This window comes from Alligator mississippiensis, chromosome 3 (genome assembly GCF_030867095.1).
Source record: "Alligator mississippiensis isolate rAllMis1 chromosome 3, rAllMis1, whole genome shotgun sequence".
Classification (NCBI taxonomy): Eukaryota; Metazoa; Chordata; order Crocodylia; family Alligatoridae; genus Alligator; species Alligator mississippiensis.
The window spans coordinates 263,946,986-264,508,957 of NC_081826.1; the positions used below are offsets into that span (position 1 = coordinate 263,946,986).

At 43.6% G+C, this 561,972-nt stretch overlaps 6 protein-coding genes, 4 long non-coding RNA genes and 1 other non-coding gene across 18 annotated transcripts in view; 7 read left to right on the plus strand and 4 right to left on the minus strand.

Moving 5' to 3' along the window:
• ZSWIM6 (zinc finger SWIM-type containing 6) overlaps nucleotides 1-93,688 on the minus strand; it is a 159,407-nt gene extending 65,719 nt beyond the window's left edge. Inside the window, exons 1-4 of one of the 4 annotated variants that reach the window (XM_059725150.1) lie at nucleotides 93,128-93,688; nucleotides 17,006-17,362; nucleotides 5,125-5,273; nucleotides 4,186-4,336 (exon numbers count right to left, since the gene is read on the minus strand). In XM_059725150.1, coding sequence (XP_059581133.1) covers nucleotides 4,186-4,336; nucleotides 5,125-5,273; nucleotides 17,006-17,362; nucleotides 93,128-93,647 — 1,177 coding nt within the window. In that variant the 5' untranslated portion in view covers nucleotides 93,648-93,688. Of the gene's footprint in view, nucleotides 1-4,185; nucleotides 4,337-5,124; nucleotides 5,274-17,005; nucleotides 17,363-18,147; nucleotides 18,628-91,282; nucleotides 91,499-92,569; nucleotides 92,689-93,127 lie in introns of those variants that run through there. The other 3 variants (XM_059725151.1, XM_059725152.1, XM_019495960.2) reach the window with 3 other exon arrangements.
• Nucleotides 93,689-93,744: 56 nt separating this feature from the next.
• LOC109285282 (uncharacterized) lies at nucleotides 93,745-124,774 on the plus strand. Its single transcript, XR_002092988.2, has 4 exons — nucleotides 93,745-95,015; nucleotides 107,433-107,545; nucleotides 109,240-109,461; nucleotides 114,038-124,774. It is a non-coding gene; the product is annotated as an uncharacterized LOC109285282 (long non-coding RNA).
• Nucleotides 97,164-97,268, plus strand: LOC132249690 (U6 spliceosomal RNA). The gene has a single exon (XR_009461256.1). It is a non-coding gene; the product is annotated as a U6 spliceosomal RNA (small nuclear RNA).
• On the minus strand, nucleotides 104,723-114,043 carry LOC109285283 (uncharacterized). The gene is made up of 2 exons (XR_002092991.2): nucleotides 113,304-114,043; nucleotides 104,723-106,243 (listed from the first exon to the last, which is right to left on the minus strand). It is a non-coding gene; the product is annotated as an uncharacterized LOC109285283 (long non-coding RNA).
• Nucleotides 124,775-173,231: 48,457 nt separating the features above from the next.
• On the minus strand, nucleotides 173,232-204,710 carry LOC109285284 (uncharacterized). Its single transcript, XR_002092992.2, has 3 exons — nucleotides 204,462-204,710; nucleotides 187,460-187,533; nucleotides 173,232-173,308 (listed from the first exon to the last, which is right to left on the minus strand). It is a non-coding gene; the product is annotated as an uncharacterized LOC109285284 (long non-coding RNA).
• Nucleotides 204,711-231,821: 27,111 nt separating this feature from the next.
• SMIM15 (small integral membrane protein 15) lies at nucleotides 231,822-234,350 on the plus strand. The gene is made up of 2 exons (XM_014594072.3): nucleotides 231,822-232,030; nucleotides 232,412-234,350. The coding sequence occupies exon 2, from the start codon at nucleotides 232,427-232,429 to the stop codon at nucleotides 232,661-232,663; it is 237 nt and encodes a 78-aa protein (XP_014449558.1). The 5' UTR covers nucleotides 231,822-232,030; nucleotides 232,412-232,426; the 3' UTR covers nucleotides 232,664-234,350.
• Nucleotides 234,351-239,800: 5,450 nt separating this feature from the next.
• Nucleotides 239,801-414,923, minus strand: NDUFAF2 (NADH:ubiquinone oxidoreductase complex assembly factor 2). 2 transcript variants are annotated; one of them, XM_019496096.2, is made up of 5 exons: nucleotides 414,755-414,841; nucleotides 368,956-369,099; nucleotides 302,476-302,565; nucleotides 284,433-284,473; nucleotides 239,801-240,203 (listed from the first exon to the last, which is right to left on the minus strand). In XM_019496096.2, the coding sequence occupies exons 2-5, from the start codon at nucleotides 369,092-369,094 to the stop codon at nucleotides 239,949-239,951; spliced, it is 525 nt and encodes a 174-aa protein (XP_019351641.2). In that variant the 5' UTR covers nucleotides 369,095-369,099; nucleotides 414,755-414,841; the 3' UTR covers nucleotides 239,801-239,948. The 2 variants fall into 2 exon arrangements, with proteins under 2 accessions (XP_019351641.2, XP_014449557.2); XM_014594071.3 differs by lacking the exon at nucleotides 368,956-369,099 and having other exon boundaries at nucleotides 414,755-414,923.
• LOC132249613 (uncharacterized) lies at nucleotides 329,437-345,855 on the plus strand. The gene is made up of 3 exons (XR_009461124.1): nucleotides 329,437-329,516; nucleotides 340,958-341,528; nucleotides 345,188-345,855. It is a non-coding gene; the product is annotated as an uncharacterized LOC132249613 (long non-coding RNA).
• Nucleotides 414,924-415,034: 111 nt separating the features above from the next.
• Nucleotides 415,035-460,644, plus strand: ERCC8 (ERCC excision repair 8, CSA ubiquitin ligase complex subunit). Its single transcript, XM_006258723.4, has 12 exons — nucleotides 415,035-415,173; nucleotides 432,756-432,851; nucleotides 433,037-433,138; nucleotides 435,089-435,212; nucleotides 436,869-436,950; nucleotides 437,993-438,061; nucleotides 439,880-439,946; nucleotides 445,823-445,926; nucleotides 450,887-451,011; nucleotides 452,648-452,845; nucleotides 457,673-457,759; nucleotides 459,836-460,644. The coding sequence occupies exons 1-12, from the start codon at nucleotides 415,097-415,099 to the stop codon at nucleotides 459,902-459,904; spliced, it is 1,200 nt and encodes a 399-aa protein (XP_006258785.1). The 5' UTR covers nucleotides 415,035-415,096; the 3' UTR covers nucleotides 459,905-460,644.
• Nucleotides 460,645-463,467: 2,823 nt separating this feature from the next.
• On the plus strand, nucleotides 463,468-482,652 carry LOC132249614 (uncharacterized). The gene is made up of 2 exons (XM_059725153.1): nucleotides 463,468-471,640; nucleotides 471,867-482,652. Exon 1 carries the CDS (start codon nucleotides 463,482-463,484, stop codon nucleotides 465,366-465,368), a length of 1,887 nt encoding a protein of 628 aa, XP_059581136.1. The 5' UTR covers nucleotides 463,468-463,481; the 3' UTR covers nucleotides 465,369-471,640; nucleotides 471,867-482,652.
• A 23,397-nt stretch (nucleotides 482,653-506,049) lies between these two features.
• ELOVL7 (ELOVL fatty acid elongase 7) lies at nucleotides 506,050-558,179 on the plus strand. 4 transcript variants are annotated; one of them, XM_006258721.4, is made up of 8 exons: nucleotides 506,050-506,138; nucleotides 538,404-538,494; nucleotides 546,324-546,514; nucleotides 549,350-549,430; nucleotides 549,705-549,761; nucleotides 554,162-554,267; nucleotides 556,034-556,170; nucleotides 557,391-558,179. In XM_006258721.4, exons 2-8 carry the CDS (start codon nucleotides 538,431-538,433, stop codon nucleotides 557,598-557,600), a joined length of 846 nt encoding a protein of 281 aa, XP_006258783.1. In that variant the 5' UTR covers nucleotides 506,050-506,138; nucleotides 538,404-538,430; the 3' UTR covers nucleotides 557,601-558,179. The 4 variants fall into 4 exon arrangements, with proteins under 4 accessions (XP_006258783.1, XP_019351646.1, XP_006258782.1 ...); XM_019496101.2 differs by having other exon boundaries at nucleotides 506,086-506,163; XM_006258720.4 differs by lacking the exon at nucleotides 506,050-506,138 and adding an exon at nucleotides 506,347-506,436.
• The last annotated feature ends 3,793 nt before the right edge of the window (nucleotides 558,180-561,972 follow it).

Below are 561,972 nucleotides of genomic sequence, written 5' to 3' on the forward strand. Positions count from 1 at the left end.
TTAACTTTTTGCATCTGTTCTGAGTAGATAGGCTCAAGGAATATTACAGTTCCTAGAATGTTACTGCTAGTAACCCAAATTAAATAAGTATAAAGGAGGAATCATGTCCCCACCACCTTTTTATTTTAGGAGGCACAATAAAACCTATTAACCCCTTAGCATCTGTACAAGTTGCCCCTTGTCACTGCTGGCCAAAGGAGATAGTCAATTCTCAGTATTATCCTGCACTTCACTCCTGGGATCATCATTTTTTTTTTATGGCTTTCCTAACACCTGCTTCTCCTTACATGCTCATGTCTCTCTCTCAGGCTGGGTCTCCACTTGGAAAAAAGGTGCATTCTTACATTTAAATGAGCTGAAATCAAGTTAAAATCTTACTGAAGACAAGTTGGTAGTTAGTAGCCAGATTTGAGAGGGGTACTATTTCTGGTCAGTTACAAACTGTTAGAGAATATTTTAAGCATTGGTGGAGAGAACACCATTTATTTGTGGGGGTGGGGAACATCACCTAAGAAACCAGAGAAGCCTTATTTATCACCCTGTCCATCTGGTGCTGCAGGTAGAGGACAGACCTAACTCAATCAGCAGGGCTCACTCCTTTTTACGTTGTACACTTCAATATCATTGGTGAAAATTAGCAAATTAAGTGCAGATCAGGACTGAAGGGCTCAAGCAAAATTCAGGATTGGACTACTGGGCTTGTTTCAGATGAGAAAATTTATTGGCTGAGCAAAGGAATGACTTGACATTTCTACCTCCTGTGTGGGGCACCTCCTACATTCTGTCCAGCCAAAATAAGATTGTCACCTTTGTTCAGTCAAAATTACTTTAAGCAGGCTTTCTGGTGCTGTACTGCAGAAAGATGCTGCTGCCCCCATCTTCATATCTACAGGAGAAACTGTAGATAAGCAACTGATAAAACAATGAAGAGATAACAGCCTGCTTAGACGACTCAGCAACAACACAGAGGTTTCCTGGCAGTACCTGGTAAATTTGCTTATTATAGGGTCATGGATAGATAGAGCCAACTTTTCCGCCCCTCCCCTCCACATGCCAGCTGAACTCACACCAGCAACAAGAGATGTGACCCTGTAATTTTACACAGATTTTTTCTTGATGAACTCTTTTCTTCAGCAAAAGATGCTTTGTTTCCCCATCATCTCAAGGTCAAAGAACCCAAGTCACAGATCTATATTAGAAAGGACTTCAAAAGGCCACCTAGCCCACCCCATGCACCGAGTCAGAATATGTATACCGAGAATCTTTGACACATATCTGCCTAACCTGCTCTTACAAGCCTCTAAAGGACTAAATGCAACAACCTCCCCATGTAGCTATTACATTACAGATTTCCCTTATAGGCAGACATCTTTCCATCCAAATATGCAACCTAACTCCTCTTCCCAACAAATTAAACCAGTTACTACTTGTCTTTGCCCACCAGCACATACTGGAAACTTTTTTCTATTAAAAACATTGGACAAGTTTTACTACATCTCCTCCATCATTTTTTCCCTACACTAACTCCCAATTCCTTCTACTTTTCCTCATAGGGCAATTTTTTTCAAAGCCTCTTATTCTTGCTACTGTCCTCTGCACTCACTGAAGTGCATTAGACATCTTTCTAAAAGTTGCAGTCCCTAACAGGCACTCTATTCCAGCTGAGGCCTCAGCACCAAATAAACAATTCCCTCCTGTGCCTTACTTGTAATATTTGTGCCAATACATCCCAGAAAGATTTGCCTTTTTGCAGCTTTATTACACTGAATCAGTTTGTGGTCCGCTATAACCACCACAGCCTGTCCTGCACTACTGCTGTCTACCCAATTGCTCCCCATTTTGTATTTAAGTATGCAATGCTTCATTCGCAAGCATAGTGCCTTCCACTTATGTTTACTGAATTTCATCTTGCTGATTTCAGACTCTCTCAGATTTATCAAACTTGTTTTAAATGCTGCTCTTTTCCTTTTCAGTACTTGCAACTGCCTCTCTGTTGAGGGATGGGGTTATAACAGCTGCAGATTTTAAGTGTATTCTTTATTAAATCATCCAAAATTAGTAATCAAAATATCCACTAGAAATGGGCCTAGAAAGAATTTTTTCAGAATCCCCCTTGAAGCACCTTCCTAGTCTGACAGCAAACCATTAAGTACTTTGAGTGCAGTTTATAAGATAGCTACACAAAAACCTTACATGGACTTCATCTAGATCAGGGGCGTCTAACATCTAAGCAGCTGAAGGATACATGCCACACAGAGGCTCCCTTCCCATTGCAACACACCTCCACCCAGTACTGCAACAACCCTGCAGGGACATGTCTCGCCTTCTCCCTCCCCAGCAGTGTACATCCATGTGCGCACACCCCACCTTGAGCATCTTGCAGTGCCACACTTCCTGGGGTAGATACAGAACATGGAAGCTGCAAGAGAGATGGGGAGCCCTGTTGCAGCTGGAGTGATATGGGCAGGTGAAGCCAGATGGGAGCCCAGGAGTTGCAATGTAGTCTATCACATGGCACAGGTGGCCTGTGGCCACCAGCTGGACAGCCCTAATCCAGATCATATTTTTCTAGTTTGCTTATGACCCTGTCACACAAGCCTTACTGAAGCCAAGATATCACATCTACCTGCTTCCCCCACTAGCCAAGTCATCCTGTAACAGAAGGAATATTATATTGTTTTGATACCCTCTGTTCTTGACAAATTCATGCTGGCTGTTCCATGTCACTATTATTCTCTAGCTGCTTAAAAACAAATTGTTTAGTCACCTGTTCCAGCATCTTGTTGGGCTTCAAGAATTAAAGTCTACAATTCTCTGTGCTCTCTTTTCCCCTTTGTAAAGACAGATGCTAGGTCTGCCCTTGTCCAATAATCTTGGATGTACCCAGTCCTTCAAAAGCTCCTAAAATAAATTACTAAGGGTTTAGAGCAGTGGTTCTCAACCCATGGCCCGCATGTGGCCCAACCAGCACACTGCTGCAGCCTATGTGACATCCTGTTAAGAAATCCTTAAATGAATACACTGCAAGTAAGCTGTGTGGGTGCCACAACCCACAACACACTGAGAGCTGCAAGTGTGGCCCACTACAGCAAACAGCTTGACAACCATTAGTTTAGAGACTGCCTCAAGTACTTCTGGGTGAAACCACAGCAAAGTCTGCCAACTTGAATGCATCTACATTATCAATATTTTTAACCTGTTCTTTTCTTAGTTTGGTGTTAAGTATTTGGACCAATTAACTTTCTTGATAAAAACTGAAGCAAAGATGGCATCAAATACTTCATTCTTCCTATACCATGCTATTTGCATTACTCCCTTGTTAAGTAATAGAAACACTTTTCTTTCTAATATACCTGTATTTTAGCACATACCACCCCTACTCCCCACCCCCAACCTCCCACAAATAAGACACACACCTTGTTTGAGAAGCTAGAATAAAGAAAAGAAGATTTTTCCACGGCATAGGCTCAACATGGCTGAACGCTGGCCCCAGGCAGGAGGGGCCAAGGCAACTCTGTGTCACTCAGTCTCTAGCTGCAGCCTCAGAATGGCAGTAGCTGTGACAAATATAAAACTGCAGAATTGATAGCAGTTTTTGGCTGCTCAGACAAAAGCTACGGATAATTCAGCAGCAACTGTGACAAGAATAAAATTAACCGTGACCCTGAAGGATGCACTGTACCCATCCCTCCTGGGCTGGGAGAAGCACAGCACATGGCTGCCATATTTTAGCATCCCAATGCTACAATCCCAGTGCAGAAATCAGCTTCCCTGCTTAAGAAACACCTGACCATTTTGGAGAGCTGATTTTTTGGGGGAGAAGGTGCCTATGGTATCTGAGTAAATGTGGTATTTGGAGAACCTTTTATGTCCCCTGGTAGTTGTAACCTCATTTTACGTTCTAGCTTTCTGGATTTTAACCCCAGGTGCTTTTCTGTTCCTCTATACTCATCCTTGGTACTCCTGACTTTTTTTCTTTTTATTAGGAAAGAAATTCACACCATTTACATTCCCTGCAACAGAGCAATTAAGCTTGCAGGGAAGGCAACTCCAGCTCTTGTTTTTTAATCAGTACCACTATAAGCCTGCATCTACCTCCCCACCACTTTAACTATTCAATGGCTTCTTCATTTTATGTATGCATACATATACACATTCCAGGTTATTTTCATTCTGTGCATTTACCCAATTCATCCCAGAGCTGCCGATACTTGTCAGTCATTGCAGTTCCTTGTTGCCTCCAAAGTGACAGCCGAGGGTCAGCCATGAACTGTTCTGTTATCAGCGTCAACATGCGAGCTCCATTAGAGTCTCTCATCTTTAACATCTCTCGCACCTAGGAAAAATAAGTCCCTTAAGACATATTTGAAAATGTACGAAAGTTTGAGGTTAAATGCATTTTATTTAGTCCTTTCCTTTAAAGCAGATATATCTAAACTATTAAAATTATGGTCAGAGTGCAGACATCCCAAACAGTACACTGGACTGCCCAACTCCAAACAGTCTTTATTCCACTACCAGTCCCTCTGTCCTTCCTTGGACTCTACTCAATCTTCCCTGGAACTACCCTTTCTCTGCTCCCCCAGCTCACTCCCAGTTCTCTCAGAGGCACTGAGTAGAGACAGCCACACCTGCAACAAAACAGTTACAAAACTATAGTATTAACCTGGGAACAACACTGACCCAATACAAGTAAAGGATGTTCTGGGGAACCAATCGCAGGCTATGGGAGAACCATAGGAAGTATCTGCACTGCAGCAGTAAGACTGATTTTAGATCACTTAATATCTCACTGCAATTTTTCTTCATGACAATTTTTAACAAGTAACCCACAGATGTTATAATCTACAAGAGCAATGAACAGGTTTCCAGAACCCTGAAGGGAGGTGGGTTGGTGAAGGCTGAGATGCTATTTCACTTTCTTGCAGCAAATAAGCAAACTGACTTTGAGCAAACTAGTCTGCACTATGTGAAAAGTATTTATAATCAGTCTGGCTTTCATGTTCCTATGGTTTAACTTAATTTATAGTTAACTACAGTTTGACTAAGCAGCCAATCACATTTGGACTACCTAAAAGAAACTAGAAGGAAGACAGTTTAGGAATATTCAAACACAAGTCCTACCTTTGCAAAAAGCAAATTGAGCTGCTTCCCTGATCCATGGTATCCACCCTGGGAAAGGAAGAGTTTAACCTGTTCCTGGACCTGTTCTTCATCCAAGTGCCAGCAGTTTTCATCATCTATGCTAGCACCTGCTGTTGGGTCTGGAGCACCTACAAACAGCAAGAAAAACATCATTATGTTTTAAATAAAGGTCACAGGTTAATGGGAAAAAAAAAAAAAAAAAAAATCAAGCAGAGGAAGCTCAGCAGCACTGAGGAGCTGGCTGAATTCAAGTTCTCTCCTGTTGTGGATGACTCATTTACTACCATACATTTAAAAATATACTTTAAGTTAAGCTATTTCTCAATACTCCAAGGACAGTGTGTGGAAATAAGGAACCAACACTTGTAACAAAATTAAAAACAACATTTAGTTGCAAGATGTTTTACCATTAAAAATGGTTGTAGTAGTCTGCCATTGTTTTTCATTTTTGGTCAGTTTATATAAAATATAGTACATGATACCTGAAACAAGACTAGGTTTGAAATGTGTAAATTGTGACCCTATTTTAATAGAATAGCATTATGGGGTCCCACATTAATGATCCAAGTGAAATCAACAGCATTTTTCAGTTGCAATGATATTTTCCTTGTCAAGACCACAAATTCAGCTTGAGGTCCTAGAGCCAAGCCAGGTTTTTTCCTTATAAGGAAGTCATCAACACAAGAAATCCTGTGGCATCTCTGCAACTACTGCCACCTAATAATGCCTTCAGTGAGTTCTATGCAATCCCAATATCTTCAATAGTGTTGCAAAGAGTCCATTACTAGACAAGAGCAAACAGCAGCTTTATTCCTCCTAACTCTGTATGGCAAACCAGGAGTAAAGAACAAAACATAGAACTTCAAAGAAAATGGAAGCAATTTTTTTCACTAAAATAAGCAGTTAAAACTATGCAGGGAATGAACCTGATGATTAAGAAGCATTTTTAACATAGCCTATGCCTTCACCACAAAATTAACTCATGTTATTTTCTCTCAAATGAACTCATTTTATTTATTAGATTGATAACCCTGCCACTCTGAAGAGGCTCAGGGTTGCTTGGGCATAACAGGAACAGAAATACCTGACACTGTTAGGTTAACTTTGCTCGGAATATTTTTGACAAACTCCCCAAGCTCATTTTGCGGTCACTTAGTTAAAGGAGAGCAGCCATGCTGAGAAACAACAATAGAACAGCCGAGCAAGGGAACTCAGAAGGGTGAAATATTTTGACAGCTGATTACTTGTGCTAAGTCAAGTTTTAGTCTAGATTCCTCATAGCCAGCCAGCTCAAGTTAAAAGCACCACCACCCTTGAAGCAAGGTACTGTGTGAAGAACTTAGGTTAGAGGCAACACTAAGAGTTACAACTCAAGCTGATACTGTGGTGACAAGCCTACAATTAAACTGCACGTTCAGGTCCCTGTTTAGACTGTAGCTTTAAAGACATGATGCTTGGGTTAAGTAATGTAATCTGATTAACCCCTTCTAGAATGCTAATCAAAGACAAAGCAGCTATACAATAGTGTGCTCCAGCTAACCGAGTTAAAATTTTAACTTAATCAATTCAGACCATTCTGAAAAACAAATGTTTAATCTCAATTAGAGTTCTAGATGGTATAAGAGATTGAGTTGGGTAACATGAGCCAACTGTCCTAACACTGAATCCTAATCTATACAAAGCCTAAGTGTCTTGTAATAAGAGATGGTGAGATTTTAAAAAATGTCATTTAAAAAGTTATCTAGATTGTTAAAAATTCAGGAAAAAAAATAAGAATTGCCACTTAGATTCTATGGATTTAATCATTCATTTTTTGCCCCATTCTAACACTGCCATGTAGCTAAAGCATACATGTTGGAAAATCTGGTGAAATTTCTCCTTCTCCAGCCAGTCATAACACAAAGTTGGAAGGCCAGAAAGGTATCTTGTATTCAGCTGCCAGTAGCTAAGGAAGACAGCATCTGAGAGATCAGGGAGGTTCTCACCATCTTCCACTTCAGATCTTAAGACTGCCGTTTTTTTGTTTTTTTTTTTAAAGGAAAAAATTGAGAAAGAAAGGAATGCCCCAAATATTTGTATCCAATTCCTGCTGACTTCCACGGGAAGCTATATAAATATGCAGCTTCTCTGAAAAGAAACGGAGCCCAAGATATAATGAAAACAAACAAATGAATATCTATCTTCTTTACTCGACTTCTCTCTATTCTTAACTTTAAAATGGGGTTACAAATTCAGTCAGCTACATGTAACACATGTCTATAGGTCTTCAGTTGCAGAAAACTAGATAAAAAGGGAAATCAGGCAGAACAGGCAGCACAGCTGTTATACAAACCCAACTCTGTAGTATCTCTTTGCAAATAATAGTTTAAATATTTCATTGCTTCAAAACATACATGACCTGTGAAATAATTAGCTATTTTAAAAATACTTATAAAAAAGTCTGTCTATTTTAGCTTAAACATGCTATTACCCAAAAAGCTTTATTTTCAATTTGTATTTGTAGATACTTTTGCTTACATTTAAGCAGCAGAAAAAGATCCATCTACCTAAGCCTCTGTATATTTGGGTTTCTTTTGTTTTTGGTTTGGTTTTTTGTTGCTGTTGTTTTTTTTTTGTTTTTTAAATCAAAAATGTATTGGTCAGCCTGTACAAGACCAATTTTCAACATGGTTATTGCTGATTCTTCAATAACAACATTCCATCATTTGAACAGTGACATCAGGTAGAGGACCATACTAACACAACTACAGTCCTGCTATTCTGGTACTTCTAACAGCCTTCTGAAACAGTTTTCCCCATGGCACTGAGACACCGGACCCATTCTTGGCAGCAAGGTAAGAGAGCTACCATGTATTCTAATAATGAAGGCCGACAAAGGCAGCAGTTAAAAGTCCACACTCTCAGACATGGCTCATAGAGCTTTCCTCCAATGTGGGGATGCTCCACTCAGAAAACAGTTATATGTTATGCTCAGTATGTTCAGATTTCTTATGTAGTCTTGTTTCTAAAGAAATAAAATTCATTTGTTTATTTTAGTATCTGTCAGACAAGAGGATGTCTCTATAGATGCAGTTTTTAGTCTTAACCAGTGGCCCTCAGGATCAGCATCCGAGTAAGTCTACCTAAGGGTGTAAAACAACCCGTGGAACTACTCACCTGGCCCACCCATCTATCAAAGTTGGGGGTAACCGTCAGAAAGAGGCATGGCCTGCTGCAGAATAAGACTCCCCAGCCTCCGCTGGACAGGGCTATCCACAGCAGGACGGCAAACTCCCTTAGTCTAGTCTAATGCATCTTTTCACAATTAAAAGTCCTTCCCAGTTAGGTGTAGGGCACAGTGGCAATGCCATTTTGGAAAGTCTGAACTGCCACTACCAACGCCATACTTGTTTTATGGATAAAGAGAGTATTTTTTCTTGGCCTTTCACAACTGGTACTTTTCAAAATTAAATTGAGTGCCACTTCCTTTGTCCAATGAGTAACAGATAAAGATTAAAAAACAAACCCACAAAAATTTCTTAATTTAATTCCAGTACAAACACCAACTCCTTTTCCCTATTTGTAAATTGGGGATAAATATTACTTGTGTGTTTCAAAGGGGTACTGTGATGACTAATTAGTTCACGTTTGAATTTTGAAAGTGAAAAGCACCATGTAATTATACGAAATATAAAAACCTGTAATTAAATGGCGTCATCTTATAGACACTCCCATATTAATTCTCTCCATACCTCGGGCTTCATTAGGTTATCTATCAGATTATTGACTGCATTACAAATACCCTTCACGTTCAGTATAAGGTATGGACAAGAATTTGTCATATTGTACGAGCATTCTAATTTTCTGCAATTTTCCTAATCAAAGCAGAAAGACATTAGCAGTTTTTGAAAATGGAAATGCAATGTCACTTAAAGAACTAACTTTGAAAAAAAGATGCTTCTCTCAAGGGAGCATTAAGCCCAGGACAAATTACCTGTTAAAAAAAATAAACCTATTTTCAACTTCCAGGCAGAAACAGCACCTAAAATGGTCATAGATTTCTAAAAAACATATACTGTAAAACACCATTTATTTTTTTTCATCATATTACTGTTTTGTTTACACCTTTTATATTAAATTCCACCTTGAATGTGGGTTAAGTGGGGGAAAACTTCAACCCAAAAGAATAATACTATTTCAATAAAATATGAAGCTCTGACTTGCTTTTCAAATTATATGTACAAATGATTGAGATACTTAGATTCTGGAAAAGGAAAAAAGGAAGCCTACAGTGCAGACTACTTGGGAACAATCGACTGCTATATTTGATTGAAATATATATACTAGGCTGATTTTTAAAATGTATACCTTCTCTCCTCCCCTTGTCTGAATTCTAATAGCTTTTCTAATCTTGAGCAAAACCTTTGCAAATCATTCGTTAGAAGTAATCTTCGTACCTGGCTCTTCATTCACACAATTACATTTATAAAAAAATATAAATAAAACTGTAAATGTTAAATCTCATTAAAGTATCATCTGATCTCTGCTTCAGAGGGGAAAGCCAGAGGGGAAGGAGACAGGGAGATGAGGGGAGGAAGATGTGGAAAGAAAATTGCACATAAAGAGCTTGTGTTAATCAGTATTGTACTGGCCCAAGTGCAGGGATGCAGCGTACTTATTGACTCATAACAGTGTGGTAATTAACTTTTATAACCTTGGTGTAGTTCAAATTACTTTTCAAAACACCATTTGAATTATATAAACCAACACAGATTATTAAATTAATAATTCATATGATACTATGCTTTAAATCCCCCAAATGCTTCAAACTTGCCCATAAATCTTTTCAGTAAACTTCTGATCTTTGGGTAGCACACAGTGCCTGCTGAACAGTACACAACTTCATAGCTATATTGCAGCCCATCTCTATTCATATCAGAATGAATAGATAACAGACATTTCAGAAGATACAAGAAACCTCACATTAGGCAGATCTAGATTAAGCTTCATTTTAAATGTTTTTGTTTTTTTTTAAAAAACACAGAATAAACCTAGGAACTTAAGTTATTCACCAGATCTTCGAAAACTTTCTATATTTACAATAACCGGGTAATCTTGCTATAGAGCAGTTAACATCCTCTTTGAATTTTCCTCAGATTTTTGACACTCCTAGATCTTCCTAGATCAGAGGCACTCCACAGCAATGCGTTCCAGTCTAATTATGAGTGATGTGTAACATACCTCCTTTTATCAGTTTTGAATCATAAGCCTTTCAATTTAATTAAAATGCCCACTTATTCTTATGCTTCCCATCTCATAGAACAGCAACACTATCTTTTGAGATGTGGTAACCCAGCCCTGAATACAGTGCTCTACACAAATGGCCAACCACAGATTAATACAATGAGCGGGTAAATTTGTCTGTATGCCTTACAGCAGGCCACTTAAGTACTTTAGCACAATACTCAAATGAACAGAGCTGTTCACGGCAGTGTCCAAACTGATGTCCAGGTTTTTGCAGAGTCAATTCTGCTAATTTAGAAGCCTGTAAATTAAAGAATAATTTAAAATTTGCCCGCTAACATGCAGCACTCTGTATTAAATCAACACTGAATTTCATCCATTACTGGGTTGTGCATGAATCTACCCTTGGTTAGGCTTCAGAACTTACTCAAGCCTTATCTAGTTCCGATTAACCTAAATAAATGTCATTGGCAGTTTTTGCCAACTCACTGCTTCCCCTCTTTTCCCGCCCCCCACCCCAATCAATTTCATTAAAAATATGCATTAATCCTAATACAAAACATTTTAGGATGGGAGGGGAGGGGAGTTGAGAGGGGCATTGAGACACCTCTTAACACCCCCCCCCCCCCCCCCCCGTTGCAGTATTGGAAATTGACCATTTATTTCTATACCTTCTGTCTTTCTTTACTACATTTCTAGTCCATGGCAATACTTTGCCCACCACCCACTGATTTAGTTCTTATCATAACTTCTTGCTGTGAAAAACCTAAGAAGGGAAGTTATGTTAACTGATTCTCCCCTCCACTGCTCTATACATTCAAAGAATGCTAGTATATTAGTAATGCATACATTTTCCATGGTACAAATCATTAGGATTAAATCCCAGAAATGTATGGCTTGATTTCAACTAAAATTTACCATGTCCAGATAAGCCATACTGGTTTAAATCTCCAATTCATTCCTAGAGCCTTAAAATACAGAAGCATTAAATACTCTCCAGTCATCTGTTCTGATAACCTTCTTTGTTGAAATTGAAAACACTATCAAAAACATGCAATCTTGAGCTGCTTCAGAACTCTTGGGTTTATATTAATTGGGTTTAGAAAGACTGTCACTACATGGTTTATGACAGCAAGTGAAATACACCATATGTCCAATTGGACATTACAGGAGAAATTAGATAAGCCATATGCAATTTTCCAAATAGATCAGACTATGAAAGTAACAATGACATGTCAGTTGTGCTTATTCAAGAGTGGGAAGTACTTATTTTTTCTAGCAAATAACTACCCACTCAAGTCTTCCAAAAACTAATAGCCCTATAATTTTAGTTTGCTGTATTTCAATGAACCAGGAAGTCCATTCCCTTGAAGAGGAATATGAATTTTGTGTATGGGCCAACATTTGATGTTCTGTTTTATAACCATGATCAGTTTGTATCCTACAAACTTTTTTCAGTCAGTTTGGGACAAGATTCATGACCAACATAGCTTTACCAGCCAAAATCTTTACTAGAAAATGTAACTGTACTGGCAAAACTGCATGTTTGTCAGTATAGCTGATACTGCTTGGAAGAAGGGTAGGTGACTGTCTGGAATAAGTTAAACCAGCAAGAAAAATCATTGGCAGTTCAGGTTGCATTAGCACTATATCATCAACAATAAGACAGTCTGTGCAAGAAGCAGAATAGGGTTTTTGTTTTGTTGTTTTGTTTTTTTTATTATTAATATCTGTACTTCAGAATAGCCCAATGCTACCTAACCAGCATTGGGATTAGGGCAGTACTGAATAAAAAGAAAGAAAAGCACAACCTTGAGAAGCCCCAGAGGTCTCACACTCTGGTACTGACCATGTTTCTGTGCTCAGGTAATCTACTTGTCAGCATACGTGCCCCCCTTTAAAGTTCCCCCTGTAGGGAACTGATACCTGTTCCCTACAGAAGCATACAAAGCAACACCCAAGTATTGCTGTCTTCTCCCTCTTAACATTTCTGGACATTAACATTTCCCTTATGTTCCTAGGAGTCTTGTCCCTATATTCCTGGTCTTCACTACTGAGGCCTACTGTCCTCTGACACTGTTCTGCCTGTTAAGTTCATTCAAGGTGCTGATACTAAGATCGCCTCCCTGGCTAGTAGATCTGACCACATCACACTCGTTTCTTTGATTTCCCCTACCAATTCCACTTCAACACAAAATCAAGTTAAATCTTGTCCTGGCTTGCAAGGGCCTTCACAGGTCTCCCCCTTGCTACTTACCTTTTTTGTTTAATTTTTTTAATCTTGGCACACTGGACTCTTTGGCCTCCCTGTATCAATGATGCCAGCTTTTACTACCCTATTATCTGCCTTAGCAAAAGCTCCTTCATAAAATTTGTTTCATGGCAAGCCATATGCATGCAATGCCCTCCCCAGTTCAGTTCACAGAATCTCTGTTGCTTTCAAACCCAAGGGACATGTCTACAGAGCTGCCTATGAGAATCACATCAACTGATGTTTAACTCTCTTTCTCTCATTCAGCAATCACATCACTCATTTGTAGCTTTTAATTAAACTACCTTGGAATGGGTAGTTGCTCCAATACTAGTGACAGATGCCATAATAAAAATCTAGTTAGACAGAGCATTTGAAGCCAAGTAGAAGTGCAAACTGATCTATGTAATTCCTGTTACCTTCACCTTCCCTCCGTTTCCTTTGATTGTTAATCCAATTTTTTTGCATCTTGTCTTGAGATTAGATCACAGAATATTAAATTAAACAGTCCTTTCATACCTGTTTACCCAGTAACACAACAATAAACAGATCCTGACTGGAGGCCCCTGGCAGCACTAAAACTACCAGTTTGAACAAAACTAAAGATGCCAGTGTACACTGCATACATACTCCAAGTAACCCAGCACTTAAAAAGTTCAGAAAAAAAAAAAATTAAACCAAAACAAAACAGAACTACAGAGTAGACATACTGCAAATAGAGAAGTCGTTGTTTCACAGTGATGGGAAAGGACGTCTGTTCTTTCAGTTGTAATAATAAATAATTTTGTCAAACATTAAAATGTTTATCTTAGTTAAGAAAGTCTTTAAAATAAAAACAAGTGAAAAGTATTAGTTTATCATTATTGCAGTTAGAGAATGAAAAGACAATAGGTACTCCTAGAATGAAAGACAATAGTTAGTTGTTTTGTTGCATCTAGGTTTAGCATTATGAAAAGATGCTTTTGCATCTAAGTTAGCGTAGCATGACAATGATCAGACAGCATAACATACAGATTAAGAGAAAGGAGACCCTCATTCTTAGTTTTCACTTTCACTTTAAAATTACAATATCCTCATGACTCTTGGACATATGCCATATTAGTAATTTATTAATATAAAATTTTCATTAAATTACTTAATCCCTCCCAACCAAAGGAAAAAAAAAAAAAAAACTCAGTTACCTCTCAATTCTCAATCAAATACTCAAGGAAGTAGATGAGTTTTACACTATGGCCTAAAGTCATACTTGTTTCAGAACAGAATATAACTAGTTTCAGAGCCGAGAACTGACTAGCATGAACACCTGGGAATTGAAGCTGCATTTCAGCTCAACTAGCTCTTTGCTATGACATGGAGAAAGAGGGAGACAGTCTGATCTAGCCAAGACTCAAACCACATTCAGCTTTTTAAGTCGGGATCAACACCTTGAATGCAATTTGAAGCTAAATAAGATGCTAATACACATTTTAGTATGTTGGTAAACTATCTAGAGTTGCCTCAACACAAAAGATCATACCCTGAATATGACTTACAGGGCACCAAAGCAATCCAGTTTTGAGGTCATGAAGGACACAAACAATTGTAGCAATTGTACACTCACATCAGAAAAACAAGTCATCACAGAAAATCTTGCCAAATAGAATGAAGAAATGCTGTTGGCTACCAGTGCTACCTGAAATTCAGTTGGTCCAATCATCCCAAAGCACATCTGTGTGTACAATAAAACAGTGTTTCTCAACTCATGGGTTGTGACCTAAAAGTGGGTTGCAAGGATATATCAGAAGGGTCACAAACAAACTTTAAAAACAGATTCTCCTTTAAAGCAGAAAAACATGGGAAACTATGGTTTTTCCCTTGCGGGCTGGCTGAAGTCCAGCCTGCCAGGGGCTGCTTTGGGCCCCTCCCATGCCCCACACAAGGGGGCTGGGGCCTGGGGGTGGAGGTCAGAGGGTCGGGAGTGTGGGGCACTGGGTTGAGACTGGCCATTGATGTTTACGAATGGGTCCTGGTAGAAAAAAAAAAGTTTGAGAACCACTGCAATAAAAGATGGAAAACTCCTACCTACCACGGCACCTTAAATAAGGCAGGGGAATGAGTGGCATCTATACTGTACTCTTCTTTCTTTCTCTAACCTGCCACATCTTAGTTTTGCCTGGACCGAGTCTCAGACAGGAAGTGGGAAAGCACAGACATTGCATCACTTGGGTTCAGGGAAGAAGGCAGAGCCATTTGTCACCTCAATTATATGCTGATGATACAGACACAAATCATTCTGCTAGGTTCCCTAGCATCCTCACCCACTAAATAAATTTCACCAATTCCTGCATGAGATGGAGCAGACAAACAATTATCCAACATGCTTTCTGAAAGACAATCACAAAAGTACTGCAGTTATTCCATCTATGCTAGACAGGGCTCATAAATGCATCCACATTATGATCAAAAAGATGTTCAAAAGCATGGACCTCAACAATGAACACCAAAAAAGAACTGGTTTAACCTCTCGATGAAAACCAGAATTAAAGTATATAACAGAAGAAATTCAGGAACTCCAGACAACCCTAAGGCAAGGGGTATGATGTCCTGATCTTGCATGCTACTCCAGGCATGAGAATCCAAATCTTTAGTTGGAGTACCCCTTCTATCTAGAACCTTACTAAACAATAAGTACTTTCTTTGCTTGGCAATCCTGTTGTGCAGGGTTTATCTTGTCCAGGAAGCAGGAAAAACTTTGAACAACACAGCGGAGTGAGAAGAGGATGGGGGAAAAAGGTCCAAAGGTGCACTCCCATTATGACTAAGAAATACAATGATACTTCAAGAACATTCCATGCTGTGATCAAATCTGAATGGGTTTTCTGCCAAAGGTGCCTAAAGCAGTGTAAACACTATGCTAATATTTATCTAGCATTGACCAGTGCTTGAAAACAACTGATCTAACAGTTTGGAACAGTGGTGTCAAACATATGGGCAAAGTCATGTTATCTGGCCCACGGCACAGACCAGAATTTTGGTGGCAGAGCGACCAGCACTGACATTAACCCCCACAGCTCCATGAGCCAACACAACAGCACAGGAAGCTGCAGCAGATGATGCTGAAGTTGCTTGCTCTGCTGCCAAAATCGTGGATTTGCTTTGGCTGGTTTTAACATGGCTGGCACTCACAGGTCTGGATGTGGTCTGCAAGGTGCTCTGCAGTCCCAGTCCAGCCAGTGAGGAGCCTCATGGTCCCAGATTCAGTCATGGAGCTACATGTGTTTGACACCCATGGTTTAGAACTATTTGTCAATAGTTTTTGTTAAACTTTTCTCAAAGAAAATGCTACTGAATTTTAAGAATGTGGCTAAAGATCATTTACAAAGGCTGTAAGTGGAGTTGTCTGCAGCCCAAAAGATTCTATTTGCTGTACATCAGAAATTCCTACTTTCTTTAAAAGAAACACTTGTTTTAACTTGGCAAGGGGAAAGGGAGGGACTTGGTAACTATTAACCTTTTAATAGTTTTGTAAATGATTTGGGCATGGGGAAAAGGAGTTGCTTTAATATAAGGAGCCTTGTTTTCTAAAGAATTCTTGATAGGTTACAGTGGATGAACCTTCTGTGCCACCGTGCATGTGAGCTCACCTGCATACTCTGGTGTATCTAAAAGGGTCAATCTACGTTAAGCAATCATAAATTAGGTTGAGCTGCATATATAGTTTGTCTATTTCCCTTCCCCTTCCCCTCACATTCCTCTCCTTGAATGTCTAAATTGCAAGCTACAACATCATCCCCATTAACTATATGGAAAGTCCCTAACAGGTTATAAACAAAAAGAAAGGTGTTTAAGTGAAAAAGCATCAAATAAACCATTCTCACTTCCCAATCTGGACTTAAGTTACTGAAAAGATTATACTGGAACATTTGTTAACTGGTCTCATACAGTATCCTTGCCATTTGTTTCTTCCACTCCAAAGCACAAGTAAAGAGTAGTAGAAGACTTAATTTCAAGTAATGAGCAACAGTAATTATTGTCTACTTTTTGTTTTTACCTTTTTTTTTGAACAGTCATCAAAATAAAAGCTACCACTGAGGAGAATTACAAAGATTGCAAAAGTCAAAATATGTTTAATAAGTTAACTGCAAAACACGTAGTCTGAACATGATGACTGCAGAAGACAGAATGGAAATTCGTTTTCTCTCTAAGAAAATACAAGTGTTACATGAATTAAACAGTATAGGATTGCAATACAGATCACTCATTCCTTAAGGGATATTTTCCTTGCAAACCAGCAAGAATTTGTTTAATATCTCAATAGAATCACATGTCAGATATCCTCTGAATACAGTCTTAAAAAGTAAAAATAAAGAAACCATAAAGACAAGAAAAAGCAGTTGTCAAACTTACCATGAACTTGATTGATTTCTGAATTCTGAGAAAGAATTTCATCTGCTAATTTCTGAGCAGTTGGCAAAACTTCTGTATGGTGCACTGTGATCAAATACTGTACAAACTTTTGAAGTTGGTCTCTGTTCATTTGAAAGAGTGTCTCTGAAATGGGAAGATGCAGTTTGACCTGATCTGGCTTGCGGATCCGATATAAAGAAAGTGCCACAACATGGGCACAGTAAAATATGTCCTTGTTTCCACAGCTACAGGTCACTGAGGTAATCTTGCAACGATCAAAGCTGATAGCTACATTGCAAACAGTTTCTGGCTCCGATTGCATTGCAGGTTCTGTCACTGTGCCACTCAAGTGGAAACCTGTGCAAGAAAACAACATATATTATTCTGTAAAATACTACAGTAATATCACTGTCACATACTTTTCTTTAAAAACGGAGAAAAAGCAATTATCTGGTTTTGAGGAATGCCATGAACCTTTATAGAGAACTAGATTCCACGGCTACACAGTCAAGCTAAACACTTGTCTGTTGTTTTCTAAATACACTTTTTACACCCAAGAGAACTTACTGATGGATCACTCCCTAAGCATGGTTTTTGTTTTTGGGGCTGTTCTTTGTTTGTTTGTTGTTTTTTGTTGGGTTGTTTTGTTGTGCTTTTTTTTTTGGGGGGGGGGGGGTTGTATAAAATGTTCATAAAAATCTGGTATTAAAAAAATTGCCTGAATGAACAACAATAGCTACAGGCGGAGTGTTCAGCCTGATCACACTAATGTTAAGTTCCAGTTGCTCTGCAACTTCTTACAGCCATTATTTTTCCAATTCAATAGGTACAGATTGCACCTACCACCACATTTCAACATTCCCTTAATAACAGGGAGTAGTAGTGCACTCTAGTGGTATGCTCCCATACCCTGCCATCAGGGAACAGTCCCAGTTTCAGCTCTGTTACTGACCCCACTACACAAGTCACTTAACCTCTATGTCTTTCTTTCTTCATCAGTGAGTTGCTGCTTATCCTCACAAAACATGCAACAAGATTAAATCAGGTTTGTACAGCACTACTGATACGAAGTACTACAGTTGCTGAAATAGTCAAGCCTACTGAATTTTAATGTATTTGAAAAGTTTATATCACAAACTCACTTGCCTCCAACACAGGACTGTGGAAAGAAGCAGGGGAAGATGACTGTCATACAAGCAAGGGAAAAAAAAAAAAAAATTAAGCACTTCAGTAAGACTGCCCCTTTCCTGATGCATCAGTATCTCATTATAACAAAAGGCTGGGCTTCCGAGTCAGCAGTAAACCCAGATTTATCTTCCCCTTACAAATACAAGTTTTTCCTGTTTGCACTTTACTTTCAGGTTATAAATTTTAAGTTGATCTAAAGTATATGTATGAAACCAGGGGTTTAGTGCAACAAGCCAAATTCCCCCTGTGCTCTGCACCCTTATGCTGGGAGAAAATTTGACTCTAAAGTTTTCTTAAAAAACACTACTGGACTATATAATGACATGAAGACACAGAAGTAGAGCAATTACGGCCTCTCACTACAGCTCCAGGGGTGAGACTTCAAGCCTTGCTATGGACTCATGCCAAAGCAATCCCTAGGTGACCCAGTTATAGATAGATACTGGAGCAGGCTAGGGAATCAAAGGCACCTAGCCATATTACTCCCTTGTGCACAACAGGCTATAGAAGCTGGGGTGCCTTAAACACTACTCAGTGAGTTGTTAGGTGAGGGAGAACCTTTGACTTGACTTTGTTACCTGGAACATATATAAAATTATGTGCCAAGACAACAAAAGTTCTAAATGAGTTTATTTTAAAGTGCCTAGAAAGTTCTAAATTGAAGTGCTTACTTATTTCCCTACTATATGGTGGTAATTTCTTGGTCTTGATATATGAAATACAAGAGAAAAACAAGGATTAAAACCATGGCATCAAAGGAACATCAGATCAACTGGAAAAAAGTAATATTTCTAGTCTAAAATGCACTTCCTACTGTTACAGAAAACCCATAAAATTACAAGAATGGAAAGAGACTAAAGGAAAAACTAATTTCTTCCATTTGTTTACACTGTACATTCGATGACACCTTGTTTAGTCAGTGTCAGGGGTCTACCTTCAATTATATTACTCTGATGGGCTATAAGGAAGCCGACCTTAGGTACATTCTACTTCAGCTTTTTGAGAGGATGTTTACCAGTTAACGCAGTTGGACCTGAATGTGAAGAGGCAGTAAACTGTAGCATGAACAGAGAAGAGTGGGGGAGGGAGGAAGAGCAGCAGACCCAAAACAGGTCTGTATTGTTGCTCAGATCACTTGGGGCACTGAAATGCAGGAGCAAAACAACTATTAAACCCCTACATTTTTAAATCTCTTTTAAAAATATAGAAGCCTTTCATTAGCTGTCCTAACATATAAGTTCTGAAGCAGTATTTTCCTCTCTTATTTTTGTTTGCATACCAATAGCCAGTGAAAAGTTTAATATGCTAAGGACATTTATGACATTCTAAAATCCCATGGAAAGTTGGAACACACAGAGCAAGTTTCATCTTGAAAGTACAGTTGAACTATACCCATTTAACCTACTCATGTCACTTTAAGTATTAGCTTGTCAACAAGCCTACAGCAAGGCAGGATATTAAAAAGAGAGAAGGGCCGATATTAAAACAGAGAAAGGCAGTTTTTCCCAGTCTACTCCTCCTTTGCAGATATCCTTTTAAAAACTAACTAATCAAATATCCTGAATTATACTCAGAACTAAAAAACAACTGAAAGTCTGTAGCACAAAATAGACTTCCCATACTTGCTAAGGATAAAGAGCTACAGCAGCATTTCATTTGCAACAATTTATGGCCTTGATGGGCAGAGAGATGCATGTATCTTGGAGAAGACCAAAACAGTCACTCCTACTGAGACTGTAAGATACTGATATTAGCTGACTGTTGAGACACAGATGAGTGGAATCCTTCACTACAAGCCTGTAAATTTCTATTGTAAGGGATTTCTTCTCAAATAGCAATTTGAATCCCCTCTTAAGAAGTTCCAGACCTCCTCTGAATTTATTTTCAGTTTTTAAAAATGCTATATCCAATAATATTGCTCTTTGATATATGTTGCCCATTTGTCATAAAAGGGTTTCAAGAAAAAGTCCATTTCACTGAACAAACTATTAATGAAACAATCAAATTTCATCTTCTCCCTTGAATCACTGCACTTTAATTTTTTTAGTATTTCAAACAACAGCATATAAGCAATACTGCAAGCCATCTTGACATTTTACAAATTGCAAAGTGTCTTGCATTTTGGGAAAGCAAACTTAGAAGAGTCAGTTAAAAACACTTATGGCATCTACACACATGCTCTGGGGCTCCGAGAGCTGCTCTAATTAAAGCACCTGCAGCATCACATGTATTCAGCATCCTGTGTTTCAGAATGGTGGTGCAGATGCTTGAACTAAAGCTTGTTTGACAAGCTTTAGTTCAAGTGCCCCCACCACCATTTTGACATGACACAGAGGCTGTTGGGAGCACGTTAAATTAACATGCTCCAGCAGGCTTGACTGAGTCTGCTCTGACCTGTGCTAATTTGCAGTTGTCCAGCACATGTATACGTGCCCTTAGACATTTAGGATCACAGGAAAAAGGCACGATCATCCTTGAGTAAACTATTCCTACCTGCTCTTCAAAACTTCCAAGGATGGAGATTCCACTGTTTCTTTAAGTAGCTCAGTCCAATGCTTGACCACCCTCATAGTCAAAAAGTTCCTCCTCCTGATCTTCAACCTAAATTTCCTCTGCTGCACCTTGATGCCATCACTCCTAGTCCTCTCCCCTAGGGCCACACAGAAGAGCCCACTGGCACCCTTTCTATAAAACTCTCCTTCAGGTATCTGAAGATCTATCAAACCCCCTCACTATCAGTCTTGTCTTTTCCACACTAATAAGGCTTTAAAAATAAGGATCATTTGCTAAATAATTCCGCCTCTGTTTAAACACTCAAGCATATAATAAACAGGGAGCTATTTAACATCAGAAAAATAGTGATGCTAAGTAACAAAATGTTTTCAGGTAATTTACGTCTAGTTATACAACTCTAAGAGCCATTAAATATGGAAAATTTAAGTATTAATTGAAAGTTAAAATAATTTTGCAGCAAATAAGTTTACTGTTAGTTTCTGATGCTTCTATTCAACATATCCTTATAAAACAGGAAAGCAGTGGGTTAAATTCAAGTTTCAAATACTGTATTAAGTTTAACCTTAAATTTTATGCATTCTACAGAAGTGTCCTCTCAATACCTAAACCTGATCGTATTGCAAAAATATACTGGAAGTAAAAATGACAGGCGAGATGAAATGCAGAAAGGGTCATGTCCAAGTTTACATGGGAACAGATGCTAAAGGAGAAAGCAGGCATGAGGACAAGAGACAAAGAGACTAATGGAATTTGGTGCAGTTTTCATCTATCTTTGTATTAATGGCTGCAATTAACTTAGAATTAAAAAGTGTTCATACTCCTTGAATGTCCATTTATGTCCTGGACTACCTTACTCTTACGAAGTAACTATTTTCAAGCAAAAACAAAAAACAAAAACAAACAAAAAACACAAAAACAAAACTAAAAGTAAAAACAAAAAAAACAAAAAAAAAATTACCAAAGTAAAGAAGAGTATGTTAATGACATACTGTACTGTGATCTCTTATAGAAATTCTAGATTCCCTTTATAATTATTTACTAAAAAAGCTTTTCTTAGAAATAACCATGGGTGATTTTGCTTTTGAGCTCCATATCCAGTGCTAGATGTAGTCTCATTACCTTAAACTAAAGATGTTACTGGTTTAAGTTCACTTTCCCTTTTAAAATGGATAAATTTAAATGCATAAAACTAGCTTAAACTTCCTTTCAAAGGGGATATGTGGGGGGAGTGGGAAGATAGAACAGTTATTCTATTTCCTTAAGGCCAATTATAATAAGAAGCCTAAGCTTGAATTGTACACATTAAAAAATACATCTTTGCTACTGAGAATTCTGGTGACATAAGCCACTCTAAACTTCATTCTCCTGGTTTATACAGTTACCAGAAACCTTTGATTAAAATACAGCCTTATGTCACCATTGGGTGTAGTTTATTTTTTGCAAAAAATATAAGAATGTCAGAATTGGATTACTGAAATATCCTAAAGTTTAAAAAGTGACTTTGAATAGCTCGCTGTTATGTACCTCTGGAGAGTACTAAGCACACTGCATCCAACATGCATTTGTTATCTTAAAATTAAAATAAAGTGTGCAGGCAGCAGCATTTGGACAACACAGCTCTCTTTGCAATTGATGTTAACCCCTATATTTTTATGTGGTGAACAAGGACTATCTATATGACCCCCATTAAGGTAAGCAGACGATGTATGACTAAGTCTCTGGGCAGCGGTCTGGAGAAGAAGGGTTGATGAAGTAGGGTACAGTGCAGTTACTTATCCAAGACCTTTCCTTTCTGGCTGAAAAAGTAAGTAACAGCAAAGGCAAGGAAGAATTTAATGGGGCTGATCTGAAAAATGGGGATTTCTCTAGAGATCAACCCAGTATGAAGAATCCTCTCTTCTGCAGCTTTAAAGTTGGTTTATCATTCTTACCATCCATCTCCAGTGGTCATTTAATATAACTTATTGGTCTGTCAGCTAAGACTAATATACAATTACTATATTACCTGAAACATGTCATTACTGTATAGAGAAAAAGCACATGAGAAATAAGCCTTTGCGCTTCATTGCCTTCCCCCAAACAACTAAAATTCCTTATGGAAAAGTAGCTCCCAAGTGTGTCCATTAGCTATTTTTCAGAACTTAGATTCGTGATTGTAACTTTCCCCATGACATGCTAAAGTTTAAACCAAATTCAGTTCCTGTCCAATTTCATTATTTAAATAGCAAATGGTTTTAAATTAAAATAAGCTTTTAAACTCGTTTCGTCTGAATTTGAGTACTCAGAGACCTATCCTAACAATGTACTTTCAAGGTAAAATTTCCAAGTTATAATTTTGTATTCCAACACAGCCTAGAGCTAATGTTAATGGACAATTTATATACCAAGATGTGGTTTAAACTGTAACATTCTTGTGTCCTACATATAATAGACTTAGCTAACAGACGTATAAGTTATATTAAATGACCACTGGAGATGGGTGGTAAGAGTGACAAGCCAACTTTAAAAGTTGCAGAGGGTGCAGAAAATTCTTGTGTCCAGACTGAACATGCTGATATAAAGGAAGCTTGAGTTGGGAGGGATTGATTAGTAAGAAACAAGCACAGGGCAAGCACTGTACACATTATACATGCTCATAATATAGGGTTGCTCTAGAATATATCTTATATACCCACTACATCGATAGGGGCCAGTCTTTTGCCATGTGTGCCACAAATTAAGCCCCACAATCTTCCCAAACGCCACTTCAATCCCCCTTCCCTGCCCAACTTGCTTCTCTTCTTTCCATTCCCTGCTCCATCTGCCGCTGTGCTTCTACTTCCGGTGCATGTGCTGTGTTTGCATCCCCGCACTGCATCAAAATGCCAAAGGAGGACTTATGAAACAGAATCTGTAGTGGTTGGCACAACAGAAGAAATATAGTCAGGATTTGATATTTTTATTTATTTGGGGGGGTTGTTTTTTTGTTTGTTTGTTTGTTTTTTAATGAGTGAAAGAGCTGAAGCAGGGGTCAGTAGGTCTTCCCCACTCTGTGAAGCATGAGTGCAAAAATTCTCCACTAACCATTTTTGGTACTGAGCTGCTTTAAATGAGCCTTGTATGTCCTAGCATGATGAACTTCCTAATCCCAGTGTGCACGAGTTACTTTTTTCAAAATTTGGTTTTATTGGGACTTTCTTTGGAGGCCTCCTGCAACCCTCCACAATTTTAAGTACTGTACAACTGGCTAAATACACTCCAGGAACTTCCATCCTCCTCCGAAACAGACCTGCATGTTAGCTCCTCCATTTTTCATAACTGATCATTGTTTCTTAAAACAGAAAATGTTTGATTTCTTTTATTTATTTATCTATCCTTTCTATGATCAGGTGACTCGTCACCTGGATGAGAGAAAAGTGGTTGACATCATATACCTCAACTTCCAGAAAGCCTTTGACCTGGTATCCCACAAGGTACTGATCAGAAAACTGGAAGATATCGGGCTCAACTGCAGGACTGTCAAGTGGGTGCAAAACTGGTAGGACACAAGGAGTCCAAATGAATGGATCGGTGTTGTCCTGGCAAGATGTGGGCAGTGGCATACCCCAGAGGTCAGTACTTGGCCCAGTGCTGTTCAATATCTTCATTAACGACCTGGATGAGGGGGTGAAAAGCCCATTGGCCAAGTATGTGGACAACACCAAGATATGGGGTTGTGCAGACACACCTGCAGGTAGGCTGCAGATACAAACAGACCTAGACAGGCTGGCATGTTGGGCAAACCAGAACCAGATGAGGTTCAACATCAAGAAATGCAAAGTGCTGCATCTGGGAAGGAAGAACTCCCAGCACACCTATAGGCTGGGCATTGCTAACCTGACAAGCACTACAAATGAAAGAGATCTGAGGGTAACAATAGACCCCAGCAATATGATGCAGCAGACACTAGGGCCAATAAAACTCTGGCATGCATCAATCAATGCATCTCCAGTAAATCCAAAGAAGTGATTCTCCTGCTTTACTTAATATTGGTGCAGCCGCAGCTGGAGTATTGCGTCCAGTTCTGGGTGCCCAACTTCAACAAAGAAGTGCTAAAGTTCGAGAGGGTTCAGAGAAGGGCCACCTGCATGATCGGGAACTTGTATGACCAGCCATACGAGGAGAGGCTGAAGGATCTCAGACTCTTCAGCCCAAAGAAAAGAAGGCTGAGGGGGACCTGACTGCAGCTTACCGCTATATCAGAGGCGTATATCAGGGGCTCGGTGAGCAACTGTTCACCAGGGCACCCTGGGGGAAATCTAGAAACAACAGCCACAAACTCCTGGAAGATAGTTTCATACTGAACATTAGGAAAAACTTCTTTACAACTAGGGTGTCCAGATTATGGAACAAGCTCCTCCCAGAGGTGGTGTAATCATCTAACCTAGAGGTCTTCAAGAGAAGACTGGACAGTCACCTGGCTGGGGTTGTCTGTCCCCAGGTGTCTTGACCCAAAGATCCTTCGGGGTCCCTTCCAGCCCTATGATTCTATTTCTATCCAGTCTTCTTGTTAATATCCTTTTCTTCATGTGTGTGCATGTGTCATGCTATTGCTTCAAATCCTGTCACTAAACAAGAATTACATATTCTGTTCTGCATTCAGATACAAATATGGAAAAGTTTCTGAAGTGTCTTTCCATGTTCCACTTGTTATCCTTCTGGATAAAAAGTATGCATGACTTCTGGAACTACCCCCCACATAAGCCCTGACAGTCACTACTGAGCCCAATGGAGGAGATAGGGTTGTTCTGCAATTAACGCATTTAGTCTCCATGCTAAAGCTCTCTGGATTCCAGAGATGTAGGCTTCATTTACGTTTGAGTTTTCCCAGCATGATTATGCTACAATATTGCTTTCTATATAGTTAACTAAAAGCCAAGGAGTACATGCTTATTTTTCTTTGCCAGACCTAAATAAGGGATAAACAGTTACTCTTGTGATAATAGTTAAACTACAAACTTACAAACTCTCATAAAGCAGCAAAACTTCTAAAGTATAGATAAAGCTAAAGTGTGGAAGCCAAACTCTTTTATCCTTGCCAGCAGCAAAGTATATCACCTGTAGATAGTGAGATCAGCTATGTTAACAGATTTTGAGGTCAACAGTTAAAACTACATCCTTAAAAACACACTGGATCCTCTACTTCATGTTAAATATTTTCTGTTTTCCCTAATTTTCTCAATATTTTCTATCTTCCCTATTGTAATCTCTTCAGAATAGAAAGACCAAAATCATGTCCTCATCTACTGCTTCCTGGTTTCTTTTTGTAAAATGGTACTAATTACCATAGGAAGGCCTTCTGCAATATTGCAAGAGACAATGGATACTAAATAAACAGCAAACCTCCAGTTTGAGCAGCAAAGCCAAGTGAACTCAAATTAAAAACCATGCTTTGGTCTAATATAGTCTAAAATAACAGGACAAGAAACAAAATGATACTCAGTATCATTTTCTACAAGTTTTAGCAGCCCCAAATAACTGAGAAGTTGCTTTGCCTGTCAAGCAGATGTAGTCGGGTCAGTATTTTTAGGAGAAGTGCTATTTACATTCCTACTAGTAAAGTAAGCTTCTCCTTATTTCTGGTCTACAGCTTATTGTTCTGTTTTACAGGTGATTTGACTCTCTCGAATTGATGAGCCCATCAATCTGTCACCCAACTCAAGGCACAAGGCATAAATCCATCACTGAATGCGTATCATTTCTCCACCATCAAAAGGACATTTTTAAAGATGAAATAATTTGAGCCGAGTTCAAATACAGTTTTATTTTATTTTTAAAAGCAAGAGTTTAGAGATCTTTCTGCTGTTTTGCCTGGACTCTCTCTACCCTGAGTGTGTTTGCTCCAATGCTTCCCTCCTCCTGCCAACTCCACCCTTCAGTCCATTTTAGCTTCCCTCTACACATCCCATTCTTATCCTCTTTTCCCATGCCCTGTCCCCCTCATTCCCATTTAGTATATTTCCCTCTTTTATAAACCCACAAAACAAACTGCAGGACTAGAACATTTACTACACCACAATTTCAGGCTGCTATTTTACACCCTGCATTATTCCCTAACCCTGTGTGTATCCCATTTATTTAAAACTAGACAGTCTGTCGCAGAGTGTACAACTCCTCTGGTCTTCTTTATTACTTAGCACAACACAGGTCCAGATCTGGCTTGATTTAAACATCCCTGTAATAAACATGATTAAACAGTGGACTGATAATTATGCAGGGCCTGACTTAAGATAAACTGTTATGAATCTGGGGGGCTGCCACCACTTGAATGCTTTGCATCAGGATCATATCATGCTAGATCAAGATACAAGTGTAAATCTTAGTAGTGTCTTATTCTGGAGAAACACAAACACAACTTCTTAAAAAGAGATAAGCACAGGAAGATAAAGGCAGGAAAGTCTTCAAGAAAAAAAAAAAAAGCACTTCCTATTCAATTCCTAGAATGGCCTTAACTTCAGAAGGCAGGCTTTTCATCCTCTTGATAAAGGACCTGATCCAACTCTTACAGGTCCTTAACATGAATCAATCAAGCCCTAGAAAGAAGAACACAGCAACTGCAGCTGTCAAAAAAAAATTTAAAAGTTTTAAAACGGCTGAAAAAAGATTTTCCGCAGCAGAAAAAGAGGCTGATCTGCATAACCTGCCTATGCCATCCTAGCTAATACCAGGTTTTTGTTAGGTTTTTTTTTTTTAAACTCTGGACAAAATCTAATGATATAGTTGGTCTGCAATAAACACATTAAAGAAATTCTAACCACAAGGAACTTTGCTGTGGCAGCAAGTGAAGCATTTAGCACAAAATTTGAACAGTGCAAGTCAGCAAATAAACTGTAAAACCATTAAAACCTGACCCTTAATCAGGAAACCTGTTGTACTATGCTTAAAAGAAAAAGGCCACTCCCTATCCTATTGCTAATTGCAGGATATGGCATTTTCTCTTGCTAAAAAAAAAAAAAAATCAATGCTGTACTTATGACTGATGAAAAAATTGGTATTCAGCAGTGCCTGGAAAAGAAAGGCATTCAATAACCTTGTAACTGTTGCTGTATTGCCAACTATTCTCTCTGGTGCATATCTTATTTTACCAAAAGATTTTTTTTTTTTAAATCTTTCCAAAATTGTTAAACAGAAGCATATTGTTTACAGCAATTGACTCATTTATAGGATTGATCATGCACTAGACAAAGTCTATGTTTCTACATATAGATATGGAAGGAGAGGGAGAGAATTTAAAGAATTACCATAATAATCTCATTTTTCTATGTTTGGGGTTACAGGATGGACTCCATCTGGGATGCACATTTCACAGTAGAAATGCTATCTAACTTCCTCTGGTCATTACACATTATAAGGCATTCCAGCAAAAATAATTAAGTGCTACATAACCTTTCCTAACAAAGCAGCACAGAAAAGGCCACTAAAACCATAGTGTTGAAAGGGTTCCTGGATAATGTTGGTCAGAACTCATTACTGCAGCTGAGTCATTACATCATGGCTGCTGCAAGCACTGTGGGGAAGAGTCTCTTTCTACTACAATAGGACACCCATATCCTAACTGGAATCTCTGGGTAGTACTATACTATAAGCATTTGATAAGCACACAAGCAGAGACCATTATACCAGAAACCAAAGTATGCCTGATGCCACTACTCTAGGGATTAGGGCTGTGGTACTGGTAAGCACATACTCTAACTGATTAGTCAAGTTTTCCATATTGGTTCAACACAAACTTCCGCCTCTGTTCCTGGCATTTAAAAAATAAAATAAAATAAAATAAAATACCTCCAAATTCAGTTATATACATAAATATCTACATCAAAAATGGTAATATGTAGATGCATCATGACATTGTAAAGAATTCTCAAGTTCTATTCTAGCTCCTACTATACAACTTATTTTAAAGAGGAATGTTTAAAAGTTTGAGGGGCAGAAGAGAGGGTAAGACCAAGCTAATACTGGCTGCTGATGACTACTGAAATATGCCTAAAAAAAAATGCTGAAGTTACCAGAAAGTCTGAAAAACAACAATTACTGGCTATACCCAAACCATAATTTCCTGGTAGCTTGAATTTGGCTCCTAGAAATCAAGGAAGGACAAAATAAAATAGTCATTGCCCCTAATAAAATATTCTGCCGTCTGTATTGTTACTCCTTAAATACAGACTAACATTCCTGCCATTCTACTATGCATGGCACATTACCATTCACAATACAGCAGTGCTCCTCAGGCACTTCAAGAAAGATTTCAAATCAAAGACCTAATACGCTCAGGTTGTTCTCAGCTATTTTGTACCACAACTGAAACCAGGAATCTACTTCCCTTATGTTGACTATAACTATCTGCTCAATAGCAAGAAGTCCTTAGGAACATATGCCCTCTACATAATGGCATCCAGAAGCATACAAATAGTAATTATTTAGATTGCCCTAGAACTAGGGTTCTAAGTAGCACTTTTCCTTCTTATATCACCACAACTAAGATAGCTGGTTAAACTGAGCACGTCTGAAACATCTTTTGAGTGGTTTCTGCTACACATTTCCATTAATCAGACCAGACATGGCAACTACATAAGCCTGTTTTCAGTTTTAGAAGTTACCCAAAACAACCAAGTGTGAAGTCCAGATTATATAAGCAGGAGCAAAGAATGGAATCCCCAATCCATCAAATGAAAGCCACTGCTGAAAAGCTGCCTGTGTAGAACACAGAAATGAGTCTGGTCTGGTTTCTTCCTCCACAACCATGACACTTCAGTGCCTCACATGCTGTCCTAAGTAAACCCATTCATTAACCAATCAATCTGCAATCCCTGCAACAAAATGTATTCATTCATGTACTTTTCATTCATTAGTGTATTGCATCAGGAAATTCAAATGTTCTTAAACAATGACAAATCAGGAATGAAATTCAGTGCAAGTATTTAAGGATGAAGAGAAAGAAACATCATAAAGGGAGAAAAATCTTACTGGGAAATTAAACCAAAAAGCGGTGTAAGGTAGCAGGACAAGCTAAAGTGAACAAAGAACAAATATAAGTTCTCATAGGAAAAACCCTCTACATCAATGAGTTTGTCTCAAAGTACTTATATAGATTTTAAAATGGTATATGTGAAGGTGAGGACAAGAGCAGGTACCTTCCTCTCACAGGAAAAATAGATCAGAGATCTTCTCTTCAGTTTCACAGCTGCTGACTAGTATACTTCAGTATTTTAAAGAATAAACAAAGCTCTATTTGTGCTTCAGTGTGGTTATTCTGGATATGACTGAATAGGTTTTTAACACAAAATGCGATATAACTGGTGTAAGGGAAATTAACATGTTCAACTTTACTGATCATCCATACCATGTGTTCTTGCAATGAATTTCAACAGCCAGGTTTAGACATTAATACTAATTAATTCTCTCTCTCTTTTTTTTTCCCCAATCATCAGCCAAAATGTTCAGTGAAAATGCTTATTACTATTAAAGATGAAAACAAACAGTACAGAGAACTATCTAGCAAAGGCAAGGAGATGATGGGGCAACCTAATACTGTATGGTCTTTCTTTATTTTGTTTGGTCTTGCTTTTTTAATGGTCAAGGGTTCTTTTAGCTTATTTATAATATCACCTAAATACTTAATTTTAAATCTCTAGCCTGCTTTGTAAATCTTCCCTTCAGTTTCACTCTAGCAGAATAATCCAGAAGAAAGATCTGGGCCCCATGCAGAGTTGTCAGTTTTTCAGCCAAAAAAAACCCATTAAAACAAAACAAAAAACAAACAAAAAACTCAGTTGCTAGCCCTCTTCCAATTAAAGGGAAGGAAGAAAGATTGTGCAACTTACAGCCATACTTTCAGAGAACCAAGGAGTTGCAACTGCTAGATGATTAGGCTATTTTTATCTATTGAAGAAAGGTTTAAACAGATCGTCTACCACAGCAAGGAAGATTAGGCTGTGTGTCAATGTTTGTAGGGAATAGTAATCCCTCATCTGGCTTTTCCTGTTTATGTAGCCAAACAGGAGGCTTCCTCCACTGATAAGGTTTGTGGGAGATATCAGGAGCTGCAAACATTGCCAGTCATTTCCTTAACTTTGCCCTGCCTCCCCCCCCCCATTTGCAGCCACAGCATTTAGATGCAGAAATGTGACTGCTACCCCTTTAATGCTTCCCCCTTACTCCTACATTTGGGCAAATCTCAGATGCTCAAATGTTTAGACGTGGCGCTTCAAAAGAGTTTGTTCTTAGCAGGGAATGAGGTGGTTCTGAGGATAGATGAGAGTCATATGCATCAACAGGCATATCTGAATGTCAGATCTAGTACTCTAACAGTGTGTCTATACATTGCCCTATGGTGACAGTGATGCACTACATCGCCGTATGGTGTGCTACCACGACGTAGCAATCACGTGGGTCTACACATGATCGGCAGCTATGTTGCTGTAGTAGTGCACTCCCCTGGTACAGTGCACCGCTACAGTGATGTAGCTGTGAAATCTAACTGTGCGCCATGCTTTAGTACTTCCAAAAGAAAATACTAAAAAGCATGGCACCGTAGCAACATCGCCATCTGGCAACATGTAGATTCATAAGTGTTCCTAAAAATACCAACAGAAAAATCCAGAAGGTTCAGGACAGGACCCCTTTTCCTTACCTTTAGCAGTAGGAACATCCATAAAATACACATGTACGTCATATTTACTTACTAGCTGAGTCTTCCTGCATGTATGACACACAGTAATTAGATCAATTATCAAGTGAAACTAAATCAACCTCTACTAGTAAGGGGCAAGAAAGCCTTGTCCATTTCTCAGTATAAACTTCCAGTTCAAGTTCTCTTTACTGAGCAAGACATCCATCCAGTCAGGCCAATCTATCAAGGCGACCCACTTCCTCCTAGCTGTAACATGCACACCAAATGTCTGCTTGTCCATTTACAATAATAATTTCTCAATTTGAATACAAAGTAACAGATGAGCAACCCTCTTTATGAATTTACCCCCAAGAGTTCTGAAATGTTCTTCCATTAAAAGCACATCTCTGCACATCCTGCTGGCTGTGGTTGCTGGAATGCTCTCCCCCTCCCCGATTCCCTTCAGTCTCTCATGGACTATAGAACTGAAATTAGCTATTCATTACATGTGAAGGAGCCTCAGATAGAGCAGCACCCTGCTGAGAAAGACTGCTACTTTACATGTCAATTTCAGAACTAAAGCATCTGCTACCTTACTAATATGTATATTTAATGCTGCTGCATAATGTGCAGAATTATATGCTGTTCATTGCCTGTTTGTTCAGATATTATGTACTCTTAAGTAGCATTATTCTAAATTATTCCCTTTGAAAAACATTGTACTTTTTATTAGACCTCCTCCCTGGTGTTCTTTGTAATAGATCCCCAAATGAATGGCTTGCAGACTATTCCGGACCAAAAAACATGACTCAGGGTGCGGAAACCAAATGTAACAAGTTTCTGGCCTGCAACTGCTAGTGTAATTTACTTTGTATTCTAAGTCTTACTCCCATACCTATAGTTTTACATTGTTTTGATACGAAGGTAAGTGGAAAGGGAATTATGTCTCAACAATTGTTGGTAAACCTGCTCCAAGTTGCTCTTGCCACTAGATATATGAATACTTGCATCAGGAAAATTGCAGTTCTTACAGATTTTTTCCTCTGGTTATTAATTATTAGCTCTCCACAGTACAACACCCACAGCAACATATTAAAGTATATTACATACAGTGACAAACTTTTATTTACAATGCCAAAGGAATTTTGAGAAAGAAAGGAAAGTTTTTGCTGGGGAAGCAACTACATTCATGTACAAGGCAGCAATAGGATCATGCAAGTTTGGGTATAACCTTGCCTGAAAGACATGACATCCTTTGACCCATACCCCCAACTAAAGCATCATCCGTGCTACCCACCCAAAAGTTCCTGAATTGTGAACAGACTTGGAAGAAAGCGAACTGTGTCAGGCAGTACAGTTACACAAGTGACAAAGAACAAATTTCTGTGATCTAAAATACAAATATACGTGAAGATTTGAATTCAGATTACCAGGTTTAGATTACTTGCTTCCAAAAAACCTGATGGAGAAGGCAGTGCAGCAGAGATAAAGAAAAGCTTTGCATCACCATCTTGGGACGTCTTCCTGAAACAGCGATGTAAACTTACTTCGACGCAAGCATTAACCACCCTTGTGTTATTGTAGTCATGACTGTCCAAGAAATGCATGAGAGGCAGGAGTGACCTGGCAGGAAGGGACGTTGGCGATATCTTTTATTGGACCAACTGTATTTATAGTAGTTGGGAGAGATGTTGGTCCAATAAAAATATCGCCTGAAAAAATCCCTTGCTTCTTTTGGAGCAATGCAACGCACAAAGAAGATATTTAGCTCCATCCCTGTTCCAATTCCTAGGTTCAGTGAAAGGAGCAACAGCTCTTTATCTAGACTGGACTTTGTGACTCAGAGTGCAGGTGCCTGTTCTAGTATTATGTTCCAAATTATGTTATTATATAGCATAAACTAGATATAAATGTACAATAATGCAATCTATTGACTGACCTGGGGTGTGGCTGCCAAGAGCAAAATGCTGGTAACTTCCTGTTATTCTAAACTGCAAATAAATTTAGATAAGAGAAAAACCACCTGTTGGGCAGATGTTAAAAAGTCCAAGTTTAGCTTGCACCCACCAGCTGTCAGGATGGCCTGGATGCTAGTCTTTCCTTCCATGCTGTGACAGATGGGCCCCATTCTTTAGGAGTAGAAAACTATAGCAGATTTGTGCTTTTTAGTCCTTCATATTTATGTTTGTGCCATGGAATGCAAGTACTGCTGCTAGAACTTTTGTGAAGCAGAGAACAAAGAGTTAATACCATTTGTTGAGAAGAATTGGAGGATTTGAGGGAAGGATATTCCTAACTAGTTTCATATGCACACGTCATTATTAGCATGGATTGCAGATGTTAAAAGGAAAAAAGATGACTAAGAATACCCACTGCATTTATGACAGTAAAACAATGGGAGAATGGCCAATTAAGATAGAGAATATCCACATGCAATACTAAGGAGATTGCATTTAAGTGCTTTTTGTGCTGCTACTAAACTAAGCTTTTTAAAATTGTTATTGTAAAGCAATAAATCATACAGGTAACAGATCTGAATGTCACTCAAGGAAAAAGATACGGATCTGACTAGACTGCATCTCCCCACTGTTGTGACACATTTGAGCAACAATGACAGAACAGGATGGGAAAGGAAAGTCAGGACTTAAACTCTGCAATATATCAAAATGGTAGAGTAAATCCACTGCTTAGTTATAGAATAATACGTTCTGCGTTTTGTGTCGATTACAGAGACTGACAGACTTAATGAGTCAAAAGCCTCACAAGCAACCCAAAGACTGTACCCAAATGATGCAGTGAGAATAACGCATCATTGTTCTTACAGGCACATACAAGCATCGTGGTTCCCACAAGTGGGGGGGTAGAGGAAATCAACTTTTTTTTTTTTTTTTTTTTAAATATAAATTTACAGATGAAAGGTAGAAGCATCAAGATAAATTCTAGTTCTGTAATTCTAGTTTGACATTCTGGGTGTTCCTCTCAGAGTAAGCTGGTCCACAAAAAAAAAAGCAAAAGCTGCAATTTTCTCTGTCAGCTGAAGAGCTCCTAAGCTGCCATATTACCATCTTGAGTTAAAGATGGATATGATGCTCCCATGCTACAGAAAAACAAGGTAACTAAAAAGTCTCCTATTAAAACAAGATAATTTTTCGTCTCTGATGAAGAGAAAAACTGAGAAATCAAGTCGAGTTTTGGCAAATATTTTTCTTCAGCTGATTTTCCATATAACCGATGAATGAAGCATGAAGATTATTGCCATGACAAAGATACATGTCAGAGATCATAGAAATGAAAAAAGAAAGTCTTATTCCCCACTTTCCTATACAAACATAGAATTTGGATCTAGGTAAGAAACACTACCCATGATACAAAATATTACCATCTATAACCCATTTGACCAGAAAAGTATCCCCCCAACCAAAGACATTAACGTTACCTACACCATATTGTAGATTTGGTCTAAACCAGTACTGCTCAACCTTCTTCCCCATCAGGCCAAATGGGCACGGCCTTGTCCACCCAGAGGCCAGATCTGGCCAATGGTCCCCATCTGGCACTGAGGTGAGCACCGTGGGCACAATCTAGCCCCATGGAGGGGATACGGACAGCCCAGATGAAACCCAGCCCTCCCAGGGGAAAGGGAGCATGGCCAGCCCCAACCCAGCCCTGTGGGGAGTAAGGGGAGGAGAAAGGGGGCATGGCTTGGTCCTGATCCAGATGCAGGAGGAAGGGGGTGTGGCCCAGCCCCATGGGGGAAAGGGAGTGGCCTAGCTGCAACAGGCAGTACAGGACTTAGAGTTTGGGAATTTGACAGGGAAAAGTGACCATATTAATGCTGCCAAATTTCCTGCCCCGTGGGCCAGATGTGTTGGCTGCACAAGCCAGATTTGACCCAGAGGCCAAAATTTGAGCATCCCTGGTCTAAACAGGAACAATTATTTTGAACATAAAAGAAATTTTCCACTGTCTGAAGTAGTTTAATAGCTATATAATTGACTTGTTGTTTTCATAGGCAATATTGAAAAATATTTAAAATAAAAAGATATATGGAAGGATTATTACTTTTTAAATTACAAAATGTTAACAGATGTCCTAGGAACACCTTAGAATTAGCTTAGATTTAGAGTTCTAGGCCTGAATGTTTTAATTAAGAGAATTCTTTTTGTAGAAACCAAGAAAAAATAAAACAAAACAAAAAAAAAAACACCTTACTTAGCCTGCCCCAAGGGTAGAAGAAGAAACCAGGGAAAGATGGCAATAATCCTGTAAGTCCCTGTTTGACTCCAGCATTCTAATGATGCATTGTTATCTCAGGACTCACAGAGGCCTTGGGGTGAGGAAATACCACATTTTGACACTTGTACAGCTATTCATCACTGACCCAGTTACAGCCACCTTGAAAGGAGAAGGGAATAAGTTCCACCAGAGACGGAGCTTGTAGGTGAAAGGAGGACAGGATCATTAGCATTTGGGAGCCTTCCCTCGCTTGGGAGGGTTCTGTATGCAGATAGTCCCCAGTGACTTTGTGAGTTTTTTCTCCATTAGTATTGACTTTTTACTGCTGTGTTCAGAGAAGTCAGTGAAAATGTGGTAGAAGCAACAGACTGGGCTAGGCCACAGGAACACCCAGGAGGCAAACGGAAGGAATGCAGATTCAGCATGCAGGATCCTAGATTCCCCCAAGAGCAAGCTAACAGGTTTTAGTTACTAAAACACTAATTTGTTTCAGATTTGCAGAAGCTTGAAAAGGAAGTTTATATAACGTAAATTTCTGAAGAAAGCCGAGCCTACTGGGTTTGAAGCACAAAGATGAAGGAGACTAGTGGCGAGTCTGAACTCAAAAGGAGGAAAGAGAATAAAAGGAGCTCAGGTTGCATCACTTATGGTAGAACAAGCAAACCCATTAGTATTGCCGCCATCACAGGAGAACTATGCATAAGAAACCAGCTGTCTAGGGGTGAGTGCTTGCTTATCTGTTTAAAACTATTTTAGTTGTGACACTTCTCAGAGCTGAAATAAAAGATGAAGATTTTTCTAGAAGCCAATTATAAATAAAACTGTATATACAACAACCTATCATTAGCTATACTTGCCAGAAATTTGTGGGTGAAAGGAAGGAAAGTCTACTTTTGTATTTTATTGCTATGGCTATTGGGCCATATTCATAATACTTGCCCACTATTTTTCATCACTTGTAGGTGAATTTGGATCATTATCTCCTATAATATTTAACTTAACAGTAATCATGTCAGTTTTACAGTCCATCTTCCACTAAATTTATGGATTGCTTTAGCTGTCCCAATACACCAGATAAGGAATTAAAACCAGAATGCCTTGGACAATTTTCTGAATATGCTACGAACACATTTTCTACCCCATATTAGTAATTCCAGCCTTTACCTGTCAGTAAAGAACTAAAATTTCCTTTTAGAGATAGGGAGAAAAAGGACCCTTTACAAAACAAGTATTTTTTTTTCCCCATCTAGACAGATGCTTTAAAAATGTAATGTTTAACAGTTGCTTAAAATATGCATAACTAGGTTTGGAATAGTTATCCTGATTTAGAGCAAAAGCACATCTGTTTATGTGTAAGTAAATATAGTCTGACAGCAATTTGGATCATCTATCAGAAAGAATCAACTGCAAGCTAAATAAGCACTATTTGTATTCTGCATAATAGTCTATTTGTTCTTTCAAGCCACTGCAGTGATAACACACACTTAAACTCATCCAGTGTGTACTAAATCTAAGGTACCTAGGCAAAGCACAGCATATTCCAGTTGGATGCTTCCCAGCCCATATCGCTCAAGTTTTTAAATATTACTACCATCTGGTTACTGGGCTTTGTTTACCAAAACAGTAGCTGTGCACACATTTCTGCAGCAGCTGTAGTCAAAATTTTTTAAATGGCACCATTTGGTTAAATTACAATTCACTTCAAGGAAAAACAAATAAAGTACTTAAAATACATTTAACATATATATTTATTTATTTATAGGCATAGTTAGCATTAATATTGAACCACAGGAAAAATACAGCTGTGTGTGTACACATTGCCTGATGTTTCAGTTTGTTCCACACCTTAGCATTTTAGTAATTCAGCAACTTGTTTTACCTCTACATCAAGAAAAAAAACCCAGCACTGACTAAAGAATTAGTCAAGAGCCAAAGGACAGCTAAACCTCACTTCTAAGTATTCAGCTACCTCATGGATGACACTGTAAAACAAGCAGAACAAGGAAGCCATGACATGCTGCAGGAAGAAACACCCTGATATACTGAATAGGCTAAGGACAAGGTGATGCAATTCTACTATACTACAAAGCAGCACCACTAGATTGGGTGGAATTAAAGATTTGGGATATGCTTGAGTCTGAAAAGTTGTACTGTCTTGAAGTATGACTGTTCAAGAGTTAGATCATGCCCTGAAATAAATATTTTTAATTGTGATTCATCAGAAACTTAATGCACAAGGAACATTAAGGGAAATATATATTATATAAAACAAAAGCTTTTTTTGTTGGATGTGTGGATTTCTCGCGGGCGCGCACACACACACATCCAACAAAAGCTTTTTTCAACATACATATATATACTGGTTGGAATATATCTCTTTTAATTCCCAACCAGTACACTCCAACTAGGCCTGGAGGTCACAGATACCCATATGTCCAAAAAGGTGCGACAGCAGGAGGCAGTGTCACCAGGAGGGCGGGTAGGGATATATTTATAGCATTTTCACTCTTTGGGTCTCTGAGACCCGTGATGCATGTTACTTTTAATACATGATTAACTATTTAATCACCTTAAATAGTAACCTAGCCACATGTGCAAGTCAATTTAAGGCATAATAATACAGTAAACAAGCCACAAAGTTATTTCACAGATAACTGAGTTAACATACAACACGGAAAAACTTTGTGGCTCATTTATATCATATCCTAAATTGAAGGTGTGGCCATCCATGCCCCAGGACCTGTCAAAACACTGCATGCTGCCCAGCTGGACAGCACACATGGTTTTATAGGTTTCATGCTGGCTAGTTAAGTGGCACATGGGGTTTCATAGCTCTTAGTGGACCAGAAGCCCAGCACTGGGCTGCAGCATACTGATGTCAGGCTTCCCACATCAGGAGCTGTATAAACCTTAAGTCCTGCCCAGCTGAGTGACACAGGTTGTTTCATAGCTCCCAGTGCATGAGAAGCCTGATATTGGGCTGCAGCAACCCAGTACCAGGCTCCCTGAATTTTTACTCATCCCTGGAGCTCAGGGACCCCAAGGTCAGACTGCTGCAGCCCAATCCCAGGGTCCTCTGCCCACAAGCTGTGGCTTCAACAGTTAACCAATTGCTGGCTGGGACCAGGGACCAGTTTGGTTTCTAGGCCCAATTGATAATCAGCTGACTGTTAGTAGCCCTTTCATCTTGTTGGTGCAGGGAGAGCCCAACCTCCCTGATCCCAAAATCACGCATCCTGACAGGCACATGTAGCATGGCAGAAAGTGCAATTTCTGGGATTGCCAATTAAATCACTTCTTAAAGTGAATGTCTGTCAGGGACCTGACAGGAACAAAGTGCACAGAACAAGAACACAAATCATCCTCATGGTTAGAAGGGCAGAGGCTAACATCAAGATGGATATTGACACCTAAGCTCCAACTTGCTCATGTTTAAACTTCAGCCAACTCCTCTTCATCCAGATTCCAATTCTCTTTTGATGCTGGGCTAGCTATGAAATGGTGCAGTTGATGTTTCACATGGAAATGCCGATCCTTCATCTCTGAGCTGTCCTACATTTTTTTTCACCAGCCACCACACAAGTTTTATACAATAGTTCCTTACAGCAGTTGCTACTATCTTCTGTAACTGAAAGGAGATAGTTGAGATTGACTACATATTTCACAGTCCAGAAAAGCCCTCCAGACTGCAATTTTGCAGCCTCTTCATCAGTCAGGGATCTCTTTGGCCTCTTTCACTACTACAGCAAAGACTAATAAAATTGTGCATGTAGGGAGCACGGGGAGGGGGAGGGGTTGCCATCAGTTTTTACAGCCTTGTTTTTCCTTTCAGTGATTTCAAATACCCAAGTAACCTGAAAGGGTTGAGATGCCTCAATATGTGTAATCAGTGACAACAGACAGCATCTGATGCCATTATAGGGCCTCACTAATTTTACCATGACTTACCTCTTTGGTAGTATAGTACTTTGGATGCATTCTGTGAACTGACAGGTTCAATAACATTTCAGATGCAGTTGGTCATAATGACAGGACTTTCCTTTTTGTTACAAATTAGGAAAATTCTGATTTCTGCCTTAAAGTAGTAGCAGTCCAAGTAAAATAGGGCTGTCATTCTTGGGTCTCGTTTACATTCAGGACACAGACCAGGCAATTGCCTGGACAATCTTATGCCGGACAGTGAAATTAGTAGGTTTACTGGCAGTGTAAAGGGGCTTTGTTTCCATGGGCACTGAAGTCTTTCAAGAATACAAGTGTCGAGGACTTCACCACCAGGCTAGACGATCTCACCAGCATCCCCTAGAACAGCGGTTCCCAGCCTTTTCATGCTGTGGACCGGCAAACCATGGACCGGAAGTGACTGGCATACTGTGGGCAGGCGGCCAACCCTTTTTTACACTCAGTATAAATAAAGGGTTGGCTGCCGGTTCACAGCATGCCTGTCACTTCCGTATTTCTGGTCTGGCAGCCAGCCCTCCTGTGGACCGGCAGCCAACCCTTCATGGCCTGGTACCAGGCCACGACTCGGGGGTTGGGAACCCCTGCCCTACAAGATGAACCAACAAGCTTTTCCACCCTCTTCTTCCCATATTCTATGAAAGAAGGTCTGGGTTTTTTAATTTTTGTTAATTTTCTCAAAGTAAGAGGAGGAAGCCACATGGTTATCTCCCCATTTCTTCCATAACTAGGGACCTTAACTTAGTTCAGGGTTTTGCAGATTTCATGGAAACCACAACATCCAGGATCGTCTGTAAAAATGAACAGCAACAAAAACAAAAAAAAAACCAAAAAAAAAACTTAATAAAAATAAAATGCTGGCTCCCTAGGGGGAGCCAGCAGTCCTTGCTGCTAGGAAGGAAGGCACTGCTAGGCAGGGCTACACATGAAGGGCAGTAGGCAAGATGGAGGCTGCCCCCTTGTCCCTCCTCCCCCCCCAATCTGGACCTCTCTGCTAATCAGCACAGAGAAGCAGAGCCACACAAAGGGCAGCCAGCAGTCAAGATGGTAGCTGCCCTCACACCCCCTCTCAGCCTCTCTGCCAATCAGTCTGTGGAGAGGGGCCTCTCTGTCAAATCAGCACCAAGGGGTGAGATCACTGCATAATGACTGCAGAATTAAACCTTTAGGCTGTGATCAATCCATGAAAATTGTTAAGTCCCCCTGTGATTTAGTTAGACCTCCGTCTATAACACATTCTGTATTGCATCCCAAAAGAACAACTTCAATCAGTCTCATACAGCCGAGAAAATATAATGGACCTTTAGGCTGCAAGAGACTGGGCAGTACTCACGCTCAAAGCCTTAGAAGGCAAGAGAGACCGTGTTCTCCTCTCAGCCTCCAACTGAGAAGGTCTTATGGTATGGTTATGGTTCCTACACAAGCTCCATCCACTCAAAACAAGTTATACAGCTAAATATATTAAGCAAAGCTTCGAAAGCACTGGCAATTGCCACACTATGCATGATTAACAAGCTTTTATCTATTTTCCAGGAGATTAAACAACCAGAAGCAAAAAAAATTATATTTAAGGCAAATGAACTACAAAAGCCTTTCAATGCTACCTAACCCAAAATTCAAATGCAATACCTTTAGTGTATTCCCAGACCTTTATTGGTCTACAAACATTTCACTGAGAAAAGGTAATTTTTTCCTCAAACTCCCTTCTACAAAGGACTTCTATAATTACAAGTAGCAGGGGGGTGGGGAGGGAGTGCCCAACCAAGAATCAACCAGACCTTAATTCCTTGCATTTCTGCCACCAGTCTAGCAACAATACAGATTTACTGGACAACACATGGTTGTTTTTACAACTCTCTTAACCTCCATTCTTTTACCTGCTGCTTCTGACTAACAGGTCTTGTGGTCCTAGAGAGTAAATTGCTGGGGTTAGGGATGCTTTACTTGCTCCTTATAGCACACTGTTCCAAGATGGCCAAATCTTGGTTGGTGCTTCTAGTTCAATGGTTCTCAACCTGCGTGGAGTGCCACTGCTGCAGTATTAAATTCCCCACTGTGCCTCTTTCCAGGAAGCACACCAGACTTGAACCGAGAGGTGGCTGCACCAGAAATGGTGCTTCTGCCTGCCTATTGCAGGTAGGTACACCATTTCTGCTGCAGCTCTTTGCAGCTCAGTTCCAATGGGCCTCTTGAAAACAGGGGTGTGTAGGGCAGTCTTACCTAATGGAGCATTACTCATCTCTGGGCTGCCACTGCCACAAGGTAAAACTGCCCCACACACCTGTTTTCAGGAGCTATTTTGAAGCCAAACTAGGAAGAACTGCAGCAGAAGCAGTATGCCATGCGAGAGAGAAACTGAAAACACAGGAGAGCAGGATAGTTCCACCTGTCCTATGCACCTCTGTTTCCAGGAGACACCATGCAGGGTCAGACTGAGTAGAGGGTCAGACTGAGTAGGGTTGTGACGCTGCTTCCTGATCTGGCTATGTAGGTAGCATGTGGCACAGTGGGATGATTATAATAGTTATAATGTGTAATCGATTACTAGAATCTTAATTAGTAGCAATCATAATGCTTATATTATAATATATTTATGCTCCTTTTTAAAATGGGGTGCTGCTTAAGTCAAAAACTTTTCAAAATTTAAGTACCCCTCTAAAAAAGGTTAAAGAATGACTCCTCTAGTTGCTACTGAAATTATTTTTAACGCAGACACGCAAGACGCATAACCTGACCAAGAAAGAAATCCACACATCCAAACACTTCCGGAAAAAGCCTGGTTTTGTATCAATCTTCTTCTCCACTATCCTGGCCTATCCCTACTTCAAACAGTACAAAGTAATACTAGCTTGCAGTAAATGTGCACAAAAGCACAAGTGACTTCACAAGCCCAAGCCTGTACGGTTCTGTTTGCACAGGTCGTCTAGATTCCATCACTATCTAGCCAACAATGCAAGCACATCTAAATTCAAAATGTAGCACAGGCCAAAGTTTAATTTAATGTTGTTGAGAAGGGGAGACAAAATTGTTTTGAAATTCTCTCTGAAAAGCAGCCTGTTATATTAGAACAAACAGCAGCTTGTTTCTATCGTTCCTTTGTTTGACAAGTTTGGGCTGGTTAGAAAGGTCATTTATGCCTCAAAGCATCAAATTAACATTTGAGGACATGAATTTTAAAAATGGCTATTTGCTTCTGCTCTCTGAATTGCTAATGCATTTTTATTTAAAAAAAAAGGGGGGGGGGGGGAAGGGAGAGAGAGAGAGAGACAGAGAAAGACTTAGCCAGGCCCCAAAAGGAAAAGGCTCTTTTCCTCAGGCAAACTAAGCATTGATTTTGTGTCCATATCAACATAAACTGACTATATCTTAATTAAGCTTCATTCTTAACAGAAGAATTAAGCGGGTAGTTAAAATGGTGTCAAAATCAAATAGCATGGAAAGAAAATTACTGTTTAATTACCACAGAAGGACTTTGGCACATCATACAGAACATTAAGAAAGGTTCATTCTTCTTTCCCACCCCCAATACTAGCAACAAATATTCACAATGGGAAATCCTCACTGACAGCACAGGCTCAACTTCCAAACACATTTTCCTTGGATTGTCATCTTTACAACAGTACTATATACTTGCTGGTTGTACAGTATGAAGAGTCTTTGGTTTATGTAAACCCACCACAACAGTTGTAATACTCTATGCATATGTTATTAGAAGGCATAAGTCAATTGATTCCTTTGGTTTCTTTAAATGAAAACTTGTACCCAGCCTAAGGACATTTGCTCCTACCAGGAGGTGGAAAAAGGTACTCAAATTTCCTGTCTAGGTGATAGCAAAACCAATGTAGAGCAATAAATGAATGGACTCTGAAAGACAGAGTTCAAGTTATATCACAAGAACTATGCATCACCACCAAAAAATAGAGAAGCTGTGATCGAAGAGACTCAGAACAAAACTAGAAAAAAAAACTTTGCTTTCTCAAATGTCCTCTTCGCTCCCGGGATTCAGCTGGGAATATTTGCTATGCATCATCACTTAAATGGGAAACTTTCTTATTCCATGGAGAATTAATTGCACTTAAAAACCTTGAATGAACTATCCAAATCTTCTAGTCAAGAGGAAACTCTAAGATAAAAGTGTTTGCTGTTACCAGTTACAAACTAAGATCTCCAATTAACATACAGCATCTCTGGACCTGAGGAGAACAGCAGCACAGTATAAATGATAAATTCAAAGCATGTACACAAGAGCACATCTTGGAAAAACTATTAAATCACCTAAAACTGACTGTCAACATAAAACCTATAACAGTTGGCAGAGGCAAAAAAGGACTGTTTACCTGTTGCTAGACATCAGATCACAGTAAATTCATCTCTAACTTAGCAGTATAAGCATCTGCTATTTTGAAGAGACTAAAAAAAGGGGGGTGGGGTTTCAGACAGCAGATTCCCCTGCAATGAGTATTAAGTCAAAATATATTCATGTTCATTTCATGGCATGGGAAAATTTATGAATTTGTTAATTCTTGCATATCAAGACGTGAGAAAGCAGTAAGCAGAAAAACACACTACATGCTTATGAAAAGAAGTATTCCTTTGTTTCTTTGCCTTCGAAGCATTGTTAAAAATAACTTTTAACAACTGAAGAATTATTACTAAGATATTATTACCTACCTGTATAAAGTTTAGAGCAGAAACTGAAAAAATTATTCTTGTAAGACTCAACCATACACACACAGAAATATTGTGCATTGATAGACATAGGAAGGGTGGTGATACTTACAATATATACTTTAAAGTTGAGTAAAATCACAACAACCAAAAAGATGCAACATCATGATAAATTAAGAGTGGGGTTTCTTGTTTTGTTTTTTAAAGATCTTTTAGTTAGCAGATAGTAGTCCGTCTTGTTTTTTTCTAGAGACTTGTATGGCAAGTGTGTTTACTTTTAAAGCACAATTTAAAATAACTTTCCAGAAAGCTGGCCTATATCTCAGCTTGAAGTGAAAAAATCTATATTTTTCCAAGTCTACCCTCATAGAAGTTAAATCTCAAAGTTCAAGAGGAATCTGCATTACACTGCATCTAATGCAATATTTTGTGACGTGCAATCATAAGAATGTGTCAGCCAATACAAAAGAACTCCGTATTTTACTTCAAGGAAGGAGTTAAAATACACCCAGCTTAACAAGAAAACTATCATGGGCGTAAGGCAAAACTGACATACAGAAACGCCAAAAGGCATGGGTAACAGCAAGAATTATGCAAACTTCTTACTAAATTGTGACAACACAACTCTGTCCTGCCCTAGCAAATTCCTAATACTGGGCCTCCTATGCAGGCAGGCAGGCAGGCCTAAATGGAATGCTCAAGTAAAATGAAAAAGCTAAATGATTTAATCCAATGTCTCACTCATATCTTTGTTCCTTAAAATGTGAAGGCTAAAAGTAAAAATTGTAATGCACCTTGTTTTAATTTAAAATTAGTAGTGAAGACAAACATTGTAGAGCTCTAGTTCACAGAATATTTACCTCCTTTAAAAACTAATTATAAGATTTTTTTAAATGTCTATTTAAGAAGATGTCTTAACTCTCGCACTGAGCTTCAGACAATATTGCACCAGTACTCAAAGCATCGAGAGAGAAAAAGCTTAAACTGTCCCTTTCAACACAAAGATGGTCACAGCTGGTCATCCACAAGCATGCCTATGCTGCCCGTCATAGTTTAGGCAGCTACTCCATTCTGGGCAAGGGCTCAAAGTGGCATTATGCTAACATTCACTTTGCCAACACTACTGCTTAAAAATAGATTATGCAGTTCCATAGGGTTGGCTAGCAAAGAGTACCAAATGGTATGCCCCACAACGGTGTCAGTATACCAAGTGCTCACTGATCAACAACAACAAAAAGATGAGCTGCCGAATGTCCGCGTGTAGTGGGGAGGAAAGAAGGGAAAAAAAAAAGAGAGATGGGCAGTGGATGGAAAGAGACAGGAAAGTATTTAGTAGCTGTAAATCAGCCTCCATTGAGAAACAGAAGATAGGCAAAAGTAGATGTCCTTTACCCTTCTCAGTAGCCAAGGAGGCCTCTCTAAAACCCTCTCATGACCAAATGCCCCTCAATGTGTCGTCATGGCACATAGAGAAAAAAACTGAACTTAATTAATCCAAACACAGACATCACTCTTCTCAAAAATATATTGCAGTGAACATTATTGTAAGATGCTTTCAGCCATATTTAAAGACAAACTGTGCCCGGCTCTCACACACAAATCAATGTTTTGATTCCTTTGCTAATCAAATCGTTGCCCAATATTCTTACCGGATTCTCCACTAGCCAGGAGGGAGAGCACTGCTGCCAACTACTTTGCTCTGAAACTCCTCAGATAGCCCCGGGAAGGGGCTGACTCCGAGACTCCCTGTACATTAGTTTTACCTACCAGAAGAAACTTCTGATTGTGAAAGAGTATGAGCAGTGTTTCCCTAAGAACATAGATGATGCATTTGTTAAAGTGCCTGATTAGTCAGGATGTGAAGGGAAGTTGGTAGAAGTGGGTGATGGCAATATGGCCTAACTGCATATTTTGTAGTCATCTCATGATGAAGCTGACCTGGATGTCAGGGAAAAACAGGAGAAGCATTTTCTTGTTAGAGGGAGGAAACTGGAGATGGAGCTCAACCCTTTCCAAAATGCAAAAGGTTAACAGAGAATGAATGCCTTTATAAAAGTACTACTAGCCAAGCACATAGCAATAAAAAGAGGAAGAGAGCAGTTCAGCTGTGTTAGTAGTCCCTTAAAGGACAGGAGAAGGAGTGCATTATATTAGGGCAGTGTGTGCCATATAAACCAAGAAGCTGCATGCCTTTTCTTTTCTAACAAAAGTCACAAACTGAGAAAAGTAAACACAAGGATATTTTTCAATCTGAAACTCTTGCAGTTAAAAGTAACATATGATTTTTATCAGTGCCCTCTCAAGTATGAAAATTGATACAAAAATACCAACAGTGAGACCTGCAATCCCAGTCACACACAGGGAGAGATCATCCAATTAATTTACCATGTGTGCACATAGTCTTCATTAGAAACATTGCGCAAATCCTCTCTGTCACCCTCTTTGCCAAAAAAGAAACAAACATCAACAATTGCCAAAGTTGGATACTATATCCTGCTTAAGATAAATTTCTGAAGGAACAGCTGTGCTCCACATCATATTTTCACAGAAGTGTGTTGGAGTTTCTTCAAGTCACTTACAAGAATCAACCTCTCTTCTCCCTTTAACTGATCTCAACAGAAATGCTATTCTGCACAGAATTCCTGGATAGGTTTTATTGGTGCAAGATGTTTCCCCTGCCTACAAGGGAAGGCACCTGTTTCCTCAAAAGCCTGTAAGGTCACTCTGTGACTCAAGATACATGGCACCATGACAAGTTACAGCCATCTTTAAACAAGAAGTAAAACAAATGCTTGCAGATGGATAGCTGGAAATGGGGGAAATCAGCCACTTATAATGCTGGAAAAAACCTAGAACCAACTTGGAATGTTCTTGCCTGAGGGAGGAAGAAGGGATTAACCACGTTTAAAAAATGCATACAAAGGACACACACACACGCCATTAGACAGTACTAAATATTCACTCATGTAGTTAGTTTTACATGGACAACTTCTTACACTGCATACCAGTGATTCTCAACTGGGTGCCATCACACCCTGGGGTGCCTTTACATCCTTTTAAGAGTGCCACAGGGTGCTACACAATATTAGCACTGGTAAGTGTGCAAACATGATTCACAAGATAAACCCAGAGATTTCAAATAGGAATCTATAGTGTTACAAATATTCTGACCTGTTGTGATCTACCTGAGTTCCCTGGAACAGAAGAATGTTTCTTATTTGTGTGCAGTCAAAAAATAAGTAAAAACTAAGAACTGGCCTTTTTTGGGGGGGGAGGGGGGGGGAAGGAGGGTTGGAATCTAAAGCCAGCCTTGAGCACCAGTGCTTTATAATGTGTGCACTCTTCCTACAGATACAATTTCAGCTTGTGCCTCCATGATTTCTGGAACTCATAGTCCACCATCTACATAATACATCAGTATTTCAAGCAGCTTGAAAGTTTCAGTCTTATTTCAAACCTCCCACTCTGTACTTTAATTATACTTTTGAATTTTGCAGCCTACAAGGAACTACTGTACAATGAATAAAAAACTGGGAGACAAAAATATTGAGGTCTGACCCATTATTGCCAAGATACTGTACAGCAAGCATGATCTCTGGCAAACAGCAGGCTGGGCTTTGTCACCAAGACAGCCTGTAAATGTGGACCCTGAACAATAGTAAAAAAAAGAAGCACCTAGATGCTCTGACCATTGGGACTCTAATTCCGTAAAATTTAAGTTCACTAACAATCTGAACAAGAAAGAAAGGGAGGGGAGGGAGTGAGGAGAAGGGCACAGAGAAGTGATGCAACTTGCCCAAAAGTCAGAGAACGTCAGTGGAATAGCAGAACTTCAAGACGTCTTCCTGTCTGTCCAAAGCCCTGCTGACCTGCCATGCTGTCTCCTGTTCAAAAAGGTCATTTATCATGGTCACAAGCTCCCATCTCCTGTATAAAGGAAACCATTCCCCCATACAGATTTTGCAGAGAGCTTTCCAAATAAATATTTCATTTTCATTGGCAGTCTGACTTCACTGTATTTGTAGATAGGGCGATTCAAATCAAATACTGTAGTCAGACTGAAACCATACCATTAATTTATATAATAGCATTAGAACGTTTTGTTTTGATTTCCATTCCTTTTCCAGCATAACTTTTGTTTAAATCACAGCTATGCACAGGCAGAGATCTCTCATTGAGAAATACTGTCCTCCAGATTTGCAGCTGTCAGTGAAACCTAGCAGAAGTGATAAGAGACTGGAAACAGTAAGTGTCCAAAAATTGAGAGAGGTTGTCCGAGAACCCTCTTCAAGAGACAGGTTCTCCTGAAAAGGAAAGAGTGAAACTGAATTTCCCTCAAGAGAGGCTGTCCAGCTAAAGCTGAAGTGCGTCTTCTTTTACACTCCCCTACAATCTAAACATTTCCCCAGGGTATGAAAATCTTACTCATTTTTCTTATAATCTAATATTCCAAACAACCCAGAGAACACACCGAGGCTCCTGAATCCAAGTTACAGCACTCAAAAGAGCACAGTTCACAGACTACTGAAATTTAAAAACTGCCTAGTAAATAAGAGCTGCTTTGAACAGCAAGACTTTTTTTTCTTTCCTTTTTTAAGGAAAAAAAAAGTCTATTGCAATATCAGAATTAATCTTTCAAATAGATTTTCTATAGAAATATTTCTCCCTAATTAAGAAAAGAGCAGTGACGATAGGAACATTCAGACATTGAGAGAAACAAAAAACAAAACACACCTGTTAAATCACACACAATTCACTTTTACTTCCAAAGGTTTTGCTAGTATGAAGAGGACAGGGAAGAAAGGAGCTCCATCTTCTATACCAGGAAAAGCAGCCCTCTTGGGGTTCCCCCCACACACCCACATAGGACCCTCCCATTATAAATGAGGCTGAAACACTCCCCCACCTCCTTTACCCAAAAACCCCACAAGAGGAGTTAAAGGGGATCTCTTTTCTCCTCCTTCCCTCTTGCTAACATGTTTGAAGCCCCAAGGAGGAGCCAACATTTGAAACTAGAGATCAACAATATTGCCCTTACCCCTTTTCTTTTTTTTTTTTTTTTTTTTTTTTTTTTTTTTTTAAATGTGAGTTTGCGGTTGGCCTAGTCTCTACTTTCAATAGCAGCCTTCCGATCAGGGGTGGAGAAGCAGAAAGCAAAACTTAAAAAAAGACGAGGGGGGGCGGGGCGAGGATAAACAGTTCACAAAAACAACAGGGGACTGAAGAGCTGACATTTTGTTTCAGTAACAGCAAAGGAAACCCAGACAGTGCCAGCCCTCCCCCAGCCAGGCCAGATCCACACACACGCACAGAGCCACCCACACGAGGCCCCTCCCATCCGCACTGTCAGTCTGGCCTGGCCCTCAGCTGAACTGCCTGTGCTGACGTCAGCTGGCGACTGAGGCAGCATTCCTAAACAGTTCAGACAAACCCACTGGTGGGAAGCTTAGAAAGCCCTCAGCTGTAGTGAAGAAAGCAAAGGCTTGGCTGGAAGCCAGACTACTGAGCTCAGCATTTTGTAATGCACTTCCTTTTTACTTAACAGCTTGCATAATGCCTCCGCCAATTCCACCTTTAACCCTTTCTTTACCTGATGCCATTTCAAAACAAAAAAAGTTTCAAACTGTGGCTCCTTCAATTCGCCAGCTCATGCACCACAGTGCAGCAATTTCTAGCAACATGGAAAAGCAAAGCAAATAGAGGGGGAGCTATAAGATATATGGAAAGATGCACTCAAGTTTTTCCACCCAAAACTAACATGTACAAACACCAAGAGGAAGTCATTTGATACCTTTGAATGCAAGTTCCACAAAGCATATGCAAATTAAAGCCTTCGAAGCCAGCTCTGAAAAACAGGCAGCCGTAAGGGCTTGGGGATTATTTTGGTAAATTTTGGTAACCAGCAACTCTGATTTTATTATTTTTTTTTTAAATACAGATTAATAGAAAATCCACCAAAATCCTGTAAGGAACAATACATGCCATTTGTTATCATGAAGTTAAATTAACTTTCAATGTGCTTCCACTGTAACACAAAGAAATATTTGGCCAATTAGTTGAACTGTAACAGCATCCCAGTAGTCTAATAGGGATCAGGCTTCCACTGTGGTAGGCAGAGTACAGGAGAAAATGAAATTCTTGCTATAAAGGAGAGCCACTGGTAGCAGTGGTGACAAGTAGTAATAGGCTGAAATACTCACTATAAAAAAGGTGAAAAAAAAATACAGAAAGACTTCTGTATATAATACAGAAAGCATTTCCATTCTGTAGCCTTAATACTTTGAAACCACATGTTTCTTTCAGACACCATGGTGTTTTCACAACTTCCTTTAACATACATTTCCTTTAACCTATCTACTCACACTACCATAACCCCTTTGAAAAAAGGAAGCCCATTTTTAGCTCTCTAACCTAGTTTAGTTTACAGTTCTCCATTACAGCTGCACACATTACAAAGCTGTTTTAAAATGTATTCTTCATAAAAAATTAATGGATTCATTTTGTAATTGGCACGAAGGAAAGCAAAAAAAGACAAACAGTTAAATAGAATCCTGGACTCCTACTGAGCACTGCACTAGTTTAAAAAGCTCTTTTGTCCTAAACAAGCACTTGGAAATTGAGCAAAACACAAGCAAGGACAGAATGGGTTTAATGTTGTCAAAGGACAGTAAGGGGAGCAGCAGTGGCAGCAGCAAATGCGTGCATGTTTATTTAGGGTAGTCTTCCATTTTGCAAGATTCACTTATAGCAAAGCCCTAGTCTATATCCCTCAAATTTCATGCCAGTGTATCTGATCACTTGCTGTACCTTTGAAGTGTAAGGCTGCTTATTCATTTTAATAAAAGCTAACCATAACCTAACAGTTTACCGTGGCAATAACATTTTAAAGTTTGCATATGTGTTAGGCTAGATATCATCCTGGGAAACATTTGTATACAACTATATGTTTACAGATGGTAACACCACATTCAGCAACATAAGATTTCACATGACTACAGGAATGTACAAGCCTGAAGTTTCAAGTTTCACGTCTAAGCAATGTCGTGAGAATGACTTCACAGATTGCCATTTTTTTTTTTAAATGTTCATTTAAAATTTTTTTCAAAGGTGGTTTAGACTCACTGGAGAAAGAAGTGATTATGTGGAAACTATCTTGTACAATATTTTCCCAGTTTACACCGTTTGAGTTTTGACTGGTTTATGTTTGCAGATTCAGTACACATTTCTGCAGACCAGCAACAGTCTACCCCCCACAATAATGACAAAGTGTCTGTAGCCTTTCCTGAACAGGGTTGTTGACACTGCATTGGCAAACCATGTGTTACAAAGTTAGATAAAGCCATGATCTGTTAAAAAATGTGACTACAGCTAGGTCTCCAATGATATAGGCACCTATTTTTGGCAAACCTTGACCTAAACGTACAAAATTTATGTTATATATGGAATCATTCAAACTGGCATGATTCTCTTGCTTATTACTGATCTAAAGCACACAGTAACTTCCTCAAATATCAGAAACATAGCACTAACAACTGCTCAAAACTATGAACATTAAATCCTACCCACCCCCTTTCTACTGGGGGAATTATTAGGTTGTAATACATGTACAAAAGAAACATCAAATCACGTATTATTTCATGTCATTTTGCCCTCCCCCAGCTTTTTTCTTTAACGAATTAACTTAGCCATAAAAATTCTCCCCAACTGCCCTCCCCTCCTTTTTTTAAACAAAAACACACTTTGTATACTAAAATCCTTGATATTTACACAAAACAAAATTCAGAAAATGATAGCAACTCTTGACTGTTTCATCACCCAAAATCCTTCTTATGGTTGGACCATTATTTTTCATGCTACACTGCAGCTAAAAGATGAGACCCAGAATGCCACTAACTCCCCATTTGGGTTCATACAACTAGGGGGTATTATTTTATTACAACACCACTCTTGCAACCCTAAAACAACGCCTTAAAAAGCCCTCTCTTGCCCACTCTTTTGTATGGAATATCTTTTGTCACACTGGTTAAGGCAAGTGTAGGAGCCTAAACCAGGCAGTTTCTCCTAAACTTATGCTATACATATGAAGACCACACACTAGGCTGTACATTAATTACTAGTCAGTACACAGGCTTTCAAGGAGGAACACCTAATATGCTGCATTCCTAGTTTCTTTTATCTGCGGACCTTACAGAACTTTCACAGGTATTGTGTATCTTGATAACCATTCAATTTGTTTATCTCTACTATTACAAATAAAGTGTTTTATCTGAACGTACAACTCATGCCAGTATCTGTAAATGCAGGGAGTGAATCAACTCAAAGCTCTTCAAAGCACCAGAGCCTTTATTTGAATATGCATTCCCCATAGCTACTATAACTGCCACAACAAATATATTTTAAAGGCAAGATTTTATCAACATATTCAGCAGCACAAAACACACATGCACACAAGGGGCAGAGTTACATTTGCTGTGGGGATCGTAACTTTTGGATTTCTTGACTTGTACGAATTTGGTTTCTGCTTTAAACACACCAGTCCTATAGTTTTCTTACAAGCAACAGCTATTTGGGTTAAAAATTATTTGTTTCTTCATCCAATCTATTCTCTGCATTACTACAGAATAAGAGTCACAGATTTATTCAAGATTATTAGATTTCTGTAGTCTTACCTGAAATACCTCTAAGAAGGGCAATTCTACAAACTTACTCCACTGGGTGACTGGCATCACCATCTAAGTGTTTTCTATCAACTTCCATTTTCTGCTCCTAGTTTTAAGCTATCACGTCTTATATTTGTATAAGAAAATAGCACCCTAAGCATTTATCATTATGCTGCCCCTTAAGTAATTTTTGTTAGTAAAATGCTTACAAGGTGAGAGGCATTAAATGATTTCATTTCTAGGAGGCATTCTATGGAGAGATGTTTAACTGAATTCATAATTCTTTACGAAGTCACATATTATTTGTCAAGACTTTCCATTTCTCTCAAATTAGCAATAATTTTAAGTTACAGAAGTGGAAAAATCCACTCATGCTTATTTTATATTTATCATGTCTTTTAATTTATAACAGGATCTTCTCTGCTACACTTCTGACTTTTAAAACAAACCCTGTTGGAGAGAGCCTGTTGTCCACCACTGCACTATTAAAGCATCCCTCCATATAAAAACAGATTAGGAAGAAAGCAATGTAGGGATTTCATGTGCGGCCACTGAAACTTCTCCTCCTTTAAAGAGATGCAAAGTCCTGCTTGGATTTGGAAGAGGAAATAGAGGAATTGTTCATAGTTTGAATGTCGTTCTAGTGTAATAATGGTTTGGGGCACTGATTTTGTGTTTATTACTCATTTATCATTAAAAAAAGAAATCTCAGTAACAGCATTAACAACTTGTTATTTTATTGCAAATCACTGCAATATTTGGGGCTTTAATAAAAACCTTCAACTCATGGAATTACATAATTATCTGCTTTCATTTAACTTTGGTTGCTTTTATTCGCATCTGGTTTTTTGGCCTTTGGTATTTGCATTTTCAAGCTTCTCTCTTTATGGATGCAGAGAAAGAGATCGGAAATATGAATGCCAAAGCTCAAAAATCAGTGACAATTTTTTATAAAAGGCCAAAATATGTTAAATACTTTTTATAATTTTATATTTGTGAATAGCTGGTATTGCAGCACTGCCAGCCAAAATGATTACACATGTATTTAGTCTGTGTAACCAAATGTTCATACCGTGGTTACTCCTATCCTCCACTATTTCTCACCTTGTTATACTCATTTGAATTGTAACTTCAATTGCAAGGTTTTGGACACATCGCTGTCTCCAAGGATGTACACAACCCAGCACAATGGAGTTCCACAGTACTTACTGGGACTTCTACCACCAACACAAGTAAGATAAAACAACATAACCCTGCTAGGATCCAGTAGAGATCTGCAGTACTGCAGGAGGCATTGCATTCAATCCTTGAAGACAGAATACCCAACTTTGCCCAATCCTACATAACCATATGCACTTTGCAAGTCCTACATAACCATATCAAGCAAGAGTATTGATGAACTTCATCAAAAGTGATTCAACCCTTCATAGTTGAAAGAAGGGCCTAAAGAAAGATCTTTGATTACAGGTATGTAAATGGAATCCAAGAAGGAAAAAGACTATGAGGGACACTAATAACCTGGGGGGGGGGGGGGGGGGTGTGGAATCAGAAACCGGATCATCATATATCTCAGATTTCCGTTGCAAGAAGAAAGTTAGGATCCTTTTCATAAATCAGCAAAGACATGGTTATATTTTTAGCTGTAACTGAACAGCTAACACTAGCCTTAAATTATTTTTAAATATAGGCTTTTTATGTTAACTATGTCCTTTTTATAGCTAGTAATGCCTCAGACAAGTTCTATTTAAGAACTGACTTCAATTTTAAATTTTTCTATTTATGCATCCCACAGTTTGGGTTCATTCTTTTTACCAATTTTAAACACAGCTAGAGTCTAGAATGCCTGTATCTCTTGGTTTGTGCTCATCTGCCTGTATGCTATTGCCATGCACTCCTATACTTCACAGACTTGTAGCCTTGAGAACCAATTTCAATTTATCTTATTTCTGCCCTCCTACCTTTACTCCCAAAACCAAACTACTCTCTACCCACTGAAACTCCCAAAGCAAACAGCAATACAAGTTAAACTGTTAATATCTATTTAACTGCCACAGTCCCGAATCTGTGCATTCTTCAGCTAGTTAATGCAGAAGTGACAGTATATTCCAGAAGTCCAACATAAATCTTGAAGACAGACTATATGTCCCAATTATTCTTCAGTAAAAATGTAGGGAATGACACAGGAAGATGCAAGAGGGGAAAGCAACCACACAGATGAAACAAAAGAAGAAATGAACCATATGACCACTACAAACTTTCTTTAAGCCATAGCACCAGGACCCCAGATCCTTGACATACAGGGCAGAACAGTACGTCTAATCTCAGACAATCTGGATTAATTCTGGCACACTAATCCGTATTTGCCATCATAACCAGGAGACGCTACCCTAATCCCAGTACAGGGAAATGGAGGCACAATTTTGAGCTGCACATTTAAAGAAAGGTAAAGATATGGACAAATCAGAGTCCAACAGAGTAACAAAAATGAGAGGACTGGGAAACATGGTTTATGAGAAAAGTCTGAAAAGAAGTGAGATTTTTGAACCTGGAGAATAGATTTGGGGGTGGATCCCTGCTGTGGCCCAATCTTTGCTGTAGATGTGCAGCCCTGGCCCCTTCTCCGCCATCTCTATGTGACATTGGTCAGGCTGCAGTTAGAGTACTGCGTCCAGTTCTCGGCGCTGCATTTCAGGAGAGATGTGGACAGCATTGAGAGGGTTCAGAGGAGGGCCACTTTCATGATTAGGGGTCAGCAGGGCAGGCCCTACAAGGAGAGGCTAAGGGACCTGAACCTGTTCAGCCTCCACATGAGAAGGCTGAGGGGGGGACCTAGTAGCCGTTTACAAACTAGTTAGGGGGGGGGGACCAGCAGGCATTGGGGGAGTCCCTGTTCCCCTGAGCACTACCAGGAATGACAAGAAATAATGGTCACAAGCTGGCAGAGGATAGATTCAGGCTGGACAACAGGATGAGCTACTTCAACGTCAGGGTGGCTAGGATCTGGAACCAACTTCCAAGAGAAGTGGTGCTGGCTCCTACCCTAGGTGGTCTTTAAAAGGAGGCTGGATGAACACCTTGCTGGGGTCGTTTGACCCCAGTACTCTTTCCTGCCATAGCAGGGGGTCAGAGACTTGATGATCTGCTCAGGTCCCTTGCGACGCTACCAACTATGAAACTATCTGCCCCCACAAGGCATGCATGTACCTGCACCAGCAACCAGCTGGGCCAAGGCTCTGCAGACCCCAGTGCAGCCACTTGCAGCCTCCTGGTTGCTGGACACAGCCAGCCAGGACTCTGGGGTAGGCCTCTGCCGCTTGCCATAGAGCCCAAACTACTTGCAGCAAGCGCAGGGAGGCTGCCAGCAGTTGTACCGGGGTCCACAGAGCCCTGACCCAAGTCACTGCTAGCAGTGGGTGCACATGTGCATTGAGACAGACAGCGGGGCAGAAGCTGGGGCTGCACTGCCACAACAAGGATCCCCTGGCGTCTGCCTCAAGGCACATGTGCCAAACAAAATGGCTTTGCATGCCACACACTGGCTTGCATGCTGGGGGTTGTCTGACTCTGTAATGGACTATTCTCTATGGCCCTGGAGAACAGAGAAGCAATGGTTTTAAATTGCAGAAAGGGTAATTTAGATTGGGTATTAGCAAGAACTTTCTTAAAATTGGAACAGGATACCTAGAGATGGGGACTCACCATCCTTTGAAGTTTAAGAACAGGTTAGACAAGAACTTGACTAGGATGGTTTAGACAGGGATGCTTTAACACTGAGCAGGGGACTGGACTAGATCACATCCTTAGGTCCCTTCCAGTCCTACTTTTCTACAATCTTATGAACTGAGCTGCTGACCTCATATTGTTGAACAGTTAAGAAAACTCCTTGAACAGAAGCTAAGGTGAAAAGAACATTTTGCTTGGGGGGAGGGGGGGGGGTCAAATTTGTTGATACCATTTCTTTTTTACTCCCTCCATTTTATGTTTGCCACTTCATAACCAGTCCAGGTGGAAATATCTAAACAGGCAACTGGGAGATGCCAGATTAGCCTACCACAGAAGCTTCTGCCTTGGCATAAATACACAACAGGAGAGAGATGGTAATAAAACAAATCTGTTAATGGCTCTCAATTGGCATTTAACAATCCAGAACAGCTCAGGTCCTCACACCAAGACCTACTTAACTGCTGAATTTCTTTCCTCCACCCAATACATAGCAGAGTGCTCTGGTGTGACCGAGTTATTTTAAGGAGTTTGGGAATTTTGGTCGTGTACTAGACCATGCAGGATTCCATTAAAAATACATGTTCCCAAGTTAGCTAAATTAAAGCCAAAAACAAACAACCCTCCTGCCACACACACATTAATATTTCTCTCACACACCGGTAACCTTTGTCCTCCCCCTCCCCTGTACTTATGATAAACCAGAAGTTCTGCAAATTGCAGAAAACACATGTACAACCCACACATTTCTCAGCTACATGGCTGGGGACATGAAAATATCAGTTCTTAGCATTCCTAGTATGAACATTACTTTGGCTAGCAAAACTGTAAACACCCCTGAAATAACTTTGAACTTTCAGAATAGCTTGAGTATAACTGCATGCTACGTACTTTTGAGTAAAATTCTTATTTCAGCTCTTACAAAGTGTTTCATGGCACACTGCTGGTTTTGCACTTTTAGACCAAACAGTTTTGCAAGCCTCTGAGCATTAAACTATTCTCCTGAATGTCAATCCCACATTAAAAAAGGCACAAAAATAACTTTTGTACAACAAGGAGTCTACTATATCGTCTTCCAACCTTTATACAAAGCTGTACTAGTTGATGAGACTAAAGACTTTGTTGTCTTTCCCACTTCCCACCATCACCCAGTGTATTGTACATGCTCTAACCTGCAACAGAACACTAACTATCTATTTAGAACTGCACGATTAAGGTTTGAAGCTATACCACCTCGGCACATGAATGAATGACAGGAATGCAGTGGCAGCATGCTAAGACCCAACAGAGAAGCTCCAGCCAGAAAGTAGGAATTTGTACTGTCATACTGATTATGAGGTGAAGAAAAGACATTGGGGGAAAACTTCTCTCATGAACTACAGAAGTCATTCATAGGTGGTTACTGGCCACACACACAAAGCATGGATTCTTCCCAGGTGGTGTGTGAAAAGTTTGAGTTTTCTTTTTCAAGATTCCTGACTTCCAACAAAAGAAAAAAGCTGTTTATTTTAATTCATGATACAGCAGAGGTTAAAAAAAAATCCAGTCAACATAAGTGCCAAGTACATTAAAAACACTGCAGTGAAACTGCTAAAGGGCAAATTTAAGAGATTAGTGATTCAAAGCTGCCGAAACAAATGCCAAAAAGGGTAATATTACATATAGAATGTAAGAGAAGCTAACAAGTCAGCAAAACAAAGGAATACCAAGCATCCAGCATGCTACTCTGTAGGATGTTGTCAGACCATAGCAACAAGACCAGTTGAGGGCATGGCCAATAATTATAAAAAGCCTTGGACTTCAGAGCTGTTGAACTCTGATCAGTTTGCCAGCATGATGGCATTAAAGGGTTGAGTCTGCCTTGCATTATGATGTACAAAACTGTTTTGCCCCCAAGTTGAAGGGCAAGATAAAAATGAAAATTAACCATGGGTGTGTCTACACAAGAAGCTACTACACATTTATTTAGTAGCTGTATAATAAAGTACTAAATATATGCATGATAACCAGAGTTACTGTGCAGTAGTGCCAGTAAATGCCTTTTACGTGACGCTACTGAGCAGTAGCCTAGTAATACTGTGCGGTAGCTTGGTGCTGTGACACACTACTGCACAGTACTATTCGGCATCTCATGCAGGAGCACCCACTGACTACAATTTGTTAGTAGAACTGAAGTAAAAAGATACCTTGGTGAAAGGGAATGCATCTGTTATGAAGAGCTTAAGATGGAAATCAAAGCAACTATGGTCAGGAGTGCTTTACTGGAAACTTTCCAATAGCAAATTCTGGTCAAGGATGCATGGAGAGCTACTGGAATGAGTCTTGTAGGATTGTGATATAGAAACCACTCTGAGGCAGAATAACAGATCTTCACTTAGGTGTTTTAAAGAATAAGAGAATATAATCCAGGTGATCCCCAAAGGGTGGACACTCAAAAAGAGTAGCCACCAATTTACACTAAGGAAAAAAGAAAAATCTCCTTAAGATTTGCACCAAAGTGGGCCTGCTCTCCATCAGTGAGATACACCAGCAGCCAGGGCTATAGACATGGCTGCTAAAACAGAATTGCTCAAGGGCTTTGAATACGATTCTTTACATATCTCTGCTGTTTTTGTATCTCAGATTTATCCAAGAACTCTGTCACTAGATACCAGAGAAAAAAATCTACCAACAGTATGTTTATTTGGTGCAAGACAGGACTGGGCAAAAATACTGTTTCTTCTCTGCACACTGGCACTAGAACCAGGGTCAGGGTAGCCATTATTAAACCAAGTTTGCCTCCAGGGAAATAGTAACAACAGGTAAGCAATAATAGTGCTTCTGACTCTAGTGTCATATGCCATCAAGTACTGGTTCCACATGCATGGTGTTACCTTGCAATGTTTATAGACAGGGCTACAGAAGCAGCAAGTGAAGGAAATAGAAGGGAGTAAGACAGTAGGGGTGTGCAAAATGAGCTGTATTCGATTCAGATTCAGCCCAAATCAGGGACAGTGATTCAATTCGTTGATTTGGATTACTGCCTCTGACTCGATTTGGCCAAATCCAAATCTGAAGACTTGATGCCGATTCAAAGAGTCAGCAATTCGGACATAGACACAGTTTTAAATGTTTTTTCTACATACCTTAGAGGTATCAGGCACAGCTCGTGAATGCTGAAATGCTGAGGTAGATGGGGAGTCCCACAGGAGCACAGGTCCGTCCCCCCCCAGCATACCCAGTGGTGAACCCGGAAGTGGACCAGAAGTACTTCCAGTCCACTTTTGGATCTGCTGCTGAGTGCACTGCCCCTCCCCCCCACCCTCCCACCTTGGAGATTGCCTGTGGGGGAACCCCAGGTGCCCCCACCCAACCCAGGAGGCACCAGTTGCCAAGCTGGGGTCGCCTCCAGCATGCTCCCCAGAGGACCCGAAAGTAGACCAGAAGTGCTTCTGGTCCACTTCCAGGTCTGCTGCCGAGTGCACTGGGGAGCCCCCCGCATTCCTGTGGGACACTTCATCCATCCCAGCATCACAGCATTCATGAGCTGCCTGGTACTTTGAGGCACGTAAAAAAACATTTAAAAGCTGTCTCTCTCTCTAAATCGCCGAATATTTCCAAATTGATTCAGAGGGTTCCAATTCAATTTGGAGAGATTAAAGGGTCTCCTGATTCAATTCGGATTTGAATCGAATCAGGGACTGCAGCTTCACACAGCCCTATAAGACAGCTAGTTAGAACTATGACATTGGCTTTTGGACAAGGTACTATTTATCTGATCAAAAGCCATAAGAGAGGAGAGTAAATTGTTCTTTACCAGATTGGGACCTCAACTACTTGCCAGAGAGCCTGAATCTGAAATGGCTCAAGACTTTGGACTGCAGACGTTGTAAGTGTAAACTTAGCCAGGAATAGCAGAGAAGCAAACTGATGTTCTGATCACCTGCCAGAAGTCATCATCTCTGTCTGATGGTTCAGAAGCAGCACATTAGAAGAGCAGAGCAAAGAACTGTATTGTTGCCACTTTATCCTATGCACTTTTAGCCTATTTCAGGAGAAATGCATCTCACTCCTAGTTTTACAAAGGATATTGGAAAACTGATGAAAGCTTTAAGCTCCACTGAGGAGCCAAAAATAGCAGCTGTTACTTTAGATAAACTGTTCTTCTTCAGCAAAACAGACAGCAAATAGGAGAGAGAGGATATGACCAGCATGGATAGCAGGAGCCCAAACTAGAAATTCTCATTAGCTGTTAACCTGCCAGCTCAGAAAAAGGGAGCTCTCGATCTATTTTGCACTGCTAACAACCAGCAGACAATTGCTTATCGCTGAAGTTTTTCTCCTAGATGAATTTATTTCAAAATATCCCTCCTTTTCCACACACAGATTCCAACTCATTTGCATTCTATTCAATCACAGTTCCTACTTATTAAACTGAATATTCAGCACACAGTAAAGCCAAAATTCTCCACTTATTCCTACATCCATCTGAAGATCATTACTTGGCAGCTCCTGTAGTACACTAGATCCCTCATGGTTCCAACAGATAATCCTGTACTCTTCCGGGGACTCGGAACAGCTTTGTTTTAGACAAAAACAGAAGAGGTGAAGAGAGAGGAAAGACCAGGAAGATTTAGCCAAGTATGTTAACAGCAGAAAGGGAACAAGATTTCTTTTTATAAATATAGACTTATAAACATTTATATATCTATCTAAGCATCCACAAACTTGTTTCTTGTTGCCATCTTGGTAAATGTGAGTTTTCACAGTAGATGCAAAAGGGTTTCCCAACATTGTTTGGAGCTAAACTTTTGAGCCATTTCCCAGAATGAGTATTTTCTCCACCAACAGTCTCCATGATTATGCAAGTCCATACCAAGTTATTTCAAAGCCTTGTCTACTACAGTTAATATAAGCTAAACTTCAGTACTTTCTTTACATCTCAACGTTTCATTATTTCCTGGAGGCAATAGTAGTACTCCCATGAACAGCACTCTATACTCCAATACTGTATGTGATATTCCATAGAAAATGCATCACCCACTCACCACAAAGTTGTGGTGAATACCTACTCAAAGACTCTACCATAGTTAGGCTACTGATGTGTTATGGTCACTATCATGTGGACTAGTTTAATTCCTTTGTTTTCCCATCTCTCTGTATCTACCCATTGTCTTTTCTGTCCAGACTACAAGATGTCTGGGGCAAGAACCATCTTTTTGTTCTGTATTTGTATACTGCCTAGCATAACGGGGCCCCAGTCTACAACGTGAGCTCCTAAGCACTACGGTAATACAAGCAATTAAGAACAAACAGCTGTATTAGTGATGAGCGTGATCCTTCAGAAACTTTTAAAACAAAGGTAAAATGCGCTGTAACACTTACTTGTCATTGAACGGCCAATGTTATATTAAAGCACTTTGTTTTTTTGTTCCCTAGAGCTAAAACAACAAAGTGCCTTCTACTTGGCATAGATAACTGTAGCACAGTTGACTTCAATTTTCAGTATAATTGATCAAATAATTTATGTTAATTTGAACACTAATTATAGTAATTACAAAACTACATAACCAAATCTGACCTGCATATAACCAAGTCTGACTTATTAATTAAGTTATAGGTCATAGGATGGATTGTGAACAAGTATACCTTAAGACACATTTCCACTCTGAGGTGCAGAAAAAATATGAATTCATACACGCAGAAAACACAAAAGTTCCATACATATTAACATGATACTTCCTAGTTACTTTTACTTTGAAGTCAAAGCTCAAAAGATCTGGAAACTAGCAGAGGTCATAGCGGGACCCCTGGCACAGCTTTACAAGCACTCGTGGTACTCTGACGTTGTGCCGGAAGACTGGAAAAGGGCCAATGTGGATCCCATTTTCAAAAAAGGGAGGAAGGAGGACCCAGGAAACTATACACTAGTTACTCTTACCTCAATCCTGGGTAAGTTTTTTGAGAGAATTATCCTGACATGTCCGTGAGGGGCCAGCAGGGAAGATTATGCTTAGGGGAAACCAACATGGGTTCATTAGAGGCAGGTCCTGTCAGATCAACCTGGTAGCCTTCTATGACCACGTCACAAAATCCTTGGATGCAGGTGTCGCGGTGGACGTAGTCTTTCTGGACTTTAGGAAGGCCTCCAACACTGTGTCTCACCCATTATTATTAAAAAACTAGGAGACTCTGGCATCAATACCTACACAGTCAGATGGGTCACTAACTGGCTGGAGGGCTGTACCCAGAGAGTGCTGGTGGACGGGTCTTATTCAACCTGGAGGGATGTCGGCAGCGGGATTCCCCACGGCTCAGTCCTTAGGTCCACACTGTTCAACATCTTCATCAGCGACTTGGACAAGGGGTAAAAAGCACCCTGTTCAAATTCGCACACGACACTAAGATGAGGGGGGGAAGTGGGCACGCTAGCAGGGAGGAATAGGCTGCAACTGGACCTAGACAGGTTACAAGGGTGGGCGGATGAGAACAGGATGGGTTTCAACACTGACAAGTGTAAGGTACTGCGCAGGGGGGGCGGAAAAACCAGGAGCATACCTACAGGCTGGGGAACTCCCTTCGCCTTGTCGTACATCCACAGATGCATCTCAAGCAGGTCATCCTCCCTCTCTGTGCGACACTGGCACAGTTGGAGTACTGCATCCAGTTCTGGGCGCCGCACTTCAGGAGAGATGTGGACAGCATTGAGGGGGTCCAGAGAAGGGCCACCCACATGATCAGGGGTCAGCAGGGCAGGCCCTACGAGGAGAGGCTGAGGGACCTGAACCTGTTCAGCCTCCACAAGAGAAGGCTGAGGGGGGATCTAGTGGCTGTTTACAAACTTGTCAGGGGGGACCAGCAGGCACTGGGGGAGTCCCTGTTCCCGAGTGCTACCAGGAGTGACAAGAAATAACGGTCACAAGCTGGCAGAGGGTAGATTCAGACTAGACATCAGGAGGTGTTACTTCACAGTCAGGGCGACTAGGACCTGGAACCAACTTCCAAGAGAAGTGGTGCTGGCTCCTACCCTGGGGGTCTTTAAGAGGAGGCTGGATAAACACCTCGCTGGGGTCATTTGACCCCATTACTCTTTCCCGCCATGGAAGGGGGTCGGACTTGATGATCTGCTCAGGTCCCTTCCGACCCTACCAACTATGAACTAGTAACATGCATACACTCACATCACTTAGGTCCCAGTTATGCACTCACAAGATCAACCTTCCTTATGCCTAGGCTAACAGAATTTTTAAACTTACATGTTCCTGAACTGTTGCTTTGAAAATAAATAGAATATCAATTACTTAAAATTGCTGGCCCTATGATGAAAATAAGGAGAATAAATTATTTTACTACCACGCTTTAGAGAATGAAACTGTTAAAATTAAGTAATCCCTTTGTTTCGATTGCTGTTTCGGAAACAAAAGTAGGTTTCTATTTAAATAATTTAAATCAACCCCTGCCCAAAATCACACCCTTTGCAGACAATGCCACACCAGACCAATTTATAATGTGCTGATGGGAGGGGACAGCAATTCTGAACTCCATCTTAAAACTGCCTGCTAAATTAGATGGTGAAATGATTAAAGTAAAGAAGCACTATCATACTCTGACCTACTACTACTGCCCTCACCTACCTGAAAATATTCATATCTAGAAAGTACACCACAAGGCTCTGCTAGCCTAGTTAGCTGGAGACAAGTCAAGCCAGCTAGCAGCAGTGCAGCTCCGTTAGTCCAGAGAGGTTGCTACACTAATTATTGCTGCTCTGAAGACCATATATTTGCATGGGGCTTTACCCAAATTAAACTCTGATAGACAGCTTCCAGTACTCAAACAAGCTCAGGTACCTGCGTGCAATACTGCACACTACTCTGCAGACATTTGTAGAGATAGCGTGGTCATAAGGTTGAAATTTTTTTTTTTTTTTTTTTTTTTTTTGCCTCTTTTCAGGCCAACCTACAATGATGTTATATTCACAGTTTCAAGAAAATATCTACCATCTAAAATTTAAAGCATTTTCATTTATACGTCTAAAGCAATTTTCACTTTACCCACACTTTCTTATAACTGGGAAGACTTCAAACTATAAAGAGGAAAGTTCTTATGTAAAAAGAACAATCATTTTCTTTGCTTAGCTTTAGCATTCTCAGTATTACCCCACTACAAAAAGTCTCTCTCTTTTCACCCTCAAGAGATGTATGGGGCACATTTCTCAACTCATAACAGTCATTTATAAAAGAATCGCAGAATTGCTTGAAGCACACTCATACCTATACATATACTTCTACTCATGCATAACATATTGGGCCTGCTTTTTTTAGCATTCTTGGAGAAAAAAGCAATCCAGAGCAGCAGTCTTTTTTTTTTTTTTTTTTTTAAACTGAGCTCAAGCTATCCCACCAATCACCAGAGTTAAAAAAAAATCATTAAAAACACCATCTCAGTAAAGAAACTAAGGAAAATTGCTCTCACTTCTCAAGTTCATCCCTGCTGGACAGAAACAAAGCACTAAGGTAAGGTAGCTTTCCTTGCCATTTCTAGTGCTGTTATCAGATTAAAACAACTAATTTAGCACTTTTAAATAAACAAACAAATACTAAAATCACAAGGGGACAGTCAAATATTTCCTTGAATACTTCTAGCCTAGTTCTGAGTTTAGGTGTTTCCTAGTATCTGTCATGAAACAACCAGTAGAGACTTACTAGAAACTTCAGCTGGTAGAGCAAATGTTGTACTTTCAAGCGTTTCTTCTGTAAATGCATTAAACTACAATCAGGAATTGTCCAACACCCCGCCCCCAAAAAAAAACAAAAACAAAAATACCACAACCCAAAAGCTCCCCTAAAAGCTTTAACTTCATATTTGGCTGGCCCAGGGGCAATATCTTGGACTAACATGTTAACAGTATCATTCTAATTTTTCTTCTCCTTGAACCCAGTGATGTGTCAGAAAAAAGCATGATTACTGGGGTCACTCAATGTTCCCTCCAAAATGAGTGCAGAATTGACTCCAATTTAGGTCCCATCCCCCATTATACCAGTGACCATATGAGACCAGATTCTATTCCACCAGTTAGATGGACAAGTAGACCAAGGCACAGAAGTGTGTTCCTATTCGACCCAAGTGGGTGAATCTCTCTCTTCTTTTTGCCCTTAAGACTAGGTCACAAAAAACAAGGAGAGGAAGATGGTGCATTACAAAAGTAAATGCATTAATGGATTTTCAGGCACTTGAACAGAGTGAAATAGAATCTCACTTAGATGCATCAATCTACTTAGACACCTTATAGGAAGACTAGATCTGGCCTCTAGTGCCACAGGCTTTATATTTATAGAAAGCTTTATATAAAACACCTTTTTCCAGAGCTGCAGGTATACCTGCTCTTACGCAGGAATGGGTGGATTAAAAATAAAAGGTGTTTTTTTTTTAATGTTTCAGTTTCAGAACCTTAATCTGCTAAAGCAGGTGGTTTCATACTTGCTTTAGAATAGTTTCCCCAATCTATGTTGGGGATCAGTGAAGGTAGTCCAATGCAGGTCAGGCATTTTTCAATGACACAATCGCCCGAAAATGAACCTTATCACGAAGATGACTTTTTGTGGAAATGACTAAGTTTAAATTGTGCTTTCTTGGGGAAGGTTTCTCAAGTCCAGGACAGTACTACTGTGAAAAAGGGAGAGGGCTAGAGAGAAAGAGACATCTCAGAATAGCCAAAAGTCCTAAGACACACTCCCTGTAGAATGGTAGTGGACAAAGATTTGGATTGCTGGTTTAAATTAAGCAAGCCTGTCTGGGAATCAACAAATGATGTTAGCCACTTTAAGAAGGGAGTGGGAGCTACTGGTGGAGGGCTTTCAGAACAGTTAGACTGTGATGCCAGTATATGTATGATCCTATAGCAATACAAGTTTGGATTAAAGTTCAAAGGTTTTCTACACTTGTATCACCATAGCAGTGGTTCTTAACCTTTTTTGTACCAGAACCCATTTGTAAACATCGGTGGCTGGCCAGTCCCGAACCAGTGCCCCTTATTCCCCACCCACTGTCCCCTGCCCCCAGACCCCAGCTCCCCCAATATGTGGGGTAGGTGTGTGGAGCAGGCAGGGTCCCAAGCAGCCCCTTGCAGGCTGGAACTCTGCCAGCCTGCAAGGGAAAAAGCCAAGGTTTCCCATGTTTTTCTTCTTTAAAAGAAGAAACCATGTTTAAAGTTCGTTGATCCATTTGTAAAGTTTGTTTGCGACTCTTTCATATATTCCTGTGACCCACTTTTTGGTCACCATCCACAGGTTGGGAAATGATGTTCTCTGGTATTATGCACAAGTAACAGTTGCATTGTATCAGCTTGTCTTAGATAGGTCCCTACATAAGTGTTACCTATCAAATTCATGGGTTTTTTTATTTTATTTTTTTTTTGCAGAAACCACGGATTTGGCAAGTCTCCTGTGAAAAATCCCGATCCCTGCAAAAAAGTGCAGGGGCCACGAAAAAACCAGGACAACAGCAACAAGCCAGCAGTGGGGTAGGGGTGGAAAGCAAATGCAGAAAAGGGTGAAAAGCCCTAGCATCCTAGAGCACTGGGCAAGGGGTTGGCCAAGTGGCCCTGGAAGTCCTGACTCTCCCTGGAGATTGATAGATGACCAGCTTTCAATCTCCAGAGAGGAGTGGGAAGCTCCCCCTCATGCCTCCGATTGGCCAAGGGGCCCCAGAAGTCCTGCCCCTTCCCAGAGATTGACAGCTAGCTAGCTGTCAATCTGGGGGACAGTAGGACTTCTGGGGGCCCTTGGGCAGAGGCATGGAGGGCCCCACTGTGCTTCACCACAAAAATGACACCCGACACTGTGCCAGGGCCACAAAATACAGAAGTAGGATCTATCTAATTCTTAGAGGCTTTCTTATAAGGCTCAAGAAAGAAAAAAAAAAATCTCATTTTCATTCTGCATTGGAATCCAAAGTAGTCAAAGTTTTCACAAAAACGCTACTCCTGTTTTCTGGCCAACCCGATTTCCTCAGGTGCCTAAATTTGGCTTATTTTTTAAAAATTTGGGGCTGGGTGCATTAAGAAAAAAAAAAAAAGGAAAAAAAAAAATCAGAACAACTGTTTAAAAAATGTTTATACTTTCAGTATATTGCTGGCATTGGTGCAACTTTACTTTAAAATGACAGATGAGACCCTTTGAAATTTTTTTTTAAGTGTAACAGTTTTAGCTCCCAATCCTCTAGACACCTGAGCATGTTTAACTTTTAGCTCAAAAGTAGTTCAGCTCAAGTCTGCAGCATTATCACATGAACACCCATACATGGTAAAATGATAACATTTTTTTCAGGACCTTAATTTTTTATTTTTTTTTGGGGGGGGGGGGGGGGCCCCCAAGGGGACAAATAACTTCATTTGCGTTGTTCTTCTCCCTCCCCTACCATTCCCAGAAAGAAAAACAAGTGTGTAGGTTTTTAAACATTGTATTTATCTGCTGTGGTAGCCAGAGGCAAAGGAAAACTAAAGCATATAACAGTACTTCTAATGAAGGTGGCAACATTCAAGATGGTTCTTCAAGCCCTATTGGTAGCTGGTCAATTTTAAGAGATTATGGCCAAGGACCAGAGTTCTCCCCCACAGCACTCAGTCCAGATCACTAAAAGGTAGGGTGGACCTAGACCAGTGAGGACCTTGAAGAGAAGGAGAAACCTTCAATAGACTAAATTTGTCAATCTATTCTGTGGGAAGAGAGAGTAGTGACCAGACAACAGATCTGAGTTTATGACAACTATCAATAATGCTGTGCAGCTGCCTTCTGCACTGGTTTAAGTTTTGGATGTTTAAGTCAATAAATGGGGTACAACGTAATAGCTACTATATAAATGTTTGCTCAGTTAAAAAAAAAAAAAGTTTTGTAGTGTTGATGCACATTATCATCATCATGTCTGTAAAATGCAGCTTAAAACACTTCATTTATATGATTAATCCACACTAAAAAAAAAAAAAAAAGTGGCAACGTCATAGCTTAATGCAGATGCAAATATTAGTTTTAATCCAACTATCTCAGTAACTACAGAAATGTGCTACCACAATACCCTGCCCCACCATCCTGGATTTTACAATGTTCTGTTATGAGCCCAGGATCCAAACAAGAAATTAAGTTGTCAAGAGCTTTGTCTCATGCCTCCATTATTTATGGCCACCTCCTTCCTGTGGCAGGTTTCCATAACCTTTTAAACAATTGACTGTCATGAGCATCTGTGGCACAAACCTCCCACAGACAGGAGTGCTTATAGATGAATCTAGTTAGTCAGGTCCTTAAATCTGACTCTTCCCTTGAGCAGGGGAACAAGAAAAAAGTGTTTTCTGGACAAGCCTTTGCTTTTATGAAGGCTTTATTTAATCTCCTTCCCACATGGAGGCAGGCAGCTTTGTTAGTTTTCCAGCTCAGAGGGTTTAACTAATAGAAATTTCAAAAGGGAGTCCAATAGAAGAGCTGGTTTCTAAGAAGTTTACAGGTATTGACATCTCGACATTGGTTTCCCTGCCAATGTTCATCAGCCTTGACTGATAGCTCAGAACCCAGAAACAGGATTACAGGGAAACAGTTTTCTTCTGGGATTCAAACTGTCAACAATCCAGACTCATGAGTTTTAACTCTCAGCTACTCACTTATTACATGGAGACAACAGGCCTGAACTGTATCAATAACTGTCCAAAAATCTCTAAAGCTTAATGCAGCTGCCAGAAAGGACTGACTATCAAGGTGGTAACTGCCAACGGAAAGATATGCAGAGGCTCGAAGAAAAATGACAGTGGGTTTTCATGCGTTTTTTTTAATCTGTTACTGATTCACATTGCCCATGAAACAGCTATTTCTAGAAAAGAGACCTTAAGGGTCTGATTTTTAAAAGGTATTTAGATGTTGAAAGATGCAGACTGTCTGTGCTTAGTAATTAAAAGTGCCTCGACACAGCAGGATGCACAGCATTAGCACAATGAGAGTGCTCGGTGCAAGGAATGCCTCGCTACGGCGGGAAAAGCCTTGGCGCAGTGATCAGCTCCCGCCAAAACTAGCAGCTGCACTGTTTGGATGCATGCTACCAATTGGCTCATCGTAAATTATTCATACCCGGAGGCTAGCAATTGGCTCACTAGCCGTATAAAAGCTTGGGTAGTTTCCACCCAAGCTGGAGAACTCCACATGTACGTTGGGAACGAGTTCCTCGTGTACCTTGGAGCAAAACTGGAGGCCTGATCAACCACCAACCACTCCCCATCGCCAACCATCCCGACGTACCCCGCACCCTGCATGCTCGGAAAACATTGGTGTGTTTTTGCTTATACCTACACTGTGTGCATCGACGCAAGTCTCTGTACGTCAGTTTGTAAGTAAAGTTCTTTTCAATTCAACCAGTACACGTTTGTGCCTAATTCCACTCCATCGGTGCGGCCCCAATTCCGGCTATACTCGGCCCCCACACAGACATGCACCCAATTAGATTTTCAGAAGCAGCTGTGTGTTTGTCTACAATGTTTAAGCACCCACATACCCAAGACTCCTTTGAAAGTGGAGTTTAAGCTCTGAAGTAGCTTGGGTAACATCCTCATAGTAACTGGAGTAAAATCCTCAAGCACTTACAGGTTCATCTTAGTTATTGGTATAAAGCAGCCTTAGGGTGATCACATGGACCTAAAAGTAGGCTTAACATTGACACTCACCCTTAAGGTCCCTTAAGCCTGCTAGACAGTTTTAAAGCAGCCTTAGCTTGTATCGGCAGTGTAGAATGCAGTGGAACAGGGCCAGCTCGGGCACCAGAAGCAATTTAGTCACAGTAGCATGAAGCACTGTACCAATTAATTTACTCTGCTTCTCAGCGCAGTCTAGCTATGCCACCAGTGTAACAAGAACCAGGCTAAATCTGTAGAGATAAAGATGACTCTCTGCTCCGCAATTTGTCCTACTATATGCTACTCTTAATTGAGCAATGACCTTCGAAGGATTGAATACACTACTTTGGATCGCAGGGGTCCTCATATACACAGGACTTCCATGCTACAAGACATCCATACCAGACCAGCTCCTTTCCTCGTTTCCAAAATGTTAGTGCCCATGTTAGATCAGCCTGTAATACTGGAAGAGACCAGAGATGCTTCTCCCAAGATTTCGATCTTGACCTCGACTCTGGCCAAACCAGCTTGGTGTTAGGCAGGAAGAGGGTGTAATGGAAGAAGCTTATTGGGCCTGTCAACTCCTGTCCTTTTATTCTTCTATACAGCAAAGAACATTGTGGAGAAAAAAAACCGCCTGAGAAGACAGAGATGGGAGAGCATGTTGGGACCAAGAAAAATGTCTGACCAGATTGTTCCCAGATGAAGAGCAGTATTACTGGAGCTAGGAGATTCCACCATCTACTAGCAGGTGTCTCCACTGACTGACAGGCTGACTGACTGACTGACTGACAAGGACACAGCAGTCACTTCCACAATGGCTACTTGCAGATGTTAAAAAAAACAACAACGCTTTACTTTAACGTTGTCGTGCCTGAGCATCAAGTGCAGCAATTGCCCAGAAGAAGCATCGTGTTTGTTGGAGCTGGCTCGCCCAATATCTGTGTAGACTGGGCGTTTAGAAGGGCTTTTTGGCACTTTTATCCGAAGCTGATTGAATCAGTTTTAGATAAAAGCATCAACAAGCCCCGCTGAAGCACCCAATCTATACAGATATTGTGAAGATGGGGCAAACTAACATGCTGCCTCTTGCACTTTTTGTTGTTGTTGTTTGTTTTTCCCCCCCATGTCTACAAGCAGCCAATATGCAAAACTCATCTCGACTTGGAAAAGGGGGTAAGAGAGAATTTGGTATCTTGAGTTTACTCTAACCCAGAGAGGCTAAACTCTGTCTTCCTGAATAAAAGTATTCTGAATTACAAAGAGAATTATGCCTGCTAATATTCATCAGCCTGCAGTTTGATAACCTTATATATCAGCCAGTGAACTATTCTAAGTCAACAGCTTTTCAAAGTATGCACTATGCCCTTTAAGAAAGGAATCCTAAAATATGACATGAAGTCTCTTGCACTTTATGGACAATATAGTGGAATAACTGCAAAGCAAAGTAATTTAAAAGCAGTATAAAGAGCTTTAAAAATGGCTGTACCCAGTTTTAAATTGCTTTCTATTGTTCAATGGACACATTAAATCTTATCTAGCATAAAAGCAGTTCTGAGACTAAAGACTACTGTAACTAAGCTCAATGCCTACGTTGAACAAGGCCCTGCTGTACTACTATATATTCCTTTGGGAGGTTTTTAGGACTCCTGGGGACTGAACAAAATACAAACATTAAAAAGTTGCTCTAACATACAACATACTAATAAGATTTATTCTGGTTTGTTAACTGATTTCTAAAAATGACATTTTGTACAAAAACTCACCAGCAAGTTCACTAATAAATATGAACAAATTAACTGCTGAAGTTTTATTCGATTTGAAACCAATCTAGTCCGCAAGGTAAACTTTTCTTTTCTATCAAAAGATCTATTGGGAGTTTTAAAATATATATTAAAGAGAACGTGGACTACACAACATCATACTAGAAGTGTTACTTACCTGCATAACAAAACACTGAGAGTTGTGAAAAAACAAAAGTTAAGAAAACCAATGAAAAACCACTAACTTGTTTTAAACCAATCCAATAAATGGCCAATTTATCAAGTATAAAATTTATTTGCTCATTCACTATTATATAGTAGTTCATCCAGGTACGATGATCTCTATCATGTGTTTGCTTTGGGCAAATGAACAAGCAGAAGTCAGCAATGCTGCCTTGTATCATTTGAGCAAACTTTTCTTTCTTTACTTCGTTAGCTTGCATAGTGAAAATGGGCTGCCCTCTAATCTTCATACATTCATTATACTGTTTTGCTTGCTTTTTGAAGGAACTTCCAGGTATTGCTATAAAGTGCCCCTGTTCTGGCAGCTCATGCTACAGATACTGTCCCAAAAGGCAAAAAGTTGATTATATTCAGGGGACGAAAAACATATGAAATTAAAAATATCTTACTAGGCTCCAAACTTCCGAACCAGAGTTTCTCCTTAAGCGGTTTTCTTCTGAGTACTGCTTAAGTTGCCCAGCTACATGTGCAGGGCAGAAAGTTCTAAGTGCTATTTCAGTACAACTGCGTGTGGCGACACAATGATTCACATATACATAGAAACAAAACAAACAAACAAACCATGCATTATATGCCGTGGTTGCGGGAAAAGGCCATTATATAAAGATGCAAGCAAATCAAAACACTGGTTTACCAATATTAGGAAATACTTGCAATGAAAGTATGCTTCTAAAAATTCCAGAAATAAATACACATTTTGAATAAGACCTGGAGCATATCACATAGGGGCCCCCCAAAAAAATCTGTATTTCATCCAGCTTAAAAAAAGGTTTAATGACTTTAAGCAGAATTGTTTTGCTCATTAAAGAATTCTGAAACCTGAACAAAAGTCTGATGCAGTTTCTTTTAAACAAAGGGAGGTAGAAATAGTTCCTTGTACTTAAAAAAAACATACCATATTTTGGAAACTGAAGTTTCCAGATATATTTCTGATTGGCAACACTCATGCTGCCAGCTGCCTTTACACTTGTGTTCCTTATAAAAGCAGTTTTTCTGTATTAAAGGTCTTTGTTCTATCCAAAAAGCCAGCTCACCTTACCCCTCCAAGTCTTATGAGCTTTTGTCAGCTGTTCACATGGTAAACAGCTGAGGATATGGAAAACCCATTACACTTGGCTAAGAATTTTAAAAGGCAAATTTACGCATTTATTGCTGAAGACACCCTCAGTCAAAATGTATAGGCACTATGAAGGTTTTTGCTGTCTTCCATACCTCTTGATGAGATCTTTCCAAAAAACCCAGTCCATATAAACTGGCATAATACTCAAATTAATTAAGCTCAGAGTGCCAAGAACAGGATATCCTGCTGCTAAGGGCTTATGTGAAATGCACTAAGATTAGCAAGGGTAGCAGGAAAGGAGTCCTCAGAACGAGACTTCACAAAGGTCTTTCTAAAGTCCTAGCCCTACTCCAAGTAGCAGCTCGCTTAATGTTCTGTAAGAATGTGATGCCCAGTTTTCAAATGTTTAAACACAAGAAAAGTGCTTTATAGTTTAAAAGATATGCTTTGATCTTTAAAGCAGTTATCGCTAATGGTGACATTCTAACGTTTACGAGACTGTATTGAACTTTAACGTGAAATACAATGTTGTTACAAGTTTAGCTGAGACCCAACACATACTTCATCCATTTTTTGGGAGCGTTTTGTAGTTCATCCAGTCTTTTACAAAGCAAAAAACTCACAAAACTTCACAAAAGGATTTTAGTTTCATTTCTGGCAATATTGCCTGCATATATTCAAAATTTAATTTCTCCCAGAACAGGCTACATTAGTGTCTGAAGTTGTATTCAAACAACTGGGAAGTAGGAAATTAGTTAACGAGATTCCTACTAAGTTAAGGAAACTTTAATCTTTAAGGTTTAAAGCTGAAGGATCTAAATACACATTTGACTTGGCTACTTCATGCATATGGCAGGTCCTCCCCCTTGTACTTTCACATAATACAATCTTACACAACTGAGAATGTAGAAGAGTGCTCTCTCATGATGAAGCAGGAAGGCATTTTTTCTACATTTTTCTTCTTGCAAATACTACATAGAAAAAAAAAAAAGGGGAGAAAGTTTCTATATATTCTTGAAGAACTAAACTGTAGTCCTGTAACCTCCCCCTAGCTTATATAAATGTAGATTAAGTAGACCAGATACAAACATTACGCTTTTACTGGTATAAAAGATCAGAAACAGTCTATTCCCATAACAGAACAAAAAGTTTGGCATGCAGACTAGTTTAAAGAAGGCGAAACGTGGTTTAAGATTTGCCCCCTCCCCCCAGTGAAAGGGCAAATGTGCATTCTGTTCAATCTGAACTACACCGCTTACAGAAAACTGCTTAACTTGGATCAAGTCCATCTAAGGCTTTCTGTACTTAGCTGTAGAGCACATCTGTGGCAACAACTTAACAATCTTGTACACTATTGCAAGGGCTGAAGATAGCCAGTTAGAAGCATAACTGGGTGCCTGAGCACCCTTGGCAGCAGTCATGCAAAAAGCAGCGTCAGTGGCTGCACAACAGCCAATCCAGGCAGCAATGCAGCTCCTGCTAGTTTTGCACCCCATCCCCATCCTGGGTAAGCAACTAGGATGGATGCCCTTGTCCACACTCCCCCTCGCCTTCCCCTCAGCCCTTCACACTATTGGTCACAATATTTAGAATATGACATGTATTTAGTCACTTCAGAAGGCTGGAATGGGCTTTGCTCATGTCCTTTTCATCCGTATGCATGACAAAAATAAAAACCACACACACACCAAGACCAAGTCTAGGATTTAATTCTAATGGCCAGATGTTATGAGAGTTACATAAAGTAAGTTTTTTCTACCCAATTTCTCTGCACCACTTCATTGCAGCTGTATGGACACCATCAAGGAGATTCATCTCCTCAGAGCACAAAGAAATGTTTACTCTGATGTCTAACAGATTCAGAAGGATTTAGCAACCCAATCCTATACATGCAAGAAGGACTGTACCTAGATTGCAGGGAAAAAAAAAAAAATCTCACTTCCTTACTTCCATCCTGATAGAACCAGACTTCTCTAGTCTTCACTCCAAATCACAGAAAACTAATTTGTATGAAGAGCTCTTTAAAAATGTTTATATTTAAGAAACTACAACTATCTTCCCTATAAAAATAAGTGGCAGGAATTCTGGCCTGAATGCAGCCTCATAAGAACTACCATTAACAGTCAAAATACAAAGGCAGAAAGACAAAAACTGAACAACTGGCAAATGAAGTAATTTAAGAACGTCAAAAGGAGAGGAAAGGAAAAAAAAAAAGCCCCACAACAGTCTGCTTAATTCATGTACCACCAGTCCTTGTGGGCTACTTGATCCAGGAGCATTTTACCCGTCAAATACACTATTGGAACAACATAAGTGAAGCTTGACTGAGCAAGAGATGCTTTCAATTTAAAAAAAGCACATCTGAAGACACAAAATTACTCTTTTGTGCTTTGTGTCTGTGATGGTACTTTGCATAAACTACTTTTCATTGCTGCCCTATACAGCTACTCATCTCTCCCCGATTTTGTCAGTCTTTAAAACAGCAAAAAAGGAGACAAAGTTAAGAGGGAAAGAAGAGACTAAAATCAAGTGAGTAAGGTAAGTCAAGGACAGGTGCAATAACCTAAACTGCTTTTCACTCCCTTTAAAACGGGTAAGATTTCAAGCTGTAGCTTCTTATAAGGAGGTAGGTTTATATAAAAATTACAGCTGATTGCACAGAAATATTTGGTCATGTCAAACCACTTCAATCATCTCAAAGTGTTTTAAGAGAAATAGCCAGGCAATATAGTAAGCCAAACACCAGCACTGTGCATTTATGAAGTAATAGTGGAAACACGACAGAAGGGCTTTATCCTCACCAAGGTCTTTTGGTTTAGTAACCAAGAGCACATGCTACCACGTATGGTGGAAAGAGCAACACCTTTCACAAAGGTCAAAGGAAAATTAAATAGTTCAAGTGGGGATGATGAGGACGCAGGCCCAAGCCATGACTTGAGGAATTAGATCTGTGCATTTTGCACATACACCTGTCACAGAATTCATGAAGAGCCACAGTACCCTTTGGGGTGCTGTGGCAGAACTCTAAGGAAACCAGAGAAACACAGGCTAATTTTTCCAGACAGCTAATAAGCTTTCCTCTTCCCAGCAGTAGTGGCCAAGTGACCAGGTGTGTTATCTTGCACAAGCTACAGCCGAGCCCTTGCCACACCTCCCACTTTAAGGATAAGTACAGACAGTCAAAAAGTCCGAGGTCGAGTCAATTCAGTCTTTGCAGGTTAGTCTAAGCTGCAGAGATTAAACTGAGAAAACTGGACATTCACTTTTGATTCAAGAAATCCAGCCACATGCCTGCAGTGACTCAGGTTAGAGGCTGGGGGCACTAGAGCACACCTCTCTGGCGCACAGCCAGCATGGGCTGTGTGTTTATTTCCTCTTCCTGCTGCCCTCAAGGTCTCTGGGATTTGCAGTCCAGAATCACAGCAGCAGGACTCTGCAGGGTTGCTCATTACTTCTTCCTGCTTCCAGGCGCCTCTGGGATTTGTAGTCCAAAGTTGCAGCCAGCAATAACTTTCAGTAAATTTAGCAGGGCTAGGCAACTCTGTACTTAGGGGGAAAAGGGGTTTTAACCCCCCTCCCTGGCACCAGACCCCAGCCAGGGTTTGCCTGAGTGGGACAGTCCCTGCCTCTGTGCCCTCCCCCGCAACCCCTCTCTGCTGGAGCAGAGAGCACTGCCCAGCCCAGGGCTACAAAGCATGCTGGGGAACCAAATTAGCTTGAAATCAGGAAGGGGTCTGGGACAGAAGTTTCATAAATTGGTTTGACCCAAATTAGTTAAGTCTGATACAATATTCAATCAGGTTTATCTTAAACTAGTTTGGGCTATTTTTAAACTAGTTTATGTGCACTGAACTTCTGTTCTGTTGCAGGTTTCAACCAGTTTCTGGTCACTTAAACCAGTTTGTGTGTAACTTCTGTTCCTAGCCTAAAGGAGCAGCTGCTGTTCTCAAATGCAGGAACTACAACTATGACAGGGTCTTACACACGGCACAAATGAGCAGCAAGGCTCCTGATATGCTCTTCCCCTATCCAGTCTTGTGTAAATTTAGTTTTGCGTTATTACATTCATATGGGATGGACCACAACACATCTGCTTTCTTTGTTCCAGTCCTGATCTGTTTTGAACAGATCATTTCAACACACAGGCACTACTTATAGGAACAGTTGTCTGTTGTAGCTCAGTGTGCCACTTATTCAGAAGTAGAACCATTTTGTTCAATTGCTGTTCTACTTGGAAAAGCAGTAATAAAAGTGGAACCCCACAATGCCATTTTTAGAGACTCAATGAGGTCCATATCAAAAGTGCTCAGTTTACAAGCAATAAGATTTTTTTTTTTTAAACTGCCAGGCCTCCAAACTCAGCTTGATATCTACAAGCCATGCTGCGTTGTTTCCTTCCCATGCATTACTACCAGTAATAAACATCCTGCAAGCCAAGTAATGCCTGTTATACTTGCACAGCCCTCCTGTCTATAAAGGTGCGACTGATCAAAGCTTAAATGAAGAATTCTGTCAATGCATGAGAAGGAAGAGAATCCAAATTCGCTCTCAGCTATGATGGCTCAGCAGGGTGAAGAGGACAATGTTCACCCTGCATTTGTCTTAGCGACTGAAGTCAGCAGATGTGGATGAGTATAAACATGGACTAAACCTAAGGCAATACCATTTTCAGAGACAGTTACAGGTCTTACCAGTCACAGGAATTGTGAACAGGCTTCTGGAGGAGAGTACAGAGGAAAAAAAGACCGAAGAAGAGGTCAGCATCCACTTGAACTGCACACTGGGCCAAGTTAAACTGTTAGAAACAGAGGCTTATAAATGCAGCAAAGCCCATCATCTGTGTTAAAAAGTTACACAGCGAAGCACAGTAAACAAGTCAGTTATTTCATTAAATATATTCCTGACTGAGTGCTGCATAACCCCTTCAGTATTTGCTTCATGGTCAGCTGGGAAAAGGTCACTTACTGACAGAATGGGCTGCTGAGGACTAACAAATCAAAGCTCATAAAGAAGTGTTACATCTACAGAGTTGCTATATCAAAGGTTGGCAACACATGGCCCACAGGGCCACTGGATTCAGCTTGTGCTCATAGTGGGGGGTTGAGCAGCAAGGAGTGGCTCTGGGGTCAAGAAGCTACAAGTAGTGCCCATGCTACTGCCACTTCTCTCCAACTCCTCCCCCTCGCCTGCTGAAGGGAGCTGCACCAGCATGGTGGGTGGGGAAGGGGCAGGAAGAAAGCAGTCTTCCTTCCCCCAAAGTGCCATGGAAGCCACCCAGGCCACACTGGACTGAAGCCAAGCTGTTCTAGTCCATGGCTTGAAAACAGTTGCCAGCCCCTGTCTTAAACAGTCTACTGCCTGAAAGATTTGGGGGAGGGGGGTGAAGGGAACCGAGGGGGAACCAAGACAAAAAGTGGATTCTTCCAACCAGAAATACAGTTTAAAAGTTCTCAAGCTAAAGGTTTCACACACAGTTCATAGCTTTCTAGCTTACGTTTAGAAATCTCAGAAGGAAAAAGATTATGCTCATTTTAGCACATTTATTTACACAGCTTATGGCTAATGGTCCCAGCCCTTGATCAGCATGCCACTTGTCTGACATGGTTCAAACTTAATATGCTAGTACAGTAGCCTCAGAACTGCTGGCATCTGAGTTAGTGGAAACCCTGATTTATATTCATGAGGACATCTTGATGCCAACTCTCAGCCTCTGCATCACTAAGATGCCTGCGTCTCAAATGAGCCATAACTACAATGCCAAAGTTCAAGGTGGTTGTTATCAAGAGTACACATTACTGCTATAAAGCTCTACAATACACAGTTACTTATTGTATGTGGGCTGACTGTGGGCAGACATTTTGTGGTATGTCTACAATGTTATGCAGAGTTGGATTGCAGTTCACACAGGCACACTCGAGTGGGCTTGGAACTAGCTGGTTCAGGTACTGACAGAAGTATAGCCCAGCAAACTAGAGCTCAGCCTAGACTAGCTGACCACTGGTATTTAACAACAGGCCTGCAGATTTTGCAGCCTGTGCTGTAAGAGAGTAGCTTGGGGTACAAGTACCCAAACTAACTTGTATAGACATACCATAGCTATAATCAGACCACAAAATTGCAGTGTAGACATAACTTTAGTATCTGGTACCCGTCCACTATGGCAAGCTTTTGCTTCTTTTCACTCCCTAACACTGGAAATATATATCCATGTCTTGCAAAATAAGAACTTGATGGACATTAATGATACAGGGGATATAAAGGAAAGAAGAATTTCATTTTAATAATCCAAATGGTCTGCTGGAATCAGGGGTAATGCCAGCCATCTTCTCAAATTTTCATCTTATTTTAAATGTTGTCAGAAACAGCAAGAACTTCACTGTCATTAATGCAGTCCACTAGATGCCAATTAAACACTCTTTAGAAAATTTACCATCTTAAATCCTGTACAATAGCTGGCATTTTGCCATTTGAGTGTGTAATCAGTTTGAACGTTCAATTCCTGCCTCTCATTAATAAAAAGTTACTGCCACTAAAATGTCTTCTTGTGATAAAGCTGAGTATCTGCACATAGGAAAAAACAGCTGAGTATCTGCACATAGGAAAAAACTGTTTTCTAACCCTGCTAAACACATGCCTTAAATCTCTCTCCATTAGCCCATATTATACTGGCTAATGTTGAAAACGCTGAAATGAAATTTCTCTGCTCTTACTTTACCCCATGTACTGCCTGCATTGACGATCCTTTATACCCTCCCCCTCTTCTACTACAACAGTAATTCTACCTTCCTCCTACTTCTCTCTCTTCTTCTTCCCAAACTGTCTTGAAGGTAAATTTAGTCAATTATACAAGCAAGTTTTGTTTCTTTTACTTTCTCTCAACCAGCTTGCTAATGCCCACAGATTCATTCTCCCATAGCCTCCAGCCTTCCTGTTCTCCTCTAGTCAATGGCTTGGTTCTTGCCCTCTTTTCTCCTTTTTTCTGCCCCTCTCCCAAACACTCAATCCATAAAAAACACACCATGTTCCATGATGCCATCTTATCTCCAATGCTTTGCCTTACTCACACATGGATTTCCCTCCTGATGCTATTTCAAGTAGCAGAAGCAGTGCCTGTAGTCTCTCCCATTCTTTACCCCAAACTCAAGTTATCCTCCAGAGACCATGGTGGAAAACACTGGGCTTTTCCAACAATCCTGCCATTCCTTCCTCCCTGTTCTCATTTTTTTTCCAAAACAGCAAGAATAAAAGACATTCCCATTTACCTTTCTTCTCTCCTCTACAATGCTATTATCAACCACGGAACAGACAGACATACATAGACTATCATCCTTTCAGCCTTCAACTCCAGGTTCTCTCTCATTACTATTCCCAACCCTCATCACCAGTTGCATCAATTTCTATATTAAAATCCTATAAAATCCTCTGGCTTGACTTACAATTACAGATCAACTGTTGTGCCCACTAAAACAGCTACACATTTGATTCCCCAACCCTACTCTCTCCCCACTGTTTTCCATGGCTTTTAGTCCCTTAATACCCTCAGATTCTCTTCCCTTTTTCCTCCTTCACTGTTCTGGGATCTCTAAACTTTTTGCTTCCTTTGTTCCTCAACCATCCTCTATGCTCTTGTTCTCAAGCAGCCAAATACCTCTTGTAGATAAGTCCTGTAATCAAACAAAGCTTCCCACTACCCTGCACTGAAACCATCCTCACTAAAGTCTCTGATGTATTTTTCCTTTAGAGGGTTCCTCCTTGACCACTCAGTGGCATTACTCAGATGACTAGACTCCTCCTAGAACTTCTGACCTTCACTGATTTTGTGGTTCTGCTCTTAATTCCCTTCTCTCTCTTTTCGGGTCTCATTTTGTGCCTCATCCTCATCTGCTTCCCCTTTTCCATGGAAGTTCAAGGCTTTCTCCTCCTCTCCTTCCTAATTACTCTTCAGGGGTTTACACAAAATAGATACAAGTAAGCCATATACATTTCTTCTAATGAATCAACTCCCTTTGGTCAGCCACACATCTCAGTTGTGATCTCTTAAGATTTGGATGTCAAATCTTAAAAAGGAGAATATGGCAAAACATATTGATCCTAGAACCACAGGCTTGAAAGGGACCTCAAGGGTCATTTAGACTAGACAGACATCACAAATGCAAGGTGGGCTGTTCCTAATCCATCCCTGTCTAATGCTTATCCAGCCTTTTCATGAAGATTTCCAATGAAGGAGATGCTGCATCTTCCCCGGGCAGACTGTTCAATTGCTTTGCTTTTCTAACAGTGAGAATTCCCCCCCCACCCAGCTAATCTAAATCTGCTTTGTTACAGTTCAGATCCATTGCTTCATAACCTGCCCTCTGCAGCAAGGGAGATCAGTTGTTCTCCCCTCCCCCCCCCCTTTTTTTTTTTAAACAGTTTTCAAATATTTGAAAGGCTGCTTAATCAGGTCCTCTTTTAACCTCCTTTTGTCCAAACTAAACATACCTAGTTCTTTCAAGCTCTCCTCATAGAACTTGCATTCTAACCCCTTCAATCATCTTCACTGCTCACCTCTAGATTCACCCTAGTTTTCCAACATCCTTCCTAAAATGGGAAGTCCAGAACTGCACAAAATGTTCCAACTGAGGCTTAAGCAGTTCTGAGTAAAAGAGTAGTGTACTACTATTTCCCCCCTCTCCCTGCATCTTACGTATGCTAGTCATGTTAATACCGCCAACAATTGTTTTTAGTTGGTTTGTTTTTTGTTTGTTTGTTTTGGAGGGGGGGGGGTTGTAGCTAAATCACATTTCTGGCTTGTTGACTGTGTCTATGGTCCACCAAACTCCCAGATGCATCTCATTAACTCTCAGCTTAACCAATTAATCGCCCAATCATGCACTTGTTTTTTCTTCTATAGCTGTAGTACCTTAGATCTCGTCTGCTGCATCTCTACCCCTTTTACAATTTATAAAAATCAATTTGAATTCTAATTCTATCTTCCAAAGTATCTGCAACTCCTCAGTTGTGTGTCTTCTGTTGATCTCTATTCCAGCACCCAAATCATTAGTAAAAGTATTAAATAGGAGCAGACTCAAGAGAGTCCAGTGCAGAACCTCATTTGCAACCTCCTGCCAGTGATATAGATATATTTATGATTACCCTTTGCTTGAATTAATTTAACCAATTTCGTATCCATCCAACAATAACCCTATCTAGCATAAATAAACTGGAGAAATGTATAACAGCATTAGGCAGGACTGCATCAAAAAACTTACTAAGTCCAAGTACATTCTATCCACTGTATTCCCTTTGTACATCCTGTCAAAGAAGGATCTGGCAACTTTTCTTACTTCAGCAACCTGTAAATTTTGTGCCATCTTTGACTCGAGCCTTCTTACCACCTCAATGCAAATCATGCCATTTCTCATATTTCATGTTTTTTCTTAGAGGCAAGCATTCTTGTGGCTGACCTATTTTATTGGACCAGCTGTATAGTTGGGAAAGACAAACACAAGCTCTGGGCACTGCTGTATCTTTCCTCGGGTCTTTCTTACTCATCTTGAAAATCCAACATCTCTTTTGTCCGTACAGCCAAAACTCCTGGAAAATGAGAGCTTAGACATTTTGAACAATACAACCTTCATTCTTCTGGCACTGAAAGCCTCCTTAATGGAGTCTTCTTTTTATCATGAAATGTTTGAAATTAAGCTTTTTCCTTAGCCTGCTAAAATGAGTACCAAATACAAAGGCCAAGTGTATCTAAAACCCATGAAGTAGGTATGAAGCATAGTTGAAACCCATGTCAAAGAGTAGGCCAAAACAGAGTTAATGGTGTTACTTCATATCTGCAATCAGTGTCCCAACTCTATTAAGTGCTGTTTCCAGTTCTGATAATGGAAGGTACAGTATGCCATGAAAGCATAAAGAGCTAAAATTACAGTATAGTCCTCTGTGAAGGATAGTAAAATTTCAACTTCAATCTGATAGACACTTTGTCCCAATTTTGATTTTACAAATAGATAAATCTATAAAAAGCCCATTCCTTTTATCTCTAGGACAATTATCCAGCAGTTCATACTTTTTTTAAAGCCAGACTAAACTTCTGTAACCCAGACTTTAGTAAAAAGTAAACTGGAGGATCCACTAAGCTTCCTTGCTTACACCTTCTCATTTGATCAATCAAATGTAGATCTACTCTTCCACTGACCAGAGTGGATACCTTGTCCTTGGTAAGTGCACCTGCTGGCTTTTACCCCTTGGGTTCTTGTTCTAACCCATCACCTTGCTTCAGAAATCACTACTTATTGAGCCCTTTCATAACCTCTTGTCCAAATGATACATCAAGCCTTCTCCCCATCCTCCCAAGTCTGTTCAGTCTCAATTTCTCTGTCCCTGGCCCCTTTAAAGTTGCTGGTATTTAGCATTTATAAACACTACTTATAAATACTGAAAAGTAATGTTTACTAAAAGGTTACTGCCAAGATGCATAGCAAATACTGCAAGGTAAGTTTTATTAACAGTTCTCAATGACCAAAGCAGGTTTTTTGCATCTAGAATTTCTAAATAGCACTAACCAAATTACTCTTATACAATCAAGCTAACCAAGCCATCTGTTAAGCCTTGCATCCAATTTTCAGTCACTATCCACCACCCTTGCAGCAGCAGCATATTCAGCTAAAGTCGCTTCAACTGAACCCAAGTATAATATTGATCAGTGAAACAATATGCACCTATAAAAGCGAACACACTAGCCTCTCACAAATGATGCCTGACAATTCACAAAAGCCAAACTGTACATTTTATGCTTCTCCTCAACTTTCTGCTCCGATGGAAGTGAAACTGCTGCTTCAGGCCTCTATGCAATATAGCTACACCAAGTCCAGACACTGATCTAAAACATAATGGACTTGATACTCTATCCCCAAGACACTAATTATACTCAGTTTGTGAGGTTTCAGTTTGCAACCTAAATCAATGGAAGAATTGAGACTCATTTTGCATTTACAACAGGAGTCATGCAGCCGTTATCCTACTTGTCATTGGCCATAACACAGGCAGCTTTTTTATTCAGAGGTATTAAGAATTTTACTTGATACAATGGTGTATCAAACAAAACAAAGTATTTGTTGCATCTCTGTTTTTCCCTGATCTTGAATGAATTTAAACAGTGGATACAGGAGATGAGCCAACATGTTTAGTTTGGCTTTCATTTCTAGTAACTGAAGCCAATTTTGTAAATACATAAATTACTGTTTTAACAAATCCATTTCTCTACCCTCTTGGATCAATGCATTATGCCCCACAAATATGAGAAGGGAAATAAACAAAGTAATCAATAGCTTACTGTAAGATTTGTAATGCATGTCTTTTCCAAAAAAGGAAAAAGTAATTCCAGGAAGAATATTTGTAGACATGCCCAATAAAAAAAATGCTCCCTATTGAATTCTTAACATGCCATTCCCGATATCATTTTTTATCCAGAACTGCAGGTTAATGAAGGTGAAGAGTAACTGAATATCAAAAGCTCAAAAAATTTAAATTCCAGTGATGTATTCTTCAGTTTATTTTAACTTCAACCCAACTTAACATAAACCAAGTTACTACATACTGAATATGGATTGATAGTTATGTGAATTGTAGACTGGTCAAAATATCAGGTCTAAATCAGAGATTAACTAAATATTAATAAATCCCACAGCTGCTCCTGACAAGGATAAGCTATAAGCTGCTTCTGTTTCCTAAACATAGCTGAAGCATGAACTATACCCAGAGTATGTGGCTAATCATTCATAGATAGGCAAAAAGTACATCATAAGTAGCTTTGGAAGAGATGGGAAAAATATTAAAATTTCAAACAAATGCAACCAAATCATCAAAATCAAGACACTGACAAACACTCTACCAAAGCCACTTGCCTTCAAGAATTTTTTTTTTTAAATAAGATCTATCCAAATGACTAGGACATTGTAATCCATAATGCAACAGAGAAAGCTGGTTTACATATCTGGACACATTTCTGGCTTTATAAAATAAGGTAACCCATCTTAAAACATCTACATATTCTCTATTTCATTAGTCAGTATAAATTAGATATTGCAGTCAGCTGTATACACAATATACAGTTCCTGCACTGTATCTACATTACTACCAGCTGCTGTCAGTAACCAGTTAGCAGTTAAACTTGGCATATGTACAACAAAGTGTCTCATTTCTTAGAAGTCATACAACCATGCAAGATTTGATTTTTTCAGTTTCCAAAGTGAACCTTTCAATGTAATTAACTCTTGGTCAACAATGAGGAAGAAATACACAATAAAGATATACTAATGCCCATTTTTCTGAAATTTCATTTTTATGTCATTTTTTCCCTTACGTATTTTTCATACAATTCCAGAATGCATTAGAGGTCTGACACCAATTAACAATGAAAGATGACTTATGTAAACAGGCAGGTTGTTAAATAAAGCAGGACAAGAGGTAAATCACCTGAATTTTTAGCACATTAATTCAGTAAATGAGCTTCAGATTTATCTGATCAGCTAGCTCTTCTAGTGCAAATTTAAACTTACTGACAGGTTCTACTGCAGCCTTCCAATTAATGTCAGACCTTCTCAACCATTGCCCATGCATTTCCAAGGCAAAAATTTCCTGCTATTTCAAAGACTGTCAAATGCACTCACTTGCAACAAGAAGTGGAGGACCAGAGTAAAAAAAAAAAAAAAAATTACACTCAGCTTTTAAAAATGTGCGATGGTGTAGATCACTCTGCAAGTGCCTGAATGTATACTTTAAATGCCATTAAAGTTTTTTCTTCCAAACAAGCTTTTCATATGCTTTAATTGTAAAGATATATTTTAGTTTAGTGTGGGTTAAACCCCTGTATTAAAATATGCTTAAAACTACATTAAGGAGCAAAGTAAAAAAAAAAAAAAAAAGACTTTTACAGGACTAATAAGCTTCTACTGCATGCCTTTCATCAGTTCTGACTGAAAAAGGAATTTTCTACACTTTACATACTTGCTATTAGCAGGCTATGCTCTTCCGATGCATTTACAGATTTGTGAAATTAACTAATACTATTTCAAGTCAGTGATTAATATAACAAGTTTTTCCAAATGCTGTAGACCTTATTAGTGGAGCCATGCAACAAAAACCCTAGATATGTATGACTACATAATCTAAATGAAATGGAGTGATGCATCATGAGGACATCACATAAATCATGATAATTGGCATATAGCTAGAAGGAAGATACAAGCATGCATTCACCAGCACCAGCAGACATCTCCCTGATCCAGGTCACTGAAGGTTATGAAGCCATGTCAAGTGCTACATACCCAATAGGAAGAGAATCATTATATGCATAGGTTTTTTTCAAGCAGTAGTCCAAGAGGAAAAACTGGAAGTTCAAGGAGACAGACCTCCTGAACAACAAGTGCAGTTATTAGACAATATTCAGGTATTTACAAGCCATCAGCCTGACTGCATTCCAGGCAGCCAGAAATCATTTAATCTGTACCCCTATTAAAAACATGGAAGCATTTTAACAGCTAGTTCCCTCCAAAAAGAGCATATGCATATAGTAGTTAGGCAAATTCCCTCCTTCTCCATTCTCCAGAAAAAAATTTTAAAAGGAAGTTAGAAATATCAGCTACAGCCTACTTTAACATCAATTTTTAAAAACACTTTGCTATACTTGATGACCTATCTTGGCATTATAATAGGATTATCTGGTTAGATTCAGTTCTAGCATTAACTCACTTTGTAAAGGCATTTTGTATTGTTCATTATTATTGTAAAATGTTTTGCCCTCCACTAGTAGCCAGTTTCACTGCTGTATTTCATCACCCATTTAGAACAGAGGAAGGGGGTGTTGTTTCGTAAATAAAGCAGTCTTCCACATGATTCACTCTATCAAGCTATTTACATAAAAACAGCAAATGCTACAACAAATCATAACTCCATGATCCTCCACAAAAATAAATTTTGTCCAGCCCTTTAACTTTTTGATAGCTTCTTGACTTCTGCCTGCCAACATTCACATTTTGCTTTTAATTAATTGCTCATTTCTGAAAGACTGCTGAAAAAAAAAATGCATCAGCTGCTGGCATGACAACTGGCTGTGGTTCAAGAATTGCTACATACCAAAACATATGATCTTATGCAGAGATAGAGTAATTGTGTTGAATAGAATTAAAAGTTTTAAACTGGAAATTGTTTTCTTGGAATTTAGGAAACATGCTATCATCAAGGTAAGTGTCAGGTACTGCTAATAAGCTGAGGATACTTTATTCCACTTTTTTTTTTTTTTTTTTTTTGAAAAGAATGTCAAACATTACAAGTTTCAGGAAAGAAGAAATGTTTAGGATCTATAATAAACATCGGATATTTTCATCAGGCCAATGAAAAAAATGTAAGTACATTTCTATAAAACTCATCTATATATCTTAAAAATATCAACTGAAAAAATATTACCTACAAATTGTAATTAAGTTGTTTTGGTTTAGAAAGTATTTAAAATCTTTATTTTAATAGAACACAATCATTACTCCAATAGAAAGGTAGTTACATGGCCATTTTTAAAGAGACACCAAAATGCACGCAGCTTCTCTTGAAGACAATTCCTTTTACTCCTTGCAATGCCTTTCAAAAAGGAGAACTCATTTCAGTTAAAATCTAATCTAATCTAATCTGAATTTCAAAAGGAAGAAACTTTGGTTTTCCACACTTACTAATCCAGTGCTGGAAAAATGGCACACAGATGCTTTGACTTTTCAGACAAAAAGAAATAATTCAAGGTCAAGGGTAGTACATTAAACACACACACTGAAAATAGCTTTTCTGTTCCTTAATCAATACTTTATATTCCAAATCTCCGAAGGAAACTAGAATATATTCAGATTTCTCTCCTCAAGGCAAAAGGCTAAAAGTGAGTTTGTTAGTTTATGTTCTTATACACAGAAGATATATATATATTGGCCAATACTACTCAAATTGGACTAAAACTGGAATCACTAACAATATTTTCACAAGACTGCAATTATAGCCCTGGATCTAATCCAAATAGAGACCAGCAAAATAGTCAGACACTATTCGTTTACTTCTCTGACAATATTGCATTAAACCAGCTATGGATTACCTCCTTTAATCATACATTCCTTACCAAACCCCAACATCAGCGTGACTGCTAAAGAAACCCTGCCTATGTCTTTTGGCTTGTCATCAGATAACTACTACCCATTTTTAGGAGGCTAGCAAGTAGTTTAACATGATCTTCCCACCCCTAAACCATCACATATACCAGGCTAGTTCTGGAACTGAAACAATCAAAACGTTAGCATGGAACAAAGTGCTTATGTTTCATTAAGAACAGCCTTACTTGATACAAGCACTTTACAGTCACTTAAATTACGAGACTTCTAGATAAGCCAAAGTGTACTACAGCTTTCATAAATAGCTAAGTATTTACTGACCCAACCAAAGCCAAAATGGAGAGCATCTCATATACAAAGAGATTTTCAATTCACAGCACATAGTCTGGGTGTCAGCTTTGTTAATAAAAAACTCAGTGTGGTCTTAAAAAAAAGATGTTTCAACAAAATATTGTTTAAAATTCAAACAATTAAAAGCTTGGAATTCAAGCAAAGATGTGTTTAAATAGCTATATGGAAAGTGACTACTAGAATGGCCTCATGAAACACTGCACCAAAGCAGAAAACAGTTATTTGTGGGTTTGAAAGCACTTACCAAATTTCAGCTCACACTTTCAGCTTTCTTCTTACGTTTTAGCAACAAAAAAATTCACCGTAAGAAACACCCCCCAACACACACAAATCAACTAAAGAAACAAAATGAAATGTATTAATAAGATATTTTAAGCCATGTCTTTCCAATCATCCCTTACTGACAGGGTTTTAGATGATAAAAGCTAGGTTTAGAAGTGAAGAAAGATACTGTCCAACTTAACAGTCTTTGAAAGGGAAAAAAAAAAACAAACCCCCCCCCCAGGTTTCTGGCTTCAAATATTAACAATCAATCCTAGGACTGCAAGTAGCACAAGTCAATTAATTCTTCATATTATTTTTCTCTCTCAAGGAGTTTCTTCCCTTAAACTTGTTCCCTTGCCATTCATACCTAAAAGGCATGATTAGTGTGATTATGAAGTCACACACTGTTGCTGTGGAAATGGCTATAATGTCTCAACCAGACCTGTGTCAGCAAGCAAAGACTGTCTCTGCTGCAAAGACAGACAGCTCACCCTAAATTAAAAGCAGACTAATCTTTACCAGGAGCATTCTTCTAGTACAATTTATCTGCAAATCAGATACAGCTCTACCAGCACAGCCATGCTTTGGATTGCAATAGTAGAAGCGACCCCCACACAAGTGGCACATGTCTTGTTTTCACATCTCCATGAAGGACAGAAGTCCTGTGATGATGGATTACACATTTTCATACCCTTAACCTACACAGTTATACTGGCAGGGACCCCTCATACAGACCTGGCTTTCGAAATCAGATGTATAGCTCATCATCATCCATGTTGTTTGCTCACTGCTGATACCTCCTTCAAGCCAGCTAAGCAAAAAGTATCAATATCTAGTCAGTCAATTTTCTTCCTAAATTTGTATGCACTTGCAAAATGGTGTTCTATTTGGACTGAAAACACTACTAGGCAGTATTTAGTTACTAATAACAACCTTACTCTATAAAACTTGTCATGTTTTGTTTTAGGTTCTGCTTTAGAAATGTGGATTCTGGACCAAGTTTGACCCCAGAGTTCTAATAGGTCTCAAAATGCAAAGTTTCCAATGCTTAAAAACAACAGGAAAAAAATCCTTGATCTAGGGAGAATCTTTAAACTGATAACTTCTCTTTCTGGAAGAGCCCTGCAAAACAATGTTTATTAGTGAAATGCTGTAATAACATAAGTTAGCCTCAAAACACTAAGGCTAGGCTTCAATTATTAAAAGTTCTTTGTATGTATTACAAAATGTGCAGTTCCATGAAAAGTATTTCCATTTAAATCCAGATGCACAACAAGGATCTGCAAAACAGAGCTTTGCAAGCCTTCAAAAAATAAGATAGGCTTAGGCTTAATGTTTAAGAGTTGCTGCTTGAAAAAAGTGCCAGAGTAAAACAGAATTAATCTAATGCTTCTACAGTGCGTTGGACTCAAAATTTAAAATGCAGCAGCAAATATTTCCATTTAACTAGCTCTGAAGTGAAATTTCCATGGCTGTCTTAGAAAGCAAGTCCTTCAATTCCTGTTTATATTAACATCAGTGTTACAAATATGGCTGTTAGAATTGATATGCAATAAAACATACTTTGTCCAATAACTCTGCTTTTCCAGAGTACAATAGTAAACATTTTGAAAGTTTCCATTACTCATATTGCACAGTGCATAAGTTCACATTTATATAGTCACTAAACATTCGCGTATATGAAACTCAATATTACGTCCTCTCAATGCTATACATTCACCTATGGTACAGAGTCAGTCCCATTCTCCACCCAACATAAGTCACTGCAATCAAGTGACTTGCAGGCTTCCAGCTCTTCATTCCAGGAAAGAAACAAACAGAAACACCCTTCGTATGTAAAGTCCTAATGATACAACCTTGCTAAATTACACAAGAGTTTCCCCTCAAGGAAACTCAACCACCTCCTAGTTGCATTGCCATTACTTCAAAAAGGAAAAAACAAAACAACCCCCCTGTTACAGCTACTGAAGTTTCAGATAACTGGATTCCCTGTACTGATCCTTCAGAAAAGTTTCCAAGGAGGAAGGGCGGGGGTGGGGGGAAATCACATAAGGAACATAAGATAAAATAAGTGACCCACACAAATATATTTTCAGGAGTTTGTATAGCATTTGTTTGGAATGCAGTTAAGTGTTCCAGAAGCAGCAGTCAACACTTCAGTTGTATTTATGCATATTTTCTTTCTTCGCATTGACCCTTGCCAACATCACTCAATGCCCCGCCCCTTCTGAGGCTACACAAAAAGTTACTTTTCCCCCTTTCACAACTACTCACTGAGGCCTCTTCCACTGCTGAAAGCAAGCAAAGCAAAGCCCACGCTGGGTGTCTGTCTCCTAGAGAAGATTGCATCTTTTATTTATCACCCCTTGGCTTTATTTTCACAGTGAATTCCTGGCTTCAATGTAATCAGCCAAGAAACCCTCCCTATGTGCACTCCTGTCATTCCTCATCCTTGCAAACAGAATCAAGTGCAGGCAAAAGGGGGGGAGGGGGGGAGGGAAGCAGCAGCACCACTGCCAACAACCCCTCCACAAGAGCCTTTTGCCACCACTGAGGGTTCCTCAGATGTGCCTCAGCCCTTTGGAAAAAGAAAAAGCCAAGAGATGAGACGTAAAGAAAAAAGTTAATTAGATTTTAAAAAAGATGCGACTGCCTCAAGGCTGAGCTCCTCCTGGGCAACAGAGAAGGGCACCGAGCCTAGAAAAAGCAACCCCTTCTGCCTCTGGGAAACAAATGACCATGCAGAAAATTACATTTGTAGGTTGCATCTGAATTCAAATCAAGTGCAGGCCAGTTAAAAATAAAAAAGTGACAATGTGAAGTTCCTGCCAAGGGGGCAAGATGCTTTACTGCCCACCCCGCTCCCCCAACACTGCATTTCGGGCTTCTTAATTCATGGGGCCTCGGGCAGCTCCACAGCCCCAAACCCTTACAAACAAGGCGGCTCCGGAAAGGGGAGCGCGGATCCGCCGGAGGGAGGGAGGGAGGGAGGGAGGCTGAGCTGCAGGGTTGCTGGGTTCAGGCCATTTAAAAATGTCATCACGTCCCTGCTGCAAACCTGCACCCCTGACAGGAAAGAGGGAAGGGAAAGGGGAAGAAACAAAAAAAGAAAGCTCCTGCTTCAGCTGCGGCTAGGGAAAATTGTGCAAGTCTGGCTGGGGGGGGGGGGGGGGGGGAGAAATGGGCCTGGGCGCTTTAAGTCATCAGGCCTCCTTCCCCTTTGTCAAATCTCCACTGTTTTGCAGGCAGTGAAAAGAAATAAATAGGCTCTTTTGTTCGGCTCCCCCGGCCGGTGGGGGGGGGGTGACAGCGGGCTGAAAGGGACACAAATAAACATGAAAATGAGAACAAAGTGCCAGGTCCTCCCCTCCCCCCGCCCGCCGGGAATCGCCGCCGCCGCCGGCTCGAGATGTGCCCAGGGCGAGCGCCGGCCCCAGCCCGAGCCCCAGGCCGCCGCGGCGCAGGAGGGCAGGAGCCGGGCGCGAGGCACGAGGGCAGCGGCGGAGGGCAGCTCCCCCGGGGCCAGGGCCGGGCCGGCTCCCCGCCCCGCCGAGGACCCACCTCCCAGCCCCGCGGGCGAGCCGGGGAGGAGCCAGCGGCGGAGCTCGCCCTCCCGGGGCCGCGCGGAGCAGGCGGCGAGGCGGGGGGAGGGGATGATGATCATCCCCGGAGAAGGACGAGCGGCGCGTCTTCGCCCGCCCCGTCATGTCGCGGCCCGGACGCTGCAGCCAAGGTACCGGCTCTGCCCCCGCCCGGCCGGGCCGTGCCCGCGGCAGCACCGCCCCCCGCCCGCCCGCCCGCCGCTGCCCTAGAAATGCCTTTGTTCGAGCGCCGGGAGCTCCGCGCCCCCCGCCGCCTTCTGCTGATTCATTTCCCCGCCCGCCCGGCTGGGGGGGCGGCGGAGCCAGCGCCTCTATTGTGCTCCCGGCTGCGGGGGGTTAAAGGGCCGGGCCGGGGCGGGCGGGGGGCAGCTCCCGCGCGGATGGCGGGGAGGCGAGCGGCAGAGGAAGTCCCCGGGCCGGGGGCGCCGTCGGGGGCCCGGGCGGCGGAGGCAGGTGGCGGCGCAGGGCGGGCGAGCCGGGCCGGGCCGGGCCGGGCGCTCCCCGCCGAGTGACTCACCGACTTGCAGGACGTTATCGACGCAGCCGCCGTCGAGCAGAGCGATGCCCCTGCGGAAGGGCAGGCGGTTCTCGTCGGCGCCGGCGGCGTCGGCGGCGGCCGCGCCGGGCGCGGAGCCGGCGGCGGCGGCGTTGCCGGGGGCGGCGGCGGGGTCGTCGGCGCCGGTGTTGAAGGAGGAGTACATGCAGATCTCCCTCTCGCTGCGGGGGAAGGACCAGTACACGATGCGGCGCTGCACCGGCTCCGGGATGCGCTCGAACCGCTCCTCCACGCGCTGGAAGGGCCACTTCTCCGCCACCTTGCGGGCCGCGATGTCCAGCAGGGACTCGGGGCTCTGCGTCTTGCCCAGCGGCAGCAGCCCCAGGGCGGCGGCGGCCGCCGCGGAGGAGGGGCCGCCGCACAGTGCCCCGCCGCCCGGCCCGGCGCCACCCGCCCGCTGGCCCGGCCTGCACCCCGAGCCGTAGCCCGGGCGGCAGCACAGGCGCTTGGCGGGGGGAGGGAGCTGACCGCGCTCCGCCATGATCGCGCCGCTTCTAAGCAGACAGCGGAAGTGGCTGTAGCCTATAAACGGCACCAGGAAGACAGCGCGCCGCGGCCCCGCCCCCCCGCCGCCATCTAGGGGCAAAAGGGCGGGGTCGCCCGGCTCGCCCTCGCGGGGGGGCGGGGCCGTGCCGAGAGCCGCCACAAACATAAATAGAACGCGGCTGGCGAGGGGCGGGGCCGAGGCTGAAGTGTCGGGGCCTTTGCTGATGTCACGCGCAAGCCCGGACGCGCCCTGCGAGTGGTGGGAAAAGGGGGCGGGGCGAGGCCGGCGGCGCCCCCTGTGACACCATCGCGGGAAGAGCCTGGAATGCGGGGCGGGGCGCAACCCGGTCACCTCTGCATTGGGGCAGTGCGGCAGCGCAGAGAAATACGGGAGCGGGGCGGGGACTCTGGGCAGGGGCTGCTTCCGCCTGGGCAGGGCTATACCCGGACCCTGCAGCAGTAGCGGCCGCCGCCGCCACCGCCCTTCCCGCAGGCGGCCAAGTGCCGGTTTGCCGGGCCGGCAGGCTCTGGCGGCGGCTAGGGGGCAGCCCCGGCCCGCGGCCCCGCTCTGACCCCTGCCCGGCGGTGTGACGCGGGGCCGCTCAGTGAGTCTTGCGCGGCTACTAGGAGGAGTGCGGGGGTTTGCCTGCTGCTTCCCAGCGGAGCAATTGACCGCGGCCACCTCCTCCCCCCTGGGGGCCGGGGCCTGGCGCTGCTGGGGGGCGGGGCCGGGCAAGGCCCCCGCGGGCTGGTGTCGAGCTCTGCAGGCCGGACCTGGCCCGCCGGCCGCAGGTTGAGCATCTGCCTGGGGATGGAGGAGCAAGAATTTCTCCCTTTTTAAAAGGGTTTAGGTTGTAGCTGTGTTGGTCTAAGGATATATATAGGCAGACAAGGTTCCTTGGGTGAATTTGATATCTTTTATTAGACCAACCCAAATGGTTGGAGAATAGTTTATTAAGCAAGCTTTTGGGTTCAAAAACCAACTGCTGCAGCTTCCTTAGCCTGACGAAGGGTTTTTGAACCCTGAAAGCTTGCTTAATAACTATTCTCCAACCATTTGGGTTGGTCTAATAAAAGATATCAAATTCACCCAAGGAACCTTGTCTCCCTTTTTTAAGCCCTTTCTGCTCTGGGAGTAGGATTGCTTTGTCTTGCTTGCAGGTTTGAAACCCGTAGGTGGCCCTGCCTGAGAACACTGTGTTGGGGCCTCTTGTGCCCTGAGCAACATGCACCTGACTGGTCGCGCTGCCTTGCCTTGCTGTGCCCCCTCCTCTCCACAGCGCTTCCCCCAAAGGAGCGCGCTTCTCCCACGGCCCCGGGAGAACAGGATTGCCATGACACAAAGCAGCAGCTCTGCCAGCAGGTGAGTGTGGAGTGGGACCAGGCCGCCCCTTGTCGAAGACCTGCTCACAGAGAACGATGGAGCCACAAGGCACTGTGACCTCACACTGCCTCCACTTGAGATACAGCTGTCTAATTCCCTGATCCAAAATGGTTTGACTTAAAGCTGATGGGGGAAAAACCTTTCTTCCCCTCAAAATGCAGCTGAAAATGTTTGCAGAAACACCACTCGATGAATTTTATTTCCATTTTTAACATAATTAGCTTGAATGTTAAACACCCTCTTGTTGACTGAGATGGTCATGCATGAGATCAGTGGGGGGAAAAAACTGAAGATGGTTTAATAAAATAGCCAAGTTTCCTTATTCTTCAGCATACTGAGAACTTTGTGGTTTCTCATGAAAGAGTACTGCTGTTTTAATAAAAAATATTCTAGGTAAGCACAGAAACCTTATCATAGCACGAATAAGTCACAGTAGAGTCAAATGTAGTTTTCTTTAAAGAGTTTTATTTCTGTATGATTTTTGGATCAGTGGTGCCTAACCTTTTTTCTTCCTCAGACCACACAGGCGGTGTTCAGTCCAACTGTGGGCTCAATCTGACCAGCAGTGCAGGGGGGCTGGGAGTGGCCCAGCCCTGATAGGGCCCGGTGGCCTGATCCAGCCCTGTGAGGGGGAGGGGAGTGGCACTGCAGGTCTCTGGCTGTGTGGGGCAAGGGAGCTGGAAAAGGGCATGGCCAAATTTCTTTATGCAAAGTTTCTAATCCCCATGAGCTGGAAAAAACCCTTCCAAGTATGAAATAACTTGAAATTGATGCAGTGTGGGCTTCTGCATGTGTAGGCAGCATGAAACAATTACACTAAGAGGTGTGAGCTTCCCACCCCCCATTAATTTCATTGGGATGTAAGTAGGCTTTTGCGTTAACAATGAGACAGAGATTTTCTAAAGAATTTAAGGATTTTAGATGCCAAAGTCTAACTTAATTTCAGTGGGATGTGAGAACCTAAACGCACATGGATGAAACTGTAAGAGTTTAAGTGTCAGCATTAATTACTGTAGTACTGTATTTACTCAAATACAAGAAGGTTTTTCTCCCCAACTGACATGAGAAGAAAAGCCTGTGCATCTTACAATTGCATACAATGAAATCTCATCAAACACATTTGTCCATCATTAAACTGCTGCTGAAAACAGCATGTGCTCAGCAATAGAAACCAGCTATGAAGTTGATTAAATGCAACCAACACTGAGCATGACTCAAACACATGGCCCACATTGGGTAAATGTGATGAGGGGGGCCTTTTGTGAGTGTGGGGGCCCTTAGGGGTGGGAAAAAAAAATCAGCTGCTCTCCCAGGAGGGGATGAGCAGCAGCCTGGAGGTACTGCAATACTAGGCCAGTACTTTGAGAAGCCAGAACAAGCACCAACGCTTTTCCTAGGTAGCAAAAATAATGATGGAAACCTATGCCAAGAATAGACTAACACACCTGGGGTGACAAGGTACAATGGTCATAAGCTGATGGAGAATAGGCTTAGGTTAGACATCAGAAGACAATATTTTACAGTTAGGGTGGCCAAAATCTGGAACCAACTTCCCAGGGAAGTGGTCCTCGCCCCTACCTTGGGCATATTCAAGAGGAGATTGGATGATCTCTTGTCTGGGGTCTTGTGAACCCAGCATTCATTCCTGCCTGTGGCAGGGGGTCAGGCTAGATGATCTGCTCAGGTCCCTCCTGACCCTAGCTACTATGAAACTCATCTGAATAAGACATATGGTAGTGCCTGTTAAGCACAATTCCCTTTACCACCAACTCTTATAGTCATGGTGAGACACAACTTTGCACCCAGTTCACCCAGAATCCCTCTGTTGGCCCTTCTTTCAGCCTGGCAAATATGATTAGCATGGCCCTGCCCTCCATGAAGTGAATTCAGACCAAGTTGCCCAGCTCCTCCTCTGCATATACATCTTTGGGGCTAATTAACATATGGACCCTTTTGCAGGGGGGGAGGCATCTAGAGTATACACAGATGGAGCAGTGCTGAGTTGTGCGGTCACCTTGGCTTGAAATGCTGTTGACTCTGATAGGGCCCAGCCCAGTGAGCTATGTGGTAAATCACAAGCCTTTGGCTTTAGACCAATATTATGCATAGATTGTACTACATATAAATGCTTGCTTCAGCAACACATATACTAAAATTGGAACAATAAAGAGAAGATGAGTAAGGCCCCTGTGCAAGGATGACATGCCAATTTGTGAAGCATTCCATAAAAAAAGTTTGTACTACATGTAAGTGGGTGTATCTACACAAGATGTTTACTGCTGAGTATACTAATTAGCTTTGTAATAAATGTCACATGTTTACACGTGTGCCCCTACTAGGCTGGAGTAAATTAATTAGCTCTGCAGCAGAGTAGTACTTGTAAATACAGAATTTTTTACTCTGCAGCAGCACAAGTGTAGATGATACCCCAGCTGTGTGGGGCACAAGGGTGCTTTGGTGCAGGGACTGCCTACCAGCCAGCCCCTCTGCAACATGCTGAGCTGGGTGGGAGCAGCCCTGAGCTACTAGGATGACTCCCTGGGTCAACTGCTAGCTGGGGCTGCACTGACCCCACTCAACATGTTGCAGTCCTGGATGCACATATAAATGCATGCCTGAGAGCCAATAAACTCCAGCACAATAAGCATCACCACCTTAATAAGCATTTGTAGATGTGCTCAGTAGGTGCCAAAGTGCTGCTCAAAAGTGTGTTTATGGAGTACCTGTGCTCAAACTTGCAGCAGTTTCAAAAAAAGTTAAAATATATCTGTTTCGGATGAACTACGTGTATGGGAATGCAAATTGCTATAGCCATGTTTAATTTCAAGGTTATTGTTTTAAAATTTGCTCTTCCCTTCCATGAGGAGGAAGAAGCTGCCAGGGAGAAAAGTTGTGGGGAAGCAGAAAACAAAGGGCTACCTGACCCCCTAGATTTAATTTTGTTGCTTTAGCAGTGGAAGGGGGACAAATTCAAGGCAAATCTCCAATAATTAGATATTATACATGGAAAATTATTACAAATTAAAAACATTTCCATGTACAGAATCTAATTATGGGGGGAGGGGTCGTAGTATAATCAGGATCATCTTCTATTCAAGTAAATACGGTACTTATTTTAGCAGTGAAGTGAATGAGTTGATTACTGGGAGCTGCTATAGAGAAGAATACGTGAAAAAGATGCAGATAGGAAAGAGGAAGTGAAACAAAACAGCATAAGGATAAGATGAGAAATGAAGTAGTAGTGGTGCATCTAAAAAGAATAAGTTATCATTCAACATCACTCAGTTGAAAGGGAAGGTGATGAATAAATACACTTCAGTTATTTCATCCAGTCCATATTATGCTACCCTTGATCTTTGTGATCCTACCTTTGTCATCAATGGGCATGTATTAGGTGTGAGGGAAGTATGCCATCCTAAATATTTACCCCATGCCCAATGAACCATGTTTGCAAATGAAACTTGCCCTGTTCGAATAAGTTTGGCACCTCTATAGCTTCTCTTTGAGTGAGGGTAGGATCTGCTTTCACCTTGAGTCAAACTGTATACCACAGTTGCTGCAGGAAGCAGCTTTCCCTTTGGGGGGGTCAGTTTTTCAAGGTGGAAAGGGTCAGAAAGCAGCTGAGCCCACCACTTCAGAATTTTACAAGTGGATGGAATAAATCCTGCACTTGCAGACTGGTTGCTACCTTGTGGTAGGTCTTCCCACCTACCTGTTCCCTTCCCATCTCTGTATCTGTGCAAAGACAGCCTTGGCTTGATACAGATCAGGGGTTCCCAAAGTTTTTATGCCGTGGCCCGGCAAACCATGGCCCAGCAGTCACAGCTGACCACAGCTGGAATTTCCAGCTGGCAGACAGGTAAGGATACCCCCCACCCCAGGCGGAGGAGTGGGCCATGGGCCAAACCCTGCGCTGCCACGGACTTTGCAAAAGGAGCCGCGGCCTCTCCACCAAGCTGTGGGGGGGCCACAGTTTGCCAGTCCATGGCCACTTAAGGTCTGGCAGCCAACCATGCTGCGAACCGGCTGCGGACTGGCAGCTGACCTGCCACAGCCTAGCACTAGGCCACGGCCCAGGGATTGAGAACCCCTGATATAGGTCAATCCCTTTTTAAGAATGTTTACCATTTAAATCAAGGTAATTATTTTAGGAGACTAAAGTTTTATGTATGTAAGTTCAATACAAGCTAATACACATGATTAGCAGAGTCTTCCTATGTCTGAAGAAGGGTACTTGTGCCCAAAAGCTTGCAAACAACTTTGTTTCAACTGCTCAGTTGGTCTAATAAAAGATGCATCATCTACCCAAAGAACCTTGCCTACCTGTGATTAGCTAAGCAGTGGCGTACCATGAGTCTCCGGCGCCTGGGGGCCAATATTTACAATTGTGCCCCCTGCATCCACACCTGATCACTGGGGGGGGGGGGGGAGGGGGGTCCCTTTGCGGCCGATCACTGAGCAGGGGACTGGGAGGGATCCCCCAGCAGCTGATCACCGAGCCCGCAAATGCCAGTGGCAAAGCTGGAAGTGCCACTGGGGGGCCGAGTACCCACTGGAGGGCCTGGCCGGTGCCCCCCCACAAACTGCTTCCCCCCTTCCCTCCCATTGGTACACCACTGTAGCTAAGTCAGACAAGGGGAAAAATGCTTACAGCCAAATAAAGCTGTGTTGTACAGATCTACAACTTTGTCTAAGAACTCCCCAAATCAATGGGAGTCTGTCTAACAATTACACATTTTGTTAATCTCAGTGTTATCTGCAGTAGCATTTAAGTGTGGAAGAAACAGACTTAAAAGATAACGGCATCAAAAATACATGTTGGAGACATACATTGCTTGATAGTATACAAAGAAGGAAATATTCAGGAAACTTTTCTGGGGAGACAGCATAAATATTTGGCAAAAATGATTTTGAAAGCTTTGTCTCTATTAGAGAGAAAAATCGGAAAACCAGTTAGTACCTTGGAATACAACAGAAATCTTGGAAGTTTTCAATTTCCTTCCTTTGTTTTGAAGCAGAAAAATGCTGAAAATAAGATACAGTGCTAATGTGAGCAATATAATGGTTTTGTTTTAAAAAATTGGCAAAAATTAATGTGCAGATTTGAAGTGATCTCGCCATAGCCACGCACACTCTTCTTGGCTCCTGCACATGGCTTCTGATTTGGGAAGTGGCTCTCGCTATATAAAAGCTACCTGCTGAAACAAAAACAACCTTCCTTGTGCCACTGAAAAAAATCTTCAGTGTCAAACAAACAAACTCCACTATGAAGATTAAGAACAAAGAAGATGCCAGCAAGAAACAAAACTGCTATTATAAGCAAAAGCAGTCAGTGAGGAGGATAGGGAAATATAACAGAAAGGCTACTTTGAACTAAACCTGGAAAATTTCATAAACTCACTCAAGAAATCTAGAAATAGAGAAGCAGATGGAGAAAACCATAGATCCACCTAGTCCATCCATCTGCCACCCAGCAGGAATAGCTACTTTTCATTGTGTCCAGAAATATTAACAGCTGCATACATTTTTGCCTGAGATTTATTTTTTCCCCTCCTTGGGTGGGGAACATATGCCACACCCTTGAAAAGACATAGTGGCGATTATGTTCCTGCCAATATTCCTGAGGCAGCAGGGACAATTTCTCAATGGGATGGGATCCCTCTGTACTGTTCCTGTGTCAGCTATGATTTTCCCCAGACAGATTCCTCAGCTCTAGAAGTATTAGACCGTAGAGTCGTTTAGCCTTCACCAGAACTATTGTATTTACCTGAATCCAAGCTTACTTTGAATTTAAATGTCTCCCTTCCACCCAATATTTAGATCTGATACATGAAAAATTATAAATGTGTTATTCTTTTCTATGTATAGAATCAAATTGGTGGAAGGGCATCTTAAATTCATCCACGCACTGCTGTGGTGGAGAAACCAGCAGCAGGTGAAGGGCCAGACCCCTGCCCTTTGCCCTCCCTACCTGCTTCCCTGTGCATGTGCCTGCCTCACTGCCATGTGCTCACCTGCTGCCATGTGCCTGACTTCTGCCACCTGTCCCTCCGCATGTCTTCCTCCTTCCCCACAGATGCTTAGCATCTGCTTCAGCTCTGCTTTGGCTCAGGGGCAGGCAGCAGCAGCAGTAGCCCCAAACCAGCTTGGCTAGGGAGAAGCAGCAGCAGTTCCCAGCCAGACCCAGCAGGATGTGCTTATTAGGGAGGGGTTCCCCCGCCTCGCTGCTTCTGACCAGTGAGGGAGCCAGCAGGGAGTTGATAACATAGCATTTAGCACCCCATCAAGAAAACAAAAGCCTCTCTCATCAGTTCAAGCTCTTAAACAACTTTTTCCAGGGAAGGAATGGAGGGAGATTACCAGCTGACCTATTGTTTAGTTCCAAAAAGCCCTAAGAGGACACTGTCCTCTCTGCCTTACACAGACACCTTCAAGCATCAGCTAGCATACCACATGCTGGCTACGGGCCATGGGGGGAGGAGGGGGAATCCCCGCTTGAGCTATGGTCGGTGGGGTGGGGGTGGGGCAGGGGAAGCCAAGCAGATGTTGCTGTACCTGCAGTCTCTGCCAGAGCTCCAGCCGGGGAGCAAAGGGGTGCAGCCAGTCCAGCTCTCTGGAGCAGAGATCCCCATCCAGGGCTGCAAAATATCGGGGATGCTGGGGGACTCTGGTTTAAGTTAAACCAGGAAGGGGTCTGAGACAGACATTGCATTCACCGGTTTAACCCAAATTAGTTAAGTCTGTGTCGCAGGGCACGTCGGTGCTCCTGCTCCTAGAGATGGGAAAGCTGCCAGAGGAGAAGCTCTGACAGTACAGAGGGAGCCCCAGCAGAGATAATGAGCACAGCTGCAGGTTGCCAGGGCAACTGATAAGAATCAGCTGGCCAGAAGGGGGCAGGGCCTGGCCTTTATAAAGCCCAGGGCTGAGGCCAGGCTGGCAGTTCCCTGCCAGCAGCCAGAGAGGCAGGAGCTCACGGGGCTAAGATGCGAGTACTGCTCGAGCAGGCTGAAGGATGGTGGCTCTGTGGCGCAGGAGCTATGTTGTTACAGCCAGGTGGCCTTAAGTTAAGTTACAGCCAGGAGGCTTGTGTTTTGTTTGGTTAGTGTGTGTATTACACCGGAGGTTTGGGTGAGGCTGTAGGGGTTGGAGGAGGCCTCATAGGGACCCCAGAGGGGTGGGGCCCCAGCGCCAGTGAGGGCGCAGTCTAGCGCCAAGAGGGCGCAGTATCCTTATAGGTACCCCAGTGGTATGGGGACCTCAGCGCCAGTGAAGGCGCAGCTTGTGTGCCAGTGAAGGCACAACTGGCGGTGAGGAGCGCAACCAGTGGGTTGCGGGCGCAACCAGTGGGTTGCAGACGGGGGACATAGACCCCGGGTTGTGTGCGGGGCACGTGGACTCCAGCCCCAGAGAGAGGGGGAGTGCCATATTGAACTATTGGGAAGCCCAGTGTGGGCACGGCAAGCCCCAAAGAGGGGGAGCGCCATATTGAACTATTGGGAAGCCCAGTGTGGGCACGGCGAGCCCCGAAGAGGGGGAGTGCCATATTGAACTATTGGGAAGCCCAGTGTGGGCACGGCGAGCCCCGAAGAGGGGGAGCGCCATATTAGGAAGCCCAGGACGGGCGCAGCAGACGCCAGCAAGGGCGTCACTTGCAGGGTACATAGACCCTAGCCCCAGGGAGGGGCCATATTGAGGAGCCCGGGAGGGGCCATATTGAGGAGCCCGAGAGGGGCCCGGTTGAGAAACCCAGGACAGGAGTAGAGAGCCCGGTAACCGGCTAGCACTGCAGAAAGACCCAGGACAGGGGCAGGGTGCTGCAGTGGACCCAAACGGAAGGGGTTAGCAGCACAGCGCCCCAGGAGAAGGACAGGGTGCTGCGGTGGTCCCCAGGGAAAGAGGATAGCAGCACAGCGTCCCAGGAGAAGGGGAAGCAGCGCGGCGGGCCTGAAAGATCGGAGGCTCAATATAGAGTCCCAAAGTGGACAAGGGTCCCTGAGTGGGACAACACTTGTGAGAGAAGACCCCAGAGAGGGGGCAGACTATATAGAGAAGGACACACCAATGTCAGGTACATCAGTGAGGCTTGGGGCGTGGTATCAGGGGTGGTAGGAGCCACGCGTAGCCCACAAGGCTAGGGTGCTTGAGTAGCACCCATCATACGGGGAGACCTACAAGGGGTCCAGGAGTTTACGTGCCCGAGGAGAAGCAAGGCAGCCTCCCTATTACATTTACCTTAAGAGCAAAGACGTGGTGGGTGAGAATGTAGGGTGCCCTTGGGCCGAATTAGCGCGGAGAGAGGGCCTTGAGGAGATCACGGCCCTCCTGAAGGACCCCGCCGCGACAATCTGATATACTACATTCAACCAGGTTTATCTCAAACCGGTTTCAGCCATTTTCAAAATGGTTTATGTGCACTGAACGTCTGTTCTGTTACAGGTTTAAACCAGTTTCTGGTCACTTAAACCAATTTATGTGTAATGACTCCCTAGCCCTTGATTGTGTTCAGTGACACATTCTTCTAGCTGTAGCACAATCCACAAGTCTGAAAAAGTCCAAAGGCTTTTGTAAAAAATAAAGCACCTGTACCTCTTATACAACTACTTCATGACAATCTTTGACATAAATTCAACCACGACTGCAGTACTAGAGGAAACAGAAAATTCATAGAACAAGAAACCCATCCTGAATGATTAAAACAATGAGAGCTAATCTCAACAAGAGGATAACACAACTAATACAAAGAGCAATGGCAGAAATATCTGGTAGCTATATCAGAACATTAACCCAAGTTTATTTTTATCTTGTCCCCTTAGGCCAGGTACAGACATTATGCTTGTACTGGTATAAGTGATTGGAAACCAGTCTATACCCCTAACAGAACAGAAGTTTGGCACACAAAACAAGTCTATGCCCAAAACAGAAGTTTAGTACACGCAGACTGGTTTAAAAATGGTGGAACCCAGTCTAAGATTTGCCCTCCCCCCACACCAAAGGGCAAATACGTGGTCTGTTTGCTACCAATCTAAGCTATACTTCTTACAGAAAACAGTGCAACTTAGATTGATTCTGCCTCAGGCTTTTTGAATGTCTGTAACTAGCCTTAAGGTTTATATTAATTCCTCATCTAACTAAGCCTCATGCTTGCTACAAGGGAAGTATGGGACTGGGAAAGAGGCACCTATGAGAAGATGTGAACAGATTTGAAAACTGCTGCTTTGGAAAGCACTGCAAATATTATTACCCTTCAGTAGCAACATTAAGTCCACAATTAGTGAGTTTCTGGCTGGACATTATTGAAGGTGGCCATTCTCATGCAAGGAAAACAGAGAATTTGAGTATTCTTGGGGCCCCTGGGGGTCCTCTTACGACTATCTGTATTGCAATAGAGTGTTTCTAAGAAATTGTTCAATGCCTCTCAGCTCCAATAGCACATCTGAATGTCTCTTTTTGGATTTTAAAATGGATATGTGAATATTTGTAAAAGAATTTTGTGCAGATTGTTATCTTCTAAAGAACATGGCTGTTTATAATTCATTTAAAGAGCTGAACATAAAAAGCTTTGTGTCCTGCAAGCTTTGTTAAATCAAACCAGAGATTCTTCTGGATAAGTATTTCCAACAGGTTTTTTTTTTCCTGAAGTGCAGTCTCCCTATTAAAGTAAAAACAAACAGGCAGTAGAAATCAGCCTCGTCAAATGGCAGGCCTTTTTTATTCTAACTCAATTACAGGATGGATCCAACGAGAAATCACCCTGAGTCAGATATTAGAATCTGTAACAAACCATGGGGAAAAAATATTCTCTGAATACTAAATGTGTTTTCCTGATTTTTCAAAGCTTCCAGAAATATTCAGAATATTTTATCTTTCTCTTTTTGAGCCATATTTTCCCTGACATCCTTGCAGCATTGTATTCTTTCAGTTGGTTGGTATTTGACTCACAGGGTCATTCCGAGTTAAATTGGCTTTTGGAGAGTATTGTAGATACCAGAGATTCACAGTCATGTGAATCTTTGATACTATGTATTCCCTCACAGCTATGAATACATTCAGTTTATAACTGAGAATGGATCATGAGAATGAATAACTCTTTCCTTTATAAGCCTAGTATTCTTAGGCTATCTTGGTGGGGTTAATCTAGCTCACTAGTGTGAGAAGATCATCACTGTTACATGAAAGCAAAGTGAAAATGTGCAACATAATCTTTAAATGTGTATACATCTGAAGTGGTGTCTGAACTGACTCAGTTTAGTCATGCATCTCAATCTCACTTTTTATCAGCTTTTTTAGTATATTCATTTAATATTTGCAGAAGTTTTCCATCCAGTAACAGAGACTGGAATTAACTTCACTTTAGATTTGTTTTGATCTTTTTCAAAGATGTGAGCTTTCAAATATTAACACAGAGCCAAAATAACTTTATTTCTATGTTTGTTAAAGTGAGTGTTAGAAATCCTGTTCTAAAACAGAGAAAATATTTTTGCTTTATTGGCATCTGTATGGAAAACAATTCCACCAATACCAATAATTTATACATTTTTTTTTCTTCCCTTGCTACTTATTCTGCCTTTGAGGATGTTAACTGTAAGCAAGCAAATTTTATTTTGGATAATATAATGGTCAAATACTTATTCTGGTCAGCCATATTTCCTGCCACACGTGATGGTATAATCAGTGAAAGTTTGCAACTTATTAGTCCAGTTCATGACTTCTCTCTCTCTCTCTCTCTCTCTCTCTCTCTCTCTCTCAAACTCAGCTATTCCTTATACTGGAATACCAGTAATACCAGTATGTAAACTTTTCAGCATGTTCTGTGTAAAGGAAGCAATAAGATGAGCCAGGGAACATCTCTGCTAAAAAGAGATCTTTGACCTGAAACTCAAATAGTGTCTAGTCTAGTCAAATATGCTATTTAGTCTAACGTCAGTCTGTGTGGAAATATTTAGCTAAACTAACCAGACTAGCTTCTTGTGCTTTTCTGACCATATTTACTCCTCACTAGCAGAAGTTTCTATTCTGTAATCTCTAGCTTCCTCCCCCTAAACTACATCATCATTTTAGGCTCCCTTGCAATATACCCCACCCTACTGCTGTGCTTTTGGTAAGCAGCATATTCATTCTTGGCAGGAAACGCTGTGCATCTGAAGGGTGTACAACCTTCAAGCGGCTGATGTCAGCAACAGAAGTCATCTGCCTGCCTTGCTATTCACCTGTAGCAGAGGAATAAGAGAAAGTAACTGATAAGCAAAAAAAAAATCATTAAAAGGGAGTGTAGGAGAGAACCAATTGTACAAATACAACTAATAAAATGTTACAGCTGTAGGAATTTTTCTAAATATACAGTATCTAAAAGTGCTTTTTCCATGACACTATGAGTGATGTATGTTAATGGAATGGTTCCATAGCAAGAAGACTTCTTTTCCTTCTCCTCCACCCCAAAGAGTTTCTTAATCAACACTTATTTTTGATGGTTAGAGAGCAGTGTTTACAACAGAAAATAGCTTAAGAGGAGGACAGTCCACACTGGAACTTCACCCCATCCCTATGATTCATAGATGTAAAGCCTTACATCTAGAGCACCCCACCCCCCGCTCTGCTCCCTCCCTTTTGCCAGGCCCAGCCAAAGCATCTGCAAAGGAAGGGGAAAGCTGAGCTAAGGCTGACCAGCCAGTACTCCTGCAGTTTGTCACAGGGTCACTTTTTTGGAAACTGGTCAAAACAAGCAGTGACCCAGCAGACATGGAAGGTGGTGGGACCAGTGAGAAATAAAGTATATCAAAGCGTTGGGGAGCTGTATCTGGATTAAGCAGCACTTACACCTGAAATGGCTTTTTTTTCAAATTAATTTCCCTGATAAGCTTAGACAAAAGAGCCTATTCCTATTTCTGCGATTTAGAAAATAATGCCCTTTTGCTGCAAATGGAGAATTGATAAATGAGTTTGAATATGAGTTGGAATTAAAATTTTTCTAGAAATCCATTTCAGGTTTTACACCTTCCTTTTCATAAAGAAATATGTAACAGTGTTCAAAGACCATTACAAACATTTCCTGCAGAATAAAGCGCCAATCAGGCTGAAAACAAATCTAGTCAAGACCTATATTGAATCACTCTTCCTTGGCTTATACTAGATGAAACATTTCTAGTGGATGGCCTCCATTTACATGGGCAATTTGTGTCCACGCCATTTTTCACCACAAATAAGGTCATTTGAGCCTGCAACTACCTGGTTGTAGGTACAAACCAGAGGCACGAAATACCCACATTTCTACTCACAACTCATGGGCAGAAAACACTCACCCCCAAAAGGATGGTTAGGTCTTGTTCCATCTGAAAATGTAAGCCAAAATGACATTTCATACATCATGTGACTGACTGCCCCTTATCCTTTTATTTTTAGGATGTAGAGAATTGATTTTCAGACAGATAACAGAAAAGACGTTTGCGTCTTCCCTACAGTACTCGGGACCTGAGCCCAAGGCATTGTTTCTCCAAAAGTGATCTACGTTAAAGGTATCACGTTGGGTGAAGTTATACATCACACTTAGACCATACTGACACCATAAAGTGTGAAGCAGTGTTACAGTTAGAATGTGCTGTGAGCAGTCACACATTAAGCGTTAATACCATTTCTTGTCTGAACCGTTCAACCGGCCACTAGAGGGCTGGTAAGCAAAGGGTGTGAGCCACGACACTATCCCCACTCTATCCCTGCTCGGGGTGCAGCAGAAGCTGGAGCAGTGCATCCTGGGATGCTGGAGGACTGCAAATTGCTTGTTCTATCTCCATAGAGCAGACTGAAATTACCCTAATACAAACTAGGTAGCATGGTCCAGAGTTAACTCTTGCCTGAAGTGGCGTAACTTTGAGGTGCTCAGATGGCACTTAGCATGAGTTAACAAACTTTAACATGTAGAGGTTGGTATTTTAAGTGACCTTAGTATGCTCTACATTAGGGGTGGGCAATTATTTGGGCTGGAGGACCACTTAACGAGTTTTGGTGAACTGTTGAGGGCTGGGGAGGGGGGTGTGGGGCACTCACATGGGATGGGCCATGATGCAGTACACTGGGCACATCTACACAAGACACTTACTGTGCATTAGCCTAATAACACTGCACAGTAGCATGGCGGTTAAAAACAGTGCTAATAGCCTATTGTGCAGTGCTATTAAGCTAATGCACAGTAAATGCCATGAAAAAAACATGTACTGGCACTAGTTACTCTAGTTACTGCACATTTAGTTAGTACTGTATTAAGCAAGTATTAAATGTGCAGTACCTACAGCGCATTAATGAATGCGTAGATGTGCCCACTGAGTAGCTGTCCTTCCTGCCTGCCGCAATTTGTCACTGCTGCTGCACTACACTGAGAAAGTCAGGGGCGGCTGCCTTGGATCGAGCCCCCACAAGCAGCCAGTGTGGACTTACCTAGTATCACTGCAACAGCAGTGACTCGTTGTGGTGGGCAGGACTGCTACTTGGCATGCTGTATCATGCCCCATCCCATGTGGACCTGGCTGTTGGCAGCCACAGTGCCAGGAGTGCATAGCCCCAACACCAATAGGAAACTGGATTGAGGGAGGGGGAGGCAGAGGAGCCTGCGCACAAGCCTAGCCCTGTCTACAGCAGAACAGAGCAGCACAGGGTACAGCCCTCCCTCCTCAGGCTGCCAGCAGTGGCTGGCAGCCTGGATAGGATCAATTGGCAGGCTATATTTTGCTCACCCTTGCTCTAAGAGTAACATATGACTTCACCCTTTGAGACTGAGCTTTCTTCAACATCCCCCTTTCTGAGCTGTATGCAATGCAACAGATACTCAGAGCCCCTCATGTCAGTCTGCTATGCTGAATTAAAAGTAGAAAATAATATTTGGGAATAATTCTGCACTGGAGGAGACATCATGAGAGGAGGTAATAGACCAGTGGTTCTCAGCCGTTTTAGACTCAAGGCAGCCCTGGGAAAATACCAGCTCTTAGTTTTAATTTGTTTTTTGACTGCAGAAAAATAATAGAGCAATCTGCTATGATAAAGAACTCAGAAAATTCGTGAAAGGTTAGAATTTTTTAACACTGTGGATTCCTCTTTGAAATCTCTGGGTTTTTCTTATGAATGATGTATGCACGCTAAGACCCCACCCCAAGGTGATGCAGCACCCTGGTTGAGAATTACTGTAATAGATTGTTTCACTTTATGGTTATATCTCTAGGTCCCTTGCTCACTCCCTAGGCAGTCTGCCACTTGAAGTCAGTGGAAATTTGGCAGATGGAGAAGCACCTGACATTGAGATTTGGTTTATGGCTTGAACAGCTTATTCAAAACTCCAGCACAAATACTAAACCTGCTAGGCAAAGTGGAATGCACTGGGCTGCTGCATCTTCCCTGCAACATGAAGGGAGTGAACATCTGGATTTTGTATCTGCTTGGAATGGTCAGTTTTCCTGAGTTATATGGAACTTACCTATATCTCTAAGGGAGTCTAGCATTTTTTCACTTCCTGGTACACTCCAGTCTTTCTTATCATGGTAAATAATTCCCTATAGATTGGCTTGGGTGTTCTGGTACTTAACCACATTCACACCCTGATACAATATTGTTTTTTTTCACCTGTCATAACCTCTGCCCCACATTTCTCTTCACATAACATTTCCCTTTACTAACTTGCACCACCAGCCTCTCAGGTCTGCAAACCATACATCCTCCCCTACAGGACCATGGAAACTTTATCAAACACCTCATACCCAGAGGGTACATCTGGTAGCCAAATAGAGAATATGGGGAGAGAATAAAAGAATGGGGTTATGTAGCTATGCCCATGCAAGAGCTCAGGCTTTCCCTAGCTGTTGGAAAGGACAGAAGAGGTGAGGAGCTATGACTCTGCTGTCCATGGACTTTTCAGGGGAAAGTGGTCATATATTTCATAGAAAATTAGGGTTGGAAGGGACCTCAGGAGGCCCTCTAGGCCAGCCCCCTCCTCAAAGCAGAATCATCCCCTATTATGTTATTCCAGCCAAGGCTTTGTCTAGCCTGGTCTTAAATACCTCTAAGGATGGAGAGTCCACAGCTTCTCTGGGTAATCTGTTCCAGTGCTTTACTACCCTTCTTGTGAAAAAAGTTTTTTCTAATATCTAACCTAAACTTAGCTTGCTACAACTTGAGACAACCATTGCTGCTTCTTCTGTCATCTGCCACCGCTGAGAACAGTTTAGCTCCATCCTTTTTGGACTCACCCTTAAGGGAGTTGAAGGTTGCTCTTAAATCCCCTCTCAGTCTTCTCTTCTCCAGACTAAATAAGACCAGTTCCCTCAGCCTCTCCTCAAAGGTCATGTCCCTGGCCCCTGAGCCATTTTCATTGCCCTCTGCTGGACTCTCTCCAATTTGTCCACATCCTTTCTGTGGTGGGGGGGGCCAAACCAGACAGTACTTCAGATCTGGCCTCGCACAGTGCAGTAACTGCTCATACTGTGCTGTACTTCCAAAAGGAAGTACTAAGCATAGTGCTGTAGCAATGTCACACGCCCATTGAGTCATCGATTACTACCCTTTGAGCCTGACGATCCAGGCAGTTTTCTATCCACCTTACAGTCCATTCATTTAACCCATACTTCCTTAGCTTGCTGGTGAGAATGTTGTGGGATACCATATCAAAACCCTTGTTAAAGTCAAGGTATATCACATCCACTGCTCTCCCAGCACGCAAGCCATTCATCTCATCATAGAAGGCAATTAGGTTGGTCAGGCATGACTTGCCCTTGATGAAACCATTCTGACTGTTCCTAATCACCTTCTTCTCCGAGTGCTTAGAAATGGGATTTCTTGAGGACTTGCTCCATGATTTTTCCATGGACTGAGGTGAGGCTAACTGGTCTGTACTTCCCCAGATCCTCCTTCTTCCCTTTCTTAAAGATGGGTACCATGTTTGCCCTTTTCTAATTGTCCTGGATCCCTCCCAATTGCTATTTTGCAAAAGTAATGGCAAGTGGTCCTGCAATCACATCAATCAACTCCCTCACCACCCTTGGGTGCATCGTGCCTGGCCCCATGGACTTGTACACATCCAGTTTTTCTAAATACTTTCTAACCTGTTCTTTTGCCACTGTTGGCTGCTCCCCTCCTCCCCAAACTCTGCTGCCAGGTGCAGTAGTCTGGGAGCTGACCTTGCCAGTGAAGACTGAAGTGAAAGAGGCATTGAGTACTTCAGTCTTTTCTGCATCCTCTGTCACTAGGTTGCCTCCCTCATTCTGTAAAGGACTCACACTTTCCCTAATCTTCCTTTTGTTGCTGACAAACTTGTAGAAACCCTTTTTGTTACCCTTCACGTCCCTTGATAGTTACAACTCCAGTTGCGCTTTGGGCTCCCTGATTTCATCCCTGCATGCCCAAGCAATACTCTTATACTCTGCCCTATTCATTTGTCCAAGTTGCCATTTCTTGCAAGCTTCCTTTTCGTGTTGTAGCTCACTGAACAGTTCTCTGCTAAGCCAAGTTGGTCTTCTGCCACACTTACTGGACTTCCCGTGCATTGGGGTGGTTCATTCCTGCACCCCCTATAAGGTTTCTTTAAAATACAACCAGCTCTCCTGGACTCCTTTCCCCCTCAGACTGGCCCCAGGGGATCCTGTCCATAAGTTCCCTGAGTGAGTCGAAGTCTGCTTTTCTGAAGAAGTCCTCTGCTCTTCTCCTTCTTCCTTTCCTCAGGATCCTAAACTCAATCATCTCACAGTCATTGCTGCCCAAATTGCCATCCACTTCTACGTTACTCACCAATTCTCCCATGTTTGTGAGCAGCAGGTCAAAAAGAGAAAGGCCCCTAGTTGGTGTTTCCAGCACTTGCACCAGGAAATTGTCCCCAACACTCTCAAAAAACTTCTTGGATTTTCTCTGCATTGCTTTATTGCCCGTGCATTGCTGTATTGCCGTCCCAACAAATGTCAGGGTGACTGAAGATCCCCATGAGAATCAGGACCTGTAATCTGGAAACTTCTGCTAGTTGTTGGAAGAAAGACTCATCCACTTCATCCTCCTTGTCTGGTGGTCGATAGCAGACACCCACCACAACATCACCCTTGTTGCTCTCCCCTTTGACCCTAACAGGCCTATCTTCAACAGGCCTATCTCCAATTTCATGCTGAAGCTCTGAGCAATCATATAGCTCTTTTACATAAAATGCAACTCCTTCTCCTTTTCTCCCCTGTCTGTCCTTCCTGAACAGTTTGTACCCATCCATGACAGTGCTCCAGTCATGCGAGCTCCCACCAAGTCTCTGTTATTCTAATTGCATCATAGTTCTGTAACTGTGAGGACTTCCAATTCTTCCTGTTTGTTTCCTATCAGTGTGTGACTAGTCAGCATCATCTGAATTATGAAGTCCTACTAATGGAGGGAAGGCGAGTTCTCTCCATTTCTGTTTTTCTTCCCAGACCTGGATTAAGGCAGTCTGGGCTCTACCCACACTATGACATAGTGCTGCCTCATTTCCACATATAGCATAGTAGTAATAGTAGTAATGTAAGGTCCTCCTCCCTTCCTAGAGAAGTCAAAGCAGTGTTTTGGGCTCTCCTTCCATTGAGAACTTCAGGGGTGACAAGAGGATGTGTCCCATCAGTCCAAGGTGTGGGGGATGGGGTCTCCAATCCACCTGCCCCACCCTCAAGTGCATGCTGGGCAAACCCCAGACTGAGCTCTCTCCCCTACCTTCCCCACCTCCTATTCTGAAGACAGCACTAGAGCTGGGAGGCAGGGGGCAGAGCTAGGGTACAGCAGCTCCTGACACACAGCCACTCCAAATAGGAACTCTCTCCTCCAACACCTTGGACTCAACAGCAATTTCCGTTGGGTCGGTGGGGGAGACGCTGTAACTCAGGGGAGTACTTGGAATGGTCCTATGGGGTACACACAGGCAGGCAGGGATGGAGCGCCACCACTCACCACCCCGTGCACACCGCCTCCCAGGAGCAGGGCCAGGGGGGGTGAGGGCAGCAGCACCCCTCTGTAGGCCACACAGGCACCGCCAGGTTGGCCGAATGTTGGGGGAGGGATGAGATGGAGCTCGCACGCAGCAGCTACCACCAGCATCTGCCACCCCATGCCACCGCTGCATGCAAGCTTCCTTCCCTCCCCCCACTAAGCATCCAGCCGCCACCACCAGAAGAGGTATAGTTCTTAAAAAAAGTTGAAAACCCCTCCTGTAACTCATGGTGTATCTCATGAGTTACAGCGGGGGGCTGCACATCTGTCAGTGCCCTGGAGGACAGGCAGTTTCCCAGTACTTACCTCAACAGCTGCATCTGTCTGCTTGTATGCTCTGGCCTGAATTCACTGTATTTGTCATGCACAATCCTCTGCTGGAATGCAGGCAATGATGAGGTTTTTCAGGAGTAGATCTCAGGCAGAGGGCAATTTATACCTTAGAGCTATTATTTCAGAATGCCTGCAGACTCAGACAGACATAAATGCATCAGTTACACCTTTGTCATAGTAACTTCTCTTTCACAAACACAGGGATTAGAAACCATTTTTAAATGAGAACCAAAGGCATAGGTACATATACAAAATGTGAGGCAAAGGGGACAGGGCTTTAACACATGTAATCTGCTCTGCAACAATTGCTGATATGTATGTTTTTATCCCTGTGGTAAATGAAAGCTACCCAGTGATACCCTACCTGCTAGGCAAAGATAGATAAGCCATTGCACATTTAGTTTGTGGGGTTTTTTTCAGGGTAAGAGCAGAATGTGGACAGTTACTCAGGGTCTGATTTGTGGTAAACTGGTTGTGGGCCCATGCCCCACTGACTGAAGGAACTGGGGCCATAGAAGTAAGCTTGTAGCTTTATGTGTGACATGGTTGGAAGGGTCTATGGTAGTCTACTGGTCCCCACAGTCTGAGAAAGTGGGAAAGCATTTCTCCATGGGGCTCTACCCAGTCAGCAGCTCCAGGACAGCCTTCCACTCAGAACTTTGCCCAAACTGGCAGCTCCCGACTAACCTGATTCTTTATGATTTTAGTGTTGAGCATGTGATCCTGAAGAGCAGCAGCCCAATCTGACAAGAGGCCGGTCAGGTTTCACTCTGCTGCACCTTGACAGCTCTGAGCAATAGCACAAACGTTAAAGCTCCCAGTGTGCAAACTTGGACAGACAGCACTGCACTAGCTTGCACCCTGTTCCCAGCTGGAAGGTTATCTGTGCAAACAAGTACTTAATTTTGAAAACAGAAGTCTGCAGCAGTTATGGACACGTTCCTTCCAACTGGCTACAGGTGAGCAGGTTTTTCAAGCCTTGTTTGGCCTTTTGATTTTAAAAAGGTAAATGAAAATACCAAAGAAGAGGCATCAGAAGTGAAAAGAGAGGAAGAAGGTAAGAGTGAGGCTGGCAAGGGTGGAAGATTAACTCTGTGTGTAAATCCAATCCTTTCTGAGCTCCACCCTGCCAGTGGCATCCATCACCAGGGAAACAGGATCTACCCTGAACTAATTTGTGTATCTGGAAAATCTTATTCCTAAAACTGTTCTCAGACCCAAGGAAATCCCAGCTTTCCTCTCCAACATTTGATGGTGTAGTGATGATAGCCATCTGGTACCCGTGTGTGGCAGCTACCTCAGCAACTGAAAGGGAAGAGAGAGATCCTCCTGTCTGGTGGCTTGTATTGCCTGTGATGTATGCTATAGAAATGAAAAACTAGTATTTACTAAGGCAGAGTGATTTCTGAAAGAAATGGCGTTTCCAATACTGGCATCTTATATGTGAAGTTGCAACCTATGGTTACTCATTACCAAGATTTTCAAGAAATGTAAAGGGAGGGAAATGATTTTAAAAGTACCTTGGGATCAGTGTAAATTGCATTATTGCCATCAGATGTGGTTTTATTTCATACTATTTACTAAACAGGAATTATAACCATGGCAACATTTATATCATGACACGCACTATATATATGGATCTGCCAACAGCAAGAGTGAAGTGCATGTGTGGAGACAGAATTTTTTGCAAGTAGAGTGTGAATGTGGAACTCACTTCCAGCAGAGATCAGGATGACCACACACGTTATCACCTGCAAAACAAGCAAAATGCATAATTTACCACTTCAGTCTAGTCTTACCCCAAGAAAAAAAAACATGTAGCATTACTGAGATAGTTCCCACCTCACTGTAGTGACATACATACTTACTAAGTGAGGTCCATTGGGATGAATATCATGTGGCTCCTTGAATTTGTAGGAGTCATAAAATACAAATAACCTTTACACAGGGCTATATAGCAATCAAACTGAAAATTGATCTTATTCACAGAAATTATAGAAATACATTGTTTAAACACTTGGTATGAAGTTTATTTCATTTTCTGATAAAAAAGGAGGGGGTAAGAGGAACATAGGACTACAAGAGACCTCCTGGATCATTGAGCCGGACCTTGCCACAATCACATTGGTACATTCACCAAACACATTCAAATCAGTTAGTTGTTTTTTTGCCCTCACTTGTTGAAAATCTGTTCCAGAATCTCCTAGTAGAAGAAGTTTGCTTTAAGAATTAGGAGAAAGTTCTGGGAAATACAATACCATTTTTGTATATCCATAAATCTAACTTTTTTAAACTAAAGGAACGAAGTCAACTAAGACATATTTCTGTCAAAAATATTACAGGCTGTTTGACTATAAAACTGAAATATTTCTCAATTAGATTATATTGCGAATTTTACAACACTTTGTCTACTGCCAATTGTACTGTTTTCCATGAAGTCGGTTTCACCATTTGTTTGCATATGTTACACAGCAAACAGAGAGAAAAACAGATCTATATAAATAAGCTAAGAAAAATTATTTGGGAGACCTGTAGGAAAGTGTGAAACTAGCTTTCAAGCTGACTCTGCCCCTTTAACAAATACAGTGACTGCTTTTTATTGCTGCCAGACAACATTTCAGGATACCTCATCACCCTATCTGATGGAATATCTCATGTGGAATAACTTCTTTGAGTCAATGCTATAAATGACAATTATGCAGCAGAGAAGGTTGCATCATGCATCTCCCTTGCTGCCTTAGTAGTAAGTAGTGATGCTTTTAGGAGGGGCACACTAAAGAGTCTTAATGATGGTACTGGTCCATGCAAATATCACTAATAATGTGGAAAAGTGTTAAATTTTCTGCTCTGTACTCAAGGAAAGAGCCAGATTTCATCATATCACAGGAAGAAGAAACACTTTCCATTCCAGCAGTAACTCAAGAGGACGTTAAACAGCTGCTAAAGCTAGACATTTTCAAATCAGTACGTTCAAATAACTTCCACCCAAGAATCTTAAAAGCACTGTGTGAAGAGCTTTCAAGGCTGTTAATGTTAATTCAGTAAGTTGTGGAACACAGCAAAGAAGTTCTAGGGAACAGAAAGAAAACTTGTGTGTCAATATTTTACAAAGGTAAACAGGACCACCCAGATAATTAGAGGCTGTCAGTCTGATATCCATTCTAGACAAAATAACAGAACAGTTGATACAGGACTTAATTGATTTTTTTAAAAAGTAATGAGAAAACAGATCCATCAAACTACCTTGGTTATCGAATTACATGTTTGATAAAATAATAGTGCTGATGCAATACTTAGATTAGCATTATGTAATTGACTTGGTACCAGAGGACACTTTGATTGTGTCTCATTTACATTTCTTAATCAATATGGTGCACATCAAACAGATTAAAAACTTTCAAAATGTAATTGTAAATAGAGAATTGTCATAAAGTAGGTGTGTTCCTAGTAAAGTCCTAAGAAGGTACTTCAGGGTTTTGTTCAATTTAAAAGCATAACCAATAGAGTCTGTTGATGACCTAAGGCTTGGGGAAGTGGTAAACCATAAAGGAAACAGGTTACTGATACAAAACCTTCTAGATAGTTTAAGCCAAAGGCTAACAAGCATGGTGTCCCATGGCCAGCCATGAAGTCATACTTCTAGGACGAGGAAGGCAGGCTATATTTTAAGAATAGGGAGCTATATACTGAAAAGTAGTGATTCTGAATATGACTTGAGGGTTTTGTTAGATAAGCAGAGCTTGCATGTAAGGCTGAGAACCCCTTTCTGTTTACAATCCCCCTGCCTATGTGGCGTGCCCATGGGGCTTCATGGTAAGGTTAGTGTTCCGAATGTGGGGATAGCAGGGTCGGGGGGTTCCCAACACCTATTCTCCTGGCAAAGTGAGTGAAGCAGCTTTTCTTAAGGCTGACATTCTACCAAGATTTCTCCACACACACCAGGGGACCAAAACATGGTTGTTATTGTGCCCGAAACATTGCAATTGTTTGATCATTACCACAAGTAGATTATAGTGCCCTCATTCCCTTTCAGAAAAGAATGTTGAAAATGGAATTTAAAAAAAGTTTGGCTTTCAATAGGAGTATGGGCTAAACAGATTATGTTGTCCATGCTTAGACAAAGTAGCATAAAGGGCTTGTAGCCTGCCAGATTTCACATGAGCTGGGTAACTCAAGGTGATTTAAAGTAGCTATTGAAGATGACCTATGCCCATCCAATGTCAGTTTAAATCCACCTCTTGGTAGAAATCTGGAGGGAGGAAAAAAATTGACTATAATCTTTCTGTCAAAAATGTTGTTTATTTTGAGGAACTATAATCTGAGAACAAGAGGAAATTCAGAAGGCATTCAAATAGTGCTTTGCAAAAAAAATAAATTATGCTTCTTGGGAGGGGGATAAAAGGAGAGGAGTGAGAGGTATGGAGAAGAGTGGAGTATGTGGCAGTGGTGAGGGGAATGGGGTCACTGGAAACAAAAAGGGTTTGAAGGCTCAGGCCAGGGTGGGGATTAAGGGAGGAGTGGAACATTAGAAGAGGTGATATGGGATGGCTTGCAGGGGATATGGGGTCAGCCCCACAATTTCCTCTACCATGCACTAGAATCTGGGAAGCTGTGTCCCTTTTGGGTTGTCTGAACTCCTCTCTACTCCCAGATGAGCTGGAAGGATGCTCAGAGCCATTCTGGTTGAGTCTAAGTCCCCCTCTTCATCCCCTGCACATGTGCTGGCATCTAGTGGGTCCTGTCTCTCTAGAGCCATCTGAACCTCTCTCTGTCTCCAACAGGGGCTAGTATTTAGGGAAGTCTAACCTACCTGTGTACAGAACTAAGAACTGGAAGGCTGAGGGCATGCACAAGGTGCACTATACTGAGACTGTCTGAAGAGCTTAATCAGCCTCAAAGCACAGGAATGAGGAGGAGAACATGAGAACCGAGCACTGAGATGAAAGGAGCATTCATATCTCATCTCTGTATCAGGCCTCAGGTTGGATGTAGGTTAATTGGTCCCAAACAAAGGAGGAAACATTGTGTCAGATCAGCAGTTCACCTAATTTGCCTAATATCCGATGAAGGTATAGTCTTCCCAAACTTTTCCAGGTGAAAGAAATTTATGCGTCTTAGGCCTTGGCCATCTGAGGTGATCAGTGCTTTCAAGTGGATAAGTCAGTTGAAGCACAGAACAATCTGTACCTCATAGAACTGGTACTCTTGTTTATCAAGGGTTTTGCATTCTCCATATCAATACACCAAAACAACCAATAGAAATATCTTGCTATATCCCAATTTTCTCTATGCAACAAAGTAAGAAAGATTTTTTGCTTACCTGAAAGTCTCTTTTCTCCAAGTAACTAAGACTAAAGATCGTCTAAAATTGGCACTTTGGCCTGCTTGCAGCATGACAGCAAACTACACTGGCACCAGGATAGTGCCCCCACTCACTAATTATTTTGGAGACTCACAAACTGGACCTGCATGTAATTTTTATCAAAGGAATCACTGTGCAGTGGTGGGAACTCAAAAGCAGTATGCAGCTATGTATGAAATTTAAAGTAAGTAGGAAAGCATGTCTGAATGAGATCAGCATTCCTAATAGGCTCCAATAAGAATTGAATTTTTGTCTGTGATACTATTTATTTTCCTTTAGGGTCATCTGTATCTCCTGTTAACATTCTTCTAAGATGAGACCTTGTCTCTGATTGTATTCATCCACAGACCAGACTTGTGAATGACTTTCCGGTTGCTGTCAGTCAGTCATGATGATTCAAAGATAGTCTAGAAATTGCATCACTGTGCTTTGACTTCTTGTCTAGAAAAATCCTTAATCAAAAAGAAAATGTTCAGAAAGAGATAAATGAATTTTCCTTCTTCTTTACAGCCAGTATTAATAATACCATGATCATGGAAAAGACTCTAGAAGCTCTTATCAGATCATATGGGAATGATTGAATTTGTTAAAAAAAACCAAAGCCTTGTTATCCATATGCAAACTGGAGGAACTGTCTGGGGCTTGGTGAGATGGAAACTAGACTAAGTCTACTTAACCTCTCCTAGTAAGATTTATAGATGTTAGGGTCGGAAGGGACCTCAACAGATCATCAAGTCCGACCCCCTGCCTAAGCAGGAAAGAGTGCTGGGGTCAGATGACACCAGCCAGATGCCTATCCAGCCTTCTCTTAGAGACCCCCAAGGTAGAGGAGAGCACCACCTCCCTCAGAAGCCCATTACAAATTTTGGTCACCCTTACCGTGAAGAAGTTTTTCCTGATATCTAGCCTAAATCTGCTCTCTGTCAATTTGTGAACGTTGCTCCTTGTTACCCCAAGAGGCACCCTGGTGAACAGAGCATCTCCGATCCCTTGCTACATCCCCCCTAATGAATTTGTAGGCTGCCACAAGATCACTTCTCAGCCTTCTCTTGCGGAGGCTGAAGAGATCCAGGTCCCTTAGTCTCTCCTTATACGGCTTTTCCTATAAGCCCCTAACCATACGAGTGACCCTTCTCTGAATGTTTCAGATGGAACCCCTCTCTTTGCTCCCAATTCTGTCATCAGAAACTGGGTGGAGAAGGGGTTGTCTTGCTGTCATCCAGAGTAGCTCCTGAGCAATTCTTTTAATGTCATATATCCTTGGGTTGCCCAAGATTAAGAATGGGATAGAGTTGTTTTTTTAATTTTTGCACAAGAAATTTCAGCCTGTGGCAGACACCTGGTATGGAAGAGTTCAGCCCAAATGATCAAGTTTGGCAGTTAGGAAGCATTAGGCAACCTAAATAGGTGGTGCTACCAAATCTATCCATGATATATTTGATCCTCTAGCTCTGATTCAGACATATAACACTCCTCCCTTAAGCTAGTTCTACTTCTTTTCTGTGAATGTATGTACAAGAGTACTTGTGCTTGTACACCCAGAGGAACTGATACAGGTCTGTAGCCAGGTCTTTTTTGCCACTCTGCACTTCATAACCAAGGATCCCGGTGCTCAGAATAATATATCATGCTTCATTCAACAGGTGAAGTGAGAATCAATCTCTAGTCCCATTCATTTATTTCTCCTTTCAGAATTCAGCCCTCTGCTCCAGATACAAATAATAGTGGGGCTCAACATTTCTGCAAAACCATTTCAAAAGGCTAGTGCTTCCTCTGTCCTCAAAAAGGTCCTATTGTTTTACTTTTTCCTATGAGAGCTCCTTATGGGTCTCTCAAGGAAGGTTCAGGCCTGGGTTCAAGATGGACCTGCCAGAGATTCTGTGGGTGCATCCCCCTGAGCATATGTGCCGCTGCTAGTTGTCCCTGGGCAATGCCCCTACATGCATGCTCTGGCGCATGGCAATTTGCCCCAGGTGGGATAGAGGAGGCTAGGGTCAGCACCTGGGCTGACCCTAACAGCCTTACCTGGAGTCCTGGGGGCCTCTTGGGGCTCCAGCAGTGGCAATCCAGGTGAGCAGAGTCAGCTGGAGTATGGCTCTGGCTGGCCAGGCCCTGGTTTCAGGCGGTGAACACTGCGCCGCCCTGCTTTTTTGTGGCACGGGTTTTTTTGACCCCAGGATCTCCTGAGGTAAAAAAACCCAGCATGCTGCAAAAGTAGCACAGTGAACACTTGCATGTGTGGCACATGCAGTCTGCAGCACTACAAATGGGTTGGTCTGCAGTGTCACAGACCACATGTGCGTGCTCATGTGGATGCGCCACTCTACTCTCAACTACCTGGTCTGTATCTAGATAGGTCTGCTGAAGCCTCAGCCTAGGACATGAGTAGGAAAGGACTCATCCTAGGAGCACTGTTAGGGAAGAGGTAACCAGAAGAGGAAACTGGGCTCACCATCAGCATTTGCTTTGTCCATGCTGTATCTCGTGCCCTCCCTCCATGACCTGCAACTATGCAAAGCAGAAGGCAGATGAACTTTACAGTCTTGGGTGTGGCTGCTGACATAGGCTCTAGAGATATAATGGTGATCTGACATGCTGGTATCTCTCCCTCCATGGTTAGAAGGGCATGTTTGCCCCTGAACCACTCCCATCCCATGCCATAAGAGAAACGAGGCAGATGTGACCCTGCTTAGAAAGAACTACAGAGACACTGCTTCCTTCCTTCTCTTGAAGGGACAAGGAGCATCTAAGCAGGACAGCAGCCACAAAAATGATGGCACAAGATTGCCATTGTATTCCACAGTCTAACACAGATGGGGTTTCTGTGCCAACTCAGAGGCTAGTGTGGAGGATGGCATCTGGAATGTCAGCAGAAGGGGTAGAAAGAAGATCCACCAGTATGGGTTCAGGATCCTGCAAGTAGTTCAGATGGTGATGGCAGCTGCAGTAGAGAAACATGAGGGGCTGCACTGAAGCTTCATTTGGTAACCATAACTGGACAGATTTTGTCACCCCAATGTTCTCCTTATACATTATACTTAGCCAATATGAATCAAGTTCCTGAATAAGTCACATTTGCAAATGAAAAGGACTGAAATTCCCCTTTAACAGTAGCTTGTTTTTCTTACCTCCTTCTCAGTGAAGTATTTCAGGATGTGCCTTGTATGTACTTAAGAAATGCACATTTCATAGATTGTGTGTTCATTATCATTATCATTCTCCATGTATACATTTGCACAACATGACAGCTTCTTCATTCATCTTCAAAATATTAGTCGGCTAGTTGTTAACATATTTTTAAAAAAGTACGTGTCATTTCCAGTTAAACAAAACACCTGTTTTCTAATATGATGGGGTATTACAGCCTTGCCTCAGTCTCTGAAAGCAAATGGTCACCAGACTGTGTTCATAATAACTCTGGACCCCATAAGCTCTTCAGGTAGGTGGGTCTGGACAGATGTTGTCTCCAAGAGCCCTGATAACTCCATCTCAGTGCACAGATTCCATATCTGGGTCATTGTCATTGAGATATAAGACTCCAGAGACCAGTGGCTGTAGGCCTAGAAACAAGTCCTGAACCCTGCAAGCTCCTGCATTCACTTATTCCTACTTCCTCCAGAGCTCCAAAGAGCTTTGGTTTTGACAGGTGTCCTACTGGGTAGTACACAAAGCCCATTCTGTCCTTCAACTCCTGCATCTGTGTCTTCTGGCTTGGCAATAGGATAGTTCTCCTAAAAGCACTCCTCTAAAAATGGGCTTGTTTTTGCGGTTGCTTTTGGATCTTCCCTGTGGAAGTGCTGCCCCAGTCATTATAAGCCAGTTCTGCTGGTCATTACCCCATTGTTCTACCAGTCCAGAGTGGTAACTCTATGATAGCCTTGTCTCAGTCCCAGATACAGTCTGTTTCTTCTACTAAATGGGAGTTTTAATCAAATGCTATTCATAAGCTGAAAGACATATTCCCCAAACTATCACACTTTGCTTTTAACATATGGACTGACTGACAAGTAGATCAAATGATTTTCCAAATGATTTTCGCTGTATTCACTAGGCAGCTTTGCTCATTTAAGGTTCCCATAGTGAGGCTAGTGTTTCTGGCTATGCCGTTAAGACTAGTCGCAGCAGGTGTAGATTGTTAGATTTCCATTTGACTTCAATGGATCTGACAGTTTACACTGCTCAGTATCTAGTCTTGAGAAAACTCCAGTGCAAAGCAGCTGTTATTAAAGCTAACCTTGCAAAAAGTATGCTGCTTTTGTGTGTGTTCAAATCTAATCTTCTTTAGAGTCTCTTTTAATATCTTTAATCTGTCAAGAGGCTTCTACGCACTAGGTACATAACCAATTAAAATCTTCTAACTAGTGACTAGAGTTAACAGTGTTTGTGCCCCGTATTTTGCCAAACCTGAAACAAAGAACCTATAGCCATTAACAGCAAGTCTTGGCCAAGAGACCTTTGGCCAAGTCACTGATTTCATTCTTCCCAGAAACTACTCACCTTTATAGTTGGTGTGAATGTTGTATGTCTTATTACTACATGGCACATACCAACAGCTAAGTTGCATTACCTGTTTCATTGAATGCATCATATTTGTGATCTACATGTTCATTTCTAGGCCCACAGGGACACTATGGGCTAAGTCCTATTTCACTTTACATACCTAAGTGGCAGTTGTGCAGCCATGGACTCATAGTGTTTGGCACCTAGACACAGTCTGAGATTCAACTCTAGGTATGCCAGCAGTGACACAGCTACTGAGCATGTTCATTAAGACCTTGCTATGGCTGGGCAGGTATGTGATACCATGCCTTTGCCTAAGTATGCACGCAAGAGGATTTGAACCTGCCTCTCCCACTTCCCAAAAAGCTTGAACAACCAGGGCATAGCTGCTGAATCTTCCTTAGCCTGACGAAGGGTTTTTGAACCCGAAAGCTTGCTTAATAACTATTCTCCAACCATTTGGGTTGGCCTAATAAAAGATATCAAATTCACCCAAGGAACCTTGTCTGCCTATGTCCTTAGACCAACACGGCTACAACCCAAACCCCAGGGCATAGCTTAGGCATTTTCCAAGCCCTTCAAGCTCCCCCTTGAAACTGAATTATTATGCTGTGTGAGTAATGTTCGTTGGATAAAATGGGTGGAGAGCACTGCAGCCTATAAGTACATAAGGGGAGTGCATCAGTATCTGGGAGAACAGTTGTTCACCAGAGCTCCCTGAGGAATAACGAGGTCCAACAGCCGCAAACTCCTAGAAGGCCAGTTCAGATTGAACATAAGGAAAAACTTCTTCACAGTCCTAGTGTCCAGGGTCAGGAACAGACTCCCCCTGGAGGTGGAGCAAGCACCTACTCTGGACTCATTCAAAAGGCAACTGGATGTTTATCTCACTGGGATCCCCGCAGACTTCCTGCCAGTGGCAGAGGGGCTGGACTCGATGATCTCGCAAGGTCCCTTCCAGCCCCTAATGTCTATGAAATCTAAGTTTCTGCCTCATTGGAAGCAAGGGCCTAAATTAGCACTGAGGACCTCCTCCCATCAAAGCTTCATCCATCTCATTGAGGCATAAACCCTCTGACTTGCTCAAGGGGTAGGGATCAACTTCAAGAGGAGGGCTGGGTAATGCCTAGCCTGTGTCCTGATTGTTAAAATGTTTTGCTGAGAATGAGAAGATACAGCTTTAAACCCCTCTAATTGCTTGGATCCTAGAAACTAGGTCCCCTGTTCCCAGGACAAGTCCCCCCTAACCAGTAAGCTGTTGGGCTAAAACATGGGAGGGCCCTTCTCTCCCACACCACGTGCAAGGTGAAATGGATTCCCAAAATCCATCTAAGTGCCAAAGCCTGAAGTGAGATGGCTGTGCATGTACCATTCAGGTACACAAAGTGAGATAGGATGCTGCCTTGTATATTTGTAGGATAAAGGTTGAATGTCTATTTGAGCTAGTAAAGAATGCGCAATTGCATGAATATAAACTGACAATCTGTATCAAGTATACGATAATATTTTGTAAAATGTTTTATTAAGAATATAGGCCATGACCTATTACACTAATATTAAAGTTAAGCGTCTTGTCATCATACATTTGTACAAAATGTGTCTTCTTCAGATTCAGTTCCCGGTGCGCCTTTCCAAATTCTTCAAGCAACTTCCCATTTTTAGATTACTGGAGCATGTTACACAATTTTCCTGCAAGAACTGTTTGTACTGTAAAGCATTACATTGTTTCCCAACTTATTTTAAATTTCATGTATAATCGTGCGCTCCTTTCAACTCACTCCCAAGAATATAGAGTTAAACAACTTTTGTTCAAATCAGCCTCAAGGCTGGTTAAGTCAAGCTCCAGAATTTCTATACAAAGGGGGTCCTCTACAGCAAGTGGCAGAGGTTTCAGAAAATAATCGCTAGTCTCCTCAATCCATGCTAAACAATGAATGTGTATGAGAAAACAGAGTTGAGTCTATGTTTCGTAGACCCAAGGCCTCCCTGCCAACCTAAAACTTCCAGAGCTGAAAGTACCTCTTCCCCAGTCAGACAAGAGAGGTAGCATTGGTCAGCAGCACACATATTGGATTTTCTGGGTGTTGAGTCAGTCTTTTTGAGTCAAATATCTGCTTTCATTTTACATCCCAGTTAAACGGAGTCTTCCTCTACATCCTATATACTACAAGTGCCTATATACTAATGCTAGGAGCATGGGAAACAAGCAGGATGAACTAGCGCTCCTGCTTGCACTAAACACCTATGACTTAGTGGGGCTAACGGAAACCTGGTGGGATTCATCCCACCACTGGGCAGTACATATTGAGGGCTATAGATTGTACAGAAAGGGCAGGGTGGGGAAAAAAGGGGGAGGGGTTGCGCTCTATGTCAATGAGCAATATACATCAACCCTCATCAAGATGGAATCCAAGGATAAGGAAGTAGAAGGATTGTGGGTTAGGCTACATGGGGGGCAAGGAGAAAGGGATTTGGTGGTAGGGGTCTGCTACAGACCCCCACATCAAGGGGAAGAAATAGATGCGGGGCTCCTGAGGCAACTCTCGGAGACCATAAAAGCTAAAAAGGCGGTAGTCATGGGGGACCTAAACTACCCGGACATCTGCTGGGAGTCACAGACAGCAAAGTCCCACCGCTCACGCAGGTTTCTAACCTGTGTACAGGACCTCCACCTGACACAGGAGGTACACGGTCCCACTAGAGGGAATGCCATACTGGATCTGGTATTGGCAATGGGGGATGACATGGTAGGGGACCTCCAGATCGGTAGCCATCTGGGGGACAGTGATCACCTAATAATAGAATTCACCATAAGACGTCGAGTGGGTAAGGTAACTAGTAGGGTGAAAGTGCTAGACTTTAGGAAAGCTGATCTCAATGAACTCAGGCGATTAGTCAAGGACACACTGCAGAGTAGGAGTTTTGAAGTGATGGGAGCCCAAGAAGGGTGGCTGTGCCTTAAGGAAACGATCCTTCGGGCACAAAGCAAGACGATCCCCGTGCAAGGTAAAAGAGGGAAAGGGGCCAGGAGGGTTCCCTGGCTGACCAGAGAAATCCAGGGCAGCCTAAGGGACAAAAGGGGAGCACATAAAAAGTGGAAACGGGGAGAGATCACCAAAGATGAATATACCTCCTCTGCTCATGCTTGTAGGGAGGCAGTTAGATGGGCCAAAGCTACCATGTAGCTGAGGATGGCAACCCAAGTAAAAGACAACAAGAAATTGTTTTTTAGATATATAGGGAGTAAAAGGAAGGCCCAGGGAGGAATAGGACACCTGCTAAATGGGCAGAAACAATTGGTGACAGACAGAGGGGACAAGGCTGAACTCCTCAATGAGTTCTTTGCCTCAGTGTTCCTAAGCGAGGGGCACGACAAGTCTCTCACTGGGGTTGTAGAGAGGCAGCAGCAAGGTGCCAGACTACCATGCGTAGACCCTGAAATGGTGCAGAGCCACTTGGAAGAACTGGATGCCTTTAAGTCGGCAGACCCGGATGAGCTCCATCCGAGGGTGCTGAAGGCACTGGCCGACATCATTGCAGAGCCACTAGCGGGAATATTCGAACGCTCGTGGCGCATGGGCCAAGTCCCAGAGGACTGGAAAAGGGCCAATGTGGTTCCCATTTTCAAGAAGGGGAGGAAGGCGGACCCGGGCAACTATAGGCCAGTCAGTCTCACCTCCATCCTTGGCGAAGTCTTTGAAAAAATTATCAAGGCTCACATTTGTGAGAGCCCGGCAGGACAAATTATGCTGAGGGGAAACCAGCACGGGTTCGTGGCAGGCAGATCGTGCCTGACCAATCTAGTCTCTTTTTATGACCAGGTTATGAAACGCCTGGACACAGGAGGAGGGGTGGATGTCGTATACTTAGACTTCAGGAAGGCCTTCGATACGGTATCCCACCCCATACTGGTGAACAAGTTAAGAGGCTGTGACTTGGATGACTACACAGTCCGGTGGGTGGTGAATTGGCTGGAGGGTCGCACCCAGAGAGTCGTGGTAGATGGGTCGGTCTCGACCTGGAAGGGTGTGGGCAGTGAGGTCCTTGGACCGATACTCTTTAATGTCTTCATCAATGACTTGGACGAGGGAGTGAAATGTACTCTGTCCAAGTTTGCAGATGACACAAAGCTATGGGGAGAAGTGGACACGCCAGAGGACAGGGAACAGCTGCAGGCAGACCTGGATAGGTTGGACAAGTGGGCAGAAAACAACAGAATGCAGTTCAACAAGGAGAAATGCAAAGTGCTGCACCTAGGGAGGAAAAATGTCCAGCACACCTACAGCCTAGGGAATGACCTGCTGGGTGGCACAGAAGTGGAAAGGGATCTTGGAGTCCTAGCGGACTCCAAGATGAACATGAGTCGGCAGTGTGACGAAGCCATCAGAAAAGCTAATGGCGCTTTATCGTGCATCAGCAGATGCATGACAAATAGGTCCAAGGAGGTGATACTTCCCCTCTATTGGGCACTGGTCAGACCACTGTTGGAGTACTGCGTGCAATTCTGGGTGCCAAACTTCAAGAAGGATGCGGATAACCTGGAGAGGGTCCAGAGAAGGGCCACTCGTATGGTTAAGGGCCTACAGACCAAGCCCTACGAGGAGAGACTAGAGAACCTGGACCTTTTCAGCCTCCACAAGAGAAGGTTGAGAGGCGACCTTGTGGCTGCCTATAAGTTCATCACGGGGGCACAGAAGGGAATTGGTGAGTATTTATTCACCAAGGCGCCCCCGGGGGTTACAAGAAATAATGGCCACAAGCTAGCAGAGAGCAGATTTAGATTGGACATTAGTAAGAACTTCTTCACAGTTCGAGTGGCCAAGGTCTGGAATGGGCTCCCAAGGGAGGTGGTGCTCTCCCCTACCCTGGGGGTCTTCAAGAGGAGGTTAGATAAGCATCTAGCTGGGGTCATCTAGACCCAGCACTCTTTCCTGCTTATGCAGGTGGTCGGACTTGATGATCTACTGAGGTCCCTTCCGACCCTAACATCTATGAATCTATGAATCCCCAGGCCTAGCTCCTTTTTGTTATCCCTAGCCAAAGGGATAACCTTCCTTTAGCAACATACAGCCAGTATTTTAAGATTTCTCATTTAGCCAGTGACTATGGCTAGGTCCAGGCACCCAGCAAGGTTAGACCACATTAAAAATGGCCACCTGATCTAACTTAGTTCACCCAGACAAGGACCTTATATTTCAATCCCTAGATAAGTCAATCTAAGTGGGAACTGTACCAAAACTCAGGAAGGAGAGATGGGTCTAAAAATGGCTGACCTGATCTAAGTTAACTGTACTTTGGAGACTGTCCAACTGAGACCAGAGCCAACAAGACCAATCTAACTGAACTTCTATACAGTTCACAGCACAGCCCTGGGCCGGGGAAAACCCAGCCACTGGCCCAAGCGCTGGGGCTGAGCTTTTCCTACCCTGCCCCTCGGCACCAGGATATTTTTAGCTGCCCAGCCCCTTGCCCCACACCCAGAGGGACAACTCTCCCTCTCCCTCCATGAACCAACCAACCCTGCCCCCACCCCTGCCAAACCCCCCCATCCCACAAGGGAATCTCAATGTTGATTTTACTGGCATTCACTGGTGCCAGGAGCCAATGGAAGTAAATCAGGGCAGAGGAGGAGCAAGTTGGTAGTCTGAAAGTGGGGGGTTAGGGGACTAAAAATGGCCCCTAGTCTGGGGGTGGGGGGAGAAGAGAGCCCCCACATTCTGCCAGACTCTCCTCCCATGGATTTGCCAGATTTCCCAATCCCAAAGCTCACCCTGCCCCACGAGCCACCAGGCCCCTGATCCACCTACCCCTCCCCAAGCCCCAACTTATTTTAATTATTCAGTCTTCCAGTCCTAGTGGACTCCAAGATGAACATGAGTGAGCAGTGTGATGAAGCCATCAGAAAAGCTAATGGCACTTTATCGTGCATCAGCAGATGCATGACGAATAGATCCAAGGAGGTGATACTTCCCCTCTATCGGGCACTGATCAGACCGCAGTTGGAGTATTGCGTGCAATTCTGGGCGCCGCACTTCAAGAGAGATGTGGATAACCTGGAGAGGGTCCAGAGAAGGGCCACTCATATGGTTAAGGGCTTGCAGGCCAAGCCCTACGAGGAGAGACTAGAGAACCTGAACCTTTTTAGCCTCTGCAAGAGAAGGTTGAGAGGCGACCTTGTGGCTGCCTATAAGTTCATTACGGGGGCACAGAAGGGAATTGGTGAGGTTTTATTCACCAAGGTGCCCCCGGGGGTTACAAGAAATAATGGCCACAAGCTAGCAGAGAGCAGATTTAAACTGGACATTAGGAAGAACTTCTTCACAGTTCGAGTGGCCAAGGTCTGGAATGGGCTCCCAAGGGAGGTGGTGCTCTCCCCTACCCTGGGGGTCTTCAAGAGGAGGTTAGATAGGCATCTAGCTGGGGTCATCTAGACCCAGCACTCTTTCCTGCCTATGCAGGGGGTCGGACTCAATGATCTTTTGAGGTCCCTTCCAACCTTAACATCTATGAATCTATGAATCTATGAACACCAGTAAAACCATCCCAGAAGCAGTTTGTGGGATCAAAGGCAGTTCAGTAGCATCAAGGAGGGGGGCAGGGGAAGGGGGTGGAGTCTGGGAGGGTTTAGCAGGATTGGATAGCCTCTTCAATCCCAAACCTCCCTACAGACCCTGCTAACACTCCTGACCCTCTCCAAGTCCCCCCCTGCAGACCCAGCTAGCCACCCTGATCCCACTAAATTCTCCCAAACCCCACTAATCCCCCCACCATGGACCCTGCTAGCTACCCCAATCCCCCCAAGACCCAACTAGTTCCCCTAATCCCCCCAACTCTTTCTCAAAGACCATGCTTACCCCTCATGACCCTCCAACCCCTGAAACATAAGCAGACAAGGAAACACCGCAAGCTGACAAAAAAATGGATGTGTTGAGTATTTAGAATTTAGAGTTGGAAATCATGCAAGTGCTGAAATAAAGTAAGGTGGGAACATGGACCTGGTAGGAGGTTCTGGGGTCATAATGCCTTCAGAAACTTACTGAGTCTAAGCCTTGGCTTAAAATGTGGGCAAGATGGCCCTACACCTAGAACAGTGGTGTTCCAGATTGTAGGCCTGAAACGGTTGGGCAGGCTGGATGAGTTGGCAGGCTAGATCCTGACCTCAAGGTTTCTCATGAGCTAGATGATATATCGGGATCTGGCCAGCAGAGCTTCTCCTATGGCTGCCCAGGCCATTGTGTTTCTGCTGGCAGCCACTGCCACTCAGTCCCCATTGATACCAGAGCCACTGATGCCAGAGCTACTTAAATCCACAAGCCATGATTTAACCAATGCTAGGAGCATGGGGAGCAAGCAAGATGAACTAGCACTCTTGCTTGCAGAAAACACCTACGACTTAGTGGGCTAACAGAAACCTGGTGGGATTCTTCCCACGACTGGGCGGTACACATTGAGGGTTATAAGCTGTACAGAAAGGATAGAGTGGAGAAGAGAGGGGGAGGGGTTGCGCTCTATGTCAATGAGTGATATACATCGACCCTTATCAAAACGGAATCGGAGGAGGAGAAAGTAGAAGGATTGTGGGTTAGGTTACATGGAGGTCAAGGAGAAAGGGATTTGGTGGTAGGGGTCTGCTACAGACCCCCACACCAAGGGGAAGAACTAGATTTGGGGCTCCTGAGGCAGCTCTCGGAGACCATAAAAACTAGGGAGGCGGTAGTCATGAGGGACCTAAACTACCCAGACATCTGCTGGGAGACGCAGACAGCAAAGTCCCACCATTCACGCAGGTTCCTATCCTGTGTACAGGACCTCCATCTGATGCAGGAGGTACATGGTCCCACTAGGGGGAATGCCTTACTGGACCTGGTATTGGCAATGGGGGATGACATGGTAGGAGACCTACAGATCAGTGGTCACCTGGGGGACAGTGATCACCAAATAATAGAATTCATCATAAGACATTGAGTGGGTAAGGTAACTAGTAGGGTGAAAGTGCTAGACTTTAGGAAAGCTGATTTCAATGAACTCAGGCGTTTAGTCAAGGACGCACTGCAGAGTAAGAGTTTTGAAGAGATGGGAGCCCAGAAAGGGTGGCTGAGCCTTAAGGAAATGATCCTTAGGGCACAGAGGGAGACGATCCCGATGCGGGGAAAAAGGGGGAAAGGGGCCAAGAGGCTTCCTTGGCTGACCAGAGAAATCCAGAGCAGCCTACGGGCTAAAAGCGGGGCATATAAAAAGTGGAAACGGGGAGAGATTACTAAAGAGGAGTATACCTCCTCTGCTCGCGCTTGTAGAGAGGCAGTTAGACAGGCCAAAGTTACCATGGAGCTGAGGATGGTATCCAAAGTTAAGGATAACAAAAAATTGTTTTTTAGATATATAGGGAGTAAAAGGAAGGCCCAGGGTGGAATAGGAGCTCTACTAAATGGGCAGAAGCAATTGGTGATGGACAGGGGGGACAAGGCTGAACTCCTCAATGAGTTCTTTGCCTCAGTGTTCCTAAGAGAGGGGCAAGACAAGTCTCTCACTGGGGTTGTAGAGAGGCAGCAGCAAAGCGCCAGACTACCATGCGTAGACCCTGAAATGGTGCAGAGCCACTTGGAGGAACTGGATGCGTTTAAGTTGGCAGGCCCGGATGAGCTCCATCTGAGGGTACTGAAGGCACTGGCTGATGTCATTGCAGAGCCACTGGCAGGAATATTTGAACAGTCATGGAGCACGGGCCAGGTCCCAGAGGACTGGAAAAGGGCCAATGTGGTCCCCATTTTCAAGGGGAGGAAGGAAGACCCAGGCAACTATAGGCCAGTCAGTCTCACCTTCATCCTTGGCAAAGTATTTGAAAAAATTATCAAGGCTCACATTTGCGAGAGCCCAGCAGGAAAAATTATGCTGAGGGGAAACCAGCACGGGTTCGTAGCAGGTAGATCATGCCTAACTAATCTAGTCTCTTTTTATGACCAAGTTACGAAACGCCTGGACACAGGAGTAGGGGTTGACGTTGTTTACTTAGACTTCAGGAAGGCCTTTCGATACGGTATCCCACCCCATACTGGTGAACAAGTTAAGAGGCTGTGACTTGGATGACTACACAGTCCAGTGGGTGGTGAATTGGCTGGAGGGTCGCACCCAGAGAGTCGTAGTGGATGGGTTGGTATCGACCTGGAAGGGTGTGGGGCAGTGGGGTCCCGCAGGGCTCGGTCCTTGGACCAATACTCTTCAATGTCTTCATCAGCGACTTGGACAAGGGAGTGAAGTGTACTCTGTCCAAGTTTGCGGATGACACAAAACTGTGGGGAGAAGTGGACACGCCGGAGGACAGAGAACAGCTGCAAGCAGACTTGGACAGGTTGGACGTATGGGCACAAAACAACAGAATGCAATTCAACAAGGAGAAATGCAAAGTGCTGCACCTAGGGAGGAAAAATGTCCAGCACACCTACTGCCTAGGGAATGACCTGCTGGGTGGCACAGAAGTGGAAAGGGATCTTGGAGTCCTAGTGGACTCCAAAATGAACATGAGTCGGCAGTGTGACGAAGCCATCAGAAAAGCTAATGGCGCTTTATCGTGCATCAGCAGATGCATGACAAATAGGTCCAAGGAGGTGATACTTCCCCTCTATTGGGCACTGGTCAGACCGCAGTTGGAGTACTGCGTGCAATTCTGGGCGCCAAACTTCAAGAAGGATGCGGATAACCTGGAGAGGGTCCAGAGAAGGGCCACTCGTATGGTTAAGGGCTTGCAGGCCAAGCCCTATGAGGAGAGACTAGGGCACCTGGACCTCTTCAGCCTCCGCAAGAGAAGGTTGAGAGGTGACCTTGTGGCTGCGTATAAATTCATCATGGAGGCACAGAAGCAAATTGGTGAGGCTCTACTCACCAAGGAGCCCCTGGGGGTTACAAGAAATAATGGCCATAAGCTAGCAGAGAGCAGATTTCAATTGGACATTAGGAGGAACTTCTTCACAGTTCGAGTGGCCAAGGTCTGGAACGGGCTCCCAAGGGAGGTGGTGCTCTCCCCTACCCTGGGGGTCTTCAAGAGGAGGTTAGATAAGCATCTAGCTGGGGTCATCTAAACCCAGCACTCTTTCCAGCCTCTGCAGGGGGTCGGACTCGATGATCTATTGAGGTCCCTTCCAACCCTAACATCTATGAATCTATGAACCACTTGCAGACTGCAAATGGCCTGTGGGCAGTCATTTGAACAGCCTTGTCCTAGAATATAGAGGCAAAATATGTCCTTGAGAAGTATTCTTGAGATCCAAGAGCAAGAAAACATCTCTGGCAGGGCTGAATCAATTTTATTAGAATCAAGGAAATTATCCAAACTTTATTGCTTGTTTGGTGGTGGAGTTTTAAAAGTGTAACCCTTCTGCCAGGCATTGGTTGGCAGCACAAGGACTGGGTTCACATTTTGGGGAACCTCAAATTTATACCCCTGGCTTGATTCCCTACCCAGAAATCTGGGAATACTAAATTAATTACTAGGGTGTCCCACATAAATAAGAACTCCCTCCTTGCACGCAGTGTAAACAAAAAAACCCATATTTAATACAGAAAACAGAAAAAAACCACCAAATGCAATGTGAAACACTACTAACTACACAGCAGAGTCTATAGGTTGCACTGTGCCAGGAGGAAACTGCTTGAGACTACAGGTCCTGTGGCAGTGTAAGAGGCCTCTCTCCGCTCTTGGAGGGATAGTGGCATGGCAATCTTTGCTCCCATGGAGAGGCCGTATGTGTATGTGTGGAGTGACTACAGCTCCAGACAGGGCCCCACACTTCTGGGCTGGATTATATGGCCTGCTGAAACGAAAACTGCAGGAAAACTCCAAAGGAACCAAGTTTATTAATGGTTATAGCTGGCCCAAACTGGTAGGCTTAGAAACACTCAGGTTCCAACCCTGTTTAAGCTGTCCAAGGAACCAACCCAAGGAACCAAAACTCTTTCCCCAGTATTAATCCCTTAAAACCTCAAAAAAAGAAAAAGGGGAAGAAAAGGAGGAGAGAGGAGCTCTCAGACACTGGAACAATTCTCCCTCTCTCCTCCCTCTGTCTGAGCTTCCCTTTTCACTACCTGCACTGGTTCTCCCTTGGAGGAGACTTCACTCTTCTGCAGCTGCTAGCAGCTTCTCCTCCCCCAAACCTGTCTAGCTCCCCTTATATTTCTTTGCGTGACATCAGCCTGGCCTTGTCCAGTCAGGGAGCGCCATACGCCAGTTCCTCTGCCAACCAATCGGTCTGAGGAATCCTCTGCTTCCCCTGGCCAGAGGGTTTTACATATTTCCCCCAGATATAGACCCCATAAAACCAAAAGAACACACACAAAAAAACCCCATGTACACCCAATGTGTGGAGGGGTGTTACATAAGGAACTCCTGGAAAATCTCTCCTTTCTTCCAGCCTCCCTGTTCATGTTCCCATTTCCTCTCTGCAGCTGCTGCTTTATTGCTGCCTTAAACTAGGCATTTCTTTCCGTCACCTTCCCTTGTTAGAGCTGCCTCACCATCAGTTCCTTGTGAGCTCCCTTGGAGCACCATGCCACATGGGCACTCCAGGCTGCTGGCTCCCCCAGCACTGTGGGCTGCATCATGCCTGCTGCCCTCCCCTCCCCTCCCCTCCCCTCCCCTCTGGTGGTCCCCCCCCGGTCACCGGATGGACACTCCCAATTTAGACAATACAATACAACTATTATCTTCTGTTCTATTACAATAATCACTAAAAGGGGAGGACAAATTATTACACGGAGACCCACCTCAGTAGGTCTACAATGAGTCTCAGGTGTGTTTAAAGCAGCAAGGGAAGTTGGGCAGGCTGGGTGGTCCTTAAGGCCGTGTTTATATTCCAAAGGAAAATAAATGAGAACTAAGTACGTGTATTTGTATATGGCCTATATGTTATTTGTTTATGCAGCACAGATGTTGGTGTACAGATTTACCTGAATAGAAGAAATGAGTATTTCTTCTACAGAATTCAGGTTTAGTTGCTTGCTTTATTGGCTTTATGTATTTGATAAACAGGGTCTGCTGTGTGTTGGACACAAATATAGCAACACTTGTATTTGGCATGCCAATAAGTTAATTTGAATTTATACTCAGGTAATCCAACTGCCATGTCAAAAAGTTATATTGATTATGGATATTCATTTTGATGGGACTAAGTTATTGGCTAGAGTATGGTGGCACAGTGCCAGGTATTTTGTGGTGTTGCACGTTCATTTGGCAGCACTGAGTTTGCCGGCTAATATAAGAAATGAGATGGGACCTCTACCCCACCCCAGCAAAGGATGTTTAAGCTCTTTAGCTGTGAACTGGTACCAGACTCCATGCTGAAAGTACAGCTCAAAAAATGAATAGCTTTCTAGGTTTGCCTAAACATCTCTCCACTTAAGAATTAGAAGAATTCAGACAGTTCAGTCCAGCTGTGTGTACCAAAATGAGAGCACACATTTTTTTAAATTTTATTTCATAGTTTCATAGCTTCATAGTTGGTAGGGTCTGAAGGGACCTGAGGAGATCATCAAGTCCGACCCCCTGCTATGGCAGGAAAGAGTACTGGGGTCAAACGACCCCAGGAAGGTGTTCATCTAGCCTCCTCTTAAAGACCCCCAGGGTAGGAGCCAGCACCACTGCTCTTGGAAGTTGGTTCCAGATCCTAGCTGCCCTGACAGTGAAACAGCGCTTCCTGATATCTAGTCTAAATCTACCCTCTGCCAGCTTGTGACCATTATTTCTTGTCACTCCTGGTAGCACTCGGGGGAACAGGGACTCCCCCGATACCTGCTGGTCCCCTCTGACTAGTTTGTAACAGGCCACTAGATCCCCCCTCAGCCTTCTCTTGTGGAGGCTAAACAGGTTCAGGTTCCTTAGCCTCTCCTTGTAGGGTCTGCCCTGCTGCCCCCTGATCATGTGAGTGGCCCTCCTCTGGACCCTCTCCATGTTGTCCACATGCCTCCTGAAGTGCAGTGTCCAGACCTGGACTCAGTACTTCAACTGCGGCCTGATCAGTGTTGCATAGATGGGGAGGATCACCTCCTTGGACCTGCTTGAGATGCATCTGTGGATGCATGGCAAGGTATGGTTGGCCTTCCTGACCGTGTCCCCACACTGTCATTTTGGCATCAATAATGACTCCAAGATCTTTTCCTGCCTCTGCACTGATGAGAAGGGAGTTCCCCAGCCTGTAGGTATGCTGCTGGTTCTTCCCCCCACCAGGTGCAGCACCTTGCACTTGTCAGTGTTGAAACCCATCTTGTAACCTGTCTAGTTCCAATTGCAGCCTATTCCTCCCTTCTAGCATGCCCACTTCCCCCCACATCTTAGTGTCGTGTGTGAATTTGAACAGGGTGCTTTTTACCCCCTCGTCCAAGTCGCTGATGAAGATGTTGAACAGTGCAGGCCCAAGGACTGAGCCCTGGGGGACCCCACAGCCCACATCCCTCCAAGTTGAAAATGACCCATCCACCACCACTGTCTGGGTGCAGTCCTCCAGCCAGTTAGTGACCTATCTGACTGTGTAGGTATTGACGCCACAGTCCCCTAGTTTCTTAATGAGAATGAGGTGAGAGACAGTGTCAAAGGCCTTCCTAAAGTCCACAAAGACTACGTCCACTACTACCCCTGCATCTAAGGATTTTGTGACCTGGTCATAGAAGGCCACCAGGTTGGTCTGACAAGACCTGCCTCTAATGAACCCATGTTGGTTGCCGCTAAGCATAACCTCCCCTGCTGGCCCCTCGTGGACATGCGCCAGGATAATTCTCTCAAAAAGCTTACCCAGGATCAAGGTAAGACTAACTGGCCTATAGTTTCCTGGGTCCTCCTTCCTCTCTTTTTTGAAAATGGGAACCACATTGGCCCTTTTCCAGTCCTCTGGCACCACACCAGAGCATCACAGCAAACTGGACTGGAAATTGGACTAAAAATGTTAGATTCTTAATTTAATCCTCAACAAGAAAGATAGAAATTATGTTGGCCACAAGTGGCCAACAACTCTTTCCCTGCTGGCTCCCTCTTTTCCCTCTTGGGATGGTTTAGACAGGGATGATCCTGCTTCAACTATTTTTCTATTACTGTGCTATGTCCCCAGGCTTGGGAGAGTCACAGTCAGGTAGAAGTACAGATACTGCTTCTTGTCAGTGCTACCATAGGTGGTCAGTTGAAGGAAGGACCATGGATGGGCAATTGTAGAGGGAAGAATAAGGACAGAGCTGCTACTACAGCTTGTGCTCCCTGGAGGACCCTCAGAGTTTGGCAGTCAGCCAGAATTTCCCTGGGGAGTTTCTGCTGCAATATGCCCCCTTTAGGAAAAAAAGAAGTACTATTGAAAGGAAAAGGGTTTTTTTGTTTTGTTTTTTTGCTATTTTTTCCTCTAATCTTAAGTGAAAATTCATTATACATTTTCTGTATGCTAAATCTCTCAAATTTATGCTGGGGGTTATACATGACTCTCTGCATGAACAGAGAACCTGAGGTGCAGGAACTATATAGTCTTCTCAGTCTTCTGTCTCAGATCCCACTACCATTCAGACTAGAAGGACAAATTATGGCACAACAGAAGGCCATGGCTGCTACAGAGTAGCCCCCATACAGAAAACAAAGCTTTACTAAAAAACTGATATTTCAAGAAAATAATTTTTCAAAGAAACATTAGGATTTACCCTTCTGGATCACACACAGATCCAACTAGAGCAATATGTTATCTGTGCCATGGTTAGTACCAAATACAGCATAGGAAAGTGCAGGAAGCCTGCTCAAAAGGGAAGCTACCCCATCAGTTAGGGGATTGGCCCTATAGCATGAAACTATAACATCTACACATATTTAATACTATGGTATATAATGTTACACATATCTAACATAAAATGACAAATGATCTCTTTATCACTAGAAGTCCATTCTTTTTGAAATTCCTCGTCAGCTTTTTGTTTTTGAGATATCTTGTGGTAGTGAATTCCACAGGTTTAGAGGATAATATGCTTTGATAGCTTGCTTTGCTTTCATGAGTTACCTTTCACTTTCATTAAATGCTTTCTTAGTCTTCACTTATGAAAGAATACATAGGAGGGGTTTATTCAAGTTTGCCATATCACTTTTTATACTGTATAATTTTAGCACATCTCTTTATTTGTCACATCCCCACTCCCACCACAAGCAGTCCAAGTCTGTTCAATTTCTGTTCATATAGAAGTCTATCCAGGACTCTGCTAATTTTTGTTAACCATCTCTGGAAGTCTTCTACGTTTGCTACGTAGTTCCTTTTTCTTTTTTAAAGACAGGATAAAGAATACCCAGGTGAGAACATTCCAAATTCCTGACAAGTTTGAAAGCTCTCCCTAGTCAGATCTGATCAAAATTCACTGCTGGTTTTTAACTGTATTGTTGGCTTTTCTGTAAAGCCCTCCCCCAACTGTCCCCTAGCTGGGACAACTCAAGAGTGTGCCAGCAGGAATCAAGCAGGACTGACTGATGCACTGAAACCTGCTAATGGTGTTAGCAGGATGTTAAAATCCCCAGTGAATTCACATTAATTTTAAAATATCAATGCTATTATTAGAAATGCTACAGGGAAATATGGAATAATAAATAATGGATATTTCAAACATGCATATGAAAAATCATCGTAATGCCTTGAGTTTGTTTATCAAAAGTGACCATAGGACAAAATATTCCATCATGTGAGATTAGAAGAATCAACTCCTTTGTTATTGATAGCACTTTCTGTTCTTCATAACATAACAGCTTTCTATGTATACACATACATCTGTATGGCTGCACTCTTCCTTCCTAATATTTAGTAATACATACATCTCAATCAATATAATAACTGAAAACATTTTCAAACTATAATGGTGTTATTTGAATTTAAATGTCTTCTTCTGAATAAGCAGTTGTTATGGGGCTAAATCAGTCATCTTAACAACAAAGGGCAGTGTGTTGATGAATTATGTATGTTATCTACATTTTCTGCCTGCTGATAATTGACAGGTATCATGGCACCTTCTACAAACTTCCCATAATTATGCATCACATATCAAACACAGATTTGTGTGTAATGTTCCCCACATACAAAGTGTTTTTATGTTTTATTTAGAGTTTATGGCAGTCTAAAATTTCCCATTGTTCTTGCTCCTGATTCCAAGCCATTTTACCACTTAATCCATCCAGAAATGTGGAATTAATGTTTCCTCGTGTTAGTTTGTCAAGAGTAATTTATTCAAGATTTATTCCACCTTGTTTATTTGCTTTGTTTAAAAGGAACATAATAAAGGTTCCTTCAGTACCATAGGAAATTTACTTTTTAATTGTTTAAAAGAGCCAAGCTACTGTGTGGAAGCTCATAGTAAAATACATGGCACATTCTCCAACATCTAGTTTGTATGTTTAATGACAGATAAATTTTAATCATTGCAGAGCCGTTCTAGACAGAGACAGGTTAAAAACCCAGTGATTAAATAGCTATTTCCTTCTTGCTCGTACATATTTAATTGAGGCTAATTATAACATATCAAGGAAACATTAATTGTGTAGCTCCACAACTTGACTTATTGCATGTAATGCTTACTGATTACATTTGACCACTACTGGGTATTTTAGTATGACTTAGATACACTGAATTCAGAGAAAGGTGTTCTAGGTCTTGGAAGTGAATTAATTTTCCTGATTATAAATTTATTAATAATTATCAAGCTATAAGTCAAAAGTATTTTCATATCCTTAGAGGTGCCTTAGTGTATTTATGCTTCTTTAAATATTGGATCCAGATAGAATCTAGACTCTGTTAGCACACACACACCCTGGCTTGTATAAATTGTACCACAGATGCCGGACATAGGATTGGGGTATCTAGGATCGGATGGATGGGTGGGTGGTCTATACAGCTTTATAGCTCATCTTGGACAGTGATGAGTACCAAAGGAATGTGTGGAAAGTGCCTCCTATAGGAGGTAGCTGTACATAAGGAAAAGGGTTTTGGCCAGCCAACAGTTTTAATTTTCATTTTAAAACTTCTCTATCAAGAGATCAAAGCTAGGATCTGACAGTTATTTAGAACCAGATCTATCACCATGAAACTACTCTGAATTAGCTTTATGTATATTAATGCTGTTCTAATAATCAATAAGCAATAGTTGTTGTTTTAAGTCAGTGTTCAAACTGATGTCACAGCAAAGCAACCGTATTGATATACTGTTTCGCGTTGAACTAGAATATATTATTCAAATATTTCATATTTATGCAATACCTTTCATCCAAATGTACCTGACATCTTATTCAAATACATAACTATGGAACTACACTGAAGAGCAATAAGCAAAAAGGAGCCAGTGAAAGTGAAGGAGATTTGATATCAAGCCAGAACCATTATGGCTGTTCAGTGAATTTAGACAACAGCATTTCAGTGAAGGACAAAAATCACATGATTCTTTTTATAAAGTATGGTGTTTGGCAAAGAACGCTGGTAGTGGGATCTGGCTTGTTTGCAATAAGACAGAGAGCTCAGAAGGTGAGTGTATAGTTAAGTTGGGCACACATAGCACAATGCAAATATTCTTTGTTCTAGCAATTAGGAAATATCCTCCTAAGTCTGGTTATCAACAATAGTACATGAAGTCTGATTTTCAAAGACACTACATTCAATCAAAATACAGCCAATATTCATTGGAACACTCAAAGGCACTTTCCTATGAGGGCCATTTTCCTGCTAATTTCCATATTTCCACCCCAGCATTTAGGCCCTAGAGCTGACTTCGCAAAAGAAAAGCTCACTTCTAGTTAAAAAATTGCCTTTGGGCAGAAAGTTATGAGATGCTGCCCACATGGGTTACATGGAAGTTGTTATGCTCCCTCTCTATTTTTTATTGTACATTATCTGTGATGGTACAACACTAATGTCCCCAGTGCTCCTGAACCACTTTATTTTCCATCTGCCGCCTGTCTAGCTGAGCCTGAAGCAGCACTGATATCTCCCAGAAGGCTGCCAATTTCACTGGGAGCAACACTCCAAATCTGCTAAGGTGCACCAAGGCCCTGTTTGAAGAAAACAAACAGGCTCAAGTGGTTTGGGAACACAAATAAGAGGTCCAGCTTTGGAGGGTCCTTGGGATGATGTGGAAAAAAAAAAGATGTGGGGATGTGGGGTACTATTTAAGAGGGAGAGGTAAATTCTTGGAGGCACTGTCCTATTCTGATCTGATCTATGAGCTGTGTAATTTTCTCATTTGGATTCTGATGTAGTCGAGTGTTACCCCAAAACACCATTCTGACAGTTAATGGCGAGTAATTCTAGGTGTTATGGGCATCCCTGATGAACTGTTTTAATCTGCCTAAGATTACTTTCCTGATGAGATCTCTCTTATTTAGCGCTTACTTCAGAAATATGCCTTTTCACAGATTACCTTCCACAGGGGATAACTTCCCTGGGCTTTACATCTTTTAGCTGTAGAAGAAAACATCCTAATATATAAGTACAATGGGATAATGAACTGGAACAATTATAAGATACAAATGAATCCCACACAAACTGAATGAGAATCTGAGAGTTGCATAATTTCTTTCATTCTATAGGACCCTGCTGCATTTTGATCTTTTTAGGACCCACCAATCCAGGAGATGCAGGTGCTCTGGGAATGGAATACTGCAGTGCTGTTCAACTGGAGAGGAAGTTAAAAAAAACACAAAAGAAACGATACATCTAGCTGCAGAGAGGTAGAATGCAGTTGCACAGTGGAATTCACCTGCATTTATAAATGAGCTGAAGGAGTCCCAAGTAATTATGTCTGGACTTCAAAAGACAGAAGCAAAGCTTTCCCTAGCATCAGATAAATGCAAAAAACAAACAAACAATAACAAAACACCCAATCGCACCACTGTTCTCTGCACTACCCAAAGGTTGGTTATTTTTTTTTCTTGGTAGCCTCCAATGCAGCTTCTTAAAGTCCAATTCTGCAACCACTCTCTACTCCACATGGGTGAGGTGGCATCCACGGACAGTGCTCTGTAACCTGTAGCTTTCTTCCTCCCCCCTCACTACTTTCACCTGGAAGGAGGTTTTTCCTTCCTCTGCGGAGCCTTCACAACCAGCACAACCCTCTCCCCTCATCCCTTGTCCATGCTGGGGGTGCAGCTTGTGACTGAGTGGACACTGGAGATGGCAAGATGACATACATCATCATATTTGAAGGACTCTGGACATTTTTAGTGAAATAATAAATCCACATTCTGTATTACCTTAATATATAATCACAAGGGTCCTGAATACGGTCATGGCCAAGAGGTTGCCATGGCTTCAGATAAGCTATGTTGCCAGAAATTTGGGAATTTGCCTATATGGATGGTTCAGTGATCTCCAGGTTTGGGGTTTATCTACCACACTCAACCTTAGAGCTTCTTTAGAGGTCACAATGTCACCCTTCTACTTTTTATTACTAAATATTAACCACTACTGTCCAAGTTCTAAAGCTAAAAGGTAAGTTGCCCATGAGCTTTTTTATTAAATAGAAGTTCACTAAACATTTAAGTAGGAACTGGGGATCATAGCATCATAGAATCATAGAAGTAGGGTCAGAAGGGACCTTGTAAATCTTCAAGTCCGACCCCCTGCCTGGGCAGGAGGGAAACTGGGCTCAAGTGACCCCAGCCAGGTAGGCATCAATCCGCTTCTTAAAGACCCCCAGATTAGGAGCCAGCACCACTTCCCTTGGAAGTCAGTTCCAGATCCTAGCCACCCTAACTGTGAAGTAGTTCTTACGGATGTCTAATCTGAACCTACTCTCCAACAACTTGTGTCCGTTATTTCTTGTTATCCCGGGGGGCGCTAGGGGAAACAAGTTCTCCCCCAAACCCTTCTGGTCCCCCCTAGTGAGTTTATAGACGGTCATAAGGTCCCCCCTCAGCCTTCTCTTGTGAAGGCTGAACAGGTCCAGGTCCCATAGCCTCTCAGTGTAGGGTCTGCCCTGCTGTCCCTGGATCATGCGGGTGGCCCTCCTCTGGACCCTCTCAATGTTGTCCACATCCCTCTTGAAGTGGGGTGCCCAGAACTGGACACAGTACTCCAGCTGTGGCCTGACCAGTGTCACGTAGAGGGGGAGGATCGCCTCCTTGGCCCTACTCGAGATGCACCTGTGGATGCACGATAGGGTCCGGTTAGCCCTGCTGACCGTGACCTCGCATTGTCGGCCCATGTTCATCTTGGAGTCAATGATGACTCCAAGATCCCTTTCTGCCTCCGTGCTCTCAAGAAGGGAGTTTCCCATCTTATAAGTGGGCTGCTGGTTACTACTGCCCAAGTGTAGCACCCTGCACTTGTCCGTATTGAAACGCATCCTGTTTTTGTTAGCCCATCCTTGCAACCTATCCAGGTCTTTCTGCAGTCTTTCCCTCCCTACTAGCGTGCCCACCTCATCCCAAATTTTGGTATCATCAGCAAATTTGAACAGGTTGCTTTTCACCCCATCGTCCAAATCACTGATAAAAAAATTGAACAGTGCGGGCCCAAGGACCGAGCCCTGGGGGACTCTGCTGCCCACTTCCCCCTAGGTCGAATATGACCCGTTCACCACCACCCTCCGAGTACGACCTTTCAGCCAATTAGCAATCCATCTGACCGTGTAGGCATTGATGCCACAGTCGCCTAGTTTTTTAATGAGGATGGGGTGGCAGACAGTGTCAAAGGCCTTACTGAAGTCCAGAAAGACTACATCCAGGGTGACACCTGCATCCAATGCTTTTGTGACCTGATCGTAAAAGGCAATCAAGTTGGTCTGACATGACCTGCCCCTAATGAAACCGTGCTGGCTGCCCTTGAGCATCATCCCCGATGCCGGCCCATCACAGATGTGCTCCTTGATGATCTTCTCAAAGAGTTTCCCCAGGATTGAGGTAAGACTGACGGGCCTATAGTTGCCCAGGTCCTCCCTCCTCCCTTTCTTAAAGATGGGGACCACATTGGCTATCTTCCAATCATCTGGAACCTGGCCCGAGCACCATGAGCGTAAAGCCGTGCCAAGGGCCCAGCAATAACCCCTGCTAGCTACCTCAGCACCCTGGGGTGGAGAGCATCTGGACCTGCTGATTTGAGCACGTCCATCCCCTCCAGAAGCACTCTAACCCGGTCCTCCTCAACCTTAGGGCTTGAGGCGTTCCCCTCGAGTCCATCTTGAAACACGGTGGGGGAGTCCCAGTCCCTACACAAGAAAACAGAGGTGAAGAATTTGTTCAGAACCATTTAGTCATATTTTAGTCACATTATTTTCTTTTAAAATAGTTGGTATAATACTGAGAAATAATTCAGTGGGGATTCATATGAAATAAGAATTTGCATGCTGTTAAATATACATAACCATGCAAATAGTGGTCATATTCCCTGCCCCAAGAAGCTTACATACTTCCTATATGACTGCTTAGTTATAAACAACAGGAATTCTACAGCTTGATGGGTGAGGACAAGTATTGCTCTCTCTGTAAGTAGATATAAATAAATCATCTTCCAATGACTGATCCATAGGGGAAGTTTCTCCATTCTGTCTAATGGGAGAAAACAGAGAGCTCACAACACTACTACAGCTAACAAACACTAAGTGCAAAGATCTATATTTCAGGAGGAATTCCAAGTTCTGGGTCCACTGCCTTGCATGATAGTGGGTTAGTTAGTGAATATGTGCAGACATTGCAGTTAACCACAAAATTAACTTAATAAAGATAACCTGGAATCTATTCCATTGCTTATGTAACTAGGTGCTGCTGATCTTGAATCAGCCTCTGTTAGTGATGGGTTTTGCCATGTTTGAGCCTAAGTAGAAGCCAGGGGCACACACGGACCATCTAGGTGGTCACAAAAAGAGGCAAGCACTTCATTGGCAACACCTCAGAAGCAGCAGTACTATTTCTGTGTAGAATATGACTGTAACAGTGTCCCCCCCATCCCCCAGGAGTGCCTGTGAAGCCCTTGGAGCCCCACTCTGCCTGAAGAAAATAAAAGTGACAAGGGCTCTCTCTCTTTCAACTCGCCTGCCCCTCCTTGATGTAAACCTCTCTTGTGAAGAGGGAAGTTGTTGACCCAGGGCTCCCCAAGCAAGATCTCATGCTCATGAACACAGGTTTCACTGCTCATCGCCTTAAGGCAGGGGTGAGCAAAATATGCCCATGGGCCAGAGCTGGTCCGCTAAGGGAATTTTTGTGGCCTGCAGCTGCCTGACCCAGCTGGCAGCTCATTGGTCCTACTGCCTCTGGGTGCACAGCAGGGTTGGGGTTGCTGGACTCACTTCCCAGCAGCCCTGGCAGCAGTAGCTCCTTCCAGCTGCCACCACCATTGGACCTGGTGCCACTGCCCAGGCACCCTGGCCTTCTGTCCCATACCTAGGACCCATGTGGGCAGGGCATGTGCCCAGATGAACAAGAAGTAATGTCCAGGAGTGGGATGGGTGGCAGGGCTACGATCACAAGGTGGTGACAGTATGGGGACAGAACCATGATTCGCTGCCCGCATGTCCCTGCGATGGGCACAAGTTTTGCAGGCTGGGACATGTGGGGAGCAGGTCATGGCTCTGCCCCAAGCTTCAGCTCCACTGTCATGGTCCCAAGATCCCAATTCCAACCCTGGCCCTGGCCCCACCCACCAACCCATCCTGCTCCTTGACACAGCTCCCTGCCTGTCCACAGCCCCATCCCGTCTGCCTGACCACATGCCCTTCCTGCATCAGTACCAGCTGGTCTCCATGGAGACCCTGGGATTGTGGGGCCATGACAGGATGAGGCTGGGACCCAGGGCAGAGCCACAATACATTCTCTGCATGCCCCTGCCCATAGAACTGGTGCACACTGCAAAGGCATGTGGGGAGTAGATTGCAGCTCTGTCCCAGGGCCCAGCCCTGTGATCCCAGCTCCAGCCTTACCCCCACCCACCCACAGGCCACTCCCTATGGCCCCATCCCAGCCACCTAGCAGAGCATAAGATAAAGCCACTTAGGGTGTTTTGATGAGCTGTTTGGTTTTTTGTTTTTGGGTTGTTTATTTGCGGGGGGGGGGGGAAGGGGAAGGAGGCATGGAGCTGCTGATCCACAACAGCTCAACAGAACTCCCTAAGTGGCCCTCTGGCCCAAATAAGTGCCTACACCTGTCTTAAGGACTAATTATGTGGCCTCCTCACATCCCATTAACCATGCCCACACTTTGCAGGTGTTGCCAATTGTGGCAAAGTGGGGCTCCCTGACTAGCCAAAGTGCTGGTTTCCCCACCTGCCTCTGGGCACGCCACCCACCTGTCTCTCCTGCCACGCTTTGTTGTTACATAATTATGTTGGTAATTAGGCGGGAGGCTGCCCATTCTTGCCCCAATGCCAGGGAGTGCTATCTGCGGCTCCGTTCCTCCCCTACACTGCAGCCCAAGTCTCACAGATGGCATCCAGATAACTCAATGCTCCCGGCCTATAGCCAGACCAAGCTTAGGCCTCGTTGTCAGGCCTCAGACACACACACATTCATACTGCCCTCCTCTCACTAGGACCTCTCACACTCCACCCCCTCTCACAGGGTCTCTTTCACACCTCAACTTGTACTGCCTTGCTCCCTCTTGGAGTGGGCCCCTTAGGCCATAGGCTTTAGCTAGCTCATACCTTGGGTGGCAGTCATACTGTCCTTTGGGCCTCTCCTGTGACCTTCACTGGGGTAGTGGCCAGCCAATTACCCGACCAGGTCTAAGCTTGCCCTGGTCCCTCCCGGGGCAACTCTATACCCTCACCCACACATATACTAGACTCCCAGCCCTCTGGGTTTCCCACTTGCACTGGGGTTCCTCATCACCGCCCCCTCACTGGGGCTCCTCATGTCCTTGGGTTCTGTACCCCACATAGCTTCAGGTGGCTATAGCCATGCCTGCCCCCCCCACTTTCGCTCCTCAGGGTCTTGCACCCCACAGGGCTCAGGTGGCCACAGCCATGCCTGACCCCAACTACCTCCAATGATAAGTGACCAACCCGAAGGTGAGGGCTGGGGTTAAGGCATTCCTATCCCACTTTCACCAGGATGGTAACTGGCCTGGCATTTCTTGGGGGCTCCCGCACCACTGAGAGCCCCACCAGGCCACCCACTCCTGGCAGTTTGCAGTTTTAGGTCATGCCCAGGACCAGGAACCTCCAAGCCATCCCCTACAGCTCCTACCCTTACCTCCAGGATGTTGCATGCAGCCTTGCAACCAGGCAATGTTACTGCCTAACCTGCCAGCAACAAATTGCTCTGTTTATATAGTCGGCCAGAGTTCTAAAATGGCTGCCACAATCAAGCACCTGCTGGCTGCTCAGTTCAGCTCTTAAAGTGGCAGGCACCAACAATGCCTTGCCATACCACTCACTTGCTTGTCATTGGGTGCTAAGTCCCATTGTCGAAGCTGGTCATTCTCATCCATGGGCTTCTGCCCCAGTATCAACTCCAATTAATGCAGGCCTCTAAACCTGGAAGAGTCTCCACCATTGTTGGGGCCTCCAGTCCCAGTGCCTTTAGCTGCCCAGCCCCTCCTGGGCTCAGGTTTCTGGACCTGGAACAGATCTCAACCCCCTTGGGCTCAGGCCTGGATTCTCTGCCCCTCTGAGGCTCAAGCCTCCTTACCTCCAACAGATTCTGTCCTTTACAGGCTATAGGTCCCTTGGCCCTGCTTGTTCACACCCCTCACAGGCTGCAAGTTCCCTAGCCCTGCTTGTTCACACCCCATACAGATCAGACTGCCTGTCCAGCTCCAATCTTCGGCTTATATATCCTGCAAGCTCAGCCCCTTTTGAGTCATTTGGCTCCCCTAATTGCTCTCTATCACACCTGCAGCCTGTTTCTTCTGCAGCCTGCCTTCAAACACCAGGCTCCCTGCTACAATGACCTACAGCATGTCTTCAAGTGTTTCCAGTGCAGCTTTTGACATCAGGTACCTCACACCAATACTCCCAGGTTCATCCATACTCCCAGTGGCCTCACCTGCCCACTAAGGAACCCATCCTCTTTTCCATGAAATAGAACTGCAACAGTTTTGTGCATTTTAAAGCTTGGGTTAACCTTAGCCCTTTCTCTCTGATTAATTAATCAAGTGTTTCAGTATTATGGAAATAATCTCTCTAGGCAGGGTAGATATGCACCTTCCAGACTAACTATCTAAGATATATACAGAGCATAAGCTTTTGTGAACTCAAATTCAGATGCTGCAAAAGAACAAGCTGTGAACTTCATCAGATGCTGGAAAAGAGCAAGCAGAGGAGTGTATAAAGTAGAGTAACTGATTTGAATACAAAATACTCTTAAGCCCAGTATAGCACAAACTGGTTTACCACCTTTGTTTTTAGAGAAGGTGATCTTGATACAAAGAGGCCAGAAATTTATTTTTGGAAATTAAAAAACCAAACCAAACCAAACCAAACCTAAACAATTACTGATGTCTGTGCACAGGACCAGGAGGGCTCTGTGGAAAGGGCTGCTTGGTTGAGTCTTTTCACCAGCCTGCAGAGTGTGTTCTGCTGCACTGCAGAAGTTTTGAGTTACCTTCCATTTATTCTTTTTCAGTATTGCCAAGTCTTGTGATTCTATAGTGAGTCATGCAACACTGGATATTCACAAGGCCCAGCTCCTCACGTGATTACAGGAGAATTTCAGGGCACTGCATGTGTATTATTTTCAAAATAAATTTCTAGGATTCCTTCTTGAGAATATACGAATTGCCACACTGGGTCAGACCTAGTGTCCACCTAGCCTGGTGTGTTGGCTCCAACAGTGAGAAGTAACACATGCTTTAGAGGAAGACTACCAGCTACAGGGCACATGCGGAGTGATCCATTGCCTGTCATACCCTGAACAATACTTTATTCAAAACCAGCAAGCCAAAGAAAAGGAGCCCAAATTTCCTGTTTTTTAAGCCCATGATTTTGCGAGTGGGGCGGCGGGCACTCACTCGTGATCTTGGAACACTTGGGTTTGATGGGACTGCTTTCTGCTAGTCTCACAATAAGGAAAGCAAGCAGCAGCCAGAGTAGAGCTCCTATTCATCTGTACTCTCTACTCCCTGAGGCAGTGGTGGTCTTAGGGTTGTTTGGGCCCTGGGCAAGAGAGTCATTTGGGGCCCCTTAGATGCTTGATTTTGATGACCTATAAGCAAGTTGGACATTTTCAATTTCCATTTCACTTTGCCCTGTCCATGAAACTGCAATAAAAGTATCTTAACACAGTATTGATTATACAAAGAAAGAGTTTTTTTAACATTGAGCTATATTCTAGGTTCATTCTACATCTAAAAATTTTGGGGCCCCCTAAAGCGTGGTGCCCTGGGCGGTCATACGGTTTGACCTCCCTTAAGGCTGCTACTGCCTGAAACCTTGTGGCAAGGAGAAGGTGCCCCTCAGGTCTAGAATGAGAAGAGGGGTAAACCCTATTGCACTCATGGAAGAAGTATGTGTGAAGACACTTTTATATTCAGGCTCATGGTTTCTCTCAGTGAAGAGGGACAAAATCTTGAGGTGACTCCCATATACAGGGGTACAATACCTTGCCACAGACATGATCTGAAGGAAGTTCAGTGACCCTGAGTAAATGACACCTTGCCCTCAGTCCTGTTATACCTAGACTCTTGAAACTAATATAGGCTCAGGCCTGGGACTATGGTCACATGGTGGGGTAGAAGCCATAAGTGAATATTAAGTGAGAGACAAAAATATCAGTCCAGGTAGGCATTTGACAGAGAGGAAGAAATAAACATGGAGTGAAGAGAGACAGGGGATAAAAAAGGGGAATGAAAGAGGGGATGCACAGCAAAAAAAAAAAAAAAAAAAGTAATGCAAGATATGAAAGAGAGGAAGAAGAAGAATAAATTGAGGGAACACAGATAAAGAAAAGGAGCTACCAGATAAAACTGAAGGGGAAAACTGGAATGAAAAAACAGAGAAGTATGAAATAAGAAGTGGAGGGCAAGGTACCATATTTTGTTTTATACAATGTTGACAAAAGTGATACCAGCATAAAAAGGCAAACATATTTGATGATCTATATGCCAGTTTGAACAGTAGGTCACAGGGGTTTGGGAAGAGGAGCAGGGTACTGGGATTCAGTAATAAGTGGATCACAGTATTGACTAGCTGGGAATATCATTACCTGGTAGGCTGCACAAAATATATTGACTGACACCTATCAGTGCAACCCTATGCTATGGTAAATCAATCAGTCCTATAATAATGAAGTTTGGTCCAGAAATGGCTTATTGGTACATTACAAAGTATGAGTCTCAGCTGCAGTGAAAAGCTCAGACTTGCCTTCAGTAGTCTCTTCTATATGGATATCTGTCATCACATCTATTATCAAAATGCAACAACAGTAACATCATCATAAGACAACTTTTCTAATAATCTTCCAAACTTAATCTTTTAGTTACATTTTTAAAATACCCTCTAGCCCTGGCAACTAGCAGCAATCTTGCAGTGAACTCATGGAAAAGACGTCTTGTAATCATTCATTACTCATTCACTTTTGTATTCCTAACGCTCTCCTCGGAATCTCTCCCTCAAGACCTTCCCCTCCTTCTAACATGATTGGAAATGGGGCATAACCTACATCCAAATCCAAAGGCACTAAGGCAAACATCAGCAATGGAGCAGAAGCAGGCCTTAATCTAGGCTGGCTTTCCTCTTTCAGTCTCATCCTCTGGTGCCAGACCAGGTTTAAAACAAAAATCAACTCCCTTCCATTTCCCTTCCATCTTGAGAAAAATAAAACAGATACTGGAAATGCAACAGTTTATCCAATTCTTTCCCACTCCCCATCTACCAGTCCTTTTAGCAGCAATCTGATTATTTTAAAGCTAAATAATGCAACGTTTTCCTTGCAGTTATGCTTATTAGGCTAGTAAAATCTATTGCAAATGATATGACTACTCCCATGATTAAGGGTGGAAAACAGGTGCCTAGATTATAAATTCTTCATAGCAGGGATCTTGTATTAGCCATAACAAGCATTCACATTAGCACTATTGTGCATTATTGCATTACATGTAGAAAAAACGCTTTACGAGATAGAAACATTTCTGGTTCAGCAATCTAACAATAAGGCCTGGGGTTGGGGTTTCCAATTTCTAGTCTGGATTACAAGCTACTAGACAATGTGAGTTTGGGCTTGCTATTCATATTTAGCCCTTGATCTTTGTGTGCCTTTGTAGAACTGGGTACATGCAGGAGCCATATTGCTGAACAACAACAGATGCTGCATCCAAATGAATTTCCTAGTGTAAATAAGTTACAAAATAAATAAAGAAAAGAGAATGCCTGTTTATTCTCTCTCACTTAAACAAGTCCATACATGAGAGAATTCCCAGCACTTTACTCTCAGCCAAGGAAGCAGACAAGCAGCTCCTGACAGGACTTACACCCATATCATTTTGTGGATAGGCCTTCAAAGGGTGATTTGAAAACACACTGGCCTACACCTGCCCTTAGAGAATAAGCACATCACTTCTGCTTATTTTGGCACCTGAGTCTATCCACAAAAAAGTCTCACAGTGGCAAAACAGGCTGTCATTTTGATATCCGGCTGACTTGATTAATGTAGTTGCAAAGCTTGTTTTGCAATTCAAACCCTGTCAAACCAAATTCAGAATTGTTTCCTTGATAAACTCAATTACAATTTAAATACACAGTCAGAACATATCTTCACTAATTATCAAAAAATAAAGTAAAAAGGAATCCTAACATACGAGAAGGTCCCTCCTCCCCCTTCAGTTTCACATCACCTTTGTGGAGTACTGCAGGGTTTTTTTCTATGTTGGGGGCTGGGTGCATGCTAAAAATCATCATCTTTACTCTGCTTTGAAAGCAGCTGTGCTCCACTCAGCTCTAGTGCTACTCTAGTGGGAGAAGAGAATCTTGACAAGCTGGTATCTTATGGTAATGGACACATTTCTAATTCACTGGTTTTCATTCTAGGGCCTCTCATAGCTGGAGACACTTCAATCAGATCAGTCAAGTCATTGCCAGGTTTTGCCCTTCCTTTTTAATAAGGCAACAATTTTTTAATTATGAAAATATGTATTTCTATGTTTGTTGTATGTTTTAATGTCTTTTCTTAACTGAACACACATTTTAAAACACATATGTGAGCAAATGCTGGAAGTTTTATATTCCTCTAAAGCTGAGAGACTGAGGCAGTGCTACCAATCCTGGCATCTTTAAAGACAAGGTGCAAGTTCTTTAAAATACCTGGGTTTTTTTGGCAAAAAGCAACAATAAGATGATGTATGAATATTTCATGTCTTCTTAGATTGAGAAATGTGATTTTTGTATTTAAAACACACTGTTGGTAAATGTATGTTTTGTTGGCAGCCCTACAGTCTGCGTTAGCTCCATGCTCTTTGGGTCTCATTTTGAAGTCAAGGGCAGATTTAGATACTCAAGTAATTCAGAATTAGGTCCTGTGGTGTAAGTGAACAGCCTTTTGGTCCTCTTCAGTAGGTCTGGAGGACCAAGGCTGAACCAAGGATCACTCCACAGGTCCTCTGTTTTATGTTGATATATTTTTTAATTAATGTTATACAAAGTTGGGATCCTGCAAATACTCACTGCCATAAATAGTTCCAATGAAACAGTTCAAAGGGGTAAACATTACAGTTAGTAGAGCTGACTGAAGACTTTTCACCATTTTTTCCCTCTAAAAATACTATTTTGTCAAATTGAAACATCTCACTGAAATGCATCAGTTTCAAAAATAGCTCATCTGGAAGGTTTCTAGGGTGGCAGGGAAGGGAGAAAACTACTTCTCCCATCCACCCTGAATTAACAAATGGTAGTCTAATCAAGCAGAGCTGGCATCTATCTGGCTTTACAGTCAAATCAAGTGCCCAAACTACTATGGAACAGAATTAGTCTCATTTTGGTGCTACTCTACTTATATAAGGAACTAACTATTCAGTAAGAAGCTAAGACAGACTGGCCCTATATCTCAATGGTTAAAGCACTTGCTTGGCATGGAAAAGACCTCCCTCTTCCCAAAACTTGGAGCAGGGACTTGAACCCAAATCTCCCTCATCCCAGGAATCACCCTTGAAGCCACCAGGCTACTGATTATTCTGGGTTGGTCTCCTCCATGAAAAATCTGAAAGGGTCTCACTTTTGTTCTAATGAAGAACTAAAACAAGTTTTGAAACCTTAACAGTTTTGTTTTGTGACAAATTTTGTTTTTCAGCCAGCCCAGCTGTTTAACAGAACATAAATATTCACACGACTGGGTACCTTTCAGTCAAATACAAATTGTCCATTACATTTTTAGTCTTATACTCCACTTGAACAAATCAAAGAGAAAAAACAAGTTTTCAATCCCCAAAACATTTCCACCCACACCAATAGATATTCTTATACATATGATACTTAGGCTAGGAATTTATGTATCATTACTTTTCCAAGATGCACTTTAAGTATTTACATGTTACAACTTCCTGAGTAATACAGACTGTACTTGTCTCAAGTTGTTCCTACAGTACATTTTTTCAACACCCAATTGCCTCAAGATAGTTTGTGGAAAATTTCATGAGAACTGCATTAGGCCTGGTTTCTACAAGATACTATCTGAATAAAAATTGCAGTTCATTAATTAAATATAGTGCATCTTTATGTCAATACTGTTTGCCACTTCTGGTTCTACCTGATACACTGAACCTCATTTATACTTCTTTATTAAAGTGCACAATATTAAAAAAAAAACAACCCAAAACAGTTGTTATTCTGTCCAACCAAAATGCATGTCAAGTTATGGAAACTTTACTAAAACACCAATACTGACTTGGACGAGGAAAACTTATATTGTGTTATAGAAAGGACTAGAGCAAAGCATTCAGTTCAAGCACTGGTTTATGAAGAGGAAGTTCATGATTTTATTTCTTTACAGCTGATACTGTAGATGGGACATGTGGCAAAGTCAAATGAGACAATGTCAAAACCATCTGACTTCACTTTGGTTTTGAATTTTCTTGTTAGGTTGAAATAGAAGGAGAACAGAAAGGATTAACACAGGCAATGGGAATAAGGGCTATGATTCAAAAATGCATTAAAAAAAATTAAGTTTCTCTGCAGTGTTGGAAAACAAACACTTCAGTGCTATACCTGTAAGTAAGAACCTGAAACGGAAACAAAGCTGCAGTTTACTGTCCAAACTGAGCCTAAGCAGTGAACAGCAGTGCTGTCAGTAGCATAGGCATAGTTCTTTAATATTCCTGTAAGAAACTGAAAAAGTTAAAGCTTAACTTTACTATTTAGATCAGTTTTCACATAGGCTGAAAGAAGTGCAAAGAGCCAACATCCTAACACAGTGGTTTGGCCAACATACATACGGAATCTAAGCATACTGCAGAGAAGTATGTCTAGTGCTTAGTGAGCACATCTACACGTGCATGTTATTGCGTATTAGACCAATCTAATGTGCAGTAAAATGTCACCATCTACAAGTACGCAGCAATTACTGTGCAGTAGGTTAATGCAGAGCACCATTGGCTACTGCTGACAGTATAGGTACTAGCCAACAGCGCTTTACATTAATGTACCTGAACGTATGTGTAGATACTGACTCAGGAGCAATTTGCTTCTGGTCAGTCCAGGCAGCAGAGGGCAACAACTACTGCTTGGCTCAGGGGTGGGGAAAGAACTGTCCCTCGCTCCGGGGAGAGCTCCAAACAGCACAGAGCTTGGGGCTAGCCCTGAACTTCAGCAAACGGGGTAGGAGCTGTCCACAGCTGCTCGGAGCTGCCCCGGGAGCCAGGGACAGCTCCTGTCCCACCCCCCAGAACTCAGGACTAGCCCCAAGCTCCACACTGCCTGAAGCTGCTCCTGGAGCTAGGGACAACTCCTGCCCTCTCCCCCAGAGCTCAGGCCTGTCTCCCCATTTCCCCCTGCCAGTCCGAGACTGACCCCCCATGTGTCCTGTCAACCTGAGGCTGGCACCTGGGCAGCTGCAGCCAGAGCCTGGAGCTCCCCCTGGCTACTGCAGGGGGCCAGAGCAGGGCAGGAGCAGGCCTGGACTAGGCTGCTCCTATTGGGCTAAATTTGTTCCCAACCTGGGCATGTAGATGCACACCCGGACACAGTTGAATGCACCTGAATTTTCTGTGCAGAAAATTCAGGTGCATTAATTGCACATGTAGATGTGCCCAGAGTAAACAAATAGCTGCACCCACAATAAAATGAGCACTGGGGAGCATATGGGAGGAAGGAGAAATGAACACATTGGGGAAAAAGGAATGTGAAGATAGGGTATGGTCAAGGAATTAGTGAATTAGTATAATCGACCAAATACAAAATCAGGGAGCTGGTCCTTCACTCCATTATAGTAAGATAAACTTGCTGAAACTCCATTGTAACAAATGATTGCATGCCTGTAAATATGCCAGGTGGCTATTCTGACCCACTGTGCTAATTAGCATGCTCCATCTTGTGTATCAGCACTCCCCACTTCAAAATGGTGGCAGTGTGCTTAACCTAAAGTTTGTTTGATGAGCCCATGCCACCATTTTGAAGCATGAGAACACTGATACACAAGATGCTGCAGTGCTTTAATCAGAGCGGCTCTTGGAACTGCTGTAATTAAAGCACCCCATCCCTGGAGCATGTGTAAAAATATTAATTGTTATTTATTACTTGTTTAACTGCAGCATCTAGGGATAAGTGTTCATGGCATAATACAGAGCCATGCAGAGATATCTGAGCTAGTTTGGGCACTGGAAACCATAGTGCAACTAGAGGAGGGCAACCAGGGCACATTCTGAGGTAGCACAAAAACAGGGGCAGGTTAGCAGGCCCAGCTGCTTCCCAGAGTGCAGAAACTGCTTGTTATATCTCTGACTGGAGATAGCAATGCATGGGCCAACATACCCTGCTTTTCAGCAGGGCTAATAAAATCACAGAATCATAGATCCTTGCAGGGCTAAATAGCTCAGCTGGAGTGCCATGTTAATGTGGCCATACTACATTCAGTACCCAAGCTAGTTTAGTCAGAGGTAGCTCAAGCATCTCTGTGGCACTGCACTGTTCCATGCTGGTACACCTTAGGGGTATTCGTTTCAGATGAGGATTAGACAATTATCTTATTTCAGCTTTGCATAACTCAAAATGACCTCAAATATCTTCTTTTTCCAAAAATATTGACTATTCATGTAATGCTGAAAAAAGACAACCCCCCCCCACCCCCATCTTCTGGCTAAGGCTTAAGTTTAGACAACCCCACCTCCTAATAAAGTTCTGAGGAATGAAAACAAGTCAAATTGAAACTGTAATTACAGTAACAGTTTTAATAGTAACATCTACCTACCAAATCTTGCTGGGGATAACAGTTAAGCAAGTGAGGAGCTGTGATTCCTACCTGTTGTACAAACACGTACCCATGTAATTTTTCCCTTGGGTTCCAGTTTCACGTCTTTGTTGTATGTATTAGTCTCATCTTATTGTAAATCTAGATTGGCAACTCTCAGGAGCAGGGGCTAATGTTATAGTATGTTTCTGTGCTGTGCACACCCTGAAGGAGCCCACAGATTCTATTGTAATACCATACTTACTCAAATCCAAAACAAAGGGGTTTTTTTCCCCACTGTGGTAGATTCAAGTACCAGGGGCAGCTGTGATACCCCTGGTAGCCATGCAGCTCCTACCTGGCTTGGACTCCAAAATGGACCTCCCCAGACTGCTCGCCTGCCACACCCTGATTTTATTGAGGATTATGTAAGGGAAGCTGCTCACAAGCCTTAGAGTGAGCCTTAATCTCAGCCTGTCTGCAACCCTCTAGGGCACCTGTAGTCTTAAAGCAAGGGCGGGCAAATTCCAGCCTGCGGGCCGGATTGGGTCCGCGGTAGACTCCATTTTCCAGCAGCCCCTGCCCACATCGCTGCAGCTGGTTTCCATGGAGACCCCAAGAGCGGCAAGGCCTTGACAGCATGGGGCCAGGGTTTCCACAGAGACTGGACCCAGCAGCACTGGCAGGGTGCGTGGTTGGGCAGGGAGCTGCTCTGGAGCTGGGATCTTGCAGTGGTGACGGCACAGTCTGGAGCTGGAGCAGAGCTGCAATCTGCTGCCCGCACACCTCAGGAAGGGGTGTGCAGGCAGCGGATCGTGGCTCTGCCCCAGCTCTGGACCATGCTGTCACCATTGCAAGATCCTATCCCCAGCCCCAGAGCAGCTCCATACCCAGCCCTGCACCCTGCCGGCGCTGCTGGGGCCAGTCTCCATGGAAACCCTGGCCTTGCGCTTTTATGGTGTCACCGCTACTGGGGTCTCCATGGAAACTGACCAGTGATGCTGGCAGGGACTGCTGGGAAATGGAATCTGACTCCCATCCAGATCTACCATTTTGCCCACCCCTGGCTTAAGGGCTCAATGCATGGCTCCATCCTCCTCTACACCAGGCCCCAGGCCTTACAGGTGTTACCACTTATGATGTTTATTTCCCACAACATGGGCTGTCGGACCCCCTGGTCCCTCACTCAGTCTCTGAGCTCTCAGGCTCCGTGATCCCATGCTCAGTGACCCCTAGCCCCCTCTCTGGGCCTGTGGACCCTCTAGTCCAGCTTTTAGCCCTTCTCTGGGCTCGGGGACCCTCTGGTCTGGGTCTCATCATCTCCCTAGGCTCCTAGATCCCCTGCTGGACCCTACTTTTTCAATCTCAGGGCTCTGGGGTTACTAGTTCTCTAAACCGGCTTTGAGCCTGCCCCCAGCAGATCTCAAAGCTAAACCCTGGGGCAACTAAATAAAAAGCGCCTGCACCCTCTAACAGGCACTCAAATCCTCCCTGTGCTTAACATAAAACAAAGGCCACCTGCCTATAGATAAGAGCCCCTCTCTGCCCCAGGTACCTGTCCCTTGCTTTCCCTTTCTGCAGAGTTTCTTATTCAGCTCCACTGTCAGTTCAGGAGTCCTGCTGCTCGGGCAAGACTGCCTGACCTTCCAAGGCCTTCAGCTTCTATAGCTTCAGCCTGGCCCTCTGCTGCTCAGGTGACTCTCCAATTACCCCTCCCTAGCCACCTGCAAGTCACCTTTCAGGCTGCTTGCCCTCTTAAAGAAGCAGGTGGAATCTAATGCTCTGCTGCACCCATTTACCTTGGGGGGAAGCCCCTCATCTTAGATTCAAGTACAAAGCAGGGGGCAAGCTGCTGCTGCAGCTCCAGTTTCAGACCCCACCCCAGGATCAGGGTTGGAGTCGGAGCCACAGCCTATGCTTTCCCTGCAACCTGCCCCCCACAGCCGCTGCTTCCCAGTGCCTCTGTCTCCCACACCCCACTTCCCCACAGTCACAGCGTCAGCCCTGCTCCAGCCCACACCCTTCTGGCCAGGCAGCAGCAGCAATGGTGCTGGCAGCTCTGGCTTTGGCTCCAGCTCTGACCCAGTCCTAGAGCCAGGGCCAAGACCAGGGCCAGAGCTGCCAGTGCTGTAACTGCTGCTGCCTGGCCAGACCAGCACTGGCGATGCCATGTGCTCTGTGCCTCAGGCTGGAGCAAGGCTGCATCTGGAGCCACAATGCAGGTAAGCAGTGTGGGGAGGGGGGAGACAGGAAGCAGGGAAGCCAAGTGACAGGGGGGACAGGCACCAGAGGGCACAGACACTGCAGCAAGGAGTAGGGGCAGAGAGGGGTGGGGGTGGGGGTGGGGGAGCAGGCAACAAGGGAGGCAAGTGGTGATGGGAGACAGGCAGCAGGGGGCAAAGGGCAGAAGCCAGGCCACTTGACTCCCTCACCACCTGCCCCTCTGCCAATGCTTGCCTCCATGCTGCTACTTTCAGTGAAATGAATTTAGGAAAACTCTCCAATAATTAGATTCTATACATGGAAAGTATACATTTTATACATTTTCCACAAAAAGATTCTAATTACTGGGGAGTCATCTTCACTTCAACGTTGTCCTGGATTCATGTATATATGGTATGATAGCATGATATAAGCTGCCATGGACTTTTGTCAGAGTAAAGACTCAAGGTTTCAGCCCCTAGTTTAAAATTCCAATCTTTCCTTTGAGCATGATTACATAATGAGCACACACCTGGAGAGAGAGGGGAGCCGTCTTCTCTCTCTGCTTAGATATTTTTAGGGAACAGAATCAGATTCCAAGCCAAACAGATGTCTTAGAATAAGACTGTTCAGTCAATTTTCTATATTTTATTCTGCCGATATGAGAAATGTTCCTTTGTTAACACCAAACAAGTTAATGATCATGCAGTTACACACAAACCATTCCTGTATTTCAACTTTCAATTCTTGTAAAATTTCACTATCCAACTGCTTAGCTCATCAGGAGGGAGAGTACAGAAGGAACCACACATTTTGCTACCTGCAACTGTGCATGATCATAAATAACCCCACACTCAGTGATTCAGGCAGCCTGTGTCTTAACTAGCCATAAGGATTTCCTATCATTTCTGAGCTGCCTAACTGAGTAGTATTATTTGTGTTGTATTGTATACAGCACCCATTGTGTTAGACGATATAATTACTATGTTCTAACATCGTTGTAGCTGATGTAATATTAGCATCAGGAAAAAAAATTAAGTTTTGAGTTTTTTTAGGGTAAGTTAAATCTGTGGCCCAAGAGCCAGCAACCTAATAATAAATCCGTGTTTAAAGACAAATCATCCCATTCCAATCTATGGTAGTTAGTGTTTATCAGTGTAGCTCAATTGTAGCAGAGAATTTGGCTCATAGGCTCATAATATGAAGGAACAACAGGCTTCATGACATCTAACATGGACAGAGGATCCAGTTTTTTTATGGAGAAGTCCTGGACTTGGATAGGTCATGAGGAGTCATGAGGAGAAAGGATCTGGAGGACAATAGGAATTGTGAGTCTGCTAAGTTTTACTGCTAGGGGCTAAGAAGGAAGGCTGGTGTTATCGCTTTCTTCCTGTATAAGCTGTTGGTTCTGAAACTGGAATCCTGTTTAAAAAAGCAGCACAGTAGCTGATGAAATGCTAATGTCAGGAAGAATGGCTTGTAGCAAGCTTCCTGTGACCTTGCGATGTTAAAGGGATTTCCTATTTCCTATTTTGAGGTGGGAGGCAATAGAGAGAGGATGGTTTGCGTTGGAATAAAGGTCCAGTTTGTATCTGGGTGTTGAAGCAATATTGCTGTTAAGCAGCTGCAGAATATTCCATGTGTTATGATGGCAGAACCTCACACACTTATGAAACTCTTAGTAATAAGTTCATCTTCCCTTATAGAATGGGAGCACTGGCCTTCCCATAATCACATAACCTTTTTGAAGCCATCACTACGCTGAATTTGCTCACCCTATTGTGTATCGAAAAGAAGGCAGACTGGAACAGCCAAGGCCTAAAGTTTAATACATATCTACAAGGGTAGACAGTGATAGCATTAACTGAGGTCCTGCCTACTCACTCCCTTGTACTCACCAAATTGCAACAAAAATACAGTATATGCCACTGTATGATACACACCAAGCACCACGCTCTGTCTTGTACATGTTTATTGGTATATGCACAGTACTGCTCCAATGGTAGCTAGCTAGATTACACTGTTTCAGGATTTGGTGCACGTGTAGTGGGAGTAAATGGGAAAGGCATGTTTTCACATTAGTGATCCACAGCTTGATTAGAAGCAGTGTGGACATGTACATGGTGGCTGAGTACATGAGCTGTAAGACCCTAAATACCCATTTCTAAGACATGGAGTCAATGGGCCAGATCTTATTCTACAATAAGTGTGATCCTGGAGACCCTGAAAATGCAAAAGGTATATGGATCCTTCTCCTTGCAACTTTTTGTCACTTAGCCTTAAAGCTAGGATGAATGCATAATCCAAAAGTAGGTGTGTTAATCTTTTTTCAGGGACTCTGCAGGTGGAGTAGGATCAAGACTTAGGCTGTGTGTAGACAAAACAAGGGACATGTGTGCACAACACTTTAAAGCGGGCTAAATGCTTTTGCACCGCTTTAATAGTGTTGGTATTTGCATATGTCAGTGGCATATTGTGCAGTAATTCCAGCTGCTGTAGCAAATTTGGCGGTGGAATGTGCCTTAAATGACTTAGGGCGCAGCAAACAAAAATTTCTCCGAGGAGTTTTAGTTTGCTGCCCTAGAGCCACGGTGTGAAGCACCAGGTTCTGTGCAGCTCAGGGGCTCTGCAGAAAGCCCAAGCCGGCAGCCTGGCAGCAGCCCTGGAACTCCACCCAAGAAGACTGGCAAGCCTGATCTTTTTTTTTTTCCCTGGAGCCTGCCTGCTTGCCTGAGCTGCGCAGGGGCCTGATGCTTCCTTTCATGGGTGCTGTGCCCCCCAGTACCGCCCGAGCCGAGTGCCTGCACGCGAGTGTCACCTGCCAGGAGGGTTGCTGCTGCCATGGAGGGAAGCACCATCAGCCCCTGCAACCCAGGGACCACTGTGCCCGCTGGCAGGTCACCCTCCCCTGCCCACCACCAGAGAGGCAGGTAAGTCTGGGTGTGTGCACAACAGGGGGTTTAAAGGGCCTTAAATTGAAGTGGTGTTTTTAAAAACCCACCACTTCAATTTAGGGCCCCTGTTTTGTCTACACACGCCCCTAGACACCTAATAGGTGAATAAGGATTATCCCAAGGTGTCCTCCAAAGAGTATACATGACTGTGAAATTTGCTCTCTTTGGAAGTCTGCTGGAGTTGACAGCCTCCAAAATACATTGTGCTTTGTCATGCATTGTCTGGCTGTGTATCATTACAGTTATTTACTGAAGTTGACTGGGGTGGAACGAGGTTGGGTCTGCTTTGTTCTGTCAACTGCTGGGAGTTTAAACATGTTGTTGCAATTATTTAAATTTATTTCTAGATTTACAGGGCATCATTAAAATAAAAAAAGATACATTATTATGGTTCCAGATTTCTAGTGCTATGTTTCATTGTTCATGTGCAAACTGCAGGGTGCAGTACCTGTTGTAGCACTGGTTTATATTTGCACAGTGGTTGCCTATGGGAATTACAATAAATAAGTAGGTAGAGGGGAAAGGACAAGGGAAGGTAATTAGGAAGGGAAGATTGTTTTACATGAATTAAAGTTCTTTCACATATGCAACTCAATCATGTATCTCTCTTCATACATACGTGTGTGTGTTTGTATCTACAGATATAGATATACACACATAGGTATAATAAAAATTGGCCTCTGGCCCAATACCACAATGGTTGAATAATTAAAGTTTTCCAAGGCTCCTACTCTAACCAGTTAATACAAAGTATTTGGAAGACGGAAAATGACCAAGAGAAAGCAGACTGTGCCCACTATTGAAAAATACCATCAATCTCTGTTGCTTACAACTGCCAAGGCCCTCCACCTCTAAGGCAAAGCTCTTTTATTTGTGTTGCCTTTCACCTCCATGTGGCTTACCTGGTCAAACATATGTGTTAGTTCAGTGCTGCAGAAATTACTGTGACTGCTGACATCCTAGAAAGGGGACAGAATCATGGTCTTGACCACTTAAAACCACCCAAGGTCACAAAGCAACCATGCAGTGGACCACAGGAAGAGCTGCAGGAAGGGAAAATATTCAGGTTCACTTTGCCTCATTGCACCCTTGCTTGGTCATGATTTTATTTTATAGCATCCAGAACCAGTTTGGCCTTCAGGGGAGGGGAAGAAGGAATTGCACTACCTGAAAATAACAACAGTTTGAGGGGGCATTTCCAAGGAAACCTATACAAGTCTTGGTCCCATTCATGGACTCCTCTGTAAAACATGTTACTCTTCAAAATCTAATCTTAAGAGGTGCTGGGAGAAGAGCAAGGTCCACATCAGATAGAGAGAAAGCCTTGAACAATTATTACATCTTTCTCTGATGTTTTCAAAATTATAGATTGTTATGAGATAATGAGAGAGGCAGTCAGAGAGCTTTTCATACATCTGAATGAATTCAAATCAGAGGGGCCAGATGAACTTCATTCCAGAGTACTGAAGGAACTGGCAGAGGAGATCTCAGAGCCCTTGGCAAAGATCTTCATGAAGTCATGGGAGATGGGCCAGGTACCAAGAGGACTGGAAAAGGGTCAGGGTAGTGCCCCTCTTCAAAGAGAGCAAAAAGGAGGATCCAAGGAACTACAGACCAGTTACCCTCACCTCAGTAACCAGGAAGTTACTGGAGTATATCATAAGGAAGGTCATTTTGCAAGCATCTAGAGGATCACAAGCAGCCAGCATGGATTTATGAAAAACATATGTCAAACAAACTTGATCTCCTTCTTTGACAAAGTAACTACTTGGGTGGATGGAGAGAATGCAGTGAATGTAATGTATCTGGACTTCAGCAAGGCTTTTGACAAGGTCCTGAAAGACGTTCTCAGAAACAAATTGGAGAAATGTGGGCTGAACAGAACTACTATAAGGTAAGTAGACAGCTAGCTCAATAGCTGCAAGTGAAGGGTAATTATTCAAGTGCCCATTTTGAAATGGCAAGAGGTTTTAAGCAGAGTCCCATAGGGATCTGTCCTGGGCCTGGTGCAGTTCAATGTATTTATTAACAATTTGGATGCTGGCATTGATTGCTTCTTGAGCAACTTTCCAGATGACACGAAACTGGGAAGGACTGTGAATACTGAATCCCCCAATTCAGAAGGATCGCGACAGATTGGAAAGCTGGGCCAGAGCAAACAGTGTGGAAGTTTGATGTGGACAAATGCAAGGTGGTACACCCAGAAGGAATAATGAACAAGATTGGACAAGTGGGCAGAAAACAACAGGATGCAGTTCAACAAGGAGAAATGCAAAGTGCTGCACCTAGGGAGGAAAAATGTCCAGCACACCTACAGCCTAGGGAATGACCTGCTGGGTGGCACAGAGGTGGAAAGGGATCTTGGAGTCCTAGTGGACTCCAAGATGAACATGAGTCGGCAGTGTGACGAAGCCATCAAAAAAGCCAATGGCACTTTATCGTGCATCAGCAGGTGCATGACGAATAGGTCCAAGGAGGTGATACTTCCCATCTATCGGGCACTGGTCAGACCGCAGTTGGAGTACTGCGTGCAATTCTGGGTGCCACACTTCAAGAAGGATGCGGATAACCTGGAGAGGGTCCAGAGAAGGGCAACTCGTATGGTCAAGGGCCTGCAGACCAAGCCCTATGAGGAGAGACTAGAGAAACTGGACCTTTTCAGCCTCCGCAAGAGAAAGTTGAGAGGCGACCTTGTGGCTGCCTTTAAGTTCATCACGGGGGCACAGAAGGGAATTGGTGAGTATTCACCAAGGCGCCCCCGGGGGTTACAAGAAACAATGGCCACAAGCTAGCAGAGAGCAGATTTAGATTGGACATTAGTAAGAACTTCTTCACAGTTCGAGTGGCCAAGGTCTGGAATGGGCTCCCAAGGGAGGTGGTGCTCTCCCCTACCCTGGGGGTCTTCAAGAGGAGGTTAGATAGGCATCTAGCTGGGGTCATCTAGACCCAGCACTCTTTCCTGCCTATGCAGGGGGTCGGACTCGATGATCTATTGAGGTCCCTTCCGACCCTAACATCTATGAATCTATGAATCAATGAAACATGCAAATATAAAATGGGTGACACCTGGCTGGATGGCAGCACTATGGAAAAGTATTTGGGAGTCCTTGTAGATAACAGACTCAGTGTGAGTCTGTACTGTGATTCAGCTGCACAAAAGTCCAATGTGGTTTTGGGATGCATTGACAGAAGCATTAGGTATAAGACACAGACAGTGATAGTGCCTCTACTCAGCACTGGTGGTTAGGCCTCAGCTGGAGTACTGTGTGCAGTTTTGGGCTCCACATTTTAAAAAGAACATGAAGAAGTCAGAGAGGGTCCAAAGATGATAAATGATGAACAAATGATAAATGAATAAGAAAGATGATAAATGGTTTGGAAGGCAAGTCATATGAGGAAAGGCTGAAGGAGGTAGGCATGTTCAGTTGGCAGAGAAGTGCTTAAGAGGGGACATGAAAGCAGTCTTCAAATACTTAAAGGGCTGCCATAAAGAAGAGGGAAAACACCTTTTTTCTCTTGCTGCAGAGCAGAGGATGCAGACCAATAGTTTAGTAAATTTAGGTTGGATATCAGGAAACACTTTTTCACTTTGAGAATAGTGAGGCAGTAGAACAGACTGGCTAGGGAAGTTGTGGATTCCATCACTGGAGGTGTTCAAGTCCGTTGTACAGCCACTGGTTGGGAATGATCTGGCATAGCTATGCCTGTGTTCTACTATGGGTATTTGCCATGCTTCCGGGCCTTGCTGGTTCCTCCTCCCCCTACTCTTTTCTGCTGTATGTCAGGGTGTTTTTAAGCCTTCCTGAGAGGCATCAGAAGTTACCTACAGCCAAGGCTGGGAATTTTGACTGGGTAGTATCAGTGTTCCTGCTGGGACCCAAGTTGGAGGTTCCTGGCTGGAGTCTTGCCTCTTTGGTTAGGGTCAGACCAATTTCCATATCTGGAGTCAGAAAGGAACCCCCCCCCCCCCAGTCAGATTGGTATGGACTGTGGCAGTTTTTGCTTTCATTTGTAGTAGGGGTAGGGGGGCAGGACATGGCCCTCTACCTGGGTTCTTTTGGGTATATATTGAGAACCTTTTAAAGAAGCAGCATGTTGGCTTCCATATTTCTTGTGGTTTACTCCTGGCAGGTTAGGGTGTTATATCCATGTCGTGTCTGAGTTGATGGTAGTCTTACGTAGAGTTCAGTTTATTGTTTGTATAGGATGGCTTGGATAAGGATGACCCTGCCTCGGGCAAGGGGTTGGACTAGATGACCCCTGGAGATCCCTTCCAGCCTTACTTCCCTACGATTCTAGGATTCTCTATTTTCCATACCATTTTAACCATTCAGACTCACTGCTTTGCATTTCTCTGGAGCTGCATTAATGAAGGCATCAAGCTCTACTGCTCTACATGGCTTTCAGACTGTCATGGGATGGAGGTCTCCAAGGATGGCCATGATCTCCTAGGACCCCTCAACCGTGCTAATTTGACCCGATGGGCACCCTCTTTTCTTGCCCACCACAACTTGATGTAATTATAATATAGGGAGGCTGCCTTCACATCCAGTTGGACACAGTCCTGATGGACTTCCCGGAACCCCGTGGGTTCCCAGGCCCCTTGTGGGTCCCATTTCAAAATAGATGTCTTGGGACACCCCAGCCTTATGGGCTTTATGCATGGCTCTAAACCGCCCCTTTACCATGCCGCAAGCCTCGCAAATGGTATTCGCACAATGTCCCTCTGAGGCCTTGGTTTTACTCGGCCTTGGGTTGTCACAGGGCTCTCCACAGCCCTGCCTCTGTCTCTGCGCCCCTCGGCACTGGGGTCTGTGCACCCCAAATGCCATGCCCCATCTGGCACCAGGGCCCCCACACTACAGTGGGCCCCCCCAATGAGGCCTCCTCCTCAGCCTCACCCAAACCACCGGTCATTATGAAACAGCAAACAAAACATAAGCCCCTGGGCTATAACATAACACATAAGTTCCCAGTGTGCTCCACCCCTTTAAAAGAATCAAACTTTACCCCTGGCATTCCCAGAAGCTAGACTCATCCTCAGGCCTCCTCCCCTAGCTCTCTCTAGGAGGGGGCCTTTCCATTTGGCTGCCAGCAGCAAACTGCCCACACTAGTTCCAGCCTGGGGATTTATAAGGGCCTAGGGCCCTGCCCTTTCTGGTCAGCTGACAGGTCCAGGTGCAGGCTAATTTGCTCTCCAGCCTGTTGCCCTGATAACCTGCACCTGGACTTCTGCCTGTCTCTTCCAGCTCTCCCCAGGGAGTTTCTGCTCTTCTAGGAGCAGGAAGTTTAGTGCCCTGCAACACAGACATTGAGAAAATACTGTATGTATCACAAAGAGTGAGCCTTAGATGCTCTCTTTTGTCACTTTTTCATTTTTACTTCAACTTACATTAATCTGTTATTCTCTTGACCCTCTTCTGTTATCAACCTTAAAGTTGTAGAGTGTGTGCAACCTGTCACCATGCAGGGACAGATAAATAACGAAGTGAGGGAATAGTTTGGTAGTGTAGAACATGCAGACCCTTATGTTAAGGTGGGTTTAGAGGCTTTGGATTGCAGGGTTGTTCCCAATTTTTAAAAGAGCTGATATGCACACACCTGATCATACTGCTGGTGGTTTTCATGCAGTTATGGTTGTTCAAAAGTATTTGGCAGGATCAGGGCCAAACCCTCTTACAATCAAACCTTAGAATTTGTCACATTTCACTTTTGGCAGAACCCTTCAGTTCATTGATCCTTGCATTTTCTTTTCTAATTCTGTAAGGAGGGAGGTAGAAGGGGAAAGCAGGAGGGGATCATTTGGGAGTTGGAGATTGAAGATTCATAGAGGCCAAATATATAATTGGGGGCGGGGGGGGGGGGGGCAGTGCATTGAACAGCACTGGAAGTAGATAAGTAGGAACAGGGGAAAGAATAATGGGAAAGGAATCCAGCAAGGAAATATAGCTGTAGAGGAGAGCAAGGAGTCAGAGCAGAGAAACATGTAAATTGGCAAATCTACAAACTATTTCATCCTAGCTAGGTTCTGATGTTGTTACTAAATTGGGCAAAATGACCTAGAACAGTGATTGTATACTATTAAGGATGCCTGAATTATTCTTAGATACATTGCCCATATAAAGCACATTTTCTTTATGTTTTCTTGGCAACATGCAAGTCATGGCATAGCCTATACAGGTTGTTGTTATTCTTAACATCATAAAGGATACAGAATGTGCACTGCCAAATTAATACTGCTGAGAAAATTTTAATTTTTGGAACTTTCTGACTTTTGAATATTTGATTTCTCAACCCTAATTTTCATTTTACTTTTGCTTCTACCTATTCAGATACATTTCTAGAAAATTTTAGCAAAGCCACTTACACAGTTGCCGAAGCAAATCATGTTTTCAGGCTATATTCAAAATGCTTCACTGTATCTTTCAAACATGCTTGGAATATTAAAAAATATATATTTGAAGTTAAATTTTAACCATACATTTTAAACGGTGTTCCTCTTATGAGAGCAAATCTCAGACAATCTAGAAAAAAACCTAAATGTATGAGCTGAAGAATTTTCTTTTCAAGATTTCTGTCAGATTTATTTAATATGATTCTTTTCCTGGTTGCTGGGCAGTTAGTGATTATTCTAAATGCTCAAAAACGTTTGCTTGATGAGCAAGATACATTACTATAGAATATTGCCTTCAAATGTCTATGACAGTTGCTTTTACAATACCTGTTTCATCTGGTGCTTTAGTTCTCCAGTCTGCACTTTTCCCATGATGCACACTTTTCCAGATCACCAAACTAGGCCCAGTGATCTGTGTTTCATCAGTTTTCCATGATCATTATGAAATAGGCATTCTCCACCTAAAGTGTGAAGTGCTTTCCTGATCTTTATTAGGAACAAACACAACTAAGGGAAACCACGTTCTGCTCATTTCCCCAAAATAGCTTTCTCTCTACCCTGGCCTGTAAAACAGCTTCAACATCCTTATGCTAAGTCACAATTATAAAGGTAGGCTGATGGCCAGGCAGTGTCAAAGCCAAGTCCAAACATAAGATAACACAGTCTCTGATTCCAGTCAGTACAATATCACTATCCCTAGACAGCAAAGCAATTAGCTTCTTTCCCAGCAGCCAAAGCAGATCCCAATTCCTGGAACCTCTCTCCCACATACCATTCTTCCCAAGTAAGAGGAACTATATTATTTCTTTAATGAGTACAGCTGGAGGACTCAAATCAGCAGCTCAATTCTATTTAGTGGAAAGAGTCTTCTCTCTCTTGTCCTCTGTGACTAGTGAATTAATTCCAGGCCTAAAATGGGTAAACAGACATCACGCTCATTCCATGGCAACAGTCCACCTAACCACATACTCAGCAGCCTCTTAGACATCATCAGCCCTTTTCTATACATTTGCTGGGGGTTGTGGCTATCAGTGCCAACTAGCCAAGATGACAAGTTTGATGAGGCAACTCATTGGATTGTTTTCCTGAACCCACAAAACATCCTTCTACTGAGTTCTTCCTGCAGGATCAGAACCATGCTCTTACCCATATATGTGTACAAGGCAAGCGATATTGCAATCCTACCTGCATTTTCCTATATAGATGATTGCCAAGCTATTAGATTAGACTAATTGTGGTCCCCAACATGGTTTCAAGCCAGCTGGATCTAGGTAGTGTCTAGACACTGCCTCTAAGTCTGGCATCTCAGATGTGCTCCCAAGCGGTATGGTCCCCCTTCAAGGAATGTGTAACCCTACAACCCAACTACTGTAGGGCAGTGGAGAACCTGAGTCTCCCCACTAGTGTATGCAATTCTCTCCAGAGCTTTACCCACATGGGCACTCCACAATTCTCTTGTAGGATTACTAGCAAATTGCCCATCGTGGATGATGTGGCGGGGAGTGGGCAGGGATGGAACGCCACTACCCAGCGCCCCTCAGTGATGCTGCTCTGCCTCCGGCCCCATGCGACCCCCCACCACCCCTATGTCCCTCCCCACCCCTCGTGTCTGGCCCCATACATCTCCCCCACCCTGCCATGCACAGCCTGTGCTCCCGGTGCAGCCATGTGCACCCCCAACTCTCTGCTGGTCCACCCCACTGCCTCCCCCTTCCTGCCAGCTATTGTTGAGGCGGGGGGGGGCAGCACAGAGGCTCCCTCACCCCCTCTGTCTGTAATACTCTGGGCCCTCACAGCCAATCAGCATGCGCCCGCTCAGCAGCACATGTGCAGTTGGCTGGAGTGTTACGGACAGACAGACAAAGGCTTTTATTATATTAGAATAGGACAAAGTAAAGAATGACCAGGCTTTGCAAAGGAACTTAAATACACACACTTCACTCAGAAAAAATGTATAGAAGTTCAGAATTTGGGGGGCTATTGTCCTTTAGAAGTACTAGCCCCTCCTGCTTCCCAGCTTCTGCTGATCACCATTTCCATTCTGGCTATGGTATGACTCCCTATTTCTTCCTTCTTTCCTTTCACTGGAATTTTCTATTATCCTACCCTCTGTGGGATAGCTGATGGAGGGTCATTTCTAGCCATGGACTTGGCTGGGTAGATTACATTATTATCCTGACAAACACAGCTATTTCCTAGCTGATGGCCCCCTAAAGGTTTGTATCAGTATCTCAAATACTATGCCTGCTGACAGATGTTAAAAAACAAACAAACTGCTTTACTGGAAGAAGCAGCGCATTAGTTCAACCTGGCTATGCAACATCTGTATAGAACTGCTTCAGCGGGAGGGTTTTCGCACTTTTATCTAAAGCCAATTCAACCAGCTATTAGATAAAACCACCCAAAAAGCCCCACTAAAGCACCCAATCTATACAGACATTGGGCAAGCTGGGTCCAACTAACATGCTGCCTCTTCTGGGCATGCACTGAGCTCTGAATGGGGGGTGCTGAGTTTCAAGTAAAGCACCTTTTTGGGGGGGAAGGGGTGTTAATGCCTGTAAACAGCCTGTCTGTTTTCTGACATAAAACAGAAGGTCTAATCCACACCAAAAGCAACAGTGAAAAATAGAGTTCACAAAATCAAATCAAATTCATAAGTTTACTCAGCAAGATCAGCCCCAGCAGCTGCTAATTCTGGGGCCCAGCAGCACCCTGCAGCTCCTGGGACCCAAAGTCCCACAGCTGCAGATGCTTCATTCCTGAAGCATGCCCCTCAGTGCTGGTACCCAGGCGGGTCCTGGCTGCTGGGGGTGCGGCTGCAGTCTCCCAGCCCTGGGGGTGCATTGGGCAAACCCACAGCTGAGACCCCTTAGCTCAGGGGGCTCCCAGCTATGTGAGCCTGCTTTTTGACAGTGCAGGGGAAATCCAGCATCAGGCTCCCCCTGCACCAGCAATGGAACCTAATGTGCGAACCCACAATCAGGCTTCCTGCTGTGCATGTGTGACATGGCAAGAGGTGTGTGATTGTGGATCACACATTAGATCCCATTGTGCCTCTACCTGCACATGTAGAGAGTCCCTCTGATTCCACAGAAGACAGGTCTAAAAGAAGCATCTTGCTTTAACTTCAAATTCCTTCAAAAAGTAAAGATGACATGCACTATTCACCTTCATGTTTATTTTGGTGTTTTTTCTCATCAAACCTGTTTCTTTCATTCAGCTCCCATGATGTCTAGCAAGTACTTAAAACAATAGGAGAACAAAGGAAAAAAGGAAGTCTGAATGAAGCTGTGCAATTCATTCTTAGGCTGTGATAATATTGCAAGTTCTGGGAGTTTTGCTTTTGAAAGCTGTATGATCTTATTGCATTTACTGGGTATTGACCCTTTTAGGGAGAAGAGAGATTTTTGGATGGTATGGGGAGGAGGGATAACTACACAGTTGCTTTGACTTTCCTTGCCAATGATCTTTATTATAGGAAGAAAGCTGTCTAATATCTCCAGTTAATAGTCTATTCCATTGCTGAAGGTAATAGTGTGACTAATTGCATTAAATCTATGGAGAAAACTCCTGGTAGAAAGCACCACATTTGGTAGTGAGCATTTACAGGATCAGGGCCCAAGTTTATACATGTCTACAGGCACACACAGTTTAAGATGCTTTCTTCTTAAATCAAAGCTCTTTCTTAATGTCAAGATATGTTAAGCTCTTTCTTGAGTCAAAGCTCTTTTAATGGAAACTGTGCTACCCTCAAAGACAAGAATTCAGTTATTGGTGATATGATTCAGGCTCTGAAATGTCTGCACAGCCCTCTCAGCATTCCTGTATTGTTAAATAAATATAATGGATCATATTAGGTGTTCTAATGTTGTAATAGGTTTAATCTTTGCTGAATGAATGCTGGGTGATATCAAAACTCAAGACCCAGTCCTTTCCTTGTTAAGAGCAGGGGTTCTCAATCCCCGGGCCACAGTGGGTCGGCTGCCGGATCAGAAGTGGCCGTGGACTGGCAAACCGTGGCCCCCCAGAGCTGGGTGGAGAGGCTGTGGCTCCTTCTGCAGGGCCCACGGCAGCACAGGGTTTGCACGCCCCCCGGCCGCTGCTGCCTGCGGTGTGGGGGTATTCTTACCCATCTTCCAGCCAGAAATTCCAGGCACGGCTGGCTGTGGCTGCTGGGCCATGGTTTGTAGGCTGCAGCATAAAAACTTTGGGAATCCCTGGTTTAGAGCCATCAGGCCTTATTTAAAGTTTGTGCTCTAAAGGCACTTGTACACGTGACAAGGATTTGATTCCTGAGGTTGCATTCTATGCCTCCTAAATTGAAACGGTGAGGTTTAATTGAAATCCATTTCAATTTTTCCATCATGTTTTTTGTCAGAGCCTGCCCACAGCTGGGGGGTGAGCTGCCAGTGGCCCGAGTGGCCTCTGAGCTGCAGGGAGCCCCGGTCCTTCTCTCCACAGTGGTGGTGCCCCCCTGGGCTGCCCACGTGGGCTGCCAGAGGGCCAGGCTCTGTCCCAGCCAGCTTGGGGTTGGGGAAGAGTTGGATCGGGCTGGGTGCTGCCTCTGAGCTGAGGCAGCACCCAGACCACTACCAGCCCACCTGGGTGGCCCCACAACTGGAAAAAGGACTGGGGGCCCTCGCAGCTCAGGAGCTGCTTTGTCCACTGACAGTTCACCCCTGGGGCTGCAGGACAGGCAGGCAAGCTCCACCCAAAAAAAAAAAAAATGATCAGGCCTCTCGTCGCTTCTGCCTCCAGCAGGAGCCTGCTGAAGGCAAAAGAGTTGAGAGGCCTGATCCTTTTTTTCTGCGGAGCCTGCCCATCTCTCCCACAGCTGGGGGACAAACTGACAGTTGCAACGCATTGTTGCAAATTAAACTACATCCGGATATAGTTTTGTTTGCAATGATACAAAGTAATTTAAAACCCCTAAAACTCTTGAATGTGTACAGTGGACACCATTAAGCCACACCATGATATTTTTGTCACGTGTACATGTTAATGGCATCCTGTGTACAAGCACCCCAAAAGTGTAAGTCACTCAGCTGCTTTAACTGTTGGTTAATGTATGCCAGGTATTTCTATCTGCTGTTCCTGCTGGCTACTGAATGCCAACTAACTTTTTGCTGTGGCACATAACATATCCCATCTGTCACAAGCATTTTTTTTAACAGAAACCAAACTGAATATTGAACTAAGCCATACCTTATGTAGAGGAGTTTTAATTATTCTCCAGGCTGTAGAATAGGGGAGTAAGGCCAGGATGAGGAGGATCGGGTTGTCAGCAAGATAGCTGGAGGGAATCAGAATATATCATTACCTAAGGGAGTGGTATCCTCAGTCTTCATCTACTTTAATTCTCTCACCAGACACATCAAATGACAATGCTGTAGGGCTTAAAAAAATTGGGGCAAAGCTGGGGCAGAGGGTGGCTGATAATGACAGCCTGTCTAGCTATCTGAGTGGCAGGCAACTAGAGAAAAAGTGGTTTGCAGTGTGGCTAGCTTAGGTGGAGCAATAATATAATAGTTTTTATCTGTGTTCTTTATCAAGCATGGGAACACAGGGCGAGGTTTGGTCCTACTGAGCTGGCTGGCTCTGGATGAGCTCTTCAGGAGATTTTATTCAATTTGCTGTTTGCTAAATCCTGAAGTTTTTGAAATCTCATTTTGTCTGCAACTGATAATTATTTCACAGAGCACAGGAGTCATTTGTCTCTTGTTTTGGATGCAGCGACAGAGAACCACAGGATGACTCCTTTTACCCACAGAGCCAGCACCAGAGGGCAAGGGTATAAGCAGCTGACTAGGGCAGTAGACCTGGGAGAGGCAGTACAAAAAGGAGTTTCCTGCTTTCAAACCTGTCTGGCATCAGTGACTGGGAGAGCCTGCCTGGTAGGCTAAGAAGCAATGCTGATGCGCACATACTGCCTTCTGTGACGCAGGGGCTTGCCCTCCTCCTGAGCAGATTACAGGCTTAGAATGGACAAAGTTCAGCCCAGATGTTTACAACTCCATACAGGACCAACCCTGTAGTCACCTACACTATTGCACAGTGCTGCAAGTCACACAGTTTTGATATCACTGGAACCATCTCAGAGTTTTGAGAGCACAAAGGCACTGTAGAGAATAGAGCCTACCCTCAGAGCTGGCAAAACTGGCTTTATACTCAGTATTCTGAGCCCAATTCTTGAGATGATGAGCACCTCCCAAGAGGTCTGTGGGAGATGACTACATTCACGGATAGGACACCAAGGTTATGAAGGCACTGAAAGTGAAAATGCAAAGGAATAAGTGGCTAAGGAATGGGATGACTCTCTGGGACTGAGCAGCGACTGCCAACTCACAAAATATCTGGAAGGCAGTCCCTTCCACATTGCACTCTCCTACTGAAACTGTCCATTAGTCATCCAACATGCTCATAAACCTCACACCATCCTGTACTTCACCTGCAGGGCCCTGTTCTGGTTAAACATGAGAGATGCAATGAGTCTGCTGTACATGATGCATCTAGTCTAAGGGGACAGGTTTTCTACAGGAGCCGTGTTGGGAGATGGTGAACATTTATTCCAAGGTGTCAACCACTCTCAGTTCCTCTAGTTTCAGTCAGAGTAGAGGCCTCTCAGCTCCTCCTTGTAGGCACGTTCACACCTATTGCAATGGACCACCTCTGTACACTACTTCCTTGTAGTAACAGTAAGGTAGCAGTGAGCAGTGTTCCATGAGGTGTGGTTCTGCACAGACACATAAGACAATTGCAGAGCCTACTACACTGCCTCCATGTCACCTGGGAATGTCACTGTGAAGGATGTGCCAGCTACTCCCTCCCATTCGCCAAAAGAACTGTGTAACTGTCTATAGAGTGCCTAAGCAGTACACATAAGACTGAGAGCCTAAGTAAGGTGCTGGATGGAGCCTGGCCTCATACCGAAATAGTGGCTACATTTGGAAGGGGGACTATAGTGCACAAAGACCATGTGTGCCCTGTTCATTGCAGCACTTCATAGCATGGTCCAGGTTGACATTAACATGCTCCACAACTTAGAGCACTTTTACTCGCAATGAAAGAGGTGGAGAGGTAGAAGAAAGCATGAGCAAAAAGCAAGCCAGAGCCAGACAGGAGCATTATGTTACCTTCCTGTTATTACCATCTCCCAGCTGTTCCTCTGCCAAACTATTGCAAATTCAGTTTTTAATGTTAATTCTTGCCCTTAGTTAAATCTCTCTTTAGTGCCCTAGCAGCATTTTCATCAAATCCTATGCCCTAAGGGATGGTAACCCCCAGTTTTCTTTGGGAGTCCTTCATATGCTCTCTGCTAGTACTAAGGACATCACACAGAGGCTCCAGGTGGCACAGACCTGATGTCTCTTGAGCATCATGCAGGCAACTCCTATAGAAGGGTTTCCCTCTCTTACTATCCCCCACTCTCACTCCTAGTCTGGCAGCAACTGAAGAGCTGCTCAGATACTAAAGGTGGAAGGGCTCCATATAAGAATTGAGTGACTGTGGCCACATCTGCACAAGACACTGACTGTGCAGTCATTACTGTGCAGTCTTTTAGTACCAAGTTACTGTGCAGTAGCACCAACAAATGTTTTGTTTCATGACACTACTGCATAGTAGCATCACATCACAGTTGTTGCCGCACAATGCTATTGCAGTAGTAATGGGCTATTAAGCAGTCAGTGTCTTGGGTTACCTCATGCAGGCCATGTCTACACACCATAGCACCACATAAGAATAGGGACTGGGCTTTTGTCTGGATCCGTGAGACAAAGAGTCAGCTTGTCCCATCTTTGCTTTTATGGGAGCTGGAGGATTTTGATAGAATAGAGCACAGAATCCCATAAAGCCAAAATTGTCTTTCACAAAAAAGCTATTCCATTTTTGGTTTCAAATCCTGCCTAAGCAGACTGAAAAAATGTCATTTGTCTCTGAATTTACTTTTTGGATTTCTTCAGCAAGTAATTCTTCACCTGTTCATTATTTGAAAGTTGTCAGCTGAAAATATTCCCAATTCATACCGTGTTGATTGACTGTGTAAGTCGCATACTATTTTTCCAATCCCTGATTAGATATCAGTGACTGACAAAGGGCTAGAGCCACAAGGGCTCTATTATTAGTACATATCATGTGTCCATGGTAGCACCTAGGAGTTCTAGTTATGAATCAGGACCAGAAGCAGATCCAGAATTTTACAAAGGGGGATGTGGGAGCAGCAACCAGACCTGCAGGGGTAGCTGCACCCCCAGCTCCCAGCATGCTCCTGTCCCCACTGGGGTGGGCAGTTCATACCACAGGAGCAGCAGCCAGGGACTTTCTTAAGTCCTGAAGAAAGTAAGACTTCTCTCCTCCCTTCTCCTCCATACTCCGAGGGATGTTCCCACCCTTCCCCCCACATCCCTTCTCCTCCCTTTCCCCACGTTCACAGCCTGCTACTGCAGATGTCCCCACTGTCTGGGGTAAGGGAAGCTCCAGAGACACTCTAGCCAGACGCGCAGGGACTGGACTCAGCTCAGGGCAGCACCAGCAGGGGCAGGCAGGTAGGCTCCTCTTTTCTGCCTGCTCCCCACAGTGTTCCCTGCCAGCCTGGGAGCAAGTATGAGGGTGGAGAACCTGCCTGCCACCACTGCTGCTCCCACTGCCACTGCCCTGTCCTGAGCCCAGCCGGAGTAGGACAAGAGCTCCCCTTGCCCCAAGGACAGCAGGGGCACCAGCAGCAGCAGATGGAGGAGCAGGGAATGGGTGGAGAAGGGGCAGGAGGGGACATACCTCTGAGAAGGGAGGAGAAAGGAAGGAGGTGGGAATTCTCACTTTCTTCAAGGACTGTAAAAAGCCCCCAGCTGCTGCTCAGACTGCATAGTCAGAAGCAGGGGGTGGTCATGCCCCCTGATCAGGACCCCATTGCTGAGGTGCTGGGAATAAAGATGAACCTTGCTCCAAACCTAAGACAAGAAATATTGGTTGGAAGTGAACAGCAGTGGGAAACAGTAAGGCAACACTGGTCAGCATGGCAAGCAGCAGTTACAGCACATCAGCAGCTTAATCTCTGTCAAGTTTATGGAGCACCAAAGAGGAGTTTTAAGGAGGCCAATGAGCTGTCTACTGAGAATTCCTCCCAAGCAGAAGGGGCAGCATGAATCGCAGCGTGAATCACAGCACTGCCCAAAGGGACCTGTTTGATGATCTAATAAGTGAGCACTGGCATCTGACATGCTAGGCTGATGGGAAAGGGGAACTGGCTATACAGTAATGAAGGAGAGATGATAAATGGAGTGAGGATAGGCTGTGAAATGTTTGGGAAGTAAAGAGAAAAGAGCTTATGTTGAATGTGATAAGGAAGGTAGGAGACAGAGAAGGGTGACACGGAGAAAGTGATGGGCTGGGAAAGCAATCTCTCGTAAAATTTTGGATGGATTTCAGCAAGGCAAGACTGCATGTCAAGGTCAGAGAAAAGGATGTTGCAGCAATCAGAATGCAAAATGATGGAAGCTTTCACAAGAGTTTTAACTGTGCGGATAGATAGGAGAAACTATACGGTAGAGAGATTTGCAAGAGGAATGGACAGAATTTAGACATAGGTTGAATGCAAGAACCTTGATACAGTTCTGAGTTGAAGGTGGTACTCCAGTTATAGGGCCAAGTGACAAGCCACACTGGCAAGAGATGCAGGTCTGAATTTTCTCAGGTAGAGGAGGGAACTGAACCCAGATTTCTTATATCCTGGACCACATCCTGAATACAGACCTGCTACATAAAAGATGGCATCTTTCTATACCTTGGAGGGGGTGGGGAAAGGAACTTCTCCCTCAGTCTTTTAAAGAAAGAGGTGAGGTATCCAACTCCAGGATTGTGAACCCCAAGTGGAGGAAGATGCCCGTTTTCCAGACTAGCGCAGTTAACTCTGGGAGTGGTACAGGAGTTAGGAAACAGCCTTGTCCTTGGTATGCTCTACTGGCTTAGATAATTTCCCACTTTGTTGGTTAGCTCTCATGAATCCCATTCTGAGACATCCATTCCTCCAAAGGCCACTGGGCACCTAATTTGGATGCTAAGCACTTAGGATAGGTACCCAACTTGTAGGTATTACAACGCCCAGCCTAATTTTCCTCCTTGGATCAAGGCTTAAGAAGTCCAGGATTCACACGAGCCAGCATGAGCAATCAGTCTCATACACACTAGTTAACATCTATTTTAATTTCCAGTATAAAGCCCCTCTGGGGCTGTTAGGGCTGGGTTTGGGCTACAGTTAGTTCCAGATACCCAGAAGTTTTAGATGCAAAGATCCACCCCTTCACAAACAGGGATGGAATCAATCCTGCAATTAGATCCACATGGGTAGATGCAATAGAAAAGAGTGATGCCAAAGTTATATTTAACTGAAATAACATTACATGAACTCATACTCATCATAACTTTAGGTGTGAAACGGCCAGGGGAAGTCTCTCCTTCTGTGAAGAGACCACTATTGAAATAACAGGACCCACCTGCTCTTCTTAAATGGAGGGTGGGTCTTGTAAAAAGCACAGCTGCTTTCTGTTATCCAAGAATTAGAGTAGGGGAGGGAAGCAGCTGTATCTTGTTAATCCTACTTAGTCACCTTCAGTTTTCCATAGCTTCCTGGGTTTGGTTGTTTTGGTTTGAGATAGCAGCAAGGTGTTAGTGGTCCACAGAGGGTGGGGAAGGTTGGGTGCTGTTTTGTAAATACCAAGTTGTAAAGGTCTGTTGTCCAAGGTAAAACTTAACATTTACTTTTTTGTGACTGCACAAGCTCAATAGTAGCTCTCTGCAATGATGAAGCAGTCAAATGCTTGCAGGAAGCAAGCTCAGAGGGTCACCAACATAATCCATTTAAAATTCTCTTTCATATTCAAACAAACATTTGTGATATCCTCTCCCGTCCCTTCAACCCCATGTGCTATTTGTTCAGTTCTACAATCTGCTCGGGTGACTTATTTATTTATTTGGGTTTACATTTTACAAACCACATGGGTGCACGTTGCCCAGCTAAAAGGCAAAACCAAGAAAACATAAGGTTGTGCTTAAAATATAACTTGAAAGTTACCCACAAAACAGGAAAAATGTCCAACATGAAATTATTCAGTTCCTCCATTCTTGGGTGGAGAAAAGCCCTTAAACCAAGCTAACCATAGCACACTCACATTAACCAGAGGCAAATTAAATTATATTATCAGCTTCTAAATATAGAAAATACCATTTCACCAGAACTGTTCCTTTGGACAAGCTAACCCTTATAGCACTAGAAAAGGAATGCAGAGGGGCAGCTGGCAGGCTGTAACGCTAACCAAAGCAAGAAACATATGCAGCCAATCTTCATCAAAAGCGCTTTCAAACTTTATTGCCTATTTGTATAGCACCAGAAGTGTATACAGCCCTGTATGGAGCGTGAGCTGTGCCAAGTATAAACAAATCTCTGTGTCCATGGGCAGAACAAAAGAAATGCCAAACTATTTCTGAATGAGGTTATTTCTATTCTCTGAGGGAGATGTCCATCCCAGCACAACCCCTGCATCAGTTTAGGACCCATGTAAGTATTATTTTGAGAACCTAAGTGGCATGTAAGTAAAGAATATAATCTTAATTGGGTCTCTGGCTTGGGATGAATTTGAGCTCAAGAGCTCAGCTTTGCATCCAGTGGAATGAATGGGTGATTTACCATTGGCTTTAATGGGAACAAGGCTGGACATATACCAAAGACTGTTAGAAATGTCATAGAAGCAGGATATGATATTTCAGAAGCTAAGGGTCAACAGAAGTGGGAGTCTGCATGAATGAAAGCCACATAGAAGCTATTTGTTAACTTACTCAGGAGTCCTCCCACTCCACTTTGTCTGGGTACTCTTCAGTCATTGCGGAGTAAAGATTTGTGTACTATAAGGGTGAAGTTACACATTCTACTTAGACCATACTAAGAGCACACAAAACAAAAGTGGCCACACGTATAAAGCTCATTAACTCATGCTAAATGCCCTCAGAATATTTCAAAGTTGCACCACTTCGGGCAGGGGTTAACCCTGGGCTGTGTTACCTAGCTTGTGTTAGGGTGACTTCAGTCTGTTCCACAAGGATAAAAATAAGCAATTTGTAGTCCTCTAGCATCCCATAATACACCACTCCCAGCCCCACCCCAATTAGGTACAGAGCCCAGGGCCAGGTACAGACATCACACTTTTACCCATATAAGTGACCAGAAAATTGGTCTATACCCAAAACAAAACAGAAGTTCAGCACACAAAACCAGTCTATGCCCAAAATAGAGCACATCAGGATAAATGGCAGAACCTGGCCTAAGATTTGCCCTGCCCTCCTCCTCCGAAAGGCAGATGGGCGTTCTGTTTGCTACCAGTCTAAACTATGCCACTTACAAAAAACCATGCAACTTAGATCAATTCTGCCTCCGGCTTTTTGAGTATCTGTACCTAGCCCAGGTGTCCTGGCTCCTAGCTACACCCTTGCCGACCAGCTCTCTAGTGGCAAGTCAGAGCGGTGCAGGCAAGAAACAATATTAACCCTTAAATGTGACTGCTCACAGCACGTTCTAACTTTAACGCTGCTTCATATTCCACAGATTGCTATGGTCTCAGTGTAACATGTCACCCCAAGTTCCTTGGCCAAGGGTGCCAGGAACTAATGTTTTTTTGGGAACTAAAAACAAAGGATTTAATGATTCTTCAAAATACTGTTGATTTTCTGATGCCTACCAGCATGTAGTATTATCATATTATTTTACAACTACCACTAATGGTACTTCTAAATAACTTTAGCGTGTTCTGTTTTTTAGGTTATGCTGCTCATATAGCAAAGGTGCAGATAACTCAGCGTAACTCCTCTGGGTTCACTGCATTTCTGCAATTCCATATTGTCCTTGCTGTGATGTGACACCTATTAGCAGGCTGGAATGAAAGCAAGGGTTACACATGCTATATGGTGACAGGAGCACAAGAAGGGCTGAGGGAAATAACATCCTGTTATTCTGTAGACAGTTTCTTCCCTTTGGTTTTTCTCTTAGTGGATCAGTGATTGTTACACATTATGATTTTCATAAGGTGTGGCTGACTGCAAACGGTGTCCCAAGCCACAATCCCTCCTTTCTGGGTGGCTAATCTGTATAGTTAAGTGAGCAGATATAATATCCAAGAGTGCCATTTTCTCCTTGACCTCACATGCCTTGATCTAGTTCCTGCAGAAGTCTCTTATAGATGAGCTCTTCAGTAGCATTAATCATGCTTACTGTTAGGTTTTGATGGAAGGAGAAGTCACTCAATGGCAGTTGACTCTCAGCCTTGGACATAATCACTCAGAGCTAAATTCTGCCCTGGAATATAGAAGGATATGGACACACAAGTAGCTTCAATGTGAGCCCTGCCTTGTGAGCTGAGAGCAGAATTTGGCTGTTCGGCAGAAACAAATCCAGAGGCAGAGTCTTTCCTTTGTTCTTTGTCATCTCAAAAAGAATTTCAGCCTCCTTGCAGCTGTTATTTTTATCCAACAATAGCACCACTTTTGTGGTCTTTTAAAAGAAATAAAAATCTGCCAAAAAACTCCTACTTAAAAAAACAAGGAAAAAAACCCTCCACATGGTTGAAAGCATCAGTCTTTTTTTCCTTTAGGCAGTAAGTCTCACTCCCTGGGTTGTATTTTTATGTTGATTTATGAAGCTGCATTTCCTGTTGCATGGATGAAAAGAATATCTTTAAAGCACATGCACACACATGCACTTGAACATTCAGGAGGCAAAAATAGATTCCAGAAAACATATAGCCAGAAAATGTATAGTTCCTTTACATGATGAGAATCATGTAAGGCAGCACTTTACTCTGCAAGCCATCCCACTGGAATCAGTGAGCTTGCTCACACAATAAAATACTGGTACTTGGCCATTTATTGAGGGCTTCAGCATTTGACCTTTAGCTATAAGAATTCCTCTGGAAGTACACAGCAAATATAATACAGCATAATGCCAGCAAAAATGCAGAAAAACTCTCATGATTAATTTTACAGCCTTGCATCTTACTGCTAGATGGGCAGCAGACCAGGAATTCCTAGATTTACACACTCAAGGCATCATATTCTTTACTGCTATGTTTTGTGCAAGGCTAACATACATGAAGCTTTACCAAAATACTGTATTGAATGAAATACTGAGATTTCATCTTTTACAGGGTGTTATATACCAACTATGATGCCAGTGTTTTTATATATTTATGAACTTTCCATAGTTAAAATTTGAACCTATTTCATCAAACAGAATAATCTGCCTGGAATTATCTAGACTTGATCATATGCTGGGTAGAACTTCCATAGAAAGTTTTGGGTAAATGGGATAACGAGTTAGAAAAATGTGAACACTCAAAATGAAGTGATGCTGGTTCTTGAACATTTCCATCACAATTTTGGCTTGTCAAATACAAAATTTTTTTTGTAGAAACTTCACATTAGTTTTATGTATTGATCTTGGTGAGAACAGATCCCTCTTTAATATTTTTTGATAGTTGTTGTTGGGTATGGAGAAATAGCTGTGGAATTGTTTTGTTATTTGACATGTTCTCCGTATACATTATTCATGTCAGAGTTCTTAATTCCTTGTGGCTCCGATGTTGTTGCCTCAACGCGAGCAACAGCAGATAGGGGCACATGACACAGGAAAGGATAATGCAGTGTTGAAGGCAAAGGAAAAGGAACCACATTTAGAGATATTTAGGAAAGTAGGCATTCTCATGGCTGCCAGCCTCGCCTTGTATATCTGAAGTAAAATCCATCCAGGTTTGGAAAAAGAATTTAAGTCTTGATCCTACAGGGGGTTTCATGGAACTTTTCTTATGCTCATAAATAAATGTGTCTAAACCTTGCATGAGTGGAATCCTTAGACTGCACATGGTACAAATCAATTCTCCTATTTGTAAAGGAATAATTAGAAACAGCCTGATAATCAGTATGAAGTTCAAAAAAGACTACCACATATGATATTTGTTTCATAAGCAATTGTGACAATACTTCTTGTTGAGAGTGAGTTATGCCCAATGCCTGGCTCTTTGGGTTGTGTTGCTCTCCAGCATTTAGAACTAGGAACTTTGTTTTTAGGATGAGGAAAGAAGAACAGCAACATTTTTATACCACTGCTAGCACTGGTGCAGCTCCATTAGGTAGAAGTAACTGTCATGGAAACCAGGCTTTGGCAGCTGTTACCATGTTGTGTAAACCAGCACTATCTAAGGGGAGTTAGCTGGTGTGATACTGAAAATATTAGTGGCCTCAAGGGCCTCATCTGTACTAGGGTTACCAATGATGAAGCTGCACTGGTAGGAATGCAGAGATATTTTTGCCACACAGCATAAAAGAGGCAATTATTTGATTAGTTAAAGAGATTAACATCATCCATTAACAGACCAGGCAAATTTGCCAAATGATTCATTAGAGGAGACTAGTCCAGTGTGGTTGTAATGATGCCTTTGTTAGACATACACTGTACATCCCAGTATGAAGGGATTTTCATTACTTTATATTTTGATAAAATTCTTTTGTGTTTGTAGGTCTTAGAATATAAATATGATTAATGCTCACACTTTGTTTTCAATAATATATCCAAATCAAAGCAAGAGCGATATTATCTCAGTTGTGTTCAGTGATTTGGAAATTATATCACAAAGGAGAATTCTTGGTTACATTCTCTTTGTACATTGTGGCCCATATTCCAGTCTTAGTCATGCCTCAGCAACCCTGGCTTTGACCCATGGAAGTCAGAGAAATAACTCCAGATTTATGCTAGTCTAATTGAGATATCAGAATTCAGCCTATGATAACACAGCTGCTTGATTGGTTCTGGTTTTACATCCAGGGTGGAAACAACATTGCAGAGATGGGGAGATGGCTTTGTAATTATAACTATACATGAGGAGTCAAGGGGCTAGATTCCAGTCCATGCTCCAGCCTTTGCTGCTCTCTGGCAATGCATAAGGGCAAATACCCGCACTAAATGTATAGCTCAAGATTAATTTGATTGGGGTGGGGGGGAAGCAGGGTCTTGGTTGGTATAAAGCTGAAGGCAGGGTAGATTTGCACCTTTATAGACTGACTAAGCCAGAGATGAACTGCATAAGCTTTCGTAAGCAGGGAGCTTGCTTCATGAGATGCTGTAAAAAGACTGCAGGAAGCAGAGCTGCTAAATAGAAAGCAGTGATTAGAATACAAAGCGTAGGGAAGGGGGCAGAAAAAAAAGGAAAGGGCACTGCTAGGAGAGGCAAGGTGGGTAGGAGACAAAAACAAAGCAGTTAACCCACTAAGGGGTATAAGGCTTAGGTTACATTTAACACAGTCCAGTCTGTGGATGATTTTTTGGTTTGCGATTTCCTGTTTGAGTTCATTTTTAAAGTTTTGTTGTCTAAGAACAGCCACTTTGCGGTCAGTGATGGAACGTGCAGGGAGGTTCAAGTGTTCTGCCATAGGCTTGTGTATCTTTCTGGGACTGATGTCAAATCAGTGTTCATTCATTTTTACATGTAGGGATTGCCCGTTCTGTCCAATGCACGCAGCGGAGGGGCAATGTAAGCAGGAGATGCCATGGCTGCTTCTACACTATGCCATCCTAATACTCTTCCTTCTAGGGCAAACATGGAGGGAGAGAGTGTGAGGCAAGAGCAGACTGAATTGAAATGATCTCTTGGTAGTGTAACAATCCCTTGGAGTTGTTAGCAGCCAGCAGAAGGTAGAACTGTCTGAATAAGGTATTACCCCAGTGCCTGGGCTCACATTTCAGTGCTCAGTAGAATAGGTTCTAATGTCCCAGGCAGTGTGAGAGCTATTGCTAAGAGGATAACAGAAAGTATGCTTGACTAGACAGCTACTGTACTGCTGGTATCTAACTCACTGTTGTGTAAACCACTGCTAAGCCTGAACTAAAAAATTCTCTCTCTAGAAAGCTTATTTCTATTCTGCTTTGTAGCTCAGATGTGCAATATACATGCAAAGGGAACAGTCTAGTGATAATTTATCTTCATATAAATATGTTCCTAGGTATGGTTCAGCTTTATTAAACCAGTGAGCTAATCGCCAATAAGAAACTAAAAATGGCATCCAGTGACCCTGTAATTTTACACAGAGGTTGTAATCAGGCCAAGGGAGGGGCTATTTGAGTAACTTCAAAGGCTCTTTCCTAGGCCAGAATCAGATCTCCTTCTGATATCTTGGTTCCTTCCCTGAATAATAATGCTGAGGCTTTATTAGTTAATCAATCAGACATGATACAGGGTATGGTTATCATAAGATAATCACACCCTGGAGCATTTTGAGGCATGAGCCTCATGCCTCTAATCAGATTGGGGTGAGATTATCTTTTGATAACCACACCCCTGGGAACTGTCTCATTTCTATTATGAGAAAATTTTATGGTAGGGGAAAATGTGCATTTCTGCTGGAGAAAGATGAAACTGGTAGTTTAAAATTAGCTGCCATTTCTGCTGAGCTGAAAGATTAGCCTCCCCTTTTAGACTGCTCAAAGTCAAACAGAATTCTTCCTCACTTCAAACAGTTTAAAAGAGGGGGAAACATGTATATGTAAGTGACATGATTAAAAGTCAGTTTTAGCTTAATGTATCTGCACTAAAGGGAAATTAAATTGAGTTTGAGATGAGAAGGCAGCGGCAAATTTGTTGTGATGCTGAAAAACACAGGCATAATCTTTTTCTGAAAAACATGGAATGTCTTCTAGGCTCTGAAAAAGCCCTTTTTTGCTTTCTTACCAAAATAAGGAAAAGTAGCAGTCTCCGTGTTGTGATCCTATGCACACTACATATTTGGATGCCTCCATGGATATTACCTGTTTATTTTCTTAAATGAGGAGCATTTTAAAACTTGGAACATTTCCAATATGTTTTAAACTCTGGAATTCTTGATAAGTGAAAAACAAAAAATTACAGTCTCTCTTCATTGTTGATGAGAATCACAACTCAAGTTGGGGGCATACTGTTAAAATACTCCACGTCTGTCCCAACTGTATAATTAATTCACTCCAACAAAGCTTTTGTCCTTCTGACATTGCTTTCTGTGAACATCCATGTGACTGGGTTTCAGTGGAAAGAAAATGTTAAAGTTGTAGGAAAAATTATCTGCAAGAGAAATTTTCAAACATGTATGAAAAAATAGCACACTAGAAGTTTTTGTGTTTTCATGCAGTCCATGAAAAGAAAAGAAAACATACAAGGATGGCCTTTCTGCAGTCTGGCAGGAGAGCTAGAGATGCATCCAAGTCTCAAGCTAAACCCAGAGACCAATTATAAGCTTCAGGAAATCAAAGTTAGTGGGCTGGTCCTGCCCCTGCCCCTATTCATAGACCTACCCAGAACAGCTGCAAAACCCTCTTTGTCAGCATGGTGATGTCCTACTGCAGATAGAACGTGGATATGAGCTGTACCACAGAACTTCAGGATCTGGTACACTCTTCTGAGCCATGTCCTTGACAATACAGAGCCAATCCAAAAATGGCTCTGTATTGACAAAGTCAATCCACCACCACCCTTGTTACACAAGGCAAAAGAGCTTAAGCAAGAATTTTTTCTCTATTGCTTGGCCAGCATTTTCTCTTGGACAGCCACTGGTCAGGGATGGTATAGGTATAGCTACTCCTATGTTCTGCTATGGTAGTTTCCCATGGTTCTGGGCTTTGCTGGTTGCCCCCTCCCCCTTTCTGCTATGTGTCAGGGTGTTTCTAGACCTTCCTCAGAGGCACTGGGTGTTGGCTGTAGCCCAGGGCTTGGGATTTTGACTGGAGTGTGCCAATGCTCCTGCTGGGACCTAAAGACAGAGGTGCCTGGCTAGAGGGTCTTGCCCATCCACGCAGGGTCAAACCAATTGCCGTATTCGGGGTCAGGAAGGAATTTTACCCCATGGTCAGATTGGTATGGACTGCAGGGGTGTTTGCCTTCCTCTGTAGCGGGGGGGGGGGGGGGGGGCGGGGGCATGGCCCTCTACCTGGGGTGTCTTGACTGTGTATTAACAACCTTTTATAGAAGCAGGATGTTGGTTGGCATGGTTTTCCTGCTTTATCTATGGCAGATTAGGGTGTTATGTCTTGGGTTGTGTCAGGACTGATGGTAGTTTTATGAAGAATTTAAATTATGGATTTGTATAGGATGGTTTGGATAGGGATGATCCTGCCTCAGGCAGGGGGTTGGCCTAGACCTCTGGAGGTACCTTCCAATCCTACTTCTCTATGGTTCTATGATTATTATTTGGACAATGTCCAAAAATGTGCTAGGTGCTGTATAGACCAAAGAGAAAGATCTGAGTCCTCCCTGAAGTGTTGACTATAGAGACAACCATCTGGGACTAACAAAGATCATGGAGGAGGGGGATAGAGCGAGGAGAGGAGAGAACTCAAGCAGTAAAAATACACTCAACTTGTTTATTACAATTAATTTTATCCCCTTACCACTAGTTCTTGTGATAAATTCTCTTCTCCAGCTTTGGCTCTGAGTTTGTCTCCATGTTCTCCAACTTGGTCAGCTGTTGCAAAAAAAAAGATGAAAAGAGACAAATAGAGCTTAAAAGTAGTTTCTCCAGTTTGTTGGTCATTTCTGTTCCTCTTCTCTGGTCTCTGTCTGGCACGTCAGTGTGGAATCCAGACTTGGACTCAGCATTTTAGCTGTCATACCAGAGGCATCAGGAAAGGATTATTCCTTCCCTTCTCCCTGTGGGATGTGCAGAATTTTTAGCCCCTTTCAAAAAGCACACTGGCTACTTTTTGATGCTCTGTTGTTTTGGAAACTCTTACTGAACTTTGTGTAATCTATCACAGTCTGATCGTCCTATCATTTTCTAATCAATCACTATTTTCCAGATTTATTCCACTCCTAATATATTGGCTTTCAGATTGTTTTTTCCACAGTAATCTAGACTTCCCAAACTGAACCTAATTTTCTATGTTTCTAAACTCACCAGCTTCTTTGAATTAAATCAATGTTCTCACTAGTGGTCACAATTCTTCTAAATGCGCTATTATCTGCATATTAGTTATTTTTTTAATCATTAATCACTGTGATACCTCACCAGGCACCTGCTCCTACCTCCATATATAGCAATTTATCATTATTCAGAGCTGTCTGGAGGCTCAGTAGCTGAAGATTTGTGATTATTTAAAAGAATGGAATAGTTTAAAACTGATTCCAGCTAACTCAGGACTTTTTGTTGACTCACCAGGACAATAATCCTGATCCTGAAGATTTTACCACTGAATAGTTCAGTGATGTTGATACTTCAGGGTCTGGTTCTAGTCTTAGCTACTTCTGATTTGTGTAAGTACAACCCCACTGAAATAAATGGAATTGTTTCTAATTTACAACAGGATAAAGAACATAATTTAGCTGCTGGGGGTTAAAGCTGAAGGATCAGGCTTGATGTTTTAACGGTGACTCTAGTTTTTCATTTTTTTTTCTGTTTTATGACGGATGTGGTATGTCTGCCTTATTAAATTTTCAGTCACTCTTGCACCTATAGAAAACAGCTAACAGCAACATTTCGCAAAATGGTTTCTGTTGTTTCTCACAACATATTCCCCAGCACAGTGCAGAACAATGATATGAGCTCATATCAGCTGACACCATGAAAACACTAGGGCAGTTTAGAAATGTGTGCTTGTCATTCAATTGTTAATACAAAAACTAGCTGTATATTACACCCTTAGGCCACGTCTGCAGTGTGTGGTGCTGCAGACACGTCTGCAGCACCACATACCACACCTTTAGCTGTTCTCTGCACTGGGAGGTTTTTTGAGCCCAGGAGATCCCAGGGTCAAAAAAACCTGCACAACAAAAAAGCGGAGCAGTGCACGCAAAGGCAGCGTGCACTGTCCAAAACTGGAGCCTGGCCAGCTGGAGCCACACTCTGATTGCTGGACAGGCTCCGAGCAGCAGGATTGCTCTGGCTGCAGCTCCCTGAGGCCCCAGGACCCCAGGTAAAGCTGCTTTTTGTCCCTGGGGAAACAAATAGCTATGCTTGTGTGGACATGGCCTTTGTGATTAAAATCAGGCAGAGTTTTAGTCCCACAACTTTCATTACATTTGAAGAGACTCTTACAGCTATAACTTCTCCCATCTTTTTCATGCCCATGCCCTTTCTACTGTAATTCCTGAGGGTATTGCTAAATTGTCCTTTGGGAATTTACATACAAAGAATGCCAGAAGACACTTGTGTGCCTGAAATTTCATAGAATCATAGAAAGTTAGGGTTGGAAGGGACCTCTGGAGGTCATCTAGTCCAACCCCCTACTCAAAGCAGGACCATCCCCAAATAGATCATCCCAGCCAAGGCTTTGTCTACCCAGGTCTTAAAAACCTCCAAGGATGGAGATTCCACAACCTCTCTGGGTAACCTGTTCCAGTATTTTACTACCCTCCTAGTGAGAAGGTTTTTCCTAATATCTAACCTAAGCTTAGCTTCCTGATATCTAACCTAAGCTTAGCTGTTACTCCTTGTTTTGTCATCTGCCACCACTAAGAGCAGTTTAGCTCCATCCTCTTTGGAACCACTCTTCAGGTAGTTGAAGGCTGCCATTAAATTCCCCCTCAGTTTTCTCTTTTCTAGACTAAATAAGCCAGTTTCCTCTACCTTCCCTCATATGTCATGTACTCCAGCCCCCTAACCATTTTTGTTGCCCTCCACTGGACTCTCTCCAACTTGTCCACATTCTTTCTGTAGTGGGGGGTCCAAAACTGGACACAGGATTCCAGATGTGGCCTCACCAGCACCAAATAGAGGAGAAAAATCCCTTCCCTCAATCTGCTGCAAATGTTCCTACTAATACAAACCAGTATGCCGTTAGCCGCCTTCTCAACAAAGACACACTGCTGGCTCATATTCAGTTGGTTGTCCACTGGAACTCCCAGGTCCTTTTCTGAAGAGCTGCTGCCCAGCCAATCAGCCCCCAGCCTGTACCAGTGCATGGGATTGTTGTGTCCTAAGTAAAGGACTTTGTACTTGTCTTTATTGAAACTCATGAGATTTTTTTGGGTCCAATCTTCCAACTTATCTATGATTCTCTGAATCCTACGCCTGCCTTCCAGCATATCTACTATTCTACCCAGTTTGGTGTCATCCACAAACTCACTGAGGGTGCACTCCATCCCATCTTCCAGGTCATTGATGAATACATTGAACAAAACTGGCCCCAGGATTGACCCCTGGGGTACTCCACTTGTTACTAGCTGACAACTAGACATTGAGCCATTGACTACTACCCTCTGAGACCAATGATTCAGCCAGTTTTCTGTCCACCCTACAGTCCATTCATCCAAACCATACTTCCTTAGCTTGCTGGTGAGAATAGCAAGGCTTTTGATACGGTCTCCCACAACATAGTCAAGGCATATCATGTCCACTACTCTCCCAGCATCCACTGAGCTAGTCATCTCATCACAGAAGAAAGTCAGGTTGGTGAATCCATGCTGACTGTTCTTAATCACCTTTTTCTCCTCCAAGTGCTTAGTAATAGATTCCTTGAGGGATCTGCTCCATGATTTTTCCAGGGACTGCAGTGTGTCTGACCAGTTTGTAGTTTTTTGGATCCTCCTTCTTCCCTGTTTTAAAGATAGGCACTATATTTGCCCTTTTCCAATAATCTGGGACCTCTCTTGATCGTAAAGAGTTTTGAAAGCTAATGGTCCAGTCACACCGGTCAACTCCCACAGCACCCTGGGGTACATTGCAGTTGGCCCCACACACTTGGACACATCCAGCTTTTCTAAATAGTCCCTAACCTGTTATTTTGCCACTGTTGGCTGATCATTTCCTCCCCAAACTCTGCTGCCAGGTGCAGTAGTCTGGGAATTGACCTTGCCTGTGAAGACTGAGGTAAAAGGCATTGAGTACTTCAGCCTTTTCCATATCATCTTTCACTAGGTTGCTTCCTCCATTCAGTAAGGGATCCACACTTTCCCTGATCTTCTGCTTTTTGCAGCCACACTTGTAGAAACCCTCTTGTTACCCTTCACATCCCTTGCTAGATGCAACTCCAGTTGCACTTTGGCCTTCCTGACTTCATCCCTGCATGCCCAAGCAATACTCTTGTACTCCTCCCTAGTCATTTGTCTTCTTGTAAGCTTCCTCTTTGTGTTTTAGCTCACTGAAGAGTTCCCTGCTAAGCCAAGCTAGTCTTCTGCCATACATGCTAGTCTTCCTGTGCATCAGGATGGTTTGTTTCTGCACTCTCAGTAAGGTTTCTTTACAGTACAACCAGCTCACCGGGACTCCTCTTTTCCCCCTCAGACTGGCCTCCCAGGGTATCCTGCCCTTCAGTTCCCTGAAAGAGCTTAAGACATATGCTGCTCCTCTCTTTCCTTCCTTTCCTCAGGATCTTGCACTCAGTCATCTTGTGGTTGCTGCTGCCTACATTGCCATCCACTTTCTACGTTCCCCATCAATTCTTCCCTTTTTGTGAGGAGCAGGTCAAGAAGAGCATGACTCCTAGTTGGCCTTTCCAATACTTGTACCAGGAAGCTGTCCCCAACACTTTCCAAAAACTTCCTGGATTGTCTGTGTACTGCTGTATTGCCCTCCCGGCAGATGTCAGGGTGGTAAAGTCCCTCATGAAAATCAGAGCCTGTGAATAGGAAAATTCTGTTAGCTGTTTGAAGAAAGCCTGATCTAGCACATCCTCCTGATCTAGTGGTTTGTAGGAAACACCCACCATGACATCACCCATGTTGCCCACATGAATGAGTAGCATGGGGTAGTAGTCAGAGGGGGCTGCATGAGTCCCAGTAATCCTTCCATGATGTCTTGGATCCAGGCTCCAGGCAAGCACCTAACCCTCCTGAGACAACAGGTCAAGCCAGCAGATGGATAGTTCAATTCCCCAAAGAAGGGAGTTTCCAACCACCACCACCTGTTGCTTCCTCTTGGTGGCAGTGGTCTTGATCCTGCCAACTTGGGTCTCAGTCCTCCCAACGTCCAGTGACCGTGATGAAAGTTTAGCATACATGTAATGTTCTAAACTATAAAAGACTACCCTATCAGATTGACTGCCTGAAGTTTGTGTATTGCACAGAGCAAAAGATTTATCTGGTACTTTTTAATTGATTAGACTTTTGAATTGAAGGAGGGCCTCTGGAAAACCACCGTTCTCCAAAAGGTGATTTTGTGGGCATTGCTTGAAGACTGTCAGCACTGCATCATGCAAAGCTCACTGAAGTCAGTGAGAGACTTTCCACCTTGGGAAAGAACCCAGAATACATAGCAAAGGCAAATTCTATGCTACACTGATCTGGAAACACAGGAAGTAAAGCCTACAAACAAGGGAAAAGCAAAGATGACTAACATGCCCTCTTTGTACCTCCCTTATTCTGAAATTCTCCAGAGACTGGTGCAGTCTCCAGAATAAATTAAAGCAGGCCAGGGGTTGGGCTGCTGTAATTTATGGCAGCTTTAAATGGCTGTCTGGGAGTTGCATCACAGCCTGGATTAGCTGGAATGCTCTGCCCACTTCCTGCTAGCCACTGCAGTTCCTTTATGCCCCTTGAACAGTGTACAGACAAGGCTGAAAGACCCATAATGTTGTCAAATGAGATAACTTGGATACAGAAATACATATGGCAAGTGATGAGCCCTTAGCATGATATTCTGATTTTATAGTGATACTGAGCCCTTCATTATTGTTACTATTATGTGAAATTGATCATTCTGTTCTCTTCACACACATTTTCTATTGGTTATAATACCAGAAAACTTGAAATTAACATTCATTTACTACCAGCTTTGTTTATTCTACTTGGCAAATATTCTACCAGGCCTTTCTTAAGGAGCATTATGTAAGGAGGCCTTGAATGACTTTTGTCATCTTAAATATAAATGTGGCCAACACAGCTCTGGAGATAGGAATTGTTAATTAACTTGTGCTCCATCTGCTGATTGGTTACCCCCGCGATAATAGAGCATGCATGCTGTATAGATCTGTATTAGCAGTGGGTATTTATTTCCAAATTATCTGACAACACACTGGTGAATTTAAAGAATCAAGCAGGCACTTCACACAACACAGGTTTTAAATTAATGTCCCAACCTACTTATCAGCATCTCCTTAATCTCTGAAAACTATATTGCAGACACTGTAACTATTTTCTAAATGAATTTTAATGTGGTAAAATTTAGCATGCAGTATAGACACCAGAAATGCATATTAATACAATGGACGAGAATGAATCTGAATCAATTAAACAACATTAAATCTATTTATTTACATGAGTTAACATGATAATGGCAAATTCCCTTCTACCAAACCCCATGGTATATATTTTAGACATTATGTAAAGTGAATTTATAGCATACTTGGAGAGATCTCTCATTTGTTTCTCTAGAAAATAATGTACTTAACAAAAGAAAAAACAGGAAAAAATAGGTAGAAAAAAACATATAAATAAAAGCCTTATAAGTAAAATCTGTGGTGCTGTGAAGTTATGCTGCTGGAAATTTTGAGTGGTCTGCATAAGATGTTCATGCCAAAATGTGACAGTTCCAAATTTATGACATTAAAAATATCATTACATTTCATACCATTACTTTCTAATGCACTGGTTAATTCCAAGAGAAATAAAATATGTAATAAAAATATGCATAAAAGATGTATTACATTTATTTAAGAAGAGACTTTCTATCAGGTTAACTATATATATTTGGAAAAGTTTAGCTGAAATATTGCACTATATCCCAAAAAGTCATTCTGTCTCTCAGGTAAATACTGCTGATTTCATAAAGGTTTGGAGGAGAAAAAGTAAAATTCCAATCCACCCTTCAATAAATCTATATAGCTATAATAGCAAATAATATGGAACAAGTGGACAAGAGACAAGTGTGAATTAAAACTTAAGGCTGACTTTCTCTCCATAAGTCTCTCTCTGAATAACTGAAGTGTCAGTCTTAACCTTGAAGTTTCAAGTTTTATGGGAAAACTTCAATATTGTTTCTATCTCTTTTCATTTATTTAATATAGTCATTCAAAAATAGTACACAGCAATAAGCAGTAGGAGAAGCTATCTTAGCCAACAGCTGCTTGCAGTGGAAGAGAGCACAACACAGGCCATGCCCTTTGCACACAGCAAGCAGTCATGCTAGTTGCCTTGACAACGTGTTTTAAGAGTACAGGGTGTTAAACAAGTTTTCTGCATATTTATGGAGACTCTCTTCTTGATCAGAGTGCTCCTTAATTTTCTTCTGAGCGTGTGATTCAGTTCCAAAAGTTCCTTCGATTTCCTCCTTAGTGTTTGTGGGTTATCCATAATAGAGTAGCATCTTCAGTGTTAATTGAAAGAGGAAAAAGGAAAAAAAGAAGTGTTGTACTTTTGCTGTTAATATCCAGGCTAATTCAGGACCTTCTTAACTAACCTGGGTTCTGTGAAAGGAGGTCCTGGTAGCATGGGTAGCAGGACATGGAACTGACATCATGGAAGAAGAGCTGTGGAAAGCAGAAATGATGACCTCTGTCCTATAATCAGATCCATTGGTATGGGTTTTTTTGCCCGTCTAGAGGCCAAATGAAACCATGGTAACTGATCTGTTTTCAGGGTAGAGATATACATTTTATCTGCCCAGAATCCCTCCCAAGCCCTCCCATATCTCCAAGTGTCAGTCCCACTGGTTTAGACCCTGCAGAAGAAGAACCACGGGCCAGTGTGCTGTATCACCACATGCTGGACAGTTCTGACCTCTGACCACAAGAGAATTGTAAAGTTGTAAGATGTTGATATGGGATCTGAAGTCCATTCAATACTTTAATAGATACTATATATATAAAGATTGCTTGCTGAGCCAGACCTCTAGGCAGTACCTTTTTAAACTGTATATCAGTTGAATGGTGTCAGGGTAGGCTAATGTGTTAATTACTTTTAAACATTCGTTTTGTTAAAATGTGCCCATCTATTTTTCTAGGACAGTTTATATTTATGGACCTAGCAATAACCCACTCTCTACCTTTATCATTACTACCTGTTTTATAAGTTGGGGGATGCTATTCCAAACTAAGGATAAGATACCATATAAAGTTTGAATTCCAGCTGAAAACTATCAAATCAGCAGAGGGAATTAAGGTGCGATGGCCCAACTGAAGCTGTGCTACTGTATCAGCATTTCCCTTGAGACCCTAGCTTGAAGGTAACGATGATAGTAACATAGCCCTGACCCAAGCATGTCACGTCCAGGAGGGCACAAGTTCCCTAAAGTGAAATTACCTGATCCTGGCCAGCGTATTTCCATATAACATGCAAATTTTGCCTCAGATAATTTGGAGAAATTTTGCCTCTCCTTAGCTTGTTAACCGGAATGCAAAACCCACTACAACAGCTTTCAGAATACAGTTTACTTTTCCATCTCAAAAGTATTTTTGGTGTCTCAAATCCATCCTGAGTTGTGAAAGAGTCTATCCAGAGTACTGTGTCCAGTTTTGGGCCACCCACTGCAATAAGGATATGACAAATTGGAGAGAGTCCAGCAGAAGGCAATGAAAATGGTTAGAGGGCTGGGGAACATGATTTATGAAGAGAGGCTGAAGGAACTGGGCTTATTTATTCTGGAAAAGAGAAGACGGGGGATTAATAACAAACTTCAACTACCTGAAGGGGGGTTTGAAAAAGGATGGAGCTAGGCTATCTCAGTGGTGGCAGATGACAGAACAAGGAGCAAAGGTCTCAAGTTGCAGCAAGGGAAGTTTAGGTTAGATATTAGGAAAAACTTTCTCACTAGCAGGGTAGTAAAACACTGGAACAGGTTACCCAGAGAGGTGGTGGAATCTCCATCCTTGAAGGTTTTTAGACCAGGCTAGACAAAGTCTTGGTTGGGATGATCGAGTTGGGATGGTCCTGCCTTGAGTAGGAGGCCGGACTAGACTAGATGACCTCCTGAGGTCCCTTCCAACCCTCATTTTCTGTGATTCGATGATTCTATCTGCAAAGGCAAGTATGGTGCTGTCTCTACGTCCAGCCAGTCCTGGCAGACACCATATTCTGCTGGTGAGGAATAAAGGCAAAATTGACAGGTCCTTCTGAATTATAGGGGAATGATGCTGAAAGGAAATGATGCTGAAAGGAAACCAGCATGGGTTCATCACAGGTAGATCCTGCCTGACAAACCTTATAGCCTTTTATGACCAGGTCACACACTGCCTTGACACAGGAGCTGAGGCTGATGTCATCTCCTGTGGGGAGAGGGATTTAACGGTGGGGGGTCTACTACAGATCCCCCAACAAAGGGGAGGAGCTGGACTGGGAATTTTAGGGCCAGCTTGCAGAGGCACTTAAGGCAAGGGATGTAGTTGTCATGGGTGATCTAAATTACCCAGACATCTGCTGGGAGGAGCAGTCAGCCAGGTTGGACCATGCCAGGAGGTTCCTGGCCGAGATACAGGACCTCCACTTAACCCAGGAGGTGCACAGTTCCACCAGAGGGAATGCCTTGTTGGACCTGGTCCTGGCCACAGGCGATGATCTGGTAAGGGGGCTCCAGGTCCTTGACCACCTGGGTGATAGTGATCATTGCTTGCTGGAATTCATCATCCAACGCAGGGTGACAAGGGCCTGCAGCAAGGCGGTAGCCCTAGACTTCAAGAGGGCCAACTTCAAAGAGTTGAGGAGATTGGTGGGAGAGGCACTGGGGTTCTCGAGGGCAGGGGAACTCAGTGCCCAAGATGAGTGGTTGTTCCTTAAGGAGACGATACTCAGGGCCCAAGGGGTGACGATCCCAACAAGAAGCAAGGGGGGCAACAACAGTGCCCAAAAGCCTCCCTGGCTCACCAAGGACGTCCGGGAATGCCTGGTTGCCAAAAAGGCGGTGTACACCTGGTGGAAGGTGGGGGGGCTATCTCCAAAGAGGAGTATACCTCCACTGCTCGGGCCTGTAGGGGGGCTGTTAGGAAAGCTAAGGCGGACATAGAGACTAGGACTAGCATCCAAGATCAAAGATAACAAAAAGTCCTTTTTCAAATATATAGGGAAGATGAAGAAGGTGCCGGGAAATGTGGGGCCCCTGCAAGATACGCAGGGCAATCTGGTGGTTGCGCCAGAGGAGAAGGCAGACCTCTTTAACAAATTCTTCACCTCCGTTTTCTTGTGCAGGGACCGGGACTCCCCCACCGCGATTCAAGACGGACTCGAGGGGAATGCCTCCAGACCTAAGGTTGAGGAGGACCGGGTTAGAGTGCTTCTGGAGGGGATGGATGTGTTCAAATCAGCAGGTCCAGATGCTCTCCACCCCAGGGTGTTGAGAGAGCTAGCAGGGGTTATTGCAGGGCACTTGGCACAGCTTTACGAGCACTCGTGGTGCTCGGGCCAGGTGCCAGATGATTGGAAGATAGCCAATGTGGTCCCCATCTTTAAAAAAGGGAGGAGGGAGGACCTGGGCAACTATAGGCCCGTCAATCTTACCTCAGTTCTGGGGAAACTCTTTGAGAAGATCATCAAGGAGCACATCTGTGATGGGCCGGCATCAGGGATGATGCTCAAGGGCAACCATCACGGTTTCATTAGGGGCAGGTCATGTCAGACCAACCTGATTGCCTTTTACGATCAGGTCACAAAAGCATTGGATGCAGGTTTCACCATGAATGTAGTCTTTCTGGACTTCAGCAAGGCCTTTGACACTGTCTGCCACCCCATCCTCATTAAAAAACTAGGCGACTGTGGCATCGATGCCTACACGGTCAGATGGATTGCTAATTGGTTGAAGGGTCGTACTCAGAGGGTGGTGGTGAACGGGTCATATTCGACCTGGGGGGAAGTGGGCAATGGAGTCCCCCAGGGCTCGGTCCTTGAGCCCACGCTGTTCAATTTCTTTATCAGTGATTTGGACGATGGGGTGAAAAGCAACCTGTTCAAATTCGCTGATGATACCAAAATTTGGGGTGAGGTGGGCACGTTAGCAGGGAGGGAAAGACTGCAAAAAGACCTGGATAGGTTGCAGGGGTGAGCTAACAAAAACAGGATGCGTTTCAATACTGACAAGTGCAGGGTGCTGCACTTGGGCAGTAGTAACCGGCAGCACACTTATAAGATGGGAAACTCCCTTCTTGAGAGCACAGAGGCAGAAAGGGATCTTGGAGTCATCATTGACTCCAAGATGAACATGGGCCGACAATGCGAGGTCACGGTCGGCAGGGCTAACCAGGCCCTATCGTGCATCCACAGTTGCATCTCAAGTAGGGCCAAGGAGGTGATCCTCCCCCTCTATGCAACACTGGTCAGGCTGCAGCTGGAGTACTGTGTCCAGTTCTGGGCACGCCGCTTCAAGAGGGATGTGGACAACATTGAGAGGGTCCAGAGGAGGGCCACCCACATGATCCGGGGACAGCAGGGCAGACCCTACAGTGAGAGGCTACAGGACCTGAACCTGTTCAGCCTTCACAAGAGAAGGCTGAGGGGGGACCTTATGACCGTCTATAAACTCACTAGGGGGGACCAGAAGGGTTTGGGGGAGACCTTGTTTCCCCTAGTGCCTCCCGGGATAACAAGTTGTTGGAGAGTAGGTTTAGATTAGACATCCATAGGAACTACTTCACAGTTAGGGCGGCTAGGATCTGGAACCGACTTCCAAGGGAAGCAGTGCTGGCTCCTACCCTGGGGGTCTTTAAGAAGCGGCTTGATGCCTACCTGACTGGGGTCATTTGAGCCCAGTTTTCTTCTTGCCCAGGCAGGGGGTCGGACCTGAAGATCTACAAGGTCCCTTCCGACCCTACTTCTATGATTCTATGATCTACCTGGATTTTAGGAAGGCCTTCAAAATAGTTTTGCATCCTATTCTTATAGGGAAGCTAGCAGGCTGTGGAGTGAACGCCTACACAGCCAGGTGGGTGGCCAACTAGCTTAGGGACCGCACGAAGAGAGTGGTGGTGGACGAGTCGTTCTTGGACTGGAAAGAGGTGGGCAGTGGGGTCCCGCAGGGTTCGGTCCTTGAACCGGTGTTATTTAATATCTTCATCAGCGATTTGGACAAGGGCATGGAGAGTACCCTCTCCAAGTTCGCAGATGATACCAAGTTATGGGGCAAAGTTAACACATCAGAGGGCAGGGATCAGATACCCTGGACAGGTTGGATCAATGGGTGGAACAAAATAGGATACAAGTCAACAAAGATAAATGTAAGGTACTCCACCTAGGGAGGAGGAATCCCTATAGGTTGGTGGTTGACCTCCTCAGCAGCTCAGCAGCTGAGACAGATCTTGGAGTGATAGTTGACTCCAAGATGAACATGAGTTAGCAGTGTAACGAAGCCATCAACAAGGCCAATTGCACCTTGTCAAATATTAGCAGATGCATGACCAACGGATCGAAGGAGGTGATGCTCCCCTTCTATGCAGCATTGGTCAGGCCGCAGTTGGAGTACTGTGTCCAGTTTTGGGTTCCACACTTCAAGAGGGACGCGGAGAATCTGGAGAGGGTTCTGAGGAGGGCCACTCACATGATTAGTGGCCTCCATTAAAGACCCTACAAGAAAAGGTTGAGAGATCTGGATCTCTTCAGCCTTCACAAGAGATGTCTGAGGGGAAACCTTGTAGCCGCCTACAAGTTTATGAAGGTAGGACAACAGGGAATTGGTGATGCGCTATTTACCACAGCGTCCCAGGGAAACTAGTGGAGAGTAGATTTAGGTTAGACATTAGGAAGAAATTGTTTACAGTAAGGGTGGCCAGAATCTGGAATGGGCTTCCAAGAGAGGTAGTACTATCACCTAACTTGGAGGTCTTCAAGAGGAGGCTAGATAGTCACCTGGCTGGGGTCATCTGATCTCGGTCCTTTTTCCTGCCAGGGGCAGGGGGTCAGACACAATGATCCATTGTGGTCCATTCCGACTCTACAATCTATGAATCTATAAGTACTTATCCATTAGGAATCAGACTGCAAGCATTTATTTGTTTCATATACAGTGGCTGCCATTGAAAAAAACAACAGTTTTCAGTTCTTGCTGCAGTTCTTTTTCTAAATACATGGCAAATAGTAGGCCCATCTAAACCACTTGTGGTGAACTAGGCAACTACTAACTCTAACTGTGATCAACGTGAGATGCTTTAAACACAATAATTGAGCCTTAAACCTTTTACTTCATCCATTTAGACTCCCATTGACTTCCATATTATTCAAGAGAGCTTTGATTATATAAAGGCTTTATGACCAGGCTTGGCATCAGCAAAATACCATATAAATGCCAAAAATGGAATATTAAAGAAAAAAGTCCTAAAATCATACAGAAGAACTCATAATCAACTGTAGTGCAGATGCTTGCCACTATTCTGTCCTGCATGTTACAAACCCCATATTGGTATCTCTCTCAGGAGGACAGCTGCTTAATAACACTTCAGTATTTCTGAAGTTTTCTCTTAAAGTCTTGTTAGCTATTTTCTATCACAAAAAACACCATCAGAGCACCTTAATTCTCTTATCTTGGTGATAGGATGTAGTGGATGATAGTCTGCTCCAAAATGGAAATGAGAGGCTGCATAATATTCTCCATTTGTGTTTAATTTCTCCCTCCTTTTGCTTGTAGCAGCAGTGAGAAATGTCCTTCACAAACGCTGCAATTCTCTCCCCCAACACTTTCTTTTGTACCAGTTCATATGCACTCATGCATGATCACATGATGCAGATGCTTCATTGTATAATGTGAAGAACATTAATTGGTTGCACATTAGACAAGCTATTGAAAGATAGAGAGAGAGAGGTTTCCTGATATTTAATTCTGCTCAAAATTCAATTCAACAGTCCTAAACTATCGGTGAAATCCTGATCCTGTGGAAGTCAATAGCAAATTGACCATTGACTTCAGTGGAGCAGGATTACACGCCGTATTTTAAACACTCTTTGGCAGATACCTGATGCCTTGTTGTAAACCTTAGATGGTCACCCTTTACAGTAGCATTGCATCTCTGCATCATTGTATTTCAGTTCTCCAGTGATTTTATCGAATGGTAACCATTTCCCCAAGACTAGTAAAACCCCGCATTACACAGATTATTTTTAAAACACAGAAAGAAAACCTTACTTGCTCTCTGTAAATGACATAAAATTAGTAACATGAGAAACAGAAGGGAAGGACCAAGTGACAGCTCTACAGTTCCAGCATCAAGGGGAGTTTCTGGTGTTTACCATGAGCACAGACTGCTCGCTGAGATCTGCCTCCAGAGGAGGACTCTTCAGAAATATGCCACCACATTTGGTGTTCTTAGCTGATCTCTGTAGAGTATTATCTATTTTGTATAATACAAAGGACAAGAATAGTGAGAGGAAATTGCAGCTCTCAGACAACTAAGGTTGTTGCCAATTGGATTTTCAACAGCAAAGATATTCTGCAGATGTTGTTATGAGGTGTTGAACTCCACCTTCTTTGCAGCTGCTTCTATAGGCATCGGATGATGCCCTGTTCAAAAGGAGAGTGGAGCTGACAGTAGAAGCAGTCACAGAAACATTGAACTATGATCTACATAAAAGTGGATGGGGAGGGTTTTGGTCCGCACAGGCATGACAGGAAAGAAAGCAATCTCTGCTTTCTCTACTGAGGTGTAACTAGACTGTGGAAAAGTCTAATCATTCCAGAATCTAATTTAAGAGAAATAAATTGAAAGAGCTTGAATTACTCGGGCACAAGATACCAAAGACACAAGGAAAAATAATTTGCTTTCATTCTAAAAAGTGATTAGTTATTACAATTCTATAATGAATATTTTAGGCTTTGAGATGCATACATTGCCTCTGACATCTCATCTCAAAAAATCCATCCAAGATCTTACTAAAAGGCTATTTTTAGACCAACTAACAAAGGTTTATTAGCATATTAGTAACAGTTGGTGCTCTTGTGTGTGAAATGTCACTCCAAAAACCTGCCACCTGAGGGTGGTTATCATGTTCTTCAGTTGAAAATGAATCAGGTATTTTAATGTAATCATATATGTAATGTCATACTTTATACTTGAAAAATGGGAAGGAAAGGAAAATATGGAAGAACAACTCCCTTCCTTTAAAACGTTATTTCTATTATTTATTTGAAGCACTTTGAGATGCTGTCCCCTTTGGATGGAATCCAGAGTTTCAGTCATTTGATGTATTGCTGGGACTCACTAGGTTTTGGGCTTTGGGGGAGGGGGTATGTTAATCCTTGGGACACTTAAATCATAAATGACAAAAAGTGGCAGCTGGGTTTTGTTTAGTAACTGTCCTGTATACAGGGGTGACATCCCAGTACATGTCACCGAAGTCAGTGGGGGAAATTGCAAGCTTAAAGTTACAAATGTGCTTATACCAGGGATAGAAACAGCTCAGTCGAGTAGACAGTGCACATATTAGGAGCCAAGAAACTTGTATTCTATTCTCAGTTCTCTCATTGACCTTATTTGAGGCCATGGGCAAGTAATTTAATTTCTTTGTGCTTCCATTTTTCCGTCTCTAAATGGGTATAATAGATTGCATGGTTTTGTCACTTATTAGTGATGGTGGAAGCTCAGTGAAATAACAAAAAATTAAAAAGATCATCTCCTGCATTTGAAAGGAGTAGGCACTAGGGAAGAAGCACAGATCTCCACATTAAAATACCAAGGCTGATAAAAAGTAAAAGGGGAAGAACTAAATTAGACACGTCATGAAAAAGTGCTCACAACACATGTGCACACAGTCATTGGTCATATGGATTTACTGCCTTGTAAATGAAAACTATCATTACTTAAGTCACTTTAAATGAACTGGACAAAGCAGTGAAGAGTATGTTGCAGAAAACAACTGCCCATTATCTCCACAGAATTTCCTAAATGACCTAATAGGCTTATTTCCAGCTCTCAGTTTCTGGGATATGCATGTCACATTTGCAATTCCAGCTTTGTTTAATTTCCTGCCGCTCAGTTCCCAAAACATATGCTGATTCCATATACAGGGAATTGATTATGCTTTTAAAATGGCATAATAGTTTAAAGACTCCAGAGGAACAATAATAATAATAAGTAATGTTAGTTTAGATGGTGTTCTAAAAAAATGCAAGGACTAGGTGTCAGATATGAGGAGGTTACAGGCTGACTTCTGACTATGGCAACATACACAATGATACAAAAACAAAAATGTGCTAAAGCACAATTGGCAAGAAGGCAGAGCAGGGTGGCACCATCAAGACTAACTTGTTCAGAAATGCACACGCTTTTGTAGGCAACAGTCTGCTTCATCAGATACTATAAATGGACTTGCAGAGAGCAGGATTATTTCATGGATGCAATGGATTTTAACAAGGGTTTAAAAGGAAATGAAAGAGGATGCATGATGGATAGGAATTTGGAGACCCAGACAAAGGAGACAGGTGGTGTTTTCTTCCCAGGCTGTGTACACCTAACCAAGGTACTGGCAAATAGTATTAGGTGCAAGTATTTTTGAAAGAATAAACCAATATACTGCATGATGGCTGCTTTGTCCCTCAGAGATTAAGGGTATAAAAGTTATTACATTTTAAATAAAAGATTTTGAAGGCCATGCTTTAAACCATTAAATTAGTAAGAGGATACCAAATGCAAATAATTTGAGGTGTAGGATGCATCACCAGAAATGAGGTATCCTGGTTTACCACTAGAATTTGTGCATAGAAAAGAGGTCTGAGTCAGCAGCCCAGATTGCTTTATTAGATTAACTTTATAACAAGTAAATCACTTACACCCAAAGAGTCAGAAGTAGCTTCTAATTTGGAGTGCTCTGGTTTACACGCTTTTGACTTGATAGTCAGAGATGTAGACTATCTACACTTCTTATAACAGCCACTGCTAGTACACTTAATATTGGGTCAAAAGACAGTCAAAATTAGAGACCACTTCTTGTCCTCCCTTTTGGCCCTACTTCATTTTCTGAAGTAAACTGAAAAATAGGGATATGAGATGTGGTATTGGGAAAGTAAATTCATCAGAGTGGGTAATAAGAAATACAGTGACTAAAAGTAACTCCACATACATATGAATCTGGATTAAAATGTGCAATCCTCATTTCTCTCTCACAACCACTCATATCTTTTTCTTTTTTCCTTCAAACCTCTTTCCTTATTAATGCCATGTTGCATATATTTTTGCTGTAAATTAAATAACATTTTGTATTTCACCTACTGGATGCTTTTTAATTAGGATTTTGCATTGAAAATCAGGCCTACATATTCCACTGCTTGCTCTAGCTGTGCAGTTGCTTTTTTGTATGCTGAAATGGCACTCCTCAATCAGTTCTTCTTATCACTGCCTGACAGGAAGTGCTGCTTCCAATTCATCAACTAGAAGAAATGGCTTGCCATGGGATAGTTACTGGCATTCCAATGCTGCTCGAAATGCTAGGCCTGCGAGCAGGTTTACTTATTTGAAATACTTAATTGGTGAAATCCTGGCCCTTGTGAAGCCAAGTTTTTCCCAGCATCTGTAGCACATTTTACAATGTACAGATGTCAAGGATTTTCATGCTTACCTATGGAAAGTTATTCCCTGCTTCTGATTTAACGCTGTGCCTCCACTGTTGAAGTTAGATGCTGCACAGTATTTCACCTTGATAGTCCGCCTCAGAGAGGGTTATTGCTTTCTGTGCTGTAGTGAGAAAAGGAAGAGAATAAGTATTAAACACATTTGAAGATAGCATCTGCTGAAAGGGTATCAATGGATTCATTTCTGCAATATTTCCAACTAAAAGGCTTCAAGGAGAAAAGAATGAGAAGCATCTGCCCCCTTTATTACATAGTTTAATATAAGCAGTTTAGGTGGAGTCTGTTTTATCTTCTTCCATATGAATAGATAATCTAAATATTTGAGAGGAATAAAAAAAGCAGCTACAATTGACTCAATTATACTCCTCTCTGCTTAAACGTTAAAAGTAATTTACTAATTAAAAAGTGAACTACCCTCTTCCCCCACATGCCTATGCTGATATTTTGGACCTATACTGTACTCAGAAAAATGCAATAAAACCTGACAACATATTTTGAATAGGAAATACATGCTTATTATGAAAGGTAAAAGAAAAAATAGCTAACATTCTGGAAACTGATAATACAATGTGCAATCACACTGCAGCATCACTAACACCATCATGCTGTACTTAAAGGAAATTGTGACAGCTCTCCATGTATGCATTTATTTTTCCCATAGAGTGTATTCTGTAAGAATGACCTTCATTATTCTAAGCAGGTCTGTTTTACCAACTGAAAGTAGCAGCTCAGAGAAACAGAAAATGACAACAATGACATCTTTGAGAAAGCCAAAATGTCCGAACATTCTCCAAATTTCATCACAATACCTACACAAGCTGCAGAGTTGCTCCTTGTCCTCCCAGAGAAAATGGAGAAATTAAATTATCCCAATGGCAGGGGTTGCTGGCGGAGAAACCAGCTTCTATAGGCATAGAAACCACATAGAAACGGGGAATAGGTGTAATGTAAAGTGTTAGCCTATAAATAGAAGTGCTATAAAATAAACACAGAAAAAAAACCACGAAAGAAAATTTAGCTAGTGCATGTGTGTGTGTGTGTGCACGCGTGTGTGTGAACGAATGCACACAGGCACATCTGCTCAGTGATCATTTTGAGGTTTGTTTTTTTGTGACAAGTATTGTATCTCCTTGGTGTAAACAGTTTGAAGAGGTCATTTGGGAAAATGATTCCTGGTAAAAATGATTTCACAGGACAACATTTTGCCCCTCTTAAAACAGAGGAACAAACTCTTTTAAAAGTTCTGTTTGCAGTTGGTGTTGTTACACTCAAACAAGAACATGAAGATTATTTGATATTTGGAATACATTCACCATAATTTTATAGAAAGTGGCATCATCCCTCTGGCTAAATTTTGAACAGCTAATTTTGTAATTCCAGAGCCGTTTACTCAGCACTTGGAAATGTCATTCTTAGGACAAGTTAGAATGTGTTCCACATTAACTGCATTAAGCAAACAACCATTCAAAGTAAATATTAACAAGCCTTCACTTAATGCAGGAGAAAATGCCAGTTCACACTATTTTTATTCTCCTCAGAATACTGAAGAATGAAACCCATGAACAGAGGCAGACAACTATATTCATTTAGCATAACTGGGCTTAAAACAGTCAAATCAGGCCAAGTTCTAAAAAGAAATGTCAGAGCAAGCACATGGCACACATCCTTTTTGTTTTAGGGCCTGATTTGATGCCATGGAGGATAATGGAAGTCTTTACATTGACTTCTGATGGCACTGAATGAGACTGTTAATCATCACCTTGACCCTTTGTTATTATTTATTTTAAAAAGAAACGGAGATGGAGAATTTCTTGCACTTACATGCCTTTATGACTATCAGAATTGTGGTGCTCTGCCTATAAAAATCAGGCTCAGAAGAAAATATAGAGAGAGAATTTTGTTAAAGGAACCATTAGCCAGGTCTAAAAATATCTGAAATATAAAGGTGAGTGAGCACAGAAGACAGTGAAAATGTGAAGCAGTACGGCAGTGGGTCACATACTTTGTTCTTAATTCTGTTACTTTAATGTTGTGTAAGAGGATTGCAATCAAGTTAAACAGTCAGCTACACTGAAAGCTAATTTCAATCTAATTTGGAGCAACACATGAAAAAGCGGGTTTCTTGTCTTTCATATGACTAGCTAAATAAAAGGCACAGAAACATCAAAGATGTAACATCAGCTCTGTGATTAGGACAGAAGCAGTGTTGTCACAGTTATTACTAAGGCTAATAAGCACATCGTGCAATCAAAGTATCCCCCTCTATAATATGTTCAATGAACTATAGTACTCCAAACACCAGACAAAGAACCAAACAATGGGAACTGTTAAACTTGAGAGAAATTACTGTAAAAAAAGATAAATTAATTTGATATACAAGAATTACAGGCACCAGGAACACAAGCTGCTTATGGAAACATCTCCTAGGGCTGCCTCAAGGATATTCTGAAGTAAGCTGCTGACTCTCAAGGAGGGGAGAAGATTGAAACACCTGCAGAAATATTGTTAAAGAGGCATCATTATGCATACATATACACCCCTTTTCCTGACCCTACAGAAGACTTTGTGAGCTTCCTTGGTTTGGAACAGGAAGGGAAGAGGGTTGAGAAGATAAAGCATGGAGAGATCAGCTCTCAACTCTATCACCAATTCATTCCTTTTTCCCCTTGACTATTGCAGTGCTAACTGCTGACTCAGAGATCTCCCTAAATATTGTAAACAACCTTTTCCTGCAAATGTACAAATTGTGTAAAAAGAAAAGTAGGACAAGTCCATGATAAGATGTGTCTGCTTATCCTAACCGAAAACCTACTAGGTCGTTCAAAAAAGCCAGACTTAGTTTATATGACTGGTTGCCAAAAGATTTTGGATTGTCTGCCTGCCCTTTCTAGGTTTGTTATACTGCTGTGAACCTCTTATCATTCTCTCATAAGGAAGAGTCACACTTTCAGTCACTACAGCTACACTGTACCCTAACGACCTATTAATATATAATATTATACAGAGGTCCTTAATCTTTTTTTCCCTTTTCCTCCATTTATATTTCCTATTTCCCTTCTTTTGTTTTCCAGTTCATTCTTCTCACATATCCTTCAGAGGTCTGCCACACACTACCAGGTCATACATATCCTCACGTGACTTATCATCTTGTCTCGCATACAACATGCACTCCCCCCACCAAAAAAAAACAACAAAAGTCAGCACTCTCCCCCCAAATTGGGCTGTATATTAAGTGGGGAAGCTGATTTTCTGACCCAGATAGAAACATCTTGTTTTGTTTCCTGCGCCTCAGTGCAGTAGCCATTGCATTACTATTCAGGCAGGTTAGGGGGTCAATTGGCTTAATAGCTTAGTGGTCTGCACTGCAGAGGTATTAATGATGGTCTCACCTTTTTAATGGTCTAGATAGACGTTGCACTAATCAAGCTAACCTTTCTTAGAGCTATGTTGCTGCCTGATAGCTGCTCCTTTATCTCTCCTCCTATTTCATAGCCTTGGAGACTCTTTAACATTTTCCAAAAACACGGGTCCACCCATGGAAACCAGTCTTCAGCAATAGCTACGGTTTCAGGAAAGAGACTGAAGTATAGGCTCTGACCTTGCTCAATGCAGACACAACTTTTATTCCTTCTTTCTGCCGTTCAAAAACAAGGCATGTATTATATTCAGGGCATGTAGTAGGTGAGATAGCACAGTATATATATTCCTAGATTACGTGCTTAGCTCCCCACATAATGGGGATTTCAGGTAAGGTCTACATTGTGAAGCTGGAAACCAAACTCACAAAGGAATTGTACTGCTACAGAGTGTCATGACCCATAGGGTATGATTGTGTGTGTGCTTCAGCACTGCAGAATTATTTCCCGGCACATGGAGCTTTCTTTGCATGGTGCAATTCTCAGTTGCATAGAGAAAACCCCGGTGCAAAGGAGTTCCCGCCACCCGTATGTAAATTTGTTTCCCACTATTGGCTGTTTCTAAATTATTCCCACGTGGCGGCTAGCGATTGGCTTGCTAGCCGTATAAGAGGCTTGAGCAGTTTCCACCCAAGTTGGAGGAGGAGAACTTCACATTCATCTCATGAAGAACTCTAAGTGTGCTGTGGAGCCTAACAAACTCCGCGTGTGTCTTAAAGGAGGATACAGGGGCCTGATCAACCTCTAGCCTCTCCCCGTTGCTGCCTGATCCCTCGATGTACCCTTCCCTGCGCGCTTTCGGTCAGTCCACAGAGCCTAGCAAACTTCGTGTGTGTGTATCCAGAGCTCTGTTCGGGTTGTTTCAAGAGGCTCAAGTTTTCTACGGGTCTTGTTCGTGTTTAAGAGTCTCGAGTTTTCTGCGGGTCTTGTTTGAGTTTTGTTTTCGTTTTGTAACTGCAACTCAAGAAAGTTTTCCTGCCTGCACCGCGACCACCTACGGTGTAAGTAAAATAATCTTTAATCAACCTCTACGTGTCAGTGCCTAATTCTAGTTCGCCGTGCTGACCCTTTTCCCCAGCCCACGTGCCCGGGCTGCTGGCCACAGCCCCTCGGCCCCGACACAGAGCAGGGATTGGCAACCTATGGGTTGTGGGCTGGAACTGGTCCGGGGAGCCATAGGATCCGGCCTGCAGATTTGCGGCTTTGTTGGTGGTGGCTTCCCCCATGATGCAGCGAGGAGAAGCAGAGGTAGCTGGGTCCTAGCACCCATCCATCTTCTTCTGACCCAAGCTGAGTCATTCCAGCCTGCAGCCTGAAAGGGTTGCTGATTGCTACTATACAGGGATTCACAGAAAAGAAGGGGAGACAATGGGCCTCTATGCAAATGTTTTTCCCTCTAGGGCATCTCCTGACATACCTGGAATTTTCCTTTACAGCTGAGGATCTGTTTGGATGGATATTGCAACCTGCTCATTCCAGACAGCTGTGAGAAGAGACAAAACCCATCTCTCAGCAGTGATACTGAGGGAATTCTACCCTATTGAAGGCATGGAGTTTTCCACTTAATTTGTTGTTACATGGGAGAGTGCAAGATGCCTTATGAGACCAGGAAAATTCTTCCTCTATCTGGTTTGAAATCATTAACTTTAATTCATGCAGACATTTATAAACAAAATGGTGCCTTTGCTATCCTGATTTTTATTGGGGAATAATTGTGCCCTGCATTTATATATTATAAATCTTTGCTTCACATACTGGTACTACTTTCCTAGAGGCAAGCACGCAAACCAAATGTGCATATTAAAATTGTTCTATATCATTTGCCTGGTCTCTGTTATATACTCTCAATACAAATAACTTTTAATTTCCAAATGTAATGAAAAGATCCTCCTGTGTATTTCTAAGGGCTCTCCTGAATGTTACTTTCTGCTGTTATAAATTGCTTTCAGAGCTGTTTGGGCAATACCAAGTAGTTCTTGGTACCATTCAATATGTATATTGTCATTCTGGGAAGGCACAGGCAAAGCAAATATTACAAATCTATACTGAAACACTAAGCAATGTGCAGAATTTTCTCTTTGTCTACAGAAATAAGTGGCTTTAAACCTTTTCTGGAGATACCTATATATCATGAGGAGCAAGTTTCATTCAATCATGAAGATTATGGTAAAAGTCATGTTGCTTTTGCAGGGAAAAACGTAGTCAAAATGCTGTTTCCACTGCTGTGACTGATGGAATCTATTTCAATACTTACTACATAATGACTATGTCCTAGACGTTTTGCTACCTTGACTCACTTCTATACAGCCCTTGACACAGCAGAGCACAATTCTGCTGCGTGGAAGGGGTGGATTTCCATGAGCTTGTTCAAGGGGTAACAATACACGACATGCTAAGGAACTTACCTGTGTGCAGGCTCCCTGCTTTTTAGCATAGCAGAAGGACTTGGCCAGATTGGTACATTCATGGCTTTGAACATCCCTTGTTCAGAAGGGTATCATCAAATGTTCAAAAAGATGTCATTAAAACCACTTTTTGTGTAAATTTTGAAGATATTTCCTATATAAGAAAAAACTGTGTCTTTTGATTTCTTTTTATATTTACATTATTCTGATTATTTTACATTCCTTTGTAATATATCATCAGTAATCATGCAAAACAGGCACAACTACAAGTGACATGCCCTAGTATGACATCATAATTGAAATATTTTAATATTTTTTAAATCCTTGAGGACAGGAGGCACTTAAGTAGTGATGGAAACATTTTCCTTTTCTAGAATGTCTGTTTCATTATGACACAAACAAAAGACACTGGGATATATGGGCTTGTTTGCACCTGGAGTTCTTCAGGGATCATTATTTAATAGTAACTATTCTGGAATCAATCTGGATGTTCTTATTCCGAAAGAATAATTCTTATTTTCTAAATTCATTTGATCTACTTTGGACCAAAAATGAGCACTCGCTCCATAATAAGTGTGTGTCAGGAATAGTTATCCAATCAAAATCCCCTTTAAATTATTCTGCACTAAGCTTCATGACAAGCCCTAACTGTCAAACAGTTTTATTATAGTTAAGGCAGGTGATAGGTTCATTTAGAAAAAAGTTTCAGTCAATACTAAGTAGTACCTGCCATTAACTTTTAAATAAATATAAAAGAACTAGCCAATTGCCCGTCAAAAATGACAGGATGGGGAGGGGGCTGGGATGGAGTGCTGCCACCTAATGCCCCATGCTGCTGCTGTTCTGCCTCTTGCAGGGAGCGGGGTGGGGAAGCCCCCAACCCTCTCTCTGGTCCTCGGCATGCCTGCAGAATCATGGCAGCACTCCCCCATGCTTGGAGCACTCTGATTGGCTGTTTCTGTCAGCCAATCAGAGTGCAAATAAAGCATTACAGACAGACAGACGTAGGCTTTTATAATATTAGAATAATTCAACTATTGTGCTACATAATGACATCAGTAATCATTAACATCATGCATTAAAAATTACCTAGTGAGTCTGTGGAAGCTCCATCATTCAAAGTTTTTAAGTGCAGATTAGATAAAAATTTGTCTGGGATGGTTTGGACAGGGGTGATCCTGCCTTGAGCAAAGGGTTTGACCAAGTGAACTCTGGTGCCTTATTATATTATGATAGGCTGAAAGAATGTAAATAGAATAAAAAAATAAAAAAGGAAAACCCCACCAAATAGCAGTTAGCATAACATTTTGAAATCCCTAAACAAATACTTTTCAAAACCCAAATAATTCAGAGTACCTGCTTGATGAGAATTTTCAAAAATGTTTTTGGCCTAAATCAAGATAAATTTCCCAGATTTTGAAATACTGACATTTCTTGCAAAATGGAAGTTCTGCATTTCAGCTTCCTTCCCTCCTGTTAAGGGACAGATGAATACAGCATCTGTACTGGGAAGTTACAGGGACAGTTATCATACTCCCATGAACTGTCACACATTGTACTCCGGAAAAATCAGGCCTAAGTCTCAACAGAAAACAGAGCAGATACAACTAAATGGATTCTTCTTTTTATATTGTTTGATATTCCTGTACCTTTAAAATTGGCTGCCCTTAGACAGCTGCACATTGAGCTTAATTAGTTGATTCTTAATAACCACCAAACATTGTGATATATGGATTCTGTCTGTGGCAATGCTAATTTTGTTTGAGATTTTTTCTTCTAACATTCACAGTTACAAATGCTATCCTGCAGTATCTGTTCTGATTAACTATATATTTCTCATCATTTCCTTTACATTTGACCAATTCTTGTTACATATATTCTAGGTCTGGAGGAGCCAAAAGCAGGGCTCAAAATCTGAATCCTTCCCAAGTGTTAGAGAGTTCAAGAATAACAGAGATCTCCCTATTAGAGGCTGCTGCCTCTGGAATTTGCTTCCTGTTTGGTCCACTAATGTCTAGATTTAGCAGCATTCCAGGCATGCTGCAAAGTCCATTTTATCTTGCAGGCATTCAGGGAGGTTGAGGGCCGATAGCTGGAGGGGATGGAAAAATGAAGACCAATTTACATAGAGTCTCATAAGATGGCTGCCTAGTGTCTGGGAAGGTTGGTAAACTGGAATATTTGTAATTGTAAAAACTGATTAACTGAAATATGCATTTTGGAAGTTTTATATCTTTTATGAGCTGCATTTTGGGAAATGTGTAGAGCTCTGGATGAGTATTGTCTCTTTTGCTCTTTCTACAATTAAACCAATATTAAAAAAAAGCACATAGCACAACTGAGTCCCAAATAATCAGGCTTATCTACACATATACCATTGCTCCAGAGGGCTTCTGGCAGGTTCTAAAAACACTACTAAAAGGTTTACAGGTGATTTAAAAAGCTAAATCAAATCAGTGCTATAGAAATCACATCAATAAATAAAAACATACTTGAAAAAATAGAATAATAGGTTGTTTTATTATTCTATGTGAAAAAGTAAAATGTCATGGTTAAAGCTATTTGGGTATGTAAAAATATCAATCCTAAATGCCATGAATTCAAACTACTAGAGGTGCATAAAAACAAAGTTGAAATATAACTTAACTGGTTTGGACAAAAGTTGGTTTCAATTATATTTAGTTACAGTAGTTCATGATGTTATTTGATACATATTTTTTGTAACTAACAATTGAGGAAAAAATAAACAAATGAATTTTAAAAATCTTAATATACGTTTGAGATTTTTAACCATAAAGGCAGATGTAGGGGCTTCATTTTCATATCTCCATTAAGGCCTCTTTGCACTGCTCTGGCAGAGTAGAAGGGAACAAATGCAACTAAAGGAGGTTTAGTGTAAATGAGAACCATGTTTGTGAATGTCCGCGTGCCCGTCCTGGGTACCTGTTTCTCTTGTAGCTCCCCCAATTCCCGCCTGCCACGACTTGATCTAAATGCAAATTTGGGGTGGAGGAAGAGTTGCTAGATGCCGGTACTGTGGTAAGGAACACGCTGGCCAGATCTTAGTCCAGATTGTTTTATTATTATTAGCCTGTGATGCTCTCTCTCTCGGAACATCAGTCAACAAGGAGATCGCCTCGTGCGTCCTTGCCGTCTGTCTCCAATGGTAAGGACTACTGGTTAATTTGATGATCAGCCGCTAATTGCCTTGTTAGTGGCTGATTAACGCCGACACTGGGATTCCCTGGCTGCAGCTTGTGCCGGCATGCAAAGCACGGCTTAGTCAGTTTCCCTTTCTCTTTCTTTCACTTTCTCTCCTCTCCACCTCCCTTCACCCTCCGGTGAGGGATCGCGGTTACGGTGTCTGCAGGGCAGGATCGGGTGCTCCCTCGCCCTCTTTCTCTCTGTCTCTCTCTCTACTCTTCTCCCCACGCTTAGGGAATCCCACCACACTGAGCCCCAGGAGCTGCAGGGGTTTCCGCGCTGCCGCTCTGTTTATGACTCACCGCAGAGGCCATCTCTCCAGGTAGGACGTGATGCGGGGGGGCGGGGGGATATCAATCCCCCAAAATCCCTTCATCATCGGGGAGTGCGTCCCTGTCTCCTGGACTGTCTCAGTATTCCTCGCCGTAGGCCTCTCTCTCGTTCCTCTCAATGGGTAAGTGTCCGAAGGCAACCTCAGGAAGTTTCCTCCCCTTCTTTATTTCTCTTTCCTGGGTCCTCATTGGCTGCCGGGGGGATTACGTTCCCCATTTCCCGGATGTTCTCATCTCCGGCAGCTGCTACCCCATCTTAGTAACCGAGTTGCGGCTGCGACGCTGTTACAGTGAAATCCAGTTAGAATTCTCTCATTAACTGTACTTCCTTGTGAATATACATTAGATCAAGTCCTCTTGGTGCTTAGTTACCACAAAGCTAAGTGCTTTTTAAAAATACCCAAAATAGATGTTATGGTTAGGGTTCCATTATATTATATGATCACACAGCACATATTCACATATACCATAAACACAACATACACAATATTGTATGCATGGAAATCTCTGGCTGTGGGCAACCAAGTTCATTTCTCTATTTCACATTACTTCTTTTTACCCAACATTGGTTATGTGACTAAATACTGTCATACGTTCTTGTGAAAAGTTTACTGCTCAGTTTCGTATATTTTGTTAACAATAGCCTTAACAAGAGATCAACACTCAGCATGGTATAGGACTTTTTTTTAAAACACTTAGGGCACATCTACACGAGATGAATTAATGCTCATTAGACTAATTTAATGTACATTATAGGCGCATTTCTACACATGCACACCCTTAATGCACAATGGCAAAATTAGGCTAATCACGCCTAAATTTCATACCTCCAAATGCAGGTATCAAATTTAGGCGCAATTAGTTAAAGTGCATTAATGCACATGTAGACATGACCCAGCCACTAGGGGCACATGGCAGGGCTGCAGGGACTTGGCACTAACTTTAGTGCCAAGTCCCTGCACATGTAAACACCTGTGAAAAATTGTTTAATGTGCATTAAATTTAGTTGCACTTAAATGCACACGCATAAAGGAATTCATGAAAACAATAAAGAGAAAGATCAGTGTTGGTCTTTAGGTCTGATGTGGGAGGGTCATGGGGTTTAAATCCTCACTTCCAGAGTTACCTGCCAGGATTCTGACACTGGGCATAGTACAGATGCTGCTCTTCCCTATGAGCAAATAGGTGGGCAAGGGCAGGAACCTTATCTCTTCACCAATACTCCAGCCATACAAGCTCATTGGACAGAAAAAAGGGATACACATCATGCCCTGTAAAGTGTTCTCCCTCAAGCAGCAAGGTGGGGGACAAGAAAGAACTGAGTTGAAGTCAATGCAGCTATTCTATCCAGCCACAAAAGACTATAGAAGTGGGGGAAGTACAAACTAATTTCAGAAAGACATTTCATAGGTAATGTAGAAGATGATGCTCTTTGACACACACATCATATTTCAAGGAACCCTTTTTTCTTGGAGGTCCTCCACATCTATTGACCAGGCTACAGTGATGACCTATTTTTTAAAGTGCTAATGGTTACATGATTGAAATATATATGTGTATATAAAGCATTTTTCTCCTTCTAGGGAATAGCATGCTGCATTTTATTTGTATGATAAAATTGTGCAATCAAACCCTACTGTTGTGTGATATTTTGTTTGGATATAGATTAAAACACATTCTAGGTTGATAAGGGATGCACCACATAGTAGACAAGATTATAGAACAAATGTTAACCTAGGACAAGATAAAATTAGGTCAAGCTTGAGTCCATACAGCTGATGGCTAGTGGGGCTTTTGTTATCTCATTTCCAGGGATATAATGAATGCAACAAGAGCAGAAGCCATGTCCAGATCTTCCACATATCACTACTAAAGAAGACATTGTTATGGCAGAAGGTTGTACAGGGCCAGCCTGCCACAATGGGGTCCTTGGCCCATGAGTAAAACTCTAAAGTGCTATATTAATAAAAAATATTAAAAATCAGGAAATGTCACTATTCAACATAGTCTTCTGAGTTACCTTTCAGTGCCTATGAGCCCTGTGAAGTAAAAAAATGCTATATTATTATGTTCATGATGCAGATCCTTGAGGGAGTTCTGTTGGGGGACAAGTGATGGAACCAACGATGTTCCCAAGATTCTTGGAGGAAAAAAGGGATTGCCTATGTGTCGTTTGTGACAACCCTGTTCAATGGTGGGTGTGAACAATGTAAAGGAACGAGTTACACCCAGACAATAATCCAAGCTGCATGTTACTGCTTTCTCCTCCAATGGCAAGGCCACTTGACAAAGGGGTGACAATATTTAATATCCACAATTTTCTTCCAAATGAAATTGCAATTTAAATTATTTGAAGAATTTACTATGAGAGAAGCAAAACACCTGCAATCCTTGAGGTCCATTTCTTGCTGGTGAAGCACCATAAAAGGACCTTTAAAGTCCTCTGAGGAGCTGAGCACACCGACCTATTCCAGGATGCAAGTTCACCAGTGTGACTGCTCCTGACTCCGCTCTGGTGCCCACTCTCAGGCCCATTGGGAACTGGTGAACTTCCAATTCTGGAGTGTGTCATGAAGCCTTAGAGATAAAGAACTCCCTCTTCCCTCCTTCTGGCTTTTGTTCCCCTGATTCTCCAGCAATGGGAAGTCAAGCAGCAGCTTAAAACCTATGGAGTCAAACTATGGCTTCCTGCCACAGACCATAGAAAAGCAGGGCTGGGAGGAACTTCCAGAGGTCATCTAGTCCAGCCCCCAACTAGAGGACAGATCATCCCTATCCAAACCATCCCATATAAATTCATGGTCTAACTCCAGGGGTGCTCAACCTCTGGTCCATAGGCCAAATACGGCCTGTGGAGCCATCGCATCTGGCTCAGGGGGCTCTCCACAGGTCAGGAAACTTGGTGGCAAGGGAGTGGTGGCCATTAATATAGCCACCCTCCCCCTTCCAAATTCCTAAACCCCAAGTCCTGCAACCCTGTTGGGGCTGGGACAGACTGAGTCCCTTTCCTCCATGGGACCAGGCCATGCACCTCCCCCAGTTCTGAACTGGTGCTTGGCCATGCCCCCAACAGGGCTGGGGTGGACAGGCCATGTTGCCTTCCCCCCTGCAGGACTGAGTTGGGCCTGACCATGTCCCTTCCCCTCCCCTTGCCTGTAGGACTGGGTTGGTGCCTGGCCATGCTCACTTCCCCCACAGGGCCAGGCCACAACCCCTTCCTCCACGTTGGGGCCTGGTCACACCCCTTCCCCGCCGGGCTGGGCTACAACCCCTTCCCTCTTTGCAAAGCCGGGCTGGGGTCTGGCCACATCCCCTTCCCTCTCCACAGGGCTGGGTCAAGCTCCTTTGCCCTGCTGGGCTGCACTGGGGCCACCCTGTCCCCAACCTGCTTCCATGCAGCCAGATGGTGCCTGCTGTGTCTGCCTGGGCACTGGATCAGGAACACCAGCTGGATCCGCCCATGGACAGACTGGGCACTGCCAATCCAGTTCATCAGGCCAAAAGGTTGAGCACCACTGTCTAACCTATTAGTAAAACTACATAGTCAACCCTGACACAACGTCCTGCTGCTGCAAGGGTTGTTAGAATACACTTGAAAGAGCCAAGGAAGACAACTACAGCCCCTGCTCAGAGGAAGGCAACCCTCCTTCCCAGCAGTCCATACCAATGTGACCACAGGGTAAAATTAATTTCTTCTCCCAAGTATGGAGATCAGTCTAACCCTGAGTGGCAGAGAAAGACCCTCTAGCCTGGAACCTCTGGGTTTCATCCCAGCAGGAGCATTTTGTTCCAGCCAAAACCCAGTGCTTCTTAGAAAGACAACCCCACCCCAACACATGTGGCAACAGTAAGGAAAAAAATTTCCTTCCTGGTGCCGGCAACCAGAAAAGCCCAGAAGCATGGGAGATACTTGTTGTATAAGATAGGTATATCTATTCTTAAATCATCCCTGACCAATGCTTGTCCAACCACTTTTCTAACAGTGAAGACATTTTTCCTGATATCAAGATCGTAGCAACACTTTCAGAAGATGGGTTTGTATCCTCTTCCCCCTTGTGGTCTGTTTCAAGGGTCTGAGCTTCCTGCCAGTGAAGCCAATGGGAAATTCACTGTCAACTTCAGCCACAGCAGGCTTGGTCAGGGAACCAGAGATGTCTCTCATTTAACAGGGAGTCTAAGGTCTGTCCTTTCCCTTGCTAAAGTGAGCAGTGTAGTTAGTGGGGTATCTTGTGGGAACCAACAGCTAGAGCCCAGCTAGAACCAGAATGGAGAGAGGTAATTTTCTGTGGAAAAGTCTGACCAATCAAACAAAATCAGCACATACTAGTTGAACTTTGGGACTGCATGAAAATTTACTCTTTTGGTTCAATATGTTTTTCTGATGGAAAAGAGGCTCCCTGTCTCTGCCTCACCCTGCCTGGAAAGGACTGGGACTATTGTGAAGAATATTTGTTAATCAAAACAGGAAAAAAGTACACATTACAAACTCTGGTTTTGGAACACTTCCTTCAGATCTTTGATTCTGTAGTTTTCCTTAGAGAGAAGAGATTGCTGTGATTTCCTTACTGATGTATGTGTGATGGGGCTAAGAAATTAAATTTTCCCTTTAACAAGTGAGTTATGTGGGGAGGTGTAGAATGAGGCAGAACTCTGAGGGAAAAGAAGGCAAAAGCAGCCCCATTTATTCAGATGCCTCTTTGTTGCACACTACGAAACTGGCAACTTACAGTCTTACTGAATTATATTAGTTGAAAGGGTAATTTTTAATTAAAGTGTTGGAATGTAAATTAAATGTTCACCTTATATAAAGGTTGAGCTGGTGTCATGGCATCAAATGACATTTTGAAACACCTTGATGCAAAAAAGACACCAATTAGTACAGCTGAGTTAGTACAGAACACAGCAAACCTTATCTAATATGTAACAAGAGCCAAGATACAAGCAGACACAGCAAATGGAGCAAAGGCTCTGGAGGGCTGTGATGGGAAAAGCATGAACATGCTTATCAGCATCATAGCTATGTTTCTTTCATCCATGTTACATGAAAGACTTTATAATTGAAAAACAAAAAAGAGGAAGACAGAGTATCAACAACGCCCTGTCTCTTGATGTGTAGGTTGACTAGTCTAAAGTAGTAAAATAATTCCAATTAAAAATGCTTCTAAAAATAATACTAATAAAATTACAAACTTATGCAGTAAACAGCACTTTCCACCAATATACGAGTACAGTGCCACCATTATACCAGTGCCATTGCTGATTTTTTTAAATTACAGTTATTAATTTTTACTTACGTGGGTTTCAACTCAGCTGTGCTCCATGGCTGGCTCCAGACCACAATCCAGGCCTGATCGAGACCCACAGGGGCAAGTGGTGGTGTAGGGGTTAACACAGCTGATGCTCACTTGCATTCACACATGCATACACACACTACTGACATGCATGTCCCAACCCTGAATGCCCAGTCCCTCAGGAAGCCCTGCAGGCTGGGTCAAATAGTTCTACAGGCTGGATTGAGCCCATGGGCCAAATCTTTGAGACCCCATCATATAATCTACACAGCCAGATGAGACTACTGTGATCATCTAGTTACCTACTGTATCACAGAGTCCAAAGTTTCCCTAAACTATTTTCTGCTTGAACCACGACATGTCTTTTAGAAAAACGTGTTCTCCTGATGAGTCCCTTATTCTGCAAGTACTGCCTGCCTCTTTGTTCCTGTGCATACAACAGTGTTTGGCCACAGTGTAACTCATATTGTTGGCTTGTGCCCAGATCACTGAATTTGAATCTGGTATCGTTCAGTGATATCAAAAAGCTAGATTAACTGTCCTCTTCACTACAGTATTTACCATTCCCACAATTTTTGTATCATCTACAAACAAGATCAGTAATTATTTTAAGATTCTGCCAGGCCCTTGATAGATGGAGGACTAAGCAATGACCCATATGGGACCACACAAGAAGCACGTTCACTAGATGATGATTCCCCATTTGTGTTTATCCCGTTTTTAATTCACTTATTATGTGCCACACTGATTTTGTATTGGTCTAGTTTCCTAATCAAACTGCCACACAATACAAAGTCAAATGCCTACAGAAGTCTAAATATATTCTCTCAACACTGTTATCGACTAAACTTGTAAGATCATCAAAACAAAGCTAAACTTAGTTTGAAAGCTATTTTATATACATCCAGACAAACTGGCATGAACTGCATTACCTGCTCCCCTCTCACCTGCCCTGTCATGTATCAGCTATTCTACTATTTTACTTGGGACTGATGTTAGGTTATACAGGTCTACAATTACCCAGGTCTCCCATTTACTTTTTGCAAATATTGGCACATTAACTTTCTTCTGGTATTCTTGCACGTTCCTAAAATTCCCCAAATTTATTGAAAAACAACATTAATAGCCCAGCTATCTCTTGGCTAGCTCTTTTAAAACTCTTGTAAACAAGTTATTCAGAAGTGCTGATTTTAAAAAAAAAAGACCTTTTATAGATCCTTTTTGGCAACCTCCTTAGTTCCTGTTGGAATTAAAAGTATTCATTATCATAAAGATAAAACATTATAAGGCTTTTCTTCAAATACAGGGCAGAAATATTTATTGGATACCTCAGCACTTTTGGACCAACGCCATTGTAAGGATTCACCCTTCACCCTAGGGAGTGCACACAATTACAAGCTACCTCAGTTTGTACATGGAGGTAAGTTACTCTATGCTTGGAGTGGGCAAATGACCAGATCTTCTAAGACTGCTGTCCAGGGAAGCAGGTAATAATAGACCATTTACATTGAACAAGGGACCACCCTGGAAGAAGACTAACAATGGCATCAGACACACTTCATTGCAGGGAGGCTCTGGAATAGCCTTCTAGTAGGAGCAATGAGGATTAAAAAAACCTGTTTTTAAAACTGAATTCGATGCGTTTCCAAAAAAGATCATATGACATGTTTGCCTGAGATACCAGGAAACTGGAGGACCCTTCCAGTCCTATGTTCCAAAATGGTGCCTTTTAAAATCACCAAGTATATGGTTGTATGCACCTTGTACCACAAGCACAAAGTACTTGGATGGATTTAATTCCATAAGGCTGGAATTGAAGCTAGACAAATTCGGACTAGATGAAGTGTAACTGAGGCATATAAAGCATATCTCATCCACTATTTCCTTCTCCTAGGTAGTTCTAGACCCCGAAAGCAAAATTTTATAATTCTGAATATTTGCAGGGAGGGTAATAGCATAAAACCCTTGAGACTGATGCTCTTAAGTGACAGAACCATTAAATGCATACATATATAGATGACCATTTTTTACCCTTGTAAACAATTTCAAACTCCCTCCGCACAAGCATCCCACTGCAGAAAGAGAAGCTAGGGTGAATGTGGACTCAAGAGCCTGTTATGGCTACAACTGTCAGAACAAGGATGCTGATAAGTAGGAAGCTGCTTCTTTTTCAAGATTAAGTATATTGATAGGACTGAGTATAAAGCAGGGGTAGGCAAAAATGGCAGATCCAGCTGGTGGCTGGACTCCATTTCCCAGCAGCCCCTGCCTGTGTTGCAGCAGCCAGTTTCCACGGAGACCACAGGAGCAGGGGAGCTATGACAGTGTGGGGGCAAGGGTTTTCAGCGGTGTTGGCAGGGTGTGTGGCTGGGCAGGGAGCTGCTCTGGGGCTGGGATCATGTGGCGGTGACAGCATGGTCCAGAGCCAGGGCAAAGCCACAATCCACTGCCTGCACACCCCTGCCCAGGACATGTGGGCAGCAGATTGCAGCTCTGCCCCAGCTCTAGACCATGCTGTTGCTACCACAAGATCCCAGGCCCAGAGCAGCTCCCTGCCTGGCCATGTATCCTGCCAGCCCTGTTGGGGCTAGTCTCCATGGAAACTCTGGCCCAGCACTGTCACAGCACTCCCATTCCTGGGGTCCTCATGGAAACCAGCCGCAAAGATGAGGGCAGGGGCTGACGGGAAATGGAGTCTGCTGCAGGGCTGATCTGGCCTGTGGGCTGGACTTTGCCTGCCCCTGGTATAAGGACTCTGCAGTTTGCAGTTTTCAGCTCCCAGAGCCCAGAGCACGAGCTCAGTTCTATTTGAGCTGTGTTAACTAGGGCTGTGTACAGACATTCAATTCTACTAGAAGAAATTTCTTCTGTTAGAAAAATAATCCAGGAGCTGGACTGTACATATGGGGCACTCCGGCCCCATGTCTCAAGTACTTCACTAGCAAGCTGTCCAGCTAGGAGGCCCTAGACCAGCCCTGCCCTTAGGTTAGGCCATTAATTGACAGCCTGCCTTCTCCTCTTCCTTGAACTGATTGGAAGGGGAAGGCCGTGGTGGGAACCCTCCTGGTTTTTCCTTGCAGAATAGACTCGGAGGAGTTCAGGGAGGGGAGAAAGTGTTCAGCTAATGTGGCAAGACTCCAGGAGTCCTGTGGCAGGGGCACAACAACCTGTCTCACCCCACACTGCTCCAGGCTGACCCAAGCCTTGCTGCTGTGGCACAACAGCTTGCCTCACCCGACTCTGCTGAAGGTCAGCTGGGTGGCAAGGGGAAGCCACAGGGGCTGGGAGCCAGGCTTGGGAAAAGCCTCTGCACACAAGTCCCCCAGCCCCTCTTATTTTAATTTGCTCAGCTGACTTGCAGGGGGGACAAGGGGAAGCTGGAGGGGCTGGGAGCCAGGTTTGGGAGGTTTTCCCCAAGCCTGGTTCCTGGTTCCTCTGACTTTTAAATCACCATTCCTGCTGCTCAGCTGATTGTAGAGGGATGCAAGGGGAAGCTGGCATGGCTGAGAGCTGGGCTTACAAGCCTGGCTTGTGGTCCAGGCTGCTTAGCTGAGAGAAGGCAAGGGGAAGCAGACGGGGGACAGCACTCTCTGCGCTCAGTTCCCAAAGGCAGCGCAGCAAAGCCCCTGCCTGCTTCTCACACTGGGAGCTCTGGTGTGAGAAGTAGGTGAGGAGCAGCCCCAGAAGTAGTCCCTTCTGTATACAGGAGCAGATGCCCCCCTTGCCTTCTCCTTCCCCACTTGTTCCCTGCCTTCCCCCTTGCTTTGGGAAGGCAGGGAGCCTTTCCCATGGCTCCACTCCTCCTGGCCCCCAGAAAGAGTTAAGCTGAGGGAACGTGTACAGATGTTCAGTCTCCCAGAAGAAACCCTGGTTTTTCCTGGTTATTTTTCTCCTGGAGCAGTCATTTTTGCTCTGGGAGAAAAAGCCTGAACATATGCACACTTGTGGTTTCCACTGGGAGAATGATGATTCTCCCAGTAAAAACTAAGTATCTGTATTTGGCTTAGCTGGTCCGGAAACGTGCCTAGTACAAATCTAAGCCACAAATAATTTCTGTTCTGTTGTTTTGCTAGCCACTATCTACCAAGTGTGTAAGCCCCACATCTGTAATTGGGAAAGGACACTGGGACATCGCAAGGGCCTCATTTTTAAGAGTGTATACTTAACCAATGGAAATGCAGGGTTGTCAGGTCAGTGGTAACCTAGGGGTGTGGACATATGACACTTTTATGCCAACATACCCTACACTGGTTCGTACACTGATATAAGTTACACCGGCCTCCAGAGTGGACAACCATCTCTTCTGGGGGAGCTGCCACAGGAGATGCTATTACATCTGATGAGAGAACTAATACAGCCTGTTTCCGTTGAGCAAACTACCCTGGGATGAAACTGACTGGAACTGTGACCATTCGACCCCTACATTAGTGTAATTTACACCAGTGTAGAGTCATTCCTGATTTTGAGGGACAACTTTACCCCTCAGTAGAGTGATTTACACCAGTGTAGGACTGTACACAGTGTCTGCTCAACATCTGCTCTTAATTAAAGATAGATTACAGCACCTTAAATGTGTCAGGGTCTGCACCTAAGGGCATTAAGACTCCACAGTGATGAAGACAATTCTAAAAAATTGCAGTCAGGTGAGAAACAGGCAGACAGGCACATACCCAGTATCAGTCTCTTTTCTTTTCTTTCTTTTTTTTTTCACAATTTAAGTTTGTACTCATTCAGATCAGATGAGATCAGTGTCAATATAGCCTTTCCTTACTCAGTGATTCTCAACCCTTCCATACTAAAGGTAACCCTCGTCAATTCAAGGCACCCTCCGTAGCTTCTGAGCAGCACCACTTTTCAAAAACGAGTTTATTATGACAGTGCTTACCACTTTGTAGAGGGGCCAGACAGTGGAGACAGAGGACTGGCTACGCATGGAGAACCTGAGTCTGCCTGTATCTGCTTCTCTCCTCATATACATTGTTTTTCAGCTCACACTGCCCCCATCATCCTTCAAAAGGATCTTGAGAATCACTGCTTTAACTGTATGGCACATACATCTTCTTGACTAACTACATTAGAGCTATGTTTCACATAAGCTTGTGTGAGCTGGAGCTCACTTCATCAGATTTGAAGTGAGCTCCAGCGCAAGAAAGCTTATGCAATATATAGCTCTAATGTAGTTATTTTATATAAGGTACAAAGCTACCCTGCCTTCTGTTTGACCTCAGACTAACCTGACTAACTGTGCCCTTTTAACTGGCGTGGCGCACGGGCCAAGTCCCGCAGGACTGGAAAAGGGCCAACGTGGTCCCCATTTTCAAGAAGGGGAGGAAGGAGGACCCGGGCAACTATAGGCCAGTCAGTCTCACCTCCATCCTTGGCAAAATCTTTGAAAAAATTATCAAGGCTCACATTTGCGAGAGCCCGGCAGGAAAAATTATGCTGAGGGGAAACCAGCACGGGTTCGTAGCAGGCAGATCGTGCCTGACTAATCTAGTCTCTTTTTATGACCAGGTTATGAAACGCCTGGACACAGGAGGAGGGGTGGATGTCGTATACTTAGACTTCAGGAAGGCCTTTGATACGGTATCCCACCCCATACTGGTGAACAAGTTAAGAGGTTGTGACTTGGATGACTACACAGTCCGGTGGGTGGCGAATTGGTTAGAGGGTCGCACCCAGAGAGTCGTGGTGGATGGGTCAGTTTCGACCTGGAAGGGTGTGGGCAGTGGGGTCCCGCAGGGCTCGGTCCTTGGACCGATACTCTTTAATGTCTTCATCAGCGACTTGGACGAGGGAGTGAAGTGTACTCTGTCCAAGTTTGCAGATGACACAAAGCTATGGGGAGAAGTGGACACACTGGAGGTCAGGGAACAGCTGTAAGCAGACCTGGACAGGTTGGACAAGTGGGCAGAAAACAACAGAATGCAGTTCAACAAGGAGAAATGCAAAGTGCTGCACCTAGGGAGGAAAAACGTCCAGCGCATCTACTGCCTAGGGAATGACCTGCTGGGTGGCACGGAAGTGGAAAGGGATCTTGGAGTCCTAGTGGACTCCAAGGTGAACATGAGTCGGCAGTGTGACGAAGCCATCAGAAAAGCCAATGGCACTTTATCGTGCATCAGCAGATGCATGACGAATAGATCAAAGGAGGTGATACTTCCCTTCTATCGGGCGCTGGTCAGACTGCAGTTGGAGTACTGCGTGCAATTCTGGGCACCACACTTCAAGAGGGATGTGGGTAACCTGGAGAGGGTCCAGAGGAGGGCCACTCGTATGGTTAAGGGCTTGCAGGCCAAGCCCTACGAGGAAAGACTAGAGAACCTAGACCTTTTCAGCCTCCGCTAGAGAAGGTTGAGAGGCGACCTTGTGGCTGCCTATAAGTTCATCACGGGGGCACAGAAGGGAATTGGTGAGTATTTATTCACCAAGGCGTCCCCGGGGGTTACAAGAAATAATGGCCACAAGCTAGCAGAGAGCAGATTTAGATTGGACATTAGGAGGAACTTCTTCACAGTTCGAGTGACCAAGGTCTGGAACGGGCTCCCAAGGGAGGTGGTGCTCTCCCCTACCCTGGGGGTCTTCAAGAGGAGGTTAGATGAGCATCTAGCTGGGGTCATCTAGACCCAGCACTCTTTCCTGCCTATGCAGGGGGTCGGACTCGATGATCTATTGAGGTCCCTTCCGACCCTAACATCTATGAATCTATGAATCTATGAACTGCGTCTCACTTTTATAAGTGCTGACAAGGGGCAGCCAAACAGTAACTGAAGACATGACTAATCTCACATCTATAAAGCATCTTTCATTCTTAAAGATCCATCATGAGATTATAAACTGTTTGTATCTGTAGGTATGGACAAAAAGGTATACACTTTGCTTATCTTTAAAACACTAAGTGAAGCAACGGGTAACATAGAGAAACACTACACAACAGCATAAGCAAATACTGGAACAAATATTGAAGATGTTATGGAGGCATCTTAGAATACTTGCTGTTGATCACAAAAATGTTAGTAAACTCTTTGATGCAATGAAGTGCTGTATAAATACTAAGAATTATTATTCCAAATGATCAGGACCTTATTCTTTCATCTCATCCACATTGCACTAACTCACACAGTGTGGGTCATCTGAGCAACATTCTGGGATATTTGTTCAGTTCTGATTCAGAGTCAGTGTGCCAGTTAGGGAAACAACAGCACTAACTTCTACAGCTCCTGAGTATTCCCTGGAAGTCGTTAAAAAAAAAATACAACATCTTCAACTCTGCTTGTTTGTGAGCTGTCCTGGATTAGCTATATGTACTTCTGTCTCTTCTCAAAGAACATACAGAACACAGACAGTAGTACTGCAAACTCAGAATATGCTTGAGTTCAATTCTAACGATACCTCCTCTAGGAACAATGGGCTATTCAGTTACCCTGTCCAATTAGTCCTTGATCTCTGTGTTGAAACTGTCAACCTGTGTTCCTGTTAGTGACAAGGATGATGGCAGTTTAAAAAAGATGGATCCCCACATACTAAAATCAAGACTATCAATTTATGTAGTTAATATATGTAATACCTGAACGGAGACATCCCTGATGCAGAATCCTAAATCTGAACCATCATCTTCATGCCCCAACCTTGCGGATAGTCCATCTTTAGATCCAGCATGCATAACTGGCACATAGTTCTGTAACAGACAGAATCCTGAATTCAACAACCTATAATACCGGGGAAAAATTGTATCTAGATCCTACTAATTCTGCTAATCCCTTCTATTTGAACTGCACCTGTGACGGCTGAAATTATGTCTATGTGATAAAGGTGCTTGCTGAAGGCCCTATGAAGATTAGACCAAGTGTTTTTCTATATTTGTTTAGATATTAAGCTATATGTTGTTGTTAAGAGCCTAATTAAAGTTTAAGATCTAGTAAGGCCTTGTATAAAGTAAGGTCTAGTAAATTTAGCAAAGCCTTGAAGTAGTAAAGCCCTGTGGCGTAGTTAAAATTACCTTATCAAAGAAATGTAAGGCTTGTACTGCTAATTGGTCAGTCTAAGGACAGTTGAAATAAAAGGAATCTGAGTGGTTGTATGTTAATCAGAATCATTCAGAAGCTTTAAATTGGCTGGTATATCTGGAAACCATTCAGAAGGAAGATACAGCTCTGTGAAAAGGATCAGTTAGCTGTTGCTTCGATCAGTGGCCCCATGGACCTCGACGAGCCCAAGAACTGCATGCCAGGGTACCCCTTCCCGGTACCCCTTCGGACAGTGTCGTTCAGGGATGCCTGACTTCGCTGAACTTTGTGGAAAGAGAAGCTTGCTGTGTATCAGGCATCAGAGGGGACTGCTGATAAGATGCCAACGCGAATTGCTTTTGTCTGGCATTGTTTGTTTTGTTACTACATGTAATTGTGTTTTTAAGTCAATAAATCTTTCTTATCTTTCTACCCCCGACCATACTTTCAATCCCGAACCCTCCACAGGCGGCTGGGACAGCACCTTGTAAAGTGCTTGAGTAACTTCCAGGACAAATGCAGTAGCCTCTCTCACAGGTTAGAAAATGGAAACAATTTACCAAGAACTAGTGCCAAAAGAGCCCATAACTCCCAGTCTCTTACCTTAACTACCAGATTTAGCTGCCTCTCTAAAATGCTTTGAAGATTAAAAATAAAAAGGTACAATAGTGATGAGGTTATTTTTCCACCTCCCTTTAAAAAAGCAACCTAATAAACAGCCATTTCAGTCATTACCATCCTGGGGTGGATTTCAAGTAGTGTTCTAAGAGATGAAAGGCTCTATATCCTATTACTAATCTCCTAAGCAACACAGTTTCCCTTCATGTCTTTGAGCAATCCCTTTCCTGTTTTGGACTCTAAATTTGATTAATTAAAAAAATAAAAATAAAAACCTCAATAAAAACAAGCACACAAACAAACAAAAATTAAACCCTTCAGTTAACGTTATGATATAGCCAGGGGTAGATTCAAGCTAAACATGGTTCAATTTCTTCCAGTACATAGGGGCCCAAACCATTCTAAGAAAAAGAAAACCAGTGCTTCTAGAAGAATAATTGAGACCCCTTAAAGCATAGAATTAGTATTTCATACTTTAATCTGACATGGCACAATCGTACCTTTTTGCTTGATCAAGTTTCTAAAAGCCAGGTACAAAAACTACCAGTAGGATGCACAGTACGTCAAACATTGTCCAGGCACAGACCTCACCCAAGACAGCTTAGACAGGAAACAAGCTTACAAAGATGACTGGAAGTGAATTTAACACAGCATCAGAACTAGTGATGATTTCAACTATTTTCCTGAGAAGTGCAGACCAATCCATATGAATGGCAGCAGTACTACAACTGTAAGGGGCCCTTCCCATAATCTAGAGAATAAAGATGTACTGCAGATCCACTTCAGCATAACACACCAATGTTTTTAAATAAAGATTTGTAGCACACAAAGCAGCTTTCATCCCCATGGATACAAAGGAGTTTTGTTGGCTCAAGAACAACTATAAGAAACAGAATGCTTACTAGTCTGCACACACTATAGATGTGCCATGCATGGCCAGGAAAGTGCTGATAAAGCATTCACAGCTTAGAGATTTTACAAGCCAGGGAAAAAGGCACTACGCAAATTTAATTTTCATGGCTCTTCAAGAAAACATTCACCAATGTGCAATGGCAGGGGAGCTGCATAAAGTCATCTGGAAACAGAGTGGTATTATCAGCAGGTGGAGTGTATATGATGCAGAGAATTATTAAAAACTGAGTAATACATTAAAGTATTTGTAGAAATCCCACACACTCTATGTGGGAATACCAGCACCCTTTTTTATGGGCCTAGGGCCACATTCTTCCCCAGTGTACATCCACTGAAGTCAGTTGATGCTGCACCAGAGATGAATTTACCCCCAGAAGTTATATGTGATACAAAAGCAGCTAGAGAGGAATTTCTGATTGAAATATTTAGCACTATGTAATAGAAGGATTCTGGACAACCTAAATATATCATCACAACTCAGCAAAAGTAATGAATATACCCACAGCATGCATTCATAGATTGTAGAGTCAGAAAAAACCACAATGGATCATTGTGTCTGACCCCCTGCCCCTGGCAGGAAAGAGGACCGAGGTCAGATGACCCCAGCCAGGTGACTATCTAGCCTCCTCTTGAAGACCTCCAAGCTAGGCGATAGCACCACCTCTCTTGGAAGCCCATCCAGATCCTGGCCACCCTTACTGTGAAAAAAATCTTCCTAATATCTAACCTAAATCCACTAGTGTCAACTAGTTTACACCCGTTATTCCTAGTCACTCCCTGGGGCTCCTTAGTAAACAGCGCTTCCCCTATTCCCCGTTGACCTCCCCTAATAAATTTATAGGCAGCCACAAGATCTCCCCTCAGCCGTCTCTTGTGAAGCCTGAAGAGATTCAGCTCTCTCAACCTCCCCCCGTTGGGTCTATCACGAAGGCCACTAATCATGCGAGTGGCCCTCCTCTGGACCCTCTCCAGATTCCCCGCGTCCCTCTTGAAGTGCGGAGCCCAAAACTGGACACAGTGCTCCAACTGCGGCCTGACCAGTGTCGCATGGAGGGGGAGCATCACCTCCTTTGTTCTATTAGCCATGCACATGCTAATGCACGACAAGGTGCGATTAGCCTTGTTGATGGCCTCGTTACACTGCCGGCTCAAGTTCATCTTGGAGTCAATTATGACTCCAAGATCCCTCTCTGCCTCTGAGCTGCTGAAAAGGACACTCCCCAACTTATAGGTGTGCTGGGGGTTCTTCCTTCCCAGGTGGAGTACCTTACATTTATCTTTATTAAATTGCATCCTATTTCTCTCTGCTCATTGATCCAACCTGTCCAGGTCGGCCTGAACCTGCTCCCTGCCCTCCGGTGTACTAAATTTGCCCCATAACTTGGTATCATCAGCAAACTTGAAGAGGGTGCTCTCCACACCCTCATCCAAATTGCTGATGAAGCTACTGAATAATATCGGTCCGAGGACCGAACCCTGTGGGACTCCACTGCCCACCTCCCTCCAGGCTGAGAAGGAACCATCCACCTCCACTCTCTGGGTGCGGTCTCTAAGCCAGTCGGCCACCCACCTGACCGTGTAGGCGTTCACTCCACAGCCTGCTAGCTTCCCAGTGAGGATAGGGTGCGAGACTGTGTCGAAGGCCTTCCTAAAGTCCAGGAAGATGACATCAGCCTCGGCTCCCGCATCCAGGCAGTGTGTGACCTGGTCATAGAAGCCTACAAGGTTTGTCAGGCAGGATCTACCTGTGACAAACCCGTGCTGGTTTCCCCTCAGCATCGTTTCCCCTGCTGGGCCTGCACAGACGTGTTCTTTGATTATTTTCTCTAGCATTTTCCCAGGAATAGAGGTAAGACTGACTGGTCTAAAGTTACCTGGCTCATCCCTTCTCCCTTTCATATATTGACCACATAGACCAAAATAAATCAGCCAGTCCAAGATTCTTCACAGGAGCCTGCTCTGCTTTTGTGCAAGCAATTATTCCATTTTCAGCATCTATATTACATTATCAGCATCAATGTTCCTTTCTTTGCACACACACACGCATACAAGCATACTGTATGTATATTTTATAACCGTGCGTGTGCGCTTGTGTCTTGGCATTTCTGTTACTTCTGCTCTTGCTCCCTGGCCTCAATCATTTTGGCCAGCTTCCACGACAGCACTACGCTGATGACGATGAGCGGTGTCAGGGCCAGGATCACTGTGGTCAGAAAGCCATATGGGTCATGTATATTATATATATATATATATATATATATATATGTATACACACACACGCGCGCGCTCCCAAAAATGACCTATATATATCATATATATTTAACATATAAACTTTGGGGCAGCTTGCAGCCAGGGTTTCACTGCTAAGTCCATCTGCTCTTTTAAGTTTGAGCATGCACTTATGGAGAATGCATGCGCCATGTCACTGTACTGCTGGAAGGAACGCACTTCGTTCCTATATATAAAGCTGGTTTCTTTATCCGAAAAGAGTTTAGTAATGGTGTCCTAAACACACCGGTACAAGGTAGCATGGAAAGAGTGCTTGGCATGATCTGATGACTTGGAAAGACCTTGGCATGATTTGATCACTAAGTGAATGGAGGTGAAAATAACTGGAGTCCCCAGTCCTCGTCAGTGCGGCTTTACTCGAGGCTTCACGGTCAGAGAAGCGGTAACGTTACCCGTTTCTATACAAGACCAGAAATCCCGGGGACTATCAAATAACGCTTTAGCTTGGAAGTCGGGTTTCGCCGGCAGCTTCTTCGCTGCCGTCCCGGCCTCTTCTACCCTGTAGCTCAGCCTGAAAACGTGTGATAAATCAATCGGGAACCGCACCCCCCCCCAACAGCGGGCTCGGGAAAGGGCCCGGGGACGGCGGAGGTAGTGCACGGGAACCCGGCGAGCAGCGCAGACAGCCAGGCCGGCGGCCCCACCGGCCGAGCAGCCACACTGGGCCGGGCGGGGCCGACCGCCACCTCCGAGCGGGCGCTGCGCGCGCACCACCTCGCCGGAGAGGGAAACGTCACCGCCGAGGAACCACCCCGGTAGCCCCGCCCACTACCACAGGGAGGCTGCCCCGCCCCCTCGCGCCCCGCCCTCCTCGGGGGCAGGGAGCATCACCGCCCCCCCCGGCCCGGAAGTGCCCGGTAGCTGAGCCCCAGCCCTTTCCCCCGGGGCCACAGTGAGGCCGGGCGCGTGGTCAGCTGCCGTCACGTGACAGGGCCGGGGCCACTCCAGAAGCCTCCTAGCGGGGGGGGGGCGGAGCTGGGGTCGCGGCAGTTTCCTGCTTCCGGTGGGCGGCGCGGGCTGGTGTCGGCGGCAAGTGCCCCCGGCCCGTCATGCGTGGCCCGAGCGCTCCCTCCGGTCCTGCAGGTAGGCCCCGGCCCCGGCCCCGGCCCCGGCCCCGGCCCCGGCCCGAGCTTCCCGGGCCAGGCGGCGGAGTGGCGGCCGCGCTCGCCGTCGGTAGCAGCGCCCGCACAGCGCGTCTGGGCAGGGCGGCGCGAGCCGCTCCGCGGGACGGGACCTTCTTCAACACCTTGGCCCCTCCGCTCCCAGGGCGGCGCAAGCCCCTCACACGGGGCTCTGTGGGAGAGATGAGGAGGCGGGCAGCGCTGGCTACAGGGAAACCTCCTGCACAGAGCCCCGTGACAGGGCTGACCTGACCTCGGCCCAGGGTGCTGTGGGACGGATTTGGGTCTCATGCAGCTATCGCACTTTGCTATTTAATGAAAAGAGGCTTTTTGTTTTTTTAAGTCTTTCCCCAATAGGATGGGAGAAAAGATGTTTGATATCAGAGCCTGGGCTGAATATATTGTGGAATGGGCTGCCAAGGACCCGTACGGCTTTCTGACCACAGTGATCCTGGCCCTGACACCACTCTTCGTCATCAGCGCAGCGCTGTCATGGAAGCTGGCCAAAATGATTGAGGCCAGGGAGCGGGAGCAGAAGAAGAAACAGAAACGCCAGGAAAACATTGCAAAAGCCAAACGAACAAAGAAGGACTAAGGGGCGGGGGAGACCTTGTGCAAGGCATCTGCTTCTCCTGGTTCAGTGCTGTTGTACAGCTGTGTTACCACCTTCCTCTGATACTTGACCTGGTGTAAATCTTCTGGAGCAAAGAAGGTTTAAGTCTTGAAATAACTCATTTCCCGCTGATCAATTTGTGCTAAAGTTTGTGTCTAAACTGCAATAGTTTTTGCTAAATACATACTTAATTTAGATATTCATATTCTGATCACGCTTGCTTTTGTAAACTCATATGCCATGAGCTTTTGTAAACTTCATATTTGTGGGGGACCTTGATTTTCTTTCTTTTTTTTTAATTTAAATACAAATGTCAACATTTGTTTAAATGCAGCAAAATATAAATTATGGGAGGAAGCAAAACCTCTGACTACTACTTATGTTTAAACACTGCAGTTGTTGTATATTACTTTTTCTACTATTGGTTTATTTCTGTAGTAGAACTTTGGGAGTAGCAGTTGGTCCTTTAACAGTTGTCTGTTTTGTGCTTGCTGGGTGGGAACAATATTTCTAATTCACATTAACTCAACTAAAGTCTTGTCCACAAGGGGAAGTTACTATGAAATAAAGTAGGGGGTGACTTTTCAGCATGTTAGCTACTCCACACTGACTCCCAGTGGACATTTAGCATGCAGCATGTGTAATGTAGCTTGCTTACTTTAAAAGTTACCTCACACTTAACTGTGCTAAGTGTGCACATAAGGTGTTAGTGTGCAGCAGCTGTAAACTCTCTTCAGGTTTTTTTGGCAGCAGCTTCCCTGTGTAGATATGCCCTCAGTTAACACACATGGCACTCTATCCACATCCTTTATCACTGAGCCCTTTCAGATAGAAACTCTTCAGAACTAAGCTGTAAGCCAGTTGACCGCTTCATCTTAACAATATTCTAAGTTGAGAAGATTTTGCAAAATCTCTGCAAAATGAACAACTTAGTTATATACCAAGCTTAAGTATCATTCTTGTTTCAGGTGACACTAATAGTATCTCTGGAGGAACAGAATAACTATTTGAATATGAGCAGCTTTGAAAGGAATGGCTGAATGAAAAAAGACTGCCAGATGTGGTCTTAGTGCTATAAACATGCCACAGTTGTTGGCATTAGTTTCAACTTCAGTTATATTTTTCCCAGAGAATAACCATATCATTGCAAATGCCTTTATAGTATAATATCATGCTTCAACAAAGCTCGCTTTTTATTTTGTTGAGTTTCAAGAAACACATGATAGAGACTAAAAATTTGAAACAGGATCAGAATAGGCGTCATAGCAAGAATGAAGATAGTTGGTGTTCCTCGTACAGTGTTCTTGTATCGGTCCCTTTGCTGATATAAAGGGTAAGAGCAATGAAAGCGGGTGCTATATCTATATTGCTGAACAGATAAAGTGAGTGAGCGATTAATACCAGGAATCGGAAGAGAAGGCTTGAGTTAATTATTTGAGCTGGGTGTGAAACATCCAAATGCAACCAATCTTAGTTGGTGCTCTTCCCCAATTTTGTTGTTCAGGACAAATGTTAATGTAATGCATGCTTCTCTTGTGACACTGGATTAAATTTTCTCTAGTGTCTCTTCAAAAGGGGTTACACTTTGATACCTACATGCATAATGTGGAAGATCCATTTTAAAATGAAGCTACATTGCAAAAATAAATTTGTTACTTTTTTTTCTTAAGATAGATGGTAATAGTCTTCATTCTTACTAGTAAAGGTACTTAAGAAACATCTGTAGGAAGACATCATCTACTTATCTGTACTGACATACCTTAGCTAAATGTTCTAATAATAATAGGGCTCCTCCAGTATGGTCTGAATTAGTTGATCCCTAAACCAAATGCATGATGTGGGGATGAGCAGCTAGGTCTTCCATCTCTACTTTCAAGTATTTTACTCAGTCACTTGAATTCCCAAGGGTTGTGCTGATACCACTTCCCTTTTTTATACCAGCTCTCCGACTGTATTGGAGATGCCCCTCTGAGGGAAGATATGTGACCAAAGGCATTTGGGTGCCAAAATTCCACTCCCTTGTTGTACAAGGAGCCTACAGATAAATTTCTGTAGTGTGTGTAGAGAGAAGGAAAAGAAAGGGTTTTTCTTGCTTTAATTTTTTAAAAACAAATCACAGTAGAGATTGCAGAGGTTTAAGGATTCTCTTAAAAGGAACTAGGGTAGTGAATCTAAAACCAGCTCCAAAAGCCACTTAAGGGCAGGACCTATTTTTTTTTCAAAAAAAGGAGAAAAAACAGACAAGTAAAGCTTTACAAAAGGGGAAGTGAGGAAACCCAACATAGCCTTAACGATTGAATTTAATAGTGAAGGAAGGGGTAGGGGAAAGGTGGCTGAAGAGTGTCAAAGGTCAGGCAAGATGATTTAGCAACTGAATGATGTTCTGAATCTAATGTTTTTCCTTGCCAGCATGAGGGTAGGCATTAGATAAAACTTGTTCTGATGTTGCAGCATGCTTTTTTCCCCTTATTACTAATTCTGTTTTTGAAGGTAGCAATAAACACTTTAACTTCCCCCATCTAAAATAAAAAGCTTCCATGTTGGTCACTGATTTCCATGTTGGACTCCAGTCAATACTATTTCTAAATTTGGTAAGGGAGAGAAGTGGACACAATGATTTATTATAGTTATGGCCCTTTTTTCAATGTCATAGCTATTAGAAGGCAGTAGAAGAATCTGAAACTGTCAGTAGATGAAGTCTTGAGTGACTATAGAATGTGAAAGTAATCTGAATAAGCAAACCAACGTGGTACCCTGACGAAATAAGCAAAGGGCCTGTTTGTTCCAGTAGGGTGCAGAGTCTGAGAATAACCAACAACTTAAATATAGGGACCAACACTGATAATTTTAGCAAATGTACATCTATACTTTTATGATGGTGAAGAGGCTTATTCTTTCAAAGGGTGGATGGTGTTGGAAATCAAGAGATGAAAAACTTCAAGGTGCGCTTGCCAAAGGATAATGGAGCTTAATATAATTGCTGGAAAATAGGTTGCTTCAAAACTTTTATTTGCTATGGGAACAGAGTTCAATTTGGGCTATGGGTATACAAGCCGGCAAGCTGTGACAGGTTCAGCTTGAGATATAAATTAGGAACAAATTGCATCGTGACAGCTGTGGAAAATGAACAGGTTGTACTCAATTGTCATGAGTGCATATGGGGTGGGAACTGCCGCGTGGCCCACCAAAAGCAAAGAAATAGCTTCCCAATCCTTTATGACTATCTCCCAGCCAATGTAGTACTGGATACCTGCCGCAGCACATGATGGAACCTTTGCAGAAAGTTGCGTAGAAGGCTTTACATCAGTAATTCTGGACCAGGGTATGAGGGGAGCCACTGAAGGGTGCCCCTGGAAGTGTGAGAAGTAGCAAAGGGTAGGCTCAGGCTCCAGGTGTGAGGAGGCAAGCAGGTAAGGGTAGGGGGAAGGTCTCCCTGTTTGGCCACTCCATGGCCCCTTTACAAGAAGGTAAGCACTGTAATAACTATATCTGTTTTTGAAGTAGGGTGCTGCTCAATTCACAAAGTTCTGGGGGGGCTGCCTTGATTCTAAAAAGGTTGAGAACCACGGCTGTAGGTTCAAATTCCAGGTTCAAGCCATCAATAACCCTCAAGATGGACCAGACAACTTGTGCTTGGAAGGGAGATGACACTCTTTTCAAAAGTAAAGGCAACAGGATGATTGTATTTTATCTTCATTTTCTTAAAGTAAAAAGGTTTATATAAATAGGATGGCAATCTATCCCCTAGTAGGTAGATGAAGGAGGGCAAGACAAGAAGTAACAAGCCAAAATTGCAACAAGAGAAACTCGGGTTGGGATTCTGGGAAGAATTTTTCAGTTATGAGGATGGTTAAATGCTGTAACAGACTACCTAGAGAAGTAGAATCTTTTGTCACTGGAAGTTTAAGTGCAGGTTAGCTAAACAGTCGACTAAGATGCTTTAGGAAAAATATTCTTGCCCTAAGGAGCAAGTTTGACCAGATGACCTCCTGAGGTCCCTACCAACTTTGCTTTTTGAATATTTTCTATTCATGCAAGTTGGCAATTGTTGGGGTGCATATGGCTTCCTGCTGCCAAACAGGAACTTTGTTGCAAATAATATTGGTAGGACCAGCACAAGAGAGTTTTGTTATGCAACATTTAAGGGTTCTGTGCAGTCAGCTGGCAAGTCACTTGAAAATGAGCATATTCTGGTGATGGGAGCTGCTGTTATGGAACCATTTTTAGTTTGCTGGCTGACAGTGTAGAGTGCAGGAAATAGGATTAGTGGGAGTGGACTATGATGTAGACATGTCTATGCTGTAGACATTGGATGACCAACTATTGGAATCTGATTCATCATGTCAGCAGTTCAGTTAAGTTCCTGTATTTAATCCAAAGGGTCAGTAATAGTTATAGAAGTTACTTTAACTAGTCTAAAAATACTATTAAAATAGCAGCTATATAGTAGATGGTCATGTTACAGCATTGATAAGTAGCCATACCCACCTCATAATTACATTTCAGAGCATTTGACCAAACTACTTGCATCTGGACTAGTGAGGAAGACATTGTAGCTGCCCCATGCTGGCTGGCTCTAGCAAATTCAGCTTATAGTAGAAAAGAACTCACCTCCTGTGCTCAGTTGTATTCCCCTAGACTTCTCATCACATCACCTTATCACATGTAGCCCAAAGCTTCCATATATACCTGTCTTCTTGTTCCCCAAATGTTCCTTATTTACCCTCAATCCATTCATGTTGTATTTTCCTAAACATACTGGAGCCAAGCAGCTGACAAGCCAACCTTTGTCTACTTTGAATTCAACAACCTTTCCTCTTGAATTAAACTATAGTAACTTCTTTCCTTTGTCTAAGGCTTAGCACCTTCTGCCCTGACAACATTAGCACTTTGATCTTCTCTCTCTCTTTTTAAACCATAGATTCCTGGAGGTTTGATCTGTTCTTGTGCATAGGAATATAACACACCATCGCCTAGTACATATTACATTTCTTTAACATATAACCCCTACACCAAACAGTAGCAGGACAACTTCAGGATCGGGAAGCCCACTCTCATAGAAATCTGTATGGAGCTAGCCCTAGAGCCACAGAACACCAAGCTCAGAGTTCCTTTTACTGTGGAGAAGCAAGTGCGGACACTGGCTACCCAGGACTGGTACCAGTCCATTGGTTATGTTGCTCCAGCTACTGCTGCCATAAAAGTACTGTTCCCATATGCTATAAGGCTTATTAACCCTCAGATAGCTATTAACATCTCTGAATGCATGGGGTTCCCCAACTGGAATGGAATAATAAAAGGAAAATGTTATTTCCTTTCTCTTCTTGGAGTTTTTAAATATGAAGAGTATTTCCCCTTCCGCTGTCAGGCATGTTACACAGAATGGTCCAGAAAAGTGGATGATGCAAGAATCTTTAACTTGATCCTGGTTTTCCTAATGAGTAAAGGAATGTTTGCCAGAACTGCTCAAGGCACAGAGAGGTTAATCTCTCCAGTACTCACCAGTCCTGCCATACCAGCCAGTTGATGAAACCTTGCATGGGGCACCTGCATCTCATAAAACAGCTGGGGCTAACTTTTTTGGCAGGCATGCCACAATTTAAGCTCCTTCCCCTTCCCAAGTGCCACTCTGATCCCTTTCCTCTGCCTAATCTACTACTCTACTTTCTGCATCTTGTCCCCTCCCCAATCTGACACTGGTCACACACAAAAGCTACCCGTGCTACAGGCTGGCCACCCTTGTCATAAAGGAACCTTACCGCTATATCAGAGGAGTGCATCAGGAACTCGGTGAGCAACTGTTTGCTAGGGCAGCCCTGGGGAAGACCAAGACCAATGGATATAAACTCCTGGAAGGCTGCTTCAGGCTTAATACCAGGAAAAACTCCTTCACAGTCAGGGTGACCAGACTGTGGAATAAACTCCCTCCAGAGGTGGTGCAGTCACCTACCCTGGAGGTTTTCAAAAGGAGACTGGACAGTCACCTTGTTGGGGTCACTTGACCCGCTGTCTTCCCACCTAGAGCAGTGGGTCTGGACCCAATGATCTGCAAGGTCCCTTCCAGCCCTTAACAATCTATGAATCTATGAAACCTTTAAATCATGGACCCAGGCATTGCTTCAACACCTTTCAGCAGTTAAAGGCTAGGTAGATCATGCTTAATGTCAAGTTTAAGGATGGAAACAGCTTGGCTCCCATAAGGTGCTGTTTTCCACCTGCTGTGGAGAAGTTGTGAGCAGAGCTTCTGTTGTTCACGTGCTGCCATTCCAAGAACAAGATGTTCTTGAGCAATTGCAGTGTGGGTTCTGGGGATCTATGTAGGTGGCACAGGTGCACTCCCCCAGCATCTCCTTCCTCTCTTTTGGACTCATATTAGCAAGGCACTTTTATCTGTCCAGAATGCAGATAATGATGATCACATATCAAAGGACAAGAAAGTTGCCCTTGTTTTGCAGAAGGTGTATTTGCCACTGTTGAGGAGGGTTTAAATTGCTTGTAGGGTTTCTGCAACAAATTTGCAGCTTTTTTGGACTTTGCAGCCTCAATTTTCACATCCTGAACCACATACATGTGCATTGTTGCAAATGATACCATGTCCTGTTTTTTGCTGTTGTTACACAGTCAGCAGAGGATATTATTTAAATGTACTGATTTAGCCAAATGTTAATGCATTAAAAGCACACCCAAGAACTAACAAAGAATGATGTCCCTATGTGTTTATTGTTAATCAGGTCAAAACAGACTGCAGTCCCCGAAGACAGACAACCAACACTGCACCCATTAAAAAGAAACTTTATCAAAAGACCTACTGGGGCTTCTATAGGAAGAGGTAACTTAAAAATCAACAGGATGATTTAAAAGGCTATTCCTATGCTATTACTCTTAAAAAAAACTAAAACTCACTGTGTTGAGGATTATATCCTATTTAGAATGTTTTAAAAAGTATCTATCACCAAAGGAAATGCCTATTGCATGAAAAGTTGTTTTTCATTTTTTTTAAAAGAGCATCTATATTTAAGAAAACGAAATTTAGTAGTTGATTTTTTTCATCTAAAATTTTTACTAGCTACAATAGTTTGCACTTTAAGACCTGCCTCAGAAAAAAAAAATCAATAAAAGTTCACTTTAAATACAGAACTTTATTACACATAATATAGCAAACAAAGCAGAATAGTTGTAAGCAAAATCAGGTCTTCTTCAGTCATGTTCTTTGTTGAAATTACCTACCTGCTAATTTAATTAACAAAATTCTGCGTGCTACAACTATTTATTTATTATGGCTGCTGCCATCTGGTGGCATCCAGGAACCTGGCTGAAAGGTATTTGCAATGCTGGTTGGGTCTTGCGAAGGCTGGTTTTTTCCATAGTAATGGGCTGAAGCATGACCTTTTATTTGAGTACTAACAGGTTCAGCAACAAGCCCCTCCTTGTACTCCTTGGCCTGAAGGAGTTTGTCCTTTTCAGAAACATCTTTGATTTTCAGTTGCATTTCTCCTCTATACTTTTCATTCTTAAGAATTTCCTAGAAAAAGTCATCAAGGAAGAAAGTCAGTCATCAAAGCAGAGATCCATGTAATTTACAATAGCAAACATTATTTAAAACCTACAGCTGCCCCCCCCCCCCCCCCCCCCCACTTAAATTTATACACCGCATTTTCCTATGCACTCACAAAAAGGTAGCTGGTATTCGTTGACTTGTATTACAGTAATTTTAATATTTGATTATCTTGTTAAAGCAAAGCTGAATTATAATGTTCTAGACTTACTCTTCAAAGCTGGTATTAGATCAAACTGGGAGACCTGGTTAAACATACTTATGTTCAAAACATGGAAATTATTCACATATAAATCACTGTATCTTTGCACAGGTTTCCACATAGAACCCATAGGTTACACAGTTACATGACTGCTTGATTACTTGCGTTCCCCCCTGTTCTCCCTCTTCTCCCTTTCATAATGAAATTATGCAGCTGTAATGATGTAAAGTCCTGTAGGGGGAATTCAACTGAAAAAAAAACAAAAAAACAAAAAAGCACTTTACAATCCTGCTGAAAGCCTATCCATTTGGGTCCGTGCAAGACAAAAATTTATCAATCAAAATTGCCTAACAGAATATTATGACTGCTGACCTGCAAATATTTACTTCCACCAACAAATATTGAGGTTGTAACAGTTGACTCTTCTATTAGAGCTGAATAGAATGAGCCATGTTGATGCTTCACATAACAAACTATACAGTAACTATTAGCACTATTAGACTAGCATAGTCTCCAGTATGCTATCTCCTTTTGTCTTTGAGGAGCATCAAGCCATCCTATGATCACAGCAAAGTCAGACAGTGGGAAGTTGTGTTGTAGATGGCTTTGGTTGCCTGAAAAAAAGCTATGCATATCATGTTTGTCAACACATATCTCTTTGGCTTTATCATGCCACCACTGATTTTTGATTTCCCAGATCCTCCTTTGAGCTTTGGCTCTGAGGAGCAGATATGTCTCCTCCTGCTGAGATGAGGCGCCATCGTGAAAAGCAGAATGAGCCTCTCTCTTCTGGTCAAGCAAGGCTTGGATCTTGGCATCATTCTCACTGAACCAGTCTTGATGTCAATGGATGGTATAGCCAATGGATTCAGCACAGGTCATATGGATGGCAGTTTCAACCACCTTCCAGAGTTCTTCATTGTTGTCTTATGAGCAGGGCAGAGAGCTTTTCATGGACACACTGTTGCAGATTCTTACAGACCTTTGGGTCTTGAAGAAATTTGGTGCTGAGAGTTCTTTGTGTTGCTTTTGGCTGTTTGGGGTATTCCAAAGCAAGCCAGATTTTCACAATGGATCTGACAAGATGGTGATCTCCAGCAGTCTTCCTTGCAAAGCTAACAAGATACAGACATCCATTGCAACAAGAACTCTAAGAATAACAGAGTCAAGGAGGTATCCGAGCTAAATGAAAAGAGCACTGTAAAGCACTCCTGAACTGTGAGTCAACTGGGGTAGATACCACCAATGAGTCCATTTTCCAACACCCTGAAAGGAGGTCCCTCGCCAACCCTCTTATCCTAGAAGTCTGGTGTGCCGTCTGTCGGGGCCAAGGGGCTGTAGCCAGCAGCCCGGGCACGTGGGCCGGGGAAAAGGTCGGCACAGTGAACTAGAATTAGGTACTGACGTGCAGAGGTTGATTAAAGATTGTTTTACTTACACCGTAGGTGCTTGCGGTGCAGGCAGGAAAAACTTTCTTGAGTTGCAGTTACAAAAAGACACACGTGGAGTTTGCTAGGCTCCACAAAACAAACACTAACAGAGCTCTGGATACACACGGAGTTTGCTAGGCTCCGTGGAACGACCAAAATGAGAGTCCGAAAGGTGACTCTCGACGAGCGTGCAGGGTAGGGTACGTCGAGGGATCGTGCAGTGACGGGGAGAGAGTCTTGGTAGCTGATCAAACCACCGGTCGGCTCCGAGACACGCGCAGAGTTTGCTAGGCTCTACCACATGGTCCAGAGTTCTCCACGAGATGGATGCGGAGTCCCCCTAAATGAGGTCCTCCCCGGAGATCTCCGACTTGGGCGGAAACTGCTCAAGCCTCTTATACGGCTAGCAAGCCAATCGCTAGCCACCACGTGGGAATAATTTAGAAACAGCCAATAATGGGGAACAAATTTACATGCGAGCGGCAGGAACTCCTTTGCACCGGGGTTTTCTCTCTGCAGCTGAGAATTGCACCATGCAAAGAAAGCTCCATGTGGCGGGAAATAATTCTGCAGTGCCGAAGTACACATACAATCATTGGGTAATGACACCGTCAAGGAAACCAAGAACAATAAGGCTGCTGGGCCGGGTGGCATACCTGTTGAAATATACAAGGCTGGTGGCAAGGAGCTGGTTCTGAGATTTAATTAATTTACCATATTTACTTGAATATAAGATAAAGTTTCCCCTTCTCAAATCAATGCAAGACAAAAAGCCCCTCATCTTACATTCACATATAAGAAAACCACGCTAAATACATTGCCCATCTTTGACCTACTGCTAAAAACAGCATTTGCTCAGTAATAAAAACCAAGTATGAAGCTGATTAAATGGAGTAAATACTGAGCGTGATTATAAAACACATGGCACATATGGGGGCAAACAAAGGTACATTAGTGTAACCCATCTGAATAAGAAATACAATGGTGCACATTGTATGCAGTCCCCCTCAGCACTGATTTTTTTTCCAAGTGATGGTGAGCTACTGCACTGAATGTGCTTTGACTACTTCTTCACTCCCACAGCTGAGCTATGCTTTTCTTTCCAATTTTCAATTATTCTTTTCTCCAATAGCCTTAAACATCACCAAAGGGGGTCCCAAACAATTCAACCAGAATCCCTCTGTTGCCCCCTCTCAGCCTATCACACAATTAATGTGGTGCTACCCTCCATGAGGTGAAGCTGGACCAGGCTGCCCTACCCCTTATCTGTCTATACATTTTTGGAGGAGCTTAGTACTAATGGAAAAAATACCCAGCTCCAGTCATGAGTGGGGGTCTAATTAACACATGGATAGTATTGGATACCCTTGTGGGGGCATCTAGGGCACACGCACACTCTGAGCAGTGCTGAGCTGAGAGGTCACCATGGCTTGAAATGCTATGGACTCTGCTAGGGCCCAGCCCAATGAACTATATGATAAATCATGAGCCTTTTCATTTGGACCAATATACATAGATTGTATTCTTTCTAAGTAGGTGCTAAAGTGCTGCTTAAAAATGTGTCTATGGAATACCTGTGCTAAACCTTGCAGAAGTTTCAAAAAAGGTAAAATGCATAATTTCTAGGTGAACTAAGTATATGGGTACTATACACAAATTGGTACAGTTATGTTTATTTCAAGATCAGTTCTCTTTCAAATTTATTTTTCATTTCCATGTGCTCAGGGAGAGCAAGGTGTGTCAGTAAGGAGAGGGGAAGGGGCTGCAGGGGGAAAAAGTTGGGATGAGGAAGAGGGCAAAGGGACTTCCTGGCCCTGGATTTAATTTTCCCTGCTGTAGTAGTGGGAGGCTGACAAATTCAAGACAAACCTCCAATACTTAGATTCTACACCTGGAAAATTATATCAAATTTATAAATTTTACATATATAAAATAATTATTTGGGGGTCGCCTTAAAATCAGGGTCATCTTGTATTCGAATAAGTATGGTATTCTCCGAATTTGGAAAAACAGAGATCTCTGGGGACTTGAATAATGCCAATATCGTGACTATCTTCAAGAAAAGATAGTTCCCACACACTGACTTATTGAGATATATCCCACTCCTTTCCACAGCAGGGAAAATCCTCTCCTGCATCCTCCTGAACCTCTTGCTGAGGAAGTCCTGCTGGAATCTCAGTGTGGTTTCAGGCCATCTGGTGGAGCAATTGACATGATCTTTGTTGCCTGCCAGCGCCAAGAAAAGTGTTAGGTAGGAATAACATCACAACCTGTTTGTAGCCTTTACTGACTTTACCAAGACCTTTGATTCTATCAAAAAGGAAACCTTGCGGAAAGTACTGGCCAGATTTCAATCTCCTGAAAAAGTACATCAAGGTCCTGAGGCTTCTTCACAATCAGATGACTGTGACTGTTTTTCTATGTAGTAGAACAGAGACGTCCATTTGTCATCTGAGCTCAGATCAAGCAACGATACATCATCACCCCAACACTGTTCTCCATTTTCTTTACAGTCATCCTGGTTCTCATTTAGGACTGCCTTCCTTCCAGAATTGACACTGAATATCAAAGGGAGGGAGGGTTTTTCAATCTGGGTTATTTTCACTCAAAGATCAAAGTACTCAAAACAACCATCCTTGCACTTCAACTGTGCCATCCTTGTACAAATGAGGAAAGCTTCCAGACTGTGCTGGACCTCTTCAGAGAAACCTACCAAACTTTAACTCTCTCTCTCTCTCTCCCCCAACATCAAGAAGACTTAAAAGTGCTGTATCTGTCTGGCCCAGGCAATGAGTGCGTCTGGCCCTCCCTTATCCCAAATTACTGTTGAGGAAAAGACCCCAGAGGTAGTCATGCACTTCCCCTACCTCAGTAGCCACCCCTCTCACAGTGAATGTTGATGAGGAGATCCAGCATAGGATCCGGTGTGCAAATGACTCCTTTCAGAAAGTGCTTTGGTGTGTCTTTATTTATTGCGATCTCCAGAAAATACCCACTCTCCTCTACGGATGTGAAACATGAATAGCACACCATTGTCATCTCATGAGCCTGAAGAGGTATCATCAGTGGTGCCTCAGGAAAATCCTATGTATCAAATAGGAAGACCGCCATACAAACGCCAGCATCCATGCTGAAGCCAGTATTACCAGCACCTAGTTGGTGATCTTCAAGCACCAAATTCACTGGACCAGACATTGTTTGCATATGCTTAACTCCAAAAACAAGTGCTCTACTCCCAGCTTAGTGATAGCCTGAGAACTTATGGTGGCCAGAGGAAATGCTACAAGGACACACTTAAGTTGTACCTCAAGAAAACAGATGCTGACATGGAGAGTTGGGAGGAGCCGACTGACAACTGAACCCAATGGCAGTGCAACCACAAACAAGCAGCAGCCCTTTTCAAGGTAAAACACCTTGCCTTTGAGGCAGAGAAGAGAGAGCAGAGAAAAGAAACAAGAGAAATCCCAGCCTGCAGCCTTCACTCTCCTGCAGAAAGACCTGCAACTTCTGCGGACGGATTTATGGCTCAAAGATTGGACTCTTAAGTCACCTCAAGACCCATCAGTGAGCTGTGCTTGAATTGAGGGACTGCCTATGATGATGCAAGGAATTCAACAGAAGCCTCCAAAATAAACGAGACTAAGACTCAAATAAATTGAGAATTCACTCCTATAGAAGGGTCTGAAAAAAAAAAGAACTCAATAGTAAAAAGTTATTTTGTACAAGAAAAAGCTTTGTATATTACATACAGTGTGAAAAGGATAGCATGTGACAGCTTGGGAAATGAATGCATAAAAAAGCAAAATCCTATACCAAGCGTAAAATATTATCTAGAGTACCATGAAGTTAAGTCTCCACTGTCATGATATAAAAACAACTTTAAACCATTTCTCTCTTCTACCCTTATTTGACATCTACTAGTATATATCTAATATAATTCCATTGATTTCCATGAACATATTATAGGTACACCTAATGTAAGCGTTGCATTATTAAGGAAACAAGCACATGTGAATGTGACTTAGGGAGTGTCAAAGTCTCTCTCAGACTGTGTTAGGAGAATACAGTTTAGGAATGCAGTATTGATCATCTTTGAAACCATGATTTCATCATCACAAAAGTCTGAAAAGAAATTATATTCACTCAATACTTTGTGTAAAAATCTTGTCTTTGGTTCTTACGGAGCCTGGTTTGGTTTGTTGAATATAAAGGCACTCTCCCTTCAATTTAGGATTTTTATATGAGGAGTCTTCAGATGGAAAGCTGTATTTAAAACAAAAACCTTATAGTATAGAACTTACAACCAAAACACCGCAGCAAATTAGAACTTTTAAATTTGAAAAGATTGTTTAGATCTAAGGATCTAAGGCAGGGGTGCTCAACCCCTGGCCCGCGGACCAAATCCAGCCTGTGAAACCATGGTGTCTTCCCACAGAGCTCTCCTTAAGTCCAGAAATTTGGCAGCAAGGAAGCAGTGGCAATTAATACTGCTGCTGGAGTGACCAACTGGGGCCATGCTCTTCTTGACCTGCTGCTCACAAACAGGGAAGAATTGGTGGGGGATGTAGTAGTGGATGGCAACTTGGGCAGCAGTGACCATGAGATGATTGATTTCAGGATCCTGAGGAAAGGAAGGATGAAAAGCAGCAGAGTAAGAACCCTGGACTTCAGAAAAGCAGACTTTGACTCACCTGGGGAATTCATGGGCAGGATCCCCTGGGAATCCAGACTGAGGGGGAGAGGAGTCCAGGAGAGGTGGCTGTACTTCAAAGAAACCTTACTGAGAGTGCAAGAACAAACCTTCCTAATGTGGAGGAAGTCTAGCAAGTATGACAGAAGACCAGCTTGGCTTAGCAGGGAACTCTTCAGCAAAATAAATCACAAAAAGGAAGCTTATAAGTGGAAACCTGGACAAATAACTAGGGAAGAATGTAAGAGCATTGCTCGTGCATGCAGGGATGAAGTCAGGAAAGCCAAAGTGCAATTGGAGTTGCAGTGAGCAAGGGATGTGAAGGGTAACAAAAAGGGTTTCTACAAGTATGTCAGTAGCAAGAGGAGGATCAGGGAAAGTGTGGGTCCCTTACTTAATGGGGGAGGCAACATTGTGACAGGATGCAGAAAAGGCTCAATGCCTATTTCACCTCAGTCTTCACAGGCAAGGTCAGCTCCCAGACTACTGCACTGGGCAGCACAGTTTAGGGAGGAGGTGTGCAGCTGTCAGTGATAAAAGAGCAGAATAGGGACTACTTAGAATAGCTGGATGTGTACAAGTCCATGGGGCCAGACGGGATGCACCTGATGGTGCTGAGGGAATTGGCTGATGTGACTGCAGAGCCATTGGCCATCATCTTTGAAAACTTATGGCAATCAGGAGAGGTCTCAGATGATTGGAAAAAGACAAACATAGTGGCCATATTTATGAAAGGGAAGGAGGAGGATCCAGGGAACTACAGTCAGTTTCACCTCAGTCCCTGGAAAAATCATGGGGCAGATCATCAAGGAATCCATTCCTAAGCATTTTGAGAAGGTGAATAGGAACAGTCAGCATGGATTCACCAGGGGCAAGTCATGCCTAACCAACCTGATCGCTTTCTAGGATGAGACAACTGGCTCTGTGGATGAGGGGAGACTGGTGGATGTGGTGTACCTTGATTTTAGCAAGCCTTTTGATATGGTCTCCCACAACATTCTTGCAGGCAAGATAAAGAAGCACGGGCTGGATGTATGGACTGTAAGGTGGGTAGAAACCTGGCTGAAGCATCGGGCTCAGAGAGTAATAATCAATGGCTTGATGTCTAGTTGGCAGCCAGTATCAAGTGGAGTACTCCAGGGATCAGTCCTGGGGCTGGCTTTGTTCAGTGTCTTCATCAACAACCTAGAACATGGCATAGAGTGCATCCTAAGCAAGTCTGCAGATAATACCAAGCTGGGGGGAATAGTAGATACACTGGAGGGTAGGGCTAGGATTCAGAGTGACCTAGAAAAATTGGAGGATTGGGCCAAAAGGAATGTCTTGATGTTCAACAAGGACAAGTGTAAAGTCTTGCACTTAGGACAGAACAATCCCATATACTGGTACAGGCTGGGGGCTGGCTGCCTGGGCAGCAGCTCTGCAGGAAAGAACTTGGGGGTTACAGTAGACAATAAGTTGAATATGAGCCAACAGTGTCCTTGTTGCCAAGAAGGCTAATGGCATAATGAGCTGCACTGGTAAGTGTGTTGCCAGTCTGTCAAAGGAAGTGATTCAGCACTTAAGACACACCAGAAGAATAACTTAACTCTCCATTTTGGAATTATCTATTACCAAGGTGAACTGAAATATTTTATTAAATGGCAAACTTCATCAGTGACTGGTGTAGGGGGCAAGCTTTAGTTAAAGTGCCTCCTCCACCATTTTTCAGCATGGGGACACAGATACACCCGATGCTCCAGACACTTCAATCAGAACAGCTCTTGAAGCTACTCTAATTAAAGTGCACCCCGCCATTCCCAGGGCACATATATAAACACTAGGGCTGTGCAAAGCTTTGGTCCTTGATTTGATTCGGTGGAGATTTGGCCAGATTCGGTGGCTAAATCTCCAAATCCGAATAGAATCAGAGGACCCTTGAATCTCTCTGAATCGAATCGGAACCTTCCAAATCGATTTAGAGATTCAGATGTAGACACAGCTTTAAATGTTTTTTCTACATGCCTCTAGATACCAGGTGGCTCGTGAATGCTGCGATGCTGGGGGGCGTGGAGTGTCCCAGAGGAGCGTGGGGGGCTTCCCAGCACGCTCAGCAGCAGACCCAGAAGTGGACCAGAAGCAGTTCCAGTCCACTTCCAGGTTTGCCAAAGAGCATGCGGGGTGGGAGGCCTCCCTGTGCCCCCTCCCCCACCCAGCTCAGCGACTGGTGCTTCCTGGGTCTGGGGGGGCACCTGGGGTCCCCCCGCAGCCAATGGCCAAGCCGGAGGGGCACAGGGTCCCCAAGCCCGCTCCCCAGAGGACCTGGAAGTGGACCAGAAGTACAGACCTGTGCTCCTGTGGGAAGCTCCATCCATCCCACCATCATAGCATTCATGAGCCGTGCCTGGTACCTTGAAGTATGTAGAAAAATATTTAAAGCTGTGTCTATGGCAGAATCAATCTTCAGATTCGAATTCAGCTGAATTGAATCAGGGACAGTGATCCGAATCAACAAACTGATGACGGGCCCACTGCGCATGTGCATAGTTGAAAAGGGCCTGCCAAAAGCAAAAAAGCCTTAGTTAGGCTCTGGAGCAGCGAGAGACACGTGGGTGAAAGCCCGCTGTGCCCTCTCTCCCCCGAAGCCCCCCAGAGACCCCCCCAGCAGCCACGGAGCCCCCCACCCACCCCCACCACAGCCAGAGGTAAGCGGGGTCTGTGGTGGGAGGGGATTAACCCTTAGAGAGCAGGAGGAGGCAGCTGAGTGGAGCCGGGCCGGGTCTCGCCCCGCCCAGGCCCCTACTTCACCCAGCCCCCAGGGAGCCACGTGACTGGAGCCTTGCGAATAGGCTGCACAAACAGGCGTGCTTGTCTGCCAGCCCGTTAGCGCAGAGTTTGCGCGGGAGGGCCCAAGGCCCTGCCTGTGCGCCCCCTATGGTAGACAGGCTCAGGCCCAGCCCGCCTACCAGCAGCATGCCACGAATGGGCACTCGCTGCACCCCGAGGGTCCCCTTGGGGTCCCTCCCACCCCAGCACCTCAGAGATGGCCACCCAGATGGAGCCCATGGTTCTGGGCTCCACGCAGACGGAGCCCCTGGCACTTGGCTGCGGGGGCTGCCTGTCCCTTTTTCAGGCTCTGGGGCCCAGGAGCATGGCCACCTCCCCTTGTGGGGTCTGCTCCCTAATAGATTCATAGATGTTAGGGTCGGAAGGGACCTCAATAGATCATCGAGTCCGACCCCCTGCATAAGCAGGAAAGAGTGCTGGGTCTAGATGACCCCAGCTAGATGCTCATCTAACCTCCTCTTGAAGACCCCCAGGGTAGGGGAGAGCACCACCTCCCTTGGGAGCCCATTCCAGACCTTGGCCACTCGAACTGTGAAGAAGTTCTTTCTAATGTCCAGTCTAAATCTGCTCTCTGCTAGCTTGTGGCCATTATTTCTTGTAACCCCCGGGGGTGCCTTGGTGAATAAATACTCACCAATACCCTTCTGTGCCCCTGTGATGAACTTATAGGCGGCCACAAGGTCACCTCTCAATCTTCTCTTGCGGAGGCTGAAAAGATCCAGTTTCTCTAGTCTCTCCTCGTAGGGCTTGGTCTGCAGGCCCTTAACCATACGAGTGGCCCTTCTCTGGACCCTCTCCAGTTTATCCGCATCCCTCTTGAATTGCGGCGCCCAGAAATAGGGTCTCTGGTGTGCCAGCTGGAGGAGCTCCAGGCCACAGTCCAGAGACTGCGTGCCATCAGGGACTGCGAGCAGGAGATAGACTCCTACTGCCAGACCCTTTCCCCCGGAAGACAGAGGGTAGACCACGGTCTCCCTCCAGGACAAGGGAGGACTCTGGGACCTCCCATTCTGTCCAGTCAGGGGATGGACCAAGGTGGTCAAGGGCCCTAAGGCCCGCCGCACCAAGGCCCCTGCCCTGTTGGAGCTTAGCAACAGGTATGAACCTCTTGCAGCCCCAGCAGAGCCTGCTGAGTTGCCAGCTCCCACAGGCAACACAGGCCCCACTGCAGCTACCGCCCCCGCTCTCCCCAAGACAAAGCGTAAAGGGTTTGTCGTGGGAGACTCCATCCTGAGGGGGACTGAGGGGGTAATTTGCTGCCCCAACCCCTTAGCCCAGGAAGTCTGTTGCTTCCCGAGGGCCCGCATCCGAGACATTGTGGAGAAGATCCCTGAGCTCCTCCAGCCCATAGACCACTATCCCATGCTCCTTATTCATGTGGGCACCAATGACATGGCTCAGAGCGCTCCCAGCTGGGTCATGAGGCGCTACAGGGATTTGGGAGCAGGGCTAAAGGGTCTGGGGGCACAGGTGGTGTTTTCTTTGATCCTCCCAGTCTCAGACTATGGGCTGAGGAGGGAGAGGAGGATCCAGGTACTTAACCAAAGACTGCGGCGCTGGTGTCATCGGGAAGGCTTTGGCTTCCATGACCACAGCCCGCTCTCTGGCGAGAGAGGCAGCAAGCTGCTGGGAAGAGATGGCCTCCACCTCTCTCTCCTGGGGAGGAGGCTCTTCTCAGCCAGACTGGCTGACCTGCTCCACCGGGCTTTAAACTAAGCCCGCTGCGGGACACAGGGCCTACCGCCACTGCTGGCCTGCTGAGCAACCCTTGCAAAGCCAGCAGGCCAAGGCACTTAAGGGAGCCCACCCCTGCCCCAATCTGTGGGCAAGGCAAGAGCCCCCAAGGGGACACTTGCCTGACTGTACACAAATGCCAGGAGCTTGGGGAATAAGCAGGAGGAACTTGTCCTCCTGCTTAACGCAAATAATTACGACGTCATAGGGATAATGGAGACCTGGTGGGACTCTACCCATGACTGGACCGCGGATATAGATGGCTATACCCTGTACAGGAAGGATCAAGTAGATAAAAGGGGCGGGGGTGTAGCTCTCTATGTTAAGGAAAGCTATGCATTCCTGCAAGCTGATGTTGTTGACCAGGGTGGACGACTGGAGACCCTCTGGGCTAAAATCCGTGGGGAACACAGCACAGGGGACACAACGGTGGGAGTCTACTATAGACCTCCCACCCCAAGTCAAGAGCTTGACTAGGAGTTTGCCCGGGAACTGGCTGAGGCTACATGCTCCAGGACCATGGTTGTCATGGGTGACTTCAATTACCCAGACATTTCTTGGGAAGATCACTCAGCAAAATCCGAGCAGTCGCAAAGCTTCCTATCATGCATGGATGACCTCTACCTGACTCAAGAAGTTTACGGGGCAACGAGAGGTAAAGCGCTGCTCGACCTGGTACTGGCTACTGGGGATGACCTAATCGGCAACCTAGTGATCGATGGGAAGCTGGGTAATAGCGACCATGAGCTGATCACCTTCACCATAAGTCAGTCAGCAACACTGAAGTCCTTGACTTCAAGAAAGCCGACTTTGACAAACTCAGAAGGATTGTCAATGAGGCCCTAAGGGACCACAACCCTAGGGGGAGGGGAGTCCAAGAAGAGTGATTACTCCTCAAGGGAACGACCCTCAGTGCACAAGCTAAGGCTATTTCATCTCGGAGGAAAGGCAGCAAGAGGGCACAGCAGCCCCCGCCCTCCCCCCCCCCCCCCCCGGCTCTCCAGGGATCTAGCAGACCTCCTGAGGCTAAAAAGAAAGGCCTACAAAGGATGGAGGATGGGATTCACCTCCAAGGAGGAATATTCTGCAATGGTCCGGTTCTGCAGGGAGCAAACCAGGAAAGCCAAGGCTGCAACTGAACCCATGCCTGCTACGGGACAGGGAGGTCCGGGTGAGGGAGATCCCTTGCCCTCCATCAATGCTGACCTCAGGAAGGAACACCTTGAGAGGCTGGATACCTTCAAGTCAGCCAGCCCTGACAATCTACACCCCAGGGTACTCAAGGAGCTGGCAAGCATCATAGCCCAGCCTCTGGCACGGATCTTTGAAAACTCCTGGCGCTCTGGTGTAGTGACCAAAAACTGGAAGAAGGCCAATGTAGTGCCTATCTTCAAGAAAGGGAGGAAAGTGGATCCGGCAAACTATAGGCACATCAGCCTGACTTCTATCCCAGGGAAGATCTTAGACAAGTTTATTAATGAGGCCATCCTTAATGGATTGGTCGACGCCAACATCCTGAGGGATAGCCAGCAAGGGTTTGTTGCAGGTAGGTCTTGCTTGACCAATCTCATTTCCTTCTACGGCCAGGTGATCTATCACCTGGACAAGGGAGAAGAGATTGATGTCCTATATCTTGACTTCAAAAAAGCCTTTGATCTGGTATCCCATGATCACCTCTTGGCGAAACTGGCCAACTGCGGCCTTGGGTCCATCACGATCCACTGACTGGGGAATTGGCTCCGTGGTCGGACCCAGAGGGTGGTAATTGATGGAAGTCAATCGTCATGGTGCCCTGTGACAGTGGGATCCCCCAAGGCTCTGTCCTTGGACCTATATTGTTCAACATCTTCATTAATGATGTAGACATTGGAGTCAGAAGCAGACTGGCCAAGTTCGCCGATGACACCAAACTTTGGGGGAAAGCATCCACACCAGAAGACAGCAGGGCAATCCAGGCTGACCTGGACAGGCTCAGCAAATGGGCGGATGAAAACCTGATGATGTTTAACACTGAAAAATGCAAGGTTCTCCACCTTGGGAGAAAAAACCTGCAGCATCCCTATAGGCTTGGCAGTGTTACACTGGCTAGCACTACGGAAGAAAGACTTGGGGGTCATCATTGACCACAAGATGAACATGAGCCTTCAATGCGATGCTGCGGCTAGTAAAGCAACCAAAACGCTGGCTTGCATCCATAGATGCTTCTCAAACAAATCCCGGGACGTCATTCTCCCACTGTACTCAACCTCAGTGAGGCTGCAGCTGGAGCACTGCATCCAGTTTTGGGCTCCACAATTCAAAGAGGATGTGGAGAAGCTTGAGAGAGTCCAGAGAAGAGCCACGCGCATGATCAGAGGTCAGGGAAGCAGACCCTACGTTGACAGGCTGAGAGCCCTGGGGCTCTTTAGCCTGGAAAAGCACAGGCTCAGGGGTGATCTGATGGCCACCTACAAGTTTATCAGGGGTGACCACCGGTATCTGGGGGAATGTTTGTTCACCAGAGCACCCCAAGGGATGATAAGGTCGAATGGTTTTAAACTACTACAAGACCATTTCAGGCTGGACATAAGGAAGAATTTCTTTACTGTCCGAGCCCCCAAGGTCTGGAACAGCCTGCCATCGGAGTTGGTTCAAGCACCTACATTGAACACCTTCAAGAGTAAATTGGATGCTTATCTTGCTGGGATCCTATGACCCCAGCTGACTTCCTGCCCTTTGGGCGGGGGGCTGGACTTGATGATCTTCTGAGGTCCCTTCCAGCCCTAATGTCTATGAATCTATGAAAATCAAGTCACTGTCCTTGATTTGGGCCAAATCGGAATAGAATATGACCTGTTTCACACACCCCTAATAAACACCCATTCTGTCTAATAAGTATTGGAGATACAGATGACTGTAGTTCTGGAGGCCTTGGAATTATTGTTTGAATGCTCCCAAAATTAGAAACAAACAGACTGTGAAGATTTTAAACTTGGGAGTTTTCAGACATCCAAAGAAAGCTGGAGGTGCTAATGATGTAGTAGAGCAGAGCTCAGGAGTAGGATAGCTTAGTTGAAATAAAATACCTAATCCATGGAGGAGGGGATATCCACATTTTGTACCAGGTGAGACAGTTGCATCTCGTTCATCTTGAGATATAGTGAATTACAGTATCCAGTTGAAAGGGATATTTGGCTCAGGCTTTTTTTTTTTTTTTTTTTTGGGGGGGGGGGGGGGGAGGTTCCTTTGTAGTAAGGCAGTTCACTTTCAAAGATCATTCAAGCATATTTCACCCAACAAATTCCTACTCATTATAGTGGTTTGAGTCATATACACACACACACTCTCTCTTCTCTTCATAACTGAGATCCTTCTAGTAAGTAGTAGACATAGTTCTTTTCTAGTTCTCACCACACAGAAGAAGCACAAAAACTCTGTTTTGCAAGTGGTAGCTTTGGTCTTTGTAGAGCTTCTTAGTCCTTGGCAAATGTGACAAAATGCCATACTGTACTTCAACAGGAGTACCAGGATAGTTAGGAATAGAATTCTTAGTTCCATACATATCACGCTGGGGGGTTTTCAGCTACCTATGACAAAAACTCTTCCCAGAAGCTCAGTATAGATTGATTAGCCAATTCACCATATCAGGGCTGTTCAACTGGCAGTCCATGGGCTGCATGCAGCCTGCATTTTCAAGAAGGAGAGGAAGGAGGACCCAGGCAACTATAGGCCAGTCAGTCTCACCTCCATCCTTGGCAAAAGTCTTTGAAAAAATTATCAAGGCTCACATTTGCGAGAGCCCGGCAGGAAAAATTATGCTGAGGGGAAACCAGCATGGGTTCGTAGCAGGTAGATCATGCCTGACTAATTTAGTCTCTTTTTATGACCAGGTTACAAAACACCTGGACGCAGGTTGATGTCGTTTACTTAGACGTCAGGAAGGCCTTCGATACGGTATCCCACCCCATACTGGTGAACAAGTTAAGAGGCTGTGACTTGGATGACTACACAGTCCGGTGGGTGGCGAATTGGCTGGAGGGTCGTACCCAGAGAGTTGTAGTGGATGGGTCGGTATCGACCTGGAAGGGTGTAGGCAGTGGGGTCCTGCAGGGCTCGGTCCTTGGACCAATACTCTTCAATGTCTTCATCAGCGACTTGGACGAGGGAGTGAAGTGTACTCTGTCCAAGTTTGCGGATGACACAAAGCTGTGGGGAGAAGTGGACACACCAGAGGGCAGGGAACAACTACAAGCAGATCTGGACAGGTTGGACAAGTGGGCAGAAAACAACAGAATGCAGTTCAACAAGGAGAAATGCAAAGTGCTGCACCTAGGGAGGAAAAATGCCCAGCACACCTACAGCCTAGGGAATGACCTGCTGGGTGGCACGGAAGCGGAAAGGGATATTGGAGTCCTAGTGATGAACATGAGTCGTCAGTGTGATGAAGTCATCAGAAAAGCTAATGGCACTTTATCATGCATCGGCAGATGCATGACTAACAGAACCAAGCAGGTGATACTTCACCTCTATCGGGCACTGGTCAGACCACAGTTGGAATACTGCGTGCAGTTTTGGGTGCCACACTTCAAGAGGGATGTGGATAACCTGGAGAGGGTCCAGAGAAGGGCAACTCGTATGGTTAAGGGCCTGCAGGCCAAGCCCTATGAGGAGAGACTAGAGCACTTGGACCTCTTCAGCCTCCGCAAGAGAAGGTTGAGAGGCGACCTTGTGGCTGCCTATAAATTCATCGTGGGGGGCACAGAAGGGAATCGGTGAGGTTTTACTCACCAGTGTGCCCCTGGGGGTTACAAGAAATAATGGCCACAAGCTAGCAGAGAGCAGATTTAGACTAGATATTAGGAGGAACTTCTTCACAGTTCGAGTGGCTAAGGTCTGGAATGGGCTCCCAAGGGAGGTGGTGCTCTCCCCTACCCAGGGGGTCTTCAAGAGGAGGTTAGATAGGCATCTAGCTGGGGTCATCTAAACCCAGCACTCTTTCCTGCCTATGCAGGGGGTCGGACTCGATGATCTATTGAGGTCCCTTCTGACCCTAACACCTATGAATCTATGCAGGGGGTTAAATTGCTCCTAGCTCCCACCCAGGCACCACTCCTCCCACACTGCTCCTGCTGCAGAAGGAACCAGGGTCTCTGGGCCCGCTCGCCCTCCAGCTGCCTTTTTCCTGCCCCAGGTGGCAAGGTGGTACAGCACAGCACAGCCTGCAGGCTGGAACACTTGAGAGGATGTACGGTGCAGCAAGCTGGCTCATGTGGTATGAGACCGTGGGGGCCCCTGGACCACACTGGGGTAGCACTGCTTATGTGGCCCACAGGGCATGCTGTCCCTGGACACTTAGAAGTTAGACAGCCGTGAACTATGTCAAATAGCTCCTCTGGCTGCAATTCTGCTGCAGGAATGCTCATGGAATAAGAAGGGCTTTTTTGCTACTTCTACTCAGGTGACATGGTCCACAGAAAAACTGTCTTGTTTATAGATTAGGCTGTTCTCTATGCCAGAAACATTCCAAGTTTCAGTCTATATGCTTCATCTGCAAAAGAAGATTTTGAATCCTGGTTATCTCAGCTATGACATGAGAAGTAGCCAGCTTGGAGTGGAGAATCAATTGCAATGAATTTAAGATAGTCCATTCACACCTCTGGCTTTGTAGTTGAGCAGCTTAGTTTTGTAGACAGAGTTAAAAAAAAACACCAACCCAGTTTCCTTAATTTTAAGACGTTTTAACCTTGCCATCTCCAAAAGCTTAAAAATCATAAGAATTAGAAGATCTACAGTCGGGGAAAGGAGTGGGGAATATGTGCTTTTTGATCCTGCAATCTCTAGGCTTCCTGTAGGTTAGGCTTCCAAAATTTTTCCACAGACAATTTTAAACAAATTAAATCTGAAATTCTTATTACTTCAGAGCTTTAGTGGCCACAAAACCATGAAATATTGTGAGATTCAGGATACAATTAGCAGCAACTCTATAGAAGTTTCCAGGTGGCTAGGAGGGAAGGATCCCTCGCTACTAAATGCCTATCTCCTCAATGTTCTAAGCCTCCATAACCACATTACCCCTGTATAGCAGTCCTTTCATTGGTTCCTGCCCAATGAATGTGCAATAGCACCCAGGAAGAAGTTTTAAAAAATTCTTGTTGACCATTTGGTATCCACGTTATTGTTTCAATTCAGTTTGATGAAGAAACATTTGATGCCATGTCTCCCCCCTCTCTCTGCCGCCAAATTTGGCATGTCCGGCTGCTTGGCACCCCCTCGCCACCAAATCTGCCACTGGCTTCCTTGTGTCTGGGGGCGAAACCTCACACAGGCTGCATCAAAATACATATATTGCATCAAAATACATATATACAAAACAAGAAAAAAGAAATACTTTATTCTCTTGTAAAAATAACTCCAGATTTGATATTATTTAGGCTTCAAATTGCATTCAATTGTACGTGTCCATACTGCCTTAAAAATGCATTCAACTATCTCAATTATTTTAATGACATATCCTGAGAAATCCATGCAGTTACTTGATTTGGTTTTTGGTTTGATTAGCTGACAACTTTTGGATGCCAGAAATGAGAGAGAATCTGGATGCAGAGACATATTCTGTCTGAAGGACTTATACATAGCACAGGATAACTATTTTGAAACAATATTAATCGAGTTGATTATTCATTTCACAATGTCAGAGTTCTTAACCAGGGAGAATTAATTAAAATCTAGAATTGTGACAGAAGTTAAATCACATGTGCCCACTTTTGTAACACTGCCAAACTGGTTAGTTAAACTGCATTTTCTCGTTCTTCAAGTGAAAAAGTCAAGATGAAATAGTGGCATTAGGTTTCAAGTCCAGGAGGGAAGGGTGGGTTTGGTCATCAGCAAGCACTCAGTGTTCTGACCCAAAGTAGTTCCTGCTAGCTCAGAAACTGAATATGAAGCAAGAGCTATGCCAGACTGGAAGTGGTGACTGACATGGTAAATGAAGTGCAACACAAACCCAGAAGTGCCACTTAAATTGCAAAGATAAATTTGAGCTTGCCAAAACAGTTGATTATACCAAATAGTAGGTAGCCAGTCAAGGAATGCTTTTGCACAACAGGGGCTTCCTAAGTATTCTTGCCAACTAATAATGAGCATTTGCCAAATCAATGTAATTAACTTATTCAGATTTGCAGTAAATACCCTTTGATCAATTACAATAATTAAAACATGGACTGTGTTTTGTTATTTTGACATGCTTTTTGGGCTTGCATGTCCTGCATAGTTCAGCAACAAATTGATCTGAACAATTTTTGTCATTTGGAGACAATTACAGCTTGTGTTCTTCACTGACTAAAGACTTTTTGTCCTTTGAACATAAACTAATTTTTTAAAATTCCCAAATGAACTAATTACTAAGCAAAAAGAGTTATAAATTGTTTCAGAAGTGGTAGTTTCATTTGGAACCTAAACCAACATGCAGAGATGACCCGAGCAGGGTGTGGGGTCTGGGGCAAAATCAGCCTGTGTGAGGTTTCGCCCCGAGACACAAGGAAGCCAGTGGCAGATTTGGTGGTGAGGGGGTGCCGAGCAGCTGGACATGCCAAATTTGGTGGCAGAGAGAGGGGGGAGACATGGCAGCACGGAGTCACCGCGGCTGCTCCACCCAGCTCCGTGGGGCCCCCAAAGCAATCACCCCAATTCACCCTCCCAACATGCAAACAAGCAGCAAAAGAAACAGATTTTTAATGATACTATCAGCACACATTCTTCTTCACCCATCAACCTTCTCCAGTACAAAGTTAACTGAGCTGATACTCTTCAGGCAATCCTTCTAGGATCAGCATCTGATGCACACCATGAAAATCAGTGCTTATGTCATCTGCCAAACCCTTTTAACAAGGTATGCTAAAACTTCAGTTGCAATTGTTAAAGCCTGAAAATTAGAGGTAATCAAGTATAGATACATGCTTATGATTTAATGTGGAGGTATTAAACTAATACACTTCTAATAGATTTATATATACATAGTTGTAATTTGAAAACAGCTTTGGGTTTTAAAAGTAGTGTTAGCACAGTTCAAGGCTAAGTAGATTAGATACTAATTTTATAACCTGCAAAAATGCTAGTTTAAACCAAATCTAGACAAAAGTGATAAAAACTATAATTGCTCTGCTAAGTGAACAGAATTGACGTATCATTTGAACTCCAATTCCAAGGGACCTGACTCTACCATACACATGGATTTAGCAACAATATTCTGAAGGGAGAGGAAGAAAGATGGAGAAATGCACAGAAATTAGGAAGTGAAATACTTCTAACATCATTGTAGTAGCATGGAAGCAACGTGGTTTCTTAGTTTGAATTTTACACGTGAAGGAAAAAAAAGGAAAGTGGAATTTTGGCTAAGAAGCAAGCATGTCGACACCAATATAAAGAAAATGGACTATATCGGAAGGACATTTTTGCCTGATGTGGCCAATAATGTGGCCAATAAAAGCCTTGTGCATGCGCGCAGCCGCAGCATGCATGGGGCCAGGAGTGCAGCCTAGCAACTTGGAGAGCTGCGTCCAGCTGGTAAGTCTGTTGTGGTGGAAGGGAAGGGGGAAGTGAAGGGGTGTGGGGGTGCAGATCAAGGCCCTCATGGTGAGGGAGGGAGTGGGGCTGAGGCAGGCGTTGCCCAGCTGGGGCAGGGCACAGGACAGTTGTGGCTTGTTTGGGAGTGTGGGTGGAGCTACTGCCGCTGTGCACACCTCAGGAGGCATTGGGGGGGAGGGGGGGAGGGGGGAGAGCGCATGTGCCCCAATCTGTGCAGGGCAGCACGGGCTGCTGCTGCAAGTTGGGGCTGGGTTGTGCTCAGGGCAGGCAGTGGTGGTTATGGGGGAGGAGGGGCTGGAACCACCCCAAAATTTGCCGTAGCCCCCCCCAACCCCCTCCCAGTGCTGCCACCTACCCTGCCCCGAGCACAGCCCAGCCCAGACCCCACCGGGAAGAGCCCAGCCTCCATCTCGGCCCCAGCTCCAGCCTGCAGCGGCAGCCCACCCCACCCCACCCGCAGATCCGGGGGCATGTGCCCCCCATGCCCTACCAAGCCGTGTGCTGCAGTGGGAGCTGCTCCCCCCACTCCCCACACCCCCTGGATGAGCCATGGCTCTCTCCCATGCCCTGCCCCACCCCTCCTGTGCAGCACCTGCCCCACTCCCTCCCCCACCTCAGGGGCCTTGATCTGTGCCCCCTTAACCCTTCCCTTCCACCACAACAGACTTACCAGCCAGATACTGCTTTTCAAGCTGCTGGGCTGCATACTGGAAAAATCAGCTATTGACATTAGCCCAAAAAATCTCTAATGCTTTCATATACTGTAGCAGACCTGTTTGAATAAAATTATAAAGACTAGATTGTCATAACACAATGCAATCTGCTCTCAGTGAAGGGTAACACCCCCAGAGCTGCGTAGATGCTGGACTATGGGTGGAAACAAACTTTCACTGCTTTTGTGCTATCACAACAATCTTCATGGCAGCACGAAAGCCAGGCAAACAAAAATATCTATGCTTTTTATTGTGGCCACAATTTCTGTGCATTTATGGTGTGACAAAGGTGGTATTAATCTGTGCTGATATTTAAAGGCAGACAGCTGTTAGCTTTGTGCTCCAAGGGCTTGAGGGGCCCAATCCTGTGTGCTCCAGAAAATCCTGGGCAGGAGCAGGCCCCTCAAGTCCCTGAAGTGCTTGCCTGGCTTTCCCCCTTTACAGAAATGCACCCAGGTAAAGTCAGGGTTTCCCAGGGGCATGTCTCTGTAAGTGGGGAAAACCCTAACTTTCCCGGCTTACAGAAATGCACTATGTAGGTTTCTGGGGGTGAGCCTCTTTAAGAGAAGAAAGTTGGGCAGGTGCTTCCAGGGCTCGAGGGCCCAATCCTGAACAGGAATTCTCAAGCCCTGGAAGACCACATTGCCCATTGTCCTGAAGCTTCAAAAGGCAGAACAACAGACAATATCTGTTTCACCCAATGAAGAGACAGCTATGCCAAGACACATCCTGGCACAGTGCATCTGCTTCATTTGGTGATGTTTATTTCTAGTCTGCAACTCAGTCATAGTTTCTGCTTCCCTTTTACTCTACATAGGTAATCCTTTCCCTAGCCAATCTTACAGCCTCCTCCTTTCCTGCTAAACGGGGCTGCCTACTGCTTCAAGAGGTATAGCCAATGCTCCACACACATTCTACACATGCAGGAGACGGAGTAGCAGACTGTAAGCAGCTGCCATCCTCTCCTGTGTTGTGCCCTGTTATATAGGTATGTCATGAAAGACATACCAAGGGAATTAATATTTTTCTGTATGGGCTCTGCTTCTGTTATATAGGTGGTTTCTGTTTAAATCAAGAAACTATAATAAAGGAAACTATCATAAAGAAGAGATTATGTAATAAAGGATATTCTTCTTCAGGTTCTTCTTGCCACAAAATACCTACTTCGAAGATAGCCTGCTTCATTTTTCTTCCTCAGAACACTTCACAACCTCCACACTGCTACAGGATCATATTCAGACACCATTATACATGGTAAGCCTTACAGGAGTCTATAACTAGTGCCACTAAAATCACACACACTGAATGAAGCAAGGTGTTATATTCAATATGAAGGAAAATATCCAGATCTGTCCAGGGTTTTCAATCCTATTAGGGACACTTGACAGCAATGGTGAAAAATATTTTGCTTAGAAGTGTTTATCCTCTGTCTTATCACAGCATTTCTCAGCACTTTAAATCATATTGTATAGCTTCAGTAATAAAACAATTGATATGATCTTGTTCTTCACATAACTGTACTATTTTCTTTTGTTTTTTTCAGGAAAACACATACTACAACCTCCATGGAGGAGTTCCCATTTCAAAACTTCTCTTCTCAGTTGAAGAGTCTGAGAGAGACAGACACAAAAACTTAGTGTGCAATTGAAGCAGTGTCAAATAGAGAATATATTTAAACTGTATTACACTGTGGTGAAGGAATTTGGATTCATGTAAACTAATCCTTATGACTGAAGTTAGTTTTCACCATACTATCTCTGAAGTAAACAATATTTATGATCAAATAAAAGGGAAAAAAGCTGGTATGCACTGTGGCAACTAAACAGAATGTAATTTTCACTGTAATTATTCTCTTTTGGGGGCAAAACAATCATTGAAACCTTATGCTTATTACTACTCACTGAAGTACATTTTTCCCTCCCTTGACAAGGAGGCTGTCAAAACAGATAATTATGGAAATGCTAGAAATAGTTTGAAAGAAGACAGGAGCTGTCACAAAAAGTTTCTTCTTTTTAACATTTTACCTTGTATCCAACTGTTCAATTCAGAAGACATTTAGTTTTATTCCTGCATATCAAGCACATAATGCATTAGAAAAGCAGTCATCTACTGTGATATTTTCTATTCTAAACCATTTTCTTGCTCCTTATACTAGTTAAAGAAACAAGCAAGCTCACTTAATCTCGCATAAAATATTAAACACATACATACACATTCAGAACAGTAAGACCGTAACTTGAATTAAGAAAATAAGGGCATGTTGAGCTAGCCTCATTTCTAACTATCCAGTTCTTGTTGGAGAACCTCAACAGGGATGACTGACTGATCCTAGGTGGCACATGTCTTCATTGGGGTGGGACACTTGGCACAAGAATGCACCTAGAACTGAGTGTCCCTACTAATAAGAATACAGGACTAGAAGAAGCTTCCTTTAGCTGTCAAGTCCAAGGTGTCTGTGAACACAAATGACATTTATGCACACAGCTCTGCAAGACAGTCTACTCTGATCCCTCTCACACACCATCACTACTAAATATCCCAAGAAAAAAATCCACCCCACAACGTGTCACAGGTTAAAAAAAACCCCATCAATAGCACAAATGCAGCAACAATGCCTTGCCACTCACTGCAAGTGGTAAGGAATTGATTAGGATAATATATGTTCAGATGATTTTAATAGTAGGATCAATTAAGAGCATTATACCCCATGCTAGGAAGGAAAGCAAAGATCCTTATGGGCCATGCCAATCTGACTCAGGAGAAAAATACCTCCCTAACCTCAAATCTGGTGGTGTCTGAGCTTGAGTGTATGAATATCATCCTCTAGTCCAGGGATTTTCAACCTTCTTTACCAAGTGTGTCCCTTCTGTCTCAAAGTTTCACCTCATTTACCCCTTTATATTTTTTTTCTTGTTTTTGGGGGGGGGGGGCAGATTGAGGCCCCACTATGCGGGAGGGAGTGCGGCAGGTGCTGCTCAGCCGAGGCGGGGCAGGGTGGGGTGCAGGCTGGAGTTGGGAAGCCGGCTCCCACTGTTGCATGCGACCCGGGAGGATATGGGGGGCATGTACCCCCAGATCTGTGCACAGGGCAAGGGCAGGCTGCCGCTGCAGGGGGTGGGGGGAGGATGTAGATCGAGACCCCAACGGTGGGGGAGGGAGTGGAGCTGGCACAGAGACTGCCCTGCCAGGGCAGTGCACAGGACTGAGCTGTGTGTGTGTGTGTGTGTGGGGGGGATAGTATAGTAGCTCCCACAGCTACATGCACTATGGGTAGACATGGTGGGGGTGCCCCCAGATCGGGGGGGGGAGGGAGGGGGGAGGCAGGCGGGCTGCTGCTGTGGGCTGGGGCACTGGGCTCTTCCCAGCGGGGGCTGGGCTGGGCAGCGGCAAATTCTGGAGTGGCTACAGCCCACTGCCTGTAGTCCCACTCTCATAAGGCCCCGTGGTGAGGAAGGGAGTGGGGGCTATGACCAGGCAGGCTCTGCCACCGGCACTGAACGCGGGGGGAAATTGAGACCGGAGCCTGGTAGGGGGAGCGCTGCATAGAGGCAGTGCCTGCCTGTGCCCTGGCTAGATGTGGCTGGAGCCACAGCCCCAGGCCCTGCTTGGGCCAAGGTGGAGTCTCCGCTCCTGCCACTCCTGGCTCTGCCACACGCTCTGCCTGCAGCTGTGGGACCCTCCAGGACTGGAGTGGGCAGGCAGGAGCTGACCCTGAGCCCCCCTGGCCTTTGCTACAGGTCCCCCCCGCTGTTTCTTCCCCTCCAGCCCTGCAAGGTGTGTGCAACTCAGGACAGCAGGGCCTGGGTGTGAATTGGGCTGTGCCCAAGCAGGCTCTGCCACCCACCCAGAGACAAGGCCCGGGCTTTGTGCTCAGGGCAGACTAGGTGGGGCCATGGGATGGGGCAGCTCCCCCACCCACCCAGGGGCTCTTCCCAGCCCCACTGGGCTGTTCCCAGCTCTGAGCAGCACTCTCTGGTCCCGCCAAGATCCCCTCAAATTCACTGTAGTCCCCCCACAACCCACCTCCCAGCGCGGCCATCATCCATCTCCAGCACAGCTCAGCTTGCCCTGCCTTGCACACAGATCTGGGGGCACGCACCCCCCACACAGCCCTCCTGGGTTGCACACAGCAGCAGGAGTCGCTGTGCCCCTCTGCCCCAGCTGGACAGCCCCTGCCCCACTCCCTCCCCCCACAACAAACTTACCAGCCAGACCCAGCTGCTCTCCATGTGGTCGGGCTGTGCTCCTGGCCGCTCAAATGCTGTGCTGCAGCTGTGGGCATGCACGCAGAGTTCTACATATCCGCTATGACCCTTTTAAGTACCTCTAGGGGTATGTGTACCCCCGGTTGACAACCACTGCTCTAGCCAGCTACCTGAGTAGTTTCTGAGCACCATCATAAACACTAATGCATTCTAGCCAAACTCCTACCACTAGCCTGGCCAAAATCCAAAAACTCCAGAGAAGCAGGGGTATTTTAGTGATATCTTTTATTGGTCAACTGTACAGTTCGAAGAGATGTTAGCAAGATTTTGGGCACAAAGTGCCCTTCCTCAGACAGTACTTTTTGGTTCACCACACTACAACACTGCACCCCTACTGCAAGGCAAGACGGGGGGAAAAAAACCCTGCAAAAGTTAAATAAACAAATTTCTTCCTTGCCTGAGAAGCCCTGAAGCATGCAAATAAGAGCCACTTGCATATGAAAATTAAGTTTCCTTTCAACTCTCCATGGAGACACCAAATACTTGAATCTACATCATAAGACGTGCTGATAATTTCTGAGAACACAGCTATCCTTTCACAGTATGCATTCCACACTTATTTTGAGCCCCATTCTGAAAGTTATTCAGGTCTCTTTCTGCTCTACCTGTATAAGATGATTTTAAAATCCCTATTCTTTTACCATTAGATTTTTTTTTTCTAATTTCCAGTCTAAATTTGTTTGTAATCAGTTAATGTATGTGTAGCCATATTATCTTGTGTCATAGAGAAGTAGGGATGGAAGGAACCTCTATGGGTACTCTACTCCAACCCCCTGCCTGAGGCAGAATCATCCCTATTCAAATCATCCTATTCAAAATCTTGTCTAACCTATTAGACAAACTACAGAGTCAACCTTGAAATGACACAAAACATAACACCCTAACCTGCCACAGATAAAACAGCAGGACCACAATGGCCAAAATCTTGCTTCTGTAAAGGTTATTAATATATGCTCAAAAGAGCCCAGGAAGGCCACCCGCACCCCTCCACTAAAAAAAAAAGGCAAAGCCCCCTACAATCTGTACCAATCTGATCATTCCCTCCTGACCTCAAATATGGTGACTGGTTTGAGCCTAAGAGGAGGGAGAAGACCCTCTAGCTAGGAACCTCTGACACACCTCAGCCAAAATCCCCAGACTGAACTGCAGCCAAAACTCAATGCTTCTGAGGAAGGCTTAAAAAAAAAAACAAAAAACCCCTGACACATGTAGCAGCTGGGAAGTGAGGCTTAATTCCCTCCCAGCCCCATGCAGCAACCAGCAAAGCTCAGAAGCACAGGAAATACCCATAGTAGAACACAGGCATATCTATACCTCCATCATCCCTGACCAATACTTATTCAACCTCTTCTTGAACACCTCCAGTGATGGACAGTCCACAACCTCCCTAAGCAATCTGTTTCATTACCTCACTGTTCTAATAGTGAAGAAGTTTTTCCCTGATATCCAATTTATACCTACTCTGCTGCAACTTCAAGTCACTGGTTTGTGTCAAACTTTCTATAGCAAGACAGCAAAGGTGTTTTTTCCTCTTCTTTACGACAGCCACCCTTCAAGTATTTGAAGACTTCTATCGTGTCCCCTCTTAAGCATCTTTTCTGCAAGCTGAACATACTTATCTCCTTCAGCCTCTCCTCATATGACTTGCCTTCCAAGACCTTTATCTTTGCTGCCTGCCCCTGGACACTCTCTAACTTAGAATGTGGAACCCAAAACTGTACACAGTACTCTAGACGAGGCCTAAACACTGCCAAGTAGAGAGGCACTATCACTTCCCGTGTTTGCATCTACATGCGTGAACCTTTCATGCAGCTGTATCACACTACAGGTTCATAGTAAGGCTGTGATCTACCAAAACTCCCATACGCTTCTTTTTAGTGCTGTCATCCAGCCAGATGTCACATATTTTGTATTTATATTTTGGATTATCTTTCCCAAGATGTAGCTCCTTGCTTTGTCAGCACTGAATGGAATCCCATTAGCTTCAGCACAGCTTTCCAATCTGTTAAGATCTTTCTAAATGGTATTCCCATCTTGCAATGTGTTTACAATACTTCCTAGTTTTGTTTCATCTGCAAACTTGCTCAAGAAGCTCTCAGTACCAGCATCCAAACACTTAATAACACGTTGAACAGCACCTGGCCCAGAACATACCCCTGTGGGATTCCACTGAAAACCTCCTGGCATTCTGACATGGATCCATTTGCCTGCAGCCATTGAGCCAGCTGTCTACCCACCTTATGGTAGTTTTGTCCAGCTCACATTTGTTTATGAGAAGGTCATGCAGGACCTTATCAAAAGCCTTGCTGAAGTCCAGATACACTACACCCACTGCATTCCTTTCATCCACCCAAGTAGTTACGTTAAAAAACACAATACAAGTTTTTTTTACATGATTTATTTTACATAAATCCATACTGGCTGTTCATGATACTTGGAAATGGCCTTCCTTAGAATATGCTTTAGTAATTTCCTGGGTACTGAGGTGAAGCTAACCAGTCTGTAGCTCCCTGGGCCCTCCTTTTTGCCTTTTTTAAAGAGGGGTACCCCAGGATGAAGTTCATCAGGCCCTGCTGACCTGATTTAATTCAGACCCATCAGATATCAAGTCAGCTGATTCTCTCTTTGTTATCTCCTCCCTCAGTTGGTCTCCTTCCTTGTCCAAATAATCTTTATTAAGTGTCTGACTAATGCTTTTTTTTTTTTTTTTTGTGAAGACTGAGGCAAAGTAGTTATTGAGTAGCTCCAGCTTCTTTGCAGCTTTTGTTTAGTTTCACCTGGTTAGTCAAGAGTGGACCCATAGTTTCCTTGGTCTTTCTTTTCTGGCCAACATTTACAGAAACTCTTCTTGTCATCTTTCATTTCCCTCAACAGGTACAGCTAATTCTTTATCTTTGCCTTCCTGATTTTGTTCTTGCAGGTTCTTGCTATTTCCTGGTATGCTTCCTTGGTGACCTACCCATTTTTCTATTTCCTGTATGCTTTCCTTTTGTATTAGAGGCATCCTACCTAGAAGCTCACTGTGCAGCCACATTGGTTTTTTGCCATTTTTCTTGTGTTTCTGTATTTTGGAACAGTTTCTTGTTGGGCCTCTAATACTGTGCCATTTAGGTGCTTCCAGCCTTCCTGGGTGCCTTTATCCTTCAATCTGCCTTCCCATGACACCATGTCTATTAACTCCTCAAGTCAGGAGAAATGTTTTTTTTTAAATCTAGTGTCCCAATTATGCTGACCTCATGCTTTTCCTAGCTAAGGATCAGGAATTCTATCCTATTATGATTTAGGGGTGCAGGTGGTAGCCATGTTGGTATAAGGTAGACAAGGTTTTTTGGGTAAATCTGATAACTTTTATTAGACCAACTCAAATAATTAGAAAAAATCTTCATTGCAAGCTTCATATCATGATAATTTCAATCAAGGTGCCCATCACCTTCATCTCCTCCATCAGTTCTTCCCTATTGGTCAGGACACGAAGAATGCCCTAATTCAGTAGTGACCAGACTTTTTGCCTGATGGGCTGGACTGCCTGACTGGGCTGGTGCTCTTGATCCAGCATGGACACAAAGAGCACTATCCGGCCATGCGTAATTGCAACTGTTGGCAAATACACGGCCAAGTTGTAACTGTTGTGGGCCCATGCAGGGAGGAGGCCGGCTTGCTTAAGTGGCAGTAGGCACCCAGACCATAAACATGATAAAACCTCTGAAAACTAGGGACACTAATGAGCCAACAAATAACCTAAGAGGGGAAAACACGTGAAAAATGTGAGAGGGGGCAAAGACGTGAAAGACATGCCATTGTTAAGGCAACCAAGGGGGAAAAGGAGATGCAGATCACCCATAAAAGTAGAAGCAGAAATAAGACCTTTGGAAACACCACCCACGCCTGAAGAACCGGACCCCAGAAAACTTCTGAACAACCAGGGAAACACTCTGTCCTTGGGACTACATAATACCTATGCAAAGTTTCTGTTGTGTCTTAACTTAGGCAGTTTTCTGTTGTTTCTGTCTTTTGTTGCGTCTTGATTTAAGCCGAGTTTTCTGTTGTTTCTTTGTTTTAAGCATAAAACTGAATTGCTGTACTCACTCTTTTCAAAGAATGGACTATTCTTGTTCAAGCCATTTTCATGACTTCAGTGCCACCACCTGAGTTTTTAACCATAAGGTTAGGTAACAAAGTCTCCCATCAGTACCAACCCATACTTTTGGATAGATTTGTCACCTTCTTGAAGAGTAGGTCACCTCCTCTTCCTGATTTGGTGGCCTATAAATAATCCCTATCATTATATTGGTGCTGCATCTTTTACTTTTCATCTTTACCTGAATGCATCCTCCTCTATGTCCTTCCTTCTGAACCAGGGAAGAAATGTTTGTGACATACAAGGCAACACCACCAGCTTTTCTTCAAACTCTGTCCTTTTGAAACAAAGGGTAATCCCTAATGTTGATGTTCCAGTCATAAGAGCTGTCCCACCAGGTCTTTGTGATACCAATCAGGTCATACATCTTTTCACAGGCTGCAGTACACAGCTCATCTTGTTTATTCCTCATATGTCTTGCATTTATATATATATACATTGGATGTAGTTTGCATTTCAACATACTCAATTCCCTTTTGCACTGCTTGTTGCTGTCCTGTGACTCTCTGGCCCTTTTCTAGAGCTGAGTTACTTTGTTCAGTCCCTTCCCCTCTGGATTGTTTGCACTGTTGCTGGGACCCAATTTAAAGCCCAAAGGGCAGATGGATCATAGAATCATAGGGCTTCAAGGGACCCCAAAGGATCATTGGGTCCAGTCCCCTGCATGAGCAGGAAAGACATCTGGGGTCAGACAACCTCAGCCAGGTGACCGTTCAGTCTTCTCTTGAAGACCTCTAGGGTAGATGATTACACCACCTCTGGGGGGGAGCTTGTTCCATAGTCTGGACACCCTAGCTGTAAAGAAGTTATTCCTAATGTTCAGCCTGAAACTATCCTTCAGCCTCTTCTCATATGGCTTGCCATGCAAGTCCCTGATCATGCGGGTGGCCCTTCTCTGGACCTTCTCAAGCTTTAGCATGTTCTTGTTGAAGTGCAGCGCCCAGAACTGGATGCAATACTCCAGCTGCGGCCACACCAATGTTGAGTAAAGTGGGAGAATCACTTCTTTGGATTTACTGGAGATGCATCGATTGATGCACACAAGAGTTTTACTGGCCCTACCAGCTACTGCGTCACATTGCCGGCTCATATTCATGCTGGGGTCTATTATTACCCCCTGTGGAAGAAGAGAAAAATGGAGTTGAATCTCCATTTTGTGTAAGGGTGCAAATCATGTATTCAGCTTAGGCTATGGGGAAGTCAACAGGACATGACCCAAAACTGCCAGACTAACACAGACTGGGACCATCCTGTCCTAGTCTAGTAAAAAACAAAAACTTAGCACAAAAGTAACCACAAACCAGCCTGCTGAGTCAGCCCAAAATGGGAAGTGACCCCTAAGGTTACAAGTTAGATGAGAAACCCTTAAAATCTGCTAACAAAGATAAAATAGAAGACATGCGCATTACTAACAAAGTCATGGCAAATGCTGATTGGTATCTGTCGTTGCTATGCTTATGATGTCATATTTTCCATATGAACTCGCCTCACCTGTTGTACGGGGTCAAACCTCTTCACATTTCTCCAATTGTGTATGAGTCTGCCCAGAATGCATTCTCTAATAAACCAAGCTTCTGCTGACCTGACCTAAAGTTTGCTGCGTGTGTTTACCACGACCCCCCAGATCCCTTTCATTTGTAGTGCTGGTCAGGTTAGCGATGCCCAGCCGATAGGTGTGCTGGGGGTTCTTCCTTCTCAGATGCAGCACTTTGCATTTCTTGATGTTGAACCTCATCTGGTTCTGTTCTGCCCAACATGCCAGCCTGTCTAGGCCTGTTTGTATCTGCAGCCTATCTGCGGGTGTGTCCGCACAACCCCGTATCCTGGTGTTGTTCACGAACTTGGCCAATGGGCTTTTCACCCCCTTATCCAGGCCATTGATGAAGATATTGAACAGCACTGGGCCAAGCGCTGAACCCTGGGGTACGCCGCTGCCCACATCTTACCAGGATGACACCGATCCATTCATTTGGATTCTCTGTGTCCTACTTCGCAACCAGTTTTGAACCCACTTGACAGTCCCGCAGTTGAGCCTGATCATCTTCCAGTTTTCTGATCAGTACCTCGTGGGATACCAGGTCAAAGGCTTTCTGGAAGTTGAGGTATATGATGTCAAGCACTATTCTCTCGTCCAGGTGACAAGTCACCTGATCATAGAAAGAAATGAAGTTGGTCAGACAAGACCTGCCTGTGATGAAGCCATGCTGGCTGTCAGTATCAGAGATCCCACCTCTTGAAAGCAGTCCTCCCCAGAACTTCTGTCCATTATCAAAGGCTTCACATCAGCATCGCCATCTCAACCACGTGTTGACTTCTAATATACAGTGATCCCTGCCTTGGCTCCTGCCTTCCCCAGGAAGGATCAATGGGAACAACACTTGTGCTCCAAACTCTTTAACCCTCCAGCCAAGAGCCTCATGGTTAACTCTGATATGCCCAGTGATATTCCTGGAGGTATCTTTAGTGCCTACATGGACAAGCAGGAAAGGGTACTGGTCTGAAGGATGGATGAGCTCCAGCCAGACAGCACCACCTCCTGGGACCCTAAATCCAGATGACAAATTGCTGCCCTTGTCCCCTTCAGAAGGAAGTCACCAACCACTACCACTCTTCTCTTACTCCTTGGTGCAGTGGTCCTACAGGTCGTATCACTGGGGTCCTGCACTTCCTGCTCTTTAGACTGCAAAATCCTTTGCATTATAGCTACAAATGTCCTCTCCTCTGCCTTTCCTTCAGCTGTTCCACCAGAATGCTTGAAAGCAGTGGCTGATGTCAATCTGTTCCTCCTAAATTCTACGGACCTTCCCTTCTTTGAGTAGCCACATGCTGCCACTTCTTATTTTCCTTTGGCCTCTCCAATACTAACCTCTCCTATTGTGCCAATACTGTACTCAAAATTGAAATAGCTCTCTGATATTCACCCTGTGAATATATTTATAAAATGTACTTGAATCGCCTCTCAACCTTCATTCTGCTAAGTTAAAACAAACCAAGCTTTTTTAATTTGCTAAAAATAGTTTTACTATTCCTTAATTATCCTAGTTGATCTTCTCTGTGCCTGTTCCTGTTTAATCTATTTTAAACACAAATGATGAGACTTATATTCTAAACGAGATTTTACTACTTACTACCTTGTGATACTTCAGTCTCCAACTAAAAACATCTTCATCCTAAAGCATACTAGCCTTTTTCATGGCCACATCACACTGCTAGCTCATGGTCATATTACAACTGATCAAACCCTCCCCCTTTCCTGTGCCTGTAGCCTATAAGCCCAGTCCTATAAACAAAAGTTTAGTTCCTAACGCTTGCTTCTGCACATCACAGAATTACACTTCATACCATTTCCATTGCTTCACTCCACAAAGTTACCTAATTCTTCTTGTATACTGTAATCCTTTCCTCCTCCAAATTAGCAGTACCCCTCTAGTTTATTGTTACAGAAAAATCCCTGTTATCTGGCACGAGTGGGGAATGTGGGGTGCTGGGTATCTAAAAATGCCAGTTACCTGAGGCCAGTGGTTTTCGGCCGGCAGTGGAGCGGGCCATGGGTGTGTGTTGGGGGGGGGGGGGGGTGTCGGGAGGTATTGGCAGCCGCATGCGGAGCGGTTAGAGCACAGGGTGGTGGTGGCTGCATGTGAGCTCCCCCCCGCACCTGGCTGGCCTGATATTCCGGTTAATTAGAATGTTCCAGTTACTCAAATGCTGGATAACAGGGATTTTACTGTATCTATACATTTCATATGCACATTTTTATTTTTCACCCCAAGGTCATTAATGAAAGTATTAAACATGGTGAGTTCCAAGATCACTCTCAGAGGACCATCACTAGTAGCTGGTCTCCAACCTGAAAACGCCCCTTTAACATAACTCACTGTAGTCTCCTTTTTAATCTCTCCTTATCTGCCTTATGTTTATGGTATTAACCCTCATCTTCTCTTACTTATTTAATAATTTCCTATAAAGCTCAGTGTTAAGTCCTTTGCTTAAATCTGACTAGACTAGATTCACTTCATTGTCCCAACCTAAGAAATCAGGTATCCTGTCACAGAAGGATTTTAGATTGGTCTGCCATGATCTTTCTGAGAAAATAAATCATGATGCGTTTTGTCCCATTTTTTGTTTATATTCATATATTTGATGATTTTTTTTTAACATATATTCTAAAACCTTTCACACAAACACTCAAGTGAAACATACAGGTCTGTAAGCACTTTGCTTGCTATTCTCCAAGCACAAGAGAATCTCAGCATTGACAGATTCTTTGAAGATCCATGCTACAGAGTTGCTATTTCATATTCAAGTTCATTCAACATTCTGAGATGGAAATTTTCTGGGTCCTCCAAGTTCGCCACAATGAGCCCGCACCTCAAATATGGTAAGTTCTGTTACTATATTCTCATTCTCCTTTACATTTTCATCCTTACTGAAAACTGAGGCAGGGTTGTTGGCTATAAAACAAAAGAACTGGTACCTGTGTGTGAGACGTGAAACCTGGGCTATACTTGATTAATTATCTCATGAAAAATATCTCTGCTCTACTTTTACTGTTACCATTTGTTACCATTTCTAAACTGGACAATTTAAAGACTCACCTAAATACAAATTTTCCACTATTATTCAATTCTCCTGTGATCTTATAGAGTTCTCTGTCAATTTCTAAGGCAGTGTAGAGATGTTACATATGTGCTGGGAGAAGAGCCCTGGGAGGGATCCTGCTGCAGGAGAAGAGTCCCTGCCCTGTGCACTTCTCTAGATCAACCCAGAGGAGTGCGGGTACCCTGGGCTGAAGCCCTTCTAGAGATCTGGGAGGGTTCCGGGGCCAGAAGAACAGGTGTCCGTCCCCTCCCTGCTCTGGTTCCGACTCCTGGGCTTCAAATGCTGCTCCTACCACTCAGCAGCACACATGGGGATAACAAAGCCCACAGGACGAGGAACAAGGATGGGGAGGTTGCCCCAAAGTCTGATTTCTGGTCCCTGCCAGCTTCCACTTGCCCCACCCATGACTAAACTGGGTGGTAGGAATGGGGATTACAAAATCCCAGGGGCCAGAAACCAGGACTAGGGAAGCTATTCCTGCCCAAGTTCCTGGTCCCTGGGCTATATATAAATAGGGTGACCATAATAATTTGAGGGAAATTCAGGATAGGGGTAAGGAAATATGGGATGGGAGCAGGAGGTGCTGGTGGGGCACCACCACACATGCATATACACACCTGCATGCACACGCCCCAACCCTGCAGCTCCCAGGAGTGGGGTAGTGTGGCACAATCCCAACTCCCATACACACATGTGCGCACATACACACAGCCCTGTCTCCACGGCTCCCAGGAGCAGGGCCATCTAGGACAGCATGGCATGCATGCACACACAGACACGCACAGGCCCAACCCCACCCCACCCCCCACACACACTCTCCAAGCCTGCAGCTCCCCAACTACTGTGGAAGCTTACAGCTGGACTAGGAAGCAGCTCATTGGCTGGGCTCCCTGGAGAAAACAGAAGCAGAAGTCCTGGACTGGTGTGAACCTGTCTGTATATGCCCACCTCCTGAATCCAGCCACACGTGTAGATGGGTTCCTGCAAATCCAGGACTTTTGTTTTAATTTTCTCCAATGGCCAGGACGCTGAGACAGGCTCTGAAAACCAGGACTGGCCTGGCCAATACGGGACATATGGTCAATCTAGCTATAAACGCTGCCCCCTTACTCATGCCTTGGTTCGCAGCATTTAAAATCCACAGGCCTGTACATGCTGCGCAGCCACACCTTATGATTTAAAAACCAGGAAGCCAGGGTTGGGGAGGCTCTCCCAAACCCCACTTCCCCATGCTTCCAGTTTTAAATCACCCCCTATTCAGCCAACTTGGGCTGTACAAGAGGCAATTAAAACCCTTGGCTATTGACAGCCTGCCCCTTCCCAGGCAAAGGAGAGCACAAGCTGTCAAGTAATGGGTTCCTCTAAGGGTAGTAGTGAGTGAGGGTACAGCCCTGAAGTACAGGCAAGCAGCTGTTACAGGCGGGCAACACTAAGCTGGCAGAGGGGGTGATGGAAGCTCTTGTGTGCAACAAAGTCCTAATGAAGAGCTACCTACAGGAGAGCTGTGCTCCTGCTCAGAGGCTACAGAGGATGATCCACTGAGGACATAGTGCCGCTCTGCTCTGTCTATCATCAACACTTGTATCTGTCCGTCACCACCAGTCACATCCCAACAATGGATCTTCACATAAGCTCACAGTTTCTTAATTGGTTTTTATTTTAGCTTTTTTTTTTTCTTCAAATGGACTGTTCCTAAATTTACAGACAATTGACAATGCTGTTTCTAACCATGCCTTCCTAGTGTAAGTTCCTCCAAAACAGATCCAATTTTGTCCATATCATCACAATTCATTCTGACCAACCACCTCTAACGCACAATGCCACTCCAAAATTTTTATCCTTATCTTTCCTAAAAAAATTACAGCTTTCAATACCAGTATTCCAGTCACGGCAACTATTCCACCATGTTATATTATTCTTATAATACCCAGTTTCACGTCCCACACACAGGTACCAGTTCTTTTGTTTTATAGCCAACACTACCTGCACTGGGGTGCAAACATTTCAGTTGTTTCAGGTGATCTTATCCAAATTCCCAATTGGATACAATTTTACATTTCCATTCAAATTACAAATTGGAATAGGTGTAGCTAACTTGCTGACAGAAATACTTACTTACTTATTTTCACTGATGTTGCTACTATTTTTTTTTTTTACAATTCCAATCATCAGTGCATCATCCTCTAGCCTCTTCCTCACTTACCCAGCATCCCTCCTGTTGTATGTTTATTCCTGTGGTGAACGTTACTGGGTTTCTCTCAACCTTCTCCCCGAATTACTTAGTTTAAATCTCTTATCAATCACATTAACCTTGATCACAAAAGTCTGGTTTCCCCACTTCCTCAACTGAAGTCAATATATGGAGAAAATCCTCTCTACATAAAAGTTTGCCAGTGATCAAACATCCCAAAACCTTCCTAACAGCACTACTCCCTTAGCTATCATTTTCCTTTCACTTTTCCTTCTGTTTTCAAATCATTTTACCTTTTGTTCTCCCTCAAACCCTCCACTATGCTGTTAGGGTTCTGGTCACCAATTAACTCCACTCTCTTCCCCTCTCTTTAGATTGGCTGTTTTTCTCTTCTGTGCCAGGCCATTGTCTAATCTTGCCTGGTTCATTTCATTTTCTAACAAGCAAAAATGATAATTCAGTTCTATTTCTCTTCTACTAGTCAGGAGCTTTCTTTGCTTTGTTCTCATGGTCAAATGCATCTGTGAGTTAGAAGTATTTATCATCAGTTTAAATTTAGTACTTTTCAATGCTGTTGGGCATCCTCTTATTTGTTTTATTAAAAAACTAAAAACAAATACTCAACTGAACTTCTTTATTATAATTTATTTTATATACTTCTATCATATGCTCTATTTTTTCCTCCTTTCAAACAATATAATCCTGTGCTCTCCTAATGTGAGATTCTGTCTGTATTTCTACTCACTCTGTTGCTTTTTACTGCTCTTCTCTCTTTCTCCTATATACCTTTTAAGGTGTGGTACCCAGAACTAAAAACATAGTATATTCGAAGAGGGTGCACTACTTTTGTATACAATAGTATGTTGATATTTTCAGCATTACCATCTATTCTTTTCTTGCTACAGAGGCTGGAATGTTGCATAAAATATAGCCATTATCCACAAATAATTCAGGTATTGCAGGATGCTTCAACAGGAGCAATGAACAGAAGTGATTATGCAAAATCAAAGCATCCTTTTGCTGGACTTCAGCTGATAAAGTGCCCTTCCAATGGCCAGCACGGAAGCTTGAATCATGAGATTTTATGGACTGCAAGTCCAACTTAACAGCTGCATCAGAAGTCAAAAGGACTTCCAAGAGATGCTCCTTTCAGCACTAAATGGCATAAGGGCAGACCTTGCACCCAAGCTAATCATAATCTTTGACCCAGCAACTGATGCATTCAACAATCCTGTCTGCAAAAATAGCTGCAGTATGGTAGGGTAGGGAACATTTTTAGAAGTTTGTGTCATCTTCTGTTCTCCATCCTGAAACTTATGACTGAGAAGACAACAGGTCCTTGAAGATGAGAACAAAATAGGAGATGACACAATGTTCTATGAGTGAAGGTTAAATGTGCTCAGCTCCCAGGAAAAAATATACAGACACAAGGTATTTAGGCACCTCCAGATGCAAACACATGGCAGTATTTTCAAAAGCAGCACCCATAAGCCTAACTCCCATTGAACTCAAGAACATCTAGGCACTTTTGAAAACTCGTTAGGCACCCATCTCCTTTTTTTTGGCTTTTATATCCTTTAGCTCATTTTTTCCCCGGCAAATGCTCTACACTGGAATATATAAGCTAAAAGTCCATTGCTCCTATGATAAAAGATGTCCAAGCCTAACTTTGACAATGAAGATGAGGAACAGGAGACTCTCAATGTCTCAGTGAAGCACCCATTATGTAGGTGAAGGAAAAATTGATCAGGCTGTCAGTACACCAATCATATAAATACATATAGATGCTCTACTGGAACAGACATACAATCAAACCCTCCTGAGGATATCTGAAACAACTGGCATCAAATATGACCCAGAAAAGATACAGGGGATGTAGAATGCTGTGAAGCTTGAGAATGACACTGAAAGCCTGAGTGACCACCAAACTGCTGAGAGGTCTTGGGAGTTCCTTGCCAACAACAGTCACAAAGAAAATAAATCTAGGATGCAGGAAATGGCACAAACCACTGAGGGCTGCCCCCCTGGTTCCTATGGATGCTTCAGTGTCTAAATTTTCAGCTTTTGGTCATTCCTGTTTATTGACACTGTGGAAACAAGAGCCTAACAGGGTAACAGGAGGAGAAGCTCTCAAGAGTAAAGGCTTTTTTTAAAGCATAACTATTTTTTGTCCCTTTGCAATTCAAGTCTGAAAAGTCCAAGACACAACATGTAGGATGAAACTCTGAAAAATGCTGTGTGTCAGTAGTAGATTTTTCAGCTGGCAAGAAAACTGAGATACGAGTTTATGGCTGAGATAGCATGCATAGCTTAAATCGTACTGGTTTTTATAGGCAGCACCCTCCTGACGGAAAAAAATTACAAGATAAATCTTACTACAAACACATCATTTTCCCTGTAGTCCTCCATTGGTAAAGGCAAAGACAACTTTTGTTAGTCCATCAATAATTTATAGCAGCCCGAACATTTATCTGATGAACTGATTCGTATGCAAAGTGATAATTTACCACGACTACTTCCACAGAATAGGGCTTGATTTAAAGGTACAACTCCTGTAGCTTTTAAAGCATCCTGATTAGTTTTTAAAACATTCTGTATGCTCTTCAGGACAAGGGTTTGTCTTTCCCTTTGCCTAGAAAGGGGGGAGGAGGGGTGTGCATGCGTGCAGAAAGAGAACTCTGTATAACATCAGAATGTTCCAACATATACTTATTTATTCACCTCTTTTTCTATTGGTAAAAGGTATAAATTTACTTTATAATAGCTGAATATATCAATACAACTGTTTTCTGAAAAAAGGTGCGTGTGTGTATATATATTGCCTCAAGAGCACAATAACATGTTATATGTACGTATGTGTATATGTACGTGTGTATGTATGTGTGTGTGTATATACACACACACACACACTATACACACACATATACATATACACATATGCACATATAACATGTTATTGTGCTCTTGAGGCAATGATTTAGATATCTGAGGCCAGATCTATAGATGGTAAAAGGTCCAAAAATCAGTCTAAATCCATTGCCATAGGACCAGTATATATCTAACATAACAAGATTTGCATTAATTTGCAAAGGTAACCTGTGTTTTATCAAATCATAATTGTAAATGAATTGAGTATGAGATGTGGCATATTTCAAGCTGCAATAAAAATCAAAAGGCAACAACTGTTGCTTAGTTTCCCACAGGGCTGCTTTGACTAACCCGAGACTCCTAGCCACTGGCATTCTTTACATTATTGGTCAGATTAGACATAACCATTATGAGGAGCAATGTGATGAGCAACATTCTTGGGTCTCAATTCACCAGGGAAATGAAGTCTTGTTTTAAGTAACTGCCAACAGAAAAAAAAAAGAATCAGGCAAAAGAAAAAAAAGTAAATACACAAAGTCCTTAAAGCTGAACAAATTATACTATAAAGAGATTAAAGGTTTAGTTCTGCAAGATAGATGATAGAGACAGGGAGGTGGTGGTCAAAGAGGTAAGACTGGGGGAAGTAGAATCCACAAAACAAGGGAACCCAGGCAGACCTATAATATCCAACTATGGAACCCTAACTGAGGAAATATCAAGTTTCATCAAATCCATCCTAAAACCTCTCGTCACCCAAAGACTAAGTTTTGTCCAAGACACAACAGACTTTCTACAAAAACTTAAAAACACAGACCACCTTCCCAGAAATACCCTCCTAGGGTGCCGAGCATGGCATGTGAGGGCATTTTGCTCAGCACGCCACGGCCAGCCCCAGCTCTGGGTAGCTGCTGCCAGCAACAGAGCCCGGGCTGCTCCTAGCAGGTGGCTGGGAGGCTGCAAGCCCTGCTGCAAGCAGCCCAGGCTCCATGATTGGCAGCAGCTACAGAGAGCTGGGGCTGGCTGCAGCCGGGAGGCTCCAAACACCTGTGCTGGGCTCCGGAGCCCCAGCATCAGCTCTGTACAGGTGCGTGCACCCAAACCTCAGAGCAGGTGGTGGGGGAGGGACCTGAGGCAGCGCAAGCCCGGTCCCTCCCCTGCTCCTAGCATGGAGCTGGTGACCAGGCTGTGGAGCCAGTGACCAGGCTGTGGAGCCCAGCACAACTGTTTGTAGCCAGCTTGGCCTCTGGGCAGCTGCAGTGAGCAGCGGGCAGACTGCAAACAGCTGTGCTGGGCTCCACAGCTCTGGCATCAGCTCTGGGCTGGTGGTGACTGCGCGTACACCTCGGGGCAGACAGCAGGGCAGTGCAGCCCAGCCCACCCTGCATGCTGCCCATGCTGCTCCCGTGCACACAGGGGAAGTGTGGCAGGGAAGTGGGAAGCTGGGAGCAGGCAGCTTTCTGCACTCCCTGCTGTGCCCTGCCACACCAGGTTCCAAACGCTGCTTTGCAGAAGTGGCAAGGGGAGCACTGCCGGTATGTGCTACCTCCCCAGAGCCTGGGGCCAGGTCTGGGAGGCAGCTGGGGCTGAGGCAGAGAGGCAGCAGATATTTGCAGCTGGCCCAGGTTCTGGGTAGCTGCTGACAGCCACAGAGCCCGGGCTGGGGGGCAGGGGCAGCAGCAGGGAATCCTGCCATGTACCCCCTGCCCTAATTTTGTTTTTCTGGCATGCCAGCACTCCGGCACCTTCGAAGGTAGGCATTGTGGGGGTTTTCGGCACTCCGGCCAAAAAACATTGCCTCCACTTGTTATATACCAACATCTCACACCAGGATAGCATCCAAGTCTGCCTTGCATATCTAGAAGAGCAAGATTACAACTCAGAGTACAGCCCTAAACATGTTGCTGAACTTATACACTTCATCATCATACAAAACTTCACTTTCAATAACCAACACTTCCTCCACACCATAGGCACAGCTATGGGCACCAAAATGGCTCCACAATATGCCAACCTTTTTATGTCCCACCTGAAAGAAGAGTTTCTCAAGAACTACACCATCAAACCCATGCTATACCTAAAATATATAGATGACATCATCATCCTTTAGACTAAAAACCTTCAATTTCTGATTGATTTCCATAAAAAATTCAATAACTATCACCCTTCCATCCATCTCTTGAATACTCCAGCACCAATATTTCCTTTTTAGACACTATGATCAATATCTACAATGATAAAATATAAACAACCATATACAAGAAACCCATGGACCAACATACATATCTGCAAAGAACCAGCAATCACTCTAAACACACCAAGAAAGTTGTAACATACAGTCAAACTTCCTGATGCCACCAAATCTCAAAAGGGCTTTCACCCAACAAGGACACTCCTCCAGAGAGAGATTGTGCTTTAGAAAGAGCCACTTGGATACCACATGAAAAACTGTTGCAGTACAAAAAAGAAAATCCCCACAAAATAGCACACCATTAGTTATTACATAGTTGGTCTAATAAAAGATATCACAATTATCCAAAGAACCTTGTCTACCTACGTCCTTACACTAACACAGCTACAACCAACACCCCAGAGAATATACAATGGATGTTATAGGTCAGGGAAAGAAAATCAAAGGGGAAAAAAAAGAAAGGGAAGAGCTGAAGCAGGCAGGGGTTTAGCAGAGCACAAGTCTGCCTCCTACAGAAGCAGAGGAAGAGCTCCAAAGGTTGTGCCTCAGGATATACAGTGTTCATATCATGTTGTGATGATACAGTGCCACAACATGATGTGAGAGTACAATGTTATTAAGTCAGGAGTGTAACATATGTGGGGCTCTACATCCTTTTTTTGGAAAGACTTTAACCCCACAAAAAACATGTACAAGAGAGACAATGACATGGAAGCATAATGAATCTTCATGTGAAATAGTCACATATATTTCCCAGTCCTATAGCTGTCAAAGAGTAGTTACCATACCAACATTATTGTCAGAAAAGGAAGGACAATGCAGCATACAAACCCACAGAGGCTTCCAGGAATGAATGTAGCTAGAACCCCAATTCCAACTGGCACAATACATGGAAAAAAAATTAAACTGAACGATGTAATATATAACAACAATATATGGAGTATCATTGTATAAAGGTTAGTCTATTATCAGGACAAGTGGATTATGCATATTAGGGCTGTGTGAAACTTTGGCAGCCATTTTGTTTTGTGGTGTTTCGAATGTTTCGGAGGTGTCCCCCTGGGAATAGTCCCCGTAGCCCTTCTTTTAAAGTGCAGGGAGGCTGAGGCCGGGCAGGGAAGCTATGGGGGCTTCTTCCATGGCTCCCCCCCCCTGGGGAGAGGCAGGCACAGCCGGAGGAGCTGCAGGAGAAGCCCCCATGGCTGCCCTGCCCAGCTTAGCCTCCCAGCACTTCAAAAAAAAACAACCAAAAGCCCCACATTCACCGGCTATAGCAGTGGCTATCAGGGCCTCTGAGGGCTCATGGCAGAGCCCCCACGCACAGCGCAGTGGGGAGCAGTGGGGATTGCCCCCCTCCCCCGGCACCCACATGGCAGCTGCCCCACGGTGTGGGCACAGCATGGCTCAGCAGGGCGCTGCGTACTGTCTGGGAGCTGGGGCTGCTAGGGCTGACCAGTGTCAGCTTCCAGGTGACCGCTGGAGCCACTTCAGGTCCCAGACAGCGCGTAGCACCCTGTCGAGCCAGACTGCACCCACGCCATGGTGAAGCTGCCATGCAGGTGCCCTCCATTGCCCCATGCTGCGTGTGGGGGCTCTGCCATGAGCCCTGATTGCCGCTGCTGCAGCTGGTGTGTGTGGGGTTTTTTTTGTTTTTGTTTTTAAGTGCCAGAAGGCTGGGCTGGTTGGGGGATGGGGCCAGGCAGGGCAGCCATGGGGGCTTCTCCTGCGGCTCCCCCAGCCTGGGGAGAAGCAGGAACAGCCAGAGGAGCTGCAGGAGAACCTGCAGCCACCTGGCTGTGCCTGCCTCTCCCTGGTCAATCCAAATCAGCACCGTAACAGCATCGAAACTCCAAAATAGACTGGGCCAAATTGAAACGGAACAGTGATCTGAAACACCTAAACGAATCACTGTCCCTCCGAAATGGCCGAATCTGAAATGGCAACGAAACATAGCCGTTTCACACAGCCCTAATGCATATCATCCCAAATAAACATAGGAAAAGTTATTATACCAGCACCTATTTGGTTTATGCCATAAATAGTTATGTTATTTTCACAATGTTTGGGAGAGCTTTCCATATATATGTATTATTAGTTTCCCCTTATACAGGCAACCCATGCTTAGCACTCTTAATTGGTTCCTGAAAAACTGAGCATTAAGTGAAACATGCATTAAGCAAAACCAAAAGTATATGATGACCCAAGATGGCAACCACAAGTGTTATAATGAAACTCACTGAGCACTAAGTGAAATCAGGTATCAATTTCAAATAAGTGTTATAGCGAAATAGCACTAAATGAAGCAGCAGTAAGCAGGGGTTGCCTGTACTATGTAAAGGAAAAAGGACTATTTTATGGATTAAAGAGATAGCTTTAAGACCCTCTAGTATATCATTTCTTCTCTGATGAGGTCACTGCACAGCCCTGCAAGTACAATACCTAGTTTATAAAAGTCTCAAAAAATTATTTAGAAGCCGCATGAAGCTGAAGGTATGAGTAACACTATGGCTTGAATATATCATTACTTCCAATAATCTTTCATTCTCCTAGGATTACTTTTTCTACAGTATAACCTATTTAAAAATGTAATGATCCAAACTAACCTGAAATGCAGTTTCCTTGATCCCTGTCTTGAAAGGGTTACAACCCCCATGCCTCAGCAACAAGAAGCTTTATAGCTCCAGCTTCAGAAGAGCATGGATAACCAAATAACCTACTTTTCCAGGTGCATAGTTTCAGACTTGACACAGCCAAAATGACATAGCAGTCCAACTCTGAGAATTTATATGATGAGCACTCAATATTCCTGATGTCCAAGTTGCATAAGAGATATTTTCAGAAAGGAAAGAAAAGAGCTGGCATGGTGTACCACACCTGCAGGCTTCACAGGGACAAGAGATAGGTTCCATCAGGCCGAAGACTTCCCTTGTGCTTCAACAACTAGGATGGAGAAAACACAACTTCAAACCATTCCAGGAGGAAAAGATGTGTGAAAAGCAGCATCCCTGACCCACATCAGCTGAAATCTGCCCAACATGCAGGTGGACTGAGCTTTATAAGTTTCTGTATTAAAACCATATTTTTGGCTACAAATTAACTACTGGTTTTAGTAACACTTTTGTACAAAATCAGGAGTTGGGGGTTTTTTTTGGGGGGGGGGTTTTGGAGGGGGGTTTGGGTTTTGTTTTGTTTTTGTTTTAAGTCTTAACAGTCAAATTCCATTCTTCGTGAATTTGTCAGCATGAAAGAGTGAGCAATATTTCACAGTTTTATTCCATTAGAAACCACTTATGAAAAGAGTCAGGACTGCAGAAAGCCCATCTCATTAGCATTGTAAAATGTTAATGCAATTTGTTTTGCTGTACTGATGAATATGCTAGCAACTGGATTTGAAACCTGCATTTTAATGTCAATTGCCATGAAAAAAATCCTATTAACACAGATAAAGAACACGATCTTTAAAAAAAAAATGTATTTACAATAGCTATTTTAAAATTCACTTAATTAGGAAGTCATGAATGGCCACACTTACTTTTCCTGATATCACAATGTTACTTAAATGCAGATAAATTCAAGGCAAAGAGACATATAAAGCAGGTGTTTGATTTCTGTTCCTAAACCTTGACATCTTAGTATTGTACTATACAGTAGAACTTGGTTCTAAAAACCAAGAAGTCTATATATACCTTCTGGACATGATTTATTCAAAATGACTGTACAGAAGGGTCCAATATAACAAATAGTATGAGGATTCGTATAGGATGTATAACTCATAAAACTCATCTCTTACCTCAATGGTAGGTGGATCCTTTCTCTTTTTCCTTAACCAGGCTGCAAAGAAACAAAAATATTTCAAAGGCAAACCTTTTTACACCTCATAATCGCTATGAATTAACAAAGGAGATAGGGCCAAAATGAGTACATATAACATTTGCAGTAAACTATATCAAAAAACCAAAACACAACTTTTAAAATCTGAAGAAATTATTTCCCCTTGCCCTAGATTCCAATCTTTGTACTGGGTAATATTCATCCCAGTTTAGAGAGCTTGAACAAAGTCTATGAACCACCTAGTGTTCAAACTAGAGCTCAAAAGTGATGCATAGACTTTTTGTTTTTGAGCTTTCTGAATAATGGTGAATTTCTGAGAGAGAGAGAACTAGCAAAAAGACAACCTTCCACTGATAGGAAGGATCTACAGTCTTAGACCACTCTGGACAGAGAAGATTCCTGGAAATGCTTTATGGCCTTGTTTGAGTGCAAATATTTATCAATTATTTCAGATGTATGATAAATAAGGTATATGCAGAAATTTTTGCCATCCTCATTTATGCCAAGGTAGTATCCTTACTTTACAAAATTGTTCTTTTTTGTGAGTAAATGTAACAGAATCTGACCCAGTCTGCGACAAATGTTATGAATACAGGACTAGCTGCATCTCAGATCTGTATGTCTGGTCTCTCCATGTGCAGCCAAGGGTAGGTGGGTAGGTAAACCCTGCTCTAGGCCTGGGAGCAAGGGATACCAGCAGGGATATAGCAGCTGGCAGGCCATCCACTCGTTTTCCTACCCTCCCCCATCCACTCACTTTCCCTCCCAGGCCAGCACCAGAAGCAAAATGCTCCAAAATAATACTTCATATCAAGAGGTATTATTGTGGAGTCCTTCAGCCACTTCTGGAATGGTTCAGTTTTTAGATATATCTACATCGTGAGAGAGTGTCACAATGACCAGCTCAAAATCCTAGGAAAGTAGAGCTGGAAATGATGTTACAAGGTCATTAAATCTAGCTCCCTGGTTAAGGCTGGACTGTCCCTGACTAAACCACCCAAGCCAAGTGTCAATCTAACCTACTCTTTAAAATGTCTGAGGATGGAGATTTTACAATTTCTCTAAGTAGTCAGTTCCAGTGCTTGACTGCCCTAATGGTCAGAAAGTTCTTTCTAACCTCCAGCCTAAATTACCTCTGCTGCAGCTTGAGGCCATTGCTCCTACTCCTGTCCCCTACAGTTACAGGGAAAAGCCCATTCCCATCCTCTCTGTAATCACCCTTCAGGTATTTGAAGACTGTTATCAAATCTTCCCTCAGTCTTCTCCTCTTCAGACTAAACAAGCCAAGTTCTTTCAGCCTTTTTAAATGGAGTTTCCCAGGCCCCTAATAATTTTTTGTCACACTACAGTCAACTCTTTCTAGTCTGTCCACATCCTTCTTGAAGTCTGGGGCCCAAAACTAGGCACTGAACTCCAGATGAAGCCTCACCATTGCTGAATAAAGAGCAAGAATCACTTCCCTTGATTGCAAGTGACACTCCTTTTAACACAACCCAGTAGACTGTTAGCATTTTTTTTGAACAAGAGTATATTGTTGCCTCATATTCAGCTTGTGGTCTACTGTAACCCCCAGGTCCTTCTCTGCAGTACTTCAGCCTAGCCAGTCATCCTCCAGTCTCTATCTATGTGTACAGTTATTCTACCCCATGTGCAGGACTCTGAATCTTATCTGGCTATTTTAGAGTTTATCCAGATTTTTTCCAGTTTATCCAGGTCGTGTTGCATCCCAGCCCTGCCCTCCAGCATCCATAACTCCACCCAATTTTGTCATCCACAAATCTGCAGTGTGCACTCAATCCCATCATCCAAATCATTAATGAAGAAGTTGAACAATGCTGGACCCAGGATGGATCCCGATGGAACTCTGCTTGATACTTCCTCACAACTAGACACTGAGCCACTGATGACCATGTTGTGATGCAACGTGAACAATGATCTGGCCCATTAAATATCCACTTTCCAGCACTTTCATCTAGTCTGCATTTCCTTAGCTTAATGAGAATGTTGTGGGAGAGAGTGTCAAAAGCCTTGTCGAAGTTGAGGTGCAACACATCCACTGCTCTTCCCCCATTCACAGAACCTGTCACCTTATCGTAGAAGAAAATCAGGCTGGTCAGGCATGACTTGCTCTTGGTGCATCCATGCTGGCTGTTCCTGGTGACACTTCTCTTTCTTAAGGACGTGCAAAAATTTTGCCCTTTTCCAATCACCTGGGACCTCACCCAACCTCTACAAGTTCTCAAACAGTATAACTAACAACTTTGAAATTACTTCAACCAATTCCTTCAGCACCCTAGGGTGCATCCTACCTGGCCCTGCTGTCTTGAAAGCCTCTAGCTTCTCAAGTAATCCCAAACTGTTCTGACATTAACTCTAAGCTGGTAGACTCCTTCCCTATCTTTGTTGCTAAATGTGCTCGTCATCTGGTAGGTGCCCATATTTATTGCCTTGCGTCCCTTGTCAGTTGCATCTCAAATTAAGTCTTGGTGTTTCTAATTTTCTTGGTGCATGCTCATGAGATACTGTTATGCTCTTCCTTAGTATTAAGACCAAGTTTCCACTCTTTGTAATATCCCTTTTTGAGTTTCAACTCATTGAAGAGACTGCTGCCTCGTCAGACTAGTCTTCTGGTGCACTTCCAATTCTTCTGTCACATCAAGATAGCTTACTCGTGTACCCTTAAAAGGGTATCCTTAAAGTACAGCCAACTCTCCTGGACTCTTTTCCCCCTCAAGACTTGCTTTCCAGAGGATCCTGCCCACCAGTGCCAGGAGTCTGTTAAAGTCAGCTTTGCTTAAGTCCAGTGTCTTTATTCTGCTGCTCTCTATCCTTCCTCCTCTTAAAATCTTGAACTCTGTCATTTCCTGGTCACATCGTCACATGAAATTAATATTGCTCCCAAGTGCCATGTTTACGCATGTGCCTGGGACTGCAGCACGTTGAGCTGAGTCGGAGCAGCCCTGGTTGGGAGAGGGCCTGGAGGGTTCAGCCTGCCAGCTTGGGGCTGCTTTGCCCCAGTTCACCATGCTGCAGAAGGGCTGGCCAGGGCATAAGGGTGCTCCAGTGTAGGGCTAACTGGCAGACTTGACTGTGGAGCCAATTAGGCAGCTCCATAGTAAATGTCTTGTGTAGATGCACCCACTGTCACCCAAGTTACCTTCCACCTTCACATTCTCAACCAATTTTTCCCTGATGGTGAGCAGCAAGTCAAGAAGAGCTTCCCCCTTAATTGGCCCCTCTACTGCCCGTATCAAAAAGTTATCTTCAACACACTCCAGGAACTTGTTGGATTTCTAGCACACTGCAGTTTCACTCCCAGCAGATGTCCTGATAATTAAAGTCCCTCATGAGACTCAGATCCTGCAATTTGGAAGCTTCTGTGAATACTATGAGGGTTACAAGTTTCCTATTTTCTGTAAGCTAAGTGCTTGACACTAAGATGTGGGGAAAAGTGGGCATGATAGAAGGGAGGGACAGGCTACAACTAGATCTGGACAGGTTACAGGGGTGAGCAGATGAGAATAGGATGGGATTCAATACTGACAAGTGCAGGGTACTGCACCTGGGGAGGAAGAACCAGCAGCATAACTACAGGCTGGGGAACTCCCTTCTCGTCAGCGCAGAGGCAGAAAAGGATCTTGGAGTCATTATTGATTCCAAGATGAACATGGGCTGACAGTGTGGGGACGCAGTCAGTAAGGCTAACCACACCTTGTCATGCATCCACAGATGCATCACGAGCAGGTCCAAGCAGGTGATCCTCCCCCTCTATGCGACACTGGTCAGGCCGCAGTTGGAGTACTGTGTCCAGTTCTGGGTGCCGCACTTCAGGAGAGATGTGGACAGCATCGAGAGGGTCCAAAGGAGGGCCACTCACATGGTCAGGGGGCAGCAGAGCAGGCCCTACGAGGAGAGGCTACGGAACCTGAACCTGTTCAGCCTCCACAAGAGAAAGCTGAGAGGGGATCTGGTGGCCATCTATTAACTTGCCAGGGGGGACCAGAGGGGAACAGGAGAGTCCCTGTTTCCCCAAGCACTACCAGGAGCAACTAGGACTAACGGCCACAAGTTGACTGAGAGTAGGTTCAGACTAGACATTAGGAAGTACTACTTCAGTCAGGGTGGCTAGATCTGGAACCAACTTTCAAGGGAAGTGGTGCTCGCTCCTACCCTGGGGATCTTCAAAAGGAGGCTACATAATCACCTTGCCAGGGTTGTTTGACCCCAGCATTCTTTCCTGCCATGGCAGGGGGTTGGACTTGATAATCTGCTCAGGTTCCTTCCAACCTTACCAACTATGAAACTACGCTTCGCACCTACCTTGCGTTCCTAGATTTTCCCTACAACCCCGTCATGTGCCTTCCATGTGCCTATTTCAGGAACTCTAAATTCTCTCCCCCTCTCCCCCGACCTCTAAAGATTCTAGTGTCTATCTACGCCTCACCAAATGCAAGGGAATGTATGCTCTCCTATGCTTCCCTCACTGCGCAGTACTGTTCCTCCATGACAGACCCTGTGTGTCCCCTTTTCCTGATCCCATCATATCATGGACTCATTGGCCTCCTCTCCCATGCCAAGCTCCCACATTCTCTTCTGCATGTCAGTGTCCTTTATTACCTCCTCCTTCCTACAGCAGGGTCTACGTTCTCTCCCATTCCTTCCTTCCCACCTCCACTCCCCTCAATGCCTCACCTCACTTCACATGCAGGTCCCTTCCTTCTGGGTCCCCCTTTCCCTCATCGCCAAGTATCCTGGTTTTCTCAGATTTAAGAAACTCCCCAATTTTCAGTTAAAAAAAGTAACCCCAAATCCACATTTTTCTGTGATGTATATAGTGGTGTTTCATTTTAATCATGGAAAAATGTGGACTTGGGGTAACTTTAACTGAAAATTAGGGATTTTTTTAAATCAGAGAAAACCAGGATCCCTGCTCATCATTGGCACTTCTTTTCCACTGGCCACCCCTGTCCTTCTCCTGGGTTCCTGCCTCAACCCCCAATGCTGACCCATAGTCTTCTGGGAGTACCAGTGCTCCCCACTTCTGTGTCCTCAAACTGACTCTTTCATTCCTCTAGCGCCAAGTTTTATTCCACTCTCTTCCTCATGGCTCACACTCATCTTCCTTTATTTCAAAAGCCCTCTTCCAATGGTCCTGATTCCTGTTAAGAGTGCAGGCTATAAACAATGCCTTCATGCAGCAAGTTAAGCAGCTGCCTCAGAGGCATGTAGGCAGTAACAGTGGGCAGCAAAGGGATCTCTCTGCCTGCAGCACTTGGCAGTCTGACCCCCCCATATCTGCCAGTGACTTAGGTTTTCTAGTGCTCCGATCTGCATCAAAATCAGAAAGTTTGTGCCCACTGATACCTAAAACATTCCTGCAATTTTGGAATTCAGTGGATAGATGATTCCAAGGTTATCACATTACAGACAGAGAAATGCCACTTAGTTAAATCTTGTTTTGTTCTGCCAATGAATTATTACAGGCAGTTCCAAATCCACCACAGATGTTATTAAACAAATGTCCATATTGTGATCCTGTCCATGTATGTGTCAACATTTGTCTATGATAGGTAACACAGTTATAATATTTTAATTTATCTGAGCTTCAGATGTACAGAATTGGTGGGTGCGTGTTTGGTATGTTCTGTAAATGACCTTTGCCTTTTCTACACAATAATTTTTCAAATGAATAATCAGCATATATGCAAGTGGCCAGTAACAAACAGAAGGATAGACATAAGGAACACAAATTCCAAGTACATAGAGATAGCAAAACATTCTTCTGCATGTTGAATAATTAAAACATTTGTTCTTGTGCTTGAATATTAAGGTAAAAATGACATTTTCAGTACCACAAAGTCAAATATGTGAGAAATTTGTGGTATGGTTTGGGGGCGTCTATACAGATTCAAAGATGCCTTGTGGAGTGCTTACTGCATGTTTATATCATTTCTGATAACATCTTACATTCATATAGCACATTGTGCTGTATATCCTTGCATGTGGAAGTGCTTTGTAAGCTGAAAATAGAGGTCATATCACTGACATGTAACCAATTCTAGGGTGAAACTTCTTTACCATTCTGCAACAGCAACATTAAGAAACTGTTTTCACTGGAGGCTATACCTCCTAAAAAAAAAAAAAAAAAGCAGCAGTAAATTAATCTAGGCAAAAAGAAAATTTTCCAGGTTGGAGTGTAGCCACGACTCCAAGATTAATAATGTTAACCTATCTTTAACAACAAGCAGACAATGCCTCGTTTTGAAGATGACACCTTCAAAATACTGTACTTTTTAATATCATACTGCTACAACAGATGATATCTCCTCGTCAACATCACTCCCTGCTGGCTTTTCTTGGAAATCTTTCAGTCCCGATACCGAATAGCTCAAATTTGCTGTTATGGAGAGGTCATTCAGAATTGAAAAGACAACACTAATCTTTCTATAGAGATTTTGGAACAAACAGGAGAAAAAAATTCTTAAGTTTGGTTAAGTCTTTTCTCTATTAAATACTTCTGCTTTGTAAAAGCAGTTTTCATAGAATTTTTGTTTCAACACTGCCATTTTTCCAGTTGCAAAATCTGACAAGATCACAGTCTAAACTGGTCCAGTTTTAAAAGTGTTACTTTTCAACTAACTACATCGTGCATGTTACTGTTTAAAGTTGTATTGTGCGTTTGTAAAGCACCAGGACAGAAACCAGAGAAGAAAGTGACTCACAACTGTCAGCAAGAGAACAAGAGTGGGGCTGGGGGCAACCAAGTCTTCTCTTCTGCTAGACATCATCTTTGGACCACCAGTGACAATTCTAGTAGTATGTGGAAAAGAAGTGAAGTGGTGGAATGTGCATATAAATGCATGCATCAATCCCATGTACAAAAAGAGGAAGCAAGAGCATAGAGGGAGTTGAAAATTTTAATGAAAAAGGTGGCTTTTTAAAACTTGCAATATCCAGTGATTATTTTCAACAAAATAAATCTTTCCCTATTCTTTCTTTTATATAAGCATTACAGCTCTGTTGGTTTTGATTCCGCAGTCCCTCAATGTCTATAACTCACTTTCCATTTTATTAAAGTTCCCGATTCTTTTTTAAAATGTCAGTATCTTCACAACGGTACCTCAGCTTCATTTTACCACCAAGTCATAGCTCTGCAAAAACTCTGAGCTTTGAAATCAAAACAAACAATCTGTAGTTGAAAGCGATTGCAAAAGTATAAAAATTTCAGTAGAAGCTCTTCCTTCATTATCAGCTTAGGTTCTTAACCAATTATTTCATTAGTTATCTTCAGATGAACTGAGTACTTTAATTAAAAGATATTTATAATATGATTACCCTCCTGGGCTCAACAGCATATATACAGGACTATAAGAAAGTTACAAGTCAAATACGTTTCAGGAACAAAATACAGGAAATGAGAAATGCTACCCTAAAATATTTTTTACTCTATTTATAATAGCTATGCTATTCTTTCTCCAGCTAAAAAAAAACCAAACTAGCAACCAACCAACCAAAAAATCCTTTGGGCTCCTATACAGGTGCAGGAAGCTGGCTCTGATTAACTGGAAATCCAGCGCGTCGGAGGAGACTCGATTAAGTGAGTCTGCTGGAGCATGGAAATAAACATGTTCCAGCAGACTCTAGCACCACGTGTATTAGTGTCCCCCTGTAGAAAATAGCAGCAGGGTGCTTTGAACTAAAGCTCCTTTGTTGAGCCACCATCATTTTTCATCGTGGGGGATGCTGATACACGTGACACTTGGGCATTTTAATTAAAAGTATCTGCTAATTAAAGTACTCCCCCCCCCCCCCCCGTCCCAACCTCCTGGAACAGGTGTAAAAATGCCCTTTAGGAAGTACAGTTTACTGCTGTCTTAGAAGGACTGGAGCCACAATCCCAGAGAATGAGAGAGAAGACAAGAAGACAAGCAGCAGTAAAAAAAAAAAAAAAGGTGTGTGTAACAGTGCCCGCACTGTTCAATATCTTCATTGGCGACTTGGACAAGGGGGTGAAAAGCACCTTGTTCAAGTTCGCAGATGATACTAAGATGTGGGCCAGGCTACAACTAGATATGGACAGGTTACAGAGGTGGGCAGATGAGAATAGGATGGGTTTCAATATGGACAAGTGCAAGCTGTTGGGGAGGAAGAACCAGCAGCATACCTACAGGCTGGGGAACTCCCTTCTCATCAGCGCAGAGGCTGAAAAGGATCTTGGAGTCACTACTGATTCCAAGATGAACATGAGCTGCCAACGTGTCATGCATCCATAGATGTATCATGAGCAGGTCCAAGCAGGTGATCCTCCCCCTCTATGCGACATTGCTCAGGCCACAGTTGGAGTACTGCATCCAGTTCTGGGTGCCACACTTCAGGAGGTATGCACACAGCATTGAGAGGGTCCAGAGGAGGGCCACTTGCATGATCAGGTGGCAGCAGGGCAGGCCCTATGAGGAGAAGCTATGGGACCTGAACCTGTTCAGCCTCCACAAGAGAAGGCTGAGAAGGGATCTGGTGGCTGCCTATAAACTTGTGAAGGGGGACCAGCAGGCAATGGGAGAGTCCCTGTTCCCCCGAGCACTACCGGGAGTAACAAGGAACAACGGCCATAAATTGACTGAGAGTAGATTCAGGCTATACATGAGGAGGCACTACTTCACAGTCAGGGTGGCTAGGAGCTGGAACGAACTTCCAAAGGAAGTGGTGCTCACCCCTAACCTGGGGATCTTCAAAAGAAGGCTAGATAATCACCTAGCCAGGGTCGTTTGACCCCAGCATCCTTTCCTGCCCATGGCAGGGGGTGAGACTTGATGATCTGCTTAGGTCCCATCCAACCCTACCAACTATGAAACTATATGATCAGTAATATCTCTATTCAAATTACAGGATTTAAGATTTGCCCAATTCAGTTTTAAATAGGTAAAAGATTTCCATCCCAGTTAAATATCACTGTTAATGAGAACAAATAAAATGGTTGTTTAAGGACAGGGTTGGCCAACCTATGGCATGCATGCCACAATGTGGCACAGGTAGCCTGTGTGTGTGGCATGCACCAGACTGGGGAGGAGACAGGCATCAGAGCAGCATAAAAGTCAGGGAGCAAAAAGCAGAGCATCGGATCAGGCAAAGAGCACATGGCAGGAAGGAAAGCAACCTCTTGGTTAGAGATAGAGCAGGGAGCAGAAAACAGAGCAGCAGATTGGGTAGGAGAAAGGGATTGGAATGGTACTTGGAGAGGGTGCAGGGCTAATTTGTAGCATGCCTACCAAAAAGGTTGGCCCACACTGCTTTAGGATGTGTTACTGGTATTATGTCTGTTCTCTGTCTCTCTCCTCACTGAAAAGTGCATCCAATTGAAGGTTTATTTGGAAAAGAAATCTACCCTTCTCTATGCCACCAAAGCAAAATATCTTCATACACTGTCAGCCAAGACAATTTCAATCAGAAAAATTGAAGGAGTATGTACATGCATGCATGGATTGCAACCAAAACGTGAAAGCTTTTTCACAAAGCATTTGAAAATTAAAAGATTGCCTGAATTTCAAATAGGCCAATTATGTGTCTGCTAATTATGATACTTTCTGTACTCTATACTCATTATAATGCTACTTTTGTCTGAGAGGAATTTTGCAAGATAACTGGACATTTCATACCTTGAGACCCTGGCATTCTTTCATCAGAGCTAATTTGCATTCTCTCATTAGTATGCATGAGATTTTCATTGAACTTTAAGACTCCTACTGGCACATAACGCACTGTAATGAGCGTAAAAGTGAGCATGCAAATTAAGACTCCCATTAATCACTAAATGTTACCAGTTTAAAAGAAAAAAAGACTCGAGTAATGAAGCAGCAGAATGCTGCATGAGGCATGCGATCCTCTGAATCTCCATAGGTACTGAAAATGACTGATATCCTTTCAGGAGTACTGTTGACAAGAGCTGAGGTGGTAAACGAGACATTCTATCAGCCAATACAGTAGGTGTCCAGTCAGAATTAAAATTACAAAAAAGGTTTATCAGCTGTATGCACTCACAAGCTACTACCTTGACAAAGGAAAGTGTAATATAATATAGGAAAACTTGATCTACACAAAAAACCTTATCTATGTTTATATTGTGGACATGGATTATTTTGCTGCTAATATAAATGAATCAAAGCCATAGTATAAAAGGAAAATACAAAAAAGGCTTTGTTTCATAGCACAATTTAGCTCTGTGTTTGTAACATAACTAATACTAGGGAACATGGAGGGAGCGAATTACAATTTTACCTCTGCAATATCAAGCAAATCTCAGTTTTACAAAGGTGCTAAGGGACATTACAACTACATTTGTATAAGCCTGGATTTGAACAGATGAGAGAATGAGTCCTAAATCTTCAGGAGAGGATCTGCAGAGAAAGTTTGCAAGAGTGACATTTCACCCTTGAGAATTTTAGCAACTGCTCATGAAGCTCCACTCTGTAGTCTGGAAAAGCAGACTATCCTATACTTAGAAGTAAATTAATAGGTGTGCCAGTCTGTGAAATGTTAGCACTTATGAAAAGTGTGCAACTCACTGCTGCATTGCTACTCATTTCGTCTCTGAGTTCCCTTTTTTCCAGGTATCACCTCCTTATAGGAAGACAAGGTGAGATACTGGATGTTTGTCTTTGAATGAGAGTTTAGAAGGAGAAGAAAATCTTTAATGCAGTAAACACAGAATAAAGTGTTGTAACAGCCTTTTAAAACCACAAGTCAGGACCTGACCTGCAGGTTTAGAGAAGCCTGGTGAGCTGCCGGCAGGGATAGTTTCTCCACAGAGGTAAAAAGTATTAAAATGCTGATTGTTCATTTCTGTCATTTTACCCTTAAATATTTCACAGTGTATTTAAACACAGTTATTAACCATTAAGCTATCTCCTAAAATAGATTTATAAACTTCATATGATAACTGAAAGGATTATTTGAACATAACTTTTCCCTTTTAATATTACACAACAGGTCAAACAGTTAATTCTGCTGGCTTCCCTAATACTGCTGGCCAGAAAAATCCCAACATGTTTTTTCCACTGGACTTTACCAATTTGTTGAAATGATAACGTTTAGCAGATCCTTATTTTGATGAAGGCCCGACAGAACCTAGGCAGGGGTCCAATGGAACCATGCCTGCCAGTAAGATTTTCACACCTGTGCGATTCTTTTGCCCAACTCCTTAGTAGTCCACCTGCTCTCATGATAGGGTCCCTAAAAATTTCCATGGTTGGTGGCTCCATCATTTTTTTTTAAAGATAATTTAAATATTTATCATTTTTATTCTGAATTGGGGAGGAAAAAGTAAAATATCAGATTCATCTGTGAAACTGAATGACCTCTCTTAGCGCTGCAGACTTTGCATCTTGCCTAGGTTGAGCAAAGTTCTTGCATCTTGCCAAAAGTCCAAGTCATGCATATGTTAATAAACGAAAGAAACTGAAGTTGTCCTCACTTTGTCTGAAGTGGATATCGATGGTGCAATGAATGGTTAAAAACGGCTAACAGAACTTTGAACTGCCAATACATTTTCTAAAGTTTTTTTTCCAATCACATGCCATGTTTGTTTATGGCAGGCCCCATCCCTGATTCAGGGCTTGAGGCAGAGTCTCTGAGAGGGGGCAAGAGGCAAAATCTTATCTCAGGGCCAGATTAAGGCCCAGCTATGCTAAACATGTGCCCAAGGTCCCAGCTCCTGTGATAAGTCATGTACTTACACAAGAATCTTCACTTTTGTTTTAAAATGTAAGTTTGTAAGAAGCCATAAGAAGAAAAAGCATGAAGTGCTGGCCTGGGTATAATCAAGTTCTGTCTATACACAGAAGGCAAGCAACAACAGCTTCCAGAACGTGAAATGTCTGGTTTATTTTAACTCCTAAACTTGTTACTCTAGAGAGCTTCTCACAACCACACCTCACCCTTTACTTTGCACGGAGACCCCTACTGCCACACCCACAGGGTTTTCTCTCTTGCACTGGCAGGGATGGGAACGTCTTTTTTTCTGGCGGACTCCCAAACCTTTAAGGTGCCTATACACAAGCAGGGAGGCTGCTCTGATGCACTGTAATTACAACATGTCAGAGCAGACTCAGTTATTTAAATTTGCTGGAGCATGGCAACTACCATGCTCCAGTGTCTCGGATATCAGCATCCCTGCACTTCAAAATGGTGGCAGAGGTAATTTTTCTGAAGCTCATTCAATGATGACTCTTGGAGCCACTCTATTAAAGTGCCCCACCCCCATTTCAGGAGCATGTATACAAACAACCTTAGAGGCCAGGAGCAGAGCTCAGAGATAAATTTTTGTGAGTTTCTCCCCTTCTACTGCCACATCAAGGAGTAAAGCAGGGGAAACAGTAGTAGGGAATCCCCAAGCAGTACTGATTGAAGGCTGTGCCTAAGGCAGGGGCCCTCACCTGACACACTGTTTCAGGAAATCACTAGCTTTCGTGTTGTCATCTGTAGTGAAGATAGCTTGCATCTATACAGTGGTGGCTCTACCAGGCCTATCTAGGCCTCCCCCACTTTACAACCAAATCCTAAATATGAAATAATGAAGTTCAGTTTCTCAGGAAGATAGCAAGGAACTGAACTCCATAGCTTCCTGCAGGGGGTTCCCAAATCTTGCCACTGAAGTATAGCAAAACCATGGCAATCCTGCTGTGACCAATGCCTCCTATTCTTATGTTGGACAAGCTAGGTCGTGGCTCTTTCCATTTATTTTAACCTTCAAATATCCATAATGTAGCATGTCAACTGTCAATATGTTTATCAACAAAGCACTGAAAAACCAGAATTGTTCTTTACATTTCAGGATGCTAGAATTTCTGTGCTTTATCTGTCATAAACAACAACATGCATTAAACACCTATTCTGCTTCAATAATGGATGGGGAACAAAGCAATATGAACCTTTTCTTCCCATTCCCTGAAAAGCTCTGTACTTTAAAAAAATGAATAGGTAAGTCTCTTTTTTATTATTTTCCTTTCCCTCACAAATCCTTCCAATTCAATGCTGCCATAGTCACAAAGAAAAAATATGGTAATTACAAGGATGAGCAAGTGTGGTATTAAAAATGTAAATGTAGCTAATAAATGTGGCTGGCCACATGTGTTTTCTTCCTCAAGCTTGAAATCCAGATAAACTTCCTCTGTGTACTAATGTATCCCATATGTCTGGAAGCTATCTCTCTGGGTACATCCACACTGCACAGGATAATGAGATCACTTCAGTGTACCTGAATCCGTCCCTGTTTCAAGTTAGGTACAGCCAGGCTTGTCACACTGCCCGAGAGCATTTGCACTGCATTTTTCATGTTATGCCCTATACCCTGCTTACCTGTGTCCATACTGGCATTGTAGTTACAGTTGTTGGCAGTAGAATTTCTGGGGATATATCCTAGGGTTCTTAATATATCACTAACTTAAAGCACTCCATAGCACGCTGTAGGCGAACCTGTCTCATTTCCTTGTGTGGAAATGCTATTAACCTGCAAACACATTTAGCTGAAGCACATCTGGCTCTGCATGCTCCTCACTTCTGCCCATTCCAGCTTGAGTGAAGTCATGGATCCAGTGCAGCTGAATGAGCTATTCCCGCTTGTGACTGCAGAGAGTGGTTATTGGAGAGGATGGGAGTATTTCAGCAGCAGTTTAAGCCAATGGAAGGTGGAAGCAGATTGCAGATGGGAGCTCATTCACGGCAGAGCAGAATCATTTGTTGTGTGCCACAGTCACTGCAGATTTCCTACAGAGTATCATAAGAAAGTAGGGATGGAAAGAATTTCACAAGGTCATCTAATCCAGTCCTACTAAATGCTAAAGGAAGAATCGGCCCTGGCTAAATCATCCCAGCCAAGTGTCTGGCTGTCCTCTTGAAAACTTCCAGAGATAAAGATTCCACAACTTCGCTAGGTAGCTTGTTCTGATGCTCAACAACCCTCATGGTCAGACTCGACTTCCTCACCTCCAACCTAAACTTCCTCTGCTGAAGCTTGAGACTATTGCTCCTAAATCCTGTCCCCTACAGCCACAGAGGAAAGCCCATCTCCACCCTCTTCAGGCATTTGAAGCCTGTTATCAGGTACAGGTGAGGTATTACCAGTACCAAATAAGAGTGGAAGAATCACTTCTTTTATTTGCAAGACACTCCTGTTAATACAATCCAGCACGCTGTTGGCTCATACTTAGCTTATGGTCTACCATAACCCCCAGATCCTTCTCTGCAGTATTTCAGGTTAACCAGTCATTCTCCAGTCTGTATTTGTGCATGCAATTATTTAATCCCAAGTGCAGGACTTTGCACTTGTCCTTGTTGAATCTCATCTGCTTAATTGAGGACTACTTCTCCAGTTTGTCCAGGTCATTCTGACACCTATTCCTACCTTCCAAAGTGTGTGCAACTCTACCCAATTTGGTGTAATTTGCAGATCTGCTAAGCATGCATTTAATCCCAAATCATTAATGAAGATTTTAAATGATGTCAGACCCAGGATAAAGCCCAAATAGTACAGAAAGATGGGTTCTGGATCACGCAGAGCTTCATGGAGCTATGTGACGAACTTGCCTTACACCTTCAGCACCAGGATACCTAAATAAAGGAGGCCATATAAAAACAGGTTGATATGACTGATTGGGGCTTCCTGATCAAATTTATAAATCAAATTGAAAAAATCAGGAGAGGTTTTAATTCTTTCTTCTCCAGGTATAGCATATTAGATTTAATTTGCTGCATTTTATTTTATTGTCTCTAGCTCAGTTCTCCAATCTACCTAGATCCTTTTGAATTAAAACCTCACCATGGTTTTACAAATACAAAATAAACATAACTAGCTAGGCAGCAATGTGGCTGAGAAGGATCTGGAGGTCTGGTGGACCACAGACTTAATATGAGTCAGCAATATGATGCAGCAGCAAAAAGGGCAAATGCAATATTGAACTACTTTAAAAACAATATAGCAGGTGACTGTACTGATCTACTCAGCGCTGGTTAGGCCTCACCTAGAGCATTCTATGCACTGTACTTTAAACAAGGATGTGGAGAAACTTGAAGAGGATCCAGAGGTAAGTGACAAGTTATATGAGGAGAGGTTAAGAGAACCAAATGCATTTAGTTTGGAGAAAAGGAAGTTAAAGCAGGATATGCCAAACCTTATGAGATATTTGAAAAGCTGGCGTAATGATGAATGATTACTCTCCTCACTGCAGAGGGCAGGACACAAAGCAATAGGTTTAAAATGTAACAAAACAGATTTAGACTAAATCTGAGGGATCATTTCTTTTACTGTCAGAAAAACCGGACAACAGAACAAGCTGCCCAGGGAAGTTGTGGAATTCTCCTTCAGTGGAAGTTTTCAAGAGGCTGAATAAGCATCTGACAAGAGTGAGTTAGGAATAGCACATCCAGCATTTGTGCAGGACAAGAAGATTTTTGAACTCCCTTCCAACCCTATGGTTCTAGCTAGAAGCCACAATGCTGCAGGTTTGTGACTAACCAGGCTACCATGGAAAGTCAGCTGCTAGTGCTGTGGCAGGCAAAGCTTAAAGGCAAGTAATATGGAGGTTTACACCATGGTCCTGGGAAGTGGAAGGTCATACCTATGGAATGGAAGAATATTAGGATTTGTTGATGGAAAAAAAATGTCTATTATATTCTGCATTCTAATAATGCCACAAATTTATACTTTTATCCTGCTGATTTATCTTTGCCTAGTCTTCATCAGTGGCCTGTCCAGAAATTGTACATAGGTATATTGCCAACTCACAGACACACCATAAGAATTTAATGTTTAATTAAAAAAAAGAAAAAGGTTTGGAGACTGATGGCAAAGCTGAAAGCAGTCAGGTAAGTAAGTGTCTGTTACCAGAATTGATTGTAGGCTGGGGAAGAGCAAAATAATGTTAGTCTGCTGGACACCCCTGCCAAGAGCAGGGAACAACTGTCCCAGAATACCGGTAGAATCCCAGCTATCCATACAGAAGAAGATTTGACATCCCCTGCTGACTAAACAGCATAGCAAGGATTGGAGAGAGCTCATAAGTCACAGGGGCAATTACTGCAGTTGTCTTCTACTCAGGCATTCTCAAGCATGCTGTCTCAATTTTCAGGAAATCTTAACCATCATATGTCAGGAGTGGGAAAAACATGGACAAACGTTAACAGGATCTTAAACTACATACCAAAGCCTGCAAAAATAAAACTGTGTCTTCCATTCCCTGGATAGCATGCCACAAACTGAGCACAAGGAGGTCAAGTACTATCATTACAAAGACATTTCAAATCAGCCACTGGAATCTATAATCCAGGCTGTCTGGAACAATGCATTAATTCTAACAACAGTCTAACTCTAGCAAGCTCCTAGTGTGATAAGAATGATAAACAGAGAGGTATACATGGAAATATGCACTTATGCTAAGTAAACCTGTAATTCTAACTTTGATATTTTTCTCTCAATAATTGGTACAAACTTTGAAAAACTTCACTCCCTAGACTTCAGCTGCTTTCTCACTGCAGAGACTGCGTGAGAGCCATCCTCAAAGATGAACTTATGCTATAAACCAGGGGCATCAAGAATACTGCTTGTGGGCCAGATCTCACCTGCAGCGATGTTTCACCCAGCCCATGGGGCTCCTAGAGGAGCTGAGAATTTGGGAGCATGGTCTGCTGCCAAACTCCCTGCTACAGAGACCCAGTGGGAATGCATGTCTGCAGCTGGGGGGAGTGGAAGGCTGAGCAATAGCTGTATTAAGCCCTATACCACTGCTCATCCTGTTGCTAAGTCTGGATTCTGCCCAAGAGGCTCCTTACAGTCTGGATCCTGCCACGGAGGAGCCCCATGATCCAGATTTAGCATGGCAGGTGAGTTGTGCTCTGAGAGGCAAGCTAACCACACGTACACTCGGTTTTTATCTCAGGTTAGTCTACATTAGAACTAACTGCCTATCCTTAGCCTAAAAGAAATCTTGCTGTGTAACCATACCTACAAGGAAGTTCTGCAGAGCCAACTGAGTCTTATTCAAGTGTCACCCTTAGTTTGATTTCTGTCAGTATGCAGAAACCTGTGATGTATTTGGTAGTAGTTTCCACCTGAGCTAGTTTGTGAATCCCGAGTTACAGGGTAAATTCAGAATGCTGTTTCTGGTCAGAATGGTAACAGAGACACAGGCTATCCCACAGTCTTCTGGGATATCACCAGAATAATCCCTGTGTGCTCAGAAGGGCAGACAATTCATTGGTAAACAATCAAAATGAGTCAATTTACTGCAGCACAAAGACCCATGGACTGTCCCATACATCTTAAAACAAGGGTCAGCAACCTGTGGCCCACAGAGCTTTTGAATCCAGCCTGCAGAGCCATGGCTTCAGCAGCATTTGGTGGCAGGGGGATCCCCCTGCGTTGTGCCAGTCAGCTGCCTGGGGCTCTGGCTGAGGGGGATTTCTTTTCATGCTTTGCCACTCAGCAACATGGGATCTGGCAGAAGAGGGCTTTCGACTTACCGTGCTGTTGCTGAGCGATGGGGAGAAGTGGCAACAATGGCTGGATCCTACTGCCTGCCTACCTCTGATGCACATTGGGTCATTTTGGCCCCCTCACCAGAAAAAGCTGCTGACCCCGTCTTAAAACTTGCACTCAGCTTTATACCAGTAAACACAAGTATGCCGGTTCACATCTAAATTAGGTTAAGATATTGATCACACAAGTAAACTCTTCAGCGAAGACATACCGACCACATACTTTCTTTCCAGGATCACTTGATCAGATCCCTCACTCACTCAAACATTTTTGCATTTGATCAGGGAAAATCAGTCATGGTCATGCAAGCTATATTTTAAATTCCATATAACTGTATCTGGTTAAATAAATCTTTATTCCTTAAAATGAAAACATCTGAGGAAAGACAAGGCATACATGTAGTCAGTTAATCCATTTGATTTCTCTTCAACATTTTGTATTGTGAAAATTATATTAGAAGAAAAAATACAAAAATTACCTTCCCATTCTGCTGGAATGGTCCCCACTTCATACTGAAATGGCTCTAGATTTACTGCATCCAACCCTCTCCTCTCTGGAATGGTCTGCCCTATGAAAAAAATTAAGATAATTTTATTTAAAACATCTTCCCAAACCATATACAATGTATACAAATAGACTAAGATTTTTTTACAACATTCATCCTACATAAAAAGAAGAAATGGAACCAATTGCTACAGGAACAACTTCCCCAGTCACTAAACAACCAGCAGAGAGACAACACCAATACCGTACAATATTTCCACCTCATACCTGATTTAACTGAAGAAACCAGTAAACCTTCAAATACTATCAATCTCTCCACGTACACACTTACCAAAGTTGAAAAAATCTGTCCTCTATAAAGGCTTTAATTTCTACCTGGAAAAATACTGTAATAAGATACTAAAATGTGGAGAACTAGAAGAATTTTTCAACACCTGCCTCAAGGAATCTTTCCACAACCAAAACAAATCCACTTTCTACAACACTTCATCCTGTGACAACGTCAAGGAAAAAATTAATACCAAAAAATTCAAAAAAACCATCAGACTGGATACCTCACAGTGGATGAAATTCAAGCTTCAACCACTATATTGACTGCTTCAATGAAAGAATGAACAATGAAATAATCAACAACAAACACCACCCTAACAACCTCTCCCTTTCAGAGAGAAGGGCCATAGAATTTCTAAGATCCAACCACCAAATAATACTAAAAGAGGAGCAACAGTTATCTTTAACCGTGTAGACTACATAAAAGAAGCCAACAGACAGCTCTCTGACACCACTTACTATGAAACACTAGAGGAAGACCCAACTCCCTATTTCACCTTAAAACTCAAAACCACTGTGACAGGGGGCAAGCTCAGGGCCGAGCCTTAAATCAGCCCACACACCTGTATCTATGGGGCAGTCTGCCCAGTCTTTCCTGCCATGACTTTGCTGTTCCCATAACTGGTGGAAAATGCAGGAGACTACCCATTACATGCCCCAATGTCAGGGGGCGCTATCCACTCTTCTGAACTTCCCCTACACAGTGGCCCATGTCTCACAGATAGATTCCAAGATGTTATCATACTTCCAGCACCTAACTTTGGCCACACTCAATGGGCTCAGTGCCCCTCACTCATTCTGGGACTCCTTGCCCGACACCATCAAAGCTCCTAGCCTCTGGGCTTCTTGCCTCTCATTAGGCTCCATGCCCCTCCAGGGTGGCCATCATAGAGGACATTCTGATTTTCTGCTACTCTGTCCTCTGTTGATACAAAACTAGACGCCTTTATGTCCTTCAAGAGAAAAATAGAGGACATAAAGGCATCCAGTTTCATATAAGGTTATAAAGGGGCCCTTCTCTGTCTTTCACCAGGGAGGTAACTGGCCCGGCATTTCTTTGGGACTCCCTCGCCACAGGAAGCCCCACCACACCACCCTTCCTCAGCAGGGTGCAGTTTTAGGTCATGCCCAGGACCAGGAGCCTCCTGCTCTTACCTGCCAGATGTTTCATACAGCAGATCAGCCAAGTAATCTCTGTGCCACACTGCCAGCAGCAAAATGCTGTGCTAATACAGCTGGCCTGTGTTTTAAAATGTGTTTTAACCTTCTGGCTGCCTGACTCAGCCCTTAAAGTAGCAGGCTGAGTCAGTTGCACTGCCACAACCACCATCACATCATTTCCATCTGAACTGCAAGACAAACTACAAAACTTGATCCCCACCACCCCACCTCAATCCAGGGACTTTTTACATGCTCTCTAAGCCCCACAAACAAGGAAACCTAGGCAGACCTATAATATCCAACCATGGAACCCTAAATGAGGAAAGATCAGGTTTCATCCATTCTAAAACCTCTTTTTAGGAATTCATCCTAAAACCTCTTGTCACCCAAAGACAGAGTTTTGTCGCTTTCGATAACCAACACTTCCTCTAGACCATGGGGAAAGCTATGGCCACCAGAATGGCCCCACAATATGCCAACCTTTTTATGGCCCCCTGGCAGAACAGCAGCATTGCTGTCCACAAGAACTGCACCATCAAAACCATGCTATACAGATGACACTTCATCACTTGGACAGAAAACCCAGAGTCTCTAATCGATTTCCATTACAGATTCAATCATCATCACCTCCATTAGACTATCTCTTGAATACTCCAGCACCAACATTTCCTTTTGTGGAATCAGAAAAAAATAAATGCCTTAAACTTTGATCATACGAGTTATAAGATGACATAATAGCTTTGTGGGGAATTGCTGGCTCTGTATGAACAGATAAGGGAAAGTGTTCTTTGTAACTCCTCTGCAACAGCTTCGCTCACCGCAGCCTTGAAGATAGTAGAGAAAAAGTATGTACAACTCTGATTTCCAGGTGCAAGAAGGGAGTGTTTTCCCCTATTTCTCGCTTTGTGAACTAACCTCGCCTCCCCCATGGTTCCCATTCTGATAACAGCCAAGAAGTAATGAGGTAGTGTTTGTAGCTGCTTTTTTCTAGCAAATGCCACTATATAATCACGTGAGTTGTAAGCAACTGTTAAAAAGTATATAAGCCTCCTGATTTTGCTCTTGGGGGGGAACCCCTTCCAAGTGCTTGAGAAATCCATGTCACTTTGGAGTCCCCCCTACAGCTGTAGTTTCATTTGAATAAAAGCTTCTGCTGACCTAACCCAAAAGTATGCTGTGTGTGTTTCCACGACAATTCCTAGTGCCGCGACTCGGATCCAGAACACAAGTTGAAGGAGGAGGACTGTGGACTGCCCCCCCGCCCCTGAACCCCGAGGTGCCAAACTTGACAGGTAAGAGACCTAATTCAGAATCTCTATTGGGGTGTCAGAGGAGGGCTGCCTGTAGGCTCCCAACTTGGCCGTGGTAACTGGATCTGAACCTTGTTAAAACAGGTCAGTTTAGAACCTTACTGCCGGCTAAATTTTTCTGTCTAGTAATCCTGTCTGGTAACGTACGTTCTGTTCAGGGAGAATCTGTCTGAATCACCTCCATCCAACAGCACATTAGGCTCGCACTTAGTTAACCGAGGCAATGTGGGAGGGGGTCTGGCTGACTGAATGGATGTGTGTGTGTGTATTTAGAAATATGAGCCACTGACCAGGTCTGGGACTACGGTTGGGTTCAGCCGCCCCAATTCTGCCTGACAGGGCAGTTTTGAAAGCAAGGGGGCCCAACTGGAACCTCACGACCCAGTGGACAGGGCTTCAGAGTGAGTTTGTCTTTTCCAAACCCTTTGTCCCAGTAGCTTCTGCCAAAACAGAAGTGAAAGGATCCCTTTTGTGTTTCCCTCCCCATTTCCATTTTATGAGCCGGTGTCAGGTCAGAAGCCTTTTGTCTGGGCGGTGAAAATACCGTGGGGCAAGGCACCGAGCAGCCCAGACATCCTAAATAAGCCTATCCTACCTCTCCCCGTGTGACTAAAAATGGGAACAGGTCAGTCAAAACAAGTTCCAGTCCCCCCTAAGGGGACTCTGGCATACTTTATGTACACACACTATTCTCCCAAGGCTTGCAAGTATCTGGATAAGTGGAACTGGTATACTAAGGCTGATCCCGTGAAGCAATTTCCACAGGAAGGAACATTTGATCAGGATAAAATAGTGCACCCTGAGAGGGGCTTTAGAGTCCCGTGGATCCAAAACACCATGAAACCAGTGGGACGCGTTCTTTTATTGGTATGATGAGATGTCCAAAAGGCAGACAAAATCTCAAACTAGAAGTCTAAAAGACTCTCAAGAAAAATTAAAACAGCAGTTAAAAACTGCTCGGGAGAAATTGGCTGCTCCCCCAAATTACACACCAGCCGCCGCTCCGATATATCCAGCATTGCCCAGGGCGCCCCCACCGCCAGAGCCAGCAGAGGATATCCTTGACTTTTGTTTGAACCCTGCTCTCCTGGGACTCCCACATCAGCAACAACCGGTTCAACATCAGGCTGCAGCCCAGGCTAGTAACCCATTAGCTGAAGCTCCTTTGGTAAACTCATTCATGGAGCTTAATAGTCCAGACTCATCCACCATATCTGCCACTCAATCATCACCAGTGTGGCAATTTACTCCTGGGTCACAACCCACCACAGGTGTATTTAGAAGAATGGGAATTGGCATGGAAAGATCTCCCATCAATCTTAGATCCCGAGCTGCGCAAGTTTACCCCCTAAGACAAATGCCAGGCATTGGCACCGATGGATAAAATATAGTAACTGTGCATGCACCCTGGACTCCAGGTGATCTCTACAATTTAACTCAAAAATTCCCAAAAATCAGAAAAGACCCAGAAAAATCTCAGGAAGAATTGCAGACTGTTATAAATTGTTATAATCCAACATGGGCTGACATTAATCAGCTCATGCGATCCATTTTGCCTGAGGAAACTATGCTGCGTCTGTACACTGCCTGTACTTGGCCAGATCAAAACCCAGGGACTGGCCAAGACTTTATTGACAAGAGAAATGCTTTGGTTTGAGCAGTTCTCACAATTTGCCTGAAAAAGGCAGACTGGACCAAAATAAATACCTGTAAACAAAACAAAAATGAACACCCCAGTGACTATTTGGAATGATTCAAACAGGCATTTGAACGATATTCAGGAATGGATGACTCAGTCGGAAATGCTAAACAAGCAATAGTGGCAGCAGTCGTCCAGGGACTTAGCCCTAAAATTGCTGAGAAAATTCAAACAGTAATTATTGGCTGGGAAACTAAAGATTTGACTGAAGTCTTTGCTGCAGCTAACCATTTTCATAACAAATTGGAACGGTCCAAAGACAATGCCAAGCTTAAGTTAATGGCCTTACAGATTTCTCAGTTGCAGAGCCCAGGTAGAGGAAGGGGACGTGGACAGGGAAGGGGAGGCCCGGGTAGATTCAGGGGAAGAGATAAATCCTCGGGCCCACAAAACCCAGGCTATGGGAACCAATGTCATTATTGCAAGCAAGAAGGACAATGGAAATCAGAATGCCCCAACCGCCCCGGCCAAGGACCCAGCCCCCACCTCCTCTTCCTGTCAGTTTCCCCAGTGTTGAATAGGACAGCCTGAGGGACAGTAACATCATCGCTCCTTTGCTTGCTACTGACCAATCTGGTCCATTTGTTGAATGCCTTATTTCTGGTAAACCTGTCTCCTGTCTTGTTGATACCGGAGCTTCCCGCTCCATGCTAAAGGCTATTGAATTTCCTTTCCTACCTCATTCTCCTGAAACTGTAAATGCTGTCAGTATAGGCAGACAACCTATCCCACATCCCGTCTCTGAACCTGTCTCCATTTCTATTGGCCCTTTGTCTGAAAATCATGCCTTTCTTCTTAGCCCCTGTGCACCTGTCAACCCGCTTGGAAAGGATTTGCTGTGTAAACTGGGATGCATGATTTATTGTAGCCCAGATGGTGTTTACCTTGAGGTACCGGAACATAGGGAAACCGAGCTTGTGTCTCTGCTAACCCAGGAGTACTCTGATCCTGACACTTCCTACTTGCAAGAGGAACTGTTGGCACGAGTACCTCCACAGCTATGGTCCACCCATGCAAATGAAGTGGGGCACATGCTGAGTGCTGAACCAGTGCATATCACCCTGAACCCTGCCAAGCCACTTCCTCATGTCCCGCAGTACCCCATCTCAAAGGAAGCTGAGGAAGGGATCAAGCCTGTCATTTCCTCACTCCTTGAGCAAGGGATTATTGTCCCAACACACTCCCCTTGTAACACACCTATCCTACCTGTCAAGAAATCTGGTAAAGATACTTATCGCTTTGTGCAAGACCTTCGAGCTGTAAATGCTGCTGTCTTACCCGCTTTCCCCATGATCCCTAACCCTGCCACTACTCTTTCCTGTATCCCTTTAGATGCTACATATTTCACAGTAGTGGACCTTTGTTCTGCTTTTTTCTCTATCCCTGTTCAGCTGCTGCCTTGTTGGTTGAAAAGGCAGATACTCTAGTTTTGAGACACTCTTTAACCGTTGCAGTTCCACACGCTGTGATGGCCCGTCTCCTCAAGGGCAAAACTCAGCACATTTCCAATTCCCGTCTTACTAAATATGAGAAACTTCTACTGTCAGCTGCAAATGTAACCTTAAATCGCTGTTCAATTCTAAATCCTGCATCACTTCTGCCAATCGCTTCTGATGGTGAGCCTCATGATTGCCTGTCTGTCACAGCTCAATTGTTAACCCCTTGAACTGACCTCAAGGACATTCCTATCCCAAACTCTGACCTTGTTTTGTTTGTTGATGGTTCCTGTCTTAAAAATGATGCAGGTAATTTAGTTGCAGGATAAGCAGTATGCACTCAGTATGCTGTTTTAAAAGCCTATTCTTTACCCCAAGCTCGTTCTGCTCAAATTGCTAAACTCATTGCTTTAATACGTGCTTGCATTCTTGCAAAAAATCAAACCACAACCATTTATACTGACTCTAAGCATGCTTTTGGTGTTGTCCATGATTTTGGACAAATCTGGAAACAAAGAGAGTTCCTCACTTCATCACGGACCCAAATCAGTCATGGTTGTTATGTAAAAGCACTCTTAGAAGCTGTTCAATTGCCTTCTGCTATTGCTATTGTTAAATGTAAAGCTCATGAGAAACCCTTTGATGATGTCACACAAGGAAATGAGCTGACAGACCGTTCTGCCAGAAACATGGCCCCTTCTGGCCCATAGGCTCCTTACTCTGTTCTTGTTTGTTTTTCAGCAGACCAGTCTCCTTTGGCTAGCTTTTCAAGTCTGGCCCTTCTTCAAAATCAGGCCCCAAAAAAGGAAAAGGATGACTGGCTGCATGCAGGATGTTCATTGCACCCCGACTCTCTCTGGAGCTCCCCGGATGGCCGCCTGGTGGCACCTAGAGAGCTTTTGCCATATCTTGCTCGTCTGACTCATTTAGTAGCCCATACAAGTAAGGGGGACACGGTTGCTGCAGTACAAAAAGATTAGTTTGCCCCAAATTTTCCTTCCATGGCACAACAGTACTGTAGCTCCTGTCCCATCTGTTTAGCTCACAACATTGGGCGACGGGTAAAAACGACACCCGCAGCCCATTCCCCTCCATGGGGACCATTTGTAAATCTGCAAATTGATTTTGTGAAGCTACCTAAGTGCTGTTCTTATGAGTACATTCTTGTTATTATTGATGTGTTCGCTGGATGGGTAGAAGCCTACCCATGCGTACATGCTGATTCCATCACTGTAGCAAAGAAATTGCTCAAAGAATTCATCCCTAGATTCAGACTGCCCCTCACAATAGATAGCGATAGAGGCACCCATTTCACAGAACAGATAGTAAAAAAATCTGCCAAGCACTCAACATACAGCAACACCTACACTGTAGTTATCATCCACAATCAAGTGGTGCTGTAGAACGTAAAAACTCTGATTTTAAAACGCACATTTCGAAAATTTGTGCTGAAACAGGCCTCAAATGGCCTGATGCGTTGCCCATTGCTCTTATGCACATTAGGAACACTGTTAACAGAAAACATGGCCTAACCCCTTATGAAATACTCATGGCACGACCCATGAGGATGCCAGCCACACCACCTGTTGCCCCACACCAAACAGACCTACAATTAACTGATGAAACTGTACTAAATTATTGCAAGGCATTAATGAAGTATGCCACGTCAGTTCATTCACAGGTCCAAGAAGCCTTACCTCAACCACCGAATATTCCCTGTCACAACCTCAAACCAGGAGATTGAGTCTACGTAAAGGTCTATCAACGGAAAAACGCACTTCAACCCAGATGAAAGCAACCTTTCCAGGTACTTCTGACCACTAATACTGCTGTTCGTTGCCAAGGTCACCAAACGTGGACTCACGCATCGCACTGCAAGAAGGTATCACCTCCGTTGGACCCCGAAGCAGCTGAATTCCAACCAAGGTTGAGACCTTTCCCTAAGGCCAAGGAGAAAGACCCTCAGGACCTCACTCAGGCAAGTGAGGACCATGAGGGTGCAAGTGCTAGTAACCTCTCCCCTGAACCCAACACCACAGCCTAGCCAGATTCATCAGTTGAAGAACGAAGATATCATCTCCGGCCTCGAAGAAAGTGAATGCTCCCATTCGGAAAATCACCACCTCGACCAAGACCAAGAGCCAACCTTATCAGTCCTTTAGGTAACCTGAGCCCAGAGGACGAAGAAAGACTTTGGCTGACATCCTGGGTTTGGCTGGTAGTGTTCTTTTTCTTACTGGTGCTGCTTATGTTTGTTGTTGAAATTTTTTGTCCCTCCTGTCTCTAAGATGGCACTGATATCCTTATACATCATACTAGAGTACCTTGGTATCACCCAAGGGAGGTGGGAAGAAATGTGCTATGTTTCTGCCACATACCCCGCTTTCACAATTAGATCACATTTGCCAAAAGGAAAAATTCGCAGTGTTCGCAAAATTACTGAAAACCATAGATTTGGGGGTATAATGTTCCCCAATTACGGGGCAGGCTTAGCTATGTCTGAAATACAGAAGGTTGCAGTATCCTTAGAAAAAAATAGCCAATGCCACTGCCATTGGGTTCTGTGAAATAAGTAAAGAAATGAATGGAATGAGACAAATAACGTTGCAAAATAGACTTGCTCTAGACTATATACTAGCCAGTAAAGGAGGAATATGTGCCCTGATAAAGTCTGAATGCTGTGTATATATACCTAATGCCTCTAGTGCCCTTAAAAATCAAACTGAGATTATTAAAAAAGAAGTTGTCAAACTCTGCCAAATTAATCAATGGAATATGGAAGGAATGTGGTCTCAGTTAACCTCCTGGTTCCCAAATTTAAGAACCCTTGGCAAAAAAATCCTGTATGAAATATTGCTTGTCTTGATAGTTCTGATAATGTTTTATGTCTTAGTGTAACTGATCCTCTGCTGCGCGAAAGCCAGCAGAAGAAGCTTTAGCAAGGCAAGAAAACACACAGCAGAGTCTAGAATAATGGTGTTACAAAAGTGTGAGCAGACTGAAAAAAAAACATGAAAGGCTGCATGATGAAATAGAGGGACTTATGAGAATGGAAGTTTAAGGCTAAAGTGAAACTAAATAGTCTCAAAGGGGGGACTGTGGAATCAGAAAAAAATAAATGCCTTAAACTTTGATCATACGAGTTATAAGATGACATAACAGCTTTGTGGGGAATTGCTGGCTCTGTATGAACAGATAAGGGAAAGTGTTTGTTCTTTGTAACTCCTCTGCAACAGCTTCGCTCACTGCGGCCTTGAAGATAATAGAAAAAAAGTATGTACAACTCTGATTTCCAGGTGCAAGAAGGGAGTATTCTCCCCCATTTCTTGCTTTGTGAACTAACCTCGTCTCCCCCATGGTTCCCATCCTGATAACAGCCAAGAAGTAATGAGGTAGTGTTTGTAGCTGCTTTTTTCTAGCAAATGCCACTATATAATCACGTGAGTTGTAAGCAACTGTTAAAAAGTATATAAGCCTCCTGATTTTGCTCTTGGGGGGGAACCCCTTCCAAGTGCTTGAAAAATCCATGTCACTTTGGAGTCCCCCCTACAGCTGTAGTTTCATTTGAATAAAAGCTTCTGCTGACCTGACCCAAAAGTATGCTGTGTGTGTTTCCACGACACTTTTTAGACACTATGATCAATATCCAAAGTGGTAACATACAAACCACCATATACAAGAAACCCATAGACCAACATACATATCTACACAGAACCAGCATGATACCAGGGAAGGAACTGCTGCAGTATAAAAAGAAAGTTCCCATGAATTGCACATCATTAGTTATGACATACCATTCTTCCCTGGAACCTATACAGAAAATACTCAAACAACTGCAACCAATACTAGAAGACCCAACTCTTAAAGAGATTTTTCCAGAACCACCCACCCTAGCTTTTAAACAAGCACTGAACCTTGCCAACCTCATCACCAGAAGCAAACTTCCTATGGCCCAAAGTACAGCGGATAGATTCAGATAATGCCAAAACAAGAAATGTAAAACCTGCCAACACATCTCTACCACTCCCACAATAACTATGCCCCACAACGGAACCATCAGCATTCCTGGATCTTACACCTGCACCTCCAGAAATATTATGCATCTCATCCAGTGTACCAAAAGCCCTGATGGAAAACATGTAGGAGAAACCAATAATAACTGTGTACCAGAATGAACACATACCAGAAATCTATCAAAGACAAGGATACCCAATTTCCTGTGGGTGCATGTTTCTCACAAAATCATGGACTAAATATAGACATTGGATTTATGGCACATTATAACCTGCCTGTCAGCTGATAACCCCAGGTAACCTGTCTGCATTTACCAGCTACATTCTATCACCAGGTCAGCATTCCCCCCTCCCCTACCTACCTGTCTCTCACCTATTGTCTCCCATTCCCTCTGATCCTCACTGCCACCCATTTGCATTTTCACAGACCTGCATTTTGCATATTGCTTTCTATTCCATCCAAGAGAACACAAGACCCCATCAGATTCTCCCTATGCCTGAAGAAGGGTGTTTGTGCCTGAAAGCATGCAAAGAACATTTTTTATTGGTCTAATAAAAGATAACATACCTACCCAAAGAACCTTGTCTGCTTTTATTTAAAATGTGCACTCATACCAGATTAAAAGCTGCGGTTTATGCTATCATTTTGAAAGAATGTTATGCTGTATAAAATCAGACCCATAGAATAAAAACAGAGGACTAAAATTAAAGGGAAACTATTGTCATTTACACACAACGATTTGGACTACAATACATTTCAGAAGTATTCTAAAGGGTTTAAGATCCCGTATCTTTCAGAAAACATGCAATGTTAAAATTTTAAAACATGGTATTTCAAGATCAGCTTATCCTGAGTAACTCCTTGCACTGGGAATGTTTCACTGAAGATTGTCATTTGCAGATTTCCCATGAGTTGCATTTGCCACACTACAAGATCTTCAAAAGCCTTTGCTGGCAAAGGACCAGAACCTCAAAATGGGTCCATAAATCACGTAAGAGACTAGTATTGAGCACTCACTGGTTAGCAAATGGCAACCATAGCATGGATCAGGAATAACTTCTCTGCATCATCTGTCAGCTGAACATGAGGCACTTGCCCATTCCCACTACCAATGTGAAAAAAGGACACTGGCTCCCATGAATGACTCGTGCCTCCTGAGGCTGTGGGGAGCAGGGCGATTGCCTGCAGGCGGCCTTGGTGACGTCAGTAGCAAGGGCTGGCCGAACGGGGACCACCCGCAAGTGGCTGTGGCAGTGTTGGCGGCAAAGGGGGGGAAGAGGGGGCGGAGTGGCGAGCGGTGGCAGCGTCCACAGGAGCTGGTGGCAGTATCAGTGGCAGCCAATCTCAGGGGAATCAAATGCCCCACTGAGCCTCCCCTATGCATCACCTATGCTGGCTCCAATGATAAGAAAATGAGATAGGATGAAAGCTGGCATGTGCCTCTACAATTAAGCATGAAACTATTAATATACCAGCCATAGAAACAAGGACAAACATTTCACTGATACACAGCATAGACTTAAAAAAAGATATTAATAGTAATTCTGAATTAGTGTTGTTCTGAAAACAGGGTATAGGTTGTAGCTGAAAATATTGTTTGTAGCCAAAAAAATGGGTTGCATTCTGAAAATAAAAACTTTTAACTCCATCTTAGAAGGTGACTACGTTTTTTGTTACAATGGCAGTTTGGCAGTTTTTTAAAAAGCTGTCCTGAATTGTAGTATATTGCAGTCTCAGAAGAGAAGATAGTGAGCAAATCATAAGGAATTTTAGGTGAAAGTCAAAGTAATACATTTATCATACAGATATTGCTAGTGCTGTGATTCATGTGCTTTATGTAGGTAAATATAATGATTATACACATATGTTATTCTGATATTATGTCATTATAATATAAATAAATATAATAGTATGCTAAAGTCCCTTCCTTCAGTCCTAATCCTCTATACAACACAAGCAAATATTGTAGGAATGAAAGTCTGGTGCCAAACTCTGAAAACTACTTCTCAGAGTAATTTCTTTGAAGAATCATCATGCAGTCATGTTGGTGACTTAAAACTCTTCTGCATCTGTGATGTGGATAATATGCTAATTAACTTCTTTAAGTGTCTGATTTTTCTGTCATTTAGTTTTCTTTTAGAAGGCCTTTGTTTACAAGTAATTCATATACATTTATCCATTGAAGAAAGATCATAAATAAGTCCTTTCAGATTTCAATTAAAGATTTTTACTCATTTACAAAGATACTTCTTCATAATCAGGTATTGACTGCATGGCAGAAATTGCTTAAAGCTATTCCTTTTCCAATATAAATCCTACTTAGCACATTTTTTAAATGAATCAGGAGTAACACTTGTATCCATTCTGCTGTGCAGGAAACTGCATTAATTCTAATGTGCCTTTCACATAATTTTTGTAATGAACCCCTTATAATTTGTAGTTCAAGACATTTCCTTTATGAGGGCATGTGTGTGAAGCAAATACAAGTACCTACTCAAGTGTCACAATTTAGTATGTTATAGTTTTAAATTCAAAATGAACCTCATCTTCATATGAGGTTAACTGACCTTACAAGCACAAATGAACAATTAACACTTCAGGTGTTCTAAGTCAGGGTTATGTAAAATACCATATAGTCAAGTGGTAATTATTAACAATTTACAAAACACCAAAGTTAAATTTAAGTGAGAAGTTTATAATATGCTTCGCAACAACATAATTTACACAGAAACCATCAAGTGGCTGAAACCTCCAAGCTCAAGCATTCCAGTTAGGAAAAATGACCATGAAATATAAATAAAGCAACTCTGGGCTGCCAATTGGTGGCCCACAGGCTGCATGCAGCCTGCAAGGAATTAACATGAGGCCCATGGGCTACTGGTAGCCAGCGGCCACTCCATCCATCGCTTTAGCAACGGTGGCAGCCAGCATCTCCGAGCTCCCCATCCATTCTCCAGCTTCTGGTTCCTTTCCCCAGTCCTCGGAACAGGGCAGTGCAGGGGAGGGAGGCTGCCAGGCTGCACCCACTGGATGTTCAAGCAAAGGTAGCCAGGCCACTCAAGCTGCAGGTGGATGTCTCTAGTGGGTTATGGAATAGAGAAAATCCCACACAACTTACTGATTTGTTTGATGCACTGTCTGGGAAAATTTTTAGCTACTTACACGATTTCACAATGAGTACACACTTAATTCATACAACACAATTTTATTTTTAAATTCTTTGCTACGCATATAACACTGCTTAGCTTTAAGAAATACCACAAACATTAAGAACACAATAATTACATATATCAGAAACAATGCTCCGAATGCACTTCCTTCCCAAACAATGCTATAAGAATTAGTATTACAAAACCAACTACAATTACAACTAAAAGTTACATTTGAATCAATACTATTATTTTTCATAATATACTTACAATTCTAGAATTCCGAGAAGCCAAACATCTAAATATGGTTTCATTCCTCAGCAGTACAATTTAATGGGTTGGCCTCAGTAGTACGATTCAATGGGCTCGCCCCAGCAATACGATTCAATGGGCTGGCCTCAATACTGATAGGACTAAGTCCCCTTCCTTCAGTCCCTTTCGGGTGCTCCGCGGCTTCAGTGTGAACTAAGAGATTTGTGTTCACGGAGAGGGTGGTTCAGGTGATCAATCTAATCCAGCCTACACTTGAGATTCTTCCTTCATTGTTCTGCAAGTGAGGTTACCTCCAAATTGGGACAGTAGGTTACAGTTTTTATTGAGTGAGTTGACGTCTTGGGCCCCTCCTACCCAAACCTGTCACTACTCCCAAATTTGGGCTCAGATCTTACTTAACAGATTCTTTTGCTTGGTAATTAGTTTCTTTCTTGACTATTCTAATTACTTTGAGGAATTTCCATATCGCTGAATTGACTCCTAGGTTTTGATTTCTCGGAATGTGGGATGTTTGCTTAAGGGTCATTTTTAGGTTAACTTTGTTAAAGGCCTCTAAAGATAAAATTCAAGAGTTAAGACTTTGAGCAAAGTCAGGACCTTCCGCACGTAGACCAAAACAATGGCCTAGATAAGATGAATCTTGTCTTCTTCCTGAACTGGCTAATGGGCAACTATTATAAGCATTCAAATATTACATTCAATATGACAGTGGACTGCCTGTACAATGCGCACAGATGTGGTGGGGAGGAGGGGGAAAAGAACTGTGCAGGGGGCACTGGGCTATGTGTGCAATGGGAAGAGTGGGAGGTTGGTCACTGGATCCATGGCCCACGCTGTATGCAGCCCCCAGATGCCCATTAGTTGGACAGCCCTGAACTCACTACTGCAGTGTTTAGATATCTATTTGTGCTGCATACTTAACCATGTATTTTCTGTTGTTCTGCTGGAGAAAAAGATGTCTGTTTAAAAAGCCAATAGTATTTTCCCTCCATTCTGGGGTACCCTGATGAATTTAAATTTGTAAAATGTGTGTAAATGAAAATTGAGATATATGGGCTATGGGTGAAGCAAAGGAGACAGCACCAACTGATAAGGGGAAATGATGAACAGAAGGTAGATGAAGTAGCAAATAACTTAATTGCTTATTTTCTTGATTGTAGATTAGGCTGTCTAAAAGCTTTCAACTTAAGTAAGATTTTATATGGAGATACATATATAGAAATACATGAATATTCCAAATTTCTTCTATGGACAGGATTATCAATAAAGGATCAGAAGAAAAATCTTATTCAATGGTTTCAGCTACAGTACCGAAATCTGATATATGTATTATTGGGATGTCATAAGAAGAACCCACCATAGTTTACTTCAGAGATATATGGGTCAGCAATCAGAAATCATGCTAGAAGCTTCTTCTTCTTGTGATTCAATAACATCTTTTTTATATAATGGTTTAAGAAGTCATTATCACCCAGTTTTTAGGATGCTATTCACTAGTCAATGGATTTTCTGTTGAACTACACATATTTAGTCACAGTTTATAACCATTTGAAAACAGATCTCAGTGCCAAGCTTTGAGCAAATATACAGACAGCTCTTATTATGAAAGCTATACTAAATCAAGGCTATGTAAGTAGGAATTAAAGGGTTTTGGCATGATCTTTCATAACATTCTCAAAAGCAAGCTAAAGTAGTTGGGTCTAATTGAAATTATTCCAAAGTGGACAAAACAACTGGCTGGGAAGGCTGTACTCAAGTAGTTATTAATATCCATTTTCATACCGGAAAGAGGTATTCATGTGGGATTCCACAGAGGTTTGTGCTGGGTTCAGTATTTTCTTAATGGCTTAGATCAGGGGCTCTCAATCCCCAGGCCACGGTCCGGTGCTGGGCCGCAGTGGGTAGGCTGCCAATCCGCAGCATGGTCGGCTGCCGGACTGGAAATGGCTACAGACCGGCAAACCACAGCTCTCCAGAGCCAGGTGGAGAGGCTGCTTCCGCAGGGCCCCCGGCACCACAGGGTTTGCACCCCCCACCCTGCCCCCCCACCTGGTATGCAATGAAATATTAGTATTTTGTGTGGTCACATGCACACATACTTCATCACTGGATTACACTGAGCATCCACAACTCCCATCCATGTTAAGGGGATCTCAAACACCCAAGCACCTGTGCCTAGAATCAGATATCTCTTTGGTTTGTCATTTTTTTGTATGGATGCAAGGAGCCCTGGAACCAACACTTCACTTCACATGTTATACAAAGTATCTTAAAAGTTCACCTAGACAAAATACAAACAAGCTGATTTTGGGGGTTGTTAACATATACAATGTTGCAGTAAATACTTAGAATCAAATTTAGCTAGCAATTTTAAAAAACAGTTAACAAAATGCTATGTAATTTAAAGGGATGGTAGAAAGCCAGCTACATTCACTAACAATAAATTATTTCATCATGTGTCAGTGAAATCATAATTAGCGCATCACTACTTTTAACAGTAGAAACAAAAAGGTTTTAAAGATTTTTTCAACTACATTTTTTAAAAGTTAATACATAAGCATTTCTACCCTATTGTCTACTAATAATATGGTATAACTGGCAGTTTCTGCTCAGGGAAGAACAGTAGCTGAGCTAGCATTGCTACTGAACTACTAGCAGCTCTTTCCAAGGGAGCAGAGAATAAATTAGTCCTCTGCAGGAAACAAAGAAACCAACTTACTTCTCTACAGTAATGAGTGACCCACCACTTCCAGAGCAGGGTAGAAAGTGCTCATCTTTGTGAGAGAGACAGACAGACAGACAGACAGACAGACAGACAGACAGGATGCACACACACATTTAGCTTAAGGAGGGAGAAAAAATAAAATTTTAGGATGAACAGCTTAATTTAATGCAGGCCTGGATGGTGCACACAGCTGAAGTTTTCTGTCCTTCACATGCTTTTGAGCTGAGTGGGTCTATACCATGAGGATTTTCTCTACATTACCTTGAATTAGAACACAATCCTGAGTAGATGCAATATGATGTTAAATGCAACTCTACAGTTGGCATACATAGATGGTGAGGCCTGACCTTTGTCAACAGAGGTTACAGGATTTCTCTCAATTTCTGAATAAACTAGATTATGTTTTAATAAAAAACATCCAGTCTTGGTTTTAAAAATAACCTATAATGGAGAATCATGCTTAAGGAATAACTGTACACATTGTTAAAAATCTGCACCAAATTCTAGTCTGAATTTATTTACCTCCCACTTCTAATGATTGGACTTCACTATATCTTTGTCTAATGTGGCTTACATTATTTTTTTGTTTGTTTCTATGTAGGTACTTAGCCTGACCAAGCCATCCCTTAACCTCCTCTTTGTTAAGCTAATCAGATTTTGCTCCTTGAGCTCATTATAAAGACATGCTTTTCCTATAATAAATATAGGTAGTCTTGAACATACATAGCTAATTATAGTCATATATCATTTGAGCCACTCCATTAAGAATATGTAATTGTGTAATGCATGGAGAAAACAGCATTTTAATATAAAAGTGTCAAAAGTTACAAGGATCACCACAAAACATCAAAATGGGAAAATACATTTAATATTTTGGCTTCTGTATTTCAAGGAATACACTTGAATTATTTACTTGAAAGTAAATACAAGGCACTGCTAAAGAGATGTTCAGGAAGAGAGCTAAAATGAGTACAGTTTCTATCCTGCAAATAAAAGGGGAGTGATTAGCAGGGCACTGTAGTTACTCATGTTAAAAACACAAATAAATATGCTGAAGCTGCCCATGAAACAGAACATCTCATAATTTGTGGATGCTGAAGGCCTACATCTTAACATTAGATTATTATGGCAAATTGGAAATTCTTCTTTATGAAATAGAGAAAGGGTCAATATTAAATGAAGGGCACAAATAAATAAGCATATGAAGTAGCAATCTCAGTTATAGTTCAGTATTAGTTCAGTATATTTTTATTTTGTTTCTACGTTAAAGAGGAACATTACATTTCTTTTCATAGTTAAATTCAAATGGTAATTAAATACAAGTCTTGATCCATATATGTTGAGAAAGTAGCAAATTCTTCATTGTACACATTAGCAAGACAGTAAGATTATGCTATACCATAATCACCATAAAACAGAAAAAGCTCATTTAGAAGAGATTTGCAGTAACATGCTGTCCTACGTATGGTTGTTTTCTCCAAACGTTCATAGTATACCAGATGTACTGCACTGACATTTGAAACAAGTAAAACTTCATTCTGAAGAAATAATAACAGAAGACAACTTCAGCTTTCAAGGATGAAAAGACCAGGTACATATTACCATTGTGTCCCATGGAACTGATCTAATTTCCATTCTCATCAACAGCAAAACTTCTGCAGATACATAAGACATTACAAGGGTATGAGCCTGTAAATATCTTTTTCTTCAGCAATCCCTCACAGTTGAGGAGGATGGTCTTATCTGTGAGTCCAATGAGGCCTATCTGGGATCAGTACACTCTGCTGCAACTTGGGCACATATGTCTGTGAAAGGTGGGTGGCTCCAGATTCTTGATTCGGTCCATAACATGCTGTTTCTGCCACTCCCACTTTTCTGTCTCTTATTGTTGTGGTAAGGTTTCAAAAGTACTGAGATCCTTGCAGCAGACTCTTCCTCCATTTGGGGCAGTCCTGAACAATAGTCTCCCATGAGCTGATGTCAATGTTGCATTTATTCAAGTTGGCCTCGAGGAAATTCTTGAAGCACTTCCTCAGCCCTTCTCTTGAGCATATGCCTTGACTGAGCTGAGAGAATAAGACTTACTTCAAGAGTCTGCAGTCAGAAATCTGGATGACATGGCCAGACCAGTAAAGTTGTCACATGATTAGAGGTACACCGACATATTGGTCCATATCAGATCAGCATCAATAAAAGGAAAATTGACATTATCGGTAATTGTCTTTTTTTGACTGGGGTAGCTGATACCGTCACCGATAAATGTACTGTGCATGTGCACAGCCACACACATGCATGTGGCCAGGAATATTAGCCTGCCAGCTTGGAGAGCAGTGTCTGGCCAATAAGTCTGTTGTGGGGGAAGGGGGGAGGAAGGTTTGAGGGAGGGAAGGGGCATGGTGGGGAGCAGGGAGGCCCTCACAGTCAGGGAGGAAGTGGGACTGGGGCAGCAGCTGCCCAGCTTGGGCGGATGGGGCATGGGACAGAACCATGGGCAGCTCATCTGGGGGGCGTAGAGATGAGGAGGGGGGCAGCTCCTCACCGCTCTGCACACCCCAGGGAAGGCATGGGGGGCATGTGCCCCCTGGATTTGTGCATCGGGCAAGGGTGGGCTACCCACTGCAGGCTGGGGCTGTGCTTGACTCTTCCCAGCAGAGAGGCTAGGCCATGGCTGCACTCAGGGAGGGGGCAGGGTGGGCAGTGGTGGTGCTGGGAGGGAGGGCTACGGGGTCAGCTACAGGTCACCCCAAAATTCGCCACAGCCCCCACCATAGTCCTCCCTCCCAGCACTACCACCTCCTGACCTGAGCACAGCCCCAGAGCAGCCCTCTAACCAGAAAGAGGCTGGTGCAGCCCCCAGCCCCATGCCTGCAGCAGGAAGCCTGCCCTCACTCTGTGCACAAATCCGGGGAGAGGTATGGAGGTATGCCCTCCATACCTCTCCCGGGGTGTATGCAGCATAGGGAGCCGCCCCCACCACTGGGCGACCTGCCTATGGCTCCATCCCACGTCCCACCAAAACCTGAGTGGGCAGTGCCTGCCCCAGCCCCACTCCCTCCCTCACCGTGGAGGCCTCTACCTGTGCCACCCCACACCCCTTCCCTTCCCCATGCTCCTTCCCCCACCAACAGACTTACTGGCTGGATGCTGCTTTCCAAGCTGCCAGGCTGCGTATTGGCTATTGGATCGGTATCGGCCTATATAGCTGGGTAATAATCAGCCATCGATATTGGCCAAAAAAAATCTTTATTGGTGCACCCCTACATATGATCACCACCTTGATGCTCATGGTGTTTGCTTGTAAGACAAAGCTAAAGTTGGAGTGTCTATCTTCCCACTGGATTCAAAGAATCTTCCACAGATAGCACTGATGCTACTTCTCCAATGACTCAAAGTATGTTTCCTGTATGTTGTGCATGTCTCAGATCCATACGGTAAGGTGAGGATCACAACTACTTAATAAACCATGAGCTTGGTTTTGGATAGGATGTTACAATTTTCAAACACGTTTCGTAAGGTGTCTGAAAGCTGCATGGAAACTTGGACAAAACTAGGGAAGAATATAAGAGCATTGCTCAGGCATGCAGGGATGAAGTCAGGAAAGCCAAAGCACAATTGGAGTTGCAGCTAGCAAGGGATGTGAAGGGTAACAAGGAGGGTTTCTACAACTTTGTCGATAGCAAGAGGAGGATCAGGGGAAGTGTGGGTCTCTTACTGAATAGAGGCAACCTTATAACAGAGGATGCAGAAGAGACTGAAGTACTCAATGCCTATTTTGCCTCAGTCTTCACAGGCAAGGTCAGCTCCCAGACTACTACACCTGGCAACACAGTTTGGGAAGGAGGTGAGCAGCCCTCAGTGACAAAAGAACAGGTTAGGGACTGTTTAGAAAAGCTGGACATGTACAGGTCCATGGGGCAAATGGGATGCACTTGAGGATGCTGAGGGAGTTGGCTGATGTGAATGCAGAGCCACTAGCCATCATCTTTGAACACTCATGATGACCAGGAAAGATCCTGTATGATTGGAAAAGGGCAAACATAGTGCCCGTATTTAAGAAAGGGAAAAAAGGAACATCTAGGAAACTGCAGACCAATCAAGGCATATCTTGATTTTAGCAAGGCTTTTGATACCATTTCCCACAACATTCCTGCAGGCAAGCAAAGGAAGCACTAGTTGGATGAATAGACTGTAAGGTAGACTGAAAACTGGCTGGAGCATCAGGCTTAGAGAGTAATAATCAATGGCTCGATGTCTAGCTGGCAGCTGGAATCAAGTGGACTATGCCAGGGATAGGTTCTGGGGCTGATTTTGTTCAGTGTCTTCATCAGTGTCCTAGAAGATGGCACAGAGTGCACCCTCAGTAAGTCTGTAGATGACACCAAGCTGGGGGAGTAGTAGATATTCTGGATGGTAGGGCTAAGATTCAGAGGATTGGATACAACCTAGACAAACTGGAGGACTGGGCCTAAAGGAATCTCGTGAGGTTCAGCAAGGACAAGTGTAAAGTCCTGCACTTAGGATGGAACAATCCCATGCACCAGTGCAGACTGGAGGCTGACTGGCTGGGCAGCAGCTCTGCAAAAAAGGATCCGAGGGTTACAGTGGACAATGAGCGGAATATGAGCCAGTGTGCCCTTGTTGCCAAGGAGGCTAACAGCATACTGGGCTGCATTGGTAGGTGTGTTGCCAGTAGGTCAAGGGAAGTGATTATTCTCCTCTATTTAGCACTGGTGAGGTCACATCTGGAGTACTGCGTTCAGTTTTGGGCCCCCCACTACAGAAAGGATGTGGACGAATTAGAGAGAGTCTAGCAGAGGCAACAAAGATGGTGAGGGGGCTGGAGGACATGACATATGAAGAAAGACGGAGGGAACTAGACTTGCTTAGGCTGGAGAAGAGAAGACTGAGAAGGGATTTAATAGCAGCCTTCAAATACCTAAAGCGGGGTTAGAAAGAGGATGAAGCAAGACTGTTCTCAGTTGTGGCAGATGAGACCACTGCTCCTTGTTCTGTTCTCAAGTTGCAACAAGGGAAGTTTAGGTTAGATATTAGGAAAAAGTGTCTCACTGGGAGGGTAGTAAAATAGTAGAACAGGTTACCCAGAGAGGCTGTGGAATATCCATCCTTGGAGTTTCTTAATACCTGGCTGGACAAAGCTGTGGCTGGAATAATCTAGTTGGGGATGGTCCTGCTTTGAGCAAGGGGTTGGACTAGATGACCTCCTGAGGTCCCTTCCAACCCTAATTTTCTATTATTTTTATGACTTGTGATGTGATTTGAGGCAATGTTGGATTTTTTCACTGACATTAGCCTTCTGTGAGAAATGGCTTCTGAGGTATGGAAAATACTCAATGTTCTTCAGAGTCTCGCTGTGAATCTGAATTACTGGAGTCAGAGATCACTTATTAAGAGCTTGCTGATGGAGGACCTTAGTCTTCTGAATGTTAAGCATCAGTCCCATATTCTTGTATACCTCAGTAAAGATGTTGACAATTGCCTGAAGATTTGCTTCCAAGTGGACACAAACTACAGCATCATCAATGTACTGGAGCTCAATGATTGAGGTCTGGGTGGTCTTGGTTTGAACTCAGAGTTGGCATAGATTAAACAGCTGGAAAACTTACCATTCACAGAATCAGATCACATCAGTTCCAATTTTGATACCTACCTTCAAAGCTTGTTATCAATGCATTATAGCAAGATATAGGATTATGAGCACAAGCTATTTTTTAATGCACAATGACATACCTGGGTGGTTTTTGGTGTATTTTAGGCTTCCAGTTTTCTTTGAACCCATCACATATTAAATCTAATAAATTAATAAATAAATAATAAATGTATATTACCAATTTCTTCTGCCTCTATACTATTTTATGGCTGATTAATCCAGTTGTAATGACTGTGATAGGTGAAAAATATTGTTTAATGTCAAGTACAATGGAGAATGCTTGATCTCCCAATTCATTTGGCTCAAATATTGCAAAATCATTTCATCCAGTATCTGTGCAATGCTAATAATGTACTAGCACTGTACAAAACAAAGACAAAGACTAGATTCAAAGTTATATTAGGTACCAGAAACTATCAAGAAGCAGGGGAAATTAACTTGTGCTGGTTTACATACTGTCATAGCTAAACTGCTTTCAATACTTCAAGGGTGAGATTACACATTACAATTTGACCATGTTAAGAGCACTTAAAACTTGTTAATGAACCTTAATGTGGGATCATTCAAGTGCTAAGTGCCCTCTAGGCATCTTAAAGTAATGACACTTTAAGGAAGGATTATCTTTGAACTGCGCTACCTAACTCAAGCTAATTTAACTACTGGGTGTTCACCTGAGATAAAACCACCAACTTGCAGTTCTCCAGCATCTCAGAAGGCTTTACTCCCAGGTGGACTAGCTATCATCCAGAACCCTATGGCCCTGGACTGACAGCTGGGAACAGCCAGGCAACAGGTGGGTGAGATGGAGCAAGTGGGGAGGGAAGGTAAAGGGGTGAAGAGGGACAGGAGTGCTGAGGAAGGGGGCATGAGGAAGGGGTTAAGATTGGAATGAAGAAGAGGAAAAAGGGGAGCAGGTTGGTTTGGGATCTGCCAGCCTGCAGCCCCATCTGCCCCAACTCCCAAATCGCTCCCTCCCCTCCTGGATCACACCCCTGCCCCCCTGATCACCCTCTCTGCCCCTCATAGGGCAATGACCCAGGAGTGGAAGGGCCAGCCACCCGATCAGCCTGAGAGTCATGGAGGCATTTGTCGGGGGGTTTCCCTCTCCCTGCCTGCTCCTGGAGTACCTGTAGACCACGCAAACCCTGCAAGCCTGGAGCCAGCCCTTGCTGGGCTCTGCAACTGAACTGGGGAGGGAGCAAAGAGGGGGAGTGTAGACGAGCTGCCAGGCAGCTGCAAGGCCTTGTGGGGGCTGGATCTGGGCATAAGTGCTGTAGGGGGCCCAGGAACAAGCATTTACCAAAGCTATGTACAATGAGCTTTAAAGAAGTGTCATATTTTCTTTCAGATAGCCCAACCCCAAATAACACACACCCTAGTCCACTCCCTCTCTCCCCCTTTTCGGGGCCTTCCCAAACAAGCAAACTAACAAAAAAAAAAAAGTCTTATCATGGAGTATAGTCAAGTACCATAGGTCTGGGATCACCAGGGCTAGGGGTTGTGTGTTGGGGCCTGACACAGCACACTGGCACTGGGGCTGCACGGTATGTTGGGGCTTGATCTGGCATGCTAGTGCCAGGGCTGCAATACAAAGTCAGACCCTGGGCACTGGCTCCAGGGCTGTATGCAGAGTCCTGGCTCTGAACCCACCTGCTGAGTCTAACCCAGCATATGGAGTGCAGCTATGGACCAACTCCACGCACTGATCTGCTTTGGTGCATGGGTTGGCAGGGGGTGGGGGGAGGGCTCCCTAGGAGGCTGGAAATTTGGGAAGGGGAAGGGGTATGGTAGGAAGAAAGATGGTAGGGAGTGGTGGTAGCATTAATTGCTATGTCTCCCAGAGCTCAGCAACTAATACTACCACTACCCCTTCTCCCCCTTCCTAGATTTCCAGATCCATTGGGATCTCCCTCACATAATATGAACCACAATTTTCCCCAATTATTTTTTTAAGAGACAGGTATAAGTTATGTGAGAAAAAACACAATAGTAAGTGGTTCTTCCTCCCCACCCTCCTAAAAGCTTTGTGATGCTTCCTTCCTCCTATTCCTATATTGCCTCTTTCAGTTGTTAACTATTCAGGGGAGGGACCTCTCTCTTACATCTATACGGCATTTACCACAGATGGATGATAAATAAAACACATTATTTTATACAAAACCATCACCACCTTTGCATGGAGTAATCACAGTGATTCAGATTGTAAGAGCCACTGCTATATCAAGATGAAAGCAGTAAGTCATGATCTGACCATTGTGATGGAGCAAATAGGCTGAGGTTAGGTTGTTTGTTACAAAGACTTTGTTGGAGAGAGAACCATCACAAGATAAAGTTATGCAATGTGTAATACATATTTGTTCTTGTATGGTCTACTTCTCTGTTACACACTCCCACTGAAATCAAAAGTCTTCAAGTGTTCACAACTTCAAGGTGATTTAATTCTCTGCTTGAGCTACTGTGTTTGCCACTGACATTAATGGAAAGACGGTCTGACTGTGTCAGACAGTGTTCATCTTTGAATTACTGAGATTGAGGTCATGATAACAATGATGATGACACCATCCAAGAAATGCTCAGTACTTTTTTAAAACTGGGCTCTTTAAGAAGCAGTAATTAAGAATCTCATAGTTTAACAAGTTAGGTGTCCATTATTAGGAGTGTCTATGCCAATAGTAATTTTAAATAGATGGCTGCAGAACCAAGCATCTGAAAATGCTAATGTGTTGTTTGTCCTCTTTTCCCTTCCGTAGCAGTTTTTTCTAATTTAGAACAATCAAATGTTCTGAAGTAAAATTACCAGAAATAATTCATTTCACACTGAATTACGATGGGTTTTACATGTTTTAATTGGCCATGTACAAGTGGACTAAAATATTTTGTTCAAATTAAACAACTTTTAAGATGTTGAAACAAATTAAACAACTTTTGACAACTTGACAACACTGTCAAATGGGTTCTTTATAACAATGCACAATTTAAACAGTGATCAACTTGATACATTTTGCAGTTATACACAAAAAAGCTATGTATCATCTATTCTGGGGAAGTTTTACATGAAGAGGGAGCACTGTTCATTTCTGATTTGTACAAATGTTAATTTTGTGCAAGCTAAAACTAACATTTTTACAGAAAATTATAGGGCCAAAACTTCTTCACATTTAAGTCAAGGAGAGTTTTACCACTGAATTTAATGGGAACATGATCAAGTCACAACCAAAATCTGAAGCAAAAAGAAAAGACAGACAATTCTTTGTGCTGAGCTTTTTGTACACTTCAAAGTATTCTGTAGAAGCCATGTGTAATATATTGAAGTGGAAGTAAAAATGATACAGTCTTTTTTAATAAAAGTATTACTCTTTTATGGAGTATAATATAGCCAGATTCAAGAAGGGACTAGACAAATTCATGGATGACAGATCCATTAATAGCTATTAAAAAGAACAGTCTGGGATGCATCTTCTGGCATCACTAAACCAATGATGGTGGATGCCAGGGAGGGGTATGACGCAATAGATAACAGAATTGTAGCAAAGGTAGGGCCGGAAGGGCCCTCATAAGGTCATATAGCCCAGCCTCTGCTTCAGGCAGGATCATCCTCAACTAAACCATCCCAGCCAAGTGTTTGTTTAAATTTTTTTTGAAAATATTTCTATAGATGGAGATTCCACAAGTTCTCTAGATAGCCCGTCCTAATTTAGATTACTCTAGTTATTCCCTGTTCGTGTTTTCCTTCTAACACAAGAGTGACCAACCTGTAGCACAGGTGGCACAAATGCCATGGGCAGCCTCTGTGTGTGACACATGGCAGATCAGGGAAAGGCCAGGCAACTCAATGGCATATACGTCAGAAAGCAAAACAGCAAAATCTACAGGTAGCACAGGTCTGGGAGAAGAAAGCAGAACAACGAAATCAGGCAGGGGAAGGGCATCAGAGAGGCACTCAGAGGTGTGGGGCTAAGTTGTGGCAAGCCTGGAAAACAGGCTGGCCCTCACAGCGATAAAACATCCACTCCTGCCCTGCTGCAGACAGGATAATGGACTAGATGGACCACTAGGACGTTCTATATCCCATCAAAACTCATTAAGAATATAAAAACAACCTAAGTATTGGAGCTATGAGAATCAAGCTGTCATAATCACTGATGTCCACCTGGAGACTCAAAACATTCTTTTGAAGTTGGTATACACATCTAACTCCTAAATGTAAGACTAAATGATAGACAAGCCACAGAATTCTCTGCATCCAAAGTCTTCTTAAGATATTTCCCCTGCTGATAAATGAGGGGTCAGATATGAAGGAACTTGGAATCCTATTTAGCTGTGGCCAATGGAGGTGAGGAAAGCAAACTCTGGAGAGGGTTAAAAATGTTTACTTTACCTCCCATCAGAATGATCCAGTATTCCAGGAAACACGCAAGTACTCAAAAGATTTAAAGAAATATCCTTTTACAGCTCTTGAACTGGCCTACAAAACCTGCAGTCATTTAAAATTAAAACTGATCTGAAAACTACTGATCTTTGGCCATTTTAAAAGCTCCTGAGACAGATGCCACCGATTTTTCCCCTGTGGATTGTACAAGACTATACCCTTTCATATATTTGTACAGGTGGTTGCTCACATTTTAATGGTATATAGTAAATAAGCAATTATTGTAACAAACCCATCCAGAGAGGATCCCTGGAGCCCCCAGCCTGTCCCCACTGTGCCATTACTTGCCCCAAGGAGCAAACTGAGGTTGCCCTGGGAGAGCTCCCTATCCCAGCAAGCCTTAGCTCCATTGCACATAAGTTGGACTCTGCAGCTGCAGTGAGGGCATCTCTGTCAGCCCCACTCTGAGTTATGGAAAGCTCTCCATAGAGAGAGTCAGCCTGGAATACCACTTACCCAGAAGCCCCCCACTTCCACAGGCAAGCATAAGATGACAAACAAAGGATTTATTGTAAAGGCAGAATAAGCATACTGTTGCAGGGCACCTTGGTGCCCTGCTCCTAGAGAGTGGAAACTGCCAGGGAGAGAGAGCCCTGGCAGGACATAACGAGCACAGCTGCAGGTTGCCAGGGCAACTGGAGGCAGCGAATGACCCACACCTGACAGCGATTAGCTGGCTGTAAGGGGCAAGGCCTGGCCCTTATAAAGCCCAGAGTTGAGGCCAGGCTGGCAGTTCCCTGCCAGTGGCCAAGGAGGTAGGAGCTCGGATGCGAGCATTGCAGGAACCGCTCTAGCTGAGTGAAGGAGGGCAGCTCGAAGAGGTTTGATCACCATGGTTTATAGCTATGTTGTAGCCTAGGGGCTTGTGGTGGTGTTGTTGTTGTTGTTGTTTATTATACCGGTGGCTAGGGTGAGGCTATAAGGGGTTGGAGGAGGCCTCATAGGGACCCCCAGAGGGGTGGGGGCCCCAGCGCCTGAGGAGGGCGCAGCATACTCATTGGGGACTCGCAACGAAGGGTGAGGACCCCAGCGCCAGAGCAGGTGCAGCATACTCAGGGGAAACCCCAGTGGTGGGGGCCCCAGTGCCAGGGAGGGCGCAGCTAAAGGGGGCTTAGACCCCAGCCCCAGAGAGGGGCAGTATTATTAGGAAGCCCAGCGTGGGCACAGCAAGCCCCAGAGAGGGGGCAGTATTATTGGGAAGCCCCAGGGTGGGCGCGGTGAGCCCTGAGGAAGGCCTAGTGCTGCAGTAAACCCCGGAGAAGGGCAGTGTACTGCGGTGAACCCTGGAGAGAGGGGGTAGTGGTGCGGTGAGCCCTGGAGAGCGGGGGGTAGCAGTGCGGTTGGGCCTGAGAGATGGGTGGCTTGACGAGAAGGCCCCAGGAAAGGGGGTGACATTGCAGGGAAGGCCCCGAATGGGCTCAGAGAGCCCAAGAAGGGGCAGCACAACAGAGGCGGCCCCAGAGAGCGGGCAAGTTTACACAGGAGGCCCCAGAGAGGGGCGATATCACAGGGAAGGCCCCGAGGGGGCTCGGAGAGCCCAGGAAGGGGCAGCATAACAGAGAAGGCCCGAGAGACGGGCATGAATATAGGCAGAGAGACACACCAACGTCTATCCCATCTGCGAGGCTTGGGGTGTGGTATCAGGGGAGATTGGAGCCAAGTGTAGCCCCTAAGGCTAGGGTGCCTGGGAAGCACCCATCATACAAGGAGACCCCCGGTGGGTCTGGGAAAACACGGGGACAGAGGTCCCAGCTAACCATGCCCAAGGAGACGTGAGGCAGCCTCCCAACTTTACCTTAAGATCAAAGACGTGGTGGGCGAGAATAGAGGGTGCCCTTGGGCCGACTTGGCACAAAGGAAGGGGCCTCGAGGAGTTCACGGCCCTCCTGCAGGACCCTGCCGTGACCATACAAAAATCAATAACCATATATTGAGATATAAAGATGCAAGTAAACAAAAAAGGAAATACCAGAACGTTTACCTGTTCTTATCCTACACCTGAAAACCAAATATGTAGTCCTTAGCCAGCTTTCCAAGATAGAAACCCCTGCCTCTGACTTCATGCCAGAGCCTTCTGCATCTCCCTGTCACCTTATTTTTCTCAGCCAACCTTGGCTGAAAGTCCTCAGCCCTCTGGAATTCAGGAAGACTGAAGACAAAGCCATGCAAAGGTACTTAATGTCTGCCTTAAAAGCTAGCCTGGCTATTAACATATGCCACCCCTTCAGTAACTTCCAGACCTCAAAGGTGCATATTTATCAGACTACAAACTTGTTTTCTTTTAGACATGTAGATTCACTAATCCCAGTAATTCATCTCTCCTATATGACAGCTTGACTAGCCAAGTATTAGGCTTCTTTTAAAATGTAAATTTTTCCTTGTCTGGCCAGATCCAGGCTTTCTGTGTGTCTCAGTACTGTCCCTGTGGAGGCCTAGTGAAAAACCTAAGTCAAATGCTAATACTCAACCACTGACTCTTAAGCGTGAACAGTTCAGGGCTGCTCGAGTTAGGCACTACCTTACTGACACAATCTCAGCTGAAATATTAAGGTATATCAAAATTACATGTATATCAAATACTGGAACACACATGGTTTTTAGGAATAATGGAACTGAATATACCTTTGCACTAGCTACAATTAAAGGTTTAACACCTAATTTATGAGAATATTCAAGCATGCCAGACTATTTTGTGAATGTAACCATCATAAATTTACCCCAAGACAGTTTACTTTTGGGGATTCACAATCTAAGGTTATATATCCTGTTTACATAATTTACATGTCATACTCCATTGTTATACCAGTAGCAGGAAGCTAAACCAGTATTAGATGCAATAATTTTAATTTGGAAATCAAGCCAACATATCCATAGTCATATGTAAAACATTTGCAGCTCTGACCTACAGACATCAGTTCTTTTATGTAGCTTATAGAAAACAACAACCACAGGACAAGCATCCTGAAGTTATTCTGCACTTGCACACCTCAACATTTTGCCATTTAGAACGAGTTCATTGGCTTCCCACATCTGACCTAGTAGTTGCTATTGCAATTCCCAACTTATTTCTGAGCAACAGAAAAGATCTCTAGACTTGAAAACTTGTGAGGAGATACTGGAGTCTAACAAAGGCAGTACTCCTAGTCTACTGGGAGGGTAGAGGGGAAGGGGGAAGAGACTGACACAATGCATGTGGTCCTAGATTTCCATGTCATAGATGAAAAGATGCACAAGTACTTATGTTCTAAAATTATTATCCTTTGGAAATGGATGGTTTCTGAATTTAGCAGAAGATAAAATCAACCCCAATCCTACTCTTGAATTAACTTATTCTTTTTTTTTTTTTTAGATAGAGGTCAAATCTAGGCAGGCTGTTCAACTGATATGGATGACCATAAGATAGGCTATTGCTCTGAAGAGTGTGGCCAGTTTTATTATAAAACAATCACTTCAAGCCTGCGTACCAGTGCCGCCAGTGGGCTGACAGAATAAGTGGGACAGGCTTTTTAATTACAACACACCTTATATTTTTTATATTCTCTGTTGTGGACAGTACTCTAATAATTATATAAGTTAATTTTTTTAGCAGAGCTCTTTACAGTAAAACCAGTGGAGGTAATATGTGATGTACTAAAAGCACTCATGGGAGCTGAAACTGAAAGCTCGCTTGGGAATTAATCTGCTTTGAAACTCATTTCAGAACTCATCCATTATGCGAGTGGGATGTGAAAACTGTCCTGTGTTCAGTATACCTTTGCGAACTGCACAGAGTCACATTTTCCATGTATAAATATACAATCAATCTAAACATAATACTTCTCAATTTAGAAGGAAAAAATTCCATTAATATTTGTTACTTTTCCCCCTCCACCCAGTGTTTCATTTTGCCACTTTGCTTGAAGATAGATCCTTCATCATTTTCGTACATGTACAAAAGTCAGAAAGGAACCAGTTGTTTTTCCCTAACACATTAAGTGGTTTATTGATTATAGTGTATTTAGAATGCTACAAATAATGTTGACTGCTTGCAAATCATAACTTTGTTCACACAATTGTCATGTTTTGTATTTAAATATGAATTTAATATCTGTGAGAGAGAAAGCAGCAACTGGACTAGGACTCTTGAAAAGCTTTATATGTGTGAGTCTTTGCAGGAATATCAGAGGTACTGAAGTGGTTAAACTGAGGTAATAATTCCTTTTATAGTACTCTGTTCTGAGAAGCGGTCTCCCCAATGGGCAACAAGATCTAAAAACTTTAAGATTTTGCCTGTCGTTCTAGTCCCACCTACGGAGTGTAGCATCTATTCAAATCTAGCTTTCAAACATGTTAAGTCACAGTGTTCCTGTTTCCCACTCTCTGTACCATTCTACCTAAAAAACCCCAATACTTGAGCCTAACAGACACTGTACCTTTCACATAAAAATTGCTGCATAGGGAAAAAAAATAATAATACACTTATTACAAACATACAGCTTTACAATTCCTTTTTCAAAGGTTTAAATAATGCAAGTACAAATGCCACTTCCTTAAATAACTGATGGATCCTCCATGCTCTATCATGCAGTAGCTTTGTCCCCATTGCATTTTTTGTTGTCTATCAACTGCAAGAAACAGTTTTCTACCAATTACTGTCAAAAAAATGAATAAATCCAAGTACTGAATATTTTCAGTAAATTTATCAAAAACCGCATAAATGGGGATTTAGCATGTATAAAGGGAATTTAGCAAGCAAAGAGGAAGCATACAATAACTTGTATTCTGTAAATAAGAACATAATGTATGAAGATAAACAAAAAGGCAGTCATGCAGGGAAGAGAAATGGGCAAATGACAGCAAGGGTATGAATTGTAAATGAAATGAAAAGAAAGTTACAGCTGCAGAGAACATCAATTAAGCAATATGACCCAACACAGCAGTGTTACGGTCTGGTTTGGATGATTAATTATATTTCAATTATAAATTATTTGCAAAGACTCATTTAGCATTTCACTTCTTTCCGAATAAAGTCAATTATTTTAGCTGGTTGTACAAACATTCTCAAGGAGCTAACACTGTTCCTATTTTATAACAAGTTTTAACAAATTTTATAAAGAGAACTATTGGTTTGTGATTTGTAACTAAATTCACATCATGCAAAAACAGTAGCTATAGAAGTAGAACAGACATTTATAGATCTAAGTACTATGTAAAGCACTGAATTTGATGGCAATTTTTTGCTCACATATTTTAAACACACACAGTAGTAAATATATTTTGAGGAAGAGTTATGTTACCTACATGACTGTGCTTCTTCAAGGCATGACTGCTACATAGAGTCCACTCTCGGTGGCAAAGATGCTCCAAATGCTCATGAAATCAGATTCCTTCAAATAGCAACATCATTTATGGCTGCAGGTGTAATGCCCTTCAGGATGCCATACCTGACAGCATAAGGACTGGAGTGGCTGCGACCACCATTTATTGCTTTGCCAACAAAAATCTCAGATGTAGGGATTGCAGTCAGCAGGGATGAAGGGCTGGTTGTGGAATCTGTCAGAACCAGTTACTGTAGAGAACGTTTGATCCACTCTTTCTTGAGCAATTGGTAACTAGCAAGCAGTATTCGCAACATGAGGCAGGAGAGGAGTCTCACTAAAAATGGGACTGCAAGACAGCTCTTGCAAAGTTGGCATCGGATCCAGAAACCTGAATCAAAAAAGTAATGCGAATCAAGCTCCTTGTAGCTGCTCTATATATCTCAGAGACTGAAACTTTAGTGAGAGAAACTGCAGAATCTGGAAGTGTCCTTACAGCACGTGCTTGCTCACTCATGTTCAAGGATCTTGATGCAGTCTGAAACTCATTTGGATAGTCTGAACAGAAACAAAAACTGGACATTGATTCTCTTCACAAATGTACAATTGAGACTTTCAAATGTCTACTCTGTTCAAACAAAAGGATGAAGCTATTCCCACATCCTGTCTGTGTAGTTCTCAAGTTAAAGTGAGCTTTTTGAAGAAAACTTAAAGGTATATTGGCTGGGGTAGAAATCCACCACTGACTTCAGCAGGTGACCCCATCCTTATAGGGGCCCTGCCATAGATGTCTATATTTCACTGATTCTGTATTTGCCTGAAAGGCAACAAAATGTCATTTTCATGAACAGATGGTAGAGAAAGCAGGTTGCAATTGGTTCAAAGGCATTTTTCATTATGCCAGTCAAAACTAGATTGAGATCCTAGGAAGACCAGAAAAATTCCCCAATAGGCTGAAAAACCAAGAAATAGGTCATTAGAGACTTAAAACAATATGAACCTCACAAACTACAGGAGGAATTCACAGGCCAGCTAATTTTGGCTTGTGTCCTTTCTGGAGAGAAATGCTCATTCCTAGTACTTTGCCAATAAGTCAACACTCAAGTTTCCCTATCTGCAAAAGACATTGAAGGAGTCAAAGGGATCATCATCCACAATTCCTAAAATACTTTTGCTGACTTGGTATACTAGAGCAGTTTGGGGACTAGGCAAACAAATGGCTAAAGATGTAACAAGGTGAGGTATACTCTAGATCAGTGGTGCTCAATCTTTTTCCCTGACAGCCCAGATGCACACTGCCTGGTCTGACTGTGGGCCAGATGGTAGTTCCAATCCACTGCCCAGGTCTGGTGCAGGGGTAGGGTTACCATACATCTGGGTTTTCCTGGACATGTCCTCTTTTTGGACACTTCAATTTCCGTCCTGGTGATTTTTTAAAATCTGAACCAATGTCTGGGATTTTGCTCTGCTCCACTGCCGGGAAGACAATTGGAGGAAGCAGGCGCACATGCATCTGTGCAAGCACACACGTGGCCGGGATGCAGCCAGGCAGGGTCATAGTTTCATAGTAGTTAGGGTCAGAAGGGACCTAAATAGATCATTTAGTCTGACCCCCCGCCACTGGCAGGAGCACACGCTGGGATCACACGACCCCAGACAGGTGTTCATCCAACCTCTTTTTGAAATTTACCCGAGGTAGGAGTGAGGACTGCTTCCCTAGGAAGTTGGTTCCAGATCCTAGCCACCCTAACAGTGAAATAGTGCCTCCGGCTCTCTAACCTGAACCTATTCTCCAGCAGCTTCTGGCCATTGTTCCCTGTCACCCCAGGTGCTGCTGGGGGGAATAGGACCCTTCCTATTTGCTGCTGATCTCCCCTAACAAGTTTGTAGGCAGCTACCAAATCCCCCCTCAGCCTCTGTTTGCTGACGCTGAACAAGTTCAGGTCCCTCAGCCTCTTCTCATAGGGGCTGCCGTGTTGCCCTCCAACCAAGTGGGTGGCCCTCCTCTGAACCCTCTCAAGGCAGGCCACATCCTTCTTAAAGTGCGGTGTCCAGAACTGGATGCAGTACTCCAATTGAGGCCGGACCAATGTTGCATGGAGGGGGAGTATCACCTCTCTGGACCGGCTTGAGATGCATCTTTGGATGCATGACAAGGTGCGGTTGGCTACCGTCTGGCATTGGTGGCTCATGTTCATCTTGGAGTCATTATTGACTCCGCCTCTTTGCTCACAAGGCGGGGGCTCCCCAGCCTGTACGTATGCTGTGGATTCCTCCTCCCCAGGTGCAGCACCCTGCACTTATCCACATTTAAGCCCATCCTATTACCATCCGCCCACTTCTGTAGTCTAAGTCTAATTGCAGCCTCTCTCTCCCTTCGAGCGTGCCTACCTCTCCCCACATCTTGGTGTCATGGGCAAACTTGGACAACGTGTTTTCCACCCCCTCGTCCAAGTCACTGATGAAAATGTTGAACAGTGTAGGCCCTACTACCGAGCCCTGGGGGACCCCACTATTCACATCCCGCCAGGTCGAGTACGACCCGTCCACCACCACTACTCTCTGGGTGCACCCCATCAGCCAATTTCTGACCCATCCAACTATATGTAGGCATCAATGCCACAGTCACTCAATTAATTAATGAGAATGGGGTGAGAGACAAAGGCCTTCTTACAGTCCAGAAAGACCACGTCCATGGCGACACTCAGGGATGTAGTTACCTGGTCATAAAAGGCCATCAGGTTGGTCTGGCAGGACATGCCTTTGATGAACCCATGTTCATTTCCCCTGGGCATGATCTCCCCTGCTGGCCCCTCACAGATGTGATCCTTGATAATTTTTTCAAGGATTTTCCCTGAGACTGTGGGAGCAGTGCCAGAATATGTATGCAGGTAAGTTGGGGGGGGGCGGGGGCTTGCAGGGCCAGGACTTAAGGACTGTTCGGGGGGCAGTGTGCATGTATAGCAGGGGTGTGTGGAGGGGATGGGGGGGGGGGGGCAGATGCCTGCTGGTGCTGGGGGATGCATAGTGTCCAGGCGCTCGGGCTGTGGCCGGGGGAGGGGGAAGGGAGGAAGGCAGCCCCTGCCTGGCTGATTGGGCAAGGGGATGGGGACCCCTTGAGTGCAGCAGGGAGCTCCGTGGCTGGGCCAGTGCCTTGCTCACAGGGCCAGGCTGAGATACGCTGACAGGGGGTACATTGCCAGACTGTCTGATGCGGTGCAGGAGCCTCAGCCCAGGGCAAGGGGTGCCAGAGGTATCCCCTCTTCCCTTCTGTCCATTCCAGGCCTGGGCTTGCTCTGTCACCACCCACACTAAACAGAGTTGCTGCACTCTGGCCCAGTTGGGATGGGGGCAGCTTGGGGCTTAGTCCTCCAGGGAGCAGGGGGCTGCAGGTTGGGAGTGAGGGGCACCAGGAAGGCCAGGGGGCAAGGACCTGTGGGTTGGGAGTGAGGGGCACGAGCAGGGCCAGGAATCTGCAGGTTGGGAGTGAGGGTCAGCAGCAGGGATTGGGGGGCTTCAGATTGGGAGTGAGGTGTCCCCTAACAGATGCCCTCTTTTTTGGAACTGGAAATATAGTAACCCAACGCAGGGGGCATCATCTGGCCATGGAGAGTAGGGTGGTAGGCCACCTGACCGGGGGGTTGGGGGGATGAAGGAGGCATAGCTCGGTCCTGTGGAGTGGAGGTGGCATTCCTCAACCTATCCCCCTGGAGGAAAAGGGGACGTGGCCTGGCCCCAACCTAGCCCCATGGGGGAAAAGGGGGTGTGGCCTGGCCCTGTGGGGCGGGGAAGTGTGTGTGGCTTGGCTCAACTGGGTGCAGTGCTTGGAGTTCAGGAACTTGACAAGGGGGAGAGTGGCTGTATTCATGGTCTGACACATGGAAAGCCCCATATGCCAGCTGTAATGGTTTGGCAGGCCACATTTGGCCCAAGGGCTACTCTAAATCAAGGGTGCTCGTTTTTTTGGCTCTGTGGGCTGGCTAGAATTGTGTGGGGCACAAGCGCTGACCTTGGTTTTTGCTAGTGGGTGCTTGCAGATGCAAAATAAAATGAAGCAAAACAAAAAACCCCCAAACCAGCACTTTAAACTCAACACATTCTCATGCCGAGACCCATGCATGCCCAGAAGAGACAGTGCGTTATTTCAATGCGGCTCTGCAGCATCTGTAAAGATTGGGCTTTAGTGGGGCTGTTTGGTGCTTTTATCTAATAGCAGATTGAATCAGCTTTAGCCAAAAGCGCCAAAAAGCCCCACTGCAGCACCCAAATTTACAGATGCTGCAGAGCCGGGTTGAATTAACACACTGCTTCTTCTGGTAAAATGCATTTTGAGTTGTTTTGTTTTGTTTTGGGACGGTTGTTTTTGTTAACATCTGCAAATAGCCTGTGCCAAAATAGCTGCGGCTCATGGGTGCCGAGCACCCACTAATTTAATCTGGTGGGTGCTTGAGCCTCAGAGTACCCACAGAGTTGGCACCTCTGGTGTGGGGAAGGTCTGTGGGCTGGACTGGGTCCTGCACCACCACTTCTACCCAGCCCCACACTGTTCTGCTCAGCCCCAAATGCTCAATCCAGCAAACAAGGCCATGCTACCTCTGGGTCCAGAAATTGGGGCAGCAGGAGAACGGCAAATAGCTGCCACCGCTTTCCCACCAACAAATTTTAGGGCCCATGGGGAGCCCTGTGGGCAAAATAACATTGCTCCACAGGCCAGGAGTGAGCACCCCTGTACTAGATTCAGAGATGTAATGCTCTCTTACCTAATGAGGAAGGCCCCATTTCTTTCAGTTGATGTGGCACATGACTACACTTCTCAGCAAGACCCCAAAGGAGAGGCAAGAAATCTTTCAACATTAGATGGATTTCTCTAAACCCACAGGATGTTCGTGTAAAATGAAGTTCTGAGGGAATCATAGGCCCTAACACCTTTGCCATGGTCATGATAAGCGCACTGTCCCAGAGCTGCAACATTTATTACCAAATTCTTGGTAGAAAAAGCAGAAAGAAAAAGCACTTTGCTACAATCCTGTAGCGGATCTGCCCCCCAGGTTAAAAGGAACAGGTTAGTAAGTGGCATACCTGCTGGACACTTGGATTTCAATCGACCGTATAAAGATCATAGGTGAAGTTCCACACGCTGCGTGATGCAAGCACACACTGAATAACTCATGATTTTGAGGCTTGTCAATGATGTCACAGAATGCACAAGTTGATTGAAGAGATCTACCAGAATTTGGTAGTAACACTGTGGATGCATATATGGAGGGCAAAGTGTAGGCTAAAAGCAGATGGGGACCTCAAAGTCTCTGGTCTGAAGTTACCATTCATGCTTCCTAGAAATAAAAGGTTTCTAAAGGGGGTAATGGAAGACTGGTCCATTAGTGGTTCCAGCCTGCTCTAGAACCAGTGCTCTAAGGAAGGACCAGATGGCAAGGGGCAGATGAATAGGGTTTACCAAACTTCTGCATGTCCTGTGGAGACTCAATATGTTCACAATATTGAGGCTGAATTTATGCCTAGAGCTTGTTGACTTTTCTGTTCCTTCCTTTGCAAATGACAAAATATATACATCCAAAAGAAGCAGAACTGTCTTGCTTTTGAGGCTGTTCAAGTGCCCCAGTGATGGAGCTACATAGTTCAGTCCCCTCAAGCAGCTTGCAATTTTGAAAGACACCACATGCCTGGAACCAGGATGAGTACCTTGCAATAATGGTGACATGACACTGCTTGCAGCCATACTGGAAGTCACAAGAGAGGCTTGTCAAGGGACAAGATGGTTGGCCTTCAGCCATAAGGACCCTTCAGTTCTTTTTGCTAGTCACCTGATAGTATGTCCACCACAAAAAGTCAGCTATTGATAGAAACAATTAAACCCTTTTGATGGGGCTTAGTATTTTCTCCCTGTTCTTCTCAAAATGAGGTGAACAGAGGCCAAGCTACTTGGATGGGCATAAGAAAGCCTTGTTAATGGGCACTGCAATCCTGCCTAATACTGCTGCATGGAGGATGTTTAGTAACTTGTATATACAATTTGCTTCTCATGTACAAGTTCCAGTGGAGCACCAATAACCTTCCAATTACCCTGCCAAAGTCCTGGAAAATATTGGATTTGTGGGAGGCATATCTGAGAGGGCTAATAGGTTTTCCAGTGATTGAGTTGATAGTCCCTGAAACCAAAAAGTTACTCCCTTTTAGTTTTTTGTTTCACCCTCCAGCAACTAAAGGTTGATTGTACAAGTGGAGAACCAGTCTAGATGGATTAGAAGGTAGACAAAAGAAGATACCCAGGATCAGGAGCAGATCCAGGGTTTCCCAAAGGGCAGCAATTTGCACTGGAGGGGGGGGCTGCACCTCCTGCTCCCAGACTGTTCTGCGCCCACCAATGCAGGCAGACTGCCCTTGAGAGCCTGCAGGGACTTTTTAGGACCCTGCTAGGCTCCTGCTGCACCACTTAGGGTGGAGATCTGGGACAAGAAATGGAGGGAAGGAGCGAACCCTGGTACAAAAGAGGATGCGAACAAACAGACTTCATTCACTGATGATGCGATGCGGTTCTGTCTTGGGTGTCAGGTTTGGCAGAAAATGAACCAATGGTTACTTGGAAATAATCTCTCTTGCCTACTCTAGGAGCAGAAACCCTTGTACCAGAAGGGGGTAAAAAAGTAGTCACTGGTGTAAACTGGTGTAGTACAAGGGTATCCAGTGTTTGATATCAAAGTCAGAGCCTATACCAAGGTGGTAATATTCAGTGCCAAAGACATCTGTACTAAGGATGTTATCAGAGGTCACAGGGCTGGAAAAAGTTCAGTCTTGAGGAACTGAATTCCAGGGTATCCAGAAAAGATTTCAAGTTCTAGGTTTGGGAGAAACATGCTCAGAGAGGTCTTGAAACTCTAGTTTAGAGACAAAAGAAAGGGATCTGCATCTAGAGTTCAAGCTTAAGTGCTCTTTTCCTCTCTTTTCAGAGATACCAGGTTGTATGGAGATCTCCAATAGGATAAATTTCTACTCTGCCACTTCAATCCTGAAGATCCTCTGAAAAAACAGGCAACAAACACCAACTCTCTGCTGCAAAAGATAAAACATCAAGAATGGCATCAAGAATAGGCATGATGAATCACCTGGTAGGCAACGTAATAACGAAGTGGCTCCAAGTCTCTAGATTCAGAAGCACTCTATGCACGACAAGGTGGAGGAAGTGCTCCAAATACTAACTTGCAGCAAAAGATAAACTACAGAAAAAAAGAAAAGACAAAAAAACGTACCACATGCAGTTATGTCATATAAATGCAAACACTGCAGGTGTTCTGTCTCAGACTGCAGGCAGTAAGTAGGAACTGAGTGCCAATGGTGATCATTGTGCCCTTTACACTCTTGGCCAATGCAGCTTGTTAAGTAAGAAGGAAACAGGCAGAGTTGCAATAGCTACTGCTATGAAAAAGAATCCAGCCTACATGGACAACTATTTGAATGTTTATTTTCTACAGAGTTACTCTTTGATCAAGTTTGTTTCCAACACCACCTTTTTTGTCTGAAGTAAGTTTGGGCCACTTGTAAGTAACCATCACCAAACAAAATTGTAATGTCTTTTACCAGGTATTTATACAAGAGCATGATGCAATCAGCATTTGCAGAAAAAAGGTTTATAATTGTCAACACAGAAATACCTGCCTACTGGGTGCATCTACACATGCATTTGATCCAGGATCAGTTTACTTGTGAGTAAATGCTCCCAGGCATGCATCTACACATGCCAAGAAGCAGGAGCAGATTTGCTGCTAATGGCAGCAAACTGCTTCTGCTCCCTGGGCCCTGCAACAGGCACCTGCTACAACCAGGGGGAGCTCTAGGCTCCTCCTGGGTGCTAGTCCAGGTGCTGGCAGGGAGCACTGGGCCAGGAGACAGCCATCTCCTGGCCAGGACTGGGACATTACACTCTGCCTCTGAGGGCTGCCTGCTGCTGGGGTGGGGACAATGTCACCCTGCCTCAACACCAGGGAGCTCCTGGCCCTGGCTCCCCGATCAGGGACAGGAAATTTAGAAAGAGCTGCAGGAGAGGGGCAGGTCCCAGGCCCCAGCCCCAATCTACTGGTGGGGCTGGAACCTATCCCACCCCTATAGCTCTTTCCAAACCCGTGCCTTTTCACATGATTGGAGCATGGGGCTGGGACCTGCCCCTGACCAAGACAGTTCCTAGCCCCGCTTTTATGATTGGGGGGTAAAGTCTGGGAAGCCTATTCCCTGCTCAGGTCCGTGAGCGCGAAGCTGGATGGGGAACAGGCCGGGAAGCCTCTTCCCTGCACAACTCCACAATCATGGAGCTAGGTGGGAAACAGGTTCCCCAGCCCCTGCCAGCAGGGAGCTCCCAGTGCCAGCTCCATGGTTGTGAGGCCAGCACGAGGAGAACCTTAGAAGGATCTCCCAGCGCTGGCCCCACTGTAGTGGAGTTGCTGCTGAGAGATAAGGATCTCCCAGCCCCCGCTCCCTGACTGCAATCTCAGAGTGGGGAGCTTGGAGGTCCCTGCCCAGGCTCCAGTGGCGAAGCTTGCCTCAGCAACAGGCAGCTCCTGGAGGTAGGGGGCAATCGTTCACCCCCTAGTAGCCAGCTGACCAAAAGCAGATTTGCTCCTGGTCAGGAGTCTACACATACGCTACTGTGCTGTTACTAATTCCAAGAAAATTTGCTACTTGCATTTGCAGGTAGCAAATTTACTCATGATTAGTGAGGTTTACTGTGCGGTAAGCATGTGCACATTTAATCGTACATGCTTACTGCTCAATAAACCATGCTACTTCGCAGTAAAATCTCTTGTGTAGATACACCCACTGTGTCTTAATAAGAGACCATACAATTCAATCCCGGACAATAAAACACTGCTAAAATGAAGCTCATGTGGTAAGCAATATTTTATATCATGAAAGCTTTTCAAATTAAAACCAAGACAAACCTGCTTGAAAGCCAAGAACTAATAGTTACAGCTGCACTTCTCAAAAAAGATTTTTAATTAATCATCATTTTTTTTTTGACTACAGAAAAAATACTATAGAAGTTTTTCTTTGCAAAAAACTCAGAAAGACCATAACAGGTCAGAATATTTTAACCCTATGGAGTCCTATTTGAAATATCTGGGTATGTCTTGTACATCATGTTTGCATACCTAACAGTGCTAAACATTTCATGGCATCCCAGGTGCCCTTGAAAGGATCTCAAGACACCCAAGGTGCCTTGTAAGACCAGTTTTGAGGTCAGTATTCTTTGTCTACTTGCTATTTCAAAAGTTGTGTTTTTTAAAAGCAATGTTTTCCTAGAAAACATATTTTAAAAGTAGTTGGGAGATCCAACAAGTTTGATACCTTTAAAAATAAATACTTTGCATATATAATGCATTACAAAATGGCATGGTCCTAGCTATAACCCAGACACTTTGGTTTCTAATTCAAGTTACTTTAATCTGATGATTTTTTGTAAGACTAAGGTTTTGTTAGGAACCCCTGGAATGTTAACTTTTCTAAATGCAGGGATAAGAAGTCCATTGGAACTTCCAGAGGCTGAACTTTGCTAGCAGGAAAACCAAAGAATAAAGGAGCATAATATTCCACAGATGATGTATAACCCCTCTGAATAGTTGCAGTAGCTTTAAGAGCTAGAAATTTGTATGATCAAGGCCCTCATACAGGTAATACTGAGATAAAAGCAGGAGGTAAAAAAACCACTGTGTGGGATAGAGTATGCCCTGCAGATTTAAACAGCTCAGGAAGGGTCCATGCCTCCCTACACCATAATCCTAACAACTTGGTGCTTCCTAAACTTGAAGGGCTACAGGAAGATAAAATGCTGGCTCTGGCATTCTTCACACCAGTGGTACACAACCTTCTTGCCCCATGGACCAAATGAATGGCAGGCACAAGGACAATCCACCGGCCCCTTGCTGCCCCTGCACACCAGGACCAAGCCTCAGAGCCATGCAATGCTGCTGCATGCCAGAATTAGGCTCCACACCATGCTGCATGTCTGACCTAGTGCACAGGGCCATGGTCCACGGGCCTCCAATCCCAGTGCATAGATTTGTGGGGAACCCCACAAGCCAAATTACATGTTGCTAAGGGCCCGATCTGACCTGTGAACTAGAGGTTGAGCACCCTTACTTTGCACCATAAGCAGCAGAAATTGGGTTAAGATGTCAACAATTAAAAGCTACGTACTACTAAAAGTTTTTGGTTACAATCCAAAATATATCCACAGTTTTAGGTATACTCAGTCTGGTTGAAACTACAGCACAATTTCAGTAACTAATATATTTGCCTCAAATGGGGGGAGGGATGGAAGACAGTTAAGATGGTTAGAGTTACCTCCTCAAAAGATATAAAAGATGGATTTTTAAAACATGCTTTTTTCCCCACAAAGCAAAAGCACACTTGTACAGAATATTACATATTCACAATTATAGCTAAATAAATTAGTTGTGATGCAAATGATGTATTATTGTGTCAATTTGACACTGGAATACATTTTATATGAATGATACAACAAAATAGTTCATATGGCATCTGTAAGCAAAGTGAAATCACCAGAATCAGCCATTAGCCACTATAATATTTTGATTTAATTTGGAACTTGGTTATACATACATAGAGTATATTTCTGTTCTCTCCTTTTCTATTCCTGAAATTTGTTAGTTACAGAATTATTGATATTAGGAAATAGATTTAAAGCATGATTAAGGACAATGATTTCTAACATACAGTCTTGTTTATAGAAGCTTAATGGATATTATTTGTTGTACAGGTTAGCAAAAATAATTGTGTAGCTCTTACTGCTGAATTAGTAGTTTGCAAAAGTCATGATTAATTGATATTTGGATATAGAGGCTATCATGACTGGTAATAATGTACTATATCAAGAGAAAACTACTTGTTTAGAGCTTTAAAAAACAGACAAAAATGGTAGTTTCAGTATAACTCATAACTGTTTTGTATTCTGAATCCAGATAATGCTTACCAAGCAAGAGCTCAATCAATGATTTGTTGACTAAAGGCTAAAATTTAACTTTCTTCTGCAGGAGCTAAGTATTCTTGCCAGATACCTTTTTAACCTTAAATCATTACAGAATTTCTAAAACCATTTTTGTACAAAAGCTTGTTTCCTTAAGTTAAATTCTGTGCGCTATGTCTTAGCTGTTCTTTGCTCTTCTCAGACTGGCACGGGAGGGAAAAGGGAGGCAATACAGGGCCAAGGCCACTGAAATAATGTCTCAGCTGCTCTCAAAAGCTGCCAGCACCAGGAAGAGGATAAAGTGAAGGAAGAATGAAGCACTCCTAGAGAGCTACAGCTTTATATTCTTACTCCAACCCAGAGATTATTTTTATTTCTTACAGGTGAAAAAAAATGTCAGCCATTCTTTTAAAACAAGCCACAGTGATTTTTTTTTTTTATTTCTTTCTTATACAGCTCAAGAATAACTGAACTAAACAATATAACAATAGGTTCAACTAACCAGCTGTCATTGACATCTATTGTCTTTCACAAAATATAAATAAAAAACCTACTGAATTATAAAAAAGCACTATTTGTGTATGTAATAATTTTATTACCACTAGGAGCCAACACAGTTATTGAAAGTTTTATGACCAATAGCTGAGTAAAAACTGTTCTGTACAAAAATCTAGCTTTATACAGACTGCAAAGCAGAAAGAGATTCTGATTACAATCTTTATGTTATTGCATAACTTTTGACTCTCGTGGAAAGTTTGAGAACTGAAAGAACAAGCCTATGTTTGTAAACACAGCAATCTAAAAATTTCATGTCAAAGCACTTCAGAAGTTTGCAGACGCCCCAAGCTCCATTTTCCTATTTTATCTAAAAATCACGGAAGTTAAAGTCTACAATTTTACTTTAATGTTAACTTTGCAAAGAAGGTAAACAATCAAAAGTAAAAAAAAGTTTATTTCTCACTGATTCAACAATATTTTAAACTATAAGACAGGTTAATTAATACCTTAAGTTACAGTCATATTTCTTTTTCAACTTATCATACACATCCATTTGTTCTTTAGTATCTCAATATACTGAAAACATCTACTGACATATAGGACTGTATGAGTTGTGTGCCTCATATCAAAACAAAACCCAGCAATGAAATACGGGAAAATTACTCAAGAGTTGAGAAGAGCAAGTAAAGAATACTATTCTCAGAACAAAACAGTTATCCTTAAACTGGAATTCTGGTAAGACACTAAAATTAAAATGGCTATTTTTACAAGAAGAATTTGCAGGTGTATCATAATAGCCAGAATATTAATTTAAAAAGAACCTGAAAGCTCTAAATCAGGTAAAAGAAGGCTCAACCAATAGCACAACACCTTTGAGTCCACACTTGGTACTGATCTGGTACAGATGCAAGAAGAAATACACATCCATGTGTTCCAGAAATTGGTATCTGAAATCCTTCCTTCTAAAGACTGTTCATTCAGCCCTTGTTTAGTTTGCAAGACTCCAGCAGATTACAGTACAAGGTGGCATGCTGCAAGCCTTTATCTTCAGACTAAAGCCCTCTGAGTGCAACTTAATGGGTATAGGCTCCTTGCTATTCACAGGGAGTTACATACATAAATCCCTATGCAATGAGATGAAACTAAACCCCTAAAATGTTTAACTTTCCAGTAGTCTGGAGCTATGTGAGCATTTTGAAATGTGGATGTTAAGGGAATTATATTCTCTCAAGGATGGTAATAACGACGGTATTTCTACCATAAAAGCCAACATATAATAAAACATTTAACTTTTTTCCTTTCCCTCAATGGAAACAGTATAAAATAACATACTTACCAGAAACATTGTAAACAAGGATAAATCTGTTCAATTATCATTACACCCATCATCTAAATTGCACTCCTTACCAATTCTTTTGCTAATATTTAAAATGTCATGCTCTTGCCTGTGTTTGTAAATGGTAAAAAAAGTATAGGAATGCTATTACTGAGAAAAATAAATCCTAGACTTCTTATACAGATCAAGTGATGAGATTCCCACCCCATAATAAAGATGACCTACTTTTTTGCATTTCTGTAACATTCACCCTTTTATCTTTGGACGTTATTACAAAAATCAAATTACCTTTAAGATAAACCTTTTGTAATTACCAGTAAGAGTCCTATTTTTCAGTTTAGGGACAATTCAGATTTGTGGCTGAATTTTACAGATGACTAAACATATATTTAGATATCAAATTCAGACATTTTTAGTTCAACTCAATTAAACTGAGGAATCATTCCCTTCTGGCTGCCTATATTTTTCTTTAATCCTGGTCAGTGTAAGACCTTATTACAAGTAATTTGCTACTATAAGGCATAGGAAAAATGCTAGCCTCACAATTTTTGTCATTTTTCCCCCCACTTCCCCTGCAGGCTGCTCCTGTTGATGGCCTTTATGGAAATATAAATTCAATCAGCAGCTGCAAATTTCATGAGACGTCCATCTCCATGCTGAATTTCTAACTGAGTGTCAAAACAATCTGTGGATTTCTCCCTGATGAAACACACTTTGAATTGTAAATTTCTGCAATTTTCTCATGTTTGAATTTCAGCTGTACTAAAATAGAGCTAGCCTAGATATATAGTGCCTACCAGCTTGAGACATTTTTCTCATTATCTCTCCTCACCATTCAAACAGTTAAAACTATAAAAACCCATGAAACAAGATCTGATTTTCACAAAAAAATTAAATTACATTACATTTTCTCTTTTACTTAGCAGTAAAAGAAGATATGAAAAATCTCAGTGCATTTTAAATGCTCTTTAAATTAGTTCCTTATTTGATATCTTGTGTTCACTATTCATGCTACAGTATTCTGCAGTGATAAAAGTCCACGAATGAGCTGTTATAAAATTACATAATTTTCTATGGTGTCAAAATAGTCAAACATTTGAATATGGAAGGTTCAGTTCAGAGAAATAATGACTGCAGTTTCCTCTTTGATGTAAATCTTATTTTTAATTAAGTGTTGGTAGAAGAAAAAAAATGAAAATATAAAATTAATTTAAATAGCTGGGATAGTAACTGTTAGCACATAGTTCTGAACAGTTCACTGTTCTCTTGAGTGCAGCTGAAACAAGACAGAATTTCCCCTTTCCAATTACTATTTCTTACAATAACTTAAAGAGAATATACAGACAGGGTTTATTATGCCAACTCCAATATTTTACTTTGGAAGACTTCTGAAGATACAAACATGAAATATGAAAAATGATATTTCAACAAAGTACCTTGTTTATTACATTTTCCCCTCTCACCTCCTCTCCATTGACATAAATATCATTCTCAATAAAGTAGCCACTAAGAATAAAAAGGCCCTCAAATATAAAATGCATGCATATCTCCTCCTCCCGGGAAGGAAACAGATATTAACATTGTCAGTCCACGAGCAAAGATGATAAACAAAAGAGCTAATTGCTAGCACATGCATCTTATTTCAAAACCACATGACTAACAGTTTACATAAAAAAAATCAGAGTTGTCTCATCTTTGTCCGTGCCATGCCTCCCATTAATTCCCAAAATGACAGGAAAAAACCCTCAAAACTGAGAATATGGAATACACTATACAGAGCAGCAGATTTTTGGTGGCTTGAAACATGAGGCTTTATAAACTCTTATTTTATCATTCCTTGGTTGCACACAATACAACTGTCTCAGGCACTCTGAGTGCCTCAGTTTTTCTGTTTGGACCCACAGAGGCTGAGTTCTGCCTCTATTTCTTAACTTTCACACCTGGTTAACCTATACTTTTCCCCCTTTTTTTTTTTTGTTCTGGTAAAGTATAACCTTTAGCCCACATGCAGGTCCTAAAAAAAAAGATCTAGTTTAAGTATCTGAAGCTGCTGAGAAAAAAAAATAATAGGGATGATACTCCTAATGAGATACTTATTGCTAATTGATGTGAAATCTTCTATAATAGGTTAAAGATACATAACCGGAGCAACTTGGTTTGGTGACTCTTACTGAACACTGAAGTTTAGGATCTATAAATCACCTTGGTAAATTTACTACCACTGACTAGAACCTTAACCTCTTATACATAGACACAAGAAAGATCAATACTGAACAGAAAGTGTATCCTATGCTATATTTTGCTTCAGCATGTTACAATAACCTGAATTAGATAGCAGAGGGACTTTAGTTTCAGTTGAATTACAGAAACTCTGCATATAAGATGTTAATAGTGTATACACATCTGTTATCAGGAATATGTCTGAATCAACAATTGAATTTCTTGTTTTCTTAAAATGTACACCATCTTAAAATGTTACTTACAACATACACCACTGCAAGCATTTCAAATGTTTACCCTGGATACCCAAGCACTCACTGCAGCAGTGAACAAGAGTGACACACGTGCACATGTATTAAGTGGAATCAACAATTCTCTATGACAAAACTCCTGAAGAGAGGCCTGGTTAACAGCGCACATTATACTCTTCCCCCAAAGGCCCAGGCTGACAAACAAACCGAATGATAGGAGATAGCTGACTGTAGTATTATTGCTATCTCTGTATTGCAGGTGACTGAAGTCTGTACACCAGTGGTTTTCAACTTTTTTTAGACTCAAGGCACCCCTCAAAAAGTGCCAGCTCTTAACTTTCACTTGTTTTTATGACTATGGAAAACAAGATCAAGTCTTCTGGAGGGGAAAAAAAAAAAAAATCAAAGACCACAACAGGCCAAAAGGTTTTTAGCACACTGGACTCTTATTTGAAATCTCTGGGTTTATTTTGTGAATCTGTGTACACGTCTCTACACCTAACACTACTAATATTGTGTAGTACCCTGCCACACCCCAGTGTGCCGCACCCCACTGGTTGAGGATCACTGGTGTATACTTTTTTGAGATACCCTGTATGTATTGGCTTTGACAGGATGGAGAAAATGAACACCAAGCTTTCCCTTAACAATGAAGTACATGAAAAGTCACAGTAGTACTTCCCAGCCGTGTTTCCAATGTGTGTGCACATAAATGGCCACCAATGCTGTCAAAGTAGACAGATATCAGGAATGATGTTTACTGAATTTTGTGGCTGCCCTTACAACTGCATTGCAAGGTCTATTACTTCAGTACTTGTATACTGTGGCACTTACTGTGGTATTTGTTGGAAAAGGAAGAAATATATGAAAAAGTCTAGCTCCATTTCTTGAAATATCCAACATCTGAGGATGGTATTTGTGTGCTGTCAACAGTAATAATCCTAAGTTAATCACCAAGTGTGTGTGATCTATACAACTACCTTCATTCACCCTGGTTTAGCATTTCTTCCAATTCATTTTAAGATTTCTGCTTTAGAATACTGCAGGACATTAGGGCATCTCTAATTGTACCATGAGCCGTGTCCCCTCATGCCAGCTGATCTAAAATGGCTGCTTTTCATCTCATGCATGCCCACTAAGATCTAGAACATGATAACTTAGTAAAGCACAAAAGCTGAAACAATTCCAGTGGTAAGTTATTTAAACTTCCTTCAAACTTGAGAATTAAAGGTGTTGAGTTTTGCACATTCTGCATCAAGTCAGATCATTATTTTCCTTCGAAAACTGAAAATACTTTTTTTTGACATGTTGAATATTAAAGGCTAATGGAAAGAGCTTGTACAGAATAAGCCATCTGGCACAACTACAAGTTTTTACTACTCATACAGAACCAAGAAACAATAAATATTCTTGAGCACCATCTCGGCTCGCCCTGGGAGCAGCATGAGACACATGGGTGTAAGTCCGTCGCGCCCCCGCACCACAAGGCCCGCCCCCAGCGACCACAGAGCACCCCGCCAACCCCCAGCACTACCGGAGGTAAACAGGGCCCGTGGTGGGAGGGACATAGCCCAGCTGCGGGACGGCTGAGTGGAGATGAGGAGGGCCTTGCCCGGCCCTGGCCCCTACTTGGCCCAGCCCCCCAGGGACAGAGAGGGAAGAGAGAAGAGGGGGGAGAGGGTACTTACCAGTCCCTCTCCGGAAGATCAGGGTCCCCCAAAGCCCCTGGTAGGGCCCCCCTTGACAGGGAGCAGCATGTTGCCGGTGGCAGGCCCACTGCGCACACGCAGAGTTTAAAAGGGCCCGTCAACCAGAACAAACCTCAGTTGGCCCTGGGAGCGGCGTGAGACGCACGGGTGTAAACCCGTCGCATGCCCGCACCCCGAGGCCCCCCCAGCGACTGCAGAGCACCCCACTGACCGCCAGCACTGCTTGAGGTAAGCAGGGCCCGTGGTGGGAGGGACATAGCCCAACTGCAGAGTGGCCAAGTGGAGACAAGGAGGGCCTTGCCCCGTCCCGGATCCTATTTCGCCCAGCACCCCAAGGAGCCGCATGATCAGAGCCTCGCGAAAAGGATGCGCAAACAGGCACGCTTCTGGGCCTGGCACGCAAGTTACCCCCCCGGGGTAGACAGTCCCAGCTGCAGCTGGCCTACCAGTGGCATCATCGTGTGGATGGGCACACGCCGCAACCCGAGGGTCCCCTTGGGGTCTGCAGCCCCCCCCTGGCACCTCAGAGGTCTCCACCCAGATGAAGCCCATGGCTCTGGGCTCCACGCAGACTGAGCCTCTGGCTCTTGGCTGCAGGGGCTGCCTGACACTTTTTCAGGCTCTGGGGTCTGGGAGCATAGCCACCTCCCCTTGTGAAGTCTACTCCCTTTCAGGGTCTCTGGCGCACCAGCTGGAGGAACTCCAGGCCACAGTCCAGAGACTGTGTGCCATCAGGGATGGTGAGCAGGAGATAAGACTCCTACTGCCAGGCCCTTCACCCCCTGCCAGCAGAGGGTAGATCAAGGTCTCTTTCCATTCTGTCTAGCCAAGGGGTTGGACCAAGGTGGTCAAGGGCCCCAAGGCCCGCCACATCAAGGTCCCCACCCTGCTGGAGCTTTGCAACAAGTACGAACCTCTTGCAGCTTCAGCAGAGCCTGCCAAGCTGCCAGCTCCTGCAGGCAACACAGTTTCTACAGTAGCTACCGCCCCCACCCTCTCTAAGACAAAATGCAAAGTGTCTGTCGCGGGAGACTCCATCCTGAGGGGGACCGAGGGGGCAATCTGCTGCCCTGACCCCTTAGCCCGGGAAATCTGCTGCTTCCTGGGAGCCCGAATCCGAGACACTGCGGAGAAGATCTCCGAGTTCCTCTGGCCCACAGACCACTACCCTATGCTCCTTATCCATGTGGGCACGAATGACACAGCTCGGAGCAATCCCAGCCAGGTCATGCGGTGCTACAGCGATTTGGGAGCAGGGCTTCAGGGGTTGGGGCCACAGGTGGCGTTTTCATCAATCCTCCCAGTTTCGGGCTATGGGCTGAGGAGGGAGAGGAGGATCCAGGTAGTACACCAAAGACTGTGGCACTGGTGTCATCGGGAAGGCTTTGGCTTCCATGATCACAGTCCGCTCTTTGGTGAGAGAGGCAGTGAGCTGCTGGGAAGAGACGGCCTCCACATCTCTCCGCTGGGGAGGAGGCTCTTCTCAGCCAGACTGGCTGACCTGCTCCACCGGGCTTTAAACTAAGCCCGCTGGGGGGTGGGGGGGGGGGACTACTGCCACCGCTGGCCCACTGAGCAACCCTTGAAAAGCCAGCAGGCCAAGACACTTAAGGGAGCCCACCCCTGGAACAATCCGTAGGCAAGGCAAGGCAAGGGCCCCCAAAGGGACACTTAAGTGCCTGTACACAAATGCCAGCAGCTTGGAGAATAAACAGGAGGAACTTGTCCTCCTGCTTAACACAAATAATTACAATGTCATAGGGATAACAGAGACCTGCTGGGACTCAATCCATGACTGGGCCACAGGTATTGACAGCTATACCCTGTATAGGAGGGATCAAGTGGACAAAAGGGGCGGGGGCGTAGCTCTCCATGTCAAGGAAAGCTACACGTCCCTGCAAGCTGACACTGGCACCCAGGGCGGATGACTGGAAACCCTCTGGGTTAAAATCCGTGGGGAACATGGCACAGGGGACACAATGATGGGAGTCTACTACAGACCTTCTACCCAGGGTCGAGAGCTTGACCAGGAGTTTCATAGATTCGTAGATGTTAGGGTCAGAAGGGACCTCAATAGATCATCGAGTCCAACCCCCTGCATACGCAGGAAAGAGAGTGCTGGGTCTAGATGACCCCAGCTAGATGCTTATCTAAACTCCTCTTGAAGACCCCCAGGGTAGGGGAGAGCACCACCTCCCTTGGGAGCCCGTTCCAGACCTTGGCCACTAACTGTGAAGAAGTTCTTCCTAATGTCCAGTCTAAATCTGCTCTCTGCTAGCTTGTGGCCATTGTTTCTTGTAACCCCCGGGGGCGCCTTGGTGAATAAATACTCACCAATTCCCTTCTGTGCCCCCATGATGAACTTATGGGCAGCCACAAGGTCGCCTCTCAACCTTCTCTTGCGGAGGCTGAAGAGGTCCAGTTTCTCTAGTCTCTCCTCGTAGGGTTTGGTCTGCAGGCCCTTAACCATACGAGTGGCCCTTCTCTGGACCCTCTCCAGGTTATCCGCATCCCTCTTGAAGTGCGGCGCCCAGAATTGCACGCAGTACTCCAACTGCGGTCTGACCAGTGCCTGATAGAGGGGAAGTATCACCTCCTTGGACCTATTCGTCATGCATCTGCTGATGCACAATAAAGTGCCATTGGCTTTTCTGATGGCTTCGTCACACTGCCGGCTCATGTTCATCTTGGAGTCCACTAGGACTCCAAGATCCCTTTCCACTTCTGTGCCACCCAGCAGGTTATTCCCTAGGCTGTAGGTGAGCTGGACATTTTTCCTCCCTAGGTGCAGCACTTTGCATTTCTCCTTGTTGAACTGCATTCTGTTGTTTTCTGCCCACTTATCTAACCTGTCCAGGTCTGCTTGCAGCTGTTCCCTGCCCTCCGGCGTGTCCACTTCTCCCCATAGTTTGCCAGGGAATTGGCTGAGGCTGCATACTCCCGCTGCATGGTTGTCGTGGGAGACTTCAACTACCCAAATATCCTCATAGGAAGAGTGCTCAGCCAAATCCGAGCAGTTGCAAAGCTTCCACTCCTGCATGGATGACCTCTATCTGACACAAGAGGTCTACAGGCCGACAAGAGGTAAAGCACTGCTCAACCTGGTTCTGGCAACGGGGGAAAACCTAATCAGTGGCCTAATGATTGAAGGGAAGCTGAGTGACAGTGACTGCGAGCTGATCACCTGCACCATCTGCCATAAAGCTGGCAATCAGTCAGTAATATAGAAGTCCTTGACTTCAGGAAAGCTGACTTTGACAAGCTAAGGAGGCTTGCAAGTGAGGCCTTAAAGGGCCACAGCCCAAAAGGGAGGGGAGTGCAGGACGAGCGGTTGCTCCTCAAAGGAGCAATCCTAGATGCACAAGCAAAGTCTATTCCATCTCGGAGAAAAGGCAGCAATAGGGCACAGCAGCCCCCTTGGCTCTCCAGGGAACTAGCAGATCTCCTGCGTCTAAAAGGACACACCTACAAAGGATGGAGGACTGGATCCACCTCCAAGGAGGAATATTCTGCACTGGTCCAAACCTGCAGGGAGCGAACCAGGAAAGCCAAGGCTGCAACGGAACTCCAACTAGCTACAAGTATCAAGAACAATAAGAAGTCTTTTTTTAGATATGTGGGGAGCTGAAAAAAAAGCAAGGGCAACACTGGACCCCTGTTAAACCAGATGGGACAACTGACAACCGACGCCCGGGAAAAAGCAAACTTGCTAAATGGGTACTTTTCATCGGTCTTTCACCAGTCCCATGGGACGCCCCTGCCCATTACAGGACAGGGAGACCCGGGTGAGGGATATTCCTTACCCTCCACCAATGCTGACCTCGTGAAGGAACACCTTGGAAGGCTGCACACCTTCAAGTCAGCTGGCCTTGACAGTTTACACCCCAGAGTACTCAAGGAGCTGGCTAGCATCATAGCTCAGTCCCTGGCACAGATCTTTGAGAACTCCTGGCACTCTGGTGAAGTGCCCAAAGATTGGAAGAAGGACAATGTGGTGCCTAGCTTCAAGAAAGGGAGGAAAGTGGATCCAGCGAACTACAGGCCCATCAGCCTGACTTCTATCCCGGGGAAAGTCTTAGAAAAGATTATCAAAGAGGCCATTCTTAACAGACTGGCCGATGGCAACATCCCGAGGGATAGCCAGCATGGGTTTGGTGCAGGAAGGTCTTGCTTGACCAACCTTATTTCCTTTTATGACCAGGTGACCTATCACCTGGACAAGGGAGAATAGATCGAAATCATATATCTTGACTTCAAAAAAGTCTTCGATCTGGTATCCCATGATCACCTCTTAGCAAAACTGTCTGAGGCCTCGGCCTCATCACAATCTGCTGGCTGGGGAATTGGCTCCATGGTCGGATCCAGAAGGTGGTGGTTGATGGAAGTTTATTATCGTGGTGCCCTTTGACCATTGGGGTCCCTCAAGGCTCTGTCCTAGGGCCTATACTATTTAACATTTTCATTAATGATGTAGACATTGGTGTCAGAAGCAGACTGGCCAAGTTCGCTGAAGACACCAAACTCTGGGGTAAAGCATCCACACCTGAGGACAGGAGGGTGATCCAGGTGGATCTTGACAGGCTCAGCAAATGGGCGGACAAGAACCTGATGGCGTTAAACACCAAAAAATGCAAGGTTCTCCACCTTGGGAAGAAAAACCCGCAGCATCCTTATAGGCTCGATAGTGCTACGCTGGCTAGCACTATGGATGAAAGGGACTTGGGGGCCATGATTGATCACAAGATGAACATGAGCCTTCAATGTCATGCTGCAGCTAGTAAAGCAAGCAAAATGCTGGCTTGCATCTATAGATGCTTCTCAAGCAAATCTCAGGACAGCATTCTCCTGTTGTACTCGGCCTTGGTGAGGCTACAACTGGAGTACTGCGTCCAGTTTTGGGCTCCTCAATTCAGAAAGGATGTGGAGAAGCTTGAGAAAGTACAGAGGAGAGTCGCGCGCATGGTCAGAGGTCAGGAAAACAGACCTTATGATGAGAGGCTGAGAGCCATGGGACTCTTCAGCCTGGAAAAGCACAGGCTCAGGGGTGATCTGGTGGCCACCTATAAGTTTATCAGGCATGCTCACCAGGATCAGGGGTAACGTCTGTTCACCAGAGCACCCCAAGGGATGACAAGGTCACAAACTCCTCCATGACCGTTTCAGGCTGGACACAAGGAAGAACTTCTTTACTGTCCGAGCCCCCAAGGTTTGGAATAGACTGCTGCCGAAGGTGGTTCAAGCACCCACTTTGAACGCCTTCAAGACACATTTGGACGTTCATCTTGCTGGGATCCTATGATCCCTGCTGACTTCCTGCCCCTGGGGCAGGGGGCTAGACTCGATGATCTTCCGAGGTCCCTTCCAGCCCTAATGTCTATGAAATCTACTACCACCTTATCAACTACCAGATGAATACAATTTCCTTCTTGTTAACATGGTCCTGAAGAAAGTGAATAGACTAAATAATAGTTTTAAGAATACAGAAAATGAGTACAGACAATAGAAAAACTGACCATCAGTGGAACATCTTTTTGCTGTATTTAATTTTAAAAGTTAGTTCTATATGGCTAAATATAGCTAAATATAAGAGAAAGTAAGGAAATGACACCATAAATTAACAGTATTTGAGACGACACTGGTTTAATCTCTTCCAGCTTGCCAGCCATGTTTCAAATAAATAAAACCATACTATTTTTTCATCCATTGTATCCTGAGGTCAAAAATAAGCTATCTGTAGATTCCAATAATTTCCTTGGCTTTCTTGTTGAAAAGCCTTCACAATTAGCAGCTCATTTTGCTTTGCTTCGTTTAGTTAAATAATTCCCAAACATTGAGAGAGTATATGTATGTGTGCACGTGTTACTAAGGTAACGTGCTGGAGAAGCCTAAAGCTGAAATTGCTGCGTCATGAGATCCACAAGGTCACTGCTTGAAAAGGTCAGCTGCACTACAAAACTTGGTAAATCAAATTATTAAAAGCAGCTTAATTGAGGATGGTATAGTGATTGAGTGAGGCCAAGGGTGCAATGATAATGGAATGAATAAAAAGGACTTGTTTTTGCCCATTCTCTTTCAATAATTGTCAATGACTTTCTTATCAAGTGTATTTTGTAACATGAAAATCCTTAAATAAAGCTAAGGTAATTATTCTACTTATCATACACTAAAAATGCCTTCTCAACAATTGACATGAAGTTCAACTTCATTATAATGTAAATAATAAAAACATGCAATGGTTAAGGCTGCATTATTTGCAGGACTGTGACAGAGAATGTAAAATTGATCATACAGCATGTAAACAGGATTTCTGCAAGAAATATGAAACTCAAGCTTTCCACTAGGTTTTCTGCACTTACTGCATACATGCAGAGAAATCCCGTGAGATATACTTGCAAACAAGTATTGATACTGCTAACACATAGAAAAGAAAGTGAGGTGTAGCCTGCACTTGGGCCCTCCCAGTTCAAATCTGCTGACAGAGAAAGACAAAAAGAGAGAGATAGAATCATCCCTTTTGGTATCTGAAGGATGGTAGGGAAAGGTGGAAGAACCACACCAGGACGTTCCATCAATGCACAATGACACAGTGTCATCTCAATGCAGCAAACAGACTGACTCAACATCATGGCTGTCCTGCATGTCAATCACATGATGTGGTACTTCAAGTGTAAAAAGGTAGATACTGCTGTTCTTGAGGATCAGAGTCTTTTTAAATTACAGCCTGCTAAAAGAATCCAAACAGTTGTAATTACAACTCAGACTACCAAATATAGCAGATAAGTGAGTGAATATATTTTTAATGATAATGCAGAACTATGTATATGAAGTTAGGCTGCTATATGAAGGGCATGTCTTAGTATATATTAAAAGAACATTACAACTGTAACCTAAAAATGTCATTTGCTATCTTCCTAAGAGAAGGGAAGAATTATGTTTGCATACATCATTGCCACAGCAATAGCATTGATTCGTCAGACCTAGTTTAAAAAAAAAAAAAACCTACGTAGAATATTTTGTGACATTTTCCATTATAGCCTGCAAAACTGAAGGTCTGAAGAATTCTTTAAAAAAGCACAACATGCTTTTGTTTAAATTGACAGAGAATAGAATATTAATCTTGCAATAATTCACTTGACAATTTAATGTTGCCCTTGCAAAAAAGTGACATTTTCTGTCTGTATTATAGAAATGCAATATAAAAATATAGCAGATAACGTTTTTGTATTAATTAAAATCATCTAAAATCCTATGTGTTCTTAGACTATCACTAAGTAGCACAGTAAGGCACTGCCCAATATATTAATCTCCTTAGAGATCTGTTCATCTCATAGTCCTGCTAACTACTGACACCCAGAATCATTGACATGGAGCAGTTTCAGGATCTTTGAACCATTTAGTTAGCATTCCCATATAAGTATAGAGAATCTGAACTGTACTTCATGTAAATTATCCTTCCCCATATCTGAGAAAATAACTTTGTGTTGTATTTTTGTCTTGCGTGTGCTCTCAGTTTGATTTATGCCTTTATCCAGTGTTTAATCCAAAATATGTAAGCAGCCTAGGGGGCCAGAACTAGAGGAGAGGCTAGAACCCAGGCCTGTCTCTCAAGAGAGTCCCCTCTTCATTGGGCTACAGTCAGGCTCACTCTTGCCCGTTTCTTTTTTGGCTTCAGTAACTCTTGCATCCCTTTCTACCCGATGGCACCACTTTATGGGTGGATATAGGACATCTTTAGTTTTGCCAACCCCATCACTTAGTTGCTGTGGTGCTTTCCTTTGAAAGAAGTGAGACGCAGGTTTAAATCCCCTCATGAGGAGCAAGGCCCTAGAATCCAAAACATTTCCCATGCAAATGCACCAAGCACTGGGCTTTTGAGAAAATGATGAGACACACTCCTCTCTCAAGCTTCATGCACGTTCTTAGTGCCAAACAGTTGCTCAGTTTGGTTCCTCTCCATTTAACTTGGGGTGTGTGGGGCATCTGGGTACTTCCCAGATAGAACTGGGACGGAAGAGAGCTTGGGTGGAATTAGATGCCTGGGTGGCCATCTTCAATCACTTCTGAATATCCACAGCATCCTAAGACAAGTTACACGGATCTTCTCAAGCCAAGAGAGACATAATAAAGATAAAGGCATATTGAGGGGTGGGGTGGGGGAGGAAGGGGTTTGGCTAATGCAGCATTTCTCAGCTCGTGGGTCACAACCCAAAAGTGGGTTGCAAGAATATATGAAAGGTCTGTGAACAAACTTTAAAAATGGATTCTCCTTTAAAGAAGAACAATATGGGAAACTGTGGCTTTTCCCTTGCAGGCTGACAGAGCTCAAGGGCTGGGGGAGCAGGTCAGGAGTGAGGGGCACTGGGTCGGGACTGGCCTTCAATGTTTACAAATGGGTCCTAGTCCAAAAAAAATGTTAAGAACTACTGGGTTAATACATGAAGTACAAATGGATCATATTTAGGGACTTGAATGACTAAAAGCTATGTAAATACCACTTAAGACCTCTAAAAGGCATTTGGTCTCAAATAAACTTCTCAATAGTTAAATAATTAAATGTTTTCTAAATATATTAACCTAAACCCCTAAATATATTAACAAATTCATACAGCCAACACAGTTAGGAGTAATATTTTTAACTACAGAAGCGCAATAAATGCAGTGGTAAAAGCAACTTTTATGAGTCAAACTCCAAACTAAAGCTGGCTACACTGCACTTTCTGATTTAAGTTTTAGCATCAGAAGCAAGCCAGAAACAATAAACCATGCTACATTTTTCCCCCTAAAAAATAAGTTTTGTAATTATTATACAGTAAATTGCATAAACCAAGGAGTGTGCTACACAAAAAATAAAGTTTATCCACTAAAACTGCTATTAGCAGTTATGCTTAGTTCTGGCTATGCACTACGAGTACAAGAGCACATGCATTTTTTTTCAAATGTATTATGAAAGTATACAGAAAGTTAATAAAATTTCTGATTAGACTTAGGAGGCCTAATTTGAAGCAGCTTTCCTAGGCACTTTTTAGCTCCAGCCAAACGATAGTTTCCCAGAATCCTAGGGTATTAAAAAACACACCAAAACATGGTAACTTGATTCAAATTGAATTTTCTATCACCACTGCTTAATGATTTGTCTACCTTTGTCTTGCATAACTGCTAACCTTTGTGCCTCTAATCTCATTCTCCAGATCCATTTGTTTTCATTGGTACCCATTAAACATATTCCAGGGACATTATTAAAATTCTTCTTTTCAAATGTTGATGAGGAAACTATCAAAACTTACAGTATGTTTTTAAAGTCTAAATTATTATTATTCAGTATCCTAACAACAACAACAACAACAACAACAATAATAATATTGACAGCTGCATGCAATGTCTTGTTAGAATAAAAATTCAACACAAATGTTAAAGGTCATCTCCATATTCCATTTTTCAGTTTCTCTTTTGTTTTTCAAGTACTCTTTCTATTTTATTTTAGTTTTCTCCCTATGCTATACTGTGAACTTAATTTCAGTTTTCATTCATCTTTAACAATGCATTAATTCATTCACTGATTCCAACATTTACATTTGCCTAATAGTACATTTTCCGTTACCGCCAACTGCACAATCTCTTTAAACTTTAGCCAACTTTCTCCCACTGAACCCTCAACTAATTCATACTGTCAGCTAACTTCACCAAGTTTATTTCTCTTTTTAACACTGTCACAGGGGAAGAAAGACCGGGGAGACTCCCGAGTCCACGGGGGGAGCCCCAGGGCCAGGAGCCGGCGGCGGAACGGAGAGAAGGAAAATAAAAAAGGGTAACTTGCTCACCACAGGATGGGAGGAGGAGCAGGGACGGCAGGAGAAGCCTGCGCGGGGCGTGGATCACGCCTTAAGTTACCCGCGGCTGGCGGATGACGTCACTCCCAATCGCCGGCCAGCGGAAATAAAAGGGCCGGCGGCGAAAAGAAGCGGGGCGCGCACGTGGCTGCCGGGAGGGAGCCTGGCTGGTGGAGTCAGCTGGAGGCGCGGAACGCCAGAGGTGACTGCCCACGCTCACCACGGGGAACTAAAGGAACCCAGGGGCGAGCCAGAGCCCGAGGCCAGCACAACAGCTGCAGGTGAGCCGGGAGAGGAAACGATAAGAGCCCCAGCAGCACGGAGAGGTCAATGGGCCAGAGAAGACCCGGAGAGGGGGCTGCAGTTCAGGGAAGACCCGGAGAGGGAGACACTGCTCCCAGGGGACCCAGAGAGAGGGTCACGCCGGTAGGATACCGGGGAAGGAGTGGCGTGAGGCTGGGATAGGCGGAGAGGGGCCACAGAACCGAGCCACGGGCAGGTGGCCCTGTCAACAAGCGGAGGGATAGAGAGGCTGTCGGCTCCATAAGGAAGCCCAATAGGGGCAGGGTTATGCCTCTCGAGGCTCATTGAGCTTTTCATTTGAGTTCTGGAGGGAGTTCTGTGTTTCCCCACATTAGAAGGGGCTGAGGTGGTGGAGGCAGGGAGTTAGAGTGAGAGGTGAGCTCAATGTTTAAGTATCTAGGGAATATTCGGTCAACCACTGAAACAGCCAAGATCCGCCGGGCTGGGTAAAGGGCGAGGTACAGGGGAGGAGGAGCCTCGCAGAAGACATCTAAGAAGCCGGTGACCGACGAGGGCAACCACGCTGCACGCAGCCCCACCCACTGAAAGATTCAAGTCGTGGCAGGCGAGAAGGGGCAGATTGTGGCGTGTGGGAAGACCTCCCAGAAGGCCACCTGCGATGGCAAGGCGAGTACCGGCAAGCACTCGGATCAAGGAAGCCTAAGGTAAGATGTACAAGGCCCGGCAGATACAAACACATTTCACTTTTAATTTTAATTCATCAGCAGCTATAGTAGAGCAGCACAAAATCTTTTCAATGAGACCCAAACCGACTCATACTTGAACCTGATCTCCATAGTTCTGACAATCTTGCAGAGGTTCATAGATTATAAGGCTGGAAGGGACCTCATCGGGTCCAGGTCCCTGCCCCAAGCAGGAAAAGATAACTGGGGGTCAGGTGACCCCAGCAAGGTAACTATCTAGTCTCCTCTTGAAGATTTCCAGGGTAGGTGATTATACCACCTCTGGAGGGAGCTTATTCCACAGTCTGGACACCCTGACTATGAAGAAGATTTTCCTAATGTTGAGCCTGAATCGGTCTTCCATGGCCATTACTTCTAGTTGTCCCCTCAGTTGCCCTGGTGAACAGTTGCTCACTGAACCTTTAATGTACTCCCCTAGTGTAGCACAAGGGAGTCCCAGATCCCTCAGCCTTTCCTCATATGGCTTGCCATGTAAGACTGATCATACGGGTCTCTCTCAAGCTTGTCCATGTTCTTGTTAAAGTGTGGTCCCCAGGACTGGACACAGTACTTCAGCTGCAGTCTCACTAGTGCTGAGTACAGCAGAAGAATCACCTCCTTGGTTCTGCTGGAGATGCATCGATTGATGCATGCCAGAGTATTATTTGCCCTACTGGTTACAGCATCACACTGCCATCTCATATTCATACTGTGGTCTATTATTACCCCCAGGTCCCTTTTATTCATGGTGCTAGTCAATTTGGTGCTGCCAAACCTGCAGGCATGTTGAGGGGTGCTCATCTCGAGGTGGAGCACTTTACATTTCTTCACGTTGAACTTCATCAGATTCCAATCTGCCCAACTTGCTAGCCTGTCTAGGTCGGCCTGTATATGTCGCCTATCTTCAAACGTGACCACACTTCCCCATAACTTGGTGTCATCTGCAAACTTGGCCAGTGAGCTCTTCACCCTGACATCCAAATCATTAATAAAGATGTTGAAAAGTACTGGACCAAGCACAGACCCCTGTGAGACACTGCTGCCCACTTCTCACCAGGATGACACCAATCCATTCACTGTGGCTCTCTGGGCCCTATCCTGCAGCCAGTTTTTCACCCACCTGACTGTCTCGGAGTTAAGCCCAAAATCCTCCAATTGTGGGATACTAGATCAAAGGGCTTTTGGAAGTTAAGGTATAAAATGTCAACCTGCTCTCTTGTGTCCAGGTGGCAAGTTACCTGGTCATAGAAGGAAATGAGGTTGGTAAAGCAGGACCTGCCTGCGATGAAGCCATGCTGGTTGTCATTCAGAATCTTACCTTCTTCAAGCTTACTGCAGACAGACTCCTTGATGAACTTTTCTAGGATTTTCCCTAGGACGGAAGTTAGGCTGACTGGCCTATAGCTACCTGACTCCTCCCTCCTGCTCTTCCTGTGGATGGGTGCAAAGGTTGCACGCCCCGCCTCACCACACCTGAAAAACCTCAAGCACACCTCCCTCCTTTGTTAATAACACAAGAATTGCCAGACTAGGTCAAACTAAACATCTGTCTAGTTCAGGTTCCCATCTCTGACATGGCAAGTAGAAAAAGCTTTAGAGGAAAACCACAAGAAATGGGGCTCAGTGAACCTCTGCTGTTATTCCTTCCCAGGCAAGATGAGTAAGTTATATCTTTAACTGTTGTATGCAATAACCCCTGATAGACCTAGCCTCCATAAATTTGTCTAATCCCTTCTAAAATCAAGTTCTACTATTGGTATGCACAATATCCTGTAGCAATGAGTTCTATTTCGTAATTATGCGCTGTGTAAAATACTTCCTATGTTCTAAACCTGCTAGCAGATTATTTCAAGAGGTACTGCCTAGTTCTTGGATTATGAAACAAAGTAAATAACAGATTCTCATTTACTTTTTTACATACCATTTTCTAGACATTGGTCATAGTCTCCCACAGTTTTCAATTTTTCCAAGTTTGAAAAGGTTAGTTGTCTCTTTACCTCTCCTCTTATAGACAATGGTCCATCCCCCTCATCATCTTTGTTCCTGATCTCTATTCTAGTTACAGAGAAGATGGGCGATAGGAAGTTTTCCTGAACAGGGACTGGGATATCCCACCTACCAGAGGTAGAGACAATCTTGGGGATAGCTCTATCAAGCCTTCAGTCAGTGCAGATGTAGTTAGGGATCTTCTGGAAGGGCTAGACATTTTTAAATCTGCAGGCCCAGATGCTCTCCACCCAAGGGTGTTGAGAGAGCTGGCAGGGGTCATCGCGGAGCCTTTGGCCCGGCTATATGAGCATTCGTAGTCATCTGGCCAGGTGCCGGGGGATTGGAAACTGGCTAATGTGGTCCCTATTTTTAAGAAGGGGAGAAAGGAGGACCCAAGTAATTATAGGCCTGTAAGCCTCACCTCGGTGCTCAGGAAGCTCTTGGAGAGGATCATCAAGGAGCATATCTGTGGGGGGCCTGCAGGGGAGATCATGCTCAGGGGCAATCAGCATGGGTTCACCAAAGGCAGGTCCTGCCAGAACAACCTGATTGCCTTTTACGACCAAGTAACTAAATCCTTGAATGATGGTGTCGCTGTGGACATAGTCTTTCTAGACTTTAAGAAGGCCTTTGATGCTGTCTCTCACCCCATCCTCATCAATAAATTAAGTGACTGCGGCATTGATGCCTGCACAGTTGGATGGGTAAAAAATTGGCTGTTGGGGCACACCCAGAGAGTAATGGTGGATGGGTTGTACTCAACCTGGTGAGATGTGAGCAGTGGGGTACCCCAGGGCTTGATCCTTGGGCCCGCACTGTTTAACATCTTCATCAGCAACTTGGACGAGGGGGTGGAAAGCACACTGTCCAAGTTTGCAGACGACACTAAGATGTGGGGCAAGGTGGACACACTTGAAGGGAGAGAGAGGCTGCAACTAGATTTAGACAGACTACAAAAGTAGGCAGATGGGAATAGGATGGGGTTCAACGTAGACAAATGCAGGGTGCTGCACCTTGGGAGAAGGAATCCACAGTATACATACAGGCTGGGGAGTTCCCTTCTTGAAAACACAGAGGCGGAAAGGGATCTCAGAGTCATTATTGACTCCAAGATGAACATGAGCCGCCAATGCCAGACCACAGCCAGCAAGACCAGCCATACCTTGTCATGCATCCAAAGATGCATCTCAAGCCGGTCCAGAGAGGTGATACTCCCCCTTTATGCGACTTTGGTCAGGCCGCAGTTGGAGTACCGAGTCCAGTACTGGGTGCCACACTTCAAAAGGGATGTGGCCAGCCTGGACAGGGTTCAGAGGAGGGCCATCCGCTTGGCGAGGACAGCAGGACAGGCCCTATGAGGAGAGACTGAAGGACCTGAACCTGTTCAGCCTCAGCAAGAGGAGGCTGAGGGGGGACCTGGTGGCTGCCTACAAGCTCATCGGGGGGGGATCAACAGCAAATAGGCAGAGCTTTTTTCTCCCCAGCACCACCTGGGGTGATGAGGAACAGTGGTCATAAGCTGATGGAGAACAGGTTTAGGTTGGAGATCAGAAGGCAATATTTTACAGTTAGGGTGGCCAAAATCTGGAACCAACTTCCCAGGGAGGTGGTCCTCACCCCTACCTTGGGCATATTCAAGAGGAGGTTGGACGATCACCTGTCTGGGGTCTTGTGAACCCAGCATTCATTCCTGCCTGTGGCAGGGGGTCAAGCTAGATGATCTGTTCAGGTCCCTCCTGACCCTAGCTACTATGAAACTATGAAGAATATTCAAGATTTGGGTGCACAGTTATGTTTTTTGTTCCTTTCCTAATGACTCCTAACATTTGATTGCTACCAACATTGACCCAATGTTTGTAGGAAACTCAACAATGATTCCTAGATCGCTATCCTGAATAATAATGGCTAATTAGGGGCTTATCATTTTTCCCCGTGTGAATTATTTTATTGCTCGCTCACCTAATTTTGCGATACCCTTCTGAAATTCTTCACCTTCCACTTTGGATTTGAATGCCCAGAATAATCCCGTATCATCTGCAAGATCTGTCACTTTACTATATACTTCCTTTTATAGGTCATCTTTCATATGCTTACCAGCCACCTGAACCAGATGCATAGATGCTAGGGATGCTAGTGTCAGAAGGGAACTCAACAGATCGAGTCCGACACCCTGCCTAGGCAGGAAAGAGTGCTGGGGTCAGATGACCCCAGCCAGATGCTTATCTAGCCTTCTCTTAAAGACCCCCAAGGTAGGGGAGAGCACCACCTCCCTTAGAAACCCATTCCAAATTTTAGCCACCCTTACCATGAAGAAGTCCTTCCCAATATCTAGCCTAAATCTGCTGTCAGTTTGTGACCATTGTTCCTTGTTACCCCAAGGAACTGGCGAGCACAGCATCTCTAATCCCTTGCTACGTCCCTGTAATTAATTTGTAGGTGGCTACGTCTATGAAGGTGTTCAATAGCACAGGTCCCAGTACCATCTCTTGGGACTCCACTGTTTATTTTCTTCCATGCCAACCCAGTTTGCTATCTTTTAAGGGCTTTTCAATTCATGAAAGGACATTCCTTCTTCCTGCTTAATTTCCTTGCAAAGACTCTATTGACTCTTCCCCAGCATATCATATTTATCCAGGTGACTACAAACACTATTTTATTATAGATGCTACCAATTTGTTGAGAATAAAAGATACTTGCTGCTCCGTAGTTCCTTGGATCACCTCTGGAACCCTTTTTAAAGATTGGTGTTACACTGGCAACCCTCCAGCTACTGGTATGGAGGCTGATCCGAGCAACAGGTTATGTACTTTTGCTAACTATTACAATTTCATATTAAAATTCCTGGATGAATACCAGCCAGTCTTAGTTACCTGTTACTGTTCAATTTAGTTTAAAAATTCTATCTGTTGTTACCCTCAATTTGACCTAACCTTTCATTATTTATTCATTAGAAAAAATGGACCTGGTGTAGTAATCTTCCCAGCATCCTCTGAATTGAAGAGAATGAAATTAATTCATTTAGCTTCTCTGCCATAACCTTATCTTCCTTTAGTGTACCTCTTCCATGGTATCATCTAATAGCCTCACTGACTTCCTGCTTCTCATGTTCTCAAATAAAATGTTGTTAGCACTCTGTATTGCTAAACTTCTAATCCTTTGAGTTAACTCTCTAAACAGAACAACCCTTGTCCTTTTATTAAGCATTTTTACTGTGCCTAGCACAGTGGTTCTTAAGCTTTTTAGTTTTAAGGACCCCCTTGGAAAATGCCAGCTCTTAGGTTTTTATTCATTTTTGAACTATGGAAAAATAATACAGTAAATTTTTGATTGCAAGGAACTCAAGACCACAACAGGTCAGAATTTTTTTTAACACAATGGGATCTTATTTGAAATTAGTGGGTCTATGTTGTTAATCATGTTTGCATACCTAACAATGCTAACTGACTGCATGGCATCCTGTTCCACCCCTGAAAGAATCTCAAGGCAGCCCAGGATGCCATGGCACCCTGTTTGAGAATCACTGGGGTACTACAATGAGGACATGAACCTAGCTGAGGCCTCTAGAAACTATTAGAATAGCCTGCAGACACATCTACAAAATATTTTGTTTTAGAAGAGACATGTAACAATCATATTAAGAATGTATTGAATCAGTGAATGTTCATTAAAATAACTTCATATGCAAATTCTGGTTTTCCAGTTAGTCTAGGCTGGAAGTTTCATTTGTTTTGGAGACACCTGCAAGAAAACAGTGCTCGGTAACTTCTTTTCAATAACAAAAGAAATTGGTAAATAATTTTTTTCTTAACAAAAGACAAAGCTGAAAAGTTCATAGGTAGTATCATTAAATTTGGCTTAATTAAATCAGGCTCAGCAGGACAAAATTAAAGACATCTAAAAGAAGTTGGGAAGGTAAATTTGGTGCTAAAGAGCATCTTGGTTTTGTTCACTGGAATGCCAAATACTCTCATAAGGGTTATTCTTGTATGATCAGTCTTACTAGCAAATTAAGTGCATGGGACTTCTATGGGTTTGTTGGGAAGAGAGGAACAGAAGAAACAGGCTACAATGAGGATACTGGATACATATCTGATCTCTGCTGGCCATTAGGACACTGTAGAAATGGCACAAAATATCTCATCGTTTGTGGCAAATTATAAGAAGAGAATTCTTTCCTGTTAATCAAAGCTGCACCAAGAGAGCAGGGGGGAAAAAAAAAGACAGATTATGCTGTCAATTTTAGATACGATAATGTGCTTCAGAGATAAAACATTCCTCTGCATGACAATTGAACAGATGGAATTTTTCATTTTTTGTTAACTGGACTGATACCTAAAATATAATTGAAATGAAGCTGAAAGCTTCTCCCCTTCTTCAAAGATGTATCATACCAGAAGCACAGTGAATTGCATGCTGTGGAGATTAAAATTGATACGATACCATGCATATGCACCATATTTCAGTATATCTGTTGACGAAACAATAGATGCTCAAATGCATCATGCATCAGCATGACAGCAAATATATGCTCCAAAATTTGATGGAAAAATGAAGAAAGATAAAGCCTCCCTTAAATCAGAACAACATACTGATTTTAGCCCACAGGAAGAAAAAAAATACCCTCCAAATTAGTGTTACTTCAAAGTCTTCAGATACAGATGGACTGAAATGTAGTACTTATCACTGCCTAACATCCAAGTTCTCACTAAGTCATCTTACTCCACCTCTGCAGTCTCTCTAAAATCCATTTCTCCCTTACCATACCAATTACTAAATCCTGGATTTTATCCATGCCTGTCATCTCTTACCTCAAATGCAATAGCATAAGAGTCTTTCTGCCCTTTTATCAACCTCCCCCTGTGGCCTGTCAAAAATGGTACATTCAAAATCTTTTTTCCCCCCCTCTCCCTCCCATACATTACCAATATTTCTTTCCCATTTAACTCCTTTTCTGATGTCCTCTTTTTCTTCCACATCAACTCCAATAATCTCATCTTCACCTTCAAGACCTGGCATAACTCTCCTCTACCCAGCACCCCACACAGACCCTTATTCTACCATTGCCTCCTTTACCCACTGTGGTAGGTTATGTGCTCTGGCCAATACTACCTTCTAAATGCTCCCTTTTTTGCTTTGCCATCTTTGACCCTGTACCTCTTCTGATGCCAGGTCTGGGCTGGAAAAGTCTTTGCTGCTCGCACATGTACCGGATGACCTCAGTCCTCTCATTCACATTGTTCCCTACTTTCCTCTGATTTCTCTCTCCAACGTTGTCATCTTTTTCTGGTCCCATTTACTCTGTGTGTTAATAATCAAAAGTAAACCATTCACTCTTCAGGACATAGGCCACAAAATATATTTATGAAGAGATATCTAGATCACACACATGTACACAGACATAAATGCACACACTTAGTAAGATCAATGAAATTACATAACTGAGGCTAACAGGAGGGGACAACCTGAAGGTTAGGGAGTCTGTAGATCCAGAGTTCTGTTACTGCCTCTACCATAGATGACACATGACCTTGTGCAAGTCATTTGATCATATGTCCCAGTTTCTTCATCTGAAATAATGATAATACCATTTAAAATTCTCACAACAGTGTAAGGTTAACTAGTTAATACTTTTATTAAGTGCTTCATATGTTCATAGCCCTGTAGTTACAAAATTATTTTGGAAAGTGACGAGCAAGCATCAAGAAATATTCAGAAATAATATAGCTAAGCATTTTACTGCACGTCACATTTTCAAAGCACTGAAGTTCCCAGTTATTTCTCATAATATCCCCAAACTCACAATGCAGACAGGGAAGTAAGACCAAAGAGACCAGTGGCATAATCCAGGGTTCTTGGCTTGTATCATCTGATACCTTAGCCTCCGCAACTAAATATTCGCACTTCTTTATACAGGAGAATTAGTTATAAAAAGTTTAAGCTGAAGAGTTAGAACGTGCTTTCTATTTCCCAAGGGTTGGAATAAACACAGTGGAGCAAGATACTTCTCACTGAATTACGAGAAGCGTGACATCTTTTTTTGGGACAACCCTGGGGTATAACATAGGCCTAACCTAAAAGGAAACATAAACAAAGGTCAGTAGCTTGTGGCTAACACTTGAAGCAAACTGTCACAACCCAAGTGTGTGATTTGTTTGTGTGCACTTCGGCACTGCTAAATTATTTCCCGCCACTTGGAGCTTTCTTTGCAGGGTGCATTTCTGAGCTGCAAAGAGGGAAATGCATGGTGCAAAGGAGTTCCCGCCACCCACATGCAAATTTGTGTCCCACTATTGGCCAGTTCTAAATTATTCCCACGTGGCGGCTAGTGATTGGCTTGCTAGCCGTATAAGAGGCTTGAGTGGTTTCCGCCCAAGTTGGAGGACTCCACAACCATCTGGAGACAGAAAAAGAGAAAGAGGAGGGCTTCGCGTCTCGTGAAGATCTCTAAGCGCTGCGGAGCCTATCGGACCCAGTGCGTGTACCTTAAGAAAGCTATAGGGGTCTGATCAGCCTCTAGCCTCTCCCCGTCGCCAAACGATCCCACGACGAACCCCTTTCCTGCGCAAAAGTTCCACGGAGCCTAGCAAACTTCGTGTGAGTGTATTCAGAGCTCTCTGCTTCGAGTTATTTTCTTCGGTTGACACGACGGGCTTGTGGTTTAGAGCCTTCAACCGGATTGGGCTAGAGGTTCGCGTGGAAGGAACTCTAGTCCGCCTCTCTTCTTTTCTGTCTGTAACCGCAACTCAAGCAAGTTTTCCTGCCTGCACCGTGACCATCTTCAGTGTAAGTAAAATAATCTTTAAATCAACCGCTAAGCTTCCGTGCCTAATTCTAGCGCGCCGCCTGCATTCCCTGACCTGGCATGTCCGGGCTGCTGGCCACAGCCTGCCGCACGCCCCCGAGGGCCTCGGACCGCTCCCGGCCTGCACACAAACAAGACTGTTCTTTGACATGTTGGCTCTGGTAACAAACTACATTTTTTACTACAAATGAATGACCAAAAAATGTTGTTACCTTTTAAGGCTTGCCGCCCTCCCCGCCGACTTCTTTTTATTATTTTGAATATTTCTTCTTACCAGCAAACAATACTAGAAAACTAGAAAATTAAAACCCCTTTTCTACAACTCTTTTGAGAAAATGAGAGAAAGTAAAATTGTAGTGCTCAAAATACTGTTAGTTGTCCTTTTTGTACTTTCTCCCTTTACAAAATAAACAGATAAAGAAGTGAATAATTGCCTTTATGAAATCTACATTTGTTGCAAGCTTTATCTACATCAAAGAGAAGTCCCTACAGTTCACATCCATAATGAGCTAAATTCAGCTGAAAAATAACCGCATACCAGTTGCATCTCTGTTCTTCTATATTTGCACCCATGGGTCACCTCCAGACGAGTGAGCACATGCCTGTTGCAGCATCTCAAACCAGTTCTCTTATTTTGATACTCAGAAATCCTCAGACTAGCGGCTGCACGTGGCACCGGCCCGGTCTCGCCTGCGCGCCCTCAGACAGAACTGGGCCGGCTCCTGCTGTCACCTGGGGTCCTGGCACCGCAGGGAAAAGCCATGTGCCCTCAGGCCAAGCCGAGTCCTGCCTGCAAGGAGCCGAGCTGACCCAGTGGTGCATGGGACACACGGAGGCAGAATCCAGCTGGGCCCAAAGGCATGTGGCTTCTGTGTGGTGCTGGAAGCTGTGAGTGATGGCAGGAGCTGGCCCAGCACCACACGCAGCCCAGCCCCCTGCCGCCAAGGGTCTTTGCCAGGAGCAGGCATGAGCGCCCTCATGGCTGCTGCTGAAGCTGCTGTGGGGGAGGCAGGCAGGGAACCTACTCCTCCTGAGCAGTCCCCCCCCCCCAAACTCCCCCATAAACCACCCAGAAACCCCACACCTCCAAACCAACCCCACAAGCCCCAAACCCCCACCACTGCAAACCCCTGCACAAACCACATGCCCCCCAACAAACCCCCCCACCCCTCTTCCCCCCAAACCCCACATCCCCCCCCACACATCTCATACCCTGCATGCCCAGCTGCCAGACAGGACAGGACCTGCTGATGGAAGCCATGGCTGCAGGGGTAACTGACAAACTGCAGCCCTGCCCTGTGCCCACAACAGTGCTGGGACATGGGGTCCTAGCCTGGTGGGGCTCCTGGTCCCAGGAAACACTTACAGGGTGTGATGGAGTGGGGTGAAGGTGGCAGCAGGAGAGATAGAGATGAGTATCAGGGGTTGAGAAGCGCTCCGGGTAGGACAGGCTGCCAGAGCTGGGCTTAGAGCCCCCCTGGCACCCTAGAGCACATTGTGCAGGGGGAGGCTGGCCTGCAATGGAAGGGGATTGCCCAGCCCAGTTCCTGAGACCGTGTCGAGGGTTTCGCAGGAACAGCATGGGGATCACTGGGGCCTGGGCACAGTAGAGGGAGCAGAACAGTAAAGGCTGGCACTGCTCATTCACAAAGCAGGGGGTGGGACAACTGCACCTGGACTCATGTCCTGGTGCTGGGACAGAGCTGTGGCTAGGAGGGAGCTAGTGGGGGCAGGCAGAGGCTGTGGGTCAGGTGTGAGGGGCACTGGCAGGGCAGTAGGCTGGGAGTGAGGGGCAAGGGCAGGGGCAGGGCACTGGCACGTCAGTGCTGCTCAACGCCCTGCATTCTGGTAAGCTAAAGGAGCAGCTCTGATTTTTCTACAATAAAAAACCCAAAAGCAAACACCGAAGTGTATACATATTTAAAATTAATTTTATTATGATTGTCGCAGGGCACTAAGGTGCCTCTTCCTCTTAGAGCGGAGATTGCCCAGGGAGAGAGCAGAAAGCACCAGAAAGGAACTCAGGTGCAGGTTGCCATGACAACCGGTTAACAAGGGAATTGGCCGCACCTGTACCTGGCTGGGGGAGGCAGGGCCCTGGGCCCACATAGGCCCTATGGCTGGGACAGGGTTTGGTTCCCTACCAGCAGCTGAAGGAGAGACCCAGAGATGTTGTAGCCAGCAGAAATGCTACCCTTAGAACAAAGGGGACACCAGGAGCCCATAAGGTATACTTGCCTACTAGGCACCAAGCCTCAGAGAAGAAGTTTTACTCTTTTAAAGGGGCAGAGTATGCCTTGAACTTTGTCTTACATTATAGCCCACGGGCTCATATTTGATTGCTGTTGTTTTGTTTGCTGTCTGATAAACACCAGTGGTTTGGGTGAGGCTATTTGGAGAAGGAGGAGGCCTCATTAGGGGCCCACTACAGAGTGGGGACCCCAGCACCAGCGTAGGCGCATGGACAGGGCTGCGGAGAGCCCAGAGAGGACAAGGGGGGCCAAATAACAGTAAGGCCTAGATGGGACAATGTCAATGACATCTGAGAGGCTTGGGACGTGGTAAAGGGGTGGTTGGAGCCACACATATAGCTCATAAGGCTGAGAGACTCAGGAGCTGTCCACAGTGAAGCGGGATGCCAAGGGGTCTATGAACAACAGAGTTTAATAGGATCTAGCCAGACCGTGTCCAAACCTAAAGACCGAGGGCAGCCTCCCTATATTAATCATACCAACAAGACGTGGTGGGCGAGATAGAGGGAGTTCATAGGGCAAGACTGGCACGGTTAAGGAGTCTAGGGTAACACAGCCACCCCTAGGGACCCCACCTTGCTACAATGATGATATAGTGGCACTGGTAGGCTTCTAAACTGCTTTAAATTTGTAACTATATCAATAAAACATTGCTGAACTGATCTCTAGATATAGTGGAGTTTCATTTTAATCACAGAAGAACACAGATTTTGGGTGTTGGGCTATTTTATCAGAGAATTTACAATTTTTAAACAGGGAACACCAGGATCTCTGCTGGTGAGGCAAGTGGCACAACTTGGGCTAGGACCCAGGACCCAGCTGGGGGCAGACGAGGTGGCTGACCTCCTGGCCATTTGGGGCCAGGAGGGCATGCTTTGACAGTTCGAAGTGAACCACTGCAAGAAACACATCTGGGCGATAGCTCCCCAGATGGCAGAGCAGGGACACCAGAAAATATGACAGCAGTGCTACCTGACAGCCAACTATGTGGCCACAGCCCACTGGCAGCAGGCCCAAAAGCGCAGGAGGCTCTACTGCGGTGCCCATACCAGAGCCCAGGTGGCCATGCCGTTCCTGTCTGGGTCTGACAAGCACATAGCCATGGGGCCGCAGGTCCAAGGGGGCGGATGCTGTCGCAGGTGGCAACAGGTCAGTCAGGCAGCAGCCCCCACTGCTAGACTGCTGCAATGGGTAGAGGGTGCAGGAGCCACTCTAAGTTAGGGCTACTTCAGCAGTCCAGCTGGCACAAGGGGTAGTGTCCCCAGATACCAACTGGCTGAGCCTCAGAAGCTCCCTGAGCTGCTCACCAGGGCAGCTTTTTATACTGCTGGGCCCAGCACGGATGCTGGCCCCAGGCTCTATCTCCCCCTGGCTGCAGATCCAGGAGAAGCTAAGCAGGGAGAGTTTGCTCCAAGTGGCACAATTTGTCCGATACCAAAGTGCATGTTCAGGCACATGTGCGGAGGCAGAAGTCTCCAGCACAAATTTGTGCTGCTGCTATTTGAGCTGCTGCAAGCACACGTGCCTGTGCAAGTGCACGTGCACCCATGAAGACCAGGAGATGAGAAGCATATAATGAGGTTTTGCTCTGTTTTTGGAGTAAAGTTGACCTTTAAAATTTCCAATCCCTTTCAGATTTATTGTAATAGCAGATAAACCAGCTGTTCTGAAAAAAAACATGTACATTTAACACACTGTTTTGCAGTATTTTTTCCCCTGTGGCTGTTACTTCAGGACTCTTGCCTGGTTTGCTTTTTTCCATCTATATCTCATTTCTAGGTAACCTCATCCCCAAACAAATTCATCTGACCCTCTATAGACCTGTTTTCTGTCCAAACTTAAATTTTAACCTGTTTTTCCGATATCTCTGCCTAGATATCTAGCTATAATCTCAAGATAAATATGGTGAATCCAGAGCTCTGATCCCTTTACCTTTTTGATCACTGTGGTGAGTACCCTCACTCTCCCTGTCACATTGTTGGAAATGATGTCAAAATTATGGGTCTCTCTTCCTCTCCTCCCCACTTTTCTCCCCCCCCCCCCCCAGCCTGCATCTCAGTTTTTTAGATTCTTTATGAATGTCTTTATAGTGAGGCCTTTCCTATCCCTCCTAAAAGCTAAACTTCTAGTTCCAGCTCCATTCACCAATGCACCTTTTTTTTTTGGTCAGGGTTTGACAGATCTTACACTGCACTGATAGTATTGCTGCAAAGATCATTTTTTTGGCCCACTTTGATCACACCAATCCTCCATGTGCATTTATCCACTGGTTCCCCTTTACTGCTTCACACAAACTATGTTTACACATTTTGCTGCCTGTTCCTCACTCTTTTTAATGCATCTCATTCCACACTAAATAGGTTGATTCCCTTCTTTAAAAAATAAAATAAAATAAAAAAAAAAAATCAGCCTTTGATAACCAATCATCCACTTGTGAAGAATTTTACACAAATGCCTTCATACTTTCAAGCTGCCTCTTCCCATAAATCATTTGCAAAACTCATTCACTATCCTCCTCAAACCTCGTCCTTGACATGATGCTTATTTAAATAATTAATGGTAAAGATACTGGTATGCTGAGAATACCACCTATCATGCTGGCAGGTACTGGCCATCTGTTATATTCCATTATGCATCCTGTATCTCATTGTAAAAGTAAGGTCTCTGAGGGAGGGGCAGTCTTACTGTTGTCTGACTATACAGTCCACAGCATAGTGGGGTCCTGGACAACGATCTGTGGTCCTAGGTAACAGGTTAAGGCAAAGAAGAACACCAAAACTGAAATTAAAATTAAATGAAGTGAATGAAAAGCAAATACTGAAACAGCTAGACACACTGCTCAAGCAGCTGTCTTCGGCTCATCGCTACTGTATATTAAAAGCAGCATTATGAGGGGAGGTGTCAGCTACCGATACTACAGAAAGCAAATGTTACTACAGTAGAATTTTAATGTAGACCAAATACCTGCAAAGACCAAATACTTCCAGCAACAACTCTGACTGATCTGGACTGGAAATAGCATGTGCTTGAGCATGCAAAATGTGCTGCTTCAGTCTGTAGGAGAGCTGCAAGTCACACCTTCTCCACAGGGGAAGAGCATGCTGTCTTCTCTGCATGCATCCAAAAAATAAAAACTCTTTCCTGGTGTTAGAAGTGCTACCACTAAACTGGCAGTTGTGGGGATGGGGGGTTATCGATCTTCCTCACTGCTTCCTTTTTTTTGTGTCTATTCTATCCATTCCCTGATTCTGTCTTCCTCTTCAAGAGAACACTAGTGAGAGATTACACTTCAGTTACTACATATGGTGGGACACGTGTAACAACTGAGCCATAAAGTCACTGACTGGGAATGGGGCAGGGGGAGGTGATTCAGAATGAGAGAGATTTGCAGTGGGTGAGAGCAGGGGTGGGGGGTGCTTCCACCTATGCTTTGAGGGTCCTGGGGAGGTGGGGGGCAGGAGACTGACTACTACCAAAGATTTTTTTTACGACACCCATCCAGCATAAAAAGAAGAAAATGGAACCAATTCTGACAGCAACAACTTCCCAGGCCACAAAGCAAGCATTTGAGAAACAACACCAATACCTTACTAAATTTCAACCTTGTACACAATAAAACCAAAGGAACCAGTCAACCCTCTGATATTATCACTCTCTCCACACACACTTAGCAAAGCTGAAAAATATGTCCCGTCTAAAGACCTTAATTTCTGCTTGGAAAAATACCTAATAATAAACTAGAAAGCAGAGAACTAGAAGATTTTTTTCCAACACTTCCATCTCAAGAAATATTTCCACAAGCAAAATGAATCCACTTCCAACAACACTTCATCCTGTGACAACATTGAGGAAAAGATTAACCCCCCAAAACATCACCACACAGTAGACAAAATTCAAACCTCAACCACTATACTGATTGCTTCAGAGAAAAAGCAAACCATTATATAATCAACCAACACCACCATAACAACCTCTCCCTCTCCGAGACAAGGGCCATAGAATCTCTAAGATCCAACCACCAAACAGTGATAAAACCAGCAGATAGTTACCCTTAACCACGAAGACTACATAAAAGAAGCCAACAGACAGCTCTCTGACACCACCTACTACGAAAAACTAGAGGAAGACCCAACTCCCTATTTCACCTTAAAACTCAAAACCACCATCAAAACATTTCTAACTACAAGAAAAACTACAAAAGTTGATCCCACTACCCAATCCAGGGACTTTTTACATGCTCCCTAAAATCCACAAACAAGGAAACCCAGGCAGACGTATAATATCCAACCATGGAACCCTAACTGAGAAAATACCAGATTTTAGGGAGCATGTAAAAATATATAGATGACATCTTCATTATTTGGACCGAAAACCTGCAATTTGTAATTGATTTCCATCACAAATTCAATAATCATCACCCCTCCATCAGACTATCCCTTGAATACTCCAGCACCAGTATTTCCTTTTTAGACACTATAATCAATATCCAAAATGGTAAAATATAAACCACCATATACAAGAAACCCATGGACCAACATACATATCTGCACAGAACCAGCAATCACTCTAAACCAGGGGCGGGCAATTATTTTGGGCAGAGAGTTGCTTACTGAGTTTTGGCAAGCCGGATAGAATGGCTTGGTGGGCCACACCTGGCCCGCATTTTCCCCACCCCTGCTCTAAACACACCAAGAAAGCTGTAACATACAGCCAAGCCCTCCCATACTACCAAATTTGCACTGAGGAAAAACACCTGTGATTGTCACCTTGCAAATCTCAAAAGGGCTTTCACCCAACAAAGACAATCTTCCAGAAAGATAGATTGTACTTTTGAAAGAGCCACCTGCATGCCATGTGAAGAATTGCTGCAGTACAAATAGAAAATCCCCACAATTTCTGTACACCATTAGTTATGATATACCATCCCTCCCCGGAACCTAGATGGAAAATCCTCAAACAATTTGCAACCCATACTAGGAGAAGACGCAATTCTTAAAGAGATCTTTCCAGAACTACCCATCCTAGCCTTTAAACAAGCACCAAACCTCACCAACCTCATCATCCGAAGCAAACTTCCTATGGCCCAAAGCACACCAAATGGAACCAGACCATGTCAGGACAAAAAAAAATGTAAAACCTGCCAGCACATCACCACTCCCATAATAACTACATCCCACAACCAAATCCTTACCATTCCTGGATTTTACACCTGCACCTCCAGAAATGTAATACATGTCATCCAGTGTACCAAATGCCCTGATGGGAAATATGTAGGAGAAATCAAACAACAACTGCATACTAGAATGATAGATTTCTGATGTGCATTCAAAGACAAAAATACCCAATTACCCATGGATCCACATTTCTCACAAGACAACCACTCTCTCTCTCTCTCTCCAATCTCTCAGTTCTAATCCTCAAAGGGAATTTACAAAACACCTTTTGTAGACAAGCCTACAAAACTTCACTTCACTTCATAAATCGACTGGATACAAAAAATCATGGACTAAATATGTACTTATGGCACATTATAACCTGCCTGCCATCTGATAACCCCGGGTAACTTGTCTGCGTTTTACCAGCTACATTCTATCACCAGGTCAACATTCCCCCTTTTCCACACACACACCCAACCACTACCTCTCTCTCACCTATTGTCTCCCATTCCCTCTGATCCTTACTGCCATCCATTTGCATTTTCATAGGCCTGCATTTAGCATATTGATTTCTATTCCATCCAGGAGAACACAAGACACCATCAGACTCTCCCTACACCTGAAAAAGGTTATTTGTGCCTGAAAGCATGCAAAGAAAATGTTTTCAGCTATTTAGTTTGTCTAATAAAAAAAATATCATATTTACCCAAAGAACTTTGTATGCCTGGGGAGGTGGGGGCATTTTCACTTTTTTGCTTTCCTTTGTTTCCTTAACATGAGTTCAATAAACCTCAACAGCCTACAATTTACTTAAAACTGAAGTGTGATTGTATGATTTAGGGAGCTAGAAAGGAGGTGGTGGGGGAAGGGGTGACTGAGTGCTTAGATGCACATTTTTGAGTTCCTAGAGCTTTGAGAGACAGGAGGGGGCATGGTCAAACAGGGAGAAAGGACAGCTCACAGCTAGTTCTTAGAAAAACAGACAATAAAAAAAAATGCCCACAAAAGGGGACGAGGAATTGGCCAGAGGTGGGGTGGGGGGCCAATGCAGTGTGAGGTGCAGTGTGTGTGTGACCAGACCTGTGTCATGGAAAACTTGTTCACATGAGACACCAAACGGGGTCAAAAGAGTACTTGATTTTCCAGGTACACTTTTGTACTGTTCCAGACAGCATTAAAGACATTTAATAGGCATGTGTCTGTGAACTGTATCTAAACCAATCTAAATGCTACATGCATCCATGTCTATAGTGGTTCTTTGCAGCAGCAGCAGGAAAGAAAGAAAGGAAGGAGGAACAGCAAGAGGAGGAGAAGGAGGAAGAGGAGAAGGGGAATGTTTCTCTTCATGATTTGCATGGATATGGAATATTTTAGGTTTCCTAATTTGATCTCCTTATTCCTAAAGGAATATAGTAAATTATAGTAGTGAACTTGAGGAGTGCCTATTGTTTGAGATACAAAGAAAGATTATCAAGGCTGTTTCAATACACGAGTAGTATGTCAGCTTTTATTTTAGGGTTAAAAATTGTGCCCTAACTAATTTTGCCCTGTACTATAACTCTAAAATTTGAACCAAGGTTTTAGTAATTTATTTGGACATAGTCAAATGCTTAAAAAAAAAATGCAGTGGCATAACACTTTAAAGTAGCAAAAAACAGTAGTAAAAGCAAAAAGTAAAGTTACTTCACAAACCTGAATTTACTACTTGTGTGTACTATGGCACTAATTACTGTTTTTGTTATTAATGTATAGTTTCCTGAATATTTATAAATTTAACAGGATAAACACACACACACACACACACACACACAGAACAAGCTCACATTATTATAGGAACTTTACGTTTGGTATTTTTATCTCCTAATAAACACTCATGTACAAAAACATCCAGAACTATTTTCCTTACAAGTTTGCCACTGGAATTTGTAAGGTTAGGCCAAGTCACTCAGCCCATGGTACTTTCCAGCTTCAGCAACATAACTTGTAAGGTTTTTGTACCAACTAGTTATGTATAAACACACATTTTATCTACATCTTAGTGTGCAAGTGTATAGGAGGTTTTCTACAGCAAAAACTTCCAGTTATTTGCTTATTAAATCAACTTTAATGCCAGATTTCAAAGTTTGGCACAGCCTATTACTAACAATGGTTAAGATTATTTTTTTAAAAGAGAACAAAGAATTTCTTCTCTCATTGCACCAAATACCAGGGGGTCAACATTTTCCATCCTAACAATCCTCCTGTCTTTTTTCATCCTCCTGTTGCCTACAGTCTAGAAGACTTTTTCCACTCATGATAAATTCCTCTCTCAGCTGGGCCCTGGCTGGTTATGAGTTGGGACAACATGCAGTACTTTAACTCCACAGCAATCTCTGTCTGTAATACAACTCCATTTTCCAAAATATTCTTATATTAATTGCTCAACTGTCTTAACATGTGTCAACCAATCATAATTCCCATAGTTATCTCTTTTATTAAAAAGAAAAGAACATTTCAAGCACTTCCATGTTTTGCATAATTTTCACCCTAGTAATGGACTGCAAGTGCCACTCAAAGCAGAGAACTCAAGTGTTTGTTGCATCACCTAATACCAGTCCATTAAAAGGCAGAAGCAATCCTCATCAGACACGTACTTCCAACTGCAATAAGGAATTATTAACGCCGTTTGATGAAGGCTTTCATCTGCAATACTGTCATCCAGTTATCCTTGCTCAAGAAAGATTAATTCAGCCTGCAATAGGTACACAGTAGGGTACTAGGATAATCAGAGGAATAAAAAGCCAACTTTGAGGAGAGACTGAAAGCTTGGGTTGGTTAGCCTAGCAAACCAAAATACAAGAGAATGTGATTGCTGTTTATGAACACTAGAAGTGCACTGATGTATCAGTCACATACCAGATCGGCACTGATAGAAGGAAAATTAATGTTATCAGTCATCGGCCTTTTCTTGGCTCATGTAGCAGATAAAGTCACCGAAAAATATAATACGCCTTCTGACAGGGACCCCCAGATGCTGCATGCATGTATGTAGCCACACCATGCACATGGCCAGAAATGCAGCTGGACAGCATGGAAAGCAGCACCCTGCAGGGAAGGAGTATGGGGGGGTACAGATGGAGGCCCCCACAGTGGAAGGAGTGGAACAGGGACAGGGAGAATTGCCCAGCCAGGGCAGTGAATGGGACCCTGGGGCTAGGGTGGGGTGCAGGACAGAGCCATGGGCAGTTCATCCAGGGGGCATAAGGGGGGGGGGAAGGGGAAGAGGGGGCAGCTCCCTGCCACTGCATGTACCCCCTGTGGAGGCATGGGGAGTATGTCCCCCCCCCCAGATTTGTGCACAGGGCAGATGTGGGCTGCCTACTGCGGGCTCAGAGCCAGGGGCAACCCCTTCCCAGTGGAGAGGCTGGGCTCAGAGCAGGCAGAAGCAAGGCAGGCTCAGCTGCGCAGGGTGGGCTGGTAGCAGTGGTGCTTGGAGGGGTGGCTATGTGGGGCTAAGGCAAATTCAGGGAGAGCTATAGTTCCCCCAAACCTCCCCAGTCCTGCCCCTGCTCAAGGCCCTCCACTTAGCTGCCTTTCCCTGGGAGCCCTGTGCCATCCATGCGCCCCCTGCCCACAAGGGACTCCCAAGGGAAAGGCAGGAGAGAGGAGAGTCCTGAGCAGGGGCAGCGTGAGAAGGAGGCTTCGGGGTCTATAGCTAGGGGTGCACTGATAAAGATTTTCTTGGCCGATACAGATAGCTGATTATTACCCAGCCATATTGGCCGATACCAATCCGATAACTGATTTACAGTAATGTAGCTAAGCAGCTTGGAGAGCAGCATCTTGCTGGTAAGTCTGTGGAAAGGAAGGAGTGTGGGGGAAGGAAGGGAATGGGCAGGGAGGGAGAAGATCAAGACCTCCATGGTGAGGAAGGGACTGGGGCAGGGGCAGGAGCAAGTGGGGCCAGGAATAAAACAGAGCCATGGGTGGCTCATCAAGGGGGTGCAGGGAGGGTGGGCAGCTCCCCTCCACTGTGCATACCCCTGGGAGTGGCATGGGCCCCACCAGATTTGTGCATGGGGCAGAGGCAGCCTACCAGCTGCCAGCTTGGGGCCAGGAGCTATGCCAGCCTCTTCCCAGTAGGGGGCCAGGCTCAGAGTAGGTGGGAGCAGGGTGGGCTCAGCTGCGTGGGGTGAGCAGTGGAGGCAGTAGTGGTCCTAGGAGGGGTGCTATTGGGGGGGGGGAGGGGGCTAAGGCATTTTTTTTTTGCGGGGGGGGGGGGGGGGGAAGCTATAGTCCTCCAAGTCCCCTCCAGCACCACCCCTAGTCAGGACACTCCACTCTGCTGCCTTTCCCTTGGGAACCTCACACTGGCCACAGGCCCCCTGCCTGCCACACAGCAGGGGGCTCCAGAGGGAAAGGCAGCAGAATTGAGTGCCCTGAGCACGGATGGTGCCAAGGAAGGTTTGCGGGGGCTATAGCCACCCCAAAATTCCCTCTAGCCCCCCCTCCCAGCACCACCACTCCTGCCCACCCCATGCAGCTGAGCCTACCGTGGTCCTGCTTGCTCCGAGCCCAGCCCCAGCCCAGCTCTCCCACCAGGAGGAGACCAGTGCTGCCCCTGTCCCTGAGCCTGCAGGAGGCAGCCTGCCTCTGCCCCACACACAAATTCAGGAAGGCACATACCCCCCATGCCTCCCTTTGGGTGCGTGCAGCAGTGGGGAGCCACCCCCACCCTTGTTCTGTCCCAGTCCCAGCCCCAGGGCCCCACTCACTACCCTGGCTGGGCAGTGCCTGCCTCTCCTCTGCCCTACTCCCTCCCTCACCATGGGCCCCTGTTCTTCCCCCCTATGACTCTTCTCCCCACAGACTTCCTGGCAGGATGCTGCTCTCCAAGCTGCCAGGCTGCATTCCTGACCATGTGCATGATGGCTGTGCACATACACGTGGCATTTATTGGTGACATTATTAGTTCCACCTGCCAGAAAAACCCCAATAGCCAATAATGTTAATCTTCCTTTTTTTGGTGCTGATCCAATAAGCAACTGATATATTGTTGCACCTCTAGCTATAGCCACCCCAAAATTCACCTTAGTCCACCTGTAGCCATGCCTTCCAGAACCACCACTCACCCACCCCACACAGCTGAGCCCGCCCCACTCCCGCCTGCTCTGAGCCCAGCTCCCCCCACCAAGAAGAGGCTGGCACCACCCCTGGTCCCAAGCCCACAGCAGGCAGCCCACCTCCACCCCACACACTAACCTGGGTGGGTATATGCCCCCCATGCCTCCCCCAGGGATACACACAGTGAAAGGGAGCCACCCTCCCCCCACACCCCATGCCCTCTGGATGAGCGGCCCGCGGCTCCGTCCCATTCCCCACCCTGGCTGGGCAGTGCCCCCAGACACTGCCCCTCCCTCACCGTGGGGACCCCTCCCATGCCCTTTCCCATCCACAGACTTACCTGCAGGGTGCTGCTCCCCATCCTGCCTGGCTACATTCCCATAAATCAGTTATTTTATCGGTATAGGCCGATATGGCTGGTTAATAATTGGCTATTGGCATCAGCCAAGAAAACCTTTATTAGTGCACCCCTATGAACACATCAGGGTGGTAAACAGAGAGGGAAGAATGCTTAAAGTGATAACATAGGCCCAAGAACAAATGGGTATAAACTGTCCATGAATGCATTTGGACTGGAAATTAAAAGAACATTTATAAACAGAGCAGTAAAAAGAGCCTTCCAAGCAGAGTTGTATAGGCAGAAGCCTACCTGCATTTAAGAAGAAACTTGATGTGTTTATGAAAGGAATTATACAACGTAGTTACTTGGAGTAGCAGGGCTCTGGACTCCATTAGTTAAGTTTCTCCCAGGTCTAGGTTCTATTAACAGAACTTAGGGGAAGAGATGGAGCAGAGAAAAATCACTCTGTAGGGCTGTGGGGATTAGTTTTTGTAGAGTAGTTTGAAACGTAAAGCACTAACTTTAATGTGTACTCATTATGTAAATATTTAAGACATTTTTCCTACAGGTGCACCAATAGAGATTTTTGTGGCCAATACCGATCTGATTTCCAATAACCAGCCCAGCAGCGTGAAGAGCTGTCTCTAACTGGTAAGTCTGGTGTGGTGGATGAGGAGGGGGGAGGGAAGAGTCAGCGGGGGGGGGCAGATCAAGGGCCCCGCAGCGAGGGGGCTGGATCAAGCACTGCCCAGGGGCGGGGCGGGCACAGCATAGAGCCATGGCTTGTCCAAGGGGTGTGGGGAGGGGAGGAGACAGCTCTCGCTGCTGCACATCGCTCAGCTGGGAGCCACTGGTCCAGCAGTTCATCTGGTGTTTGCCTGCTTATCCAGGTGGGCATTGTGGGGGGGGGTGGCCCCAGATCTGCGCAGGGTGGGCTGGGGCCAGGGCTGCACCAGCCTCTTCTCGGCAGAGCAGGGCTGTGCTGGGAAGGGGCTACAGTGAATTTGTGGCTGCAGCACAGCCCTGCCCCACCAGGAAGAGCTTGGCGCAGCCCTGGCCCCAGCCTGCCCCACACAGATCCCAGAGCACATGCCCCCTCTCACCCCCTCCATGCCCACCCGGATAAGCAGGCAACAGCCAGACAAGCCACTGGACCAGTGGCTCCCGGCCAAGAGGTGTGCAGCAGCTCTTCCCCCCGCCTCCTGCCCCCCCCCCCCAGCAACAGCTCCGTGCTGCACCCACCTTGCCTGGGCAGCGCTTGACCCAGCCCCTGCCCAAGCCCCACCCCTCCCTTACCGCAGGGCTCTTGATCTGCCCCACCTCAGCCCCTTCCCTCCCCATCACCAGACTTACCAGCTGGAAGCAGCTCTCCCATACTGCTGGGCTGTGCTCCTTGCCACCTCTGCTGCGCTGCAGCTGTGCACATGCATGGGCCATTTATCAACCAAATTATCAGCCTGATATGGCCAATTTCCAACACAGTAAATTTTCTTTACATCGGTGCTGATCTGCTATCGGACCAATGTATTGGTGTACCTCTAATTTTTCCAATTTTTAAATTATGTTTGTATCCCATTCGGTTTTTTTGTCCATCAGGAAGCTATTTGGGGAAACTCTAGCTCCACTCATACGCTTTAAATATAGAAGCAAAAAAAATGCTCTTGAGCTTTTATATGAATCAGAATGTTCACTATGAGCAACTGAAAGTGAGAAGGATCAGATGGAGTGAGGAGAAGTGGTAGAAGAACATGGTTCATGAAAATCTTCTGGCAGAAAAGTCACAGAAGTGAACTTGGCTCTAGCTTAGGGACGCAAGAATCTAGAGAAGTTTTTTGTCTTGTTTTCTTGCCAATAAATCACAATTTCTTCACATAACATCTCCATCAGTTTCCTTCTGTTCAACTGAAGTATATAAAAAAGTGCTGTGCATCTGATGTTGTAACACAGTAGTCTTTAACAGGGTAAAAAGCAACCTGTTTAAATTTGCTGATGATACCAAAATTTGGGGTGAGGTGAGCAAACTAGTAGGGAGGGAAAGACTGCAGCAAGACCTGGATAGGTTGCAGGGGTGAGCTAACAAAAACAGGATGTGTTTCAATACAGACAAGTGCAGGGTGCTGCACTTGGGCAGCAGTAACCAGCAGCACACTTATAAGATGGGAAACTCCCTTCTTGAGAGCACGGAGGCTGAAAGGGATCTTGGAGTCATTACTGACTCCAAGATGAACATGGGCCGACAACGCAAGGTCACAGTTGGCCAGGCTAACCGGACCCTATCGTGCATCCACAGGTGCATCTCAAGCAGGGCCAAGGAGGTGATCCTCCCCCTCTACGCGATACTGGTCAGGCTGCAGCTGGAGTACTGTGTCCAGTTCTGGGCACCCCACTTCAAGAGGGATGTGGACAACATTAAGAGGGTCCAGAAGAAGGCCATCCGCATGATCCGGGGACAGCAGGGCAGACCCTACAATGAGAGGCTATGTGACCTGAACCTGTTCAGCCTTCACAAGAGAAGGCTGAGGGGGGGGACCTGGTAACCCTCTATAAACTCACTAGGGGGGACCAGAAGGGTTTGGGGAAGGCCTTGTTTCCCCTAGCGCCCCCCAGGATAACAAGGAATAACAGCTACAAGTTGTTGGAGAGTAGGTTCAGATTAGACATCCGTAAGAACTACTTCACAGTAAGGGCAGCTAGGATCTGGAACCAACTTCCAAGGGAAGTGGTGTTGGCTCCTACCCTGGGGGTCTTTAAGAAGAGGCTCAATGCCTACCTGACTAGGGTCATTTGAGCCCAGTTGTCCTCTTGCCCAGGCAGGGGATCGGACTTGAATATCTACAAGGTTCCTTCTGACCCTACTTCTATGATTCTATGAATTTTTTTGCTGTTCTGGATGGACAGAATGAGATAGCTATCAGACCTCATTTAATGCAACGTATTGCCCAGCGAAGTAAGGAAGGTCATGCAGACCTATTTTGGACAGCCACGCAAAAACTATCCAAAGCCACACTTAGTGTCAACTGTCACAGGTGGAGAAAGACTGAGGAAACTCCCGAGCTCATGGAGGGAGCCCCAGAGACAGAGGGCAGAGCGGAGGGAAAAGAAAAGGGAAAAAATAAATTACTCACCGCAGGATGCGAGGAGGAGCAGGGACGGCCGGAGAAGCCCGTGCACAGCCAGGTCAATGCCTCAAGTCAGCTGCAGACGGCGGGTGACGTCATCACTAATCACCGGCTGGTGGCGATAAAAGAGCCGACCACGGTGAGGAGCGGGGCGCACACGTGGCTGCCGGGAGAAAGCCGGGCCAGTGGAGTCGGCTGGAGGCGCGGAACGCCGGAGGTGACCGCCGGTGTGCATAGCGGAGGAGTAAAAGAGCCTGGGGACAAACTGACGCCAGAGGACGACACAGCTGCGGTCCGGGGAAGACCCGGAAGGAAGGCGGTGGTCTAGGGAGGACCCAGAGAGAGGGCTGCAAGCCAGGATAGACCCGGAGAGAGGGCCGCAAGCCAGGATAGACCTGGAGAGAGGGTTGCTCCAGGAGACACCAGACAAAGAGTGGCAAGTAGCTGGCACGGGAAGAGAGGGCTAGCATACCAAGTCATGAGCGGTGACCCCGTTGACATGCGGAGGGGCGACGGGGCTACGGACCCCACCAGGGGGTTTAACAGGGGCAGGGTCATGCCTCATATTAGGCACAGTGAGCCGTAGTTAAGTTTGAAAGAGGTTTTGTTTCTTTTGTGTTACCCCAGGTCAGAAGGGGCTGAGGCATCAATAGGGAGATTGAGCGAAGAGTGAGCTCATTAGTGGCATGCCTGAGGGAGTACACAAGCACCAACAGAAATACCCAAGGTCTGCCGGGCGGGGTAAGGCCGAGGTGTAGGGGAGGAGGAGCCTTGCAGAAGACACCTACAGCGCAGGTAGCTGAAGAGGGTAATTGCACTACACGAAGCCCCACCGAGAGATCAAAGTCATGGCAGGCGAGAAAGGGGCAGGCTGCAGCGCATGGAAAGACCTCCCCAAAGGCTACCGGCGATGGCAAGCCAGATATCAGCAAACCCTCGGAGCAAGGAGGCCCGAGGTAGGATGTTTGAAGCCCGACGGTTACACCAACTTATACCAGCCCACTTGAGAAGAAACACAGAAGTAATTTTAAAAATTCACTGTATAAGATTTATTTCTTCACTTCATGGAGAAAGCTGCTATACTTGAACCTTTCAACTTGCTGCATAAAAACAGAACAAAGTCCCACCTGCAACTTGCTTTTGGCTTCCACTCTGCATGCAATTATAATCATCCACTTCGGTTCTTTTGTCTCTTACAAATTACTTTAATTTAAGTTCTTATTTACATTTAGTCAGTTATTCCTTGTTCAAGTTATGCCATATCTTCCTAGTTATACCAAACAGATTTTCCTTGATGAACTCTGCATCCAGGATAATAAATCCACAGGGATCAGAGTACAATGAGCATTCGAGCTTAAGAGAGGTCAGAGATTCAAAATGAAATTGTACTATAAAGTTGTATCAGCATATTAATTATACACCCATATTTAAAATTCTAGCAACCCAGATGTAAAAAGTTTGCCACCCCACATAGAAGACAGGGACACAAGACCTGGGAATGGGACCTGAGCGTGCTTAATAAAGACAGGTACTGGGATATTTGTAAGTCAAGTCTGAAAAAAACAAACAAAAAACATAAATTAACTAATTGAAATTATTTAAGACTTAAAAACCCTTCAACTTTAAAGGATGTCTTGGGCAGAATGCTTTGCTTCCTACACTGGGGCAGAATGCTTTGCTCCTTGTCAGAGTAAGCTCTATATCACATTAATGGTTTCACAGTACCAGTCAAGGCCAGTTACCAGAAGAAAATTAACCTCCAAGGCTAGGTACAGACATTCAAAAAGGCCAAGGCAGAATCGATTTCAGTTATGCAGTTTTCTGTAAGTGGCATAGTTTAAGATGGGTAGTGAACAGAACACATGTTCACCCTTTGGTGGGAGGAAATAAGGGTGGGGGCAAATCTTAGACTGAATTCCACCATTTTTTAACCAGTCTGTGTGCACCAAATTTCTGTTCTGTAATGGGTATAGACCGGTTTTCTGTGCTGAACTTCTGTGTAGACCAGTTTCTGATCACTTACTCCGGTAAATGTTTAATGTCTGTACCTGGCTCAAAAATCTGCTACTGAAGAAAATAGTAACAATGTAACCTTCCTCTGGTTAATCAGGTGCCATAAATACATTACAAATTGGTACTTCAGTCTAAATGCTGTTTGGGGATACAACTGGGCCTGCCACTCAGTGACAGCAAAATAAACTGTCTCCTGTCGATAAAACTTCCACATGCATGTTAATTCAAGTTTCCTTTCCAGAATTACACTTTACATACATTTTACTTTGAGTAAAAAAAAACAACACAATTTTCTCCTACTGAAGAGAACAGTTTTCAACAGGCAATAATCACACCTCGGCTGGACCTCACGGGCTATGATACTGCCATGAAAAATCCTCTACAAGAACAACAAATTCAAATTTTTGGGTGTTAATTTTCAACTAATATACTAGATGCCCTTGTTTTAGAAGATTTAGACAGAGATGATCCTGACCTGATAACTTTAAGGTCCCTTCCAGTCCTGACTGATTTGTAGAAAAGCATCTTAAGAGTGGGCTATATCTATGAATCATATTACTCAGAGAAAGGCCATTTTCAGGTAAGCATAGATAAGCTTCCTATTCTTCACTCAGAATTTTACAGATCTACTACAACGGATTTTTGGAAACAGGATCCTTCTTTAAAGCAGACATCCAAACTAAAGTATCTTCCCCTGAGCACTACAACTTTGTCAAATGAAGGGAAATCACACTGGCTATGAGAACTTGCATGTGTGATTTGGTAAACTCATGTATTAATAACAACATGGTCATCTAGTAGATTTCAATACAGGAGACAAATTTCTTGACCTGAGATTACCAGTACTCCTTGGGACTGAGCTTCTATTTTAACGACAGCAGGAATATATCCTGAATACACTTAGAAAATGAATGCTGACAGTCAAGAGGATGACCTGTCTGTATGAGATCCAATACTGTAGTTCTAATTAGTGAAGAGTCCCAATTTCAAATAAAGCTCTGCTAATGAGAGAGGACATCAAGAGGCACTTTTAAAATACTTTTCTCTTTGATCTTTTTAGAATGCTGCCTTCCTCCTGCAAGAGAATGGGTTTATGTCTCCCTTCCCAAGTCTTTGAAAGATGGCACCACCCTGGGGCCTGAAGAATGGGCCCCTAAGAAGCACCACCCCTTTCTTTTATATGGGATCCATCTAGGCCAGCAGTTCGCAATCTGTGGTATGCATACCACCTGTCAATGGTACATGTTAACAGATTATAATTACTTTATATGACAAAAATCTGTGGGTGGTACTTAAGGTTGTATAGTTTTAAATTGCAATCTGTCAGAGTTTGGGAACTTCTGATCTAGGCTAAATAGCTCCGTTTCCTCAAAAGGTCTCAGCCTGGTATATGACTGCAGGGATCTGGGTTTTTTGTTTCCCACAGAAAAACAGAGAAAACCATGCATTTCCCCCTTCATCAGAGAAAACACAGATTTCTCCTTTTAGCAGAGAAAAACATGGATTCCCTACTTTTGCAAAGAGCTCTGGTTGAGCTCCAGCCTGCAAGAGCTGTTTGCAAACAGGGCAGGAAACCCCCAGCCCTGCCCAGAAGGGAAGGGGGAGGGGAAAGGGCAGGCCCTGAGGTTCTCAGTCAGCCACAGCTCTGCTCAGCTGAGCTTCACTGTTCACTCCTGGAGCCTGGCGTAAGTGGGGCTTGCAGAGGGCTGGGGGTTTGTGGGTCATGGTTGGGAGACACCGGCAGGGCTGGGGGGAGCCAGGAGCCGGTCCTGACTTCACCTGAGCAGGCAGCAGCAGTGGGGGAGCCAGCTCCATGCTGCTTCTCCTGCAGCTGCCTGCCGTTGGGGGCAGGGAGCTACAGACTTGGATCCCCGGCCCCATAGCCCTGACAGCTGGGAGCCCCCTCCGGCAGGGCTGGGGGGCAGGTGCTGTGGGTGGGAGCAAGAAGCATGAGTAGGGTGGGGGGGCTGTTGTGGGGGCAACGAGGGGCACCAGCTGGGTTAGGGAGGCATTGGAGGCAAGTGAGGGGCACCAGCAGGGCTAGGAGGGGCTGCAGGGAGCTTTTAATTTTAATAATGGATTCTGGGGGTTTTATCAGAGAAAAACCAGGATCCCTGTATATGAGTAAGGCTTCTCCAGAACAGGAAGTTTGTGTATAAGGGAGAAGGGGAAGGCTGTTCACAGAAGGGAACTGATCCTGAAGGCCCCTTACTACATTCATTAGGATTGGAAGCATCTATGCTGTGCCTCCATCTGTATCTGCAACCCACAGGAAAGTGGAAGGAGAAAGAGAAAATAGCTGAGCACTGCAGTTAAAGAGATGGCTGCTGGTGAGAGCTGTCAGGGTTTGGGTAAAATATTCCATTTGGCTTCAGCCTTGTCAAAAAGACTGGACGCAATGGCATTGCTTGCCCTGGAACCATTTCCTTTTTCAATCATGTCTCACTCCTTCCTATCTAGGGATAATCCTATCCAGGCTGGGCTGCTTCTTGCCCATTGAACTGGTTTCCCCAGTCCTTTCTGTTTCTTCCTTCTGCACAACTGAAGTAACCCTGACCAAATTTTGAGGGAAACTGGATAACTAGACTGGCTCTGCAGGCAGACTCCAACAACACATAAGCAAGAGACAAAGACCCTCTATTTTACTTCTTGCTACTCATCTAAGCTCTATCCCCAGAGCACACAGGAGCACTTCTTGCTGCAAATGGCTTAGAAGGCAAAGCAGAGTTTCAGAGAAGTTGCCCCTCAATTAAATGCAGCCCTAAGAGAGTGCTAGGAATTAACAATTCAATTTGAGGATTTCTCAAATGTTAAAAAGTTGAAATTCCATTTAGGATTTTTCTCAGAAAAGCTCTGTGCCAAAGAGCTCTCACTAACCTGCCACTGTTAGGGAGGCAAAAAACAGAAGAAAGCGTCAGAATGAAGAGTATCTTCTGCTGTCAGCCAGGTCTGTTCTGTATCCCTAAGCTGCAAGCAGAATAATGTAATTATTAGAATAGATCTATGGCCCTTAGAATGAAGAAATGGCTTTAAACACAACAAATACCCTGAGATAAATTGTTTTTAATACAGAGGTTGTTTCTTTGGTCTACTAAAGTCTGTAGAAGGAAAATACACTTGGCAACTGAGCCTTGCTTACCTTAAACCAGGACTGTTCGACTTCTTATCAGCCAGGGGCCACACGCCTCATGGGCTACGCTAGCAGGGGCCACAGTAGTGGGGCCCAGGGCCCCCCCAGGTTGTATATGCCACATGCACATGCAGATAGGAGAGGTTCCCCTGCTGTGCTGCATCACTACACATGGACAGATGATCTCTTGTGTGGTGCAGCACCCCATCCTACCTTCAGCTCCATGCAGGCTTCCCTGTGGCACCACATATGGGTGTTCTGGGCTGCTAGGTGCCCCCAGCACTGTAGGCTGCATCATGCTGCCCTGCTCCATGGGGCTAGGCATGCAGCAGAGGAGTGGAGAGGGAGGGAGAGCCCTCAAACCAGTGGCAACATGTAGGGGGTGCACATGCACCCCCTGAGAGCGCTGGTGTACCCCCGACCAGCCACGCTCCCCACTTAAGCGATAGACAGGGGGGACAGGCGGGAGCGCCAGTGTCCCCCTGCGAGCGCCGGCCAGGGAGTGGGAGTGCCGGATGTAGGCCACGGCTGCTTCTGGAAGTGCTGCGGCCACTTGCGGGAGCACTGTGGTCACTTCCAGGAGCAGTGCAGCTGCTCACCAGATGGTAAATTTTGCCATGGGGGCCCCAGTCAGCGAGACTGGCTGTGGGGGAACTGCCCCACCCCGGTCGCTGACTGGTTGCTGGGGGGGGGGGGGCCCACCTGACTAAGGTGGCACCAGTCATCCATGCCCAAAACCCAGGTACTGCTGTAGCCAGAGAAATAGGATCAAGGCAGCCATGTAGGAACCTGGAGCCAGGTGTTTATCCCTCACAAGCCACCAGCTGGACAGCCTGCCTAAAACTATGAATACCTGAACTATTTACCTACCTGAATCAAATCAGCTGCCACCGACTTCACAATTTTCATACAACAATTAAATCATTGCATATATTTTCTTTATCAATAAAGAAAATACATCTTGTTCAAAGACAGGTCAAAAATTAGCATTTGAATTCCCTCAAATATGACAGTTGATAGGGAAGCATAGATTCATCAAATGCCCGAACTGTAGCCCACTCCTAATGTTATAGTTCTGGGTCAAATGCCAACTGACAGGAAGCTCATTTTCCAGTCTGGGCTCAGAAACTGCTCATACTACACAAGGATTTGGCCCAGTAAATGTCATAAAATCAGCTGATACTTGTCAATTTGTTTGGAATTCTTACACGACCTGCTCTAGAAGTTCTAGTGTTTTACATGAAATTCTCAGCAAATCATTTGGCTATACCAGCTGCAATGCAATGCTGAATCCTCAGTCCATTCCTTGTTATATATCTTAGCTGTAAACTTGAGTGAAATTCATTGTTTTGTAAGTGAGGAGATAACGGCAGCTATTATTTATTTTCCCGTTCAGATCAAATAGTAATTCTGACTTGTTTCTGCAATTTGTTATCCACATACCTGTTTTGTTACCGCACTTTTTTCTGAAGAAAAGATAATAGCATCAGCTTCTCAATATATCCAAATACTAGGTTTCATATAACAATGCCTTCATCCTATAAACCTCAACCTGCTACTTGTATATAGCTAAAACTGGACATCAGACAAGGTTACAATGTGCATATAAACTTTTTCTGGGAAGAATACTGCTGTTTCTTCACAGATTTCAATCTAATTTAGAATTGAGCACCAAAAATAGTGCCCATTTAGCAAGGTTGAAATGTTTTAATTCAGAGTTGCCCAGGTTGGTTATGACAAAAAAGCAGCATCAACAACCTTGGCACAATGAAATCATGGCCTGCAATATTTTAATATTAAACAATTTATCAGTGACTTCATGGCAAAGATAGCAAAGACCAAGGGAGAAAAGGTTTGTTATTGACTTCAGTGGCATCAAGATTTAATCCCACGTCTTTTTTGCATCAAAGCTGGGTCACTAATTGAACAGAAAACTCTTAAATACAAGAGAATCAAACTAGTATCAAAAAGCAACAGTGTACTGGCTGAATATTTAATGATCATCAAAACACAAATCCTGAATTGATTGTTGGAAGTCAGAATAGACTTACAGTGTTTTCCTACAACCTAGGACAACAGCTTAGCAGAAGTAGCTTTTGGTTACTTTGGTGCTGAGAAAACTATATCAAATTAGTATCTACCATTTTAAACTTCAATTTCCATTTACTGCACTAGAAAAGGTCATCACCTTTCAAGTACAAGCATGTAGACCAAATTAGATGAATACAAAAGACTTGACCGTAACATTTATCTCAACCATAATGCTGAAAAAGAGTCCTCATGAGATCTCTTGTTAATAACCGATTCTAGGTCCTTCATTTCAGTAGCTGCTGCAGAGCTAGAAATTCTCTTTCCAAGCAGACATTTTTTCTTCCCTTAGTACGTAGGATTTTTTTTCCTGCTTTTTTTTAATCTGGCCCTGTGTGTTCTAAACCAGCCCAGTATGGATGCCACATGTCCCAAACTGGCCCAGTGCATGTCCCAACACAGCTGCCACATGTCCCAGGCCAGCGCAGCCCAGTACGGCCACTACAGGTTGCATGCACCCTGGTGCAGGCACTGCATGTCCTGGACTGACACACTATAGGAACCATTTCTGTCAGCCTCAGCCCCAGACAGGACCGATCTAGCATGCAGCACTTGTGGTATGTGGGTCCACTCTGAGACCCGTGGGCATACAGGGGGCTGGCTGATAGAGCTCCACGGACCAGATCTGGTCCACAGGTCGTATGTTTGGACACCCCTGTTGTAGTACATTTAACCCTGGGATGCTCTCCTTGGTTATTTGATTCTCCTGTGGGCTTCTGTTAGAGCAACAGCAGTTAAAAGGACTTTACTATGGTTGTTGTCTTATATTGTGGGGTGGCAGAGCTTGGGGGTTGCAGGAAGCTGTTTTTCCTAAAAGCCAACATAAAAATGCAGGGTTGACTTATAAAGCAGAACAATGTGGTATTAAGGTTGCACCAATAGATATTTTTGGGGCCAATACTGATGGCCAAATTTTAGAGAAGCATATTGGCCAATACCTATCTGATTTCTGATACCAGCCCAGCAGCTTGGACAGCTGCATGCAGCTGGTAAGTCTGGTGTGGTGGAAGGGAAGAGAAGAGGGAAGGGACATGGAGCGGGGGGCAGATCAAGACCACCATGGTGAGGGAGGAGTGGGGCTAGGGCAAGAGCTGCCCAGCTGGGGCAGGATGGGCACTGCAGCTCATTCGGGGGGCGGGGCGGGGCGGGGCAGGGCAGGGCAGGGCTCCTGCCACTGTGCGCTGCTCATCCAGGAGCTGCTGGTCCAGTACTCGCCCACTTGTCCAGCAGCTCCTACTACTCATCCAGGAAGGCATGGGGAGGTGGGGTGTGCCCCTGAATCTGTGCAGGGCGGGACAGGGCAAGCTGGGAAGAGCCCTACACAGATCCGGGGGCACACGACACTCCCTATGCCCCCCCCCAGGCCAGCGGCTCCCAGACAAGCAGCGTGCAGCAGCAGCCGCGCCCCCCCCCCCCCCCCCCCGGTGAGCTGTGGCTCTGTCCCGCACCTATTTTGACCCAGCTGGGCAGTGCATGCCCCAGCCCCTGCCCCAGCTCCACTCCTCCCTCACAGCAGAGGCCTTAATCTGCCCCCCATGCCCCTTCCCTCCCCCTCTCTTTCCACCACACCAGACATACTAGCTGCACACAGCTCTCCAAGCTGCCGGGCTGTGCTCCTCACTGCCTATGCGCTGTGCTGTGCTGCATCTGTGCGTATGCAAGGGCATTTATCAGCCGAATTATGAGCCACATCAGGCCGATTCCTGATATGATCAATTTTCTTTATATCGGTGTTGATCCAATATCGGATCCATGTATCGGTGCACCTCTACATGGTATGTTCATAGCCTGAAAGTAAACTTTCCCTACCAAGGCAGCTTCTTTGCTGGGTTTGCAGCAGAAAATTGGAGTTGAAGGGGTACAAAGTAAAGCCCTCTCCACATATACACATCTTGTGCTGGTGTTTCTGGAGTGAAACTATGTTGCCCCCCTTACTGAAGTGGAATCAAAAGACTCAGAAACAAAGTGAGGGACAAAAGAAAGAGGCATTATTAAGGATAAATTCTACCAGTAGAGATGCTTTAAGTTTTAACAGTGTATCAGCAGTCATCATCACTGTCAAGTCTAGTTGAGTTAACCTTTATACTGGACAAAATGAACAATACGAGCAATCTTGCTGCTTTTCAAAGTTAACATTGAAACAATGAATAGTACCAGTCTAGCTGCCAAAAGTAAGTGTAATGCATGCAAAGGTAAAGTGCTTGTCACATGTACCAAAGTGGGATATTTGTAATGTGCAAGATAGCTTCTAGTCACGAGGCAGAAGTGGATAAACATAAATACCCTTATAGCAGGGGCATGAAACTTGGCTGGAGCCAAGAAAAGCCTCGTAGGCTGGATCCAGACCCTCCTTGGGCAGCGGGTTGGGCAGCAACAGTATTAACCATCACAGGTGCCCAAACTACTGCGTCAGCTGAGGGAAAGACAAGGTTTAACAAGCTGTTGCTTGCCCCACTGCTGCTGAAACAAGTCCCTAGCATGGCACTGTATCCAGAATTCAACAGCGGGCTCCAACCTCAGATTCTGGCCCTTCCAAGAGCCCCACAATTTGGATGGCATGGCTCTACAGGCCATATCCAACCCATAGGCCATCTTTGACACTCCTGCCTTAGAATTTTGGGAGGAGATACAAAGCTTCCCAGCATTGCTTGCTCCCCATTTTATTAGCAGTTCAAATATCAGTAGCATTCACATTTCAATTCACACCTCTAAGGATATAGACACTTCAAATTTACAAGACCACTTAAGGTAAGTTAGAGGTTTTTGTGCAGAGATGCAAGTTAGTGGCAACGTTTTACTTACATCTCAAGTTAACAATGCAGTGAAGTCCAGCCTGGCACCCTCCCTTACAGTGGTGTTGGCAGGAGGTTTCTGAATTGACAGCCTATAGACAGGAACTGCTTATGGCTGCCCAAGAACCTCTACTTTAATTACAGTCTCTGTTTTCAAAACTCTGAGGGCTAAAAACTATGAATGAATGATGAATAAATCCCTACTGATGGTTGTGAAAAGACCCTACACACAAGTCTACAGTCACTCAGTCTTAAAAACTGTACTCCAGCCAAGGCCAAATTATGTCTGCCTTGGTAAAGGAGGGAGGATCTGTGCCTTTCTGAGTAGAGGGTGGTTCTGTTTAGCTGAGGAAGAGAAAATTGGGAGTGATAGGATGTCAGTATTAAGTCTATCTGAGGAGGACAACAATGGGACAGCTTTTGTTAGCAATGGGCTGGGGAACAGCCACATAATGCGGCTAAACAGTCATTTCCCTTGAACCATGTCCACACCTTATTCTCAGATTCTTATTGCATACATACTTTCCAGCCTCCAGGGACAGCTGTCTTATCTTTAAAATCTTGATCCCTTAAGCTCATTGCTATCTTATCTTTTACCCATCTTACCAGAACTTCCGATATTCTCCCCATCCTGGACATTATCGACTAGTCCCTGTAAAGCAGGGGCGGGCAATTATTTTGGGCAAAGGGCCGCTTACTGAGTTTCAGCAAGCCATCGAGGGCTGCATGACAGGCAGCCCAGGGAAGATTAATATTAATTTTCTAAATTTTTTAGGGGCCCCACGAGCCAGATAGAATGGCCTGGCGGGCCACATCCGGCCCCTGGGCCGCATTTTGCCCACCCCTGCTGTAAAGTTATTAAAATCTCACATGGTCCATTTGCCTTATGAGGCTTATGTCACAAGACCTGTGACAGTCTAACATGAGCTAAAGATCCTGATGCATCTAAAGATGCTGATGATATTGCGATTCTGTCTTAAGGGACTCCCAGTTCTTCAAAATCAGGAAGGTCATTATGCTAAATTCAGATTCCTTTGCTCCAGGACAGTATCACTCTCAATCGTTTCTTATCCACCTTTGCATTTAAATTCCCATTTGTCCTGACCATTTTAAAATCCACCACTCTATTCCATCTTCACCTCATGTTATTCAATTCCCTTGCCTATCACATTCTTTCAGTCTTAGCTCCTTTGTGCCCAGCTTGCAGGTATCCACGGCTAGGGTACAACTGAAGTAATACTTCCCCTCCCTCAAGGCAAATCACTTTCCTTTGAATCTGAACTTAGAATCACTAAACATTTTGTGACTGAAACTCCACTAGGTATTTAAAAGATCTAATATAAAAATGTACAAACATGCATCATCCAAAGCTAGAGTCAATTCCAACACCCCACTGTCTTATCTTTTCTACTGGACAAACTGCCTATGAACCATTGTAACCCTTTCAGTTTGCCAGCTTTCCTGGACTCCTTTCATTTAATTTTCTCTCTCCACTTTTCTCAACTCACTTTTGTTCAACTTTATGCCCTTCCCTTTTCTGTCCTCTGTTTTTCTTGTAATTAGCTTCTTCCCCCACCTCCATTTTCTTTTTTTTCCAGTTTGCTGAGCAGCCATTTCTAAAAAAAAAAAAAAATGCCAAAAAAATGCTTCAACTAGTGTAAAAATTCAACTCTCAGATGATAGTCACAATTTGATAATGCAACTGGACAGTTATTTCTATGTTTCCCTTCCCCTGCAAAATTTTCTCTAACTACTATGGAATCAAATGAGTCAAGAACAGTCAGTCATCTTTCTCTTCTGGATTAGAAGCACTTATCTCAGTCAGCAGCTTCCTCTAAATAAGGCAACTGTGGAGTCTAGGACTTTTTTTACTGCTGTGACTCAAATAGTGGAAGTACTTTATAAAGTTCATAGCACCATAATGTATAAAACTTATGGTTTGGCATGCTAGATGAAAAACGCATGATAAACTTGCAAGAGAAGACCAAACTGCTCACTGGCATTCTGGAGAAAACCAAATACTACATAGTGGGTATACCAGAGATGCAAAGAATAGTTGTCTTTTCTTATCTGCATTAAAGGCACTTCCAAGTAACTTTTGACAATGCAAAACATTCACTTTCGAGACCAGACTGTCCTTTATTACAGACAGGATGTTCACTTAGCGGAAAAAAACAGCTGTAGAAAGAAAATTCCACATTTCCCAGGAAGTGATTAATTTTAAGGCATCACATTGTAAACAAATCCTGCAATTTTGCAGGCAATTAAGTTATCATCATCACCTCTCTCTCTACTTCCTAAAAATAAATGAAATTTGAAGGAACCACAACTCCCAACAGTGACTACTTTTCTTATTGTTATTACAACTCATGCATGCAGCACAAAAGTGACATGAACACTAGTCAATTCTAATAGGATTTAGCAAGTTAAGCAGTCGTAAGACAGAAATCTTACCATACATTTGTCTGGCTTTTGGGCCCAAAACATTAAGATTAGCATTCCCAACATAAACAACTCTCAAATGAATATAATACATAAGCTTTGAGTAAGCAAAATAACAGTGAAATTTGTAGAGACTGACATCCTTTTATCAAGCAATGATAAAACTAAAATTCTATGTCCTCTTCAACTACCAGTAAAAAAAAAAAAAAAAAAAAAATGGAGTCACATTTAAAGGAAATTGGAAAGCTGCACACAGAAAACTGCTAAAATACAAGTAAGTAATTAAATAAGGAAATGAACAACTTAAATCTCCATACCAGTTTGCAAGAGTCATACTTCTATTTTTTTACCTATACATTGTGTTCCAAGTGCATACACCTATGTTGTTATATATATATATCCCAACCGTGCGACTGGCCCAACAAAAGACATCATCCACAAGAATTCTTGCCTCTCACATACATCTACGTTGCCAGTTTCCATATAGTGACAAGCTCAGGTGAAAGATGTAGTATTATACTTAATTCAGCCATTGTGACGACGGAGGTTCTCAGAAAAGAACTGCATTTTACAGGAACAATGACTGAGTTCAGCAGACTAGCAGCCCTAGCTTTGACTTGTCCCACTTTGAAAGAGCCAGAATCTTAAAATTGTTTCTGCCATGAATAGAACAGGATTTAACTAAAATGTGGCAACCGGATATGTTTACATGATTCTAACAGTTCAGCAGGGCTCAAGTTCTGAAGCAGCAGCAATAGCGAGACAGGAGTACAGGAAAATGACACAAGTCTATTCTTATACCATTGTTCTTCTCCTGCCTTTTCCCCACATTGCAATAAGAGGAGGTACAGCATAAAGAAAAAAAAAATCACCTTGATAGAGACATACTGTTCTGTGCAGGAGATTTCAGTGGGGCTTATTCAGATGCATACTTTTTCTCCCTAATTATATTAACAATTTTTTAAGTTATTTTTACAATGAAGTAAGTTAGTAACAGACAATAAAAAGCTACTCCTACTTAGATTGTATTAATTGATGTCTCTGTAAAGCAGAATGATTGACATAAAAGAACTCCCAGAAGACAGATTTTTCCCAGCTGTTAGGCTGGACAACTACAGCTGACCTTTATAAATTTCACCATATATGAAGACAGACAGCTACCAATTCAAGGAAATTAAGACAAAAAGATATAACATAGCAAAAAAATGATTTAGAATGTACATGAACAAAAAAGGCTGAAAAAAGCCAAAACTGGCCCTGAGGCCGAAACAGAATGAAAGTAGTTAAAGCTAATGAATGCACAGCACAGAAAGTCAGGCTGAATTCACCAAAATCATCAGCTTAACTTAATCTTGATGCTAGAAACACGGTATTCTGTACCTGCTCATGGTCTTGATCAGGCTCTAGTAACAGACCATGTGTTAGACACAGTTTGTCATTTTGACTGTCTGCAGCTACTTAGAGTTTGCAAATTACTTAATCTATTATGCCCCATGTCAGTTGATTTATGGTAACAGGACAAAAATGTCATGGTAGGCATCCAAAAAAATTCTTCTAAAATATTTATGCTTTTTGAAATCTGTAACTAGTTCTTCAGCGTTAATTGCTTCATTGCATAATACACCACTCATATAGAATAGCTATACTGTCATTCCAAAATCATTGTCCTAGAAGTTGGCAGTTTGTAGTACAGGGTTTATTTTTGGAGAAATACATCCAATTATTTTACAGAGATGAGACTTTAAAAAAATCCTAGCAGAAAGGAAAACATGGTACATTTAATAAACTGTCAGTCTAAAACATCTCTGAAACAATGCTGCCTCCTTCTGGGCAAATCCAAACCATCAATTATTTTCTATAAAATCAAAGTCAGTAAATGCTCCAGAAACAAAAACATCTATTTGAATAAGAAAAGAGAATATCACTGTCAGAGCCTATGGGATTTCATTTTACTATTTTGAATTTAGTCTTGTTATCTTAAGTGGTCAGTGTTCATTGAAGAAAGTTTCCTTAACAATCTGTATTAAAATTGAAACCCCTTCCTGGACTGGTCTCTCAGACCCCCTGTTGTGTGTGCACATGCAGGTTAGAAGCAGGATTTTAGACAAACCACGCTCTCCAGTATTTCTTACTGGTTAGCTTACCAGTGCTTTACTGTCCCCATTTACTATGTACAGCACTTAGATGCCTAACTTCAGTTATGAGCTGCCATCCTGGAGTTGGGTGCCCAAGTCCTTTTGTGGATCTCACCCTAGACATGTGATGCAGTTTTTTCTTCCTCAGTTTCAAGCAGAAGATTCCAGTGCTGTTTATAGTTTTAAAATCTGAAATGAGTTATAATTGATCAAAAGTCTGATCAGTGTTCACTGCTAACAATGGGAACACTTGGCAGCAGCAAAACTGACACAGTCTGCATTTTGATTGTGAAAATTACAAGTTGCAATGGAATCAGACACTGCTCTTTTTATTTCTCATTTCCCAAACAGGAAAAGAAATTGATGAAGATTCACACCATCAGTTCTTCATAATCTAGGAGCCTCTGGGACCAGACTGAGAAGAAAAAGCATTCTCTCTTTGTTCTTTCTCCATTCCAGCACACAGTTTTTCATATCACTACTAGCTACAGTCTATAAAGAGGAGTAATACTGGGAACAACGTCATGATTATATGCCAAGCACCTTCTATTTTCACAGCAGTTCTGCAGACATATTTTGGAGATGGAAAAGGAAGGAGATTATTTTCTCTCCCAGGTGTTGTGCCCAGAGATCTATGGCCACAATCTATTAAAAGTGAAGCCCAAAAGAAAGAAAATGTAACAAAAACAAAAGATGGGCAGTTCTTTTAGTGTTATTTGCCAAATAGGAATTTGATCAACAGCGCTGCAGTTAAGTACAGAATTCAATATACTACACACAAATGCTTTATATTTTTATGAGTAGAACCTGCTTTTCATACTCAAACTGATTTCAATGGTATGACTAGAGGGAAAGGTATCTTTCCAAGCAAGGGAAACAAACCTAGGCTTTTCAACTGTAGGTGACATGGTTTTGTACAAGTATGGAGACATCTCTCACCTCCCTAGCATGTCAAAGGTCTCATAAGCTGTGTTTCTTCAAAAAACTTTATTTGTACAGTACATTGCAAAAAGTGAACTACTAGTCTTTACTCTGTTATCACTGTGCCCAAGCATAAGCAGGCCACCCATCTAAAGTGCAAATACTGTAGAGGAATATTTTAATCCAAATAAAATCAATCTATTATGCATTTCAAAAAAGACTGAGAATAAATCTGGATTCTGAAAAATGTTACAAGATTCTAGGCTAGGTATAGACACTCAAAAAGCCCAAGCAAAATCAATTCATCTAAACTGTTCACTCCTGATCCAATCTATGCAGAACACATGTTCACCCTCTGGTGGTTGGGGTGCAGAGGCGGGCAAAGTACACACATGCCTGCAGCAGCTGAGGCCAGAAAGCGGGGGTGGGGGGAAGGAGAGCGGGTTGGGAACTGCTGGGAAATCGCAAAGGCGCCTGGGATGCTGGTGGACTGCGAGCTAGGTTGAGTCAGGAGGGGATCTGCTACAGAAGGGATCTGGTACAAAAGTTTGATAGACAAGTCTAACCTAAACTGATTAAGTCTGATAGCACATCCATCTAGGTCTATCTTAGACCAGGTTCCACCATTTTTAAATTGGTTTGTATGTGCTGAACTTCTGTTCTGTTACAGGTTAAGACCAGTTTCTGATCACTTATACCAGTTTGTGTGTAATGTCTGTACCTAGCCTAGATGTTTAACCTTAACTTACACATACATTACTGTCCCTTTCTCTACAGAGCATTATGTGCCAATAGATTCTGAGTTGGTGTGGAAAACTTACAAGTCCCAACTCCTTATACATCTTTGGCCTTTACTATGGGACTTAAGTCTATTCTCTACATTAAGAATTTTACCCTGCAAGATAACAAAATGTACAACAAGGACAAAGTGACATCATCTTAATTACAACTCTTCATTTTAAAAAGCAGCTGTCTAAATGAGAAAAACTGAAAGTTTTTAAAAATCTATTTAAAAGGAATTATCTATGCACTTACAGCAAGTGTCTCTACCCCTAACAGTTATTTTATTAACATGTCACAAGTCCCTGATGCTGCAATTTCATCTAAGAAAACTGAACTATATACCTGCTAAGAGGCCCATTAAAATCGATATTGTTCCACACAGGCAAAGAAATCTACCCACAGAGCTCAGATTGCTGGACTACAGCTTTAGTTCTAAGGGATGTAATCTTTTTTCTAACTAGTTTTCCCATTTTTATAATAAAAGTATTCCCAAATTTTCTTGCATGTAATGTGCTCCCCCCTTCCCCAAAGAAAAACCATCCACCTTGTTTTTGGAAGGTAGTGGGGGGCACAAGTTAGTGCTGAGCCAATAGCCATGGCTGTGAGAAGGTAACACGAGACTCCAGCATCTTGGCAGGTGCATGGCATGTATAGCAAAGTATCTCCAGGCTTGCTTCTTTTCCAGCAAACAGCGTCTCCACCTAAAACATATGCCCCAATTTTAGGGAACTGATTTTTAGGGGGAAAGGTATGTGCTATAAGTGAGAAAATTTGACAATTAGTATAGAGCACCACATTACAGCAAAACTATGGTGATGTCCTTTATTTATTTATTTACTTACCATACTAGAACAAAAACCAACAGCAAGCTGAATAACAATTAAGGCCCAAATCATCCCCACTAGTTGACTTCACCAGAGGTACTTACTTTGCAAACTGAAAATTAATTTTTGCTTGCAAGCTGCAACATGGGTTGAAGCTGTCACAAGCCCATACTACATGAGCCCTGTAATATAGACAGAAGTCTATATACAGCACTCAAAATGCTCTATACTTTTTTTCTCCCCTTCTAGCCCCCACAAATTGCAGTTCCAGCTGAACCCTATCCTCACCTGCTGTTTCTTCTCCAGTTCTATGCAGAATAACATCCTACCCTAAATCTTTCTGAAGTGACCAGAGAATCATAGAGAAGCAGGGCTAGAAGGGACCTCCATAGGTCACATAGTATAACCCCCCAACCTGAAGCAGGATCATCACTATCCAAACCATTCTATTCAACTCCACTGTCTAACCTCTCAGATGTTTCCTTTTTGGTACCAGAAAGATTGCCCTTCCTCACTAGAAACAGCCCAGTTTGGCAAAGTATTCTTTTTTAAGAGTCTTGTTTAAGCCCTTTGGGCTTTTCACACTAATACTGACACACAAAATTGCTTACTCCTCCATTGATCTGCTATACCTGTCAATTAGAGACAACTTTAAAATTATACATAAAATGTGTTATGTACAGCATTGACATTTCAACTTGCAGTCACACCATGAATGCCAGTATAGATGAAGATAATGCAGGTTTTGAAAAATAAGCTATATGCTAGAACACTTAACAATTCTACATTGAAAATACACACCACCTATTCAATTCTTCTGTAGTTTCTCTTTTTATAAATATGTACTAACAATCTTTATATTTTCTAAGTTTTATAGTGGAAAATGGAATCAATCATATCTTATGGAATATGTGCTGTTCCAAAATGCATTAAGTCTGAGGAATTTGTTTTATAATTACTGAAATATGAATGGCTTAAGAATCACTTCAAGTTGTACAGCAAAAACAATTCATCATGTAGCAAAGCTATGGTGATACTCTGACAGTGTCTTATACAGTAAGAAAAATAAATGCATTACATAGATAAATCTGCTCTATTTAGTGAAATACTTGTCCAAGATACTAAAATGAGTCATCAATCACTGTTACCTAAGTGTCCAATCCCACCCTCCATCACATCCAGTTTCAGGAATAACAACTGAAGAGTCATCCCAGAGTTAATGAGTTATACTGGATGTTCCTCTCAAGACGAACCTGATGCAATTGTACTATTTAATCATTGTCATCACTTTTTAACTAATCTTGTCCTAAGTTTAACATGTACCATATTCTTAAGTATACAATCAAGTTTTCCACCAAAAAGCCCATTCCCATGACATTATTAAGAATTCACATGTATTTTCTAGATAACATGAAGCTTTTCTGCTTTAAGAAAAATAATATGACCATAATATTAAGTACAATGTATTCTGTATAATAAATTAATATTCTCCCCACAACTGCATTTGAATTATGCTTTGGGAAAATAAACTGTTAAGTCACCATTGTTTTTTGTGCTCCTGTTTAGTTTTGTTCTCTCTAGCTATCATAACGTTGTCCTCTCCCAATTGGTTTACTTTTTTGTTGCGTCTTCCCATTCCCACTATCTTTCTGGGGCCTTTCAAGCACTGTCCTTGCCCCTTCTTTCCTCATATCAAATCATTAATTCAGGTAACATGAATGGAGGGCTCATTTATATTTTTGTTCCATAATTCTTCCAACAGCCAAACCTTTGATCTCTTCACATACGGAAATTCTTGTTTACATCCTCATCAGCTCACATTTTCTTTGACCTTCGGAACACCACAACTTCTGCTCCAAGCCAAAGAAAGAAGAGTAGATGCTATCATCATATTCTGTGTCTGCCACTCTGACAGCCATCATGTCTTCTGAGGTTGTCCAATGACTCCCTCCTTTTCACTGTAACACATTAAAACTGCCTGGCCTCCATACTCAAGTGTATGTTGCTAGATCCTGAAATTGGGATCCCAAAGTTCTGAAACATATTCTCTACTTGGAAAAGCCTACCCATTTAGAGAAAACTTAAAGGGGTTTCCTTATACCATAGAAGGAACTGTGGTTTGAGAAGAGTATTATTTTATTTACTTACTTTATATTTATATCCTGGCCTTTCCAAAGAAGCTCAGGGCATAATAGGAATACCCACAGGTTTCTAGGGTAATCTGTAGTTTAACTTTGCTCAAAGTATTTTTAACAAATTCCCCAAACTCATTTCTGCAAAACTCCTTTTCTCTCTGCCAAGAATGGGAGTCTTGGCCACCTACTTTGCTGCTCCCTCAACAGCTAATTGACTTCTCTGTCCCCCCTTACAAATGACATATTTCAAAATTAATCCTTAAAGCCCCACTTTTACTACAGTTACTATACTCAATTCACATACCATTCACAGTCAGGCAGAAGGGTAGAGAGAATATTTCACAAATATTAAAAAAAAACAACAACTGGTTGTACATTTTCTCTCTCTCCGCTAACTCTGTTGCTGTCCTTGACATATTGCAACTCTTTCAGGCAAGGACTATAACTTACTATTTGACTGGACAGTATGTAGTACATTACACATCATGAATGTTACAAAAACTATTAAAATACCTGTAATATCAGAACACAAGCAAATTATTTATTTTCTTAAATGCAACTTTCCTTTAATGTCCCCTTCCAAAAAAAACCCTCCTTCTTTTAAAAGTACTCTTTTTAAGATTTCAGAATTCTTCTGCATCTTTGTGTGTTGTTCCTCGGACATAAAACCAGATTCCAAGTGTATTTTAGTTTATCTTAGCATCCTCTTTCTAGAAGCTATTTTATATAAAACATCTTCAGACTCTGATGAAGATATTTTCTACTTGCAAAAATAGAAGTTAAAAGCATGAATTCAAACAAAAAGTTATTCAAACAAAAAAGTCTGTTCTGAAAGTAGTTTTAAAAAAATGCCTTTGTAGATTATAAGAAATTAGTTGCAAAGCCTCATTACTAGATCCACTTTACTCAATTCTAGAAGACTATAAAAATGTAAAAAGCCAGATAATCTGATGGAACAATTAAGTTTAGTTTAACATAATTGCATACCATTCCAGTACTCTGGAAGGTATTGCATTTCAAAATTGTGCTGTAAAGAGACATTATCAGTCTGTTTAGATCCCATACTTCATGTTACTTTAAAGGGAGATCCTGTATACTATAGTACTCTGAAGAATATCTTTTGGGTAGCAGATGGTCCCTTTTCTGTAAACACCAAGCTGCAAAGAACAGAAATACAAGATTGAAGGCGGGGAGGGATACATGAATGCAAGCAAGCCCAGCTGTAACCTTGCTTGTACAGCGAAATCACAGCATGAATGTTTATGTTCAAATACTGGAGTGCACAAAGATAGAATATGTGGTTCTTGTGGCATATAAGTGGGACTACTACAAACTTCCCTTTAAGAGTTATGCGGTTAATGCAGTGGTGCTCAACCTTTCAGCCCCGAGTCAGATGAGTGATGCTGGGCTGGTCCCCCTGGATTCCTTGTGGGGTTGGCATGTGTGGTTAGGTCCCAAGACACCCCGATTGGATCCAGCAACTCCGTGGCCTGGTCCCTCATGTACTGCCTTGGCCTGGACCCATGGGCCTGATCTAGCATGCAGGACCACACTATCCAGCCTTCTGGGATCCCCACATGTCAAAATTTGGCAGCAGAGAAGCACGAATTAATATGGCCACTGCTCCCCTGGCATCAAATTTTCAGACCCATAGGGAACCCGGTGGGCCAGAACACACAGCTCAGTAGCCTGGATCTGGCCTGCAGGCCAGGGGCTGAGCACCCCTGGGGTTAGTGCCTTTTATGGCTATTAACAAATAGACTTTGGAAACAGTTCTTGAAACAACTTCCTTGGAGAGAGGATACATGTGGAGTTGGATTATCTGTTATGCCCAATGACCTTTAGTGACAGAATATGCCACTACCTTCTTATTTGCAAGTCCTGATGGGAGTGGATTTGCTCGTTGATCTTACTTTGAAGCAACTCCCCCAGGAGTGTTCTTCTTGAACTTATTCAGAGGAAGACAGTCCCCATTCAGAGGTAAGACAGAGGTAAAGGAATGGATAGGGGGAGGAGTATACGGGGTTTCTGTATTCAGAAAACAGTAAGCCACGAGGGCCTGTTCAAAGGCTGAGCTGGGTTCATGGAAGACCACTTAAAAAAAAAAGCATACAAGTTTTGTCTAGTTTAAGAAGGAAATGGTTATCAAACCTTGGGGATGAGGGAAGAGAGGACTGAATGCGCAAACACAATAGGGAAGAACTAGGCCTGTGACTATATATAAATTTGAATGACATATGAAATATTCTTGTTATTTGTTGAGATTCACATTCTCAGGCTTTAGCAATGTGAATGTATTCTTCTTTCACATGAACTGCCCCAGAGCAGTTTGCTAGTCACTGTACGTGGTAAAAATGAATCGGCACAACCAGGATATTAATGGCTGTCTACAATGTTCTGAACTAAAGGGGAAAAGTTGGAGGGTGGGGGAAACTGTGAAAAAATATTTATAACCAATTTCTGTTTTAAGTGTGTTGAAGATAAAGTTATTTTTCCTTTGGAGAAATCTTGAAGCAATTGAGACAACAGGAATGGGGTGAGGTAAGCTGAGCGTTAGTTTCTACCACACAAAGGGCTGTGCCAAGAAGCACGAGACACAGACAATCGGAACTCCTAGAAGTCTCTTCTATTTGGCTGCTTTTCTTAAGTTAGTTAACTTGCAATGCTGCTACTTACAGAAAAGGATTGTACCCCAAACTAGTACAGAGGCAACTTTTACCACTGAAAATACAAGAAAAGACAATGAGAACAGCAAAAGGAAGCACAGAAGTGCACTGATATATTGGTTGTGTATCAGATTGGCACTGATAAAATGAAAATAAACATCACTGGATATTGGCTTTTTTTGGCTGATAATATTCTCCAATAATTTAATTATGCCAGGTCCCTGGACGCCTGGGTTCCCTTCCATGAGCCAGGGTGACCCCGGATATACCCCATCCCCTCACTGGTGGGCTGGGTTGGAGCAAAGCAGCTGCCGTGGTGTCCCGGGCACTGGCACGGGGCTGTGTGGCACAGACTGCAGGCTGGGGCTGGCACTGTAAAAGGCACCAAATGCCAGAGACGTGACTGGGGCAGGGAGGGGTAGGCAAAGCCGAGTTGCCCAGCCTGGCCCAATGTGACTCAACCTGTGGAGGCTGGGGGTCTCCATCCCAGGGGCCAGAGCCAGAGCTTGGCAGAGGCCAGGGCAGCCAATCCCCCCTGCTGCGTGCACTAGGGTCCTTGCCCCAGCGGGAAGCAAGCCTGGTGGGGTGGGGGAGAGGCACTTTATTTAGAACAGCTTCAAGAGCCGCTGTAATTAAAGTTCCACCATGACTCCTGTATCAGTGTCCCCAGGCTTAGAAATGGAGGTGGGGGCACTTGAACTAAAGTTCATTTGACAAGCTGTATTTCTAAATATAGGTTAACAGATTGGTATGGTGAGAAAAAGGGACCCTTACACTTGATTGTCCAGGAAGGGCAGGAGACCTGCAACGGTTGTTTTAGAGATGGAGCAGATGATGTCAAAACAGCGAGCACAGCCACCACCAAAATTTATTTCTACCTGCTCCATGTGGGTCAGGCAGTGTACCAAGAGTGACGTTATGCCCCCGTGACCTGGTGTGAGCAGGAAAGGGAAAGCAGGGCTGCTGGGGAGAGATGAACAGAGCCCCACCAAGGGAAGATGCTAAGAGGCTCTGAATCCAAAGGCAAGTGCTGCCATCTCCAAAGTCTGAAGACAGAGGGGTCCCCAGCTAGCCTCCAACTCCAGCCACATGTTAAGAGGCACCGCGAGATCAGGGGCATCAGGACACTGGGAAAACTGCATGCGAGTCAGGCAGCCACAGGAGCCTGAGGACCCAGGTGTGGCAACACCCTGCTGTTTTGTTTTCTTTAACAGTCAATTGCTATTTTTGCTTAGGACTTCATGATTAATAATGGGGCATGAACTTAAAGACCCCAGCTCAGAACAAACGCTCAAGAACTGATCAAGCAAGGAAAACTGATGGACATTTGCTTTCGTTTCATTGATATTAACCAATTGTTGAGAGAGGGGTCTAAACCTCATACCTGAGTCACAGCTGGGTCAACTTGAGAGCTACCGGAGGTAATTAATCAGCATAAGCCCAGAGTAGGGTAAGTACTTTACTGATTTAGGATAATACAGAAGAATTAATTTAGTCCTCCCAAAAGGCAGACCTGGGCACTGGGGAGTGTGCAAGTCTGGCCCTGGGTACCAACCTGCCCTTAAGGCCAACGCAAGACCAAGAACAACATGAGAAAGTCGGCTGGCCTCAAGGTCCAACTGTACTAGTGGTTCACCTATTCTTAACTACCTGGTGTATGGAGGGGGTAAAGGGAAGCTAGGAACCCCATGAAGAAAACCAACTGGACAAATCCTAGAATCAACACCTGGCAGACAGACCACCTCCCAATAGTAAGAATATTCAACGTCAAGTCATGGTGGGCGAGAATTGCGCAGCATTAGTCGAGTGACTGGATCTGGGAAGCTCTGGTCCTCATGGCACAAATCCGCCAAATCTCGAGTTGCCGAAGGCCAGAGCTGCAGGAACAATCAGTACCGGCCGATATGGATGGTTAATAATAGGCTATCACTATCAACCATGAAAATCTTTACCGGTGCACCCCTAAATTTAACATCTCCTAAAAACACTGTTCACATGCTACATCCCTTTGAACTCCTTCCTCATTTTTTTGTCTACTTTAGATATTAAACGCTTCAGAACATGGATCCTGTCTTCTCTGTTTTGCAAGGTACCCAGGATACTCTTAGGTGTTAGATAAATAAATCTGAAATACCCAGTATTTGAACTATTTGTGTTCCTGCACAGATTCTCAGCAGACAGTCTGTAGCAACATATAAAAGCTAATCTAATACCTCTGCTCTTCACAAAGACATGCAGAGTTGGATGGACATGCCTATAATAGGGAAGAAACAGAAACTTCTAGCCAGTTCAGTATTCTATGGTAGTTAGCCTTCATAAAATAGCTGATTAGTTTATGGTAATGTTAGAGTGATGTTGTAGCCATGATAGTCCAGGAATTATGCAAGAGGCAAGCAATTCTTAAGATGTTCTTATTTATTGGACCAACTGCATAGTTAGGATAGAATTAAACATGCTTTCAAATGCAAGACCTTCTTTCTCAGATTTCATGCTAGAAGGTCTTGCACTTAAAAGCTTGTCTAACTGTGTCCCAACTACACAGCTGGTCCAATAAAAAGATATCACCCTAAGAAATCCTTGCCTCTCACATGATTAGTTAATGGAATGCCTTGCTGTAAAGTAAAAGGCAATGACTCCAATAGCCTATAAGATTAGACATTTATGGTTATAATACACACAGCTATTTCAGCCAAAATAAATGCCAAAAAGAGATATCAAGCTTCACACTAACTTCCTCATTATGGCAAGAAGTCTCTTGTGCCTTAATAAGGCTGAACACCTTCCTCTAAAGCACCAGCTGTTGATCAATATCAACATGTAATTAATATTGGACTAGGCAGGCCACTGTTCTGATCTGAATGGCAATTACACTTATATTCCTCCTCTTTTGTTTGGTAGAAAAGAATGGCAAAAAAAGAGAGTGAACTATTAAGTAAATAAATTGACCGTCTTGAGAACTAACATAATAAAGATGTAGAGACTGTTTCTGAAAGTCCCTAGAGGTTCTACATGCAAAGAAAAGTGAGCAAAATCTCACTCCTCTCTTCTACTAAACTGCAAAGAAACTGTAACAAGTTGCCTTTTGCAAGATAGTTTGTCATTTGCTGTATTTTGGTTTTTTTGCTTATTTTGTCTTCGTGAATTAGATTCTTGTCTTGCTGAGGTGCATCAATTTAGTTCTCTTCAGGTATCTGGTCTCTCTCTGTTTGGAATTATTAAACATTACTCATTTAGCTTACAAAATATTAATAGCCTGTATGTAGGACCTGTAATTATTAGTTGTGTAACATGTTGTTCTGTCTTTTCCATAAGCACTATGCACTGCCACCTGCAATCAGCTCTGAAAAGAGCAGGTGTTAGTGTATGTTCACCAAGCACAGACAGAGATGTTCTGGGAAGGCAAAATGTAAAGGATGATTGTGCATTCACATGAACCATATTAACAGATGATATGGATGGATAGCCAGACAGACGCACGCTTAATTGTTACATGTGAACAAGCCCGGAACAATATAAAACTCTCAAAACAACTCCGGCTTCAATACCGGATAAAGAAATGTTACAGATGGAATTGTTTTGCTACATTTATGACTGTTAGAAGATAACAGCTGCAGTGCTATTGGAAGTATGTCTCTCCATCCTGTTTTTGAAATTGCTCCAAATGTACAAGACAGCTCATGCCCAGAGCACAGCAGTACTGGAATACCAGCACAGTTTCTACATGCTACCTCCTTTACCCTGCTTTCTGCCGAACATGACTAACTACTTCTCTTTAATCTCTCAGAACACTTTAAACCTCCCTGGACACTCCAACGCTAACCTGATAGTGGTTGTTCCCAGACAGCAAACTTTTAAAAACAGGCCTGAATGGAAAATTGCAGAACAAGAAATCTTCTGCAGACTGGAGAGGATTAAGTATGGTTTAAATAGACGCTATGGATTCTCATTCCATTACCTGGGTCCTGTGGATTTAATGTTTATTTGTTCTTCTCTCCCAGCACTGCCTCCCTTCCTGCCCCAATCTCTCTCCCACCTCCTCTTTTGTTTTTTTAATGTCTCTTTCCTTATACTCTGCTTCCTGCATATCCTTTCATAGCATCTGATGTTAATTCACCTTCAGCTCAGGAAAGCCTGTGATATAGACACAGATTACAGAATCATAGAGAAGTAGTGTGGAAGGGGCCTCCAGGTGTCATCTATTCCAACCCCCCACCCAAGGCAAGATCACCTCTATCCAAACAATCCTATACAATCCATGATGTAAACCAGGGGTGGGTAAAATGAGGCCTGAGGGCAAGATGCAACCTACCAAGCCATTCTATCCGGCCTGTGGGGCTCCTAAAAATTTTAGAAAATTAATATTAATCTTCCCTGGGCTGCCTGTCATGCAGCCCTTGATGGCTTGCCAAAACTCAGTAAGCAGCCCTCCGCCCAAAATAACTGCCCACCCCTGATTTAAACTCTACATAAGACTACCGTCAACCCCAAAACAACACACACCTAACACCCCAACCTACCACAAGTAAAGCAGGGGAACTGCAGCAGCCAACATCCTGCTTCTACGAAATGTTGTCAATATACGCTCAAAAGATCCCAGGACGAAGGCCATAACCCTGCTACAGAGGCAGGCAAAAACACCCCACAGACCATACCAATTCAGAGATTGTAAGGCCAGAAGGGACCTTGGAAGATGATCAGGTCCAGCCCCCTACACCAAGCAGGAAAGGTAACTGGGGGTCAGGTGACCCCAGTAAGGTGATTTATTTAATCTCCTCTTGAAGATTTCCAGAGGAGATCTGACCCTGGGTAAAATTTCTTCCTGACCTAAAATCTGGTGATCGGCCTGACCCTGTGCTGAGACAAAACCCTCTAGCCAAGAAACTCCAGCTTTGGTCCCAGCAGGAGCACTGACCCAGTCAAACCAAGTACGTACATGCATGTATATGAACATGTGTATGTAGATACAAAAACATATATATAGGCATATATACACATATATTAATACATAGACATGCATACATATATCTCACATACACACATGTGTGCATGTATGCCTGGGGGTGCGCATGTGTGTATATATACACACATTCATACACATCAGTATATATGTATGCGTGTGCATGTATATACACACATACATACACACTAGGGCTGTGCGAAACGGCACTGCTCCATTTTGACAGAATGTTTCGTTTCGAAACCAATGTAACGTCATTTCATTGAAACAGTTTTGCTGTTTTGACATTTCACCCATAGGCTATAATGGGGGAAGCTCAAAACAACCTACAACTTTGTCATTTCTGGCCTGATTTGGATGAAACTTTCAGGGATGGTAGCCCTTTCTGAGGGCATGCAGCCTGCTGTTTCAACAAGATAGGTGCAGAGGTTTGGGGGAAACTGCACCTCAAGCTGCAGACAAGCAAAACTCATGACATGGGTGACACTGTGTGCATGTTAAAGCACAGCAGGGTGAAAGCTGCAGGGATGGTAGTCCCTGCTGAGGCCATGAAGCTTGCCAGATGTCAAGGAGGTAGGTGCAGGGGCTTCTGGGTTCTGGGGCCCTGCACCTCCGGCTGCTGACAGGCAAAACAGTGCTGCTTTTTATGCTGTTTTTCCATTCCTCCCCCAAAAGAACTGGGATTAAAAGGGACCTCAGCAAAAAGGTGACAGTCACCAGCCAGCTACACAGTCAATAATAAAAGCTCTCCTTCCCCCACTTCCACCTGCCCTTTCCTTACGTCAGTTTCTGTTCCCCTACAGGCAAGCCCAGCTCCAGCTCTGAAACTTGAAACATTTTGAAATTTTCAAAACATTTAGACTTGCCTTATTTCACATCGAAGCTGTTTCGAAGCTCTCCATTTCAATTTTGCTGTTTCGAGATCAAAACGAGTCGAAACAAAATTGCTGGTGAAATTTTGCACAGCCTTAATACACATCATATACACAGACATCCACACGTGCCTGCACACATGTATCCCCTGTCCCTAGTCTCTAAGCCGCAAGTCTTCCCTGCCTTCTGCTTGACTTCAGCCCACCAGGCCTCGGCGTCCCCGCCGCGGCAGGAAGCGGTGGGCGCCTGCAGGGGCAGCGTGGGAGCGTGCGTCGTGGAGGCCCGGCCCCGTCGCAACCACCCGGCGCAGCAGGAGCAACAGCAGCCGCCCCACAACAGACTCGTGCGACGGCCCCGGGCTCCTACACGCCCGCCAGAGCCTGCCAGGGCCCCCGCAGCGGCGCTGGGGTGGGGGCTCCTACCTGCCCACGTGCGGTGCTCGGGGACGCGGTAGTACTTGTTCCCGAGCGAGTCGGCACCCACGTGCTCCTGGCCGGGCCCGAACAGCCGGAGCCGCAGGGTGCGCACGAACCGCACCACGACGCTCATGTCGCAGTTGGAGCCGCCAGGCCCCGCCCCCCGCGCGGAGATTCCCACGCTCGCCCCGCCCCGCCCGGCACCTTCTCGCGCACGCTCCGCCCCCCGCACGCGGCCCTGCAGTAACCGCGCCCCGGATTGGTCGCGGTAGTTGCGAGCGGGGCCAATCCGCGCCGGCCCGCTGCCAAGATGGCTGCGCTGGTTCTGGCAGTTGCTAGGACCGCATCATGTTGGGCTTCATTTCGGCTCGTCAGGCCGGGCTCGACGACCCGCTGCGGTTGCGCCGGGCTGAGTCCACCCGGAGGTAACGGGCCGCGGGGCTGGGGCTTGGCCACGTGTTCTCGCCTTGTGGCGGGGTTGCTGCCGGGCGGGGGTGCGGTCAGCGCCGCCTCGCTTTGGCCTGTGCCGCAGGGCTGGGAGCGAGCGGCGGCCGCGCAGCCTCCGCCCCCGCGGGCGGCTCTTTCTCTGTTCGCCTCTTACAGCATTGGGTGTCCGGTCTCCCGGCCGCGCTGCAGGGTGGTGCCGGTGGTGCCACGCGGCTCGTGGGGTAACCGGCCTCGTGCACCACAGGCTTTCTGCAGAAACCTGTTTTACCGCCTTCCTTTAGGAAGCTTCTGAAACGTCCTTCTATTCCCCCCCCCCCCCCCCCCCGAGGCAAAATGACTTGTTTCATTGCAAAACCAAACCCTCAACTCTGCGCAATGCCAGACAGGTCTGCAGCTGTGTGTGCCCCCCGGGATGAACCTCTCCTGTGTCTGCGCCTCCTAAGGGCAGGGGGGCTGCGTCCCTGTTCCCTGCTGGGAGCCCCGTCTCATTCAGTGGGCAGGGGCGATGTACAAGGGATGTAACTGTTGGCCACGCGCCGGGATTGGCTGTGCACCCCCTGCAAACACCAGCCGTGAAATCTGCCGCTGGGGGACATGCCGCCTCCCCAGACTCCGGAGGCACCAGTCACCCACGTAACCGAACTTGCACAGGCAGTCCTGAGCGTGGCACTGACTGACTTTCACAGACTTGTCTTCTGAATCCCAAACAGGATTCTTTTAATGTAGTTTTCTTTCTAGGGTTTGAAGATCTGTATAATCTGTCCCCATCCACTGACTGACATTGTGGAAATAGAAAGGTTAACCAGCTGTGCTCAGGGAAGTTCCTAAAAAGCCAAACAGGGTTGAATTAGGTCAGTACTTGGATAGGAGTCTGCTACAGCAGCATGACTACTCAGTCATTTGGCAATTGTGAATTTCCAGGCCCAACTACAGGGCTCAGAATATTCCTGTTCGTGGGACTTAAAGCTACTTCTTTGGTCCCACGAACAGGAATAGACTCTGAGAGCCTGAGTCTCAGCTACTCCCCCTGTGAGAGGGCACGTTGCAGTGTAGGTGTGGAGTAGCTACAGCAGGGGTGAGCAGAATATGGCCCATAGGCCACATCCAGCCTATCAGGCACTACGCCTACACCCGCCACCCTGCCCCCACAACTCCCACTGACATATACATACACCTCAACATACCCCATGTCCCCCTACACAGCCATACTCTCTCACACCCCCACACTCACCTCCACACCCTACCATACACACACAATATAAAAGAACGAGACTTTGTTTTTAACTTATGCAATCCCTTCTATATGTAGTACACAATCACGGGTCATGACAAATATATTTTTTAATACAATTAAAATATGTTTAATAGGTGTTTGACTTCTAATGTATGATTTGTTTTTTTTCTGGTTCTAAGATGGTAACACCCGCCCCTCCCAAAAGGAGTATTTCGGGGGGGGGGGGCAGCAAGGGAGGGACTTCTAGTGGCAAGGGTTAGGGGACAGGACTTCAGGTCCCAATGTGGCAACCAGGGAACGGGGCTACTTATGCATCACCCCAGCAGCTGGCCAAAACTTGTTAAGTGGCCCTCCACCCGACATAATTGCTTGCCCCTGAGCTACAGCTTCATCCTGACACTAAACTCTACTTGGGCATTCAATTGGAGGCTAAGTACCAAAGTCAGGAACTGGATTACAGACCAGTTTGAATCCATGGTATAATCAACCCCCACAGAACCACTCCCACCTCTTGTACTTGTCAGAATAGCTCTGCTGCTTGGAAGCTTCAGGGTTAGCATATATAAGAGTTAAAGCTAACTTCTTGTTGCTTATTGTGTGTCCCAGCTGTTCATGGCTTCCACTGATGAGGAGTGTCCCTTACAGCAGGGGTGGGCAGTTATTACTGGTGGAGGGCCGCTCGCTGAGTTTTGGCAAGCCTTTGGGGGCTGTGTGACAGGCAGCCAGGGACAGATAAATATTAATTTTCTAAATTTTTTAGGGGTCCCGTGGGCCGGATGGAATGGCCTTGTGGGCTACATCTGGCCCGCAGGCCGCATTTTGCCCACCCCTGCCTTACAGTCTGCTCAGTTCTTCTTGACTTGCTTGAGAGTAGAGTTAGCAAACTGGTCAGTTGACTGGTCAAATGATGTCAGATGACTTGTCAATTAACTGCTTATTCTTTGACTAAAGTCAAAAGCTGTCAAATATTCCATGAGGCCAAGAATGCCTTTATGCCCATCGTGGCTTCCCTTTTTTATTGCATCATAGTGTTACCTATTAGCAAAGGCAGGAGCGAGGGTACCTTGCCCCTCAGACTTGCAGACTGAGATACATATGCTTACTCTACTTAGGAGCAGGCACCCGCTGCCCTGCTTCTCTCTCTCCTGAGGCAGGGCTCTTCTAGAAGCTTTTCCACCCCTCCCCCCCCCCCAACAAGTCATTAAGTCCTGTTGGGAACAAAGGTTACAGGTTAATAACCAGGGTGCCAAGGGAAGATCTGGAGCAGAAAGCTCCAGCCAGCTTAGAAACTGTTGGATGGGACCCAGTGAAGCTCTGCACATAGATGCGTGTGTGTAAGGGAAAAGAAGACGGTCCTGCAGTGCCTCAGGATTCATCCAGCCAGAATCTTCTTTCTGGTCTGGCAAGTGAACAACTTGGCCAAAACCAGAAGAGAACTCCATCAGAACGATTTCAAGGAACTATGAATAAACTGCTTTTTGTTGATAGAGGAACCAAAACCACCACCATGAGAAAAGATTCTCCCAATGATCATCTGTTGTAATGATGGGTATCTTCAAACAGGAACAGCAACACCTGATTCAGGGAGCAGGAAGACAAACAAGCAGTCCTCATGGTGACCAAGGGCAGGACCACCCCTGGATCCACTGCATGTGCTGTAGGGAGGAGGGGCCACCTGCCCCCTCCATGTGAACTGGCAGTCACACATGCAGATAGAATGCAGAAACACTTGTTTAATTAGGTGTTCAGCTACTATCAAAGATAGATAAATTATTGCAGTCAAGCACAAAAAAGAGCAAACTGGTCTGCAATAGCATTTAGGTTTTTTCACTTCATATTCTCATTCTGATTTAGTATCTTCACAAAGCATGGATTCTTTTAATAAAGATGTATATAATGATGCCAGATGAGAACCCTGGACCCAGCTGGTCCAAAAAGGAAAACAGGGCAGGGGAGCCCCTGAACAGGTTCCACCTGCAGCAAGCCCAGAGTTGTGTCCTGGTCTGAGAGGCTCAGGGAAGCCAATCCCCTGAAACCATAGGCAGCAGCCCACACCTACTCCAGCCCATAAAACCTAGACCCAGCATGCAGTCTCCTTGTCTGGGCAATGGTGAAACTTCTTGCTCCTGACTCCTCTTTTGCTAATTTTCAGGTACTGGCTCCTGGCTCTGACTCCAGCTTCTGATTTCTGTAAGAGCTTAGCATTACTCCCTGGTTACTGTTCTTGGCTCTCAATTCTTGCTTGACCTTCAACTTTGGCTTTTGACTTCTGATCATGATTAATCCTTGGCTTACCACGTCTCCAGCTATGGCTTCTGACTCCAGTTCTGATGCCAGAGCCCTTCATACTCCCTGCTCCCTGGGGAACTGGTGTGGACTACACCTGTGTTCTGGGTGTCTGCCCACTAGCCAAGATCACCCATGTACTGGTTTCCTAACTGTGAGTCATGGTGAAAGTGAAGCTACAAGGTCCAATAATGTTGCTAGTCTATGTGCTTCAGTATCAAGAAATTCCACTCCTGGGAAGTCTTCAGATGTTCATCAGATTGGTATTAGAGTGTTTTGGATTGAGGCAGATGTGAAAAAGGAAGTTGATATGCTTAATACAAAAGCCCTTCATGTGTCCCTAGTATCTAATGCATGGAGCTATATTTGCAATGGGAGTGTCATCAACTTCATCGTAACAACTCCAGAACCAATTTTACTCATTCCAGTGCACACCTGAGCATCGCCTCACAACCCCATATATTGCTGACCAACCTAAAAATATCACCAGTGATATTGGCAGTCTACAGAAGGTTATTTTGGTTACGACTGACAGTGCTGCTACTGTGAAAGCTGCTTGGCCTTTGTTGATAAATAAATATGTATGCCTTCATGGTTGATCTTCCCCCGTGAAGTACCTCTTTCATCTGTGATGTTGAAAATCTAACAACTTTGTCATTGCAATTATCAAAATTAAAAAGCATTGTCAAGTTTTTAAAAAAAAAATAATAAAGGAAAAAGAAAAAGCCAAGTACCAGCAGCCATATTTCAGCATCACTTAATACAGCATTCAGTGGCAAGTCTTCCTATACTGAGGAAGACTTGATGTGCTTGATGGGCCTCTTTTAAAACTCAAAGATCTTTGAACTTTCAAGAAAGCATTTCAGTCAGCTGTGGTTGACGGAGTGGTTTGGTGTTGTCCCTGAATAATCTGCAGTAACATTCTTGACAATAATGTCTTTATTGAGAAACTCAACATTTATTTTACTGCTTGAGACTGTTGCTCACTTTAGTCAGATATGGAGAATGTTATTTCTGCATTTTCTGATGCAGAATGAATCAGAATGAATTCCTGATCATGGAGACATGTGTTTTCAAGAATGCTGAATGAAGTACTTTAGGATGGATCCCTCTTTACAAAAAACTGAAGAGAAGAAAAAATAGACACAATAATATCATGGGGAAAATCTAGTGAAAACTCCTGCACATAATGCTGCTTACCTTTTTGATCCATCTTTCCAGGGCTGTGACCTTTCTGATGATTCATTTGATTCAGCAACACCTGTATAGGGGCTGTTAGAAATTTGTAGTTTCTACTTCCATTACAGTTGTTTGGTTTTTCATATCCTTTAAAAAGCAAGAAGCAGCCTGTTCAGGTATAAAACAATGTAGAGTATGATGCCAGTAGTTTGAATCAAAACAACTTAACCCTTTACCATAGTGGAAAGGGTAGTGTCCTCTTTGGTCTGGCTGCAATGACAGGGGAGGAATATTTCCATGCTCTACCGTGTATGTAGAATGAATGAAATGTGTTAGTCGGGGCAATCATCTGTTAAAAAACAAAAATAGAATGAAGACTTCCACTGCTGGAAAGTTGGTGACTACATATCACAGTTTTAGGTTAAGAAAGGAAATGGATGATGAAAAGTTCACACTCTAGTTACATGATGAGGAAGATGATGATGAGATGAAGATGTACATAAAGCAGTTGAAATTGATGACAGTAATACAAAGTTAAACTGTTAGAAGAGGTGGCCTTCTGCCTACTTAACTTCATTTAAAACTGACTTTTGTCTTTCAGAGTTGCTTTGTGTTGTTGTTTAATTTCTTTTAAAATTTTGTAACAGTTCAGGCTGATGCTGGGTTTCTGAAGTAAAAGCTAAAGAGAAGAGCAACAACTCAGTCTTGAATATTATGCACATTTATAACATTGGTAGTTATAATCATTACACCGTTTTCAATTGTATTTCATTTGTAATACACAGTTATACAAAAACAGTTAACTAACTTTTTTATAATTACTATAAGTATTAAATTAATGTAAGTATCAAATCTTTTGAAGTTTAAAGTCTCTCTTTTTCTTATAAAAAACTAATAGGTAAAATATCATATATTCTGACATATTGTGTGCCCCCAGATAAGATGCTCACTTGTTTTTGGGAACGCAGAATGAAAGAGAAAATATTTTCCAGATTTGTGGCTATATACAGCAGGACTGTACCTAATTTTGAGCTCCCTCAGGTCCCAGATACTGTGTGCAGAGCTGGTCCAGTGAGTGCTGTATCCTGCCTGCAGCACCAGCTGTTCTGCATCAGGTGCTGTATGCAGGGTACCACATGCTTTGCCTGTTGGCCAGCTCTGCTCAGCTGCTATGTGCGGTACAATTTCAGGCCAGCCGGAGCAGGCTCCACATGTGCTGGATCCAGCAAGCAAGTTGAGGAAGAGAAGGTGGTCTGTGGGCCTAAAGTAGCCCATGGACTGACCCTGTGCCATTCATGTGGCCATGTATGGCTTAAGGATTTGACACTTCTGCCTCAATGAGTTGAAATTAAGAGAAAAATCTTACAGGAAGTGGCAACTTGGCCATGCTCCTAGGGGCAAATATAGGAGTCCTGCATTGGCATTCAGGGAGAAAACCAGGAAGGCCAAGGCATGAATTGGTATGTAGGTAGTAAGGGATGTTAAAAGAAACAAAAAAGCATCTTACAAGTATATTAGAAGTCAGAAGAGGAATAAGGAAAGTATAAGCCCTTTACTGAATGGCAAGGGCAATCTAGTGATGGGTGATGCACAGGAGGCTGAAGTACTTACTGCTTTTTCACATCAATTTTCATGAATAAGGTCAGCTCTCAGATGCTGAGTGCAGTTGGCATTACAGATAGGACAGAGGTTAATCAACTTAGAATAAAGAAAACATTGATTAGAGATTACTTAGAGCAACTGCATGTTTTCAAGTCAGCAGGGTCAGATAGGATGCATCCTAGAGTACTCAAAGAATTGGCAGAAGTAATTTCTGTCACTTTTTTTTTTTTTTTGAGATCTCATTGAGGTTGCTCAAGATCCTGAATAACTAGAAAAGGTAAATATAGTGCCCAACTTTTAAAAAAGGAAGATTATAGACTGGTCAGTGTGACCTTGATAAATAGAAAGATTATAGTGTGTGTCATCAGGGAATCTATTTTGAAGTGCATGGAGGGTGCCAGTATGATCAGGAAAAGTCCATGTGGATTTGTCAAGAGCCAAGTCATGCTTAACCAACCTGATTTCCTTTTATGACAAAGTTTCAGTAGTTTTATGGCTGGGGGAAAAAGTAGTGGATATAACTTGAGAAAGTCTAGCAAGACAGGCAGAGGGCCTTTTGCTTACTAATGAAAGTATCATGGGAGATAGTGTTTAAAGCCTATTTCTGTGCTATGATGCATTAACTTGTTGAACATCTGCAATTGTGGCTGTAGGGCCCAATTCTTAAATGACAGTCCCTTCAGCAGTTATCACTAGGGATCTATTTAACTTGAGGAGACAGCTGGCTGATTTTACGGGAAGATTATGGGGTTGGCCACCATATTCACAGGCTGATTGTGACAGCCCTCCCCCTGCCACCAACCTCTGGCCAAGGGGCCCCAGTAACCCTGCCCCTTGCCACTGCTTGGCTGTGAGGGCTGCCCATCATACAGCCCTGCCCCTCTCTGCTAATTGGTTGAGTGCTGTCCATCATGTCGCCCTGCTTCTCATTGCTAATTGGTGGAGAGGGGTAGGTGGGCTCGTGGTAGGCAGCCTTCTCAGCCCTGCTTGACTCTGCTTCGGATCTCAAAAGCCTCAGCTGTTGATCTATCATAGCTGTCTGTTCCCTGCATTCTATCATGGAAAGAGCAGATTATGCCGAAGAGTTTTGGTGGACAGTCTTTTTTTTCTAATAATTGGCAGAGGCCTTTTCTGTTGACCAGGTCAAAGCCTTAGGTCAATGAAAGCAATATAGAGGAGTCTTCTTTGTTCCCTACATTTTTCTTGGATTTGTTAGAGTGAGAAGATAATTTCTTTGGTAGATCTTCTAAGTTTGACATCACACCACAACTCAGAGTAAACATGGTTGGCAAGGATCTGATGTTCTCTGAGCACCACTCAAGTGGTGTTTTTTTTTCAACAATGCTTAATTGTGAAATGCCATGATAGTTGTTAGTTGCTGTGGTTTCCTTCACTTTGGTTCAGTGACTACATTGACATCTTGCATCTCCTATGGCACAGTCCCTACTGTCCAGTAGTAAATAAAAAGCTTGTTAGGTGGGGAAGAAGGTTTCCTGCACTTCGGCTGCTGATTGGCTGTAAGGGCTGCCTGTCATAGGGTCCTGCCTCTCGGGAGCCAGCATTTTCTTTTCAGTAAGTTGCACCCCCCCGCCCTGCCCCCCTTTGCAGATTTCGTGGGCATTGCCCAATTTCATGGGCAATGCTGCATTTTGGGAAATCTGCAAAATCGTGATTCTGGTAGGTCCCTAGTTATGATAGAAGCAGAACTCCAACAGCCTTTGCAAATACAGTCTAGATAAAAGTACTGTAGGATTGATATATAACTAGATCATCAGTGGATCAATAGCTTGTTGGGAGGAGATGTCAAGTAGGGTTCCCCAGGGGTCTGACCTGGGTCTGGTACTGTTTAATATCTTCATTAATGATTTGAAAGATGGGAACAAGTGCATAGTTATCTGAAAATCTGCTGGCATCAAGCTGGGGGTAGTTGCAAACACTTAAAGGATAGGATTAGGATTCAGCATAAATTTGACAAACTGGGAAAATGGTTCAAAATTAATTGAATTAAATTCAGTAAGGGTAAGTGCAAATTCCCACACTTGGGACATAATATCCATGTGCGTATATTCAGACTGGGGAAGGATTGACTAGGCTGTAGTACTGCGGCCAAAGACCAAGGGGTTACAGTAAACTATAAACTGAATACAAGATAATAGTGTGCTCTCGAAAACAAGACCAATAGGCTGCTGTGTACTGCACTGTATTGTGGCTTGCAGAGGTATCGGATCTCCGTGGACCTGGGGGGGGGAGGGGTGTTTGGTGGTGTGAGGCTTCACCCCTGCTGCAACTGGGTGCAGGGAGAAGTAGCAGCAGCTGGGTTCTACTGCTGGCCTACTTGGACCTCAACTGGGTTATTTCAGCCCACTGCGTGCTTCAAGAAAGATGTGGACAAATTTAAAAGAGTCCAATGGAGAATATAAAAAATTATTAGAGATCTAGGAAACATGATTTACAAAGAAAGGAACTGGGATTATTCCATCTCGAGAGAAAAACGCTAACGCAGCCACTGACACGGATCTTTGAGAATTCGTGGCATTCAGGCAAACTGACTGAGGATTGAAAGAGGGCCAGTGTGGTGCCTATCTTCAAGAAAAGGAGGAAAATAGATCAGGGGAACTACAGGTCCATCAGCCTGACCTCCATCCCCAGGAAGATCTTGGAGAAAATCATCAAAGAGACCATTCTTGACAAACTGGCTGAAGGCAACTTCTTGAGGGATAGCCAGCACAGGTTTGTTGCAGGTAGATCTTGCCTGACTAATCTCATCTCCTTCTACGACCAGGTGACATATCACCTGGACAAGGGAGAAAAGATTGACGTCATATATCTCAACTTAAAAAATTATTTCGATCTGATATCCCATGATGGTCTTACAGAAAAACTGGCCAACTGCGGCCTCGGCTACATCACAGTCCACTGGCTGGGGAATTTGCTTTGAGGTTGGACTCAGAGAGTGGTAGTTGATGGAAGTCAATCATTGTGGTACACCGTGACCAGTGGGGTCCCCCCAAGGCTCCCTCCTTGGGCCTATCCTTCTCAACATCGTCATTAATAATGTGGACATTGGTGTCAGCAGCGGACTGGCCAAGTTCGCTGATGACACCAAACTTTGGGGTAAAATGTCCACACCCGAGGACAGGATAGTGATCCAGGCCGACCTTGACAGGCTCGGAAAATGAGCAGATGAAAACCTGATGGCCTTCAACTCCGAAAAATGCAAAATACTCCACCTTGGGAAGAAAAACCCTCAGCATGCTTATAGGCTCGGCAGTGCTACGCTTGCTAGAACCATGGCCGAAAGGGACTTGGGGGTCATGATTGACCACAAAATGAATTTGAGCCACCAATGTGATGTTGCATCCGCCAAAGCGAACAGAACTCTGGCTTGCATCCATAGATGCTTCTTTAGCAAATTCCAGGATTACATCCTCCCACTGTACTTGGCCTTGGTGAGGCCGCAGCTGGAGTACTGCATCTAATTCTGGGCTCCACAATTTAAAAAGCATGTGGAATAGCATGAGAGAGTCCAGAGAAGAGCCACGTGCATGATCAGAGGGCAGGAAAACAGGCCTTATGGTGGGAAGCTAAGAGCTACGGGACTCTTTACGAGCGCTTGTGGTGCTCGGGCTAGGTGCCAGATGATTGGAAGATAGCCAATGTGGTCCCCATCTTCAAAAAAAGGGAGGAGGGAGGACCCGGGCAACTATAGGCCCGTCAGTCTTACCTCAATCCTGGAGAAACTCTTTGAGAAGATCACCAAGGAACACATCTTTGATGGGCCGGCATCGGTGATGATGCTCAAGGGCAACCAGCACGGTTCCATTAGGGACAGGCCATGACCATGTCAGACCAACCTGATTGCCTTTTACGATCAGGTCACAAAAGCATTGGATGCAGGTGTCGCTGTGGATGTAATCTTTCTGGACTTCACCAAGGCCTTTGACACTGTCGACCACCCCATCCTCATTAAAAAACTAGGTGACTGTGGCATTGATGCCTTCATGGTCAGATGGATTGCAAATTGGCTGAAGGTTCATATTCAGAGGGTGGTGGTGGACGGGTCATATTCAACCTGGGGGGAAGTGGGCAGCGGAGTCCCCCAGGGCTTGGTCCTTCGGCCCGCGCTGTTCAATTTCTTCATCAGCGATTTGGACAATGGGGTGAAAAGCAACCTGTTCAAATTCGCTGATGATACCAAAATCTGGGGTGAGGTGGGCACACTAGTAGGGAGGGAAAGACTGCAGAAAGACCTGGATAGGTTGCAGGGGTGGGCTGACAAAAACAGGATGGGTTTCTATACTGACAAGTGCAGGGTGCTGAACTTGGGCAGTAGTAACCGGCAGCCCACTTATAAGATGGGAAACTCCCTTCTTGAGAGCATGGAGGCTGAAAGTGATCTTGGAGTCATTATTGACTCCAAGATGAACATGGGCCGACAGTGCGAGGTCACGGTCAGCAGGGCCAACCGGACCCTATCGTGCATCCACAGGTGCATCTCAAGCAGGGCCAAGGAGGTGATCCTCCCCCTCTACGCGATACTGGTCAGGCCACAGCTGGAGTACTGTGTCCAGTTCTGGGCACCCCGCTTCAAGAGGGATGTGGACAACATTGAGAGGGTCCAGAGGAGGGCCACCCACAGGATCCGGGGATAGCAGGGCAGACCCTACACCGAGATGCTACAGGACCTGAACCTGTTCAACCTCCACAAGAGAAGGCTGAGGGGGGACCTGGTGACCGTCTATAAACTCACTAGGGGGGACCAGAAGAGTTTGGGGGAGACCTTGTTTCCCCTAGTGTTGAACAGTTACAAATGTCCAACTCGGGATCCTTAAAATTCTAGTTTATTAAGCGGATTGAAACACTGTAATCATAAACCTTGGGGCTGGTCCCCACACACACATGCATGCATACATGCACACACATACACACACACAGTAGCAGGCTACAGAGTCAGGTATACCTATCCTACAAGCGCTGGAGTCTGTCGTTGAGGCTTCTTTCAGTGTGGTGTTATCTTCCAGAAGGGGGTCGCCGGCTGGTCCTTCTGGCTGGACTGGTCTGGTCGAGTTGGAGATCAAGAGGGCGCCACTGAGGGTCACTTTTCACTGCCTTTTATCTGTCCTTGGCAGACTTTGGTGACTCCCCAGTTTTCTGGTTTGCCCAATCCAGGGGTCATTGACCCTCGTGGGACTTCCCCCCCTCCCCCCCCCCTCGGTGGCTACTGGACAGCATCTGTCAGCCCCAGGGGTCGTCCGCATGTACGTGCAGGTTTGGGAGTCCGTTGATGAATTTAGAATAGGGCTCTGGGAGTGGTCGATCTGGAGATATTCAGCCCAAAAGTTGGTCTCTGGTGTTGATTAAGTCAGGCCAGGGCTTTTAGCCCTTGATCAGTGAGGTATAGAGATTTCCGGGTTGTTACACTGTCTTCTATTGAGTTCAGCTTCCAGGTGATAATTGCTGCCTGCTTCCATGTTACCCATTCAATCACTGATTCACTCACTCTTTCAGAGGCCAGCCTGATACAGGGAAGGGCAGTTTGATTCCTGCCTTTGTTAACAATGTTACAATGTATAACTTACTAAAACACATTTAGTTGAAAGTTGAAAGGTGAGGAGTATAAAATATAAGCTACAAATGCCATGGCACACAAATAGATAAAAATACCAAACTACAAGGGGAGATATAAAATGCACACATACAAATTTTAAAATACAATTCCTTATCTCAAAAGTGAGAGAGAGAGGAAGGAAGAAAAGGTAGAAAAAGAGAAACATATCCAAAGAGGGGAGAGCAAATGCAGGCAAGAGGAAAAGGGGGCTTTCTGCTACATTAGAGGAAAAGGGGGCTTTCTGCTACGCTAGCACCCCCCAGGATAACCAGGAATAACGGGCACAAGTTGTTGGAGAGTAGGTTCAGATTAGACAGCTGTAGGAACTACTTCATAGTTAGGGCGGCTAGGATCTGGAACCAACTTCCAAGGGAAGTGGCTCCTACCCTGGGGGTCTTTAAGAAGAGGCTTGATGCCTACCTGGCTGGGGTCATTTGAGCCCAGTTTTCCTCCTGCCCAGGGAGGGGGTTGGACTTGAAGATCTACAAGGTCCCTTCCGACCCTACTTCTATGATTCTTCAGCTTGGAAAAGCGCAGGCTCAGGGGGGACGTGTTGGTTGCCTATAAGTATATAAGGGGTATACATCAGGATCTGGAGGAATGTTTGTTCACCAGAGTGCCCCATGGGATGACAAGGTCAAACGATCACAAACTTCTCCAAGACCATTTCATGCTGGACATAAGGAAGGACTTCTTTACAGTCCAAGCCCCCAAGACCTGGAACCAACTGCTGCCTGAGGTGGTGCAAGCACCTACTCTGGATTCCTTTAAGAGTCAATTGGACATTTATCTTGCTGGGATCCTGTGACCCCAGCTAACTTTCTGCTCCTGTGGCAGGGGCTGGACTCGATGATCTTCTGAGGTCCCTTCCAGCCCTAATGTCTATGAAATCTATGAAACACAGGCAAATGAACAGGTTATCACCGGGCTGTAGACTTCCAGCGTGGCAGCTGCTCTGCCATCATTGCCTGCATGCATGTTCCACAGTAAGTGTAGGGTGGCTTCTCCTTCATTAAGAGTGCTAAATTAATTTCTGGATTGCCCAGAAATATAAGTAGCCTTTGGCCTGAGAAGGGGTGTTAAATGTTCTTGTTACTTGTATTCTAGGTATCTTGCTCTGGAAAGTGCCTGGCACTCCCATTTGTCAGCGAGTTCAGTTGCAGGAAGCACTCAACTCCTTATAACAGGGTGAATAAAAATCAATGATTTTTTTTAATTTAAATTGGATTATTTTTTTTAATCATCAATAAAATACTAAATTTCTCTCTTGTTTAAAAAATAACAGTTACAATTAAATCTCATCACAAACATGCTGAACCTATACTTACAGTCTCATAAACATGAATTAATGGCTCTGTCACACTCGCACATATTGAGTTACCTACCAATCAAACATGGACATTCATTTAAGTGTTTCATCTCTTGAAAATGGCTCAAGTCTGTTCAGTCTAACTACCAGCTCTTGCCTCTTGAAAGTTCTGGGCTTTCAGTTTCTGTTTCTCAGCAGACTAAAGTCACTTGTGCAAAGACAGGCTAGATAAGATTGCTGTTCTGTGCTTAGGTGGTGGCAGAGCTGGGCCAAGCAAGGCAGAGGAGTTAGTTAAGACACTATCTTAAAGACAGAGCAACAATATAGGAAAGGACGGAGGCAGAGTAGAAAGCAACAGTGGAGTGGACTGGAAAGAAAACGGGGAGACATTATTCAGTAGTACAAACACACAGCTTCCTATATTTCCCAACACATTTGCCACAGAAAAACTATCATGGCTTCTAGGCGTAAGAGAAACCTTATCTGAGAATATTTTGAAGAAATTACTTCCCTGGATAAAAAAGGAAAACGTGTCAAGTGTCAGCAGTGCAAGAAGGATATGCAAGGCCTAGTTGCAAGAATGAAACATCATAATGAAAACTGCTTATTGCAAGAAAATGATGTGGTTGAAGATGTGGACATGTCTGAAGAACAATGTGGATCAGCTGGTTAGTAAACTAAATAATTCACTTTGCAATGTATTATTATTCAAGACTCTATGCCTTTTAGTATAAGTGTGATTTAATAAGTAAATTCCCAAGCTGTTTGCTATGTTGGATGTTGCTAGAAAAAAAAGTTTAGCTTAGCCAATCCTTATGGCTTGTTTAATTAGTTAACTAGGTTTAGAATCTATCACCCAAGTTTACGGTACAGAAAGCTGCAGTAAGAGAAATCTAGAGTTGCCAGTTGCCACTGGGTGTCATTTTCTTATTTTACAATACATAATACATGCCCCTTAGTTTGGAACATCATGGCCCCAGACCATAATGGTGATGCCATAAGTCTATTCCCTATTTTACTTCAGCATAACTCAACTTTTCCAAGGGAACCCCATCCTATACTTGTTTTCTGTAAAAACAGGAGCCAGTGAGTTCAATGGGGCTTAGTCCAAAATTAAGTGCACTCTATGTGCAGTCAGTCTTAGCTTTTTTGGTAATTTGGAATCAGATCTTCATCCTTGCTGAAAAAAATATAAATGATTAACTGAATAATAGAGTGAGAAGAATGATTATTCAAAAACTGTTTTTGTTTGAGGATCCCATTTAAGCATAAGAGACTGACTGTCTATCTGCAACAACTTCAGAGTCATCCGTTGGTACTTTTAGCAGCATTGCTGCAGCTAAACACATTTCAGACAAAAAAGTATCAGTAGCAAGCAAAAGATTTCAATCATCCAGTAAAACCACCACCGTGGATGGGTTTGTAGTAAGGACCAGCAAATACCAACAAGACCCCATAGATGAAAAGATTGCTTGGTTCATCTATGCCACAAATTCTCCTTTTTGCATTGTTAACAATAAATACTTCATTGACATGGTTGAGTCCTTACGATCAGGCTACACACCACCTGGTAGGGCAGACATTGGTGGAAGGTTGATAGATAGTGTATGAGAAGAAACTTGAACAGTGTGCAAGAAATACTGAGAGGAAATTTGCCAGTTTAAGCCTTCATGGGTGGAGCAATGTACACAATGATCCAGTAATATGTGCCTGTGTGACAACAGAATATGGGGTTGCATATCTTTCAGAAACAATAGATACATCAGGAAATGCCCACACAGCAGAATACTTAAAAGTGGCAGTGAAAGTTGTAATAAACTGAGCAAAATTTCAACTGTCACGTGCACAGTTTTGTCACAGACAATGCTGCAAACGTGGCAAAGATGAGAAGATACATAGAAGAATGGAAGGATGCTCTTTAATAACGTGTGCCTGCAGTGCCCATTGAACGCATCTTTTAGCCAAAGACTGAAGTAGTTCTTCAGGAATAAAAGAAAATGTTGACATTGCAAAATACTTCCATAACAACCATTTTGCTTCAGCTTGACTGAAGCAAGCAGGAGGATCCAAACTAATTCTCCCTCAAGATGTTAGATAGAATTCTGTGGTTGATTGTTTTGAACAACTGATTAAGAACTGGCCTATTCTCATAACAATTTGTGAAAAAAACTAGGATAAAATGGATGGAAGCATCTCGTCCAAAATATCTAACATTGAATTAAAGAGGAATGTAGAGGATATGCTCAGTATACTGAAGCTTATATCCATAGCCTTAAACAAACTTCAGAGAGATTGTTGCTGCATTGCTAATGCTGTTGAAATTTGGAAGGCGCTTCAAGAGACATTGAAGAAAGGAATACCTAACCAGAAAGTTAACCTGCAGGCAATAAAGCAGCAAAGGGATCAAGCATTAACCCCACATCATTTTCTTGCGAACATTCTCAATCCCAGATATAAAGGTAGATGCCTAACTTGTGAAGAAGATGATGCTGCCATGGCATGTGTATCTCAAAATCACTCCTCAGTTATGCCAGTCATAATAAATTTCAGGGCTGGAGGGGAGCCATTTAAACAGAACATGTTTACTGATGATGTTTTGAACAAAGTCCCCTGAATTGATGGAAATCATTAGCCAGGCACCTTGAAAAGGAGTTCCTTCAGTTGCTAAGCCAACTTTTCACAGCAGTAGCTTCCTCTGCAGGCCCAGAGAGAATATTTTCATCATTTGGTATTATTCATTCAAAGCTAAGAAATAGACTGGGATTTGAAAAAAGCAGGAAAACTCGTATTTCTGTTTCAGTCTACGAATAAAAATGATAGTAGGAGTGGGGAAGATGAGATCTAGTTGTAGAAGTTTTAAGGACAGCGTATGTTTAGTGTTGTGATGACTTGTCTGTTAGAGTTAATAAAATATGAAAATTTAAAAAAAAGTTTAAGGACAGATGTAAAATGCTGTATTGAGTTGTAAATTACTGTGTTTTAGTGATCAGATTTGCACCATTGTTTAAGAAATATGTGAAGAAGTATCAGTGGGAAACGTGTTTTAAATCAGTCATTTAAATCAGGGTTTTTTTGGTGATTTAATCATTGATTTAAATCATGATTTAAACTGCCTTCATTTAAATCAGTCCACCCTGCCTTATAATACTGGACTTAGACTTTGTATATACAAGTTGTGCTTTTACTGTACTTACGTTGACAAATTGGATTGCTCAGTAGGTTCGTCATATAACGTGGTAGCAAGTCTCTGCTGCTATGACTGGGTTTTGGGTCTTATCATATTTTTAGAACTAGAATAAATTATAGTTTATAAAAATCAAGTAACTGGAATAAGTACTCCTAATTATTTATCACCCTTCTCTTGTTCAAAGCTATACAACTAGTTTAATATTTCAGTGCTAAGAAAATATCAATAAAATGTGAAAGGATTTATGTCACTATAATAAATCCACAACTAGAAAACACACAGGTTTTTTAAGTGTTATTTGCCATATGTGCTTTCAAATGACTATTTATATTTTTTCTGAATGTGTAAATTTTTGTGCTGTTTTATCAGCATGTATAGAGGCCCTCTTGGATTTTATGCTGAAACTCAGTGCTGTGCCATCTGAGGCACTCTTTTTCCTCAGCTGTTGAGAGAAAATTGTAGATGTTTTACCAGTTAAAAACAGCAAATTGATTTATGGGTTTTTTTATAAAAAATTAATGGATTTGTATAGTCCTTCATGTTGGGCATGAAGAACAAATCTCATATGCAAGATATTGAACATTTCTTACATTTTAATGGCTGATTTTTTTTTTTTTTCCTGTAAGCATCTGGATATTTTTTGGTCTGGTTACCCAGACCTTTGGTGCTTTATTTTCATTCTGTACAACAGAAATGATATTTTAATTTCCAGTAAGTCGGTTTGTCCACTAGATGTCCTCAGTTCTTTAAGCTACAAAACGATGGTGTTTAAGTATAAGGAGTGTCTAACTGATTTCTGAATATTAATTGTAGACCTTAAAGAATACAAGTTTCCTTTTTGCTTTCTTACACTTAATACATTTGTTTTCATAAACTACTAAATACAGTTTTGTAGCTCGTGTAAGTATACTTCAGATGCATTTTCTGCTCACTGTGCAGATAATGTACAGTGTGGTATTTTAGCCAGCCTCATGTTTCTTATTTTAGGTATAGCATGTTAGGTCTGCAAAACTTCTTTGACAAAATATAAAGGGGATTAAATTACTGTACTGAGAGTTATATGAGATGCCAAAATTTGACCTTTTTGAGCTAAAACCTTTAACATTCAGTAACTTTATGATTCTTGATGCTAATATTTTTCCATTTTTCTTGAAGGGTGCTAAGTTTGGAGTTAAATAAAGACAGAGATGTGGAAAGAATCCATGGGAGTGGTATTAATACCCTTGATATTGAGCCTGTTGAGGGAAGATAGTAAGTGTATTTATCTTGTTATCAGATTACATTAATCAATTACACTTAAATATTTTGCTGTTAAATTTTTGCTATCTATTATAAAGCTGTATAATTATGGAAATATTTCCCTGCAGGATATGAACCTTCAATTACTTGAAGATTGAGATAATAGGATATCTCAACATGTGTATTTGTTTTTCTAGCATGTTATCAGGTGGATCAGATGGTGTTGTTATACTTTACGACCTTGAAAACTTCAGCAAAAAACCTTGTTATACATGTAAAGCAGTTTGTTCTGTGGGCAGGTACGTACCTTTTAAAACTCCATATAAAATTATTTTATCATACCAACACTATGGTGGCAGTGTGTGGCAGCTTTCTTTTTATTAAATGTATACAAATTCATGGTCTTTTGAGGGCAGCTCAGTGGGGAAGATGCTGAGTATCTCTGTAAGGATCTGTTGTATGATAAATGGTTCTAACCCAGATGCCAGCCTGTCTCTCTTGTATTTTTACTTTAATCAATTTCAATGTTATGTCAATAAAACTAGGAAAATAATTCTGGGATGGCTATTCCTGACTGGGTTTTGAAGAAACCATTTATGCGTACAGCTTTATGTTTCTAGACAAAAAGAAAATAACCCACACATCACTATTCGGGGAATTAAAAAGAATCTAAAATAGATCTGCAAGTTACTTGTGAAATTGTGGGGATGACAAACTATTTTTAGGTCTCTAATTAGTTATATGCAGACAATAATATGGAACTTGGTAAAGGCATGCTTGAATAATGATAGGTAGAGTGGAAAATCCATAACTTTGTTAAGATGACATTCAGCAACTGGGATTGGCAGCATCTAGTCCATGGTCCAGATCTGGCCTGTGGAGCTGGAGGGCTTCAATGGCCAGGCACCGGGGCAGTAGCTGGGGTCTTAGAATCCCTCAGACCTAGTGTTGGGTCCATTTTTTGTGAGTATGTCTGAATGGCTTTGTCAAAGCTGTCCAACTTCTGAATGGCTGGGGGGCCACAGCCCCTTGGCCACTTGTGTGTGGGCTGTATTCTGGGCCATGTAACCCCTCTCCCACAGCACCATACTATGCTGCATCACATGTGCCCCCCCCAACACACAATGCATGCACCATGCTGCAGAGCACACACCTCAGGTCCCCCTGAAGTCTCCAAATGTAGGCTTTCTCATCCCCATAGACTGTGCTGCCTTGCCCCATGCCATCACTAGGGGTGGGGGAAGGCAGCAATAGCTGGAGGAGGAAGTGGAGCCTTGAGACTCCAGTGCCAGCAACAGGAGAGCAATGGAAGGAACAGAACCTGAACTGGGACCCTGGGGACCATGAGTTAATCGCTCAGGTGCTAGATGTGGCTTGCAGGCCTCCAGTTAGAAAACACTGGCCTAAGTAATATTATTTTATTAGATTGTGAGAACCTTTATAATAGCAAAAATGAAGCTGTAACTGACAGTTCTGTCTGTTGTTTCACTTAGGATATTAATGTTATATGATTTTTTGTGATTTTCAGTGGTTGAAGTATTGAAGCTTTTTCTATTAAACTTCTTACTGAAGCTGAAAATAATCTGTATTTAAGATTCTTAATAAAACTTTGATTTCTCTCCTTTCCCTCCCATCTTAATGCAAATTGTTAGGAGGAGGGTCTGGAGGGTGTAGGTGGGGAGAGGTGGTTTTTTTTGAAGGATTTTGTTTCCAGCTATTAGTAGAGATGTAGTTGTACAATCCTGTAAAAGGGGCACAGTTTGATTATTCTTAATTACATGCTGGTTAATGCTTGATGATTTTATGAACAGATAATATTATTTAATATTACCATCTGCAGATAATCACTAAGTGGCCAAATTCTTCAAACTTGTGTATATAAAACTACTGTGTAATGCCTTTTTAAGCAAGTGAGATTTACTATGATTGCAACTGTTTGTCAAGTCGGGCTGTAAAGAAAAGATCAAAGCCTACCTTTTCAAGAGTGATAGTGACTTCAGTGTCCAACTTGAGACACCTTAAAGTGGCCCTGTTTTGAGAGGGTAGATTCTGGATGCTTTCTCAAACTCAAGTATCTTTAAGGTGATTTTAATTGATAACTCAGAAATTAAGGCCCCCAAATCACTTGTGAAAATGTAGACATGCTGGTTTAAATATATATTAAAGTAGTTGAAATTTTGGTTCTTGATGATTTTTGAAGCAAATTTACTACTGACCTTAATCCATGCAATTTTGTTACTGCATTATAGAAGCCATCCTGATGTACACAGATTCAGCGTAGAGACAGTTCAGTGGTACCCTCATGATACTGGCATGTTCACATCAAGCTCGTTTGATAAAACACTGAAAATATGGGATACAAACACACTACAAGTAAGTATTTTTGTAACTTATAGGCCTTTCGGATGTAGAAGGCCTGCAATACCTATTGAACTTAGTGAGACTTAGCAGCACTAAGCATTTAGAAAGATGGAAAATGGCAGGTTGATAGGATTCAAAACTTTATAAATAACACATAGCAGCAACAGTAGCTCAGCCATTTTTAGACTTCCTTGTGTGCCTCAGACTTCAAAGTATTTGTGACTTTATATTCCTGGACCTTTCTCCATTGTCTATCCAGAGGAAAGTTACTAATGCTAGGTGTTCTTGATGGATGCCTTCCAAGAACTTGTCTGAGACTAGCTTATTTCCTAGAGGTTGCTGAACACACATTGAAGGATATTACTTCATTATTTTATGTTGTGTAGCACCTGAAATGTACTTTAGAATCAGTTTTGTTATAAACAAAATATGAACATTGTCTTTGATGGATTACACCCCTTGTGAGGGAGAGTATCATATATATAAAGCAATAGGAATATGGAAATGGAATTGAATCCAGTTCCTTATAGTCACAAGCACTGCATCAGATGATGTCTTTCAGAAATTCATAAATATAATAATGATAAATGATAATAGGAAAAATGCTAAGCAGTTTCTTAGGACTTTATTAAAGTTTGCATATTACAGGATTTTTAACTACTGAAAAGTAGCCGTGACATTTATAGATGATATCTGACCTTTATCCCTTGTCTTCTTGTATCAGTGTGTTTACTTGGACTTTGTCTGACTATCTTTTAAACGGGAAAACAAATATGATAATTCCTAAAATAAATCATACATAGCATTAAATGCTTTAAGCTCTACATTTGAATAGCTGTAATTGTTAAAATCTCCAAAGTACAGTTGTCATATACCAAAAAACATTAAAACATGAATTGTTTAGAAACCTCAAGCATAAGCACATGTATTGAAGTGCCTAAGTCCAAAAATTCAAGTCAGGGTTTCTTCTGAGTTTAATAGCATTAACTTGGACATGTAACACATGCTATATTCTTTTAATGGCTTATATTTAGGCCTGTGACGAGTAATGCAGAATCCATTTCAAGAGCCTATATAACATGGAATACAGGGACTCACTGTGTAAAATATGTGACCAGTTCCTAGTCTTCAAAGCTATGTGATATTCCAGTTTAACCCCTCACTATTGCCTCCACTCTTGTTGATACCCAAAACATTGTTTACTTCTGGTTTATGGTGTTGGGGGAGGTTTTATTTCATGTGTTTTTGGAGGAGGAAGATAGCCTGTTTTTTCTGATATTTGCAGAGAGACTGAGAGATTTGCCTTTGCTATTATTATTGCTACTTTTCTTCTCTATACCCACCTTCTTACTTGCTAGTTTTTCTTTCTTTGTTATTTAACTTGTAACTGCTTCAAAGTGTTTTCATTCATGCTTTTGATCAAACACCTTTTTCCAGATACCTGTTGCTATGTCACCTACAAGTCTTGCTACTGTTAGGTGCATAGTACTGGTAGAAGAATATTTCACTAAATAAAGTTTGTGTGATTGGGCACTAAGCCCAATTGAGTTATTGTTAGGATACAAGTAAACTTGTCACATTAACTTGGAAAATACTTAACCAGTTTTAAAGAAGAGATGATTTTTATGAAGGTGCAGACTTAACAAATAAATGTCTTTTAATTATCAGCCTGCAGATATATTTAATTTTGAAGGAACGGTTTATAGCCATCACATGTCTCCTATTGCTACCAAGCACTGTTTGATAGCAGGTGTGTATGTATTTTTTTTTTTAAGTTTTTACTGATTTTTAGGTTGTAGTAAAAAGCAAGTGATCATTCAAATTAGCATTTCTTTTTTGTGACTGTTTTTCTGTGTAATTGCTCTACCTATTTTTCAAGCAAATAATTTCCTTCATAAAATAGGTACTTTAAAAATCATATCTTTTCAGTTGTACTTATATTATTTATGAAAAGAGTAGTACTTTTACAGTTCTGAAATGAGCAAACCATACAATTCACAGTTGGCATGGTTCTAGTTGGCATGGTTCTGATCCAGTGTTCCTAGTTATGCACAAATCAGTTTGCACAGAAATTACCTTTTTGGTTTTACTTCTTTGGGGTGTCTATACAGGTACTCCAATGCATTCTGATTAATCAAGTCTGCTTGTTTAGAGCACTCCAGTGTGCTGGAGCATCTTGTGTATTTAGTGTCCTGTGTTTCAAACTGGCAGTGAGGGTACTTTAACTAAAGCTCATTGAACAAGCTTTAGTTAAAGTGCCTCTCTGGTCATTTTGGAACATGGGACATTGAATACATGAGCCACTGTGGCATTTTAGTTAGAGCAACTCCTGAAAGATGCTCTAATTCAAACACATTCCCCCCCCCCCCCCCCCCCCCCCCCCCCCACCACACACATGCTAGAGTATGTGTGTATAGGCACCCTTGGATTTGAACAATATGTATTATTTTCTGGTGCTCAATTTACTGTTGTCTACTGAATAATCTTCAAAGATGAAATTGTATTTGTAATTCTTAAATATGAAAAGTATGCTGTTTTTTCTATAGCCTCTAATCATATTTTTAATGTTAAAATTAAATAGGTGAGCATACAGAGACTTAAGCATTGTAGTTGCAATGTGTTTTTTTAATTGATTTATAAATCCATATGACATATCAATTTACTTGGACAAAATGTGTGTGAAATGTTATGAAGCTGGCATTTTCACTCACATTTTTTTTCTTAGATTTGTTAGACTTTTTGTCTTGTTTCAAAAGTTGGTGTTTTAAGCCCCCTTGTTTTTCTTGTTGCAGTTGGTACCAAAAGCCCTAAAGTACATCTCTGTGACTTGAAGTCTGGATCCTGTTCTCATATTCTGCAGGGTACTTTCCAATCTGAACCATAAATGTTAAACAATAACTACTTTGAGTAAACGAAGCAGTGTAAAGTGACATTGTAAACAATGTATTCTTTGTAAACACATGACCAATGTATTTAGTGCCAGTTGTAAAAATTACACAGTGAAAAAGGTTCTTCTGTGTATTATTCTAGTGCTGCTAAATTAGAGAACACAAATATCAATTAAAATCAATTATTTTGGCACTTTCATAATAAATCCTCACCTAGCACTTTCTTAAATCCTGATCCAGTAGAATTAATATTTGTTTTAAAATTGTTTTGGGATAGTGTTCATGCACATTCACTGTGTGGGCTACTTTTTTGAAAAATACATAATATTTATAGCTAAGTATCTTTTAGAGCTGTTGTGTGGATCTGCTTTTCTTTAAGACTGACTTCTGTGGTTGTCCTTGGAAAGTAAGGTATTACTTGATATTAGGGGAACAATACCTAACCTTTTCAATTTACCTAATGGAGGAAGTCTTAGAGTTCTATACTTGTGAAAGGCTTAGGGCTTTGTCAGTGTTGTCTGTTCCCTGACAACTTGCTACAATTGCTTTCTCTAGTTACTTGGAATAAAATACTATAGGATACTTTGGATTAAAGCTTCTAGCATTTATTTTTTTTAAATTGCCTGGATATTTTAAATGTATTAGGTTACTTCCTTTATAATACATTTTTAAAGGAAATAATGTTGGATCACCAAAAGGGAAATGACTCAACACAGCTGTAGCAAAATATACATATGATCTGACCAACTTTTCCTTAATAATATTTATTATTGGATGCACAGTAGCAATATCTATATTTGTTACTTGATGCTTCCATTTGTTTACAGTTTCTCTAATCATCTCCTTGAAGTGTTCAGACACTAATATGGTTTGTAAGTGTAGTATACTCCATTTAAATGCATTGACCTGGGACTGTGTAAAGGCTTTTCATGCACCTGAAAACGGTGTAAAATGTAAAATACACTTAATAAGGAAAACAAACCTATGCTAAGCTCTTTGCACTTAATTAAGACTCATTAATGTGTTTGGAATAGTTTATGACTTATACCGGGCTGATCAGTTCAGAGCTCCTAAACTGTTTCACCAATTATACAGTTAACTGAAATAGAGTGAGGCCCCCTCTGTCTTACACTGCAATTAACATGTTAAATACAACAAAAATGGCAGGGGTACACCCAACTTAAGGTGCCATAAAATGGCAAATTAGCCAGAACAAAATTGTTCTGCATATTATGTTCTACATAGAACATTTTATTAGCTGGTTTGTATGGTACCTTAAATAAAATGTGTGGCAGATCCTGGGCAACCATCAGCTGATTACTGGCTCTGGCCGGGGCCTGCACTGAGGTCTAAAACTGGTCCCAGGTTTCTAGGGACCCTGGTTTTTGGCTTGCCTGTACAAGGGAAGCCTGAGATTGTGATCCTGCACCTTAATAGCAACGGATCAATCCTAGTGGCTTTATCAGTGCAAGTCTTTGGTTGCAAGTGAAGAATTATAAGCTCATATTTGTTAGTGAAGTGTAGAAAACTACAACTGGCATTCTGCATATCGTTTTCAGGTGATTCCCACAGAAGCTACAGGAAAAAACGGGAAACTGTCCATAATTCAAAATAGAAAATAAATTTGTTGCATTCACCAAATCAATATTGTAATATAAGCACTTCATGAATTATTAGAGGAACATGGAGAGGGGTTTGTCTTTCTACATGTTAGTTATTTAGATCAAAAAAGTTGTTTATCAGTAAGTAGTACTAAGCTTTTTAAGCTTTCTCAAATGATCATATTTTTAGGTCACAGACAGGAAGTGCTAGCGGTATCTTGGTCCCCACGTTATGAACATGTGTTGGCAACTGCAAGGTAAAAATCATTCCTTTAATATTGATGGGCAATATTAAAGAAAATATTTTAAATAGATTTTCTAAACAGAATAAATGTATTCATGCAGTGGGTTTGGGAATCAAAGTTTGCATTAGTATTTGTTGTAGCCATTATATTGTAGATCCTGGATGGAAAAGGCTTGAAATGTAGAGCTGTTCAAATGGTGCTTTAACTTGTCTGTAAGTGGAGTGGTATCCCCACTTAGTGTTCCTTAGGCATTTTCATTCTAAAAGATGCTCTTTAGTTTTGTCTAACTTGCAGGCTTGAACTTTTGGGTTGAACTGGACAGGTTTCTTCTTTAGTTCATGTCTGGTACTTTTCCAGAACTTTGGATAAAATTAATTTGTTTCATTGCCTGAGTGTGTGATTTGAGTGAGAAAGTTGATCTTAAAGTTGTATAATCTCAAATGTGATTTTGAATTTGGGGAGGTGCTTTTTGTTTTTTAATTGAGCAGCTCAGGAGTTTTATATCCAGATGTTTTATTACCATGGAAAATACAGTTTCTGCGAAAATAGACATTTTTTACAAGAATACTTTAGTTTTGCAGGAATTTTAATTTTTTTCCTTCAGGATAAATCATATCAAAATATTTCATTCAGAACTCTTCAGCTTGAATCAAAATATTTTGATTTGTTGAACCTGTTTGAGACATTTTGATTTAAGTTGGTTTTACATGGAACTGTACCTCCTTGTGTTACCTCATGGCTTCTGAGATTTGCAATTTGTTTGCCTTGTCCTTCCATTTTCAACTGTAGGCTCAGCTACTTGTCTGGACTACATTTTGCATGTTATGACCTAAATTTCTAGAGACGTACTGATAGATCAATGGCATATCAGATCAGCACTGACAAATGGAAAATTAACGTTATCGGCTTTTTTTGGCAGGTGTAGCCAATTAATGTCACCAGCATTAGCTTTAGTAAGGAAAAGCTTTGCCGTTCAGAGTTTTAAAGTAGCAGTCTTTAACAAGGTGTGGGCCAGAACAACTCGGTTCCAGTTTGGTGAAGACCTGGCAACTTTGGTGGCACATCAGCAACGCTGCCGGGCACTGTCTGGCCTACATGCCGGCTCTGAAACATCAGTATCTTCCTGCTGCTGGGCCCTAACCCAGCTCCTTGCTGCATGGTCTGTCTGTGGAGCCCTTCAGCTTCATGGGCCATATCAAGTGGCTTTGCTTGTCAGATCTGGCCTGTTAGCCTATATTCCTGACCTGTCTTTTAAATGACAAAGACACTAAAAAATTGCAGTAAGGTTATTAACCTTAGGGAATTTCTGAAACTGCAGATGTTCCTAACACATTTAATACCAGATCTCTTTGTCCTCTGAAGGTTCTAGTTTACAATCTAACATCCTTGACGTCAAATATTTTTGTTAATGAATTAATTTATTGTTAGCATCTCTACAACTGCTGCTTAAATCAGAGAGAGATGATATGCATAGAACTTTAAAATTAATTAAAATTATTACAATAAGAACAACCATGTGCTCAAATACACATATTTAAGAATATTACATCCTTTATAATGGGGTAGTCCAGCTTCTGAATGGCTGGGGGCAACATGCAGCACAGCTTCTCACATTCCCCTCTACCACGTGATCCCAAAGAAGCCAGTATTGCTGGGGAAAAGAAGGATTTTTTTAACAGAATAGTTAAGCAAAGGCTTCTGAATAATACAGGTATCTGAGAGCCCTCCATGCTGCTGTGGGACACTTCATGCACCCCAGCACCGCAGTGATCACAAGCTGCGCTGCTACCTCAAGGTATGTAGAAAAAACTTTTAAAGCTGTGCCTGCATCCGAATCGCTGATTTACCGAATCAGCATCGAATCATCAGATTCAGATTTGGCTGAATCAGATCAGGGACAGTGATCCGAATCAATGGATTGAATCACTGTCCCTGATTCAGGCTGAATCCGAATCAGAATCAAATAGGGCCCATTTTGCACAGCCCTGCTAGCCACCTTTCTCTATACTGATGTAATATAAATAGATTAGCACTGAAGTCCAAACAAAGTGTCTGGCCAAACATTTACCTAAGTTCCGAGGCAGGTTCTGCAGCCTGTACTGGGTTGTATATTGCTGTGGCTATGGTTATCAGTACTAGCAATAGCTAGTTTAAAGCTAGCTAGGATATGTTTGCATGAGGTGCAGTCATACTTTTGCCCACAGCACAGGCATATCCTAAAGTGAGGGTTCCCAAGCTATGGTATGCATATCCCTGGGAGTATGCAAGACATCTCTGAGGGGTACGTGGGAGAAATTGTGTAATGGTGGATTTAATTTTCACTATAATAATTGGCATTTAAGGTGTTAAAATATAAAATTTTTGTTGGTAGGAGTACACAGCTAGTTGATAAATCTGAAAGGGGGTATGTAACAGAAAAAGTTTGGGAACCTCTGTCCTAGAGCATCTGAAGAACAGTTTATAAAGACCTTCCAAAATTAACATATCGAAGATGTCTGTAAACTGATTTATTACGTTTTAAACATGCCTTTTGTGAGATTCTTTGTTCTAAATAAGTTAAACTTTGCATTAAGAAATAGGTTTGATTGTTCTTTTCCTTTATTGCTGCCAGGAGGGAACAACAGAGCATACCCCGAGAGAAGGGTGAATTGAACAAGACTGAGGCAAGGGGGAAGGGTTACAGAGGTACAGTTTGCCCAGTAATTGTAATATGGCCCTTGTATAGGGGGGGGAAATTAAATTTTAATTTGCAAGAAGTATAAACTCTCCAGATTTCTTTGGTGTGATACCACCAGAGAAATGCCAAACACAAAGGAGTAAGAAAATTTCCATTTGCTGAAAAACTTTAATAATTAAGTGATAGGGCATGACCTTAGAAATATGTGATTCAAGGCCTGCATAAATAGGGCTGTAAATAATTTTCCAAGGACGTTACATAGAATTGAATTAACTTTCCAAATGCAAATTCCTATTGTTACCAAAAGCAAAGAACAATTGTGGCTGTATATCATCGCTTACAAAATTTGGGGGTTTTGGGGTTCTTTTAATATCAATCTTGAAAAGCCAACTTGGGTGTTGTCCAAGCTTGTCATTCACTCTATGGCTTCTATTGAAATAATGAATCACAGCCGTTCCTCTAGAAAAGAATCTTAGAAGGCAGTGATGTTCCTGTTTTGAATATCTTGAATGTGGGGGGCTGTTTTCCATTTGTGCTGTTGCTGGATCCTACAGATTGTGCTCAGAGAGAAGTTTCTAAAGGCAAGTCTTAAGAAACATAATCGTTATTTTTATAATCATGAAGAGAACCAAAGACATGATGGGGGTGACAGAGATTTGAGGCTGAAATATTCTAAATGTGCTATGAATACAAATGTCCAAAAGCAGGAGATTTTGATCACAGTAGCACTCCTACGAACTTACTACATTTCTAGCTCTGGAGGAAGTTGATAGTATTGTTTTTGTCAGTAAGTACAGCAAATCCTACAGTATTTTCTTATAGTATCCTTCACTTTGGTTTAGCAACCTTCCAAATGAGTAGAGTTCCTTAATACTTTAATTTTAAAAGTTTAAACGAAGTATTGCCCCTTTATTATTGTTAATTATTAAGAAATAAATGGGACTTCACATTATGCTAGTAAGGACCATCCCTGTATCAAAGAGCTTGTCACTGAATGATGCTGGTAGATAAGCAGGTATAAAAATACTGGACTACTGCTGCTTACCACTTCTGCTGTCAATCGGATTTATGGTTGTGGCTGTTCTCTGAATTTAACAATCAGCTATTTATAGCATCCTAGTCACTGCCAGTATCCACTTCACCTGTTTTAGTGCCAGGCTCAGTGAGGACAAAGTGGATCCATGTTTCAACAGGTTTAAGATAGGGCAGCCATGTTAAAAATACATATTTTAGAATGTGTTTGGTTACAGAATATGCTTCCACAGGAAATTAGGCTAGCCCTGCCTGAAATTCAGGCCTCCAGAAAGTTCCAAGCAACATCTGTTTAAGTAAGGTTTTTCTTAAGTAACCACATTGTGTGATGGCAAACCTAGAAGGAACTAATCGTCAGTGCTTCAGTTACTAACAGTAGAGTTAAAGAAATGGAAAGAAACCTAGAGGTAAATAACACCTGAAATCCTACAAGATGTTCAGATACAAAAATAATAAATACAGCTAATTTCAGATAGATGCACGCTCCAAGCAGAACACCCAGATTGCAGTTCCCAGCGAAATGGTTCAGATTTACTGATATATAACCAGTCCTGGAAGCAATTAGTATGCTTAACCAAATTGTTTTGGATTTGTGGAGAAGCAGGCAGAGCACCTTGTTGAAAAGATTTTTATTTGCTGGGATACCTGTAGTTTTCTACCCTTCAATATAAGTCAATATATCTGAAATCTCTGGGAGTTACAGGTTCCTGTATGTTGATTTTTTTTTATCACAAATTATAGACATCCGGATGTTGAAAGCATTGATTTTCTTTCACGAAGTGTGTGCCTTAACTAACTTGAAAGCTGAATTGTCAATGATATAACTGCATTGTATGTGGTATTATTCAGAAGCCTTTGCTTAACTCTTCTGTTAAAAAAAATCATCCCTTTCCACCGCAATACTGGCTTCTTTGGGATCACATACAATTATTCTCTATTGTGTCCCTCTACTCCAGTGTTATGACTGGATATTATTTGGAAAATAATAGAAATCCTGAGAGAGACCGATGTTTGCAGCTTTGATATATAGCCTATCTACGTGAACACAGAAGAAGCCAGGCCTCAAACCTGATCTCTAGTCTAGTGAATGTTCCTTATTCTGTATTTTATTCTTTCAGGAATGTAGGACTTTTTTCATTTCTTTGTATGTGGTAAATGTCTATATTTGTGCAAAAGAGGGAGGGAATGAAGTCAAGTATACCATATATGAACATAAATATGTATCATATAAGAGCATGACTAGACAGACAATCAGCAAGGGTTTGGCATTTGCTGTGGAATAAGTGATATATGGTACCTGCATGGTCACAGTTACCCATCAGAAAGTAGAGTTAGCCACATTAATCTGAAATCCAGTAGAAGGGTGCCTGTAGAAAATGAAAGCCAAGCTGGGGCATCTTAGGTCTGCATCGTTCTGGCACAAGTGGCCTACTGTGAGTGCTCACTATGGTGTAATATAGGTACACCAAACACTTAACACACATAGTCTTTCATAATACGTCCCTACTCCGTATTAGCTAGTTTTAATTTGATAGATTATATGAAACATAAGATGCATAGAATTTGGAGGTCTCGTCCTTAATAGGAGTCCCTTTTAAAGTTCTTACCTGAATGCAAAAGTGCGCTGTTTTTGTTAATCCACTTGTTTTTGAAGAGAAAACTTTGTATGGAATAGCTGAGATTACTGATTCATTAGGCAAAAGGAAAAACTGCTGCTTGTTGCACGTTGCTCAGACAATGTTTGAATAACCGTAGCAGAAAGGATTATAAAAGTGCTGATAAGTGTTTCACAACAAAGAAAAAAGATATCCCTGTAACTAAAACTTAATAGCATTAAAGTGAATAAAATTAAACTATGTAAACTGGAAAGAATTTTCTACAGCTTTTCCACAGTACTTTTCCCTGCTAACACTGAATGTTGAACAGATGCTGCAAAGGCAGTAGTACACAAGCCATAATATACCAGTGAATTTATTCAAATCAAAGCTTAAAGTTTATCTTGATATCCACTTGTAAAATCAAGTTGACTTGAATGTGATTGCACAGGGGGTACAGTCAGGGTAGATTCTGGGTCAAAATGACTGCAAAAGCTAGATCCATAACAGAAAGAGCAAGCAAGAGGCAGGCATAAGCAGGGGCAATTTCTCTACTCCATAAATCAGTGCATCTTTTTTTTCAGTGCTGACAGTCGAGTAAAACTATGGGATGTGAGGAGAGCATCTGGATGTCTGTTTACTCTTGATCAACACAATGGTGAAAAATCCAAAGCATCTTCTGAAGCTGGTAATAAATAATACGTTTATAAACAATCGTTGCAGTGGTGGTATGTTTGTTTTAAAATATTCTTCAGTTTCACACGTTCAGAGATCTTAAGACTGGGTGGGACCATTACAGTCAATTAATCTAAGTTCCTTCACATTGCAGGCCAAGGGATCTCACCCAGTAGCTTATGTATTTACTCCAGAAACTTGTGCATGTGTTTTAAGCCACATCTACATGGCAGAGTTACCGTGCCAGGCAGCTGTATCCTCAAATACCACCTTGCATCACATGGGCTGCTAGTGTGGGCAGCCTAATTGATGCTGTCTCCAGGGCTACATACAGATAGTCAAAAAGCCCAAGGCTGAATTGATTCAGTCTTTACAGGTTAGTCTAAACTGCAGAGATTAAATTGAGACACAAGTGAACATACATTTACATTCAAGAAATGTAGCCACATGCCTACAGTGCCTCATGCCAGAAGCCAGGGAACACTAGAGCACAGCTCTCTGGCATGTAGCCAGGATGGTCTATGTGTTTGCTTCCTCTTCCTGCTGTGATTCCTCTGGGATTTTGTAGTCCAGCATCACAGCAGTAGGACTCTACAGGGTTGCTTATCACTTCTTCCTGCTTCCAGGTGCTTCTGGGATTTGTAGGCCACAGCCAGCAGTAAGTTTGGGCAGGGGAAGGGGTGTTTAACCCCCCTCCCTGGTCCCAGGCCCCAGCCAGAGTTTGCCAGGGAGGCGCAGGGCAGTCCCGAATATTTCCCCCCTCCCCCGCAGATTGTCCCTTCCCCCACCCCCAACCCTCTTGTCAGCCAGCCCTCACTGCTTCAGCTAGGGAGCAGCGGGACGGAGCCATCCCTTTTCTGCTAGAGCAGACAGCACAACCTAGCCCAGGGCTGCAAAGCATGTTGGGGGACTGTGATTTAACTTGAACCAGGAAGGGGTGTGGAATAGAAGTTTCATAAACTGGTTTAACCCAAATTGGTTAAGTCTGTACATTCAACCAGGTTTATCCTAAACCAGTTTCAGTCATTTTAAAATTGGTTTATGTGCACTGAGCATCTGTTCTGTTACAGATGTAACCAAATTCTGATCACTTAAACAGGTTTATGTGTAACTTCTGTCCCTAGCCCTAGTGCTAGTTAGCTGACTACCAGCACTATATAAATGCAGGAACATTATTCTAGTTATGGAAACAGGCCATGTTTGAGGGACCATTGCCTGCCTTGCTAATTTTTCTTTGTAGATATATACTTAAAACAACTTGCTGAGTAAAATCTTGTTGTCAGTAAGAATTTTGCCATTGATTTTAGTAGAGTCAGGATTTTACTCTGTTTTAACTTAATTTCATACAATGGAGATTTCACTTGGTCTTTTGTAAGTTGTTCCAGTGGTTAAATATTTTTAATGATTTAAAAAAATTCTATTTCCAGTATATATTATAGGTTCAAAATTTAGCATCTGAACTTTATGCTGTTTTGTTTTATAGATTAAGGAACCCTCTAATATATGTCTTACTTTTCTTGTTCAGTATAGAGAAAGGCATTAGACATATTTTAAAAGTTATATGCTAAGTCTTAACTTTGCATAATAATAATAATGTTATCACGCTAATGCTAACAAGCAGTGCAAATCATAAGACTCAAAATGCTTTACATGGGACATGTTTAACAATAATATTAAGATTCTATATGAATCTACTTGCATGCATTTTCTGCATTTGGGAAGCAAACAAAAGTAATGGAACAACACTGCTTCAAGTTTTAGCTCAAAAATTAATTTAGATTTAATTCTGGACCATATTTTTTTAATTTTAGCAGGGAAATTTAAAAGTTAGATCTGAGTGAATCTAATGAAAAGGGGAAAGGTATTTTTATTTAAAAATATGGATCACCACATACGAAATAGGAATCTTGTTTTTGGGCTCTGATCTGGAAAACAAAGTTTCATACTTAGTGCTAGCCCTGAGTTGTCCCATCAGTGTGACTAACCACAGGGTGTAAACACATGCAGAAGTCTTTGTGGAATCAAAGTCTTACTCAGAAAAATAGATGTGGTAGATGTATATACTTAACAACATGGAGTATCTGTTTTACAGGCAGTGCTTTAACTTGATGCAGTAGCTTATTCTATGGTGCATAAAAGTGTCATGTATGTTTTTGAGAAGTAAAAATATAATTCCAGTTCAAGTAGACAGTAGAATAGCAAGAATAGAAAGAGAAAAAGAGTTTCTTTGTAATCTAGCTTGCAATTTTTGGTTATGAACAAGTGGACTTCTTTTAATGTTGTCTTAAACATGGATTAATGCCAGTACAAAGAGCAATACAAAGGCAACTATAAAATAAATTTATCTTGTTAATTAATTAAAATAACTCTGTAGAGCAGGTAAAGCAGCATTCATCAAGTGGATGGTTGCATTGCACACTTGCAGGTGCAGTGTAGATATACCAGTACTTTAGCTTGTTCTGGGAAAATTAGCTTCAGTGGAGGTGTGCGCAGCTATGATTTGACTGCATATGGTGCCTAAGGCTTGCTAGTTTAGAACTACTTTAGGTATGTTTTCAGTGTGTGCTGCAGTGCAGATTACGCTGAAAGAGAAATTGAAGCTCCAAGCAGATCAGAAAAGTTCATAATAAATGTGCAGAGGATTTAGGCCATGGACAAATATGCTATTGGAAGAACTCCAAATGCCTTTGAAGTGCTCAAGATAGTGAGGGGATGGTGAGGGATAGTGAGATATGTACAACCAAAGTACTTTAAAATGACCTTCAAAAATGAGGAACATATTTGGGGGACTTCCTCTTGAAGGATTTCCTGAAATATTTGTATGCTTCAGTGATCCTGTGTCATCCCTCAATGCTCTGGCTGTAACCTACCTCATGGCAGGCTAGCAAAGCAGGCAGCCAGTGTGTGCTCTCCTATGTGTTTGACTGTGCTTAGAAACCACCAGAGGCCAAGAGACATTTATAGAGTCCTGCTCTCTAGCCCCTAGGCCGGAGAGCAGTGCAGTTGCAAGTTTTCATGGCCATTTTGAAGTCAGCCACACATCTACATGGCACCAAATTTGCAGCATTTCAAGTGTTTGGTATTGCTGTTCATACCCTTGTTTACATATACAAAAAATGCAAATGTGTACTTAAAGTGTTAACTACTTAGTTAGGAGTAAAGTTCTAGGGGGAGAAAAATCTGTTTGTCATACAGGCTTTTACACTACATTCATAAAAAGTTTGCATTTTACACTGTAAAAGAGAGTAATACTTATTTTAATATAGATGGAAAAATAACTTTTTTTTGGATCCTGCTTTTCCTTAGCACCCAAAAAGGCCCTTGGAATCAGTAGAAAAAATATATTATCGCCGTCTTTTGGGACGGCTTTGTTAACACTTTGCAGTACCTCCCATAAGTGTTGTGTCAGCTAGGCTAGAACACCCTAATACCTGCAATAATATAACAAGTGCTAAATTGGCTCAACATGCTAAAACTTCAGTGTTGAGCCAATTTAGATCTAAAATAATTATAGGTGCACTGATATATCGGTCTGATATTGGATTGGCAACGATAGAAAGAAAATTGACTGTATTGGAAATCAGCTTTTTTTGCCTGATATGGCTGATAATTTGGCTGATAAATGCCCTGTGCATGTGTGCAGCTGCAGCATAGCACAGAAGTGGCGAGGAGCACATCCTGGCAGTTTGGAGAGCTGCGTCCAGCTGGTAAGTCTGTTGTGGTGGAAGGGAGAAGGAAGGGGCATGGGGGGAGGGTAGATTGAGCCCCCCACGGTGAGGGAGGTAAAGGGGCTGGGGCAGGTGCTGCCCAGTTGAGGTGGAGCACAGGATAGAGACACGGCTCATGCTGGGGGGAGAGGGTGGCTCCCACTGCTGCGCACAGCCCAGGAGGACACGGGGTGTTTGCCCCCAGATCTGCGCAGGGTAAGGGCAGGCTGCTGCTGCAGGCTGCGGTCAGATCTGGGCCAGGCTCTTTCTGGCCAGGGGTCTGGGCCAAGCAGTGGCAACACTGGGAGGAGGGGTTGGACAGGGCAACGGCAAATTTTGGGATGGATGCACCACACCCCCCCCCCCCCCCCCCCCCCCGTAGCCTCCTTCCTAGTGCTGCCACCCCAAGCACAGCACAGCCCAGCCTGGCCCCGGTCCTGGCCCCAGCCCCATCCTGCAGCGGCAGCCTGCCCCATACCTCACAGATCTAGAGGCACGCGCCCCTTCATGCCCTCCCAGGGTGCATGCAGCGGTGGGAGCCACTTCCTCCTCCTCCCCCCCCCCCCCCGGCCCACTGGATGAACTGAGGCTCCATCCCGCACCCCGCCTCACCCTGGCTGGGCAGCTCCTGCCCCAGCCCCACTCCCTCCTTCACTGCAGGGACCTCTATTGATGCCCCCTCAATGCCACTACCTTCCCCTGCCCCTTCCACCACAACAGACTTACTAGCTGGACGCTGCTCTTCAAGCTGCCAGGCTGCATATCAGAAATTGGCTCAGTATCAGCTGACATGCTTCCTTAAAATCAGCTATCAGTATTGGATCCAAAAATCTGTATCAGTGCATCCCTAAAAGTAATGGATTACTTTGTACAAGGGGAGTCCTCTGTGATTCTGTGGTAAAATCCTTGTCTGCCACACAGGAGACCTAGGTTCAAGTCTCAGGCACTTATACAAATACAGCCATTGAGGAACCAAACATCTGGATACACTCTGGCTTTTGGATTCTGTCTCAGTGGCATAAAGATGGGGTGGAAGATTTGGGCAGCCTCCACTCCTCCAAAAACTCCTGTCTAGGCATATGCATTGAAGGTCTGCGTGACCTCTCATACATACACCATGATCTGGAAGAATCAACGGTTGTTCAACTTTGTAGAAGGGTTACTTTGTACAATCTCATATAAGGAACTTCGTTGACATGAAATCCAGAACATTTTCAGTATATATTTTTATAAGAAAATCTTTGTTGCTTTCATTTTTCTGGACAGCAAATACTGCGCATAATGGAAGAGTTAATGGCTTGTGTTTTACAAGTGATGGGCTTCATCTTCTGACTGTTGGTACAGACGATAGGATGAGACTCTGGAACAGTTCCACTGGGCAAAACACACTGGTAAGATTTTTAAATGACTTTTCTTTGCATTGTTAGCTGCATTTAAGTAGCCAGGTTGGGTCATGTAATTCAGGTTTGTGCACTAATCTCATACAAGAAATTACTGCCTAATCTTTCATGATCTACTTAAGTATTTCTATTATTCAAATATCATTTTGGTTGAACAATAAGCTGAACGTGGGCCAACAGTGTGGTCCTTGTTGCAATCAGGGCCGGAAGTTGTGCCAGCCTTTTCCCAGCGAGGGGGCTAGGTCTGGGCTGCACTCAGGGTGGGCAGTGACAGTACTGGGAGGTTGGTACAGGGGGGCTACAGCCAACCCCAAAATTCACCATAGCCCCACTGCCCAGAATTGCTGCCCAGCCGACGGCCACCCTCCCCCCTCCCCCCCGGGAAGAGGCTGGCACATCCTCTGGCCCTGAGCGCACAGCAAACAGCCCTCCCCTGCCCAGTGCACAGATCCTGAGGGCTTGTGTCCCCTGTGCCTCCCCCAAGGGTGTGCACAGTGCGCCGTGCCTTCTGGACAAACCACGGCTCTGTCCTTCGCCCTGCCCCAGCTGGGCAGCACCTGCCCTAGCCCCAGCTTGACTCCCTCCCTCACTGTGGGGTCCTCGATCTGCCCCCCTCACCCCTTCCCTCCCCCACACTCTTTCCCCCCACAACCCTAATCCCCCCCTATTTACTGGCCAGATGCTTCTGAGTTGCACTCCCGGCTGTATGCATGCTGTGGCTGCATGCATGCATGCTACATTTATCAGTAACATTATTGGCCACATAGCCAAAAAAAGCCGATTGCTGATTATGTCAATTTTCCTTCTATCAGTGCCCATATGATATGAACCGATGTATCAGTGCACCTCTAGCACTGTGACACTCTAGTCCAGTTTTGGACCTCCACTACAGAAAGAATGTGAATAAACTGGAGAGTGTCCAGAGAGCAATGAAAATGGTTAGAGGGCTGGGGCACATGATTTCTGAGGAAAGGCTGAAGGACCTGGGCTTATTTATTCTGGAGAAGAGAAGACTGAGTGGGGGATTTAATAACAACCTTCAACCATCTGGAGGGGGATTCCACAGAGGATCAAGCTAGACTGTTCTCAGTGGTGGCAGGTAACAGAACAAGGAGCAGTGGTCTCAAGTTGCAACATGGGAAGTTTAGGTTAGGTTAGATATTAGGAAAAACTTTCTCCCAAGATGGTAGTAAAACAATGGAACAGATTACCCAGAGAGGTTGTTGAGGTTTTTAAGACCCGGCTAGACAACGTCTTGGCTGGAATGATCCAGTTGAGGATGGTTCTGCTTTGAGCAGAGGGGTGACCTCCTGAGGTCCCTTCCAACACAAATTTTCTATGATGAATCCCATGGCTTCTCTGACCCCAGCAAGTTGAAAGCAGTGCAGTGCAGACTAGCATTGGGCTACACTGCGCAGCTTCAGGAGCTGGCACATAGCAAGCTGATCAGTTAACGGACTCTCTGCATGCTCTCAAGTTGAAAGCCAGTGGTGCAGCCAAAATATCAGCTGCTTGCATAATAATGATTTAGTGGTGAATGACCCATAAATTATAACGATTAATGTTTAAAGCTGCAAAAACAAGCATTGTATAATAATGGCTAATTGCAAACTCTTGCATTTTACAGGTGAACTATGGGAAAGTTTGTAATACAAGTAGGAAAGGAATCAAATTTGCCATCTCTCGTGGCTGTAATCCAGAATTTGCTTTTGTGCCATATGAGAGTAACATTGCTGTTTACACAGTTTACTCTGGTGAATTGATAACTATGCTCAGAGGACATTACAGCACTGTTGATTGCTGTGTATTCCAGTCTGATTTTCAGGTAAGTGAAGTATCTGAGAGAATTTTGAATGTTCAGGCAATGTGCCAGACCAATTGCATATAAAATAATGAGTTTTAAGGCCAGAAGGGATCATTATATCATCTAGTCCGTTGATTTCCAACCAGGGTATTGTGGTGTCCTGGAATGCTACAAGGTTTTATAGGAGTATTGTGCAATATTAGTACAGTTACTTACACGTGGTTCATAAGATAAGGAGATTTCAAATCATATCAAAAACATTTTGACCTGTCTTTCTAAGTTCTTTGCAACAAAAGAATTGCTCTGTTATTTTTCTATAGTCAAGACATGAGTGAAAACTAAGGATTAGCATTTTTCGAGGGATGCTTTAAGTCTAATGCAAGATGCCAGGGTTCAACAAGGAGTACCTTGAGTCTAAAAAGAATGACAACTACTGAATTCATCTGTCCTCTTCTGTACTACAGGCTCTTTATTTTACTCTTTTTATCTTCCAACTTTGATTTAAAGACTCAAACAACAGAGAGTCCTTTGCTTCATTCTCTGCTAGATTTTAAAAGTCCTTTGGTACTAAGTGTTTTCAAACAGGAAGCTTGTTTTTGCTGTCTGTCCACTAAAACTCTAAAATCCTTTTCAGTCACTGTTTTCCAGAATACCATTCCCCAACTCTGTGGCTCTGGGATGTGTTCTTCATTCCTTGATTTATGACCTTACAATTGACTGCGTTAAATCCTTGTTAATGCACTCAGTTTAGCAAGCAGTCTAGATCACTTTATATGACTTCTCTGTTCTCAGCATTATTTATTAATTTAGTAATGTTTGTAGTCAGAAATTTTATAAAGAGTGATCATTGAAGAGTTTGAGTGATTCTTAACAAACCCATCAGAAACATGCCCATTGATCAAGATTGCCAGTTTATAACTACTTTTGGAGGTTTGTCAGCCAGTTCTTAAACTATGTAACATGAGCTTTATTGACATTGAACTGCTAATTTTTAACCAAATATCATTAAACCATCTTCAGACTTGAGGCACCCCTCCTTAACTATTGTGAACCGAGTGGCATCCCATTTAAAAAAGTTTCTTTGTTTCAGTGCTTACCTCCTTGCAGTAGGAGCAGGGCAGCAGCCAGGCAAGGAGACTCTGAGCCTGCCCTTATTTGCTTCTCTTCTCACATGTGAAACTGCCTGTATCCTCTTGTCTGTTTACATTACTTTCATCATCCTTCAAAGGATCTCCTGGTGGCACCTGGTTGAGAATCAGTGACTCAAGTAAACAAACAGAATGAGTACAGGTGATGTCAGGAACTGCTGCTTAAATTGGAAAATTTCTTTCTCCTTGTTTTTATGTGCAGCAAATATATCTGTGACATCTTTCCCCAAGGCACAGTTGGTGACCTGCCTCACTAGCAAATGAATAAATATATAGAAAAAATAAGGAACACTCAATTTAAAGGCTTATTTGCATTCCTGTCTTCAGAAATTCCAGAATTAATGTTGAACATCTTATACTGCATTGTACCTAGAACATAAAATACTATACTGTCCATCTAGTCCAGTATCCTGTCTCCGACAGTGAAGGAGAGGATGCTTTGGAGGGGGAGACCTTAAAAACGATTCCATAATATATAAGGTATAAAACAGTATTGACCTGTTTATACATTTAGAAATAGAAACAGATTGTGAAACATTTGGAGGATTATCAGCCCCAATGCTGAAAACATTTATGCACATGAGTATTTTTATTTATATGCATAGTCCCAGAGGGGCCAGTGTGGCAACTTGTATGTATAAATGCAGATGTTTACAAAATCAGGCCCATAGAATGAATAGCAGGCCCTAGTTTAATTCAGCCTGTATTGGAACTAATTTTAGAACATAATTTATGAAAAAAGGCTTGCATTTAAGGTGGACTGATAAACCATTTTAGGTGCCAATAAATAACTTGCTATTTTAAAAAGTCCTGTTATTGAGGTGTTTTAGCGGCTACCTAGGTATGTGTAAAAAAAAAAATTTATCTTTTAGCAGAATTTGTTATCGACTTGAATTTAAAATATACTTGGAACATTTCATTCTAAGGGCAGGGCATTTTTTATCTTACAGATATGTTGTCACATGTCAAATGCTAATTAAGTAAGAAGCAAACTACTGCTTGCAAAAGCTTATTCACCTCTGATATAGTTAGTCTGTGAGATGCAGCTCTACCCTGTCTTTTGCGTCTTCAGACTAACACAGCTAACTACCTCTCTTCTCAAGAATTTCTTCAACCAACAATGAGTTAAAGGAGCTCTTTAATAAAATGCTAAGAAATAGAAGATGTGATAGACACTTGGCTCTTCGGTGGAAGCACTGTCTGCCATGTTTTGAACACTGCTGCCTAGCACAACAGGCCGCATTCCTGGTTGGTCCTTGGGCATTATCATAATGAATCTGTTTATATCTATTAGAAATTCACATGATACTGACTGGATGTAGGCTTTCTGCTGTTTGTTCCTCAGCTGATTGAAACTACTTTTATCTCCTTACTGCTCCAGTAGTTTCATACCTCAAGCACAGTCTAGAAAGGAACACAACTAGATTTTCATTTGGTTAGTATTTTAAATAAAGTGTAAGTTAACAAATGAAGTAAGGAACTAAACCCCCTTCTAGACATCTACCGAATTACTGATTTCAGTGTCAAATTAAGAAAATTTATTCTGAGGAACCTTGTAATAACACTTTGGGGGGGAAAAAAAGAAATAAGTTTAAACAGTGAAGTCTGCTTAATGGTAACACAGTGCTATTTTGGTGAGCTGTTCCCAAGGGAAATCTCAGATATCATGTCTTGTTGTCTGATACTTGTCTAGATCATATCACCAATGTAAAATTAAGACTCTGTTGTTATTTTAGAGGTGCACCAATATATTGGTTGCCTATTGGATCGGCACCAATACAATTGAAACTTTTTTATCATCTGCTGTTGGCTTTTTTTTTTTTGGCTGTTGTAGCTGATAATGTTCACTGATAATTAATTATGCCTTCTGGCTGGGGCCCCCGGAAGCTAGCTATCAGGAGGCACTTTCAGGCTAGATATCAGGAGGTACTACTTCAGTCAGGCCAGCTAGGATCTGGAACCAACTACCTAGGGAAGCTGCCCTGGGGTTCTTCAGAAGGAGGCTAGATAATCACTTAGCCGGGGTCATTTGACTCCAGCATTCTTTCCTGCCCGTGGCAGGGGGTCAGACTTGCTGATCTGCTCAGGTCCCTTCTGACCCTACCAACTATGAAAATATGATGCCTGGGTTCCTGTGAGACTGGGGCCCCTGAACACCTGGGTTTCCTTCCAGGAGCTAGGGTGACCCCAGATACACACCCATCCCCTCACCAGCAGGCTGAGTTGGGCCGGAGCAGAGCAGCTGCCACAGCATCCCTGGTGCTGGCATGGCATGGCATGGACTGTGGGCTGGAGCGGGGGCGGGTGCTGTAAAGGGCGCCGAATGCCACCAACGTGACTGGATGGGGGGCGAAGGTGGAGCTGAGCTGCCCGGCCCAGCCTGGCTTGACTCAAGCCACAGTGCCTGAGGGTCTGTGTCCCAGGAGCTGGGGACAGAGCCTGGCAGGGGCTAGGGCGGCCACTCCCCACACTGTGCAGCAGGGTTCTTCCCCTAGTGGGGAGCCTGGCCCAGAGACCATCTCGACCTGGGCAGCCTCAGGCTCAGGCAGCTGCCTCCAGGCTGGGGTTGAGGTGGGGTTACCATACATCCAGGCTTTCCCAGAGAAGTTCTCCCTTTTAGCCCCCTGCCCTCTATCGGGGCAGGTTTTTAAAATGCAAGCAAATGTTCGAGGTGTTTTTTTTTGCCTCTGCTCTTTCCGGGCACTTGCAGCTTGGCTGCTTGGGGCTGGGAACTGTGGGGCAAGGTGATTGGCTGCCAGGGGAATCATGTGGTCTCCACGCAGGCCCTGGCAGCTGCTTGGAGGTGAGAGAGAGAGAGAGTGGGCATGCATGTGTCTGTAAGCTGCGTGGGCAGCAGGGCTGGGGGGCAGGGGGCTGTGGGTTAGGAATGAGGGGCACTGGCAGGGCTGGGAGGGCATGGGCTTCAGGTTGGGAGTAAGAAGGGGCAGCGGCAAGGCTGGGGGATAGGAGGCTGCGGGTCAAGAGTGAAGGGCACCGACAGGACTGGGTGGGCAGATTGGGAGTAAGGAGCACCAACAGGGCTGCGGGGTACGGGGGCTGCAGTTTGGGAGTGAGAGGCACCAACAGGGTTAGGAAGGACAGAGGGGCTGCAGATGGGGAGTGAGAGCACTGGTAGGGCTGGGGTGCAGCAGGGCTGGGGGGCAGGGGATTGTGGTTTAGGAGTGAGGGGCAGAGGTAGGGCACAGGCATATGACTGTCCTCCCCTCCCCAATCATAACCCTTCCCCCTCCCCCTCCTTCCCTCCCACAGGTGTCCTCTTTTTTTATACTGGAAATATGGTAAACTTAGTTGAAGGGCAGTGCCTGCAACTAGCGTGGAGCACTCTTGCATGTGCTCTGGGAGTCGGGGGTTGGTGCTTTAATTAGATTGGCTCCAGCTGCTCTAATTAAAGTGCCACTGTGTTTCCTGTATCAGTGTCCCCACACTTATAAATGGCGGAGGGGGCACTTGAACTAAAGCTTCTCCAACAAGCTTTATTACTAACTATTGGTTATCGTATCGTATCGGTTGATATGGCTGGTTAATAACCAGCTGTAGGTATCAGCCAAGAAAATCTTTATCGCTGCACCCCTACTTTATTTCCAAACCAATTTGAAATCAGTGTCGTATTTTCATAAGTATTTACAGTTTAGTGTACAGTAGTTACCGAAAGAAGTTATTTTTGCTTGCTTGCTTGTAGGAACTATATAGTGGTAGCAAAGACTGCACTATCCTAGCTTGGGTGCCAGCTCTACGAGAGCCTGTTCCTGAAGAAGATAATGAAAAGGTCTGTGTGGTTTTAATCATGTAATTTTTACCTTTGTGGGGGAGGGAAGAGGTTCTTTTTTTTACAGGTAATTAGAAATTCTGTGCAAAGAAGATATTTCCACAGAAACTTGTGCACACATCCTCTATACATTATTTTTCTGCTGTGTGTCTATTTTCTTTAGTGTATTGCAGTTTCTTGTATTGGCAGTTTTTTTGCAGGCTACTCGCATCTCATCTATTTAAAGAGTTTCTGTTGTCTGTCCTCTAAATTTTACTTTAACCTGTGTAAAGTCCATGCTACATTTTAGCCCTCAGAGTTTATGATCCTTTACATGTATATTTAGCAGTACATTATACACAAAGGAAATTAAGGATACAGGGTTTTCACACCCAAACATTTTTATCTGGAAGTACATCAGGAAAGCTTTTAATAAGCTTGCTCAAGAATCTTCCTAAAACACAGTCAGCTCTGACACAATCAGTTGCCTATTTAATCCCAAATTCCTATTAAACTTTTAATAGGACAACAGATTGTAATCAGGTCATAGAATCCTGTGGCACAAAGTTTGAAATACTTGTTTTGTTTTTTAAATACAGTACACATTATTGTAAGAGTAATCTAGTTTGGCCTTCTTTTACTCCAAGGGCCTTAAAGTATGGCCCATAGGCCAGATCTGGCCCGCTGGGCTGGATGAGTTTGACATCCCTGTTTTACAGCATATATTTCTGAGGTGATGTCATACTGGACATTTGTTTTCTGTCACGAATGAGAGTGTGTTGTGTGTTTGTTAAAGCTGCTTCTACTTCTATATTTTTACTGCTCTGCTAGCTACAGTACATAACTTAACTGTTGCTTCCTATCGTAAAGTTTGAGCAACAATATCTTCCAAATGAATATAAATTGCTTATGATCACTAGAGCTGCATGAGTTCTTTTCGGTAGGTATGTTTGCTGATAAATGCAGGTTTAGAGGGACTGACACTTTGAAGTGGTGTCAAGTTCAGCAAAAAGTTTAGGTTAAAAATGGCAGGGGCAGTGCAGGGCAGATTTTGGAAGCAAAAACATTCTGTCATTTTCAAGATGAAGTGTCTTCTTTTCATTTAAAAATAACCCAAATGTACGATATATTTTTTTAAGTTTTAAAAACAGTTAAATAATTAACAGCCAAACAAAACATTTCATTTTGGGTTGAACAGAACTATATGGATTGATTCAAAATGAAATTTTGGGTTGTAGTGTGACAGTATTGATTTGCTTTTTTTTCTTTCCCTATTGATAAGCTTTTAAAAAAATAAATCAATAAAGTCTTTTAGCTCAACCTGAGCTGATTTTTTTTTTTTTTTTCCAGTTTTGATTCAGGCACCAAACCATAAAAAAGTCTATTAGCTCTAAGCATGCTTGTTCTTAAAGAATCGCCATCACCATGAAGACAATCTTCTATGTGTCATTGAGCCCTGAAATAGTTAAAAACAAGGCTTTATGAGTTAATTAGCAAAAATACCATAGACAGTGGGCACATCTACACATGCACTTTAATGTACAATAGACTATTTTACTGCACATTAAAGCATCAAGTAAAAAACTGACATTAAGTTAATGTTCAGTAAAATAGTCTACTGCGCATTAAGCATCACTAAAAAAAGTGTGCAAATGTGCTACTGCACAATAGCACAGCCTAATGCACATGAGTTTAGTACCTCACATTGGAGGTACTAAATTTAATGCACATTAGAAAAGGCACATTAATGCACTTGTAGACATGCCTGGCAATAGTTTATATTGGCAGAGTATTTGTGGTGTTGCTAATCCAGGTGCCAAAAATCATGTGACTAAAGAGTAGGCACCCATATGCAGGATATTGCTTTCAGTTGTAATTTACGGTTCTAGTACACTGTTAATTTGCAAGGTGGACAAAGAACTGTTTACAAAATATGCAGTGAAAAGTAGAGAGAATAATTGTTTGCAAAAAGTAGTGTAAGAAATTACTAACATGGTGCCTTTGTATTTATTCTTAAATGCATTTCTTCTCACAGTTTTAATGAAGGAGACTGAGAGGGGGTTTTTTAATTTTTTTTTTTTATTTTATTTTTTTTAGTCTCTACCTCTACAAAGCTTAAATCCAGCCTATGAAGATGCATGGAGCAGCAGTGATGACGAAGGATGAATTTCAATGAGTTGTTGATATAAAATTGATAAGTCATGTTCTGTATTCATGAAGAAGGACTTTATCTACAGAATCAGACAAGTATTTATTGTCATTAGCTGCTCTGTTCCGTTCTTCTAGAAACTCAGCCTTTCAGAAACAATTTTTTCCATAAAGTTACAACTATACTGTTTTCACATTTGCTCTCTCTTCTTGCCATATTTTAAAATAATATTAAATTTTCATGTTTTCATCATCACCTACCCCGATACTTTGGGCACAGTTTTTTGGGAGCCTCTCAGTCTCACAGAAGCTTCTCGACAGGTACAGTTATAGGATCCAGCTCTGGACGAGGCAAGATTGGGAGTATCTGTCTAGATGCTTCTATGAACCCCATGAGTTTAGTACCTGAGTTAATTCCAGGTGTGTACAAATTAAATTAGACACAGCAGAAGTCTCTACAGTCACTCCTTAGCTCTACAGTTCTCTTCTTGAGGCCCGCTTGAGCCTGGACTCTGCACTTTTGGAAGCACTGAAAGAACTTTGTTTGGGCAGCTATTTAGTAGTCAAAATGGGTCCATGGTGTTGCTTAGTGGGTCTCTACTTTATTTTGTTTCATTTTTTTAATTTTGTTTTATTACTTCTACTTGCCCTTTTACGTTTGTTTCTCTTGCTGTAAACTGCCCTGATCCTTTGTTGGGAAGGGCAGCATATGAATTGCATAAATAAATAAATGACCCTGTAAATATGGTCATAAGATCCATTAGTATCCTGTCTTGCATCAAAACTCCCAGTGGGAGAGGGAAGAATTCCTGGATAGTGTCATAACCCAGTGATTTTAAGTGCCTCGGCACGATGGAATTTTTCCCACCACATGAGAGTCTCTGTGCACAGCAAAAGTTTTCTGTTGCAACAGAAAACTCCGGTGCAAGAGAGTTCCCGCCATTCGTATGTAAATTTGTGTCCTATCATTGGCCGATTCTAAATTATTCCTACGTGGCGGCTAGCGATTGACTTGTTAGCTGTATAAAATTCTGTGCGACTTCCACCCAAGTCAGAGAACTTTGAGCACACTGCAGAGTGACTTAAAAGAATTCCTGACTCGTGGCAGAGCAAATCGATAGCCTGATCAACTATCAATTTTTCTCCCCATCGCCGAACGCTATCCCTTGACGTAACCCCTTTTTCCTGCCGGCCTGGTTCATGTACGGATTCGCTGGCCCGGGTTTTTGCCAGCTGGAGCAACTCATGTAATTATTTAAGCTATCGGACCACCTGCGTCGTGGCTACTAGCGGCGTAAGTAAAGCCTTTTTGCAACCAATACGTTTTGTCTGCCTTTCCATTCACCAGCCCGCCCAAAAACCGAGCAATTTGTAGATCACCTCAAGTCGGCTCCGGCCGTCTGAGACATGGCGACGAAGATGGGATTTAAGGGCACGGTGATGGAGACGAACCTAATTGGGTGCTGCCCTTGGCGCACCGGGATCCGCTGCGTGAAAAATGCAAACGATCTATGGGCGCATATCGCCTACCACCAGGCGGTAGAAGGGGATGAACGAAATATTGACGGCTACTTCTCCGTAAAGAAAGAAGAAGCGGTCATAAAAGAGTGGAGAACAAAGCTGTCCCTTGGGGAGTTCGGGTGTATAATGGGGAGCGACCGGGTCTACTATCGACCCCCGGAGGAAACATCGGCCATATCCCTAGCCGGGGTGAAGGCGCGGAAGGCAGAAAAGCTGACCCCCCCGCTCAGGAGTTTGCTCAATGCACCTGATACCTGAGGGAAGGAGGGGAACCCACCCCAACAGACTGGTTCAACTGTCCGGATTTGGTGCCTGGGTCGCGGGGACATGAGCTCCTCGTTCAGCTCCGGGAGGACCTGGAGACCAGGGGCCGTCACGTGCCCAGATGGGGTTTAACCAAGTAGAAAAAGGGAAAAATGATGAATGTGTTGTTCCGTTCAGTAGCGGGTCTACTAAGGGAATATGTAAATTTGGAGGTTCAACTGCATACGGTGGGCAAGGAGTCGCTGGAGCGGATGGCAGAGAACTCCAGAGCGACGCTTATCAATAGTGCCGGCCGCATGAGGCCGCTGATAGAAAATGGTGCCGAAAGAAACGCGAGCTGTCCGGGGAACCCGGAAAAGAGGGGCGGAGCTTCAGAAGAACCGGCAGAAATCCGCCTAACAACCCCGCCCCCTGAGGTGACGCCGTTCCCAACGGCCCCGCCTCCTTGCCACGGGGAGGGGGCAATGGGAGGAGGGATGTATCCAGCACTCCCGCCTGATGAATTTAACTCTCTCTCTGCCGCAGCTCACCCGATAGCTGTGATGAAGAGTGTTGCAGATGAAGAAGGTATCACGCGTACCACTGTTACCTCTCGCACACGCACCCAACCAGAAATACAGGAACTTTGCAGGGAATCTAAAATAAAACCAGAAGAGACTTTGGCCATTTGGCTGGGGCGACTAATAGTAGAATTCAGATCTGACATCTTAGACAAGGAAGAAGCAAGTGCCCTGACCCGACAAGCGGTGTGGAGCGGAGGGCGTGCTACTGATCTGAACGTGGTCACGGACAGTATACACTGGCCCATCTCACTCCCGGCGCTTGTAGTGGGACAGGTAACCCACAAATTCCACGCCTGGCATGAGGGTCACCCACAGAAGGCCACTGAGGAACAACTTCTCTTGGCCATAATTGGGGTGTCATATCTTTCATGGAGCCCAAGAGCGAATCCGATGGGGCTAACGGCAGCCCAACGCAAAGAGAGATGGGCTCATCGCTACCTATCAGACCCCAGAGCAATTCCAATGCCTCTGGAAGCTATAGACGCCTGTGTAGAGGTACATGGAGGGACAAATGCTGTTACGCTCCGACTTCTGAACCCGATGGCGGGTCAGCCAGTGGGAAATCTCTTGGGCCATCTCCTGCGTCTACAGGCGCTCATGAAACGAAGTGAAGGAATTTCTAATGATGTAAAAGACGGATCTTCGGCGTACCCAGTTGAAGCACCGAGACGTCAAGAATTTAACCACCGGTGAGAGCTATGGTGGTCACCTCAAAGAACATTGGAGGAAAGGAACATGTTCAGGTTCCTTCTCAGTCATTCTGAACTCACGAAACCTCAACTGTGTATTTTGGGGGAAAAGAGTCAACATTGCCTAGCTGACACACTGGGATTCAAATTTGGGGACCAACCAAAAAACGAGTAATGGCCGTTGGCTCTGCCGACGGCCTTCTCCAACTCAAACCTGACCCCACTGACCCTCGTCCTTACACCGAACTTACTGTCTATGACCCTGCTGATCCAGATGACCAACAACGAGTGCTCTTCCTCCTCGATACTGGAGCTCAAGTTAATGTACTTCAACGATACCCCACCAGAAAACCACCAAAACGATTAAGGTACAAGGACTTAACGCTATTACAGTCGCAACAAAAGTCAAATTCTTAGTCCAAGGTCATCGATACGCTCTAGAGGCCGTTAGGGGGCATCAACATTCTAGGAATCCCGGGGATTAAGGCGCTTGACCTTAAAGAACAAGTGCTACAAGTGTTACCCATTATTATCCCAGAACAGGATTGGCATCAACCAATGCTTCGTAACATCTCTGCCTGGCGGTATCGACCAATCCCAACCAAGGATCCCCTAAAGAAGTCCCTTACTGACCTCCTGCGGCGACTCGAGCAACGAGGTTGTATTAAAACCGTAACTGCTAGCACCTACCTGTCACCGGGGTGGGGAGTCGCGAAACCTGGAAAACCCAACAAAGCCCGGCTAGTCGTCGATTATAGGGAGGTCAACAAAAGATGTCAAGTACTTCAACAACCTAATCCTTCTACTCTACCACAATGCATGTTCGAGATGGCTCAATTCCAGCAAAGTAAGTGGGTCGGGGTCACACTGGATTTGAAAAACATGTTCTTTTCAATTCTGATAACTGACCCTGAAGGAGTACTAAATATGTGCATTGATGGCACTATGTACAGATGGACAGTTTGCCCGCAGGGGTATCGCAACGCACCATCACTGGCTACTGGTGCCATGAACAATACCCTGAAGAATTTTCATGCCTCACATTCTCTTCCCCCAGAGGAGGAATTAAGAATCTGGAGTTATGTCGATGACATTGCTATCATGGGTCGTGATAGTTCCGTCGTTATTAATATAGTTAACCAACTAGTTGCTCACCTTCAGAGTGAAGGATGGATGATCAACGAGGAAAAGTCATGCCTACATCCTGTAGATGACATCATGTTCCTCGGCACCCGATATGTTGGTTCCATCCAACATGGAATCTCACACGATGGTCCTAACATTGATCCATTAAGGACATTCCTCCCTGTTACTAAGAGACACTTTCAACAGCTTTTAGGTCACTTAAACTGTTACCGGCATTATGTTGAACCCAGTCATTTGGCGCCCCTTACTAAATTACAGCAACAGATCCGTGACAAATCCCGAAAATCCACACCTTGGACGGAAGGAGATCAGCGGAACCTACTTCGTTTGTTAGCCACGGTTAAAAACACACAGCTCCACGCAATTGATCTTGGCGAGCCATTAATTGTAACCCTTGGGTTCACCACAAACCATGTGTGGGCTGTCATGCACAACCCTCGCGATGAGCTAGTATACACTGCCCATAAGACGCTTCAAGTGGCACAACACCGGTATGGAGCTATAGGGAAAATCCTCCTAGCCGGACAACTAGTAGAGCCATTAGCAAGGGGGCATGGGACACTACGTGCTCCCGGTGCCACATTATTACCCTTGCTGGATGCGGAAAAAGTCGACCCACATTTTCAGGGGGAGCCTAAAACATGGAATACGTTGGTGCTTACCCACCATTACAACTGGCACTGCTGGAAGTTTGAAGATAGGACGCCCAATCCTAGCCCAGGAGATGAGGAAAAGGTCCCTACACTGTATGGAACCTCTGCCCCGGCATGGATGGTTTCAGATGGAACCTCCCGACATGGCGGAGGTTATGGGTACTATTGCAAGGCTTGTCACGATAAGGAAATATTTCAAGCCTACCTGGATGACAATTCGGCCCCAAAATGTGAATTGTTAGGATTCCTCAAGGTACTGGAGCATTGTCTGACACATCATGACGATATGCTCCCCGTTCCAATTATTGCAATCGATTCACAGTACATTTACAAGATTCTTACTAGTACAGCCTTTCCCACTGAAAATTTGGATGATTGGCAAGACATCTGGAAAACGTTAACTAAATTTGCACGGCTCCCGTTGGTTAGGCACACTAAGTCACACCGTCCGGACACAGACCCAGTGCATGAGGTCATCGATAAACTCTTAGAAGATCCACTTTGGACCGACGTAGTGTTACCTATTATCACTAACTCTGGTACTAAAGTAAGTCCGTTCCTTACATGGCTTCATGAAAACTGGGGTCACCCGGGACCGCGAGCTTGCCATCAACATTGGCGCCAAACCATTAAGGAGCCAGCCTGATATGGAGTTCGGCGCGATTGGGAAAAGGTAGCTCAGGCCTGTGAGAGATGTGCTAAGGAGAAGTGTCATCGAACCAAACATCAGCTCGGAGCTTTCGACTCTTCGCAGTTCCAGGCAGGAAAAGTCTGGCAGGTAGATCTGCTAGGACCCCTCCCAGGGTCTAAGCCGCCAAATAAAAGATTATTTGTCGTCGACTTGGGAACAAGACAGTTACAAGTCATTCCCTTACGGAAAAGCAATGCCACTGCTGTTATTTCTGCTTTAACTGCTGTATTTGCCACCTGGCAACCTCCTCATGAGATTCAGTCTGATGGGGGACCCCCTTTTAACTCTAACGCTCTAGACAAATTTGCTCGTCTTCACAATGTAGCATGGCATCTCCATCTGCCGTACCACCCGCAGTCCAGTGGTGTTGTAGAAAGACACATAGGCCTATACAAAGAACAACTTTGTCTCAGAGGGAGAGGGACGTTTAAAAACTGAACTAAATTCAGTCATGAAGTTCTCATCTCACTGAACACCACCAAAACGTTATGGGACGAAGCTAATGTCAAAAAACCTCTACTTTGGGAACCTAAATTCCAACCAGATGAGTTAGTGTGGGTCTCAATACCGCACCCCCGCCAATCTCATCCACAAGTTCACAAAGGGAATAGTTCTACGATCGGGACAGTACCCTAATACCTAATCTGTCCTATTAGAGGAAAAGCCCGATCGTCCCCCTATTATCGTTCATCACAACTGAATGACTCGTTGTTCCGACGTTCACCTAGTATCTTTATAGTAAATTCAATTACGATTCTCTTTTTGTTTTGTTTTGTTGTTGTTTTCTTTCTTTACAGGCCTGTCCTCAACAAAGCAGTAATCTACAGCCGCTTGATTGTGAGATCCGTCAAGCACCCAACTGCGGTTCCTTCGAGTCAACGAAGTAACGGCTATGGAGGGGGCACCGAGGCAGCGAATGTCCGCCGGGCCAGAACTCGCTCTGGCACTGCTCCTCTCTCATTTCTGCTGCAGTATATTAGTTAGACCTGTTGTTGATCCGTACATAACAGCAGTTTGGGGGAAGAATGTCACGTTAAAATGTATGATTAACATGAACGAAACCATAATACAAGTTTCATGGGAAAAGATATATGATAAAAGTGCACAAACTATTGTGCATCATCCCGAATATGGGGTTCAAAGAAAATACCACGGGAGGGTGTTGTCTATAAGTTCTTCACCCATTGATGCAACGATTAGTCTGCATAATGGGAGTTTCTATGATGAAGGAAAGTATATATGCAAAGTAACTACATTCCCATTGGGAAATACACAATCATTAACAATTGTAACTGTACTTGTTGAGCCCACTGTAAGTTTTACCAAAGGGCCAAATTCTCTAATAGATGATGGAAAGTGGCCAGTGGCAGCCATTTGTACAGCAGCCACTGGGAAACGCGCTGCAAATATAAGTTGGGAAGGAGACTTTGGTAAAATGGAATATAATTCAATTTCCTTTCCAAATAGAATGGTAACAGTTATAAGCCGATATAAGATCATTCCCACTAAATTTGCGAGGGGAAGGCGTATAACTTGTATTGTGAAACACCCAGCTTTAAACAAAGAAATAAGATACTCTCGCGTACTAGACATCCAATATGCCCCTGAAGTATCAATAACTGGTTATGACAGACATTGGGTTTTCGGCGGAAAAACTGTTCAGCTTAAGTGCAATGTTAATTCCAATCCGCCACCTATAAAAAATCACCTGGACCAGGCTAGATGAACAATGGCCTGCTGGTTTAGTGTCCATGAGTGATACGCTACATTTTAACGGCCCATTAATCTACGAGTACACTGGAACCTATATTTGTAGGGTGACAAATTCCATTGGTCAAAGAAGCGATCAACAAACTATCCATATATTAGATCCTTCTATTATTACTACACAATCATCCACGGTTCCATGGTATCCTTTAACTAATAGCATTACAAGTTTGGCATCAGCCTTAACCTTAACAGCGATGCAGGAAGGCAATTGGGGTACCATTATCGGTAGTGTAACGGGTGGAGCTTTCTTTCTAATATTTTTAAGCATTTTAGTTGGAGTTATCTGTTCTGGAAGAAGGCGAACGTTCCGTGGCAACTATGTCATTGAGGACCACACTCTGTCGACTGACATAGAGGAAGAGTCTCAAGTAGATGTTTCCCAGTCAGCTGATGATTAATAATTATTGTCATAGGTTCAAGTTATTATATTTTATAGTTTGTTAGAGACCGGTCTATAAAGTTATTTGTTAATATATATAGATTTGTTATTTAAGTGTCGCAAAACCAACGAGTCCTTAAACGAACTTTACTAGAGGCATGTTCATGTGTCTAAAATTCCAGCTGTGCTGTCGGCAAGGGGGCATGTCATAACCCAATGATTTTAAGTGCCTCGGCACACTGGAATTTTTCCCGCCACATGAGAGTCTCTGTGCACAGCAAAAGTTTTCTGTTGCAACAGAAAACTCCAGTGCAAGAGAGTTCCCGCCATTCGTACGCAAATTTGTGTCCTATCATTGGCCGATTCTAAATTATTCCTACGTGGCGGCTAGCGATTGGCTTGTTAGCTGTATAAAATTCTGTGCGACTTCCGCCCAAGTTGGAGAACTTTGAGCACACTGCAGAGTGACTTAAAAGAATTCCTGACTCGTGGCAGAGCAAATCAATAGCCTGATCAACTATCGATTTTTCTCCCCGTCGCCGACCGCTATCCCTTGACGTAACCCCTTTTTCCTGCCGGCCTGGTTCGTGTATGGATTCGCTGGCCCGGGTTTTTGCCAGCTGCAGCAACTCGTGTAATTATTTAAGCGATTGGACCACCTGCGTCGCGGCTACTAGCGGCGTAAGCAAAGCCTTTTTGCAACCAATACGTTTTGTCTGCCTCTCCATTCACCAGCCCGCCCAAAAACCGAGCAATTTGTAGATCACCTCAAGTCGACTCCAGCCGTCTGAGACAGATAGGAGTAGGCAGTGACTGAAAGGTTTGGCTTCTGATATTGCCGAAGAGTCTGACTGTTAGCAGAAGGGTAGTTGGTACTGATGTTTTGTAATCTGTAGATTAGGAGGCTGAATTTCAGACATATTCTGGATTAAAGACTGGCCTCTCCTGCCCAGCAGAACAAGTTAGAGGAAGCTGAGTCAATCGGGATTCAAGCAGGAACACAATTTTGGAAGGTAAAAAGTTCTGTAAACAAATGACAAACACCAAACATTCAGAGGTCATGCTTTTCAGGCAGATGAAGGATGGGTTTATTTTTCTGTTCATTTTTTTTTGCCTTCATGTTTGAATTAATGTTTTCAAACTTCTCTGCAACTCTCAGGGCTGAAAACTGTTTACTGAAAACATTTTCCAAGCAGTCTCTTAAGGTTCCAGCTACAGAATTTAAGACTAGCACAACATACTTCAAGACCTCAAGTAAGAACTTGATTTAACAACACAGAGCTTCTGTAACTCTGATTAGGATTTATTTTTGTTAACCCAGTGCCACAGTTCTATCTTGTCTTATACACAGCTCAAGGAAAATGTCAGTGTCACTTTTGGGGGTGTGAGATTACAGTATTCATTGATTGTAAGCTCTTCAACACAGTGACTGTTGCTGCTGGCAGATGTTAAGGCAGTTGTGCAGTTAGGGAATTTTACATGCCATCCCAGAACTGTGTTATGCCTTGTCAGATATGCATGGCAAGTCACACTATTTTAGGGACAGGGCATAAACTTTCCCAGAACCCAGCTGCGCAGATGTCTGTCTGTGTCAGTCCTGCCAATCCTGATGATCACATGATTAGAGCTGCCGTGGGCCTGATCTCCAAGATCTGGCAGGGAACAGCCCCGGTTCCCCAACAAAGACCCTGGGCTTCCCCATGCCCTGTCCCAAGGGCAGGGTTCCCCCAAACCTGGCAAATTTTTGCCTTGTTCTGACACTTCAAGAGCTGGAGAACAGGGCTCTTTTAAAGTGCCTTGGGGTTCCCTGCAACCTGGCACTTCTGAAGAGCACTTCTGGGAAGAAGTTTGGAAAGGAAGAAAATGCACTCTTCAACTGTAATGTTGTAGAATGAACTACAGTTCCAGAAGGCTGCTGGAGAAGAGGAAGTGGAGGAGAGCTGGGACTGCTTGTAAAATAGCTTGGCAGTTGGAGCACGGTGAGAGGCAGTGGAGACCCAAGAAGTGCACTTAAACTGGCAGTAGCAATCCCCACTGAGCAGCAGTGATACCTGCAGCTCTTTTAGTGTGGCAGCAAGCAGTGATCCCGAGAGGCAGCAAGTGACACAGACCCAAGTGGCACTCCTTGAAGTTGCAGCAATAACCCCTGAGTGGCAGAGCAGAAGTGGCCCTGAGCAGCAGCAGTCCTGAGCAAGGACCCCAAAAGGTGGTGCCTCCCTAAAGGCAGTACAGCCTCTAGTAACAGCAAGTGACAAAGTCTCTCCCCTAGCAAACTGGAGGGAAACTCCTCTCCCCACTCAGGGTTGCTGCTGCTGTTCTGCAGGGTCACTGTGGAATTGTGCTACTTGGTGACGCTGAGGTCTCCACTGCCTCTTGCCTTCCTCCAACTGCTGAGCTATTTCACATGCAGTCTCAGTTCTCTACTTCCTCTCTTGCCCAGTAGCCTTCTGGGAACAGTAGTTCGTGCTATGACATTACAGTCTGTTACAAGGCTTCTTCCTAGATCCCCAGGAAAGGACTTCCCTATAGGATTTTTCTCAGCGCTCCCATCATCTATTTTCTTAACATTCCTAAACAGTATAAAGTGATAGTGCAGGAAAGGGAATGGTGTAAATGCAACTGGACTCCTCTCTCTGGCCCACAGTCAGGGAACAAGTAAGAGTTTGGAACCTCAGATCAAATTACAAAAGAAGAGTTGCATCAGTTCTGAAAGAATGCCATTTACCTGAAAAGAACTGATTTCACTACAGGTACTTCTACAGTGAAGGATACCTTAATGATAATACTCTTTTTTCCTCATTTGAGTTCTAAGTAGAGTTAACAAAAAGCTGGGCAGATGGATTTGGTTTTGGACTTTTTTAGTATTGTTTTTTCCTGCATACCAGAAATTCCTCAGACTGCAGCTTCTCAGTAATATGATTATCTTGTCAGTTTCTCTGATGATGATCATAGAATCATAGAAAAGTGTGACTGGAAGGTACCTCTGGAGGTCATTGTAGCAAGAAGAGGTAGGCCCCCAGGAATTCAGAAGTTTGTTGAACTCATAATATTTTCTACAAAATAAACTGACATTTTCTGACAAGTTTTATTGTGGTTGATGTCGGAAAAACATGCCATCAACTCTTGATGGAAGTATTCCTTTGTACAGTCTCCTATGAGAAGTGAGCTTATGCTTAATTATAGGACCCCTCACTATTATATACCCTTGGTGAAGACTGCAGCTCTGGCAACCCACCATTATAAACAGCCTATATACTTTAACAGGTACACTGGGGCATGCACAGGTAGGTACTCGGAATACTGTGAACGGATTCTGGTACAGACAGCCCTGGTGCAGTCCCAGGAGCTAGTGGATGATCAGCTGATTATCAGCCAGCTCTAGAGACTGTACTGGGGCCAGTTCAATCCCTGCTGTGGTCCCAGAACCAGCTGACAATCAGCTGCTAGTGGTCAGCTGCTGGGGACCACACCAGGATGGTTGGAGACTCCATTGAAGTTCTGCCACACATTCAATTTAAGGCTCAATGGAAATCGGTAACAAAAATATTACACATCTGTGTAGTAATTTTGTAGTTGGTTTCCCTTTCTGCAGTGTCATTAGTTCCTGAATGTGTGGCCAGGTTACTATTTAAGACACAATTGCCTTACTATTTAAAACTAATTGCCTCTTTAAGTATAACGTCTACCAAGTGTTTGAAGCTTCCATGTTATGAAGCTCTCAGGACTGCTTGTAGTAAAGCCAGGTGAGGGAGATATGGTACATTTGATATACTTAAAACTATTCAGATTTTACATAGCAAAGAAGCCAAAGGATGTGAGGCTCCATAGTAGTAGTAGTAGTAGTATTTAATTTCTTGCAATTCTGTTTGGAAAGAAACTTACAATGACAATTAAATGAATAGTATTTTGTTTGTTTGTTTTCCAGTTTTAAAAATCAAACCACACCTCTAAGCCATGGAGCAAATTTCCTCTGGGTTCTTCAGATCTGTCCAGTCCACAGATCACAAACCTTTTTATTTTGCTACATCTGAGGGGGAAAATTATTCAATACCTTTAACTCCAGTAGAACAGTTTTGCAGTAAGTTCTCACAGGCACTAGCAAAGATTAAAATCAGTATATTAAATTGATCTTCCTTGTTACAAATGTACTATTAAGATGAAAACCAGGAACATGTCCAAACAAGAATAAGATAACTGAGTTGGCAGAATGCAATGTTATTCACTTTTATGTTGCAACATAGATAATATTGCATAAAAAACCCACCTCTATTAAAAAAAAATATTCTTGGCTTTTTATTTACCAGGCAGCAAGAGCTGAAAAACCAGTGAGAGCTTTCAAGTTTCCACCAATTTCAAAAGTACTCGGCACCTTGCAAGGTAACATCTGTCTGTATTACAACAGACCCTGAGCTTCCCTGGCATTGTGAGTATTGTCCTTAGTCAGCTCTAATTTAATAAATTTGAAAACAATTTTATTGAAATTAGTGAAAAATTCTAATCAAAATGAAAGGAGGTGATTTTGGTAAGGCTGTAACTACATTAGTAGCCCAAAAAATAATGAATGTTCAATTTTAAAGCTGGTTCTTATTGTTAGAAAATAAGTATGAGTCTGAAAAAACAAGTTTTTGAACAACACAAAACATCTATGACGGATATTCACCAAAGTAATCTTTGGTCTGAAAAGTAGGGCAGATAAGCAAACTTGACTTCCATGCTGTTTCCACTGCTGGAGCTACCTCATTTGAAGTTGTCTTGGGTATGTATCTTTGTAGTACACTGCAGCGTATAGTAAAGACATAATCCAACAGGCCACCTGAAAGTAATTCTTCAGGGTCTGACCTAAATCTCACTTAAGTCGATGATTTCTATGGACTTGGATGGGATTTAGTTCAGGTCATGTAAGTGTCAATAGTCACATTGCCATATAAAATGCACTTACAGTAATAAAAAGCTATTCTGCCTATGGGTCAGATAATTTTTCACATTTCATGCGTGTGGGCTGAAGTGGTAAAGTACAATCCTAACCCACCCTGATTAAGTCTCGGACGTAACATTAATGCTGAAAGTGGGAGGATTCTGCTCATTGATTTTTTGACTTAATCTTAAAGATGAATTAATGGTGTTTCAGACAGATGTCAGTACTTTAGCTAGGTGAAATAAAATCAGTCTTTGGCACAAACATCTACTTGCTGTCTAACAGGCAGTGTAGGATCTGGCCCTACATGTCTACTTATTCTTTAGCAAACATACTCTATCAAGGATGTAGAGTGATCCAAGTCCCTCGGTGAGTGCAAGTTTGTTGAAATGAAATTATACCAACAGGTGGGAGGCATATGGCAGAAACTAGAGTTCTCAGGCTTTGTGGCAGGAAGGGGAGTGTCTTGTATTACTCAACAGCTAATTACAGTTGCCGTTGCCTCCTACACTGCTGCTACAAAGCCTGAAGAAATCATTGGATTAATGTTGGCTAGTACGAGAATCTGTCGGCACTTCATAACGTTGCAAAAGTAGATTTGATTATGCATCTCCAGTTTTTCTCATATCACTTGCTGGTTTACGTTGTAAAAAGTCTTTGGGGTAGGGACCACGGCCTACATCTTCAAATGAATGTAGGTGTTTTAATCAAATGGGAGTTAAGTGGGAGTTCTGGTTCCAGGTCTGTGTTTCTGTGTGTTAGTACAGGCCCTAACATGAGAGGATACAGATACTGATAGGGGCTTCTAAGTAGTACTGTATTAAATGAAGATACTCATATTGAACTCAGAATCAGCTTAATACAAAGAGTCACTGGGGGCAGTAATTCCGAGAGCTTCCATAACATCCCAAGCTCTACGAAGTGGCTCTTGTTAGAGAGGGAACCTAAGTAAAATACAGAGTTTTCCTTTGTTGGCCCTTTAGCTTAATGTGCAATAGCTCATGACTTTAGCCTGGAGTTGCAAGAGGCATAGAACACCCCTATCTATTGGGGCATTGTCTTGCTTCATAGAATCAGAAAAAGTAGGGCTGGAAGTGACCTCAGAGTACTGTCTAGTCCAGCTCCCTGGCTTAACCATTCTAAGTGTTTGTCTAACCTGTTATTAAAAACAGATGGTATATCTTGAGGAAACAGTGCCCTGTCTCAGGAGGTGTGTTTTTGGGGGGCGCGGGCTGTTCAGCAGCTCCCAGTGAAATGTCAACCTTGGGTAATTACTGCTTCTGCCCCCCATATATTTATTCTCCTGGGGAATTTCCCAATTCAGTTCCTGGTATGTCAGCCAAGACTGAAGTTGTTGTGCTTTGTCTTGCCCATAATTAATAGATTTTAAGCATGTAAACTCCAAAACATATCTATGTAATGTCATTACTGCCTGACATCGCTCATTACATTTGCCTTCTGGTGTTCTGAAATAACACCAATATTGTAGGAGATATATATATATAAAAGAAACACAAGTGCTGTTTATTAATTTAATTACAGTTTTTATTAGCAGATATTTTTTCTGCTAGTATGGTGTACATTAAAATTATTTAATGAATAAAATGTAAAGTATGGTAACTGAGGTGATGGAATGTATTATGTCTATAGTGTTCCATATTTATATAAATATATGTAGACCTTAGAATTGATATGTTTACCTTGGCAATGTTTGTTTTGTTTTATGTAATTGCTACCTATTAATAAAGTTATAGCACATTTAAACCAATCCTCTTGGCAAAAAATAGGTTTTACAGTTTCCCAATGTATCCTTATTAGTTTAGTATCTATTTATGTGAAGTGTAGGAACTATCTCCTGTGTATTTATGTAGCATCTAACACAATTAACTCTAATCCTGACTGGGGCCTCTGAGTGCTAAGACAAGATTTCATAGACATTAGGGCTGGAAGGGACCTTGGAAGATCATAGAGTCCAGTCCCCTGCCCCAGAGACAGGAAGTCAGCTGGGGTCAAAGGATCCCAGCGAGATAAGTGTCCAAACATTTCTTGAAAGAGTCCAGAGTACGTGCTTCCATCACCTCTGGAGGGAGTCTATTCCAGGCCTTGGGGACTCGGAACATAAAGAAGTTTTTCCTTACGTCCAGCCTAAAATGGTCTTGGAGGAGTTTGTGATCATTTGACCTTGTCATCCCTTGGGGCACTTTGGTGAACAGGCGTTCGCCCAGATCCTGATGCACACCTCTTATATATTTATAAGCTGCCACCAGGTCACCCCTGAGCCTGCACTTTTCCAGGCTGAAGAGTCATGGATCTCAGCCTCTCATAAGGCCTGTTCTCTTGCCCTCTGATCATGTGCGTGGCTCTACTCTGGACTCTCTCATGCTTCTCCACATCCTTTTTAAACTGTGGAGCCCAGAATTGGATGCAGTACTCCAGCTACAGTCTCACCAAGGCCAAGTACAGTGGGAAGATGACATCCTGAGATTTACTTGAGAAGCATCTATGGATGCAAACCAGAGTTTTGTTCACTTTACCAGCTACGACATTGCATTGGTGGCTCATGTTCATCTTGTGGTTAATCATGACCCCCCAAGTCCCTTTTGGCCGTGGTGCTAGCAAGTGTAACACTGTCAAGCCTATAAGCATGCTGTGGGTGTCATCTGCCTCTCCCCCCCGAGGTGGAGTACCTTGAATTTTTCCATATTGAATGACATCAGGTTTATATCTGCCCACTTGCTAAGCCTATCCAGGTCAGCTTGGATCACCAGCCTATCCTCAGGTATGGAAGCTGTACCCCAAAGTTTAGTGTCATCATCAAACTTGGCCAGTCCACTTCTGACACCAGTGTCCACATTGTTAACAAAGACATTAAAGAGAACAGGTCCAAGGATGGAGCCTTGGGGGACACCACTGGTCACGGAGTGCCATAACGATTCGCTTACATCGACTACCACTTTCTGGGTCTGACCTCAGAGCCAATTCATAGATTTCATAGTTTTCATAGACTTTAGGGCTGGAAGGGACCTCGGAAGATCTTCAAGTCCAGCTCCCTGCTCCAGGGGCAGGAAGTCAACTGGGGTCATAGGATCCCAGCAAGATAAACATCCAAATGTCTCTTGAAGACATGCAAAGTAGGTGCTTGAACCACCTCTGGCAGCAGTCTATTCCCCAGCCAGCGGACTGTGATGTAGCCAAGGCCACAGTTGGCCAATTTTTCCAAGAGGAGATCGTGGGATACCAGATCAAAGGCTTTTTTAAAGTTTGGATATATGACGTCAATCTCTTCCTTGTCCAGGTGATGTGTGACCTGACCAATCTCATCTCTTTCTATGACCAGACAAGACCTACCTGCAACCCACCCGTGCTGGCTGTCCCGCAGGATGTTGCCATCAGCCAGCTTGTCTAGGATGGTCTCTTTGACAATTTTTTCCAGAATCCTTCCAGGGATTGAAGTCAAGTTGATTGGCCTGTAGTTCCCCTGATCTACTTTCCTCCCTTTCTTGAAGATAGGCACCACATTGGCCTTCTTCCAAGCTTCGGGTACTTCACCTGAGTGCCACGAGTTTTCGAATATCCTTGCCAGTGACTCGGCTATGACACCTGCCAGCTCCTTAAGTACTTTGGGGTGCAGTCTGTGAAGACCAGCTGACTTGAAGATGTCCAGCCTCTAAGCATGTTCCTTTACCAGGTCTACACCAATGCTAGGTATAAATTCACCCTCACCCTGGCCGTCCTGCATCATGTTAGGGAGGGCAGTCCTTTTGGGCTGGTGAAAAACTGACACAAAGTACCCATTAAGCATGTTGGCTTTTTCCTGGGTGTCAGTTGTCAGTTGTCCCATTTGGTTTTGCAGGGGTCCAATGTTATCCTTGCTTTTCTTCCAACTCCCCACATACCTGAAAAAGGACTTTTTATTGTCCTTGATATGTGTTCTTGATAAGATATTAAATTGCATATAAAAACATAGAATCAAAGAAAATTAGGGTTGGAAGGGATCTCAGAAGGTCATCTAATCCACCCCCCACTCTGCTTAAACCAGGACCATCCCCAACTAAATCATTCTAGCCAGGGCTTTGTTGAGTCAGACCTTAAAAACTTCCAAGGATGGAGATTCCACCACTTTTCTCTAGGTAACCCATTCCAGTGTTTCACCACCCTCCTGGTGAGAGAGTTTTTCCTAATATCTAACCTAAACTTCTCATGCTTCAGCTTGAGACCATTGCTCATTGTTCTGTAATCTACCACCACTAAGAACAGTCAGCTCCATCCTCTTTGGAAACCACCCTTCAATTTGCTGAAGGTTGTTACTAAATCCCAACCCCACCCTCAGTCTTCTCTTCTGCAGAGTAAATAAAAACAGCTCCCCCAGTTTCTTCTCAGAAGTCATGTGCCCCAGGCCCCTAACCATTTTCATTGCCTTCCATGCTGGAGTCTCTCCAACTTGTCCACATACTTTCTGTAGTGGGGGGCCAAAACTGGACATACTGCTCCAGGTGTGGCCTCATCAGTGCCAAATAGAACAGAATAATTACTTCTCTTGATCTGCTGGCAACCGTCCTACTAATTCAGTATGCTGTTAGCCTTCTTGGCAACACAGGCAAACTGTTGACTCATAATCAGCTAAATGTCCCCTGTAACCCCCGTGTCCTTTTCTACAGAGCTGCTGCTTAGCCAGTTGGTCCCAAGCCTATAGTAGTGCATGGGATTCTACCTTAAAAGCTAAGTATATGTAATTACTCAGCTAAACCCATCACAATAATTTTCTAAAGAGAAGAACTAAACCTTCAGTGGGCAATTTAAATTCTGTCATTTCCTAAATTTGGAGATTTTGATTCAGTAACTTTTTAGTATTCTCCTAAAACACAGCTTTTGTGAGCCATCAACTGATTTATCCAGCAATTGGATTCAAGCAAACTAACCTTTGTTTCTGGTTGGTGCTCCATTAAATTCAATGCGATAACATGCAGGAGCACATGAGCTTCTAATAAAAGAATCAGGGCTGCTATTTGTTTCCAGACTACACTAATTTGCAGACACTCATTCACACTACTCTAAAATGTACATGTCCAACAGTGCTAATCAACAAGATACTAGGCTCACCTTGTCAGTGACTCTCCACCAAGAATTTTCTACCTAGTTTGAATCCGGATCACACCTAGCATCCAGTCTGAATATACTGCCTATGTCCAATGCAATGCATAACTTGACAGGAACATCTAATAAGGATGTTCAGCCAGCATGTTCCAGATACTAGCATGTACCAGATATTTTAATCAATATGTTGTTTATTGCAGCTTCACTCCAATGAGAATTTCCAGGATATTTAAATTTCTAAATAAGCATGTGGGCTGACCCCACCTTAGCTCCCTCACTGCACTGTCACAGGCTCCCCCAGTGCCATGGGCTACATTTGCATTGGCAGAGGGCTATCCTGAATGGTATGAGCAACTGCCTAATCCTGCTCTGGTATGGATTCCAAGTGAAGTGTAAGGTGCATTGAATTAAATAGTATTGAATGACTATACCTTATTAATTCGATTACCTATGAGACATGTGGAACAGTTACTGACATTTCAAAGCCTACATTGCTGCCTGAACACAGCAACAATGAAGTTACGAGGTTTGCATAATGTGCTCCGATACACCTCACCTCTTTAGTTAGTTTTATAGAGACTACATCCTGAGGCAGTGAAAGATCTCAAGTTTTCTAATTACTCCAAACTATGGCAAGAGGACTTTTAATTTTGGGTAGGACCACCCAAGCCAGACAGGTCAAAAGTCAAGGACCAGCTGAGAAGCAATCTGTTGGCCCTTTGGTTTGGGCACTGAGGGATAGGCCAATAAGCCATCCTCAACAAAGAGTTAAGTTATAGAAACACAGTTATAGAAGCACAAAAAATTAGACACTCGGGCATTCAAGATAATGAACGAAGATGACAGAGGCCAATTTATGCCCTAAAAGACTTCTATCATCATGGGAATCCTTCAGAGCCCTTCAGATTCTCTGTAGTACTCCCTGTGATGTTGCACCTTTTATATGCAAAGAAGATACTAACTTCATTTTATTTTCCTGTTATTGAAGTATTGCATAAAGCAGCACACACCCCTGGGCTTCAAAATCGGGTTTACTCCATACTGAGGAGAACATGCTAGAACTAGCAATGAATGAACACATTGTAACTGCATAATAAAAATCTGCAGCTTTTCTGTATTTTTGATACTTTGTCTCACCTAGTTAGTTACAAGCTAAATCAGACTACAAAAAATACTGCTCCACCACTCTTCCTCTTCAGTCCAGTTTTTAATACCCAGCTCTTTACAACCATTGCCTTCGATTCTTTCTTCATAATTATTGCTGTTCTGGTTTCCACCCTCTCAAGGACACCTAATTCATTCTCACCCAAGGTTTCTCATGATTTTTCTTGGCCAAGTCTCAACATGCTGTGTTCATGCTATAAATATGCTATATTTCTTATCCCTCCACAACTTGGTTATGCTCTTCTGCTTGACATCTTTTGTTCTCTTGATTTTGTAAAACCACACTTTACCTGCTTCCAGGGTGGATAAAAATCAACAAATTAAAAAAAATAAAAATAAAAACATAAATGTTTTATTTAAATCAGATTTTTATTTAATCTTTTTTTTAAGATGATTTTAAAAATAAACATAAATATAGTTTTAATTTAAAATATGTTAAAGCTCAAAGATATCATAATGGGATAGGGATTATAACTACTAATTATATACTATTTGAGACAATATATTCACATAACCTTTTATGCACTATATTAGGGGCCCAGTTTTATGTGGCTCCCAGAGGCTCCTCTATAGATTAGTAAAGATTAAAGAAAACCACTCTACCCAAAGGGACTCAGTGCTCAGTCTAAAAGATTCCATTAAGCATCTCTGTGATGCTTAGTTTCAGTTCTCAAACTGTGGATTTGTCTCTCCAGAGATCATAGGCAGACAAGGTTCTTTGGATAGATATGATATCTTTTATTAGACCAACTAAATAGTTGATAAAAATGTTATTTGCAAGTTTTTGGGTACAAACACCTTTCTTCAGGCACAGGGAGAGTTCATTGTCTCCAGAGATAACACCCTTGTTAACAGCAGTAAATGGAGATGAGAGAGAACAGACCTGACTACCCACCCATCATCCCGATTGTCTCTCTGCAAGCTGTGTACACGCAGTCAAGCTCTTACCTTTCTCTAAAAGTGCAGTGTTTCAAGAAGTTAAATGAATAAGGGATAGCAAACAACAAGACTGCACTTTTTGTACCAAAAAAAATGTAATTGAGGCTTCCTGGCCAGTGATTTAAACTGATTTAAATCGTGATTTAAATCAATTTGATTTGATTTAAATCCACCCTGCCCAATTCCTTCCTAGTTCTCTCCTCACTGTTTCAGCATTTTTTTGATGTGCCTTCCTCTTCCCTTATTCTCTTGCAAAGGGCTGTTCAAATCCCATTCCTTTTCTTCCTCTGCAGTCTTCCTTTGGGTAACTCCATACTTTCTCTCAGTTTCAGGTCTTATATTGTCGGAGTTATAAATGTGCACTCGCCTGGCCTATAACATCTTGTTCCGTGCTTCTCTAGTTCGAGTGCTCACCGGGATCCGCCCTGCCGTCGCAGGTGGTCTTACGGGGAGGTCTTCACACGCGACGCAGATCGCCCCCTTCTCTCCTGCCATGACTTTGAATCTCCTTCAGTCGGGGAGGCTTAGTACTGCGTGGTTACCCTCGTTAGCCACCTGCTCCTTCGGCGGTCTTCCACGAGGCTCCACCTCCCCTCTGCCTCGCCCTGTACCCAGCCTGGCGGGTCACTGTTGATTCTGCAGCCAATCTTGTACTCCACGAACTTCTCTCAAACAACAAGTGCTTGGCTCCTCTTCCCACTTTTCTTACCTCACCCTTCCTCAACCCCTTCCAGTACAGGGAAACACAAAATACTCTCTCTAGCCAAAGAGGAAAAAAAAACAACCAAGAAACGCAAGAAAACCACCACCAACACCGTGCCTCCTTGTGGACCCAAGATAGCCCTTCCGTGCTCCTATTTGACCGATAGGGTCCTTTCTGGCTCGCCTAGCTCTGCGGCTTGGTCCCTACCGCCCTGGCTATGGTGGCCCTCCCTCGGGGCCTTCCAACATCGTCACCCTCTCTCTGGGCCCTTCGGTATTGTCACCCTCTCTCTCTGGAATTCCACGACCCTGCAGCCCTCTCTCTGGGCCTTCACAATGTTGTCCCTCCCCCTGCGGCATCTCTTCGCGCACCCTGGGTCCCTCCACCGTCCCACCTGTTTGGATGCTGTAAGGAGGACCAGCGTTTCCCCCTTCTCCTTGGAGGCTACTGGTCCCGGGGTTTTTCCAGCTTCCTTCTTTATTTTCTGCCTTGCCCGGCACTGGAGCTCCTGCTCCTAGCCCCACTAGCAGGGTGCAGTTTTTGGTCATGCCTAGGACCAAAAGCCTCCTAGCCATCCCCATAAGCTCTTGCCCTTGCCTCCTGGGTTGTTCCTGCTGCAGCTCAGCTAGGCAATGTTTCTACCTCAGCTGGGAGCATCAGACTGCAGCCTTTATATACCAGGTTCTCAAAATGGCAGCCACCATCAGGCCGGGATGCCTGACCCAGACCTTAAAGGGGCAGGCACCAACAGTGCTCTGCTACAGTTACCATTTAAAAATATTTTAAATTTTTCCTATTCAAAGTACACCCATTTTAATTAATTTTTGCATAATAAATGAATATCTTCAGATTGGTATTTTTATCAATTTTAGTGAGAATACTAGCCAATTGCCCATCAAGAATGAAAGGGGAGGGGGAGCAGGCAGGGACAGAGCCCTATATCTGCACCCCACCCAGGCCTGCTTCCTCGCTTCCTAGCCCGCTGTGGTGGGCCAGCTCCTCCTGCCCCCACCCCACATTAGGCCCAAGACTGCTCCTCCCCTCCCCCCACCACCGCCGCTTCAGGCCGGGCCTACTGTGCCCACCCCTGCCACCGCCGCATGCCTGTTCCAAACCCTCCCCCACATCGGGCCCAGTCCTCCCCCACCGCCACCACATTGGCCCTGCAGGTGGCAATGATGGAAGGCGGGAGGAACGGGCCAAGGCCAGCACTGGTGGCCTGCCCACCACCTGCAGCGTCCCAACTCTGCTCCCCTCCGCGCCACTACCACCACCTCCAAGAAGCAAGTGGGGGCGCCAGGCCAGCTCCCTTGGCCTGCCCCCCCCCCCCCTCCAACATGGCCACCTGCAGGGAACAGGAGGGGAGGGGAGGCGAGATCAGCGCTGCTGACCTCACCCCACCATTCTGTCCGCTCTGTTATCGCATCTTTTCTGGTGTATTTAACTACTCTTAAGTGCCTTATTTTGGCTGCTTGTCTTACACTTGTCTGTCATTTATCAAGCATTCTCTAAACTGGTCCTCCACACCTGTGGTGTCTCAATTATGTTTAAAACCTATTTCTAGCATTATGAATACAACAAATTATTTAGACATTTAATCATGCTTAATAAATACCTTAGAGTAAGAAAGCGATATTGTAGCTGTGATGGTCCAGAAATTATGTGGGAGGCAAGGATTTCTTAGGGTGATATCTTTATTGGACAAAATGTGTAGCTGGGATAAAGTTATATAAGCTTTTGAATGTAAGATGTTCTTCCTGAAGTCTCTGAGTGATCACGGGAAGTCTGGCACAGCACAGGGAAACTCAGCAGGAAGGGGGTGAGAAAATTCTCAGGGGTAGCAGTTTTTTGTATGCCTTTTTGTCTCAGACCAAAAGGGCTACCAAGTATACCCCTGAAACATGAAAGATGCCAAATTTTAGCCAATTGTGGATTTTAAACTTCATTCAGAACAACATGGAAGTTTTGTTACCTCCCTGCCTGCCATCTGACACCTCCAGGGAAGGAATTCTACCTGATCAACACATCAAAGAGCTACTCAACACAGCTCACAAAGACACTCTCATGGACCCAGAGGGACAGCCTTCCATCTTCAGCTCCCTCTGTGCAAAAATGAAGTTTATTTCCTGCCTATGAGGAATTTTACCATCTTGTACCATCTACACTTTTCCCAGAGCCTGACGAAGGGACTTTGATCCCGAAAGCTTGCAGAAAAGGACAGTTTTCTTGCCATTTTCCAGTTGGTCTAATAAAAAGTATCATTTTGGAACCAAGAGTTCTAGTTTGTTGTATGTCTTTTTGTCTCAGACCAACACAGCTACCAAGTACACCCCTGAAACAGGGGTAGGAGAGACACAATTAGCAGAAGAAAAGCAGCTGATTACTGGGAGATCAAGGCCTGTCAAAGGTGATGAGGGTCATTCTCATCTTTCCTGTGTGGAAAGAATTCAGGAGTTGGGTAAAACATAATTTATGCTTGTAGGTATGCCAGGAGGCTAGTGCGATGAAGCAGGCTCAATTAATGTAGTTTGCTGGAGTATGCTAATTAGCACACTTCAGCCAGCCTCTGTGTGTCATATATCAGCATCCCCACACTTAAAATGGTGGCAGCACTTTAGCTAATACTCATTAAACAAGCATTAGTATAATACTAGTTAATTACTATTTTGCTGTTGGATCTATATGTCTTTTCTCTTTGAGGGAGAGAGGTTACTGAGGTCCTGGTTTTTATTGAGCATTTTGCTGTTAGTTTTCTTCCTGAAACACTCAATGTAGTAGTCCAATGTGTGGTTAGTCCCATGGTTTATTATTGTGTGTTTTCTCAGTTGTGGCAGGAGGGTTGTTAGAGATGGTAGCATCCTGCTTGTGGATGTATTCTTTTAAAAGAAGTTTGCGGAAGGATTTTTCTAATTATCCACATATATACCTTAGCCACTGAGTACAGTAATTTCTGGTTTATCATTCCTTATCACCTCCTCACCTATAAATCATGTTTCATTTCATCAGGGCCTGTGGCTTTTTATTAGTACTGTGAGGCAAGCTATTGACTTGTAATCACAGCAAATATGCCTTGAAAAAATGATGACTATACTTGCATGTTTAATTAGTTTATTTCAATAAATATTCACCTACAAATTGGAAACAAAACAAAAAGTTATTTTGAGCACCATTATAAAACATTTTACACTCCTATTTGTGGACTGATTTGTATAAGTTATTTAACAGAAAGAAGCACAAGTAATTTAGAAATACTGTTCTTGCAATGATGCAAAAGTAATCAGATTTTAGGTAGAGCAGATATGCAAGGCATGGTGCTACCAAGTTAAGGTCCTTTGCACATATGTATGAACACACAGACACATTCACACAGCTATTTCAGCCTGGAAGCTTCAACAATGGCACTGCCCTCATTCTTCTTTGTTTACGCAAACAGAAACAGCTCAAGCAGTTTCATCTGCCCCCAGAATTGTCCCTTAGCACGGAGGACAAGGTCAGGGAAACTGGTGTACAGAGTCTTGGTGTCCTAAGCTGCCCTGTCACTCAGCCCATTTGGAGCTATCAAAGTTGGGAGAAATTGGACCTGCTTAAGGCTACTTTAAATGATGGTTGTGTGCAAACAGATGCACGTAATTCCTGGAGGTTGAGAAAAATGAATGCAAAGGTAGTTTACAGTCCCTTTGCCTTTCCTCTTATCAGTGACCTGGAGCAAAGCTCTGGAGCAGCTGAGTTTTTCTACTAAATCTTCTGCTATTTCTTGACTCAGCCTTTAAAACAAATCCAGGAAAATAGGAGGAATTTGTAGAGAGAGACTCCATTCTGCTCACATTGCTTCTCATTGTTTTCTATCTAGTTTAGCTACTTTCCATATTTTATGCTGTTTGCACACCCTCGAGTGTTTTAAAAAATAGACTGCTTCTTACAAACTTATCTAAAGCTCTTCTAATTGTTAAAGATTAACCATTAACCATCAGTGGAAAAGCACACATCTTACCTAACGCTTGACTCTCACCTGTCATTGTATTCAGAAATTTGGTTTCCATTAGCAATGTTCCAAGAGTGTGTTCATACTTAACAGACTAATATGAAAGCAAGCCTAGCCTCTACGTGGGAAATGTAGGGACACAGACTGGTACAGAATTGAGGGAGACGGGACTGGAAGCAATAAAAGCAGCGTGACCAAACAGGAAAGTTTAGAGCACATCTTGTTACTACCACAGTTTGTTGTGAGATATTTTAATTTTAATAAAGTCTTCTCGTCATTTTGTTTCTGACAAAGGCTTTGGACTGAATGACCTTTGAGAATTCAAGTACATGAATGCATGGAGATGAAGAAAAACACATCTGAGAGGAGAATCTAGGCAGAGAGGGACACAGGAATCCTCAGAGCTGAGACAGAGAAAGTGGTGTTCAGTGCATGTAATTGGAAAAAAGTAGTTTTTTTTTTTTCCAACTACTTAAGTTGGTCTAATAAAAGATATCAGATTCACCCAAAGAACTTTGTCTGCCCATGTCCTAAGTTAATGACACGGAACAGCTCAGCTAACTACAGACTAATACTACAATACTGCACTGGTGGGAGTTCCCAAGCAATATCATGTAGAGCATGGGGAGCCAAATACTCTGCTGGTATAAATGATCACAACTCCACAGACTTCAACAGTTTTCCCCGTTTATATCATAAGAGATTTGAGCCCTCCTCCATCTGTATCTTAATCAGAAGTAGTTTATTGTGAGGTTTTCCTCCAAGATGCTTTACTAGTTCCCTTTTTTGGTGAAAGTGAGAACTACTTTCTCAAACCTGCCTTGTTTATTTCTGCATCCAGAGAAAATCGGATCAGATTTTGTTTAACTGTTCAGATGTGTGTAGCTAGACTTTCAGAGGCCAGTGTGTAAGAGCCAAGTTCTGAGTCTCCTTGCTTTTGGGAATCTCTACATTTCAGATCTTATTTAGGAAATAAAAGTTGCTAGTTCTGCTGTTAATTTATTTTGTTTTCCTGTAGTGGCTAGAGGCCCCATAATCATAGTCCTCTCATGTAAAGGTAAGACCAATCTAAAAAAAAAAGGCAGTGAGTGGGACAAAGGGAGTATTTGTTTTTATAATTGTGTTAATTTGCAGTAGGTGCAATTTGTAGGTGCAGTTACTAATAATTCATATTCTAGTAGGAAGCCGCAGCTTCAGGAATCTAAACCAGAATAACGGAGCAATATAAGTATTAGGGGTCATGTCTGGCAAACAGGGTGAATTCTTGGATGATTTTGTATGATGAAAAACAGAATATACAGCAACAAAACGAAGATACATTGCTTGGTGCTATATTTTTCCAATGGTCCCCAGTACACAACAAAGAGATATGCATCAGCCATTTCAAGATATTCCTTTTCTTATTAATTCTGGTCTGGAAAAAGTTCAGAGAAAAGAATAGCTAGATATGTTCACATTTCTGTAGAGAGAAATTTTCTTTTGATATATATACATGAGCTTAGCAGAAGCTATTGAACCTGTGGGATGTTGTACAAATAGCTAATTAGTTTAAGCAGTCCTGTTATTGCAAATCCACCAGTAAGCAAAGTGAGCGCAAGTTTAATGCTGGTTTTACTTCTGCCACAGTGAATTAAAGTGTAGCCCCTGGTGGGTGGCAGATAATGTCATACCAGTCATGTTAGGGCAGACAAAAATAACAGCAGTACTGTGGAGTAGGTTTTTGTCCATTACCTGCTCAAGCTCTGAGGAGGTGTTACTGCCTGTTGAGAGAGCCAGGACTCATACTACCATATGTTTGCTTTAGAAACTCTGTCTCCAAGGTAAGTGCTCCCCAGTCCTCAAACACACATACTATTGTGCCCACTTCCAAAGATCTTCAAACAGAAATACTAACTATACCATCTCTGCACAGTGTCCAGACCAGTGGTTGTCAACCTTTTTAGACTCCAGGCATCTCTCATTACATTCAAGGCACCCAAAATGCCTCTTCACTTTTACTTGTCTTTTGATGATGGAGAAGTAATAGAGCAATTATTCTGTTGCAAAGAACTTAGGAAGACCATAACTGGTGAATATTTTGATACTAGAGTCCTACTTTAAATTTCTGGGTTTATCGTGTGAATCATGTATGTGTTTGTTCACCTGCCTGTGCTGATATTGTGAGGCACACTTAAAAGGTTCTCATGATAGCCCAGGGTGCTGGAGCACCCTGGTTATTAATCAATGGTCTAAACCAGGAGTGGGTAAAATATGGCCCGCAGGCCAGATCTGGCCCACAGGTGGGTAGCTGCAAAGTCATGAGCCAGGGAGCCAGCAGCTCTGCTGTGTCATGCTGAGGAGGGGGCATGTCCAGACCCCACCTGCAGCTCATACCAGCTCCCACCCAGCATGCCAGAAGCAGCACCGTGCGTGCGCCAGCATCAGCTATGGACAGTGCAGGCAGATTCCTGCTGGCAATTGGAGCAACTGCCCAGGATTGCAGCTGATGCAGCAGCAACACTTGTGGACTTGGGTAGATGCTCTGATCCCCAATAGGAACCTGCTGGCTGTGACCACAGTGGATGCTGGCATCTGCCAGACACTGCTTCAGGCATATAGGCCAGGAGCTGGTGTAAGCTGCAGAGACATGCTGTAGGTGCAGGATGGTTCAGGTAGGGAGTAAGAGGGAGGGGGAGACAGAGAGAGCCGGCCCTGCCCACAACCTGCCCACAGTAAGCAGTGGCAGCCAGTGCTGGGTGCCTGGAAAAAGCGGGGCTTGGCAGCTGGCACTCTGGCTGACAGGTCCTGCTTTTTCCTGGTGCTCAGCACTGGCCACCACCACTCATCATGGACGGGGTGGGCAGGGTTGCCTCTGTCAATCTATCTATCTCTGGCTCTCTTTGTCCCTCCCTCCTTCCCTCTCTCCCCATCTGAACCGTTCCACACCTACAACACATTCCCACAGCTTACGACAGCTCCCAGCCCGTGCATTGGAAGCAACACTAGGTAGGCACTGGCATTAGCTGTGGATGCAGCCAGCAAGTTCCCACTGGGGATCAGGGTGTCTGCTCAAGTTCTTCCTTGGTGTAGAAGAGTGGCCCAGAGGCAGCGGTGGTGGTGGTGGGGCCCTGGCTATGCTGCCCCTACTGAAGCTGCTGCCCACTCCACCTCCCCACCCACCCACAACCTCATCTCACATAAGGACATTTGGTGAGCTGTTGCAGGAGTGGGGGAGGTGCTGACCCAGCCCATGATAGATTCCCAAAACTTCCTAGGTGGCATATAGGGCCCAAATAATTGCCCACCCCTGGCCTAGACATACAGCAGTCTTCACAATATCCTCCCTTGCTCATCAGGTGAATATGCTGTGTTTCTTCCTATTTGCCTAAATTAAAAATATTTAAATAAGGATGCACTTTGATATTTCCTGGCCTTGCCATAAAAGAGAGCAGCAATGAAGCACAGAAGGCTCCAAGTGAGTATTTAGTTTCATTTTCTGTGGATCACAGGCCATTAAAAGAGAAATGTCTCTAAGTGTTGTAGTGCCATGGCTGGTAGGCCAGATTCAGCATGCAGATCCTCTGGATCTGGCTCATGGACATGGTACTTTAGCAGCATGCAACCTAGGCACTTCAGCTATAGATACTCTCTCTGTGCTGCTGTGGAGATGAGCACTAACTGCAAGCACTGTCTCCTTTCTGCCATGGAGACCAGCAGTAGTAGCAGCAGGGTTCTAGGCCATGGCTACCTCCAACCCAGAGTGAGTCATTCTGGCTCACAGCTGGAAAAGGTTCCCTACCCCTGTTCTAGTGAAAACTGCTTTCAATTTATACATGGTGTGAGCTTATGAAAACTGTATTTGCTTAAGTAAAACATTTTGAACAACCAAAATTGGTTTAAAGCTAAACAAGATAATTTTTTCCAAGATTTCCAGAGTATCTACACATGGAATCATTTAGGAATAATTGGTCCTGAGTAAGAGCATCTATAGACAAACTCTAAGACTATAATAGAAACATAATACTCAACAAGCTCTCCTTGGGTCATTGAATCCAGTCCCCAGTCATCGTAAGAATATAAACCCTTTCACATCCCTAAAGGCTCAAGAACTGTTGACACAACATTTTTTTTAAATAATCTCTTTTTTTTAAAGACATGTTTAAAACTATGCAATTTCTGTACAAAAAGAATGTAATTAAAAATATTCATCCAGGTACAAGACAAGTTTCCCCCTGCCACCCCCAGTCAGCAGGGGAGGAAAAGCCTCTTCTCTCATATTTGCATATAAGAAAACCTCATTAAATACATTGTCTATCATTAAACTGCTGCCAAAAACAGCATGTGCTTAGTAATGGAAGCCAACTATAAAGTTGATTAAAGAAGACGAAGCTAAGCAAAAAGACAGTTTGTCATCTTATTTTAAAAAGCTTGAAATATTGAATAGTGGGCATTCATCAAAAAGTATGGGCAAAGAAAAATCTGAATTATCTGATCACTTGTTGAGTTGTGGGGATACCACAACGACTGCAAAAGTTGAACAAATGGACTCTGAAGTGACAACAGAACTACAAAATATTGGTAATTTGTCAAAGTAAGGGAAGAAACCTACCCTGAAGACATTGCATTATGGCCAAAACCTATTTCATTGGATATGATAGAATATTTCTTAGTAAATAAACCAAAAAACATAGGTAATAGGGAAAATTTGAGAAAAAAGTATGAGGTTGGAGGACAAAAGCAACTTAGAGGTCTTCATAAGTCCCATTTTCTGAGAATGAAGAAAAATGGGATGACAGAAATGAGAATTGGGTTGATTTTTTCAGAAACCAGTAAGGCAGTCTACTGTTATGTTTGCAAATTATTCCCTGACCATAGTAAAGGAAAACAAACATTCATCAACGGGCACTCTAATTGGAGAACAGTTGCAAGAGATATTGCTGATCATGAAACTTCCAAAGCTCATGTTAATGCTATGTATAAGTTCGTTCAAATGTGTAAATTACCTGGAAGAACTGATTCTGTGTTATCGGCTCAGTTTGAAAAGGCGTGTTCTTATTGGAGGAAAGTGCTGAGACGTGTTGTTGCCACAGTCAAACTGCTGTCTTCTTTGGGACTACCTCTAAGAGGACATTGTAAGTCATCATTGTCAAATCAAGAAGGTAATTTTTCAACCTGCCTTGAATATGTTAGTGAATTTGACATTTTTTCAAAGAATATTTGTAACATTATCAGTATTGTGGCTCACGGAAAACCAACTTTTTAACACACCAAACCTATGATGAATTCATCACTATAATGGCAGAGCAGCTCAGAAACCAATTCACTGATGAAGTAAGGGATGCCAAGTACTATTCCATAATAGTTGATTCAACACCAGATGTGAGTCATGTAGACTAATTAACATTAATTTTAAAATATGTGACTGGCAATGGTGAAATTGTAGAGCAATTTCTTTGTTTTGTCCTGCTAAAATCCTACACTTTCACTTCTGAATGTCTAGAGACAGCTGTTTTGGAAATCATTGCAAATTTAGGTTTGGACATCAAAAATTGTCGTGGGCAGAGCTTTGATAATGCCATAAACATGGCAGGAAGATATTCAGGTCTACAGTCAAGACTGAACAAGCCCCTCTGCTTTATTCGTACCATGTTCCAGCCATTCCTTAAATTTAATCTGCAATGCTGCAGCCAAATCTTGTGAGGGAGCCACACATTTTTTTCCTTTGTTCAAAACGTGTATGCCTTTTTCTCGTTTTGCACACATCGATGGAGTATGCTACAATCGCACTTGGAGCAGGCAAATTAAAAACATTTGGCAGACAAAAGAATTTGTGACACCAGGTGGTCTGCTCCTGCAGATGCTGTTTTGGCTTTGAAAATTAGCTATGATGATATAAATAAAACCTTATTAGACGTAGCCACATCAAATTCTGAAAAATTGTGTGCGAAAACTGAAGCAAAATCCTTAGCAGAAAAGTACGACGTTACTGTTTTTACTCTTTTGTGGAACCGTTGACTTCAAAGAATTAATGCCATCAACAAAATGCTGCAAAAGTTTTATATAAATTTATTGAATACTGCACAATTGTTAGCCTCAGTTAAAAGTTTTGTTATGGAAGTTCAAAGTGACTATAGCTTAGTGGAAGCAGAGGCACTAACATTAACAGAAAATATAGGTTCCTCTGATATATTTGATGAGAAGCATAAAAAAAGCAGGAAGTTATTTTTCAGTGAAACGAGGCAATGGAATCAATTTAAAAGGGAAAGAGAAGATCATTGTAAAACCATCAGTGTTATTTGTGAAACAATAATAGTGCAATTTCAGAGTAGAGGTAAATATCTAAATAAAACTTGATTTATTTTGCTTGTTTTTTGTCAGAAATATGGACAAAAATGCTAAAAACCACTACAGTAAGAAATTAACTGAATTCTACCAAGAGGACACAGACACAAATCCTTTTAAAGATGAAGTGAAACATTTCATGCATTTTACCAAAAATAATGAGGTCTATGCTTTGAGATCAACAGATCATCAGTTGATTTGTAAAGACTTGTACATGACCGTTTGCAGTCAACCTTTCCAAATGTAGGAACCATTCTGAAAATATTTTAACAATACCTGTCACCAATACTTCTGGTGAACATTCTTTTTCTGTATTGAAATGAATTAAAAATTATTTGCAAAATATGATGAGTCAGGAACATTTGACAAGTTCGGCAATATTGACAATTGAAAGTGCCTCTTTACAAAATATTACTTATGATGACTTAATTGATGATTTTGTAAAGAAAAATTGTAGAAAAAAGCTGTCTGAATAAATATATTTTTTCAAATTGAATACGTTTCTTCAGAGGAAGTTAACTTTTATTTTGCCATTCATGCATCATCTATACTTTTTATTTATTTATTTATTTATTTTTTAACACATTTTTCATGTTAGTGTAATCCAAATACAAGCATTCATCTAGACCAGAAGTTCTCAAACTGTGATATGAGAACTTCATTCAGGTGGACTGAGGAAAGGTTATTACATTTTTTTAAAAATAAAACGCTGTTATCCAATGCACTTTACAATATTTGCTAACAGTACAAACGACATTTGGAAAGGTCATTAAGTGGTCAGCCGAGACCCTCAGCAATTTTTAAGTGGTCTGTGGAAAAAAAGTTAGACTATAAAAACATCAAGGTACCTCACTTTATCTTCATTTACTTCCTATTACTTTTAATATAGGAGGAGGATAAAGAAAAAAAGAACAAAAAACTGTGGGGGAAGATAAAAGAGAATGTTCTTTTTCTTGGCTGGATCCTGAGCGGGGAAGAAAATGAAGCTGCGCACAGGGCCCCACTAACTCTAAATCTGCCACTGCTGGCTGGGGAGTGGGGGCTCCAGGAGAAGCAATCCCTGCGGTCCCTCTGCGGCTGATCATGCCGACCGACTGTGGGGTGGCCAGCGCAATCGACTGCAGGGGACCAACCCTGGAAGTGCAACCCCCTCATCACTGACTGGCTGCTGTGGGGGGGCAAGTGCCCCTCCTGACTCAGGAGGCATAAGTCGCCCATGGATGGGGTGTGGTGCATATCTGGAATACATACATATATTGAGCAGTGCTGAGTTGTGGGGCCACCAGGACTTGAAACACTATTGACCTCCTTTGCTCTGGGTAAAAAATGTCTTGCCAGCCTTCCTTCCCTTATGCTCTCAGGGTGTTTTGGTGTCTGACAGGGTATCTCTTGCCGCCTCTCTCACGTGGGAGTTCTCTTCCCTGCAGTACAAGTACACCAGGTCTGACTGATCACCTTCCTCTGGGTTTATATTCCCTGGAGGCCTGCCCTCTTGTGTCAGGTGACATTCTAATCCCACACAGGGGTTTCTCCTTCGATTTGATGGACAGCCTGCCCCTACCTGCTGCAGTTTAGCCCTGCTGTTTACAGCCTTTATCCTCTAGCTGCCTGGGAATCCACACTACTCTCCAAGTTTATTAATGTGCAGCTAGCCTTGGCCCAGCTGCCTACCTACCTACACAGCCCAGGCTAGCCTGCTGTGCCTTCTTCCCCTTTTTAGTAATAGAGGCCTTTGGCTCCCTGCACAGATACATTCAAAGAATGATGTGCGTTTGCCATTGTTATGTACATAGGAAGTAGTGAGGGTTTCTGCATAAAAAACAAATCAGTTTAGTTAAATTACTAGTTAAAGAATATAGGTAAGTGTGACAGGGGGCCTCCTGGGGCCGAACTCAGTGGCCCGCCCGCCTGTCACCCTGACAGGGGACCTACTCAGGGCCGAGCTCTTTGTGGCCCGCCCACCTGTCTCTGGGCAACCGCCCGCCTATCTCGCCTGCCATGCCTTTGATGATAATGGATTCAATCAGATGATGTCAATTAAGCAGGAGGCTACCCATTGTAATGTCTCGATGCCAGGAGGCGCTCTGTGGCTCCGACCTCCCCTAATACTGCAGCCCAAGCCTCGCAGTTGGCATCTTACTGTTCACCTAATCACCGGCCCCACTCTGGGCCCCAGAATCATCTAAGTAGGACCCCTCTATGATCCCTCCAGTCAGGTGGCCTCTCCGCCTTCATCCAGGCTACCTAGCCCCCCGAAGCCATTTTCCCCTCTCGGGTGTGGTCCCCCCCCGGGACCTTCGGCTAACTGGCCCTGTCTCACCTCCAGGCCAGTCGGGACCCAAGGCCCCTGGCTCTTGGACATCCCTCGCGGTGGGCCCCTGGCCCTTTTGACCCTCTCTGGTCATGGCCCCAGCATGGGCCAGTCGAAGGTACTATCTCATTGGGTCGGGTCTCAAGCCCCTCACTTTCTCTCAGGGTCCGCCCTCTGGGCCCCTCATAAACCTGGCCCCCCGGGCCCCTCAAAACATAGGGTTATCCACCCGGCGGTGGGAGCTAGGGGTTAAGGCGCCCCGACCCGCCTTCACCAGGGTGGTAACAGGCCTGGCATTTCCTGGGGGCTCCCGCGCCATTGAGAGCCCCACCAGGCCACCCCCTCCCGGCAGGGTGTAGTTTTAGGTCATGCCCAGGACCAGGAGCCTCCTTACCATCCCCTACAACTCCTCCCTTACCTCCGGATTGTTCTCAGCAGCCCTCCGGCCAGGCGATGTTGCTGCCTGGCCTCCTGCAGCCAAACTGCCCTGTTTCAATAGGCAGCCACTGTCTCCAAAATGGCTGCCCTAATCAGGCACCTGGAGGCTGCCAGCTCCAGGCCCTTAAAGTGGCAGACACACACTGTGCTCTGCCACAGTAAGTTACAGAGGCAACCCTAATTCTGTCCACTTATTTTCTCAAGTGGCTGTAGCACGTGGTGCTAAGAATTCTGATATGTAAATATATGATTGTTATAGCTTTGTGCCTTTATCTTTCCTAATCATTATGCTGGTAAGCTTTGAAACCAGATGTACATAGCATTTAAATACTTAAAAAGACTTATGCAAGTTGTAAGATCTCATTTGACATAGACGCCAACTTTTGAAATGAATAATTTAGTAAAAGATATAGTTGTAATCAAGTGAGTAAGCAAATAGAATGTTGACTGCGAAATGTAATGTGTACTTTGACCCACAATCAAGAGTGGACACAACAACAGCAACATGATTATTATTAATTATTATAATTATAGCCTGTCCCAAATTGTATATTTGCTCCATAGGAGACCTGGCCACATCTTGTTAATGCTAGGTATTGGACAAACCTACCTTCCTTACTAAACTAACTTAAGATAGTAAGCAAATGTGTATATTGACACTCTTTGAAAAAAATGATACACCAAAGCAATGATTTCCAACCTTTGGACTCAAGACACCCCTCAGAATGTTGCAGCTTTTAACTTCCACTCACTTTATAATTGTTCATAGATTCATAAACATTAGGGCTGGAAGGGACTTTGAAAGATCATAGAGTCCAACCCCCTACCCCAGAGGCAGCAAGTCAGCTGGGGTCACAGGATCCCAGCAAGATAAACGTCCAATTGATTCTTAAAGGAGTCCAGAGTAGGTGCTTGCACCACCTCTGGAGGCAGTCTGTTCCAGGCCTCGGGGGCTCGGACAGTAAAAAAGTTCTTCCTTATGTCCAGCCTGAAATGGTCTTAGAGGAGTTTGTGACCATTGGACCTTGTTATCCCACGGAGCACTCTGTTGAACAGGTGTTCCCCCAGATCCTGATGTACTCCCCTTATATACTTATAGGCAGCCACCAGGTCCCACCTGTGCCTGCACTTTTCCAGGCTGAAGAGTCCCATGGCTCTCAACCTCTCATCATAAGGCCTGTTTTCCTGCCCTCTGATCATACACGTGGCTCTCCTCTGGACTCTCTCAAGCTTCTCCACATTCTTTTTAAATTGTGGAGCCCAGAATTAGATGCAGTACTCCAGCTGCAGCCTCACCAGGGCCGAGTACAGCAGGAGGATGACATCCTAGGTTTTGCTAGAGAAGCATCGCAAGCCAGAGTTTTGCTCGCTTTGCCAGCTGCAAGATCACATTGGTGATTAATGTTCATCTTGTAGTCAGTCATGACCCCCAAGTCCCTTTTGGCCGTGGTGCTAGCAAGCGTAGCACCGCCAAGCCTATAAGCATGCTGTGGGTTTTTCTTCTTGCATTTTTCGGTGTTGAAGGCCATCAGGTTTTCATCCGCCCATTTTCTGAGCTTCCCAAGGTCGGTCTGGATCACCATCCTGTCCTCAGGTGTGGACGCTTTACCCCAAAGTTTGGTGTCATCAGCGAACTTGGCCAGTCTACTCCTGACACCAATGTCCACATCATAAATGAAGATGTTGAAAATAATAGGCCCAAAGATGGAGCCTTGGGGGACCCCACTGGTCATGGTGCACCACAATGATTGACTTCCAACAACTACCACTCTCTAGGTCCGACCACAGAGCCAATTCCCCAGCCAGCAGACTGTGATGTAGCTGAGGCCGCAGTTGGCCATTTTTTCTATGAGATGATCATTGGATACCAGATTGAAAGCTTTTTAAAAATCAAGATACATGACGTCAATATCTTCTCCCTTGTCCAGCTGGTATGTCACCTGGTCATAGAAGGAAATGAGATTGGTCAGTCAAGACTTACCCACAACAAACCCTTGCTAGCTATCCCTCAGGATGTTGCCTTCAGCCAGTTTGTCAAGATTGGTCTCTTTGATGATTTTTTCCAAGATCTTCCCTGGGATAGAGGTCAGGCTGATGGGCCTGTAGTTCCCCGGATCTACTGTCCTCCCTTTCTTGAAGATAGGCACCACATTGACCTTCTTCCAATCTTTGGGCACTTCGCCTGAGTGCCATGAGTTCTCGAAGATCCGTGCTAGTGGCAAAGCTATGATGCTTGCCAGCTCCTTAAGTACCCTGGGGTGTTAGCTGTCTGGGCCCTCTGACTTGAAGGTGTCCAGCCTCTTAAGGTGTTCCTTCACATGGTCAACATTGATGAAGTGTAACAGTTCTCCCTTGCCCTGGCCATCCCATACTGTATTGAGCAGGGACGTCATAGATTCATAGAAGTAGGGTCGGAAAGGACCTTGTAGATCATCAAGTCTGACCCCCTGCCCTGGGCAGGAGAGAAAACTGGGCTCAAATGACCCCAGCCAGGTAGACATCAATCCTCCTCTTAAAGACCCCCAGGGTAGGAGCCATCACCACTTCCCTTAGAAGTTGGTTCCAGATCCTAGCTGCCCTAACTGTGAAGTAGTGTCTTCGGATGTTTAATCTAAACCTACTCTCCAACAACTTGTGGCCGTTATTCCTTGTTACCCTGAGAGGCGCTAGGGGGAACAGGGTCTCTCCCAAACCCTGATGGTCCCCGCTAGTGAGTTTATAGATGGCCACCAGGTCCCCTCTCAGCCTTCTCTTGCGAAGGCTGAACAGGTTAAGGTCCCATAGCTTCTCTTCGTAGGGTCTGCCCTGCTGTCCCCGGATCATGTGGGTGGACCTCCTCTGGACCGTCTCAATGCTGTCCACATCCCTCCTGAAGTGCAGTGCCCAGAACTGAACACAGTACTCCAGCTGCGGCCTGACCAGTGTTGCATAGAGGGGGAGGATCAACTCCTTGGCCCTGCTTGAGATGCATCTGTGGATGCAGGACAAGGTACAGTTAGCCCTACTGATCGCGACCTTGCATTGTCGGCCCATGTTCATCTTGGAGTCAATAATGACTCCAAGATCTCTTTCTGCCACCATGCTCTCGAGAAGGGAGTTTCCCAGCTTATAAGTGTACTGCTGGTTCCTACTGCCCAAGTGCAGCACCCTGCACTTGTCAGTATAGAAACCCATCCTGCCACACCTGTAACCTGTCCAGGTCCTGCTGTAATCTGTCCTTCCCTACTAGCGTGCCCACCTCACCCCAAATCTTGGTATCATCAGCAAATTTAAACAGGCTACTCTTCACCCCGTCATCCAAGTCACTAATAAAGAAATTGAACAGTGCGGGCCCAAGGACCGAGCCCTGGGGGACTCCACAGCCCACTTCCCTCCAGGTCGAAAAAGACCTGTCCACCACTACCCTCTGAGTACAACCCTTCAGCCAATTTGCAATCCATCTGACTGTGTAGGCTTCAGTGCCACAGTCACCTAGTTTTTTGATGAGAATGGGGTGAGAGACAGTGTCAAAGGCCTTGCTGAAGTCCAGAAAGACTACATCCACCGCAACACCTGCATCCAATGCTTTTGTGACCTGATGGTAGAAGACAGTCAGGTTGGTCTGACAGGACCTGCCCTGTCCCTTGGGGCTGGTGAAAAACCGATGCAAAATACCTGTTAAGCAGGTTGGCTTTTTCCTGGGTGTCAGCTGTCAGTTGACCCATATGGTTTAGCAGGGGTCCAATGTTACCCTTGCTTTTCCTCCAGCTCCCCACATATCTAAAAAAGGACTTTTTAATGTCCTTGATACATGTAGCCAGTAGGAGTTCATTCACAACCTTGGCTTTCCTGGTTCACTCTCTACCAGTCCGGAACAGTGCAGAGTACTCCTCTTTTGGGGCGGATCCAGCCTTCCATCCTTTATAGGTCTTTCTTTTTAGACACAAGAGGTCCACTAGTTCCCTGCAGAGCCTGGGGGGCTGCTGTGCCCTTTTGCTGCCTTTCCTCCGAGATGGGATAGACCTTGCTTGAGCTTCCAGGATTGCGCCCTTGAGGAGTAACCACTCTTTCTGAACTCCCCTCCCCTTCAGGTCATGGTCCCTTAGGGCCTCACCAACAAGCCTCCTGAGCTTGTCAAAATCAGCTTTCCTGAAGTCGAGGACTTCTGTGTTGGTGACTGACTTGCCAGCTTTATGGAGGATGGTGAAGCTGATCATTATTGAAATTGATCATAGAATCATAGAAGTAGGGTCGGAAGGGACCTTGTAGATCTTCAAGTCTGACCCCCTGCCTGGGCAGGAGAGAAACTGGGCTCAAGTGACCCCAGCCATGTAGACATCGAGCCACTTCTTAAAGACCCCCAGAGTAGGAGCCCGCACCACTTCCCTTGGAAGTTGGTTACAGATCCTAGCCGCCCTAACTGTGAAGTAGTTCTTACAGATGTCTAATCTGAACCTACTCTCCAACAACTTGTGGCTGTTATTTCTTGTTATCCCTGGGGGGCGCTGGGGGAAACAAGGTCTCCCCCAAACTCTTCTGGTCCCCCCTAGTGAGTTTATAGATGGTCACCAGGTCCCCCCTCAGCCTTCTCTTGTGAAGGCTGAACAGGTTCAGGTCCTGTAGCCTCTCACTGTAGGATCTGCCCTGCTGTCCCCGGATCATGTGGGTGGCCCTCCTGTGGACCCTCTCAATGTTGTCCACATTCCTCTTGAAGTGGGGTGCCCAGAACTGGACACAGTACTCCAGCTGTGGCCTGACGAATGTCGTGTAGAGGGGGAGGATCACCTCCTTGGCCTTACTTGAGATGCACCTGTGGATGCATGATAGGGTCAGGTTAGCCCTGCTGACCATGACCTCGCATTGTCGGCCCATGTTCATCTTGGAGTCAGTGATGACTCCAAGATCCCTTTCTGCCTCCGTGCTCTCAAGAAGGGAGTTTCCCATCTTATAAATGTGTTGCCGGTTACTACTGCCCAAGTGCAGCACCCTGCACTTGTCTGTATTGAAACGCATCCTGTTTTTGTCAGCCCACCCTTGCAACCTATCCAGGTCTTTCTGCAGTCTTTCCCTCCCTGCTAGCGTGCCCACCTCACCCCAGATTTTGGTATCATCAGCGAATTTGAACAGGTTACTTTTCACCCCATCATCCAAATCGCTGATAAAGAAATTGAAGTTGTTGTTGATAGAGCAATTCTTCTGTTGCAAAGAATTCAGAAAGGCTACAACAGGTCAGAATAGTTCTGACACTGTGGGTCCCTTTTTGAAATCTCCAGATGAGTGGTTCTCAACCTTTTCAGACTCAAGGCATCCCTTGGAAAATTACAGCTCTTAGTTTTTACTGGATTTTGGCTATAGAAAAAAAAATAGAGCATATTTTTCTTGCAAAGAACCTAGAACGACTACAACAGGTCAGAATGTTTTTATTTCTATGGTTTCCTAGTTGAAATCTATTGGTTCTTGTGAATCATGTTCGCATACCTGATAGTGCTAATGTTGCATGGCACCCTTGAAAGGATCTCAAGGGACTCCAGGGTGCTACAATACCCTGGTTGAGAAGCACATGTTCTAGGTTATCTTATGAATCATGTGTGTTTACACACGTAACAGGGTTAATGCTTCAGCTGTTGGCCAGGCTCTGTGTGCCCTGATCACCACTGTTGGAGCCCTGGGAGGCCCCAGCACCCCAGGTAAGGCTACTGGGGCCAGCCAGCCCAGGTGCTGGCCCCAGCCTATCCTAGCCCACCCAGGCAACTTGACGTGTGCCAGGGTGCATGTGCACAGGCGTTCCCCAGGGACAAGTAGCAGTGGCACATATTTGTGCTGCTGTTGCTGTTGCACATGTGTGCTAGTCTGGATATACCCCATGGGCACCTACATGTGCAGTAAGGCTGCTCTGACGCACTGTAATTATGGATTAATCGAGTCTGGTGAAGTGTGGTAATTACTATGCTCCAGCAGACTCCATTACCACAGGTATCAGTGTCCCCACACTGAAAACTGGTGGTGGAAGTGCTTTAACTAAAGCTCGTTTGACACCCCCAGCGCTCCACCCCTCGCCGTCATTTTTCATTTTTCAGTGAGGGGATGACACAAGACACCCAGGGTGTTTTAATTAGAGCAGCTCTAAGACCTGCTCTAATTAAAGTGCTCCTCCCCACCGCTCGGAGCAAGTGTATAAATGCCCCATATGTCTGTCTTATATAACATAAAGTCTGCAACTACTTGAATAAATGTTTTGTTGTCTTTATGCATTATTGAGTTTTGATGTCCGGTAGAAAACAAATTGAACAAAAGGAGTATTTAAATTATTTCCCTTTTTCTGACTGTCTGAGGTAATTTCTTTGGGGTTTCTGCAGGTAACAGTATAGACAAATTTAGACTTTTATATTCACCTTGGTCTTGCATGTCATCTTAATTAAAAAAAAGAAGAAAACTCACTAAATAAAATCTATGTGGCAGCTACTCATAGAAATTAAAGCTGAATGGAAATAAAAGCTAGCCTGGAAAGCTAGGTCATTAGAAAAAGCATCTATGTTACCCTGTAAAAGCAGTTAACCATGATTTTCAGAGGCATGCAACCTGCTATGTTGTGCCAAACATAAAGGAGTGCATTGACTAATAAGTCACTCTTTTACAGATGTCAAAGTGATTGCATCAGGGCCTGGTGCCTATTTTGTGTCGGGAAAATAATACCCATTTTGGGTCTCTCCCAAATGACTCTCAATGATTGAGAATCATTGGCTTAGAAGTTGAACAGCCTTGGGCTAGTCCTTTTGCTGACTTTTCTAACTTCTTTTCTTCACCTTGGATATCTTAGAAAGCAGGCTGGCTGTCATATAGTACTTTAAAAATGTGTTGGGTTTTTTTCCTAAAGTCATGGTACATCTGGTTCTTGATGACTCACTGGTAGTGTCATTGTTTGACAGCCCTGATAGACACATTTGAAAAAATGTCACCTGGAACCACTTCAGATGCTAAAATTGCATGTTCTCAGTTGTTATTTTATTGTGCCCTCCTGTTGAGTAACAGCACTTTACTAGGTGTGTGGAAAAATGCAGACTTCTTAGCTCATCCTTGCAAACAACTTGTACTTATATTAGAATTTATTTTCTTATGTTCAAAACACTTCTGTGTTGAAACGTGATGGCCGAGTCCTCAGGATATTGATATTGTGGGAAGTTAAGCGTACCTGTGATTGAATGTTTCATCACAATTGCCTGTGTTGGATCTTTTAGCACCTCCTGGAAGAAACAGTGAGGCACCCTGTGCTGGTGGAATCCTAAGGAGGAAGCAGTGCTGTGTCAGGTTGTGACCTAGATCTCATGGATTAAGTCCTAGTTATCTTGGAAAGTTGCTCCTGAGGTGAAGTAGATAAGTACATCTGTGTTTTGTTAGGCATGGCAGCTTAGGGCACATATATGCCAGGAGTGACAAACATGAGACCCCGAAGCAGGAACCAGTCCACAGAGCCACTCTAGTCAGCTTGTCAGCTACTGAAGGTGTAGGGTGTGGCTGGGGAAGAAGCCTGTCACAGACTTCGGGATCTCTAGGTCCTGGTAGACATGACCATTGCTTGCAGGACAGCATGAGGACTGTGCTGCTACAGTGCCATTTGCTCTGCAGCTGCATGCCCTGCTACAGCTGGCCCCACTGCTGTCACATTCACCACTGCTAGCAATTCCTCCAGTCCCCCCACAGGTGCTGCCTGCCCTGCCGATCCTCTTAGCTCCTCTAGCCTCACTACAGCTGCTGCTGACTCTAAAAGTGCCACCATAGGCCCCACACTGCTGCAGCTGCCTTGTGCCCCATACCAGATCCAAGCTGTGAGAAGCCCCATGGTCTGGATCCAGCCTGGAGTTTGTGGTGAGTTTGACATCTCAGGTCTATACCACAAAACCTAGACATTTCACAAAGTTAGGTTCCTATCCCCTTTGCAAAGATAAGGTTTTGTGAAGTAACTAGGGTATAGGGAATTGCAGTAAAGAGTTGTGTGGCACTGGTATGGTGATTCAGCTGTTTGCTGCAGCTTTTATTTTAAATAGCTCTGCTTTTCTGATCAGCTATGTGGGACCCTGGATGAGCTCCAGGCGATCAGGAAAGCAGTGCCTTTTGAATGAAAGATGTAGCAAACAGCTAGGTGGCTTGTTCTTAATGTGACAACCTACTGTGATTTAAATGGGTTGTGCACCACTCACAGACAGATGATCTAGGCTCTGCTGCATCACTTCCCCAGAAATCCTGGGCTCACTCTCACAGTCATGCTCTGCTTCTACTCTGCATGTACCAAACCCATAAATGAGGTAGTAAAACCATGCTAAAGGTGTCTTCTTCTATTAATCTCAAGTACACTGGAGGGTGCACTCAGTGTGGCTTCATTATCTGATTTCTGAGTGTTGTGCATGCTAAACAGAATGGGAGGGCAGGGTGTGCTGGAGACCAGCCCTTCCTCCTGCCACCAAGTATTAGGGAAATGGTGTAGCCATGCCCTTAGACCAGAGTACTTATGAAGCTCCTCAGATGGTTTTGCAGCCTGCTCTGAGTTTGGTACTGCTGTGCCAATACACTTTGCCATTTCCTGACTTATGCATATTTAACTTTATGCATGTTTAAATGAGAGTTAAAGATTTGAAGACACTTTCTGATAGCTTTACTGCCTTTTACAAATGTTTGTACATAATAATTCAGTGAATATCATCCCTCCAACCAACCCTTCTCCCTCTACCCCCTTTCCAAAAAAAAATTATTTGTAGACGTGGTATAGGAATGGAAGTTCTCTCATTAAGTAAAGGTGTAACTTGTGATATCAGTATTCATTTCCCCCTCCTGTGAAGATGTTATGTTTTATCCTCAGAGATGCATAGACTTTTCCTGTTGGCCCAGTGTCTATCAGTGCTCTCTCAAGCATGATCAAATTTGGATCATCTTTTTCTCAACTGACCTTATCAAATTTTATTTCAGAAATGGATAGTATTTGGGTCAAATCTTATTTTATAAACTCTTTCCTGAAGCTCTTGCTTTTGCTATCTTGAAAGCATACCTGATATAAAAGCTTCCTCCAGGATGTATATTTCCACATATAAGCTAAGTTCAGATGTTCTGGGGGGTTAAGGGGAAGTTAGATCAAGTTAAAAGTGGCTACTTGATCTAACTTAGTTTGCCCAGGTGCAGACATTACACTTAGATCCCTAGTTAGGTCAATCTAAGTGTGAACTGTATGGAAGGAAACTTAGATTGGTATACAAATGGCCAACCTGATCCAAGTTAGCCCTACTCTGAGGCTTTCTTAGATAGGGTTGATTATGTTTAGACCAATGTAAGTTTCCCAAACTTCTCTACAGTTCCCAAGCCCAGCCCCAGGGCTAGAAAAGTCCCAGAGCTGTGTTTTTCCTACCCACCTCCCTGGCTCTATATTTAGTCCCCCAGCCCCTTGACTTCACCCCTCCCTCGCAGACCATTTAGCTCCCCTGATCCCCCCAAATCCTCCTGAAACCCATAAACCCCCTGCGGACCCTTCCTGCTCCCCTAATCCCCCCTCCCCCCCCACAGATCCCACTTGCCCTCCCTGATCGCTCCTGTGGATCCTGCCTGCCCCCCCTCTGATCCCTCTTATAGACCTGCCCCCCAGTCCCTCCATGGACCCTCCTGATTTCCCCCTGAGCCTGCTTGTCCCCTAACCCCCCCACTATTCCCCCATCCTGACTTACCTTAGATCAGGGGGGTATTTTTAACTCAATCTAACTTCCCCATAACTACCCCGAAAGTCTGTACTTAGCTGTGATCACAGCATTAGAAGTATTATCTAGACCTTCTGTCCCCTCCACCTCAGCGCAAAGAATGCTACTCCCAAACCATCCCTGTCCAAGACTTAACCGCCTCTTTGTGAGAACCTCCAATGAAGAAGATCCTACAACATGCCTAGACATGCACTGTCCAGGTAATTACATGAAGACTGATCGACTGCTTTTGCAATGGGCAGATCCAGGCCACATGCCTTCCAACTCCATGCGCAATGATCTCTCTGAGCTCACCAGAGACTGGTTCAGGCTCTTGTTGGAACCACTACTTTCGCACAGTTCCAGAGCCAAGGGGGTGAGTGCAGCTGCCGTTTGGGACCCCTCCTCCCCTGAAATCCCTATGGTGAATTCAGGGGCAGGAGAAAAGGGGATGCAAACAGCAGAGACACAGACTTCCTGGGCTTTAGAGACAAGCAAAAGCAGCAGCTCTGGCAAAAGCCTGCACCAACCAGCAAGAACAGTGGTTCTCAACCTTTATCCAGTTACAGGTATGGCCCATGAAGCCCTCTCATCCAGTCTGCAGGGCTCCCCATAGGTCTGAAAATGTGCTGGCAGAGGAGCAGGGCAGCATTATCTGCTGCTCCTGTGCTGCCAAATTTCTGGATTCATGGAGAGCTTCACAGGCTGAACAGGGTGGCCTTGTATACTAGATCAGGCATGAAGGGCGGGAGTAGTGTGGGACCTGGCTTGGGCACGTGGGTTCTAATCCAGGTGTATGGGGTCAGGCTAAGGTGGTGCAAGGTCCAGCCCCACATACCAACCCTGCACAGGAATGGCCCATGGGGTGGTTCCACACCACAGTTAAATCAGTGGTTCTCAACCTTTTTAGACTCAAAGCATTTGTTCATAACTTGTGGAAACTGAGCAGTACCCCATTTTCAAAAACTAGTTAATTTATTACAGTGCTTACCTCCTTGAAGAGGGGCCAGACAGTGGGGTCTGGGGAGTGGCCAGGCAGGAACAAAGCTGAGCCTGCTTTTATCTGCTGATTTTCTCTCACCCCCTGCGGCACTGTTCAAAGGGGCAACCACACCACCATGCACCTCCCTGGATCTACCCCAGCTATTGGTATCTCCACGACTCCACTTTGGTCAGCCTGTGCCTCTGACCTGCCAACTTCTCTGACATATTCAGGGAGGGCAACATGCCCGAGTACATCAGTAGCTTCAGCATCTGTTTCTAAAGGGGATGGAGTGCTTCCAAAGTCAATAAAGCCTTGGCTTAATGGCCTTATACAGGCTTCCCTCAATTTATGCGGGTTCTTTATGTGGGTTTATGCAAATTCACTTTTATGCAATGAGCATATTTAGACCCATAATTCGTTATATGTGAGGTAAATTTACTCTTATGTGATCAGCATAGATGCCCCGCAGCCCAAGCAGGTAAGTCTGTGGGGGGAGGGGAAAGGGCCATGGCCCCACTCACTCCAGCTTCAGCTGCAGTGGCCCCAGGAGCGGTAAGTGCCAGCTGCCTGCAGCCATTGGGCTGCACCGTGCCATGGTACAGGCAGCTGGTGTTGGCTGCTCCTGAGGCTGCTCCAGCATGGGCTGGGGTGAGTGTGGACAAGTGGAGCCCTGGGCGGCACAGGGTGCCACACTCACCCCAGCCCCGGCTGCACTGGTCCTAGGAGCAGCCAACACCAGTTGCCTGTACCAGGACACGGCGCAGCCCAGGTTCAGAGGTGAGTGGGGACAGGCTGCTGCCGGGGCTGGGGTAAGTGCCGCTCTGTTCCCTCTGCTTTGCTGCCTTGTGTAGCCCCGGGAGCGGCACCCCTCCCCCTGCCCCTTCCCTAGTCCCAGCCTCACTCCCTCCCTCCCGCCTTGGGAACCTATCCCTATTTGTTACACTGTGAAGTGGGTTTGTTTTATGCAAATTGAATTTATGTGCCGTTTTCCAGGAATTCATGTACAGCATAAATTAAGGGAAACCTGTACAAGTACTTCAGAAGTCAGAGATGCTTCATGGGCAACATCTGGCCTACAAGCTGAAGGTTGAGCACCGCTGTTCCAAATGGTCAGTGCAAGCTTTTGCCAGAGGGACTGCTTTCACGTGTGTGCTGCCTGGAAGCACCTATAAAGGTTGAGATGCTAGGCAGATCTAGGATTTTGAAAAGGGGGATGCAGGTGGTGAACACATCACATGTAGCACAGCACTTTTTTTCTCTCCAGTGAAAGAGAAAGTAGAACTTCACTAAGAGGTAGGGAGCACTATTATTCAGGATCACAGCCACACCTCGTATAACTTTATTGGAATGGCCACGAATTTGCTAGATTACAGAGTGGGTTAAAAACCACCCCACAAACCAGGCGAAAGGGGGTGTCACTAGTCCTGGAGTCATTCTGGTTAACTCCCCAGCTCCTCCACAGATTCGTAAAACAAGTCCCGCCTTCTCGGGCATCTCGCCTCTGATGCTTCAGTCAGCGGTTTCTAGGCAGGGAGTTCGTGTTCCCACACCCCAGTGAAGGTTTTGAGTTGGAGCTGAACACAAGTGGGCAGGGCTGTGAGACAGGAGAGAGGCCCCACTTGGCCGGAGGCGCTCGCAGGAGAGAGGCCAGTGGAACAATAAGATCCTTACAGGAGAGCGGGTCCCTAACCCCGGCAGCGGACGCGGTGGGTGAGGCAGGGGCCCCTCCGCTCTGCCGGAGCACAAGGCCGCCCCGGCCCAGGCAGTCGCCGTCGAAGCAGAAGCAGGAGCGAGAGGCGCGGAGGAGCCACCGCTGGAAACGTCTCTGCGCAGCTAGAGCGGAGCGAGACTCGCCCGGGGGCGCCGCGCCCGCCCCGCCCTGCCCTGTCCTGTCCCGGCGGCCGCACCCGGGGAGGGCCGGGCCCGGCGGGGCGTGGGGAAGGCCCGGACGCCGCCTCCCTGGGCCGCTCATGAGGCGGGTGGAGGCGGCCGCTGCCCTGGAGCACTCGCCCGCTGCCTGGCGCCGGCACAGGTGTGGCCGCTCGGGCTCCGCGTCGGTCAGTGTCTGCGCCTCGCCGCGCCGCGCCCGGGGCCGGGGCGCGCTCGTCCGTCCGTCCGTCTCGGCTCCCGGCGTGGTCTCCGCCCTCCCCACGGGCGCTTGGCGGTCGCAGCCCGGGGCCGCTCCGCGGTGTGTGCCTGGGCCGGGCCCGCCGGCTGCAGGACGAGCCCTGCCTCCGCCTCCCGTCGGGGAAGCTGCTCCTCGGCTGCCGCGCGCCCCGGGCAGAGGCGGCTCCGAGCCGGCAGCAGGATCCCGGCGCCTCTGCCTTGCGGTGAGCGGGCGACGGGCGCTGCCCTCGGGCGGCCCGCGAGGGGCTCCTGGGCGCCCACCCGGCTGCCGCTGCCCCTGGTGCCCGGGGCTGGGGGCTCCCCTTCCCTCCTCTGATTTCTGCCCCAGGGTGGAGTCGGGAGCCGGGGGAGCCTTGCCCCGCGGTGCTGGAGGGGAGCCCACGGGCAGCCCCGGAGAGGCGAGGCGAGGCGAGGCGAGGCATCCCCGGTGCCGCTTGCCCCGCTATGAGGGGAGCATTGCCCCTGCACGCGGCCGGGGCCTGACAGCCCTCACTAGTGGGGCCCCGCCGCTGCCAAGTGGGACAGGCCCCATCTAAGGGGTGGGAGTTAGCAGAGCTGCTGGTTTTAATTGACCTCCGTTTAGTTTCTGCTGCGGGGGGATGGAGCAGGTGCATAAAATAGAATTGCTGAGATGTAAAATGTTGCAACTCTAAAGTTTTTCTGTCTGTTCACACCCAGATGTGCTTGGGGCTTGAGGAAAAACCTACCTGGCATGTACTAGCTTGAGGAGGCTTTCACAACTACTGCACTGTAAACTAGCCTACACCCAGAGCTAAGCTGAATTCAGCAGATTGAATGAATGAATGAATGAACTGAAATTAGAGTATGCAACCCTGTGTGGATGCTGCCATGCCTTAGCTCGCTGCAGCTTCACCTTTCCTAGGGGGCAGCTGAGGGTGTCTTTATGCTGTAAACTGCAGCTTAGTGTAGTAGAAAGAGTTGCCTAAGGTAGGTGGCAAAAACTTGCTGCGGCAGATGACGGTCTATGGAGGTGCAATGTTCTGCTTCTAAAGCTAGCTAAGGTCTATCCAGTTCCCACTTGACTCCTGAAAGAGAGCATTTGCACAGGGGTTTAACACCTTATTTGTGAGCATTACAACTTCTAATTCCCCATGTAGAGCAGCACAGAGAGTAAAAAGCTAATTTATGTTGGCTAAGCTCTTGCCATGCCGATTGCAAATCTGAAGAATAGAGTTGTACATTATTTCATTGTAACACTGTCAATCAAGTTTCTATTAAACACTATTCTACTTCAAGCAGCAGAGCAGGTTGAATTGAAGGGAACAACATTTATGGAATGTATTTGGGGTAAATTCCACAGGCATTAATCTAATAATACTTGCTGAGTAAGATTTGAGCAGCTATTGAGTGAGGGGGGAAACAAAATAGCAATCAAATGAGTGGACGAATACAGTCAAAAAAACCTATTAGATTTGCTAAGCACTGCTTGACCTTACTGCCTCTACCATCCTTCCATCCATCACCTTTCCCATCCTGGCCTTACTTCGCTCTACCATAGTCAACTGTGGTGTATGTTTTCTGGAGTTCTACTTCTTTTATTTGCTCCCCATTGCTGCACTGTCTCGCCTATTTTCTTTCAAACCCTCTTTTCTATTTAGCATTTCTGTTTCTGGCTTATTGTATCAGTATCTTCTGAAACTGCCCACCCCAATGGTGCATAAATTGGGAAATTTAAGCAGTAGCAGCCAGGGGACCAAAAGAGACCATAGAGGAATACAAAATGCGTATGTGTTGAGGGGGTTGGTAAGAGGCCAGTCCTTATAGTCTTCTGCAGGTGTGGAAATGAGACAGTGCAGAGATTCATCTTTGTATCAGGTTTTTGTTGGTTAGATAGCTGATAAATTTGAAGCTTTTAACCTGAAGTTGTCTGCCTGCCAAAAGGGAGACGAGACGGATCAGTCTCTCACGAGTCTGTTAGCCCCACCTTCAGTGCAGCTTTATGGTTGTTTCTGTAATATGAATAGAGGTTCTCCTATTCTGTTCCCACCCAGTAGTAACCAACACCTCTGCTTTTTAGTCAAAGTACTCATTCATTTTTTATTTGTTTGAAGCTGCAAAATAATGGAATTGATGTTTTTGCCAGTCTTACTATTGCCCAGGTGTATCTGAAAAGTAACAGCAAAACCTAACAAGACTCTGACTCCTATCTTTTTCATTCTACAAGTTGTGTAAACTTGGCAAAGCAACCTGTCTGTCTGCAGACCTGGGACTCTTAGCAATGGTAAGGGTCAAACCAAACACTGAATAACAAGAGTGCTATTTAGAAAACAAGCCTTTATGGCACCATTTTATTTTGCATTTCCCTTTTTTGGAAGCTTTTTGGTTTTGTGTGTGTATATGTATGTGTATATTTTACAGTAAGATTAAAAACTGAAAGTACTTTGCATTCCCCATGGTCCTGGAAACAGAACATAATAGCATTGCACTAGAGCAGTGATTCTCAACCAGCTGCAGCACCCTGATGTTGTGGCAGCTGTGGAAGGGTGCCCCTGAGAGGGAGATAAGTGCAGGCTCTTCTCTTCTAGATGCCCCTCCTTCTCCTGCCACTCACTGGAGTGTAGGCCCTTCCTTTCCGGCTGGTGCTCTTTTTTCCTGGTCTCTCTCCAAGCAGATAAGCACTATAAATAAAACAAAATTAGTTTATTTATTGGGGTGCCACTTGATACACAAGTTGTTCTGTAGTCTTGTGTCTAAAAAGATTGAGAACCAGAATGTATACCTGACCAGTCTGCCAGACTTGAGCTGTATGTGACACAAGGTGAATACAGCATAAACAGTCAAAAGTAAACTTTATAAGTATTGGACTACTAAACCATGCCCTGCCTTGTCTAAACTATGTATTGTTAATGGAGTTAATTTTATGCCTGATTTTTTTGTCTTCTGATTGCTGCTTTTTCTTGAGGGTAAGAAATAATAATAGCCAAGAAAGTAATGCAGTAAACTTTATAATATAGGCTCTTTGGTCATGTCTACACCCTGGTAGCTAAAAAGACCCAGTGGGCTATACTTCAGCATGCTCCAGCTACCTGTGCCTGCAGATATGCTCTAGACTTGGAAACATGATGGTAAGGTTGCTCCCAGTAGCTGCCTTTCAAGCACACTGGAGACTGAGGCCTTGAGAGCAGCTGGCAGAAGGGTGCCCTAGAAGGGTTTTATCGATGTATTTGGAGCATACCTGCAGGAGTGAATTGGTGGGATATGCTCAGAAATGGACAACCAGGGCTCTCTGGCTGGAACAGCATAGTTGTACCCAATCAGCCTTTTTGCCTTAGATGAGCTTTGCAACTGAAGTCAATAGCTATTTTTTAGTGGTGGACTGGACCTTCTGACCTGGCCGCTGCTGTTCGGCTTCTTCCTCAGTGTCTAGTGCAACACCTCCCAGTGTCTGGCCACCTCATGGGTTTTGTTGCTAGACCCTGCTTTACAAGATTAAGTCAAACATTACCACCAATTATCTTGGCTGTTGCCAAGCATGCAGTTGTTTTGAGATCACTTTGGATTAAATATGTAATGCTAAATAGTGTAGTCACAATATTTCATTAAAATCCTACTTAAAGTAGTAATTTTTTTATACAAATGAAGTATGTCTAAGTGGAAGTTTTATTTATTCTGCCATTATTTTGCTTGGGTTTGTTAGTCTTGGCTGCTTATGAAGGTCAGGATGAGTGTGGGCCAAGGCTTCAGTAGTTACATTGTTGCCTGTGCCACTTGTGTAACTTTAAACATTGTTAGTCTACTCTGAAAATGAAGTGTATTTTAAATGGCATAGATTGTTATCTTAAAATGTGCTCAGGGTATCAATGAAGTGAGACCTTTTTTCAGTCAGATTCAGGGTATGGGAAGGTGTTTAATTTCCTTTGTTCCCTTGTTCCTCTCGGCTAAAATATTTTTCTGAATGCCATCGCAAGCAAACTGGGTTCTCTCCCATTCCATATTCCCTGTAAGGGAGGTTGTCCTGGTCAGATTTAGCCCTTGGTTTCAGCTGTGTAGCCCTTGCTGTGACATCTATGTAAAATTGTGTCAATACATGGAACTTGTTAACAGTCCTACTTAACAAGAAGCAATGAAATAAAGATCACTCCTTACCTTTCATGTGAATTATGAACGGGAGTAAAAAGCTGTAAACTTTCATTCCTGTCCCTGTTCTGCTGATCCCAACTTAACTGTGTATTAATTTGCCTCAGCCAGACTGTACCTGAGAGAGGCTTCTTGTGGTGAATTTCTGGATTTTGTTGTTGTCTGTCTTAACTCACTTTAGCCATGATACGTACAAATATAATTTGCAAGATAAACCTAGAGATTTCAAATAGGAATTCATAGTGTTTAAAAAACATTCCTCCCTGTTGTGGTCTTTGAGTTCTTTGCAACCAAAATGTAGGTTTTTTTGTTTTGTTGTTGTTGGGTTTTTTTTTACACACACTGTAAAAAAAAACAAAAAAACAAAAAAAACCAAAGCTGGCATTTTCTGAGAGGTGTCTGGAGTCTAAAAAGGTTGAGAACTTTGAATTCACACTTCAGCATCAAATATGCTGAAGGTTCTCAGACTCCTTTGAATTTGGGGGGGGGGATCCTTAGCTGCCCCAAGCTAATATAATGCTCATCTCTCAGAAATTATTTGCAGGTTTTTTGTTTTTTTTCAGTGGTGTTTGCAAGTCTTACAAGGTTATTAGACAATCTCCAGATTCATGGAGTAAGGTTATCTTTGTAGATAATGGCATGGAAAATGCTTGTCATGATGGGATTCCTGTTGTTAAAGGTAAATTGTATGTGTAGCAGACACAATTTTCTAGGGGCTAGTTAAAGACACTTGCATGAACTCCCACCAAAATGAAGGAACATTAAATCTTGTTATTTCCTGTTTCAAATGTAAGGTGCACTGGGGACTTACTTTCTTCAGCATGAACATTTTTACACAAAGCAACTACAATCCTAAAAATAGCCTATTGGACATATTATATCTTCTTCAGGGAAACTCTAACACTAATTTTAACAGAAAAGTATGTGTCAGACCCGATGTATGACTTGAGGCTATGGTGATTGAGTTATTTCCTAATAGTTTTCTTTTACACTTGAGAATTAAGTTGTAAATAGTAGATTCTTAAATTAACAAACTGAAGATTGCTCCCTTCCTTACTCATGCGCATATTCCCAAGTGTTGGCTCTTTAGCTGCTTTACATTACTTTGAAGCTTTTGAGGACTGGGAATTAATTGTTAAAATTAACATGCTGCATCTTGGTTTTACAGTGTTTATGTAGATAAATCACACTCTGCCTATCACTTTGATAATATTCATTTTTTTTAATGAATAGACTTTCATTAATGCCATACACTTTAGTCTGGACACAGTTCTGTTGAAATTAATCCCTTAGGTCACTTTAATATAGTTTCAATATGACAAAGCTTTATATAGAATTAAAGGCAATATAACATTAGAGTTAGAAAGCAATTTGTTTGGTTTTAAGTTGAAAGCTTTTCTCTGAGAACATAAGTGGAACATGCTTAAATCATTTTATATATAGTTCCGATATAGAATAATTCACTGCTAGATTTGCCTGCATCTTCCTTGTCTGCTACATGCTTCCAATTATGTGCCTGCAGGTTGCTCATCCTCTGTCTCCTGTAGTTCTGGTTGTGCAGTTCTGACCATTTGCAGCTAAACTATCAACAGCTCTTGGCTGCTCAGACAGAAGCTGAAACTAGCTGCTGCTGAGAACCTGAATTCCATGAGCAGATCCAGGATTTTGAAAAAGACTAAAAATGGTTTGCACAGCTGTGCAATAGAGGGAGATCAGGAGTAGCTAACCAATATCAAGCTATCCTTTATTCAACAATTTTGCTTAGTAAAACACTGAGATCATTAAACCAGAGAGGGCTATTAACACCCGTTGAATGAAAAACAATTAGCAGGGGTTGGGTACATTATAATGAGCCATGAAGTCAACTGACTCTCAGCACTGCCTGAATAAAAATTCTACTTCTGATTTTAAATGTTGAGTGGAGCAGGAATTAAAGCAGGTATGACTACATCAGTGTACCCTCCCTGGATCTGCCCCTGTTGGAGTCTGTCCCTACCTCTACACAGTTTCTGGAAGGAAGAAAAAAAAAAAAAAGAGAAATGGTTGCCATTCTACAATATCTTCTATTCTGAACAGAAAAATCAGCTTCCCCATGTAAAATATGCCCTCAATTTTGGAAGGCTTTCTGTGGGGTGGGGTGGGGAAGGTACAGTGTGGTATGTGAGTAGGTATAGTATTTGTTGTCCTTGTCTTAAGCAAGAGTGTCAAATTTAGGAAAACATTGAACACCTTTGCAAGTTACAGAAATGTTGTCTACTGAAAGCCTCACAAAATTGCTAAAAACCAAGAGTGGGTAGAATTTCCACTCTTGAAATTTCCATTAATGAAAAATGAGTTGCTACTCATGAAAAATGGTTTCTGGCTAGTTTATTAACAAACAAGCCAGAGACCCTTTTTCATGCCTTGAAATGAGGGGAGGGAAGCAGGGTTTTATTTACAGATTAAACTTTCTATGGAAGTTGAGAGAAGAATTGTATTCCAATTTTCTTTTTGGAATAATGGCAAATTCAGATACTGCCTTGTTGAAAACAAAGTTTGGCTAGATCTAATTTCTTACTTACCTTTAAAATGATGTAGTAGAATATTGCAGTTCCCAGGCTTTCAGAGGCAGTTTGACACTACTGGTTCTGCCAAGCTGGATTGTATTCACAGACTGGCTTTGTGCATTTCATGCAGGGCGTGGGCTGATGCATGCTGCATGTAGTGAGTGCGTCCAGGCAGAGACCCACAGGCAGCATTGAAACCCAAATGATAGGGCTCCACGGACCAGATTGTCCCGTGGGCTGTATCTTTAACACCCCCTGCTTTAATCTAGTCAGTTTTATGTCACAGTAACTTTCATCCAGGGTCCTGAGTTTTGGTTCTTAGTTGAATTGTTAATCTAAAACAACCCTTTTGAGATGGAGGAATCATGCGATTTAAAATCATTTGGCAAGTCACTGGCAGAGGTGGGAATAGACTCAGGAACTGAACATGCAGCAGGGCACAAGAGGTTCAGTCAGCTGAGCAGCTTCATAAGTACAGAATATAATCACCTTCTTGAGAATTTGAAGAAAGCGTTGCATTTCTGGTAGGAGGACAACGCTTCACTCTTTCCCCATGTACTTACTTCCTTAGCCCATTGTGAGGCTGAGGGATGTATAATATAGAGGGGAAGAGTCTTGGCATTCTATTTCACTGAATTTGCAAATCTACTTTTACCTTGCAAGATCCAAATTGTGACTTGGAATCCAGCAATCACGAATATACTTTAAAATTGTCTAGAATCCGAAAGATTTGCTATAAATACTTTGCAACACATTTTTAAAGCATTTTGGTTACTATAAAAATGTTCACATTTTTCTTTCTGCATAACTAAAGGTCAAGAAATGGGCAATTTTTCTGTTTCAAGAAACAAGCAGATGATTGGGCTACTTGATCAGTGTGTTATTGTGTATAGAGAGCTGAACTGGAACTTCGAAGGCCTGATTCTTTTGCTAGGTGAATGGGTCACACTGGAGAAGTGTGACTTTGGGCAATTTTATGTGCTTAGTTTACCACCTCTCTGTCCCACCTCTTACAAATAATACTTTATAAAGCATGTTGAAACTTACTGATGAACAGTGTTATGTGAGATTTTTATTCCAGGACTGGGACTCTGGACACTTAAGTTCTGCTCCTGACTCTGCTCTTGAACTGTTGGGTAATGTTGGGGAAAGTTGTTTTCTTTTCACTGTGCCTTGGGTGTAATGCCAGAGTGGAGCCTTATGTTAGATGGGTTACATTTTATAGAAAGCGAATGGTAAAATACTGTCAAATGTTGTTGTCTGCTGTATTGGAAAGACTTTGTTTTCTTCCATTTTGCCTACCTGTTACGTAGCCGCTAGGGACATACTATTAAACTATTGCTGGCAAGTGGATGGACTTCTATGCATTTGTTTTTATTAGAACGTATTCAGTTGGCTGTGTTGTAACACTTTAATATTTACTCAAGGACAAAAACATTCATCAAGATTCTGTCATCTGAAATTATGCCAGTGTTCTGAAATGGTCTAAAGCTGTGACGTGTACTTCCCGATCCGTTTTGTTCTTGAGCTATTTATACTTGGCCATTAGATCTATGAAAGAAATAGCAAGTGCAGTATGCCCTAGGACATTGCAGGCCAACCTTTTTGGCAGGCATAAGTTAGCCCTGCACCCTCCCTTAGTGCTACTTTAAATCTATTCCCCTGGCTGAATCTGTTACTTTGGCTTTTTGCTTCTGCTCTGTACACTCTTGCTGTTTTGTTTTGTTTCCGCCCCATATCTGCCACTGCTGCCTGACCCCTAAATTTGCTCTGTTCCACACAGTGTCTGCCTCAAATTGGTCACCCCATCCTCAAAAATGCAATCAGTGCAGCCAGATGTATCAGGTTTCTTCTTTGCATCACAGCTATCTGAATTAAACTCTAAGTTGTGGAGATACAGATATGGGCTTTCATGGTATCAAAGTGCTTAGCAAGGTGGTAAAGTTTTAAGTTCCAGCTGCATAGTCTGGAGGATGGTGGTATGACATGTAAAAGGCTAAATACTTTTCCAGTGATTAAGCTGTGCTCCAAGGCATGGTTTCGAGAAATCTATATAATACTGTATACTTTGTTTTGTTTTAACATGGAATAATTATTCAGTGTTGTGAACTTAAACTATTCAGTGTGATAAACTAATGGTCTCTAAAATGGTTGTTCTTTGTTACAAAGGTTTATAGTTTCCCTAAAGTTTTTTTTTATTTTTTTTGTTTAAAAAAAATCAGACAGTATTATTTTTTTAAATTCCTATTAGCAAACGATATAAACTTCCTCAAACAGAGCAGAGACTTATTATACAAGGCACATACTGAGGGGGAACTTCAGCTTCTTCAAAAGGTATTCCCTTTTACCCTTACAGTCACCCATTTAGTGTCCATATTGGTTCAAGAAACAAGTGTTCCCTTGCTCATTCCAGGCAACAGTCTTGAGTTCTTATATAAATATCCAGATATATGTATAGTTGCATATTATTCCATATTAATACTGGTGAATCATCTATGGTGATCAACTAGACCTTGCAGAATTATTGGGGGTGTGTGGTGGGGGAGGTGTGCTGTTTCTGGTAATGAGGATTTGGGCCTTTATGCCAGATGGAAAAAATAGTCACACTTGCCCCATCAGTGGCTCTATAGCATTTGGGAGTCAACTTCTGCTGCAGTTTAGGAAGCCTCTTGTGCAGTGTTAAACTTTGACACACACCATCACAAGCCTTCATGATAAGTCCCAAGAGTTGATCTAGCAATGGCAAGTGGGGTAGGTATTCACTGGTAGCAGAGGGTGCTATGAATTTTGATGGTGATTTGTAATTCATATTTCCATGAAGAGGAGATCCTGGTGCTGGTGTTCTGCTGCTGCATTTCTGGGTTGAGCTCTGCACACATTTTCAGGATGACCTAGGCCATTTTCCTGAAAATCTACTTTACTGCTGCTAGTCACCTCAATTCTGCATTGCTACCCTCTCCTACCAGTCACTCCTAGTTAACTGAAGAAGAAAGAGCTTCACTGAGCAAAACTGCTCCAGATAAATGTTCTGCAGAAATAACTGCTTGATTTCATCCTCTAGCTAGCCCTATTACTGCAGCAGCAAAACCTCTATAAAACTGAAGAGCCAAATCCATTTGCCTGCTCAAATGCAAGGAAATAACACATCATTGTGTTCTCATAAATCACTGTCACAATCACTGCTTTGTCAGACTACTTGGATTTCTAAGACTTCCAAAGGTCTGTTTTATACAATGTCTGAAATTTTAATTGATCCACATTACACAATATGAGCTTCCGTACAACTGAAGAATGCTCCCTCTCAGTTGTCAGTTAGGAATTAAAAAAAGGGGATATGAGGAAACAAAAACTCATGCACGCTTGATAGTTTTGATCTCCAGTTTGAGAATTCCTGTAGTTTGTGGTAGGTATCCCCTGATGTACCAGGAGGAAAAAAGCTGGAGCATAAGGTGAGGGGCTTATTTAAACAAGCATAGAGCAGTATAGATGCATGAAGAGGAAGGAAGGTATTTCAAAATGGTGTAAGAGTAGTAAGGAATCAATATATAGGTTTCCCTCAATTTTATGCAGGTTCCATATATGTGATTTCACTCTTATGCAGTCACCTTTTTTCTCTCCAGAATTCCTTTATACACAAAGTAAATTCATTCTTACATGATCTGGGCTCTGCTTCTCCCCACTCACCCCAGCCCCTGGGCTCTGCTGTGCTGCGGTGCGGGCAGGTAGTGTCAGTTGCTCCTGGGTCTGCTGCAGCAGCTGGGGTGAGTAGGGAGAAGTGGAGCCCCGGGAGGTTCGGGGCACAGTGCAGCTCAGCGGCTATAGGCAGCTGACAACAGCTGCTCCTGTAGCCATTGCAGCAGGGACTAGGGTGAACAGGGAGAACCAGAGTCCCAGGATGCAGCAGGCAGCAAAGCAGTGGGAACTATGAGTAGGTGTGGGGTGCAGGATGGGGGGGGGGAGGGCATGGTTCTTGCTGCTGTGTGCCCCCCAGGAGGTCTGCAGGCTGGGGGGCTGCACCAGGCTCTTCCCGTAGGGGGGGCATGGGCCCCTGGATCTGTGCGTAGGATAACAGCAGGCTGCCGCTGTGGGCTGGGGCTAGCAGCACCACTGGACTCTCCCTGGTGCTCAGTGGGCAGGTTGGGGGGGGGTTACAGCAAATCTTTAGGTGGCAGCAGTCCCCCACCACGGCTGCCCTCCTGGAACACTGGTAAGAGCCCATTGCTGCTGCTAGCCCCAGCCTTACTTGCAGAAATGAGGCAGCGGTGCTGAGAGTGGGGGGCTGTTGCCACCCCAAAATTTGCTGTGGCACCCCTCCCCCCGCCTCCAATCTGCACGCCAAGCGTTTGTGAGAGCCCGGTGGTGCTGCTGGCCACAGCCCACAGCGGCAGCCTGCTGTTGTCCCGTGTGCAGATCCAGGGAAGAGCCTGGTGCTGGTCCCCAGCTTGCAGACTTCCCAGAGGGCATGTAGTAGCAAGACCTGCCCCCCCTTCCCCCCTCCCCCATCCTGTACCCACTCATAGTTCCCACCACTTTGCCACCTGCTGCAGCCCTGGGAAATGCCGAAGGGATGCGGTGCATCCCTCCCTCCCTCCCTCACTACCATGGGAACATATCCCTATTTCTTACATTATAAAGTGGGTTTGCTTTATGCAAATTTGATTTATGTGCTGTTCTCTGGGAACGCGTGTACTACATAAATTGAGGGAAACCTGTAGTTAATCCTCTGCATTTGAAGTAATAAACTAGTTTGATGGAATCTATCTGGATAGACATGTCCTAACCTGCTATTTTCATTGCTGTGGTTTAACTAGGCTTGAAACTACTATGAGGTGAACTGGTTGGAATTATAGTTTATAGCTCTCTTTTCTGTTTCTTTTCACTAGGGTCTGGACTGATGCAGTTACAGCAGTTGTGGGTCACAGTCTGTAACAGGGGTAAATCAACACTGGATGAGGTCCTACCATAATTAAAATTGTTTTGGTGCTGGGGACCCACTCTGACTATGGGAGTCTGACCTTGAGTTTGAGAAGCAATGTCTTCATTTATAGAAACTACTTTTATTTTCCTACTAATGACCCTTTACCTTTTTTATCTTGGCTGTTAAGAATTTTATGTATTACACTCCTACCCCAACCAACTAGTTGTCTTGATTTGTTTGGGTGTTGTGTGTCGTGTCCCCCCACCGCCACCTTGTCTCACCACAGTTGTGGAACGAGTATTCACTTGCCATTGACATAAATGGGATTTGTGCATGTAAGACACCTTTCAAACTTAGTGATCCCTGTGGGTATGGTAAAAATGAGTCCTCTGATTATTAGTGATTAGCATTCTTTCCCCTGGTACAGGTTTGCTTATCTCTACCTACATTCTTCAGAAGCCATTTAAGATGTCTCCTTCCCCCACCACATGCACAATAATGTCTTTAAGACTATCTGTTTCCATCTTCAAGTAAATGATGGGTAAACATAGAATAAAGATGCCATCAATTCTTCCTCACAAATGGTTCCTATGGAACTTAGCACAAGGAGGTACTAATCCTGGTTGATGGTTTCTGTATGCTATTGTAGTTCAGGTTTTTAGTAGTGAAAGATAAGGGGGTCTGTTTTCTCCTCTCTTCCCCCCCCCCCCCCCCCCCCCCCCCATGCATGGTGTGTGTAGATTTTTCACACAAAAACAGGGAAGAGTATTCAATTTCTATAACCTCTATATGAGGTTTCAAGCAAGGTGGCCTGTTTTTAGTTTTAAATATCTTGAGGGGGGGAGGAAACAGAAACATAGGAGTCAATGGGTACTGCTTAGCCATTGAATCTAGTTCTTTGCATTCCCATGCAACCAGTTACTTTAAGAATCCCCAAAATCACCACTTCAGGCATTTGTATGCAACTACAAGGCACAATACCTAAAAGCTCAGAACCACTTTATAACATAACATAGCATAGATAAAAACAGGGGAGACCTGCCAGTGCCTTTGCCTCCTTCCCTGTAATGAAGTAATTAGTTGTTATACACTTAGAAGGTCTTAAGAAAAGGAAAACACCCCAGGCTGCAAAGGAAAGGAGTCTCTCCTCTTCCCCACCTTGCCCACTCTCTCGGTTCCAAATCTGTGTTGGGTTGGGGGGGTGGATTTCTTCCTGACATCAAATCAGCAATTGATATGGTCTTGCACTTCTGCTCAGTCATTCAGTCAGGTTTTCCAAGTTCCAGCAGCCCAATCAAAGCCCTGCAGTGCAGCTTTAGCTGTGGCTAATATTCCAGTGCTTCTGAGGAAAGCAGATTTAAAAAAAACTTCAAAGACAGTAGCATTCAGGAGGTGGGGAAGAATTCCTTCCTAATCCTTATTGGTGACAGTAAAAGCTCTGATGTACAGGATTTAGAATTACCAGACAATTTGCACATTACAAGAGTTCTATACCCCAACATCAAGATTACAGATGCTTGATTTCACATATTACACACACTGGCTATTGAGCCATAATTCGCTGTCCAGTCATACCATCCCTTTCATAAGTGTTTCCAGTTCAGTCTTTCAAGTAAGTAGTTAAGGTGTTCTAAGCAAAATAACATTCAAAAACTTCACAGAATCCATCTGATTTCCAGCCTGAATTTATCATCTAATTTCTGGCCCTGATAAGTTTGACCTCATGCCAGTGTTGGGTGTTAGGTTCCATTTAGGTCCCTTTCGTTCTCATTTTTTGTCTTCAATCTTTGTGTCCCCATCTTCTAAAATACTCTTCTCTGACATTTACTCCATAAATGTACTTGTAGAAGGTAACTATATCCTCTTTCATAGTCCAAATTAAACTATCCAAGCTCCTTTAACCTCTTTTTACAAGAGATTGCCATTACCTGTGGACTTTAAATGTTGGCCAGCTGGGCAGCAAAGCCCTTCTTTGCATCCACTCCAGTTTAACTTAATCTTTTTGAACATTTGTGACTAGAATTCAACTTTGTTCAGGTGGTGTCCTAGTACCATTATACAGAAATCTGGTAACATCTCCTTGGACACATACAGGTGTTATACCTACCAGGAGAATTGCTGCTTTCCAGGTAAAAACTACAAACATCCATTCAACTTTTCCTAGGGAAAATGTGCCTCTCTAGGAGAAAGATGCAAGTACCAGGCTGTGTCTCCTGCCTGTTTTCCAGGCTGGGAACTATTTAGTTTGGGGTTGGGCTAGAGCAGGGGCTGGCAATTATTTTGGGCAGAAGGCTGCTTACTGAATTTTGGCAAGTCATCAAGGGCCGCATGACAGGCAGCCCAGGGCAGATTAATATTAATTTTCTAAATTTTTGGGGGGCTCCACAGGCTGGATAGAATGGCCTGGCGGGCCACATCTGGCCCCTGGGTCGCATTTTGCCCACCCCTGGGCTAGAGGCTTTATCTCACCAGTCTCCTCCCCTCTAGACCAGTCTGGGGGAGGTAGGGGAACTGAAGCAGTGCATCAGTTTCGTAGTGATTGTACATAAGCCAGAGAGAGATGGAATAAGATTGTTTAGATCCAAGAGATTTGAATAAAGCAATATGAAGAAAGAATAACCATTCTTAATTCTTTTTTTTTTTTAATTCATTTTTTACTCTGTTTTATTTAACATCTGACTTTTAATTGATCCACATCACACAGGACTGTTCCCTGAAGCAGTGGGACAGTTCCCTACCCACTCCCCAGACCAGAGTCCATGGTCTGAGGAATGGGTAGAGGGGTTGCCCAGATGCTCTTTCTGTTCTACTCCTGGCAATCAAGGGCATTTTTACATGAGTTTCCGATGCAGCACCGGGTGCTTTTAATTAGCGAGTTGTGCCAATTAAAAGCATCCGTGCACCACGTCTATCAGCGGTGCAGCACACCTCCATGTTGAGGAAATGGTGGCAGTGTGCTTTGAACTAAAGCACATCGAACATGTTAGTTCAAAGTTTACCACTGCCAATTCCTCAGTGCTGAGGCACACTGTGCTGCTGAGACGTGTGACGTACAAGGCTGCCAGCACATGTCAATTTGTGCTCCAACAGAGTTGATTAAACAAGTTGCTCCAAAGCTCTGAATTTCCAGCACATTGGAGCAAGCTCCTCGCAGGTGTGCAGGTGCCCCAACAGTAGAACAACAGAGCAGCTGATCCTTGCTCTTTTCCCCTGGCTTCTTTCCTGCCCACCACCATCCCCACAAGGAACAACCTTGGGGTTATACTTGTGCCCCCTCTGCCCTTCCTCTGCAGGTAGCATTTAAAGTCTGCAGGGCCTGGAATGGGGAGAGCTTCCCTGACCTGGGTTCTTGGCCCCAAGGACTTGAAAGTGCTGCCCAACTAAGTGGCATGAGTGACATTTAATGCCCATGGGAGTAAGAACCAGTGCTGAGGAAGCTCTCCCTGTCCCAGTTTGTGGCCCTGCGGACTTTAAATGTTACCCAGCTGAGCAGCAAGGCTCTTGCGAAGCCTGTGGGACTGGGTACCAAGGCACAGTGAGATTCTGTTGGGCTGGGAGCCAGAACTGGGTAAACTCCCTAACCCACTTCCCAGACCATTGGTGCACACAGCATTTAAAGCCAGCTGGGTGTAACATGCAACAATTTAAAAGCTAGGAATCCAGGAAAGAGGATTGGGGAGGTCTCCCCAGCCCTGCTTCCCCGCATCTCCAGCTTTAAATCACCCTGTGTGCAGCTCAGCTGGGCTGAATATACAACTTAAAAGCCAAAGGGGGAGGGAGGACTTCCTGTTAACAGCCTGCCCCCTTCCAAGGCAGGGGAGAGGCTTCCTTAGGGGTGGAGCTGGTCCAGGAATCAGCCCACTAATGCCCTCAACTAAAGAGAGTTCACCTGTGTAGCTCTCCATACCTTTATAGTTCTTGGCCTTTTAGCTCAGATCAAGTGTAGTATAGTGGGGGCATCCAAACCCCAAGACCTCTGGGCTTGGGCCTGCATGTAGAATGCCTGCCAATGGATTTGGGAGTATCTGAAGTCCCTGAGTGAGAGCTTGGGATGGAGTATCCTCACTGTTTGTAGCACCATACTGGGTGTTTAAAACGAGTGAACTCAGCCTGTTCAATATGTTTTCTGGAATAATTGAGTTCTGCTCAGTCAATATGATTTGGAACTGATTTGACATGGAACACAATATTAATTAACTAATTATATTAAAAAAAAAAAAAAAAAAAAAAAAAAAAAAAAAAAAAAAGCTCTCCACACCTAACATGTGCATGTGTAGCTGACATATATGCTTTTGTTCCTGGGCCACTTTTCTACTAGTAAGAATTTCTGTGATGCAATTATTTGGAGAAATGAACACTTGTCTGGCCCTTTGTCTCTACTGAATATATCTCACACCCTAGGATTGCATTAGTACCGTATGCACTCTAGGATTTCATTAGGATTTTTTTTTTCACAGTTGCTTTGCAATAATGGCTCCTTGTCAACCTATTTTGGTAGGCATTCCACTCCGATCCCTTTTCCTTACCTGATTTGCTGCTCAACCTCCTGCTCTCTGATTAAGCTGTGGCTCCGCTTTCTGCTTCCTGTCGTACTCCCTACCTCATCTAGTGCTTGGTTTTTTTTCTCCCTGCTCTATTTGCTACTGTGCTGCTTGACCCTTCCCCAGTCTGCTAAAATCCACACACACAAGCTGCCTGTGCTCCTTTTGGCACCCATCCCTGAAAGTATTAGACTATTGAGAAAACGGATCACCTAAAGCAGTGGTTCTGAACCAGGGTGCCATGGTTGAAATTTATAAGATAAACCCAGAGATTTCAAATATCCAGGTTGTAGCTGTATTGGTCTAGAGGGAAAAAGGGAATCGGGACTTGTGGTAGAAGTGATATATTTTATTAGACCAACTAGATTTTTGCAAAAAGAAATCTTTAATTGCAAGCTTTTGGGCACAAACACCCTTCTTCAGGCATAGGAGAAAAGATTGTAAATGTTCTCCTGGGCAGAAATGACAGTTCATTCTTCATAGAAGAGTTGAAGGTGTAGTAAAATCTTCTGTTTGGAACTGCTCATTTTATATGCAGATTAGGCTCAGAGAAAAGTTGGAATAGTCTGTTTACCTCAAAATTGTTGGTGGCAAGCAGGATGTAATCCTATTTCCTTCTGGTTATGGTGTTTCATTTTTCACAGAGGAGTAAAAAGATGGAATGGTCTTCTGGGCAGATACTTCTTATGTGGTGATGTGTCTCTGAGCTCTGTGGTGAGGCTCTATGACAGGGGTGTCCAACCTTTTTGAATGTGGGGCCGGATCACAAACTTCTTATCACCCAGTGGGCCGGCAAGCCATATTCAAAGACGTCACAGGAAGTGGTATCATATCAGGAAGTGATGTCACGTGACCTTTGACACCATTGAAGTTGCAGGGGTTGACATGGTGCTGGTTGACATAGCATGCATGCCCGGGTTGACAGTGTTGCAGGAGCTGCTTGGCTACAACCGGGTTGACCTGGTGCTGAAAAAGCCATGGAGCCAGGCTGGGGTTAACCTGGGGCTCACCAGGCCTGCTGGTGCCATGTCTGGGTTGACATGGTGCTGCAGGACCTGCCTGGGCAGAACCGGGTTGGTACCGGCCAGGAAAAGCAGCACGTAGCTGAAGCCGGCTTCCCATGTGCTGCTGGGGATGGGAGGAGGTTGGCCAGGTCTGCACAGGCCAGTAGAAGCAGCAGTGGAGCCGCGTGCCACTTGGGACTGATGGGTGTAGCCTCGTCCCATCCCGAGCAGCACACGGCTCCGCTGCTGCTTCTGCTGGCCGGTGCAGACCCGGCCGGGTTCCTCCCATCCCCAGCAGCACATGAGAAGCAGCCCTCTCGGGGCCTCGTGCGTGGGCAGCCGGGCCCGGGGAGACTGGCCAGGGGACCAGGCACTGCCTTGCTGTGGGGCGGGGCAGGGCAGTGGGGCTGGCTTAAAGGGGAGGGGTGAGGAGGCAGGCATGGGCTGACACTGCCAGCGGCCTCTGCTTGCCCCATCTGTAGCTTTTTTTGTTTTGTTTTTTGTTTTTTTTTAAAGGAATTGCACTTATTGTGAAAAGTGCCGCTGCATCAAATGGCATTTAACCATTTAAAAGAATTGCTCACGTGAGAATTTATACAGTTACTGCTTCTTTGACAGTGGATGTGAGTTCCACTGTATTACAAGCTGTATTGTTCATAGATTCATAGATGTTAGGGTCGGAAGGGACCTCAATAGATCATCGAGTCCGACCCCCTGAATAGGCAGGAAAGAGTGCTGGGTCTAGATGACCCCATCTAGATGCTTATCTAACCTCCTCTTGAAGACCCCCAGGGTAGGGGAGAGCACCACCTCCCTTGGGAGCCCATTCCAGACCTTGGCCACTCGAACTGTGAAGAAGTTCTTCCTAATGTCCAGTCTAAATCTGCTCTCTGCTAGCTTGTGGCCATTATTTCTTGTAACCTCTGGGGGCGCCTTGGTGAATAAAACCTCACCAATTCCCTTCTGTGCCCCCGTGATGAACTTATGGGCAGCCACAAGGTCACCTCTCAACCTTCTCTTGCAGAGGCTGAAAAGGTCCAGTTTCTCTAGTCTCTTCTCGTAGGGCTTGGTCTGCAGGCCCTTAACCATACTAGTGGCCCTTCTCTGGACCCTCTCCAGGTTATCCACATCCTTCTTGAATTGTGGTGCCCAGAATTGCACGCAGTACTCCAACTGCGGTCTGACCAGCGCCCGATAGAGGGGAAGTATCACCTCCTTGGACCTATTCGTCATCCATCTGCTGATGCACGATAAAGTGCCATTGGCTTTTCTGATGGCTTCGTCACACTGCTGACTCATGTTCATCTTGGAGTCCACTAGGACTCCAAGATCCCTTTCCACTTCCGTGCCAGCCAGCAGGTCGTTCCCTAGGCTGTAGGTGTGCTGGACATTTTTCCTCCCTAGGTGCAGCGCTTTGCATTTCTCCTTGTTGAACTGCATTCTGTTGTTTTCTGCCCACTTGTCCAACCTGTCCAGGTCTGCTTGCAGCTGTTCCCTGCCCTCCGGCGTGTTCACTTCTCCCCATAGCTTTGTGTTGTCTGCAAACTTGGACAGAGTACATTTCACTCCCTCGTCCAAGTCGCTGATGAAGACATTAAAGAGTATCGGTCCCAGGACTGAGCCCTGCGGGACCCCACTGCCCACACCCTTCCAGGTCGAAACCGACCTATCCAGCACGACTCTCTGGGTGCGACCCTCCAGCCAATTCGCCACCCACCGGATTGTGTAGTCATCCAAGTCACAACCTCTTAACTTGTTCACCAGTATGGGGTGGGATACCATATCGAAGGCCTTCCTGAAGTCTAAGTATATGACATCCACCCCTCCTCCTGTGTCCAGGCGTTTCGTAACCTGGTCATAAAAAGAAACTAGATTGGTCAGGCATGATCTGCCTGCCACGAACCCGTGCTGATTTCCCCTCAGCATAATTTGTCCTGCCAGGCTCTCGCAAATGTGAGCCTTGATAATTTTTTCAAAGACTTTGCCAAGGATGGAGGTGAGACTGACTGGCCTATAGTTGCCCGGGTCCTCCTTCCTCCCCTTCTTGAAAATGGGGACCACATTGGCTCTTTTCCAGTCTTCCGGGACTTGGCCCGCACGCCACGAGCATTCATATATTCCCGCCAGTGGCTCTGCAGTGATGTCGGCCAGTGCCTTCAGCACCCTTGAATGGAGCTCATCCGGGCCTGCCGACTTAAAGGCATCCAGTTCTTCCAAGTGACTCTGCACCAGCTCAGGGTCTACGCATGGAAGTCTGGCGCCTTGCTGCTGCCTCTCTACAACCCCAGTGAGAGACTTGTTGTGCCCCTCGCTTAGGAACACTGAGGCAAAGAACTCATTGAGGAGTTCAGCCTTGTCCCTCCTGTCCGCCACCAGTTGTTTTTGCCCATTTAGCAGGGGTCCTATTCCTCCCTGGGCCTTCCTTTTACTCCCTATATATCTAAAAAACAATTTCTTGTTGTCATTTACTTGGGATGCCATCCTCAGCTCCATGGTAGCTTTGGCCTGTCTAACTGCCTCCCTACAAGCACGAGCAGAGGAGGTATATTCGTCTTTGGTGATCTCTCCCTGTTTCCATTTTTTATGTGCTCCCCTTTTGGCCCTTAGGCTGCCCTGGATTTCTGTGGTCAGCCAGGAAAGCCTCCTGGCCCCTTTCCCTCTTCTTTACCTTGCACAGGGTTCGTCTCGCTTTGTGCCTGAAGGATCGTTTCCTTAAGGCACAGCCACCCTTCTTGGGCTCCCATCACTTCAAAACTCCTACTCTGCAGTGCATCCTTGACCTTGTTGTTGCTTATGTGTCTAAACCTCTAAGAACAAAACAGCAGGACCATGCCCAAATAGAAAAAAGAAATGCTAGCAATAGTATTTGGTTGTACTCTATTTCATCATGAGGGGGAGGGGGATCTACATCTTGAAACAGATGTCAAATCATGCAAGATTGCATGCCTCCCATGATGAGTAGCCACACCAAGAAAGTTGGGAGTGGCAGTCCCTGGGCTAAGCACCCTCCATGGTCATCATGGACTAGTAGTGCCACAGCAGCAGTGGCTCATTGTGGCAGGTAGGCAGGATGGCTACTTGACATGCTGCATCACAACCCATCCTATGTGGGCCTGGCTGCCAGTGGCCACAGTGCCAGGCCTAGTGCCCAGCTGCATCACCAGCAGGAAGCTGGGGGTGGGGAATGGATGTGGGGGAGGGGGGATTGAGTCTGCATGGTATGCATTCTGGCCTGGTCCCAGCTGTAGCAGATTGGAGCTGCGCAGGGTGCAGTCATCTCTTGGGCTCCCAGCAGTGGCTGGTGGGCTGGTGTGTGTCCACCCCTGTTCTTGAAGCTATATTTTTAACTCTGTACGGTACACCTGCAAGGATCCAAAGATGGATGCTTACATGCCAAAATACCAACTAGAAGTTGAATATAAACATGGAAAAGGGTAGCAATTGCTGATTGTCAAAACCCAGTAGTTGAATGCCTATGTCACAGTGGAAAATTTCATTGATTTGATGCCTATAACGCAATGGGAAATTCCGCTATTACATCACCGTGGAATTTCTCGGCACAGTGGAATTTTCCGCTACGGTAGAAAACCCCGACGCAGTGAAAAGGTCCCGCCAACTTTATGCAAACATGTGCGCCACCATTGGCCGGTTAGAAATTATTCATATTTGGTGACTAGTAATTGGCTCGCTAGCCATATAAAAGTTAGAGTAGTTTCTGCCCAAGTCAGAGAACTCCGCGCACATCTCGGAGTGAACTTGGCGGACTGATCACCCACCGACAACTCCCTGTCACTGACTGTCCTGACGTACCCCGTGCCCTGCATGTCCGATAAGCCGTTCATGTCATCTCGTCTTACTCAAAGAGCTCACGTTTGTAACTGCAATTAAGCCAGTTCTTCCTGCGCTGTGCACATCAGTAGCGTAAGTAAACAACCTTGTTGCAACCAATACACATCCATGCCTAATTCCGCTCCATTGGTCAAAAGTACCTGCCTGCCATTTCGGGCTACTGGCCACAGCCTGGCCTGCCACTCGACTGCCACACTGATCTTTTCCAGATCATATATGTTGAATGGTAAAGAAGTAAGATCAGAAAAAGCTGCTGCTGCAGCACACATGATAATGCCCTATGGATTAATATCAGAATGTCAAGCGAAGGCAGCAACTGCAAATTATGTGATACTTCAGGCCTTGAGGTAAACCATGTTGCAAGGCTATCCAGATTAGAGATCTGAAGGGCCAGAAAATATTCATGCCTGTTGGTCATACGGAGAACCAAGTGTGCCAGATGAACTTGACTTAAAAGTGAAAGAAATCTAGCACCAGAAGGCCTCAGAAAAGAAGTGTTGGGTATTATTTATGAAGCTGCTTTGGAGCAGAGCTATGCAAAAAAGAGATAGAGTTTGCCTTGCTATTTAATGGCCAAAGATATGTAGTCAAACTGAGGATAAGGTACAGATCAACAAGATGTCAAACCTATAAAAACAAAAATAAAGAAGAACCAGTGGGACCATGTGAGGTCCCTAATAGACATTGGCAGTAACTGGGCATGGATCTCCTTTGAGTTTCAAAGGATAAATTATCTCATTTTAGTTGATGATTATCCAAATACATAGTGGTAGGGTTACTTCAAGATGCAAGTGCCTCAGCTACCAGGTGCCTTGGAAATATGTATTTGCAACATGGAATATCTGTTGACTTTTTGGTGACAATGGACCATTATTTTGCTTTGCAAAAGATTCAAAGTCTCTGGAGCAAAGGGTTTTTAGTCAGAAAATATCAAGTCTGTTATTCCCACAATCAAGTGAAATGGTTGAGAGAGTGGTTCAAACTGTTAAAAGAATTCTTTAAAAAATTAGCTTGGATAGCAAAGGTCCTTATTTTAGTTTGTTGGATTATAGAAACACATCTATGAGAGAGAGAGGATTACCTGCTGAAGTCCTCATGGGAAGATATTTTAAGGATTAGATCGCTGACTGCCTCACAGTTTTATTGCAACCTATATTGATACAAGGAGACATACCAAACAGTTTGAAACTAATATTAAAGCAAAACAAATATCACTGTAACAAAAGTGAAAAGCCTTTATCACCTTTGGGAATTGGAGGTGCTGTCTTTTTTTTTTTTTTTTTTTTTTTTAAAAGACACGGGTTGAGGGAGACCGCAGAAGTGAAAATTGCCATGCTGCCATCCTGCTCTGAGATCTTGACTTGTGGAGACAGGGGAAGATGTCTGTAGATGGCATGGAAGGAATTTGAGGAAAACAGCCAGAACTGTCCAAGAGAGGATTGCAGAAGAGGAACAAATTTAACCTTTGGCAACATCCAAACCATAAGAGCAAGGAAAATCAGATGAGTTGACTCAGTATATTGAGTCACAAATGGACAATTCAAGTACCAAAGGAAAACTCCTTTTACCATATCTCCTTTCACCATATTTAAGTACCAAAGGGGATACTCCTTTCACCATATCTATAATTGGGAGTGATCAAGAAAATCTGATAAATATAAAAACTACTTTTGAATCTTCCATAATAATAATTTTAAAATCTCTGTGAAAAACTGAGATATAGTAATAAGAACTTTTGAAATGGGAACCAAAGTTATCAAATCATGTTGTATGTGGGTGGGGAACAGGGGAACTGGTATAGTCTTCCTTGATTTTTAACATCAGCATATGACATTGTCTGGCATACCAGTCGTCTGGCAAAAATATCCAGAATTATTTCATGTTGAGCCACTCCTGTAGTTGAACTACTAGTATGTTGTTGATCCTTTGGAGTCCACCTGGCCAACTGAACTAGCTCTTGGAGACATCAAACCAATGGCCACCCTCAGGGATCAGTACTTTTCAACCTGTACACTAATGATCTGCCTGTGACTGGCTCAAAAATTTGTTTACACTGATGATGGTGCCTTTGTCACCTAAGCTTGTCACTTTTTTTTCAAGTGTGAAACCCACACTTTATGGAGACATGAGATCTGATCTCAGAGTACTGCCTAAAATGGTGCCTCAAGCAAAATATCTCAAAGACTGTCTCGTGTGGTTTTTATTTATTTATTTATTTATTTTCCCCATCTGCATAATGCCAGTGCCAACCATGAACTCATTATCACCTTAAACAATCAGCCTTTCAAATTCAAAACCCGCACAGTTTATCTTGGAGTTACCCTTGCCCAGACTTTAACCTATACATCATATTGCCAGAAAACTGCTTTAAATGTCAGAACAAGGAATAGCTGGCTTGCCAAGAATATAGCCAGACAGCGTGGAGAGCAGCTCCCTGCAGGTAAGTCAATGAAGGGGAAGGGGCATTGGGGTGGGGGGCAGATTGAGACCTCCACAGTGAGGGATGGAGTGAGACAGGGGCTGGGGGTGGGATGGAGCCATGGGTGGCTCGTCCATGGTAGGTGGGGGGTGGCTCCCCACTGCTACATGCATTTGCAGGGGATTCAAGGGGGGGCAGGTGCCCCTCCCCCAGATCTGTGTGTGGGGTGGATGCAGGTTGTCTGCTATAGGCTTGGGGCTCTCCACCCTTCTGCCTTTGTCCTGGGATCCCTGTGCCAGCTGCATGTCTCCTGCCCACTCAGCAGCTGCGGGGGTGGCGAGTTATGCCTCTTGCTGCTGGGCAGGCAGGGAGTGCATAACTGGCACGGGGCTTCTGGGGCAAAGGCAGCAGGATGGAGAGCCCTGAGCCCACAGTGGGCTGCCCACATCCACCTGTGCCCCACTTGGCTTTGCTCCACTTAAAAGCATCCCCACACTTAGATTGTAGCAGCGGTGCTTGATTTAAAGCTCATTCAGTGAGCTTTAGTTCAAGCACTCCCACCACCATTCTTAAGTGCCAGAACATTAATACATGATACACAGGAGGAGGATGGAGAACAGCAAAAGAAAAGAGGTTAATTAGTTATCAGGTTGGCATAGGCCAATATAGTTGGTTAATCATTGGCTATTGCTATCAGCCAAGAAAATCTTCTGTGCACAGAATCGACCAGAGCAGGGTGTGGGGCCCAGGGCAAATCAGTCCGTGCAGGGCCCCACCCACACTCCAATTCCAAGTGCCCTGGACCCAAAGAAGCTTTTGCTGCCATCAACAGTGGCGGCGTCCATGGCAGGGGTGGGGGGTGGGGTTGGGAGTAGCGAGTGGCTGAACGTGAAGCCGGCAGAGGCAGTGTGGAGTTGCTGTGGTCGCTCCACCCAGCTCCGTGGGGCCCCCCAAACTATATCAATGGGGCCTTCACAATGACAACAACTACCCTTGTGGACAAGTTCTAACCATGTCCCATATTGTTAACTTGTGTCCATTTACAATGCTACCTGGTGACTTTCAAGCTCTTCAGACTGATGATGACATTGCCTTATAGCTCATGCTGAAACTGCTTATGCTAAATAAACACAAAGGCTGGAGGAGAATGGAGACAAATAAGTGAACCAGTTGCACATGTTGTTATAACTTAGAGACTAAAGTTAATGTTAGTGTTTAGTATTTTACACAGTGGATGAATTACAACTATTAGTGTCCTTCTGAAGTAATAACAATTCCATTTTAAGACAAGGTGGTTGTTTTGGTTGAAGAAAGTTAGACATGTTTGGCTTGTAGAAAAGGTGCTAAAGAGGGGACATGATGGGAGTCTTTAAATATCTGAAGGGCTGCCATAAAGAAGAGGTGAAAGCACCTTTTCTCTTTTGCTGCAGAGAGTAGGATGCATGCCAATGGTTTGAAGTTTCAGCAAAGTAGGTTTAGATTGGATATCAGAACTTTTTCACTGTTAAAACAGTGAGAAAATGGAATAGCCTGACTGGAGGTGCTCAAGAAGAGGTTGGATAAACAGTTGTCAGGGATGATGTTAGGAGTAGCTATACTTATGTGCTTCTATGAGTACTTTGCATGCTTCTGGGCTTCACTGGTTGTCACATGGGGCTGGGAAGGAATTTTTCCCCCTTCCCCCCCACTGCTGCATGTGTTAAGGTTTTGGGGGGGGGGGGGGGGGGATTCACCTTCCTTGGAAGCACTGGGCGTTGGATGCAGACAAAGTTATGGATTTTGACTAGTTATACCAGTGTTCTTGATGGGACTTAAACCTGGAGGTTCCTGGCTAAAATGTCATACTCCTCCAGTCAGGGTCAGTTTGACTCCCATATCTGTGATCAAGAAGGATTTTTACCCCATGGTCAGATTCATTATGGACTGTTGGGTGTCTTGCCTTCCTCTAGCATAGAGGCATGGCCCCTTTGGATCTCTTGAGTGTATTTTAACAACCTTTGCAGCAGCAGGACATTGGCTGCCATGGTTCTCCTGCTTTACCCTAGTAGGTTAGGGTATTAGGTTCTGTGGTTGTGTAGTTTGTCTAATCAGTTAGACACCGGATTTGTATATGATGGTTTGGATAGGGATGATCCTCCACATGCAGGAGGTTGGATTAGATGACCTCTGGAAGTCTCTGCCATCCCTAATTTGCTAGAATTCTGTAATTCTATGAAAAGAAAATGTTATTAATAGCCTTTTTTATAGGAAACTTGATATGGAGGGGGACTAAAGGAGGATAAAGAATGACAAATATCTTCAGTGTGGGTTGCTTATGCTCAAGAATGTTAGAAATTCTTCGCTTTCTTTTAAAAGCATTGGCCAACTAGGCATGTCAGCAATTCTTATTACAATAATCATTATTAATGTTAGTCATACAAGCTGAACTTCTACTTGAATGTTCATAATGCCTTTATGACAAATGGCATCTTGTCCAAAAATATTTGAAAATATTAGAAAGGTCCAGTTCCATTGCCTGGGTTGCCAGTGCCATAAAAGAGAGTCTTGAACTACTTTGGTCTTGTGAGTGGGGAAGCCTATTTCTTTTTCCTCACTGCTGAACATTTTCAGGATCTTGCTCTTATCACAAAGCTCCCCTTGATTAATATTGCAGAATCATTTGAGTGGAGCAATGTGCTTAATACTGCCATGCAGCATATGTGTATGAGCATAGCTGGTAAGAGTTAATGGGGTGACCTAACTAGATGTTAGAACAAACTCCATGTTGGTTAGCTGGCTGTGCAGGGGATGATTCCTGGATACCTGTATGATGGGTAGCTGCCTTGTGCTGTTTTGTGTATTTTGTTACATTGACTGAGCAATCCATTGTGTTGTTGGAGCAGCCTCAAAGCTTAGACAAGTAACAAGGTATCCTAAATGCAGGTCCTGCGATGTATTCTGTCAGAGTGGTGGGGCTGTGTTCCAGTGCTAATTAGAATTAAGCATATGTGAGTTTTTAATGATGTGTCAGTTTCCCAGCAAAATATCCTGCACTTGAGTGGTTGAGTGGCTGGGGATTTCTTGAGGTGGGAGGGATGGGGAGGGAGGGCACAGAGCACCCAGCTTCTAAGATCCATAAGCAGGGGGCCTCCCAGCACCTGGTAACCCCTTCTGCCCCCCCCCCCCCCCCCACTCCCTGCCCCCACAAATCTAGGTCTTTCTCCGGGTCTAGGAATACAAGGGAAATACTGACATACCTGCCTGGAAGCCTTAACAGTCTCGGTACTGTATCACCCCTGGTGGTGTTTTGACAGCAATACAATCCTTGAAAGATGAGAGTTTTACTTGGACCCCTTAGCAGCGCACATGGGGGCACTTGTGTCCAGGGACAGTTGGGTACCAGTTCCCAATCGTTGACACACTTGGAACAGTTCAAGTATTATGTATGTTTGCACCCAATGTCATGGGTGCGGACAGGCCTAACACTTAGGCAGGTTTAAATGCAGTTTAAACCTCAAGGGCACTGATAGATGCGAGGGGGGGGGGAAGTGTTTTACCTGATTCAATCAGCTATTAGATAAAAGTTCCAAAAAGCCCCACTAAAGTGCACGATCTATACAGACACTGGGAGAGCCAGGTCAAACTGTTACGGTTCCTCTTTTGTGTTGTGCTTAGCAAGGGGGTGCGCTGAGCTGAAAGCAAAGCACTATTTTTTGGGGGTCCAAGTGTCCATATATACAAGCCAATTTTAGAATGCTTTAAAAGTATACCTGGATAATCAAGTATTACTTTGAACTGATTCTGTATGTATGGGTTTAATGTTATGTGCCAACACCAAGCTTTCTGTAACTTGTGTCTAGTTGGTCCCCCAGGTATCCCACACTGAACTACTTGCTTTGCCTCCCACCCCCACATAGCAACTGGCTGGGGGCTTTGGGGGCAGCTCCACTGCTTTTAAAAGCTGGTCAACTTCCTTCAATTGGCAATTGATCGGGGTTCTGTGCATCCTAGGCTTGTTTGGGTGGGAGGTGGCCAGGTGGGGGGCATCTTGACCCCTGTGTCTGTGTGCCTGTGGGCTTGTGGGGCTACCCAAGGACTCCCCTGCCACCAATGGGAGGAAATTCACAAGCTCTTTCAAAGTAGCAAAGCTGCCCATTGTGCCCACAGGCCCCAGATGCACAGAAGTAGGGGCTCAGGAAACCCCTATGACCCCACCCTATGCACTCCCAGTTGGTGTACAAGGCACTCCCAGTGGGGGTACAGCCACACACATTTAATTAAAGTGCTGCACTGAGTCTATGAACGCAATGTCAGTGAGAAGGGCAACTTACAATTAGGCTGGATGTTCAGCGCCACTCCCTGGTAGCAGTTTGCCAGCACAGCAATGACCAAAAAGGTGATGTTTCTGCTTAGAACCCTTAGCAATGTACCTGCGGGCACCTCTGACAGAACAATTGCAAACTGTTTTCTAATTGGTGTTGTTCTTGGGATGGCTCAAGTGTTAGGTCTGTCTGCACCCTATGAGCACGGTCGGACAGACCGTGGGTAAACATTCTTACTTCTGCACGTTTTCGGTATAGTGTGCTTATGATTATTAATTTGAATGTGGATAAAGAATGACTCCTGTACAGATGATTTTTCTTTCCAAATGTTGGTAGAACTCAAACCTTTAATTAGTGCTATTTAACATAGCTGATATGTTTACTGATATCTTAAGAGCTGTAATCTGCGGAGGGGGTGTTTCTTCAAGAAGTTGTAAGGAAAAATGTGGAAAGGGTGGCTGTATTTAAGGTAGGTGAGTGGGGAGAAATTTATGGAATGCCAACAATGGACCCTGCAACCAGGAGCTGGGGAGTCTCCTTAAGAGAGAGGTGAGCAATTATTTGGGCTTGGGGGCCACATAGGGAGTTTTGATGAGCTGTCATGGGCTGGGTCAGTGCACCCCTCACCTCCCACTGCAACAACTTGCCAACATTTCCTGTGGGGCTGTGGGCAGGCAGGGAGCAGTGCTCAGGAGTGAGATAGGTGAGCAAAGCTGGGATCATGGGGTGGGGGTCACAGGGAGGCCTTTGCCTTCTGGGGGGTGGGCTATGTGGGAGTGGATATGGAGGAGTGTGTGCATGGCGGGGGGCTGCTAGGATCTGACTGTGGGTGAGGGGAGGGAGGAAGGGGCAGGGGACACCTGCAGCAGAGCTTGTTCAGGTAGTGCAGTCTATGACTGCCCATGCAGTGGTCTGCATGGAGCCAAGCCCTGCCTGGGGTAGCCTGTGCCGTGCTTTAGCCCATGGCAGGCTGTGCTATGCTCTACCCACTGTGCACATCTTCCTGGTGGGGCAGCTCCTGGTGTGGCTGCACTTGGCCACCTGGGCTGAAACTTCCTTCCTGTCCAGAGCGGTGCAGCAGGAGGAGCTGCCACTGGGGGCAAGAGGAGCCAAGCAGCAGCTGTACCTGGAGTGGCCCTACTCTGGCTGGGGCCAAATCAGTGGGTGCGGGCTGCCCCAGGTTGGGCTTGGCCCCATGCAGAGTGCTGCAGAGGCAGCTGTGGGCCTGATCAAATCAATTGGTGAGCCATAATTTTCCCATCCCTGCCTTGTGTTTAAGGAGAGTAAAAGTAGCAATCTCAATTAGGAAGAACTAACTAAAGAATATGTAGTACAACATTGCAGCCAGATCCAAGATTTATTATGGGGAACATACTTTAGTGCATGAAAATATCTGTGTTAATTTAATGCAATTTATTGATTTCCTGGTAGGCTATAATGAAAAAGTACATAATGAATAGTGAGTAGTTAGTAACAGTCAGATAATACTATTAATAAATTTGAGTGTTTTTAATACCTTCACTGATGAATACAGTGTAATGTTCAATTGACTTAGTAATACACTTGCAAGGTCATAGGGCAAAGTGTTGATCTGATACGCATCCAACTGCATATGCTGTATGCTAGCCATCACAGGGGAAAACACATGTGTAACCACCAAGCAGGCTGCTTTTCTTTTGTTCCTGTCAGTAGGAGCAGTAACTAATCTTCAATGGCATTCGTCAGTTTGATATTTCTGAGATTAGATTCTATGTACAGAAGCTATAGATGTTCACTGGTGAAAGGACAACATACAAACCATTGTATGGCAAATAGTTGATAAAAATGTGATGGAGTAATTGTAACTGAGTGCTACTGGTTCAGCTCCCCCCCCCCATTTTTTTTCATGTCCTTGTGATGATATGTAGCAGAACTCGCAGATTTGTTGGAATCTTAACAGGCTACACTGTGAATACTTGTACTGTGGCCTTGAACCTCTCGGCTGTCAACTGCACCTTTGCGCCTGTGCCACCTAAGGGATTTTATGGCTCATGATGGGTCCCTTGGTCCCACCCAGCCCAGGAGCAGGGGCAGCCTGAGCCATGACAGCCCCAGATGCGGTTCCTTCTGGCTACCACTGTTAGTGTTGCTGCTGCTGTTGGAAATGGTCCAGCACCCATTGCCAGGGACACTAGATAGAGTGGACGGTCAGAGTCACCATGAAGATTGGCCTGGGATCCCCACAGGCAGAGTGTGCTTGGATGGGTAATGGGATAGGGCAGGGAGTGGCATCTAGGACTGGGATGGGCAGCCAAGGCCAGGATCACAGGGTGTTGACAGCATAGTGCTGGAGCTGGACTGTGATCTGCTTTCTGCACAATGAATCATGATTGGCCTGATGTGGGAAGGGGGCAGAGTGCATACCCATGACCCAGCCCCTGTCCTCAAACCCACACTGGTAAGTGTGTAAGCAGCCCCGGTACAGGGTGGCTGTGGAGTGGACCCAACAGATTATGACCAGATTAGGCCACCCCGAGCCGCTCTGCAACTGTGCTGCACTGGGGATGCCCACTTGTGCCTTCTGGAGCAGGGGCAGTAGGGGCTGGGTCACAGGCAGGCACTCTGCCTCCCTCCTGGGTTGGGCTGGCCATGATCCATTGTGCAGGGAGCAGATCATGGCTCTGCCCTGGCCCTGGGGCATGATCATGGCTCCAGCCCTGTCTGCCTGTTCCTCCTCCCTGGATGCTGCTCCCTGCCTGCCTGCAGCCCTATCCCATCCCCCAGCCGAGCACAGCCTGTCCCTGAGGATCCTGGGCCACTTAAGGAGTTTTGGTGAGTGGACGGAGGTGCTGACCCAGCCTGCAACAGCTTATCAAAATTCCTTAAGTAGCCCTCCACCCCAAATAATTGCCCACCCCTGTGTTAGGGTTTCTGTAAGAGACTCCCCTGCTTTGTAAGTATATCTCTTTGGTTGGGAAGGAAGGGTGAGCAGTGGGGAGCTGGTCTACGTTTATGATGTTCAATTATTTTTATAAGGCACAAAATATTAATATTTAAGTTCACAACTATGAATGAACAAGACAGTGTTACTGTATTTTTGACATTTTGATTAAATGTTAAATAGCACTGTGAATTTACAGTCTAGGATTATAAAGTATCATGTAAGAGATGGGGCAGAGTAATGGTAGATGATGCTTTCAGAAGCTGCAGTTAGCCTAGAGTGGAGTGGAAAGTCAAAAAACAGGTGATAAGTTATCAAAGCAAGCTATTTAAACAAATGTGTTAGCAGTGGAAATAATGTGGAAGAACTTGTCTTTGATTATTGAAAAGAGAAAAGTGACGGCCTTAATCAAGATACTGGGTTGAGGAAGGAGAGAGAGAACAGTCCTCAGTCAAATATATCTGTTCCCTTACCTTTTCTTTATTTCTTTTTGTGAATGGGTATCTGCTACTGGAGAAAGACACTGTGCACAGAGTTCAAATCTGAATTTAATACACTTTTACATAATAGCTATGCATACTAATCTTTCCCTGTTTCATTCTGACTCTGTAAGCATGTGGGAATGGAGTCTTGGAGCAAAAACAGGGATTTAAATTGGAATTAGCAGCCTGTAATTTCCAGATTAGTAATAAATGCACATCTAATAAAAATGTGGAAAATTATTAGCTGCTCCCCTGCTCTACCTATGCCATCCTAAAAATTAAAAACTCTCTTAATAACCCATATGACAATAAATATCACAGCACTGTGCTCTTTCACAGACCACTGGAGAATTTTAAATGTTAGGGTGGATAAGATCAGCTGCTGCTTTTTATTCTTTTACCTATAAGTGTTACCTACTTCTCTTGAGGGAGAAACCTTGTAACCTTTGTATCCATGTTTTGGTTGGTATGTAGAGATTAAATATAGTTGAATTTACTGATGGCTATAAATTAGCATCAAACAGAGTGGTAAATTAGCGCTCACTGGCATGTAATTAAGACTCTGTGTACTACTAACCTTTCCTATTGCATTGTCCCTTGTCATGTATCCACAGATGCATCTCAAGCAGGTCCAAGGGGGTGATCCTCCCCCCCCGTGCGACATTGGTCGGGCCGCAGCTGGAGTACTGTGTCCAGTTCTGGGCGCCATACTTCAGGAGGGATGTGGACAACATGGAAAGGGTCCAGAGGAGGGCCACTGACATGATCAGGGGGCAGTAGGGCAGGCCCTATGAGGAGAGGCTACAAGATCTGAACCTGTTCAGCCTCCAGAAGAGAAGGCTGAGGGGGATCTAGTGGCTGTCTATAAACTTACCAGGGGGGACCAGAGGGGAATGGGTGAGACGCTGTTCCCCTGAGTGTCTCCTGGAGTAACAAGGAGTAAGGCCCACAAGCTGATTGAGAGTAGGTTCAGGCTAGACATCAGTTTTTAGTGTTGCCTTTTAGAAATCTTACCCTCCTCCCCACATATTTTATTTGTCTCTCCTTATATGAATGACAAATACCACTTGGTATTTTTTCTCTTTTTTTCAGAAGTCATAATCTACATCTACGTGAAAAATGGCTTTTAGAAATCTTACCTCAAAAGCTGCACTGATTTATGGTGAATGGATGAAAGATGCTGGTGAGTTGTTACATTTTTACTGTCATTCAACTTTAAAGATTTTCAGTGAATTTGTAGTTATTTTAAGTGTATTCTTCCATCATTGACTTAAAAAGCATAATCATGTTCTAGTTGCATCTAAGCAATTGGTCAAGCAATCTTCATGTTTTAGCTATACAGAAAAGAGTAGGGCAACATTTGAAATTTCAGTGGTGCGACTATCACAGCTGTAAAAATGAATTGTTAGAAAATTTAAAATTTAAGATGATACAATGTATGGCTCTTTCACTCGTTAGAATTGCATACTACATTTTGAGTCTAATGCAACATTTAATTCTTGTTTCAGTCCAAATTGATTTACATTTTTTTTTACTTGGATTAAAGTAGGTAACTCTCTATCTGCAAAGTGATGCTGTATTTAGTTCTTGCTGACATCGAAGCTGCAAATGAAAGAAATGTTGAGACTCACACCTGTGAGTCATTCACAGCATCAAGTTCTTGTTTTAAATAGGAGCATTCATAGCACCTGCAACTGAGGGACTATAAGGATAAAAATATAGTGCAAATATTCTGTCATGTTATATCACCTAAAGAAATGATATAGAAAGTGTATACTTCCTGCCCCTTGGGCAGGGGGCTAGATCCAATGATCTTGCGAGGTCCCTTCCAGCCCTACTGTCTGTGAAATCGATGAAATTTAAGGGAGGTATATTCTGTTGCCAGCTGTGATGTGAACACAGTAGCAGGGAGTATAGAGCTAATTGGTGGATTGTTTGGGGGTTTTTTGGTTTTTTTTCCCCAACAGTGTTTGAGGTGCTGGGTCAGAGAGGGCCAGCCTTTTCTGGCAGGTATACCACAAATCAACCCCTCAGCTTTCCCCGAGACCTGCTCTGATCTGCTGCTCTTTCTGCCCCCTGCCCTATCTGCCAGAGGCTGCTTGTGGCATGGTTGCTACAGGTTGACCACCTCCTATGTTAAGTAGTTCTGACACAAAAATATTAAATAGTTGAGTTTTGCCAGGGAGTGCTCTCTCTCTTTCCTTTTGTAATAAGAGATTAAATGAGTGGTTTTGTATAGAAACTGGTTGTTGAAGACAGTTTAAAACTGGTAGCAAGGCACTCTTGCTGTAATAGCCTTGACTTCTAGAATTTGAGCCCTTCTTTCTTAACTATCTGGAACTTGGACTTAGTGTTTTCCAGCATGGTCTAATGACTGCATTTTGTCCCATCGGACATGGGGAGGAGGACTACTAGGAGACTGAGGTGGATGAGCGAGAGGAGTGTGTGATTCCTTTTATTTTTGATAGTCTTCATAGATTTTGCTGTTTATACAGCCTAGAGCAGGGGTGGCCAACCTGTGGCATGGCTGCCACAAGTGTGTGTGTGTGTGTGTGTGTGACAGCAGACTGTGGAGGGAGTAGAGGCAGAGCAGAAAGCAAAGTAGCAGACTGGTCAGGGAGCATAGGGCTTGGAGCAGAAAGCAGCTGCAGATCAGGCAGCGGAGGGGGATTGGAGTGGGACTTGAAGAGGGTGTGGAGTCAATTTGTGGTCCTACTAACCAAAAGGCTGGCCCCTGCTGGCCTAGGGCATTTGATTAACTTACTGAAGCATTTTTAATACTTTGTTTCCTTAAATATTAATTGAGTTAATTTCAGACACATGAACACTTAGAAGGCAATATTTTACAGTTAGGGTGGCCAAAATCTGGAACCAACTTCCCAGGTAAGTGGTCCTTGCCCCTACCTTGGGCATATTCAAGAGGAGGTTGGACGATCACCTGTCTGGGGTCTTGTGAACCCAGCATTCATTTCTGCCTGTGGCAGGGGGTCAGGCTAGATGATCTGTTCAGGTCCCTCCTGACCCTAGCTACTATGAAACACTTGAATATTGGTATGCTTCCCAATTTGTCCATATGAGATATTTAATAAGTTATACTTGTGTGGAAGAGTTCAGTTTCAGAGACAGTGTGGGCCAGCTGCTTGCAGATCTGACTTCTTAGTTATCTCCTGAGCTAAGATGTATTTGTGAAAATATAGACTCCTAGAGATTCAGAGAGAAAATCACAAAGTGCTGATTCAAGTGGTGAGTGCTATATCCAAATCCAGGGTCAGAAGGCAGAAAGAGAGTTAGCATATGGCATGCATAGTATGAAAACCCCAATCAACTTAAGCTAAAGCTTAAACCCTAATTAATAGCAGTAACTGGGTTATTCATTCAAAATTAACCAGCAACCAAATTAGAAATCACAATGTGGACAGGGGGAGGTGCTGTACTCTCAGGCCAAAAAGAGTGTGCTGTGAATAATCATCCCAATACTGCCTTTCAAAACTGGTGCATGAAGAAAGATTTTTTGTATAGCATATTTGCTCAAATCTAAGACTATCCTGAATTTTAACACCCCCCCCAATTAATTCTATACAAAGAACATGTTATAATTTTCCATGTACAGAATTTAATTGCGGGAGGGGGGCTTGAGACAAGGGTCCATCTCAAAGCTGGTCCAATTGTTGGCCTGCCCACCTGACTCGCTTGCCATACCTTTGTTGCAGCTAAAAAGTTGTTCATAGGTGGGAGGCTGCCTATTTAGTTGTCCTGATGTCAAGGGCAAAATAGCTCTGAACCTCCCCTTACACCAGGGGTGGGCAAAATAAGACCCATGGGTCAAATCTGGCCTGCCAGGCCATATTACCTGGCCTGCGGGGCCCCTAAAAAATTTAGAAAATTTTAATATTTATTTGCCCCTGGCTCCTGTTAAAGATGACAGGAGCCAGCAGCAGTAGGACCCAGGGGAAGCCATAGCAGGCTCCTGCAACAGCAGGCCTTCCTGGCCCCACAGCCAGAAGCCCCTGCCTAGCAGGGGCTTCTGGCATGGAACCATGGGGCTGTTCATGGCTACACTGGCATGGGAAATTCAGGTAAGATGTGGCAGGGGGAAAGCGGAAGGGAGGGGAGGACCGTGGGGATCACCCCAGTCCTCAGGGCTGGGCCAGCTCCTGCTGAGACCCATGGTCCAGCCATGCAGATGGGGGCTGGCAGGCAGGTGGGAAAGTACTGGGAGGGAGTGGAAGCAAGTGGTGTGTGGGACCATGGGGCCTGTGCCAGTGTCCCAGGGCCAGCATCAGCAGGGCCGAGAGTGGGGAGGTAGGAGCGCAGGATGTGTGCTGGCAGGCGTCTATGGAGTTGGGCTGGGCTGCCACCAGCAGGGAGAGTGGGGAGCTGACTTGGCTCCATAAAGCCCATGCTGGCCAGGACCCCACACTCCTGCCACCCTGCCCTGGGCTCCGCCGGTGCTGGCCCTGAGACACCGGCATGGACCCTGCACTCCTGCCCAGCTGCCACTGGCTCTCGCACACCTGCTCACTCCCAGTCCCCCTGCTCCAGCCCTGTGGTACAGGCAAGGAGCAGCGTGGAGACTTGACCCCACTCTCGCCTGTCTGGGCTGGCGATGGTGGGGAAAGAACTGGTGCTCAGTGCAGGGGAAATGCTCCTCCCCACCCGCCCCCTGGCCAGTGTTTCCTACTGCAGCTGCTCGCAGCCCATGCGGGGTTGTCCTGCTTCTCTGCCATGTAGTGGCAATGGAGAGCAGGCACAGGCAGCTCTGCATGGGCTCTAAGTGGATGCAGCATGAGATGCTGGCCAGAGGGAGGGGGAACGGCTGCTTTTTTCCCCCATGCTGAGCACCCATTCGTTTCCCTCTGCTGCTGCTCAGTCCAGCCAGGCAAGCACGGGGCGTGCAGGGTCGAGTCCGCATGCTGCTCCCTGCCTGTACCGCAGAGCTGGGGCAGGGGGACTGGGAATGAGTGGGCACATGAGTCAGTGGCAGCTGGGAGGGAGCGTGGGGCCTGCACCTGTGTCCTGGGGCCAGTACTGGTGGAACCCAGGGGAGGGCGGCAGGAGCACGGGGTCCTGACCAGCAGGGGCTGTATGGAGCTGGGTCAGCTCCCCCCTCTCCCTGCTGGTACAGCCTAGCCCAGCTCTACAGACCCCTGTCACCTCACACCCCGTGCTCCTACTGCCCCACTGTGGACTCTGTCAGCACTGGCTCTGGGATATTGGTGCAGGCTCCACACTCCTGCTCGCTTCTACTCCCTCTTTTTTTTTCCCCCCCCCCCAACTGCTTTCCCACTTTCCTGCCCACCTGCCAGCTGGCCATTCTGTACTACATGGCTCCCATACCCACACATCCCCCCCATATGCAATCACTTCTAAATATACAGCACAAACTTACACAAATCAGGACAAAATATATATATTTTTAATTAAATTTTAATATATTATTATGGTTGTTTGATTTTTAGTATGTAACTTGTTTTTTTTCCCCTAAGATGGCAAACCTCTTCCCCAAAGGAGTACTTCCAGGGGCAAGGGGAGGGACTTCGGTGGCAAAGGCCAGAGGTTAGAGGCAGGACTTCTGGTCCCAAGATGGCGACCAGGGAGCGGGGCACCTGTCAAGGGGCGGGGCTACCCATGCGTCCCTCGACAGCTTGCCAAAACTCGGTAAGCGGCCCTCCACCCAAAATAATTGCCTGCCCCTGCCTTACACCGTGTCCCATGCTTTGCGTATAGCATCTAAACAATTGTGTCTCACTTAGCCCTTTCCAGGGCCAAACTCTGCTCCTATGCTGGACCTCTTTCATGAACCCCATAACTGGGTCACACCCATTCTTGCCCCACCATGGGCAACATGCACTCGGCCCTACTCTGTATGACCCTTCAGGCCCCCTTGGCCCGACTTCCTACAGCCATTCAGGCTTCTTTCTCATGCTCAGTCCTGACCCCTCGTACACCTTCAGGCTGCCCAGTTCAGGTCCTACTCTACCATGGGGCATCAGGCCAACCACCCCACACTCTGGGCTGATTCCGGCCCTCGGCCTCCTCTGGCCTCAGGCATCCCAAACTCTGCCAATGGCCCACTCAGGCCTTGTGTCTTTTGACGTGCCTGGACCCCAAGCCTATCCCCTTTTATGGGGTAACCCACCAGGTTGTGGGGGCTGAGGCTGTACAGTGCTTCATCCTCACCTTTTGTTTCGTGTGACCCTGTCTGGGTAATCAAGGAGCAGTTCCCTACTTAATATAAACAGTCATTTATAGCAGTTTCTTACAGAGCTGTTACAGGGCCTGCTGTTCTCCCCCAGCCTCTCTCACTCTCCTTCTCTTCCCATCTCCTCCTCCTCACTCCCTGTTCCTCCTTCAGACCCCTCCCTTCTGCTGCTGCTGGTTTTGCCTCTGAGATCTATAAGTGTTACACCTTTCACTGGGGAGGCACAGGTATGGCATTTCCTGGAGACTGCCTGTGGCAGGGCTGCCCATATAAACAGGGAATTTTGCTGCTGGAAGGCCAGGCAACAGCATTGCCTGCAGGGCTGGCTGCAGGGATGCTGGTATCAACTGGAGGTAAGGGAGGGGTTGTAGGGGAGGTTCAGGAGGCTCATGGTCCTTGGCATGACCTAAAACTGCACCCTGCAGGGAGTGGGTGACCTGGTAGGGCTCTCAGTGGTGCGGGAGCCCCCAGGAAATGTCAGGCCAGTTACTACCCCGGTAAAAGGTGGGTCAGGGTGCCTTAACCCCTAGCCCCCACAACTAGGTAGGGTCTGGAAGGTGGACCACCAAAGAGAGAGAGAGAGTGGGGCCATAGACTCACACCTATCTGGACTTCCCCTGACTGGTCAGAGCTGGGGCCAGGACTGGAAGGGTCGAAGGGCCCAGGGCTCACCGCGAGGAACGCCCAAGAGCCAAGGGCCTGGGGTTCCGACTGGCCTGGAGGTGGGCCAGGTGTAGTGAACCAAAGGTCCAGGGGGGGACCACACCCATAAGGAGAAGCAGTTCAGGGAGTGATGCTACCCAGGACGAAGGCGGAACAGGCCGCCTGAGGAGAGGAATCCAGGTGGGGTTGAAGGAGTAGGATTCTAGGGCCCAGTGTGGGGGGCTGCTGATAATGAGAACATCTGGATGCCATCTGCGAGGCTTGGGCTGTGGTGTAGGGGAGGAATGGAGCTGCAGATAGCGCCCCCTGGCATCGGGGCAAGAAAGGAGCAACTTCCTGCTTTATTAACATCAATTAAATAATTAACAACAAGGCGTGGTGGGAGGGAAGGTGGGAGGTTAGCCCAGAAACAGGTGGGCGGGCCACAGGGAAATCGGCCCTGAGAAGGCCCCCTGTTACATTACACCACCCCACCCCACCACACCAACCAACCCTGGCAGGGTGCAGTTTCACATCTTACCCAGGACCAGGAACCTCCTCAATCCCCATAGTTCCTACCCTGACCTCCAGGTATTCTGGGAGATGCCGACTGAGTCAGTCTCCCTAAATGTAACTGCTAGCTCTGTTCTTGGGGCCTGGGCTTATACTGAGGCTGCCCAGCCCTCCTCCAATCTGGTGGCCCTCTTGTGCTTGTGTGACCACCTAATTGGGCCTAACCACATCTGCTGGCTGCCCCACAGCCTGCTCAAGCACTTTAAAGTGGCAGGTACCAAAGGAGGTGCCCTGCCACAGGGGGTCATCTTTTAATTCACCCCTCCTGCTGCTGTAGTGGAGGTAGGCAGTGTGGGGCTGGTGGTGTGGGGAAATCAAGCAGTGTGACCCCAGCTTGTGCTTGCTCTCTTCCCTCCCCTTTGCTTCCCACCCTTGCTCCATGTGACAGGCTGTTCCTATAGCCTGGGGCATGGAGTGCAGCCCCAGTCCAGCCCCTGTAGCAGCTGTGTGGGCTGCATGCCACTGCTACAGACAGGGCTGGGGCTGTGCTCAGTGCCCCAGGCTGCAGAATGGATGGAGCCTGCTGGTGCAGAACAAGGCTGGGGGAGAGGGGCAAGCAGAGGCTGTGTGAGCAGGGGGGAAGATGTGAGGTTGCAGAGGCAGTAGGGGGGTAACAAGGGTGGGCAGCAGCTGTGGTCCGACTGCAGGTAGGGGCTGGAGCCTGAGCCACAGCAGCCACTCATCCCTGCCCCCCCATATTTGATTCTAAGATGAGGGGCTGCCCCCATGTTAAAAAGAACTCATCTCAGAATTGAGTAAATGTGGTGTATAATATGCCAAGAACATTCCTTCCAATGCTGCTGAGCAGAGAAATTGAAGGGAATCACAGGAATGAAACAAACTCCATTAGACTAAGGAGATTAAATGAATTCTGCAAACTGTTCTTAGAATGATCACGATATACTAGCAGTAGTGTTCTTTTTTGTTTTGCTTGTTGGATTATGGATGGCTGTACCTGGATATACAGTGTTAGACTATTGTGTGAACCTGCTAAGTAACATTTGCTTCGCTTTCTTCAAAGGTGTAGATTGTGTGTGTGAGAGACTAGAAATGCCCAGGCAAAATTCTCTAATGATTCTGAGGTCTGGGACTAGACAAATGAAACTGAAGCATAAATTAGTGTGAATGAAATAAATCCCTCTAGTGAGGGGGATACATTGTTATTTTAGCCAATTTTATTTCATGTTTTTCTGTACCCTGCCAATAATCTACATTTTAAAATATGCAGAATGTGAAGACTTAAATTGAGCCACTTGATCTTTATTTATCCCCATAGAAAGATGTCTCAGAAGGTTTTGAATCAAAAACTGAGTAAGAAATTTGAAAACTTCTGTATGGGACAGTGGTGACTTCAATAATAATAATAGTAATAGTGACTTGCCTTGCTTGATACACCAAGGACCAAATGAGATTCAGAAGAAGCTCTTAAAGGGGCTACATTTTGTGGCCACATTGTTATAAAAATGTAAGGTTAATACTCAATTCTAAAATTTCACCTGATGAGAGAGCTTAAACCATGACTTTTTAAAGAATAGAATAACTTTAAGTCAATGTGGATGTGATGACTGTTGTAAAAATCATGATTTTTCTTCTAGATCCAAGAGTGGAAGGCTTGCCCCTCATGTCTTCACCTGTGCCACAGGCTGTTATCATTGGAGCATATATTTATTTTGTCACTTCTTTGGGGCCAAAACTCATGGAAAACAGAAAACCTTTTGAACTTAGGCAAACAATGGCATTTTACAATTTTGCTGTGGTAGCCCTATCACTCTATATGACTTATGAAGTGAGTATTTTAGAATAGCTACTTTCTTTTGTTTTATTTTTCTTTAAAATGGTAAACTGTTTTTGTGTACATATGTATATTTGCATTATGTTACAACAAATATAAAAATCTTTTCCGCATTGATTCTTCCCAGATCTGTTGTGCTGAATGTTGAAATTAAGGTATCAGAAAGTTTATATAAAATTGAGGTAGTAGTTGAAGAGAGAATTATTTGTAGATGAGATGAAATGGGTATTTTGTACTATATAGTCACACAAGCTTATCATTTAAAATCAAACTATTGGCTAGGTTAATTTTTTAATTTGTGGGCTGGGAAAATTAAATCAGACTAGCCAATTTCGTACAGTTTTTATAGGTGTGTGTATTTTTATTTATTTTTTTTCCTGTCATGCAGTAGAATAGGCTGTTTTTAACACTGAACAGGGAACATAGAACCATAAAAGTAGTTACAAATTAATTCCAGCTTTCAGACTGCACAGACTACACAACTCAGATCTTGTAAATGTTTCTTTTATTTTAAAAATTTAGTTTGGTATCTTGCTCGCTTAAAAACCTTACCTATTACAATATTTTAGAGTGATTACTAACTCTCTCTCTTCTTTCCTGTCATGCCTCCTTAGTTTTGTGATTTTTTTTCTCCTCATTTCCTCTCCCCCCCCCCCCCAGCCCCTTCCCCTATTGAAAGTCGAGGGGAAAAAAACCTGTGCTTCATAGAACAAGGTAGCAGTTTTCACGGGTAGTGATCATGTGATTTGGATTTAATGGCACAAAAAAATCTTACATGTACCTGGTATGTGCACTTACAAATAATGGCATTTGTATTAACAATATTGCAACCATCTATAATTTAGTCATTCTTCAATAGAGTTGCTCAAAGTGTGGCTACCTGGCAGTACTACAAATGGCCAGCTAAAACATCTCAACTAGCAATGGCTCTTTCTAATGGTAAATCTGGCTTTGATACAGTTGTTTCAGCTTTTAATAAACTGGTAAAAGGTTATCACACTGCTGTCAATTTGGCAGTGTTTCTATTTAATTCAGTTAATATAACCACGGTAGTAGATTACAGAGTTGTTCATTTTTTAAGTTCTCTTAGAGAACTGATACATTGGCTAAGTAATAACTGTTGTACAAAGTGTAAGTGTTAGGAAGGTGAAATGTATGTTTCCTTTTGAACTTTCTGCTTTAGCAAATAACACACATTTTTTCTATATCTGTATCTGGGAAGGATAAAAAGCCCTTGCCTTTTTTACTCCTGATGCTAACATGGTATTTGAGTTCCTGACCACCACGCCATTGTTTAAAATATCACAAAAGAATAAATAGATGCTTTATAGCAGATTGAATCTCAGCCCTTCTCTGGCTTCCAACAAAAAGCTAATTCTTTTCTGTAAGCCATTTTGTGGGTGTGTTGGCATTAGGCAGTCTTAATGTTTCAAATCTTGTTGATCTGATATTTGTTAAATGAATAAACTTTTACAGATATTATTCAAAGTTCAGTTTGCTCTGGACTACAGCTCATCTGCCAAGAAAATTCAATTTCCTATTGTACATTAATAAATTATCAATTGACAAATGTATGTCAAAAAGAGGGAGTCTGGTACTGGTGGCTGGCAGGAGTGAAAATGAAGTGTGATGTCTACAATGCTGCTCTTGTCTGAACTCTAATATAGCATGAGAGAGAAGGATTAGATGTGACATTTGTTGTTGTCATTAGTACTGTACATCTGTTTGTGATCATAAGGGCTCAGCTTCTCCTGTCTAATTTGCATACCAATTTTATATATGTTTTTTAAAGAAAATACATACTAGAAAAATGGATTTTATTGATTCTTTCTTCATCTCAGCCCTCTTCTCTTAGCTACAACTTATCAGCCTTGGGAAAAAAAGCTGAAACAATGAGCTGAGATGATGTAGATATAAACCAAAATTCATTAATTGTAACTTTAAATTGATTTTTAAGGGAAAAACCATTAAGAAAAAGCCCAGAACAAACAAACAGAACAGAACACTCCCCATTTTGACAACTCTTGATTTTTCTCTTGTGGCCTTTGACCCCTGTTAAAGAATTGTTACAAATGGAAACCTATGAAGCTATTTGCATTTTGACCTGGCATGTGATTTGGGCAAAATAATTAAGGGGAACTTGCTACTGCTGCACAGCTTTCAGTTTCTGAAGCATGTCTGCCATTGAATGAAACCAAAAAACTTTCAGTTATTCTTATTGCCAGATTTTCCTCCTCAGAAGGTGGTGCCTTTTAGTACAGTTAGGCTTGCTCAGCTGAACTGGTTTAGATTGTAGTAATAATGATTTAACTGAATCATTTGAATGCTCTTCTGCTAGACCTGTTTGAAAATAAGAGTGGAAAAAAATAAAGAACTGGATTATTTAATTAAGGTCTAAACAAGCTTAAAGTGTAATTTTATGTTACTACTTTAACATTTTCTCAAGTGTCAACATGATTGGATTCCATACCAGTACAGAGGCCTTTTTCTTTTTTTGTTTTTGCATGATTTATTTACTTCAATTACCTGCTTCCCATAGAGATGAAACAAGACACAAATCTAATGTCTGTTCTGGGGAGCAGGTATTGCTTCTTTTGGAGCAATGTGGTTTAGATAATTGGTTATAGATGTGGCTTTCATCCACACATGGGTATGGGATTCAACTGCTGTACTGTGCAACAGCAACAATCTTTAGGATAACCACTTTTATTTTGAGGTAGGTGATGGCTAGAAAGCTGAGTCAGCCAATCCCTTGTTAAAGTTGCTCAAAATGAATGACATTTTTTTTTCAGTCATAAACTAATTCTTCACTGTTCCCCTTCTCACCAGTTTCTTATGTCTGGCTGGGCCACAGGTTATTCATTTCGTTGTGACATTGTCGACTATTCCAGGTCACCAACAGCTCTAAGAGTGAGTAACCAAATCCAGCTAATTGTTATGCAACATTAACTTTATTCTTAGGAATGCTTTTTGAGCAGTCATCTGTATCACCTTGGGGGAGAATGTACCAAATGAGAGAGCCTGGATGCATAATGAAGAGCACATAAGGAACTAGAAGGGGCAGTAAGGAAAACATTTGGAGAAAGTTCTCTAAAGCTGAAGAAAGTTTTGAGTTTAAAACAAAACCATAAACACACATTCTTTCTATAATAATTTGACCCTGTTTATTTTTGGTTTCTCTTAGATGGTTCAGACTTGTTGGCTTTACTACTTTTCCAAATTCATTGAATTACTAGACACTGTAAGTATATAGTATATATGAAAATTAGTAAATATGTGATCTTCATGGAAGAAAAGACAAACCATAGGAGTTTGATCATACAGAAACTTTGTTATTCAATGATTTAGCATCTTCAATCAGAATTGATAAATCAGAGAATGCTGAAGGAGGAGAGCTATTTTAAGCCTCGTTGTACAACAAACTTTTTTGAGCATGTCCTTGTTGGTTAGAAGGGGGAGACTTGAAACGTCTCCAAACTGTTCTTGCAAAGTACTTAAATGTAATAGGTTGGGCTTGAAACAAGTGCTGGCTGTGCTTCAGGTTCTCTGTTTTTTCTGCTCTCCCTCATCTTGTGTGTGTAACAGTGAAGTTTCCAGATACAGCATAATGCCACCTGTCCCAAATTCAAACATCGATACTGGCTGCAGTGAACTAGTAACATAATTGATATTTGGCTTGACACTGTGGGTTGTTTGCTTGGGGGGAGGCAGGACAGAAATTCTGGAAATGGATGTTGATTTATCTGCAAGGTCCCTTCTGACCCTACATCTATGAATCTATGACTTAGTTCTTCTTCTTTTTCTTGCTGTCCATTAATTGAGTAACTTTGAACTAAGCCTGGGCCTGAAAGCTTCATTTCTTCATCCAAATCCTGACAGTTGTATACTCTTCTCTAACTTCTCATTTATTCAACTATTTCTTAGCAGTTTTCTATTGTAAAAATGTAATTGTTATCATGTCACCAAAGTTGCAAACTTGTGCTGTTTAATTTACTATTCCTAGCTATTTGAAAACAATCCTTTATTGTATGCATGCTGTTTATTCTGCCCCTGATGGTTATCTTCCCTTCTTCTGTGTACTGTAGCCTACTTGTTCTTGCCAGCAGACTCTACCTTTTTTATTCCTTCTGTTTTATTCCCTTCCACTGTGTTGTTTGAATTTTCTTTTTTCCTCCTCCCTTAACAGCTTCTCTCTGCAGATTGCTGGACTTCTAAATACTGCAGCACCAAAGTCTACATTGAATCAACTCAGTCTTGGGCCCCACTGCCATTCAACATCTGTGGGCAATTCTTTGACATTTGCAAAGTGGTGTATAAGTGCTAAATATTCTTTCTTAATGATGCTTTCTCTCTCAGATCATTTCTCTGCCTTTTATTGAATTCATTTAGACACTTTCTATACAACTTCTAAAATACTCTAGAGTTTTCAGTCTAAACAGACAAGGTTCCTTGGGTGAATTTGATATCTTTTATTAGACCAACCCAAATGGTTGGAGAATAGTTAAGCAAGCTTTCAGGTTCAAAAACCCTTCGTCAGGCTAAGAAAGCTGTCTAAACAGTGTAGTTCTCTTACCCTCGCCCTCTGTCATGTTCACTGAGTTTATATAAACTGCAGAAAATATTCTTTTGTAAGCCAGCAAGGTACTTCTAAATCAGACCATTAAATTGAATTAATCCTGAGTCTTGAATGAGCTTATTTATTTTAGTATGTATTATCTGATCTTGGTCTCTTAAATTCCCTTTTTGATAACTGCCCATTATAGAAGGGAGTCACTGTCACTGGAATATCGGAAGAAGCAATTCAACTCCTTTAAAAAGGAAATGAAGAAATAGACTTCTGCTTCTTCTCTAAAGCCTCATCTACATGCAAGTTCTTCACATAAATTTAATTTTTCACTTGCTTTTTGAGTTATAGATTCCAGTGGCTTAACAAAGATGAGGTGGAATTACTATCTTTACTATATGTGGATGGGAGAAGGAGAGGTACAAAGAGCCTGAGGGGTCTGACTTCTTTTTTTTCCTGATAACATGAATACTGGGAAAATGTACAAACAACTTTTTTTTAAAGTATGTATCTCTGGTACAGACTACTTTTATGATATTGAGCTCCATAATGCACAACAAGATGGAGTAGTTGTGAGCGTTATGCTGGCAAAGACCTGAATTTGATTATTTAGAGGTGGAACTGATTGGTCAGAAATGTTGATTTTTATTTGTCTGCAGTAGTATATGTGTCAGTGTCATTCACACCGTGCTCCCTAGGCTGCAGTCTCTAGGTCAGTGGTTCCCAACCTTGGGGTCACAGCCCCATTTGGGGTTGCAACGCTCAAAAATAGGGTCTCAAAGATGCTCAACAGTATCAATTGATTATGCATTTAATATCTTTTTTTAGACTTTGTATTCAATGTTGGTTTTCAATCTAAAAAGAGGCTAGAATGATTTCAAGTGTTTAAATGAAAAATATGAAGACCATAAACATTGTAATGCCATATTTATGATTTGTTGATTTTGGGGTCGCAAAAATTTCCAATGTTTAAATAGGGTCATGCTGAGGAAAAGGTTGGAAAGCCCTGCCGTAGGTGAAAGAATCTGTTCTGAAAGTCGATGTGGCTTTCACTTGGGACTGCTGAGTCCACCACTGACATGGTCTTTTTGGTCAAGCAATTGCAAGAGAAGTGTAGAGAAAAATGAATTCTACTGTACATAGGCCTTTGTCAGGTTGATAGAGGCTTCGATACCATCAACAGACAGGGTCTTTTCACTGTTTTAAGAAATTGGGTATCGACACTCCCCTCCCCTCCCCCCCAAACTAAACATAATGAACATAATTTGATTGTTACATCAAGGTATGAAGGCAACTGTAGTATATGAAAACAATGAATCAAATGCCTTTGACATCAGTGGGGTGAAACAGGGGTGCGTCTTAACTCCCATGCTTTTTAACATCTTTTCATTCCTGCTTTTTCATGCATTCAAGAATGGCAATGATGGCATTTATCTTCAAACCAGACTAGATGAAGGTTTGTTAACTTAGCAAGGTTTAGTGTGAAAACCAAGCTAAAACGAACTAAGAAAAGAACTCTATTTGCTGATTACGTAACCTTGGTTGCCCACAGTGAATATTCCTGGCAAAATCTCTTGGGCAGATTTTCTGAATCATGCAAGAGCTTCAGGGTGACAATTAGTCTCAAGAAGGCGGTGTTCATGTACTAAGGGGTGAAAGAACCAATACCTGACATTACTCTGGAAGATAAATCTCTTGGTGGTGTTGGCCATTTTTGCTACGTGGACAGGAAAATTGACCTTCTGATTGAACTGCCTAACAGAATTAGAAAAGCAGCTAAGAATTTTGGATATTACAAAAACGTGCATAGAATAACAGCAAACTATTAGCTGAAGTGGAGATATGAATCTACGAGAATTGTGTGCTGTCATTTCTGCTTTATGGTTCAGTAACGTGGAATACATATCCTAAGCACGTCAATAGACTAGCTTCCACATGAGATGTCTGTAGAAGATCCTGAAAATAAAGTGGGAAGACAGAATGCCAAACCCAGAGGTACTGGAGTTCACAGGACTGACTTGCCTAGAAACCACTATCAAGGAGTTTGCAATGGATTTGTCACATCAGGAGAGTGAGAAAATACTGTATCCTAAAGAATATTTTGTTCAGTGAGATGAGATGGCTCTAGAAAGTGGGGTCATCCTTTATGGTGGTACTGTGTATCATTTTTGCTCACATCGAAGTCATTCACTCAGCATCAACCTAGAAAGCTAGGAGGAGCATGGAGAATCCCATCTGATCTGGAGGGAACATCTGGTTCTGGGTGCAGTTCAACATGAAGCAGCTTTGATCCAGAGGATGGGAGCAAAGCAAGAAAGAAAAAAGCAGCATTTTGTAAATTTAGACTCCATCTTAGATAACATACGGATCTGTGAAACTTGTAACAAGTTGTGTCGCTCTGAAATTAGGCTGGTCAATCCCTGCGGATTGTCCCAGGACCCAGCCCAACTTGTGCTGCTGTTTCCTGCCACCCTGCTTCTCTCCCCCATGACCTGTAGCAGCAGGGAGCAGAGAAGCTGTGGGGATCTCCTCACCCACCACTGCTCCCCCCATGTTGCCCTGGCGATACACCTCCTGCACGTAGGGCTGTGCCCCTCAAACCAGTGGCAAGCACAGGAGATAGGTTGCTGGGACAGTGCAGGGTGAGCAGGGGCGGGCGAGGAGATCCCTGCGTGGCTTCTTTGCTCTCTGCCATGCCAGGTCACGGGGGAGGAAACCAGGGCAGCAGAGAACAGCGGTGAGCAGGCCTGCTCTTCCCTGCCACCATGTGCACCTCTAGCAGGGCTGGGGCCACCTCTGGCTGGGGGAGCAGGGGATGTGGGGGGAGCTGGGGGGAGGAGAGGCATGAGCAGGGCCAGGGCGTTGGTAGGCTGATGTGCAGCCACGGAAAACCGTGGTTACTCAAAACTGTATACCGTGGTAGCCAAAATGATATATGGAATATTAACCATGGATACTCAAAGGCGTTGTTGGTGAGGGAAACCTTTATGTGCTAGATTTGAACAACTTGCATCATAGAATTAATTGTAAACAAATTACTTGCATATACAACTTCTGTAATATTCTTAAATTTCCAGGTCTTTTTTGTTCTGCGTAAGAAAAACAGCCAAGTTTCTTTCTTGCATGTCTTGCATCATTCCATCATGCCATGGACCTGGTGGTTTGGAGTCAAATTTGCTCCAGGTAATAGAGAAAGAGAGAGCTGAAATTGTGCGCAAGAGATATAATATTATATATAATTATACATCCTATTAACTTTAAAATATTTTAATACTATTAAAATTATATGCAATTTAGAAACTCCCACACTGTAAATGAAAAGATACCAAAAAGGATATAAAGTTTAAACATTGCTTAAAAATATATATCGGTGTTCTGTGTAACTGCTCAGATTACAGCTCCTAAAATAAATGGAATGGGGGAGAAGGCAAAAAATACTTGGTTTGCTCTTAGTAGCATGCAGTATAGTGCCACTTTCTGCTGCTGGTGGATGGAAGACACACAAATGAAGGTTTTTTCATTGTTGCCTGTTTTTTGGTTTTTGAAAGAAAAAACTAAGTGTGTGTAATGCTTCTGCCAAGCATTGTTTGGCAGCAAAAAGGGCCGGGTTCACATTTCAAGGTACCTTATGAATTATACCAGTGGCTTGAGCCCCCACCCAGAAATCTGGGAACACTAAATTTGCTGAGGTATCGCATATAAACAAACCATCCCCTCCTTGCAAGCAGTGTAAAGATGAAACTTAAATTTATTACAGAGAACAAAATAAAAGAAAACAATTATAAAACACTATCTACAAAGCAAAGTCTATAGGTGGCATCCTCTTGGGGAGGCTTCACCCATAATCATGCAGTTTGGGACTTGGGGCTCCCCCACCAGATGGTTCTGGGGGCCTGTACCCCTATACCTGCCCTTCAGCAGTAGGTTGGAAAGTGGGGCCCACACCAGAGAGTCCTGAGCTGACCCTTGGGTTTACTGCACTGTGGGGAGCTGCTTGAGGGCATGGGTCCTTCTGCATTTTAAGGGGCTCTACTGATCCTGGAGATGTGGTAGAGTGCCAACCTCCACTTCCACATGTTGGCTTTGAGGGGTTAACTGCAGCTTTTGTCAGCAGACCGCACCCCAAAATTTCTTGCCCCAGTCCCAGTTCTGCTGGGTGGAAAACTGCAAAAATACTCAAAGGAAAGATCGGGCCTATCTTAGCTTGGGCCTGAACTACAACAAGTGCCCAACCGCGCTACTTGGTTGGGACATGAACTACAAAAGGAGGCACAGGCCTGTCACTGGGCCTGAACTAGGCAGCAAAAGTCCACCAGGCCTATACTGCACTGAGGTCTGGGTAAACCACATATAGTGCCAGGTCTCACCCTGGCCCAAATCTGCCAGTCAACCATATGGCTGGGATTCAGCCACACAGCTAGGCTGAAATGCAATAGCCGTGAAACGGTGAAAAGGACCCAGGCCTATGGTTGCTGCCTGGACATCCAGGCTCAGCTATACCACTGTGCTGAGACGCGCTACAATTACAAAACAGAGGGGCAGTAACTGCCAGGACCCATTACATGTGTTTATAAAAAACAAAAGTGGCAGAACACTTACAGGATGGTGTTTTATTGAGGATGCTTCAAAAAAACTGCCTTGTTCCTTGGTTCTTAAGTGTTTGGCTCTTCTGAAGCTGCCCCCAGATAATGATTCAAAAGGAGAGACTAGTGCTACAAATTTCCCTCCTCATTAAAAGATGATCTTTCTCCTGGATCTGGCATGTTTCTTGCAGATGAAACTGCATCAATGCCTGCATGGTCCCAGTGTACAGTCGTGAATAGGAATCCCTCCCCCCCCCTCCCCCACTAGCTCAAAGCAAAATGCAAAAACCTGAGTTGATGGTCTCGGCAAATGTAATTTTAATTAAAGAACTGTTGCAAATCTTAAAATATTTGATTGTTCTGTAGGTGGCTTAGGAACATTCCACGCTCTTGTGAACTGTATTGTACATGTTATCATGTATACCTACTATGGACTTTGCGCACTGGGACCTGCCTATTATAAATACTTGTGGTGGAAAAAGTACATGACAAGTATACAGCTTGTGAGTAGTTTCCTTTTGTTAACTAAAAAAACTATCAAAAACCATTTTAAGTGTTCTGGCTGAAAAATCATTTTATATGCAAATTAACATGTAGTACGACTCAATGTTAATATTGGACTGGGTTCACACAATTCATTTACAATAACAAAGTGAGTTTCACCCTCTTTTTCAACTGAGTTTGGCAAAAATCATGAACCTAGTCAGGTATTTAAAATGTGCTGATTGCGACTTTTAGAGGGACTAAACACCCAAAAGTTATCATTGAAGCCATTGGGAGTAGTGAGTAACAGCTATTTAATTATGTCGTGCTTGGCAAATATTTCTAAAGAATGATTTGTTGCTTAAACTTTTGGGATATGCATTCTCACCAGGAATAAATACTTATTTAAAAATGTAATGCATTGTTAAATAGCTAGTAACAGATTTTTTAATTATTTGGATTTTGATATCTCTGATTTGGATATGCATTTTAAAATAATAAAAATAGGTATTTTATACAGGCTGTTTTATAAAAAATAAAAGAGATTGTCAATTAAATAAGTAGAAACTCCTAAACATCACACTGACTTCTCCTGGTAGGTTGCATAGCATAGGGAAGAACAAATAGATACATTATTTAAAAAACAAAACAAAAAACAAATGGTTACTTTTTAAAATTTCTTTGTAATTCTTCTCAATAACTTGATTTACTGAGTTTGTGTCATTTTATGTACTTTTGATTAAGCTGTCACCTATTTGTTTCCTTTTAAAGAAGTGGTTTTCAACCTGTGGTTTGCAGATCCTTGGAGGTTCACAGACTATATTTAGGGGGTCTGCAAAAGAAGACTATGATCAATCAAAAGTTTGTGAATACCCACACTTACAATTCAAAGGGGTCTGCACCTCCATCCAAAATTTTTTAGGGCTCTGCAAATGAAATAAAGGTTGAAAACCCACTGCTTTAAAGTGAAATGACTGACTCCCTAATTTTTAAAATTGTTCTTCCTGTAAAACTGTTTTACAGGCTTCTGATTATATTATGGCCTGGCACATTACTATGCAAACCGCTACAGTAGGAGGGCATGGTGCTGCAAACCTGTACTTATTCTGTTTCTTACTAACCTTCTGTGCATGAGTGTGCATTGTGCTGACAATTTTTAAAGCTTCTTACTAGTGTATATTTTATATTATAAAAATGAATAGGATAATTTAATAACTCTTATTTTTTTTGTTTCCTTTAGGTCCAGTTTATTATAATTACAGTTCACATAGGACAAATATATTTTATGGATGATTGTCAATACCAGTTTCCAGTTTTCATGTTTATTATTTGGGCATATGGCTTTATGTTTTTAATCCTGTTTCTCCACTTCTGGTATCATGCTTACACCAAGGGCAAACGGCTACCAAAGGCTCTGAAAAATGGGATCAACAAAAGCAAAGATCAGTAAAGCAATCCTTCACCTGCACAAATGTGTTCATCTTAAATTAGTAACAAACTACTTGACAATCAAGATTTTGACACGCACACTACACTGTAAGTTTTGTATGTCTCCCGTTCCTCTCTCCCCCAACTCCAAAACAAAGAACTTGTATTTTTACAATAAGTTATTTGGGTTTCTAAAGCTGACAGAGAGAGGATAATAATTTGATCAAAGGCTTACATTTTTTTCCAGCAGCTTGCATATATTTACAGACACTTTTTTTCTCTCTCTCTCTCTCTCTCTCTCTACCTAGAAGAAATGAATATTTAACGACACTCTTATACATGAGAGATGCATACAAATAGACAGATCTTCATTAGGGGAAAAAATGTATAAGTATAGAGTACTTTGAGCACTAAGAGGAGAATTTTTCTTTTTAACTGGCAAGCTGTTGAGACTGTAAACTGCATTTTAATAATCTTTATGAAAAGATTCACTACTAACTTATAGAATCTAAAACTCCATTGTTTAATATACTTAATACATGTAAACATTGATTTATGTTTATATAAACTGTACTATATTAAAGAATGTAACTTCTGTAAATCTGGCAGTTTTATGTGTTTGCTTTTTTTAATGTTAAGTTTGTTACTAAGAAAACAAGTTCTTGCTTGGATAATCTTGTAAGTGAAAACTTCTAAAAGATGCTTATTTTTCTGGAATGTTAGCCTAAATTCTTTTGATGTAACATTCAACCTGTAAAACCTAATCACTTTTTTTCTTCTCTGAAGTTAAATAATTGTAAACAAATTTGATTGCAGGGGCCTCAGTTTCTCAGCAGAGGCAGCTCTGATTTACCAAGCCCTTCAACACCTGGAACAGTTCTTCTACTGGATGGCATTTTGCAGATGTTACTTTTTCTCCGTCATTACATCCCTTTACTATCATGGCATAGTCTCCTAAAAAGGATCTATACCTCAGTTGATTAACTTTGGCACTGGTGGAGCATTATCTGTGCTCTAACATGTAACTCTTCTGCTTCAACTTTCTCAGCAGTTTCTTGTTTACTGGGGAAACCTGTGCTGCTGCATTTCCAGTGCCATTTGGGTATAGCCAAAATGCCAGTTTGCTATTCTGGTTTGACCAAACTATTTCCTGAGGAAGAGTCTAGGAGGATCTCTGTTTATGTGCTGGTCATTTCAGTTCGGACTTGTAAGCATGTGTGTGTAGACTGTTCAGTGGTCAGCAGGTACACTGGCCCACTTTGCATGCATGTGTATGTCACAAAACTGTAGTTAGCAAAAAACACAGAAGTAATGGATATGAGGAAGTCAGCCCTACATTTTAGCCCTAATAAAGTAGTGGTTGGAATAATTGCCCAGGAAATGGGAGACCTGGATTTTAGGATCTTTCTCTCCAAAAGAGGTTAGGATCTTTTACCCTGACTTCCTGGCAATGTGGTCTAACTATCAGGCCATAGATTAGGTATTGACCAGTCCCCTTTGTGTGCATGTGTGTGGTTGCTGCTCTGGAGGGGCAAGATACCCAAATTCCAGTCTCGGGGTCTTGCTTTCAATGGGGCAGAAACTTCCTTACAACACTGATATGTATCTGTTATATCCAATAACTACTAAAAAAGGGAATGCTAGAGCAGGGATTAAATGACAATGCCTGAAAATATAACATGAAAGTTGGGAAGATGGAGAGAGAGAGCTTTAAACCCCTTCTGGGCAAGGGAGGCTTACAACCTCCTATTTTCTAGACCTTAACTACTCAATTCGTGGATTGGAAAGATAAGAGGGTTCTTCCCACACTACTTCTGGACTTAAACTCAGGTAGATGTGTACACAGCCCTATAGATGCCTGGTCAGCATGTAGTCTATGGCACAAGCTCACTCTACTTATGTATTCCTACACATCCACAGGTTAGGGAAGTGGTCAACATCTACAAAACTACTTTTTTGGCCTACAAAAGTAAATCATTCTCTCCATCTGTGTTTTACTCAGGGTTCTAGATTCCATGCTAGAGGCTAGATGCCTAGAAGGTAGGTACCAACAGTGCCTAACTTCTAGGTATCTAGCCTCTAGAGTAGAATCCAGAACCCTGCGTAAAACACTCGGATTATGGAGATTGGAAAAGGCATGGGGCCAGAGAGAGTTTATAAGAGGAGTAGTCCTGGTGAATCCTATAGGTTTGTATATGTGTAGTCTTTTGGAGGCTTTTAAAGTATATTTCAAAATCATTCTAAAGTTGACCACAATGCTGGTAAACCTTTGGCCTCTCAAATTAAAGTCTCATTTTTAAGCATCAATTTAAATGACTTGGTGTAACAATTATGTGGCATCTACCCAGAACCAAGAACACTACATTTTTCTATAAAGAAAATCAATTTGTCCTTAACAAGTTGGCCTAAATATTTAGAGTCTGAAGTGGGTGGTAGATTTGAATGAAGGGAAGAAAGTTAAAAAGTCCTGGGCAATAATATTGACATCTGCAGTGACTGGGGTTCAAGTGGTTGAAAAGCCTTGCTTCATACGTTTAGTGAGTTCTTGGAGCCCTCTGCTGGATGAAACACTAATTTCATGAGCTACTTCCAAAGAGATTCCTGAATCCCTGCTGCTCCTTTTCTCCCAAGAGCACCATTGCCAATTCTGCTACTGCCTTTCCTTGCTAGGGTTTTTAAAAATTTTATCCAGGTCCCCTGGCTCTTCTGTTTACTTTACTGGAGTTTATTGGGTCCTGAAAAACTGTAGTACTGGTTGTAATTTAGAGCTGAAAACAGGTGATGCAGTGGGAACATCTACATGATTTAGGGCTGGAAGGGACCTCGTGAGATCATTGGGCCAGCCCCCCTGCTCTCAGCAGGAAAGACTGCTGGGGTCAAATAACCCCAGCAAGGTATGTGTCCAGTCTCTTTTTGAAGACCTCCAGGGAATATACCTGCACTACCCCCGCAGGAAGTCTATTCTACAGTCTGGTCACATGAACTGCGAAGAAGTTTTTCCTTCTACCTAGTCTGAAACATTCTGGAGTTTATGATTGTTGCTCTTGGTTTTCACCTGGGGCGCTTTGGTGTAAGTTGTTTGCCTAACCCCTGATGCTCTCCCCTGATATATTTGTACAGAGACACCAAATCCCCTAAAGTCTTCTTTTTCAGGCTGAACACTCTCATATCTGTCAGCTTTTCCTCATATGGCTTGCTCTTCAGGCCTCTAATCATACAAGTGGCTCTTCTCTGGACTCTTCAAGCTCCTCCACATCCTTGAAGTGTGTTGCTCAGAACTGGACACAGTACTCCAGTTGCGGCCTCACCAATGCTGAGTAGAGTGGGAGAATAACTTCCTTAGCTTTGCTTGAGATGCATCGGTTGATGCATGCCAGCATATTGTTTGGTCTGCTAACTGTAGCATCACACTGGTGGCTTATATTCATTTTATGGTCAATTATGACCCCCAGGTCCCTTTTGGATGTGGTGCTACCTAGTGTAGCACCATTGACTCTGTAAGTTTGTTGCATGTTTTTCCTCCCCAGATGGAGCACTTCACACTTCAGTGTTGAACAGCATCTGGTTCTGGTCCACCTAACTAATCTGTCTAGGTTCGCCTGGATCATCAGCCTACCCTGATGCATGGCTGCATTTCCCCACAGCTTACTGCCATCGGTGAACTTTGCCAGTGCGCTTTTCACCCCCACATCCAGATCACTGATGAAGAGGTTGAAAAGCACTGGTTCAAGTACTGAATCCTGGGGGACCCCACTGGCTACCTTCTGCCAGCTTGACACAGATCTGTCTATTAGTACTCTCTAGGTCCGACCCCACAGCCAGTTTCCCATCTATCCGACCATTGAATTGTTGAGCCCATAGTCCCTTAGTTTTACCTTGAGAGCCTCATGGGACACCAAATCAAAGGTCTTCCTAAAGTTCAAGTAAATGACATTGACCTCAGCTCCCTTATTCAGGTGGTGAGTAACCTGGTTGTAGAAGATGAGGTTAGTCAGACATAACCTTCCCACGATGAAATCATGCTGCCTGTTGTACTGAATTTTGCTTTTTACAAGCTTATTGCATATGGACTCCTTGAAAATTTTTTGGAGGATTTTTCCTGGGATTGAGGTCAGGCTGATCTGCCTGTAGTTCCCTGGGTCCTCTCTCCTCTCCTTGAAGATGGGCACAACGTTGGCCCTCTTCCAGTCTTCTGGGACCTCTCCTGAGCACCACAAATTCTCAGAGGTTCACCAGTGGTCCTGCAATGTTTGGCTAGTTCAGTCAGCACTCTGGGACAGAGTTCATCCAGTTCTGCTGACTTAGCTATCCAACCTCTCTAGCTGTTCTTTCACTAGCTGTACATTGATTGTTGGTAGGTGATCATTTCTGCTGTGACTGTTCTGCATCATATT

Coding starts and splice junctions, on each gene's coding strand:
- ERCC8 (XM_006258723.4), top strand. CDS start 415,097: ATGTTGGGCTTCATTTCGGCTCGTCAGGCCGGGCTCGACGACCCGCTG. Junction 415,174..432,755: donor CGGGCTGAGTCCACCCGGAG/GTAACGGGCCGC, acceptor TTTTTCTTGAAG/GGTGCTAAGTTTGGAGTTAA. Junction 445,927..450,886: donor CAAAGCATCTTCTGAAGCTG/GTAATAAATAAT, acceptor TTTTCTGGACAG/CAAATACTGCGCATAATGGA.
- ELOVL7 (XM_006258721.4), top strand. CDS start 538,431: ATGGCTTTTAGAAATCTTACCTCAAAAGCTGCACTGATTTATGGTGAA. Junction 549,431..549,704: donor GGTCACCAACAGCTCTAAGA/GTGAGTAACCAA, acceptor GGTTTCTCTTAG/ATGGTTCAGACTTGTTGGCT. Junction 556,171..557,390: donor ACATGACAAGTATACAGCTT/GTGAGTAGTTTC, acceptor TGTTTCCTTTAG/GTCCAGTTTATTATAATTAC.
- SMIM15 (XM_014594072.3), top strand. CDS start 232,427: ATGGGAGAAAAGATGTTTGATATCAGAGCCTGGGCTGAATATATTGTG.
- NDUFAF2 (XM_019496096.2), bottom strand. CDS start 369,094: ATGGGACCAGAAAAAGATGACAACGTTGGAGAGAGAAATCAGAGGAAA. Junction 302,566..368,955: donor CAGACCTGGCATCAGAAGAG/GTACAGGGTCAA, acceptor TTTTTTTCATAG/GGCAGACCATTCCAGAGAGG. Junction 284,474..302,475: donor CATTCCAGCAGAATGGGAAG/GTAATTTTTGTA, acceptor GTTTCTTTGCAG/CCTGGTTAAGGAAAAAGAGA.
- LOC132249614 (XM_059725153.1), top strand. CDS start 463,482: ATGCTTCGTAACATCTCTGCCTGGCGGTATCGACCAATCCCAACCAAG.